The sequence below is a fragment of the Oncorhynchus masou genome, chromosome 32, assembly GCF_036934945.1.
Source record: "Oncorhynchus masou masou isolate Uvic2021 chromosome 32, UVic_Omas_1.1, whole genome shotgun sequence".
NCBI lineage: Eukaryota > Metazoa > Chordata > Actinopteri > Salmoniformes > Salmonidae > Oncorhynchus > Oncorhynchus masou.
In genome coordinates this window covers 46,186,752-46,644,251 of record NC_088243.1, presented here as the reverse complement: position 1 = coordinate 46,644,251, position 457,500 = coordinate 46,186,752, and the positions used below count along the sequence as shown (strand labels likewise).

At 42.6% G+C, this 457,500-nt stretch overlaps 6 protein-coding genes across 10 annotated transcripts; 3 read left to right on the top strand and 3 right to left on the bottom strand.

Annotated features, from left to right (window-relative positions):
* Window positions 1-9,248: 9,248 nt before the first annotated feature.
* Window positions 9,249-22,584, bottom strand: supt7l (SPT7 like, STAGA complex subunit gamma). Of its 5 annotated transcripts, XM_064954266.1 has the most exons (6): window positions 17,795-19,210; window positions 17,652-17,702; window positions 16,887-17,366; window positions 16,268-16,592; window positions 15,085-15,322; window positions 9,249-13,196 (listed from the first exon to the last, which is right to left on the bottom strand). In XM_064954266.1, exons 2-6 carry the CDS (start codon window positions 17,678-17,680, stop codon window positions 12,916-12,918), a joined length of 1,353 nt encoding a protein of 450 aa, XP_064810338.1. In that variant the 5' UTR covers window positions 17,681-17,702; window positions 17,795-19,210; the 3' UTR covers window positions 9,249-12,915. The 5 variants fall into 5 exon arrangements, with proteins under 5 accessions (XP_064810338.1, XP_064810340.1, XP_064810341.1 ...); XM_064954268.1 differs by lacking the exons at window positions 17,652-17,702; window positions 17,795-19,210 and adding an exon at window positions 22,493-22,584; XM_064954269.1 differs by lacking the exons at window positions 17,652-17,702; window positions 17,795-19,210 and adding an exon at window positions 22,532-22,583.
* Window positions 22,585-22,783: 199 nt separating this feature from the next.
* Window positions 22,784-35,307, top strand: slc4a1ap (solute carrier family 4 member 1 adaptor protein). Its single transcript, XM_064954265.1, has 14 exons — window positions 22,784-23,636; window positions 23,858-24,056; window positions 26,343-26,471; window positions 26,565-26,625; window positions 26,878-27,017; window positions 28,436-28,596; window positions 28,920-28,989; window positions 29,290-29,479; window positions 29,713-29,821; window positions 30,054-30,285; window positions 30,739-30,828; window positions 31,098-31,183; window positions 31,557-31,626; window positions 32,669-35,307. The coding sequence occupies exons 1-14, from the start codon at window positions 22,821-22,823 to the stop codon at window positions 32,716-32,718; spliced, it is 2,403 nt and encodes an 800-aa protein (XP_064810337.1). The 5' UTR covers window positions 22,784-22,820; the 3' UTR covers window positions 32,719-35,307.
* A 90-nt stretch (window positions 35,308-35,397) lies between these two features.
* On the bottom strand, window positions 35,398-116,576 carry si:dkey-16j16.4 (uncharacterized). Its single transcript, XM_064954271.1, has 5 exons — window positions 115,898-116,576; window positions 100,173-100,254; window positions 99,481-99,989; window positions 58,281-58,334; window positions 35,398-39,450 (listed from the first exon to the last, which is right to left on the bottom strand). The coding sequence occupies exons 1-5, from the start codon at window positions 115,964-115,966 to the stop codon at window positions 39,325-39,327; spliced, it is 840 nt and encodes a 279-aa protein (XP_064810343.1). The 5' UTR covers window positions 115,967-116,576; the 3' UTR covers window positions 35,398-39,324.
* A 32,001-nt stretch (window positions 116,577-148,577) lies between these two features.
* Window positions 148,578-151,499, top strand: mrpl33 (mitochondrial ribosomal protein L33). Its single transcript, XM_064954263.1, has 4 exons — window positions 148,578-148,688; window positions 149,080-149,098; window positions 149,404-149,510; window positions 150,084-151,499. The coding sequence occupies exons 1-4, from the start codon at window positions 148,667-148,669 to the stop codon at window positions 150,131-150,133; spliced, it is 198 nt and encodes a 65-aa protein (XP_064810335.1). The 5' UTR covers window positions 148,578-148,666; the 3' UTR covers window positions 150,134-151,499.
* Window positions 151,500-151,717: 218 nt separating this feature from the next.
* On the bottom strand, window positions 151,718-219,357 carry rbks (ribokinase). The gene is made up of 9 exons (XM_064954262.1): window positions 219,248-219,357; window positions 213,049-213,110; window positions 193,306-193,438; window positions 192,330-192,393; window positions 191,961-192,023; window positions 183,426-183,590; window positions 172,165-172,256; window positions 165,878-166,072; window positions 151,718-151,997 (listed from the first exon to the last, which is right to left on the bottom strand). The coding sequence occupies exons 2-9, from the start codon at window positions 213,105-213,107 to the stop codon at window positions 151,824-151,826; spliced, it is 945 nt and encodes a 314-aa protein (XP_064810334.1). The 5' UTR covers window positions 213,108-213,110; window positions 219,248-219,357; the 3' UTR covers window positions 151,718-151,823.
* A 211-nt stretch (window positions 219,358-219,568) lies between these two features.
* Window positions 219,569-435,901, top strand: babam2 (BRISC and BRCA1 A complex member 2). The gene is made up of 12 exons (XM_064954260.1): window positions 219,569-219,818; window positions 220,337-220,491; window positions 225,523-225,599; window positions 254,906-255,000; window positions 277,444-277,638; window positions 279,111-279,185; window positions 364,371-364,480; window positions 393,793-393,892; window positions 427,464-427,534; window positions 432,013-432,095; window positions 432,221-432,374; window positions 433,721-435,901. Exons 2-12 carry the CDS (start codon window positions 220,355-220,357, stop codon window positions 433,782-433,784), a joined length of 1,161 nt encoding a protein of 386 aa, XP_064810332.1. The 5' UTR covers window positions 219,569-219,818; window positions 220,337-220,354; the 3' UTR covers window positions 433,785-435,901.
* The last annotated feature ends 21,599 nt before the right edge of the window (window positions 435,902-457,500 follow it).

Sequence of the window (457,500 nt, the reverse complement as noted above, 5' to 3'; positions counted from 1 at the left end):
AATGTTAAATACCCTGTTGTAGTGTAGGACCAGTTAATTCACAAATTTGCTACAGCATGGTCACCTCCAGAATGACACCTTTTATCATGAACTGAGGCCCCACAGACAATCAAGCTGTTTTATTTTTGCGCTCTACACTGGGCTGGTCTAATAAACATTTAACTGGTAGTAACAACTCAATTGACTGTGGTAAAACACATCAGTGACTCAGGTTGTGGAAATTGGGCTTAAGCGGACCACATATCCATGTTATAACAACTGAGCCCGTTTTCCTGCCTCCAAAAATGCCCATCCCACTGCATTCCTGGAGTAAAAATACCTCCCTGCCTGTCACTCCCTTGAGGCCTGGAATCCAATTTAATGGATGTATTCACACACTGGAGAAGACAAAAAAAATGAATAAAACAATGGAGAAGACAAAAAGACAGTGATGTAAGAAAAGAGAACCGTCTCTCATTTTAATGAAGATTAACGTAACTTATCTCCTTCAGGTATAGGTGGGTAGTGTCTGCTTGTGCTCTTAAGGTCAAAGGTTCTGAAGCTCAAACAGATGACAGACAGTTTTTTGGCGATGCTTTTATACTGCATGTTGGTTTGGAGGCAATTATTGCCTTCTAGTTAAGAGTAGTTCTCATGCACTTTACCCTGTCTCATTGTATGATACTTATAGTGAGAATATAGCAGCTAAACTTCATTTGAAAGAAATATTGCCAATCCGCTATGATACAGTTTGAATACATCCATGTGGTAACAAGGGTTTAATTCTTTGACTGAATTCTTTTTTTTTTACGGAACTGCACAGTGTTCTATTGCAAGCAGTTACAATGAAATAATTCTTCACGTGACATGTAGGTTGGTAAAAACAATGCCCATTTTTGCACAACTGTTAACTTTATTTACTGTAACGCATTGAGGATTCTGTTTAGTCAAGTTATCAAAGACACAGGGCCATAATTGTATCAGACCTGACCACCACTTGTTCTTCCCTTTAATGCAGGGGTGCCCAGACTTACATAGGATCTACTTTTCCCACCCTCTTCCTAATGCATTCTACCCCTCCCGCCGCCATTATTAAATAACATTTCTCCTTATTGATTGGATTACTTGCACTGCATGCTGTCATCAAGCTTTGCATAGTCTGGGTTGTGGCTACTGATTGCTAGCCTCAAGCAGGTGTCCAGGTGATCATCTGTTAGAGTGGACCTGTATTTTGACTTGATGACCCATTTGAAGTTTGTAAATGAGTAACTGAGTGCTATTATTAAAGTCCTTGATTGCCACAAAAAATATCCTCCCCTCAAGTTTTTCCTTTCAACGATATGATTGAGCAGTTCCTCTTTGGCAGTCATATTTTCAAATACCATTGTGATGAAAATGTACAACTGAGATGTGTCGATCATGTCTTTCGACTCGTTAAATTGAAGTGAAAAGAACACGCACTCATATCTTTTTTTAAGACGCACCCTCAATTTCTCATCCATCATTTCACAGCGCCGTGTAACTATTTCTGGATAGCCGAACATCCTTAATAGCGGAAACGATTTCTGATGTATTTTTGAAATCATCAAACAATGATTCTGCTACCTCTAAAAATGCCTCTTTTACCATTTCTCCATCCTGGAAAGGTTTACTGTGCTTTGCTAGTATGCGACTCATGGCTGCCTTTGATTTTGAGCTGGGCCTTGTAAAGATCGATTGTTGGGCAGCTAGTTGAGACTCAACTCTTTTACTTTTCTCTTACGTAGTTCACTTTTAGCTGGAAAGTCACTTTCATATTTCTTGTGAACAGTTCTGAAATGTCTCTCGGCATTTCCCTTCTTAGCAAGAGCTACACTTGATTGGCAGATCAGACACACACATTTAGAATTTGTTGTGGTTAAAAAATAATCTTCCTCCCACTCACTGTGAAAGTGGTAGATTTTTAGGTTTCTTGCTGCTTGGTCCAACACTCATATTAACAATGTAACCGCAACTTCTTAGAAAAAACAACTACCACTGGAACAAAAGATTATTCTGTTACAGGTCTCGCAAGAGTGGAAATGTAAACATACTAATTGCAGACGGTTGCAACAGTTTGGAAAACAAATGTAGCAACTATAGTGCCGCAGGTTGTTCCAATTTGATGTCAATCAAGCAGTTTAAAAATATATATATGTTGGCTGTGCAGTAAAATTCGAGAGAATCTAACCTGTAAGCAAAGCATACGGTGCTTCAGAACTGTGGACCTCATTATTTTTAAGCAGACTCGATGGCAATGCTGTGAATTGACAAAATATATATTTTTAGTGCACACATTTTGAAAACTTTTATGCAGCCTACTGGTCGACCACGATCGACATCCTGGGCACCGATGCTTTAATGTGTCTATCGTTTGAATTTGGTCCAGGAAGATGTTGTCTTTGAATTTGGCCTAGGGAGCAATCAAAGAAATCATCACAATAAATAGACATTGACAATGATAAGCACTGCTTGTCCCATTGCCTCTGTTCTGCCCAGGCACCATGGGGTGCATCTCAAATGGATCCCTACTCCCTATAATAGTCCACTACTTTTGACCAGGGCTGCTAGTGGACTATTCCCCTGATCAAAAGTGGTGGGAATAGGGTGCCTTTTGAACCCATGACTGGAAATGAGGCCTTCTCCCCTATAATGATGCTGTCATTTCAGCACCACGGACAGTGACACAGGGTGAGCATTGGAACTGACTGTGCATAAAATCCGTCACCTTCCCTTGGCTGCAGAATCAGTCTGTGATTAGAAGTGACAGAGGCTTTTAGGAGATGTTCAGGGCCCTTTTCAGCTCTCCAAACTCTCAACGTTGCACAAGGTTGGTTCATGTTTATGTTAATAATTGTGGAGTGTCACTGAGGTATTGTTTGAGTTGTCCTAATATGTGAGGCTACTCTTTTTTGAGAAAAAGCCTTTTAACACAGCAGGTAGGCCTATATGCACTTATATCATCAGGTACGCCTATATGTACTTGTAACTGCTAGGCTAAATTAACAAACTAGGAATGCATAGCTCACCGCATGATCCTCAAACCAAAGACTGGCCAAACTCATGTTTCTAAAAGTGATTTCAAAGGCACTGTAGAATGACTGTATAGCCGAATAAGGCATATTTTGTTTTATTATTATTTTAATTCTAAGTAATGTTCTTTTGAAATGTAATTTTATACATCCAAAACGCAATATTTATAAGCATGCTGTTGAAGTGCTGTGTGCTGTTGTTGATATGTTGTTGAAATTCTGAACGATCCTGCCAGCCTGTAGCATGTCACAAATGCTTTGCAGGCTATAGCCTTGAAATTATAATAATATAGCCTAAATCATTCATCTTCCTAGGCTACCTGGCTTGCTCCTGACTGATTTAGAGTTCATATGTTGCTTAACAGCTTGTTGAAATGTGGGACGTCAATTGATAGTCACAGAATCACACATTACTTCCCAAGCAAAGTACATTTTTGGTATCCTCGGCTATAGAAGGTTGTAGTGCAGCCTTTGAATGTCATAAAGACAACCCATTGATATCCCATATGCATCGGAGCCACGTCTTTCCCCAGAATTGTACAGCTTGTTTCTAGCATAAAGTATTGCGGACTAAAGCATTGTTTAAAATCTGTTTATATAATCTGGTGCATTTAATTTTTTTCAAAATCTTAAACTAACAAGGGGTAGCTTTATACTTTTAGCCACACCCTCACACACACCCTCAGTTCGAGCCCTGGTTTTAACTTAACACAACTAGTGTCACGACTTCCACCGAAGTCGTTTCCTCTCCTTGTTCGGGCGGCATTCGGGGTCACCGGTCTTCTAACCATCTGTCATGACTTCCACCGAAGTTGGTACCTCTCCTTGTTCGGGCGGCGTTCGGCGGTCGACGTTTAGTTTCTAGCCTCCACCGATCTACATTTCTTTTTCCATTTGTTTTGTCTGTATTCTACACACCTGGTTCCCATTACGTTTTAATTATTTCCCTATTTAAACCTCTGGAACCATCATGGTTTTGTGCGTGTTTATTATTGTCAGTTGTCTCGTTTATGTGATTTTGGATTTTCGTTCTCCTTGTTGGAAGATTATTTTTGAGTAAAGTTACTATTATTACTCATCTGTGTCCTGTGCCTGACTCCGCCTTACCCACATCACCTAGACTCGGACACCATCGTCGATCCACTTTTCATTTTCCATTTGTTTTGTCTTGTTTTCCTACACACCTGGTTTCCATTTCCCTCATTATTTCTTGTGTATTTAACCCTTTGTTCCCCCATGCCTTTGTGTGGAATTGTTTGTTCTAAGTGCTTATGCATATGTTTACTGATGCGCGTCTGTTTTTTTTGTACCCATATTCTGTTGTATTTTTATGCCGTTGGTTTTTGGATTAAACTGCTCCGGCTACTACCTAGTTCTGCTCTCCTGTGTCTGACTTGCCACCAGTTAAGCAACCCATTACAGAATTCCACACCACCATATGGAGTCAGCAGGAGCAGGTGCCCCTGGTATAGTGGTCAAGGAGCTCATCCAGGACCAAGCAGCGATGATCCACTATCTCGGCGCCGCCATGGACCGCGTTGTTCAAACCATGGACCGCTGGGAGAGACAGGGAGTTCCTCCAGCGCCTCCCCCAGCACAACCAGGGCCTCCACGTGGGATTCGTCTCGCCCTTCCCTGGGAGTACGACGGGACAGCTGCGCACTGCCAGGGTTTCCAATTGCACCAAAGCTCCGCCCCGTGCCTTCTTCTCAAGGAAGCTCAGCCCGGCGGAGCAAAACTATGATGTGGGGGACCGGGAGCTGTTGGCTGTCGTCAAGGCTCTGAAGGCGTGGAGACATTGGCTTGAGGGGGCAAAACACCCTATTCTCATCTTGACTGACCACCGCAATCTGGAGTACATCCGGGCGGTGAGGAGATTGAACCCTCGCCAGGGAAGGTGGGCCATGTTTTTCGCCCATTTTGTTTTCACCCTCTCTTACAGACCAGGTTCCCAGATCGCCAAGGCAGACGCACTGTCCCGGCTATATGACACAGAGGAGCGGCCCATGGCAGGTTTTAATGCAAAAAAATAGGAAAAACGCCAAGGGGGATGAATACGTTTGCAAGGCACTGCATGTGACCAACTGGATCAAATCGGTCTTATGTCGCAAAATTTGAAATATATTTTTTTTTACGTTGGATAAAAGTAGAGACAGCTACGAAATGTTGTATCATACACTGCATTTGAGGAACAATGGGAAAGTAATTTTGGTTGGAAAGTTGATAAACTTGTAAACTCACTTTTGAGAAAATGGCCTTTGGATGTTTTGGTACTACTACTGGAGAGCCCTTCTTTATCTACACCCATTCAGCATCATTCACACCCTCTTAAGCTTTAGCCCCACCCATCTCTTTAAGGGTTGATCTGTGCATTCTGTACTAACAGCAGTCAAGCACCCCTGTAAAGACCTTTTGTCACACCCTGATCTGTTTCACCTGTCCTTGTGAATGCCTCCACCCTCCTCCAGGTGTCGCCCATCTTCCCCATTATCCCCTGTATATTTATACCTGTTTTCTGTCTGTCTTATTTGTTCAAGCCTACCAGCGGTTTGTCTCAGATCCTGTTAATCCCTAGTCTCTCTTTTCTCATCCTCCTGGTTTTAGACCCTTGCCTTTCGTGAACCTGTACCCGCCCGCCTGACCTGACCCTGACTGCCGTCCTGTACCTTGGCCTCTGCTCTGGATTATCAACCCCTGCCTGCCTTGACCTGTCGTTTGCCTGCCCCTATGGTTACAATAAACATTTTACTTCACAGTCTGCACTTGGGTCTTACCTTGATTCCTGATACCATTATTATACACATATTCAAAATAGCTATTGACAACAAATGTGTATTTTGTGGTTGTGACCCAGAGACTCTTGGCCATTTATTTTGGGACTGTTTTTATGTTAGAAAATTTTGAGTGAGTTAGAAGATTTAATGTTTATTTGAAAGACTTTATTTTGATCCAAATTACATGGACAGTGATTTAACGTTCATTGTGAATTTGCTTATTTTTCATGGCAGATTCTTTATCCATAAAATGAAGTGGGTGGAAAACAAACCCCTCTTCACATAATTTCAAAATCATATTTCAATTCTATCAGTAAGTGTAAAAACAAAAAAGCAATACGTATCACAAAACTCTATGACAAATTATACAATGTAATACTAATGTCATGTTTATGTACACTTGTTTGTATAATTCTGTTTTTGTATCTGTTTTGTTCATATTAATTTATTTTTTTAAATTAAAATGTAAAAAAGGAGTCATGGAAGCTAACTTTCTAGCTACTTCCATACACAAATGAGAGAATATCTCACTGAACATTACTCGTTTAGCAGAGCTGATTAGGCTGTTATGTTATCCAAAGCGTTGGTCACTGCAATTGTGTTGTCAGATTGCCCGTTCGTAATTTCAGGGCGTTCAAGCGCACACTGGACGCTCTGACCGAGGAGTAGGGTTGACCCGAGCGTTCTGACCTCACAACAGCGGTCAAGCACCCAAGCTAACTGGCTAACATTGGCTAGTGTGGCAAAGGAGGTCGAGTGATGAATGGCAGATATGTGAGAGCAGAACTAATAAACGGGCTCTGCCCTATCACTAAAATGGCCACCCTGATCAGAACTACAGATCACAAAATGGCCAATGGCAAAAACTACATGACAATGCCACCAGCCATATTGCTCGTTCTGTGCGTGAATTCCTGCAAGACAGGAACGTCAGTGTTCTGCCATGGCCAGCGAAGAGCCCGGAGTGCAATCCCATTGAGCACGTCTGGGATCAGTTGGATCGGAGGGTGAAGGCTAGGGACAGAAATGTCAGGGAACTTGCAGGTGCCTTGGTGGAAGAGTGGGTTAACATCTCACAACAAGAACTGGCAAATGTGGTGCAGTCTATGAGGAGGAGATGCACTGCAGTAGTTAATGCAGCTAGTGGCCACACCAGACACTGACTGTTGCTTTTGATTTTGACCTCCCCCTTTGTTCATGGACACATTATTCCATAACTGTTAGTAATGTCTGTGGAACTTGTTCAGTTAATGTCTGAGTAGTTGAATCTTGTTATGTTCATATAAATATTTACAGATGTTAAGTTTGCTGAAAATAAACACTGAGTTTAGGTGCACACACACACACACTTGGAATTATATTCTTCAGACTACCATCTGCTCTGGAAGACAAGCTAGGTCTGGTTCCCCTCTAAGCAGGAGTGTCTTCTTGTCGCAGGTTCAGGGTGAAACATGGTTGTGTAAAAACAGTCTCTCAGGGATAATTATCTCCCTGAGTACATAACATGTTTTAATTTGGGCAGAGGAGCCACCGTTGATATCACACATGCCAATGGAAACATCTGGAATGGATTACTTTGCCTCCCTCCAATAGAACTGCTGCCAGTTCAGTAGGAATCACTGTTCAATAGCAGCAGAACTAAGAGGAGTATGGAACACCCAGTCTGCGGAGGAGGATTCAACTATCATGATGATTGGCGCGTGGCACAATATTGCCACCTGATGGAGATAAAGTGCACTGAAAGCCATGGGGAGAAAATGTAATTCGGGAAAGAGTTGCTGATTTAATGTCACCTGTATGTTTTCCTGTATAATTAGGGATGGTAAACGGATCATAAATGTGTCTGTCGGCAATTTGAAATTGATGTGGTGAAAATATAAGATACCTTTTCAACCCCTCACTTTTTTGAAAACATTGTGTTGGAATTACTTTTTAAACAGAGATCCTCATTTAGGACAGCACGAGACCAAAACAAACTGTTGGATCACCCTAATGGTCAAGCAAACCATTTTAGGTTAACCCCACTTGAACATTGTACTTACAGTAATACCCTTTTCCTAGCTAGCACCCAGTCCACCTCCAATCACCAAGAAGGATAGGATAGGGTTGATATATTGCAGGCTATGGGTAATTAAACATCTTCCAGCTGATAGCACAATCTCCAGTAAGTATTTATAATTTGTTTTCAGTTAAGAGTACAAACAGGAGAGATTCTTAGACTTTTCTATATCCTACAGAATTCACATGAATGCTATTGAAGATAAAAATGCCTCTCCATGTCAGTGATGCTTTCACTGCAGTGTCTACACAACTGTTCCCAGATCAGTGACGCTTTCACTGCAGTGTCTACACAACTGTTCCCAGATCAGTGATGCTTTCACTGCAGTGTCTACACAACTGTTCCCAGATCAGTGATGCTTTCACTGCAGTGTCTACACCAGTGTTCACAGACCAGTGAGGCTCTAACTTTTGTGAGATACATTTGTTTTCATTCCTCTGAAATAAGATGTTTAAGTTATATTTCAGTGACTCATAATTGGTATGAGTCAGACTCAATTCATCAGCCCAATCAATAAAAAGTTATTGAATCAAAATGTTTTAAAGTATGTTTTCCCCTCATTTATTGCAAACTCATTTATTGCATCATCTCTTTACTTAAAATAAGAAAAGCAATTGCACATCTGAGTTTGAAATATGAGTTTTCTGAAGTTTGAGTCTAATTGTGATCTTTTGCTGAGTTGAAGTGTAAGAAGAATGTTATGCGTGATTATTTACCCCCCAGAGAACCAGTTTCATGGTTTGATTGAACAGGGTCCTAGGTTTATGACAGGGGAGCACCAAATCACATACTGTTTCTATTTCACAGGGGGCATGAAGACAAGGGCTTTAAAGTGACAACAGCAGGGAAAAAATGGTCTTGAACAGGTAATCAAATGCCTTACTCATTTAGCATGCAGATTTATGCGCGCTGTAATTAATTTGCCATTAAGCCTTGATTGATGTCCCTTTGCTTTTTGAAGCCGACATCAGGCTATAATTACTTCCCGTGTTGCACTCGCAACACTGTTCCATTAAGGTAAACAGATGCTAATTTAGCTGTGCAATATCTTTTACAGTTGCAGCACAGGAAAGTGTTGACTGGAGCGTACAACTTCATGGGAATTTGTCCTGCCGTGTGCGGAGTATGACCATGAGTGGAGAAGCGATTGAGGATTGTTCCTTAATGTGAGATCTTGTAGTTGCTGCGGTTTCATGTTCTTGGGTGCATAATATATTCTCTTTGTTGACAGTGTGTGGTGACTGGTAATGGCTGTTGATTGTTACACAAACGGTAATGGATGGTAATAACTGTTACACTAACGGTGTAGGTGACTTGTGGGACAAGACATAGGAAGTAGCATAATCCTCATTCAGCTGGTAAATAGCATCAATCCACACTTACACATTTGACATAAAGAAGGCATTTATTCATTTTAACATTAAATTAACACCATCTCAAAGAAAGCATTTATCCAACTAATGTTTCCTACATGCAAGAATGTAAACTACAATGTCTTCACCATCAGTTCATCACGTGAGGAGTTGGTGGAAAAAAACAAAACTAAGAGCCATTAAATCATTTTGAAAATAGAGACAATAAGTACTACCTGATCCACAGAATGTGTGTAACCACGCCATCTTGTTATTTCCTTTCATGGCCATCCATTTGCATTCTGCAGTCTCTCAATGGTCCTTCTGAAGAACTTTGTATGACCACCCAGTTCAGTAGATAGAATGGCCATCTCTACTACTCAGCCTTTCCGACACACACTCAAATCTAAGCCAACCCAGCACCCATATACCCTCATAGTATCTGAAAGGATTGGATAGAAGTATGCAAAATGGCTGACACTGGGTTACGTTTTGGTCATGTTAGTGTTGTCACAATACCAACATTTTACTAACGATACGATATCAACCCAAGTATCACAATACCGAGTAGTATTGCAACACCACAGGAAAAAAAAAATCAGAGTGGCCTAGCGTCCTGTTCACCCCATCCCCCACTGACGCTTGTTCATGTTTCTAAACGTTATGTGCATATGCTACACACAAAAAACTCACTGATATTCACACTTCTACTTAATACAACACATTGAATTTAACTTCACACTGTTCACTTGTATAATAGAATACTGCATAGAAATGGCTGATTTTACCATACTTCCAAAGGCCTACTTGTGATTTGGTTGGAGGAAGGAATATACATGCATAATGATCTACATGTCATTGTGGCAGTAAGGGGAAAACGCTACATTACATTTTCTTTACTCTTCAGTTAAGAGACCCACACACTGCCTCCCTCTCTCTCATAAACACACACCGCTCTCTCTCCCACACACACATACACACTGCTCCCAACTTTAAAAACGTTAGTCACCAAGCATAATTTAAGGGGCATCAGAAAGAGAGATTTTTTTTTAATATACTGAACAAAAATACAAATGACACATGGAAAGTGTTGGTCCCATGTTTCATGAGCTGAAATAAAAGATTCCAGAAATGTTCCAATTTGGTGTACAAATTTGTTTACATCCCTGTTAGTGAGCATTTCTCCTTTGCCAAGATAATCCATCCACCTGACAGGTGTGGCATAACAAGAAGCTGGTTAAACGGCATGATCATTACACAGATGCAACTTGTGCTGGGGACAATAAAAGGTCACTCCACCCGGCACAGCCAGAAGAGGACTGGCCACCCCTCATAGCCTGGTTCCTCTCTAGGTTTATTCCTAGGTTCTGGCCTTTCTAGGGAGTTGTTCCTAGCCACCGTGCTTCTACACCTGCATTGCTTGCTCTTTGGGGTTTTAGGCAGGGTTTATGTACAGCATTTTGAGGTATCAGCTGATGTAAGAAGGGCTTTATAAATACATTTCTTTTGATTTGAGTCACTCAAATGTGCAGTTTTTTCACACAACACAGTGCCACAGACGTCTTAAGTTTTGAGGGAGTATGGCATTGGCATGCTGACTGCAGGAATGTCCTCCAGAGCTGTTTCCAGAGAATTGAATGAATTTCTCTACCAATGTCGCTTTAGAGAATTTGGCAGTACATCCAATCGGCCTCACAACTGCAGACCACGTGTAACCACGCTAGCCCAGGACCTGCACATCATGCTTCTTCATCTGCGGGATCATCTGAGACCAGCCGCCCGGACAGCTGATGAAACTGGGGAGTATTTTGGTCTATAACAAAGCCCTTTTGTGGGGAAAATTGGCTGGGCATTGCTCCCCAGTGGGTGGAACAGTCTCCCAAGTGGATGGGCCTATGCCCTCCCATGGCTGTGTCCCTGCCCAGGCATTTGAAATCTATAGATTGAGGCCTAATGAATTTCTTTAAAATTGACTGATTTCCTTACATGAACTGTAAAATATTTTTAATTGTTGCATTTATATTTTTGTTCAGTATAGTTTAGGCTTACATTAGGCCTATATAAATCCTACCTTTTTGAAGCACATTTTCCTTTCTTCCTGTGGCAATCAAATTTGGCTAGACCTACTGTCAAGTTACAAGATTGTTAACTAGGTAACATGACTGAACAATGTTTTTTTCTTTTCTTATCAAACCAATAATTAGCGAACCTGGATTCAAATGGCCCGCAACATGGTTTGTGAAATGATTTGAGAAAAAAAATGTGCATGAAATTGCGCAGGAATATATACATTTTTTTTACTTTTTGAGCTAGACTAGCTGTTTTCTTTGCTGTAATACTGCAATCATGTCTTTAACCAAGCTGCTTTTCCTCTCTGGCATTTAAAGAGGCTGCATGACAGCGAACTTACAAAGCCTACTCAAATTGGACTGTGGTCCTGGTTATACCAGGGATGAAATTATATTTTTTATATTCTTAAATTCCATTCCTTTACTAGATTTGTGGGTATATGTTGTGTAATTGTTAAGATATTGCTTGTTAGATATTACTGCACTGTCGGAGCTAGAAGCACAAGCATTTCGCTACGCCCGCAATAACATCTGCTCAACACGTGTATGTGACCAATACAATTTGACAATGTATTAACTTTTCTCGCTCTGCTTCAACATTTAACTGAAGACCCCTCGGGGCCTGCATCCCCGCTTGCCATCACAGCTAAATTATATTATAAAAACTGATGAAATAGATGTGCAGGAAGAGCGGAAGGAGAAAAGCAGGTGAGTAAGGGCTGATAGGGGATGTGGCTGACGAATTACAGCTGCCACACGTGATATGCGCATGAAAGTGAAGTGGACTTTATTGGACTGGCACATACAAGACATACAAGACAAGTTCACTTAAATTTAACAGTATTTATAAACAAAACTGACTTTGTAAACAATTTAGAACAGGCGCCAGTGGGTTCTTTAGATCGGTGGGGGCAAAATATGTGGTAGTACTGGTATTTGTAAATGTTGGTATCATAAGTATCATGACGTTTTGGTACTGTGATATTACCGTGGTACCGGTATACCGTGCAACACTAGGACATATAGACCCCTTTCCAGGATACAACACACTGACGTCACCCACAGATGTGCGCGACTCTTGGCTGCGCTCATTCAACAGACTATATTACATTTTTTATTACTTCTAAACAAAATAACTTTTACAATGCTTGAACAGTCGCTAAGATTACATTTGTTTGTGATCTTTGCAAAATAACTATTTTGCATGGAGCAGTTCTTCGCTAGAATGCTAACGCTCATTGTCATAGTGCCATTTTACTGGTTGAAGGTTAAGTGGGTTTTTTTTAACGTATAATGCAGTTGATTTGCGATGATGACACACATATTATATAAAGCAGGACATTCACACGAGCCTTAAAATCAAATTATAATCCAAAAGTAGTGTGAAATGCATTCATAAGCAACATGTAAATAGTCTTTTTTTTTAACTGGCATTCTAGAATAACTCCCATGTTCTGCCACCAACTAGCGCGCATGGCCCTCGTGCTGAGACCTATCCAATACTTTCAGATCTGTTCGGGAAAATGGACAACGGCATAGGAATTTGTTTGCAACCTTGCAATGTTTCGTATGGCCACTATGTGCCCATGTTACCTTGACACAAAATGGCTACCTCCGCGAGTCTGAGGCTCCTCATATCTTCTTCATGCGCTTCCTGGGCCTCTGGTTGAAGACGGGTGACGTGCTCATGAGTGAGTCGGGGGAGTGCGAGGCGTAGCTGCCGTCCGACGCCGCCCCTCCGGGCGAGGGCGCCATGCCGTCTGCCTCGCTCATGGTGGACATGGGCCCTCCCTCCTCGAACACATCACCTCCCAGTACCCCGTGGCCTGACACCTGGCCCTCCTCGCTGTCCTGGGGCTCCATCTTCACCTGCGACAGGTGCCACAAGGGGGAGCTGATGGCAACTCCACTGCCTGTCAGGGACACAATGGCCAAGATGGACAGAACTCGGTTACAAATATTGAATGTTAAGTAGTTATTTGTAATCAAATCTATCTCATGAAAACAATGCTATGTTATACAGTTAATATTATCATTCCCACTTGGTCCCTGAGGGTATCATACCAGGGTTTGTCCGACTTAAGAAAAGTACCTATATCATGTAGGCCTAAATGAAGCATATATCTATGTCAAATGCTAAATGACACTTTTATACAATCCGTGTTATGATGTCATGCAAGTCAATGTTAGAATCAGTACAATACTTTTAGGGTATTTTTTAACAAAACCAACTCATGTCTTATGTTATGTATGTCCTTACCATATGTATTTGGACAGTGAAGCTAACATGTTAATTTGGGCTCTAAAGAACATTTAGAATTTCAGATCAACTGATCACTATGGCACGATAATACAGAATGTCACCTCTTATCTGACCTGGGGAGAACTGGATTTCAACCACACACACACACACACACACACACACACACACACACACACATTTATTCACCTTTATAATAAAGCATTGCATGTATTACATCGCATTTGCTTAGTGGCATGAAGCAGTAAAGTGGAGGCACTTACAGAAGTTGCACACATGGAGAAATGTTTTTTTGTAACCTAGAGTCCGGTACAATTGTTGACTTTTATAAATACATTTCATGCAATTCTACGTCATTTTACATGACTGGAGACTTTGGCAGAATCTTTTTTAATGTGTACAAATAATCAAAGTGACAGGCTACTTTGACACTGAGAATCTGAGATCAACAAAGCTGAACTTGTCTTGAATCAATGGCCGAGGCGTGTGGAGACATTATCAGCTACAATATGAGGAGGAAATGATAATCCTAAAAATGCTTTCCAGTTTCACTGACTAACACAATGATGCTCAGCTCATTCACTGGTGATGGCCTATGCACTCGTGCCAAAAGTCTTTCTCTCATTTTACTTTGTAAACACATATTTGGAAGTTATTCAAAAATGTTGGTAGCCTACAGCAGACAGATTAGTCTTCTCTTTTCAGCAGGAACCATTTGCTTTCCAAACTGTCTTTTCCCTCAATTGGATTTGAAATATTGCGTGAGGAAGGCCTGTTTAAACTGCATGCTGCATGTTCACTGACAGATTTGCCATGCGTTTCCGACTGTAGGTGATGCCTTGTTATTGGGCTACATCCACAGCTTGGAGAATTAATGAAGAGGCAACTCAAATTAACTTTGATCTCTTATATTTTTTTTATATTGCAAAAAGTGAATTATTTTTCAAGCCACGACAGGTACCGGATCCAGCCAAATAGGTTCCGTAATGAAACAGTCCAAAACGGAGAGGTGCCAGATCCTGTTCCGGCAGGGCCATTTGGACATAACAGCACTTTATGGATCTAGTCCCCCCATTTTGAAGAATTCATAAGTATTTGGACAAATTCACTTGTATTCAAATAGTCTAAAGGTTTTTGTTCCAATATTGCTTGCACCCAATGACTACATCAAATTTGCATCTCTAAAAATTTGTTGGGTGCATATGCAGTTAGTTTTGGCTAAGTTACAGAGGTTACACAACAGATGCTGACCTCTCATAATTACCAATAACAGGGAAGGTTACCATCTTTGTACATTATTCACGATTCATTCATGATTTGTCATAATCGCGGTAGCATCCAAATGAATGTTCAGACAGTTCATTCATTGCGTGCAAGGGATGAGACCAAATACTACACTTTAAACTACATTATGTTAATCCTTTGATCTCAATTCCAAAATGCTAGAGTACAGAGCCAAAGTAAAAAATGTCATTTCACTGTCCAAATACATATGGTGAGGACTGCACATAGTATTAGTATTACGGGGGTATATACGGTACCTGAGGTGTGTGGTGAGTGTTCCCCCTCCAGGCCTCCAGCCAGCCTCTCGTTTGGGGCCCCCAGAACCCCCATGGGGAGGGCCTGATCCCCAGAGGCCTGGTCCGCCTCTGGCTCCTCGCTGACGGGGAAGGCAATGTCATTCATTGGTTCCTCTTTGATCCGCGGGGGCTTGGAGTCCTCCAGGGCCTTCTCAGGGTTCACCAGCCGCTCATACTCCTCCGACAGCTCCTTGCTGACCTGGGAACAGCCCCAGGGGATAGATAGAGGGTTAACAGTGAGCTCCTTGCTGACCTGGGAACAGCCCCAGGGGATAGATAGAGGGTTAACAGTGAGCTCCTTGCTGACCTGGGAACAGCCCCAGGGGATAGATAGAGGGTTAACAGTGAGCTCCTTGCTGACCTGGGAACAGCCCCAGGGGATAGATAGAGGGTTAACCGTGAACTCCTTGCAGTGTCTTACACTGACATTGTTTTTCTAAAAGGAGCAAAAATGTTGGTGCACACAAAGAAATTTAGGAGCACAATGAAAGTATGCTTGTTTTTATAGTAAATGACTAAAGATTCATGAATAAAACGTTTTTGGGAGTGTTCCATGCTCAATCAAGCACAATGTACTTTCAAATATTTCAATCACTTAGGTGAGACAAATGTTCATCTGCCCTTTTGAGGGCCGGAGGTTACAGTGGTAACAGGGCACGGTCTGTCCGACATCTCTTCGCAAGCAGTTGAGCAAGCTTAAACTAACATTGAAAAACGACCTAGCGTGTGAACAAAATAATGTAAATAGCCAAGAAACACGAGGACAACATCGAACTTCAGTAGACGTTCGAGTAATTTGGACTTCTATGCCTGTACGCTTCTAAAAGTGACTCTTTCAGCACTTCACTCACAGTGTGCTGACCTAGGAGCGGCACAGGGGATAGAGAGTTAACAGTGGGATAATCTAACCTACACAGGACTAGAAGGTCAAATGAAATCCACATGGTGCAGGTGCCTGGTCTCACCTAGCCATGTCAATATCAGGGTCATGTTCAGGAGGGAGTAATACTTTCAGTCTGTTGTACACAATGGATGTCTATATGATCCTTTCACAACGTTGTGTCCTACTAAACACAACACACTTTTTTTCCCCCAGTCACCACATCACAAAGTCCATCCCAAATCAACACCAGCAATTCCTCACCTGGAGCATGTGGCTGTGGTAGTCCTTGATGCGCACCTGCCAGAAGCGCTGCAGGGCCAGCACGCTGCCGATGCCCACCTCGTGGAACACCTGCTCTACCACGTCCGGGAAGGGTGTGGCGCCCAGGCGGGCCTCTCGGTCCGCGGCCGTGCGCAGCAGTCGGCTGAGGCGCAGGTAGTGCTCGTGGGCAAGGTCAGTCAGGGTCTCCAGCACGCTCTCCTGGGCCGACTCAAAGCCGGCGTGGGCCAGGACTGTGGCCACTGACTGGTACAGGAGCTGTCGGCACGAGGGCCAGCTCAGCTCCGTGACGGGCTCACCTTTTCCCCTGTATGGGGAGAAAGAGGGGGTGAGAGACAGAGGGAGAGAAAGTTGAAGATTGAAGGAGGGATGAGACAGAACTAGCTCACAGGAGAAAACTTGGAGCGTAACTGATAATTCCTTGCCTTATAGTTTCCAGAGCACTGTTGACCACATTCTTCCACACAAAAAAACATGATCATAATCCGTTTTGCTTATTGTGACTTGAATGTAAAGTTCAATTAATAAACATAGATCACAGTACAAAGTGACACTGTGAATGCCACTGCAACAAGTCAAGACACAGCCATTACTCTCTTACATGTAAAAGTCACTCTCAGGGTCGCTGTGGCAGAGCTGGAAGGGCTGCCAGGGTGCCTTGCTGTCCAGGGGCAGCAGGTCATCGGGGGCGGCCGGCGGTGTGGGTGGCCTTGGGGGCAGAGCCTCCCCTTCCTCCAGCCTGCTACTTCCTCCAGCACCACCACCCTCTGAAGGGACCAGACCTTTCCCCTGGGCTGCAGCCAGGAGGCTGCGGAGGCGTCGGGTGTGCTGGCATAGCTGCACTGTGTGGATGGTGAGACTGCAGGGCTCAGAGGGAATGTCCAGCATGGTGGTGGGCCGGGGCCGCTGGGCCGAGGGCTGATGCAGAGGGGGGTCCTGCATCTCCACCGAGCGGAACTCGCGCTGGAGCAGGTCGAAGGAGCTGCGGCTCGGTGGGGCGCCTGCCGGCCCGGGGATCTCGCCCCAGTAACGCATCATCGTTCCCTCGTGAGCCGCTTCAGGCTCTCGTGTGATGAGGTTTCTGATATGTGACAAAGCAGGGGAGATGGCAATCAGCACACACTAAAAGGAACAAGGACCTAATTGATCTATTTCTCTTATCCAGACCTGTGTTTCTGCCTACTGTTCTGGAGTGTGAATTAATTAAACTTAGTAACACAAAAAGGGAAGGACGGGGATAAGGGAACAAAAATGGCACTACCAACTATCCCTACACCCATTAAAACCACTATTCCACTACTTGGCCATTTCTGATCCTGCACCAAGCCAGCAGCCTGGGAAGATGGGACACTATGGTTCAACACACCTTGAAACTCTTCTGCAGTAAAATCTCATACACCCACGTACTTCTCCGCAGCTGCTAACAGAAAATGTTTTTTCCCCATGTGATACAAGTTACAGTTCTGCAGTACAGTTGATAACAATGGGTAGGAACACTAAGAAACCAACCTTACTGAAGCACGTTATTCCCATCACTCTCTATTGACCTCTGCCAGCAAGCCTCTTAGGGTCCCTCCTCCTGGACCCATCTTCCTCTTCTACTCTCTTCGCTGTCTTAGCTTACGACACCTTCTGTGCTCCTCTGATCCTGGCAACCTCAACCTACATTTATCTCACCGGACACTTCTAAGCGCCAGCACCATTAGTACCCAATTCCTTTGCATCATGCCCCTCCTGCACACTTCTCACATCTAGGAATCTCCTATCCCTTCATCATGACTCTCAGTTCCATTACATTACAGATAAGAGTCATTGGACGAAGGCATCTTCTGTACAGGGGAGTTTTGATAAGAACATTAACACATATGGCTAGCAGTACAGTTTTGGCAGCAGAAGGACCTTATCTTGTGATATGAAAGTAAAGGGCTTTATGTTTCTAGAACCGTATTGCAATTGAGAATCGGTTCAACAGGAGTAGACCTTACTGTGAAATGCTTACCTACAAGCACTTAATTAAAACCTTTTAGGGATAGGGGGCAGCATTTTCCCTTTGGATGAATTGCGTGCCCATAGTGAATTGCCTCCTACTCTGTCCCAGATGCTAATATATGCATATTATTATTACTATTGGATAGAAAACACTCAGGAAGTGGCAGGAAGTGGAAATTCTGGGGCTGGTTGATGTTAAACTCATTATCTATTCACATCCCAGTAAGATATGGATCTGTTCGCACTTCCTACGCCTTCCACTAGATGTCAACAGTCAGTAGAATGAAGTCTCTAGTGTGATGTGGGGCCGGATGGCAGCTATTTGAGTCAGTGGTCTGGCAGAATGCCAGTTCCTGGTGAGGCGCATTTCTCATGATATCTCCATGCGTTCCATTACTCTGTAGACAGAAACTAATGCTACGGTTGGAACGTTATTGGATATATATGATAACAACATCCTGAAGATTGATTCTCTACTTAATTTGACCAGTTTATTCGACCTGGAATATAACTTTTTGATGTTTTCGTCCGAGTTCGCCTGGACCAGCGCCAGCTTTTGGACATGTGATCTAAACGTGCTAGCAAAAGTAGCTAATTGGACACTAGTAATGGACATTATGGAACAAAACAACAATTTATTTCGGAACTAGTATTCCTAGCACTGCATTCTGATGAAAGATCATCAAAGGTAAGGGTATATTTATGATGTAATTTCATATTTCTGTTGACTCCAACATGGCGGAGAAATCTATTTACGTCTGAGCGCCATCTCAGATTATTGCATGGTATGCTTTTTTCGTAACGTTTTCTTAAAATCTGACACAGCAGTTGCATTAAGAACCAGTGTATCTTTTATTATATGTAAAACATGTATCTTTCGTCAAAGTTTATGATGAGTATTTCTGTTATCTGACGTAGCTCTCTGTAATTACTCAGAATATTTTGGAGGCATTTCTGAACATGGCGCCAATGTAAACCGAGATTTGTGGATATAAATATGCAAATTATCGAACAAAACATAAATATATTGTGTAACATGATGTCATTTGAGTGTCATCTGATGAAGATTATCAAAGTTTAGTGATTCATTTTATCTCTAATTCTGCTTTTGTGACCATCTTTGGCTGGGAAAATGGCTGTGTGTTTTTTTGGATTTGGTGGTGATCTAACATAAATATATGTTGTGTTTTCCCTGTAAAAAAAAACATTTTAAAATCAGACACGATGGGTAGATTAACAAGGTGTTTATCTTTCATTTGCTGTTGGACTTGTTAATGTGTGAAAGTTAAATATTTAAAAAAAATATTTTTGAATTTCCCGCGCCGCGTTTGATTTTTGCAGTTTGGATGAAAAAAAAAAAGGAATCGCTGTGGGCTCAACATATAGAAATGAGAAGCAGGCCAAATATTTTTTGCACCATATTGCAGAGGTGGAGAGAAACAACATCAGAGAGAATCTGAAAAACACCAAATTTCTCTCCATCATGTCAGATGGCTCCACAGACAGTTCTGTGAAAGAGGAGGAGTTAGTTTGTCTGATTCTGTCACAAGAGCAAGATCGAGTCAAAGTTTGTCGGCATCAAGTCGGTGGAGAACGCAGACGCGGCACACATAAGCAATGCCATCAGTGCCATCATGGAGGGAGAGTGTGATGAGTGGGGAAGCAAGTTGGTCGCTCTGGGAACAGATGGAGCTGCTGTGATGACCGGAGCCAAGAATGGTGTGGTCAGCCGGCTGAAGGGGGCCAGAGCCTACATCATCGGCATCCACTGTATGGCACACCGCCTTGAACTGACCTTATCTGATGCCATCCGGTCCAACGTGATGTTTCAGAAAGTAGAAGACCTCCACAGTGGGCTCTACACCTTCGACCACACCAGTCCGCTGAACAGGGCAAACCTGGTAAACAGCTTCCAGGCGTTTGGGCGCACACCACTGGTTCCCACCAGAATTGGCGGGACCCGATGGGTTGAACACCTATTGCGTGCACTGGACCACTTCCTGCGAGGTTACCAGGGGCTTGTCCAGCACCTGGAATAGGTAGTGGCTCTAGATTGCTATGCGAAGTACTCCAAAAGTCATCATCAATATGTAATGTCCAGTAAATAACAACAAACACGGTTACAATTGGTAACACGTTTCAATGCTTTATGCACTGATAAAATGTGTCATATCTAATATAGTTTCTTTTGGACAGCAATTCATTGTATTTGTATGTCTTTGTTCTTTATGTATTTCAGATTCAATCTGCTGATGCCCAAAATGTCCAGACTTCATGGAGAGTGCAAAGAGGGTGATTGCGGTAGAGAGTGACGAGTCTGATGACGAGGTTTATAAGTTGATTAAAATGATTAAGCATTTGATAGGCTTACAAAACCTTCAAATGTACTTTTATGTTTGATCCTTAAGTACATTTTATAGCAAATAATTTTGAGTTCAAGACTTCTTCAGTTGTACTCAGGCTGGGAAATTAAATCTCAACCTAGCGCTGTGACATTGAACTGAGTGAATGAAATATGAATGTAACATTACATTATTCAGACATAGCCTACAAAAGGTACATGGAAAAGGTGAACCGTCTATTTCACCATTAAACTGCACTACGGATCGGATCGCATAGAGCAAAATACTTGAAATAGCGCATCTATTTACTACTGTGAAGTGGGTCCAATTAAATGAGAGATGGGACAATACTAGCCTATCCTAACTTGGCCTTTAGGCCATTTCGTGAGTACGAAACCATCAGTCACAAATAGGTGAGGAATTTATTCTGCAATTATCATGCAAATTATATAAATAGATGCCTATTTCTAATTATTTTAGAATGTAAAGATAGTGACGTGTGAAAAAATACAGAAATTAACAGCAAATGATTGCATCTAATTATATTTAGGCCTAACTACAAGATTTTTTGTTACGAATAAGATTGCCATCATATATTCCCCAACGTTACTACTAGGCTACTTTTTGCCTTCTTACAATGTAATACTTCAACCACTAGAACTTGTCCGTATGCATGGTCTAAAGTTTACAGGAGGATAAGCACAGTCAAGTCAAATCCCGTTTTTATAAATGCCAACTTTTGCTTGGAAACTGGCCCACGCATGTTTTGGGGCATTTTTGTGCGCATGTACCGTTTATAAATGCGGCACCTGTCCAATTTGACTCTACCTTTCCATGTGCAGCCTCTATCTCCCTCACCGCAAATGGGTCTCCCAAAAACACATACTTTCACATGAAACGAGGCATTATTAGATAGAATACTATCTTTATTAACAACTTTAGTCCGTTTTGCTAAACTTTCAACGCTACAATGTTCCATTAACTCTACTCAACGCACCATCCGAATCTATCATACTTCCGCCTTTCCCACAGACAAGTCTGAACCAAAGATTTATATAACTAAACCAAGATACACCACATCCGGTTGTTTGCATTTGGGAACAAATAAGTCATAGTGGGCAGAACAAGCAAAGAGGTGAGCCGGAGCCACAAACACGAGCAAGCAGACATCTGCATATTTCCGTTTGGGAAATCTACTCTGAAGTGCGCATGTGCAATATCTCAATTCGACTTTGCACTCCGAAACAACGCGATTTTTTACAACTTTGCCTAAAGTTAGTCTATAAAACGCAGTCCATTCTGTTCATAACATATTTCTAGTTTCGGGAACAGAAAACTCTGAGACCAAATGTTTCATCCATGATAAAAGTTGTCTGCCAAAATCCTTCTCCTTCCACTATCATATTTGACATTGAGTTGAAACGCCAAGCGGATGCTTCACATTTATAAATCTAGTGAAATATGTCTCATTGTTCTGTCTGAACCGTTTCCACTCTCCTTCCAATATCACTAGAGGTTAGGTTTAATTTCTGAGCACGTATTTTAGTACTTGACGCCAGTCTTCCTCAATACTCAACTCCTCTCCAAAAAAATCGACACATTTCTGCTACCTCATCCGCTTCTGTAGAAAACTGTTCAAATGGTTCTTGTATCTTGAATTTGCCGCCATTACCATTTCTGCCCATAGTATAGTAGTGTTAGCTGGCTACAAGATACGATACAAATTACACAAATGAGGTGCATACGTTGTTCTGTGTAGCTTGTTAACTAGCTACGCCCGCTCAATGGATAATCCACGGTTTGCGGCGGCGCTTTATAATTTAGCTAGTTAACACAATTTTATAGATTCGTACAAAATATATATCTAGCTTCTCACCGTATTCGAAGATATGCAACAAGAGTATAGTTTACGTACAGAACAAAACAGCTTTCAGACGTTGCTTCTGGTCCGTGTCATTAAAAGGCACCGTGTAAATAATTTGAATGTTTGGAATAGTTCCTCCTTGTTAATAATTAGGCTGCACACAGTAACGTTAATGTATAAAAACAAATTAATGTCGTTAATATGGTACCGCTTTACGGGTTCTGTATTTTAAGGTAATTCATAATATTTGCATAGCATCCCAGATAACATCTCTGACGGTAACAATTAGCATGGAATTGTGTTACAGCACGGTCCGAGTTGAGAGCCGAACCATATAAACATGGCGGACCCCTCGCGCACAGAAGAGTCTGAAATATTTACTGTTAAAGAAATGGAAGAACGTGTCAGTAATGAGAATGGTGGTGAATGTAACAAGGAAGAAGACGTGACTAACACTCAAACAGAGGACCCTTTCAAAAAACCTGCTCTCTTTGCGGCGCCTTCGCTCGTGAGTAAACGAGGTCTTGTCGCGAGCAGAGCAGCAAGAAAGCCTACACATGAAGAAAATGGCGACAAAGAACTACAACCATCTACTTCTGAAAGTAGTGAGGCATCTGCAGATGAGCAAACCACCCCTTCCACGTCGGATAATGACAACACAACGTCACGGAAAGGTGTAGAGAGCGAAAATTATTCCGAAAAAGACCAGACTAGTGACGTCCAACCCTCACCAAGATTTCCTGTCAAAGGAACACCTATTGGCAAATTTAAACCCCACCCTCCTGTTCCATATGCCGAACCTCCTTGGGCAGGAGTGGCAGATGTCCCATATTCCCTAGAAATCCTCAAGAATGGCACTATAGTTGATACGGTCCCACTCACCCAGCAGAGTTATTTTGTGGTCGGACGTTTACCTGTGTGTGACGTATCCCTGGACCACCCCTCAATCTCCAGGTATCACGCTGTCATTCAATACCGTGGGCTGGCAGGAGAGGAGGAGGCAGTTGGAGAGGCAAGAGGGTTCTATGTCCATGACCTGGGCAGCACACATGGTACCTTCGTCAACAAGAACAAGATACCACCGAATACCTACATCAGAGTACGGGTTGGGCACGTACTCAAATTCGGGGGAAGCACTAGACTTTTCATCATGCAGGTAAAAAAAAATAAGAATTGTTCCTTCATGTCAGAAAACATTACTTAGTGTTCATACCGTTCAAAAATAGGCTAAGTAAAATGTTATACACAGTGCACTTACTACCACAGGTAGGATAGATGTACTAGATTAGACATCCTTAGACTTCAAACCTCTATCACTTATGTAGTCCTTTACCATTGTAGTTCTGAATAGCCCTACTCTACTGTATATCTTTGCAGGGTCCAGAGTTTGACGAAGAGGCGGAGTCAGACCTGACTGTCACAGAGCTGTGGGAGCGAGCCAGGAAGCAGCGGGAGGACCTGGAGAGGAGGATGATGGGAGAAGGCTCGGATGAGGAGGAAAAGGAAGAGGGGAAAGAAAGCGGTGGCATCCAGGGAAAGAGTTTAAACAATGATTCGGGCTGTTCATGGGGAATAGGTAAGCTTTCAGTGCTCAGCACCAGGAGAGACTGTAATGCATGGCTCAGAATTGTTTACTTACATTAATTGCAATTAACCACTGCTACCATATCACAGCTCTGTAGCTTCAAGCCCTCAATATGTTGACTTTAATCTCTCTCTCGCCTTCCTATGTACCAATACATACAGTTGAAATCAGAAGTCTAGATACACTTAGGTTGGAGTCATTAAAACTCGTTTTTCAACCACTCCACAAATTTCTTGTTAACAAACTATAGTTTTGGAAGAGGTAAAATATATAGTGAAAACAATAGTGGTCCTAAAACGGAGCCTTGAGGAACACTGAAATTTACAGTTGATTTGTCAGAGGACAAACCATCCACAGAGAAAAAAACTGATATCTTTCCGACAGATAAGATCTAAACCAGGCCAGAACTTGTCCGTGTAGACCAATTTGGGTTTCCAATCTCTCCAAAAGAATGTGGTGATCGATGGTATCAAAAGCAGCGCTAAGGTCTAGGAGCACGAGGACAGATGCAGATCCTCGGTTTGACGCTATTAAAAGGTAATTTACCACCTTCACAAGTGCAGTCTCAGTGCTATGATGGGGCCTAAAACCAAACTGAAGTGTTTCGTATACATTCTTTGTCTTAGGCAGTGAGTTGCTGTGCAACAGCTTTTGAATTTTTTTTGAGAGGAATGGGAGATTCGTTATAGGCCCATAGTTTTAAAAAAAATATTTTCTGGGTTAAGGCTTGGCTTTTTCAAGAGAGGCTTTATTACTGCCACTTTTAATGAATTTGGTACACTTCCGGTGGATAGAGAGATGTTTATTATGTTCAACATAGGAGGGCCAAGCACAGGAAGCAACTCTTTCAGTGGTTTAGTTGGATTAGTGTCCAGTATGCAGCTTGAAGGTTTAGAGGCCATGATTATTTTCATAATTGTTTTCAAGACAATACAGTCTTAAAAAACGTGACTGTCTCCCTTGATCCTAGGTCCTGGCAGAGTTGTGCAGACTCAGGACAACTGAGTTTTGGAGGAATACGCAGATTAGAATTTGCTTTCTAATAATCATGATCTTTTCCTCAAAGAAGTTCTTGAATTTATCACTGCTGAAGTGAAAGCCATCCTCTCTTGGGGAATGCTAATTTTTAGTTAGCTTTGTGACAGAAATTTTGGATTGTTCTTATCCTCAATTAAGTTGGAAAAATAGGATGATCGAGCAGCAGTGAGGGCTCTTCGATACTGCACGGTACTGTCTTTCCAAGCTAGTCGGAAGACTTTCATATGTGTAGCGCCATTTCCATTCCAATTTTTGGGAAACTTGCTTCAGAGCTCGGGTATTTTCTGTATACCAGGGAGCTAGTTTCTTATGACAAATGTTTTTTTGTTTTTAGGGTTGCGACTGCATCTAGGGTATTGCTCAAGGTTAAATTGAGTTCCTCAGTTAGGTGGTTAACTGAATCTTGTACTCTGACGCCCTTCCAGACTCCCTCCACCTACCCAAGGACATCTAGGAATCTTTGGGTTGTCTGAGAATTTATAGACTTTTGATGATCCTTGGTTGGGGTCTGAGCAGGTTATTTGTTGCGATTGCAAACTTAATAAAATCGTTGTCCAATAGTCCAGGATCATGAGGATAAACATTAAGATCCACAACATTTATTCCACTGGACAAAACTAGTATGACTGTGGCAGTGAGTATGTCCAGAGACATGTTGGACAAAACCCACTGACTCGATGATGGCTCCGAAAGCCTTTTGGAGTGGGTCTGTGGACTTTTCCATGTGAATATTAGTCACCAAAAATTAGAATATTATCTGCCATGACTACAAGGTCTGATAGGAATTCAGGGAACTCAGTGAGGAACGTTGTATATGGCCCAGGAGTCCTGTAAACAGTAGCTATAAAAAGTGATTGAGTAGGATGCATAGATTTCATGACTAGAACCTCAAAAGACTAACTGTTTTTTTTTTTTTTTTTGTAATTTGGGAAGCTTGTGGAAGGCTACCCGGAATGTTTGACCCAAGTTAAACAATTTGAAGGCAATGCTACCAAATACTAATTGAGTGTATGTAAACTTCTGACCCACTAGGAATGTGATGATATAAATAAAATCTGAAATAAATAATTCTCTACTATTATTCTGACATTTCACATTCTTAAAATAAAGTTATGATCCTAACTGGCCTAAGACAGGGAAGTTTTACTAGGATTAAATGTCAGGAATTGTGAAAAGCTGAGTTTAAATGTATTTGGCTAAGGTGTATGTAAACCTCCAACTTCAACTGTACATGTGTAGCTGATGAGGCAGCCCCTGAAGAGGATGAGAACGAGGAGAACCCCTTCTCCACAGAGTTCCAGGAGGACCAAGAGGCTGCTTACCTGAAGGACCCTAAGAAAGCACTGCAGGGCTTCTTTGACAGAGAAGGTCAGACCTTTGGAGAAAGACATTCACTAGTACCATAATCATGTTTCCTTTTTGTGTGTTTGACAGTGTCTCGCTATCTGTCTTTTATTTCAGGGGAAGAGCTTGAGTTTGAGTATGAAGACAAAAGCCACGGTACCTGGCTCTGCAGAGTAAAGTAAGCTTTTTATTTTGTCTGAGGGTATGTAATTGTGTGCAATCATGTTTTATATCATGCAAATTATATTGCTGTCCTTCTCAAATTTGGACCTGTAGGTCTGCAACCCCTCTGATTTTTATTCATCCCCACTAATCAGGGACTGATTTCAGACCTAGCCAATTAGTGACATGTATCTTTCAACGAACTACCAGGTAGAACATTGACATACTGAATAGAATGTAAAACATGTCACCTCCTTTCCACACACAGGCTCCCAGTGGATGACGCTTCGGGGAAGCAGCTGGTCGCTGAGGTGACCCACACAGGGAAGAAGAAAGATGCGGCCATCCAGTCTTCCCTGGAGGCGTGTCGAATCCTGGAGGCCCGGGGCCTGCTCAGGCAGGAGGCAGGTGGGGGTCCTAGCAGAGCTGCTACATCAGCCCACAGCAGAACTGTTACTATTTACTGTAGTCAATGCAGCCTGCTACATCAGCAGTATGAGTGGTTCAGCAGCGCCTAGTCATTTCTTTCCAGTATTCCAAAGTTATATTGAAATGTAACATTATACACAGTGAATACCCTACAAAACAGTGAATAGCTCACATTGAAGGTGATGGCTTGCTGTTCTGGTTTTTATTCAATTTTTTATTTACAATGTATATTTATTATAATAATAATTCCTTTAATTTGTAAAGTGATTTTCAGACACAAAAATAAAACATTTAATAAAAACAATCCAGAACACAAGACGACAATCAAAGCTATATACAAGTGTCGCCAGATCCGGAGAACAGAATTAGTGGAGGACAGAGACTGCAGCCTAATTGTGTCTGGAAATGCGTCCCACAGCCGCAGCGCCACCCAACTGACAGTCTTGTCACCCATAGTCTGCTGCGGGGCTGCTGAAGGGATACGGACCTGGAGAAGCAACGGGTGCGTGTGGTACAGGAGGGTAGAATGAGGTCAGACGGATACTTCAGTCCAGAGATAGCTTGGTAGGTTTGAACCAGGATTTTGTAGTCGACGCGTGAACATATGGGGAGCCAGTAGAGGTTGAACAGCACTGGAGTGATGTACTTGCAAGAGGAGGTGTGGTTGAGGACACGTGCAGCATAGTTCTGGACATATTGTACCCTGTTTAGGCACTTGGAAGATGCGTCAAACAACTTTGTTTATTGCCTATGTAGGCTTAACCCCATGGTCCGCCAGACGTTGAGTCCTTACTCTGTACCATTGAGTATGTTTACATACACACTAATAATTCAATTTGAAACATTATGGCAGAAGACAGAATATGGCATTAGTCATGTAAACACCTTAGTCTGCTTATCTTAATCGGCGTAAGATCATAATCGAAGTAAGCATACGCCGATTAAAACACCTGCTTTTCTGAGCAATCTACATGTAAAAAAAAACGTAATCGGCATCTGCGCATGTTCTAGCACCGAGTAGCGCAAGCCTCGCTCTTGTGCGCGAGTGAAGTGAGTTTAGAAAAAGCAAGTGTGCGTCTTGGAAATAGTTTTCACATACAAACTTTATATGTCCAAACTGAGAGTGAAAAAGTATTAGCAAAAATAACATGGTCACTGTTGATTTTGATGACCGATTTTCTGCATTTATCAAAAGGCCCATCAGTAGCCTGATTTCCGTGTCCATGTAAACAGGATTATTAGGGAAATCGTTCTTGTTGCAAAGCATGTAAATGTTTTAAACAAATCATTGTATTGACCTGACTATCCACAATAATCACTATAGTGTGCATGTAATCGTGCTCATTGTCTGTAACTTCTACTGTTGTCGTAACTTGTTCATAATCCACTCCCTCCAGTTTCCCGCAAGCGCAAGAAGAAGAACTGGGAGGACGAGGATTTCTATGACAGTGACGATGATAACTTTCTGGACCGTACCGGTGCTGTGGAGAAGAAGAGACAGGAGCGCATGAAGAAGGCGGGAAAGATTCAGGAGCGCCCGGACACTTACGAGTCACTGGTAAAGACCCATGTCATTAAATACGCTTTCTCACATTTCAACCTCAGGAATTAAAAAAGGAAATACGAAGTATCTCTCAAAATGAAGTGCTCATCTAAGATATCACATTACATGCTGTATGTATTGCACTATCACCGATGTTGCCAATTCTCTGAAACAGAACTACACTTTACAAATCCCAAAAACAACGTTTTTGTTTCAAATAGCCTCTTCTGTCTATTGAAATGTTTTGTGTGCACAGAATGTGATATGTCAGGGGAGGAAGGGTACTACAGCTTTTATGGTGTGAACTAGAGTGACAGGGTGCTTGTTATCTTGCTAAGGTGGCCAAACTGTTGGTGGTTGAGAAGGCGCTGGCAGAGACCGAGAAGAAGCTCAGTGCTACAGGGAGAGGTAAGTGGTGCACAGAAAAGGTATTTTCAACCACCTTTCGCAATGTGTCTAGGTTAGTGTTTCTGAATCCTGTTTCCTTTGAAAAGTGGAATCAGGTGTGTTGTGCTAGGGCAAAAACCAAAATGTGCACTCCTTTGGTTCCCCAGGACCAGGATTAAGAAACACTTACACCTACGTTGCTGCCAACTATGTGTAGTTTCACCCAAATGAGTGGTGTTGTATCTGTCAGTTTGTCTGTGTATGTGTGAGACCGAGTGCTCTATCGTCAGGTTTCAATTCACTTCTATTTCTCCTTATCAGACGGCTCTCACTCATCCTCCGAGGACCCCCTGGATGCCTTCATGGTCGCCGTGCGCAGCGAGGCGGCGCTGGACGGAGTGGAGCGCCGTAAGCTGCACGTGCACACCGCCGACCTGCGTAAGGAGGCCCAGAGACTGCGCCGGCTGGTGGAGCTCACGCGGCCAGCCCAGATGCCTTCACTGCAGACAGGGTGATATATATGCATATGCATGCAGCTATCCCCTAATATCTGAATCACCTAGTTGAATGTTGCGTCTTGGTGCCTCTTTCTCACAGTGTATCGATTCATCCGTTATTCTCTCAAATGCCTCTCCAGGATGATTGTATATTAGTAGTGCCTATTGCTGTTCCCTCCTAGAAATACTGCATGTTCGCTACACATGGTTGTACAGTATTGCACTCAGACAATTATTTTCCTCACAGGTCTATGAGTGGGTTGTCCGACGTAGACAAGCCTAAGAAGCGGTCCCTACCGCTGTTTGGTGCCATGAAGGGAGGCGCCAAGTTCAAACTGAAGACTGGGACCATAGGGGTATGTTCACTTGGCAACAGAGGAGAATATCCATAATAGCTTTTCATAAGAGGGTTTTTGCAAATGCTGGAAAGGCTTTACAGTTTACACTATCCCTATTTCTGCCATTTCTTTCTGTCTCTAAGTTTGTCTACCTATTTCTTTAGTGCTCTCCCTCTCTCTGCATCTCTTACTCAACTGTTGTCTCTTCACAACCACTCAATCTTTTGTGCTCTCTTTCCCTCTTTCTTAGAAGTTGCCCCCAAAGCGAGCCAATCTGCCCGCAGAACTCTTCAACATGAAAGGAGAGGAAAAGGAGGAAGAAGAGGAGGAGGAGGAGGATGACAACAAAGGGAGTGAAGACTTGACTGAGGCTGACATCCAGGCTGAGGAACCCCAACAGTCCAATGAAAGCACTGATTCCACAGAGGGCTGCAGTACAGGATGCCAGAGGCAGGACCCACCTCTGTCCCAACCCCCCAGAGGTATGATATAAGAGTTAGATGCTGTGTCTTGCTGCCTTTTTCTCACTGTGGCTGCGTTCCGATTCTCTACCCTTCTCCAGAGGTGTGCACTCCTTTACTTTCCCCTCATACATGTAAAAGCGTTTGCTTGGTGCAAGCATGACTGCTGGGAGTTTCCACCATATTCCTTACAGTAGTCCGTTCCTTTAAATCCATGAGGGGGTGTAGGCAGGCACAATTGAAGGGTAGTTAATTGGAATGTAGTCTGTGTCATATCCATATGAAGCTGTTGTTCTCCCAATCGCCTGTAGATGGCAGTGTTACTTTGGACAGAGCTATACATATTATACTACATATCTATGTATCTCCAATGTTTGGCTCTTATATGGCATCATCATGGTGAAATTGTTTTCCGTAACAACGTACCACTACTCAGCTGATCATTGAACAGTGTTTTTGTCTTTTTTTTTATAGGGAAAAAGCTGTCCCAGAGAAGTATAGATGTAGAGGAGCCTGAGGAAACCATGGAAGATGCGCCTCTCGGCCGTTTAAAGCCCTTACCAGGTACAGGAACTCAACGTTTGTGTCTCTTTGCTCTTCTGTTGGTACGCTGTTTTTCTCCATCTGGCTATGTGCACGTGATAATCTGTTTCATTTCCTTGGTCCTCTCGCCTCCTCAAAACCCATTAAATGAGAAGTTCAGAGGTCCCGCCCCTCTGACCTTCTTATCCAATGTGTTTTGAGGAGGCAATGCAATTGAGATTCTCCCATTGTGTGGATGGTCTTTAGTTCCCAACTTTAGTTCTGGTGTTTCTCCTCCCATCTTTCTTTAGACCCTAAAGAAGGGGGCAAGGAGGTGGCAGCTGCCAAGCCCAGTCCGAGGACGTTCTTGAAAAAAAGAACCACCGGCCCCAACAGAGTAAGTACTTCGAGCTCAGTGCGCCCTCACACATTCACTCCCTCACTCTCACATACACTATTGATTGAGAATGAATTAATACTGTTAATCAAGTATGCTGGCGTTCTACACAATCCCCCAAATTTCAATCCAGTGTACTTTTAGACCAACTTGAGTTATACAAAGAAACTGGGCTGATACAATACCAGGTTACTCTGAATTTTCTTGTACCATGCGAAGATTCACCCTCTTAATCTCTATTATATTCCTTCTATTTTCCATTTACTACCTAAATTGTACCATGCGGAAAGAGAGCTACTTTGTAGTGTTGGTGCATTTTTTTCTTCGCTCATTAGAGAAATGCTCTGTCACATTGTCATGCTTTTGTCTCCAGCCTCCAGCCGCCCAATCAGGACAGTACCCTGAGGATGACCCAGACTATTGTGTCTGGGTGCCCCCCACAGGTATAAATAACGTCTTGTTAATATTCTCTTGTTTATTGCTATGAGTTCTGTCATCTTGTGATGTTAATCACCTACCACCTGGCCCCTTGACATAGGGCGGCCATGTCTTGAGGTGAACGCTAGGGTAACACAGAGGTCAAAGACAACTAAATTTGGCTTGGCTTTGACTAATAAGCCAGGCCCTTAACCTCGTCAACTGTTGTTCAACCATTTAACAGTAATGTAATTTCTGTTAATGTTTTTGCTGAAGAACCTTCAAGACATAAGACCTTTTTGTCTGAATAATCTCACAGGATTGTAACCTCGCAGCTAGGTGACATTTGGAGTTACGGCAAGAGTTTCAGGACTGAGGAAATGTACATTACAGAGCAAGATTATTGTCAACCTATTGTTGAACACACTGCACAATGCTCTTTATGAGAAGGACTATTTGTGTTCTCTACCACTCCTAAGTAAGAGGAATAAGGTTGTCCCTGACCTCTGTGATGAAGGGAGCTAGGGTAGAAAGAGAAAAGGGAAGTAAACAGGCTTTATGGCCATTTTGTGAAAAGGGAGAGTTTAGACTGCATTTTCATCCATGGCCAAGGAATGCAGATCAAAGCCACGTTGTTAAGATAAGGTTTTAACGTTTTGCGGGGGTAAGTACACTGCTAAGAGCCATTTGGACTCATTGACAAAACTCAAAACTTTAGCAACTAGCAAGAAACACACAATTTGGTTCTTAGATAAGATTGCGTGCGAGTACCTAAAGAGAAACGTATGTCATTGGCAGACACTGCGACATGTGAGGAAGGTTGGCATGGTTAAGTGGAATAATTTATTTCCCACATAGCTGTTACACACACGTGACTAGGTAGGGTTTTGGTCTTGGAGCAGATAGCCAGTGACTTAATATAGCAACAAAACAGGCCCCCATACTAAATGTGTTTTGCGAGCCGGTCTTAAAGCAGGCACTTTAGACTCTGGTCACTGCACTGTCACTACGTTTTTAATGTTCATGTTCTGAATAATATGCCTAAAACGTTGTCCTCCATGTCTACAGGTCAGTCTGGGGATGGCCGCACCCACCTCAATGAAAAGTATGGCTACTGAACACACTGCTCAAACTTTTTGACCCTTTTTTTCCCCTCGACTCCACCCACCTGCGGACTTAGCAGCAACACACACACACAGGCCTCCATCCACTCGGTATCTATTTGTGTTCTATGACACTCCTGCGTAAGGGATATTGCATGCAACATACACTACCATTCAAAAGTTTAAGGTCACTTAGAAATGCCCTTGTTTTTGAAAGAAAATCACTTTTTTTGTCCATTTAAAATAACATCAAATTGATCAAAAATAGTGTGGACATTGTTAATGTTGTAAATGACTATTGTAGATGGAAATGACTGACTTTTAATGGAATATCTACAGAGGCCCATTATCAGCAACCATCACTCCTGTGTTCCAATGGCACATTGTGTTAGCTAATCCAAGTTTATAATTTTAAAAGGCTAAGTGATCATTAAAAATCCCTTTTGCAATTATGTTATCACAGCTGAAAACTGTTCTGTTTAAAGAAGCAATAAAACTGGCCTTTAGACTAGTTGAGTATCTAGAGCGTCAGCATTTGTGGGTTTGATTACAGGTTCAAAATGAACAGAAACAAAGACTTTCTTCTGAAACTTGTCAGTCTATTCTTGTTCTGAGAAATGTAGGCTATTCCATGTGAGAAATTGCCAAGAAACTGATCTCGTACAGCGCTGTGTACTATTCCCTTCACAGAACAGTGCAAACTGGCTTTAACCAGAATAGAAAGAGTGTGAGGCCCCGGTGCACAACTGAGCAAGAGGACAAGCGCATTAGTGTTTAGTTTGAGAAACAGATGCTTTCGAAGTCCTCAACTGGCAGCTACATTAAATAGTACCCACAAAACACCAGTCTCAACCACAACAGTGAAGAGGCGACTCCGGGATGCTGGCTTTCTCGGCACAGAAGGGATGGTTGCTGATAATGGGCCTATGTATGCCTATGTACAGTTGAAGTCGGAAGTTTACATACACCTTAGCCAAATGCATTTAATCTCAGTTTTTCACAATTCCTGACATTTAATCCTAGTGAAAATTCCCTGTCTTAGGTCAGTTAGGATCACCACTTTATTTTAAGAATGTGAAATGTCAGAATAATAGTTAGGTAACACAATGTGCCATTGGAACACAGTAGTGATGGTTGCTCATAATGGGCCTCTGTACGCCTATGTAGATATTCCATTAAAAATCAGCTTTTTCCAGCTACAATAGTAATTCACAACATGAACCATGTCTATACTGTATTTCTGATCAATTTGATGTTATTTTAATGGACAGAAAGTGCTTTTCTTTCAAAACCAAGGACATTTCTAAGTGACCCCAAACTTTTGAACGGTAGTGTACCTTTACCAAATTTGAATTCACTTCTGAAAAAATGGCAACAATGTGGAGGCTGGAAAGTGTACAGTGTTGCCCTCTGTGAAAATGACTAAATTTGATGGTTGGTAGCTGGTTTGCAGTTGCCTTATGGTAACCATTGCCTTCTTTCTCTAAGATGATCATGTCATTGAGACAACTTGGTGAATGTTTTTGCATTACATATCCTTGGACAGGGTGAAAAAGGACCAGTCCCATTAGTTAAGATATCAGTCCTCACATACTGGTTAGTAGGCTAGCCAGCAGATCCGAGCCACTTGCTTTTACAGCTGCACCAGGGTCGGAAAGCATTCCTGTGTGTATTAAGACACCGCTGAGCCGGTGCAAGATATGACTCGGAAAATGAACCTCAATCCAGGGATGAGAAATGTTGGAATAATGAAACAATTCAGAGTATAATGCATTTCACATCCCTGGATTGAGGTTCGTTTTCTGAGGCATATATTGTACAGACTCAGCTGTGTCTTAATAAAAACAGGAATTATGCCTGACCTTAGTGTAGCTGTAAGGAAGCGGGTTGGATCTGCTGGCTAGTTACCGTAGTAGGCCTGCCTGAAAGCACTTGACTCACCCCATTGTATGTAATAGAGAGAGGCTGCACTTAAACTGAGTCCAATTTGAATTGGCCCTATCCTATGTCAGATGAGTGTACAGCATATAGTGAAGGATTTAGCTATAGTGCCCACATTCACTCATCCGAGGTCTGCTTTGTTACTTTGGCTGCTTTCTCGCAGCTAAGCCCACCTGACGTCCGAACAGTATGGGTTCGCTGCTGGGTTTCACTGTCGATTGCTGGCGTAACCCTCTTTCAAAGGAGAGTGAGAGTGGCGGAGAGTGAGGGAGCGCATATAAGCAGCTTGCAGACCATCTGGGCACTTGTGTGGCATTACTGGATAAAACGCAAGCTGATAATGAGTCAAGTCAAAAGTAGTGTGTGTGTCCTCCCTCTCCAAAGTGTCTTTTTAACCAGATCTTCATTACTAGTGACTCAGCGTTTAGGAGGCTGGTGTGTGTGAAGTAGTCATTTGTGTTTGTGGCAAGCTACCTAGAGCAGGATTACACTGCCTCAAATCCCACACGGCATTTTATTATTGTGTTCATTTTCTCCCTCCACCTCACTACTATTATTCCTTCCAGCTGAGACTCTTAAACCTGGAAGGTTAAAAGTAAAACCCTTCCAGAAGTTGTGTATTTTGTTACTTTTTATTTGTACAATAAAGTTGTCCACAAGGTACGGGGTTGTTCAGATTCCATCTTTCAAGGTTTGCAGTGAAGACTCATTTCCATGTTTTTAGACATTTGTTTGAGTCTTCTCATCTCCAGTTCAACCACAATCTCTACCCCTCAATTTTCACAATCCCCAAAGCCTCCACCCTCCCCATCCATTTCAATGTATACAGGCATGTTTCTCACAGCCAACCGTGTGTGTGTGAGATCCACTGTTTCCATTAACTTGTCCAGTGATTTTGTTGACATTAGAAAGTTTGCATAGAAAATAGATGAGACAATTGCCTGCTATGGTGCGTTTCCAATTAACCATCCTATATTGATTTTAAAAACAGCTGGACTTAATGTCACACCCCAACAACAAAAAATAAACCAGTGTTGAATAAAAGTGAAGTGGTTGAAGTGTTTCGATCACCCATTTAGGCAAATTGCGCAATAATACATTGGCGACAGCCTGTATGCCCTCCCACCAATCATTTTCATGTCTCTGATAGCCTGCAAAAGCCAGCATGGATAGAATGCAATAATTGACTAATATTTGCCATATTCTAATGATCATGTGCCCCACGTGGCCGTGCCACGGTGAGATTTGCACTCCTGTAGATCTGTTATAATTGGATGGTGAAACTTGCATCCAGCCAACCAGAAAAGCAAGATGAAGCAATTCAGGCATTCTTGAAAGTCAGGACAATCCTTGTCCTGCAAAGAAAATATTTTTGTTTAAAAAAATGTATTTTGCTAGCAGTAGACATTTAGAATTGAATGTGGAGTGGAGCTTGAGTTGTGTGATGACATCACGTGGCTTGCAAACTTATTCACCAAACATTGATTAAAGAAAAGAAAAAAATAACGTTCCACTTCATTTGTCACGAAGTTCAACCAAAAAATCCACCCCTGTCAATCGGATAAAAATGTTACCGATGTTTAGAAAATATGTATATCTGCCGTTTCCATTACACGTCGCAAACATTTTTTTTTTGCTTTGTCGAATAAACCTGAGAATGGAAACCTGCCTACTGACACAAACAGTCTGATCTGGCAATGAGCAGCTTGCACCATTTGGTGAGATGTTCTGCTGTGATCCAGTGAGGAGGGATGGGAACCTTGCCGTCTTGGCAGGCTTTGGTGTGACACATACACAAGTCCTGCCTCACTCTACGCCACCACTCAGCCTTTGCACCCGCATAGACACACTATTATTTGCGCATACACTCTGATATTTAGGTATCTGCAGAAGCCCTAGCAGCACATAACTCACATACCAGGTGCACGCACTTCTGCAAATACACATACTTTATGCAAGCATGTACTGTACTCTCACACTTTTCCAAATCCCAGTGCCGCAGGACCTCCAGACAGCTTTGGCCCTGGGCTCTCGCTCCAGAGCCTCCTCTCTAAGCTCCTGGCCCAGCCCACTCCCGACCATGCTGCCTGACCCTGTATATCCTCCTGACCCAATTGGCTCTTGAAGGATGGAGTAATCCCAGATTCAACTCTCAGAGCTCCACCAGTACTGGAGCTAGAGATGCAGTAGACCAGGATCATGGATCAGAAGCTGGGTGGGCCATGGCAATGAGGAAGGCGACACACAGAGTGACAGGGAGAATATGTCCTCACAAAATAAATGACACTCGTTTTTGGATTCACATTGTGCATTGACTGGATTGAAATGGGATTGATGACAACCCTGGTACATAGCAAATCCAAAATGGTAATCGTGTCAATGCACGTAGAATTAGTCTATGTAATGTGATCTAAAATGTATCACTCCTAAGAACCAAGATGCCACAGAGCATTTATTTGTTCATAAATTATGCGAGGGACACAGAAATGTCAGAGCGCTGCACAACATTCACTCTAGCAGAGCTTGGTTATGGTGACATTGTTTTGATCGCAGCATGTCCATCAAGGGATACATTCATATGCATAAATAGGTTGTCTGGTCACTGATTACGTTAGCACATCGACCCTACAGTCAAGACTAGCCTCAGTTTAACGTTCAATACATCAGGAATGTCATTCAGAGGCACAACGATGAGACGTTTGGGATGACCTTTGGTTGTCTCATACATGTGGCGAAGTGCCACCGAAGAAAAGGTACATACAGGTACATACAGAGTTAGAAAGGTGTTGCATAGCGTACTACACAAGCTCATGACACAGCACTGAAATTAAAGCAGTAAATCATGTCATATTCTCATAGATTTCTTATACTCCCTTTCTTGAATGTTCATATACCTTTCTTTTCTGCACCACAGCACAGTGAAATGCATACAGGAAAAGAGGACAAAGTATTTGATGTTATCCTGTTTTCCTCTTAAGGTGATATTCACAAACTCGTCAACAGGTTGAGGGTTACATTGTTACCTCTTGAACTAGTCATACATTTCGTAGTATCTCATGACCTGGGCCCGGTTTCCCAAAAGCATCTTAAAGCTAAGTTCATCGTTAAACCCTTTGTAGGAGCAACGTTAAATATCTGAGCTGTTTCCCAAAACTATCATTAACATTGCACTTGAAAGCCCTCGTAATCTAACGCCTGACTCCGATCACTCGTAGAATAGCTAAGTGCAACTTTCGATGCTTTTTTGCCCTCGAGCATCACTTAATGAACAGAAGATCTCCGCTAAACATAGAATCACATGGTTGACTGATATCTCTGTGACCGCCGATAACTTCAGAACAAAGTTCACGACAAAGACGAATTTGCTAATGTCTTTGCAATTGATACAAACGAGCGACGTATAAAAATATGCTTCAAAGTGAAAACCGAGATGACTGCATTAAAATATAAACAGTAGGCTGTAGGTGTTTTCAATAATATGTTGAAAAACATTTCATGTTCAATCAATTGAGTTCTATTTTGCTACATGTAGGCTACTGTATATAATTTCTCTAAATATATTTAATGATGTGTAGCCTAACATGTGCGCAATGATGTGCCAAATCAGTGATTTAGTGCATTTTTATTGGGTAAGCATTAAAAGCATTAGAATACGCCGCTCAATATTTGCAGCCATAGGTGGAAATATCTCTCAAGGAGCTGATCCGTCGTCAGTATTGTGAAATAATTATAATGTTTTGGAAATATTTGAATGGAGAAAGCTGATCTCCATTTCAACCCTAGTATCGACGCACTTAGCGCTGGTTGATATCACGAAATATAGACTCTTTACTCATATCGTGCAGTGTACATCTTGCAATGTGTCAAGAAACCCTCTGTTCATGAGTTGTCCTAATGAGCTGTTGTCCGTCTAGACCAGGGTTTCTCAAACTCGGCGGGGGGCCCTGGGGTGCACTTTTTTGTTTTTTCCCCTAGCACTACACAGCTGATTTAAATTACCAACTCATCATCAAGCTTTGATTATTTGAATCAGCTGTGTAGTGCTAGGGCAAAAACTAAAATGTGGGGGGCCCAGGACCGGGTTAGGGAAACCCTGGTCAAGACAACAAACCTGTCATGCGTTTATTTGACCTTTGATTGTCATCAACATACATTTCCCTTGTATCGAGCGCATTGGAGTGGTCTTTGAATGCTTTCGAATGCTTGTTTTGTCCTTCAAAAATATTGTTGATAATTCATTTTTAGAACAACCATCCATTGAAAATGTGTCCAAAAGACAGCCGTTAATGTATGAAATACCTGAAGTGTCCTTGGTACGGAGAGCTTGAGTGAAGCGGTGTATTTTCAAAGCAATTTCTATTGGAGCCTTTTTGTTCACACATACCGTCTGCCCCCGTCTCACATCATCATCCAATATCAGGGTTAAGATCTCCCCATTCTTAGTGTCTTAGATGGTTTTGTCAAGTGAACCAGTTGTCCGAGCAAAAGCATGATTTGACAGAGCAGGATTATCTGAGAGTACTATATTGACCTTCAAACATTGGCATTGTCAAGTTGTCCTAACGGTCATACCATACCATACTCATTATTTAGCTCAGTCTCTTCTTCAGAGTATGAAGTCTGGGAGTCTTCTATAGAGTCAATAAGTGAGGAAGGGGTGGTTTTGTTGGTGTTATCCCCTCACACACACGGGGGGTCTTCGGACGGAGTCAAGGGATTGCAAGGAGGGACCCTGCTGAGGGACCGGAAGGCAAATATTGAAGGATCGTAGGCGTACCTGGGCAGAGGGCGAGTCCCAGTCAAGCTCTGTGGACAGAAAGAGAGAGTATGTAAAAAATAGGAACAAGTTTGAGAGAAAGTTAAGGATTTGGCTAATCTGGCTTTTATCCTCCAATGGATCTGGGTGGATGGAAATAGCAGGGCTTACCCTGCTTTTCTGGGCATTAGCTGGTGGTCATTTACCGGTCAGCCACCACAACTGTAGCTAGGTCAGAGTCAGAGGCTAATGTGACACTAGCTGGTGCCCTCTTACAGAGCCAAGATTCACAGTTGGCAGAAGAGAGACCAAAAACTAATTATGGGATGGAGCCCTTTCTGAATGTTATTTAGAAACTGAGTTGTGTGTAAAGCTGTTGGTTTCCAGTGTCAGGGGTTTGTGCGTTAGATTCTATAATTTCATTATCCTCCTCTCTTTTCATCCCTCCCTCAACCTGGACCCGTTTCTCCAACCTCCACCCCACCCGACATCCCTTCAGTTCCATATTTCTCGGCCTTTCCCATCACCTCAATATACATGCTGTTACTGTAATGAGCAGCCTTGTAAAGCAGTGTAAAGTTTCCTTATGCATTGGTAAAACACCTAATGACATCACCACTATATGATATGACTACATGTCTTTAGGGATCCGACAGAGACTACTGCGCAACGGTAGCTTGGCAACAAATCCCAACAGTGCTTGTTAACACACTCCACACCAAGACAGACTCAGTCCGTCAATGTCTGAAAAAAGCTTTCACCGGGAATTACAGTGTGGGAGAGACAGGTTCCAGGTCAAGAGTCGTAGATGCAGTAAAGTTAAATTGTTCTCCACGTGGCTAGCTGCAAGGCAGCCCATTGCGTGCGTGAGTCGTTACACCTTGGGGCGGATCCGCGGTCTGCTGCACATGTTAACGTAGCACGTTAGCATTCTCCAGCATCATATAGAGCAGGGGTGTCAAAGTCAAATGGACGGAGGGCCAAATAAAAAATTTAGCTACAAGCCGAGGGCCGGACTGTTCGAATGTTCATTGAAAAAATTTTAAATGACGCATATAGTCTAGTGAACCTAATTGAACCTACTGAAAACCTAACAAATATATTCCAATATGATCAGATAAATAAAGCAATATTTTCTTATGGCTCTGTCAGTAATCTTTAATTTTCAACAGACACAAAAGACAAATTTCCTTTATATAAAAATCCCCATAACATGAACATTAAATGAAAGAAACCGGTATTCAAGGCACCATCAGTAGCCTATATTTTCTATTTTAGCAAAAGTGGGCTAAATTTACTTCAAAGAATAAAACAATAATAGCAATTTTCTATCATCCACTCAACTGAAATATTTTTAAAATATAATTGGATTGAAATACAATAAAATAAAGTGCAAAATCTATTAATCAAAAACAACACTTTGTTTAAGGAGAAGTAACATGCAGTGAAAACAAATATTAAACTTTAACTTTTAAACTTGAACTGAGTAAAAACTCTAAATATGTGATTGCACAGTAATGTTCACTTGTTTGAGGTTGAGGGTGATACTTGGTGGTGTCCCATCTTTTCCACAAGTTCATCAATGTTCGGGGTAAGGCTCTGAGCTGAGGAAATCCTCAGAATTGAGTGGAGGTGTTCAGCAGTAAGTCGACTTCTGTGTGATGTTTTGTTCAGGTTCATCAAAGAAAAAGTTGTTCACACATGTATGTGCTGCCAAACATAGACAACGTTTGAGCAGCCTGGATGCGCAGCTGGGGCATTGTGTCGGGGAGGAAACGGGCGAACTCCGCAGCACCCACTGCCGCATATTTTGCCCTCAGTGCATCATTGCATTGGAGGTCAATCAACTCCATTTGGAGGTTTGGTGGTGAGCTTTCCACGTCAACAGCAAATGGGTTACCGAGCAGTTCCAACCTGCTTTTTGTGCTTCAAAGTCAGCAAATCGGCGTCGAAAGTCAGCGGCAAGCATACCTATTTTATCAGCCAACTGTGCGCTCGGGAACGCACTGGTAGAGAGCTTCTCTTTCATGGTCTGGCAGCTGGGAAAGTGGCTCAAATTTTCTTTCCGCATCTGCGTCTCCCACAGAGTCAGTTTGGTTTTAAATGCCTTCACTGTACTGTACATATCAGAGATGACATGATCCCGACCCTGCAGCTGCAAGTTCATTGCATTCAGATGACTCGTAATGTCACACAGAAAAGCCATTTCACACAGAAACATTTCGTCTCGGAGTTGTGTTGTGTCTTTCCCTTTGCTGTCCAAGAACAGACAAATCTCCTCACGAAGCTCGAAACATCTTTGAAGCACCTTTCCCTGGCTTAGCCATCGCACCTCTGTGTGATAAGGCAAATCACCATGCTCCGTTTCTAACTCCGTCAGAAATGCCTTGAACTGGCGGTGATTCAAACCTTTGGCTCTGATAAAGTTAACTGTGCGCGTGATGATGCTCATTACATGCTCCATTTTCAAGGCTTTACCGCACAACGCTTCCTGGTGTATGATACAATGATAAGCTGTCAGCTCACCTGTCGCGTTTTCCTCTTGCATCTTTTCCCGTATCTTCGCCACCAGTCCGCTCCTGTGTCCACACATCGCAGGTGCTCCGTCGGTTGTCAAACCCACGAGTTTTTCCCAAGGCAGCTCCATCTCATTTACACCTCTTGACACCTCTTCATACAAATCATGCCCCGTAGTTGTGCCATGCATAGGACGTAAAGCCAAAAACTCCTCTGTCACGCTTAGGCTGGAGTCCACTCCGCGGATGAAAATTGACAACTGGGCAATGTCAGAAATGTCGGTGCTCTCATCCACAGCCAAGGAATATGCAATGAAATCTTTTCCCTTTTTCACAAGCTGCTCTTTTAGATTGATGGACAACTGGTCTACTCTCTCGGCAATGGTGTTTCTGCTCAGACTCACATTTAAAAAGAGTTGCCTTTTTTCTGGGCAAACTTCGTCAAAACTTTAATCATGCAGTTTTTGATGAAATCCCCCTCCGTAAATGGCCGGGCTGATTTAGCGATCTCTTCTGCCAAAATAAAACTGGCCTTGACAGCAGCCTGGCCTTGTGATTTGGCTTTTTTGAACAGAGCCTGTCGAGATTTGAGGCCTCGTTTTAATTCCTCTGCCTTTTGTAGCCTTTGTTCCATGTCCATATTCTTGTTTTTGTCCGCGTGTTTCGTTTCATAATGTCGTCTCAGATTATACTCTTTCAGTACCGCCACACTTTCTCCACACAGAAGACACACAGGTTTTCCAGCTACCTCCGTGAACATATACTCCGACTCCCACCTTGTTTGAAACCCCGGTTCTCAGTGTCCACCTTCCGTTTTGCCATTTTTGATGGGTATCTGAAAGTTAATTTTACTGTGATGCTGACGACTGCTGTGCCAATAAATATTGAAATGAAGCAGCCTACTGCTCGGTGCGTCACCGTTGCATTGTGGGAAATGTAGTATTGGTGCGTGTAAAAGATCTGCGGGCTGCCGGCTTGCTGCGGTCTGCGGGCCGGTTCTAATAATAAATCAAGATCATCCCAGGGGCCGTAAAAAACCTTCTCGCGGGCCGGATGTGGCCCGCGGGCCTTGACTCTGACATATGTGATATAGAGTCATCCAGTGTCTAGGGCCTGATAGACATTATAGCCCAAAATGGTTAAACCATGGTTGAGTTCTGAGGTTACTGCAGACAGTAAAAAAAGAAAGAATAAGTGCAACAGGACCAGTAGTTGAAAACAAATTGATAAACATTTTTGGGGGGGGAAACAGCTGTCTGATGTGTAAATATTCTCTACTTGAGGTGTTCCTGAACTTTTCATTACATTACCCTGGTCCACAAAGGGAGGTGTCTTTTGCTCTAGACCAGTGGTCACCAACCTTTTCTGAGTCAAGATCATTTTCGCTGTCAAAAAACAAGCCGAGATGTACCGCTCTGATTTTATTATTTATTTTTTTACATTACTTAACTGTTTTTATTAGGTTAAATGTACAAAAAAAATGTATGTAAGAATAAGGTTTTGTGCAGTATAAGCCTAACACATTATCACAGCATATTGCCTATATGCCTGGCCTGACAATAGAGCATGAATTTAAATCATTCACTTTTTTATTTTACTGGACTGATGGTAAATGCATCTGAAGGTCATGGTGCTTTCAAGACAACTGGGAACTCTACAAAAAAAACGAGGTCAAACTATGACATTAGTGATCTTCAGGTCGAAAAGTCGGAGCTCTAGAAAGATGTCAGAGTTTGCGACTTGGAATTTCGATTTGGTTGACCGTTCAAATCGATTTTTCCCAGTTGGATCTGGGTTTTTTTTGAGTTCCCAGTTGTCTTGAAAGCACCATGACAAAATAGATCATGGTGCCTCATGCACAAATTCATGTTGTTCCTATGACCAGAGAAAGTTAAATATTCCTCGATATTAAAATAGACAAGACGAGCTGCTAATAATAATTAAAACTATCGATACACTTGGTTACTAATTCATTGCAGCTGCAGCGCAAGTGGTAGTATGGAGAAGTGCATTTTTTGTTTTGTAAAAAAAACTTACACATGAACACACTCATAAAAACAGCAGGTCTTTGCTGTATTCTTCAGGCTCTCTCTGGTCATGGTTTTTAAAAGTTATTCAATCTCATGTAGGCTAGTATCAAACTTTGCTGGAATCTGTAGGCAAGGTGATTTGAGCTATCCAATTTAGCCACCGATGGGAACATTGCCAACACGGTGCGCAAGAGCTTCTGAATCTAAGTTCACCAACTGCCAACAGCGCAACACGAATAAAGAAATGTAAGGAGTGCAAGCTTTTATCGTTGGCTTTTATACATAAATGTTTGGTAATAGACTGGGAATGCCTTGAAGATCGACCAGTCGATCCCCCGGTTGGTGACAACTGCTATACCCACCATAAGGCTTGTGCAGTTACCGAACAGTAAGTTTAAACAGACAAACCTTTATGTTAAAACATTGAACTTACTAAATAGCTTAATAATGTGATTCCTTAGGCCAATTAGATTTATTGACAAAATAAAGATAATAGTATTTGTATCAATTGTCATCCCTTGACGCAGCCTATATTCTGGACACCACTCACAACAGAGGGCCCCAACCCAAAGTGGGAACCGATGGTCTGCTCTACAATACCTCAAGGTAAGTTGTTCTGATCAGCGGCTCTAAAAGCACTGTAATTTATGTCTCCTCTTCACTCACACATGCTGACCTGAGCCTTGATCAAAATCAGACAAATTGCTAGCTAGCACGATAACGTTATATGTAGAAGGCCACAAGGAGGTGTCATAAGTCTCAAGTCTCTTAACCTCAGTCTTACTCCATCTCTCCAAATGCCCTGGTCTCCAACTCACTCTTCCACTCCCACCCTCTCCCCCACCCCCTTCGTGGGCTAAAAATGCCGCTGGAGAGAATGTCTGACGTTTTACATGCTCCTAACCAACTGTGCTATTTTTTTATTTTTTTTGCGTTGTTTGTAACTTATGTTTTTACTTATTTTGTACATAATGTTGCTGTTACTGTCTCTTATGACCGAAAATAACGTCTGGACATCAGAACAGCGATTTACTCACCTCAAACTGGAAGAAGCTTTTTCCTTTAACGAGTCCGATGAGAAGGATATACTGCTTTCCAGGGATCATGCCCAAATCCCAGCCATTTGCTTGAAGAAAAGACGGAGAAAAAGAGTGCGGAGGTCGGGCTGCCTTCTGAGAATTCGTAGTGGAGCGAGTGAACTCTCACTGCCATCCGCTCTATTAGCCAACGTGCAATCATTGGAAAATAAAATTGATGACTGACGATCAAGATTATCCTACAAACGGGACATTAAAAACTGTAATATCTTATGTTTCACCGAGTCGTGGCTGAACGACAACACAGATAATATAGAGCTGGCGGGATTTTCCATGCACCGGCAGAACAGAGAAGCTACGTCTGGTAGGACGAGGGGTGGGGGTGTGTGTCTTATGTCAATAACAGCTGGTGCGCAATGTCTAATATTAAAGAAGTCTCGAGGTATTGCTCATCTGAGGTAGAGTACCTCATGATAAGCTGTAGACCACACTATCTACCAAGAGAGCTCTCATCTATATTATTCGTAGCTGTCTATTTACCACCACAGACCGATGCTGGCACTAAGACCACACTCAACCAACTCTATAAAGGCCATAAGTAAACAAGAAAATGCTCATCCAGAAGCGGCACTCCTAGTGCCCGGGGACTTTAATGCAGGCAAACTTAAATCTGTTTTACCTCATTTCTACCAGCATGTCACATGTGCAACCAGAGGATAAAAAAAACAGGCCACCTTTACTCCACACACAGAGATACAAACACAGCTCCCCCCCACCCTCCATTTGGCTAATCGGACCATAATTCTATCCTCCTGATTCCTGCTTACAAGCTAAACCTAAAGCAGGAAGTACCAGTGACTCGCTCAATACGGAAGTGGTTAGATGACACGGATGCTACGCTACAGGACTGTTTTCCAAACACAGACTGGAATATGTTCTGGGATTCATCCAATGGCATTGAGGAGTATACCACCTCAGTCATTGGCTGCATCAATAAGTGCATCGATGACGTTGTCCCCACAGTGACCGTACGTACATATCCCAACCAGAAGCCATGGATTACAGGCAACACCTGCATCGAGCTAAAGGCTAGAGCTGCCGCTTTCAAGGAGTGGGACACAAATCCAGACTCAGGCAAACCATCAAACACACAAAGCATCAATACAGGATTAAGATTGAATCCTACTACACCAGCTCTGACGCTCGTCAGATGTGAGAGGGCTTGAAAACTATTAGGGACTACAAAGGGAAAACCAGATGCGAGCTGCCCAGTGACGGGAGCCTACCAGATGAGTTAAATGCCTTTTTATGCTCGCTTCGAGGCAAGCAACACTGAAGCATGCACGGGAGCACCAGCTGTTCTAGATGACTGTGTGATAACGCTCTTGGTAGCCAATGTGAGCAAGACCTTTAAACAGGTCAACAGAGGGGCCAGATGGATTACCAGGACGTGTACTCAAAGCATGCGCGGACCAACTGGCAAGTGTCTTCACTGACATTTTCAACCTCTCCATGACCGAGTCTGTAATACTGATACCATAGTCCCCTCGAAGCTCATCACTAAGCTAAGGACCCTGGGACTAAACACCTCTCTTTGCAACTGGATCCTGGACTTCCTGACGGGCCGCCCACAGGTGGTAATGGTAGGCAACAACACATCTGCCACGCTGATCCTCAACACTGGGGCCCCTCAGGGATGTGTACTTAGTCCCCTCCTGTACTCCCTGTTCACCCACGACGGTGTGGTCAAACATGACTCCAACACCATTAAGTTTACTGACGACACAACAGTGGTAGGGCTAATCACCGACAACGATGAGACAGCCTATAGCGAGGAGGTAAGAAACCTGGCAGTGTAGTGCCAGGACAACAACCTCTCCCTTAATGTGAGCAAGACAAAGGAGCTGATTGTGGACTACAGGAAAAGGCGGGCCGAACAGGGCCCCATTCACATTGACGGGACTGTAGTGGAGCGGGTCGAAAGTTTCAAGTTCCTTGGTGTCCACATTACCAACGAACTATCATGGTCCAAACACACCAAGACAGTCGTGAAGAGGGCACGTCAACACCTTTTCCCCCTCAGGAGACCGAAAAGATTTGGCATGGGTCCCCAGATCCTCAAAAAGTTCTACACCTGCAACATCAAGAGCACCCTGACCGTAAGGCGCTACAGAGGGTAGTGTGTACGGCCAAGTACATCACTGGGGCAAAGCTTCCTGCCATCCAGGACCTATATACGAAGAAAGCCCAAAAAAGTGTCAGAGACTACAGTCACCCAAATCATAGTCTAGGACCAAAAGGCTCCTTAACAGCTTCTACCCCCAAGCCATAAGACTGCTGAACAATTAATCAAATGGCCACCGGGCTATTTACATTGACACCCCCCTCCCCACCCCCCAGTTGTTTTGTACACTGCTGCTACTCGCTGTTTATTATCTATGCATAGTCCCTTCACCCCAACCTACATGTTCAAATTACCTCGACTAACCTGTACCCCCGAACATTGACTCAGGACCGGTACCCCCTGTATATAGCCCCGTTGTTATTTTGTGTTACTTTTTTTTTTTACTTCAGTTTATTTGGTAAATATGTTCTTAACTCTTCTTGAACTGCACTGTTGGTAAAGGGCTTGTAAGTCTACACTAAGGTCTACACTTGTTGTATTCAGCGCATGTGACAAGTACATTTTGATTTGATTTGAAACCAGACGCTTTGGCAGCTCCATCCCTGGGAAGGATCTCTCTCCTCCACCTCCCACCTCCTACTCTCTCCCACCCCAGAGAGGAAGTTTCAGGATTAGACAGGAGCAGGGTTTTTTCTTGTTTTCCTACTCCTTACTCCATCCACAAATCATTTCCCTCTACAACTACCATCCCTGCATATATATCTAGTGTCTCTCCTGGACCCTTGCCAGGAAAAAGAGGGGGATAATTAAGTTGAGGGAGAAAAAGGACGAGGGTGAAAGAGCAAGAGAGAAATACAGAGGCAAGGAGAAAGGGGAAAAGGAGACGTGTAGTGGAAGTTGAAGGGGAGAGTAACAAGGAGAGCAAGCTGGGGAGGGAGGAGGGCGAGAGAGTGCTGAAGAGAAAGAATATTGAAATACGGGATAACAAGAGAGAGATCTCCTCACTGTACTAGAGGTGCCTGGAAAATACCCAAGGGGTAGCCTATGCATGCAGCCATTCTGTAGCTGTGTGTGTATACCTATACGTGATTATTATTATTTGTATTCTGCATTAACTGTGTGTGTGTGTGTGTGTGTGTGTGTGTTTGCCAACCACAATGGTGTGTATGTGCGCATAAGTGTGTGTATGCAGTGGGCCACAGCTTATAGTAACCCACACAGACAGTAGCGTCACTTTCCCGCCACACTCTGTGCATCCTTCTGGACTGTCCTGATTTGTGCCAAAATGACCAGGTGCCTTCACCTCCACTCGAGCTGCCCAACCAGCCTCCACCCACCCTTTACACAACCCAGGGACCACACACACTTGTCCTGCTAGTCACACATGTCGCTCTCCCAAAATTTACCTCAATGGTCTGAGATCATAGAGCTAGCGTATATAGTTTGCATCTCCCTGAGCCATTTGAAGAAAATGATGACCCATTGAAGGAAAATAACATTTAAGTGTAGTGCCACTTGCTTTAAAGAAACCCTTGGTTTCTTTGGTTCAGAGATAAACTGAATGGTAAACTCCCAGCGATAAAGTACTGTGCCTTCAGAAAGTATTCACACTTTTTCCACATCGTGTTGTGTTACCACTGATCTACACACAATACACCCCACAATGTCAAAGTGGAATTCTGTTTTGAGAACATTTTACAAATTAATAAAAAATGTAAAGCTGAAATGTCTTGAGTCAATAAGTATTTAACCACTTTGTTTAGGGCAAGCTTAAATACATTCTGGAGTAACAAATGTGCTTAACAAGTCAAGTTACATGGACTCACTCTGTGTGAAATAATATTGGATAACAGGATTTTTGAATGATTACCCCATCTCTGTACCACACACATACGGATATTTGTAAGGTCTCTCAGTCAAGTAGTGAATTTCAAGCACAGATTCAACCACAACGACCAGAGAGGTTTTCCAATGCCTGGCACCCATCTATTGTTAGATGGGTAGAAAGAAAGAAAAAAGCAGACACTGAATATCCCTTTGAGCATGGTGAAGTTATTACACTGAACAAAAATATAAAACGCAACAACTTCAAAGATTTTACTGAGTTACAGTTCATGTAAGGTAATCTGTCAATTGAATAAAATAAATGAGCATCTAATCTATGGATTTCACATCAGTGGGACTACAAATATGCAATTGTTGGTTACAGATACCTTAGAAAAAGGTAGGGGCATAGATCAGAAAACCAGTGAGTATCTAGTGTGACCACCATTTGCCTCATGCAGCCCAACACATCTCCTTCACATTGAGTTGATACGGCTGTTGATTGTGGCCTGTGGAATGTTGTTCCACTCCTCGTCAATGCCTGTGCGAAGTTGCTGTACATTGGCAGGAATTGGAACACGCTGTCGTACATGTCAATACAGAGCATCCCAAACATGCTTAATGGATGACATGCCTGGTGAGTATGCAGGCCATGGAAGAATTTTTAGTTTCCAGGAATTGTGTATAGATCCTTGCAATACGGGGCTGTGCATTATTATGCTGAAACATGAGGTGATGGCGCCGGATGAATGGGCCTCAGGATCTCGTCACGGTATCTCTGTGCATTCAAATTGCTATCGTTAAAATGCAATTGTGTTCTTGTCCGTTACTAGCCCATACCATAACCCCACCGCCACGAGTGGGGCACTCTGTTCACAACGTTGACATCAGCAAACCACTCGCACACATTACGCCATACACACTGTCTGCAATCTGCCTGGTACAGTTGAAACCAGGATTCATCCGTGAAGAGCACATTACTCCAGCGTGCCAGTGGCCATCGAAGGTAAGCATTTTTCCACTGAAATCGGTTACGACACCAAACTGCCGTCAGGTGAAGACCCCGGTGAGGACGACGAGCATGCAGATGACAGTTTGTGCAGAAATGATTTGGTTGTGCAAACCCACAGTTTCATCAGCTGTCTGGGTAGCTGGTCTCCGATGATACCACAGATGAAGGAGCCGGATGTGGAGATAATGGGCTGGCGTGGTTACACGGGGTCTGCGGTTGTGAGGCCGGTTGGACATACTGCCAAGTTCTCGTAAACAACGTTGAAGTCTGCTTATGGTAGAGCAATTAACATGAAATTCTCTCGCAACAGCTCTGGTGGACATTCTTGCAGTCAGCATGCCAATTGCATGCTCCAAAAGTGCACATATTAGAGTGGCCTTTTATTGTCCCCAGCAGGTGGACAATAAATAAGGTGCACCTGTGTAATAATCATGTTGTTTAATCGGCTTCTTGATATGCCACACTTGTCAGGTGGATAGACCCCAGTCACTACAAAGAAAGGCATCCTTCCCAAAAGTTGCCGGAGAGGAAGGAAATGGTGATTTTAAAAAAGTTAGTGTTTAATGGCTGTGATAGGAGAAAACTGAGGATGGATCAACAACATTGTTGTTACTTCACAATACTGACCTAAATGACAGAGTGAAAAGAAGTATGTTGGTAGAGAATAAAAATATTCTAAAACATCCATTCTGTTTGCAATAAGGCACTAAAGTAATACTGCACAAAATGTGGCTAAGAAATTAACATTTTGTCCTGAATACCAAGCAATATGTTTGGGGGAAAACCAACACATCACGTCACTGAGCATCACTCTTCATATTTTCAAGCATGGTCGTGGCTTCATCATGTTATGGTTATGCCCGTCATCGGCAAGGACTAGGGACATTTTTTTTTCAAGATAAAAATAAACAGAATAGAGCTAAGCACAGACAAATCCGAGAGAAAAACCTGGTTCAGTCTGCTTTCCAACCGACACTGGGAGACAAATGAACCTTTCAGCAGCAAAATAACTTAAAACATAAGGCCAAATATACACTGGAGTTGCTTACCAAGACAACAACGAATGTTCCTGGGCGGGCTAGTTACAGTTTTAACTTAAATCGCCTTGAAAATCTATGGCAAGACTTGAAAATGGCTCCTAGCAATGATCAACAACCAACTTGAGAGAGCTTGAAGAGTTCAAAAAAATAATGGGCATATATTGTGCAATCCAAGTGTGTAAAGCTCTTAGAGGCTTACCCAAAAAGACTCTCAGCAGTACTCGCTGCCAAAGGTGAATCTAATGTGTATTGACTCAGGGGGTTGAACATGTGTTTTATTTTTCATTAATTAAATATATATTAGTGTTTTATTTTTCATGAATCTAAACTGTGAGGGAACAATAATTGCTTGCTGTTTCATATAGACTTCCTACTTTCTTGTTAGAAAAGGTATAGTGTCTATAGCAGAGGGTCATGGGAACCAGTGAAGGTGTTAGATGCTTTCCCAGGATGCATTTGGAGGGGCATCAAGGTGTAGGCAGCAAAATAGACTGGGTTGTTCATGGGGGCTGCATGACCCTTCAGCCTTATCTCTACTGTCTTGGTATTGTGGCTCAGCTTGAAAGGACTGTGTGTATGTGTGTGTGTGTGTGTGTGTGTGTGTATAAGTAATTGAGTCATGCAATTGAGTTTCCATTCATTAAAGGCCCAAAAGGAGTGTGACAATGTCTGTAGCTAGGTTTCCATCCACCTGTTGAAATATTTTCAAGCGATTTATCAAATACTTGCATTCAAATTATATACATTTTACCCGCGGAGGTGTGTTTCCATCAAACTGGCTTGTTGTGGATAAAAAGCTGTGCATAATGATGTATTGCACATAAAAAGCACTTTGTCGTATAACTTTTCATTCGCCATTTTTAACTCTTTCGGTGGTGTTGCCACAGAAAGTCTTGTGATAACAACACATTCGCCCACTCTGATCCTGGCACATGTTGTTACAACACAGAGGCGGATGCAAGATGCAAGCAACGATGGTTTAATGAATGTAGTTCACAGCAGCAACATGACAGACAGACTGTACTCAGAAGGAATCCGACCCAGGAACTCGGGCGCATCTTCCGATGATAACGTGCTGAGAAAACCAGGGGAGTGTGTCCGGATGAGTAGGAAGGAGCACAGCAGATAATCCACACAAGAGAAGAGCACGGACACACGACACAACCTCAGAGAATAAACAACGATCTGACAACAAGAAACACTGGTAACAGAACATATAAAGGGAAGATAAGTGGTTCCAGCTGGCGCAGACAATCAGGCCGAGATTGGGAACCACGCCCACACAAACACTGGAGAGAGAGAGAGAGAGAGAGAGAGAGAGGGAGGCAGTGGATTCATGAACCGCAACAATACCCCCCCCCCCCCCCCCTAGGAACGCCTCTTGGCGTTCCCAGGCGAATTTACCTGTCGATTGAAATCATCGATAAGGGAGTGATCCAGAATGTCCCTAGCAGGTACCCAACTTCTCTCCTCCGGGCCGTAACCCTCCCAGTCCACCAGGTACAGGAATCCGCGTCCCCTCCTTCTAGAGTCCAAAATACGATTGACAGAAAAGGTGGTTTCCCCATCAACAAGTCGTGGCGGCGGGGGAACCGGGACCGGCGGGTTAATGCGTGCCTGAAACACAGGTTTTATTTTAGACACATGAAAGGTAGGATGAATTCTCCTATACGCCGGAGGAAGCTTGAGCCGGACCGCCACCGGACTAATGATCCTGGTGACTCTGAACGGGCCGATAAATTTGGGGGCAAGCTTGTTCGAAACGGATCGGAGTGGAATGTTCTTAGTAGAAAGCCACACTCTTTGGCCAACGACGTATACCGGAGGCTTCGACCGGTGGCGATCGGCCTTAGCCTTGGTGCGCGCCCCCACCCAGAGAAGAGTCTCACGGGCTCTGCTCCATGCGCGACGGCACCTCTGGATGAAAGCGTGAGCGGAGGGAACAGTGACCTCGGACTCCGTACTGGGAAAGATAGGTGGCTGGTAACCTAAACTACACTCAAACGGAGAGAGACCCGTGGCTGCCACTGGCAACGAATTGTGAGCGTACTCAACCATAGAGAGTTGTTGACTCCAGGAAGAGGGATTCTTAGAAACCAAACATCGCAACACTCTCTCCAAATCTTGGTTGGCCCTCTCCGTTTGACCGTTGCTCTGGGGATGAAACCCTGAAGACAGGCTGACACTCGCTCCCAGTAACCTACAAAACTCTTGCCAAAACTTGGACACAAATTGGGGCCCCGGTCAGAAACTACGTCCATCGGCAGGCCATGTAAGCGAAAGACGTGATCCACGACAGTTACCGCTGTCTCCTTGGCAGATGGTAATTTAGGCAAGGGAATAAAATGAGCCGCCTTCGAGAACCGGTCCACCACGGTCAAAACAACCGTCTTGCCCTGGGAGGGCGGGAGGCCGGTAACAAAATCTAGCGCGATGTGGGACCAGGGTCTCGAAGGGACCGACAGCGGTTGGAGTAACCCATCTGGGGGTCGATTAGAAGTCTTCCCAGTGGCACAAACCGAGCAAGCCAAGACAAAACTGTGAATGTCACGAGCCATCAGTGGCCACCAAAAGCGTTGCTTAACCAAAAAGCTAGTGCGGCTGACTCCTGGATGACACGCTACGTTGGAGCAGTGCCCCCACCGAATAACATCGGACCGACACCCCTCCGGCACAAACAACCGATTAGGCGGGCAACCGGGCGGAGGCGTGACCCCCTCTAAGGCCGTTTTGACCCTCGATTCAACCTCCCATGTGAGTGTGGAGACCACTAGGGTCCCGGGTAGGATGCACTCGGGAGTGGATGGGCGTTCGGAATGGTCAAAAATGCGAGAAAGGGAATCGGGTTTGACATTCTTGGAACCCGGGCGATACGAGAGAGAGAAGTCAAAACGTCCGAAAAAAGAGTGCCCACCGCGCCTGCCTGGAGTTGAGTCGCTTGGCGGTTCTGATATACTCCAAATTCTTGTGATCGGTCCAAACTATAAAAGGTACCCCCGAACCCTCTAACCAATGGCGCCACTCCTCCAGTGCTAACTTCACTGCCAACAACTCTCTGTTGCCAATGTCGTAGTTGCGTTCCGCAGGTGATAACCGATGGGAAAGGAATGCGCAAGGGTGCATCTTGTCGTCAGAAGAGGAACGTTGGGAAAGTACCGCACCTACCCCCACCTCTGAAGCGTCCACCTCCACCACGAACTGACGCGAGGGATCGGGAGCTATGAGGATAGGAGCCGAAACAAAGCGGCTCTTGAGTTTGGCGAATGCAGCCTCGGCTGTATCGGACCACCTGAACGTCACTCTGGGAGAGGTTAAGGCGGTAAGAGGAGCGACTATCTGGCTAAAGTTGCGAACGAAACGCCGGTAGAAATTGGCGAATCCCAGAAACCTCTGTAGGGCCTTACGGGAATCTGGGCTTGGCCAATCCACCACAGCCTTAACCTTGTCGGGATCCATGCGAATACCTTCAGTCGAGACGATGTAACCTAGGAATGGAACGGATTGTGCATGAAAAATGCATTTCTCCGCCTTGACAAAAAGTCCATTCTCCAACAACCTCTGAAGCACTCGTCTGACGTGTTGAGCGTGTTCCTGGAGAGAAGAAGAAAAAATCAGTATGTCATCCAGGTAAACATATGAACTGATCAATCATATCTCTCAGCACGTCATTGACGAGTGCCTGGAAAACCGCTGGGGAGTTGGATAGCCCAAAAGGCATGACCAAATATTCGAAGTGGCCTCTGGGGGTGTTAAACGCGGTCTTCCATTCGTCCCCCTCCCTTATGCGAACCAAATGATATGCATTACGTAAATCCAACTTAGTGAACACGGATGCTCCCTGTAACCTTTCAAAGGCGGAGGACATCAACGGTAAGGGATAGGTATTCTTCACTGTGATGTTATTCAACCCACGGTAATCAATGCAAGGACGCAGAGATCCGTCCTTCTTCCCCACAAAGAAGAACCCCGCCCCGCTGGAGAAGAGGAAGGACGAATGAATTTAGATGCCAGAGAACCAGAGATGTATCTCTCCATAGCCTCCCTCTCAGGAACAGAAAGTGAATATAACTTGCCTTTAGGCGGAGACTCACCTGGCAATAATTCTATTGCACAGTCATAGGGACGATGCGGAGGAAGAGAAGCAGCACGGGACTTACTGAACACCTCCTTCAGGTCGAGGTATTCAACGGGCACGTTAGACAAATCCACTGCCTCCTCTAGAAACACAGAATCAGACACAGACGAACAAGCAGACACTAAACAGGACTCAAGACACTTGTTACTCCACATGGATATAGAGTTATGACCCCAGTCAACTCTGGGGTTGTGTTGGGTGAGCCAAGGGTGGCCGAGAACTAATGGTGCAAGGGGTGAGTCCATGAGTAGGAATGATAGTGTCTCAGTGTGATTGCCAGAAGTGATGAGTGTGATAGGTTCAGTGGTGTGAGAAATGTTGGGGAGTTCTTGACCATTGAGAGCATTGACGGATATCTTGTGCGTGAGTGAGGTGATAGGGATCTGGAGTTTGTGAGCGAGCTTGAAGTCCATGAAATTACCCTCTGCTCCTGAGTCCAGTAAGGCTTGGGTGTCGTGCGTGTGGGTGGCCCATCTTAGTCTTACCGGGAGGAGAGTAGATGATGAGGTCTTCTCTGTGGTGACACCACCCGATAGTAGCCTCATGTTTACTACCGGGCCTGATCTTTTACCGGGCAGGAGTGGATAAAGTGGCCCGCTCTACCACAGTAGAGACAGAGTCCTTGGGATCTCCGCCTCTCCCTCTCTTCCCGGGAGAGGCGAGCTCTCCCCAGCTGCATGGGTTCGTGAGCGGAAGCTGAACTGGCCGTGTTCCCGACGCTGGCATGCCAGCCCTCCGTGTCGTTATACGGTCTGTTAGGGTATGCTCGGCGGCCAATACGACTCAGACGAGCGTCGACCAGAGCGTCGTCCAGAACATAAATCTCCTTCTGGATCCGGTCCTCCAGCCCATGCAGGAACATGTCCCACTGCGCCTCCTCGTTCCACTGACACTCTGCGGCCAGAGTGCGGAATTGGATGGAGTATTCCGATACTGAATGGTCTCCTTGGCGAAGGTCAGAGAGTAGTCTGGCCGTCTCCCTACCCGCCACGGCCCGATCGAAGACCCTTCTCATCTCCTCGGAGAGTGTCTGGAAAGAGGTGCAGCATGGGTCCTGGTTCGCCCACACCGCCGTTCCCCAGAGAGACACTTTGCCTGATAGCAGTGTGAGTACGAATGCTACCTTAGACTGTTCACGGTTGAAGGTCCGTGGCTGCAACGAGAAATGCATGGAACATCTCGTAAGAAAGGCTCTGCAATAGTCAGGATCACCTGAATAACCCTCTGGTGTCGGTAGCCGTGGCTCTAGCTGGGAATCCGGCTCTGGCGGGGCGGGTTGAACTGCCGGTGTAGGTGGCGCAGCGGAACCCCTCAGATGTTGCAATTGTTGGGTCAGCTGGGATACCTGCGTCGAAAGGGCTTGTACTGCCCGACCTGTGCTGGAGATGTTCTCCTCTTGTTGATCCATTCTCGTGATACTGCGGGAAAGGAATTCGGTCAGACTCGTTGAACTCGCTGCATCCATGGTCTGGTCAGATCGTTCTGTTACAACACAGAGGCGGATGCAAGATGCAAGCAACGATGGTTTAATGAATGTAGTTCACAGCAGCAACATGACAGACAGACTGTACTCAGAAGGAATCCGACCCAGGAACTCGGGCGCATCTTCCGATGATAACGTGCTGAGAAAACCAGGGAGTGTGTCCGGATGAGTAGGAAGGAGCACAGCAGATAATCCACACAAGAGAAGAGCACGGACACACGACACAACCTCAGAGAATAAACAACGATCTGACAACAAGAAACACTGGTAACAGAACATATAAAGGGAAGATAAGTGGTTCCAGCTGGCGCAGACAATCAGGCCGAGATTGGGAACCACGCCCACACAAACACTAGAGAGAGAGAGAGAGAGAGAGAGAGAGAGAGAGAGAGAGAGAGAGAGAGAGAGAGAGAGAGAGAGAGAGAGAGAGAGAGAGAGAGAGAGAGAGAGAGAGAGAGAGAGAGAGAGAGAGAGAGAGAGAGAGAGAGAGAGAGAGAGAGAGAGAGAGAGAGAGAGAGAGAGAGAGAGAGAGAGGCAGTGGATTCATGAACCGTGACACATGTGCTCTATCCTACGGCTCGAAGGTACAGTGCAGTGCATAGGGTATTTTGAGATTAGCCTAGCACTGATCATCATGTCAATATCATACAAATTAAGATATTTGTATGATATTCATTTCCCATGAATATAAATATATTCATGGGAAATGAGCATCAAGCTCACTGATCATCCCTAAAGCCAACACCTCATTTGGCCGGCTTTCGTTCCAGTTCTCTGCTGCCGATGACTGGAATGAATTGCAAAAATCGCTGAAGTTGGAGACTTTTATCTCCCTCACCAACTTCAAACATCTGCTATCTGAGCAGCTAACCGATCGCTGCAGCTGTACATAGTCTATCGGTAAATAGCCCACCCAATTTTACCTACCTCAACCCATACTGTTTATATTTATTTACTTTTCTGCTCTTTTGTACACTAATATCTCTACCTGTACATGAACATCTGATCATTTATCACTCCAGTGTTAATCTGCAAAATTGTAATTATTCGCCTACCTCCTCATGCCTTTTGCACACAATGTATATAGACTCTCTTTTTTTCTACTGTGTTATTGACTTGTTAATTGTTTACTCCATGTGTAACTCTGTGTTGTCTGTTCACACTGCTATGCTTTATCTTGGCCAGGTCGCAGTTGCAAATGAGAACTTGTTCTCAACTAGCCTACCTGGTTAAATAAAGGTGAAATAAAATAAAATAAAAATCATTGTGCACCTTCTCTAAACTGTGAATGCTTTTCCAAGTCCTAGTAGGAGGACCACACAACACAGTGTCACGTGACTGTAGTTTACTGAGACATTACGGGTATTCTATCAACAATTGCGCAAAAAAAGCATTTACACAGCCATTTGTTGCTTGATCCATTTGACTGGCAAATAATTATCCACCCGTCTAACGTATCTTGTATTGTCGACATATAGGAAAGTTTATTGACAATCATGCTGATTTCTATTAGGCCTGCCGTGAGTATTTTTTAACCTAAATATAAATATATATAAATATTACTCACATGAAAATGATTGTATGGAAATATATTTTGTGAGTGGTTTAGTGTGTATTTGGGATTATATGAGTGTTTTTCTGTACAATAAAGTGAAATTGCAGATTAGTGTAAACTTACCCGGATCTTTATGGTCCGTGTTTTCCCACCACAGTTATTTTTCAGGAGCATTTTCTGAGGGGAACCAAGGAGAAAGACTGATTTAGCAAACATACCTCTTGGGACCAACTTCATCCCTCAGCATACTAACATTGACTCATTTCAAAACACCACTGAATAATAATAATGCATTTATTTGTATAAAACATTTCATACAAAGAATGCAGTTTAAACTTCACAACTAGGGGGATGTTTATTCCTCAAAGAGCAGCCAGTGTGTTTCATGAGTGAGAAGTAAATGAATGTTTGTTGATGTCACGGCAACAGACCATTGTGGGTCAATTAAGAATTATAATCAGGAAAGTGACTGGAGTGCAGCTGCTGCTAAACCAAACAAGCAGGTCAATGAAGCTTATGTTACATCCTGTCAAAGACTCCTTCCCAGTCCACCCAAAATAACCATTCTCGTAAGTGACAGAGGCCCTTTACAATCGAGGAATTGTCTGGAGGGAGACAGGAGACTGGTGCTTTTGAAGAGGAACGGGGCTCTTTGGAAGAGGGGAGTAGAATGGAAACGCAAGACTCCTGCTGTTGTGGAATGAGGGAGAGTTGGTTTGGATAACTCCTTAACAACAATGTGAGTACAGTCCGTTTAGTAGTTGAAAGTATGGCGACTATCATTAAATAGCCCTTAAAATGTGCTCTGTGTCACCCCTGAATTCATTTCTGTCATTTGAGGACAACAAAGAATATTCAGATTTTTTTTTTCAAGGTGCATTTCTGACAGACCGATCATTTGTGGCACGCAAACTGTTTGCGATGACAATCGTTTCCTATACTTCTTTCACAAATCAGGCAACATTTTTAAGAACCCAATTCATACAGTCCAACTTTACCACATTCTTGACAGGATAAGCCTTTTTTTACCTCCCATGCACATGCCAGCAAATTCAGGAGTGGGAGCAGACATGGGGCAATGTGGGTAGGCTTCTATTTGATAGATCCATTGAATATACACAATCACAAATAAACCCAATTATTCATTTGTTTACGCAGGTCCTAAGATCCATTTTCAAAAGAATAGAATAGTATGTTTTGAGTTTAATTACGTTACTGGTCTATGCAGCCTATATAATACATGGCTGCACCATGCAAATGAAATCAATAATTCCTTATTTTATTCATTAAACAGACAAGACACACATATTTCATAGTAAGAATATAATAGAATATATAGTGCCTGGCGAAAGTATTCGGCCCCCTTGAACTTTGCGACCTTTTGCCACATTTCAGGCTTCAAACATAAAGATATAAAACTGTATTTTTTTGTGAAGAATCAACAACAAGTGGGACACAATCATGAAGTAGAACGACATTTATTGGATATTTCAAACTTTTTTAACAAATCAAAAACTGAAAAATTGGGCGTGCAAAATTATTTAGCCCCCTTAAGTTAATACTTTGTAGCGCCACCTTTTGCTGCGATTACAGCTGTAAGTCGCTTGGGGTATGTTTCTATCAGTTTTGCACATCGAGAGACTGAAATTTTTTCCCATTCCTCCTTGCAAAACAGCTCGAGCTCAGTGAGGTTGGATGGAGAGCATTTGTGAACAGCAGTTTTCAGTTCTTTCCACAGATTCTCGATTGGATTCAGGTCTGGACTTTGACTTGGCCATTCTAACACATGGATATATTTAGTTTTGAACAATTCCATTGTAGATTTTGCTTTATGTTTTGGATCATTGTCTTGTTGGAAGACAAATTTCCGTCCCAGTCTCAGGTCTTTTGCAGACTCCATCAGGTTTTCTTCCAGAATGGTCCTGTATTTGGCTCCATCCATCTTCCCATCAATTTTAACCATCTTCACTGTCCCTGCTGAAGAAAAGCAGGCCCAAACCATGATGCTGCCACCACCATGTTTGACAGTGGAGATGTTGTGTTCAGGGTGATGAGCTGTGTTGCTTTTACGCCAAACATAACGTTTTGCATTGTTGCCAAAAAGTTCCATTTTGGTTTCATCTGACCAGAGCACCTTCTTCCACATGTTTGGTGTGTCTCCCAGGTGGCTTGTGGCAAACTTTAAACAACACTTTTTATGGATATCTTTAAGAAATGGCTTTCTTCTTGCCACTCTTCCATAAAGGCCAGATTTGTGCAATATACGACTGATTGTTGTCCTATGGACAGAGTCTCCCACCTCAGCTGTAGATCTCTGCAGTTCATCCAGAGTGATCATGGGCCCCTTGGCTGCATCTCTGATCAGTCTTCTCCTTGTATGAGCTGAAAGTTTAGAGGAACGGCCAGGTCTTGGTAGATTTGTAGTGGTCTGATACTCCTTCCATTTCAATATTATCGCTTGCACAGTGCTCCTTGGGATGTTTAAAGCTTGGGAAATCTTTTTGTATCCAAATCCGGCTTTAAACTTCTCCACAACAGTATCTCGGACCTACCTGGTGTGTTCCTTGTTCTTCATGATGCTCTCTGCGCTTTTAACGGACCTCTGAGACTATCACAGTGCAGGTGCGTTTATACGGAGACTTGATTACACACAGGTGGATTGTATTTATCATCATTAGTCATTTAGGTCAACATTGGATCATTCAGAGATCCCCACTGAACTTCTGGAGAGAGTTTGCTGCACTGAAAGTAAAGGGGTTGAATAATTTTGCACGCCCAATTTTTCAGTTTTTGATTTGTTAAAAAAGTTTGAAATATCCAATAAATGTCGTTCCACTTCATGATTGTGTCCCACTTGTTTATGATTCTTCACAAAAAAATACAGTTTTATATCTTTATGTTTGAAGCCTGAAATGTGGCAAAAGGTCGCAAAGTTCAAGGGGGCCGAATACTTTCGCAAGGCACTGTAACTGTCACGCCTTGGTCTTAGTATTTTGTGTTTTAGTTTATTAGTTAGTCAGACCAGGGTGTGACATGGGGTTATTATGTATTGTATTTTCGTATTGGGTTTTGTAGTGTTTGGGATTGTAGTTGATTAGGGGTGTGTGTGTGTTTAATAGGTTGGCTGCCTGAGGCGGTTCTCAATCAGAGTCAGGTGATTCTCGTTGTCGCTGATTGGGAACCGTATTTAGGTAGCCTGGTTTTCGCCTTGTATTTCGTGGGTGATTGTTCCTGTCTCTGTGTAGTTTGCACCAGTCAGTTGCGGTCACTTTTGGATTTTCGTTTTTTCTTGTATCGGAAGAGAAAAGAACGAGCTCCATTCTCCTTGCGGAGATGGTGCTAAATACATCATCACGGTCGATCCCTGGGATTGGGCTGGCTAACACGATTCGTTTTGCTTGGAAGGAAAAGGAGTTGGAGCCGTTAGGACGAGAATCTTTTGGAATAATTATATTGATGGGGATTCTAAAGCTGACGGTGAAGGACGTGTTTTGTTTCCAAGGCAACTCGTTGGAGGGAGCATACGACGTCGCGCTATATACTGAAGAAAAACATGATGATATCCTTAGAAGGGCAAGAGCAGTGGGAGGTGAGAGGCCGATGTGCCACTACGAAATATCAAGTCTGGCGAAGAATAACTTTAGGGTTGTAACTGTTAACATGTACAACCCTTACGTTAAGGATGAAGAGGTGAGGGTTTTTCTGGGGAGATACATGGATAACGTTTCCTCAGCTAGGCACCTCAAAGACTCCCTTGGGTTTTGGAATGGGAGGAGAGGTTTCCAGGCCCTCCTCAGGGAGGACCCAAAGGGACATGGTGGATACCTTCATCCTCCTGCTATGTTCTCCCTTGGGGCTGACAGGGGGACTTTGTTTTATGCACGTCAGCCCCCATTTTGCAGGCGCTGTATGGCCTATGGACACATTTTCGCCTCGTGCAGCATGAGAAAATGCAGATTTTGTGGATCTGAGGATCACGAGGCGAGGGATTGTGACAAGCCTAAGACATGCCATGGGTGTGGCTCGTCAGCACACCTGTGGCGGGAGTGCCCGGCCCGTCAGAGGTCATATGCGTCTGCGGCTGGGGGGGGGAGCAGGAGCGGGGGATGGGGGAAGAAGAGGAGGGGAAGGAAACATGCCTCATGACAAGACTACATGTCCAGAGGGGAAGGCCACAAGGAAGGAAGAGGAGCAAGAAGCGGTGGATGGAAGAGAGAAGGAAACGGAAGGCACGGGAGTAGGAGAACCAGGAAAAGCGGTGGAAGAAGGCAACCGAGTGGAGGAGAATGAGAGAGAAGAAAGTGAGGGAGGAATGGTAGAGAAGAAGACGGTGGAAGAGCAAGTGGACTGGGGGAAAGTGACATGGTGGAAGAGATGAGGGGTATGGTGGAGGAGCTGGCGGGGGGGGTGGTATCTCTCCACTGCCGCCATCACCAAAGAAGAGAATGAAGAGGAGGGTGCGATTGGCCGACAGTGAGGGGGAGGGGATGGCCAAGAGAGTGATGGGGGTGGGAGAAACCTCTGGGTTGCTGCTGGTTTCCCAAGACTCTCAACTTCATTTGGGTGGGGACACACCTAACAAGACTCAGGACTGGGTACAGGAGGAGGTGGGGAGTTTTTTGTTTGGGGACTCAGCCTCCCCAATTTTCTTCCAAACCAGCTGCAACACTGGGGAGGGGAGGATTGTGGGGGTAGACCCAGGGTGCAGGGCACCCCGAAGCCAAACACTATTCCTGCATCCTGGGATGGTGTGATGGAGGAAGAGGGGGGGATGTCGGGATTACAGATGGTGTTCTCACCGGTAGATATGGAGCAGGGGAGCATCGGGTGAGTCTCCTGTTTTTTTTTTTTTTTCTGTCTGGGTTTAGTATTTGAGTATATTACGTGTTTTATTTTTTTTTTTTCATGGAGTCTAATTTTACTTTTGTTAGTTTAAATGTAGGGGGTTTAAGAGATATTGTTAAGAGGAGGGTGGTTTTTAGTTATTTGGAGGGTGTGGGTTTTGATTTTTGTTTTTTACAGGAGGTTCACCTGAGGGATGGAGGGGATGTTAGTAGATTTAAGAGGGAGTGGGACAAGGGAGAGTTGGTTTGGGGTGTAGGGGGGGTGCACTCATCTGGGGTAGGGATTTTGTGTGGGCACAGGGAGGTAAAAGTGGAAGATTCCTTTGTTATAATGCAGGGGAGGGTTATAGGGGTGGATGTCACGATAAGGGAGTGTATATTTAGATTAGTGGTGGTGTATGGGCCACAGGTGGTGGCAGACAGGAAGGAGATGGTGGACTGTCTGACGCCCCTGTGTGTTACAAATAGGAAATTAGTGATAGGGGGGGATTTTAATACAGATTTAGGAAGAGGGGGGGATAACAGTGCAGGCGCCATTGCTAGGCTAATGGCTTGCCATGGTCTGGTAGATGGTGGTATGCACGCTACTCCGAAAATGGACGGTCCTACATGGCGTAACTCCAGGGGGGTTGAGCGGAGGCTCGATTATATTTTTGTACCCAGGTCTTTGGGAAAGTTGTCTGGGCGGCTGTTGCCTGTTTTCTTTTCAGATCACGACGGGGTGCTCCTGCAGGTGGGGTCGTCGGTCTGCCTCTTTGGTAAGGGGTACTGGAAGCTAGATCGGGATGTGCTGGAGGAGCAGGCTTTTGTTGACGGGTTTTATGTTTTCTTTAGGAGGCTTGAGGGTCTCCGGTCCATGTGAGAGGGGGTGTTAGAGTGGTGGGAATTAGTTAAGGTAAGGATTAGGGCTTTTATAATAGGGTATTGCAAGAGGAAAAAAAGGGAGGAGAGGAGGGAGGTGGATCGTATCCAAAGGTTAATTGAACTCGAATACGAGGCAGGCAACCTCGGCGGGTCGTTTGACTGGGAGAGATCCTCAACCCTAAAGGCGCAGCTCAGGGAGTTGCAGGAGCGGAAGGCTCGAGCTTTCCTGGAGCGTGCGCATAGCGGCTTTCTAGAACATAATGAGACTTGTTCTGCTATGTTCTTTAAGTTGGTTAGGGCAAGACAGAGTAGGAAGGTAATGCATGGTGTTAGGGAAGAAAATGGTAGTATAGTTAGAGAACCAGAGGATATGGTCAGGGTGACAACTGATCATTTCCAAGGTTTATTTAAGGAAAGGGAAATAGATGTAGAGCAGGGAAATGTGTTTTTAGAACACTTGTCCAGGCGGTTGCCGGAGGACATTAGAGAAGTGATGGAGGCCCAGATTTCACTAGAAGAGGTTGAGAGCGCTCTTAGGAGGATGGGAAAAGGGAAGGTGCCTGGGATGGATGGGCTGCCGGCTGAGTTTTATCTCAAGTTTTGGGGTATACTTGGACCAGTGGTCCTCAAAGTCTTGAAGGCCATCCTTGAGACGGGGTCCCGGGGGATCAATGGCTGTTGGTGTGCTGTCACTTTTATATAAGAAGGGGGAAGTAACTGACCTTGGCAACTGGCGGCCGTTGACCATGCTGTGTGTAGATTACAAGCTACTTGCAAAGGTTTTAGCAGACCGGTTGCGCACATCCCTTCCCTACGTCGTTCATGAGGATCAGACGTGCGGGGTAGAGGGCCGCTCTATTAGATGGAACCTACAGTTAATCAGGGACTCCATCGCTTGGGTTGAAGATAGAGGACTGCCTTTTATGGTAGCAGCGCTAGATCAGGCGAAAGCCTTCGATCGCGTGAATAGATCCTTTTTATTCAGAGTGTTAGGTCGATTAGGATTTGGGGAGAAGTTTATAGGATGGATTCGTACATTATATGTCGGAGCGGGGTGCCGAGTTAGTGTAAATAGTCACTTGGGTGACGTTTTTGACCTCTCATCTGGGGTCAGGCAGGGGTGCCCACTCTCGGCTCTCCTCTTCGTTCTGTACATGGAGCCTCTGGGGGCTGCCAGTAGGGCAGACACAGGGGTGGAAGGTCTGCTGATCCCCGGAAGTGGTGGACTGCGTGTTAAGTTGACGCAGTACGCCGACGACACTTCCTTGTTGTTGTGCAAGGACTCGTGCCTGACAAGGTCCCTTGCCATCTTTGGGGATTTCACTCGAGCGTCGGGAGCAGTTCTGAACCATGCAAAGTCTTCCGTCAAGTTTTTCGGAAGATGGCGCGGTAGAACGGATGTGCCTGGGGGGTTATCTCTCTGTGAGGGGGCCCTGAGGATTCTCGGGGTCCATTTTGAGACCTCCGGCTCTGCGACGCTAAACTGGAACATGTGTATTGCAGTGGTACAGAGGAAGCTAGCAATGTGGAAAGCTAGGTATTTGTCTTTTATGGGCAAAGTCCTGGTCCTAAAGGTGGATGTGTTGCCGTCGCTTTTGTATTTGGCATACATCTACCCATTGCCGGTTTGTCTGAGAAGGCCTCTAGTGAAGCTTGTGTTTCAGTTTATGTGGAGTGGCAGGTATGAGTGGGTCGCCAGGGCACGTATGATCTGTCCCATCGGGAGGGAGGTAGGGGGTACCACATTTCCCCCTCAAGCTGGACACAATTTTTGTTTCTTTCTTGTTAACGGAGCTTGCTCAGCCAGTGATACACCCGTCCGGTTACTTCCTGCGGGTGTTTTTCTCGTATCAGGCGAGAAGCAAAATGGTGTGGTCTAACACGGGTCCTCGGGCGGAACAGCTGCCGTGGCACTTTGGTCATGCGGCCAAGTGGCTGCGTGCGCACCCTGAGGTTGAAGTTGCCCGAGTAGGTTTAGATCATAGGCACCTGTACGAGGAGGTCAGAAAGGCAGAGAGTCGGGCGCCTGTAGTAGGCATCTCGGAAGCGGTCTGGGAGGGAGTGCAGGTGCGGGGTCTGGACAACAGGCTCAAGGACCTGAATTGGTTGAGCCTTCATAAGTGTTTGCCGGTACGTTCCATCTTGTACCGGTTTAGTTTAGTGCAATCCCCCACCTGTCCAAGATCCTCTTGTGGCAGGGAGGAGACTGTGCGTCATGTCTTTTGGGACTGTGCCTTTGCCGGAGTAGTATGGGCTAGGGCACGGGTGTTGTTAGGTTTGGTAAAGGGGGATTTTGTATTGACGTGGGCCAGGTTAGAGAGGGGTGTAGGGAGAGTGAGAGGGACAGATAGGGACAGGTTTCTGCTCTGGCTTCTCATGAGTCTCTTTAAACGGGGGCTGTGGGAAGCCAGGCAGAACATGGGACAGGGAGAGATTGGGGGGTGGAAGGGATAGTGAGGAGAGTGGAAGGAGATTTGAGGGGGAGGATGAAGAGGGAGGAGAGGAAGTGGGGGCAGCATGCTGCTCGGGAGAGGTGGAAGGGGGGCTTAGGGCTGGGTGTCATTTAGATTTGTAAGAGGATAGATTAGGGACGGGGAGATAGGGATAGGTGTTTTGTAGGGTGACGGGGAGGGAAGATGCTCCCCTGAGGTTTTGTTTGGGGTTTATGTTTAGTTTAATTTAATTAGTTTAATTAAAAATATCATTTTTTGTGTATGTATGTAAATTATGATTTGTAAAGAATGAATGGTACTGAAGATAATAAATTATTTTTTATAAAAACCAGTCAGGCTGTATTAGGTTTCACGTTCTGTTTGTTGTTTTCGTATTTATTAAGTTATTTCATGTATAGTTCGTTTGTTTGTCTTCACTATTAAACATGAGTAACTTACACGCTGCATTTCGGTCCGACTCTCCTTCAACTAAAGAAGAACGCCGTTACAGAATCACCCACCACACTCGGACCGAGCAGCGTGTCAACAGGCAGGTGCAGCCCAAACAGGAGCAGCGTGTTAACAGGCAGCGACAGCTGGAGCAGCAAAGGGAGGAGGAATTATTCGGTGAATGGACATGGGAAGACGTACTGGATGGTAAAGGTTGCTACACTTTGGAGGAGATATTGGCCGGAAGAAATCGCCTCCCATGGCAACAGGTGGAGGCACTAAGGAGAGCAGAGGCAGCCGGAGATAGGAGCCGACGATACGAGGGAACACGGTTGGCAAGGAAGCCCGAAAAGCAGCCCCCAAATTTTTTTTGGGGGGGGCTATCAGGGAGTATGGCTGCGTCAGGTAGGAGACCTGCGCAATCTCCCTGTGCTTACCGGGGGGCTAGAGAGACCGGGCAGGCACCGTGTTATGCAGTGGTGCGCACGGTGTCCCCAGTGCGGGTGCATAGCCCTGTGCGGTATATTTCAGCTCCGTGTATTGGCCGGGCTAGATTGAGCGTCGGGCCAAATGCCATGAAGCCGGCTCTACGCATCCGGTCTCCAGTGCGTCTCCTTGGGACGGTTTACATGGCACCAGCCTTGCGCTCGGTGTCTCCGGTTCGCCTACATAGCCCAGTGCGGGCTATTTCTCCTCACAGCACTGGCAGGGCAACCGAGAGTATTCAACCAGGTAAGGTTGGGCAGGCTCGGTGCTCAAGAGCTCCAGTGCGCCTGCACGGTCCGGTCTATCCAGAACCACCTCCACACCCCAGCCCTCCAGTAGCAGCTCCCCGCACTAGGCTTCCTGTGCGTGTCCTCGGCCAAATACCACCAGTGCCAGCACCACGCATCAGGCCTTCAGTGCGCCTCGCCTGTTCAGAGCAGCCAGCGCTTCCTCCCTCTCCTGCGCTGTCGGAGTCTCCCGTCTGTTCAGCGGTTCTAGAGCCTTCCTCCTCTACAGCGCTGCCGGAGCCTCCTGTCTGTATAGAGCAGCCTAAGCTGCCAGTCTACATTGAGCAGCCAGAGCTGTCAGTTTGCATAGAGCAGCCTGAGCTGCTAGTCTGCATAGAGCAGCTAGTCTGCATGGAGCAGCCAGAGCTGTCAGTCTGCAAAGAGCTGCCAGTCTGCATGGAGTTGCCAGTCTGCAAGGAGCTGCCAGTCTGCAAGGAGCTGCCAGTCTCCATGAAGCCGCCAGAGCCGTCAGTCAGCATGAAGCAGCCAGATCTGCCAGTCAGCCAGACTCTTCCAGATCTGCCAGTCAGCCAGACTCTTCCAGATCCACCAGACAGCCAGACTCTTCCAGATCTGCCAGTCAGCCAGACTCTTCCAGTCAGCCAGACTCTTCCAGATCTGCCAGTCAGCCAGACTCTTCCAGTCAGCCAGACTCTTCCAGATCTGCCAGTCAGCCAGACTCTTCCAGATCTGCCAGTCAGCCAGACTCTTCCAGATCTGCCAGTCAGCCAGGATCCGCCAGTCAGCCAAGATCCGCCAGTCAGCCAGGATCTGCCAGTCGGCCAGGATCTGCCAGTCAGCCAGGATCCGCCAGTAAACCAGGATCTGCCAGATCTGCTAGTCAGCCAGGATCCGCCAGTCAGCCAGGATCCGCCAGTCAGCCAGGATCCGCCAGTCAGCCAGGATCTGCCGGATTCAACTGCCTGGCTGGGCTTCATCTCAGTACTGGGCTGCCTCTCAGTGCTGGGCTGCCTCTCAGTACTGAGCTGCCCCTCAGTCCCGAGCTGCCCCTCAGTCCCGAGCTGCCCCTCAGTCCCGAGCTGCCCCTCAGTCCCGAGCTGCCCATCAGTCCCGAGCTGCCCCTCAGTCCCGAGCTGCCTCAGTCCCGAGCTGCCCCTCAGTCACGAGCTGCTCCTCTGTTATGTAGGGTTCTGGGTGAGGACTATTCGGCCATGGTTGGCGGTTAGGGTGGATTATCCATGGACGCGAAGGGGAGGAACAATGACATTTATGAAGTGGGGTCCACGTCCGGAGCCGGAACCGCCACCATGGACATACGCCCACCCGGACCCTCCCTATGGTTTTGAGGTGCGTTCGGGATGTCCGCACCTTAGGGGGGGGGGGGTTCTGTCACGCCTTGGTCTTAGTATTTTGTGTTTTAGTTTATTAGTTAGTCAGACCAGGGTGTGACATGGGGTTATTATGTATTGTATTTTCTTATTGGGTTTTGTAGTGTTTGGGATTGTAGTTGATTAGGGGTGTGTGTGTGTTTAATAGGTTGGCTGCCTGAGGCGGTTCTCAATCAGAGTCAGGTGATTCTCGTTGTCGCTGATTGGGAACCGTATTTAGGTAGCCTGGTTTTCGCCTTGTATTTCGTGGGTGATTGTTCCTGTCTCTGTGTAGTGTGCACCAGTCAGGCTGTATTAGGTTTCACGTTCTGTTTGTTGTTTTCGTATTTATTAAGTTATTTCATTTATAGTTCGTTTGTTTGTCTTCACTATTAAACATGAGTAACTTACCCGCTGCATTTCGGTCCGACTCTCCTTCAACTAAAGAAGAACGCCGTTACAGTAACAGAATAAAATACAAATAATATTTTTCCTACACAACACACAAAACAGCGATATTTTGAAACAGAGCCCACGCCCATGTTTTTTTATCCACTTCCCAGTCGACACGGTGGGTTCGGGCCTACTCCGTTTGGGTCTCGGGGGACTTGGCATCGACTCGGACTCAGGGGGCTTCATACGGGCCGAGCTCTTCCCGACTTAGGTAGAATCATAATACTCTGGCTTCCGGCTAATGGTACTCGGGCCGAGTCTACTTCAGCATATCTGGCCCCTTCGGCCAATCCTGGCTTAATATAATGGCATTTGCAATTTTTAGGCATACAGTATGCTGGTGGCCACGTTAATTATAGGATGACTTGGGATACATGATCCACGAAAGACAGCACATCTCAGTGTCATAGGCTACAGCCTATTCATCTATGGTAGGCCTATCTGTAAACGCCAATACATCCTGACAAAATATGCCATATGAGTGGCCTAATGTAATTTTCTGGACCTTGTAAACTGTCAAAAATAAACCCATAACTGATCCAAATGGTTGGATGTAATTAGGGCTCTATTGTGTCATGAAACACAAACGGACATTTGAGTGGTTATTAAAATGAGCCTTTCATCACTGCAGTTTACAGCCGAGAAAATAATTGTGTCATAACAATAAATTACAATAATTGTGTCCTAACAATAAATTACTTATTGCACTGTGTTGTAGCCTAGGAGGTATTATTAATTGTATTTTCTAAAAATGTAGGCCTATCAATAGTGGAGCGTGCCCAGCAACCTCAGAGCACAGCCTAGAGGAACACATAGGCCTTTATCCATTTATCCACACATAGGCCTTCCATTTGATAAGGGTAAAGCAGTGGTGGAGTCTACAATTATGCATGTTGAATTATTGCAATAGCCTATTAAACTGTTACAAATTTAGTCTGTAGCCTATTAAAACAGCAAAATAAATAACGAACATGGAATGTCGTGTTTGTGGGTTCGATTCCCGCGACCACGAATGGAAAATGGATGCATGCATACTGTTGCTTTGGATAAAAGCGTCTGCGTAATATCACATTTATTATTTTTGCACACCTCATATTTGTGTGACATTGAAAAATATCCTGCGTGGAACATTTGACAGTAGCAATGGGCTGCCTGAGCTTTCTGAGGAGACAGAAGAAAATAAAACAGCGTATCTAAACCGGGTACCTTATGAATTGCTGAGCAAATAGCAGCATACATGTATCGTCAATTGCCAACATCAATGCTTGCTGAAGTATCCTTAATAGGGAGCTAGCATTTGTATTTGTATTTAGTATGGATCCCTATTAGCTGCTGCTGCTCTTCCTTGGGTCCAGCAAAATTAAGGCAGTTTAAACAATTTTAAAAACATTACAATACATTCACAGACTGTGTACCCTCAGGCACCTAGTCCACCACTACCACATATATACAGTACAAAACTAGGGCCTGTAGGACCTGCCTTGTTGACAGTGGAGTCAAGAAGGTAGAGCAGTGTCTTATCATGGATATACTTCTCCCCATCTTAGCTACTGTTTTATCAATGTTTTGATCATGACCGTTTACAATCCAGGGTTACTCCAAACAGTTTAGTCACCTCAACTTGCTCAATTTCCACATTATTTAGTACAAGATTTAGTTGAGGTTTAGGGTTTAGTATTTGGGACAAATCATTTCCAATGCTTTTAGTTTTAGAAATATTGAGGACTAACTTATTCCTTGCCACCCACTCAGAAACGAACACAATTCTTTGTTAAGTGATACAGTCATTTCAGTCGCTGTAGTAGCTGGCATGTATAGTGTTGAGTCATCCATATACATAGACTATCTGGCTTTCCTCAAAGCCAGTGGCAATTCATTAGTAAAGATTGAAAAATGTTATGGGTCTACACAGCTTCCTTGGGGAATTCCTGATTCTGCCTGAATTATGTTGGAGAGGCTTCCATTAAAGAACACCCTCTGTGTTCTGTTAGACAGGGAACTCTTTATCCACAATATAGAAGAAGGTGTAAAGCCATAACACAAAAGTTTTGCCAACCGCAGACTATGATCGATAATGTCAAAAGCCACACTGAAGTCTAACAAAACAGCCCCCGCAAATGTTATCATCAATTTCTCTCAGCCAATCATTTGTGTAAGTGCTGTGCTTGTTGAAAGTCCTTCTCTATAAGCATGCTGAAAGTTTGTTGTCAATTTGTTTACTGTAAAATAGCATAGTATGGTCAAAGACCATACATTTTTTGTTTACTAAGGGTTTACTAAGGGTTGATAACAGGCTGATTGGCTGTTGATAACAGGCTATTTGAGCCAGTAATGGGGGCTTTACAAGGTAACAGAATGACTTTTGCTTCCCTCCAAGCCTGAGGGCACACCCTTTCTAGTAGGCTTAAATTGAAGATGTGGCAAATAGGAGAGGCTATTATCCTCAGTAATTTTCCATCCAAGTTGTCAGACCCGGTGGCATGTTATTGTTGATAGACAACACATTTTTTTGCATTAACTCTAAAGAAAACAAAAACACACGATCCAGCAGTGGTGGCCTCTGCTGTTCAAGCGGTCTGCTCTGCTGCTTGAGCCGGACTCGGCGCCATGACTTTCCAAATCAAATCAAATTTTATTGGTCATATACACATGGTTAGAAGGTGTTATTGCGAGTGGAGCGAAATACTTGTGCTTATAGTTCCAACAGTGAGGCAATATCGAACATGTAATCTAACAATTCCACAACAACTACCTAATACACACAAACCTAAATAATGGAATGAAATTGAATATATACATATAAATATATGGATGAGCAATGGCAGAGCAGCATAGGCAAGATGCAATAGATGGTATACAATTCAGTATATACATATGAGATGAGTAATGCAAGATATGTAAGCATTATTAAAGTGACTATTAAAGTGACTCGTGGTCCATTTATTAAAGTGGCCAATGATTTCAAGTCTGTATGTAGGCAGCAGCCTCTTCTGTGTTAGTGATGGCCGTTTAACAGTCTGATGACCTTGAGTCTCTCGGTCCCAGCTTTGATGCACCTATACTCACCTTGCCTTCTGGATGGTAGCGGGGTGAACAAGCAGTGGCTCAGATGGTTGTTGTCCTTGACAATCTTCTTGGCCTTCCTGTGACATCGGGAGCTGCAGGTGTCCTGGAGGGCAGGTAGTTTGCCACCCATGATGCGTTGTGCAGACTGCACCACTCTCTGGAGAGCCTTGCGGTTGTGGGCGGTGCAGTTGCCAATAGCAGGTGGTGATACAGCCCGAAAGGATGCTCTCAATTGTGCATCTGTAAAAGTTTGTGAGGGTTGTAGGTGACAAGCCACATTTCTTCAGCCTCCTGAGGTTGAAGAGGCGCTGTTGCGCCTTCTTCAAAACACTGTCTGTGTGGGTGGACCATTTCAGTTTGTCAGTGACGTGTACGCCGAGGAACTTAAAACCTTCCACCTTTTTCACTGCTGTCCCGTCGATGTGGATAGGAGAGTGCTCAATCTGCTGTTACCTGAAGTCCATGATCATCTCCTTTGTTTTGTTGACGTTGAGTGAGAGGTTGTTTTCCTGACACCACACTCCGACTGCCCTCGCCTCCTCCCTGTAGGATGTCTCATCGTTGTTGGTAATCAAGCCTACTACTGTTATGTTATCTGCAAACTTGATGATTGAGTTAGAGGTGTGCATGGCCACACAGTCATGGGTGAACAGGGTGTACAGGAGGGGCCTGAGCACGCACCCTTATGGGGCCCCAGTGTTGAGAGTCAATGAAGTGGATATGTTGTTTCCTTCCTTCACCACCTGGGGGCAGCCCATCAGGAAATCCAGAACCCAACTGCACAGGGCGGGGTTGAGACCCAGGGCCTGAAGCTTAATGATGAGCTTGGAGGGTACTATGGTGTTGAATTCTGAACTATAGTCAAGGAACAGCCCTCTTAGATAGGTATTCTTCTTGTCCAGATGGGATAGGGCAGTGTAAAGTGTGATGGCGATTGCATCGTCTGTAGACCTATTCGGGAGGTAAGCAAATTGAAGTGGGTCTAGGGTGACAGGTACGTTGAAGATGATATGATCCTTGACTAGACTCTCAAAGCACTTAATTTATGACAGATAGTCATTTAGTTCAGTTGCATTTGCCTTCTTGGGTACAGGAACAATGGTAGCCATCTTGAGGCATGTGGGGAAAGCAGACAAGGATAGGAATAGATTGAATATGTCCGTAAACACACCAGTCAGCTGGTCTGTGCATGCTCGGGATGCCGTCTGGGAGCGGCAGCCTTGCGAGGGTTAACGTGTTTAAATGTCTTACTCACATCGGTCATGGAGAAGGACAGCCCACAGTCCTTGGTAGCGGGACGCGTCGGTGGCACTGTATTAACCTCAAAGCAGGCAAAGAAGGTATTCAGTTTGTCTGGAAGCAAGACGTCATGTCCGTGATGAGGCTGGTTTTCCTTTTGTAGTCCGTGATTGTCTGTAGACCCTTCTACATACGTCTCGTGTCTGAGCCGTTGAATTGCAACTCCACTCTGTCTCTATACTGACACTTCGCTTGTTTAATTACCTTGCAGAGGGAACAACTACACTGTTTGTATTCGGCCATATTTCCAGTCACCTTGCCATGATTAAATGCGGTGGATTGTGCTTTCAGTACTGGGCAAATGCCACCATCTATCCACGGTTTCTGGTTAGGGTAGGTTTTAATAGTCACAGTAGGTAAAACATCTCCTATACACTTCCTTGTCAACTCACTCACCGAATCAGCATATACGTCAATATTATTATCTGAGGCTACCTGGAACATGTCCCAGTCCGTGTGACTGGGACAGACCAGTGTTAAATAGTCCTTAGCACGGGTACATCCTGTTTGAGTTTCTGTCTATAGTTAGGGAGAAGCAAAATGGAGTCGATGTCAGATTTGCTGAAAGGAGGGCGGGGGAGGGCCTTGTATGCATCACGGAAGTTAGAGTAGCAGTAATCCAGTGTTTTTCATGTGCGAGTCCTACAGTCCATATGCTGATAGAATTTAGGTAGCCTTGTTCTGATTTTTTTAAATCCCCAGCTACAATAAATGCAGCCCCAGGATATATGGTTTCCAGTTTGCATAAAGTCCAGTGAAGTTCCTTGAGGGCCGTCGTGGTATCGGCTTGAGAGGGATATACACGGCTGAGACAATAACGAGGAGAATTCCCTTGGGAGATAATACTGTTTGCATTTTATTGTGAGGAATTCTAGGTCAGGAGAACAAAAGGTTCCTGTATGTTGTTACAATTACACCATGAGTCGTTAATCATGAAACATACACCCCCACCCTTCTTCTTCCCGGAGAGATCTTTATTCCTGTCGGCACAACGCACAAAGCATCCAGATGGCTGTACCGACTCCGACACCATATCCCGAGAGAGCCATGTTTCAGTGACATCTCTCTCGAAAGCAACAATTTCCCTAATTTTGTCTACCTTGTTATCTAGATACTAGACATTAGAGAGTAATATACTCGGAAGCGGTGGATGGTGTGCGCGCCTCCGAAGTCTGACCAGAAGACCACTCCGTCTACCTATTCTCCGGTGACATTGTTTTGCATCAGCCTCTGGAATCACTTCAAATGCCCTGGGTGGTTTGGACAAAGGACCCGCTTCGGGAAAGTCATATTCCTGGTCGTAGTGCTGGTAAATTGATGTCACTCTGATATCCAATAGTTATATGTAATAACACATACGATTTTCTGGGCTAACAATGTAAAAAACAATGTAAGAAATACGTTTCCTAAGGACTAGAAGCGAGGCAGCCCTCTCTGTCGGCGCCATCTTTGTGTTCCAGATATGGTCATTGTGAGAGTCATTTAGTTGGTTAACTTCTTACGTCTGAAATCCCGTTAACGGGATCGTGACAACAGCCAGTGAAAGTGCATGGTGCCAAATTCAAACAACAGAAATCTCATAATTAAAATTCCTCAAACATACAAGTATTATACACCACTTAAAACTTGTTGTTAATCCCACCACAGTGTCCGATTTCAAAAAGGCTTTACAACGAAAGCATACCATGTGATTATGTTCGGTCAGCACCTAGTCACAGAAAAACACAGCCATTATTCCAGCCAAAGAGAGGGGTCACAAAAAGCAGAAATAGAGATCAAATTAATCACTAACCTTTGATGATCTTCTTCAGATGACACTCATAGGACTTCATGTTACACAATGCATGTATGTTTTGTTTGATAAAGTTCAAATTTATATCCAAAAATCTCTGTTTACATTGGCGCGTTGTTATGTGTTGCCTCCAAAACATCCGGTGAAAGTGCAGAGAGCCACGTCAATTTACAGAAATACTCATAATAAATGTTGATGAAAATATAACTGTTATGCATGGAATTAAAGATATACTTCTCCTTAATGCAACCGCTGTGTCAGATTTCAAAAAAGCTTTACGGAAAAAGCACACCATAGTATAATCTGAGTATGGCGTTCAGACACAAAAACAAGCAATAAAGATACCCGCCATGTTGTGGAGTCAACAAAAGTCAACAGGATCTCAGTGATAAGAAGTTAATTGAAGCCTCTCCAACATAATCTAGGTAGATTCAGGAAGTCCCCAGGGCAGCTGTGTAGGCCCATAACTTTTTTCATTATTTACTAATGAATTGCCACTGGCTTTGAGGAAAGCCAGAGTGTCTATGTATGTCTCAACACTATACATGTCAGCTACTACAGCGACTGAAATGACTGCATCACTTAACCTGTTGAAACTCTAGGGGCGCAATTTCATTTTTGGATGAAAAACGTTCCCGTTTTAAACAAGATATTTTGTCACAAAAAGATGCTCGACTATGCATATAATTGATAGCTTTCGAAAGAAAACACTCTTGACATGTCCAGAACTGCAAAGATATTTTCTGTGCGTGCCCTAGAACGTGAGCTTCAGGCAAAACCAAGATGAGACGGCATCCAGGAAATGAGCAGGATTTTTGAGGCTCTGTTTTCCATTGTCTCCTTATATGGCTGTGAATGCGAGAGGAGTAAGTCTGCCCTTTCTGTCGTTTCCCCAAGGTGTCTGCAGCATTGTGACGTATTTGTAGGCATATCATTGGAAGATTGACCATAAGAGACCACATTTACCAGGTGTCCGCCCGGTGTCCTGCGCCGAAATTGGTGCGCAAAAAGTCAGCTGCAAGTATTTTTCCACAGAATTCAGAGAAGAATACAGGCTTCCACGAACGATATATCAATGAAGAGATATGTGAAAAAACACCTTGAGGATTGATTCCAAACAACGTTTGCCATGTTTCGGTCGATATTATGGAGTTAATTCGGAAAAAGTTTGATGTTGTAGGTGACTGAATTTTCGGTTTGTTTCGGTAGCCAAATGTGATGTACAAAACGGAGCGATTTCTCCTACACACAGACGCTTTCAGGAAAAACTGCGCATTTGGTATGTAACTGAGAGTCTCCTCATTGAAAACATCCGAAGCTCTTCAAAGGTAAATGATTTTATTTATTTGGTCATCTGGTTTTTGTGAAAATGTTGCGTGCTAAATGCTACTCAAAATGCTAAGCTAGCTTAGCATACTCTTACACAAATTAGTCAATTGCTATGGTTCAAAAGCATATTTTGAAAATCTGAGATGACAGTGTTGTTAAGAAAAGGCTAAGCTTGAGAGCAGGCACATTATTTTCATTTTATTTGCGATTTTCAGAAATCGTTAACGTTGCGTTATGCTAATGAGCCTGAGGCTTTAGTCACGATCCCGGATCTGGGATGGGGAGATTCAAGAGGTTAACAAAGAATTGCAGTTTGTTTCTGAGTGGGTGGCAAGGAATAAGTTAGTCTTCAATATTTCTAAAACTAAAAGCATTGAATTTGGGACAACTCATTCACTAAACCCTAAACCTCAACTAAATCTTGTAATAAATAATGTGGAAATTGAGCAAGATGAAGTGACTAAACTGTTTGAAGTTACCATGGATTGTAAAATGTCATGGTCAAAACATTGGTACAACAGTAGCTGACCCGGGGAGAAGTATAGGTAGCTGCTCTACCTTCTTAACATCACTATCAACAAGGCAGGTACTACCGACCCTAGTTTTGTCGCACCTGGACTACTGTTCAGTCGTGTGGTCAGGTGCCACAAAAATTGCAATTGGCTCAGAACAGGGCAGCACAGCTGGCCCTTGGATGTACACCGTGGGCTAATATTAATAATATGCATGTCAATCTCTCCTGGCTCAAAGTGGAGGAGAGATTGACTTCATCACTACTTAAGCATTTATGAGATGTTGAATGCATCGAGCTGTCTGTTTGAACTACTGGCACACAGCTTGGACACCCATGCATACCCCACAAGAGGTCTCTTCACAGTCCCCAAGTTCAGAACAGACTATGGGTGGCGCAGTGCTACATAGAGCCATGACTACATGGAACTCTATTCCACATCAAGTAACTGATGCAAGCAGTAAAATTAGATTTAAAAAACTGATAAAAAACACTTTATGGAAGAGTGGGACCGTGAAGCAACACAAACATAGACACAGACACCTGCACACACACACGATACACACGCACGTACACATGGATATGTGGTAGCGGTGGAGTAGGGGCCTGTGGTAGCCATGCCTTGAATTCTAAATAAATCACAGACAGTGTCACCAGCAAAGCACCATCAGACCGCCTCCTCCATGCTTCACGGTGGGAACCACACGTGATCATCCGTTCATCTACTCTGCGTCTCACAAAGACACGGTGGTTGGAGCCAAAAATCTCATCAGACCAAAGGACAGATTTCCACCTCTCTAATGTCTATTGCTTGTGTTTCTTGGCCCAAGCAAATCTCTTTATTATTATTGGTGTCCTTTAGTAGTGGTTTCTTTGCAGCAATTCGACCATGAAGGCCTGATTCATGAAGTCTCTTCTGAACAGTGTTTGCTACTTGAACTCTGTAAAGAATTCATTTGGGATGCAATTTCTGAGGCTGGTAACTCAAATGAACTTATCCTCTGCAGCAGAGGTAACTCTGGGTCTTCCTTTCCTGTGGCGGTCCTCCTGAGAGCCAGTTTCATCATAGCGCTAGATGGTTTTTGCGACTGCACAAAGTTCTTGAAATTTCCGTATTGCCTGAGCTTTATGTCTTAAAAGTAATGATGGACTGTCATTTCTCTTTGCTTATTTGTGCTGTTCTTGCCATAATATGGATTTTTACAAAATAGCTATCTTCTGTATACCACCCCTACAGTGTCACAAGACATCTGACTGTCTCAAATGCATTAAGAAGGAAAGAAATTCCACAAATTAGCGTTTAATGAGGAACACCTGTTAATTGAAATGCATATCATGAAGCAGGTTGAGAGAATGCCAAGAGTGTGCAAAACTGTCATCAAGGCAAAGGGTGGCTACTTTGAAGAACTTTAACACTTTTTGGTTACTACATGATTCCATATGTGTTATGTCATAGTTTGATGTCTCTACTATTATTCTACAATGTAGAAAAGAAAAACCCTTGAATGAGTAGGTGCATCCAAGCTCTTGACTGGTACTGTATGTATTCAGACCCTTTGCTATGAGACTCAAAATTGAGCTCAGGTGCATCCTGTTTCCATTGATTCCAACCAGTGGATTTCAATCAATGGAATTGAAATCCACTGGTTGTAAATTCAATTGATTGGCTATGATTTGGAAAGGAACACACCTGTCTATAAAAAGGTCTCATAGTTGACATAGTATTTCAGAGCAAACACCAAGCCATGAAGTCAAAGGAATTGCCCGTAGAGCTCGAAGACAGGATTGTGTCGAGGCACAATCTGGGGAAGAGTACCAAAAAATGTCTGCAGCGTTGAAGGTCCCCAAGAACACAGTGGCCTACATAATTCTTAAATGGAAGAAGTCTGCAACAACCAACTCTTCCTAGAGCTGGCTGCCCGGCTAAATTGAGAAATCAGAGGAGAATGGCCTTGGTCAGGGAGGTATCCATGAACCCAATGTTCACTCTGACAGAGCTCTAGAGTTCCTCTGTGGAGATGGGAGAACCTTCCAGAAGGGCAACCATCTCTGCAGCACTCCACCAATCAGGCTTTAATGGTAGAGTGGCCAGACGGAAGCCACTCCTCAGTAAAAGGCACACGACAGCCCGCTTGGAGTTTGCCAAAAGGCACCTAAAGGACTCTCAGACTATGAGAAACAAGATTCTCTGGTCTGAAGAAACCAAGATTAAACTCTTTGGCCTGAATGTCAAGCTTCACGTCTGGAGGATATCTGGCACCATCCCTATGGTGAAGCATGGTGGTGGCAGCATCATGCTGTGGGATGATTTTCAGCGGCAGGAACTGGGAGACTAGAGTCAAGATCGAGGGAAAGATGAACGGAGCAAAGTACAGAGAGATCCTTGATGAAAACCTGCTCCAGAGTACTCAAGACCTCAGACTGGGGTGAAGGTTCACCTTCCAACAGGACAATGACCCAAATAACACAGCCAAGACAATGAGGAGGGGCTTCGGTACAAGTCTCTGAATGTCCTTGAGTGGCCCAGCCAGAGCCCGGACTTGAACCCGACTGAACATCTCTGGAAATACCTGAAAATAGCTGTGCAGCGACACTCCCCATCCAACCTGACAGAGCTTGAAATATTTAAGTTGTTTATTTTAATAAATTTGCACGAAAAAAATGTTTTTGCTTTGTCATTATGGGGTACTGTTTGTAAATTGATGAAGGGGGAAGAACAATTCAATACATTTAAAAATAAGGGTGTAACGTAACAAAATGTGGAAAAAGTCAAGTGGACTGCATACTTTCCGAATGCACTGTATATCTCTTGATCTGTTTGACTCGGTGTTGAAATTGAAAACCTCTGTGATTATTGTGTTGTGTTGATTGTAGATTGTGATTCTTGGGATTTTTTTTGTGTCAAAATCGAAATAATTATTAAGAACTTATTTAGCTAATTGTTTCTGTTATTCAAATGTGTTGTCAGGAGAAACACTTTCACATTCAAGGCAACAGATGGAGAGACAGAGAAGTTGGAGACAGAGATGGAGGCAGAAAGAATAGGACCGAACACAGCATGGGAAGTACAGATAGACCCAGAGCGACATAGATACAGTGGGGCAAAAAAGTATATAGAAAATCGCATTGTAGGATTTTTAATGAATTTATTTAAAAAATTGTAGACCTGCACCAGGCTGGGAAGACTGAATCTGCAATAGGTAAGCAGCTTGGTTTGAAGAAATCAATTGTGGAAGCAATTATTAGGAAGACATACAAGACCACTGATAATCTCCCTCGATCTGGGGCTCCACGCAAGATCTCACCCCATGGGGTCAAAAAAATCCCAGAACCACAAGAAGGGACCTAGTGAATGACCTGCAGAGAGCTGGAACCAAAGTAACAAAGCCTACCATCAGTAATACACTACGCCGCCAGAGATTCAAATCCTGTAGTGCCAGACGTGTCCCCCTGCTTAAGCCAGTACATGTCCAGGCCCATCTTAAGTTTGCTAGAGAGAATTTGGATGATCCAGAAGAAGATTGGGAGAATGTCATATGGTCAGATGAAACCAAAATATAACTTTTTGGTAAAAACTCAACTCGTCGTGTTTGGAGTACAAAGAATGCTGAGTTGCATCCAAAGAACACCATACCTACTGTGAAGCATGGGGGTGGAAACATCATGCTTTGGGGCTGTTTTTCAGCAAAGGGCCCAGGACGACTGATCCGTGTAAAGGAAAGAATGAATGGGGCCATGTATCGTGGGATTTTGAGTGAAAACCTCCTTCCATCAGCAAGGGCATTGAAGATGAAACGTGGCTGGGTCTTTCAGCATGACAATGATCCCAAACACACCGCCCAGGCCACGAAGGAGTGGCTTCGTAAGAAGCATTTCAAGGTCCTGGAGTGGCCTAGCCAGTCTCCAGATCTCAACCCCATAGAAAATCTTTGGAGGGAGTTGAAAGTCCGTGTTGCCCAGCAACAGCCCCAAAACATCACTGCTCTAGAGGAGATCTGCATGGAGGAATGGGCCAAAATACCAGCAACAGTGTGTGAAAACCTTGTGAAGACTTACAGAAAACGTTTGACCTCTGTCATTGCCAACAAAGGGTATATAACAAAGTATTGAGATAAACTTTTGTTATTGACCAGATACTTATTTTCCACCATAATTAGCAAAAGAATTAATTAAAAATCCTACAATGGGATTTTCTGGATTTTTTTTTTCTCATTGTGTCTGTCATATGATGAAAATTACAGGCCTCTCTCATCTTTTTAAGTGGGAGACCTTGCACAATTGGTGGCTGACTAAATACGTTTTTGCCCCACTGTATCTGTTCCGCCAGCTCGGGACGTTTTCCTTTATGACGCAATTTGTAATCAAGGTATAATTAATTCTTTGTATATGTAATTCTGTGTGATTAGTTAGGTATTTAGTAAATAAATAATTAAACCCAATTTTGTATTGCTGATTCAACTTGTTAGCCAGGGTTCGTGAAGATAACCAAGAATTTACAACTTTCAGATGAGACTGAATTAAGGTGACGATTAATATTGACGGCTATTGATGTAAAATATTACTAGGTCTTTAAGAGTTTATTCGGAAGATAATGGCTCTATAAATATTATTTTGTGGTGCCCCGACTCTCTAGTTAATTACATTTACATGATTAGCTCAATCAGATAATATTAATTACGGAGAAATTATTTTATAGAATAGCATGTCATATCACTTAATCTGGCATAGTGAAAGACACAACACTTAATTTAGGCTATATTATTGCATGCTAAATGTTTCTGATCAGGAATAGATGAGAAAACTAATAGTTGACCTATACCACCTCCACGTATTTGCCCAGCCAGAGAGACAATTAACCAAATACAGAGATTCAGTGAAATAAAATCACATTATCAGAGAAGTCACAGGCTTTTGGTCGGGAGTAGGCCTAGGTTACTAAGTGAAGAGCAAAAATAATCCACTTGTTAAACTACATAACATGCTGGCAAAATGTTCTGATCACTGCTATTAAATTAGCCAACTAGACAAGATGACCATGAACAGAACTCACCTCAACTTAGCTAACATTCGGGCTTCTGGTTTAACATGTGAATGGAAAAGAAACTTGTGGACGAGGCTCCTAAGCATTAGTTAATTTTGCAAAATTCTTACTTTGCATTCCACTTTCTTACATATCAGATTTGAATGATGTGTTTGTAAATGACCTTTTTGGTTCAAATGTCACACGATTTGAGGAGCAGAAGACCTGTAACTATTGTTTCAACCGTGATGGCAAACGTGAATGGTTATGGCACCGACTCCAGTCCAACCTTTACGGAGTCTCTTGCGGTCACACTCCCCACAGATCTTCAGAACCTCCGTACACTTATTTGGCCATTCTTAAGACACATTGTACGTGTTGCACTGGTTGACTCCCTGATTCAGGACAGTTACATTTCACTGTTATTGGGTTTTCTGTCTTTGGTTATCTATCGACCTACTTTACCATTTTGTGAATGCCTTTTCAAATGTATTTCACTACTCGTGCTATGGAGCCTCTCCGCGTTAGGATAGGAATGTTTTCGGTGTATATGCACCGAAGCTGCACAAAAGTGTCAACCTGCTGTCTCCATTTGTTGGGCAAGGAGACTCTGGGTTTGGGTGGGAGGGAGAGTGACCTTGTTTAGTCCTATTTAAAAAAAAAAATCTTTAATATTTGTTTCTTTGCTTTTTTCATCAGTTTTCTCCTATCTTTGCAAATGCTGGGTCTGTTTTCACACATTTTTCCTTTCAATATTTTACATGGCTAACAACACTAATAATAGTAATATTAGAATAGATAGGCCTAATCCTATGAAGTTATTTTGAAAAACAATGAATAATCCTGTTAAAGATCACTCAAGGCTACAAAACTCCAGGTTCAGTAAGGTTTTCCATTCAGACTTTAACTCCAAAGCCAGAGGGGTTGCAATTTTGGTTAGTAAAATATGCATTTCTCTACTACTAATGTTATTTCAGACAGTAAATGGGATATTTAAGATAAAATGTTCCCAATTTTTGATGATGTTGCATTTGCCAATGGGTTGCTGGGGAAATGACCTTCACAGAACACCCATCTTTTGATATTTGGCGGTGATCTGAATTGTGTTATTTGCCCAGCTTTAGACCACTACAACCCCAGAACTATGTCACCTTCAGCTATGTCAAAGTCCTTCTCTGATTTTATGGGTCAGAATGGGTGTACAGATCCCTGAATAGTTCAGAATCCCCAGTGTCACGCCCTGGCCTTAGTTATCTTTGTTTTCTTTATTATTTTGGTTAGGCCAGGGTGTGATATGGGTGATTTAAGTGTTTTGTCTTGTCTATGGTTTTTTGTAGATTAATGGGGTTGTGTTCAGTTTAGGTGTCGAGGTAAGTCTATGGTTTTCTAGATTGGTTCTCAGAGGCAGGTGTTTATTGTTGTCTCTGATTGGGAACCATATTTAGGCAGCCATATTCTTTGGGTATTTTGTGGGTGATTGTTTCCTGTGTCTGTGTTTGTGCCACACGGGACTGTTTCGGGTTTTCACCGTTCTTGTTTTGTAGTTGTGTTCATGTTAAGTGTCTCTTATTAAAGAACCATGAACTTCAACCACGCTGCGTTTTGGTCCACCCCTCCGTCCCAGGAAGAAAGCCGTGACAGAATCACCCACCACAACAGGACCAAGCGGCGTGGTGACAGGCAGCGGCAACAGTAGCAGCGCAAGGAGGAATGGAAATGGGATGATGTGTTGGACGGCAAGGGTTGCTACACTTGGGAGGAGATCCTGGCGGGAAAGGATCGCCTCCCATGGGAACAGGTGGAGGCAGCTAGGAGAGCAGAGGCAGCCGGAGAGAGGAGGCGGTGATACGAGGGAACACGGCTGGCAAGGAAGCCTGAGTGTCAGCCCCAAAAATGTCTTGGGAGGTGGCACACAGGAAGTGTGTCGAAGCCAGGTAGGAGACATGCACCAACTTCCTGTGCTTACCGGAGGGCGAGAGAGACCGGGCAGGCACCGTGTTATGCTGTGGAGTGCACGGTGTCCCCAGTGCGGGTGCATAGCCCGGTGCGGTACATACCAGCTCCTCGGATCGGCTGGGCTAGAGTGGGCATCGAGCCAGGTGCCATGAAGCCGGCTCTACGCATCTGGTTTTCAGTGCGTCTCCTTGGGCCGGCGTACATGGCACCAGCCTTGCGCATGTTGTCCCACGTTCGCCTGCACAGCCCAGTGCGGGCTATTCCACCTTGCCACACTGGCAGGGCGACCGGGAGCATTCAACCAGGTAAGGTTGGGCAGGCTCGGTGCTCAAGAGCTCCAGTGCGCCTGCACGGTCCGGTCTATCCAGTACCACCTCCACGCATCAGCCCTCCGGTGGCAGCTCCCCGCACTCGCCCTGAGGTGCGTGTCCTCGGCCCAGTACCACCAGTGCCGGCACCACGCACCAGTCCTACAGTGCGCCTCGCCTGTCCAGAGCCGCTAGAGTCTCCCGCCTGTCCAGAGCGGCTAGTCTCCCGCCTGTCCAGAGCCGCTAGAGTCTCCCGCCTGTACAGAACCGCTAGAGTCTCCCGCCTGTACAGAGCCGCTAGAGTCTCCCGCCTGTCCAGAGCCGCTAGAGTCTCCCGCCTGTCCAGAGCCGCTAGAGTCTCCCGCCTGTCCAGTCTGCAAGGAGCCGCTGGGAGCCGCTCGAGCCGCCAGTCTGCCGGGAGCCGCCAGTCAGCCAGGATCTGCCAGAGTCGTCCTTCAGTCCGGAGCTGCCCCTCAGTTCGGAGCTGCCCCTCAGTCCAGTGGGGCCATTTAGTAGGGTTGCCAATCCTAGGTCGGCGACGAGTGTCGCCGTTCCTAGAATACTACAAAAACGGACTAAGACTATGGCGGAGTGGAGTCCACGTCCCACCCAGACCCTCCCCTATGGGTTTAGGTGTGCGTCCGGGGGTCCGCACCTTTGGGGGGGGGGGGGTACTGTCATGCCCTGACCTTAGTTATCTTTGTTTTCTTTATTATTTTGGTTAGGCCAGGGTGTGATAAGATATGTGTTTTTCTTGTTAAGGGGTTTTTGTAGATTTATGGGGTTGTGTTCAGTTTAGGTGTCTAGGTAAGTCTATGGTTGCCTAGATTGGTTCTCAATCAGAGGCAGGTGTTTATTGTTGTCTCTGATTGGGAACCATATTTAGACAGCCATATTCTTTGGGTATTTTGTGGGTGATTGTTTCCTGTGTCAGTGTTTGTGCCACACGTTTCTTGTTTTGTAGTTGTGTTCATGTTAAGTGTCTCTTATTAAAGAACCATGAACTTCAACCACGCTGCGTTTTGGTCCGCCTCTCCGTCCCAGGAAGAAAGCCGTGACACCCAGGCAAGAGTATTCTTTCTTTTCATATATACATATTGACTATATATACATATTGACTATTTCTTTATTGATCATGAGTTACTTCCAAATGTCACCTCTTCTGAATATTTCCCCATTGTAATTTCTGACCTTTAGCCCTCGACATAGGACTATCAAGACAAACTCGCACTCCTCTGTTGGAGATTCAACTCTCTTCTCCTGTCTGATGCAGACTTCTGTAACGTTATCTCCACTTCTATTGAATCGTTTTCTTTTTCAAATCAGACAAGCTCAACCTCTCATTCTCTCTTATGGAAATCACTTAAGGCCTATCTAAGAGGAACAAAACTTGGAAACCTAAACTATAAGAACTCTCGAAAGCCATCCTTGATTTAGACCAACAGCATGCCTTGGCGTTATCTCCTGCGCTATATAAGCAACGCTGAACTTACAATCTGTATTCTATCTCTTGTCCACTACAGATACAGAACAATTAGTATTGCATTCACATGGTACCTACTATGAACATGGTGACATGGTAAGTCATCTGCTCGCACACCAATTAAAACGCAGCGCTGATTGCCCAAATTAAAGATTCCTCTTATAGCTTGATTTCTGACCCTACGGGGATCAATGACACCTTCAAATCTTTCTATTCGTCCCTGTATATGTATATTACTGGGCAGCCAACTTTCAGAAATTGCCATTCTGGTTACATGCTCCAGATACCCCATGGTGCCACCTAGAGGCACATTCTTGTATTTCTGCTTCTCTTCCTGCTTTACTCTGCTCCTCTCTCCCAGCATTCCCCTCTTGCTATACTGGCAAGCCTGTAGTGCTGTCCACACTTAAGATTTGGTACCAGTTTCGAAGGCATTTTTCTCTCCCAGCATTCTATTGATAAGAACCACTTATTCCCCGCTTCCCTAATATATAATGCTTTCTCTTACTGGACAAGGAAAGGTATTAAGTTATTTAAAGACATTTTCTTCTAGTTTTCCCAACCTGGCCTCTAAATAATCTTTACCTCCATCTCACTTTTTCCGTTATCTTCAAATGAGGCATTGTGTCTCCTCCCAACTTTCTGGCTTCCCTGCTCCACTGCCTTGCCCACCCTGGGATAGCATATTGACTCTATTACCTCTGACAGAAAGCAGTCATTTCTCAGATTTATCTGTGTATTATGTCTTTGGACAAATACTCCACCAACAAAACTAGATCTCCATTGGAACGGGAAATGGGTGTTGAATTTACACAGGAGTGTTGGGATGAGACGATTGATAGGGTACGCTCCACTACATCTTGTGCTCGTCTTGGTCTCATACAATTTAAGGTTTTACATTTAAGGTTTTACATGAGTGCATTTTTCCAAATCCAGATTGTCTGAACTATATCCAAATGTGAATGATGAGTGTGATAAATGTCATGTCTCACCTTGAGACCTTAGTCACATGTTCATTTAATGCTCTAAATCACAAACTTACTGGGAATCTATTTATTTTAAAATATTATCTGAGGTGCTTGAAATTAACCTGCAACCATGTCCCATCATAGCTGGTTTTGGTATTCCAGAAGACTTGTTCTCCTTGGACCCCAAACATGCCGATATTATTGCTTTTACATCCTTATTAGCTCGACATAGAATTATTTTCCAGTGGAAGTCTGCTCAGCCCCCCTCTACTTCTCAATGGCTCAACGATGTAATGTTCTTCCTAAAGCTTGAGGAAATTAAGTATTCTCTTAGGGGTTTCAATTATACATTTCTTAGAAAATGGCAACCATTTATATCATACTTCAATGGCTTGCCGAGGCTCCCCTCTGATGAGACTTAAGGATCCGCCCCTTTTTTTCAATTTTCGCCTGAAATGACACTCAAATCTAACTGCCTGTAGCTCAGGCCCTGAAGCAAGCATATGCATATTCTTGGTACCATTTGAAAGGAAACACTTTGAAGTTTGTAGAAATGTGAAAGGAATGTAGGAGAATATAACATAATAGATCTGGTAAAAGATAATACAAAGAACGTTATTTTGTATTTTTTTGTACAATCATCTTTGAAAATCAAGAGAAATGCCATAATGTATTATTCCTGCCCAGGTGCAATATACATTTTGGCAGCAGTGTATGTGCAAAGTTTCAGACTGTTCCAATGACCCATTGAATTTCTGTTCAAAACTTTGTATCAATACTGGCCAAATATGTCTAATTTCTTTATTAATAACTTTTTATGTTCAAAATTGTGCACTTTCCTCAAACAATAGCACGGTATTATTTCACTGTAATAGCTACTGTAAATTGGACAGTGTAGTTAGATTAACAAGAATTTAAGCTTTCTGTCAATATCAGATATGTCTATGTCCTGGGAAATGTTCTTGTTACTTAAAACCTCATGCTAATCGCATTAGCCTACGTTAGCTCAACAGTCCCGTGGAAGGGACACCGATCCCGAAGAAGTTGGTTTCTCAGTTGGTATTCCCAGTGGTCATTACATAATAGATACAGTCATCAATATAATGTTATCCAGTCCAAGCAAGTTTGTCTGAGGTTTACTGATCATTTATTTATTTCTGTTTTTGTTGCTCCACTTTTTGTATCTTGAATCTGTATTCAGTTATTTGTGACACAATTGTTTTTTTTCCTGTATTCTTGTTTATTTGTTGTGATATCTCTGTAGAATTTTTGTTTTCTAGGACTGAACTGAGGGAGGGTGTGGGATGGGTTGGGTATAGGGGGTGGGTGGTTGGGAGAGAATTGAGGTGGGTGAACTGAGGTAGGGCGGATAGGTAGGGAAGGGACTGGGGGGTTGATGTGTAGTGTGGAGAGAGGGTGGTTTGGATATGGTAAAATCTTTGTACTTACATTGATGTACATTTTGTAAAACTTCAATAAAAAAATGTTTTTTTAAATAATAAAAACTTAACTAACATTTCCCAGCCTAATTGTAACCTAACCAATATCCAAACTGAGATTCAGTGAAAACAAAAATCTGACATTGATTTTATACCGAGGATCCCCCACGCTTTCTCAAAGCAGTGTGACTTTGCGTGATGGGCGAAGTGACAAAGGCAGAACTTTCCCACAACCATAATTAGGTTGGTTGCCAGCAATACCTTTCCGATATAAAAAAAATTCAGCAAAAAGTTGGTGGCATGCTAAAGTTGGCGGAAAAACATTTTCGCATGAATGGGATATGACAGACAATGGCCCGTGCCACATCTGAGCAATTGATTTGGATAAGCATGAGCCAGTGGATAAGAAGTAAAGACCCCAAAAAATGGGATAGACATTTTAAAATAAATCAATACATTGCCCTATCATGATGAAACGGTCACCAACCCCTGTGTATGAGTGTCTGTGCGTGTGACTGTGTATGTATCCCAAATCTGTTGCTATGGGGTAATGATGTTAAGGACATTACAGGATGAATCACAATTGTTTTCCAAAATAAACAAATGTTTAAAAAGTGTTGATAGGGGTCAGAATGTGTCACACCATCAAATTATTGGCTTATACATCACTCTTACAGAACTTCCACGTGGGCAAGGATATTGGAAATGTAATCAAAATTTATTTTGATGACAACTTGATTTTAACTAGGACAGAATAATTTATAACATAACATAGGTACAGAAGATCCCCTTATTGTATGGGACACTTTTAAATGTATCACAACTCAGGATATGACCCAGATGCATACACGGGAGAAGGATAGTACAGTTCTCAGATGATTTATTAGAAACACGGGGCAGGCAAAGGGCAGGTCGAGGGCAGGCAGAGGATCGTGATCAGGTCAGAGTCAGGCAGGTACAGGACGGCAGGCAGGCACGGGGTCAGGCTAGGCAGAATGGCCAGAACCGGGAAAAACTAGGAAACAGAACTAGAAAAACCGGAAGGTGGGAGAGAATGCTGGTAAGACCTGACAAGACGAACTGGCAACAGACAAACAGAGAACACACCGCCCGGTGTGCAAGAAATCTTGCTTGTTTGTCGGTGACCAAATACTTATTTTACACCATAATTTGCAAATAAATTCATTAAAAATCCTACAATGTGATTTGTCTGGATTTCTTTTTCTCATTTTGTCTGTCATAGTTGAAGTGTACCTATGATGAAAATTACAGGCCTCTCATCTTTTTAAGTGGAGAACTTGCTCAATTGGTGGCTGACTAAATTCTTTTTGCCCCACTGTACACTTAGGTTGGAGTCATTAAAACTCGTTTTTCAACCATTCTACACATTTCTTGTAAACAAACTATAGTTTTAGCAAGTCGGTTAGGACATCTACTTTGTGTATGACACAAGTAATTTTACGAACAATTGTTTACAGGCAGATTATTTCACTTTTAATTCACTGTATCACAACTACAGTGGGTCACTAAGTTGACTGTGCCCTTAAACAGCTTGGAAAATTTGAGAAAATGATGTCATGGCTTTAGAAGCTTCTGATAGTCTAACTGACATAATTTGAGTCAATTGGAGATGTAACTGTGGAAGGATTTCAAGGCCTACCATCAAACTCAGTGCCTCAACAGCAGAGGACCTTGTGAAGATGCTGCAGGAAACAGGTACAAAAGTATCTATATCCACAGTACAACGAGTCCTATATCGATATAACCCGAAAGGCCGCTCAGCAAGGAAGAAGCCAATGCTCCAAAACCACCATTAAAAAGACGGACTACGGTTTGCAACTGCACATGGGGACAAAGATCATACTTTTTGGAGAAATGTCCTCTGGTCTGATTAAACAAAAATAGAACTGTTTGGTCATAATGACCATCACTATATTTGGAGGAAAAAGGGGGAGGCTTGCAAGCCGAAGAACACCATCCCAACCGTGAAGCACAGGGGTGGCAGCATCATGTTGTGGGGGTGCTTTGCTGCAGGAGGGATTGGTGCACTTCACAAAATAGAGGGCATCATGAGGAAAGAAAATTATGTGGATATATTGAAGCAACATCTCAAGACATCAGTCAGGAAGTTAAAGCTTGGTCACAAATGGGTCTTCCAAATGGACAATGACCCAAGCATACTTCCAAAATTCACCCAACTTATTGTGGGAAGCTTGTGGAAGGCTACCCGACACATTTGGCCCAAGTTATAAACAGTTCAAAGGCAATGCTACCAAATACTAATTGAATGTATGTAAACTTCTGACCCACAGGGAATGTGATGAAAGAAATAAAAGCTGAAATAAATCATTCATTATACTATTATTCTGACATTTCACATTCTTAAAATAAAGTGGTGATCCTAACTGACCTAAGACAGGGACTTTTTACTAGGATTAAATGTCAGGAATTGTGAATAACTGAGTTTAAATATATTTGGCTAAGGTATATGTAAACTTCCGACTTCAACTCTATTTTAATTTCACTTTCTATCTACGAACTAAATATACTTTCCTGCATCCCGCCTCACCCAATGTGGTCAGATCTGCTATTTTTATTCCTTATAACTGGAACCTCCATCAAGAGCTAGCCAGCTAACCAGCTAGCGGTCTTCACCTTTAGCTCAGACACCAGACAATACCTGCATATCGGACTGCTTCTCTCTACCACATCACGGGATTCCTGCTGCTCTGGATCATTACATCAGATCTTCGTAGCTAGCTAGCTGCAAACAAGTGGCTACTGTTAGCAAACGCCTCTGTCCCGAAACAAGCACCAGCTAGCCTTGAGCTAGGCCCATATACCAGCTAATTCTAGGGCTACAATACCTCCTTAGCCAATTGGCCTGGACCCTTTACTGTCGACACGGAGACCCGCCGATCCATCACGACTGGTCTGCTAACGTAATCGTCCGATGTGGTCTCAATAGGCTTTTCCGTTGTGATGTCGCCGAAGACTCAACTGTTAGCCCCAGCCCGCTAGCTTTCTGAATGCCGTGTCTCCCGCACAACTAGCGTAGTATTGAAGTACCGTAGTACCGAACGGCTCCCTGACTCACCTATTGCTGCTCTATGATCACTCGGCAACACAGCTGATGCCTCCTGGACTGTTTCAATAACACGGTACCTAATTTTGTTTATCTGTCGGCCCCAGCCTCTAACTTAGGTACTGTATGTACCTAACTGACCCGCTCTGCCCATTCATCGCCATTTACCCCTCGTTGTCTTAGCTCTACCGATCAACACCTGTGATTGCTTTATGCCTCTCTCTCATGTCAATATGCCTTGTCTACTGCTGTCTCGGCTAGTTTTTCTTGTTTTATTTCACTGTAGAGCCCTCAGTCCCGCTCAACATGCCTTAGAAGGCTCTTTTGTCCCACCCCACACATGCGGAGACCTTACCTGGCTTAACTGGTGCTTCCAGAGACTAAAAATCTCTCATCGTCACTCAACGCCTAGGTTTACCTCCACTGTTCTCACATCCAACCATACCCTTGTCTGTACATTATGCCCTGAATCTATTCTATCACGCTCAGAAATCTGCTCCTTTTATTCTCTGTTCCCAAAGCACGAGACGACCAGTTCTGATAGCCTTTAGCCGTACCCTTATCCTACTCTTCCTCTGGTGATGTAGAGGTTAACCCAGGCCCTGTAGCCCCCAGTACCACACCTATTCCCCCAGTCGCTCTCATTTGTTGACTTCTGTAAACGTAAAAGCCTTGGCTTCATGCATGTTAACATCAGAAGCCTCCTCCATAAGTTTGTTTCATTCACTGCTTTAGCACACTCTGCCAAACCCGATATCCTAGCCATGTCTGAATCCTGGCTTAGGAAGGCAACTAACAATTCTGAAATTTCCATCCCCAACTACAACATTTTCCACCAAGATAGAACTGCCAAAGGGGGCGGAGTTACAATCTACTGCAGAGATAGCCTGCAGAGTTCTGTCATGCTATTCAGGTCTGTGCCCAAACAGTTCAAGCTTCTACTTTTAAAAATTCACTTTTTCAGAAACAAGTCTCTCACTGTTGCCGCGTGTTATAGACCCTTCTCAGCTCCCAGCTGTGCCCTGGACACCAAATGTGAATTGATTTCCCCCCATTTATCTTCAGAGTTCGTACTGTTAGGTGACCTAAACTGGGATATGCTTAACGCCCCGGCCGTCCTACAATCTAAGCTAGATGCCCTCAATCTCACACAAATAATCAAGGAACCTACCAGTTGCAACCCTAAATCCGTATACACGGGCACCCTCATAGATATCATCCTGAACAACCTGCACTCTAAATACACCCCTGCTGTCTTCAAACAGGATCTCTGCGATCACTGCCTCATTGCCTGCGTTCGTAATGGGTCCGCGGTCAAACGACCACCCCTCATCACTGTCAAATGGTCCCTAAAACCCTTCAGCGAGCAGGCCTTTCTAATCGACCTGGCCCGGGTATCCTGGAAGGATACAGACCTTATCCCGTCAGTAGAGGATGCCTGGTTATTCTTTAAATGTGCTTTCCTCATCATCTTAAATAAGCATGCCACATTCAAAAAAAATAAATGAAGAACAGATATAGCCCTTGGTTCAATCCAGACTCCAGCACAAAAACATCCTGTGTTAGCGTCAAATAGCCTCTGCGATATGCAACTTTTCAGGGCAGTTAGGAACCAATATACACAGTCAGTTAGGACAGCAAAGGCTAGCTTTTTCAAACAGAAATTTGCATCCTGTAGCACAAATTCCAAAAAGTTTTGGGACACTGTAAAGTCCATGGAGAATAAGAGCACTTCCTCCCAGCTGCCCACTGAACTGAGGATAGGAAACACTATCACCACTGATAAATCTATGATAATCGAGAATTTCAATAAGAATTTTTCTATGGCTGGTCATGCTTTCCACCTGGCTACCCCTACCCCGGCAAAAAGCTCTGCACCTCCGCAGCAACTTGCCCAAGCGCCCCCGCTTCTCCTTCACCCAAATCCAGATAGCTGATGTTCTGAAAAAGCTGCAAAATTTGTACCCCTACAAATCAGCTGGGCCCTCTCTTTCTAAAATTATCTGCCGCAATTGTTGCAACCCCTATCCCTAGCCTGTTCAACCTCTCTTTCGTATCGTCTGAGATCCCTAACGATTGGTAAGGTGCCGTGGTCATCCCCCTCTTCAAAGGGGAGACACTCTAGACCCAAACTGTTACAGACCTATATCTATCCTGCTCTGCCTCTCTAAAGTCTTCTAAAGCCAAGTTAACAAACAGATCACCGACCATTTCGAATCCCACCGTACCTTCTCCCCTATGCAATCTGGTTTCCGAGCTGGTCATGGGTGCACCTCAGCCACGCTCACGGTCCTAAACGATATCATACCTGCCATCGATAAAAGACAATACTGTGCAGCTGTCTTCATCGACCTGGCCAAGGCTTTCGACTCTGTCAATCACCTCATTCTCATCAGCAGACTCAACAGCCTTGGTTTCTCAAATGACTGCCTCGCCTGGTTCACCAACTACTTCTCAGATAGAGTTCAGTGTGTCAAATCGAAGGGCCTGTTGTCCGGACCTCTGGCAGTCTCTATGGGGGTGCCACAGGGTTCAATTCTCAGACCGACTCTTTTCTCTGTATATATCAATGATGTCGCTCTTGCTGCTGGTGATTCTCTGATCCACCTCTACGCAGACGACACCATTCTGTATACATCTGGCCCTTCTTTGGACACTGTGTTAACAAACCTCCAGACAAGCTTCAATGCCATACAACACCCCTTCCATGGCCCCCAACTGCTCTTAAATGCTAGTAAAATCTAGAATTGGCTATCTATTTCACAACAAAGCCTCCTTCACTCATGCGGCTAAACATACCCTCGTAAAACTGACTATCCTACCGATTCTTGACTTCGGCGATGTCATTTACAAAATAGCCTCCAACATTCTACTCAGCAAATTGGATGTAGTCTTTGACACCAAAGCCCCATATACTACCCACCACTGCGACTTGTAGGCTCTCGTTGGCTGGCTGGCCCTCGCTTCATATTTGTCACCAAACCCACTGGCTCCAGGTCATCTATAAGTCTTTGCTAGGTAAAGCCCCGCCTTATCTCAACTCACTGGTCACCATAGCAGCACCCACCCGTAGACATGTGCATAGCGGCAGGTAGCCTAGTGGTGAACTAGTAACCGAAAGTTTGCAAGATTGAATCCCTGAGCTGACAAGGTAAAAGAAATCTGTTGTTCTGCCCCTGAACAAGGCAGTTAACCCACTGTTCCTAGGGCATCATTGAAAATAAGAATTTGCTCTTAACTGACTTGTCTAGTTAAATAAAATAAAAAATAAAAATATCTCAGCTCACTGGTCACCATAGCAACACCTACGTGCTCCAGCAGGTATATTTCACAGTTCAAAGCCAACTCCCTCTTTGGCCACCTTTCCTTCCAGTTCTCTGCTGCAAATGACTGGAACAAAAATCACTGAAGCTGGAGACTTCCAGACTTCCAGACTTCCATATCTCCCTCATTAATTTTAAGCTTCAGCTGTCAGAGCAGCCCATCTGTAAATAGCCCACTCAACTACCTCATCCCCATATTCTTAATTATTTTTGCTCTTTTGCACCCCAGTATCTCTACTTGCACATCATCTTCACATCTATTACTCCAGTTATAATGCAAAATTGTAATTATTTCACCACTATGGCCTATTTATTGCCTTACCTCTCTAATCTTACTACATTTGCACCAGAGGTCGACCGATTATGATTTTTCAACGACAATACCAATACCGATTATTGGAGGACAAAAAAAAGCTGATACCGATTAATCAGCCGATTTAAAAATAATAATAATAATAATGTATTTGTAATAATGACAATTACAACAATACCGAATTAACACTTGGGCTCGAACCAGCAACACATCGACAACAGCCACCACCTCAAAGCGTTACCCATGCAGAGCAAGGGAAACAACCACCCCAAGGCTCAGAGCGAGTGAAGTTTGAAACACTATTAGCGTGTGCTAACGAGCCAGCCATTTCACTTCGGTCACACCAGCCTAATCTCGGTAGTTGATAGGTTTGAAGACATAAACAGCGCAATGCTTGACGCACAACGAAGAGCTGCTGGCAAAACGCACAAAAGTGCTGTTTGAATGAATGTTTACTCGCCTGCTTCTGTCTACCACCGCTCAGTCAGATACTTAGATACTTGTATGCTCAGTTAGATTATATGCAACACAGGACACGCTAGACAATATTTAGTAATATCATCAACCATTAATGGTAGGTAGCTTACTGCATTTGCGTAACAGGCAGTCTCCTTGTGGAGTGCAACGAGAGAGAGGCAGGTCGTTATTGCGTTGGACTAGTTAACTGAATGGTTGCAAGATTGCTGAGCTGACAATGTGAAAATCTGTCTTCCTGCCCTTGAACGGTTAACCCACCGTTCCTAGGCCGTCATTGAAAATAGGAATGTGTTCTTAACTGATTTGCCTAGGTAAATAAAGATTAAATAAAGGTGTAAAAAAAATAATCGGTCGACCTCTAATTTGCACACCATGTTTATAGATTTTTCAATTGCGTTATTGACTGTACGTTTGTTTATCCCATGTGTCTGTTGTTTTTTTTGCACTGCTTTGCTTAATCTTGGCCAGGTCGCAGTTGTAAATGAGAACTTGTTCTACCTGGTTAAATAAAGGTGAAATAAATCAATTCAAAAACTCTTTGAACTTGTTTTTCCTTCCAAAGGTGCTACTACTAGTAATTGTTGAGGTGTTTGACTTATTTCTACATTTATATAGCTAGTTGCAGGTGGATGCATTGTCGGATTATTTAATGTAGCAAAAATGGTGCAAACATTTTTTTTTATGTTACGTTCTACCTGCAACTAGCGATGGAAGTTTAGAAGACACCACTGTCTTCCAAATTGAGAACAAAGAAAATGTGCCTATTACGGCTATATAAAGCCTGTTAACAACAGTTATCCAAGCATGATGAGAACTGTTTAATTTAAGTGTGTGTTCCACTGTAAAAAGAGTTGTTCATGTGAAAGAAAACCAAGAGAAAGGTTGAGAGGCAGGAAATAACCTTTTAGACTGTTGTGACATGAAAGAGAAAACGGGTTGAGAACGTTTGATAGGAAGGAGGTAAGAAGTCTAGAAAGTTGTTCAGATGGGTAATTTGGAGACTAACCCTGCATCCCAAATGGCACCCTATTCCCAGGCCTAAAGTGCACGACTTTTGGCCAGGGACACAGACTTGGAGTTGCCCAGCTAAAGGGTTAATGGGAGAGTATTGTCTGGCAGCTCTATTGTATTCCCTCCAATACTTCCCATTCCACTTGTCTGAGCTCACATACACACATAAAAATGCAGACAGACACACACACACACACACACACACACACACACACACACACACACACACACACACACACACACACACACACAAAGATGCGGACACACACACACACACACACAAATATGCACACACCCAAGTCCTTCTCACTGCTGCCCGCTGTCTCTCATCTGTTCCCTTTTTCCAAAAACACCCATGGATATATGGACCTCTCAAATCCTACCCTACACACACTTCCAATATCCTAGCCTGGGCCAATGTGGCTATTGTATTTTAACCATCACTGGACCAGCTTCTCTGTGACTCATTAGTCTGCATTTTCCGTTTATTTCATTCACTCCTTCTGCCTCCACCCCTCCATCTTTGCCTCACTCACTGGCTTTTGTGAGAAACGAGGGCAGACATCTGCCGTCCGTGCCACCCTCTCCATCTCTCCGGACCACCAAGGCTGTGGCAAGCGCCCAGCCTTTGAGTGAGTGTGTGTGTGTGTCGTGTGTATGTGCGCACAAGGGGAATGCTATTGTGCCCCTTAAACTAATCCCAAGCTCAATATAATGAATTATATTCTAACTGGCAGGTGGTACAAGGCTACCCTACAGTATGGCCTAGTTCCACAGTGTACTTCATACAATCTGAGCAATATACACTCCCGTTCAAAAATTTGGTGTCGCTTAGAAATGTCCTTGTTTTTGAAAGAAAAGCATATTTTTTTGTCCATTAAAATAACATCAAATTGATTAGAAATACAGTGTAGATATTGTTAATGTTGTAAATGACTACATTGTGTAAAAACAATATTTTCATATTGAGATGCGTTGCACTGAAAACTGTCTCTTTAAAAACATCAGGTTTGGTTGTGATGACGACATGCAATAGTTCAGTCATTCATTCATTGCTATGATCATTGATCTCCGTTGCTATGAACATTTTCCTATCTTTCTGTTCCCCCAAAGGTTTGGATATACTGGTAAAGTAACCAGGTTGTTAGGTTGCTTGCTAGCCAAAGAGGAAAACACACTGATTCGTTTTAGAACGGCCCATGAAACGGTTCAGGAATGTAAAATGTGGTCCCGGTGATCCGCTTTGGGAAGATACAAATGTTGCACCGGTAATATGGTCAGATCTTTAGACCTGGTTGAGCTACAAGCAAGTCGTTTTCGCTATAGAAATAGTGCATCCATGAAGCTAACGAATCCTTACTCGCTTGTTTCTGTAGGGCACTAGGAAACAACAGCACAGCAAAGCCTTTTCATTATGACAATTATTATCTGGGAGATATTTTCATATTCGCGCAGTGGTCGCACTTCAGAGCTCTGTCCACACCCAAACAAGAGTTGGAATATGGCATTATCTGCCAGCATAAATAAATAATTCCTCCTAACTGTTTAAAACATTTGGTGATGCTTAAAGGGTTTATCCATCCAAATATGATAATTTCCAGTTTGTTCTATAAGGGGCGGCAGGGTAGCCTAGTGGTTAGAGCATTGGACTAGTAACCGCAAGTTCAAACCCCCGAGCTGACAAGGTACAAATCTGTCGTTCTGCCCCTGAACAGGCAGTTAACCCACTGTTCCTAGGCCGTCATTGAAAATAAGAATTTGTTCTTAACTGAAAAAAAAAAAAGATTGGATGTAGGCTACAGGGAGCAGACGGCAATCCAAAATAGCTTTCATTCCTCACATATGGGTAGTCAAAAAGAGCTATAGCTAGCATTGCTCATTTCTAGAGACCTAGGGCCAAATTAGCATTGAAAACTAGCATATAAAGATAATCAAACAGCATAATTGTAAAACTGTCTTAATTTTGCTGGAGCCCGGGAAGAGTAGCTGCTTCCTTGACAGTGCTTTTAAATAAAATACATTATTTGTTTTCTCTGAAAATCCTCATTTTGGAATGTCCCATCTCATGTCCCACATCATTTTAACCTACTTAACCCCAAGATTTTCCCAGTTTTCACAATTTGTAAAGCCCTAGTTATTTTTGTTGCTTTGGGAAAGTAAATACTGAATATTTTTACTTATATAATGTAATTGGTGATTAATTTATATTTGCCCCTTAGGTTTAATGTCAACCCTGTAACGTGAACTGAACATGTTTTAATATCGTAAAACTAATATGGTAAAAATACATTTGAAAGAAACATTGAAGATCTAATACTCAAATCATAGTGTAAAAGTAGGTGAGCTGGTTCTACTCTTTTTGGTCATTTTCTTGAGATTTGTGGTGGAAAACCCTGGCTGTTACCCATAGACAGATAGGCTAGAAATGTTTTAAGATAAAATACTGCTGTCAAGCTTACATTCAATTGCACACAAGCTTCCATTCCCCCTATCACAAGGGGAGTAACATTAATGGCTGATTTAAGATGTCATCATCCCTGTTACGATTAACCGTGTCACTTTTTATTTATTTTCATTTCTGAACATGTCAGAATATAATCATTTGGTGAAATAAATAGTAATTTTGGACAAAATTACACTTCCCAAAAGGCACTCTATTCATAGAATGACCCAGCTATGTGATTTTATGATTGCCAAATACTTGTGAGATGCTACCCAAACCACAACATGGTATGGATGAACAATGCTATGCTAACGGTCACTATTCAAGAACAGTAGACGCAACGTAATGGCACTAACCTGTTGCATTTTCTCCAGGTCCAGACTTGGCCTCCCCAGCTCTCCCCCGTAGCTGTGCCTGTGTTTCCTATAGGGAGCCGCCGACTGGTCGAAGTGGGTCAAGATGATAGGCTTGGCAGCAGGCTGCACCCCCTGGAACTGGAGCTTAATTGGAGGCGGTGGCTTGAGGCTGCGAGGTGGGCTTGAGCTAAAGAGCACCGGGCTGGTGGAAGCGGCCAGGCAAGTCCCAGGCTCCAAGGATGCTGCAACTGGGCCACAGCCACACAGGTCCCACACCTCCTCGTCACTGGAGGCACTGCTGGGGTGGTCACCGTGGCGATGGTGCAGCGTCCACTTCCTGCCGTCTCCAACGCCGTGGCTGATTCGCTCTAGCTCTTCTTCAGACGAGTGACGGTCCAGAGTCGGGTCTAGAAGGAGGCGTAGGTGATGGAGGCGTGCCGGAGATAGGGGACCCTGATTGTGCTGCTGGCTGGTTGCCAGAGGGGTGAGGCTGCAGTTCCGCCGCCTCTCTGAGGGGAGAGACCAAGAGCACATGTGAAAGGTGAAGAGGCAGAGATAGCGACAAGCTTGTGTATTTCTATTCTGTGTAAACTGAAAGTTGCTTTATCTGCTAAATGACCATCTTGTACACATCCATGTAAAAACGAAGAGCATAGAAGACTTGGGTTGGTTTGAGCAGGTGGGCCACATACCTCTGTCAATCTGTGCAAGCTCCTGGTTCTCCCCCTCAGAATCATCGCTCTCCGCTCCCTCCCCACTGCCATGGTAGGAAATCTAGAAGGGAAAGGGTTAAAGGATAACTATTTAATTGGGCAACATATGGCTTGTCCCTCAACTTCCCACATGAGATAGCATAGAGTTAGCCTCAGTACAAGACACTCTTTGGGGCTTTGCTAGGTTAGGTTGACAAGTAGCGTATTTATTATACGAAATACCCAGGTTCATATCAATGCAACTATGAAGCAACTAGGAAGCAGTATCTTTACCAAATCACCATTCCACTTACCTCACATCTCTACAGCTAGTGCAACAGCATCACTAAGCAACAGGGTGGCCCACTGATTCTCAACTAACATCCTTTTATCTAAAGACTCAAATACATATTGTGTTGGAGAAATTCAAAGGGCCGAGATTAGGGCAACTCTGTTTCGCATATAACGTGCACAACATGCTAACACCCAAACTTTGCCAAATGGCTTTATTTCCTGGAAAATTCCTTACTCTCAAATTGGAATTTGGAAGAGGGATGACATTTACAAAAAGCTTAAATGTAGGTCTGGTCAATCTAGCCTCTTCAGTTCAGTGTAAACTCTTGTCAGCTCTTGGCAATTTCCAAGTCCCAGATTGCCCATTTAAGAGCAGTTCCCTTTTGAGGGGTCTACGACAACAACAGTAGACACCCAGCAGACTGCAGCACAAAGAGTTAAGTAACGCGCCACACACACAGTAGTTACCACACTGAGGCAGAGCAGCTGCCATCTGTGCTCACACACACATGCACTCACACAATGCCTCCCCTTCCTACTGAAGCACTTCAAACAGAGCAAAGGAGAAAGAGAGTGCAAGAGAAAGGAACCAGGGCTTCAAGTCCTACTCCAGCAGGCAGCGTACACTTCTACTATAAACAACTGGGGTGCATTCAGAGTTTACTATGACATTGTAGGACACAACGTTGAATGTTGTACACTGCTGAATGTTTGCGACTGGTACACTGTACACTACATAGTACTCTTACTTCCCTATCAGCATCAAAATACAGGCTATACTGTATCTAGCTGTGAAATATCTTTAGCCTAATCCTGATCAAATATTCACACCATCAATCAAACTATTTCCACTACTACCTTAGCAAAGTACAAATGGTGCAAATATGGTTATAATAATTAATATGGCCTTTCATTATCATTTGAAGCAGTATACAGTATATAGCAACATAGTTCTCGATCAATTCTTTACATCGACAGCCACAGTAGAGAGCACACCAACTTCACTGCCATTGCCCTTTCTATCTCCATGACATCACCCACTAGCACCACATTGTCTTGTGTGGGAGGCTGATAGTATTCTTCTCTTCCCATTTAGGATCGGGGGTAGGGTAATCTGATCCTAGGTCAATTTTAAGGGCAAATTCGACCTCAAGCAAAGGGTTAAGGGCTCAAGTCCAGGTTAAAGGTAAAGGGTGTGTCAGTCTTGGAGCAAGTCAGACACTATTGTGGCAAGAGGATGAGCCAACATAACAGTGACGTTGCATGTTGACTTAACTATTTGGCCTCGCTCTGCCCCCAGGGCAGTTCAGGTAAGCTGGTATTAATCACTTATAAGGACAGCAGGTGAAAGAGAGGGCACAAACACAATAGTCCACAAACACCCATGCACACACGCATTTACATTGCACTTAAAAGGTATACAAGCACCACGCATACTGTCAAGCAACAAAATGCTTCAGTGTGTGTACGACTGGGGTAGACTACTTATCTCTTCGCAGTCCAACTTAGTCTCCCTATCTGTGTTACATACTTCCTCCCCACACTGGATAAATGGTGCATTTGTTTTATCTGAGCAACTCAAACCACAACAGGGTTCAAATAACTGGACCATGAAAACGTTTAATTTAAAATGGGGTTTTCATGACTAAGGTGTGACTGTATGGATTTGAATAGATGTTTTTCTCTCAAACCATGAGCCATAATACCTGTGTTGAGCATGTAGTATCAGAAGGTACTCTTGTAAAGGACATCAATGTTATGTGCAGTGCACAGTGAACTGTTGATGCTTGTCTGAGTATGAAAGAGTTTCTTGTTAACTACTTTTATGGTTTGGGATCGTGCAACAGTTGAGTGAACAGTGTGTAACAGTTAAGGGAACGTTGGCCGTATCCGAATACCCATACTTGCATCTTAAATAGTAGGCCGAAAATGTTTTGTTTAATAGTATGCAACATTTCGAAAATGTAGTATACTTAAATTGCCCGGGTGTCACACTAATTTCGGCTTAGACAACACCTGAAATGGGGATGGGCTACTGAAATCAACGAATAGTTGGACACAACGCAATCGCGCATTACGCATTCTCCGTATGCGAAAATAATATGTTTAATAGTATGTGAATTTTCAATAATCGAGTATGGTTTAAATGCCAGGATGTTATACTTATATCGTCTCTTCATCCAGTAGAATTCGATGCACACTTTTCCATAATGCATTGGAAAAGGTGGGTTGCAAGTGATAGGCACTAATTCTCTTTAAGTAGCCAAACTACAAAACTAGGCTACTTAATTGGGAAGATGCTGAATAGCGAAGCTTCTCCGGTGCCGTTCAAATGTAGGGTAAGTTGTTTTTGTTCTCCTTAGAATGATCAAGAGTATTGCATCATAAGCTACATCTTTAAAACATAAGTCTTTAAAAAAAAACAGTTTTACCCTAATTGGATTTCTGTTTTCTGTTTTTTTATTTTATTTTATTTTTTACCCCTTTTTCTCCCCAATTTCGTGGTATCCAATTGTTGTAGTAGCTACTATCTTGTCTCATCGCTACAACTCCCGTACGGGCTCAGGAGAGACGCAGGTTGAAAGTCATGCGTCCTCCGATACACAACCCAACCAGCCGCACTGCTTCTTAACACAGCGCACATCCAACCCGGAAGCAGGTTGAAAGTCATGCGTCCTCCGATACACAACCCAACCAGCCGCACTGCTTCTTAACACAGCGCACATCCAACCCGGAAGCCAGTGTCGGCACCAAATCAAATCAAATCAAATTTTATTTGTCACATACACATGGTTAGCAGATGTTAATGCGAGTGTAGCGAAATGCTTGTGCTTCCAGTTCCGACAATGCAGTAATAACCAAAAAGTAATCTAACTAACAATTCCAAAACTAGTATCTTATACACAGTGTAAGGGGATAAAGAATATGTACATAAAGATATGAATGAGTGATGGTGCAGAGCAGCATTGGCAGCACAGTATATACATATGAGATGAGTATGTAAACAAAGTGGCATAGTTAAAGTGGCTAGTGATACATGTATTACATAAGGATGCAGTAGATGATAGAGTACAGTATATACGTATACATATGAGATGAATAATGTAGGGAATGTAAACATTATATTAGGTAGCATTGTTTAAAGTGGCTAGTGATATATTTTACATCCTTTCCCATCAATTCCCATTATTGAAGTGGCTGGAGTTTAGTCAGTGTGTTGGCAGCAGCCACTCAATGTTAGTGGTTGCTGTTTAACAGTCTGATGGCCTTGAGATAGAAGCTGTTTTTCAGTCTCTCGGTCCCAGCTTTGATGCACCTGTACTGACCTCGCCTTCTGGATGATAGGGGGGTGAACAGGCAGTGGCTCGGGTGGGTGTTGTCCTTGATGATCTTTATGGCCTTCCTGTAACATCGGGTGGTGTAAGTGTCCTGGAGGGCAGGTAGTTTGCCCCCGGTGATACGTTGTGCAGAACTCACTACCCTCTGGAGAGCCTTACGGTTGTGGGCGGAGCAGTTGCCGTACCAGGCGGTGATACAGCCCGCCAGGATGCTCTCGATTGTGCATCTGTAGAAGTTTGAGTGTTTTTGGTGACAAGCCGAATTTCTTCAGCCTCCTGAGGTTGAAGAGGCGCTGCTGCGCCTTCTTCACGATGCTGTCTGTGTGAGTGGACCAATCTACTTTGTCTGTGATGTGTATGCCGAGGAACTTAAAACTTACTAACCTCTCCACTACTGTTCCATCGATGTGGATAGGGGGGTGTTCCCTCTGCTGTTTCCTGAAGTCCACAATCATCTCATTAGTTTTGTTGACGTTGAGTGTGAGGTTATTGTCCTGACACCACACTCCGAGGGCCCTCACCTCCTCCCTGTAGGCCGTCTCGTCGTTGTTGGTAATCAAGCCTACCACTGTTGTGTCGTCCGCAAACTTGATGATTGAGTTGGAGGCGTGCGTTGCCGCGCAGTCGTGGGTGAACAGGGAGTACAGGAGAGGGCTCAGAACGCACCCTTGTGGGGCCCCAGTGTTGAGGATCAGCGGGGTGGAGATGTTGTTGCCTACCCTCACCACCTGGGGGCGGCCCGTCAGGAAGTCCAGTACCCAGTTGCACAGGGCAGTGTCGAGACCCAGGGTCTCGAGCTTGATGACGAGCTTGGAGGGTACTATGGTGTTAAATGCCGAGCTGTAGTCGATGAACAGCATTCTCACATCGGTATTCCTCTTGTCCAGATGGGTTAGGGCAGTGTGCAGTGTGGTTGAGATTGCGTCGTCTGTGGACCTATTTGGGCGGTAAGCAAATTGGAGTGGGTCTAGGGTGTCAGGTAGGGTGGAGGTGATATGGTCCTTGACTAGTCTCTCAAAGCACTTCATGATGACGGAAGTGAGTGCTACGGGGCGGTAGTCGTTTAGCTCAGTTACCTTAGCTTTCTTGGGAACAGGAACAATGGTGGCCCTCATGAAGCATGTGGGAACAGCAGACTGGTATAGGGATTGATTGAATATGTCCGTAAACACACCAGCCAGCTGGTCTGCGCATGCTCTGAGGGCGCGGCTGGGGATGCCGTCTGGGCCTGCAGCCTTGCGAGGATTAACAAGTTTAAATGTTTTACTCACCTCGGCTGCAGTGAAGGAGAGACCGCATGTTTCCGTTGCAGGCCGTGTCAGTGGCACTGTATTGTCCTCAAAGCGGGCAAAAAAGTTATTTAGTCTGCCTGGGAGCAAGACATCTTGGTCCGTGACTGAGCTGGATTTCATCTTGTAGTCCATGATTGACTGTAGACCCTGCCACATACCTCTTGTGTCTGAGCCGTTGAATTGAGATTCTACTTTGTCTCTATACTGACGCTTAGCTTGTTTGATAGCATTACGGAGGGAATAGCTGCACTGTTTGTATTCGGTCATGTTACCAGTCACCTTGCTCTGATTAACAGCAGTGGTTCGCGCTTTCAGTTTCACCCGAATGCTGCCATCAATCCACGGTTTCTGGTTTGGGAATGTTTTAATCGTTGCTATGGGAATGACATCTTCAACGCACGTTCTAATGAACTCGCACACCGAATCAGCGTATTCGTCAATGTTGTTGCCTGACGCAATACGAAACATGTCCCAGTCCACGCGATGGAAGCAGTCTTGGAGTGTGGAATCAGCTTGGTCGGACCAGCGTTGGACAGACCTCAGCGTGGGAGCTTCTTGTTTTAGTTTCTGTCTGTAGGCAGGGATCAGCAAAATGGAGTCGTGGTCAGCTTTTCCGAAAGGGGGGCGTTATATGCATCGCGGAAGTTAGAATAACAGTGATCCAAGGTTTTGCCAGCCCTGGTGGCGCAATCGATATGCTGATACATTTTAGGGAGTCTTGTTTTCAGATTAGCCTTGTTAAAATCCCCAGCCACAATGAATGCAGCCTCAGGATGTATGGATTCCAGTTTGCAAAGAGTCAAATAAAGTTCGTTCAGAGCCATCGATGTGTCTGCTTGGGGGGGAATATATACGGCTGTGATTATAATCGAAGAGAATTCTCTTGGTAGATAATGCGAGACTCAGAATGTGGGTGCGTAATTGGTGGCAGGTTAATCAGGCCTATTGACTGGAACATATGGATTGTTTAAGTTTTGTAGGCAAGGCTACCTATTATTTAATTTATGGATCAAGTCTTAGCAGTCATTCTGATCTCGTTCCCAATGATCAGTGCTTTAGTTTATTATGTTGCTGTCCAGCGGTTCTGAATTTGTGATGCAACCGACTGTCCACGTTTTTCTGTGCAATACCCTTTTGATTTGAACATTTGAAAGGTTTTGGTGTGTGTACTAGGCAATTTGATTTAATTTATAAACAGTACCAGTGTGACATGGATTTCTCCAAACTCTATGTAAGGGGCTTTACAGTGAGAGTATGTCCACCAATTTCCCAGTTCCTCTTTCCTTCCTGTTTCGTACAATTTGTTCCATGTCAGGCTGAAGGCTCACAGGCCCTGACCTCCGAGCTTTCACTCCACACCTGTCTGGTAAGGCCCGCTAAAGCCATGACCCCGGTGTTATCTCCCGTACTTAAAGCAGGTGATTGCAGGTCTAATGAGTGATAAGGGGGTTGTTAAGCACAGCTGCTACGCCCGAGTGGCAAAGAAAGAGGAAAGAGTGGAGATTCCATGGTAAGGCCATATGGATAAAGGGATAGTGGCAGTTTGTGTGTACACGTATGTGTTTGTGCGCCCGTGTCCAAAAGGTAAAAACCAAAAGAGCTAGATCATCTGTCACCAACTTGGCATGATGGTATCTACCTGGCTGTGACATATTTGACATGTCCCGTGTTCATGTGCTGCATGGGAACACGTGTGAGGTGAGACGGATTGGCAGTGCCATCATGAGTGTGTGAAGACGGTTTGTGCCCTTGGGATAATTCCAAAGAGGGATGGTCCATTTAACACACTTAAAAGGATATTTCGTTTTTTTAGCATGTTAGACCTCATTTTCCACTTACTTTTAGGGTTGAAGCATCTTCCAGACAGTTGTTTTAGTCAGAGTTCCATTCATTGGATGTCTTAGTTGTTTGCTCGAGCCATACAGTGTATTGGTCAGACTCGCAAGCAAAAAAGTGTATAACTCGAACTGTGTTTAATTCCTGTATTTCCCTTGTCTTGGAACGCATGTCACGCATAGCTACAACTCCAAATTTCACAGAGCCTGGTTCTCGAGGCTAGTGCAGTGCAAATGCGGCTTTCAAGCCGGACAGCTACGAGCCTGAAGAGGATGCATACTTTGCAGAACCATATTTATAATTTATGAGCCAGAATATACTGACGATGAGTTTTGACAGATAGAAGCAAAGACAGCACGGGGGAAATAGCAACATGTGATCCGGCAGACCAGCAACAGGGCCCAGTTAACTAGGGGTATAAATGTGAAAAATCTGAGAAAATTGCAAGGCAATGCCGACTGAAATTTAGTGCCTGGGCTGTGCCGATGGAACTTGATAATGCCAACACTTGAAGAACTACATTTGTTTGCCGAAGACACTGAGGATGTCGGTCACAGCACAACAGTCTGTGTGACAGATCATTCAGATTCCCCAGCACTTATCAACCCAGGAGTAATTTTTTTCCATGTGAATAAGATCAGCTGAAAAAAAGTTAGCATATCCAGCGGGACCAAATGTGAAGCTGTCCATTGAGTAAGCAAACGTTTGAAATAGAAGTTATCAATAGTGTATACATATCAATTTGAATATGTTATCGGTTTCCTATAATGATATATTCCCATGTTCCATAGTCGATATCATCTTGTTGCGTATCGCATTGTGATGGAATGGGCACTCAAGGCAGACAAAAAGGTAACTGACAAGTAAAATGCCATCCTGCGTCATTGAGGCCATCCATAGAAAGTATCCTTCACCCTTCAGGAGGATACGTTTTATTCAAGGATTCTAAGCACGTGCACCTGCTTCTCTGAACCACTTGGTTCTCAAGAATGTCCAGTATAAAGACTGAACACGTAATGACACAAAAGTTTTATTACACAACCTGTCTATGGCTATGACCAATGTAAATACAAGCTGTTTAACTAGCCATGAGTATGTGAACAACATAAAGTAACTTGTTCTTCAACACAAACGTGTTCCCAAATAAAAGACAACACTGCAAGTATGTGTTGTAGACAATCCAATTTGTAATGAAGGTTATAAAAGTAAACACACATACAACTAATAGAAAAATACACTTGACTAAGTAAATGGACATGTAAACATGTTCTACACGGCTACTTTAGCAGTCCAACAACCTATGTAGCTTCTACTTCAACATCTAGGCTACACATATCCTTATCCTTGTCCCAGCTAGTGACATCTATCCGTATCCTTATTCCTGTCGGAGCCAGTAAACCGCTTGTTTTCCTTATCTGTATTTCCGTACGTGTAGCCACGCACCTTGTTGACAAGTGAGAGATGACACGCCTGCTCCGGAGCAAAACAACGCTGGCAACTTATTTTGGCTGAAGTATCTAGTCTGTTTTTTTCAAAAGAACAATTGCGGATGTTTGGAGAGAAAAAACAATATCTTACAACAGCCCCCCCCGCCAAAAAAAAAACATAATCACCATTAGAATTTTATGTGGAGACGTTTTGAAGCACGTTTTTGGGTGCGTCTGGCCACAACCATTATATGGGTCATGCAAGCAACTAAGCCAGCCAAAAATCTCAGGAATGGAACGTTGGCCAAAACAACTGTCTGGAGGATGCTTCAACACTAAAAGTAGAAAATAAGGTCCATGGTGTTTTTAAGTCTTTTGTGTCCAACAATGAAAATGATGTAAAAAATAAATAAATAGTCACCACACCCTTTCAAAATGTTCACCTTGATGCCTGAAATATATTCACACACAGTAAAGACACAATATCCATGTAAATAAAAAAATGAATTACAAGTAAAACCGTAAAATACCCTATTTGGATAAGTGAACACCCCCCTGAGTAAATACTTAGTGGAACCACCTTTTGCTTGAATTATAGCCAAGAGTCTCTTTGAATATGTCTCTAATAACTTTGCACCCCTAGACTGGGCAATCTTTGCCCATTCTTCCTTGCAGAATTGTTCAAGCTCAGTCAAATTGCATGGTGACCGCTCATGGACTGCACTCTTCCAAGTCATTCCACAGATTCACGATGGGATTTAGGTCAGGGCTCTGGCTAGGCCACTCAAGGACATTCGAAAATAAAAGAGAGCCGCACACTCTAGGAGCTCAGATGCAAAAATGTAATACCAACGTTTCGACAGCCAAGCTGTCTTCATCAGGGTATAATCACAAACACTGCGGGATGACTTGTTTATATAGTGTCAAAAGACACAGGTGTCTGTAATCATAGCCAAGAGTGGCCTAATATCATTGGTTAATAATCAAATATTAAAATGTCATAAATAACAGCATACAAACAACAAATGGATAGCATACGATCATAGATTAATTTGACTACACAAGTTTACAAACAATTACAATGGCAAAGTCACAATAATCACAAGAATGGCTTAAGATCAAAGTCTACGTTGAGACCGAAGTGTGCAAGGGTCTTTAAATTAAAGATCCAGGCAGCCTCTCGTTTTAACAATAAATTATCAAGGTCACTCAAGGACATTCACCTTGTCCTTCAGCCACTGTACGGTTGCTTTTGGCGGTATGCTTTGGGGTCATTGTCATGTTGAAACGTGAACCATTTTCCCATTTTCAACTTCCTGGTAGTGGGCTGCAGGTTATAAATATAACGTATATTTGGAAAGTAAGAAATATATATATATTTTTAAAAGCATTCATGATTTGCTTAAATGTAATATAGTAACTATTACTCTTGAATACAAATATGAAATGGTATTACATTTGGTGAAGAGCACATTATGGCTTGTTTGGGACTCGAAACTCAAAGTTTAAGACTTGAGACTTGAGTTGAGACTTGTCGGTCTTGACTTGGGACTTGACTTGAGTGCCAAGACTTGAGACTAACTTGTAATTTGTAAAACAACAACTTGGTCTGCCAACAGGTGTCTACTAGTTACAGAAAAAACTCACTATCACACCCATGTGTATACTCATGCGGGCTACTATAATTACAGCCACACTCAAATAGACTTGAACTTTCAAACACACACAGTCAAACATGATCATAATTGTAGTCATTCCACTTGAACATGTGAGAAAACAAGATTTGTGAGAGCTGTTTCTATCTGCCCTTGCTCTGCCTCGTTATTTTTGGGAGTGTTTCCCAAATGTTGAGCAAGCAAATGCTCGCCTAATCTTGCTAATGACATCATTTCCCCTCTGTTGTTTACAATGTACAACCCTCCATCTTTCGAATGTTCCCAATTGGCTAAAGAATTGGCTGCTTGTTTGCGGAACCAGAAGATACAGTTGAAGTCGGAAGTTTACATTCACCTTAGCCAAATACATTTAAACTCCGTTTTTCAGAATTCCTGACATTTAATCCTAGTAAAAATTGTCTTAGGTCAGTTAGGATAATCACTTCATTTTAAGAATGTGAAATATCAGAATAATAGTAGAGAGAATGATTTATTTCAGCTTTTATTTCTTTCATCACATTCCCAGTGGGTCAGAAGTTTACATACACTCAATTAGTATTTGGTAGCATTGCCTTTAAATTGTTTAACTTGGGTCAAACCTTTCGGGTAGCCTTCCATAAGCTTCCCACAATAAGTTGGGTGAATTTTGGCCCATTCCTCCTGACAGAGTTGGTGTAACTGAGTCAGGTTTGTAGGCCTCCTTGCTCGCACACGCTTTTTCAGTTCTGCCCACACATTTTCTATTGAGGTCAGTGCTTTGTGATGGCCATTCCAATACCTTGACTTTGTTGTCCTTAAGCCATTTTGCCACAACTTTGGAAGTATGCTTGGGGTCATTGTCCATTTGGAAGACCCATTTGCGACCAAGCTTTAAATTCATGACTGATGTCTTGAGATGTTGCTTCAATATGTCCACCTAATTTTCCTGCCTCATGATGCCATCTATTTTGTGAAGTGCACCAGTCCCTCCTGCAGCAAAGCACCCCCACAACATGATGCTGTCACCCCCGTGCGTCCCAGTTGGGATGGAATTCTTCGGCTTGCAACCCTCCCCCTTTTTCTTACAAACATAACAATGGTCATTATGGCCAAACAGTTCTATTTTTGTTTCATCAGACCAGAGGACATTTCTCCAAAAAGTACGATCTTTGTCCCCATGTGCAGTTGCAAACCGTTCTCTGGCTTTTTTATGGCGGTTTTGGAGCAGTGGCTTTTCCTTGCTGAGCTACATTTCAGGTTATGTTGATATAGGACTCGTTTTACTGTGGATATAGATACTTTTGTACCTGTTTCCTCCAGCATCTTCACACGGTCCTTTGCAGTTGTTCTGGGATTGATTTGCACTTTTTGTACCAAAGTACATTCATCTCTAGGAGACAGAATGCATCTCTAACCTGAGCAGTATGACGGCTGCGCGGTCCCATGGTGTTTATACTTGCGTACTACTGTTTGTACAGATGAACGTGATACCCTCAGGCGTTTGGAAATTGCTCCCAAGGATGAACCAGACTTGTGGAGGTCTACAATTTGTTTTCTGAGGTCTTAGCTGATTTCTTTTGATTTTCCCATGATGTCAAGCAAAGAGGCACTGAGTTTGAAGGTAGGCCTTGAAATACATCCACAGGTACACTTCCAATTGACTCGAATTATGTCAATTAGACTATCAGAAGCTTCTAAAGCCATGACATCATTTTCTGGAATTTTCCAAGCTGTTTAAAGGCACAGTCAACTTACTGTATGTAAACTTCTGACCCACTGGAATGTGAATTAGAAGTGAAATAATCTGTCTGTAAACAATTATTGAAAAATTACTTGTGTCATGCACAAAGTAGAGGTCCTAACCGACTTGCCAAACTATAGTTTGTTAACAATACATTTATGGTTGTTGAAAAACAAGTTTTAATGACTGCAACCTAAGTGTATGTAAACTTCCGACTTCAACTGTAACTATTACCAGCTAATTCCAATCCGATTTCAAACATGTTACCACATCAAAAGGAAGTAGCATGTTTTTTTTAAACTGGTGGAATTAGTGAGATGTATGCTATTCAATGGCGTATGTCCATTTAAAACAAACCAATCACCCCAGAAACTGTGTTGTTGTGCCATGGCCTGATCTTAATCTGGAGTCGATAAGAGGGCAAACAAACACACACACACACTTCAGTGCATTGAATCACTACATAAGGCGGCAACCTAAAATGCACCCCCTCCAGTGTGTGTGTGTGTGTGTGTGTGTGTGTGTGTGTGTGTGTGTGTGTGTGTGTGTGTGTGTGTGTTTCAGTGTGCCTATGTTCCTGATCAACTGTAGCCTACGCAAGCGTGAATAGTATGTCAAGTATGCTTGAAATAAATCCCTGTCACTGAACAGCTTTCTAAGATGGATCGATGGGAATCTTTGGAACACACAGATACACACGCTGACTAGTCCACACGCATATGCGTTACATAGCAGCACATTAACACAGACAAGGAAATACACTGCCCACCTGAACTACAGGCCCCACGCTACATCCTCTCTAACACATGTATGACAGACTGTTGGTGAAACAACATGTCTGCAAGCTCATTTTAGCTTTCCTTGCAATAACGGAGTGAATAGCACACAGACATACTTGTGATTTCTAGAAGAATGTAGATTAGACATGCAAACATAACTACATAAACAGACCCATGCCAGACACACAAACTTCAGCTGCTTCAACTCCCAAATCCTATAAAACTGACACGATCTCTCTCTTTCTCTCGTGAACTAGACCCAAGGGTCTGACTGGCCTTTCCGTTCCAGGCATGCTCACATGGGGATCACGTCCATGTAACTGGCCCTGTAATTGTCTTCATTAGGCTGACCTCCTAGAGTCAGGAGTGGAACGGGGCCCATCCACACCAATGAGGATCATTATCTTTGGGTGTCCTAAGCCCTCGCTCTCAAGAATGACCACTTTAACAGCCTCCACCGTGGTCAGTGACACATATCTTCCCAAGATGTCTGAAAGGGATTGTGCCTTGAAATAATTCCAATAATTAGAAGAGCTAGCAGCCAGGGCTTACTGATACAATGGTATCAGTAACATTTGGGGTGAGCATTCCAACATCTCCACCAGGCCATTAGAAATGTGCAATGGTGGCACAAAATGGCTGCTCAATTTGGAGTTGGTTGCGTCACAATATAGAGCGCCTCTACACCCGACATGAAGAGTTAGCATTGTTGCACAAAATGGGTGCCATGTACATTGAAGTAGGTGCCACTAAAGGTTGAAGCAAAGCAAGTGTAAAGGAGAGCGACTTCAATCATCTATCACCATCATTATATGAAATGTATTAAAATTGGTGATGCCGCCCCCTGCCAACAAACACTCAGTGTTTTTATTGAAGACCATGGTGGCTGCAGCTCTGTATATTGCTGCAGGATCCTTAGTGCTCCGCCTAACATGCTGACCAAACCGCTCGCGCCCGTGTGTCTGCATACGCATGTTGATTTTGTACCCCCACACCAGACACGATCAGGACACGCAGGTTGAAATATCAAAACAAACTCTGAACCAATTATATTAATTTAGGGACAGCATTAAAAGCATTAAACATTTATGGCAATTTAGCTAGCTATATCCTGGGATATAAACATTGGGTAATTATTTTACCTGAAATGCGCAAGGTCACATACAAGCTGTGTGAAAGTATTCTAGGCAGTTTAGGATGGAAACACTGTTGAGCTATGGTCCATACACACAAAAGCCAGATTCCTGTTTTCAGAGGAGAACCAGATGTGTAATAAATTGAAGTAGGATGTGTGTGTGTGTGTTCGTGTGTGTGCGTGCGTGCGTGCGTGCGTGTGTGTGTGTGTGTGTGATGAAGTAAATTGAAATGAGTTTGTGTAATACTAATGTGATGTTATAAAGAACTGAACTGCGTTCAATGTTAAAACATGTAAGAGTTATTTTGAGTGCAACAGTTACGGGTGGTTGCATGGCTGTTTAGTTACAAAAACACTGTACAGCCCACATGCTTGTTGATCATTGAGATAGCGTTGAGATACACACTTGAAACAGCGTATGTGTGTGTGGCTGCAGTAGTCTCTTTCAAAGTAACCAGGTCATTCACCTAAAGCCACAGGCCCAAGCAAAAATGATCTGCATCAGTGGTGACCCGTCATTCAGGGCAGTTTTGCCTCTCTTGCATGTCACTTGGAATTAATGCGTGTCTCACATATCAGTTTGCAAACTAACAATGTAAACAAAAATAGATTTAGTTAATAAAGCCGCATACAAACATGGTCGATATTTTGCTTTATTGAGTAAGGCAGCTCCAAAATGCAGGTGTTTCAGCCTAGTTCAGAGCTTTATGTGGTGGAGGGGCAGCCAGAGGAAAATACAGAGTGTAGGGGTTGGTAATGTTCTCTAGTTGTGCCATGACTGGCTAAGTGCTCAGTCACTCATGGAGGACTGCGTCACTGCAAAATCTACAGGGAGAGCTTGAAAGTTCAAGCCCCCTTGGGTGCTGACATATATTTACAATAGAAGTGCCCATCCAAGAAGGCTCAAGATCATTGGCCACAGATAAAATTACGTCAAATATCGTTATATGTACCGTAGCTTTGATCGGACTGATCATGTCAACATCTTACTTTCAAAATATTAGCTTGCAAGCTAGACAAACAGTCATCGTCATGAATCACGTCAACAATCTACTGGCAAATCCTTTTCAATCCTTGTTATATGAAGAGAAATTATAGATAAAATGTATCGGTGCTCATCGGCCATTGGGATAAAAACATTACACAACAAGTTGGAAATTGCAAATTCAACAACAAGTGGTTTGGACGGAATCAGTGTCTAACTGCAAGTGTTGCAAAGCAATTCCTATTTTGCTTCCCCTGCCTGCTATTCGGTGGAGAGGGCGTGTGGTCCAAGTCTGGTTTTAAGGGTCTCTTTTCAAAGCTTAAAAGGATAAACATTCACATGCAACACCATGGGCCAGAAAAGGTTGAAGTTATTGGCCGACTTCTGCTGCATTCAAAACAACTGGAAACTTGTAACTGGGACATCTCAGACTTCAGTGAGTTCAAGACAACAGGGAACTTTTTTTTAAACAAGTTCCGACTGGGAAAATATGTTTTGAACGGTCATCCAACTCGGAATTCCAAGTCGGGAACTCTGGGCTCTTTCTAGAGATCCGAGCTGAAGATCACTGATGTCATGATTCAACCTTGTTTGAGTCCAAAAATGTATTGTATGCTGCTCCATAAATTCTGTAATATGCCAGGGAGATAGTAATACTTTCTTAGCTACATTATTCATAAGTGTATGTTGTGTAGTAAACTGTTAGTAGCCCATGTGCCTCACGATAATAATTTAGCCCCTTTACCCTACTGTTCTGAAATGGTGGTGCACCTGCAGCCTACAACCTGTTTTAGAGAAATGTCATCATCGAATATATTAATTGTGTGCTTATATGCCCCCTTTATTTATCCTACGGTTCTGACTCGGTGTACAGGGTTAATACTGTAAGAAAAAAACATGTTCTGAATTCTGTTGCTGTACATTTAGTTATTTGTACATCTCAATTGTCAGTAGAAACCCCATTTGTTGAAAAGAAAGCTCTGCTGAAAGAAAGCTCTCCTGTAGAGAGCTTTATGTAGGCCCTAACAGTTTGTGGGCACCATTTGTCACTGTTATAGTGCAATTCATGTATTGTTTAGTGTTGTATTGTGTAATGGCTTAGCTGGCATGCAGTTAAAACTTTTTTGCCCGACAAAGATTCACATGCTCTGCATAATGCAATACTAATTAACATATAACAATGTTAAAATGTGTCTTTATAACATTATGTAGTGGTGGACGATGTCACTGGGGAGGGGGGATTCGACAATACTATGAGGCTTACCTTAAATTGAAAAGGATGAATCTCGTTGAGCGAGTGTCTTCTTAGCTTCTTGGTTAAAGTCTTCAACATCCTGAACTTTTACGGATATGGCTTATCTATCTTCACTTGGCTATTTGTGTTGCTGGTGTGAAGCCATGCAACAACTACTTTGAAATGTACATCAGTTTGCACATTAAAAGGCACAGACTTACTAAAGCAAACAGTAACACACATTCACACACACACACAGTCACTCAATCACTCACACACACACAATGATGACAAACTCAACTTTTGTTGAAGAGAATAACCAGCCCCCAATACCATAATTTGTGCAGGTAAATATCTTGACATTATAGCGGTCGAAATCCGTTATGTGACAGGCTTGATTAAGACCAATTTGAACTAAAACCGACTTCGTTATTGTGCGTTCATTTAGTTTGCTAGCGACGTAGCCAGTCCTGGTAGCTTGTTTCCCAGGTCCCAAATTAATCAACCATAATAGTTTCGACTTTCTCCACCTTGGCTTTGAAAAAAATAATTGTAGGAATAGCGCGCGAGCTATGTCGTCCACTTTCCCTCAACTTGCTTACGTTCAGACGCGCGCGCGCACACACACACACACAGCCGAATGTGTACGTGTACACGTGTACACACACACACAGCCACAGCCGAATCTACATGCTCTCCTACCAGAACATATTCCAGTTCTCTCGTTCATAGATCCGGATTTTTCATTGGCTACTCCACCGAGTGATGTCATTTTTTTCTCAAGAAGGAGAGGGTGGTTGCCTATTTCTTAAAGCAATATCTTGTTTACTTTGACCAATATCAACCGTATATGTCTATACACATATAAGCATTAAGAATGTAATATATTTCTGCCAATTTTCGTCTATTGGAGAATCATAGAGTTACTTAGATCTGGGAACTCATCAGGATGATGCCGTTCAGGGGCATCATTTATAAACCATGCATATGTACAAAATATACCCCATGTTCTTGCTTCAGTTTTCACGCAAAAGTTTGCATTAATACAAATTTAACTTGATGTGAGAATGTGGTCAGCTTCAAACTTTAGACCATGCACGTCTGCTAGTGGTTGAAATATTGTATTGCAAGCTGGCAAGTAAGTATTTTGTGTAAATCGTGGATATGATGACAAGTTTATTCATTAAAAAAAATGAAACTGGAAACACTAACAATAATGCAGCCTTTTGCCATTACTGAGAAGTCTATGTGTTTTATTTATTGACTCTAAAATAATAAGACATTAGAATCGTTTTCCTATTTATTTTATTTTCATAACCTTTGCAGAATAAATTCTTCACATTTCCTGGCTCTGTGATGGGTTCATATTCCGTTTGGAGATTTAAATAAAAATAATAATATATGCAATGCCAGTCAAAAGTATGGACACACTCATTCAAGAGTTTTTATTTATTTTACTATTTTCTACATTGTAGAATAATAGTGAAGACATCAAAACTATGAAATAACAAATATGGAATCATGTAGTAACCAAAAATTTGTTAAACAAATCCAAAAATATTTTACATTTGAGATTCTTCAAATAACCACACTGTGTCTTGATGACAGCTTTGCACACTCTTGCATATTAAAATAAAACAACTGATACATCGCATTTACATATGTTTTCAGACCCTTTACTCAGTACTTTGTTGAAGCACCTTTGGCAGCAATGACAGCCTGAAGTTTTCTTGGGTTTGACTCTACAAGCTTGGTACACTTGTATTTAGGGAGTTTCTCCCATTCCTCTCTGCAGATCTTCACAAGCTATGTCAGGTTGGATGGGGAGCGTCGCTGCACAGCTATTTACCGATCTCTCCAGAGATGTTCGATCGGGTTCAAGTCCGGGCTCTGGCTGGGCCACTCAAGGACATTCAGACTTGTCCCAAAGCCACTCCTGTGTTATTTTGGTTGTCTGCTGAGGGTTTTGTCGTGTTAGAAGGTGAACCTTCTCCCAGTCTGAGGTCCTGAGTGCTCTGGAGCAGGTTTTCATCAAAGATGTCTCTGTACGTTTCTCTGTTCATATTTTCCTCGATTCTGACAAGTCTGCCAGTCCCTGCTACTGAAAACATCCCCACAGCAAGATGCTGCCAACACCATGCTTCACTATAGGGATGGTGCCAGGTTTCCTCCAGATTTGACGCTTGCCATTCAGGCCGAAGACTTCAATCTGTGTTTCATCAGACAAGAGAATCTTGTTTCTCATGGTCTGAGAGTCCTTTGGGTGCCCTTTGGCAACTCCAAGCGGGCTGTCATGTGCCTTTTACTGAGGAGTGGCTTCCGTATGGCCACTCTACCATAAAGGTATGATGGTGGAGTGCTGCAGAGATGGTTGTCCTTCTGGAAGTTTCTCCCATCTCCACAGATGGACTCTAGAGCTCTGTCAGATTGACCATCGGGTTCTTGGTCACCTCTATGACCAACGCCCTTCTGCCCAGATTGCTCAGTTTGGCCGGGCGGCCAGCTCTAGGAAGAGTCTTGGTGGTTCTAAAGTTCTTCCATTTAAGAATGATGGAGGCCACTGTGTTTTTGGGGACTTTTTTAGGTACCCTTCCCAGATCTGTGCCTCGACAAAATCCTGTCACGGAGCTCTACCGACAATTCCTTTGACCTCATGGCTTGGTTTTTGCTCTGACATGCACTGTCAGCAGTGGAACCTTGTATAGACAGGTGTGTGCCTTTCCAAATTTGTATTTTTTAAATTTTTTTATTTCACCTTTATTTAACCAGGTAGGCTAGTTGAGAACAAGTTCTCATTTGCAACTGCGACCTGGCCAAGATAAAGCATAGCAGTGTGAACATACAGCACAGAGTTACACATGGAGTAAACAATAAACAAGTCAATAACACAGTAGAAAAAAAGAGTCTATATACATTGTGTGCAAAAGGCATGAGGAGGTAGGCAAATGATTACAATTTTGCAGATTAACACTGGAGTGATAAATGATCAGATGGTCATGTACAGGTAGAGATATTGATGTGCAAAAGAGCAGAAAAGTAAATAAATAAAAACAGTATGGAGATGAGGTAGGTAAAATTGGGTGGGCTATTTACCGATAAGACTATGTACAGCTGCAGCGATTGGTTAGCTGCTCAGATAGCAGATGTTTGAAGTTGGTGAGGGAAATAAAAGTCTCCAACTTCAAAAATTTTTTGCAATTCGTTCCAGTCACAGGCAGCAGAGAACTGGAACGAAAGGCGGCCAAATGAGGTGTTGGCTTTAGGGATGATCAGTGAGATACACCTGCTGGAGCGCATGCTACGGGTGGGTGTTTCCATCGTGACCAGTGAACTGAGATAAGGCGGAGCTTTACCTAGCATGGACTTGTAGATGACCTGGAACCAGTGGGTCTGGCGACAAATATGTAGCGAGGGCCAGCCGACTAGAGCATACAGGTCGCAGTGGTGGGTGGTTTAAGGTGCTTTAGTGACAAAACGGATGGCACTGTGATAAACTGCATCCAGTTTGCTGAGTAGAGTGTTGGAAGCTATTTTGTAGATGACGTCGCCGATGTCGAGGATCGGTAGGATAGTCAGTTTTACTAGGGTAAGTTTGGCGGCGTGAGTGAAGGAGGCTTTGTTGCGGAATAGAAAGCCGACTCTAGATTTGATTTTTGATTGGAGATGTTTGATATGAGTCTGGAAGGAGAGTTTACAGTCTAGCCAGACACCAAGGTACTTATAGATGTCCACATACAGTGCCTTGCGAAAGTTTTCGGCCCCCTTGTACTTTGCGACCTTTTACCACATTTCAGGCTTCAAACATAAAGATATAAAACGGTATTTTTTTGTGAAGAATCAACAACAAGTGGGACACAATCATGAAGTGGAACGACATTTATTGGATATTTCAAACTTTTTTAACAAATCAAAAACTGAAAAATTGGGTGTGCAAAATTATTCAGCCCCCTTAAGTTAATACTTTGTAGCTTTGCTGCGATTACAGCTGTAAGTCGCTTGGGGTATGTCTCTATCAGTTTTGCACATCGAGAGACTGAAATTTTTTCCAATTCCTCCTTGCAAAACAGCTCGAGCTCAGTGAGGTTGGATGAAGAGCATTTGTGAACAGCAGTTTTCAGTTCTTTCCACAGATTCTCGATTGGATTCAGGTCTGGACTTTGACTTGGCCATTCTAACACCTGGATATGTTTATTTTTGAACCATTCCATTGTAGATTTTGCTTTATGTTTTGGATCATTGTCTTGTTGGAAGACAAATCTCCGTCCCAGTCTCAGGTCTTTTGCAGACTCCATCAGGTTTTCTTCCAGAATGGTCCTGTATTTGGCTCCATCCATCTTCCCATCAATGTTAACCATCTTCCCTGTCCCTGCTGAAGAAAAGCAGGCCCAAACCATGATGCTGCCACCACCATGTTTGACAGTGGAGATGTTGTGTTCAGGGTGATGAGCTGTGTTGCTTTTACGCCAAACATAACGTTTTGCATTGTTGCCAAAAAGTTCAATTTTGGTTTCATCTGACCAGAGCACCTTCTTCCACATGTTTGGTGTGTCTCCCAGGTGGCTTGTGGCAAACTTTAAACAACACTTTTTATGGATATCTTTAAGAAATGGCTTTCTTCTTGCCACTCTTCCATAAAGGCCAGATTTGTGCAATATACGACTGATTGTTGTCCTATGGACAGAGTCTTCCACCTCAGCTGTAGATCTCTGCAGTTCATCCAGAGTGATCATGGGCCTCTTGGCTGCATCTCTGATCAGTCTTCTCCTTGTATGAGCTGAAAGTTTAGAGGGACGGCCAGGTCTTGGTAGATTTGCAATGGTCTGATACTCCTTCCATTTCAATATTATCGCTTGCACAGTGCTCCTTGGGATGTTTAAAGCTTGGGAAATCTTTTTGTATCCAAATCTGGCTTTAAACTTCTTCACAACAGTATCTCGGACCTGCCTGGTGTGTTCCTTGTTCTTCATGATGCTCTCTGCACTTTTAACGGACCTCTGAGACTATCACAGTGCAGGTGCATTTATACGGAGACTTGATTACACACAGGTGGATTGTATTTATCATCATTAGTCATTTAGGTCAACATTGGATCATTCAGAGATCCTCACTGAACTTCTGGAGAGAGTTTGCTGCACTGAAAGTAAAGGGGCTGAATAATTTTGCACGCCCAATTTTTCAGTTTTTGATTTGTTTAAAAAGTTTGAAATATCCAATAAATGTTGTTCCACTTCATGATTGTGTCCCACTTGTTGTTGATTCTTCACAAAAAAATACAGTTTTATATCTTTATGTTTGAAGCCTGGAATGTGGCAAAAGGTCGCAAAGTTCAAGGGGGCCGAATACTTTCGCAAGGCACTGTATTGAAGGTCGGAACCATCCAGGGTGGTGATACTAGACAGGCGTGCAGGTACAGGCAGCGAACGGTTGAAAAGCATACATTTGGTTTTACTGGCGTTTAAGAGCAGTTGGAGGCTACGGAAGGAGTGTTGTATGGCATTGAAGCTTGTTTGGAGGTTAGATAGCACAGTGTCCAAGGACGGGCCGGAAGTATATAGAATGCTGTCATCTGCGTAGAGGTGGATCAGGGAATCGCCTGCAGCAAGAGCAACATCATTGATATATACAGAGAAAAGAGTCGGCCTGAGAATTGAACCCTTGCCCTCCGATTTGACACGCTGCACTCTGTCTGCAAAGTAGTTGGTGAACCAGGCAAGGCAGTCATCAGAAAAACCAAGGCTACTGAGTCTGCCGATAAGAATATGGTGATTGACAGAGTCGAAAGCCTTGGCAAGGTTGATGATATAATGTCCAATCAATTGAATCTACCACAGGTGGACTCCAATCAAGTTGTAGAAATATCTCAAGGATTATCAATGGAAATAGGATGCACTTGAGCTCAATTTCGAGTCTCATAGCAAAGGGTCTGAATACTTAAGTAAATAAAGTATTTGTTTTTTATTTTTAATAAATTTGCAAACATTTCTAAAAACTTGTTTTCACTTTGTCATTATGGGGTATTGTGTGTAGATTGAATCCATTTTAGAATAAGGCTGTAATGTAGAAAATGTGGAGGGGTCAAGGGGTCTGAATACTTTCTGAATGCTCTGTATGTATAGTTTTTTTGTGTGTTCTAGAGCAATGGTGTCTAGATGGAATTTGTATTTTTGGAACACCATTATGTTGGTCTTACTGAGATTTACTGTCAGGGCCCAGGTCTGACAGAATCTGTGCAGAAGATCTAGGTGTTGCTCTAGGCCCTCCTTGGTTGGGGACAGAATACCAGATCATCAGCAAACAGTAGACATTTGATTCTAGTAGGGTGAGGCCGGGTGCCACAGACTGTTCTAGTGCCCTTGGCAATTCGTTGATATATATGCTGAGAGGGTGGGGCTTCAGCTGCATCCATATCTCACCCCACGGCCCTGTGGAAAGAAATGTGTGTGTTTTTTGACAATCCCCCAACAGCACTTTCCATCAATTTGTATTGCAGACCCTCATGCCAAATTGAGGCAAAATCTTTTTTAAATCAAGAAAGCATTAGAAGACTGCCTTTGTTTTGGTTTGTTTGTTTGTCAGTTACAATGTGCAGGGTGAATACGTAGTCTGTCATACTGTGACTTGGCAAAAAGCAAATTTGACATTTGACGTTTTCACTGAGGAAATGTACAAGTCTGCTGTTAATACCCTGGGGCGGCAGGGTAGTCTAGTGGTTAGAGCGTTGGACTAGTAACTGAAAAGGTTGCAAGTTCAAATCCCCAAGATGAGAATCTGTCGTTCTGCCCCTGAACCCACTGTTCCTAGGCAGTGATTGAAAATAAGATTGTTCTTAACTGACTTGCCTAGTAAAATAATAATAATGCAGAGGATTTTCCCAAGGTAGCTGTTGATGCATATCCCATGGTAGTTATTGGGGTCAAATTTGTCTCCAATTTTGTGGATTGGGGGTTATCAGTCCTTGGTTACAAATATTGGGGAAGATGCCATAGCTGAGGATGATGTTTAAGTATACACAATATACTTGTTGGTTTAGTGTGTTCCAATTTTCCCAGAAGTGGTTAGATTCTATGGATTCTCCAATTGCTTTGAACTGATTTCTTGTGTGCTGTTCCATCTTTTTCCGTAGTGTATTTCTGTATTGTTTTAGTGATTCACCATAGGGAATGCATAGACTCAGGTTTTCAGGGTCTATATGTTTTTGGGTGGAAAGGTTTCTCAATTTCTTTCTTCGGCTTTTGCATTCTTCATCAAGCCATTTGTCATTGTTTTTCATTTTCTTAGGTTGTCTGCTTGATATTTTTTGATTTGATAGGTCAAATATACTGTTTAGGATTTATACTGCCAAGTCTACACCTACACTATTACAGTGAAAAGTTTTGTCTCGGAAGTTGTCTAAAAGGGATTGAATTGCTGTTGCCTAATTGTTTTTTTGGTAGGTTTCTACACTACTTTCCTTCCATCTATAGCATTTTAATATTGTGCAGTGCCTCATGATTAAATATAGCTCTGTTCAGGTAAACTGTGATTTTGCTGTGACCTGATAAGGGTGTTAGTGGGCTGACTGTGAATGCTCTAAGATATTGAGTTGAGGTCAGTGATAATCTACAAGTAATCTACAGTATTACTGCCAAGGGATGAGCTGTAGGTGTACCTACCATAGAGTCTCCTCAAAGCCTACCATTGACTATGTACAGACCCAGCGTGCGACAGAGCTGCAGGAGTTGTGACCCATTTTTGTTGGTTGTTTTGTCATAGTTGTGTCTAGGGGGGCATATGGGGGAGGGAATACTGTCACCTCCAGATAGGTGCTTGTCCCCATGTGTAGTGAGAGTGTCAGTTTCTTGTCCGGTTCTGGCATTTAGGTCACCACAGACTGTCCCTGGGCCTGGAAATGGTTGATCTCCCCCTCTAGGATAGAAGTATAGTATAGGGATTTTATTGGAGGGGGGGGGTATATGTAGCACACATGAAGACATTTGTCTCTGTTGAGATAATTTCCTTGTTCATTTCTAGACAGATGTAAAATGTTCCTGTTTTGACTAATTTAAAATAGTGGGTTAGGGCTGCACTATATCAAATTAGTATACCTCCTGAGTCTCCTACCTGTTTCACACCTGGTAGCTTGGTGGATGGGACTACCAGCTCTCTGTAACCTAGAGGGCAACCAGTAGGTCTGTCTCTTCTATACCATGTTTCTTGTAGGATGACAATTTCTGTATTTTCAATTTATTTGATGAAGTCTGGGTTCCTGCTCTTTAGGCCAAAGGCAGATGACCTCAGACCTTGTATATTCTAACGGCACGTTGGGTGCCGGCTCGCATATATCAGAAGAGCCGTATCTATTTATAGAAAATATATATTTTTTAAATTAAGATATGAATAATACAAATATTTAAATGAATAGTATTAACTAATTCAAATAACAAAAAAATAAAATAAATAATATAGGCCTAAATGCTCAAGCGAAATAACATTCGTTCTGACTGTCTGCTCAGACGAACAGCCTGTCATTCAGACACGCAGTGTCAACCAACGAACCAAAGATGCGTGTGGGAGGGCCGAGCCAACTCACTCACAGTCACACACTTAGCAGCCGAGGAGAGAGTGGAAGGACAACTGTGAAAACAACAGCTGGAAAATGAGTCGGAAGCACAGAAGCATTTGGATGCATTTTAATAATGTGGACAATGTTTGAGCACAGTGTAGACTTTGCCAAAACAAAATCTCACATAAAGCCGGTTCTACGCACAACCTACACCGGCATATGCGAACTGTGCACCCAACTGTGAAGCTAGCTGTAGCGGAGCTTCGAGAAACTAGCGGGCCTGCTAGTGATAGTGGTGGAGCCAGCACCTCCACACGTGGAAAGTTATCCACTCAGTTAAGTAGTCCTACTCCGCGACCCACAGCATCTATATCTTCTTCGTCTTCTATGGACCAGTTAAGGCCAGCAGCATACCACCCTGCATACCACTGCTGGCTTGCTTCTGAAGCTAAACAGGGTTGGTCTTGGTCAGTTCCTGGATGGGAGACCAGATGCTGCTGGAAGTGGTGTTGGAGGGCCAGTAGGAGGCACTCTTTCCTCGGGTCTAAAAAAAATATCCCAATGCCCCAGGGCAGTGATTGACACTGCCCTGTGTTGGGTGCCGTCTTTCGATGGGACGTTAAACGGGTGTCCTGACTCTCTGAGGTCATTAAAGATCCCATGGCACTTATCGTAAGAGTAGGGGTGTTAACCCCGGTGTCCTGGCTAAATTCCCAATCTGGCCCTCAAACCATCACGGTCACCTAATAATCCCCAGTTTACAATTGGCTCATTCATCCCCCTCCTCTCCCCTGTAACTATTCCCCAGGTTGTTGCTGCAAATGAGAACGTGTTCTCAGTAAACTTATCTGGTAAAATAACAGATAAATAAATTTAAAAAAAATTAAAAGTCTATGTCTATAGCAAAACAAGTCCATAGTGATATTGCATTGGCTAAAATGATTGCCACTGATTTCCAGCCATTTTCGATTGTGGAGGACAGAGGTTTTAGAAATAGTCTAAATCCAATGTAAAAAATTCCAAGCAGGAAAACCCTTTCAAAATCACTTATTCCACAACTGTACGAGAGCACACAGGCTTCGGGGCGGGAAAGAGTCCAAAAAGCTACTACAGTTTGTCTTACCACTGACTGCTGGACATCAAGGGTAACCACTTCTTACATGTCAGTTACATGTCACTTCATTGAAGATTTTTCTATGTCTAGCTGTCTTCTGGACTGCTTTGAGTTAAGCGACACACACCTCAGAGAACTTGGCAGAGGAACTGTTGAGAGTGGACAGAGAATGGCAAGTAGATGGAAAAGTGGTCTGTTGTGTTAGCGACAATGCAGCTAATATAACCAAAGTCATGACAATGTTCAAATGAACCCATCATCCATGTCTTGCCCACACAATCAACCTGACTATAAGAGATGCTCTGAAGGTGATGAAGCTGTGGAATACACAGTAGGTGCTGAAAAACTCAAGTCTACACAACGCCAGATGGAGATGCCCGAGCTGAGGCCTAAACAAGACTGCACTACAAGGTGGAATTCAACATTTTATATGTTGAAGTGGTTTCTTGAGTCAAAGGATGCCATCATCTCTACCCTGGCCATTGTCAATGCACCTGTTGATGCACTGACCCAAGAGGAATGGGAGGTGGTGGAGGAGGTGTAAAGAGCCCTGGAACCCCTTGAGCAGGTCACTGTGGAGATCAGTGGAGAAAGGTACAGTAAGCAGTTATTACTGCATCATTATTTAATCCAGTATTATACAGTGGGGCAAAAAAGTATTTAGTCAGCCACCAATTGTGCAAGTTCTCCCACTTAAAAAGATGAGAGAGGCCTGTAATTTTCATCATAAGTACACTTCAACTATGACAGACAAAATGAGAAGGAAAAAAATCCAGAAAATCACATTGTAGGATTTTTAATGAATTTATTTGCAAATTATGTTGGAAAATAAGTATTTGGTCAATAACAAAAGTTTATCTCAATACTTTGTTATATACCCTTTGTTGGCAATGACAGAGGTCAAACGTTTTCTGTAAGTTTTCACAAGGTTTTTACACACTGTTGCTGGTATTTTGGCCCATTCCTCCATGCAGATCTCCGCTGGAGCAGTGATGTTTTGGGGCTGTTGCTGTGCAACACGGACTTTCAACTCCCTCCAAAGATTTTCTATGGGGTTGAGATCTCGAGACTGGCTAGGCCACTCCAGGACCTTGAAATGCTTCTCACGAAGCCACTCATTTGTTGCCCGGGCAGTGTGTTTGGGATCATTGTCATGTGAAAGACACAGCCACGTTTCATCTTCAATGCCCTTGCTGTTTTCACTCAAAATCTCACGATACATGACCCCATTCATTCTTTCCTTTACACGGATCAGTTGTCCTGGTCCCTTTGCAGAAAATCAGCCCCAAAGCATGACGTTTCCACCCCCACGCTTCACAGTAGGTATGGTGTTCTTTGGATGCAACTCAGCATTCTTTGTCCTTCAAACACAACGAGTTGAGTTTTAACCAAAATGTTATATTTTGGTTTCATCTGACCATATGACATTCTCCCAATCTTCTTCTGGATCATCCAAATGCTCTCTAGCATACTTCAGATGGGCCTGGACATGTACTGGCTTAAGCAGGGGACACGTCTGGCACTGCAAGTTTTGAGTCCCTGGCGGCGTAGTGTGTTACTGATGGTAGGCTTTGTTACTTTGGTCCCAGCTCTCTGCAGGTCATTCACTAGGTCCCCCCGTGTGGTTCTGGAATTTTTGCTCACCGTTCTTGTGATCATTTTGCCCCCACAGGGTGAAATCTTGCATGGAGCCCCCAGACCGAGGAAGATTATCAGTGGTCTTGTATGTCTTCCATTTCCTAATAATTGCTCCCACAGTTGATTTCTTCAAACCAAGCTGCTTACCCATTGCAGATTCAGTCTTCCCAGCCTGGTGCAGGTCTACAATTTTCTGGTGTCCTTTGACAGCTCTTTGGTCTTGGCCATAGTGGAGTTTGGAGTGTGACTGTTTGAGGTTGTGGACAGGTGTCTTTTATACTGATAACAAGTGCAAACAGATGCCATTAATACAGGTAACGAGTGGAGGACAGAGGAGCCTCTTAAAGAAGAAGTTACGGGTCTGTGAGAGCCAGAAATCTTGCTTGTTTGTAGGTGACCAAATACTTATTTTCCACCCTAATTTGCAAACAAATTCATTAAAAATCCTACAATGTGATTTTATGGATTTTTTTTCTTCTCATTTTGTCTGTCATAGTTGAAGTGTACCTATGATGAAAATTACAGGCCTCTCATCTTTTTAAGTGGGAGAACTTGCACAATTGGTGGCTGACTAAATTCTTTTTTGCCCCACTGTATATGTATATGAGCAGTAGGTGAGAATGTAGTACCAGTAGACAAAACATGAACCTGAACTAATAAGTTACTATTCTCTCTTTTCAGCTATGTAACAGGCTCAAAAATGATACTCCTGTGTAAAGGTCTGCAGCGAATCACAGCCAGCCGCCAGAGAGAAGCAAAGAAAACCACAGGACATGTGACAGAGTTGATGGACACCCTATGTTCATCAATGGACAGAAAGTTCCACAGAATGGAATATAATCACCTGCTATCAGAAACCGCTGCACTTGACCCCAGGTTTAAGAAGTTAGCCTTCAGTGATGCCAGAGTGCTTGAACCTCAGCAGCGGGGAGGGACAGGCCCAGCAGTCAGCTGGCTCAGGCACCAGGGCAACAGGAAGAAGAGGGATCAGATGGAGCAGAAGCACCAGCAGTCGTGCCACAAACGTCTGCTTTTTGGATACTGTTTGACGAGAGAGCAACTGGGGATGCAGCACGAAGGAATCCCTCAGCAGATGCCATAATGGCCATAATTGTCCGGAGCCCTTCCACCAAAGATCTGCAGATCCTCTGAGCTGGTGGAAGAACAAGGCCTCTGTCTACCCACGGCTTACTAAAGTCATAGTGCATAATGGCCACATCCGTTGAAAACGGGACAAGAAACTGAGAAGAAACTGCATCAGCCCCTCGAAAGTGAGGCAGCTTGCATTTCTGAATGCAAATCTCTCATAAAAGCAAAATATGGTCAACATTGCTGTGTGTTGCTGGTTATAACATGGCAATAAAGAAGAGAGAGAAAAGAGGGACCAGTTTAATGTTTTAAGTGGGAAGCTGCAGTTTTGCACATGGTTATTTATTTTTCTTTGATATTGTGCAATATTCTATTATTATGTTGTTCAGATTGTATTTGTTTTGAATTGTTACATTTCTATGGACTTTGTTTATATACTTTAAAGAAGTTATACTTTAAAGGCACATGTGTAATAGCATCCTTCATTTTTACATTTATTTCAAGTTGTGGGATGCTGCAGTTTTGTTATTTATTTTTCTTTGATATGGTGCAATATTCTATTAAGCTGTTCGGATTGTATTCGTTTGAATGGTTAGATTTACATGCACTTTGTTTATGTAAGTTACGGGTGTGTACTGGAGGCGAAGTCAGGTGCAGGAGAGCAGAGTGTAGTTAATTAACAGGCACACTTTTTATTCCGGTGCAAACGAAAGCACACAAGTACATAAACGTGCCCAAAACACGGAACATGAACAAAAGTCTGACAATACCCACATAACATAAAACAATTTCAAATCAAATCTAATTTTATTTGTCACATACACATGATTAGCAGATGTTAATGCGAGTGTAGCGAAATGCTTGTGCTTCTAGTTCCGACAATGCAGTAATAACCAACAAGTAATCTAACTAACAATTCCAAAACTACTGTCTTATACACACAAGTGTTAGGGGATAAAGAATATGTACATAAAGATATATGAATGAGTGATGGTACAGAGCAGCATAGGCAAGATACAGTAGATGGTATCGAGTACAGTATATACATATGAGATGAGTATGTAAACAAAGTGGCATAGTTAAAGTGGCTAGTGATACATGTATTACATAAAGATGCTGTAGATGATATAGACTACAGTATATACGTATACATATGAGATGAATAATGTAGGGTATGTAAACATTATATTAGGTAGCATTGTTTAAAGTGGCTAGTGAGATATTTTACATAATTTCCCATCAATTCCCATTATTAAAGTGGCTGGAGTTGAGTCAGTGTCAGTGAGTTGGCAGCTGCCACTCAATGTTAGTGGTGGCTGTTTAACAGTCTGATGGCCTTGAGATAGAAGCTGTTTTTCAGTCTCTCGGTCCCAGCTTTGATGCACCTGTACTGACCTCGCCTTCTGGATGATAGCGGGGTGAACAGGCAGTGGCTCGGGTGGTTGTTGTCCTTGATGATCTTTATGGCCTTCCTGTAACATTGGTTGGTGTAGGTGTCCTGGAGGGCAGGTAGTTTGCCCCCGGTAATGCGTTGTGCAGACCTCACTACCCTCTGGAGAGCCTTACGGTTGTGGGCGGCAGGGTGGCCTAGTGGTTAGAGTGTTGGACTAGTAACCGAAAGGTTGCAAGTTCAAATCCCTGAGCTGACAAGGTACAAATCTGTCGTTCTGCCCCTGAACAGGCAGTTAACCCACTGTTCCTAGGCCATCATTGAAAATAAGAATTTGTTCTTAACTGACTTGACTAGTAAAATTAAGGTTAAAAAAAAAATTGCTGTACCAGGCGGTGATACAGCCCGCCAGGATGCTCTCGATTGTGCATCTGTAGAAGTTTGTGAGTGCTTTTGGTGACAAGCCGAATTTCTTCAGCGTCCCGAGGTTAAAGAGGCGCTGCTGCGCCTTCTTCACGATGCTGTCTGTGTGGGTGGACCAATTCAGTTTGTCTGTGATGTGTATGCCGAGGAACTTAAAACGTACTACCCTCTCCACTACTGTTCCATCGATGTGGATAGGGGGGTGTTCCCTCTGCTGTTTCCTCAAGTCCACAATCATCTCCTTAGTTTGGTTGACGTTGAGTGTGAGTTTATTTTCCTGACACCACACTCCGAGGGCCCTCACCTCCTCCCTGTAGGCCGTCTCGTCATTGTTGGTAATCAAGCCTAACACTGTTGTGTCGTCCGCAAACTTGATGATTGAGTTGGAGGCGTGCGTGGCCACGCAGTCGTGGGTGAACAGGGAGTACAGGAGAGGGCTCAGAACGCACCCTTGTGAGGCCCCAGTGTTGAGGATCAGCGGGGTGGAGATGTTGTTGCCTACCCTCACCACCTGGGGGCGGCCCGTCAGGAAGTCCAGTACCCAGTTGCACAGGGCGGGGTCGAGACCCAGGGTCTCGAGCTTGATGACGAGCTTGGAGGGTACTATGGTGTTTAATGCCGAGCTGTAGTCGATGAACAGCATTCTCACATAGGTATTCCTCTTGTCCAGATGGGTTAGGGCAGTGTGCAGTGTGGTTGAGGTTGCATCGTCTGTGGACCTATTTGGGCGGTAAGCAAATTGGAGTGGGTCTAGGGTGTCCGGTAGGGTGGAGGTGATATGGTCCTTGACAAGTCTCTCAAAGCACTTCATGATGACGGAAGTGAGTGCTACGGGGCGGTAGTCGTTTAGCTCAGTTACCTTAGCTTTCTTGGGAACAGGAACAATGGTGGCCCTCTTGAAGCATGTGGGAACAGCAGACTGAGATAGGGATTGATTGAATATGTCCGTAAACACACCAGCCAGCTGGTCTGCACATGCTCTGAGGGCGCGGCTGGGGATGCCGTCTGGGCCTGCAGCCTTGCGAGGGTTAACACGTTTAAATGTTTTACTCACCTCGGCTGCAGTGAAGGAGAGTCCGCATGTTTTCGTTGCAGGCCATGTCAGTGGCACTGTATTGTCCTCAAAGAGGGCAAAAAAGTTTTTTAGTCTGCCTGGGAGCAAGACATCCTGGTCCGTGACTGGGCTGGTTTTCTTTTTGTAATCCGTGATTGACTGTAGACCCTGCCACATACCTCTTGTGTCTGAGCCGTTGAATTGAGATTCTACTTTGTCTCTATACTGACGCTTAGCTTGTTTGATTGCCTTGCGGAGGGAATTGCTGCACTGTTTGTATTCGGTCATGTTTCCAGTCACCTTGCCCTGATTAAAAGCAGTGGTTCGCGCTTTCAGTTTCACGCGAATGCTGCCATCAATCCACGGTTTCTGGTTTGGGAATGTTTTAATCGTTGCTATGGGAACGACATCTTCAACGCACGTTCTAATGAACTCGCACACCGAATCAGCGTATTCGTCAATGTTGTTGTCTGACGCAATACGAAACATATCCCAGTCCACGTAATGGAAGCAGTCTTGGAGTGTGGAATCAGATTGGTCGGACCAGCGTTGGACAGACCCCAGCGTGGGAGCTTCTTGTTTTAGTTTCTGTCTGTTGGCAGGGATCAACAAAATGGATTCGTGGTCAGCTTTTCCGAAAGGAGGGTGGGGCAGAGTCTTATATGTGTCTCGGAAGTCAGAATAACAATGATCCAAGGTTTTCCCAGCCCTGGTTGCGCAATCAATATGCTGATACAATTTAGGGAGTCTTGTTTTCAGATTAGCCTTGTTAAAATCCCCAGCTACAATGAATGCAGCCTCAGGATGTATGGATTCCAGTTTGCAAAGAGTCAAATAAAGTTTGTTCAGAGCCATCGATGTGTCTGCTTGGGGGGGAATATATACGGCTGTGATTATAATTGAAGAGAATTCTCTTGGTAGATAATGCGGTCGACATTTGATTGTGAGGAATTCTAAATCAGGTGAACAGAAGGATTTGAGTTCTTGTATGTTTTCGTGATCACACCACATCTCGTTAGCCATAAGGCATACACCCCCGCCCCTCTTCTTACAAGAAAGATGTTTGTTTCTGTCGGCGCGATGCATGGAGAAACCAGCTGGCTGCACCGACTCCAATAGCGTCTCTCCAGTGAGCCTAGTTTCCGTGAAGCAAAGAACGTTACAGTCTCTGATGTCCCTCTGGAATGCTACCCTTGCTCGGATTTCATCAACCTTGTTGTCAAGAGACTGGACATTGGCGAGAAGAATGCTAGGGAGTGGTGCACGATGTGCCCGTCTCCGGAGTCTGACCAGAAGACCGCCTCGTTTCCTACTTTTACGAAGACATGGAGGGGAACAGAGGGCTAAATACATTCAGTGTGATTAGGGAATGAAAACCAGGTGTGTACGGAACAAGACAAAACAAATGGACATATGAAAAATGGAGCGGCAATGGCTAGAAAGCCGGTGACGTCGGTCGCCGAACGCCGCCCAATCAAGGAGAGGGGCCGACTTCGGCGGAAGTCATGACAATATACATTAAAAAGTTCTACTTTAAATGCAAATGTTTAATAGCATCCTTTTTTCTAACAAACCAATGCCTTTTTAAATACATTGTGGTTAAGGTAGAGTATCATTTCATTTAATAATTTAATTAGAATTGTTTTAACATAGTCAATCTATCGCAAACTGTTTGACTTGAAAAAATACAAAACATATTTTTTTCAAGAGCCGTTTGGGTGCCAAAAGTGCGTGAGCTGAGCCGGCTCACTGAAAAGAGCCAGAATGCCCATCCATCACTACTACCCTGCCACAATAACTCCTCCCTGGCATTTTCATTCATTGTCATGCCAACACTGTATTAAAAGTGCCCACTATTATATTCTAACTATATAATTAGAATATACATTCTATTCCCATGATTCCAACAGTTAACCCAAGTATTTTGCTTTAAATCTCAAGTCAAATTGCAAAATTGTGTTAAAGATAAGGCCCAGATTACTTGCCCATATTGTGCAGCCCTTAAGTGGCAGTGTGGAAATGATCTCAAATGCAGAAATTGATGAAAATTATGACTTTTTGGGGGTTGAAGTTGAATTGAACAGTATAAAACAATCAGAATGGAGAAAGCCCCATTGAAATCACGTAGAATGTATGTGTTGCCACCCTAAGGTCATGCACTACTCATAAAGCACATTTAGAACTTTTATTATAAAACAATATAAAATACTGCCAAATACCTTCATACCATCATACTTTAATACAGTGAGATAATATTTTGGCCATATATTGCCCAGCCCTAGTGAGAAGGTGTTAAAGTTCACAGTTAGCCATTGCTATGTTTTTTTATTAACTTTATTTAACCTTTATTTAACTAGGCAAGTCAGTTAAGAACAAATTCTTATTTGACGAGGCCAAACCCTCCCGTAACCCGGACGAGGCTGGGATAATTATGCGCCGCCCTTTGGGACTCCCAATCACAGCCGGTTGTGATACAGCCCAGGATCAAACCCTGGTCTGTAGCAATGCCTCTAGCACTGCAATGCAGTGCCTTAGACCGCTGCTCCACTCAGGAGCCAATGTAAATGAAAGATGAAAAGTACCCACGGCAGGTCTGCCGGAGCCATGGCCCAGTGGGACACGGGTGCCGGTCCACGTAAATGGAAACAGAAAAGTCTGAGTCTTTATGGTAAAACACCAAGATTAATCAGCGTAAGAAATATTCTGTGCCAGTGGATCTATTCATTTACAGATTTATTTTTAAATCTTGCCATGAGAGGGCACTAAATCTCTTGTTTGGGTGAGAATATGTGAGGTCAACAAATGAGGAGCCTCTACAGTGGTGGGCAACTTTTTCTCCTTTCCTAGCACAGCTAATTAATCAGATTGCATTCTAAACTGAATATCATGATAAGGTGATTATTGGAGTCAGGTGTGTTAGCTGTGACTGGGGCAAAACTGTGACACCAATCAGGCCCTCGAGGACTGGAATTGCCCACCCCTGCCCGGTAGCGGTCTATTGAATGGTAATGTAGATATCGAATATGTTGTAGCTACATTATCAGCTTACAAAATCAATGGATAAACCTGACGTGGATGGAAAATAGCTGTAAAATGCCATATCTTGACACAACTATACAATAACAGTAAAATCATGAAACATTATACATGTTAATGTTATGGTGATTTTGTTCACTGTATAGAGTTTGTTTTTGTAAATCATATTACTGAGGAATGTATTAAATGTAGAACGCAGACAATGTCTTAAACTGTTAACTGAAATGCATTCCAGGAAACTACTCCATGAAGCTGGTCATCAAAGCTGTCATCAAGACAAAGGGTGGATATTTGAAGAATCCCAAATATAAAATATGATTTGATTTGTTTAACACTTTTTTAGTTATTACATGATTCCAAATGTGTTATTTCATAGTTTTGATGTCTTTGCTATTATTCTACAATGTGGAAAATAGTAAAAATAAAGAAAAACCCTTGAATGAGTAGGTGTTCTAAAACCTTTGACCGGTAGTGTATTTCAAAATATCTAGTGGTCATCATCATACATTTACAGCATTACTCATACAGTAAAACTAGTATTTTTAGCAGACATCATGCCTTTGCAGTTCATGATCTGGTCAAACAAGTTATCTGTACACAATGTATACACTCTTGTCCAGAGCGACTTATGGTAGTGACTACATACATTTTCATTCGCAATTTCATTGAAATGACTTGGAAACAACGTTGATTCAAACAGTGTGTTCCCAGAGGTACCCTATTGTTGACATAACCTTAAACTGTATGGCTGTATAAGCACAACAAACATCTCTTTTAGAACAAGCAAGTGTTATTCAAAAGGCACGTTGCACAGATCATTGTCAAATCTGAAGAATACGGGGCAAATGGCAGGAACACACGGAATGATGATGTCAACACTTTCCACCTTCGCTCACATCAGTTTTGTTTGACAGTGCTAAAATAGCTGATGACAAAGACTCGGCCTGACCTCGCCTTGGTGTAATTTCTGTCACGTCCACTTCTCTCCACCCTTGCCCACTGACCCACAGGCGGCGGAAAGCGTGGGCCATCTGCTTGGAAAGAGTATGCTTTTAGAAAGCCTGGATGCTATTTTCTCACTCACATTTCAATAACAGGCTTACGCAATGCCGCTCTCACGCTCTCTCTCCACAGAGAAGTATGATTGTTTACACAATAGTGGACTCGGCCAAAGGCAGTGTGGTGGAGACTGTGGACTTACAGGAAGCAAAATAGTCAAATACAGATTTTGAATACGCTCCTCAACATCAGGCTTGAAAAGTATTACATTTCATATCAAGATTAAGTATTTTCCCATGGTGAAATACTGAGCAAATGAGTAGGCTTACAACAATGGAATATATACGTATTTGTAAAGCTGAATGTCCTAGGATATCAAATATCCACTTTACCTTCCATCAGATGCCAAAATAAGTATCTTAACACTTCCAGATATCATATCCACTTTTTAAAGCTTACAAATGCTAGATACCCACTTTGTCAAACAGATACACAATGCCCTCTATACCAGTCTCACAATGCCTATTGATATTGGCCTAAACTAGACCTTGCATTTTTTAGGACACTGTGTGTAATGACAGTGTCTGACATCAGAGGAAGTGAACTCATCTTGGCCTGAGGGTGTGCGTGGCTGATCTACTAACTGTTCCCCCCAAAATAACAGAAATAATATGTATGACTGGGGGTATGTGGGTCAGGTGATGACGATCATCCTTACCTCATGAAATCATAGGGGAAACTAACTTCAAAAATACTAGTACTGCTTTTCCAACAACGGTAAAGTAATTCTAGTAAAGTCCCTTATTATATTCTATTATTAGTCCCTTTAGTAAAGTCCTTATTTTATTCTATTATTATATTTGTGGATAAAGATTGCAACTCTGTGTATGAGAATCAAATACAATTGTGTGTATGTGTAAATGTTTAAATGTAAATGGATTATGAGTAAAATCTATATGTGTCTATATATGTCTATATATTCTGTCTGTATATTATGTTTATTGTGCAATATTTCACCAGGTCAAATTCGTGGTCGTAAATATACTTGGTAAAAAAAGGTGACTCTGATTATAGCCTAGAAACACAAATACATTCTTATGAATCAGAACATTCCAACATATATTACTACATCACCTGTAACTTGATGTATCTGTTTTTGTTCAGGAGGCACCATTTTCCCCATTAGCAGCATTATCCTGTTCTAACCTTCGAAACTGTATTTAAACTTTATTCCATATAAGTGGAATTTGAAAGTTGTGGTGCATGTCATGTCCAGTGGCATTTGGGAATGGAACCTTGAGTCACATCCCAGAATTCTTCACAAATCAAGTATAAGCATGCTTTCACCATCCCTTCCCATGGCCCAGGAACTGATGAGTGATTGGCCAATACTATTTCTTTGTACTGTTTGTATGTGTGTGTGTTTACAGATCAGTATGACCTCCTCTTTGATGGTACGATGGAATACAGGTTAGTGGTCTCCTCTGGGAGTTGCAGCACACAGACACACAGACACATGCATGTACAGTACATGTACACACACACAAACGTGTGTGAATTAAGATGGCACCGTAGTGTATGGCTACCGTCTTGAGAGTGCCGACCCAACTTGGCTATTTTGGGATTATTTTGCAGTTTTTAAAAACTTTTTTTGCACAAAATGTATCCACTATTATTTCTTATAATCAACAAAAAGTTTAAATATCAGATCGGCAGTTACTCACCTCAATTTCAGCTTCAACTTTGACTTTGACTCTTCAGCCCTGGGCTCTAAAGGTACCTCCGATCCAATCTTCGGGCTACCCAAGAGGAAACGCAGGCAAAAAAGAGGCAAGAGATCGGGCGTCCTGTTGAGACTAAGGCGAAGGGAACAACTTCCCTGTATATCAGGACAACAACAACAACAAGATGGCACTTAATGAACTGTACAAGGAAACCATGCACCCGGAAGGCTGCATTTCTTGTTGCCGTTGATTTCAATTATGGGTCACAAAGACACACGATGCCCAACTTCTATCAACACGTCTCCTTCACCACTAGGGGCAATAAAGTCCTAAACCACAGTTACTCAACCCAAAGGAAGCATACAAGGCCCTCCCCTCATCCCCACTTTGGCAAATCAGATCATGTCTCTATACTCCTGCTTCCTGTTTAAAAACAGCTGACAGGCATCTTCGCGGTCATTTTCAACCTCTCGTTGTCCCAGTCTGTAATCTCCACATGTCTCAAACTGACCACCATCATTCCAGTTCCAAAGAACGCAAAGACTACCTGCCACAATGACTACCAACCTGTAGCACTAACATCTCTAATCATGAAGTGCTTTGAAAGAATGGTCATGGCACACATCACCTCCATCATCCAAGACACCCTAGACCCACTCAATTTGCATACCACTCCAACAGATCTACAGATGATGCCATCTCTAACGCACTCCACACCGGGGGGGTGCACATCGATGGGGGCCACAGTGGAGATGGTCAATTGCTTCAAGATCCTTGGTGTCCACATCACTGAGGACTTAACATGGTCCTCTCACACAAGAACAGTCATGAAGAAGGCACGGCAACACCTCTTCTCTCTCAGGAGGCTGAAATTATTTGGAATAGCCCCTCAGATCCTCAGGAACATTTACAGCTGCACCATTGAGAGCATCCTGTCTGGTTGTATCACCGTCTGGTACGGCAACTACACCACCCTTCGACCGGAAGGCCCTACAGAAGGTGATGCTTACGGCACAGCACATCACTGGGAGCGAGCTCCCAGCTTTCGAGGACAATACATGCCAGGCGGTGATTGAGAAAGGCCCCAAAAAATTCCCAAGACTCCAGCCACCTGAGACATGGACTGTTCTCCATGCTCCCATCTGGCTGGTGGTTCCGGTGCATCATGGCTCAGACAACAGACTCCTAAACAGCTTCTATCCCCTGGCCGTAAGACTGTTAAATTGCTTACTACTGCTCTCCGTCTCTAACAGACTATCCCCACTGACTCTAGGCCCATCCACATGTCTCTACCCACTCAGACACAACCTACGCCGCTGCTAAAATTATTATTGATTATGTGTTACTCCATTATGCTGCTGTCCATTGATTATTGATTGTCATTACCATTAGTATTTATCTATTTGTTATGCTACTGGTCACTATTACTCCTGTTTACAGGTATATATTACCATTATTATATTAGCATAAGTATTTATATATTCCTCATGCCAGTCACTTTTTATGTGTAAGCTACTGGCACTGGCCTGTATATACTTGCATTCTCATGTTTCTAACTCACATCGTAGTTCTTGTGTGGTTTTTAGAAACGTTTTATTCTATTTTCTATATTATTAGTATTATCGCATTGTTGGGAAAGAGATCTCAACAAAATGAGGGTAGACGAGGGTAGACAATTTCCTTTCAGAATCAATAGATGGCAGCAAAGTATTGGACCAATCGGCATTAAAGGCCCAGAGCAGTCAAAAAACGTGATTTCTTTGTGTTTTATATATATTTCCACACTGAGGTTGGAATAATACTGTGAACGGTGAACATTATGATAATGTACTTTTAGTTTAAGAGCTGTTTGATTGGAAGGAGGTTTGGCTTTCAATGGTTGTCACGCCCTGGTCTTAGTATTTTGTGTTTTCTTTATCTATTTGGTCAGGCCAGGGTGTGACATGGGTTTTTGTATGTGGTGTGTTTTGTCTTGGGGTTTTTTCATAGGTATTGGGTTTGTAGCTTAGTGGGGTGTTCTAGCTTAGTCTATGGCTGTCTGAAGTGGTTCTCAATCAGAGGCAGGTGTTTATCGTTGTCTCTGATTGGGAACCATATTTAGGCAGCCATATTCTTTGAGTGTTTCGTGGGTGATTGTCCTTATGTCCTTGTTTCTGTCGTGTGTTAGTTTGCACCAGTATAGGCTGTTTCGGTTTTCATGTTACGTTTATTGTTTTCGTATTGATTCGTGTTTTCCTTGTTTTATTAAAATATGAATCACAATAGCCACGCCACATTTTGGTCCAACTCTCTTTCACCTATAGAAAACCGTTACAGAATCACCCAGCAGCAGCAGGAGCAGCGTAATAAGGATTTCTGGACTTGGGAGGAAATCCTCGACGGTAAAGGACCCTGGGTACAGCCTGGAGAATATCGCCGCCCCAAAGAAGAGCTGGAGGCGGTGAAGGCGGAGAGGCGCTGGTATGAGGAGGCAGCACGGTGACGCGGATGGAAGCCCGAGAATCAGCCCCAAAGATTTCTTGGGGGGGCTCACAGGGAGTATGGTGACACTAGGTAGGAGACCTACGCCAACTTCCTGTGCTTACTGGGGGGCTAGAGAGACCGGGCAGGCACCGTGTTATGCTGTGGTGCGCACGGTGTCCCCAGTGCGGGTGCATAGCCCAGTGCGGTACATTCCAGCTCCGCGTATCGGCCGGGCTAGAGTGAGCGTCGAGCCAAATGCCATGAAGCCGGCTCTACGCATCTGGTCCCCAGTGCGTCTCCTTGGGCCGGCTTACATGGCACCAGCCTTGCGCACGGTGTTCCCGGTTCGCCTGCATAGCCCAGTGCGGGCTATTCCACCTCACCGCACTGGCAGAGCGACCGGGAGTATTCAACCAAGTAAGGTTGGGCAGGCTCGGTGCTCAAGAGCTCCAGTGCGCTTGCACGGTCCGGTCTACCCTGTACCACCTCCACGCACCAGCCCTCCGGTTGCAGCTCCCCTCACCAGGCTTCCTGTGTGTGTCCTCGGCCCAGTACCACCAGTGCCAGCACCACGCATCAGGCCTACAGTGCGCCTCGCCTCTCCAGCGCTGCCAGAGCCTTCCTCCTCTCCTGCGCTGCCGGAGTCTCCCGCCTGTTTAGCGCTGCCAGAGCCTTCCTCCTCTACAGTGCTGCCGGAGTCTCTCGCCTGGCCAGAGCTGCCAGTCTGCATGGAGCAGCCAGAGCTGCCAGTCTGCAAGAAGCCGCCAGAGCTGCCAGTCTGCAAGAAGCCGCCAGAGCTGCCAGTCTGCAAGAAGCCGCCAGAACTGCCAGTCTGCATGGAGCAGCCAGTGCCGTCAGTCAGCATGGAGCAAGCAGAGCCGTCAGTCAGCATGGAGCAAGCAGAGCCGCCAGTCAGCATAGAGCAAGCAGAGCCGCCAGTCAGCATGGAGCAGCCAGAGCCGCCAGTCAGCATGGAGCAGCCAGAGCCGCCAGTCAGCATGGAGCAGCCAGAGCCGCCAGTCAGCATGGAGCAGCCAGAGCCGTCAGTCTGCCAGGATCCGCCAGTCAGCCAGACTTTTCCAGATCCGCCAGTCAGCCAGACTCTTCCAGATCCGCCAGTCAGCCAGGATCCGTTAGTCAGCCAGACTCTTCCAGATCCGCCAGTCAGCCAGGATCTTCCAGATCCGCCAGTCAGCCAGGATCCGCCAGTAAGCCAGACTCTTCCAGATCCGCCAGTCAGCCAGACTCTTCCAGATCCGCCAGTCAGCCAGGATCTGCCAGAACCGCCAGCCAGCCAGGATCTGCCAGAGCCAACTACCTGCCTGAGCTTCCTCTCAGTCCCGAGCTGCCCCTCAGTCCCGAGCTGCCCCTCAGTCCCGAGCTGCCCCTCAGTCCCGAGCTGCCCCTCAGTCCAGTGGGGTCCTTAGTGAGGACTACTAGGCCAAGGTCGGCGGCGAGGGTCGCCTATCTAAGGATACGAGGAAGATGGACTAAGACTTTGTTAGAGTGGGGTCCACATCCCGCACCGGGGCCGCCACCGTGGACAGGCACCCACCCGGACCCTCCCCTATGGGTTTTGGTGTGCGGCCGGGAGTCCGCACCTTGGGGGGGGGTTCTGTCACGCCCTGGTCTTAGTATTTGGTGTTTTCTTTATCTATTTGGTCAGGCCAGGGTGTGACATGGGTTTTTGTATGTGGTGTGTTTTGTCTTGGGGTTTTTTCACAGGTATTGGGATTGTAGCTTAGTGGGGTGTTCCAGGTTAGTCTATGGCTGTCTGAAGTGGTTCTCAATCAGAGGCAGGTGTTTATCGTTGTCTCTGATTGAGAACCATATTTAGGCAGCGATATTCTTTGAGTGTTTCGTGGGTGATTGTCCTTATTTCCTTGTTTCTGTCGTGTGTTAGTTTGCACCAGTATAGGCTGTTTCGGTTTTCGTGTTACGTTTGTTGTTTTCGTATTGATTCGTGTTTTCTCTTGTTTCATTAAAATATGAATCACAATAGCCACGCCGCATTTTGGTCCGACTCTCTTTCACCTATAGAAAACCGTTACAATGGTGACATCACCATGCAGTACATTTGTTAATAGACCAATAAGAAGAAGAGTTCCAAACCTCTGCCAATAACAGCTCATTTTCAAAATTCTTGCTTGAGAAATTGCTCTTGTTATGATGCTATTTTTGTTTCTTTTCAATTTTTTCCATGGAAAACTATCACAGTAAGGTACTTAATTCTTATCCAGAAAGGATTTGATATTGAGATAAGAACGGCTGCATTGGACCTTTAAAACAAGTTCACCATGTTGGCATGAAAGTGCAATCATAGGACTGCATAAATGTTTTGAGGTATGAGACAATTAATGAAATGTTATAATTAACATAACTTTGAATACTGTGTTTCTCAGTATTGTTATTGGGCAAACGTCAATGTGTTCAAGCTTTGATTCTAAAAACATAAGTTCTAAAAACATATATATTTTTTTAAATGCCCTCCGCATTTGTGATAGCAATGCAGGTTTTCACTCTTCCTAACAACTTATTATAAGATTTTGAAAGATGTCTCCACATTGTTTCAAGTCCGAGAACAAGTCCAGTAAATGGGTACATGGCATTCATAGGACATAAGGTCCCACTGAAACCATTTTATATTATGAGAAAGAGAAAAACATTCCAAAGGACCTTTTACATCTTTACTTTTCTCTCCACGAGAGAGAGACAGAGAGAGACAGAAGGGAGAAAGACAGATGGGATACACAGTAGAGATATAACAGTTTTAAAAAGCAAGAGGGAAAGAGCAAAGGAAGTAAGGAGAGAGAGAGGATACGATACAGTGTGAAAAGAGTGGTGCAGCCCTCACTGAGCGGAAGGAAGCCTCAGCTCATGCAGACGAACCCCACTGACTGGCTGACTAATGCCTGCCGAGATCAATGGAGGCAGGGGGCTCAGGGTGCTACTTCCTGCATAACATTTCCATTGGCATAATAGCCGGGTTGCTAGGCGACCAGTCGCATGGAAACAGAAGGTGTCACTCGTTACATCAGCGCTGAATTTAGCAAATAGCAAAATAGCTCTCGTACTGTCAGGGGAGGGTCCGAGGTACTAAAGATAGTCGCTGAAGCGAGGTGCAGAGGGATGGAGGGGGAGAGAGGATGGAGGGATGCTGGAGGCTGAGTTTAATATAAAGGTTTGCCCAGTTGCTTTGGAGATCCTGTTAGTCCATTTAGGTTTATGTAAGATGACTGTAAGGCTAGCATGGCCACGAAAAGCCAGCAAGGGCTTGAAAGATTTGGTTATTCAGCAAGAAATATTTTAAAGCCCTACTACTCTTGTTTCCTTTGTTCATTATCTCAGTCCCATCCACCTACTTACAGTGTATCTTCCCCTTTTTCTCTCAACCCTAAATTCCCCCTTAATCATGAATCACCCCCCTCTTTCTTCCTTCTCTCTTTCCCTCTTCCCAGCTGAGTTTGTATCTCTCTCTCTCTCTACTGTACTTCATATCGCTCTCTTCCTTTCTCTCCCTCCCTCTCTTCTGTTCCCCCCCCCCCCCCGCCACCCACCGCCTCCACCCTCCCACCCTCCCCGCTCTCTCTCCCCTTATCCCTCACTGGCTTGTAGGCTGTAGGCAGCAGCGGATTGCGGCGGCCCACTCAGCCCTCTCAGGGAGCAGAAGGCCGTCCACTCCCACTCGGTCTCTGCGTCATGGAACAGAGAGCCCTCAGAGATGACACCGAACAGATGGAGGAAGAAGAACACACCGTCTCTCCATTGATTTAACCACAGATATGTCCTAAATGGCACCCAATTCCCTATTTAGTGCACTACCTTTCACCAGAGCTCTACTGGGCTCCCTACTGGGCCCCCATATAGTGCACTAGTTTTGACCAGAGCCTTTTGTGCCCTGGTCAAAAGTATTGCACTATATGGCTCATTCTTCAGAAGTGGTGCAAATTGGGGGTTGGAAAACAATTCTAATTTGTAGAGTACAGTACAGTAGAGCACAATACAGTAGAGCACAGTACAGTAGAGCACAGTACAGTAGAGCACAGTACAGTAGAGCACAGTATAGTAGAGTACAGTACAGTAGAGTAGAGCACAGTAGAGTACAGTACAGTACAGTAGAGCACAGTATAGTAGAGTACAGTACAGTACAGTACAGTACAGTACATTACAGTAGAGTACAGCACAGTACAGTAGAGCACACTACAGTAGAGTAGAGTAGAGCACAGTAGAGTACAGTACAGTACAGTAGAGTACAGTACAGTAGAGTACAGTACAGTAGAGTACAGTACATTACAGTAGAGTACAGTACAGTACAGTAGAGTAGAGTACAGTAGAGCACAGTACAGTAGAGCACAGTATAGTAGAGTACAGTAGAGCACAGTACAGTAATTATTATACAGTAGAGTAGAGCACAGTACAGTAGAGTACAGAATAGCACAGTACAATAGAGCACTGTACAGTAGAGTAAAGTACAATACAATAGAGCACTGTACAGTAGAGTACAGTAGAGCACATTATCGCGGTCTATGTTTTGGCCAAATAGATGCCAATGTTTGGGTTCTTGGAGCCCCCGGCTGGCTATGCATATTAATTAATACTCTACACTTTTTCCTGAAGTGTGCACTTGTCCACTACCCACATGGTGGTCCTCTGTAAGCTCAGCTGGTAAAGCATTGTGCATGCAACTTTCAAATGGAGATAGCCTCAATGGAGCTACCCATCCTGTCACAGATGCCTTAATGGCACAAATACAAACATACAAAGATGAGACCTCTATGGTGTCAATTGTTTTTGGGTTGGACAATTTTGACTAATTTTGGACTTAGCTATAGCTAACATATTTACATTTACATCATTTAGCAGACACTCTTATCCAGAGCATCTTCCTCATCCGTGCCTTGGAAACAAAGTCCATTGTGGAACATTTTGGGGCGGCAGGTAGCACAGTAGTTAGAGCATTGGGCCAGTAACCGAAAGGTTTCTGGATCGAATCCCGAGCTGACAAGGTAAACATCTTTTGTTCTGCCCCTGAACAAGGCAGTTAACCCACTGTTCCCTGGGTTGTCATTGTAAATAGGCTGTCATTGTAAATAAGAATGTGTTCTGAACTGACTTGCCTAGTTAAATAAAAGTTTTTAAAAATTACAGGAGTGATTAGGGTTAAGTGCCTGGCACATGGACACATTTTTTCTCACCTTGAGGCTTGGATATTCGAACCAGTGACCTTTCAGTTACTGGCCCAACGCTCTTGCCTGCCACCCCATAGCCATACGGCTGGCTATCTTTTATTTGGACAGATGTATTGTACATCCCAGCAAACATATCTTCTAGTCCCAAAACCTTACTTTACATATTTCTTGATATATTACATGTTCAGTTGTGACACTTCTAAAAAATACTTAACTTTACTCGCTGACATTTCTGTAAAATGCTGGCAGACAGACTATTCACCAAGTTGGAGAGGGGTGCAATCCCATCACCTGGTGATATTTGTAGGATTGTGGCTGAAGGCACATTCATTCTACAGTATTTTAATGTTACATTTTGTTATTGCCTTGGATTGAGTTAGAACATATCACGATGTAAATAAATGTCCTAAGTTTGGAGACTTACAGTTTTTTTGGGGGGGGGGGGGGACTGCAATTTTCAACTTTTCAGTAGAATCCCCCATATCTGAAATAGGGTACCATTTGGGATGCATCCATAAATCCACTTATTAGGACCACTATATACATAAGCAAGGCCATACCCCTTACCTCAAAGAGAAAGACAGAGTTTGATTTTAAAAGAAGACCCCACACATCTGTGCGGTGGTTACCTGGAACATCAATTGATGATTGAATGTTTTGAGGGTAACATCTGGACTTGAATCCGATTGGAGATGGAGAAATCGATACATGTTATACATGGAACAGATGCACTTGCTTTAGTTATTCAACAATTTATGCTTTCTTTCAAAATGTCATTCTTCCACTTCCCCCCTTGTGGCAGGACCATGCTTATTTACTAAACAAAATGGAAACGCAACATGCAACAAATTTCAAAGATTTTACTGAGTTTCTGGTCATATGAGGAAATCAGTCAATTGACATCAATTCATTAGGGCCTAATCTATGGATTTCACATTACTGGGAATATATTTATGCATCTGTTGGTCACAGATACCTTCAAAGAAATGGGCCTCACAATGGGCCTCATGGTCTCGTCATGGTATTTCTGTGCATTAAAATTGCCATTGATAAAATGCAATTGTGTTCGTTGTCCGTAGATTATACCTGCCCATACCAGAACCCTACCGCCACCAGGGGGCACTCTGTTCACAACGTTGACATCACAGCAAACCGGGAGGCTGGTTGGACCTACTGCCAAATTCTCTAAAATAATGTTGGAGGTGGCTTACAGTAGAGAAATGAACATTAAATTATCTGGCAACAGCTCTGGTGGACATTCCTGCAATCAGTATGCCAATTGCAAGCTCCCTCAAAACTTTAGACATCTGTGGCATTGTGTTGTGTGACAAAACTGCACATTTTAGAGTGGCCTTTTATTGTCCCCCAGCACAAGGTGCACCTGTGTAATGATCATGCTTTTTAATCAGCTTCTTGATATGCCACACCTGTCAGGTGATTGGATTATCTTGCCAAAGGAGAAATGCTCATTAACAAGGATGTAAACACATTTGTGCACAACATTTGAGAGAAATAAGCTTTCTGTGCGTATGGAAAATTTCTGGGATCTTTTATTTTAGCCCATGAAACATGGGACCAACACTTTAACATGGGACCAACATGTTGCATTTATATATTTGTTCATTGTATATAACCTATAACTAACTGTAAATGTACAGTACATGACCTTGCATGACTATGACTAAAGCCTAATACTGTACATAAATGTTTGGTTCTGCAATAACTGTTATAATAACTAGGTTACATATTCAAATGCTTGTGTGATAAGACTATAAGTACAACAATTGTATTCAGGAACAAACGCTCTGAATCACCCACCATCACCCTGTCCATTCAACTGGATGGGCCAACAACATGGCAAACTGCAATTTGTGATAATTGTCTTGAATGTTCTTTGCTCGTCCACCAGCGCTATTTTCAAATGATTATAAAACCAGTTAGGTATCTTCTCCTGGAAAACAAGACCGAGAGGGCTCCTAAAATAAGCCTCTCAGCTCAAATCCACTGACCTGTTGCGTACAGAGGATTCGATTATAAGACTCATCTCAGGGCTTGCTCAATTGGTGTAACCATGGCGACCGGATGTACAGCTGTGTGTGACATCACGGCCCATTCAATTAATGACCGACTAAGCAGAGAGACACGGCTTTGGTCGTAATGTATATTGTGCGGCAACCTGTTGTTCCTATGCTGTCATCTAACCCCTGCTGCTGTTACAACACCTATTTCTGACCATTGCGCAAAGCACATCATCTAATAGTAGAAATGCCCGTCATTGCTGCACTTTGGAGCGCTCTCTCTAAAATGACCTTTTGAAATGACAGGCTCTTTGTTCAGAAGTGACAAAAGCTTAAACCACCTCACACTCACTATATCATCACATTCTATTGGTTTGCAAGAGGCCTTTCCAATCTCATCTGAGGCCTCTCGGTGACACTAAAAAAGGACAAGTGCATTCAGCATTTGGCTGGTCTGATTAAGGAAGGACTCAATGAGATTCTGTAGGGTCCAGGAGCTCACCTTTTCGTAGCATTCCCTTTTGTATGTACAGTAAGGGAGAGGGGGAAAGTGCTGATGCAAGCTGGGGAGTGACAGCCACACAGTGTGGGGTGTCTGTGACTGTCTGTGTGCGTATGAGTTGTCTCACTTCCTCGGATACGGTTGTTAGGTCAGCCAAGCTGATGTGAAATAGCTGATAAAGAGATAGCTGAGATGGTTTGGGGGCAGACATCTCAGTGTTCTATTTAATTATGTGGTTTGTGGATTGTGTGTGTGTGTGTGTGAGCATGTGAGCATTTATGTGTGTGTGAGTTAATAAATCAAATGAATTCATATATCGACCGACAACCCTGCCTCATGGACTAATAGTAAAGCTTAGGTATGTCTTGTAAAAATCCAAGTATCCTAGTTTAGACCATTCTGGAGCTGATGTAGTTGGCATACAAGTTGTCTCATTTCTACACCCCAATATGTCCCGTATCAACAGATTTCTTTGTATTAGCTAAGTTTGGCACCATTTACCATTTGACTGCAGCAAGCTGACCTGCTTCTTACATTTACATTACATTTAAGTCATTTAGCAGACGCTCTTATCCAGAGCGACTTATTTCTGTCTATAAGTCTGCCATCACTACCAGTCAGTCAGTCACTGGGCCACCATGGCAGTAGTCTGATCTCTCCAGCCAGGGAGGGGAGAGTGATGCTTATTTAGCCTCCTTAGAGGCTGCGGACTGCTGGAGTGTGTTGATTGTTGAGTGGGTGGAGGTGCTGGTGCTACTGCTGGTGGTGATGCTGAGGCTGGTGGTCTGAATTATCCCTCTGGTGACGCAGGTTTCTCCTCCACACACTTCCTGACAGCTGCTCCCTGCCTGCCTGCCCGTCTGCCTGCTTACGACAATAGGTTATATCCAACAATGTTACATCCCTGTTCATTTCCTGAACGGCTAGGGTTAGAGAATGTGTTTTCAGCTTGCCGGTGTGGTATCGTTCTTGCCCTCTTGAACCGGTGTCTATCTGGTTGTTAGGTACAATCTTTTCATTTGTTTTTGTGTTTTGAGGTTTTCCTTGTTGATTTACTTATCTTTCCCCATCTGTTATGGTGTCTGTTGAAATGATGTGCATGCACTACGTTGAAACTGGAAAGTTATTATTTTTTATTTTTACTACTTGACTATCTATATGAGAAAAGTGTACCTAAAACACATGATCAAAATACAACGTTACAAAAGATGTACTCATTCATTGAGTATGTTATGAACATATTGGGCCATTCTTTGATCACTGTAGCCTTGCTCTTGCGCTATTTCGGGTGCTGGCTGGAATGTAATTGGTTGCCAAATAATTAGATGCAATACGATGTGGCTCTTAATCCCATAATAATACAACTAGTAGACCTGGTTTATCTCTTCCATTTAACAATAATATATATATATATATATATATATATATATATATATATATATATATGCTTCTAATATTAGATACTCCAATTATTTAATAGGTGCAGAAAAAACAAATAGCTCAGGGGCATGAAAGGGTTAATGACCCGAATGACAACGGCATTAACCCGGAAGTTGTGCTTTGGTATTTCAATGTGACTTACCCTAAACTAACTAGCTGTTGTAATACTCTATTAAGTATGTTCCTCACTGCTGTAAATCGTGAGTATGATTGAATACTTTGCAGTATATTGTAGTTTTTCACTAAGTTGTATGGCGAAATATAGAATTGGCTGGCTCTATGCATGTCTTTGGTTAGCCGATTTTAGCTAGCTATGATTCACTGGCTAGTAGCATTGAACTCAGCATGTCATTTGTTAACTAACGTTAGCTAGATTAAGTAGTTAGCTCCATTCTGAAACAATGTTTTATAGATGGAGATGTCGTGTTGACTATCGTTAGCTTGCACAATCAGAAGCTAAGCTAGCTAGCCATGGCAAGTGTTCTACTAATTAACTAGTTAGTTAAACCGAAAGCTAGCTAGCTACCTACCTAAGGGAGTTATGATCTTGCCAATCTGATTTCATTATCTGATCTCTTCTATACACACAAGTGGCCAAGGCCAAGTCAAAGTAAGTAAATTATTTCCTTCTCCACCTCATAATTTGTGTATAGACGTCCTACTTTATTACCATATCTTATCCATGTACCATTTATTATACCCTCAGCTAAGCTACTTCCTAGTAAAAGCTTCATACAGTAGAAATTGGAATTTAGGTTTGATGTCTTTCTCTGAACTGTTTGCTGTAATATTATCCTCAATCTGCTCTTTGATAAAAGTGACCCAAGGAATAGCAATGAGCATGTAGTATATATTTTTCATAATTATTGTGGCCTATAACATGTTATCACAAAGTAACCATTGCCTTTGTTACAGGACTGTCCTAGTGCAAATGGTGAGTGCTGCTGGGACAGGTTACTGCTTCAACACCAAGAGGAACCGACTACGCGATAAACTGGTGCTGCGAAAAAATGACCCTTTTGGTAAACTACAAACCCTCTCTGATTAACATTGTTTGGAAGCAAACTATTACACTCGCTCTCAGGGAGTTATCACTGATGCCAAGTGGACACTGGCCTCTCACAAGGGCTGTGTCTGTAAACGTTACTTGCAGCCAAGTCCTTGCTTTCGCCATCTTTGTTTCTCTCAAAGCTCATTGGTCCTCATTCGGACCTCCTCCTCCAATGAGCTGAGAGGAATTAGCCTAAGGAAACATGGACAGGGGACGCAAGTGTTTTTTTTTAACAAAAAAATTCAGACACAGCAAGTGTGGCTTTAACGTAGACGAGCCATATGACATCATCGTCCACAAAGAACCGATATGGGCATTTTGCTGTCCTACTGTCTATAATGAGTGATTTAATATTCAGCTTATATCAGGTAACATTTGTGTTTGAGATAATTCAAATCATACACTGTAGGCCTAGTCATTTGCCCCTGCTTGAAAATGATACCCTCACAATTCTTTTAACTGATTTGCAATGCTTACCTGATAAACATACACTTTGCACTGTTCATTGTGCACCCACTTCAGAACTGTATTTCTGTCTTTGCAGTAAACAAACACGTCCTCTTTCACGAAAAGAAGAAGATCAGGTCGATTTAACCATGAACGGCAAAGAACAAGACTTTTGAATCTCCAACATATAATCAGATGATTTCACTGACATTGTCTAAAATGTGTCGACCGTCATTCGCGAGAAGTTCCTATTGGACTATTCATGGACCACATCAACTCATTGTAAACATTTGGGATGAACCAAGCGGTGTCAACCTCCCATTCACATCAATAACCAGGTTTCCATCCAACATTTTGTGAGTAAAGTACATGTCGGATAGAAATTTCACGACAGGCCTGATGGAACCAGCAAATTTGTCAGTAAACTTTCCAAAGGTCGACGACAGAATACATGTAGTGGGTGAACCACACAACATATCATGACTCCCAAGTTTACTTCGATATGATGGTTATTATATCAATATTTAAATTATGTGAGAAGTGGCAGTGGAAACCCCTTTATGCGCAAATATTGATATAATAACCATCATATCATAGTAAACTTGGGAGTCATATGTTGTGTGGTTCTCCCACTACGACTTGAGAAAGCATGCAATTGGCTACAGATTAAATAAATTGTGAACTTCACAGGGTGGAAAAAGTGCACAGTGATGAGCTTAATGCTCCTTTCCAATACATATTGAGGGTCTTATTCTGTTAACATGATGATCGGCTGCCGTTTGACTAATAATGTCCATTTTATCCATAACAATCAGATCATGTCCTGTAGGTAGCCGACCCACACTGTCTGCGAGCTGTTGGCTAGAGCACACATGCAAAGACCAGAGTGGGCACGTTTGCTATATAACGCAACATTTGTTGTGACAAAACCCTCAGTAGACTTGAAAATGTGATGGAAACACATTTCACTTGTATTTTTTATTTGGTACATGGCAATTTAACTGCAAAATATATTTTCATGTGCACTACGTCATCACGCACAGCCTTTTATCCGCAACAAGTCAATTTGATGGAAACATCTCTGGTGGGAAAATGTGCATATTGTTCGTATGCAGATTTTAGAATAATTGCATGAATATCTTGTCAACTGGATGGAAACCTAGCTATTGAGACAATTATTCCTCAATAAGTAAGAAGTAGCTTGTTTCATGTTTTTGTCCACTTATATGTTATTTCTCGAACGTAGGCACATTGCATTTATAATCTTTGTTCTGCAAGAGTATCATATCTGCCATTAAGAAATAATGGAAACATGAAAGAAGGACAACTGTTCACTTATGTTTCACGCTGAAGGATCATTAGCTTTTACAACATTATGGTAATTCAGTACAGAATACTTTTTTTTGTCTAGACAAACTAGTCTGGGTTTGGTGTTAACTTTTTCACTAGTTTTTCTGACATGTAAATTATTTGTATCCTCATTGTCGGTCAGAATAAAATTGAAATGATTCAAGTTGTATTTTCCCTCTTAAATGTGTTTGACATTTGTTGATTTTGTCAAAGCTTATGAAAAACAGTGAGTGAAATTGTTTCAATGATGAGTTTGGGGAACATTAGTATGAAACAAAATGTATTAAAAGTATTTAAATCTCATTCGACACATTGGAATAAAAAATAAAAAAGTATATGACAATACTGGTATGGCAGATTAATAAAGTACAATGGTCACCATTAAGTTATTTACATAGTCGTTTAATTACTTGATACAGTACTTGGCACAGTGTTTTAGATAGTTCAGGCTCACAGTGTCCATTTAGCGTGCAAGTTGCTGTCTTCTCTAGAAAAGGTCTGTGGGTAGGTCCTTTTTAGAGGGATAAGACGCCTGTGTCCCAATTGTCTGTACACTCACTCCTGCCACCTGATTGGCTCTCCTGGCCATCTCTTCCAGGGACATTGTAGGGAAGTGAGCCATGTAGAAGGCCAGGGCACCAATGAAACTGTCTCCAGCTCCCTGTGTAGAGACAAACAGTCATTACTACTCACATAGCAAAAATGTAGGCTAATAAGAGTTTTTAAAGGACAAAGTACTTTCTGTGAACAACAAAGACCTTCCTGCAAGAACTCATTAATTCCTTCATTTAGAATTGAATGTAAGTGGAAAGGGGATACCTAGTTGTACAACTGAATGCATTCAACTGAAATGTGTCTTCCACATTTAACCCAACCCCTCTGAATCATAGAGGTGCTGGGGGCTGCCATAATCGATATCCACGTCTTCAGCACCTGGGGAACAGTGGGTTAACTGCCTTGCTCAGGGGCAGAACGGCAGATTTTTACCTTGTCAGCTTGGGGATTCAATCCAGCAACCATTCGGTTACTGGCCCAACGCTCTAACCACTAGGCTACCTGTCATAGGAGCGATGGAGACGCACACACTGTCAAAGTGGACAAATCCAAATCTGAGGCGTAAATGCAAAAATAGAGATGAATTTAATGTAAGCAAATAAAGGAATCTATGACTTAATTCCTCATGAAACTTGGAAAAAGTAATCAAGAGGAACTGAGACTAGAGATGTTATTTAACTATCAGACCAACTGTTGGCAACATTAGGGGGTGCTATGACACTTGTCAATTGTAGCTTTTTGAACAAGGCTCCCCACTGTCAGTTGAAATGCCTCCGCCATTAGTCTGAAATGGCCTAATACTCCCCCTTTATGACAAACAAATATATTAACACTTCCACTTAGCCAGTGTGAGATTCCCCGTTTTGTTATAAACAACTGAAGATAAGATGACAAGACCGATGTATTCACTTGCATATTGCATAAATGAAGAATATTTAGCTTACATTTCAAATGGCTATCGTATATAAAAACAAATGTGGGGGTATTATTCATATAATATGCCAGAAAAGCGTAATACATTTGACTTTTTTTCTCACCAACATATTTTGCCGAAGAGATTTGTCTTTTGACAGGGTCAGCTTGGCAGAATTATACCATATACCACAATGTACAAGTCAATATAAAAATGTATAGAAATAAAAACGGTATTTTTTTTCTCCAGAATTAATAAAAGTAAAGCATTATCAACATTTAAATACAAGTCATATTATTTCTGAGCACATGATTTCTTTCAAATGATACCTACCTAAACTTGATCTGTGCAAACTAAATATAATTATCAGAGGCTTGAGTACAAATGCCATAACTAAAATACAAATTCAAAATATGTCAAACATTGAAAGGACATGTATTTAGGACATTTCATGAACTCAATTTCATGGACCTTTTTGTTCCTTTTTTTCACAACATTACCCATTTACAGTATCAAACAAGATACTTTTACAGTAAAAAAAAAACATTTTTGCTAATTTGAGCATATTTTGTTGATGTATATTTTAGCTCTTTGTCTCGTGTATCCTATACAACCTGAGGTTATAGGCACATTTAAAGACAACAACCTCAGAGTAGTAATTGGTGAGGAGGAGGACCAATTCAAAGTCTAGACTCCAAAGGGCAAAATCCTAATTTGCGATCAAATTTTGCACACATCTATTATTGATATCAACACATGGTTCTTATAAGTCCCAAATTCAGTGCGCAGATCCCAAGTTAGGATTAGGTGCGAATAAGTCATTTGGGCATCACCCCTATTCCAGTTTTCTGCCATCCTGGCAGTTTTATAGGCTAACACTCCTCTGGGATTGCCTATCGGTTTATCATGGGTTTAATCTTTCTTTCTCTCTGCTATTGACAGTGATGATGGAATGTGCAATAGGCACCCAGGGGGGTGGGCTTGGGTGTGTAGGAGAGATGAGGGTGTTAGATCACTGATAGGAAAACACATGGAAGAATGTGGCAAAGCGTTCAGATTTAACCACAGATGGCCCCCGCCACTGGTTCTCACAAGCCTGGCCAATTACTCACCGTTCTGCCTCTCAAATAGTTCATTGCACACTTCCCCGAACACCTTCACCCCTCCCCCAAGTAGCCTCCCACCACATCCCCCATTCAGAACTCTCATCAGCCAAGAAACAAGGCTAGAGTCAAAGGTGAGAGATTGGAAAAAGTGAATAAGGGGAGAAAAAGTGGGTAGATTAAATTTTTTACCCATGTACTGAGCATTCCGAAAGTATTCAGACCCCTTGACTTTTTCAACATTGTTACATTACAGCCTTATTCTAAAATGTATTAAATAGTTTTTTTTCTTCATCAATCTACACACAATACCCCATAATGACAAAGCAAAAACAGGTAAAGAAAAAAAAGGAAATCACATTTACAGAAGTATTCAGAACCTTTACTCAGTACTTTGTTGAAGCAACATTGGCAGTGATTACAGCCTCAAGTCTTCTCGGGTATGACGCTACAAGCTTGGCACACCTGTATTTGGGGAGTTTCTCCCATTCTTCTCTTCAGATCCTCTCAAGCTCTGTCAGGTTGGATGGGGAGCTTTGCTGCACAACTATTTTCAGGTCTGTCCAGAGATCGGGTTCAAGTTCGGGCTCTGCATGGGCCACTCAAGGATATCCTGTCCCGAAGCCACTCCTGTGTTGTCTTGGCTGTGTGCTTAGGGTCATTGTCCTGTTGGAAGGTGATCCTTAGCCTGAGTCTGGAGCGCTCTGGAACAGGTTTTTATCAAGGATCTCTATGTACTTTGCTTCGTTCATCTTTCCCTCGATCCTGACAAGTCTCCCAGTCCCTGCAGCTGAATAACATCCCCACAGCATGATGCTGCCACCACCATGCTTCACCGTAAGGATGGTGCCAGGTTTCCTCCAGACGTGATGCTTGGCATTTAACCTTGATTTCATCAGACCAGAGAATCTTCTTTCTCATGGTCTGAGAATCCTTTAGGTGCCTTTTGGCAAACTCCAAGTGAGCTGTCGTGCCTTTTACTGAGGAGTGGCTTCTGTCTGGCCACTCTACCATAAAGGCCTGATTGGTGCAGTGCTGCAGAGATGGTTGTCCTTCTGGAAGGTTCTCCCATCTCCACAGAGGAACTCTTGAGCTCTGTCAGAGCGATAATTTGGGTTCTTGGTCACCTCCCTGACCAAGGCCCATCTCCCCCGATTGCTCAGTTTGGCCATGCGGCCAGCTCTAGGTTTTGGTGGTTCCAAATTTCTTCAATTTTAAGAGTGATGGAGGACACAGTTCTTGGAGACCTTCAATGCTGCAGAAATGTTTTGGTATCCTTCCCCAGATCTGTAGCTCAGCACAATCCTGTCTCAGAGTTCTACGGACAATTCCTTCGGCCTCATGGCTTGGTTTTTGCTCTGACATGCTCTGTCAACTGTGGGACCTTATATATACAGGTGTGTGCCTTTCGATCATCATGTCCAATCAATTGCATTTACCACTGGTGGACTCCAATCGAGTTGTAGAAACATCTCAAGGATGATTAATGGAAACAGGATGCACCCGAGCTCAATATCAAGTCTCATAGCAAAGGGTCTGAATAGTTATGTAAATAAGGTATCTGTTTCTTATTTGTAAGAAATTTGCTAACATTTCTACATCGGTTTTTGCTTTTTCATTATGGGGTATTGTGTGTAGATTGATGAGGATTATATATATTTTTTCATCCATTTTAGAATAAGACTAACGTAATAAAAAGTAGAAAAAGTTAAGGTGTCTGAATACTTTCCGAAAGCACTGTATGTTTGTCTCCTGTCTGGTCGTTGGTTTGGGTTGTGCTTACCATGTGGAAATGTACGGTCCCACTTTGACAAGTTTCCAGTTCACAGTTCTGGTGAGACAATGACTACACCCTGTCCACACCCAAACTCAATGAGGTTGGCATGAAGAGACAAATAACATACCAAAGACATTTGAGAGAAAAGAAGGTATCACATTATCAGCCAAGTTGCCAGAACATTTGCGATCATTTACAAATTTCTATTTCAAGTTGGCATTCTTATTCTTTTTCCACCACAGAATCAGGCCATTTTCATTATAATCAACAGAAATTATGAACATGTAAACTACTGGATACACATACTGAGAACTGATCCTCAATGTTTTTATCATTTCTAAAGAGTGTAACTGGAGTGACACAGGATAACAACTCAAGTCTTCCAGTCTGATCGTCTCTGTCCACCACGTTCCAATGCTCCCCATGCCGAGTCACTGTCCTCTCGTCTTGTGTTGAAAGCAATGCCTGAGACTGACATGTGACAGCGTCGCATCCCCACGTGACGCTCACTGGAGCTGACAACCTCAGCCCCCCTCAGCCTCGCTGCGGCTGCCCTCGACACACTTTGGTGAAGGTTAGATTGGAAAGCCTGTCAGTCAAACGACAGAAGCGGTAGCCGTGGACGAGTACTGATGCTCTCTCACGGTTAGCTCCGTCCGCTACACGGTGACCTTTATCCCTTGGCTGGTTCTCAGCATTGCTAGAGTCGTAAAAGTTTGAAGTAAGGTGCGGCATGAGCAATCTAACATCAGCATAAACAACTGTGGTCTATGAGTGAAGATGCATGTTGTGGCATGTTATTTTTTTGTCAACATTCAAATGCTTTTTTGAAATCAAAACAGATCTGCATATCCAACTTCCTTCGTGGTGCTCTTCATTAGTCTCCTTTCTTTCAAAACGGATCCCTGCCCTAAACTTAGTCTTAAAAAGGGGATACAAAGAATCTGACATTGTGCATCACAATGACTGTATTTCCTGTAATCTAGTCTCCCATACGGGCGTGACGGATGGGGAAACAGTAATCCCCAGCCTGGGACCCTCATCAATAAGGACCCCCTAGAGAGAGTAAAGAACTCCGTGGCCAGTGCTGACTCAAACTGTTACTGGACCCCAAGCTTCCGGGAAAGAATGATGACAGTTGCTCTGCGGAAGTATCGGAAAATAATGACCAGATCAAAAGCACAGTAAATTGAATAGATTAAGTCTTGTCATTTTCTTCTTCATTTCACCAGTGTGATAAATGTACACAGATTCAGAAGAAGAGGATAGCTTGGATTGCATGGCATAGAGGTGGTAACTAACCACTGGCATGTGCAGTCCAATAAGGACTTCATGGGGGCCTCCCTTTGTTGCGCCAGCTTCGCAGTGACTAACTACGCGGTGGTCAGGGTTCGGAAGAGGTGAAGAATACTGGGGTATTCCCCTACCTACCGCTTCCAGGAACAAGCCTGTGTGTGGTCATCTGTCTCCTCTCATAGGAAGGAAGTCAGGATGATATGGATTGTCCAGACCCACTCTGAGCTGTTTTGTCTGGTCTGGCAACTACCCCCACCATCACACCAACCCCACAGTACAGGAAAAGCACAGGCCAAAGGGGTGGCCACTGTGTGTGTGTGCGTGAGAGACAGAAACCGCAGGCTTGTGTGCGCCAGCATCATCCAATCGTCCACACTAACAGCGCAGCCTCTGTGAAAGTAGGAATGCCTGCATTCAATTTAAGAAAGAAGGAAAACTTTAGGGGAAGACGGGAGGGAAGAGTGAATTTTGCTTTGTTACCAGTCCAGCTTTGCAGCTGACCTGACTCCGCCTCTAAAGCCTTGCCACGTACAATGTGTTGCTCGTGGAAGAGGAGGGGGGGAGGGTGTTGTGGTTCAGTGGATGATGAAAGAACTGGGGTAGCAACCAGGAGAAGCTAGAATTGTATGCTACTTTGAACTCAGCACTGACTGGAAAGGATACTGGCAGTATAATAAAACAATATTTATGTGTATTTTTGGGTGGTGACAGTGTTGATCCTGCAAGATCATAGCTTCAGACCCAGCCTCCTTCCTCAGTTCGCCAACCCACGCATAGCATCGAAGCCACCAAATTCACACCAAGCAAACATGCTTCTGGTGAAAAAAATTGAGAGCGCAAGCACTACACCGTGTTCACTCAGCAAAAAACGCCAATGAACAAAATCAAAGAACCAAATACTTTTTTAAGAGGCCTTACCATGCATGTAAAAATGTTTTATCAAATAAATAAAAAGGAAACACCAAAGGTCTGTGAGACTGACTAGCCATTCAGAAAACAATCTTTTCTTTTGCTAGTAAAAATAAATTGTTTACTGGAAGAGGGATTAGGGCATCCAAAAGAGTTAAACACTCCAGAATTTATGGGGCCATCAAAGTGTAGGGGGGAGCACTGCCAAAACCAAGGCCCGATCACAGGCTGGGCTGTGTTGTGTTCTGCTGACTGGTGCAGGGCTGAGAGGTGAGTCACAGAGGGAGGGGAGGGGGTTTGGGGTGAAGGAAGCTAAGTTAGCCCTGAGGGGAACCTATGGTTCATTTTGTATGCACCACCAGGGAATGGGGGAGTTGGTGTGTTTGCGTGTATTACTAGGGACAGTAAAAGTATAAAGGGTCATTTAATTATAGGTACACTGAGGCAGATTGCATTACAAATAGTTTTGGTAACATTAATGAATCGGTAAAGCTACCTTGTGGGATCTGTGCACACGCAGTCAGGACACTAATTGCTTCTGAGCACTCTCACATTGCACTGACTTCAGCAAATTGGTATCTATTGTACTGTTTTGTAAATGGGGAGTGTATAAGGTGGATTACAGTACAGACATACACACTAAGTTACAGTACAGACATACACACTGAGACAGGAATATGACACTTCGGGGCGTGGCAAGGTGTTGAATGGGAGAGAGAAAAAACCCAACAGTCATGAAGCCCTAAACACTTCCCTATTGTTACTCTCCTGCTTCAGTGGGTTCACTTGTTTTAACTTCAGTTAATGGGGGATTTTGATTCCAAACAGGAACAATGAGTTTCAAAATGGAAAAGTTTCTTATTAAACACAAGATAAAAGACATCCAGTTTAAGGAGATATAATCTTGTAGTTTGAATGCATCTGTACTTTTGCAGCTCAATATCAACTGCACGCAAATTGCTGGACTCTCTAATTCACAACAATGTCACTCTGTAGAATTTATCAAATGCATCATCTGTAGTTGTATGCAAACAAAATGAAAATTACAATTTTTCTCTATAGCCTAACAAATGCATCAACTCTAAATCAGTTGTGTCCCAAACTCGAACAGGAAGTGTGAAAGTCTCACCGAGCCAGGCGTGACGGCAAAGCCTTTTCAAGATGAAATCAGGAAGAGAATCCAAAATGTCCCCACATCCCCTATAAAACCCAGTTTAATCTTTAACCTCTACTGGGGTGAGAAACTACCGAGCCATTAGCCTCCACCTCTGGGACGTCGTACAGCGTGTGCTGGTCTGGGGCCGAGAGAATTTAATTTAATCAAGTCATGGTGATTAGTAGTACACAACATATTGTGCGCATACGTAATCTTTTTCAGTGTCCCCCCAGAAGTTGAAGGGGAGTGTCCACATCAAAGTGATGCAAACATCTGCTTTTCTTTTATGGCTATGTCGAGGAATCAGTTGTTAGATCATGGAAAATAATGTGCAGGGTTTGACATTTACTTTTTTAGCCACTTCAGACAAGTAGGTCTGATTGTTTTACTTGTCCAAAAGCTCAAGTCACATATCCAGTCACTTGTCTGTAACATCATTTTTACATCATTGTATGATGCAAGGAACCACTTTTCAAAATAAATCACTTTTTTTTTTACCATAGAGAATAAGACAAATCAAACTGTATTTGTCACATGCGCCGAATACAACAAGTGTAGACTTTACTGTGAAATGCTTACTTACAAGCCCTTAACCAACAGTGCAGTTCAAGAAGAAGAAAATATTTACCAAGTAGACTAAAATAAAAATAATAAAAAAGTAACACAATAAGAATAACAATAACGAGGTTATATGCAGGGGACACCGGTACCGAATCAGTGTGCAGGGGTACAGGTTAGTTGAGGTAATTTGTACATGTAGGTGGGGGTGAAGTGACTATGCATAGATAATAAACAGCAAGTAGCAGCAGTGTACAAAAGGGAGGGGGTGGTGGGGGTCAATGTAAATTGTTCAGCAGTCTTATGGCTTGGGTGTAGAAGCTGTTTAAGGAGCATTTTGGTCCTAGACTTGGCGCTCCAGTACCGCTTGCCGTGCGGTAGTGGAGAAAAAAAAGTCTATAACTTGGGTGACTGGAGTCTCTGACAATTTTATGGGCTTTCCTCTGACACCACCTATTATATAGGTCCTGGAAAGCTTGGCCCCATTGATGTACTGGGCCGTTCGCACTACCCTCTGTAGCGCTTTACATTCAGATGCCGAGCAGTTGCTATACTAGGCGGTGATGCAACCGGTGCAGTTCTCAATGGTGCAGCTATAGAACCCTTTGAGGAACTGGGGACCCATGACAAATCTTTTCAGTCTCCTAAGGGGGAAAAGGTTTTGTCATACCCTCTTCACGACTATCTCGGTATGTTTGGACTATGATAGTTCGTTGGCGATGTGGACACCGAGGAACTTGAAACTCTCGACCAACTCCACTACAGCCCCGTCGATGTTAATGGGGGACTGTTCGGCCCGGCCCGCCTTTTCCTGTAGTCCACGATCAGCTTCTTAGTCTTGCTCACATTGAGGGAGAGGTTGTTGTCCGGTCACCATACTGCCAGGTCTCTGACCTCCTCCCTATAGGCCGTCTCATCATTGTCGGCGATCAGGACTACCACTTTTGTGTCGTCAGCAAACTTAAATGATGGTGTTGGAGTCGTGTTTGGCCACACAGTTGTGGGTGAACAGGGAATACAGGAGGGGACTAAGTACACACCCCTGAGGGGCCTCAGTGTTGAGGATCAGTGTGGCAGACCTGTTGCTGCCTACTCTTACCACCAGGGGGCGACCCATCATGAAGTCCAGGATCCAGTTGCAGAGGGAGGTGTTTAGTCCCAGAGTCCTTAGCTTAGTGATGAGCTTCGTGGGCACTATGGTGTTGAACGCTGAGCTGTAGTCAATGAACAGCATTCTCACATAGATGTTTCTTTTGTCCAGGTGAGAAAGGGCAGTATGGAGTGCGATTGAGATTGCATCATCTGTGGATCTGTTGGGGCGGTATGCGAATTGGAGTGGGTCTAGGGTGTCCGGGAGGATGCTGTTGATGTGATCCATGACTAGCCTTTCAAAGCACTTCATGGCTACCGACATGAATGCCACAGGGCAGTAATCATTTAGACAGGTTACCTTCGCTTCCTTGGGCACGGGGACTATGGTGGTCTGCTCGAAACATGTAGGTATTACAGACCCGGTCAGGGAGAGGTTGAAAATGTCAGTGAAGACACTTGCCAGTTGGTCCACACATGCTTTGAGTACACGTCCTGGTAATCCGTCTGGCCCAGCGGCTTTGTGAATGTTGACCTGTTTAAAGGTTTTGTTCACATCGGCTACCGAGAGCGATATCACACAGTCATCCAGAATAGCTGGTGCTCTCGTGCATGCTTCAGTGTTACTTGCCTCGAAGCAAACATAAAAGGCATTTAGCTCATCTGGTAGGCTCACGTCACTGGGCAGCTTGCGTCTGGGTTTCCCTTTGTAGATCGTAAATGTTTTCAAGCCCTGCCACATCCGACGAGCGTCAAAGCCGTTGTAGTAGGATTCAATCTTAAACAAGCAAAGCGTCAATACAGGATTGTTGGTTAGTCTGAGGGCATAGCAGGATTTCTTATAAGTGCCCGGATTAGTCTCCCACTCCATGAAAATGGCAGCTCTAGCCTTTAGCTCCATGGCTTCAGGTTGGGATATGTACGTACAGTCATGGTGGGGACGACGTCGTCGATGCACTTATTGATGAAGCCGATGACTGAGGTGGTGTACTCCTCAATGCCATTGGATGAATCCCGGAACATGTTCCAGTCTGTGTTATTAGAACAGTCCTGTAGTGTAGCATCCACGTAATTTGACCACTTCCGTATTGAGTGAGTCACTGGTACTTCCTGCTTTAGTTTTTGCTTGTAAGCAAGAATCAGGAGGATGGAATTATGGTCAGATTTGCCAAATGGAGAGCGGGGGAGAGCTTTGTATGCATCTCTGTGTGTGGAGTAAAGGTGGTCTAGGATTTGTTTTTCTCTGGTTGCACATGTGACATGCTGGTAAAAAAATTGGTAAAACTGATTTAAGTTTGCCTGCATTAATGTCCCCGGCCACAAAGAGTGCTGCTTCTGGGTGAGCATTTTCCTCTTGGCTTATGGCCTCATAGAGTTGTTTACACTATGCTTATTGACTTCTTTATTAAATAATTCCCCCCCGGGATTGAAATTATGGTTATCTCTGGGATGATAAAACATGTCGTAAGGTTCTGGGACAGTTCTGGGGTGACAGATCCCAAATTCATACAACCACTGAACATTAATGCAACAGATCAAAATGTATAGCTTAAAATGTTTATAATGTTTTACTTCTTCATATTATAAGCTCAACAATACGCACATGGCTGTAGGGTACGCAGGAATGTTCCAAAATGCAATTTGCGGAAAACACCATTCTCAAAAGTGAACCGCACGCGGTGAGTGGTTTCATTTGACAGGTGAAAATATCTGTTAGAAGTTAAGAAAGAAGGGCGATCTAAAGATGCATCAACTAACATGGGTTACTTAAAGTGTATGTTAATGATTATGCCTTTGGCTGCTGGACAAAAAAAAGTTGATTTGAAAACCAATAGAATATGATACAAATGCTGGTTTCAATGGCATATTAAATGTAAACTTCACCGCTAGACACTATTTGGGATGTTTTTCAGGTCTCCCTACATAATTATGAATGATGAGAGGGTGTTTCAGACATAATTATGAATGATGAAAGGGGGTTTCAGACATAATTATGCACTATAGCTGTATTTATAAATTTTTGCGCTACCAATGACGTCACTGGTTGATTGAGCCGGCTGTCTGATATAAAAATGAATGGAGCCATGTTTTGTAGCAATTGTTGTTGCCACGCCCTGACCTTAGAGATCCTTTAAATTCTCTATTTGGTAGGTCAGGGTGTGACTAGGGTGGGATATCTATGTTTATATTTCTTTGGTGGCCGAGTATGGTTCCCAATCAGAGGCAGCTGTCTATCGTTGTCTCTGATTGGGGATCATAATTAAGCAGCCCTTTTTCCCACCTTGAGTTGTGGGATCTTGTCTTTGTGTGTTGCATGTGTTGCACTCCTAGCTTTACTTTCGTTGAGTTGTTTATTGTTTTTTGGTGGAACATTTAAAATTAAAGAAAATGTACGCCTACCACGCTGCACCTTGGTCTTCATTTAACGACGGATGTTACAGAAGATCCCACCACCAACGGACCAAGCAGCGTGATCAGGAGGACTGGACCTGGGAGGAAATCCTAGAGGGAGCAGGACCATGGACAAGGGCTGGGGAGTATCGCCGTCCGAAGGAGGAGATAGAGGCAGCGAAAGTGGAAGGGCGATGATACGAGGAGTTAGCTCAACGAAGCAAGCACGAGAGGCAGCCCCCCAAAAATATGGGGGGGACACACGGGGAGATTGGCGGAGTCAGGGTTTAGACCTGAGCCAACTCCCCATGCTTACCGTGGGGAGCGAGTGACCGGTCAAGCACCGTGTTATCCGGTTCTGTGCACCATGCCTTCAGTGCGCATCCACATCCCGGTGCGCTCTGTGTAAGATCCTTTGCAGTTGCCGTGCTAGAGTGGGCATTCAGCCAGGACGGATTGTGCCTGCTCAGCGCTCCTGGCCTCCGGTGCGTCTCTTCGGCCCAGGATATCCTGCGCCAGCTCTACGCACGGTATCCCCAGTTTGCCAGCACAACCCAGTACGGCCTGTGCCAGCTCCCCGCACTTGCCGTGCTACAGGGGGGATTTAGCCACAACGCGTTGTGCCAGCTCTACGCTCCAGACCTCCAGCGCGCCTCCACGGCCCAGCATATCCTGCACCGGCTCTACGCACTATGCCTCCAGTGCGCCTTCATAGCCCAGTGAGTCCCGTGCCAGCTCTCCACACTCATCGAGCTAAAATGGGTATCCAGTCAGGACGCGTTGTGGCTGCTCCCCGCACCAGGCTTCCAGTACGTCTCCTCAGTCCGGTGAGACCTGTTCCGGCTACACGTACGAAGCCTCCAGTGATGATCCATGGCCCGGAGCCTGTAGTGATGATCCATGGCACGAAGCCTCCAGTGATGATCCATGGCCCGGAGCCTCCAGTGATGATCCATGGCACAAAGCCTCCAGTGATGATCCATGGCCCGGAGCCTGTAGTGGTAATCGATGGCACGAAGCCTCCAGTGATGATCCATGGCCCGGAGCCTGTATTGATGGTCTATGGCAAGGAGCCTGCAGTGACGTTCCCCAGTCCGGAGCCCCCAGCCCTTTTTCTCACCTTCAGTTGTGGGATCATGTTGTTGCATGTGTTTGCACTCTTAGCTTTACGTTCGTTGAGTTGTTTATTGTTTTTGGTGGAATATTTATAATTAAAAGAAAATGTACGCCTACCACGCTGCACCTTGGTCTTCATTTAACGACGGACATTACAGTTGTATCCTTTGTGTTTTTCCGATTGCACATTCCCGCTAGCAGCGTGAAGATATGGTTGTTCTTGTTCAATAGAGCCATTGAACTTTTCTCAACGATATTCATATCTGCCAGGACATTGCAGGATATCTAGGTTGACTAATTTTACCTGGCTTTGTGAAGATTACAGCCTGACAGGAGCCATACTTCCTTGTTCCTACCCTCGAAGGCAGGCTTTTCAAAATGGTGGAGGTACTAGTTTACAGGATCACAGGAGCTGTTACAGTGTACTCACTGCCTACCCTAGTTGGCTAAATAATTAGCTACAATGGCTGTTCCTGATGATTCCTTTTTCTAAGAAGAGCTGGATGACAAAACAATTTTCATTTTGCATAGGGACATACATCCCTATTTAGTTGAGTAGTTGAGACGGGGAAAAATACAGTGCCTTGCAAAAGTATTCACCCTCCCTGGCATTTTTCCTATTTTGTTGCCTAACAACCTGGAATTAAAATGGATTTTTGGGGGGTTTGTATCATTTGAGTTACACAACATGCCTACCACTTTGAAGATGCTACATATTTTTTATTGTGAAACAAACTGTATTTCTGATTAATTTGATGTTATCTTAATGGACAAAAAAAATGTTTTTCTTTCCAAAACAAGGACATTTCTAAGTGACCCCAAACTTTTGAACAGCAAGGTATATATTACACAGTACCAGTCAAAAGTTTGGAAACACCTACGGTACTCATTCTCAGATTGTTCTCTTTTCTGCTGCACTGATGTTGGCTGATCGGATGCCTTCCTCTTTGAAGTGAAGGGGGGGGGGATACAAACAGCAAAAAATGTAATATGTATTTTCTTAGCCTTTGTTCTCCCCAATTTCGTGGTATCCAATTGTTAGTTACAGTCTTGTCCCATTGCTGCAACTCCCATACGGACTCGGGAGGCGAAGGTCAAGAGCCATGAGTCCTCCGAACTTTTGTGAGAAAACTGCACATTTTAGAGTGGACTTTTATAGCACCTGTGTAATGATCATGCTGTTTAATCAGCTTCTTGATATGCCACATCTGTCAGGTGAATGGATTACTTTGGCAAAGGAGCTTACTAAAAAATTTGTGCACAACATTTTAGAGAAGAGCTTTTTGTGTATATGGAAAATGTCTGGGATCTTTTATTTCAGCTCATGAAACATGGGACCAACACATCACATGTTATATAATAATAATAATATATCCCATTTAGCAGACGCTTTTGTCCAAAGCGACTTACAACTCGGCTGGGGCCACTACATATGGGTGGCCCTACCGGGAATCGAACCCACGACGCTTGGCGTTGCAAGCGCCATGCTCTACCGACTGAGCCACACAGGACCCTATGACCCTATGTTGCGTTTATATTTTTGTTTCGTATAAATAAGTCTCATTAAAGTTTAGCTACATTTTCTGACGACTCCCTCATTTAACTATAGCCAATATGCCTACACTTTGACATGCAGGCTTGAGAAACTGTGATATTAAGACCCTAGGGATATTCTTACCGTGGTATCCACTGTTGTCACCGGCTTGGTGGGGACGTGGTGTGATGGGGACGAGGGCTCCTGTGCCGACAGCACAACGCAGCCCCGGGAGCCCAGGGTGATGATGACCGAGCTGCAGCCTCGCCTCAGCAGCTCCTCACCGGCCCGGCCAGCATCCTCTATACTCGCCACGGCCACCCCCGTCAGCAGCTCTGCCTGTGGAGACCACCAGGGAGGTGTGTTAGAGATTGTGTAGTCTGGGATTTGAGCCAGCAACCTTCAGACTACTGGCCCACCTCAAAGTGAAAATCTATGTATGTTGAGTGTGTGGGTGTGCATCGCCCAGGAGGGTGCAGCACATTGGTGAGGGGTAAGTTGAGTTCTTACAATGGAGGCACTTTGCAAAATCACTTTATAAATCCCTATTAGTTCAGTTTTACATCTATTGGGGGGTAAGCTAATATATGGAATTGTTTAAGATCGTCATACCATGGATCATTTCAATATTTGATTTAAAATGTATAAATATTTATTAATAGTGAACCGCACAACAAAACAAAAACCCAGTGGGGAAATGGCTGCCTAAATATGATCCCCAATCAGAGACAACGCTAAACAGCTGCTTCTGATTGGGAACCATACCAGGCCAACATAGACATAAAACAACCTAGATTACCCACCCGAGTCACACCCCGATCTAACCAAAATAGAGAATAAAAAGGCTCTCTATGGTCAGGGCGTGACAGTACCCCCCCCCCTTAAGGTTCGGACTCCGGCCGCAAAACTTGACTCTATAGGGGAGGGTCCTGGTAGGCATCTAGCGTCGTTGGCCATGCCCAGACTGGGCCTCGGCGCAGAGGAAGGCTCCTGCCATGGAGCGGGACTGGACGCCGTGCCTGGACCGGGCACCGGCGCCGAGGAAGGCTCCGGCCTTGGAGTGGGACTGGACGTCGTGCCTGGACAAGGCGCCGGCGCAGAGGAAAACCTGACTCTATAGGGGAGGGTCCTGGTGGGCATCTAGCGTCGGTGGCCGTGCCCAGACTGGACCTCGGCGCAGAGGAGGGCCCCGACCATGGAGCTGGGTTGAACGCCGCACCCAGACTGGGCACCGGCGCCGAGGAGGCTCCAGCCATGGAGCTGAGTTGCCCGCCATGCCTGGACTGGGCACCGGCGCAGAGGAAGGCTCCGGCCATGGAGCGGGACTGGACGCCGTGCCTGGACCGGGCACCGGCGCCGAGGATGGCTCCGGCCTTGGAGCTGGACTGGACGTCGTGCCTGGAGCGGGCACCGGCGCAGAGGAAGGCTCCGGCCTTGGAGTGGGACTGGACATCCTGCCTGGACCGGGCACCGGTGCAGAGGAAGGCTCTGGTCTTGGAGCGGGGCTGGACGTTGTGCCTGGACTGGACATCGGCACAGAGGAAGGCTCCTGCCATGGAGCGGGACTGGACGCCGTGCCTGGACCGGGCACCGGCGCCGAGGAAGGCTCCGGCCTTGGAGTGGGACTGGACATTGTGCCTGGACCGGGCACCGGCACAGAGGAAGGCTCCGGTCTTGGAGTGGGACTGGACGTCGTGCCTGGACCAGGCACCGGCACAGAGGAAGGCTCCGGTCTTGGAGTGGGGCTGGACGTCGTGCCTGGACCGGGCACCGGCACAGAGGAAGGCTCCGGCCTTGGAGCGGGACTGGACACCATGCCTGGACTGGGCACCGGCACAGAGGAAGGCTCCGGCCATGGAGCTGAGTTACCCGCCGTGCCTGGACTGAGCACCGGTGCAGAGGAAGGCTCTGGCCTTGGAGCGGGACTAGACACCATGCCTGGACTGGACATCGGCGCAGAGGAAGGTTCCTGCCATGGAGCGGGACTGGATGCCGTACCTGGACTGGGCATCGGCACAGAAGAAGGCCATGGAGCAGGACTGGATGCCATCACTGGACTGGGCTTCGGTGCAGAGAAAGGCTCCGGCCTTGGAGCTGGACTGGACGTCGTGCCTGGACTGGGCACCGGCGAAGAGGAAGGCTCCTGCCATGAAGCTGGACTGGACGCCTTGCTCATTCCTTCGATGATAAACACGAATCCGACCATCAACCCCGGTGAGACAAAACTGCGACTCGTCAGTGAAGAGCCCTTTTTGCCAGTTCTGTCTGGTCCAGCGACGGTGGGTTTGTGCCCATATGCGACATTGTTTCCGGTGATATCTGTTGAGGACCTGCCTTACAACACGCCTACAAGCCCTCAGTCCAGCCTCTCTCAGCCTATTGCGGACAGTCTGAGCACTGATGGAGGGATTATGCGTTCCTGGCGTAACTAGGGCAGTTGTTGTTGCCATCCTGAATCTGTACCGCAGGTGTGATGTTCGGATGTACCGATCCTGTGCAGGTGTTGTTACATGTGGTCTGCCACTGCGAGGATGATCAGCTGTCCGTCCTGTCTCCCTGTAGCGCTGTCTTAGGCATCTCACAGTCAGTAGAAAGGCCTCTTTAGTATCCTAAGCTTTCATAACTGCGACCTTAATTGCCTACCGTCTGTAAGCTGTTAGTGTCTTAACAACCGTTAACAGGTGCATGTGATAGGACGCAGCTGATATCTCTAGCTTGAATTGACATAATTTTATGGGGATTTTTCTATGTTACTTTTATGTTACAAGTGCAAAATAGAAATTAGTCTGTGAAGTTGTAATAAAATAAATTAGAACACTGTTCTTATACCAACATGATATCTTTTATTGAAAGGCAAAACATTGCGCGTTGCGTTTCATCTCTGCTATTAATCATAAATGAATATAATTTAAAAGAAAGGAAAAAACATTTAGCCTAGAATAACAAGTCGCCTAAAAAGTAATAAAACACAACTTATATTAGTATAATGACCTGTCCTATACGCTACTTCTATGAAAATGTGAATTAATTAATAAATAACAAAACACTGCTGTTTTCAAATACAATCTAGGCCTCTTTAATTTAGCCTAGGCATGAACATTTTAATTAGGCCTAATAAATAACAAAACATGGCTGACTACGAACCCCAGGGCCGGGATCCAGCTTTTGTCAAATTAACAACAGATTTGACTTTTCGTAACGGATTAGGAGAATTTACGCAGCAGGTTAGAATAATTAACTTACGGGTTAGGAGAAGTTAGTTAAGGTTAGGAAAAGGTTGAGTTAAAAAAAAAGGCTGGATCCCAACTTGCCATGACCGGGCTGCCCCGCCCCACTCCTGCTGCGATTCAGCACCACAGAGGTGGAAAGAGGAAACTCGGGACGGCCACAAAATGAAGAAATTATAAAACTGATGTTGGACAATAAAATTCGATCCGTAAATAAATGAAATTTGTTAAGTCTGGTTCCTTATTTTAAGATGCTCCTGTGAAACGAGGCCCGCACCATGCATTTATGAAAGCACTTGTTTCAAAAGCTCAAATGATATCAAACTTTTTACAGTTATACCGAATGATGTTAATAAATGTTGTTTATTGTAATTTGAATTTTCTTGGGGTTGACTCGTCATGTGTAATATATGTGGCTTGTTGATAAAAACTCTGTTTCCTACTACAGTGGCAAGAACAAGTATGTGAACCCTTTGGAATTACCTGGATTTCTGCATAAATTGGTCATCAAATTTGAACTGATCTTCATCTATCTCACAACAATAGACAAACAGTGTGCTTAAACTAATAACACACAAATTATTGTATTTTTCTTGTCTATATTGGATACATAATTTAAACATTAACAGTGTAGGTTGGAAAACGTATGTGAACCCCTAGGCTAATGACTTCTCCAAAAGCTAATTGGAGTCAGGAGTCAACTAACCTGCAGTCCAATCAATGAGACGAGATTGGAGATTTTGGTTAGAGCTGCCTTGCCCTATAAAAAAAAACGCACAACATTTGAGTTTGCTATTCACAAGAAGCATTACCTGATATGAACCATGCCTCAGACAAAATAGATCACAGAAGATCTAAAATTAAGAATGGTTGACTTGCATAAAGCTGGAAAGGGTTACAAAAGTATCTCTAAAAGCCTTGATATTCATCAGTCCGAATATTGCTGAAATTGAAACAGTTTTGTAAAGAGGAATGGTCCAAAATTCCTTCTGACCATTGTGCAGGTCTGATCCGCAACTACGGAAAGCGTTTGGTTGAGGCGATTGCTGCCAAAGGAGGGTCAACCAGTTATTAAATCCAAGGGCTCAAATACTTTCCCCCCCTGCACTGTGAATGTTTACACGGTGTGTTCAATAAAGACATGAAAACGTATAATTGTTTGTGTGTTATTAGTTTAAGCAGACTGTTTGTCTATTGTTGTGACTTAGATGACCAGATCAAATGTTATGACCAATTTATGCAGAAATCCAGGTATTTCCAAAAGGGTTCACATATTTTTTCTTGCCACTGTATATGCAGTTTGCTGCCTAGTGATTGCAACATTGTAACTCTGATATGAAAACTTGTCAACAATGTTTTGTTTCCAAGTGCTACTGTATAAGCTCAATGGAAATACATCAATTGCACATCATACACATCATTATTCTAGTCTAGTCTATCAATCCATTCCAAATCTTTATACTATACAGGACACAGGGGGGGCAGAAGAATCGCTAGGACTGGGCCTGAAGAACACAGATCAGCCCTGTTACTTTTGTCCTCAAGAAGGCTCGATCTTGGGGCCGTCTTTACTCTGTTTTGGAGACGAATCCCCTTTCGGCGGGAACACTGGAAACAGGGATAATCAACACAATCATCACCAATTTTGCCCAGTACACTTAGCTGAAGTCTCTTATGAGTTGGAGCACATCAACTGGTATTTCCATCAATAAATAAAAAGCATTAATTTGCAATGGATTTGTTTTCTTCTCTTGGACAATTTTCCGGAAACAATTGTATTTATGGGCTTTTTAATTTTGAAAACAAAGCCTGTCAAAAAAGGGGCTCTCTTGTCACAACTTGTCTTGGTAATGGGGTTAATTGAGCATATGGACCGGGTAAGAATAGGGACGCATTTGTGTATAATTTCTTAGAAACAAGGCGTGGCTCAACAAACCCTTTGGCGCGACTTACCTGACTCTCCCCTACCCATCCAGCAACTCTATTACTGGTGTTTCTAGTATTCTATCTCTGCATTGTTTAAAATAATTAAAACGGGCCCGTAAGTAACCATTTCACTGTTAGTCTACACCTGTTGGTTACCAAGCATGTGTCAAATACAATTTGATTTATATAGCAGCTAGTCAGTGTGAGGTCCATAATGGAGTCCCATCACTATAAACACGTCAACATTCTATGTGAGCTGTGGATCAAATAGTGCCTGCACTTTGACATCCTTCAGCCCCCCTCTAGGTTCTGCATGGCACTGGGAGACTACACACACAAAAAGGTACGGGTTTAAGATGAGGAGTGGGTGTCCATCTTGTCTGTCAACCCTCCACACCTGCCCAGACAATGATCTCAGCTAGCTCACTTCTCTGTGGGGGGTCAGGACACCAAACACAAACAGAGGCTTTCAATTCATCCTCTATAAAGCTTCCAAGCCAACAATACCTTGAGAGTTGAAAAATAAACTACCCACAGTATATTATCGTTGCTCATAGTCCCTGGTGCCACCCTGTTCTGGTCAGCTACCAAATAAGAAAAAGAGTTGTCTGTCTTCTTACTCATCGGAGAAGCCCAGAGGATCCGTGTGTTTGGGTGCATTTGCGTGTTCTGGGGGGTGAAACATTTCATTGCCTTGACTGAAATATGAGCAGTGGTGAGAGGGTGAAAGCAACGAGTGTGTGTGTGTGTTATACTCAAACTTACAAGAGAAAAAGACAGACGGTCGGCTCCATCTTCAACTCTCGCTTTCAAGTCCCCACCTGGAAAGCCCCCCTGCCTCCGACCACATCAAAGTCTCTAAGAGACATTTCTGGGCAAACTCACCTCTGTGTTACCCCAGGAGTGAATCTGGCTCACTCTTTTAACATATCTGCCCTGTTGTTGTTTCTAACTATGTTTCCCATCAATCCCAATCCCCATCTGTCATCTCTGACAGTGGAGGTGTGAGGCTAAGGTGGATCCATAACACCCTTTACCGTAAATAGAGGGAGGGAGGGAATAATCTTTTCTATTCAAGCCAGAAGGGGTTACTTACTTCTGAGGCAGCTGCTATGCTATTGATGTACAGGGCCGTAACCCTGAGAATACAATCAAATGGTTGTGAAAGAGGGAAGTAAGGGGGGCTAGGCTTGTTTTTTAACTACAGCGCCTCAGGCACATAGGTGCTGAAATATATTAGGTGTGTGTGTGTTGCTTCATATTGTCTATCTTTCTCACCTCTGATTCGTTACAGCAGAACACATCGGAAGCTCTATAGAATTCAGGATCCAGGTCTGGAATGGCCGGTGCTGGGTTGAAAATGGTCTTCACTGTAAGACATAGGAAACTATCTAAATTGACCACACTTAATTGGTAAAGTACATATCAGGTAAATGCTACCAGAGAGCAATCCACTCCACTACAGAGTGCTGGAACAACTGAACAATTTCATTGACTGAGTGAGATGAAATGGGATGAGAGAAAGCTAGTGTTTATGGAAATGTGTTGGTAGAGAAAAAGCTTACCACACACACGACAAAATCAGAATGACATAATTTGGTCATTGGAAACTGGTTTCCTGGTTGTAAAGACTTCAGATAACAAGATTACAACCTCGTAAAGACTTATTTTGATGACTTTTGGGAAACATCATATTTTGTCTGTTATCTAGTCAGAGAACCAGTATGTTTTCTTTCTGTTTGCTAAAAAGACAACAACAAAAAAACTCCCTTTTACAATCAGTCTACAAGTTAAGCATTTCCAGCAGGGAAATGTCCTAACCTGTGACAATCAGTGTCAATCTGAGTTTAGCATACTAAATAGTAAGTATAAAGCTATATATATATAATTATATACATATATATATATATAAACTGAGTGTACAAAACACCTGCTCTTTCCCATGACATAAACTGACCAGGTGGACAGACACTCTCCTTTAAATGCTCTGATACAGAGCAGAATTCATGGTTCCTTCAATGATGGCAAGTCGTCCAGGTTGTGAGGCAGCAAAGAATCCCCAAACCATCACACTACCGCGAACATGCTTGACCATTGGTATGAGGTTCTTACTGTGGAATGCAGTGTTTGGTTTCTCCCAGAAACAACAGGACACACGTTGTCCAAAAATATAACTCAAGTTTGCCAAAAAAGCACGTAGAAGCACCTGGATGATCATCAAGACCCCTGAAAGAATCTCTATGGACAGATGATTCAAAATGTTACCTTTTTGGACAACATGGGTCCTGTTATGTCTGGGAGAAAAAAAACACTGCATTCCATCTGTGAGATGAAGCTGAAGTGCAGCTGGATCATGCAGCAAGACAATGATACAAAACACACCAGCAAGTCTACATCAGAATGCTGAAAAGCAACACATTTAAAGCGTTGGAATAACCTAAACCTGACTGAGATGTTGTGGTAGGACCTGAAATGAGCTGTAAATGCTCGAAACCCCACAAATGCATATGAGAGACTGATCAGCAATTACAGGAATCATTTGGGTATAGTCATTGCAGCTAGAAGGCGGCACGGCCAGTTATTGCGTGTTGAATTAAATATTTAAATATTTAACTCTTATTTAACTAGGAAAGTCAGTTAAGTCAGTTAAGAACAAATGCTTACTTAAAATGACGGCCTATCCCGGCCAAACCCGGATGACGCTGGGCCAATTGTGTGCCGCCCTATGAGACTCCCAATGACGGCCGGATGTGATACAGCCTGGATTTGAACCAGGGATACCTCTTGCACTGAGATGCAGTGCCTTAGACCACTGCACCACTCGGGAGCCTAAAGGGGGCAATTAATTTTTCACACAGGGGCATTGGGTTTTGCATAACTTTGTTTATTAAATACAGGACAAAAGTATCAATATGTTGTGCCATTTATTCACTCAGGTTCCCTTTATCTAGTATTAGGTTGAAGATCTGATAACATTCAGTGTCTAAAATATGCTAAAATAGAGAAAATCAGAAAGGTGGCAAAAAATGTTCATGGCACTGTATGTGTTGTATCTCTCTTCACACAGTGAATATTTATGAAGCTTAACCCTGCATGTTTTTATCCAACATCATGCTATTCTGTGTATGTACGGATGAGCCCTATGAAAAGTATGTGTGTATGGATGTACATACAGTTGAAGTCGGAAGTTTACATACACCTTGGCTTAGCCAAATACATTTAAACTCAGTTTTTCCAATTCCTGACATTTAATCCTAGTAAAAATTCCTTGTTTTAGGTCAGTTAGGATCACCACGTTATTTTAAGAATGTGACATGTCAGAATAATAATAGAGAGAATGATTTATTTCAGCTTTTATTTCTTTCATCACATACCCAGTGGGTCAGAAGTTTACATGCACTCAATTAGGATTTGGTAGCATTGCCTTTAAACTGTTTAACTTGGGTCAAATGTTTCAGGTAGCCTTCCACAAGCTTCACACAATAAGTTGGGTGAATTTTGGCCCATTTCTCCTGACAGAGCTGGGGTAACTGAGTCAGGTTTGTAGGCCTCCTTGATCGCACATGCTTTTTCAGTTCTACATTTTCTATGGGATTGAGGTCAGGGCTTTGTGATGGCCACTCCAATACCTTGACTTTGTTGTCCTTAATCCATTTTGCCACAACTTTGGAAGTATGCTTGGGGTCATTGTCCATTTGGAAGACCCATTTCGGATTTCAAGCCTCCACTTTTTTCTTACAAACATAACGATGGTCATTATGGCCAAACAGTTCTATTTTTGTTTCATCAGACCAGAGGACATTTCTCCAAAAAGTACGATCTTTGTCCCCATGTGCAGTTGCAAACCGTCTGGCTTTTTTATGGTGGTCTTTGAGCAGTGGCTTCTTCCTTGCTGAGCGGCCTTTCAGGTTATGTCGATATAGGACTTGTTTTACTCTGGATATAGATACTTTTGTACCGGTTTCCTCCAGCATCTTCACAAGGTCCTTTGCTGTTGTTCTGTTGTTCTGACAGCTGCGTGGTCCCATGGTGTTTATACTTTCATACTATTGTTTGTACAGATGAACGTGGTACCTTCAGTCATTTGGAAATTGCTCCCAAGGATGATCCAGACTTGTAGAGGTCTACAATTATTTTTTTTAGGTTCTTGGCTGATTTCATTTGATTTTCCCATGATGTCAAGCAAAGAGGCACAGTGTTTGAATGTAGGCCTTGAAATACATCCACAGGTACACCTCCAATTGACTCAAATTATGTCAATTAGCTGATCAGAAGCTTCTAAAGCCATGACATAATTTTCTGAAATGTTACAAGCTGTTTAAAGGCACAGTCAACTTAGTGTATGTAAACATCTGACCCACTGGAATTGTGATACAGTGAATTACAATCTGTCTGTAAACAATTGTTGGAAAAATTACTTGTGTCATGCACAAAGTAGATGTCTTAACCGACTTACCAAAACTATAGTTTGTTATCAATAAATTTGTGGAGTGGTTGAAAAACGAGTTTCAATGACTCCAACCTAAATTAATGTAAACTTTCGACTTCAACTGTATGTGACGGATTTTACCTCAGATTTTACTTAAGCTAAAGCCATTGTGTATTCCTGCATCTGTGAAATAAAACCCTGTTTTGTGTGTGTGTGTGATTGTGTGGGCGTGTGTAAGTGAGCAGCTGCGTGGGTATGCGCAGAGCTTTAGCCACCTGGCGCTCTGAGGTGGATGCTTGGGCCTCTTTCGAGTAAAAGTGGAAACAGTGCGTCACACACGCGCGTACACACACGCAGACAACACGTCAAACTCAGCTTACACAACCTCTGTTTCGATGATACAGATCACACCTTCCTTCCACTTTCCAAGAGAGAAAAGAGGTTTCTGATATGATACAATTTCAAATAAACCCCTCTCTTTCCTCTCGCTCTCTCAATATCTGCGCCCTCTTCACTTTCACAGCTAGTTTCAATTGACCCTCATCCCTCTCTCAGCTCACTTTTTCTTCATTCTCTCTACCAGTCTTTATCCCCCTCTCTCTTTATTGTATTTCCTCTTTCTAGACTTCATCGCTCTCTGAATCTCTCTCTCAAATACTGTACCCTGGCTACTTGTTCTCTATTCCTCCCACTCTCTCATGTCACTCTTCCTTTGTCTATCTCTCTCTCTTTTTCTGATTCTGTGTATCTAATGCAGTGTAAACTAAAGAGGTGCAGCCAGTTGAGGTGTAAAGACAGCGCTATCACCCTCTTCCTCTTACCCCCACCCGGTCTTAAGGCCCATCTGCCATCTGTGTTGACACCACATGTCCGTGTATATTTACATCGACCACGTGACCAGGAAGGATGGTTCAACCCCAGTCCAGTGATATGCTGGTGAATAACCTACAGTGCAGGAAACTGCACATACAAACATGTGGCCACTGCACTTGCCAGTAAAGCAGGGTTGGAGTCAATTCTATTTTAATTCACACAAATCAAGGTCACTATAGTAACAAATACTGGTATTAATGGACCTAGACAAATCAAATCAGGAAGTAAAATGAAATTCCAATACCAATATTGTGTATGGAAGAGCTAATAGGAAAATTGGCATTGACATTTCACTTCCCGAATTGACCGAATTCAATTAACTTCCTGAATTGAACCCTGAAGTGCAGTCCAGTGCTAACGTCACAGTCTGTCATAACCATAATAATACAATGACTCGACCCAAAGCGATATGCAACTGCCAGACATAGGTGTTAAAATACTCAGACATTAGCTAATAGTCATCAGTCAGCTCACTACCATTTTTCCCTCCAGGTGTTGTGGGGAACAGCTGTAGTAGATGTGCAGTACTGTAGAGCGAGAGTAGGTTAGAGCCACATCTGTTATGGCAGATGTGGTAACATCTGAGTCATGTCTGGAGGTGTTGGGAGTCTAGGGGTGCGTTCCAAATGGCCTATTACCTATGGGTATTGGTCAAAAGTATTGCACTATATAGGGAATAGGATCCCATTTTCGACGCAACGTCGTAATTTCCATCCTCCGATATACTTTCGTGTGTTTATGTACGCATGCATGCATGCATGCGCACACACACACACACACACACACACACACACACACCAGAGTTTTTCTTTTGAGTACTATCCGGACGAGAGACAGAAATGTAGGGAGGGAGAAAGTGATCAAGAAAGAAAAAGAAAGGCAGGGGTTTAGAAGAGGCAGAAGGAGAAAAGTAAAGAGTGGAGGAGGCTGAAAGAGAGAAATAACAAGTAGGAGAGATAGAAAGTAAGAGAGAGAGAGATATATGGAAAAGGTCAGGAGAGGGTGAGGCAGGCAGTCTCACACACACACACACACACACACACACACACACACACACACACACACACACACACACACACACACACACACACACACACACACACACACACACACACACACACACACACACACAGATGGATGAGTCACCGGAGAGCATTTGGAGAGTGTTTAAGAGGCTCTAATTGCATCTGGTGAGAAAATATAAAAGCTACCTCTTGAACAGAGAGCAAAAAGAAAGAGGGACAGAAAATGGAGAAAGTGAGAGAGAAAGAGAGACGGAGCGAGAGAGAGAGAAAGAGGGCTTTGGATGGATGCATTACCACTTACAGGTTCAGATAATTACCCTCTCCTTACTTACGAGGTAGAGTGAAAGGATAGAAAGAAAGAGATGGAGAATAAACAACACATTCATTAGTTGGGAAGAATGATACACAGTCTAAAAAATAAATAAATAATACAGTGTATGAAAAAACATGTAAAGTGTTGGTGCCATGTTTCATAAAAGATCCCAGAAATGTTCCATATGCACAAAAAAATCTTATTTCTCTCAAATTTGCGCACACATATCCCTAGTGATCATTTCTCCTTTGCCAAGATAATCTATCCACCTGACAGATGTGGCATTTCAAAAAGCTGATAAAACAGCATGATCATTACACAGGTGCACCTTGTGCTGGTGACAATAAAAAGCCACTCTGTGTTTTTTTTTATACATTGGATAAAAGTAGAGACTGAAACTGCTAGCAACAATTTAACGTTTACTGACACTGGCCATATTCAACGGGTGTTGAGCGTTTGTAAATTTGTTAGTTATTCTGTGCTCTGGCACACTCAGACAAGAGTGCTCTGAAATCGGAGTAGATAGCCAGAGCGAATTTACCAGCTACGTCTATCAACAGATGTCGCAGTAACATCATGAACATTCTATTGAAATAGTGACTTGCATAGTGGAGTCTTTTGTTTAGACATGTAGCTAGCTAGCTAGCAAAACGATGAACCATAATCCCAACTCATAACGTTACTATCCTGCATAAATATGCAGGTGGCTAACCAACCAGGTTCAATGTTAGTTAGCTAGCTAACATTAGGCTATAATTAGCCGTGTAAATGGCTCTGACATACGAATAATATTACACAGTACACAGATCATACACATAATGTTAGCTAGTGAGCAAGCCAGCTAACGTTAGCCAGCTAGCTAACAGTACACCAACTTGAAATTAAAATTACTTTGACAAAATTAGAAACGTGTAATATCTGAAAATGTTGCTAGCTAGACTCTTACCCGTATACATGGATGAACGCTTCTCCCTCTCTGTCATGGATGCCATGGTTGCCCTTAGCTTGAAGATGTAATCCGGAGACAGGTGTTTTATACCAAAGCCTGCATATTTGCAATCAAACGGCAGAATTTTCTCCATCTCCTTAGCTATCATACTCTAATTCCACTGGGCCTTCCACTGATTTCAAAAAATGGTCCTCCAGAAGTGGAGAGCAACACTTTTGCAGTTCTACTACATCACATCTTTCAAAAAAGCAACATACTGACCAGCTCATGTTATAGACAGAAGCGTGTTACACAGCAGACCGATCCAAACTCATCTCTCGGCATATCCAGCCCATCCATTATCTCAGACAATCGTGGCTAGCGGGAATGTTCCTGTCTTTGTCCGTGGCTAAACCAACTAGGCTCGTAATTTAACAATTTTATTCGTATTTACAGATGCCGTACAAGTTTGTTATTAAGGCACATGAAAGTTCACATGTTCCACAAGGCATTTCTGCCAAAAAACGTGTTTTGATTTTAAAACAAAGTTCACATTCAAATGACTCTCCTGTGAAGTAGTGACACGCGACATACGCCTAGTTTCCTTAAACAAGTCACAAATGTGCAGTTTTGTCACACAACAGAATGCTACAGATAAGGGAGCATGCACTTGACATGCTGACTGCAGGAATGTTCGCCAGAGCTGTTGCCAGAGAATTTAACTTCTCTACCATAATCCAAATCCAGCTTCTTCACCTGCGGGATCGTTTGAGCATTTCTGTCTGTAATAAAGCCCTTTTGTGGGGAAAAACTTATTCTGATTGGCTGGGCCTGCCTCCCTAGTGGGCGGGACCATGCCCTCCCAGGCCCACCCATGGCTGCGCCCCTGCCCAGTCATGTTAAATCCATAGATTAGGGCCTAATTTATTTATTTCAATTGACTGATTTCCTTATTTGAACATTCAATGTTGAAATTGTTGCATGTTATAGTTTTTTTCATATTTACCATATAATATATGATAACAAATATCTTAAAAAACATTATTTCAGTGACTATGTGACGCAACACCAAGAGTACAGCATGAAAAAGCAACAGTACAGTACCTCAACCCTGGAGAGTTATTTCTAAGAATCTGTTTCTCTTTCATCCTTAAGGAAAACCTCCCGAGGAGTCATTTGCGTAAGCCGGGCAGCAGCGAGCTCCGTCACCTGACGATCCAATCGCGTCATTAGCCCCCGGGCCAAACCATTGACACCGCACCCCTTCCGGGGGCTGACATTCATGTAATCTGCTTGTGCTGCTATCACATCAAATTGTCTCTTATCTCTCCACGCAGTGATGCCTATTAGCGCCTTGGCAGAGGGAGTTGATAAACCATGCCAGGGTATATGATATCAGAGGTGGTACGTCAGAGATGGCGCGCGATGCCATCTGGGTTGCCCAGATTGCCCATCTGTGGGCAATGAGGTGGGCGAGAGCCCATTACGACATGCTTTGGAAGTGGATGGTGGTAACTAATGAAAGGGCCCCGACACCAGAGCCGGATGTCCCCGTATGTTTCAACTCCACAGATGTGAGACACCGATACGGTCCAATAATAGACTGGGGTGCGAATGATGATAGAGCTCCGTGGTCTAGTTATTCCCTTTGGAGGTGTGGTGCTTTATTTACCTGGAGCTGCCATTCTTTTGGGTGGGGAAGTTTATTAATGAAGTGGTATACTGTACCTTGACAAACACACATGTCACATGCATGCACACACCCAGCTTGCGAAACACACACTCACAGATAAAGACTGATACAGACTCAGCGAGGTAACGCACCCCTTTTACGTTTTGAGGGCGATAATATATTGCAGGGAAATCAGTGGCAGCTGCATTTACCGAGGACCACCGCTCAGTTTATGAGCACCGACTTGCCAAAACTATAGTTTGTTAACAAGAAATTTGTGGAGTGGTTGGAAAATTAGTTTTAATGACTTCAACCTAAGTGTATGTAAACATCCGACTTCAACTGTATATTGTATGCGCAAAACATTTGGGAAATTATATTATTTCAAACTAATACAATTGCTCAGAGAAAGAGATTTTGTTTAACAATGTAACGGTTCTCTTGAGGTGAAGGAGAAGCGGACCAAAACGCAGCGTGGTGGTTATTCATGTTTAATTTAAAAAGACACTATACATGAATAAACTAACAAAATAAGAAATGTGAAAAAACCTAAACAGCCTATCTGGTGAAAACAAACACAGAGACAGGAACAATCACCCACGAACACACAGTGAAACCCAGGCTACCTAAGTATGATTCTCAATCAGAGACAACTAATGACACCTGCCTCTGATTGAGAACCATACTAGGCCGAAACATAGAAATACCCAAATCATAGAAAAACAAACATAGACTGCCCACCCCAACTCACGCCCTGACCATACCAAATAATGACAAAACAAAGGAAATAAAGGTCAGAACGTGACAAACAAGTAATAAAAAAATAATTTAAAAAAGTAGGGGTCAAAATTATTGACACCCCTGTTTTCAATACCTCACATTCAGAGGATAACGGCACAGAACCTTTTTCTAAAATGTTTTATGAGTTGGAAGGATCTACAGAATCCTTCCAGATCCTTGGTATTCTTCATCTGTGCTTATGGACCACAGGTTTCCAATGGGTTTCAATTCTGGAGACAGATGGCTGTTGCAAAATGTTGATTTTGTGGCCAATTAACCATTTCTTTGTGTATTTTCATGTATGCTTAGGGTTATTATCTTGCTGGAAGATCCATTTGTGGACAGGTTTTTGGCAAAAAATATCCTAGTACTGGGTAACGTGTATGACGCCGTTGACCTTAACAAGGACGCCAGGACCAGTGAAAGCAAAATAGCCACTTTAACATCAAAGATCAACCATCATATTTTACAGTAGGTATGGGGTTCTTTTCTGCTCAGGCATTCTCATTTTGATGCCAAACCAACTACTGGTGTGCATGACCAAAGAGTTATATTTACATGTCAACCAACAAAGAGCTGCCGTTTTAAGGGCTCATAACCAATTGTGCTATTTTGAGTCCGACACGAACTGCTTTGTCGAGACAAGGTCCAAATCCCGTCATCAGCATGACGAAAAGATGGAGAAAAAAGGCGAGGAGGGCGGGGTGTCTTGTAAGAATTTGACGACGAGTAGGTAAACCCCTACTACCCTCGGTACTGGCTGGCTTCTCCGTGCAGGACAGAGTAGCTACGTAAATAACTGTGGTGCGAGATGTCTAATATTAAAGAAGTCTCAAGGTATTGCTCACCTGAGGCAGAATACCTCATGATAAGCTGTAGACCACACTATCTACCAAGAGAGTTCTCATCTATATTATTCGTAGCCGTCTATTTACCACCACAAACCGATGCTGGCACTAAGACCACACACAATGAGATGTATAAGGCCATAAGCAAACAAGAAAATGCTTATCCAGAAACAACACTCCGAGTGGCCGGGGACAGACAACTTGAATAAATTTTACCTAATTTCTACCAGCATGTCACAAGTGCAACCAGAAGGGGAAAAAACTCTCAGCCACCTTTATTCCACACACAAAGACGCATACAAAGATCTCCCTCGCCCTCCATTTGGCAAATCTGTTCTCTTATAAAACATCCCGCTATGCCCTCAGATGAACCATCAAACAGGCAACGATTGAATCCTACCACACCGGCTCTGACGCTCGTCAGATGTGGCAGAGCTTGAAAACTATTACGGACAACAAAGGGAAACCCAGCCGCGAGCTGCTCAGTGATGCGAGCCTACCAGACGAGCTAAATGCATTTTATGCTCGCTTCGAGGCAAGCAACACTGAAGCATGCGTGAGAGCACCAGCTGTACCGGACGATTTTCAACCTCTCTCTGGCCGAGTCTGTAATACCTACATGTTTCAAACAGACCACCAAATTCCATGTGGCCAAGAAAGTGAAGGTAACCTGCCTAAATGATTACCACCCTGTAGCACTCACGTCGGTAGCCATGAAGTCCTTTGAAAGGCTGGTCATGGCTTACATAAACACCATCATGCCAGAAACCCTAGACCCACTCCAATTTCTATTCCACCCCAACAGATCCACTGATGACGCAATCTCCATCTCATTCAAACACTGCCCTTTACCACCATTGTATTTGGCGCATGTGACAAATCAAATTCGATTTGAAACGGCATTAGCACTTGGATTGGAACCGGTACTTTGGTCAGATGACATGAAAATAGAGCTCTTTGGTAATGCCCAGACTAAGGATATAAGGGATCTGGAAGGATTCTGTATGGAGGAATGGTCTAAGATCCCTCCCAATGTGTTCTCCAGCTCATAAAATATTTTTGAAAAAGGCTCAGTGTCGTTATCCTCGTAAGCGGAGGTATTGAAAGGCATGGGGAAAAAGGCTGTCAATTTTTAGCCCTACTTTTGAGTAAAAAAATAAAAAGTTTACTACAAAATCTCTTTCTCTGAACAATTGTATTAGTATAAAATAATATAATTTCATAATTCTTTGAGCATACAATATATATAATGATTTATTTTACACAGTCATTTTTGCTCATTTTTATCAAGGGTGTCAATCATTTCAGACCCCATTGTAATATATAGCTAGGGATGTTATTCTGAACAACAAAGACAATCTGGGAAAATAAGATAATGGTGATATGAGGCCTCAGTGTCAATTTCAATAATGTATGAATGAACAGAGGAATGTGCCAGTAAAGCGGGCTTAGTTCTTGATAAATCAGAATCTAAAAGAAATTCCCTGATGACTCACTGTAGGTTGGAACAGAGATTGTCGAGCGTTGCTTCAGGACAGACAGACAGACAGACAGACAAAGCAGACAGACGCCCAGACGTACCGTTGTTCTCATGGACAGGCCAACAGACAGAAAGATGTAGACAGAGGTAGACAGTATGAAGACAGTACATAGATAGACATCCAGACTGACCGTTGTTCTCATGGGACAGGCGCAGGGCCTGCAGGGAGGTGTCCGGGCTGATCTCCAGCTGGCACACCATTACCTTGGCATGGCTTAAGGCTGGCAGTGCCCGCCGCAGATCCTCGCCACCCAGTAGCAGGTTGGCACCAGCCACGATCACAATGGCATTCTCCCCTGCGGATGTGACACAACGAAAGTGACCAAATGGAAAGATGATGACGGGGCATGAGGGTCACTGGCCCTTGCTTACGACAGCATAGGTAAGTACTGTGTTTTTGTGTGTGTCACTCACACACGCACACACACACACACACACAAACAATACCCATAAAAATAACACAGCTAGTCATTCCAGGTGCATAGTGTTGGAGTACTATAACACAGTCAGAGGAGATTGGAGCATGTCGAAGGGCCAGTCCAAGGCTAACAGGGGTCTGAGATCCTTGAACCACTTTTGCTCAGTGGATTCAGGAACTGAACTGTCATTCAACAATTGTATGTCCTGTCAAATCATCTTTAGAAAGTGAATCCAAAATATAAATGAATTTCCTGGATTGAGTTACAATGACCAAAATGACCATGGAATGTTGTTTTCAATGAGAATCTCAATCAATTGTACCCGTTTATATCACACTGGTTAGTAGGGTTGGGCTTCGTCCTATGGTGATATACACATTCTTTTTTTGTCTTACCGGAGTGACATGGGCTGGATAGAAGCAGTCTACTGCGTTTAGGACTGGATAATAATTGCTTTATTTGCCTCATAAATTAATAGAAAAATAAATAATATTGTTTGCTCTAACTCTCATAAAGCTGTGATTGAAAAAAGCTTATGCTTATGCAGAGATCCTCTCTGTGTGTCAAAATGCAAGCCGAGATCTCACGCTCATAGTTGCTTAAAACAAACTTAAGCCTATGCAACATTAACCAATTAAAAACAGTTCTGTAGCAATGAGGTTTATGCAGTAGGCTATAGGCCCAATATATCATAACTGCATACTGGCTATCCTTGAGTTGCCCTGCCAATGTTGTTCTTCTCAGACCATTTTGAAATTATATATATACATGTGGTATTTGATCACACTGGTAATAGATCATTTTAGTATTACAGGTGAGGCACAGCTGAGTGAGCATTGGGGCTGACCCCGATTAAAAAACATCTTGATTGACCAAAAGTTGTTCTTTCGACCAATCGATTGGTGTATTTTTTCCAATATACAGTGCATTTCAAAAGTATTCAGACCCCTTGGCTTTTTCCACATTTTGTTACGTTACAGCCTTATTCTAAAATTGATTAACTAAAAATATTTCCTCATCAATATACACACAATACCCCATAATGACAAAGTGAAAACAGGTTTTTAGAAATGTTTGCAAATTTATCCAGACCTTTTGCTATGAGACTCAAAATTGAACTCAGGTGCATCCTGTTTCCATTGATCAACCTTGAGATGTTTCGACATGTAACGAATGCACTGAGAGTCGGGAAGCAAGTACAGAGAGTTTTAATAAATAAACAAAACAATAAACATGAAACACAAACAACACACCAACATGAAACAGAGTCAATAACACCTGAGGAAAGAACCAAGGGGAGTGACAGATAAAGGGAAGATAATCAAGGAGGTGATGGAGTCCAGGTGACAGGCGTGCGGGATAAATCAGCAGCCTGATGACATAGAGGCCAGAGTGGGAGTATACGTGACACGACAACTTGATTGGAGTCCACCTTTGGTAAATTCAATTGATTGGACATGAAAAGGCACACACACACCTGTCAATTTAATTCCCGCAGTTGACAGTGCATGTCAGAGCAAAAACCAAGACATGAGGTCGAAGGAATTGCCGGTAGAGCTCTGAGACAGGATTGTGTCGAAGAACAGATCAGGGGAAGGGTACCAAAAAATGTCTGCAGCATTGAAGGTCCCCAAGAACACAGTGGACTCCCACCATCCATCTTAAATTAAAGAAGTTTGGAACCACCAAGACTCTTCCTAGAACTGGCAGCCTGGCCAAACTGAGAAGGGCCTTGGTCAGGGAGGTGAACAGGGACCCGATGGTCACATTGACAGGCCTCCAGAGTTCCTCTGTGGAGATGGGAGAAACTTCCAGAAGGACAACCGTCTCTGCAGCACTCCACCAATCAGGCCTTTATGGTAGAGTGGCCAGACTGTAACTGCTGTTGGAAGGAGAGGACTAAGATGCAGCGTGGTAAGTGTTCATGTTAAATTTATTCGATAAGCTGAACACTGAAAGACAAAGTAAACAAAAGAACAACCGAAACAGTCCTGTCTGGTAGAGACACAGAAACAACTACCCACAACTCAAGTGGGAAAAACAGGCTGCCTAAGTATGGTTCACAATCAGAGACAACGATTGCCAGCTGCCTCTGATTGGGAACCATACCAGGCCAAACACATAGAAATGGAAAACATAGAACACAAAACATAGAATGCCCACCCCAACTCACGCCCTGACCAAACTAAAACAGAGACATATTTGGAGTTTGCCAAAAGGCACCTAAAGACTCCCAGACCATGAGAAACAAGATTCTCTGGTCTGACGGATCCAAGAATGAACTCTTCTCCTGAATGCAAAGCTTCACTTCTGGAGGAAACCTGGAACCAACCCTACAGTGAAACATGTTGGTGGCAGCATCGTGCTGTGGGGATGTTTTTCAGCGGCAGGGACTGGGAGACTAGTCAGGATACAGGGAAAGATGAACGGAGCAAAGTAGAGAGATCCTTGATGAAAACCTGCTCCGGACGCTCAGGACCGGGGCGAAGGTTCACCTTCCAACAGGATAATGACCCTTAGTACACAGCCAAGACAACGCAGGAGTGGCATCAGGACAAGTCTCTGAATGTCCTTGAGTGGCCCAGCCAGAGCCCGGAATTGAACCTGATCGAAGGAGAGATCTGAAGATAGCTGTGCATTGATGCTCCTCATCCAACCTGACAAAGGTTGAGGTGATCTGCAGAGAAGAATGGGACAAACTCCCCGAATACAAGTGTGCCAAGCTTGTAGCGTCATACACAAGAAGACTTGAGGCTGTAATCGCTGCCAAAGGTGCTTCAACAAAGTACTGAGTAAAGGATCTGAATCCTTATGTAATGTGATTTTTATACATATGCAAAAATTTCTAAAAAACAGTTTTCGCTTCGTCATTAAAAATAAGGCTGCAACATTTTAGAATCCATTTTCGAATAAGGCTGTAACGTAACAAAATGTGGAAAATGTCAAGGGGTCTCAATACTTTCTGAAGACACTGTATATACACACCCTATGTGTCTTAATACAATCAACTATACTAAACAAAAATATAAACGCAATATGCAACAATTTCAAATATTTTACTGAGTTAAAGTTCATATGAGGAATTCAGTCATTAAAATAAATAAATTAGGCCCTTATCTATAGATTTCCCATGATTGGGCAGGGGTGCAGCCATGGGTGGGCCTGGGAGGGCATAGGCCCACACACAAGTCAGCCTGGCCCTCCCACTGAGGAGCCAGACCCAGCCAATCAGAATGAGTTTTCCCCACAAAAGGGCTTTATTTCAGAACAAAAATACTCCTCAGCAACCTGGGGTTCTATTCAAATCTAAATAAAAATTATACAAACCTAAAAAGTAACTTCTATTGCCATTGCCAACTATGTAAAAATAGCCAACAAATAAATCCAACAAATAAAAACATTGCAGCCTGCAGGTAGAAACTATCCTGATAAAAAAAGATATCCTATAAATCACATTGGCGACGCATGGCCTGTCTGCCACGAACTTGAAAGAAGCTTGCACTAACAAACGTGCAACGTATAAAATATTCTGGGCTCGGTCAGACACAGCTGTATGCTATTTTGCACAAGGGATAAGCGCTCATCGGGTAGACAAATTTTATGACATTTCCACTAGATCAGAGCATGACATTTTTCCCTTTCACACCATGGTTATCGAAAGGGAGAGCTGGAAAGATTTTTCAAAAACATTGAGGAACTATTGTCATTCTCAATGGATGGAAAAACAGACTTTGTTTGTTTTACTTTGAGGTGACGAAAACAATACTTTGAGAAGCTCCACAGCTCATTCGTGAAGACTCAGTTAAGCCAATCAGAAATACTATCAGGTCCCCAAATGGGCACATTTTCAGTATATACCTACATTTGCGCACAGGCCAGGTAGCATATAGGCCTACTTTTATGCGGAATCGTGTGCATGTCCTTACTCAACATTGACAGTAGTGCTCCAAACAAAAGACAATGGACTAGGAATACCTTGGCGATTGACCAGTTGGTGACCACTTGCTTAGTCTATAGACTTTCACTCTTATTTTAAAAAGCCACAACTTTAGGACAACACCTTGGGTAGGCTAGAATATTTGGGATATAAGCTACTGTTCATCATTTTAACTTGTCTTAAAGCTTTTATGATAGGCCAGTAGGAGGAATGAGGATAGGTTATTGGCCATTTGGTTTTCAACCTCGCTTGGAGGGATTTTCCCGGGCCAGCATGGATATTTTTATTTTTTAATAAGCTTAAACTTAAATAAACTTGTCATTCGACTTTTCTAAAGGCTATTGTTATTGGTTGTTCTCTCTCATTATCAGTCCCCTGGCTAACTTACATTTCAGGCTATTCAAATAACGTTTTGAGATGGAACTCCGTTACATTCATCGTTTAAATCGGGAGAAAGCCATGCATACAACGATGAAGCGTAGCCTTCAGCCATATACATAAACCATATAGAATGCAGAGAGAAGGGAATATAGACAGTGTTTTTAAAAACAGCTAAACATAAGATGAGTGTCCATTATATATATAAAAAAAATCATGAATATGTTTAGTCTATAGCCTAATGCATCTGACAGAGAGAGTCAGCAAGAAACAATACTTTCTGACTGGACATTTTGCGCTGCTTTGGTGGAATTCTCTGCATTGTGTGGCCTACATTCCTCTTTTGTGTTCTGTATCACATATTTATTGAAATAGGTTATCGTAAATAGGAACAGGCAAATGTGCACTGCAAGACTCCGATCTTTACTACGGGGTGTCAGTCAAGTTCAAATAGGCTAAACCCTTGTGATTCTGGATTAGCTAGCCCATCCCCGGTTCTAAGCATACTAACCATTTCTAGCTGAACATCATAGCAGGCCTGGAAGCAGTTACTAATCAAAGGAGGACCATCGTGCCCTCCCAAGTTTGGTTGGTACGTATAACCAGTGAATCCAGATAAGCAGCACATGTGATGGGTCTGCACTAATGTTGTATAAAGCCTACTTCATTTTTCTTTTTCACTGCATCCGGAAGGCATGAATATTTGTATAAAAATAACAAGTTTCAACAACTGAGACATAAACTGAACAAGTTCCACAGACATGTGACTAACAGAAATGGAATAATGTGTCCCTGAACAAAGGGGGGCTCAAAATCAAACGTAACAGTCAGTATCTGGTGTGGCCACCTGCTGCATTAAGTACTGCAGTACTCCTCCTCATGGACTGCACCAGATTTGCCATTTCTTGCTTTGAGATGTTACCCCACTCTTCTACCAAGGCACCTGCAAGTTCCCGGACATTTCTCGGGGGAATGGCCCTAGCCCTCACCCTCCGATCCAACAGGTCTCAGACGTGCGCAATGGGATAGAGATCCGGGCTCTTTGTTGGCCATGGCAGAACACTGACATTCCTGTCTTGCAGGAACACCGCCCCAGACCATAACGGACCCTCCACCTCCAAATCGATCTCCCTCCAGAGTACAGGCCTCGGTGTAACGCTCATTCCTTTGACGATAAACGCAAAACCGACCATCACTGTCTGGTGAGGACCTGCCTTACAACAGGCCTATAAGCCCTCAGTCCAGCCTCTCTCAGCCTATTGTGGACAGTCTGAGCACTGATGGAGGGATTGTGCATTCCTGGTGGAACTCGGGCAGTTGTTGATTTAGTGCTGTCTTAGGCATCTCACAGTGAGGACACAGCAATTTATTGCCCTGGCCACATCTGCAGTCCTCATGCCTCCTTGCAGCATGCCTAAGGCACATTCATACAGATGAGCAGGGACCCTGGGTATCTTTCTTTTGGTGTTTTTCAGAGTCAGTAGAAAGGCCTCTTTAGTGTCCTAAGTTTTCATAACTGTGACCTTAATTGCCTACCGCCTGTAAGCTGTTAGTGTCTTAACAACCGTTCCACAGGTGTATGTTCATTAATTGTTTATGGTTCATTGAATAAGCATGGGAAACAGTGTTTAAACTCTTTACCATGAAGATCTGTGAAGTTATTTGGATTTTTACGGAGTTATCTTTGAAAGACAGTGTCCTGAAAAAGGGCCGCCTTTTTTTTGCTGAGTTTAGAAGATGAAAAACAGTTCAGTACTGGAATTTGTGTTACTTTCGGTACTTCTGTGAAATATGTCTCACGTCTTATACCAATTGAGAGGATCTCGTCTGTATCGTAATTTGTCTGAATCTTTTCAAGGAGGCAATAGTAAGCTAGCCAGGCTACATGCGCTTACAGCTGACATAGGGCGAGCCACTTTTGAGAAGCAAGCGATGAGAAAATTACGACATTTGACTTCTTCAAACAAAAACATAATACCTCCATGCCAGCAACTTGTTGACAAAACTGTCTCCAGAAGCAAACATTGGGAATACTTTGATTACAAAGCAGATGACGAGGGCCAGTCAACAGAAACAACTAAGCAAAAGGTTTTATAAAGCAGTGCAAGGGAGGTTTAGCTCCAAAACTACAAACAATTTTACACATGACATTTGCATTGTAACATTCTTTTAGCAACTTAATTTTACTACCGGGTAACCAAGATTATGTCGCGTAAATTTGTAATTTCCTGTTTTACTTCTGGGGAGGGAGGGGGGTGTTGTTAACGATTGTGATTACCTTTGCTCGAAGGAAGTGAAGTCTCCTCCTTCGCAAAAGGAAACTCTCAGCCATACCCCTCTCTTCTGTAATTTCACACATGTTTATGTAATGTAAAAATGTCATTTTTACGATAGTCAATTTTGAGTTTGTGGAATGTAGTGGAAACCGTTTATCATCCGCACCCAGGCTTGAAAATCATTGCACCAATTTAAGCACTACCTTCGCCCAATCCTGATTAATCGAAATAATCAATGACGAAAACCCCAAACTAGGAACTACTGCTACTCGTAATCACATAATCCTACGTGAGCCTTGACAGATTCTCACTGTTTCATCTGTCCACGAGAGATTACTAGCAACTCAATTCCAATTATTTTTTTAATGACATGAACATATTTAGCATGACATTCATGTGAGCATTATAATATGACTACAACCCAAAAGTAAAGTAATGTGAAATAACGTAGTTATGCCAGCAATATATTTAGACTGCTTCGCGTTTGTCTAGGCTTGCTGGCAGTAGTTAGCCAGCAGCCCTGGATAGAGCATTGCACCCTGGGAGTTGAAATGCAATCTGAGAATCGCAGTATGCTGCGCAAAATCCATTGTACTTCTATGGGGTGTAAGACTATTGCAATATAGAAACTTCAGAAATTAGCTTCAAAGTGTTGTTTTTTTTAAATGTTGTTTTGGAACTAAACTACGATTTTAATACATTAAATGATTTAGCTATAATGAATCATAGGTTTAATGAATGTCATTATGGCCATAGATGGGCAAATTAACCCTGATATGTATCAAATAACATTTGAAAACAGTTTAGATGTAATTGTCAAATTATTTTGTGTGCTCCGAGTCTCAGACATGGGTTTTGCATATGGAATATTGAAGATATTCTTCTGTTATTTAATATGGTGTTTTATTTTGTTTAACAAATTGATGAGAGAATATATTATATTTGTTATTGTAGTTGTTGTACTAGTTTTTTCATTATTCTAACATAATGTTCAAATGCTCAACTGTCGCTATCGAAGTATAAATGCTGGTATCATGACTACACTATAAGAGCCCATGTTATGGCAGAAATGGACTCTGCACAAATGCCCGGCCGCCCCGTCTTCAGTCAGCTGTAAATTCCACACCATGTTTATTTTTTACAATTATGACGGTTACTTTATTTTCATGACGGTCTTCATCCATTACCGTCGGTTATATGGTAATAGTCATCCCTAACGCAAACCCTTCTTCCGAAAACACTAACTTCCTGTGTACCTCCGCAGGATTCGCAAGATTTGTACTATTCACACACACCCGCATGCACGAACACACACTCACACGCTTCGCCCACCCACATATCAGCGATGCATTATATCACCTGATTCTATTTGCAGACACAGATGCAGATAAAGCCCAGGCTAATTTTACACTCTGTGCAGAGGAGGGTTTAGAGGGAAGTGGTAGAGTGTTGTGTACTGATCCTCATCCCATTCAGATGCACTTAGTGTGTAGATGCACATCTGGTGAATCCTTCTCCTCAGTAAATCACATGTATGTATGTGTGTGAGTGAGTAAACAAGTAAGTGCACATTGAGCAAGTGAGTGATTGTATGAGTTGGTTATTTGTTGGGGGGATTTTTACATTTTAACAGGGCAGTCTACGGCCCTCGTTTACCTGCATCGTTGACAATGATGGAGGCAGCACCAGTGGCCGAGTCAACCGTCTGCCCCACAAACTCTACAGAGGGAGAAAAAGAGGAATAAAGAGGAAGCATTTCAACACATACGATGTATTCCTTCATTTCTAATAGTTTGGCACTTTTGGGACTATTCCATTGGTTCAATTACACTGAGCAAACTCAATTTTAAACGAAGCACATCTAAAAGAAAAACAAATATTATTTCGATCAAGGTCTGGGATGATGCATGCCATGAAATAGCATATCTGTTGCATTTCAAGCTAGTTTTGAAATAAGCACAGCAACTTTTCTGTATTTTAAGAATGGCCTGTTGTTTTGAAAGTTGTAATTTTTGGTATTCTTACCTGTGGATACACCATTGTCCTTGAAATTCTGGATGTAGTTTTCTCCAAAGAAGTCTTTGCCAACCTGAAATCAAAATGCTATGATGAAACTTTGAATACACGGATCTAAGCAATACATGAGATAGACACTTTTTGAAGATCAGTGAACTCCAACCAGTATCGGGTTGTATTTTCTCGTACCCCGCTGGCATACTGGCAAAGTGCCGTCACATCACACAAACACATGCACACACACATATGCACACACATAGACACACGTGCGAACACACACAAGGCCATCGCGCCAAGCCTTCAAGATACGACGACCCCACCCGTCCGACGCCTCCTCATGTCCACCTCTCCTCCCTCACCCTCCCCTCCTTCCCTCGATCCCTCAATCTGCTCTGGGATGTCCACATCGTAAAATCGTTTGGGGGGGCGTTGAAGGGGTCCCCACCTCGCCCTCAGGCTCCCCACTTTTATCCCACGCTTTCAAGGAAGAAGTCAAAGAGGCATCTGTGCCCTAACTGCCTATAAAGTGTAGTATGCAGTGGTAGTAGCACTATAGTGGGAGCCTAGGCCCCCTTTGTCTTTGAAGTGCGGCCTTCCTCCTTGGATGTTTCTCAAAAGCCTGGGCATCTATTTTTGGTCTCTGCCCATGCCTGGAGAGCCACTCCTGCATTGTACAGCTTATCGACTGGACCATTTGTTCTTGACAGAGGTGGGGCTTCAGCTACTTTGATGACCCTTTTTTATGCTGTGCCTAGCTGATTGGAGACCTGGGGTTGGATGTATGGGAATACTTGGCGTATGTGGGTGTGTGTTATGCATGAGTAATGGTACGGATCAAGGAAGAATGAGGGCCGGAGCGTTGACAGGGGTGGTTAGAGGAGTTCAGTGTGAAAGAGTGCGTTCTGGAAAAAAAGAGTAGAGTACAGCAGAGGGACAGTGAGAGAGAGAGAGGGCTTGCTTGCCATTTACTGCCACTGTGTCATACCTTGCAGACCATGGCAGTCTTGGCTCCCATTCTAGCGGCCTGAATACACTGGTTTGCCCCTTTGCCTCCGAAACCAATGAAGAACTTGTGACCGTGGATGGTCTCCCCCGCCTTGGGTAGCCTTGGTGCCTGGCTGAGGAAGAAATTGCCCAGGTAAAATATCCCTCACAGACTCATAAAACCCTGTAGTAAAACTCTAAAGTCACTTACAACTATGACAAAGGTGCAATGATATGTCCATTTTTGAGACCGCAACAATTGTACTCTGGTGATATGATCTCTGCTAATTACAGACTCTGGGGATTGCAACATCGAGGAATCACTTACTCACACTCACCTTGATTACTGACGCCACACATTTACACCCACACGCAGACACACCCCCCTTACACCTATGCTGCTGCTAAAATGATTATTGATTTGATGTATTACTACAATTAAGCAGTGTTCATTGATTATTGATGGCCATTAACATTAGTACCTATCCATTTATCATTTATATTAGTACCTATCATTTATCATGTATATCCGCCTATCACGTCTACACTGACACTCTTGCGCGCACACACACACACACAATGAATTTTAAAAAATGGATCATCAATGACAAAGCGAAAACAGGTTTTTAGACATTTATGCAAATAAAATACCTTATTTACATCAGTATTCAGACCCTTTGCTATGAGACTAGAAATTGAGCTCAGGTGCATCCTGTTTCCATTGATCATCCTTGAGATGTTGTAACAACTTGATTGGAGACCACTTGTGGTAAATTGAATCGATTGGACATGACTTGAAAAGGCACACCCATCTGTCTATATAAGGTCCCACAGTTTACAGTGCATGTCAGAGCGAAATCAAAGCCATGAGATAGAAGGAATTGTCCGTAGAGCTCCGAGACAGGACTGTGTCGAGGCACAGATCTGGGGAAGGGTATCAAAAAATGCCTGCAGCATCATTCTTAAATGGAAGAACTTGGAGCTTGCCAAAAGTCACCTAAAAAAAAGTCACTCTCAGACCATGAGAAATAAGATTCTCTGGTCTGATGACAACAATATTGAACTCTTTGACCTGAATGCCAAGCGTCACTTCTGGAGGAAACCTGGCACCTTCCCTACGGTGAAGCATGGGGGTGGCAGCACCATGCTGTGGGGATGTTTTTCAGTGGCAGGGACTGGGAGACTAGTCAGGATCGAGGAAAAAATGAACGGAGCAAAGTAAATATTTATTTTAATAAGGCTGTAACGTAACAAAACGTGGAAAAAGATCTGAATACTTTCAGAATGCACTGTATCTACCTAAACTACTCCAGTATCCATGCACAATGTACATTTGGTACTGACCCTGTATATAGCTTACATTGTACTGTTTTCTTCCCCTCTTATGTCTTGTGTTTTTTTTAGGTAAACTATTTTGATATTGATTACTGCACTGTTCGGAAGGGCTTGCAAGTTAAGTATTTCACTGTACTTGGGCATGTGACAATTAAAACTTTAAACTTGTATCATGTTCCCCTGCATTGTTCTTAGCCCCAGGATAGACTGGCCCTAGGTTAACTTAGCCCTTTGTTCACAAAAGCATTTTAACACTGGGCTAAGCTTCACAATTGTATTACAAAGCACTGGGCTAGCGGACAAGCACAACATGCGATCAACATTCTATCTCTGACATTCTCTCTCTCTGCTGAGCAATAATTTAAGTTAGTTTATTAGCATCCTCATTAGCTACTGCACATGCAGCAGCTACTCTTCCTAGGGTCCACATAAAATGTACAAATGCATGATGAAGTACAGAACAGTAATATACAAGAACAACATATAAAGATATTATATTAAAATGAAAAAATAAATAAAAATAAATAAAGTTATATATAGGAAAGACACCAAGAGACAACAAAAAAACTATTTACACACCAATCATAGTTTAAAACCGTTAATCATAGATTTACTGATCTAGATGTAAAATGAAGTGGTGCAACACATCTCTGAATTATAAACCTAGATTTACAAAACCTAGATTAGCTCTAATCCTAGATGAATTTAAATCATGTTGGTGCAATCCACCCTCAGTGTTTTTTTTAAATGACTGGTTTATAGTTAATTCCCCATTCTGACAGTGACTGTAACTCCTTGCTAAGAGTCTCAGTGAGCTCACTGGCTGTAGTTGCTGATGTGTCAAGTGTCCAATCATCAGCATACATAGTCATTTTAGCTTCTTGTAAAACAAGTGACAAATTATTCATGAAAATGCAACTGCCCTGAGGGATTCCATACTATACATATCTGATGTTAGAGAAGCTTCCATTGAAGAATAATCTCGGAGTTCTATTGGATAAATAACTCTCAAACCATGTGATGGCAGGTGATTTAAAGCCATAACAAGTGAGGTTTTTTTTGTTAAATAATAAATTATGATCAATAACATCTAATTCTGCACTGAAATCTAACAATACAGCTTCAACTATAATCTTATTATCCGTATCTTTTAGCCAATCATCAGTCATCTGAGTCTGTGCAGTACAAGTTGAGTGCCCTGCCTTATATGCATGCTGAAAGTCAGTAGTTAACTTGCGCTTTAAGAAATAGCATTGGATTTGTTAAAACACAATTCTCTTCATCAGTTTACTAAGAACAAGCAGCAAACTGATTGGGCAGCTGATAGAGCCAGCAAAGGGATTTTTTACTATTTGTAGGTTGTGGAATTACTCAAGCTTCCTTCCACGCTTGTGGACACACACACTCCTTTAGGCTTTGGTTAAAGATGGCAAATAGGGGTGGCAATACAGTCTGCTAATATTCTCAATAGTTTCCCATCAAGGTTGTCTATACCTGGTGGCTTATCATTATTTAAGTGATAATGCCCGAGAAGCTGGTGTTTGAAGGATATATTGGCAAGGGTGTTGTTAGGCCGGAGACGAAGTCAAGAACCGGCAAACCGTGCCAATGTATCCTTAAAACACTGGCTTCGAGGGCATTATCACTTTTATACAACGGGTTACCAACATATTCAAATAATGATTGACATATTTTCATTAAAAACTTTATTTTGATGAATTTATTCATACTATTTCATCCTTCCACAATATTTAGTCCCTACACATCTAGGGTTGCTATCCACGCCGGCTGGTTGTTTGTTCTATCGGGTCAGTTGCCAGAAACGCGACCCAGTTGTTCATTCTTTTTGTTCTGTATAAACCCAACCATAGCCATACTGGCTGGCAATGTTCTTATCCCTCGCTTGCTAGCTAGCCAACTATGGCTAACCTACAGTCCCATCAAACAGTGCAGCCAGAATAACAACAATAGCTGCATTTGCTGTTTTCTAGTGACATTTATTTGGATACATAACAATGACCGAATGAGGGGCGATTTCGCCTGGCATAGAAAATGTGCTCTCTTGTCAGGACACTGTTGATCAGAGGAGCTAGCCAACTACACAGCTAACACAATCACTTCAAACTTAAGCTGGAAAGACTGCAAACTAGCTGCATTAAAATGTTTCATGATTTCGACCGGCTGAGAAACGTTCATTACTATGGGACAGCTGGAGATCGAATTTGAATATTGAAACAATGTTGCAAATGTCGGCGGGACAGACAGCAAGGTTTATACAAATCTCTGCTGTTGAAAACTAAATGTTAGTCTAAAATAAATTTAGATAATGTCTCGATGCTTTTATACTGGAGATTAAGTTTATAAATTCCCTGGCTGGGCTGATGAGACAATGGATTGCACAGTCAGATGGAACAGAGTAAATAGGCATTTCAATGTCATAGATTTCGTCTGTGATAACATGTGGAATAGACACCGGCTGGAATGCAGATTTAACCAGCATTCAGGATTAGACCCACTCGTTGTATAATGATGGATAACAATAGTTGTTCCACCTCTCCCACACTAACTTGACCAAATTGAAAACAGCAGTCCTTCTCTTTCATTAATAGATCTTCAATACACAACTATGATGGTTCACTGTTCAATGTTGTCATTTCACTTCTCAGTTTGTCCACTTTACTAGTGAAATAGTCATTGAAATAATTGGCTATAAGAAAGGTTTTGTTATAAATGACCCATCAACTTCAATGAGTAATGGAGATGAATTGGGTTTTCTGCCCATAATATAATTGAAGGTGCTACAAAGTTTTCCCATGTTTTTTTATGTCATTTATCTTGTTTTAGTAATATAATTTGTCTTTTTTGTTTGTTAAGTTTAGTCACACAATTTCTCAATTAACAGTATGCCAACCAATCCGCTGAGTAGCCTGACTTTTTTGCATAATTTCTTTCAACCATACAATTTTTCAATTCATCATCGATCCATACGGCTGGCTCTAACAGTTCTCACAGTTAGTTTCTTAACAAGTACATGTTTGTCAATTATTTGCAAAAATACATTTTCAAATATTCTAAGTGCTGCATCTGGATGGCGCCGGAGGGGACAGCCGCCGTTTTATGGGCTCCTGACCAATTGTGATAGTTTGTGTTTTTCTGTGCTGATTTAAACTTTTTTTATACATAATGTTTCCGACACCGTTTCTTATGACCGAAAAGAGCTACTGGACATCAGAACAGAAATTACTCACCTCGAACTGGATGAGTATTTTTTCTTTAATGAGTCGGAAGCGAAAGATTTACTGCTCCTCCCGGACCAGGCCTAAACCCACATCATTGGTATAAAGAGACAGAGTTACAGAGGTCGAAGAGCCGGATGCCTGGCAATTTTGCGTCGGCGAGTGGATAATCCACCTTTGCCCTCTGTTCAACTGGAGAATGTGGAATTACTGGAGAATAAACTGGATGAGCTCCGCTTGAGGCTATCCTATATCCTTTTGTCAACAACAGCTAGTGCGCGATCCCTAATATTAAGAAAGTCTCAAGGGTTTCCTTGCCTGAGTTAGAGTACCTCATGATAAGCTGTAGATCACACTATTTACCAAGAGTTTATCTACAGTGCCTTCGGAAAGTATTCAGACCCCTTGACTTTTTCCACATTTTGTTACTTTACAGTCTTATTCTTTTTTTCTCCTCATCAATCTACACACAATACCCCATACTTTTCTTAATTAAAAGTAAAAAACTGAAATATTACATTTACATAAGTATTCAGACCCTTTACTCAGTACTTTGTTGAAGCACCTTTGGCAGGATCGAGTCTTCTTGGGAAAGATGCTACAAGGGTGGCACACCTGTATTTGGGGAGTTTCTCCCAGATCCTCTCAAACTCTGTCAGGTTGGATTGAAAGCGTTGTTGCACAGCTATTTTCAAGTCTCTCCAAAGATCTGAGATCGGGTTCAAGTCCGGGCTCTGCCTGGGCCACTCAAGAACATTCAGAGACCTGTCCCGAAGTCATTTCTGCGTTGTCTTGGTTGTGTGCTTTTGGTCGTTGTCCTGTTGGAAGGTGAACCTTAGCCCGTCTAAGTTCCTGAGCACTCTGGAGCAGGTTTTCATCCAAGATCTCGCTGTACTTTGCTCTGTTCATTTTTGCCTCGATCCTGACTAGTCTCCCAGTCCCTGCCACTGAAAAACATCCACACAGCACGATGCTGCCACCACCATGCTTCACTGTAGGGATGGTGCCAGGTTTCCTCCAGAAGTGACGCTTGGTATTCAGGCCAAATAGTTAAATCTTGGTTTCATCAGACCAGAGAAACTTGTATCTCACAGTCTGAGAGTCTTTCGGTGCTTTTGACAAACTCCAACCGGGCTGTTGTGTGCCTTTTACTGAAGAATTGCTTCCGTCTGGCCACTCTATCATAAAGGCCTGATTGGTTGAGTGCTGCAGAGATGGTTGTCCTTCTGGAAGGTTCTCTCATCTTCACAGAGGAACTCTAGAACTCTGTCAGAGTGACTTGGTGGTACCTCGACACATTCCTCGGAGCTTGGTCACCTCCCTGACCAAGGCCCCTCTCCCCCGACTGCTCAGTTTGGCCGGGCGGCCAGCTCTGATTTTTTGTTGTTGTATTGTAGTGTCGGTGTAGTATGTGTGAGTGTGTGGTTAGAGTCCAGTGAGTTTAATCAATTTTAGAATAAGGCTGTAATTAACTAAATGTGGAAAAAGTCAAAGGCTCTGAATACTTTCCGAATGCACTGTATATCAATTAAGTGAATGTGCAGCTTTTGTGATTGGACAGTGAGCATTCTAGGCGTTGTTCACCATGTTTAATACTGGTTATTTTGGCACTGTGTTTATGGGGCTCCTCAAAAAGTCAGTGCTAACTCACCCTGCTCTGGAGCAGGGCCAGCTAGCCATGGGCTACGGTTGGTGCTAGCCCTCTTCAGAATGTGCAAGTGTGAACACTCGCTAGTTGCTCAGTCAGTGCTGGTCATAGACACAAACAGCTGCTTTGACATGACTATGTCAAATCAAATAAATTCTAAATGTATGTCACATGCGCTGAATGCAAAAAATATAAAATAAAAAGTAACACAATAAAATAACAATAATGAGGCTATATACAGGGGGTACCGGTACTGAGTCAATGTGCGTGGGTATAGGTTAGTCGAGATAATAAACAGAGAGTAGCAGCAGTGTAAAAACAAAAAGGGGGGGGGGGGGGTCTTTGTTCAGCAGTCTTATGGCTTGGGGGTAGAAGTTGTTAAGGAGCCTTTTGGACCTAGACTTGGTGCTCCGGTACCAGAACAGTCTATGACTTGGGTAACTGGAGTCTTTGACAATGTTTTGGGCCTTCCTCTGACACCGCCTAGTATATACGCCCTGGATGGCAAGAAGCTTGGCCCTAGTGATGTACTGGGCTGTACGCACTTTACGGTCGGATGCCGAGCATTTGCCATACCAGGTGGCGATGCAACTGGTCAGGATGCTCTCAATGGTGTAGCTATATAACCTTTTGAGGATCTGGGGACCCATGCCAAATCTTCTGTCTCCTAAGGGGGAAAGGCATTGTCATGCCCTCTTCATAACTAATGTTGAGATATTGTTGTCCTGGCACCACACTGCCAGGTCTCTGACCTCCTTTGTCGGTGATCAGGCCTACCACCATTGTGTCGTCAGCAAACTTAATGGTGATGTTGGAGTCGTGCTTTGCCACACAGTTGTGGGTAAGCAGAGAGTACAGGAGGGGACTAAGCATGCACCCCTGAGGGGCCCCCGTGTTGAGGATCAGCGTGGCAGATGTGCTGTTCGCTTACCCTTACTACCTGGGGGCGGACCATCAGAAGACCAAGATTCAGTTGTAGAGGGAGGTGTTTAGTCCCAGGGTCCTTAGTGATGAGCTTTGTAGGCACTATGGTGTTGAACACTGAGCTGTAGTCAATGAATAGCATTCTCACATTGGTGTTCCTTTTGTCCAGGTGGTAAAGGGCAGTGTGGAGTGTGACTGAGATTGTGTCATCTGTGGATCTGTTGGGGCAGTGTGTGAATTGGAGTGGGTCTAAGGTTTCCAGGATGATGGTGTTGAAGTGAGCCCTGTTAGGGCTAATGTCACAAATGCCTGACACTACAGGTTGGGTCATGCTTACCCCGCCCTCTCTCCTCAGGCTAGAGAGCGGTCTGTCTGTCCTCTCCTCCAATCACAGAGAGTTACAAGGCTCTTCCTTCTCCAGGGTCAGAGGGTTTGTTGGTGGCAAGACTAGGATGATAAACTTAGCTATTATTGAGATTTGGGTATGTGTGAAATGTGTTTGTATACAGTATGAATGTGTGTATGTGTGTTAATTAGCAGGTGTGGTGGTTGAGAAACTAGGGAGTTACAGTAAATCCACATAAAAATAGCTCTTTGTTGTTTTTCACAACCTCAGGATTTCCAGTAACCTCAGCGTTCATGCAGGAGATTTGAGGTTGTTTTGGTCGAAACCAAAATAGGGGCGAACATATGGGAGTCCATATGTTAAGTGGTTTTGATGAATCATGTCCTATGTCTTATGTCCTTTCCTTGTTAGGACAATGCCTTTCAGAAAAAAAGTACCCGAGACAACATATGAATCACGATTTGTTAAAACATGTGTATGTACGAATCAATGTTAGCCTATAGAACTTATCCATGTGTACCATGCCTATAATTGCTCTCCTATATGTGTCATCAGCCACACATTAAAATCTGCTATGTAGAAGAAACCATATAGTCTCACATTTTTGTTATTACAGTATGTTTACATAATGCATCTATAGTGCATTAGGAAACAAATCATGAGAATTGTATATTCCCAGATTCCACATATACTCAACAAGGTATCTGTCTCTCTCAAAGAGAGAGAGGAAGCAGGGTGGTGAAAGTGTTTACACTTGTATGAGGGGTATGGTGTGAGAGTGTGTGGGCCAAGCATAGTAACTGCAAGTACACATACATATAATCACACGCAGGTACACACACACACACGCACACGCACACACGCACACGCACACAGATTCCAGTCCCGCCTTTATTGGCATCTGACCACGACCACTGGTTGGCTTGGCTTGGCTGGTTGGCTTTCAACAGGTGATTGCCAGGTTGGGTAAACCACTGCCCCTCCATCACCAAACACTAGTCCATTGTCTGTGTGTTTGCGAGCACGCCAACCAAAAGGTTGGCTACGTGCTAAAGCTCAACTCCAACCCCAGTCTGTTTTCTCCCACGCCACCAAAAGGCCATCACAAGTGTTCGGTGAAGCTTGTTATTTTTTGTGCAACACCGGAAAAAAACATTTGCTTTACATTTAAACCCCTGAGTGGCGGCTAACCTTTGGAACGCGCAGATGGTTCAGACGCAGAAGTAGCCTGAGAACTATTACTGCATCGGATCAGCAACGTTTATGACTTTTAGAAGTAGGTCTAAGAGGGACTGAGGATTGTGCAAACATTGCTAACTTTGGACCATTTACTTAATTCCTTTGCAGCAGACACATAGGTTCACGTAACCTAGTAGTGCTTCAATATAGAATAGATTATCAAAAAGGTATAATGACTTTACAAAGAAAAGTTATTTAAAAACAGGAAGGCTTATATGGTCATGCTGTGTAGGATAAGATAGGACAGGATATATAGGGCGGAAGGTAGACTAGCTGTTAAAGCATTTGGCCAGTAACCTAAAGGTCACTGGTTCGAATACCTGAGTTGACAAGATGAAAAATCTACCAATGTGCCCTTGAGTAAGACACTTAACCCTAATTATCTCCAGAGGCACCATACTACCAGGCTGACCAGGTAAAACAACACATTTCACTGCACCTATCCAGTGTAAGTAATAAAAAAAACAAGAGCTCTTTTCACTTTCACTAGTCAGAGAGAGGTAGAGTGAGAGAAGGAAGAGGTGAGGGGAAGGTCGAGGTGAGGTGTGAGGAGAGAGATGTGAAATACTGAGAAAAAATGTTTCCTTATTAACTACTTAGGTAATTTCCCGTCACCTACAGAAATGGCTCATATTGGCCAATGTCAACAGCCCTCATAGGTTGCATCTGGTAGCAGGTGTAAAAATGTCTATACCGCAAGCTGAAAACACTATAAGGTTGGTTAGGAGGGTTTGTTAAGATGGTATGCTGTTCCGCTGTCTTTTAGAGGCAATGTCTATCCAGAGCCACAAACACAGGTGGCTGCTATACATTGGAGGTGGATGAGTTCCCTTAGAACTAGTGAAATGCACCATCTAGCCCAGCCTATATAAACACAATCCATCACACTGCTCCACATCACACCGGCTCCATATCTCACATCAGGGAGCTGTGGATGAGGACGGCAGCAGGGGGCGCTGTCTGGCTTTGACAGTGTGGGGTTTCTAGTGTGAGAGGCCAAATCAGAGAGGAAAGAGAGAGAGGAGACAAAGTCAGGGGAAAGACAAGTGGAGGTGGGGAGAGGGGGACTGTGTCACAACCACCCAAACATTGGCACATTCAGGCAACTGGATTTCCAACTTCAAAGCCATGCATATCACTTTGATGGGGTGGAAAATGTATTTCAAGTTTTCAAGTACCCTCCACACCCCCCCCCTAACTCCCTCCCTCCCACACTCCCCCCCCTGAAAAAGACCCAAAACACAGTCTCTTCCCGTCAGTAGTACTGTAGGGCCTAATTGATGCAGCTCCTCCTGCCCTTTAAAGAGGTTGCCTAAAATGATCAAAACCGTCAGTGAGCGTGTCCGTGTGTTTTTGATAACTGGGGGTGGGATCACTTTCGCCACAGTTACAGATAAAGGTTGGGGGGAGAATGAGATGAAAATTGTAAGGTTGTGTAGTTACTCACCCGAAAACACAGAAAGGGCAAATGTGACTGGAACGGTGACCTATAACAGAACAGTACATTTGCATGGACATCCACATGGACATATTTTATGTAAGCGATAGACTGTAAATAATCTATTGTTCTGTTTAACACCTGTTAAAGGTAGCCTAAGCCTACTTCAGGGCGACAAATGTTGTCTCACTTATGTGTGCTCATACACTACTCAATTGTACTTGAGATGATGATACAACATGTGTGGGAAGGACATTTTCACTACACTGTTCACACCACATCTACTGAGATGATATAACAGCAACAGTCGGGTATCAATTAAATGGGATCATGGTATCATGATGACCAAGTTGAATCCTTGGTCTCAATGGAGTTAATTAGGTTTTACTGATGAGGTCATATCCACATCACCAGTCAACAGGCAGATCAATGGATCAGTGTCTGTCTTCTAACCTAGCCTAACAGGATTTGTGGTACGGGTGATATTGGAAGCCAAGTATACTAAGCAAAAATATAAAAACGCAACATGCAACAATTTCAAATATTTTACTGAGTTACAGTTCATATAAGGACATCAGTCAGTTTAAATACATTGATTAGGCCCTAATCTATGGATTTCACATGACTGGACAAGGGCACAACCATGGATGGGCCTGGGAGAGCATAGGCCCACCCACAGAAATATGCCTCAGCTCCCCTTCAGACAATCCCGCAGGTGAAGAAGCCAAATGTGGAGGTCCTGGGCTGGCTTGGTTACACGTGGTCTGCAGTTGTGAGGCCGGTTGGACGCAGTGCCAAATTCTCTAAAAAGATGTTGGATGCGGCTTATGGCCGAGAAATTAAAATTAAATTATCTGGCAATAGCTCTGGTGGACATTTCTACAGTCAGCATTTCGATTGCACACTCCCTCTAAACTTGAGGCATCTGTGGCATTGTGTTATGTGACAAAACTGCACATTTTAGAGTGGCCTTTTATTGTCCCCCGCACAAGGTGCACCTGTGTAATGACCATGTTGTTTAATCAGCTTCTTGATAAGCCACACCTGTCAGGTGGATGGATTATCTTGGCAAAGGAGAAATGCTCACTAACAGGAATGTAAACATATTTGTGCTCAAAATTTGAGAGAAATAAGCTTCTTGTGCGTATGGAACATTTCTGGGGTCTTTTATTTCAGCTCATGAAACATTGGACCACCACTTTACATGTTGCGTTTACATATTTTTTCTGCATATTTGTGGTATGAGTGATACAGTGTTGCCAACTGTGGAGAAAAAGCCAATATATTCACTTCCTTCTCAAAGTAGTGATGCTAAGATGTTGCATTTGGTCCCTTGTCATTTTAAAATGCAAGACAATATTTTTGAGACACGAAACCCAATCAAGGATGTGATAGACCCTGGATTCGAACCAACGACTGTAGTTACGCCTCTTGCACTGAGATGCAGTGCCTTAGACTGCTGCTGTGTGTGTTAACTATTTAACTGTACTAGAATGCTTAAAAGGCCGCAGAAATGTAAAACATTGGTTATCGGTATCGTTTTTTTTGGCAAGGAAAATATCATATATGGGTATCGGCCAAAAATATCATATCGGTGCATCACTACCTAAAACCCTCACAAACTTTTACAGATGCACAATTAAGAGTATCCTATCGGGCTGTATCACCGCCTGGTACGGCAACTGCACCGCCCGCAACCGCAGGGCTCTCCAGAGGGTGGTGCGGTCTGCCCCAACGCATCACAGGGGGCCTGCCCTCCAGGACACCTATAGCACCCGATGTCACAGGAAGGCCAAAAAGATCATCAAGGACAACAACCGCCCGAGCTACGGCCTGTTCACCTCGTTATCATCCAGAAGGCAGTACAGGTGCATCATAGCTGGGACTGAGAGACTGAAAAACATCTATTTCAAGGCCATCAGGCTGTCAAATAGCCGTCACTAGCACATTAGAGGCTGCTGCCTATATACATAGACTTGAAATCACTGGCCACTTTAATAAATGGAACACTAGTAACTTGAATAATGTTTACATATTTTGCATTACTCATCTCATATGTATATACTGTATTCTATTCTACTGTATTTTAGTCTATCCCGCTCTGACATTGCTCATCCATATATTTATATATCTTTAATTCCATTCCTTTACTTAGATTTGTGTGTATTGTTGTGAAATTGTTTGATATTACATGTTAGATATTACTGCACTGTTGGAGCTAGAAACACAAGCATTTTGCAATAACATCTGCTAAACACGTGTATGTGACCAATAAAATGTTATTTGAAACCGAGTCCTCCTTGCCTTTCTGATGTGGCCCTTCGGGGTCTTTATACCTCTGGATGAAGTTACTCCATCCGCCTCATGCCTACGTTACGTGACAGTAGCCTAATCTGGTGATTGTGTCTGGGGACAGCGGTATTAATCATAGAAATAGAATGACTAGATTCCTATGGAATTAATAACCCAGGCAGGGGTGGAGGAACAGGGCAGTTCCCTTATATGTGTCTGTATAGGGCTTCATCCATTTCGAGCCATGCTGGAAACACCCTTCCCAATATTACCCCTTGGCTTTGCATAAAAACTTTCCATGACAACTGATGGTAAATATAGACTAAAAAGATGCACATAGCGTGTTAGACCATACCTAAAAGGGTTTAGAGTCACATGGTTGTCATCGGCCCAGAAAATAGGCCATTCCATGTTTCCATCACAATGTGATGTGTATGAGCCAGAACGACTAATAAAGCTTTTTCAAGCAAAACAAAGATGTGTGGCTGTCAGTTGCAGAAGATAACATGAGGATGAACAGTTCTAAAACAGAATTGGCAGTTAAATAATGTATATGCCATGGCTCAGAACCAGGACCCACATTTTAAAATGTAGGGTTACTTGTATAACCCCTGTTCTATGATAATATGTAAGGGGTAATCAACTCGGGGCTATGCGTTCTATTGAATATAATGAACGAGGTGTGAAGTATTCCAGGACGCGCTAGCCTCGTTCATTATCCACGACCCGCTAGCCTCGTTCATTATTTTCAATAGAACCCATAGCCCAGAGTTGATTTGACATATTTACGTTCTTTCGTTCATTATTTTCAATAGAACGCATAGCCCAGAGTTGATTTAACACATTTACGACTAGAAATGTGTTCATTTTGGCGGTAGAAATGTGTTCAACATACACTGAAGTAGCTAGTACAGTAGTTGCCGTGGTAACCAAACAAACAGACTTGGTCGTTTGGCTAACTAAACCATCAGTCCTAGTTTCCCGTTATAAAATCGAATTCAACAAAACCAATACTGCTTCCAATTCGACGTTTGCTTTCAAAAGCAGGTCAAACAAAATATGTATTAATGAACTATAACCATTGAATTCTATCGTGCAAATATACCATGCGTTATATGGAAATAATACATGCTCTAGAATGCCCGTAAAATCAATCAGGAATATTCAACAACTCCATGGTATAAGAGTGAGATCTCACATTATGGGCTTTGTTGGAAACAGACATGTTCGAGTGGCGAATAAGATAAGCCCCTTTTCTCTTCATTAATAAAATTAATAAATCATTAATAAAAAATATAAAAAATATGAAAAAAATAATAAAAAATAAAATTAGACACCACTCGCCCTGCCTCTGGTCATTCTCAAGCAGGCCTCTCTTCCTTGCACTCTTGCGAGCAGGAAAAAGCGGTGTGCTTAAAAAAAAAAAAGCTGTAACCATGCCAGCCCAGAACCTCCACATCCTACTTCTTCACCTGCGGGATCATCTGAGACCAGCCACCCAAACAGCTAGTGGAACTGACACGTTTTTCTGTCTGTAATAAAGCCCTTTTGTGTGGAAAAACTAATTCTGATTGGCTGGGTCTGGCTCGCCAGTGGGTGGGCCTATGCCCTCTCGGGTCATGTGAAATCCATAGATTAGGGCCTAATGAATTTATTTCAATTGACTGATTTCCTTATATGATCTGTAACTCAGTAAAATTGTTTAAATTGTTACATATTTCTATTTTGTTCAGTATACATAACATAATGGAAATCATATATTTGAATGGTAAATCTAATGACAAACTGGGTAAATCAAAATGTATTCTAGGCCTATTCAAAATACAGGTGAATGCATATTCAATGGGAGTGTGTACATGCATTGTGTAACGGCCGTTGTTGGTGGAAGAAGGTGAGGACCAATGCGCAGTGTGGTAAGTGTCCATTTTGATAATTTATTATCACGAGAACACTAAACAAAATAACAAAGGAGAATGAACGAAACGAAACAGTCCTGTCTGGTGTAGACACAAAACAGAAAACAACTCAAGGGTGAAAAACAGGCTACCTAAGTATGGTTCTCAATCAGGGACAACGATTGACAGCTGCCTCTGATTGAGAACCATACCTGGCCAAACACAGAAATACCAAATCATAGAAAAACTAACTTAGAGAACCCACCCAACTCATGCCCTGACCATACTAAAACAAAGACATAACAAAAGAACTAAGGTCAGAACGTGACACATTGAGTTATTGAGCTTGTTTTGTCTGATTTCATCCAACTGTTTACCTTCCATTTGGGATTTATTGAACATTAGAATGGGCAAAACAAGTGACCTAAGCGACTGAGCGTGGTATGATTGTCGGTGCCAGGCGCGCCGGTTCCAATATCTCAGAAACGTCCGCCCTCCTGGGCTTTTCACGCACAACAGTGTCTAGGGTTTACTGAGAATGGTGCGTCAAACACACAACATCCAGTAAGCAGCAATCCTGTGCACGAAAACAGCTCGTTGATGAGAGGTCGAATGAGAATGGCAAGATCCGTGCAAGCTACCAAGCAGGCTACAAACAGGCAAATAACGGCACAGTACAACAGTAGTGTGCAGAACGGCATCTCGGAACGCACAACTCATCGATCCTTGTCACGGATGGGTTATTGCAGCAGACGACCACACCGGGTTCCAATCCTATCAGCTAAAAACAAGAAGAAGCGGCTCCAGTGGGCACGCGATCAACATTGGACAATTGAGAAGTGGAAAAACATTGCCTGGTCCGACGAATCCCGTTTCCTTTTGCGTCATACTGATGGCAGAGTATAAGCAGCATGAGTCTATGGCCCGATCCTGCCTGGTGTCAACGGCACAGGCTGGTGGCGATAATGTAACGGTGTGGGGAATGTTTTCCTGGCACACGTTAAGTCCCCTGATACCAATTGAGCAATGTTTCCATGCCCCAAATAATTCAGGCTGTTCTGGAGGCAAAGTGGGTCCAACCCAGTACTTGATGGGTATACCTAATAAACGGTATAGAAACATTTTATAAATGGTACATTTGCGTGTGATATGATTGCATTTTGGAATCCCGTTCCCCCTGTCGCTCCAAGATTAATAGTTTTGACCACGCTCCACTGCTTTAATTGGTGCAGCTAGAAATCACAAGTATCCATCCTATAATGAAAAGGCACCTGCAAAAGAAAATTCCAAAAATGTGTTTATCTATTTTGTGCTGCTGTTACATTTGTATTGGTGTTTTGTTTCGTGTCCGATGAGCTGAAGGTGTTGTTACATGTCATTTGCGGCGTGCATCATGAGCAAAAGTCATCGTAACCCATCATTTCACTTCCCATAGCTGAGAACCATGGCATGAGAATGGGCTAACTTGGCATTGCTGTAGCGCAGTCAGCCAGCAGCCTACCAAAGGTCGCATCATGTCTTTTACAATGTAAAATCTAGTCCAAATCGTTCAATAGTTAGGCTATTCATATTACTGGAGCATCATCCTCTTTCTATTTCTATGGCGGATTCACGGCCGCAATTTATGGAACATGCCAAACAACAAATATCAAATCAAACTTGATTTGCCACTTGCGCCGAATACAACAAGTGTAGACTTTACCGTGAAATGCTTACTTACAAACCCTTAACCAACAGTGCAGTTCAAGAAAAATAAAATATTTACTAAGTAGGCTAAAAAATAAAAAGTAACACAATAAGAATAACAATATAATACATTTTAGAATAAGGCTGTAACGTAACAAAATGTGTAAAAAGTCAAAGGGTCTGAATACTTTCCGAATGCACCGTAACCTAACAATACCCCTACTTCCGAAGGCTATGTCCGAGAGGCTGGACAAGTATTTTGCCCGTTTCAGTCCTGCTGAAAAGTGAATTCATCTCCCAGTGTCTGGTGGAAAGCAGACTGAACCAGGTTTTCCTCTTGGATTTTGCCTGTGCTTAGCTATATTCCATTTCTTTTTTATCCTGAAAAACTCTCCAGTCCTCAATGATTACAAGCATACCGAAAACATGATACTGCCACCACTATGCTTGAAAATATAGAGAGTCGTACTCAGTAATGTGTTGTAATGGATTTGCCCCAAACATAACACAATGTATTCAGGGCATAAAGGTAATTGCTTTGCCACATTTTTGTTGTTGTATTACTTCAGTTCCTTGTTGCAAACAGGATGCATGTTTTAGAATATTTTTATTCTGTACAGGCTTCCTTCTTTTCACTCTGTCAATTAGGTTAGTATTGTGGAATAACTACAATGTTGTTCATCCATCCTCAGTTTTCTCCTATCACAGGCATTAAACTCTAACTAACTGTCAACATTGGCCTCATGGTGAAATCCCTGAGTGGTTTCCTTCCTTTCCGGAAACTGAGTTAGGAAGGATGCCTGTATCTTTGTAGTGACTGGGTGTATTGATACACCATCCAAAGTGTAATTAATAACTTCACCATGCTCAAAGAGATATTCAGTGTCTGCTTCTATTTTTACCCATCTATCAATAGGTGCCCTTGTAATGTAATGTAATTGATGTAATACATGTATCACTAGCCACTTTAACTATGCCACTTTGTTTACATACTCATCTCATATGTATATACTGTACTCGATACCATCTACTGTATCTTGCCTATGCTGCTCTGTACCATCACTCATTCATATATCTTTATGTACATATTCTTTATCCCCTTACACTTGTGTGTATAAGACAGTAGTTTTGGAATTGTTCGTTAGATTACTTGTTGGTTATTACTGCATTGTCGGAACTAGAAGCACAAGCATTTCGCAACACTCGCATTAACATCTGCTAACCATGTGTATGTGACAAATAACATTTGATTTGAAATTTGATTTGATTTGCAAGGCATTGGAAAATCTCCCTGATCTTCGCGGTTGATTCTGTGTTTGAAATTCCCTGCTCGACTGAGGGACCTTTGTATGTTGTATGTGTTGGGTACAGTGTGGGGTACAGAGATTAGGTAGTTATTCAAAAATAGTTGCTAAGCTCATTTTTACTCCTGAACTTATTTGGGCTTGCCATAAAAAGGGTTTGAATACTTATTGACTCAATTAGTAAAAATTTCAACAACAAAAAAAATATTTGTAAAAATGTCAAAAAACAATAATTCCACTTTGACATTATGCGGTATTGTGTGTAGGTCGGTCAGTGACAAAAAAATCTTTATTTAATCCATTTTAAATTCAGGCTGTAACACAACAACATTTGGAACAAGTCAAGGAGTGTGAATACTTTCTGAAGGCACTGTATATAGTATAAGCTACAAAATAAACTTTCCAGTGACACTGATTCACCCAATGATGAAGACAATTGCTAGTGTACCCATGAGTTTAACGGTCAAAGTGCCAGGGTTAGAAGTTCCAAAATCCTTCCATGGACTATATCTATGGACACAATGCAACAAGATGCTCTATATTTGGCGCACGTGCTGCCCAAATTGCGGCCTTCCCGACTGTAAGTGTTTGTGATAAAACTTAATCCACAGCCATTTATTTTAGAGGCTATTGATCCTCTGGAGCAAAATTATGTCTGTTCAGAGAGCACCCCTACTTCCCGTAGCGATGTCCAAGAGGCTGGACAAGTCAAGACACAGGGCTCTCTCCCCCACCACAGCAAGGCTCATGGCACACCCACGGCCTTTGATGGCGCCTCTGGAGGCTCGTAGGGTGAAGTCTGCAATGACACAGATCTCCAACCATAGGCCCTGGTTGGCTATACCGTTTGCTAGGAGTTGTTGCATCTCCATAAGCAAATCGTCTTGGTATGCCATCAGCTTTGACATAATTTTGAATGCCCGTACTGAACGTGCGGCAGCCACATATACCTTTTGGAAGATGGAGGCAGAAAAGCGCTCCGCATTTCCATGGAGGGAGATGCCGGTCTGTGACATGGCATAAGGATTGAGGTGGCTGGCCAGCAACAACTCAACCCTCGGGGGCCAACTCCATATTCTGAATACCCATATTATTAAAGTACTTGGTCTGTACTTTAGTGGTTAGGGTCTTGTCCCAGTTAAGTTGGGCTTCCGCCACACAAGATGGGACCACCGGGAGGAGTTGTTTACCTGGAGTGGTGCGAGAGGGGAGCCTCCTCTCGTCGAGTAAGTCCATTTCAGCACTTCTACCCCCTACGGGTTCGGGCCAGTCGATATCTAGTCTGGACGCTGCCCGTTTCAGACATCGATAAGCTGGTATTTGTAGTTGGGTATTGAAGCTCTGCTGAGTGTAGAAGAAGGCCTTTCGGCTTCCTCTTCCTCCTCTGGGATGAGGTGAGTCATGTCCTCGCTATCGTCAATGACGAGGTCACCTTCCCCTTCATTGAAACACTTGCAGTGCATGCAGTACTTGGGATTAGCGAGCACTGCTGCTGCGTGCTCTCACCCCAGGAAGACAATACATGAGCCGTATGGGTCTTTGGCTGATAGTGTCATCCAACACAAACGCGGGTGTGCCGGTAGTCAGGCAGGGGCATGAATCCTGCTTGGTTCCCTCCATTCCATAGCAGGGGCAGCAGGTTCCATGGCTCCGAGAAAAAGTTTTCCTTGAGCAAAATACAAGCTAAGTAGCGTCAGCCTAGCTAGTTAGTACAATGCTAGCCGGAGAAAGCGCATGCTTACTTCGTCTGTCTGAGCTAAAAACTAGTTCTTTGTGGGGTTAGCTAGCATTCCAGCTAGCCAAGTTAGCTGTAGTCTCACGGCGTGGGCTACCCAAGTCTCGATAGCTAGCCTGTGACGCTAGCTACCAGCGGAGAATGAGGAGTCAAAAATGTATTATAGCGGAATCAAAACTACTTTCGGTCAGTACTCAACATTATCAACAGGATCTGGGGTCCTACGTTTGGCACCGTGAACCTCGCTGTTCACCAGAGAACAGTTCATTAGGAAGACAGAAAATCTAGTCATGCTTAGGAGAGCTTCAGGAGTTAGAGCGAAGGAAGAGAGGCGAGAATGATCAGAGGCAGCACAAGGGGCGTCTAATGAAGAGGAGAGGGCCTCACCTCATTCGCCAATCGACCTGTCTGTCTCCAACAGACGCTGCGATTTGTAGCCTACTTCCGTTAGAGAATCCACCTGAGCGAATCTCAATCAAGTGAAATATCGAGAAGATATATTTGAAATAGAACGACATATTTTGGCATCTCAAACTACAGATGTATTGTTGATATGTGACCCAATAACTTCTACAAAATGTTCCCATAAGATCTCAAAAGTACTTTGGGGCAAATTCTGATCCAAACCCTCTCTCAGTGATGTGATGCATAGGATAACTAACTCACCTGACCAAGTCAGTCATACAGGAACCCACCACCACCACATCGAAAGCCTCCTCCGTCATGGTCTATTGGAGAGAGACACACAGGAGGCAAAGGATACTTTAGAGATTTGTTTATTGTTAGCTTAAAGTACAAACTAAATTATTACATTTGTCATAGCTTCCCCTTTGACCCAACAACACACTTTTCAGCAAAGGTTACTTAGGCTCGCCATTAAGAGTCTGGTCAGACATTTTTATAATTGGAGCCAACATGAGTATAGGAAAATATTTATTGTAATGATATTTAGGAGTTTAAAAACATTTGACAGAATTAGCTGGTTCTTCACACATTTTTAGATCTATGCCTAGGCTAATCGTAGAGTATACTCACAGCTAGGGGCATTTCAAGCAACAATAACATATCATACTGAAACTGCACTCAAAAGAAACTCAGTCTTTGCCATATTACCATGAACTGACTGGAACAAGGTAAAAATAGAGCATTCACAGCTCTCTCAGAGTTGGACAGGTGCCAATCTAAACCCAGCGATTATTTCAATGCTACACCAGGTGACTGAACACAGCCCAGAAAAATCTTTAATTAATTCAATCCTTGGCATGTATTGGACTTCATGCTTGTCTGTTAATCTTTTCAAATCTCCTCCTAAGCAGTAAAAAGGCTCAGAAAGCCTGGCCGCTGGCTCTAGGAGAGCTAGGCTAAATTCTCCCACATTTCTGAGCATATTGTCTTTCTATCCATGGCTGTTAGATGTGCTACCCCTATTGCAGCAGATACACTTTTAGCAAGCATGTCTGACCATTCAAAACAGGGGGCCCCCTCTCAGATTCTGGTTTACTTGCATAATGAGTTAAGTCAACTTCTCAGTTAGCCTACTACAACCTGGTCTTTCTTGACAAATCAAAGGGAGCAAAAATATTTTTTATTGGATTAAACTGACACAAAAGGTGATATATTCATGGAGATTAGCCTAGGCCTAGTTGTGTCGTAAGGATGGACATGGAAAGTGTATGACTTGAAAAAGTGTCAATAAAATAAACTATACAATTATGCAATGGGGGTAATTTAGGCTTACTTTATATTACAAAAATGTAGACATTTTCAAATACTTTGTATCTATTTTTTTTTTAAAGCTGAGGGTATGATAGAAGCCGGAATGTTAGCCTACACTGAACAAAAATATAAAAGCAATATGGAACAATTTTAAAGATGTTACTGAGTTATAGTTCATAAACTCAGCAAAAAAATAAGTCCTTTTTTTCAGGACCCTGTCTTTCAAAAATAATTCCGTAAAAATCCAAATAACTTCACAGATCATCATTGTAAAGGGTTTAAAACTGTTTCCCATGCTTGTTCAATGAACCATAAACAATTAATGAATATGTGGAGTAGAGGTCAACCGATTATGATTTTTCAAAGCAGATACAGATACCGATTATTGGAGAACCAAAAATGGCCAATACAGATAAATCGGCCGATTTTTATTTCTTTATTTGTAATAATGACAATTACAACAATACTGAATGAACACTTATTTTAACTTAATATAATACATCAATAAACATCAATTTAGCCTCAAATAAATAATGAAACATGTTCAATTTGGTTTAAATAATGCAAAAACAAAGAGTTAGAGAAATAAAAGTGCAATTTGTGCCATGTAAAAAAGCTAACGTTTGAGTTACTTGCTCAAAACATGAGAACATATGAAAGTTGGTGGTTCCTTTGAACATGAGACTTGCAGAGCAAGGGGAATAACTACTCCAAGTCTCAGAGTGAGTGACATTTGAAACGCTATTAGCGCACACAAAGCTAACTAGCTAGCCATTTCACATTGGTTACACCAGCCATTAGGCTGATAGGCTTAAAGTCATAAACAGCGCTGTGCTTGCGAAGATCTGCTGGCAAAATGCACAAAAGTGCTGTTTGAATAAATGCTTACGAGCCTGCTGCTGCCTACCATCGCTCAGTCAGACTGCTCTATCAAATCATAGACTTAATTATAGCATAATAACACACAGAAATACAGTATGAGCCTTTGGTCATTAATATGGTAGAATCCGGAAACTATCATTTCGAAAACAAAACGTTTATTATTTCAGTGAAATACGGAACCGTTCGGGATTTTATCTAACGGGTGGCATCCCTAAGTCTAAATATTCTTGTTACTTTGCACAACCTTCAATGTTATGTCATAATTACGTAAAATTCTGGCAAATTAGTTCGCAATGAGCCAGACTGCCCAGACTTTTGCATATACCCTGACTCTGCGTGCAATGAACGCAAGAGAAATTACACAATTTCACCTGGTTAATATTGCCTGCTAACCTGGATTTCTATTAGCTAAATATGCAGGTTTAAAAATATATACTTCTGTGTGTTGATTTTAAGAAAGGCATCGGTGTTTATGGTTAGGTACAGTCGTCCAACGTTTGTGCTTTTTTCGCAAATGTGCTCATCCCCCAGCGTTGCATCGATTATATGCAACGCAGGACACGCTAGATGAACTAGTAATATCATCAACCATGTGTAGTTATAACTAGTGATTATGATTGATTGATTGTTTTTTATAAGATACGTTTAATGCTAGCTAGCAACTTACCTTGGCTTCTACTGCATTCGCGTAACAGGCAGGCTCCTCGTGGGGTGCAATGAGAGGCAGGCGGTTAGCGCGTTGGACTAGTTAACTGTAAGGTTGCAAGATTGGATCCCCCGAGCTGACAAGGTCGTTCTGCCCCTGAACAAGGCAGTTAACCCACCGTTCCTAGGCCATCATTGAAAATAAGAATGTGTTCTTAACTGACTTGCCTAGTTAAATAAAAGGTATAACATTTATTTATTTTTTACAAAAAAAAAATAATAATAATAAAAATAAAAATAAAAATCGGCAAAATTGGCGCCCAAAAATAACGATTTCTGATTGTTATGAAAACTTGAAATGGGCCATCCCGATTAATTGGTCGACCTCTAATGTGGAGTTTGTCGATAAGACACTAACAGCTTATAGACGGTAGGCAATTAAAGTCATAGTTTGCTGAAAATGAGAAGACGTTTATTTTTTTGCTGAGTTTATAAGGAAATAAGTCAATTAAAATAAAATCATTAGGCCCTTATCTATGGATTTAACATGACTGGGAGTTCACAGACACCTTAAAAAAAGGTATGGGCGTGGATAGGGCAGTGGAGGTCACAAAATTCTATCAGCTGGTAACTGCTGGTCTCAAGGTAATTGACCGTTAATTAACATAAACACATTTAGCATCTACTGGCTTTCACACATAGCCTACAAGCTACTGATGCAGACCTTTTGGTACATCTACATTTTAAAAAGTCTAATAAATCTATGTAATATAGTCTACACATTCATAATAAATCCATTATTTATTTTAGACAAGTCTAAAGAAACATGATATGAAGAAAATGTAGTCTAATTCAGAAGAACAGAATAGCATACTAGTCCTTATGTTAGGTCCTCATCTGGCTATGGGCTACACGAGTTAATTTAGCAGACAAGATCTTCTTAGAATTCCATGGCATTATTTTATATTTTATAGCATAAGAATACAATTGAACAAAGCTGATTAAATTGAAAGGATATTTTCTCCAAACGATTTGAGGCAGTGCGCACATGAAGCTATTCTGTGTTCAGCGTTTAACTAATAAATAGGTACTCCTACAGTATATGCTTAATTTAGAGTTATTAATGTAACTTTAGTTGTTCTACAAACGATGGGCTATATGTTTAGATGTTTAATACGTTGTAAGGCTGCATGGTGCTTTGTAAAAAGTTCCATGAAAGGCATGAGCTCTGCTTTGTTGTTTTAGCGCAGGCCGTTCACACTTCATCAGTCTCTCATTCACAATTTGACAAGCAATTGATAATGTCTTGAATTTCCCGGCGGCATCAGCTTTGTGTTGCCGTAATACCCCCTAAACAAATCCATGCCTTTTGCGGCCAGTGGCTGTTGTGCCCTTGGGCTGCATATAATCATGATAATTCCCTTCTCCCTGAGTGCTACATGCTCCGAGGCACCTCTCACTCACATGGCTATCCTTCACATGATCAGGTCTTTCTCACAGGCTGCAAGTGAAGAAAGACACATCCGGGACGTAACTACGCACGACCTTATCCAATTCCAAGGCGCATATTGAAGATATTGTCCACATTTACTTTTCGTCAGCCAACAAGATGAGTAGGCCTAACGAACAGCAAAAGCACTAGTCTATGTCAATCTACTATCCCCCATAGTACAAAAGTTGACCTATTCTGTGTAAGAAATAAATATTCCAAATGTAGTCTGGGACAGTTGTTTCTCAAACTAGACACTCTAATGTAATTGTCCTCTTGCTCAGTTGTGCACCAGGGCATCCCACCTCTTTCTATTCTGATTCGAGACAGTTTGTGCTGTTCTGTGAAGGAAGTAGTACACAGCGTTGTACGAGATCTTCAGTTTCTTGGCAATTTCTCGCATAGAATAGCCTTAATTTCTCAGAACAATAACAGGCTGACGAATTTTTAGAATAAAGTTATTTGTTTCTGGCCATTTTGAGCCTGTAATTGAACCCACAAATGCTGATGCGCCAGATACTAAACTAGTCTAAAGAAGACCAGTTGTATTGCTTCTTTAATCAGAACAACAGTTTTCAGCTGTGCTAACATAATTGCAAAAGGGTTCTCTAAGAATAAATTAGCCTTTTAAAATGATAAACTTGGATTAGCTAACACAACGTGCCATTGGAACACAGGAGTGATGGTTGCTGATAATGGGCCTATGTAGATATTCAATACATTTTTATTTTTCATTTTTAAATCAGCCGTTTCCAGCTACAATAGTCATTTACAACATTAACAATGTCTACACTGTAATTTCTGATAAATGTGATGTTATTTTAATGGACAAAAAATGTGCTTTTATTTCAAAAACAAGGACATTTCTAAGTAATCCCAAACTTTTGAACAGTATTGTCTATAAAAATAATAATATCACATTTCCAGAAGTATTTAGACCCTTTACACAGTACTTTCTTGAAGCATCTTTGGCAGCGACTTCAGCCTTGAGTCTTCTTGGTTATGACGCCACAAACTTGCACACCTGCTTTTGCGGAGTTATTCCCAATCTTCTCTGCAGATCTTCTCAATCTCTGTCAGGTTGGATGCAGAGTGTCGCTGCAGAGCTATTTTCAGGTCTCTCCAGAGAGATGTTTGATCAGGTTCAAGTCCGTGCTCTGGCTGGGCCACTCAAGGACATTCAGAGACTTGTTCCGAAGCCACTCCTGCATTCTGTGTGATAAGGGTCATTGTCCTGTTGGAAAGTGAACCTTCGCCCCAGTCTGAGGTCCTGAGCACTGGAGCAGGTTTTCATCAGGATCTCTCTGTACTTTGCTACGTTCATCTTTTTCCTTGATCCTGACTAATCTCCCAGTCTCTGCCTTTGAAAAACATCCCCACAGCATGATGCTGCCATCACCATGATTCACCGTAGGGATGGTGCCAGGTTTCCTCCAGAAGTGACACTTGGCATTCTGGCCAAAATATGTTCAATCTTGGTTTCATCAGACCAGAGAATCTTGTTTCTCATGGTCTGAGAGTCTTCAGGTGCCTTTTGGCAAACTCCAAGCGGGCTGTCATGTGCCTTTTACTGAGGAGTTTTTAGTTTTTTACTTTTACTCAAGTAGTATTTTACTGGGTGACTTTTACTTGAGTAATATTCTATTAAAGGTATCTTTACTTTTTTCATGTATGATAATTGAGTACTTTTTCCCACCACTGCCAAAAGCCGGCTAAACTCAACTCTACAATTTAAGATGGAGCTGGGCGAAAACTAGTGTGGGCTGACTGGAGTTCCAACGTCACAAAATGACGTTTTTATAAAAAACGACTGATTTCAGCACACAATTACACTGAACAATGTCATACGTATTTGGAGGGTGCTGAAACCAGTCGTTTTTTAAATAAAAACTAACTTGGAGCTCCAGTAAGCACACACTAGTTGCTTGCCCAACTCCATCGTAAATCGCGGAGTTGAATTTAATCCGCTATGATTCCAACAGTCACAGATAGAACAATTAGACATCTTTGGTACAGTGGCTGACATTAGCTTGCTTGACTAAAGTTTACTTTGCTAGCTAGAAAAAATCACTGCCATAAAGTTACTTGGATTTATGTCAAATAAGGTGGACATGTAAGATGTAAACACATTACCTAATGTCCAATTCAGAGTTCGCTGTCTTGTTATGAAGTGGCCAAAGTGCATTGCTAGCACGGTCAAAATCTGCCACTGAGGTAGTGCCTGGTTACACGTTGAAAAATGACAGCTCTGGAATTTCTACTAGCTAAGCTAGTTCTGACTCGTATAATGCTTTTCAAATGAATTTGTTGACCAAATAAAAAAAGGCAATATCTATTATATGGAGTCATTATTATAACACACAAAAAAGAGTTGTATCAAAAAAAAAATATTTAGCACAGGATGAAATGAGCCTTTTGTAGACCGGCAAAAGCAACACCAGCTATGGACTTTGAGGTCCGAAAAGGACCCCCAAAACATCTACCGGAAGATTTGGATTTACACTGTTTAACAAAACCACGAAGTCAAAATTGGCTGTTGTAAAAATTGATAAAAACAACAACAAAAAAAGATTAGATTTACGCATAAATTTAGCAGTGTGGTTAATCACTTTTGAATATTTATTGTTTTACTTTGGGACTGTGGTAACTAGTGACGACCGATTATTTGCTGTACAAATTTAAACGTTAACGGATTTCCAATAAAGTAAGCTATTTCCCAATTTCGAGCTGACTTTAACAACAATTTATGTAACGTTAGCAAGCTTTCTAGTTAATTATTGGGAAAACCTCCCACTACTGCTTATGGATACTTAGCTGCTAACCTTCGACAACAACACATCAAAATTAAAGTAAACGAACGTTAGTTAATACATTTAGCTATCTCTGCCATTCATTTGACTCGATTTTGCATGAATACATTACATTTACATTTAAGTCATTTGGCAGACGCTCTTATCCAGAGCGACTTACAATACAATTGTAGTAAGTTAGCTAGCTATGTTTTGCTAGTGTTGGAAAGATGTCTGTGTCAAAATGTCAGTGCCTGTGATTGATTAATCTAACAAACTGACCATAGCTTGCAGAATACATGACATACTGTCATGAGAGCATTGTCTCAGTAATATGTATTTTATAGCTGTCAATGCATTGTGAGATTGAATGATGTGTTTACTGCGTTAATGATGGCATGCTCCTTTGGTCTCTGTCTTGGGATGTTTCCAGAGAACTTGAGTGTGGAAGATGAACAGCATGTCCCCTGAGGTTGCACTGAACCGCATCTCTCCTGAGCTGCGCCCCTTGTTGTGCAGTGTGGTGCGGAATGGTCGAGTGGGCCTTGACTCCACCAACTGCCTGCGTGTCACAGACCTCAAGACTGGGTGAGTTCCTCTGCTTAATGACAGTCTGTGACCCTTTAATATTAAACTATGTGGTGCAGTTCAATAGTTTAAAGTGTTTTCTCTTCCTTATATCCTCTCTTTCATGTGCACTAATTTGAGAAAATATGATAGGTGAAAGCAATATGATGGATGTGTGAATTCACTTTTACTTGTCGAGTACTGATGAAGAAGAGTGGGGCTGGTGTCCCCAGTTACTTTTTATGTAGAAGGACTGAGGCGCTCAGGACGTTCTACTCCAAAATGAATGAAAATCTAATTATGCTTACACCATCTAAAATATAATTTCCACCTCCAGAAAGAGCCCAATATCATATTGATAAAATTATTTGGTAAAATTATTTTAACATATTGGACCATATTATCGTGTATGCTGTTAGCAATAAGCATTATCACCTGAAGCCTAACTGATGCAACACAGTGGCTATAAAGAAATAGGCTGAAGCATGGGGTTGCTTATCTTTCAAATCAAATCAAATTTTATTGGTCAAATACACATATTTAGCAGATGTTATTGCGGGTGTAGGAACACAATCGTTTCACTGTCTCCAATCGTGCGGTAGTATCTAACAATTCACAACAATACACACAAATCTAAAAGTAAAATAATGGAATTAAGAAATATATTAAGATGAGAAATGTTGCTGGGGAATTGACTAAAATATAGTAGAATACATATATATATATATATATATATATATATATATAGTGGGGCAAAAAGTATTTAGTCAGCCACCAATTGTGCAAGTTCTCCCACTAAAAAAGATGAGAGAGGCCTTTAATTTTCATCATAGGTACACTTCAACTATGACAGACAAAATGAGGGAATAAAATCCAGAAAATATTAATTTATTTGCAAATTTTGGTGGAAAATAAGTATTTGGTCAATAACAAAAGTTTTTCTCAATACTTTGTTATATACCCTTTGTTGGCAATGACAGAGGTCAGATGTTTTCTGTAAATCTTCACAAGGTTTTCACACACTGTTGCTGGTATTTTGGCCCATTCCTCCATGCAGATCTCCTCGAGAGCGGTGATGTTTTGGGGCTGTTGCTGGGCAACATGGACTTTCAACTCCCTCCAAAGATTTTCTATGGGGTTGAGATCTGGAGACTGGCTAGCCACTCCAGGACCTTGAAATGCTTCTTACGAAGCCACTCCTTTGTTGCCCGGGCGGTGTGTTTGGGATCATTGTCATGCTGAAAGACCTTGCCACGTTTCATCTTCAATGCCTTTGTTGATGGAAGGAGGTTTTCATTCAAAATCTCACGATACATGGCCCCATTCATTCTTTCCTTTACACGGATCAGTCGTCCTGGTCCCTTTGTAGCTAAACAGCCCCAAAGCATGATGTTTCCACCCCCATGCTTCACAGTAGGTATGGTGTTCTTTGGATGCAACTCAGCATTCTTTGTCCTCCAAACATGACGAGTTGAGTTTTTACCAAAAAGTTATATTTTGGTTTCATCTGACCATATGACATTCTCCCAATCTTCTTCTGGATCATCCAAATGCGCTCTAGCAAACTTCAGACGGGCCTGGACATGTACTGGCTTAAGCAGGGGGACACGTCTGGCACTGCAGGATTTGAGTCCCTGGCGGCGTAGTGTGTTACTGATGGTAGGCTTTGTTACTTTGGTCCCAGCTCTCTGCAGGTCATTCACTAGGTCCCCCTGTGTGGTTCTGGGATTTTTGCTCACCGTTCTTGTGATAATTTTGGCCCCATGGGGTGAGATCTTGCGTGGAGCCCCAGATCGAGGGAGATCAGTTGTCTTGTATGTCTTCCATTTCCTAATAACTGCTCCCACAGTTGATTTCTTCAAACCAAGCTGCTTACCTATTGCAGATTCAGTCTTCCCAGCCTGGTACAGGTCTACAATTTTGTTTCTGGTGTCCTTTGACAGCTCTTTGGTGTGATTTTCTGGATTTTTTTCTCATTTTGTCTGTCATAGTTGAAGTGTACATATGATGAAAATTACAGGCCTCTCTCCTCTTTTTTAGTGGGAGAACTTGCACAATTGGTGGCTGACTAAATACTTTTTTTGCCCCACTGTATATGAAATGAATAAAGCAGTATGGAAACATGATTTCAAGTGACTAGTGTTCCATTATTAAATTGATCAGTGATTCCATGTACATAGGGCAGCAGCCTCTAAGGTGCAGGGTTGAGTAACCGGGTGATGGCTATTTAACAGTCTGATGGTCTTGAGATTGAAAACAGCTTCTGTCTCCAGGACCCAGTTTTGAATCACTTGTACTGACCTCGCCTTCTGGATGATAGCGAGGTGAACAGGCCGTGGCTCAGGTGGTTGATGTCCTTGATGATTGTTTTGCTCTTCTTGTGATGTTGGTATCCTAGAGGGCAGGTGGTGTGCCCCCGGTGATGTTTTGGACAGACCGCACCACCTTCTGGCGAACCCTGCTCTTACGGGCGCTGCAGTTTGCCGTACCAGGCGGTGATACAGTTCGGTAGGATGCTCTCAATTGTGCATCTGTAAAAGTTTGAGAGGGTTTTAGCCCTCCTGTGATGTGTACACCTAGGAACTTGAATCTTTGTGGATAGGGGCATACTCCCTCTACTGTCTCCTGAAGTCAACGATCAGCTCCTTCGTTTTGTTGAGGTAGAGGTTATTATAATGGCACCACTCTGCCAGAGCCCTCACCTCCTCCCTGTAGGCCATCTCGTCATTGTTGGTAATCAGGTCTACTACTGTTGTGTCGTCTGCAAACTTGATAATTGTGTTGGAAGCGTGCGTGGCCACGCAGTCATGGGTGAACAGGGAGTACAGGAGGGGGCTGAGCATGCACCCTTGTGGGACCCCTGTGTTGAGGATCAGCGTAGTGGAGGTGTTGTTTCCTACCTTCACCACCTGGGGTTGGCCTGTCAGGAAGTCCAGGACCCAGTTGCACAGGGCGGGGTTAAGACCCATGGCCCTGAGCTTAATGATCAGCTTGGAAGCTACTACGGTGTTGAAGGCTGAGCTATTGTCAATGAACTGCATTTTTACATAGGTATTCCTCTTGTCCAGATAGGATAGGGCAGTGTTGAGTGCAATGGCGATTGTGTGGTCTGGATCTATTGGGGTGGTATGTAAATTGCAGTGGGTCTAGGGTGTCAGGTAGAGGTGGAGGGGAGATGATCCTTAACTAGCCTCTCTAGGCACTTCATGGTGACAGAGGTGAGTGCTACGGGGCAACACTCATTTAGTTCAGTTACCTTTGCTTTCTTGGGTACAGGAACAATGGTATTCATCTTGAAGCAAGTGGGGACAGCAGGCTGTGATAGGGAGAGATTGAATATGTCCGTAAACACTCCAGCCAGCTGCTCTGAGGACGCGGCTAGGGATGCCATCTGGGCCGGCAGCCTTGCGAAGGTTAGCACGTTGACCATGGAGAAGGAGATCCCACAGTCATTGGGAGCGGTCTGCGTCGGTGGCACTGTGTTATCCTCCAAGCGGGGAAGGAATGTGTTTAGTTTGTCCGGGAGCAAGACGTAGGTGTCCTTTATGTGGCTAGTTTTCTGTAGACCCTGCCATATACAGTGCATTCGGAAAGTATTCAGACACCTTTCCCTTTTCCACATTTTGATACTTTACAGCCTAATTGTAAAATGGTTTAAATACATTTCCTTCATCAGTCTACACACTATACCCCATAATGACAAATCGAAAACAAGTTTTTAAAAAGTTTAACAAATGTATTAAAAATAAAACACAGAAATACCTTAATTACATAAGTATCCAGACCCTTTGCTATGAGACTCAAAATTGAGCTCAGGTGCGTCCTGTTTCCATTGATCATCCTTGAGATGTTTCTATAACTTGATTGGAGTCCACTTGTGGTAAATTCAATCGATTGGACATGATTTGGAAAGGCATACACCTGTGTATGTAAGGTCCCACACCAGGGAAGGAATGGCGCCGACTGTGAGGGCTGCCTTGCTCGCTTAAAAAACTTTGCAATTGACATGCACTGTCAGAGCAAAAACCAAGCCATGAGGTCGAAGGAATTGTCCGTAGAGCTCCGATACAGGATTGTGTCGAGGCACAGATCTGGGGAAGGGTACCATAAAATGTCTGCAGCATTGACGGTCCCCGAGAACACAGTGGCCTCCATCATTCTTAAACGGAAAAAGTTTGGAACCACCAAGACTCTTCCTAGAGCTGGCCGCCCGGCCAAACTGAGCAATCGGGGGAGAAGGGCCTAAGTCAGTTAGGTGACCAAGAACCTGATGGTCACTTTGACAGAGCTCCAGAGTTCATCTATGGAGATGGTTGTCGTTCTGTAAGGTTCTCCCATCTCTGCAGTACTCCACCAGTAGCCACTTCTCAGTAAAAGGCATATGACAGCCCGCTTGGACTTTGGCAAAAGGCACCTAAAGACTTTCAGACCATGTGAAACAAGATTCTCTGGTCTGATGAAACCAAGATTGAACTCTTTGACCTGAATTTCCCCTGAAGCCTCACGCCTGGGGGAAACCTGGCATCATCCCTAGTGAAGCATGGTGGTGGCAGCATCATGCTGTGGGGAGGGTTTTCAGCAGCAGGGACTGTTTTGAAACTAGTCTCACAATCTTGAAGCATGGATTCCGATTGGTCAGACCAGCGTTGAATAGTCCATAGCACGGGTACTTACTGTTTGACTTTCTGCCTGTAGGAAGGGAGGAGCAGAATAGAGTTGTGATCTGGTTTGTCGAATGGAGGGTGGGGGAGGGCCTTGTAGTCATAACAGTTGTTGAGAGATTTTGAAGCGCAAGTACTACAGTCAATGTGTTGTCAGAACTTGGGTAGCGTTTTCCTCAAATTTGCTTTGTTGAAATCCCCAGCTACAATAAATGCAGCCTCAGGATATGTGGTTTCCAGTTTGCATAGAGTCCAGTGAAGTTCTTTGATGGCTGTCGGGGTATCAGCTTGAGGGGGAACATACATGGCTGTGACTATAACCCTATTGTGCATCCCTACTCTTAGCTTTCATTTGACACACAATTTTACATCTCTTTCCCCATCTCTTCAGATGCACGTCTCTGACTCCAGGGCCCTGTTGTGATCGATTCAAACTGCACATCCCCTACGCTGGAGAAACCTTGAAATGTAAGCAGTGTCTGTGTGGCTCATTCTCCCCTATTTGTCTCCTTTCACATGTGTTTAGTTAATTTGTGCCATGAACATCTCGTCCAGGTCAGGGCTGGTTGGCTCTGTTGTTAAGGTCATATCTGCGTCCCAAATGGCACTGTTTTCCTTATATAATGCCCTACTTTTGTACAGGGCCCCATAGGGCTCTGGTACAAAGTAGTGCACTCAATTTGTTTTGTTTGTTTTATTTTAAATGTAACCTTTATTTTTTATTTTTTATTTCACCTTTATTTAACCAGGTAGGCTAGTTGAGAACAAGTTCTCATTTACAACTGCGACCTGGCCAAGATAAAGCATAGCAGTGTGAACAGACAACACAGAGTTACACATGAAGTAAACAATTAACAAGTCAATAACACAGTAGAAAAAAAGGGGAGTCTATATACAATGTGTGCAAAAGGCATGAGGAGGTAGGCGAATAATTACAATATTGCAGATTAACACTGGATTGATAAATGGTCATGTACAGGTAGAGATATTGGTGTGCAAAAGAGCAGAAAAGTAAATAAATAAAAACTGTGGGGATGAGGTAGGTGAAAATGGGTGGGCTATTTACCAATAGATTATGTACAGCTGCAGCGATCGGTTAGCTGCTCAGATAGCTGATGTTTGAAGTTGGTGAGGGAGATAAAGGTCTCCAACTTCAGCGATTTTTGCAATTCGTTCCAGTCACAGGCAGCAGAGTACTGGAACGAAAGGCGGCCGAATGAGGTGTTGGCTTTAGGGATGATCAGTGAGATACACCTGCTGGAGCGCGTGCTACGGATGGGTGTTGCCATCGTGACCAGTGAACTGAGATAAGGCGGAGCTTTACCAGGCATGGCCTTGTAGACGACCTGGAGCCAGTGGGTCTTGCGACGATTATGTAGCGAGGGCCAGCCAACTAGAGCATACAAGTCGCAGTGGTGGGTAGTATAAGGTGCTTTTGTGACAAAACGGATGGCACTGTGATAAACTGCATCCAGTTTGCTGAGAAGAGTGTTGGAAGCAATTTTGTAGATGACATCGCCAAAGTTGAGGATCGGTAGGATAGTCAGTTTTACTAGGGTAAGCTTGGCAGCGTTAGTGAAGGAGGCTTTGTTACGGAATAGAAAGCCGACTCTTGATTTGATTTTCGATTGGAGATGTTTGATATGGGTCTGGAAGGAGAGTTTGCAGTCTAGCCAGACACCTAGGTACTTATAGGTGTCCACATATTCAAGGTCGGAACCACCCAGTGTGGTGATGCTAGTCGGGCAAGCGGGTGCAGGCAGCGATCGGTTGAAAAGCATGCATTTGGTTTTACTAGCGTTTAAGAGCAGTTGGAGGCCACGGAAGGAGTGTTGTATGGCATTGAAGCTCGTTTGGAGGTTAGATAGCACAGTGTCCAATGACGGGCCGAAAGTATATAGAATGGTGTCGTCTGCGTAGAGGTGGATCAGGGAATCGCCCGCAGCAAGAGCAACATCATTGATATATACAGAGAAAAGAGTCGGCCCGAGAATTGAACCCTGTGGCACCCCCATAGAGACTGCCAGAGGACCGGACAGCATGCCCTCCGATTTGACACACTGAACTCTGTCTGCAAAGTAATTGGTGAACCAGGCAAGGCAGTCATCCGAAAAACCGAGGCTACTGAGTCTGCCGATAAGAATATGGTGATAGACAGAGTCGAAAGCCTTGGCAAGGTCGATGAAGACGGCTGCACAGTACTGTCTTTTATCGATGGCGGTTATGATGTCGTTTAGTACCTTGAGAGTGGCTGAGGTGCACCCGTGACCGGCTCGGAAACCAGATTGCAGAGAAGGTGCGGTGGGATTCGAGATAGTCAGTGACCTGCTTGTTGACTTGGCTTTCGAAGACCTTAGATAGGCAAGGCAGAATGGATATAGGTCTGTAACAGTTTGGGTTCCAGGGTGTCTCCCCCTTTGAAGAGGGGGATGACTGCGGCAGCTTTCCAATCCTTGGGGATCTCAGACGATATGAAAGAGAGGTTGAACAGGCTGGTAATAGGGGTTGCGACAATGGCGGCGGATAGTTTCAGAAAAAGAGGGTCCAGATTGTCAAGCCCAGCTGATTTATACGGGTCCAGGTTTTGCAGCTCTTTCAGAACATCTGCTATCTGGATTTGGGTAAAGGAGAACCTGGAGAGGCTTGGGCGAGGAGCTGCGGGGTGGCCGGAGCTGTTGGTCGAGGTTGGAGTAGCCAGGCGGAAGGCATGGCCAGCCGTTGAGAAATGCTTGTTGAAGTTTTCAATAATCATGGATTTGTCGGTGGTGACCGTGTTCCCTAGCCTCAGTGCAGTGGGCAGCTGGGAGGAGGTGCTCTTGTTCTCCATGGACTTCACAGTGTCCCATAACTTTTTGGAGTTGGAGCTACAGGATGCAAACTTCTGCCTGAAGAAGCTGGCCTTAGCTTTCCTGACTGACTGCGTGTATTGGTTCCGGACTTCCCTGAACAGTTGCATATCGCGGGGACTATTCGATGCTATTGCAGTCCGCCACAGGATGTTTTTGTGCTGGTCGAGGGCAGTCAGGTCTGGAGTGAACCAAGGGCTATATCTGTTCTTAGTTCTGCATTTTTGAACGGAGCATGCTTATCTAAAATGGTGAGGAAGTTACTCTTAAAGAATGACCAGGCATCCTCAACTGACAGGATGAGGTCAATGTCCTTCCAGGGTACCCGGGCCAGGTCGATTAGAAAGGCCTGCTCACAGAAGTGTTTTAGGGAGCGTTTGACAGTGATGAGGGGTGGTCGTTTGACTGCGGCTCCGTAGCGGATACAGGCAATGAGGCAGTGGTCGCTGAGATCCTGATTAAAGACAGCGGAGGTGTATTTGGAGGGCCAGTTGGTCAGGATGACGTCTATGAGGGTGCCCCTGCTTACAGAGTTAGGGTTGTACCTGGTGGGTTCCTTGATGATTTGTGTGAGATTGAGGGCATCTAGCTTAGATTGTAGGACTGCCGGGGTGTTAAGCATAGCCCAGTTTAGGTCACCTAACAGAACAAACTCTGAAGCTAGTTGGGGGGCAATCAATTTACAAATGGTGTCCAGGGCACAGCTGGGAGCTGAGGGGGGTCGGTAGCAGGCGGCAACAGTGAGCGACTTATTTCTGGATTGAGTAATTTTCAGAATTAGTAGTTCGAACTGTTTGGGTATGGACCTGGAAAGTATGACATTACTTTGCAGGCTATCTCTGCAGTAGATTGCAACTCCTCCCCCTTTGGCAGTTCTATCTTGACTGAAGATGTTATAGTTGGGTATGGAAATCTCAGAATTTTTGGTGGCCTTCCTGAGCCAGGACTCAGACACGGCAAGGACATCAGGGTTAGCAGAGTGTGCTAAAGCGGTGAGTAAAACAAACTTAGGGAGGAGGCTTCTGATGTTGACATGCATGAAACCAAGGCTTTTTCGATCACAGAAGTCAACAAATGAGGGTGCCTGGGGACATGCAGGGCCTGGGTTTACCTCCACATCACCCGCGGAACAGAGAAGGAGTAGTATGAGGGTGCGGCTAAAGGCTATCAAAACTGGTCGCCTAGAGCGTTGGGGACAGAGAATAAGAGGAGCAGGTTTCTGGGCATGGTAGAATATATTCAGGGCATAATGCGCAGACAGGGGTATGGTGGGGTGCGGGTACAGCGGAGGTAAGCCCAGGCACTGGGTGATGATGAGAGAGGTTGTATCTCTGGACATGCTAGTTGTAATGGGTGAGGTCACCGCATGTGTGGGAGGTGGGACAAAGGAGGTATCAGGGGTATGAAGAGTGGAACTAGGCGCTCCATTGTGAACTAAAACAATGATAACTAACCTGAACAACAGTATACAAGGCATATTGACATTTGAGAGAGACATACAGCGAGGCATACAGTAATCACAGGTGTTGAATTGGGAAAGCTAGCTTAAACAGTAGGTGAGACAACAACAGCTAATCAGCTAGCACAACAACAGCAGGTAAAATGGCGTTGACTAGGCAACGGGGCCGACAGATAAAACATAAACAAGCAGAATGAGGTACCGTGATTAATGGGCAGTCCAGCGTGCATCAGCTATGTAGCCAGATGATCAGTGTCCAGGGGGCAGGGAAGCTGGATTAGTGAGTGTTATCCAGGTTAAAAAAAACTAACAATGACTAAATAGCTTGTAGCTAGTTAGCTTCTGGAGGTTCTTGAGTGTGTTCTAAAAATTAACAATAATAGCGATTCCGTATCACATTGGGTGAGGCAGGTTACCGGAAGGTATAAACAAATTAAAAATCGGAAAGAGATAAAGAGTAAATACGGGTCCAGTGAGTGTTTGGGACGAGGCGATTCAGACGGGTTAGCAGGCCTGTGCTAACAAGCTAACAGTTAATAGGCCGGGGCTAAACAACCTTAATTTAGCTATACAAGTCAATAGGGAGTAGGGTGCCATTTAGGATGTGGCCTATGTGTATAGAGACAGCTGATCCTGATTATGTTGATGGGGGCAGAAATGTATTAGTAATCCAGTGTGATAGATGGGACCTAAATCAACTCATGATTTTAGCTTCTAGTTTTGTAGCTGTGCAAGTTAGCATCGGCATGTTGCCATTCTTTTTGAGAAAGTTATACAGTAGTTGGTGTAAACATAAATATAATCGGCTGTCACTTGGTTGGGGACAGATTTACTGATCAGTTGTGCTTCTTTGCAAATGGATAACTTGCGCAGATGCTGAAGAAATATTTAAATCGTTATGGATTTTTAATGGGAGAAACAATCTTATGTTTTTTTTTGCCTTGTCCCCTGCCTATGCTAACATTTGAAAGCCTAAATCTTCCTGAACAGCTTTGCCTTTGGGTCTTATGCTTTCATATGAGGCCAGGTGGAGTTGTCTCTGCATTGCAGATGCAGAGCTTCTGCAAATATACACTATTGTTTTATAATAAAAAAATATTGCAATATTGTTTGTAATGAAATCTTGATCAGTAGACTATTATTTGATGTGGAATGGTTTATCTTCAGTTAATATTCTAGGGAATGTTGTTTTTGCTGGGTTGGAAGGGTTTGTCATTCATTAAAATTAAAATCCATTTTTATTTTCATGAATTTATTCATAATACACTGCTCAAAAAAATAAAGGGAACACTTAAACAACACAATGTAACTCCAAGTCAATCACACTTCTGTGAAATCAAACTGTCCACTTAGGAAGCAACACTGATTGACAATAAATGTCACATGCTGTTGTGCAAATGGCATAGACAACAGGTGGAAATTATAGGCAATTAGCAAGACACCCCCAATAAAGGAGTGCTTCTGCAGGTCATGACCACAGACCACTTCTCAGTTCCTATGTTCCTGATGTTTTGGTCACTTTTGAATGCTGGTGGTGCTTTCACTCTAGTGGTAGCATGAGATGGAGTCTACAACCCACACAAGTGGCTCAGGTAGTGCAGCTCATCCAGGATGGCACATCAATGCGGGCTGTGGCAAGAAGGTTTGCTGTGTCTGCCAGCGTAGTGTCCAGAGCATGAAGGTGCTACCAGGAGACAGGCCAGTACATCAGGAGACGTGGAGGAGGCCGTAGGAGGGCAGTGTATTTCATCCTTCCACAAGATTTAGTCTCGACACAAATCTAGGGTTGCTATCCAAGCCGGCTGGTCGTTCGTTCTATCGGTTTGGTTGCCAGAAACGCGACCCAGTCGTTCAGACCTTTTGTTCTGAATCTATGGATGTGACCCAGTCATTCGTTTTAAATGTTCCATTGCAATACTGGCTGGCAATGTTCTTATCCCTTAGCTAATTTACAGTCACGTCAGAATAACAGCAGAGTAGCTGCATTTGCATTTGTTGAAGCTGTTTTCAAGTGACATTTATTTGGATACATCCATAACAATGAGATAATGAGGCACAATTTTGCCTAACATAAAAAATGTGCTCTCTCGTTAGGACACTGTTGTCGTTAAGAGGAGCTAGCCAACAACAGAGCTAACACAACTACTTCAAGCTGAAGCTGGAAAGACTGCAAACTAGCTGCACTTCGTTTTACCTTTTCAATTTACATTTCTTTGTATATATCCATAACAATTATGCCAGCTGATTCAAGATTTCGACTGGCTGAGAAACACTGCCTGTCTGTCCGTCTCATCGGACAGACAGGCAGGTTCATTACTATGGGACAGCTGGAGATCGAATTTGAGTATTGAAACAATGTTGCAAATGTCAGAGAGACAGACAGCAAGGTTTATACAAATCTCTAAATGTTAGTCTCAAAGAAATTAGATAATGTCTCGATGCTTTTTATAGTGGAGATCAAGTTTATAAATTGCTTGGCTGGGCTGATGAGACAGTGGATTGCGCAGTCAGATGGAACAGAGTAAATGGGCATTTTCACGTCATAGATTTAGCCTGTGGTAACTTGTGGAATATATACCGTCTGGAATGTGGTTTTAACCAATCAGCATTCAAGATAAACCCACCCGTTGTATAACTCATATCAACTCTTTGGCATCTCATATAACCACTGGGTGTAGTCTAGATCAAATCTTGTAGATCAAAATGTGGATGTAGATCAAATTTCAAGTATTGCGATAGGCCTATGTTGGATTCACCCAATGTGTTTTTCGCCTTTCCAAGATGACTGTGCCGAAATATATATATATTTTTTAATTAAAAATGTTTTATACTGTATTTTAAATAAATTGTCAGATATTGTTTCTTCTTTTGTCAATAGCGTTTCAAGTTTAGTAGTTGTGAGTCTTTTGATAAGCTCAGTGCTTATGAAAGCATGGAACATTTGAACACAGGCAGCCACTCTATTTTGCTACTTACCTACAATAAACATGATGTTTATTGTACTGGACATTACTGGAATTGCATTAAACAAACCTCTCACATTTGAGAGACGTCCCACATTTGACGCTTTCCGTATAAGGTTGTCTCCAAAAATGCCTCCAGACACCCACAAGATGTTTTGAAATGATTATATCTTTGGTGGGAATGATCATAATTGGGTTTTCCTGGAATGGCCGTGAGTCATGACACGCTCGCACACACACACACACACACACACACACACACACACACACACATATATTTTCATTAACACAGGAATAGGTTGAAAAACCAGGAAGGAGGTTTTTGTGTTTGGCATTTGTGAATGAAGAGGTTATATAGCCTACAACACAAATAGTCACAAGTGGTAGGCCCCACTGCTCAAAAGCAAAACAGTATGGAAGTAATGACTATTATTCACTACCTTTCTGCAGGTCAATGGGTGCAAAAACATCAGGAGTTATTGAGGCAAATTGTTTGTTTCCTGGTTTTGGTTTCTCAACAACAAATTCTCCCTCAGCTGCGTCATTCCAACAGATGGTTAACCATTTTGCTGAGACTTTGGCACAAGATTTAAGCTGTAAGATCATGACTGAGTAGAATGAAAATACTGTGAATCAGTTAGTATGGGACTGTGCCTCTGAAAGTGATTCCATTTGGCTGGTATATGCTTTTCTGTGCCCTTTAGCGCACTATGGCATACAGCCCTCAAACGCAACTCTGGACCTCAAAGCCAGTTCCGCTGCTTTTTGTCATTGTTGGCCTCTAATCAGGGACTGATTTAGAGCTGGGACACCTGGTGGGTGCAATTAATTATCAGGTAAAACAGAAAACCAGCAGGCACCCCTGGCATACAGTATTTGTCTTTGTATTCAATTAGGACACTGCAGTAAGACTGGGTGTGGGTAGGCTACTTCCCCAAAATCCTGGATCATCAGTGTTCTCCCCCTCATATAACTCTGAAATTAAATGAGTATTCTGTTGGATGAATACAAAAGCGTTTGACGAGTTCAAAATCTGTCATTCTGCATCTGAGCAAGGCAGTTAACCCACTGTTCCCCCGGGCGACGATGACGTGGATATCGATTTTAAGGCAGCCCCACGCACGTCTCTGATTCAGAGGGGTTGGGTTAAATGCGAAAGACACATTTCAGTTGAATGCATTTAGTTGTACAACTAACTAGGTATCCCCCTTTCCAATTCCCTTTCAAATATCCAGTAAATGTCCCAATGTATTTTTCTTTACTAAGCCTACTTCTGATTATTTGTTTATTGTAAGAAGCCTACATTTAAATAGTCATCCACACCTTGTATGTCTTTTTTCATTGTTTCAGTATTTTGTCCAAGGTCAAGTTTATTTGTGTGCAAATTAGTTAATAAATTGATTGAGTAATGTACCCATCATCATTTCCAAAAGTGCCTATAATCACATAAAATATATGGAGAGAACTTTTTAGACCCAGCTCCTGGCAGTTTGGCAGTGCTGTGTTTTATTGCTTGATGTTTTCCTGTTCTTTTGCCTGAGGAAGAGCGTTTGTTTAGTCCAGGATGCAAGGCCTTGGGGTCCTGGCCAGTGTCTGGACCTGCCTGCCGATAGCGTGCAAGATCGTGGTGGCACTCCACACAATGAATGGCACAAACTGTGCCCATTAAAGCATGTTCTTTCCAGAGCATAACCAGCATAGCTGGCAGAATGTGTGATTTGTGGAGGTTAGGATTTTGTGACCACAATAACTTTAACACCTGTGAAAACGGGCAGTGTTACCCTGGTGCACAATGTGCGTGTGTGTATCACTCTGCATATTAGTAACAAACCCTCACCACCCTGCTTCCTGTGTGTGTGTTGCGTCTTGTGCAGCATTGGTGGCTGCTGAGGGGAGGACAGCCCATAATAATGGCTGGAATGGAGTCAATGGAATGGTATCAAACACATCAACGACGTGGTTTCCATGTGGTTGATACCATTCCATGGACTCCATTCCAGCCATTATTATGAGCCGTCCTCCCCTCAGCGACTTCCACTGTTGTACAGGTGGTCCAGTGCAAATTGCTGACCCCCTACTCCAGTCCCCTCTACAGATCCCTCTGAGAATGTTGTGTGTGCCAGTATATTGGACCAATAATTATTTTTTAACTGTTTTCCAGGCGTTATGTGACAGATTTATGGCAAATCCCCTCCTCCCGTTTGACACCTCTACTGTCTGGAAAAAATATTGCCATGTGTGTATGTTTCTCTTCTCCCTCTCTGGCATAAAAATGGGAATAACAGAACAAAAACACCCTGCGCTGAAGGAAATAGAATTGTGTTACATCTGAACATTCTGAACTACCCTTGAGTTAAAGGGGATAGTTTGGTATTTTGGCAATAAGGCTCTTTATCTACTTCCCCAGAGTCAGATGAGTGCGTGGATAGAGTCTCAGTTCAGATTGAAGTTGCTCACTAGCGTCAGTTCAATAACTGGAAATCTATTCGAACAACTAGTATGCTAGCTGTTTCTGTAGACTTCCAGTAATTGCTCTAACGCTAGTTAGCATTGGCTTGCGAAACTACCGTTAAGTTCCTTCATACTGGACGCAGCCACATAAAAGTCGAGTAAGGACTTTTGTTGTGCTCTGTATTATATTATATTATACTCTGCTCAGCTCACTGACTAGCTGATGTTGGGAGAGTTATTGAAAGAACATTGGTGCATTGACATTAGGATATCAGAGCCTGCGTCAGTAGAGCAAAGTAAACTCAGCAAAAAAAGAAACGTCCCTTTTTCATGACCCTGTCTTTCAAAGATAATTTGATCTTCATTGTAAAGGGTTTAATCACTGTTTCCCATGCTTGTTCAATTAACCATAAACAATGAATGAACATGCACCCGTGGAACGGTCGTTAAGACACTAACAGCTTACAGATGGTAGGAAATGAAGGTCACAGTTATGAAACAGCATACTAAAGAGGCCTTTCTACTGACTCTGAAAAAACACCAAATGAAAGATGCCCAGGGACCCTGCTCATCTGCGTGAACATGCCTTAGGCATGCTGCAAGGAGGCATGAGGACTGCAGATGTGGCCATGGCAATAAATTGCAATGTCCGAACTGTGAGACGCCTAAGACATCGCTAGAGGGAGACAGGACGGACAGCTGATCATCCTCGCAGTTGCAGACCACGTGTAAAAACACCTGCACAGGATCGGTACATCCGAACATCACATCTGCGGGACAGGTACAGGATGGCAACAACAACTGCCCGAGTTACACCAGGAACGCACAATCCCTCCATCAGTGCTCCATCAGACTGTCCGTGCTAGGTTGAGAGAGGCTGGACTGAGGGCTTGTAGGCGTGTTGTAAGTCAGGTCCTCAACAGATATCACCGGAAACAACGTCGCTTATGGGCACAAACCCACCGTTGCTGGACCAGACAGGACTGGCAAAAAGTGCTCTTCATTGACGAGTTGTGGTTTTGTCTCACCAGGGGTGATGGTCGGATTTGCATTCATCGTTGAAGGAATGAGCGTTACACCGAGGCCTGTACTCTGGAGGGGGATCGATTTGGAGGTGGAGGGTCCGTCATGGTCTGGGGCGGTGTGTCACAGCATCATCGGGACAGGGACACATAATAACATTTCTGTTAGTCACATGTCTTTGGAACTTGTTCAGTTTGTCTTAATTGTTGAACGTTGTTATGTTCATACCAATATTTACACATGTTAAGTTTGCTGAAAATATACGTAGTTGACAGTGAAAGGACGTTTATTTTTTTGCCGAGTTTATTATTGATGAATGAAATGTTAGGCTCAAGTGTATAAAAGTTTGTATTCTTATTTTAAATGTATGTAGTTCTGTCCTTGAGTTAATACCTAAGTATGTACTGTTATGTGTGTAACTGTGGCTGGGTATGAATGTGGTGTAGGGGAATGAAGGTAGAAATGTAAGACAAGTTGCTGAGGTGGAAACCATTAAGTTGAAACTTTAGAGGGAGGAAACTCCACACCATTCAATGTTGCTGCGTTCACGTATGTAAACTCTGATCCCGCTGGCTGAGGTGAAAGCTTCAGCGGAAGCCAAGGACCCTAGGTAAAACTCCCATCTGATTCTGGTTCATTTTATGTGAGCAGGAGTGTAACACATCCATCTGATTCACATTGACCTCATTTTATGAGCAGGTCCAAAGACTAGCACAATACCTCAGATAACCCTTCATGGTCGGTAGACTGCAAGCCGTTACACTATACCTCAGTTAACCCGTTAAGGGCTAAAGCCAGAAACAAGGCTCAAGATTCAAGGCCTGGTTATTCATGCATGTTCATGAATGTTGCTTTCTACCTAATGAAACAAACCTATAGTGGGTGGTAACTGTGTAACAAAAGGCCTTCAAGTTTAATGTTAACCCAGGATACCCGTTATGTGTCGTAACTGTAAGAGGTCTATACTTTAACCCAGGATACCCGTTACGGGTCGTAACTGTAAAAAGTCTATACTTTAACCCAGAATACCCGTTAAGGGTGGTAACTATAAGAAACAAGGTAGCTTTATTCAAGTCAGGGGAATTTGGCAAGAAGTGTCAGCCTACAGATATCAGATCTTAATTAATATGACCTATTTTGTCAGAGGAGGAAAGCTATCCTGCAGCAGTAGAATTTGAATGTATTTTTAATATTTTGAATCGATGCCAGGGGGCAGCTGGAAGCGGTGTGTGTAGGCTATACAATAATTTAGACTGCAGGTCCACTGGACGTCAGTTCAAGTAGCCTGTCTCGTGAGAGTTCTTATGTGGATTATAATAAAATTACAATATTTGTAAGGAGTATATTTATTTTTTGTTTTATTATGTGTCCAAGGCAAGCAATAGGCTAAATATATAAATGGTTATCTCAGTGTGGTCCAGTGGGTACAGCCACTGACAACGGCATACATATGCTCGAGTAAGAATTCGAATCCGGTCCACTAATGCCCTTTGAATTAGTACTTTTCTAGTTACTCTCTGTGGGCTGTGCTTGTAAGTAATTTCTCAGGAAAGGAACTTACTTTTTACTCTGTTACATTTGACCAAATCGCTTTAGTTACATAGATTATTATACTGAACAAAAATATGGACGCAACATGCAACAATTTCAAAGATTTTACTGAGCTACAGTTCATATATGGAAATCACTCAATTGAAATAAAATCATTAGGCTGTAATCTATGGATTTCACATGACTGGTCAGAGTTGCAGCCATGGGTGGGCATTGGAGGACATAGCAACCCATTGGGCTTATTTTCGTGAGAGTGATCCCTCTCGCTTCGCCTCTTCCTTTCTGCCTTAGTCCTGCTTGCAACCAAAGCCTTTCAAGATATGTTCGCCCTCTGGCTGGCATTGTCATCAGAATAATGTGTCCTTTTTTAACAAACTAAGGGCGATTTAAAAAAATCTATTTTACAAGCATTCTGTACAACAAAAATAAAGTATTTCCACATTTACCACAGCAAATCTACTGTGGCAATTTACCCGACACATCTTATCCAAAGTATCTGGTATGGTAATTTCTTATCGACGAAATTTAAGAAAAGACCCCCGTCCATATTTCAATCAATCAATCAATCAATCAATCAAATGTATTTATAAAGCCCTTCTTACATCAGCTGATGTCACAAAGTGCTGTACAGAAACCCAGCCTAAAACCCCAAACAGCAAGCAATGCAGGTGTAGAAGCACGGTGGCTAGGAAAAACTCACCTAGGAACCTAGGAAGAAACCTAGAGAGGAACCAGGCTATGAGGGGTGGCCTGTCCTCTTCTGGCTGTGCCAGGTGGAGATTATAACAGAACATGGTCAAGATGTTCAAATGTTCATAGATGACCAGCAGGGTCAAATAATAATAATCACAGTGGTTGTAGAGAATGCAACAGTTCAGCACCTCAGGAGTAAATGTCAGTTGGCTTTTCATAGCCAATCATTCAGAGTTTGTCTACTGCTCATGCTTTCTCTAGAGAGTTGAAAACAGCAGGTCTGGGACAGGTAGCACATCCGGTGAACAGGTCAGGGTAACTATTTGAAAATGTCGAACTACATCAAGTCAATCTGGAGATTGCATTATTTGTGACAGAAGGGCTTGGGCCAGAATCCAACCCACGCCAACACGGTAGACCTATATGTGCCCCCTAATGGGAGTAGCCCTACCAGCTAGACCAAGATTGAACTGCATTTCGACAGTTCATTTGTAACCTTAGGATACACTAGACACTTCTATGTCGTACCCTAGTTGAGACCAACCTTCTGTTATTTAAGCTATTTAAAATTACAGTTGTTAATGTGTGTGGCTGAAGTTCAGATACATTTTAATGTTGTAGTAATAGGAGATAGGCCTATAGCAAGAGGGAACATTATTCTAAGATAGCGACTCCTGATCCCAATTACTTGACTGCTGCTGAATGGAGAGGAGAACTGCTAATGTTTTGCCAATAACAAGGCTCATTTGAATTTCCTAAATGCATAAGAAAAAGAGTGATTGAGTTAAGATCCGACATCTGTATTTGCACCACACCTCTCTTATTGTATTTCCATTTTCGTGGGTTGCATTAGTTTTTCTAACTTCTGGGTGAGTTTTTAAAATGTTTTCTCTAAATAAGCTATGTTGTACAATTTTAAAGGACAAATACGCTGCATTTAAACAGTCAGTAATAATCTAATGAATTCAGTACTTGTGAAATTATACCGAGACTAAATATAAGCCTTCCACAATCATAAGACCCGTTAGTAATTTAATTATTTTATCAAAATAGTTTAACCTGATTTTTTGTTGTTGTTGCAATAATCACTATATAAATGCCTTTTTTATGACATATTTAATCAGAACTATGCATAATGTACATTCACTAATAATGACTAACTTATTGTAGCAGGCATTATAGAAAATTAACACAGGTCTCATAAACAATTTATCAAGCACAAGCCCAGGTTCTAGTGAGTTGCCAGCTCTATTTCAAGTTTAGCCAACTTGGATCTATTTGCTAGTTAACAAGGTCGAACAGTTGAATTGTTATGAACACACCCTTCTGTCTGTCTCCAACTGTTTAAACAGCATGCTAACCTGCGTTCGATGTTCCCCAATGCTGGAAGGGGGTTAAAAGAAAAGTTTGGGAACCCCTGATCTAAGCGATTGATAGTTAGTGTTGAGCAGTCTGCCTGATTTACTTTTAACATTTACATTACATTTAAGTCATTTAGCAGACGCTCTTATCCAGAGCGACTTACAAATTGGTGAATTCACCTTCTGACATCCAGTGGAACAGCCACTTTACAATAGTGCATCTAAATCATTTAAGGGGGGGGGTGAGAAGGATTACTTTATCCTATCCTAGGTATTCCTTGAAGAGGTGGGGTTTCAGGTGTCTCCGGAAGGTGGTGATTGACTCCGCTGTCCTGGCGTCGTGAGGGAGTTTGTTCCACCATTGGGGGCCAGAGCAGCGAACAGTTTTGACTGGGCTGAGCGGGAACTGTACTTCCTCAGTGGTAGGGAGGCGAGCAGGCCAGAGGTGGATGAACGCAGTGCCCTTGTTTGGGTGTAGGGCCTGATCAGAGCCTGGAGGTACTGCGGTGCCGTTCCCCTCACAGCTCCGTAGGCATGCACCATGGTCTTGTAGCGGATGCGAGCTTCAACTGGAAGCCAGTGGAGAGAGCGGAGGAGCGGGGTGACGTGAGAGAACTTGGGAAGGTTGAACACCAGACGGGCTGCGGCGTTCTGGATGAGTTGTAGGGGTTTAATGGCACAGGCAGGGAGCCCAGCCAACAGCGAGTTGCAGTAATCCAGACGGGAGATGACAAGTGCCTGGATTAGGACTTGCGCCGCTTCCTGTGTGAGGCAGGGTCGTACTCTGCGGATGTTGTAGAGCATGAACCTACAGGAACGGGCCACCGCCTTGATGTTAGTTGAGAACGACAGGGTGTTGTCCAGGATCACGCCAAGGTTCTTAGCGCTCTGGGAGGAGGACACAATGGAGTTGTCAACCGTGATGGCGAGATCATGGAACGGGCAGTCCTTCCCCGGGAGGAAGAGCAGCTCCGTCTTGCCGAGGTTCAGCTTGAGGTGGTGATCCGTCATCCACACTGATATGTCTGCCAGACATGCAGAGATGCGATTCGCCACCTGGTCATCAGAAGGGGGAAAGGAGAAGATTAATTGTGTGTCGTCTGCATAGCAATGATAGGAAAGACCATGTGAGGTTATGACAGAGCCAAGTGACTTGGTGTATAGCGAGAATAGGAGAGGGCCTAGAACAGAGCCCTGGGGGACACCAGTGGTGAGAGCGCGTGGCGAGGAGACAGATTCTCGCCACGCCACCTGGTAGGAGCGACCTGTCAGGTAGGACGCAATCCAAGCGTGGGCCGCGCCGGAGATGCCCAACTCGGAGAGGGTGGAGAGGAGGATCTGATGGTTCACAGTATCGAAGGCAGCCGATAGGTCTAGAAGGATGAGAGCAGAGGAGAGAGAGTTAGCTTTAGCAGTGCGGAGCGCCTCCGTGATACAGAGAAGAGCAGTCTCAGTTGAATGACTAGTCTTGAAACCTGACTGATTTGGATCAAGAAGGTCATTCTGAGAGAGATAGCGGGAGAGCTGGCCAAGGACGGCACGTTCAAGAGTTTTGGAGAGAAAAGAAAGAAGGGATACAGGTCTGTAGTTGTTGACATCGGAGGGGTCGAGTGTAGGTTTTTTCAGAAGGGGTGCAACTCTCGCTCTCTTGAAGACGGAAGGGACGTAGCCAGCGGTCAGGGATGAGTTGATGAGCGAGGTAAGGGAGAAGGTCTCCGGAAATGGTCTGGAGAAGAGAGGAGGGGATAGGGTCAAGCGGGCAGGTTGTTGGGCGGCCGGCCGTCACAAGAAGCGAGATTTCATCTGGAGAGAGAGGGGAGAAAGAGGTCAGAGCTCAGGGTAGGGCAGTGTGAGCAGAACCAGCGGTGTCGTTTGACTTAGCAAACGAGGATCGGATGTCGTCGACCTTCTTTTCAAAATGGTTGACGAAGTCATCTGCAGAGAGGGAGGAGGGGGGGGGGAGGGGGAGGAGGATTCAGGAGGGAGGAGAAGGTGGCAAAGAGCTTCCCAGGGTTAGAGGCAGATGCTTGGAATTTAGAGTGGTAGAAAGTGGCTTTAGCAGCAGAGACAGAGGAGGAAAATGTAGAGAGGAGGGAGTGAAAGGATGCCAGGTCCGCAGGGAGGCGAGTTTTCCTCCATTTCCGCTCAGCTGCCCGGAGCACTGTTCTGTGAGCTCGCAATGAGTCGTCGAGCCACGGAGCGGAAGGGGAGGACCGAGCCGGCCTGGAGGATAGGGGACATAGAGAGTCAAAGGATGCAGAAAGGGAAGAGAGGAGGGTTGAGGAGGCAGAATCAGGAGATAGGTTGGAGAAGGTATGAGCAGAGGGAAGAGATGATAGGATGGAAGAGGAGAGAGTAGCGGGGGAGAGAGAGCGAAGGTTGGGACGGCGCGATACCATCCGAGTAGGGGCAGTGTGGGAATTGTTGGATGAGAGCGAGAGGGAAAAGGATACAAGGTAGTGGTCGGAGACTTGGAGGGGAGTTGCAATGAGGTTAGTGGAAGAACAGCATCTAGTAAAGATGAGGTCGAGCGTATTGCCTGCCTTGTGAGTAGGGGGGGAAGGTGAGAGGGTGAGGTCAAAAGAGGAGTGGAAAGAAGGAGGCAGAGAGGAATGAGTCAAAGGTAGACGTGGGGAGGTTAAAGTCGCCCAGGACTGTGAGAGGTGAGCCGTCCTCAGGAAAGGAGCTTATCAAGGCATCAAGCTCATTGATGAACTCTCCGAGGGAACCTGGAGGGCGATAAATGATAAGGATGTTAAGCTTGAAAGGGCTGGTAACTGTGACAGCATGGAATTCAAAGGAGGCGATAGACAGATGGGTAAGGGGAGAAAGAGAGAATGACCACTTGGGAGAGATGAGGATCCCGGTGCCACCACCCCGCTGACCAGAAGCTCTCGGGGTGTGTGAGAACACGTGGGCGGACGAAGAGAGAGCAGTAGGAGTAGCAGTGTTATCTGTGGTGATCCATGTTTCCGTCAGTGCCAAGAAGTCGAGGGACTGGAGGGAGGCATAGGCTGAGATGAACTCTGCCTTGTTGGCCGCAGATCGGCAGTTCCAGAGGCTACCGGAGACCTGGAACTCCACGTGGGTCGTGCGCGCTGGGACCACCAGATTAGGGTGGCCGCGGCCACGCGGTGTGCAGTGTTTGTATGGTCTGTGCAGAGAGGAGAGAACAGGGATAGATAGACACATAGTTGACAGGCTACAGAAGAGGCTACGCTAATGCAAAGGAGATTGGAATGACAAGTGGACTACACGTCTCGAATGTTCAGAAAGTTAAGCTTACGTAGCAAGAATCTTATTGACTAAAATGATTGAAATGATACAGTACTGCTGGAGTAGGCTAGCTGGCAGTGGCTGCGTTGTTGACACTACACTAATCAAGTCGTTCCGTCGAGTGTAATAGTTTCTACAGTGCTGCTATTCGGGGGCTAGCTGGCTAGCTAGCAGTGTTGATTACGTTACGTTACGTTAAAAGAACGACAATAGCTGGCTAGCTAACCTAGAAAATCGCTCTAGACTACACAATTGTCTTAGATACAAAATCGGCTATGTAGCTAGCTAGCTACGATCAAACAAATCAAACCGTTGTACTGTAATGAAGTGAAATGAAAAATGTGATACTACCTGTGGAGCGAAGCGGGATGTTGACCGGGTTGTTGAAGTTTAATTCGGTAGACGTTGGCTAGCTGTTGGCTAGCTAGCTAGCAGTATCTCCTACGTTAAGGACGACAAATAGCTGGCTAGCTAACCTCGGTAAATTAAGATAATCACTCTAAGTCTACACACTCTAAACTACACAATTATCTTGGATACGAAGACAGCAAAGACAACTATGTAGCTAGCTAACACTACACTAATCGAGTCGTTCAGTTGAGTGTAATAGTTTCTACAGTGCTAGTAGACGGTAGACGTTAGCTAGCTGCTGGGCAGATAGCAGTGTAGACTACGTTAGGACGACGAAATACGATAATTACGCAATTATCTTTGATACAAAGACGGCTATGTAGCTAGCTAAGAAGAAATTGCTAAGATTAGACAAATCAAACCGTTGTACTATAATGAAATGTAATGGAAATGTAATGAAAAGTTATACTACCTGCGGACCGAAGTGTAGATGCGACCGCTCGCTCCAACCCGGAACCGGAACTTTTAAGAAGTACTGAAATAGTTTTGTTGGAAAGCATAGGCAGCAGCTCTATAGAGATGAGATGATGTCTTGGAAATAAAGGCATAAAACAAAACAAATGTAATATACACAACTGAAATTGTTTATTAAAACCTCTTTGGGCTAGGTGTTCCGCTAGCGGGATAATTCCGACAACATCCAGGGGAAATTGGAGATAGCCAAATTCAAATGACAAAATAGTAAAATTTAACATTCATGAAAATACAAGTGTTTTATATAATTTAAAAGTTTAACTTCTTGGTAATCCAACTACGTTGTCAGATTTCAAAAAGGCTTTACGGCGAAAGCATACCATGCGATTAACTGAGGACAGCACCTCAGGTCAAAATATTTGTCAACCAGCACAGGCTTCACAAAATCACAAATAGCAATTAAATAAATCACTTACCTTTTGAAGATCTTCCTCTGTTTGCAATCCCAAGGGTCCCAGCTACAACATGAATGGTCGTTTTGTTCAATAAAATCCTTCTTTATATCCATAAAACTCAGTTTAGTTGGCGACATTGTTTTCAGTAATCCACTCCTTCAACATGCAAAGGAATCCAAAAAGCTACCGGTAAACTTCGTCCAAACAAATCAAACAATGTTTCTATTCAATCCTCAGGTACCCTAATATGTAAATAAACGATAATATGTCAGACGAAAAGAACGGTGTTCAATAGGAAAGGAAAAAAACGAAGAGCGCACCCTCATTCACACGCCCCAAAAGCCTACTTTTCCTGTTGAGATCCCTTTGGAAAAACTACTATTACTTGTTAGTTTTTCAAGAAACAAGCCTGAAACCCTGTATAAAGACTGTTGACATCTAGTGGAAGCCGTAGGTACTGCAACCTGGGAGGAATTTTTAAATATAGACCCATAGACTTCATTGGAAAGGCCTGTGACCTCCCCAAAAAAAAGGATTCCCTCGGGTTTTCGCATGCCATATCAATTCTGTTACACTCAGACATTGTAACAGTTTTAGAAACTTCAAAGTGTTTTCTATCAAATTCTACCAATTATATGCATATCCTAGCTTCTGGGCCTGAGTAACAGGCAGTTTGCTTTGGACACGTCAGTCAGGCAGAAATTCAGGATCCTGCCCCCTAGCCCTAAGTAATGTAAAGAAATTATGGTTAATATGTGATAAGAAGTAATGGGCAATCACTACCATCATGAGACTTTAATGAATTGTTTTATTCTGTGTCATTACAGCATTCAACCCACATTATGCGTAGTCAAATCAAATATTATTTGTCACATACACATGTTTAACAGATGTTATTGTGGGTTTAGCGAAATGCTTATGTTTTTAGCTCCAAAATATCTAACCATTCACAACAATACACACAACCTAAAAATAAAAGAATGGAATTAACGAATATTTCATGTCTAAAAATATAATCGAAACCATAATCGAAAAGCGTGATATATAAAAAAAAAAGACTAATCCCTTAGCAATAATGATACGAAAACAATAACATAACAGAAACAATGGCACTTGATCCAGACAATACAGTGCATTCAGAAACTATTCACATCCCTTTATCATTTTCCATATTTTGTTACAGCCTGAATTAAACATTTACTAAATAGAGATTTTTTTGTCACTGGCTTACACACAATACCGCATAATGTCAAAGTGGAATTTGTTTTACAAAACATTTACAAATTAATAAAAATGTAAAGCTGAAATGTCAATGAGTCCATACGAATTCAACCTCTTTGTTATGGCAAGCCTAAATAAGTAGAGGAGTAAAATGTTGCTTAACAAGTCACATAACACGTTTTATAGTGTTTTTAACATTACAAGTCACATAAGTTTCAGTTTCATCTCTATACCTCACACATACAATTACAGTGCATTCGGGAAGTATTCAGACCCCTTCCCTTTTTTCCTAATTTTGTATTATTACAGCCTTATTCTAAAACTGATTAAATAAAAAAAAAGATCTACACACAATACCCCATAATGACTAAGCGAAAACAGTTTTTTATAGATTTTCGGTTATTTATTAAAAATATAAAAAATAAATACCTTATTTACATAGGTTTTCAGACCCTTTGCTATGAGACTCAAAATGAAGCTCTGGGGCATCCTGTTACCATTGATCATCATTGATGTTTTTACAATTTGATTGGAGTCCACCTGTGCTAAATTCAATTGATTGGACATGATTTGGAAAGGCACACACCTGTCTATATAAAGGTCCCACAGTTGACAGTGCATGTCAGAGCAAAAACCAAGCCAGGTCGAAGGAATTGTCCGTAGAGCTCCGAGACAGGATTGTGTTGAGGTAAAGATCTGGGGAAGGGGACCTTCAATGCTGCCGAAATGTTTTGGTACCCAAGAGCACAGTGGTGTCCATTATTCCTAAATGGTAAAAGTTTGGAACCACCAAGACTCTTCCTAGAGCTGGCCGCCCGGCCAAACTGAGCAATCTGGGGAGAAAGGCCTTGGTCAGGTAGGTGACCAAGAACCCAATGGTCACTTTGACAGAGCTCCAGAGTTCCTCTGTTTAGATGGGAGATCTCTGCAGCCCTCCACCAATCAGGCCTTTATGGTAGAGAGATCCTTGATGAAAACCTAGACTGGGCAAAGGTTCACCTTCCAACAGGACAACGACCCTAAGCACACAGCCAAGACAACGCAGGAGTGGCTTTGGGATAAGTCTCTGAATGTCCTTGAGTGGCCCAGCCAGAGCCCGGTCTTGAACCCGTTCGAACATCTCTGGAGAGAACTGAAAATATCTTTGCAGCGACGCTCCCCATCTAACCTGACAGAGCTTGAGAAGATCTGCAAAGAAGAAATGGGGAAACTCCCCAAATACAGGTGTGCCAAGCTTATAACGTCATACCCAAGAAGACTGAAGGTTTTAATTGCTGCCAAAAGTGCTTCAACACTAAAGGTTCTAAATACGTATGTGATATTTAAGTTTTTTATTTTTTTTATAAATTAGCAAACAGACTGTTTTTGCTTTGTCATTATGGGGTGTTGTGTATAGATTTTATTAGTGGGGGAAAAAATAGTGTAATCAATTTTAGAAGAAGGCTGTAACTGAACAAAATGTGGAAAAAGTCAAGGGGACTAAAATACTTTCTGAATGCACTGCATCTGTAAGGTCCCTCAGTCAAGCAGTGCATTTCAAACACAGATTCAACTACAAAGACCAGGGAGATTTTCCAATGCCTCGCAACTAAGGGCACCTATTTGTCAATGGGTAAAAATACAATGCAGACATTCAATATCCTTTTGAGCATGGTGAAGTTACTAGTTACACTTTGGATGATGTATCAATACAACCAGTCACTACAAAAATATAGGCGTCCTTCCTAACTCAGTTGCCAGAGAGGAAGGAAACCGCTCAGGGATTTCACCATGAGGCCAATGTTGACTTTTTAAAACAGTTTTAATTTCTGTGATAGAAAACTGAGGATTGGTCAATGACATTGTAGTTACTCCACAATACAAACCTAATTGACAGAGTGAAAAGAAGGAAGCCAGTATGGAATAAAACATATTCCAAAATATGCATCCTGTTTGCAATAAGGCACTAAAGTTAAACTGCAATAAATGTGGCAAAGAAATTAAGTGTTTATGTTTGTGGCAAATCCTACACAACAAGTCACTCTACATATTATCAAGCATGGTGGTGGCTGCATCATTTTATGGCTATGCTTGTCATCGATTAGGACTAGGGAGTTGTTTTTAAAAATAAAAATAATAGAGAATAGAATAGAGCTAAGCACAGGTAAAATCCAAGAAGGTAAACCTGGTTCAGTGTGCTTTCCAACAAACAAGGATACCTTTACCTTTCAGCAGCACAATAACCTAAAACACAAGGCCAAATGTACCCTAGTGTTGCTTTCCAAGACGACTTTCAATGTTCCTGAGTGGCCTAGTTAAGGTTTTGACTTAAATCAACTTGGAAATCTGTGGTGAGACCTGAAAATGACTGTCGAGCAATGTTCAACAACCAACTGGACAGAGCTTGAATAATTTTTTAAAGAGTAATGTGCAAATACTGTACAATCCAGTTAGACTTACCCAGAAAGACTCGCACTTTTAATTGCTTCCAAAACTGATTCTAACATGTATTGATTGACTCAGGGGGTTGAATACTTAATTATTTATTTATTTTTCACTTTGACATTACAGATTATTTGGTGTAGATTGTTTACAAAGATTAACAATTAAATCAATTTTAATCCCACTTTGAAACACAACAAAATGTGGCAAAGTCCAGGGCTGGGAATACTTTCTGAATGCACTCAAGTGCTCTGTTCAATAGTTTGACATATTTTGAGTTCAAAATCATTACGTTTGAACATTTTTATGTACATTTTTTTAGACAGCCATGTATGCATTAATTAATCAATTATACAATCATACAGTTAATGTGACATTGGTAAAAACAACCTAACTACAAAACAACATAATGGTAGTAATCTATTTGAAACTTATATCTCTATTGCTAAACTAGGTAGATCAAGATGTAGCCTTGGTCTATTCACAATACTGGTGAATGCATATTATTTAATAGTAGTTGTGTATGCATTGAGTTATTGAGATTTTTTTTAGCAGATTTCATGGGGCTACAGATGATACACAATCACGTCCATTTAAGATTTATTTTATTGGCAACTGCTAGTTGAAACTATTATTTTTATTGTACTGATCAACAACATTTGCAAAGAAGAAGCAATCTCTAATTTGATAAGTGTGCGCTTTAAGAATGTAATGGCATCATTCATGAGGCAGAATTTGGCTATGGAATCTGACTTATGGCAATGGAATCTGACTTATGGCAATGGAATCTAGTAGACACCAGTCGGGAGACGAAGAAGTTAATTTGTTTTTGGTGGCGAGGGAGACAAAGTAAATTAATACAATTTTTGATGACAATCAAGCTTTGAAATCAGTGTATTTTGCATTATGGTTTGCATAATATTTATTTTATATTTTAATGAACCTTTATTTAACTAGGCAAGTAAGTTCAGAACAAATTCTTATTTACAATGACGGCCAAACCCTATCCCGGACGACGCTGGGCCAATTGTGTGCCTCCCTGTTGAACTCCCAGTCACACCCAGTTGTGATATTATCACAAACAACATACTAGGGTACTGAATTCAGCTACTAAGTTAGCAAGGATATTTAGCCTACAATTAAAGCTGGTAGCTACCGATATCGTCTCGGGTTTTAAAAGTGTTCTTTCTCTTTTGAGCAGTTTCAACATTTCTACATGCCGTGTTGCGTTATTCAAGTGTGTTAACTTCTGTGCAGCTTGAGTGGGGAGCAGCCCAGACAACTCTAGCAATGAATGAGTAAGCGGAGCAGTCACTTTACTCTTTGACAGACAGACTCGATCCTCTCAATCACGTGAGACACATTTGACAGAAGTACCCAATGTAACAAAAATGTTAGTACAGAATGTTTTTTTCTTTTGTATTGAAAAAGTACAGAAGTTTCAGTATACCGTGCAACACTACTCTGAGGAAGTAGATAAAGGGGTTAACTGCCAATATCCTGAATTATCCCTTTATAGCCCTTCCTATAGGGTCATTCCATTTGATTTCAATATATTTTTTTGACCACATCCCTTTTGATTTGAACAAAACATTCCATACATATTTGAGCATGGTAGAAGTGGTCAGAAAGTTACTTTTTGGAGTTGACATATTTTGTATACCCCACCCTAACATGAAACAGTTGTCATCTTCACTGGAAAAGATACACGGAGGCCTCCCGAGTGGTGCAGCTGTTTAAGGCAATGCATCTCAGTGCGTAGTTTGGCGTGTCATGTTTTGAAGGATGCATAACTCCATCTTAGCCTCTCCTGAGCCTGTTGGGGAGTTGCCAGTATGAGACAGGATCGAAATCGGGGATAAAAAGGGGGGTAAAAATACCAACAAAAAAATAACGAATAACGGTTGAGTGACAAAGCTTACAACAGGGTTGTCAAATTACTTTTTTTTCTTATTTTCTCATATGTTGTAGCTTAGACCCCCTTAGACCCTGAGGTGTTTGTGTTGTGCCTGCCATCGGTTGAGACACAGAATGTGGAGTGGGTGTTATTTCAATCATAGAAATAGAATGGATATTTTTTTATTTAACCGTTATTTCACTAGGCAAGTCAGTTAAGAACAAATTCTTATTTACAATGACGGCCTACCAAAAGGCCTCCTGCTGGGATAATATATATATATTAGGACATATGACACATCACAACGAGACAACACTACATACAGAGAGACCTAAAATGACAACAACATAGCAAGGCAGCAACACATGACAACAACATGGTAGCAACACAACATGGTAGCAGCACAAAACATAGTACAAACATTATTGGGCACAGACAACAGAACAAAGGGTAAAAAGGTAGGGACAACAATACATCATGTTTTGGTCTTTGAATGAAGAGATTGAGATAAAACTGTCAAGTTTGAGTGTTTGTTGCAGCTCGTTCCAGTTGCTAGCTGCAGCGAACTGAAAAGACGAGCGACCCAGGGATGTGTGTGCTTTGGGTTCCTTTAACAGAATATGACTGGCAGAATGGGTGTTGTATGTGGAGGATGAGGGCTGCAATAGATATCTCAGATAGGGGGGAGTGAGGCATAAGAGGGTTTTATAAATGAGCATCAACCAGTGGGTCTTGCGACGGGTATACAGAGATGACCAGTTTACAAAGGAGTATAGAGTGCAGCGATGTGTCCTATAAAGAGCATTGGTGGCAAATATGATGGCCGAATGGTAACGAACATCTAGCAGCTCGAGAGAGCAACCTTACCTGCTGATCTATAAATTATGTCTCCGTAATCTAGCATAGGACTGGGCGGTATACTGTTTTTAGCAAAATACCGGTATTGATGCACAGACCAGTTTGAGTTTTTACTTTATCTTCTATACCGGTATTTTAATGTTTGGTTTGTTAAATGTGATATGCAGTGTGTAACGTCCATTTTTATGGTTTACTTCGCTACTTGAGTCATCTTTCTCCACTCTCACTATGCTGTTTTCCACACAGACCTGCCAGGCCCCCTGTCACTCAAGGAGTGCATTTGATGTTCCTCAACCACGAGACTCCTGCGTTCAGTCTGCATGGTCAATGATGATAACGAAGCAGTTGTCACTTTGCTTCTTAATATAAATCTACTATCATTCTATAATTACACTATTAGTTTGTGTTTCTCATATCTGCAAACAGCTAGTTCACTTTTCTTAGCAGGTTGTTCCTAAATCTTGTTAGTCGCTAATCGCTAGCGAGCTAATAAATGTACTGTAGCGATCCTGGGTTTATAAACACTGTTTTAAAAGTGCCCACTATTATATTCTATATAATTAGAATAGACATTCTATTCCCATGATTCCAACAGTTAACCAAAGTGTTTTGCTCTAAATGGCAAGTCTAATTGCAAAATTTGGTTAAAAAATAAGGCCCAGATTATTTGCCCATATTGTGCAGCCCGACGTGGCAGTGTGGATATGATCTCAAATGCAGAAATTGATGAAAATTATGACTTTTTGGGGTTTGAAGTTGAATTGAACAGTATAAAACAATCAGAATGGAGAAAGACCCATTGAAATCACTTAGAATGTATGTGTTGCCACCCTAAATTCATGCACCACTCATAAAGCAAAATTAGAACTTTTATTATAAAACAATATATAAAATACCGTCAAATACCGTCAATTAAAAAAATAAATAAATACTGTGATATAATATTTTGGCCGTATCGCCTAGCCCTAATCTGGCATTGGTAGGGTGGTCATCTGAATCAGGGTTAGTTTGGCAGCTGGGGTGAAAGAGGAGCGATTACGATAGAGGAAACCAAGTCTAGATTTAGCTTTAGGCTGCAGCTTTGATATGTGCTGAGAGAAGGACAGTGTACCGTCTAGCCATACTCCCAAGTACTTGTATAAGGTGACGACCTCAAGCTGTAAACCCTCAGAAGTGGTAATCACACCTGTGGGGAGAGGGGCGGTTTTCTTACCAAACCACATAACATATCCATTCAGACCCCTGCAATTTAGTTGGTACATCATTGAAATGTAAATGTAAATTTTAATAGCCCCGTAACATCAAAGACCCACCATCATATTTTACAGTAGGTATGTGATTCTTTTCTGCTCATGCATTCTCATTTCTACTCAAAACCCACCACTGGTGGTGCATGACCAAAGAGCTCTATTTTCACATCATCCAACAAATGTTAATAACTGATGTTTGCTAAACAGCATTGGCACTTGGAGTGGAACCGGTGCTTTGGTCAAAGGATATGGAGAAAAAAAAGCTCTATGGTCTCGTACGCCATTGGTGGGTTTGGCATCAAAATGAGAATGCATGAACCGGAAACTTGGCCGCATGTAGATCTTCCAGAAAGACAATAATCCACAAAGAAATGGTTAATTGGCAACATAACCAACATTTTACACTTGCCATCTCAGTCTCGGTACAAACCTGTGGTTTGAATTAAAGAGGATAGTCCATAAACACAGATGAAAGATATCAAGCATCTGTCAGGATTCTGTATTGGGGAATCGTCTAAGATCCTTCCCAATGTGTTTTCCAGCTCATAAAACATTGTAGGCTCAGTGCTGTTATCCTCGCAAGGTGAAGTATTGAAAACAGGGGTGTCTAAATTTGCCCCTTACTTTTTTTGTGAAAAAATAAGTTACATACAGTGGTGGGGAAAAAGTATTTAGTCAGCCACCAATTGTGCAAGTACTCCCACTTAAAAAGATGAGAGAGGCCTGCAATTTTCATCAAATGTACACTTCAACTATGACAGACAAAATGAGAAGAAAAAAAAATACAGAAAATCACATTGTAGGATTTTTAATTAATTTATTTGCAAATTATGGTGGAAAATAAGTATTTGGTCACCTACAAACAAGCAAGATTTCTGGCTCTCACAGACCTGTAACTTATTCTTTAAGAGGCTCCTCTGTCCTCCACTCATTACCTGTATTAATGGCACCTGTTTGAACTTGTTATCAGTATAAAAGACACCTGTCCACAACCTCAAACAGTCACACTCCAAACTCCACTATGGCCAAGACCAAAGATCTGTCAAAGGACACCAGAAACAAAATTGTAGACCTGCACCAGGCTGGGAAGACTGAATCTGCAATAGGTAAGCAGCTTGGTTTGAAGAAATCAACTGTGGGAGCAATTATTAGGAAATGGAAGACATACAACACCACTGATAATCTCCCTCGATCTGGGGCTCCACGCAAGATCTCACCTCGTGGGGTCAAAATGTTCACAAGAACGGTGAGCAAAAATCCCAGAACCTCACGGGGGGACCTAGTGAATGACCTGCAGAGAGCTGGGACCAAAGTAACAAAGCCTACCATCAGTAACACACTACACCGCCAGGGACTCAAATCCTGCAGTGCCAGACGTGTCCCCCTGCTTAAGCCAGTACATGTTCAGGCCCGTCTGAAGTTTGCTAGAGAGCATTTGGATGATCCAGAAGAAGATTGGGAGAATGTCATATGGTCAGATGAAACCAAAATAGAACCTTTTGGTAAAAACTCAACTCGTCGTGTTTGGAGGACAAAGAATGCTGAGTTGCATACCATACCTACTGTGAAGCATGGGGGTGGAAGCATCATGCTTTGGGGCTGTTTTTCTGCAAAGGGACCAGGACGACTGATCCGTGTAAAGGAAAGAATGAATGGGGCCATGTATCGTGAGATTTTGAGTGAAAACCTCCTTCCATCAACAAGGGCATTGAAGATGAAACGTGGCTGGGTCTTTCAGCATGACAATGATCCCAAACACACCGCCCGGGCAACGAAGGAGTGGCTTCGTAAGAAGCATTTCAAGGTCCTGGAGTGGCTAGCCAGTCTCCAGATCTCAACCCCATAGAAAATCTTTGGAGGGAGTTGAAAGTCCGTGTTGCCCAGCAACAGCCCCAAAACATCACTGCTCTAGAGGAGATCTGCATGGAGAAATGGGCCAAAATACCAGCAGTGTGTGAAAACTTACAGAAAACGTTTGACCTCTGTCATTGCCAACAAAGGGTATATAACAAAGTATTGAGAAACTTTTGTTATTGACCAAATACTTATTTTCCACCATAATTTGCAAATAAATTCATAAAAAATCCTACAATGTGATTTTCTGGATTTTTTTTCAGATTTTGTCTGTCATAGTTGAAGTGTACCTATGATGAAAATTACAGGCCTCTCTCATCTTTTTAAGTGGGAGAACTTGCACAATTGGTGGCTGACTAAATACTTTTTTGGGTCTATAATGCAAAATATGCAAAAATGAAAAAAATCTGAATTTACAATTTTTTTAAATAATTACTGTTAAAGGTAAAAAAAAATGATATATATATATATAAAAAAAAAGACATTTGTATGATGAAAACATTTTACTTTGACAACCCTGTTTTTAAGCTTTTCAATTATATCAAACTCAACCATTTATCTTTTCCAGTGATAAAGACATGGATGTCTCATGGTAGTTTTCAAAACGGGTCAACTTTAAGCACACCTTTCTCCTAAATGTTTTGTCATTCAGGTCCAAAAAACTACTTTTTGAACACTTCTACCATTGGCAAGTATGTATAGAACGTTTTGTTCCAATCAAAAAGCGTGCAGTCAAAAAGCTATTGAAATCAAATGGAGCAACCCTATATTGACTGAGTTCTAGAGTAGCCTTTTCAATCCCCCTACTCAGTTCATTTCTCTATCACAATTGGTAGACTACTCTGTGAGGGTTTATTGCAAATAGTACAATTCCAAGCATTTAACCAGAACAACGTGATTGTCTGGTTTTATTTTTCAGGACTTGTAAATGTTTGAGTGTTACTGGAAATAGGAACTAGGCGGTTGGGCTGTCAGTGGTATGTGTTTTTGTTGTTCATGCACCATGTTTTTGTAAAAGTGTAGCCACCAGTATTCACCTGTTCTCATTATTTAATAACAGTGCAGGTCCATTTCATCTCAAATTTCATTAGAGTTGAGTGTAAAACAGCTAAGCGCTCATGTTGATGCAAGTGGTCATCAATCTCTTCAGCTAGAATCAGTCATTTTGTTCACCTAAGGTCTTAATTCAGTTGAACCATTGTAGTAAACACATTCTCCCCATCTCTGTAGAATCTACCTCTATTCAGAAAAATATGTTTCTGTGCGCTCGCTGCTTGAGTAGTAAACATTGCTATGGTGGGCTGAATTAAATTCTAGAAATCTTTCTTTACGTGTTGTGTGAAAGGTGTGATCATTCTGGTCTTTCTCAGGGGATATCATCTTCAACGCACGGGATCCAGAACTACCTCCAGATTTCATATTTGGAGAGGATGCAGAATTCCTGCCAGAACCCTCCGAACTCCCAGTGAGTACAATTCCCCACCTCATTCATTTCCCACAATTCCCGACAGCTGAGCCAATTCAACACCCTGGCCAAATGCGAATGACTCACCAAGTTGCTGCTCAGACAGGTTCAATGTGGTGAGCAATAGAAGGCAGATGACTCTGCTGCTCCGGTTTATGATCCAAATGTTTGGACCATTCTGTTGTTTTGACGCACTTTTATCTGGAACTCAAGTACCGTTATTGATATGTGAGGATGAGTAAGCAGCCATATTGACCCCACGACCTCCAATGTTCTGTTGAAAAGGCGTTGGTGCGTTGCGTAATCACTTCTTCTGTATGTGCTGGCCTGCATGTCCTCCTCCCTTCTTTAGAAAACTGTCGATTGTGACAAGAGTGTGGTTCAGACTGCCTAAAAATAGTTTCCTTATACATTAGCTAAATAATTAGCTTAGATTGCACACTAAGATATTTAGACACATACTTATTACAATACTCAAGACATACAGCAATCAAGTGTTTCTTCTTGAAAAATGTGTAGGGGAGGGGGGGGCACCTTCTAAAATATAATTTCCACCTACAGAAATAAGCCTGGTAACACATTGTTAAAATTATTTTGACATATTGGACCAGGTACATTGCCTTCGGAAAGTATTCAGACCACATTGTGTTACATTACAGCCTTATTCTAAAATTGATTAAAACGTTTTTCCCCCTCATCGGTCTACACCCAATACCCCATGATGACAAAGCCAAAACTGAAGTTTTTTTTTGTAATTTTTGCTAATTTAGTAAAAAAAAAAAAAAAAATACATTAACATAAGTATTCAGACCCTTTACTCAGTACTTTGTTGAAGCACCTTTACAGCATCGAGTCTTTTTGGGTATGACGCTACAAGCTTGGCACACTTGTATTTGGGGAGTTTCTCCCATTTTTCTCTGCAGATCCTCTCAAGCTCTGTCAGGTTGGATGGGGAGCGTTGCTACACAGCTTGTTTCAGGTCTCTCCAGAGATGTTCGATCGGGTTCAAGTCCGGGCTCTGGCTGCGCCACTCAAGGACATTCAGAGACTTGTCCTGAAGCCACTCCTGCGTTGTCTTGGCCGTGTGCTTAGGGTCGTTGTCCTGTTAGAATGTGAACCTTCGCCCCAGTCTGAGGTCTTGAGCGCTCTGGAGCAGGTTTCAATCAAGGATCTCTCTGTACTTTGCTCGATCCTGACTAGTCTGCTAGTCCCTGCCGCTGAAAAGCATCCTGATTCGTGGAGTGCTGCAGAGATGGTTGTCCTTCTGGAAGGTTCTCTCATCTCCACAGAGGAACTCTAGAGCTCTGTCAGAGTGATCATCGGCTTGGTCAATTCCCTGACCAAGGCCCATCTCCCCCGATTGCTCAGTTTGGCTGGGCGGCCAGCTCTGGGAATAGTCTTGGTGGTTCCAAACTTCTTCCATTTAAGAATGATGGAGGCCACTGTGTTCTTGGGGGATCTTCAATGCTCTGACGTGCATTGTTAGCTGGGGGAGATTATATAGACAGGTGTCCAATCAATTGAATTTACCACAGTTGTAGAAACATCTCAAGGATGATCAATGGAAACGGGATGCACCTGAGCTCAATTTCGAGTCTCATAGAAAAATATATGAATACTTCTAAAATAAAATATACCTTATTTACATATACATTTGCTAAATGTAATTTTAAAACTAGTTAGCAATCTATTGATGAATTTTATGTCCCATAAAACTTAGCTTGACTTGGGGTATACCACCACCTGGTGTAAAACACCCCTGCCTGTAATTCTCACAGAATCCACTTCATGTCACATTGTTTCCCCAAACACTTTCCCTGGTTCCCACTACTCTTGCGCAACTAAAATGTAATCTGTCTCATCACAATTTAAGTCACTCCCAAAAAAGGATTTTGAGGTAGGGTGACGTTTTTTCTCAAGTTAACCTACAGTTGACATGTAGCCCCACTCTCCCCTATGCCCTTACTGCAAATTACAGTGGTAAGGTCCTTAACCATGCACTGCTTAAAACTCAGTGTTTTAAATGGTGCAGTTTGTGCATTTTTAGGAATTGAGAACTAAATAGAGTAGGAATGGAAAGCTGGGATCTCCTTTTTTTTAACAAAGACTCTTCAACCTGCAGTTTTCCCCACGATTGCAAAAATGTTATATATTTTTTCAATGTTATATATTTTTTTCCATGTTATATATTTTTTGGCCGTGGCATTAATGATTGTTGCTGTGGCACAGCAACCACTGCTAAATGCCTGCAGCAGAAACACTGCAGCAATCTTTGGGAACATTCTATTGCAGGTTGCTAGTCTGGACCAGAAAAAAAATTAAAACAAACAAAACAACAGTGTCCAACATAGGGATGACCTCAGCAAGCCAACCTGTCATTTTGTTGCATATATTGTCTCCCCAACAGGCTTAGCAGGTGTCTGTGAGTTAAGTTCAGGGTAGTTGGAAGACAGGGCATTTCACATGGGCGTCAACTCCCCAACACAGTCTAGGAACAAACATATGACCTCGGAATCCACCAGCACACACACAACTGATTTATGGTAAAGTAATAAGAAGATAGTAAAGGGAAGAGTTGAATGGCAACCAGGAATTCTAGATGGGGTCCAGCACTCACTTGTTTATAGGTCTAATATGTTGTCCCTGTGGAAAACTCCCTGCTGGAAACGGATGCCAGACGAAGCGCTGAGAGGCTTGGCAAGAGGCGGTTGTTATTGTTGCTATTACTACAGGGTCTTAAAGTTGTCCACAGGGCTATTTTTAAAGCCACCTAACAGAGAGACGTTAAATTCCCCAGCCTGTCAGAGTCTCGGAGACAAGGGGGGAGGTATTGCTCACTGTCTCGTAAAACAGCTGTACATATAAGGGGAAGCACCTCTGTCGCGCCAGTGTTTGGCAGCCCCTCTGTCTTTATTCTCTGTCTTTCTTGCCATGTTTTCTTAATCCTTACTTTTTCTCTACCCGGGATGTTTTTTCCCCCTCCTACTTGCTCCCCCTCTTTCTCCATCTTTAGTAAGTCTCACCCTCCTGCTCTCTTACTCCATAAAACCCTGTTTTCTCAATGCTTCAGTTCATTTCCCATTTCCCACCATTGACTAGTAAGCAGACCTCTTCGCCAGTAATCGTTATGAATCAGTTTGTGAACTGGAAACTTTAGGGTGGGAGTTTGGAAAGAGACAAATGAAAACCACTGAACCAGGTGACTGAGTAACTTATTTCCTCATAGGAAGAAGAACTTGCAGCAGCTGCATAAACCACATTTTGACTAACCCTTGGAAAAAGGAGCTAATTTGCCATTTTGCACTATTATCCTATTTGTAGAGTGGAGGGAGGGAGGAGTATGTTGCAACATGGATATTCAGAGACTCATTTTCACCTGACGGCTTCTAGTCTGCTTCAAAGCTATAACGTAGTTTGGTGATGATCCTAATGAGTTCAGGTGGTGCACACCGTTCACATTACTTGGAAGAACATAGCCTCACAGTGGTGAGTGTACACACATAGCGTGGTTTGGCTCACTGTTTAAATGTTGCATTCATCTTTAGATCTCAGATGGAGATTTTGGACAAACAGGTTTCTTGGTGCATGCGCTCAGGACATGAAGCTTAGAGACAGGAGAGTGCGGCAAGTGTAGGCTGCACAGTTAATCTAAGTACACACCCAAACACTTGCTACTGAATTTAACCATTAATCACTCCTCACTCTCTTGACCAAACAACCTATTTATGTAACAAACAGGACACGGAGATTTTCCATTTAATCAACATCCCAACATGTAGCATACCTTTTGCCCACAAACCGTCAATAAAAACATGTACTTAAAGTAGGGCTGGGAGATTATATTGAATTTATGTTTTAACCTGATGTTCCAAATGCCTGTATCGCAAGGTTCACACTATTTTTTTCTTGTTTTTATGAACGTTTGTCTCCTTCGCTCCTTCTGTGCTGTGTACACTGTGCACCTTCCCACTCGAACACAGACACCAAGCCCTTGCCACAAAATACACCTAAAACCTAGTGGTCAAACACAGTTCCAATGGTTTGTTCACCATTCATGTTTCCCATAGGGAAAATTACACTTCAAACAAGGTCTGTGTTTCATGTAGGCTTTCCCTGGCGTGACGTCCCTGAGATGATTATCAAAACAAGGGGACTTTTATAAATATATTCAGTTATATTTACTCTCAGATTCTAAAATACCAATTAGCATCAAAGTAGACATCATGCAAGACTACATATCCATACAAGCTACGGCATGTCATCTCAAGCTGACACCTTTGCTGTCGGCTACTAGCCAAAATGAAAGATATGTTGAATATTTTAATTGATCTATTTCATATTTTAACTGATATTTGTTTGCTTATTTATGCATTTGGTGTTTACAGAATACTATCCTTGTAGCAGTCAGATATTTACAATATACCATGAATACTAGTCATTTTTGCAAAGACGCTATCTAGCTAGCTACCTACCTAGAGGATATTAGCAACATGCCCTTATTTTACCAGATCCTCTTCTCCTTCAGCTGGTGGATGACTGTATTTAATTATTTAACATGTCTGCCAACTATATGAACAAGGTGAAATCCATTTCAATTCATTGTGTTAGAATGCAATGCTGTATTAAAGCAATTCAGAACTAACTTATTGATGTGTTCTGATGCAGATTCAAAGTCAGATTAACTTGCTTTGATTGTGGGACTTAAGTGAATCTTTTGACATTATTGATCATAGTCTGCTGCTGGAAAAAACATATGTGTTATGGCTTTGTACCCCCTGCTATAATGTGGATAAAGAGTTACTTGTCTAACAGAACACAGAGGGTGTTCTATAATGGAAGCCTCTGAAATATTATAATCCTGTTAGAATCAGGAATTCCCCAGGGTAGCTGTTCAGGCCCCTTGTTTTTTTCATTTTTTACTAACGACATGCCACTGACTTTGAGTAAAGCCAGAGTGTCTATGTATGCAGATGACTCAACACTATACACATCAGCTACTACAGTGACTGAAATGACTGCATCACTCAACAAAGAGCAGAGTGGGTGGCAAGAAATAAGAAATAAGCCCGAAATATTTCTAAAACAAAAGGCATTGTATTTGGAACAAAAAACTCACTAAACCCTAAACCTCAACTAAATCTTGTAATAACTCATGTGGATATTGAGCAAGTTGAGATGACTAAACTGCTTGGAGTAACCTTGGTCAAACATACTGATGCAGTAGTAGCTAAGATGGGGAGATGTCTGTCTATTGTAAAGCTATCAACAAGGCAGGTCCTACAGGCCCTAGTTTTGTCGCACCTTGTCGACTGTTCAGTCGTGTGGTCGGGTGCCACAAAAAATGACTTAGGAAAATTGCAATTGGCTCAGATAAGGGCAGCACGGCTGGCCCTTGGTTGTACACAGAGAGCTAATATTAATAATATGCATGTCAATCTCTCCTGGCTGAAAGTGGAGGAGAGATTGACTTCATCACTACTTTTATTTATGAGAGGTATTGACATGTTGAATGCACCGAGCTGTCGGTCTAAACTACTAGCACACAGCTCGGACACCCATGCATACCCGAAAAGACATGCCACAAGAGGTCTCTTCACAGTCCCCAAGTCCAGAACAGACTATGGGAGGCACACAGTACTACATAGAGCTATGACTACATGGAACTCTATTCCACATCAAGTAACCAACGCAAGCAGTACAATTTGATTTAAAAACACAGATAAAAAAACACCTTATGGAACAGGTGGGACTGTGAATCAGCACAAACATTGGCACACACACACACACACACACACACACAATAACATACGCACTATACATACATATGAATTTAGTACTGTAGATATGTGGTAGTGTTGGAGTAGGAGCCTGAGGTTACACAGTGTGTTGTGAAATCTGTGAATGTATTGTAGTGTTTTTTTAAATGTATGCTAAAGCTGCTGCAAAATACAAAAGCAGAAATGCAGAATGTATCCATAATCATAAATGAACTCCAAAAATTACATTGTTTTAAAGAAATCCAAATAGTGAACAGTGCATCCATATGCCTTTTATACATAACATATACACATCTTACTTGAAGTAAAGATACAATTATTTATTCTTCAATGGCACAAACCTGGGACATTATTACTAACTGAGAGCGCACAGATTCTTCTGCTTTTTCATTATAGGAATTAGACCAGCACAGAGAACACAATGTAAACCGCATATTGTGATTTTTGGTGGGTGAGTTACAAATGGGAAAAACAACTGTAATATAAAATACTAGGTCAACTCCAGCAGAATGAGTAACACACTTAAGACTCCAAACAAGGAAGCCATGCCTAAACGCAGCTATATCAATACCCTTCTTGTCAATTTAACAGGTCCGTGTTGCTGCTGTCAATTGTGAACACCACTGCAATCATTCAGAACCCCAGAATAAGCAGGAGGAAGACAACGTTACACAGGTGAAAGAAGTGGCGCAGCGGTCTAAGGCTCTGCTTCTAAGTGCAAGAGGCGTATATCAACCGGCCATGATCGGGAGTTCCATAGGGCGACGCACAATTGGCCCAGCGTTGTCCAGGTTAGGGGAGGCCGGGGTAGGCCGTCATTGTAATTAGGAATTTGTTCTTAACTGACTTTCCTAGTGAAATAAAGGTTAAATTAAATCAAAATAAAGAAAAAATAAAAAGGTAGCAAAAACAGTACACAACAACACTTTTAAGACGGGCCTTGGTAAGCGCCTGAAATTCTCCGACTTCAATGGGAGTAGGGCGGCAAAATACACGGTTGACCAATGTGCAGAGTTCGTCTTGTCAACCAATCAAACAATGTTGACAACAATCGAGCTGACAACTATCGGGACTTCTGGCCTCTACACACGGTAAGCAGATTTTCTCTCAGTTCAATTGTCGTTTACCGCGGCCCATGTGTAAGCACCTTTTATACGTCTTACTGAGTCTAGATCTTATCAAATCGGGAGAAGAACAAGTGAAGAAAGCAGCATAGGGAACATGGGTGAAGGTAGTTTATGTTTATAAAGAGACGGTGCCTTTGGAAAGTATTGAGATCCCTTGACTTTTTCCAACGTTACAGCCTTATTCTAAAATGGATTAAATAAATAAAAATCCTCATCAATCTATCCACAATACCCCTTAATGACAAAGCAAAAACAGGTTTTTAGACATTTTTACTAATTTATTAAAAATAGAAAACAAAAATACCTTATTTACATAAGCATTCAGACCCTTTGCTATGAGACTTGAGCTCAGGGTCATCCTGTTTCCATTGATCATCCTTGAGATGTTTCTACAACTTGATCACAGTCCACCTGTTGTAAATTCAATTGATTGGACATGATTTGGAAAGGCACACAGCTGTTTTAATACGGTCCCACAGTTGACAGTGCAAGTCAGAGCAAAAACCAAGCCATAAGGTCGAAGGAATTAACCGTAGATCTCCCAAGACAGGATTGTGTCGAGGCACATCTGGGGATGGCGACCAAAACATTAAGGCAGCATTGAAGTTCCCCAAGAACACTCAGGGAAATGACCAAAAACCCGATGGTCACTCTGACAGAGCTCCAGAGTTCCTCTGTGGAGATAGGAGAAACTTCCAGAAGGACAACCATCTCTGCAGCACTCCACCAATCATGCCTTTATGGTACAGTGGCCAGACGGAAGCAATTTCTCAGTAAAAGGCACATTACAGCCCGCTTGGAGTTTGCCAAAAGACACCTAAAGTCTCTCAGACCATGAGAAATAAGATCCTCTGGTCTGATGAAACCAAGATTGAACTCTTTAGCCTAAATGCCAAGTGTCACGTCTGGAGGAAACCTGGCACCATCCCTACGGTAAAGCATGGTAGTTGCAGCATCATGCTGTGGGGTGTTTTTCAGCACCAGGGACTGGGAGACTAGTCAGGATCGATGGAAAGATAAACGGGGCAAAGTACAGAGAGAGATCCTTGATGGAAACCTTCTCCAAAGCACACAGCCAAGACATCACAGAAATGGATTCGGGACAATCCAAATCGCAAATAAAATGAAAATAATGCGTCTGCTCTCAAGCTTAGCCTTTTCTTAACAACACTGTCATCTCAGATTTTCAAAATATGCTTTTGAACCATAGAAATTGACTAATTTGTGTAAGAGTATGCAAAGCTAGCATAGCATTTTGAGCAGCATTTAGCACGCAACATTTTCACAAAAACCAGTTAACCTCTTACACTTATGGTGGCGCTATTTCATTTTTGGAAGAAAAACGTTCCCGTTTTAAACAAGATATTTTGTCACAAAAAGATGCTCGACTATGCATATAATTGCTACTGTTCGAAAGAAAACACTCTGACGTGTCCAGAAATACAAATATCTTCTCTGTGCGTGCCCTTTAACGTGAGCTTCAGGCAAAACCAAGATGACTTGGCATCCAGGAAATGACAAGGATTTTTGAGGCTCTGTCTTTCATGATCTCCTTATATGGCTGTGAACGCAAGAGGAATGAGTCTGCCCTTTCTGTCGTTTCCCCAAGGTGTCTGCAGCATTGTGACGTATTTGTAGGCAGATCGTTGGAAGATTGACCATAAGAGACCACATTTACCACGTGTCCGCCCGGTGTCCTGCGCCGAAATTGGTGCGCAAAAGTCACCTGCCAGTATTTTTCCATGGGATTCAGAGAGGAAAGCAAGCTTCGTATATCGTTCGTGATATATCAATGAAGAGATATGTGAAAAAACACCTTGAGGATTGATTCCAAACAACGTTTGCCAACATTTTGTGCTGATAATCGTCCAGTAGCATTGTCACCAGCTTGTTCTATCCAAACGGTGCCATCCCTTCCTCTCTCCTGTCTCACCATTTCATTTGGTGGTGGTGCAGGCACCTGCTCAGTACGCACCGTTCTGTTTTTTTTGCATTGAGTCCTCGGAGGTATAGGTTCAGGCTTCGAATCAGAAGAATAATCATCAGAGATGTCATGATTATTTTATTCCCCGCCATCTGAGTTGTTTTTGTACCTTCTAGCAGCGCTAACGCTGCATGTGCATCCATTAGTCTTGGTCTTCTTGCCGTTTTGGAAATTATGCATGCTCTCACTGTGTACAAGTAAGCCAGAGTATATTGATAGTATATTGAGAGTATATTGATAAGATTATTATTTATTTTACCTAGAATAAGGCTGTAACGTAACAAAATGTGTAAAAAGTCAAGTGGTCTGAATACTTTCCGAATACACTGTACCACATGAAGGAAAGACTAATGGGTTTATTGAAGGAAAGAGAGAGTCGCTGTTTCATCCCTTTACGAGACTGACACATTTGTTTCGGCATAACCTAACGACTCAATCTTTGTTTTTGATTGGTGGTTATGTGCCTGCTGAACAAAGAGTGGTTATTTGCGGTGAGGGAGCGTGCTGAGATAGTGGTTGGAATAGGCTGGAATACATAATGTAATTACGACCATGGGAAACACTCTGAGACGGATAAAGCAATGAGGCAAATGTGATTGATGAGTAGGCCCTAAATTAAGTTGTGCTGGTCTTGAGTCTAGACCAGTGGGTCTTTCCTTTGTGGGCGGGTGGATTGAGACTACGGTCTTGTCACCTTGCTGCCTTTATTTTGGTGAGTGGGTAGGCTTGATTTTTTTTTACATAGTGATTTTGGAAGACTTCAGACCAAATGTGATTCGCTTAGGTTGCATTGAAAGTAGAAATGCTGAATAGTGTTAACAGCACTTCACTTTCAATGTGGTTTCCATCCAGTCTACATAGCTCAACAGTGTTATAAACAGCCCAAATGGATGCCTTGTGGCCCAACTTGGCTTCCTAATTGAGGTTAGTAGCTCGCTACTACCCTTTCAAAATACCATAATTAGCCCCCATCCAAGTCTATAAAGTTCCCTCGTTGAACTTGACAGCCCCCCTGTTCTCATTGTTTCCCCTTAATTTTCCACCAGTCCACTGTGGATCTACTCATCCAACAGAAGAGGTCTATGGGCCACACTCCTGCTAGCTGGTCCCACGCCTCTTAATTGTTGTAGAGGGGCTTGGCTTGAGAGGGGAGGGACGTTGTACAATGGAGAGTGCTGTGGCTGTATGCACACACCCAAGCCCGATGACAGAAATCATTTGCGGAATGACCGCTAGGGAGCTGCTCGAAAGACGCAGGGAAGCGAGGAAACTGACAGGAAGGGAGAGGAAGGGAGAGGAAGGGAGGGAGAGGTCTCATTTGGTCACGTGGCAGACTATGTATTAGTGTACTAGGCTGCATGCTGGTTCAAATTTAGATAACTATTATTTTTTGTCTGTGATTTTGTAGGTTCAGTAGAGATTTTAATTTGAAATGATAGCCAGCATTGTTTTTATCAAAGTTTAAATGGTAACCCACATTTAAACTTTACTGAAAAAAAAATATTTTGTGGCATATGTTTGTAAGTTCTATGCTCTTGTAATCTTTCTGTAAAATGAGCGGCTTGGAACCAGTCCTGGCAGGCTGCTTAAGGTTTTTTTTAATGCTTGGTGTCGGTAGACATTACATTTGGTTAAGTGGATTACAAAAATGTACTTGTGCCACGTCTGCATTATCCATACTCCCTAATCTCCCTCTTCCCTCCACTCGTATGCCCCTCTGTCCCTCTTTGTGTCTATAATTAGTCATTAGTCAGGTTGAGACCTGCCGAGACCTTTACTAAAACAACCCCTTGGGACGGGAGTTCCCCAGTGCTTTTCGACCACTGCGTGTGTGTGCGTGTGTGTGTGTGCGTGTGCTCAGGATTTATTCTGGATCAAAAGGGGCCTTAGGTGGTAGGCGTGGTGGTGGGCGCGGTTGGCACGGCTGCATTTACATTTTTTGGGAGAGGCTCTCATCTTGGCGGTGTAGACATTTTAGATTATTATTTTTTTTTTACTAATTTCCTGCAATTCTACACATTTCTCCATATAGTTGAGAAACATTTTTGCAGTTTTAATGCAAATTTCCTGCAATTTTACACTTTGCCAAGGAGCTGAGATACTTAAAAAAAAAAAGTTTTAAATCTAATTTCCTGCAATTTGATGCATTTTGCCATGGATAATGCTGTGTTGTTTTGCTCAAACATGATAACAAAATCATTACTGCTAATTGCATTGTTTTTGGAGTTTTAAATTCTGACTGTCTAGCTTTTATTTTGGTGATTGTTCATTCTCAAAGATTATATTATAATATTGTTTCTAGATACTTTTGTATATACAATGTATGTGGGCACACCTTCAAATTACTGGATTTGGCTATTTCAGCCATACCCGTTGCTGACAGGTGTATAAAATTGAGCACACAGCCATGCAATCTCCATAGACAAACATTGGCAGTAGAATAGCCTTACTGAAGAGCTCAGTGACTTTCAACATGGCACTGTCATATGATGGCACTTTTCCAACAAGTCAGTTCATCACATTTCTGTCCTGCTAGAGCTGCCCTGGTCAACTGTAAGTGCTGTTATTGTGATGTGGAAACGTCTAGGAGCAACACCGGCTCAGCTGCGGAGTGGTGTTCTACACAAGCTCACATAATGGGACCGCCGAGTGCTGAAGCGCGTAGCTTTCTAAAAATCTCTGTCCTCGGTTGCAACAATCACTACGAGTTCCAAACTGCCTCTAGAAGCAACGTCAGCACAATAACTGTTCGTTGGGAGCTTTATGGTTTCCATGGCCGAGCAGCCGCACACTAGCACACGAGCCTAAGATCACCATGCGCAATGCCAAGCGTCGACTTGAGTGGTGTGAAGCTCGCCGCCATTGGACTCTGGAGCAGTGGAAATGCCCTCTCTGGAGTGATGAATCACGCTTCACCATCTGGCAGTCCGACAGACGAATTTGGGTTTGGCGGATGCCAGGAGAATGCTTCCTGCCCGAATGCATAGTGCCAACTATAATGGTCTGAGACTGTTTTTCATGGATCAGGCCCCTTAGTTCCATTGAAGGGTAATCTTAATGATACAGCATCCAATGACATTCTAGACAATTCTGTGCTTCCAACTTTGTGGCAACAGGTTGTGGAAGGCCCTTTCCTGTTTCAGCATGACAATGCCCCCGTGCACAAAGCGAGGTCCATACAGAAATGGTTTGTCGAGTGTGGAAGAACTTGACTGGCCTGCACGGATCCCTGACCTCAACCCCATCGAACACCGTTGGGATGATTTGGAATGCCGACTGCGAGCCAGGCCTAATCGTCCAACATCAGTGCCCTACCTCACTAATGCTGTTGTGGCTGAATGGAAGCAAGTCCCAGTAGCAATGTTCCAACATCTAGTGGAAAGCCTTCCCAGAAGAGTGGAGGCTGTTATAGCAGCAAAGAGGGGACTAACTCTATTTTAGTGCCAATGATTTTGGAATGAGATATTCAGGTGTCCACATACCTTTGGTCATGTCGTGTGCTTTATATCTGGTTTTAGTTGTTTTAAGTTTACACTGAAAATGTTTTTCCATCCCGAAAATGTATTGATTTTTTTGTAAATATTTGTTTTTATTTATGTTTTTACACTGTTTGGACTTGGGTGGCCTGAAAAAAATGCTTATAGGTGGCCTGCCCAAGTATTTTAATGGCAGAAAAATCCCTGGTCCATGCTTTTGTGCGCGCATGTGTGCGGGCAGCAGTGAAAGTTTATGGGCAGCAGGGTGTGTGTCTGCGACTGTGAGTGTCCCCTCTCTCTTGCCAGCATGTCCCTGTCTGTCCTTTCAGACACCACAGCTGATTGGTATAGAGACAGCAGGCTTCTCTCAGCCTAGCTCGAATCACAGGCCCTGAAGCCTGTAGAAAAAAATGACAGCATAAGTAATTTGAGCCAGGCATGATAGCCTACTCACTCCACCCTGACCGACTCTGCATTGAGAGTTACCCACATACAGGATATACACATTCCTAGCAAGATGTATGTGGGGACTTTTCTTTTTGGTAAACCCCACAATTTGTCGAAGGACAAATCCATGGCTTTCCAGCATCGTTAGAGACGTAAAATCTGTCAGAGGTAGACATATAATAACCCCCCCCCCCAAAAAAACTGTTGAAACTGAGTTTTTCTTCTTTAAGGCTGGTATAAACACTAGTTGTTTTGTCAGCTGACAACAACCAAATGTTTTTTTAGTTTAGGGAGAAATAGAAGAGTGCCTGCTACTCTTCTGTCTGAGTGCTTGCTTGTTTGCATTACCACTTGCAAACTGCTAAGGACTGACAAGTTCTCAGCGATTTTTGCAATTCGTTCCAGTCACAGGCAGCAGAGTACTGGAACGAAAGGCGGCCAAATGAGGTGTTGGCTTTAGGGATGATCAGTGAGATACACCTGCTGGAGCGCGTGCTACGGTGTTGCCATCGTGACCAGTGAACTGAGATAAGGCGGAGCTTTACCTAGCATGGACTTGTAGATGACCTGGAGCCAGTGAGTCTGGCGACGAATATGTAGCGAGGGCCAGCCGACTAGAGCATACAAGTCGCAGTGGTGGGTGGTATAAGGTGCTTTAGTGACAAAACGGATGGCACTGTGATAAACTGCATCCAGTTTGCTGAGTAGAGTGTTGGAAGCAATTTTGTAGATGACATCGCCGAAGTCGAGGATCGGTAGGATAGTCAGTTTTACTAGGGTAAGTTTGGCGGCGTGAGTGAAGGAGGCTTTGTTGCGGAATAGAAAGCCGACTCTTGATTTGATTTTCGATTGGAGATGTTTGATATGAGTCTGGAAGGAGAGTTTACAGTCTAGCCAGACACCTAGGTACTTATACTTTAAAAACAGTACTGGAATTTTGACATGTTCCTGTTATTTATAACAAATACATTTTAATGACAGCTTGATACATCTTATGAGACGTTGCTATGGGTTTGAAGGTTACCTACTGTATGCCGACTAAACGAAGTGAAAAGCAACTAGGAATCTAGCTTCTATTACACCCACTTGTGAGCATTGTGTGTGTGCATGCGTGCGCTTACGTATATAAATTCACCCCGATCATTCTTCCTTTCTAATTGTATGTTGGGATGATTTGATAAATCTCAGCTGTTACATGGCTTAATTTGCAGTCAAACAAGGGCATGATTTCTTATAGCTGTTATAGACCTTCATTAGCATTACTAAATGTTTTGGTGAACCGAAGTTAAGTTAGGATTACGCTAGTTAGGATTAATAGTCCTCTGAGATGTTTGGTCTTGTACAATAAGTCATTGTTCTTAATTTGGCTGAATCCCACTGGTTCTACTGCATTTTCTCAATCTGAACATTCACAATGTTGTGAACATTCGCAATGTTGTGAACATTGCTTCAACCTCCCAACAGTCTTGAATGCTAGGCAAAGGGTGCTCTTCCCTCAGTAGTCTAGCTAGGTACATCTTGTTCCCAGTAAACTTGGTAACAATGGTCCCCAGATGGCCCATAAAAAGAGTTGCAGTGACCGTGGCATAGTGTACAAACCGTTGTTCCCTTCCTTCCTGCTTTGCGGAATAACGAGTCCCAGGCATTTATTGGAGAGTTTATTATTGGCTCACTGACAAAAGTTTATAGAAATGGTTTCATCACGGCCTGCTATTGTTGCGAGCAGGGACGGTTGATGGGAAGGAGTTTTGGCTATTGTTTAACACCCGCTGCTGAATAAGAGGAAGTTGGAGTTCAAAGCATGGAGACCGAGTCAGGACAGGATACCCATGTTGGTCCAGTGGGAGGTATGGATAAAGCGTCTCAGAGTACGGGTGCTGATCTATGGCTGGGCAATATGGCCAAAATATCAATATTTTCCGCCAATTTTTGATGGTGTTTTATATTGTTTTATAATAACATTTCTAAATGTGCTTTATGAGTAGTGCATGACCTTAGGGTGGCAACACATACATACATTCTAAGTGATTTCAATGGGGCTTTCTCCATTCTGATTGCTTTATACAGGTTCAATCAAACTTCAACCAAATGTTGATCTCATTTGAGCTCATTTCCGACACTCCGTGTAGGGCTCCATGATACAGACAAAAATCTAGGCCTTACTTTTAACCAAATTTTACAATTGCGTTTTGACTTGTGATTTTAGATCAAAACACTTGGGTGAGAACTGTTGGAATCATGGAAATAGAATGATTATTCTAATTTGATAGATATAACGTAATAGTGGGCACTTTGAATACATAGTTATTTGACATGACAATGAATGAAACGGCCAGAGAGGTGTTCATAGAATTAGCACACTAATAGGACCTCTATGGAGGAGTTATTGTGACGGTAGGAACCAGTGTTGGTCTGTGTTTCCCTGGGGAGTGGGGCCCTATAATCTTTGGGTACATTAAATGTTTTTCTCTTAATGTAGCTAACATATTCATGTTTCACCTATTTATGTCTGATTTAGAAGGTACTGTTACACAACCAACATTCTGATTTAGGCCTACACCAGCACTGGTTTCCCGGCTGTATTAGTATTAGCTCCTAATATAATTTATTTTAGCCACAACTTGCTAAGAAAAGTCAAACTATCTGTTTGCAGACATTAAGATACACAATCTAATAGTGTCATTATAGAAGTCTTGTGGATTTATATTTAGAAGCAAAGTGGAAAGCAGCATTGTTTTCATCAACATATTGTTTTATCTGCTGCATTGACCATGCAGACTGAAGAGTGTACAGTCAAATCAACTGTTATTTGTCACATGCTTCGTAAACAACAGTTGTAGACGAACAATGAAATGCTTACTTACGGGTCCTTCCCAACACTGCAGAGAGAAAAATATAAAAATAATAACACAAGGAATAAATTAGAGATCCGCGATCCGAACCAAGCCCAGACATTATACATAGGGTTATGGCTGCGCAGTACAGTCAGATCTAAGATCATAACATGGTATTAGAAGTGCTTCAACCTTGTCAAATATAAAACAGGAGATTATTTAACTGAAAATAATAGTTTTGTCATGTGTCTTCATTGAGCAGAGCAGCCCAAGCGGAGCCGTTGCTATAGATACTCAATGACTCAGAGCCACCGTGAGCTGAGCGCATGCAGAGCAAGCTGCACGCAGGGATTGAGTGACAGACCGAGCAGAACAGCTCATGGATTTACTAATGGAGGAAGTTATTTACGATTTTGGGTTTTGTTTGTTTTAGTTTGAACGTGCAGACTGGCACTGAGAATAGCAGGAATGTTTCCCTAGTCAGCTCCATTATTAGTGCAATGCCCCTTAAAGTGTTGCTCTGTGCTACCTAGTGTGGCGGGGTGGTTGTCCACCACCCCTCCCCTTCCTCCTCCTCCCTTCCCCATGGGCTAGGTCCGTCTTCTGTGCACCGCTCTTTGGCCCATCCCGTGCCCCCTGCCCTCGTGCCTTGAACCTTGCACGCCCACCGCTATTTCAGTGGATACAGCTGGAGAACTGCAAGGTAATCCCATTGTGCGTCACTCGGGAGCCATAACCAATATGACCAATATATATTGTCCTGCTAATAACAGGGTTAATAATATATCTGTGGTAATATCCAAGGGGCTTTTATATGAATCTATATTAATCATAATAATAATCACTTTGTTTAAAAAAAAAAACATTTTGGAGATTATTTCATTTTCAAATAATGTAAAATGAGTGAGAAAAGGGCTGTTCTTGAACATGGGGTGAGACATTGTTACTAATTTGTAAATAAAGCCAGTTTGTTATTTAGAATGATTTATTTATGTTTTTAGAGGGAGAGAAACCAAAAACCAACAGTCATCTCATGGGTCTCCCAGTCGAGGCCGGCATGGGTATTGAACCAGCATCTGTAGCAACACAGCTTGCACTGCGATGTAGGGTCTTAGATCGCTGCTCCACTGAAGGTGCTGTACAACGTGACTGGTCGGGAGTAGGGCTACAGTACTACAGTAAAAGCAGAATAATCCTATCATTTCCACACCCTAATTGTAGTCTTTAAGTTTCTCGTAGAATAAAAACCTTAATGTAACATCCAGTTTTTTATAGCACTGAAGTCGTGCACAATTATCAGTTTCTATTTAGGTTTATGTCGCCCATTCATTGTCAATTAGAGACACAGTAGCGCCAAAAGCATAATCAGTGCTCTAACGACCCCTTGCTCTGGTCTGGAGCAATGAAGTGGTGACGCAGGGTACCGTAATAAACCACAAATGACCTTCAAGTCCCACAGCATAATCGCAGAACATTTAGTGGAGCCACCACTGTAGTGCCATGTTGGGCCCAAGCCACATGGTTGTCTTTTAGGAACACTACAGGGCTGAGGATTCCATTGCCAAGTGTCTTAAACACATGACAAGAGCAATTTAATGTGATCTTAGACTTGGCACTTTCCGTGGGCGAAACAGGGCGTGAGCCCACACTTCAATTAGAAGACTAACTGCAGATTAATTTAATACTTGGGAGTTTTTAATGCCTGATACGTTCAAGTCAGCAAGAGATTTATTGGATCAGGTTGCCAGCATATATAAAAATCACATTAAATACACAAACAAATATTTGCCTTGGCCTATATAATTATCTTTAAATTTCAGATGGCAGCACCCTTCTCTCGATACAGCTCAGTGAAATATTGGATCGGCACGACACAGTCGTTATGGCAGAGGAAGACATAATTCTGTCAGCTTGGGTCTCTTCAGTGAGAGGGGGCCTACAGCTTGTTCTTGAGAACATGTGATTTCACACTTTGTACCCATTTTCTCCTGACCTTGTTCTATTAGCTCCCTATTGGTTTGGGAATCTGAAATGATGCCCAATTTGCTGAAAGTTATTGTATTTTCCCCAAGACTGCATCCAATGAAATGTAATGTCTTCTCTAATGGAATTGCATCAACCAGTCCTGTGGATTTGTATACTACCTTGTCAGGTTTGGAGCTAGATTGTGTTTGTCAATGACCTCTGACTGTCTTTATGTAGTCTATACTTCTCCCCTTTTTTATTAAAATTCTGTTGTTTAAAGGCCCAATGCATCCGTATTTATATCAATATCAAATCATTTCTGGGTAACAATTTAGTACCTTACTGTAATAGTTTTCCATTCAAGTGGACATAAATGGCTTTTTAGCAAAACACTTTTTTTCAAGCAGAAATGTTTCTGGCTGAGTGGGGAGGGGAAAGCATAAAACTCACTGTAATTGGCAGAGGGGATTGGAACTCTCTTTGTTATTGGTCTATAACCAATTTACTTTCTGGTGTTGACACCAGGCAAGCCGAAACTCCCACCCATGCAATTATAAGGTCCTGTGTAAATTGTATTTTCAACCAGCAACACTGATCACATGTTTTCACACTTTTACAGTGTTTGTTTCATCAGCTGTTGTACAATACGATACAAAACACAGGAAAGCAGAATTTTGAATGCACTGGGCCTTTAAAAAAAGGAATTTAAGTTCGAATAACTAATCTAATTAATTATCTTGCCATAGTGTTGTCTGTTGGTTTGGAGTTTACGGAAAGGAACACAGGATGAGGTGCAAGCATTGTGAATAATTTGTCTGCATAATTTCCAATCCCCCATATATATTTTTGTAAATAAATGAATATATATCTAACAGGTGGGTCTAATGCTGATTGGTTAAAAGCGCATTCCAGCCGGTGTCTATTTAAGCAAAAAGGCATGAGGTATATGGCAAATTTACCATGGCTAAGGGATGTTCTTATGCGCAACGCAGAGTGCCTGAATACAGCCCTTAGCCGTGGTATATTGGCCATATACCACAAACCCCCGAGGTGCCTTATTGCTATTATAAACTGGTTACCAACATAATTAGAGCAGTACAAATAAATGTTTTGTCATACACGTGGTATGCGGTCTGTTATACCACTGCTGTCAGCCAATCAGTATTCAGGGCTCAAACCACCCAGTTTATAATCCAGTAGTTACCACCTGCTAACTATAATGACATTAAAATGCCTATTTACTCTGTTCCATCTGACTGCGCAATCCACTGTCTCATCAGCCCAGGCAGTGAAGTTATAAACTTGATCTCCACTATAAAAGCATCTAGACATTAACTCACATTTCTTTTAGACTAAGATTTAGTTTGCAACAGCAGATATTTGTATAATCCTTGCTGTCTGTCTCTCTGACATTTGCAACATTGTTTCAATATTCAAATTCGATCTCCAACTGTCCCATAATAATGAACGTGTAGTGGTCGGTGGTCGGGACGAGAGAGAGGCAGGCAGTGTTTCTCAGCCAGTCGAATTCATTAATCAGCTGGCATCATTCGCGTGTGTGTGTATGTATATATATATATATGTGTGTGTGTATATGTATGTATATATATATATATATATACACACACACACATATATATATACATATATATTTATAAATGTATACACACACACATATATATATATATACATATATATTTATACATGTATACACACGTATATATATACATATATATTTATAAATGTATATATATATATATATATGTGTGTGTGTGTATACATTTATAAATATATATATATATATATATATACATTTATGTATATATATATATATATATATATATATATATATATATATATATATGTGTGTGTATACATTTATGTATATTTATGTATATGTATGTATGTGTGTATATATGTAATGCAAGTATTTGATACACTGCCGATTTTGCAGGTTTTCCTACTTACAAAGCATGTAGAGGTCTTTCATTTTATCATAGGTACACTTCAACTATGAGAGACGGAATCTGAAACAAAAATCCAGAAAATCACATTGTATGATTTTTAAGTCATTCATTTGTATTTTATCGCATGACATAAGTACTGTGTGTATATATATTTACACACACACACATATACTACATACATACATATGTATGTATATGTGTGTATGTATTTTGAAAAATGTTAAAACAAAACGGTTTGAAAAGATTATGTTTTAGTTTCCCCCTCCCTCTCCCTTCCTCCTCAGTGAAGTTTCAGTGATATGTGATGTCACAATCCTGACACAGCACTTCCTCTTAGTCCCTCCTCAGTTTCAGCTCATTCCTGCCTCTGGGCCATCTTTCTGCCTCTTTGGACAATGCCCGTCCTTGTTTGCATCTCCCCCATATTTCGGGAAGCCCGACATTGCTGGTAACCACTCGCAGCTCATGATGATGAGGTCACCAGTACTGAATGGCCTGCCTTTGCCCTCTGCTTCCCTGTTCGATTCCAGGAGGAGGGGTGTGGTCCAATAGGAAACAATGGAAGCTTTCTTCTGATGTGATGTAGACAGACAGACTTACAGACAGCCAAGCAGATAAGTTGATAGAGGTCAAAGACTGGCCTTGTGTCATCATTACTCCCCAATGCATCGGGTTGGTATGGGCTACTTTTGGGACCTATGGCCCTCCTTATCCACACACTCATGTTCATAGTCGTTGCTTTATCTATACATTCGCTCTACAACTGGACTGACCTTTGGCCGGTTGACAGAACTGCTATACAACACGCCAAAGAAACGGAGTGATGCATACAAACCGCAGCATGAGCAGAGAATACACATTGGACCAGCTGCCATCAGACCTGGAATTGTGGTTATGTCTTTACCGGTTATGTCATGACTCAGTTGTTTGTTGTTGTCTCGTCACAGTTTGGCCATTTGGCTTGGATCCATCTTTCAGAAGGGCTCAGTGACAGGTTTAGCTTTCACTTCTTCACGGGAGCTTTTAGGGCTGTGTTCTTGGACTTAGTTCACCGGAGTTGAGATCCGTTTGATTTCCATACCAAACAAGAATTTAAACTTCGGTGTAAGTGTGTCCATTGAATTCAAGCCTGGATTGACCGGTTTTGAAATGGAACTGACCTGAAATGATGCAGTGTGCTCTCTAAGACAAACTGATCAAAATCATATGGGTATGGTCATTAGACTATATTGTCTACCAAAGAAAATATCCTTTCATGTCGGCTACACTTGTTCAACACTCCATTTTGTACTGAATGACTTTGATTTGATCCGTGAAGTTCTGCCCTCTTGCCCGCCCTAGTGTTGTGAGTCCTGTCCGTAATGATGACTTGCTTACTGTAGGTCTCGCTCAAATGGGCAAGATCCATCACCATGGATCTTCCCTCTCCTTTCTCCATCTGTATATGTGTTTCAGCTAAGCCTGCAGACAGAGTTGTGGCTCACTAAAGCAAGGAAAAATCATGTTGAAAAAAAAACAAGAGCACTGTCATTTAAAAGTCCAAAAAGTGTGACAAACTCAGTCACTGCCACTGTTTTCACACTCGTATGCCACATTTTGAACTATTGAGTTTCCTCTACTACTCAAAGTAAGTCGACAGTCGACCCCTGCGTAGTGCTACGTTGCATCGAGGCTCAGTCGTCCATTTGTGTTTATTTGGCTGACATGTTTCCCGCAGTTTGTTTTCGCACAGTGTCACTCAAATTAAAATGTTGTATTTTTATTCCTCATACGTCAGTGAACAATTACCCCCCTTCAGAGGGAGCAATAACATCCTGTTTTGTATAATTAGGCCAGTGGAAGATGTTGTGTAACAAGGCTTACCGATTCGTGACAGGTGGTTGCTTGTTTATGCCTCTTTTTTTTTACTGTACATTTGCATACCTGTTGTCAGCTTCAGTCAGTGAGGTCAGGGGAATTTGGCATTGTTCATGCAAATGCCCTGTTTATGGGAGGAGAGTTATCGCAAATGTAAGGGACACGCAAGGGTCGCTCTCTCCACTACTCAAAATAGCGTACACTGCATGGAACTGGAACTCAAAATGCACTCAACGTGTTTAATTTATTGTCCTAACAACACCCGGAGTATATTTTTCCCCCTCTCTGTCGTCTAAATGGAAAATATTCCATTTGTGGCTCACAAAGTCCAGTCTTTGATGCCTAACCAAACCATTGTGTACCAAAAGTTGGAGCGCCAAAAAAATATTGGCCAGGTCCCTGCTATCCTTATCCGCTTCCTTGAAACAATGCTCCTTCCCATCACTAACATTTGTCTTGGTAACTTTCCTCTCCTCCTTTTTGAGCCACTTCTTTCAACCATTTTGGCAAATGAGGTCAGATATATTGCATTGGGGGTGGGAATGATCAAAGGATTCACTGCGAACCAACGCAGCTCTGTGTCGCTTCAGGAAATCCTGTGGCGATGTCATGTTCCTGCGATGCAGGAAGAGGAGCAGGGGTAAATGGGATAGTTTGGGATTATTCCCGTAATGGATGTCAATGGGGCTCTAGTGAACCATTGGGTCTCTTTCCTCGCCATTGTGTTTTCAATTCCTTTCCTCGTTTCAATTGATTTCGCTCCTCTTACATGGCGAGTGTAGATGGCCTCTAGTGTAGATGAAATTAAGTCAGTGCCTCAAAGGATAGTTCTCTGCGGTTAGATACCAGAATAGATAACATAGATCATGAACTGAGACTATATCGTCCCAAAATGAGCATGCTTTGAGTTATATAGGCTTTCAGATATTTTGTTCAAGCTATTTTGTTCACTTTGCGCCAAGGTCTTAACAATAACCCCTCTTAATAACCTCTCACTCTCTCTCTCCAGCACCTGGTACAGTGGGATGCGGGGGACCCGGAGTGCCTGCTTCAGCTGGTGAAGGAGCTTATCCAGCAGTACCACCAATACCAGTGCCAGCGTCTGCGCGAGAGCTCCCGGCTGCTCTTCGAGTACGACAGCCTGCTCGAGGACCCCAACTACAGCCGCAGCATGGAGATCTACGCCGGGCACAAGAACAGCTGGGTACGCTACATGATACAGCCACGTCACAGGGCATGGTTACATCCACCCAGAGTTGTGCCTAGTATGTAGCTCAGCATTCAGCTTCTCTTTGTTTGAAATATTTTTGCGCACTGATTATTTACATTTTTTCACTGGTTTAATTTTGTGGACGGACTGATACGAGGCTATAGTTTCTCTTGATTCTCTCCAACATTTGACCCCCACATCTAAACCTCATCCTATGTAAATTGCAGCACCTAAACCCAGACATAATGTAGACATACACCGGCAGTTCAGCTGGCGACATGGTTAATAAATTCACAGCAGCGAAGTGAATGTCGCTATCACTGAACCGCCTTGTGAAAGGGTGGATTATGCTAGGTGAGGATGTGGCGCCCCAAGCATGTTTCAAAGCAAGGCCGTGTGTGTGTGTGTGTGTGTGTGTGTGTGTGTGTGTGGAGACACACTCCCTAACTAACCTACTACTTTTATGAAATAGAAGGTCTTCTATATGTGTCTTGATGGGAAAGGATGATGTTTAGAAACATTTCAATGTGTACATGTGAAAGTTCTGTCTTTGCAGATGAGGTTTGCCTCTGAAGGATGTATTTAGGGTTGGTGTGGTCTGTGGGGTAACAGACAGTGATATGTTTAAGATGGCTTTATTGTTCTACATCTCTTAATTCCTTTAGTTGTATATTAGTTCATCTGCGTTATTTATACATTTTTACATAATTTTTATTGGAAAAATTGTTAAAGACATTCTCTTACAGTATTTATTTATACCTCTATCTTTGGCCTGGATGTGTTGATGTGTAGTTCATACATGCAGAATGACTGTTTTGCCTCAATTAGCCACAATATCCCTAGTTTTGAAAGCGACTGTTTTAATGGAAGCTGTGCTGCGCCATTTTCTCCTATGTGGGCCAGCCCCTTAGCAATTTGAGTTTGAAGCGAGCCAATGAGCTTTCAGCCCCTCACCATTTGAGTGACAGCTAGAAAGATGCACACACAGCAGAGCGAGAGAGAGTAATGACGTGGTGCACATATCTGCACGTATGTGACGTAGTATGCAATTTTCGGGGACCACTTTTTTGTCTCGTGAGTGCTACTTTCAGAACTACTGGCTAAAAAGTATCTCTTTCAATGGATTGATCATTTTTTCTATTCTGTAGGCTAAATATACAATTAACCTTTTAGACCTAGCTAGTCAGCAAATTAACCACATTGAAAATCCGTAGGATCAATAGCTCCCTAAAATCAGGAAATATCTCTAATTTGTCCAAAAATCGTCCCATTAAGACAGATAGATGAGATCTATTCAAACAGGTTCTGAAATCTCATTTGCAATTCACTCATCTGTAGCCATCCCTAATCATTCCCATGCAGTGCGCCTGTGTTGTTTCAATATGACCTGTGTGTTACCCTGTGTGCCTGTCTGTTTTCCATCTGTACACGGTGTGATGTTCTTTTCCTTGCCTCTCGTGTTCCAGACGGGGGAGTTCTCTGCTCGCTTCCTGCTCAAGCTCCCTGTGGACTTCAGCAACATCCCTGTCTATCTCCTCAAGGTAACCAACCAACCAACACCCCCCCCCACTTCATACATGTGCTCACACACACACGCGCAAAGGAATATGCGTGCGTGCGTGCAAAGGCAAAACATCACTGTATGCCTTTAAGCATGCAGCACAGCAGATATATACAGGGCTAGAACAAACTGTGTGTAGGATTGTGTGTGTGTGCCTTCTCAATCTGTATGTATCTATTCAATCTTTCGGTGTTCAGTGTGTGCGCAGCCCCGTACACATACAGCCACTGGTCGCCAGGGCTGTGAGTTGACTAATCAGCAGCCCGTCACTTCCTATCAGCTTTTAGCTGAGTGGTGTCTGCAGGCTGCGCAGACCAAGCTCTCTCTCTCTCCCTCCCTCTGTTGCTCTCTCTCTCCCTCTCCCTCTCTCTCTCCCTCTCCCTCTCTCTCTCTCCCCCTCTCCGTCTTTTCACTGCGTGTGGTTGTGCAGCTAGGCCTCGGGAGGCCCAAGCTCGCTGGCCTTTTCCAGCTCGCGACGTGTTTGTGAGAAGAAATGATGTTAAACATAAGGAAAACAGCAGCAGTCATCAGCATCACAGGCCTTTCGTCCCTCATGTCTCTCAGCACTGAAACGAGCCAATCTCTCTGGACACAGTTAGTGGACTATCTTATCCCTTTCAAAAACAGCCGACTTTAGCATTCCGGCAACTTTTTTCTGACTTTTCTTTATATCTGAAAGGTATCGCCGGTGACAAAACCTGTACTTTTATTCCTGCCAAACGACGTAGTTATAATTGCGGTAATGTATTTAAAAATCCCACCAACCCCTCAGTAAAAACGTCGCCTTTCATCTTACCGTCTTTGGCACGCATTAAGTCACATTGTTGTCTGACATCACACTTGTCCTTGTCATTATGGAAATGTATAAACACAAAAACGGCAGTCTGCATGTCATTGCAGCAGCCGAATCCAAATGGCATTACCTGTTCATTTTTTTGCACCTGAAAACACATCTGTTTAAAATGTTAGGATAGCTATGTCAATCTAGCAAGCCAGGCAAGTAAAAGCAACGTTTTAGACAACATTTTGGTTTGATGCATGCATGTTATTCAGCTTTATCTAGCTGGCTAGCCAGCTCATAATTACCAGAACATATCAGACAACGTTTTGAGTTTAACTGTCGCCAACCTTTTATTACCCATAAGGAAAATTAACACATTACAAGGTAATTGTTTACAAGTATGGCAAGCTGCTAACTGTGTTGTGAACGTGAAAAATTTAAAGCAGTGCATTGCTATCTGAAGATTTTAGAGCTTGCTGTCCTGTCCTGGTTACCAGGACAGTCGCAACAACAGGGTCAAAGTGTAATGTCTCTTGCTCAGGTGCGGCTAAACAATGGCTATATAAATGGTGAATGCTGACAAGAATGTGGTAAAAATGTGGCTGTTTGAAAGGGGACCATATAAACATTGCCCAATCCTTTTTTCAGGCAACGTACAGCAAATCCTTTGTGAATCAGCTATCTGTCTACAGAAGCAGGATATGGGCCTACACTGAAGTCCATAGACATGGTCCTGTGTGGCTTCGTTGGTAGAGCATTGTACTTGCACGTCAGCGTCGTGGGGTTTGGTTCCCACTGGGGTCACCCATGCTAAAATGTATACATGCATTACATTGTTGTGTCATTGGTATTAGTCTTTTAGGTATGTGCCTTCTTTTTAAAAGCCATTGTCTGTGTCCCCACCTGGTATTGTCCCCATGCCAGATAGGCATGTCAGCAACATGCAAGCCCTGTGGGGAGGAGTTTTGTAGGCACTAACATAACATTTTTGAAAGAAAGTTGATTTATTGACAAAGCTATCAACAAGGTCCCTATTTCTGCCATCATATCATATTCATAGGCAATCACACTTATAGGTTAGCGGTTTTCTGTTCAAACAATTGTTTTAAATCATATAATTTCAAGTGAATGCAGAATATGGTGCTATTGCGCAATGAAGTTCTATCTATGGCAGTCATAGATACAGTAGGCTTTGTGTAATGAAAGCTGTGATTTTCTCAATCAGTCCATTTTTGTGAAGCTGTCTAATATCTGTTGTTGGGGCAGGGGTGTGCTTTTTGTTTTTAGGTACAGCAGCACAATTATTTTATTTTTGGCATAATTTCCTAATGAAAGTTGGTACCCACATGTAGCTTATTGTATGATATAATTTTAGAATATACATACAGTGCCTTAGGAAAGTATTCAGATCCCTTGAATTTTTCCACATTTTGTTACGTTACTGCTGTATTCTAGAATTGATTAAATAAATACAAATTCTCAGCAATCTACACACAATAACCCATAATGACCAAAGCGAAACGTTTTTTTAAACATTTTTGCAAATGTTTTAAAATTCAAAAACAATTGCTATGAGACTCTAAATTGAGCTCTTGTGCATCCTGTTTCCATTGATCATCCTTGAAATGGTTCTACAACTTGGAGTCCACCTGTGGTAAATTCAATTGATTGGACATGATTTGTAAAGGCACACACCTGTCTGTATAAGTTTCCACAGTTGACAGTGCATGTCAGAGCAAAAACCAAGCCATAAGTTTGAATGATATGTATGTAGAGCTCCAAGACAGGATTGTGTTGAGGCACAGATCTGGGGAAGGGTTCCAAAACATTTCTGCAGCATTGAAGGTCCCAAGATCACATTGTCCTCTATTCTTAAATGGAAGAAGTTTGGAACCACCAATACTCTTCTTAGAGCTGGTCGCCCTGCCAAACTGAGCAATTGGGGGAGATGGGCCTTGGTCAGGGAGGTGATTAAGAACCTGAATTATCACTCTGACAGAGCTCTAGAGTTCCTCTGTGGAGATAGGAGACACTTCCAGAAGGACAACCATCTCTGCAGCACTCCACCAATCAGGCCTTTATGGTAAAGTGGCCAGATGGAAGCCACTACTCAGTAAAAAAAAAAAAATATATATTTTACCTTTATTTTACGAGGCAAGTCAGTTAAGAACAAATTCTTATTTTCAATGACGGCCTACAAACAGTGGGTTAACTCCCTGTTCAGGGGCAGAATGACAGATTTGTGCCTTGTCAGCTCGGGGATTCGAACTTGCAACCTTTCGGTTACTAGGCCAACGCTCTAACCACTAGGCTACCCTGCCGCCCCTAGGCACATGACAGCCTACTTGGAGTTTGCCAAAAGGCACCTAGACTCTCAGACCATGAGAAACAAGTTTCTGTGGTCTGATGAAACTAATATTGAACTCTTTGGCCTGAATGCCAAGCGTCGTATCTGGAGGAAACCTGGCACCATCCCTACGGTAAAGCATGGTGGTGGCAGCATCATGTTGTGAGGGTGTTTTTCAGTGGCAGGGACTGGGAGACTAGTCAGGATCGAGTCAAAGATGAACGATGCAAAGTGCAGAGAGATCATCAATGAAAATCTGCTCCAGAGCACTCAGGACCTCAGACTGGAGCAAAGGTTAAGCACCATAAACACACAGCCAAGACAACGCAGGAATGGCTTTGTGGCATGTCTCTGACTGTCCTTGAGTGGCCCAGCCAGAGCCAGAGCCCGAACTTGAACCCGATCGAACATCTCTGGAGAGACATGAAAATAGCTGTGCAGCGACTCTCCCAATCCAACCTGACAGAGCTTGAAAGGCTCGGCAGAGAAGAATGGGAGAAACTCCCCAAATACAGGTGTGCAAAGCTTGTAGCATCATACCCAAGTAAATTTGAGGCTGTAATTGCTGCCAAAGGTGCTTCAAGAAAGTACTGAGTAAAAGGTCTGAATGCTTAAGTAAATGTGATATTTCTGTTTTTATATTTGAATTATTTTGTTAAAATTTCGAAAAACATGTTTTTGCTTTGTCATTATGGGGTATTGTGTGTAGATTGATGAGGGGGAAAAACAAGTTAATACATTTTAGAATAAGGCTGTAACCTAACAAAATGTGGAAAAAGTCAAGTGGTCTGAATACTTTACGAAGGCACTGTAGCCTATAATGCATCATCCAAATGTAACAATTGCCTATGCCTACACAGTAGAAATAGTGACTCAAAAAAATAAAAATAATTCTAAAACAGCAAGTTAGGCCTACCTAATTATATATAAGGCCATCACTGTCAATTGTGAATGATAATTCTTCACATTTTATGGGTGAAACTCAAATGCTGCATCTGCATGCCAACCATTTGATCCGATCAGTTTCATGGTAATGTTCATTTCGATCGTATTCTTCTTTAATGGTGTAAGTAGCCTACTGTTTGATAATATAATTTTCGAGCAGAGGGAGCATATTATCCAAGCATATTAAAGCCTAGTGGTGCACACTGTTGAGTTCTGGCCCCATGAGATAATTTTTTTTTGTAGTTAAAAATATATATATTTAAATATCAGTGCGTTATACTGAGACCAAGGTCTCTTTTTACTGATGAGCCCTGAATTACATAAATTACTGAAAATACACACATAAAAATACAAAATGCAAGCAGAAAGAAAAACACTGTCATAAAAAACAAAGACATTTGTCAGACACCTGAGCGACCCACACACTAAGGAGAAATCTTTATCCGTTGTATAGGCCTACTGCCAGTAACCTATTAACAGACAAGACAGAAAGATCAACACGGTCAGAGACCCACTAAAGCAGCACTGCCCCCTCTAGTCTGAGCTAACCTGACAGAGTTGGTCCAATGAAACCCAAGCCCCCGGATGGGTGAGCATAATATACGGAATGAGAACCTTAATGACCTCCACCCAGGTAGTGGCAGTGCTGGCAATCAAATTATTGTGGCCCTGGTGGCACAAAATAATCAAAGTCTGACTGCACAGAGATACTTGGGAAAATGGTCACAACAGGGGACGTGTGTGTGTGTGTGTGTGTGTGTGTGTGTGTGTGTGTGTGTGTGTGTGTGTTTTGTGTGTGTGTTTTTCAGGGTAGGGGGGTGTGTTTGAGCACCATCAGCTAGGACTTGACATTAGTTAATAAAATCTCCCAATTCTTGCTCAATTTTGCATGCCTTCTCAAACAGCTAGAGCTGTATATGCATTCGCACATCAAGTCTTCTCTTGAGTTGGGCTTGGGGATGGAATAACTGTTGAACATCTGAGCTTGTTTGGGGGAAGGGTGGGGAGTGTGCGTGATTGCACGTGTGTGTGTGTGTGTGTCTCACATCTGTTGCTATAGGGTAATGATGATAGGGACAATACAGGATGAATCACAATAATTGTTTGCCAAAATAATAATTGCTTGCCGAAAAAATGTACATTTTGTCATTTCAATCCTGGTTCTAGGTAACAATCCTGGTTCTAGGTAACAATCCTGGTTATAGGTAAGTGTATTTTTTGTTAATTGTGGAAATTAATTAAGATATGCAAGATTTTTTTATTTTTTGTAATTTTATTTTGTATAACTGTATACAATTCAATGGACAGGAGGGCGTTGGAAATGCTTTTGACAGTTAATCTGCTTCTGTTCTGTGGGTGGCACTGTGTGTTCTTTTAAAAGGATGGGTCCCAATCTCTCAAAAGCCCTAGGATACAGCTGGACAGGGGTGGTCTGCCAGTCACTGGAATGACAATCCAACTTGGGATGGCGGGTGGACTAGTGGAGAACAATTGGAGGTTTATCCAAGTAGCAATTCAAATACCATAGTATAGCTATATGTACACTCAATCATTATGGTGCTTTTTAATGTTAAGGTTACAAACGTATATTATGATTAATACAATTGAAACTTGTATCTCTTTATGGTAAATGGTGAAATAAGTATAATTGTAATGGCTTAGCAGATAATAAGAAAAGATAATCAATATTTACCTGGCTACTAGAGAAGGAATATAATATATTGTTTACAGGAAACTCGTTCAACTATTTTAGATGAAGTTGTGTGGCGAAAGGACTAGAGGGGTTGAAATATACTTCTCCCATGGACAAAGAATCTCAAACTTAAATTACTCAATGGACCGTAAAGAAAATCACACTTCAAACTATCACCCTTAAGGAAATCACAAATATCATGGATATAATGGAACTAATGGATATATGGAGGCTAAAATATCCTGACCTAGATAAAACAGTCTTCTGAGTACATCAAAAAAAGTTTGGTATACCTCAACTGGTATGCCATCCAGCCCTGGAGTTTCCCGGACTTAAAGGCTTTAAATGCATCAAGAAGTTACTGCTCTGTAATTTGGCCTTAACATTATTCTTTCTGTACAGCTGTTCATGTTACATTATTAATAGGAAAAAAGTCCTTACAATTATCTTCGTCGGATACTCAATCAAGCTAGTCATCTTGACTACTTTCTTATGTCGTTCTCGCTGGCACCAAAAGTTTAAAACGTTTATTTGTCACGTGCGCCGAATACAACAGGTACAGTGAAATGCTTACTTACAGGCTCTAACCAATTGTGCAAAAAAAGTATTTGGTGAACAATAGGTAAGTAAAGAAATAAAACAACAGTAAAAAGACAGGCTATATACAGTCGTGAGGCTACATACAGACACCGGTTAGTCAGGCTGATTGAGGTAGCATGTACATGTAGATATGGTTAAAGTGACTGCATATATGATGAACAGAGAGTAGCAGTAGCGTAAAAGAGGGGTTGGTGGGTGGCGGGACACATTGTAGATAGCCCGGTAAGCCAATGTGCGGTTGCACTGGTTGGTCGTCCCAATTGAGGTAGTATGTACATGAATGTATAGTTAAAGTGACTATCCATATATGATAAACAGAGAGTAGCAGCAGTGTAAAAAGAGGCGTTGGGGGGAGGAACACAATGGAAATAGTCCGGGTAGGCATTTGATTTCCTGTTCAGGAGTCTTATGGCTTGGGGGTAAAAACTGTTGAGAAGCCCTTTTTGTCCTAGACTTGGCACGCCGGTCCCGCTTGACATGCGGTAGTAGAGAGAACAGTCTATGACTGGGGTGGCTGGGGCCTTTGACAATTTTTAGGGCCTTCCTCTGACACCACCTGGTCTAGAGGTCCTGGATAGGGGACAGAATGCGGTCGGACCATCAAATAATTAGCATATACATTACTCTTACAGAATTTCCACATGGGCGAGAGTATTGGAAATGTAATCACAGCCAATTGGATAACATCTTGTTTTTCACCAGGACAGGATAATGTACAGTGTCTTGCGAAAGTATTCGGCCCCGTTGAACTTTGCGACCTTTTGCCACATTTCAGGCTTCAAACATAAAACTGTATTTTTTTGTGAAGAATGGTGGGACACAATCATGAAGTGGAACGACATTTATTGGATATTTCAAACTTTTTTAACAAATCAAAAACTGAAAACTTGGGCGTGCAAAATTATTCAGCCCCCTAAAGTTAATACTTTGTAGCGCCACCTTTTGCTGCGATTACAGCTGTAAGTCGCTTGGGGTATGTCTCTATCAGTTTTGCACATCGAGAGACTGAAATTTTTTCCCATTCCTCCTTGCAAAACAGCTCGAGCTCAGTGAGGTTGGATGGAGAGCATTTGTGAACAGCAGTTTTCAGTTCTTTCCACAGATTCTCGATTGGATTCAGGTCTGGACTTTGACTTGGCCATTCTAACACCTGGATATGTTTATTTTTGAACCATTCCATTGTAGATTTTGCTTTATGTTTTGGATCATTGTCTTGTTGGAAGACAAATTTCCGTCCCAGTCTCAGGTCTTTTGCAGACTCCATCAGGTTGTCTTCCAGAATGGTCCTGTATTTGGCTCCATCCATCTTCCCATCAATTTTAACCATCTTCCCTGTCCCTGCTGAAGAAAAGCAGGCCCAAACCATGATGCTGCCACCACCATGTTTGACAGTGGGGATGGTGTGTTCAGTGTGATTAGCTGTGTTGCTTTTACGCCAAACATAACGTTTTGCATTGTTGCCAAAAAGTTCAATTTTGGTTTCATCTGACCAGAGCACCTTCTTCCACATGTTTGGTGTGTCTCCCAGGTGGCTTGTGGCAAACTTTAAACAACACTTTTTTTGGATATCTTTAAGAAATGGCTTTCTTCTTGCCACTCTTCCATAAAGGCCAGATTTGTGCAATATACGACTGATTGTTGTCCTATGGACAGAGTCTCCCACCTCAGCTGTAGATCTCTGCAGTTCATCCAGAGTGATCATGGGCCTCTTGGCTGCATCTCTGATCAGTCTTCTCCTTGTATGAGCTGAAAGTTTAGAGGGACGGCCAGGTCTTGGTAGATTTGCAGTGGTCTGATACTCCTTCCATTTCAACATTATCGCTTGCACAGTGCTCCTTGGGATGTTTAAAGCTTGGAAAATCTTTTTGTATCCAAATCCGGCTTTAAACTTCTTCACAACAGTATCTCGGACCTGCCTGGTGTGTTCCTTGTTCTTCATGATGCTCTCTGCGCTTTAACCGGCCTCTGAGACTATCACAGTGCAGGTGTATTTATACGGAGACTTGATTACACACAGGTGGATTGTATTTATCATCATTAGTCATTTAGGTCAACATTGGATCATTCAGAGATCCTCACTGAACTTCTGGAGAGAGTTTGCTGCACTGAAAGTAAAGGGGCTGAATAATTTTGCACGCCCAATTTTTCAGTTTTTGATTTGTTAAGTTTGAAATATCCAATAAATGTCGTTCCACTTCATGATTGTGTCCCACTTGTTGTTGATTCTTCACAAAAAAATACAGTTTTATATCTTTATGTTTGAAGCCTGAAATGTGGCAAAAGGTCGCAAAGTTCAAGGGGGCCGAATACTTTCGCAAGGCACTGTATATACATTTCCCCTTATTATTTTCCCCTAATTGTAGTAAACTAATGGACAACAACACTTAGGCTGTACTTCCAGCTTATACATACTATATATGTTTTATGGACACAGTATATTTTACAATAGTTACTTTTTGATTGTTTTTAGTCCCATCCTTCAGCTCCACTCAACCCCCAATTTTGAGTAGAGCAGACATTTCCATGTATTATGTTCGCTGCATGTGTGACATAACTCCACCAGTCCTATTTATAATATAATTGACAAAGATTACCTTATTTTCAGTATATTTCAGTTAAACCATAATATTTGTAATATTTATTCCGTTTTTTATGGTGGATTAAACTAAAATTGTTTTAAAAATAGCGATATTTTGGAGATTATTTTATTTTCAAATAACCGAAAGTGAGAGGTTGTAATCTGAATAAAGGGAAAAAGCCATTCTTGAACATGGGGTGAGACATTCTTGCATATCTGCTAGAGAACCAGTTTGGATTTAACAATAATGTTTGTATGACTGATGCCTTTAGTGAGAGGTCTAATGCTTAAATATTTAATAATTTATGCTTTCCGAATTCATAGTAAATATTTAAATAGGTACGTTTAATTTGTTTGGGCTTGCCGTTCCAAATAAAATTGAATATTTTTTGCTAATTTATTTAAAAAACAAGTTGCTAGGTTTAGGCAAGGCCATTCATTTTTTACTATTTTCTACATTGTAGAATAGTGAAGACATCAAAACTATTAAATAACACATATGGGATCATGTAGTAACCAGAAAAGTGTTAAACAAATCAAAATATGTTTTACATTTTAGATTCTTCAAAGTAGCCACCCTTTGCCTTGATGACAGCTTTGCACACTCTTGGCATTCTCAACCAGCTTCATGAGAAATCAGTTTCCAACAGCATGAAGAAGTTCACACAATTGCGGAGTACTGGCTTATTTTCCTTCACTCTGCGGTCCAACTCATCCCAAACCATCTCAATTGGGTTGAGGCCGGTGATTGTGGAGGCCAGGTCATCTGATGTAGCACGCCATCACGTTCCTTCTTGGTCAAATAGCCCCTTACACAGCCTGGAGGTGTGTTTTGGGTCATTGTCATGTTGAAAAACAAATTATAGTCCCACTAAGCCCAAACCAGATGGGATGGCGTATCGCTGCAGAATGTGGTGGTAGCCATGCTGTTTAAGTGTGCCTTCAATTCTAAATAAATCCCTCAGTGTCATCAGCAAAGCACCATCAGACCTCATCCTCCATGTTTCACGGTGGGAACTACACATGTAGATATCATCTGTTCACCTACTCTGCGTCTCACAAAGACATGGCGGTTGGAACCAAATATCTGATAATACCAAAGGACAGATTTCCATCGGTCTAATGTCCATTGCTCATGTTTCTTGGCACAAGCAAGTATCTTCTTATTGGTGACCTTTAGTAGTGGTTTCTTTGCCGCAATTCCACCATTCAGGCCTGATTCATGCGGTCTTCTCTGATCAGTTGATGTTCAAATGTGTCTGTTACTTGAACTCTGTAAAGCGTTTATTTGGGCTGCAATCTGAGGCTGTTAACTAATGAACTTATCCTCTGCAGCAGAGGTAACTGTTATTGGAATTTCATAACTCCTATAATTGTACGTTAATTAAATCATTCAGTCTATTTTATAAGAATTTGTAAGATTCCTATTTGCATAAAATAGACAGAGATCAGTCTTATCAAAATTAGATAATAGTATTTATTCTCGGAGCGCGCTGCCATGAAACCACGAACAACAGTTTATATACAATATATGACGTCATAGATTATAAAATGTCCTTCCCCTATCGACCAGGACAGAACAGTTCAAAAGTTTATTCCCACCCCCTTGCTCGCTCACTCCAGACACACAGTTAAATCAAGATTAAACTTCTGAAGTCTTCATCTATCACTATTCAGCAGACAGCTCTAGATAATGGAAAACCTAGGAAAACACTCACTGCCTTATCTAAACATCCCAGAGCTAAGTTGAGTCAGTTCAACCATAGGTTAAAGATCCTTTCTGCTTACTTAAAACCCAGAATCCAGCTCGAATTATATTTATTTTATTTTATTACCCCGTTTCATGCTCCACAATCCCTTCCTTATGAATTTATATTGTTAATCAGATATAATAAAACAGAGTAGAGTTAATTAGTTATAGTTCTATTTGAAATGAAAATATTGTTTAGTCATTATTCATAAAATTCCTAACAGTAACTCTGGGTCTTTTCCTGTTGGGGTCCTCATGAGAGCCAGTTTCATCATAGCCCTTGATGGCTTTTGCAACTGCACTTGAAGAAACTTTCCGCATTGACTGACCTTCATGTCTTAAAGGGATGATGGACTGTCTTTTCTCTTTGCTTATTTGAGCGGTTCTTGCCATAATATGGACTTGGTCTCTTCTGCATACCACCCCTACCTTGTCACAACACAACTGATTGGCTCAAACGCATTAACTTCTTGCGTCGAGCAATCCCGTATCCGGGAGCGTAATCATAGCCTCAAGCTCATTAGCATAACATTTAACTATTCATGAAAATCGCAAATGAAATGAATGAAATATATTCACTCACAAGCTTAGCCTTTTGTTAACAACACTGTCATCTCAGATTTTCAAAATATGCTTTTCAACCATAGCTACACATGCATTTGTGTAAAGGTATTGATAGCTAGCATAGCATTAAGCCTAGTAACATTTTCACAAAAACAAGAAAAGCATTCAAATAAAATCATTTACCTTTGAAGAACTTTGGATGTATGTTTTCAATGAGGAGATTCTCAGTTAGATAGCAAATGTTCAGTTTTTCCAAAAAGATTATTTGTGTAGGAGAAATCGCTCCGTTTTGTTCATCACATCTGGCAAAGAAAAAAACCCGAAAATTCAGTCATTACAATGCCAAACTTTTTTCCAAATTAACTCCATAATATCGACAGAAACATGGCAGAATCAATCCTCAAGGTGTTTTTCACATATCTATTCGATGATAAATCATTCGTGGCAGTTGTGTTTCTCCTCTGAAGAAAATGGAACAATGCACGCAGCTGGAGATTACGCAATAATTTTGACGGAGGACACCAAGCGGGCACCTGGTAAATGTAGTCTCTTATGGTCAATCTTCCAATGATATGCCTACAAATACGTCACAATGCTGCAGACACCTTGGGGAAACGACAAAGTGTAGGCTCATTCCTGGCGCATTCACAGCCATATAAGGAGACATTGGAACACAGCGCCTTCAAAATCTGGGCCATTTCCTGTTTGAAATTTCATCTTGGTTTCGCTTGTAGCATCAGTTCTGTGGCACTCACAGATAATATCTTTGCATTTTTGGAAACGTCATAGTGTTTTCTTTCCAAAGTTGTCAATTATATGCATAGTCGAGTTGTTTAAAACGGGAACGTTTTTTATCCAAAAATTAAAAGAGCGCCCCCTATATCGAAGAAGTTAAGAAGGAAATAAAGTCCACAAATTAACTAAATATCTGTTAATTGAAATGAATTCCAATTGACTCCCTCATGAAATATGTTGGGAGAATGCCAAAAGTCTGCAAAGCTTTTTTTGGTTACTACATGATTTCATGTGTTATTTCATAGTTTTGATGTCTTCACTATTATTCTACAACGTAGAAAATAGTAAAAAAAAATAAAGAAAAACCCTGTAATGACTTGGTGTGTCCAAACTTTTGACTGGCACTGTATGTTTCTCAGTTGTCTTAAAAATTGCCAGTCCACTACAGAGTCTTCTTTGCTTTGGCCCAGGCCTGATTTCTCATCTGAATGAGCCCAGATTACTTTAAAAAAAACCAAGGGTTAGATCAATCGTTCACTCTGAATTGTTTAAAAGAGGCGTGCTAATCAGGACGGCAGGTAGCCTTGTGGTTAGAATGTTTGGGCCAGTAACCGAAAGGTTGATCGATCGAATCACCGTGCTGTCGTCCTGCCCCTGTACATGGCAGTATACTCACTGTTCCTAGGCTGTCAGTGTAAATAAGAATTTGTAGACGTCGGAAATCGGTGTTTTTGTGCGCTGATTTGCCTATTATTATTTTTTAATTATTGTTGTTATTATTTTTCATACCTTTATTTAACTAGGCAAGTCAGTTAAGAACACATTCTTATTTTCAATGACTGCCTAGGAACAGTGGGTTAACTGCCTTGTTCAGGGGCAGAATGACAGATTTTCACCTTGTCAGCTCGGGGGATCCATTCTTGCAGCCTTACAGTTAACTAGTCCAAAGCAATAACGACCTGCCTCTCTCTCGTTGCACTCCACAATGAGACTGCCTGTTACGTGAATGCAGTAAGCCAAGGTAAGTTGCTAGCTAGCATTAAACTTATCTTATAAAAAAACAATCAATCATAATCACTAGTTAACTACACATGGTTGATGATATCACTAGATATTATCTAGCGTGTCCTGCGTTGCATATAATCTGACTGAGCATACAAGTATCTAAGTATCTGATTGAGCGGTGGTAGGCAGAAGCAGGCGCGTAAACATTCATTCAAACAGCACTTTTGTGCGTTTTGCCAGCAGCTCTTCGTTGTGCGTCAAGCATGGCGCTGTTTATGACTTCAAGTCTATCAACCCCTGAGATGAGGCTGGTGTAACCGAAGTGAAATGTCTAGCTAGTTAGCGCACGCTAATAGCGTTTCAAATGTCACTCGCTCCGAGCCTTCTAGTAGTTGTTCCCCTTGATCTTCATGGGTAACGCTGCTTTGATGGTGGCTGTTGTTGTTATGTTGCTAGTTCGAGCCCAGGGAGGAGCGGGGAGAGGGACGGAAGCTATACTGTTACACTGGCAATACTAAAGTGCCTATAAGAACATCCAATAGTCAAAGGTTAATGAAATACAAATGGTATAGAGGGAAATAGTCCTATATTCATATAAAACTACCACCTAAAACTTCTTACTTGGGAATATTGAAGACTCATGTTAAAAGGAATCACCAGCTTTCATATGTTCTCATGTTCTTAGCAAGGAACTGAAACGTTAGCTTTCTTACATAGCACATATTGTACTTTTACTTTCTTCTCCAACACTTTGTTTTTGCATTATTTCAACCAAATTGAACATGTTCCATTATTTACTTGAGGCTAAATTGATTTTATTTATGTATTATATTAAGTTGAAATAAGTGTTCATTCAGTATTGTTGTAATTGTCATTATTACAAATAAAAAAAAAAAAAATCGTCCGATTAATCGGTATCGGCTTTTTTGGTCCTCCAATAATCGGTATCGGCGTTGAAATATCATAATCGGTCGACCTCTAGTTAGGAATATAGGAAACAGTGGCTAAATCATAGTAAAACATATCATGTAAAAACCCTTGAGGATTTGAAATTAATTATATTAGTACGAATTAAATCAATCAATGAGGAGTTAACAGAGTTTATCACATTTAGCCATATGGGTTTTATGATCAATTGAGTCAGATTAAAATCAATGGATATACTCTTACATTTTTCTGAGGCCTGGGATAGCTAATCCAGATTCAAATCGCCTAAAATGACCAACTCCGAGTGTTTAACACTACCAACTCCGAGTGTTTCACACTCAGATATAGCACCAATAGAATCTGTAATGGCAGCAGGGGGGCAGTAAATCAAAGCACATTTATGGACACATTTACAACCAGGAGCTCAAATTTCTTTGGAACAGAAATATTTATAGATTGTGATGCCATGAAATTAGATTTTACATATATGGCCACTCCTACCCCTTTCTGTAATCTGTCACTTCTAAATGCATTACAGTATAATTATTTCCTTCAATGTTTTTATCAGAGACAGCGCCGTTTAACCGTGTTTACCTGGTTATGTTATAAGTAGCCTAAAGCCAAATGCTATTATATTTGGTTTGTCATGTAGAATACTAATCAATCCTTAAGTGATCTTGCGATACATATTGATTCAACTTTGATCAACACTATTAAATTATCGCCATTCTGAGAAGTGGCTCCTCTGCGCACCAGCTGCACTACACCCCAGGTTAGGGGCCTGTGCTGCTTCTAGTGACATTTGGGTCTCATGGTGTGCCCCTTTCAGATGGTTCGGCATTGCACCTGTACTACCAATACTGTACTTCAATTCCACCTTTGGCAAAGTTTGCATTCCACCACCTTCTCATTTAACTTCTCAAAGTATTGCAATACAGGACTTAGTTGCCATCGCTTGCCTTTCCATTTTTCCAACTGTTAACAGCGATGACGTGCGGAGCACTTTATATCCGTGGAAAATCATTGTAAAGATGCTTATCTCCTACTAACGTTACAGTATTGTTGCGTTTAGGTATTTGTTTCATTTCAATTTTTCCATTTATGTTGACGATCGGGACCTGTTTGTGGTAGTGCACTGTGATTTTCAAAATTTCTTAACGTCAACAATAACAATTTTGTTGAAACATTTGAACTTTTAAACGTTCACACTACTACTTATAAACACATACACACAAACACACACGCTGTACACTCACACACTTTACACAAACACCGTTGTTACATCTGTTCGCCCAGGCCTGTCAGACCTTGTGATTTTCAGGTAGGATATGTGTTTATTAGGAACTCACTGAGGGAAAAAATGCAATACCAGTTGGCATAAGGTGTCAACGTAGCAGCTGAACAAGGATACAGTAAACTGCTGCCTCGGAATGTCTTGAAGAATGATATTCACCATTTGAAAAGCCACCATTTAAAGTGGTATTAAAAAAACTGCTTAGTTGGGAAGTTGAAAATAGTATAGTGAAGACACACTTGTGTCACTTTGGCTGTGTTTACACAGGCAGCCCAATTCTGATATTTTGTCCATTAATTGTTTTTTTGACCAATCACATCAGATTTTTTTCAGATGAGATGAGATCTGATCTGTCAAAAATAAATCTGAATTTGGCTGCTTGTCTAAACGCAGCCTCAAAGGCTCTCTGTGTGCTACATCTAAAAGTGTTTGCATTAGTGCAAAGATAACCGCTCTAGAGAAAAATAAAACATAAGGTGTAGAGAATAAATGGGAAATAAAGGTCCAATAATAAGAAATGCATTTTACAACCTTGCATTTTTTCTTTGATTCCCTTGCGGACCGAACATGTGAAATCCATCCTTATTTACATTTTGTGGGGAGCAGCAGGAAGGATATGGATCCTTTCCATTCTTTACTCTATGATATTACAAGACTCCAAAAACATTCCCTTTCCCAAAGCATGTCTGCAAGACTTGTCCTGTTCAACCCAGCACGCCATAGATAGCCGGGTTTCCCTCCGAACACGACAAGAAAAGAAATCAACCGTCAAATGGTCAGGGGTCACCGCTAAATGATACACTGGCACGAGAGGGTGTGTCATTTGGGCAGGTGGGGCAAGGTAGACGTTTGACCCCGATTTGGGTTACCCTTTCCACCCCCTTTCCACAGAGGGTAAAAAAAAAAAAAACTCAAAACGCATGTCTAGGAAGTAGTCATTTGCGGTGTGGTTGGTCAGACCTACTTTGTACTGGCATGTTGCCGGTGGGGGCAGAGTGGTGTAGGACAATTGTAACCCAGAGCGACGCATCTGTGTGGTCTGAGCTCCACTACAGTGGACATGTTTACCTTCCTGTTTCGGCTGCCCAGCCTCGGGGAGTGCTATTTTTTTATGGGGGCAGCCTGGCATAGTCCAAAAGAAGACAACGAGAGGGAGCGCCGGGGTAGTACAAAGACAGACAATTGTTGGTGGTCTTCCTCTGATCGTTGGGCACCATTTTGAATCGAAGTGACAGGACAGCCCCGGATTGTACCATGATGGCTGTGCTCGTGCCCTCTACAGTATTGACCTCTGCCTGCCAGGTTTGACTCTGCAATTATTCTTTGGGCCTGTACGTACAGAGGCATATGCAGTATAATAGTCCCTGCATACTGTGTGCATCCGTGGCACAGCACATGATTGTCCACACATCCTTAGTGACTGTGTTTTAGTGGTAAATATGGAGCCGAAAGAAATACACACCTGTTTAGGTGAGGTGCTGGCTAGCGGAGAAGAACACTTGAAAAAGAAAAGGAGAGCCGCACACTCTAGGAGCTCAGATGCAATACTTTAATAACATAATATCCAACGTTTTGACAGACAAGCGGTCTTCATCAGGGTATAGTGGTAAATATATCATACATCTTTAATTAGTGCTGTGACCCTTTGTTGTGACATCTATAGGGTCAATGCGGTTAACACAAGGTTGTGCTGCTACCTTCCCAGACTGTCCAACTTTCTATGTCACTCTAGCAGTGTGCACAGCCAGCCTTCCCAGCCATCAGTGTGGAGAGACGGTGTGTTCGTGACCGAGCCCTTTGCTCACGCTTGGCTTGAACCGTGTTCCCCCCCGCAAGCGCTGACTCTTGTTGTGGCGCTATCTGCTATGTGGAAAGGGACACTCTGGTTTGTATCCATCCTCATGGGAAAGCCTCAACCCTCGTCAGTTGGTTTGGGTGACCTACAAGCGTACACAGGGTGAACCAAGCTAATGTACGAAGTCTTAAGTTCCTTAACCCCTCTAATGCATTGTTGAACTGTCTGTCAAAGTACTCACCTATCTCACTCAGGGAGAGCAAAGTAGCGCTGTGTTATGCAGCTCCCCACTCACTGCAGCGCTAGGTTGAACTTTGTGGAATAACGCAAATCTACGAAAATATTCAACTTTATGTCACAGCAAACATACTACATTTGGGAAGCACAATCGATTGTGAGATATGGCATATACCTTTTATGCGATACATATGGGTCGGGTCGTAGGTTCGCAATTTTACCTGAGATCTCTGCCAAGCAAGGAGGAAACAGCAGCCCACGCAACAACACACGCACAAGGGGTCTCCTTATAAACACAACACATCGGACATTTTCAAAATAGCCTACATCAGACATCACCCAACACAGCATACCGTTTTACTATATTGTCAGAAGCATCATCAGACCTCTGTAGTAGCCTATTTAATTTCTCTCTTTCAGTGCTCTGGAAACCAAGCAGAAAATGCTGTGCTCTAAAGATGTGTCTCCTAAATGATGTCGCGGGTGTATTTTGTTAGAATTTTGGAATATTTTTCGCAATAGGCTATAAAGTTTTCACCAGGTACGAGTCCATCCAGGCGTGAGTCCCATGTGCGAAACGACACACAACGAGCTTCAGAAATACTGAAGCACAGTTTCACCCACAATTTAGATTTAAATAAATATCTGCCTTCCTTTCTATCATGTCAACCATCCATCCAAATCAAATAATTCCATGTGTCCACTTTCTTTATAAACATGAACATTCACGTAGCCAATTCTATGATATGGGGTGAACCAATGAACAACACTGCAGCTGTTCATTGCAGTGATCATCATTCATCACATATGCTATATATAATCAATTCACAACTTTCAAGAATAAGAATAATATTCCATTTCATAAAATTTGCCTATATTAATTAGCACATTGTCTTGCTCGCTCGAGGAAGGCAATTTGGCCCTGACTTGCAAACTAAATCCCTTGCATCGTTTGGTAAATGATTGGTACTATACATATCGGTAGACAAATTACAATCAAAAGTTTGGCACAGCTACTCATTCAACAGCTTTTCTTTATTTTTAATAATAGTGATGACATCAAAACTATGAAATAATACATATGGAATCATGTAGTAACCAAAAAAGTGTTAAGCAAATCAAAATATATATTATATTTCAGATTCTTCAAGATAGCCGCCCTTTGACTTGATGACAGCTTTGCACACTCTTGACATTCTCAACTAGCTTCACCTGGAATGCTTTTCCAACAGTCTTGAAGGAGTTCACATATGCTGAGCAATTGTTGCCTGCTTTTCCTTCATTCTGCCGTCCAACTCATCCCAAACCATCTCAATTGGGTTGAGGTCAGGTGATTGGGGAGGCCAGGTCATCTGTGGCAGCACTCCATCACTCACCTTCTTGGTCAAATAGCCCTTACACAGCCTAGAGGTGTGTTGGGTCATTGTCCTGTTGAAAAACAAATGATAGTCCCACTAAGCGCAAACCAGATGTGATGGCATATCGCACAGAATGCTGTTGTAGCCATGCTGCTTAAGTGTGCCTTGAATTCTAAATATATTTCTGATAGTGTCACCAGCAAAGCACTCCCACACCATAACACCTCCTTCTCCATGCTTCACAGTGGGAAACACATGTGGAGATCATCCGTTCACCTACTCTGCGTCTCACAAAGACACGGCGGAAGGAACCAAAAATCTCAAATTTGGACTCATCAGACCAAAGGACAGGTATTTCACCAGTCTAATGTCCATTGCTCGTGTTTCTAGGGCCACACAAGTCATCTTCTTATTGGTGTCCTTTAGTAGTGGTCTCTTTGCAGCATTTCGACCATGAAGGCTTGATTCACACAGTCTCCTCTTAACAGTTGATGTTGAGATATGTCTGCACTCTGGGCTGAAATTTCTGAGGCCGTTAACTGAACTAATGAACTTTTCCTCTGCAACAGAGGTAACTTCCTTTCCTGTGTCGGCCAGTTTCATAATAGCGCTTGATGATTTTTGTGACTGCACTTGAAGAAACTTTCAAATTTTCCGGATTGACTGACCTTCACGTCTTTAAGTAATGATGGACTGTCATTTCTCTTTGCTTATTCGAGCTGTTCTTGCCATTATATGGACTTGGTCTTTTACCAAATAGGGCTATCTTCTGTATACCACCCCTACCATGTCACAACAGAGCTGATTGGCTCAGACGCATTAAGAAGGAAAGAAATTCCACAAATGAACTTTTATCAAGGCACACCTGTTAATTGAAATGAATTCCAGGAGACTACCTTATGAAGCTGTTTGAGACAATTCCAAGAGTGTCTACTTTGAAAATATAAAATATATTTTGATTTAACACTTTTTTTGGTTACTGCATGATTCCATATGTGTTAAAATAGTAAAAATAAAGTTAAAACGTTAAATTAGTAGGTCGGCCAAACTTTTGATTGGTATTGTACATATCGGTAGGCTAATAATACATGTAATAATAGCGTATTTGAGTGATCATAAATTACATTTCGATGATGCAGCCTAGGTACTGATGCATATCTATTATATCTGCAACGGAAATAGTTTTACATGGATAGGTTCGCTATCAGCTGGCTGCTGTAGGAAAGATACAATTGAATAAAAATCGAATTAGCCGTATAGCCCATATGTGTCATCCAATGAAGTGGACGTTATGTTTCACACTCACTAGTTTTTCCCTCTCATTTTATTATATATTTTGTCATAATGATCTGCTCACACCATGCAACAAGGGATGTAGCCTACAGTCAGAGATGGAAGATGGACAATAGTGTAGCAAGGTCTGTTGAGCCAAGATAGCGTAGCAGTCTGTTTTTGTCTTGTCCTGTCCTGTGTATATATCGTTTTCTTAATTTATATTTTGTATATATTTTTTTATATTTTTAATCTTAATGTCCATCTACGGACTGAACATACTCTCCTGCAACCCCCCTCACCCAATGTGGTACGGATCTGCTATTTTTTATGCTTTAGAACCGGAAACCCCATCAGGGCTAGCCTGCTTACTAGCTAGTAGTCAGTTAGCCAATGCTAGCAGTCATCACCGTCAACTCGGACATCAGCCAGCTTCAGCCCGGTCAATTCCTGCCAGTCTGCACAGCTCAATATCAACCAATATCAAAGCATATCGGACTGATTTTTCTCTACCACATCTCCAAATTCCTACCGCAAGCTCTGAACCTTTACACCAGATCATTGCAGCTAGCTAGCTGCTATCCGAATGAATACTCCTGGCTAACGTTTCTGTCCCGAAGCAAGCACCAGTAAGCCTGGAGCTAGCCTCGAGCTAGGCCCATTTCCCGGCAAGCCGAAAAGATCCATCAGCCAAGGCTGCAATACCTGGACCCCTTTGGCCTGGACCCCTTTACTGTCGGCACGGAGCCCCGCCGATCCATCATGACTGGTCTGCCGACGTAACCGTCCGATGGGATTTCTACAGGCGATGTGCCCCGGAGGCCCATCTGCTAGCCTGCTTGCCCCGGCCTGCTAGCTGTCTGAATCGCTGTGTCTCCAGCTCGCCTAGCTACTCACTGGACCCTAAGATCACTCGACTACACATGCTTCTCCCTAATGTCAATATGTCTTTCTATTGCTGTTTTGGTTAGTGATTATTGTCTTATTTCACTGTAGCGCCTCCAGCCCTGCTCAATATGCCTTAGCTAGACCTTTTCTTCCACCCCCCACACATGCGGTTTACCTCCACTGTACTCACATCCTACCATACCCTTGTCTGTACATTATGCCTTGAATCTATTCTTCCGCGCCCAGAAATCTGCTCCCTTTACTCTGTTCCAAACGCACTAGAGTACCAGTTCTTATAGCCTTTAGCCGTACCCTTATCCTACTCCTCTGTTCATCTGGTGATGTAGAGGTTAACCCAGTCCCTGCAGCCCCCAGCATCACTCCCATTCCCCGTGTGTTCTCACTTGTGGCTTCTGTAACCGTAAAAGCCTTGGTTTCATGCCTGTTAACATCAGAAGCTTCCACCCTAAGTTTATTTTATTCACTGCTTTAGCACACTCCTCCAACCCAGATGTCCTAGCCGTGTCTGAATCCTGGCTTAGGAAGGCCACCAAAAATCCAGAAATGTCCATCCCGCACAATACCATTTTCCACCAAGGTAATACTGCCAAAGGGGGCGGAGTTGCAATCTACTGCAGAGAGAGCCTGCAGAGTTCTGGTATACTACCCAAGTCTGTACCAAAACAATTCAAACTTCTACTTTTAAAAATCCACCGTTCCAGAAACATTTCTCCCACCGTTGCCGCTTGTTATAGACTCCCTTCAGCCCCCAGATGTGACCTTGACACTATCTTCAGAGTTCGTACTGTTAGGTGACCTAAACTGGGACATGCTTCACACCCCGGCCATCCTACAATCTAAGCTAGATGTCCTCAATCTCACACAAATATTATCAAGGAACCTACCAGGTACAACCCTAAATCCGTAACCAAGGGCACCCTCTTAGATATCATCCTGACCAACTTGCCCTCTAAATACACCTCTGCTGTCTTCAACCAGGATCTCAGCGATCGTTGCCTCATTGCCTGCATGCGTAATGGGTCTGAGGTCAAACAACCACCCCTCATCACTGTCAAACGCTCCCTGAAACACTTCAGCGAGCAGGCATTTCTAATCGACCTGCCCCAGCTATCCTGGAAGGATATTGACCTCATCCCGTCAGTAGATGATGCCTGGTTGCTCTTCAAAAGTGCTTTCCTCACCATCTTAAATAAGCATGCCCATTCAAAAAAGGTAGAACTAAGAACAGATATAGCCCTTTTTCACCCCAGACTTTGCTGCCCTTGATCAGCACAAAAACATCCTGTGTCGTTCTGCATTAGCATCGAATAGCCCCTGCGATATGCAACTTTTCAGGGAAGCCAGGAACCAATATACTCAGTCAGTCAGTTAGGAAAGCTAAGGCTTGCTTTTCAAACTGAAATTTGCATCATGTAGCTCTAATACCAAAAGGTTTTGGTACACTGTAAAGTCCATGGAGAATAAGAGCACCTCCTCCCAGCTGCCCACTGCACTGAGGCTAGGAAACACTGTCACCACTGATACATCTACGATCATTGATGGGTTCATTAAGCATTTTTCTACGGCTGGCCATGCTTTCCACCTGGCTACCCCTACCCTGGCCAACATCTCAGCTCCCCCTGCAGCAACTTGCCCAAGCCCCTCCCCCCCGCTTCTCCTTCACCCAAATCCAGAGAGCTAATATTCTGAAAGAGCTGCAAAATCTGGATCCCAACAAAACAGCTAGGCTAGACAGTCTGGACCTTCTCTTTCTAAAATTATTCACCAAAATTGTTGCAACCCCTATTACTAGTCTGTTCAACCTATCTTTTGTATCGTCTGAGATCCCCAAAGATTAGAAAGCTGCCGCGCTCATCCCCCTCTTCAAAGGGACACTTTAGTCCCAAACTGTTATAGACCTATATCCATCCTGCACAGCCTTTCTAAAATCTTAGAAAGCCAAGTTAACAAACAGGTCAACGACCATTTCGAATCCCACCGTACCTTCTCCGCTGTGCAATCTGGTTTCCAAGCTGTTCATGGGTGCACCTCAGCCACGCTCAAGGACCTAAACAATATCATAACAGCCATCAATAAAAGACAGTACTATGCAGCCGTCTTCATTGACCTGGCCAAGGCTTTCGACTCTGTCAATTACCATATTCTTATCAGCAGACTCAATAGGCTTGTCTTCTCAATTGACTGCCTCGCCTGGTTCACCAACTACTTTTCAGATAGAGTTCAGTTTGTCAAATCGGAGGGCCTGTTGTCCAAACCTCTGGCAGTCTCTATAGGGGTGCCACAGGGTTAAATTCTCGGGCCGACTCTCTTCTCTGTATACATCAATGATGTCGCTCTTGCAGCTGGTTATTCTCTTATCCACCTCTACGCAGACGACACCATTCTGTATACATCGGGCCCTTCTTTGGACACTGTGCTAACAAACCTCCAAGCGAGCTTCAACGCCATACAAATCAAATCAAATGTATTTATATAGCCCTTCTTACATCGGCTGATATCTCAAAGTGCTGTACAGAAATCCAGCCTAAAACCCCAAAGAGCAAGCAATGCAGGTGTAGAAGCACAGTGGCTAGGAAAAACTCCCTAGAAAGGCCAAAACCTAGGAAGAAACCTAGAGCGGAACCAGGCTATGAGGGGTGGCCAGTCCTCTTCTGGCTGTGCCAGGTGGAGATTATAACAGAACATGGCCAAGATGTTCAAATGTTCATAAATGACCAGCTTGGTCAAATAATAATAATCACAGTAGTTGTCGGGGATGCAGCAAGTCAGCACCTCAGGAGTAAATGTCAGTTGGCTTTTCATAGCCGATCATTAAGATTATCTCTACCGCTCCTGCTGTCTCTAGAGAGTTGAAAACAACATGTCTGAGAAAGGGAACAGGTCAGGGTTCCATCGCCGCAGGTGGAACAGTTGAAACTGGAGCAACAGCATGGCCAGGTGGACTGGGGACAGCAAGGAGTCATCATGCCAGGTAGTCCTGAGGCATTGTCCAAGGGCTCAGGTCCTCCGAGAGAGAGAAAGAAAGGGAGATTAGAGAGAGCATACTTAAATTCACACAGGACACCGGATAAGACAGGAGAAGTACTTCAGATATAACAAACTTACCCTAGCCCCCGACACAAACTACTGCAGCATAAATACTGGAGGCTGAGACAGGAGGGGTCAGGATACACTGTGGCCCCATCCAATGATACCCCCGGACAGGGCCAAACAGGAAGGATATAACCCCACCCACTTTGCCAAACACAGACCCCACACCACTAGAGGGATATCTTCAGCCACCAACTTAGCATCCTCAGACAAGGCCGAGTATAGCCCACAAAGATCTCTGCCACGGCACAACCCAAGGGGGGGCGCCAACCCAGACAGGAAGATCACGTCAGTGACTCAACCCACTCAAGTGACGCACCCCACCTAGGGATGGCATGAAAGAGCACAAGTAAGCCAGTGTCTCAGCCCCTGTAATAGGATTAGAGGCAGAGAATCCCAGTAGAGAGAGGGGAACCTGCCAGGCAGAGACAGCAAGGGCGGTACGTTGTTTCAGAGCCTTTCCGTTCACCTTTACACTCCTTGGCCAGACTGCACTCAATCATATGACCCACTGAAGAGATGAGTCTTCAGTAAAGACTTATAGGTTGAGACCGAGTCTGCGTCTCTCACATGGGTAGGCAGACCATTCCATAAAAATGGAGCTCTATAGGAGAAAGCCCTGCCTCCAGCTGTTTGCTTAGAAATTCTAGGGACAATTAGGAGGCCTGCGTCTTGTGACCGTAGCGTACGTGTAGGTATGTACGGCAGGACCAAATCGGAAAGATGGGTAGGAACAAGCCCATTTAATGCTTTGTAGGTTAGCAGTAAAACCTTGAAATACAACACTCCTTCCGTGGCCTCCAATTGCTTTTAAATGCAAGTAAAAGTAAGTGCATGCTCTTCAACCGATTGCTGCCTGCACCCTCCCGCCCGACTAGCATCACAACTCTGGACAGTTATGACTTACAATATGTGGACAACTACAAATACCTACAGTTGAAGTCAGAAGTTTGCATACACTTAGGTTGGAGGCATTGAAACTAGTTTTTCAACCACTCCACAAATTTCTTGTGAAAGCCTATAGTTTTGGCTAGTCGGTTAGGACATCTAGTTTGTGCATGACACAAGTAATTTTTCCAACAATTGTTTACAGACAGATTATTTCGCTTATGATTCACTGTATCACAATTTCCAGTGGGTAGAAGTTTACATACACTAATTTGACTGTGCCTTTAAACAGCTTGGAAATTTCCAGAAAATGATGTCATGGCTTTAGAAGCTTCTGATATGCTAATAGACATTATTTAAGTCAATTGGAGGTGTACCTGTGGATGTATTTCCAGGCCTACCTTCAAACTCAGTGCCTCTTTGCTTGACGACATGGGAAAATCAAAGAAATCAGCCAGGACCTCAAAAAAATTTTTGTAGACTTGCACAAGTCTGGACTGTCCTTGGGAGCAATTTCCAAATGCCTGAAGGTACCACGTGCATCTGTACAAACAATAGTACGCAAGTATAAACAACATGGGACCACACAGCCGTCATACCACTCTGTCTCCTAGAGATGAACATACTTTGGTGTGAAAAGTGCAAATTAATCCCAGAACAACAGCAATGAACCTTGTGAAGATGCTGGAGGAAACAGGTACAAAAGTATCTATATCCACAGTAAAACGAGTCTTATATCGGCATAACCTGAAAGGCAGCTCAGCAAGGAAGAAGCCACTGCTCCAAAACCGCCATAAAAAAAGCCAGACTATGGTTTGCAAATGCACATGGGACAAAGATCGTACTTTTAGGAAATGTCTGGTCTGATGAAACAAAAATAGAACTGTTTGGCCATAATGACCATCGTTATGTTTGGAGTAAAAGGGGGAGGCTTGCAAGCCGAAGACCACCATCCCAACCGTGAAGCACGGGGGTGGCAGCATCATGTTGTGGGGGTTCTCTGCTACAGGAAGGACTGGTGCACTTCACAAAATAGATGGCATCATGAGGACCAAAAAACATGTGCATATATTGAAGCAAAATCTCAAGCTTGGTTGCAAATGGGTCTTCCAAATGACCCCAAGAATACTTCCAAAGTTGTGGCAAAATGGCTTAAATACTTAAGGCTAGGGACAATACTGCCCCCTTTGGATGAATTGCGTGCCCATAGTAAACTGAAAAAAAATCTGTCCAAAATTGCTAATATATGCATATAATAATTATTATTGGATAGAAAACACTAAAGCTTCTAAAACCGTTTGAATTATGTCTGTAAGTATAGCAGAACTCACAGGGAGGCAATCTCCCAAACTAGCTTTGGAACCCTGAAAGTTGGGGCAACTTTGACGTCATCGCCCCCACCCTTCCCAACCAGCTATGGATCTGGAAACACTTTCTATGTCTTCCACTAGATGTCCTCATTCAGTAGAGCGTTTAATTGTGCAAATCCCGCGAGCTTTGACCCTTTGGGAGGCAAAAGAGTGGGTGTCGCGAGAAAATACATGCACGTTAAGGCGTGAATTGGACACAGACCTTCCTCTGTTCCAGCTTGCCTGAGAAGAATTGCTTTTGTCTGGTTGAATCGCCATTTGTTTTGTACGTTTATAACATCCTAAAGCTTGATTCTGCACTTAGTTTGACCAGTTTAGTCGACATATAATATGTAATTTTGAAGTTTTGATGCGCAACTGTTCGGGACCAGAAGTCATTTTGGATGCATTTCAGCTGAAAGTGGTAGCAGATGCTAATACAAAGACACACGAACTGAAACAAAACTATGTATTGGGTAAATATGACTCCTTCCATTACATTCTGATCGAAGACCATCAAAGGTAAGGGAATATTTATGTTGTAATTTTGTATTTCTGTTGACTCTAACATAGCGGAGAAATATTGCTTACGTCAGAGCGCCGCCTCAGATTATTGCATAGTGAACGATTTCTGTAACGTTAAAAATAAATGTGACACAGCGGTTGCATTAAGAAGCAGTGTATCTTTCTAACTATATGTAGAACATGTATATTTAGTCAAAGTTTATGATGTGTATTTCTGTTATCTGGCGGAGCTATCTAGAATTTCTCCGGACATTTTTGAGGATTTTCTGAACATGGCGTCAATGTAAACAGAGATTTATGGATATAAATTGCATATTATTGAAAAAAACATAAATGTACTGTGTAACATGTCCTATTACTGTCATCTGATGAAGATTTTCAAAAGGTTAGTGAATTATTATATGTTTTCGCCGTAAAACATTTTAGAAATCTGACTCGCTGGGTAGATGAACAAGGTGTTCATCTTTCATTTGAGCTATTGGACTTGTTAATGTGTGGAGGTTAAATATGCATTCTGTGCGCCACCGTTTGAGTTGAGCGGGGGGGGGGGGTGGTACCCCTTGGGGAACACAGCCAATGTATTGGAGTCGCCATCACAAAGCCCTGACCTCAATCCTATAGAAAATGTGTGGGCAGAACTGAAAAAGCGTGTGCGAGCAAGGAGGCCTACAAACCTGACTCAGTTACACCAACTCTGTCAGGAGGTATGGGCCAAAATACACTCAACTTATTGTGGGAAGTTTGTGGAAGGCTACCCGAAACGTTTAACCCACATTTAACAATTTAAAGGCAACACTACCAAATACTAATTGAGTGTATGTAAACTTCCGACCCACTGGGAATGTGATGAAAGAAATTAAAGCTGACATATTTGAGAGAGAGGTGCACACTTTGATAGTCCACCAATAAATCGGACGGGTTTAGGAACTTAAAACACTTTTTTAGAAATGTGCCTTTATTCCCCTATAAGGCTAAGTTCATCGTAAGAACCTTTGTACGATCTCAACCATAATTTCTATAGTTGCACTTGAAAACGCATGTTAATTACCGACTGCTTCAGACCACTCATGGAACAGTTAAGTGTGTCGTTTGATCATTTTTCTGCCACTCTTAAACATAGCTAAACATCACGAGTCTATCTTTTGCTCTGTGACCACCGATAACTTCATAAGAAGTTTACTACAAATAAAAAGTTGCCAATGTCTTTTGTAATTGTTACAAACAAGGTGAAGGTTTGAAATGTGCTTCAAATGAAAACCTCGATGACTGTATGAAGATGATACAGTACAGGCTACATACGCCTTTATATTTCACTCATGTTAAAATAAATGTCACATTCATTCCATCGAGGTCTATTTTTTTTATTGTATGCTGTCAAATGTTTTGCTTCACTATCTTTCATGATGTGTAACAATGTGCACAATGATGTGCCTTATTATAGAGTAAGCATTAGAATAAGCTGCCTCAATATTTACATCCATATAGGTGATAACTCCCCATTGGCGGGATTCCCATGAAACCTAGCGGTCAAACAGGGAAATGGTTCCAATCATTTTTCCAACATTAATCTTTCCCATCATGGATTTTTAGAAACATTTTAAAATTAGGGCTGTGTATAGTGTAGGCTTACCCTGGCGTGACGTTTTGGTAACCATGTAAATCTCTCTCGGACAAGGTGACTTTTATCAATATATTCGGCTCTATTTACTCGGACTTAAAAAATGCTAATTAGCATCAAAGTAGACATCATGCAAGACTACAAATCTCTGCAAACTCCTGCACTTAATCTCTAGCTGATACCTTTGCTAACCGGTATTATGTCAATTTAAAACTTGCACAAGACAGTTCAAATAATTGTCCATTTGAAGAAATGTAGCCAATTTATTCATTACTATATTTAGCTAACATTAGATGGTTAATCGAGCGATTTATTTTTATTTTTTACTTTGCCTTGATTTGGCAGCCTCGTGCAGGTCATCATGGCATTTGTAGTTCTTTATGATAGCTCCATTAGCATCTAATTAGCATGTCATTAGCAGCTAATTAGCGTTTCATTTTTTAGGGGCTAATATATTGATAAAAGTCACCTAGTCTTAGAGAGATTTACACACACCAGGGTAAGCTTACAAAATACACACACCTTATTTTAAGTGTTTCTAAAATCCCCTTTGGGAAAAATGATTGGTGGAAATACGATTGGAACCATTTCCCTCTTTGACCTCTTGGTTTTATGGGTATTATGACTCATACTATGGCACACTATATCTCCAGGAGCTGATCTGTTGTCTGTATTGTGGAATAATTAAAGTAAGATGTGAATGGAGAACTCTGACCCAAGAGTAGCGCTTTCTAACCTATCAGTATCGATACAACAACACACTTAATGTTCCCCCTACGTGGTGTTTTGGGAAACGTATGGAAGTTCTTCAGCCATTGTTGATGATGCATTGTTAAAACACTCGTTAGCTTAAGTTCCATCGCTCTCGGGAAACTGGGCCCTGTGCTATAATATCTAGTGGGGCTGTTACAGCGTATAGCTGGCAGGCCCTTGCATCCCCAGCGCACGGTAGCTCACTTCCCCAAGGTCATCCTTCTCTCTTGCTGGGGCCACGGTCAGCCCGGGGCCTCCCCTCTTCCCCCCAATCACGTCTTTACCCAAGCCAGTATGCCTCAACAAGAATGCTTACATCTAATTATTTTTACTCTATTTATTTTCTGCTTTGTTTTTTTCTCTCCTGGTTTATTCATTTTTTTAAACCCCTGAAATTTCACAGGCAGCAGCTTGACAGAGTAGGAGCAGGGTGAAGCGGAGCCTTGGGCTCCGGCCTTGTCTTTTCCAGCTTCATTTATTCAGCGCCGTCACTGACTCGGTTATTTATTACGCACTTTATTTCCCTGGCCTTTTTTCTCTTTTTTTGCTCCTTGTGTTATCAAAGGCTGTGTATGAACAAGATGTGCATTTAAATGACCGAAAATGTCCACCAAAAAAGCAGCGTTGGTATCTGAGAAAAAAACGGACAAATCTCCCAAAAGATGCTGGGGTGGGGGGTGATGTAACAATGGAGAGATTACATGAGCTCTTATAAGCGAAAAAGAAAACATCTCTTATGCAACAATTAATTTTCAGGCTGTCCATGCAAATTAAAATCTTGATTATATATAGAATTAAACCATATCAAAAGGGGGAGGTGGGGGCAATCTTTTTATATTTCATGTGTTTTTTATCAAATGTAAAACGCTGCAAATTGGCTATTGCAAAATACTGGAGAGAGAGCCCTGAATTTTTCCTCAGGTCCTTAGGGCAGTGTTTAACAATGGCTCTCTGACTTCAACTCCAGTAGCAGGAGGAGGACAGTGGGAGCGGAGCGATGCAAGGGGCTCGCTCTAGGCAGAGGTCGGGGAAGGACAGAGGACCAAGCGGGCAGGCGAGGGAGGCATGGGTGGGGATTGGGGACGCTCAGTGCCAGGCAAGCAGTTGAACGTCTATGCCACATGTGTCAAACACAAGACCTGCGGGAGAAATCAGGCCTGTGACACATTTTTATCCGTCCCGTGCAATGATTTGGGTTGTCAATTCATTTTGGCCCGCTTCCATAGAGCCCCCGAAGCGCTGCACTGCAATTCACAGCAAGCACTGCCAATGTGCTGCACGCCAGACGGCAGTACATTGCTATACACACACCCCTCCCAGACACACACATTCACGAGCTAGCCAGTGCTCTGTATCACATCATCACTAATGGCACTGACCGAATATTCAACCGGACCGAAAGTTTAAAGGTATTGTAGGCTAAATGTTCATGCCAAGTTTCGCTTCCAACAGGTCATTGCTGTAGCCTTCATAAAATGTTGTCTTGGTTGTCAAAAAGTTGTAAGATAAAGGATTCACATACAGGTATAAATTACTACTTATGGATAATAAGACACACAAGTGAGTATAAATAAGTCAATAGTTGAGTCATATGCTTAATGAAATTATAGCCGGATGTGCTCGCATTGGTGAATTCAACATCAATTGTGCTGCTTTTGTGTGTACCGTTTACCATGCGCTGCTGAGGGAAAGTGTAAAGACACTTGCTACTGAAAAGAATAACCAGAAAACAAAGGAGAAACATGGAGGCCTATTACAGCAACATTTTAGAAGTAGCCTAGGCTGGCTACACTATAATTTTTAGTGCACCATTCAGCAATGCTGCATTCAACCGCACCGGTGATCCATGCAGTGCAAAACAATGAAAAACATGTTTAAATGTTAAAACAACCTAGCTACGTTTTTGTTATTTGGTGTTATGAAATACATTTTGATTAGGGCTGCAGCATATTATGCACATCTGAAAACATAGCCGCAAAGGGTGGACAAATGTTTTTGATCTCTTTTTGATCTTCTTTGTTTAAATATGTTAAAACCGCTATATACACCGTCATAAGTGGACATTCTGATGGGCCATAACCAAACAATGTCCGGTTTGGGTCACAGTTGTATTTCCATTTTTATTTATTTTTTAAGGAAACATAATAGGCTATTTCTGGCCCACAGATTTGTTGTGGCCCTTGCACTGATTGAGATTGACACCCCTAGTCTATGCAGAAGACTCAAGAAACCCCCCTGAGCTCCCTACGCACATAGAATCAGACTTAAATCAGAAGAGAAGCTGCTTTACAGTCTCTTGATGTCAACGCTGGCAAAACAAAGCTAATCTGAAAACAAGGCTCCCTAAATTTTTTCAACGTATCGAATGCGCAACCCGGGCTGGTAGCATTCTGGATCATTGCTACACTAACCTCCGTGATGCATACAAAGCCCTGGCCACAACTCCATTTTGTTGCTCCCAGTCTATAGACAGAAACTAAAAAAGGTAACGCCCGTACTCAGCGTCTGTTCAACGCTGGTCTGACCAGTCTGATTCCACGCTTCAAGATTGCTTCGATCACGTGGAGTGGGATATGTTCCGGATAGTTTCAGACAACAACATTGATGTTTACGCTGATTCGGTGAGTGAGTTTATTAGCAAGTGCATCGGTGATGTTGTACCCATGGCGACTATTAAAACCTTCCCCGACCAGAAACCGTGGATTGATGGCACCATTTGCGCAAAACTGAAAGTGCAAACCACCACTGCTTTTAATAATCATGGCAAGATGACCGGAAACATGACCGAATACAAACAGTGTAGCTATTTCCTCCACAAGGCAATCAAACAAGCTAAGCGTCAGTATAGAGACAAAGTAGAGTCGCAATTCAACGGCTCAGACACGAGACATATGTGGCAGGGTCTACAGTCAATCACGGATTACAAAAAGAAATCCAGACTCGTCGCGGACACCGACGTCTTGCTCCCAGACAAACTTAACAACTTCTTTGCTCGCTTTGAGGACAATACAGTGCCACTGACACGGCCCGCTACCAAAACCTGTGGGCTCTCCTTCACTGCAGCCAACGTGAGTAAAACATTTAAACGTGTTAACCCTCTCAAGGCTACCAGCCCAGACGGCATCCCTAGCCGCGTCCTCAGTACATGCGCAGACCAGCTGGCTGGTGTGTTTACAGACATATTCAATCAATCCTTACCCCAGTCTGCTGTACCCACATGCTTCAAGAGGGCCACCATTGTTCCTGTTCCCAAGAAAGCTAAGGTAACTGAGCTTAACGACTATCACTTCCATCATCATGAAGTGCTTTGAGAGACTAGTCAAGGATCATATCACCTCCACTCTACCTGACACCCTAGACCCACTCCAATTTGCTTACCGCCCCAATAGGTCCACAGACGACGCAATCTCAATCACACTGCACACTGCCGTAACCCATCCAGACAAGAGGAATACCTATGTAAGAATGTTGTTCATCGATTACAGCTCAGCATTTAACACCATAGTACCCTCCAAACTCGTCATTAAGCTCGAGACCCTAGGTCTCGACCCCGCCCTGTGCAACTGTGACCTGGACTTTCTGACGGGCTGCCCCCAGGTGGTGAGGGTAGGAAACAACATCTCCACCCTGCTTATCCTCAACACTGGGGCCCCACAAGGGTGCATTCTCAGCCCTCTCCTGTACTCCCTGTTCACCCATGACTTTGTGGCCATGCACGCCTTCAACTCAATCATCAAGTTTGCAGACGACACCACAGTGGTAGGCTTGATGGCCAACAACGACGAGACAGCCTACAGGGAGGAGGTGAGGGCCCTCGGAGTGTGGTGTCAGGAAAATAACCTCACACTCAATGTTAACAAAACAAAGGAGATGATCGTGGACTTCAGGAAACAGTAGAGGGAGCAGCCCCCTATCCACATCGACAGGACAGTAGTGGAGAAGGTGGAAAGTTTTAAGTTCCTCGGCACACACATCACGGACAAACAAAAATTGTCCACCCACCCAGACAGCGTGGTGATTAAGGCGCAGGAGACTGAGGAAATTTGGCTTGTCACCTAATACACTCACAAACTTTTACAGATGCACAGTCGAGAGCATCCTGCCGGGCTGTATCACCGCCTGGTAAAGCAACTGCTCCGCCCTCAACCGTAAGGCTCTCCAGAGGGTAGTGAGGTCTGCACAACGCATCACCGGGGGCAAACTACATGCCCTCCAGGACACCTACACCACCCAATGTTACAGGAAGGCCAAAAAGATCATCAAGGACAACAACCACCCGAGCCACTGCCTGTTCACCCCACTATCATCCAGAAGGCGAGGTCAGTACAGTTGCATCAAATCGGAGACCGAGAGACTGAAAAACAGCTTATATCTCAAGGCCATCAGACTGTGAATCAGCCATCACTAACATTGAGTGGCTGCTGCCAACATACTGACTCAAATTTCTAGCCACATGAATAATAAAAAATTTATGTAATAAATGTATAACTAGTCACTTTAAACAATGTCACTTTATATAATGTTTACATACCCTACATTACTAATCTCATATGTATATACTGTACTCTGTACCATCTACTGCATCTTGCCTGTGCCGCACAGCCATCGCTCATCCATATATTTATATGTACATATTATTTTTCCATCCCTTTACATTTGTGTGTATAAGGTAGTTGTTGTGAAATTGTTAGATTGCTTGTTAGATATTATTGCATGGTCGGAACTAGAAGCACAAGCATTTTGCTACACTCGCATTGACATCTGCTAACCATGTGTATGTATGTACCAATAAGATTTGATTTGATTTGACATTGGTGTATATTGTACACATGTACCTGTATAAACCTGTATGCAATGTTTAAGAATATGTATTCACATGTAAAGTATTTACCCAAGTGCACACATTTCTGTTGATTTAACTGCTACTCTAACAAAACAACTAAGATTCCTCTTTATTAGTGAAAGATGTTAGTGAAAATTGTCCAAGACCCCAGCCACCCCAGTCATAGACTGTTTTCTCTACTACCGCAAGGCAAGCTGTACCGGAGTGCCAAGTCTAGGACAAAAAGGCTTCTCTTCTTCTTTTTACCCCCAAGCCATAAGACTCCTGAACTGGTAATCAAATGGCTACCCGGACTATTTGCATTGTGTGCCCCCCCCAACCCCTCTTTTTACGCTGCTGCTACTCTGTGTTTATCATATATGTATAATCACTTTAACTATACATTCGTGTACATACTACCTCAATTGGGCCGACCAACCAGTGCTCCCGCACATTGGCTTACCTGGCTATCTGCATTGTGTCCCACCACCCACCAACCCCTCTTTTACGCTACTGCTACTCTCTGTTCATCATATATGCATAGTCACTTCAACCATATCTACATGTACATACTACCTCAATCAGCCTGACTAACCATTGTCTGTATGTAGCTTCGCTACTTTTATAGCCTTGCTACTGTATATAGCCTGTCATTTTACTGTTGTTTTATTTCTTTACTTACATGTTGTACACCTAATACCTTTTTTGCACTATTGGTTAGAGTCTGTATGGAAGCATTTTACTGTTGTATTCGGCGCACGTGACAAATAAACATTGATTTGATTAACCCCTTACACTCGTGGAAATTGGCCTATATGTATAGGGCCCAATTAAAATGTTTCTAACAGAATATCTGTACAAAGCATATGCATGACCGTGGTAGCATTTGAAAGAAAAAACTGGAGATTATGGGGAAATTATCTGATCAAAAGTGAGGACACAACAGTTCACCTGACACAAGACTGAATCCAAACATTACACTATTGATTTCATGTGAATTTGTCAATAACAACATCTGAAAATACTCTGAATACATTCAAGTAACATAATAAGAATATTCATTGACGTTTTGGACTAAGTCTAAGATAAGAGAAAATGATTACAAGGGTTTGAATGAGAGGTCTGGTGTCTCCAAGTGGCCACACACCTCTCCAAACTGCACAGTTTCTATGTAATTTCACTTTTATGACTTGAAGAAAGAGTCACTTTTGAAGATAGCACACTTGTAATTTTTTATTTGGAACACAGTCCTGCGGGACCCACCGTCACACAGTTACTGTTGTTGTTTACGCAATCGAAAAATGTTCCATTATAAATCGCAATCTGGGTTACTTGGGCATCATTTGAAAGCTTATTCTATTGCCAACATAACTAGCTAAAATATGATCTTACAGTGTAAGGTTTTCAAAAGCCACTTCAGACAAACGTACAGTAATCTTCGTGCATAAAATGGAGTCGAGTGTATTTGAGTGCGTGTTCCACTGCAAATCTTCTTCACAATAGGACAAACAGGCTCATTCTGTGCAGGACAACCCAGGGTATAACGCATGTCATCCTTGTATCTGTGGATCAAACATGGCGATCATAAACGCTGATACTGTAAATTATTTTCAAATATGGAAATGTGAAGTGCACGTTTAAACTAATGGTTGTGCGGTTTGCTTGTATTATCAAAGCAGTGTATATTATAATCCTCAACATCTCATCTTTCAGAACACATCAACTTCTCTCGATTTACAGCATTTCCCTCACTCGGGACAACAACAAATGTGTAAAAGTAGCCCAATTAGTAGGAGGGCTGGGGCATCTTCTTGTTGCCTGCGGGGATCAAGTTTATAACGGCTGTCCATCAAAACCGATACAGCGGTGAAGGGGAGAACCTGAGCGCTTTTCAATGACAAAATGTGCCAAAATGTGCCATTTTCAGACCATATACAGGATGACAGGTGCAGTGAGTGGGAAGGGTTGCGATGCAGTAGGGCAAACAGTGATTTATTAACTGTAGTTTTAAATGTTTCTTTTTCTTATCAGAATAATTAGTCATATTTGCATTCATTTATTATATTTTGCAAATATTCAACAGATTCCATACAGAACAGATGCCTTACATTTCTTTAAATACTTAACCCATCCATCTGTGTATTTACATGGTTATTGCTCAAGGGCATACAACAACACAGTGCAGTAAATGTCATTGGAACATTCACCCTTTTGTCAAAAGTTCATCCATTTTAAAGGCAACCTTTCACTTTTCTAAATGTATGTGTCATTTCTCAGTACCGCCTTCGAAGCACAGTTGTGCTAACCTTGCACCCATTGGAAATTCTCCAATCAATTGAGCTAACACAATAGATATTATTAGGGGAAGATGCATTTGCCAGTCACAGCAAGGGGTTGTTTTCCGATAAATGCAGGGGGTGCATTTGTGGTTGTTGGTTACCGATATCGTTTGATATTATCAATGTATGTATAACCTCCTCTCAATCTCCTACGTGGTGGATACAGTGACTTCAGAAAGTATTCACACTCCTTGACTTTTGTTGTTACATAATGGAATTAAAATGGATTTAAAAAATGATATCTACACAAAATACTCTATTGTCGGTGAAATAAAAATGATGAAAAATAAAACAATAATATACACTTAGAGTACAAACCATTCAAATGTAGAACACCTTCCTAATATTGAGTTTCACTCCCTTTTGCCCTCAGAACAGCTCAATTCGTCAGGGCATGTACTCTACAAGGTGTAAAGTTGACTGGATGTCCTTTGGGTAGTGGACCATTCTTGATACACATTGGAAACTGTTGAGCGTGAAAAACCCAGCAGCGTTGCAGTTCTTGACGCACTCAAACCAGTGCGCCTGGCACCTATTACTATACTCCGTTCAAAGGCGCCTAAATCCTTTTCAGTCTATGTCATGGAAAGAGCAGGCGTTCCTAATGTTTTGTTCACTCAAGGTATCTTGATCAGATAAGTAACCCCCTGAGTTGAGTACCTTTGGCAGTGATTACAGCTGTGAGTCTTTATGGGTAAGTCTTTAAGAGCTTTCCACACCTGGATTGTGCAACATTTGCCCATTTTCATAATTCTTCAAGTTCAGTCAAATTGGTTCTTGATCATTGCTATAGATTTTCAAGCTAATTTTAATCCAAAACTAATTTGGCCAGGCAACTCCATTGTAGATTTGTCCTTGTGTTTTAGGATATTGTCCTGCTGAAAGGTGAATTCCTCTCCCAGTGTCTGGTGGAAAGCAAATTGAAAAACTCCCAAGTCCAATTACAAGCATACCCATAACATGATGCAGCCACCACTATGCTTGAAAATATGGAGAGTGGTACTCAGTAATGTGTTGTATTCAGGGATTACACAAAGTGCTTGAGGTGCTTAAAGTACTTGAATTTGGCACTCTGAAATTCAAGTGCTGGACTCCTTGAAAATGGCATTTTCTGAAGTTGGTACTTGAAAAGTACTTGAATTAAAATGAGAGGAGAACAGAAAAGGATCAAATGTGTTAATATAGAAAATATTAGAAAAATGTATTTGTCTTGCGAATTAATTTCCAGGCAGACTGAGTTTTATTTCTTTGTGTATTTCGTGCTCTGGTTGCCAGGCGAGCTCCCTCATTCCACCCACACTGCCACTCAGCCAGGCAGAAACAGAACTGACTGGCGGTGCCAAACATCACATCGATAGCTAAATGTTTATGAATGGGTTTTGCCAGAGGCAACCACCAATGTAGTGGAGGGTAAACACCGTTTACACTCCTTTTTATTTGTGAAATAGCGTTTACTCACCTTTTTATTTAGTTTAATTAACTTTTACCCACTTTTTATTGCGTTCCCAGTGTTAGTCAGAAGGCTTCTTGATCTGAGTTCTAATCTCACGAACGAGTGGAATCATGAATCAAATCAAAGTTTATTTGTCACGTGAGCCGAATACAACAGGTGTAGACCTTACAGTGAAATGCTTACTTACAGGCAATATTGCAACAAGGGTATTTGGTGAACAATAGGTAAGTAGAGAAATAAAACAACAGTAAAACGACAGGCTATATACAGTAGTGAGGCTATAAAATAGCGAGGCTACATACAGACACCGGTTAGTCAGGCTGATTGAGGTAGTATGTACATGTACAGTGCCTTGCGAAAGTATTCGGCCCCCTTGAACTTTGCGACCTTTTGCCACATTTCAGGCTTCAAACATAAAGATATAAAACTGTATTTTTTGTGAAGAATCAACAACAAGTGGGACACAATCATGAAGTGGAACGACATTTATTGGATATTTCAAACTTTTTTAACAAATCAAAAACTGAAAAATTGGGTGTGCAAAATTATTCAGCCCCCTTAAGTTAATACTTTGTAGCGCCACCTTTTGCTGCGATTACAGCTGTAAGTCGCTTGGGGTATGTCTATCAGTTTTGCACATCGAGAGACTGAAATTTTTTCCCATTCCTCCTTGCAAAACAGCTCGAGCTCAGTGAGGTTGGATGGAGAGCATTTGTGAACAGCAGTTTTCAGTTCTTTCCACAGATTCTCGATTGGATTCAGGTCTGGACTTTGACTTGGCCATTCTAACACCTGGATATGTTTATTTTTGAACCATTCCATTGTAGATTTTGCTTTATGTTTTGGATCATTGTCTTGTTGGAAGACAAATCTCCGTCCCAGTCTCAGGTCTTTTGCAGGCTCCATCAGGTTTTCTTCCAGAATGGTCCTGTATATGGCTCCATCCATCTTCCCATCAATTTTAACCATCTTCCCTGTCCCTGCTGAAGAAAAGCAGGCCCAAACCATGATGCTGCCACCACCATGTTTGACAGTGGGGATGGTGTGTTCAGGGTGATGAGCTGTGTTGCTTTTACGCCAAACATAACGTTTTGCATTGTTGCCAAAAAGTTCAATTTTGGTTTCATCTGACCAGAGCACCTTCTTCCACATGTTTGGTGTGTCTCCCAGGTGGCTTGTGGCAAACTTTAAACAACACTTTTTATGGATATCTTTAAGAAATGGCTTTCTTCTTGCCACTCTTCCATAAAGGCCAGATTTGTGCAATATACGACTGATTGTTGTCCTATGGACAGAGTCTCCCACCTCAGCTGTAGATCTCTGCAGTTCATCCAGAGTGATTATGGGCCTCTTGGCATCATATCTGATCAGTCTTCTCCTTGTATGAGCTGAATGTTTAGAGGGACGGCCAGGTCTTGGTAGATTTGCAGTGGTCTGATACTCCTTCCATTTCAATATTATCGCTTGCACAGTGCTCCTTGGGATGTTTAAAGCTTGGGAAATCTTTTTGTATCCAAATCCGGCTTTAAACTTCTTCACAACAATATCTCGGACCTGCCTGGTGTGTTCCTTGTTCTTCATGATGCTCTCTGCGCTTTTAATGGACCTCTGAGACTATCACAGTGCAGGTGCATTTATACGGAGACTTGATTACACACAGGTGGATTGTATTTATCATCATTAGTCATTTAGGGCAACATTGGATCATTCAGAGATCCTCACTGAACTTCTGGAGAGAGTTTGCTGCACTGAAAGTAAAGGGGCTGAATAATTTTGCACGCCCAATTTTTCAGTTTTTGATTTGTTAAAAAAGTTTGAAATATCCAATAAATGTCGTTCCACTTCATGATTGTGTCCCGCTTGTTGTTGATTCTTCACAAAAAAATACAGTTTTATATCTTTATGTTTGAAGCCTGAATGTGGCAAAAGGTCGCAAAGTTCAAGGGGGCCGAATACTTTCGCAAGGCACTGTAGATATGGTTAAAGTGACTATGCATATATGATGAACAGAGAGTAGCAGTAGCGTAAAAGAGGGGTTGGGGGGCACACAATGCAAAAAGTCCGGGTAGCCATTTGATTACCTGTTCAGGAGTCGTATGGCTTGGGGATAAAAACTGTTGAGAAGCATTTTTGTCCTAGACTTGGCACTCCGGTACAGCTTGCCATGCGGTAGTAGAGAGAACAGTCTATGACTGGGGTGGCTGGCGGCTGACAATTTTTATGGCCTTCCTCTGACACAGCCTGGTGTAGAGGTCCTGGATGGCAGGCAGCTTACCCCCAGTGATGTACTGGGCCATACGTACCTCCATCTGTAGTGCCTTGCGGTCAGAGGCCGAGCAATTGCCGTACCAGGCAGTGATGCAACAGTCAGGATGCTCTCGATGTTGCAGCTGTAGAACCTTTTGAGGATCTCAGGACCCATGCCAAATATTTTTAGTTTCCTGAGGGGGAATAAGCTTTGTCGTGCCCTCTTCATGACTGTCTTGGTGTGTTTGGACCATTCTAGTTTGTTGTTGATGTGGACACCAAGGAACTTGAAGCTCTCAACCTGCTCCACTACAGACCCATCGATGTTAATGGAGGTGTGCTCGGTCCTTTTTTTTCCTGTCGTCCACAATCATCTCCTTTGTCTTGATTATGTTGAGGTATTCTGGCACCACCCGGCCAGGTCTCTGACCTCCTCCCTATATGCTGTCTCGTCGTTGTCAGTGATCAGGCCTACCACTGTTGTGTCGTCTGCAAACTTAATGATGGTGTTGGTGTCGTGCCTGGTCATACAGTCGTGGGTGAACAGGGAGTACAGGAGGGGACTGAGCACGCACCCCTGGGGAGCTCCAATGATTCATGTATGCTCGTTATGTTCACCTGCTTCCCCAGATTTGCCTTGTTAGCAGCCTATTCATTTACCACTCTGTGCAATGGGAAACTCGCCCACGACATAGGCCGAGAGGTGAAACAAACTACCTCAGCCCAGACCTACAGTGGCAAGTGGCAGAGAGACACCGCTGACAGTGTGAATTTTTTAAACATCCCTCGACTCCTGGCGTTTTTTTATTAATTTATTTTTTATTTAACCTTCATTTAGCAAGACAATTCAGTTAAAAAACAGTTCTTATTTATGGGCTAACTGTCTTGTTCAGGGGCAGAATGACACATTTTTACCTTGTCAGCTCTGGGATTCGATCCAGCAACCTTTCGGTTACCTCCCCAACGCTCTAACCTCCCTGACTTTCGGAGAATGAGTATAGCCAGGTTATAATCTAGCAAATACTTCTTCTGATATGTCTTGATTTCTTGTACTTTTTTTATTTTTTTCTTGTATTGCTTGATATTGCTGCACTGTTGGAGCTAGAAACATAAGCATTTCGCTGAACCTGTGATAACATCTGCAAAACTGTGTACACTGCCGAACAAACGTTGATTTGATTTTGATTTGAGGGCTTGAAATGGGTAGAAGATATATTGATAGCATATTTATTTACATACTTTCTCTTTCAATATCCAACAGACTTTCAATTGCAACTCTCGCCTCTTTTACTCTCGCCTCTCTCTCGCTGCATTTTCTTGTTGCTAATGGAATTCACCTGTTATTTAGGCCAGAGGTGCGTTCAACAAGGAAAATCGTTTCTGGAACGTTAGCTGATATATTTCATCTTGTGTTAGCCGTGAACATTCGCTAATGTTAGCTAACAGTCTGAGAAGGTAGTGTGTGGCACATGTTAGTTTCTGTTTCAGGGTGAAACTGCCACTTCAAATAATCATGTGGCCATGTAGGCTTCCTATGTGGTAGGATTAGTAAAGTAATTTGCAGTTTGATAATTGCAGCTAAGATTTACTTTTTGGTCCACCAGTCACTGTTACCAGACACTCAGATTTCTTACCAGCCCAAATGTAATTTTTTCTAGAATTACACACACACACAAAAAAAAAGATGTACAGTTGAAGTTGGAAGTTTACATACACCTTGGCCAAATACATTTAAACTCTGTTTTTCACAATTCCTGACAATTAATGCCAGTAAAAATGACCTGTCTTAGGTCAGTTCGGATTACCACTTAATTTTAAGAATGTGAAATGTTCAGCTTCTATTTCTTTCATCACATTCCCAGTGGGTCAGAAGTTTACATACACTCAATTAGTATTTGGTAGCATTGCCTTTAAATTGTTTAACTTGGGTTAAACAATTCGGGTAGCCTTCCACAAGCTTCCCACAATAAGTTGGGTGAATTTTGGCCCATTCCTCCTGACCGAGCTAGTGTAACTGTGTCAGGTTTGTAGGCCTCCTTGCTCGCACATGCTTTTTTAAATTCTGCCCAAAATTTTTCTATAGGATTGAGGTTAGGGCTTTGTGATGGCCATTCCAATACCTTGACTTTGTTGTCCTTAAGTCGTTTTGCCACAACTTTGGAAGTATTCTTGGGTTCATTGTCCATTTGGAAGACCCATGTGGGACGAAGCTTTAACTTCCTGACTGATGTCTTGAGATTTTGCTTCAATGAACCCACATAATTTTCTTACCTCATGATGCCATCTATTTTGTGAAGTGCACCAGTCCCTCCTGCATCAAAGCACCCCCACAACATGATGCTGCCACCCCGTGCTTCACGGTTGCGATGTTGTTCTTTGGCTTGCAAGCCTCCCCCTTTTCCTCCAAACATAACAATGGCCATTATGGCCAAACAGTCATATTTTTATTTCATCAGACCAGAGGACATTTCTCCTAAAAGTACAATCTTTGTCCCCAGGTGCAGTTGCAAACCATAGTCTGGCTTTTTATGGCGGTTTTGGAGCAGTGGGCTCTTCCTTGCTGAGCGGCCTTTCAGGTTATGTCGATATAGGACTCATTTTACTGTGGATATAGATACTTTTGTACCGGTTTCCTCCAGCATCTTCACAAGGTCCTTTGCTGTTGTTCTGGGATTGATTTGCACTTTTCACACCAAAGTACATTCATCTCTAGGAGACAGAACGTGTCTCCTTCCTGAGCGGTATGACGGCTGTGTGGTCCCATGGTGTTTATACTTTCGTTCTATTGTTTGTACAGATGAACGTGGTACCTTCAGGCGTTTAGAAATTGCTCCCAAGGATGAACCAGACTTGTGGAGGTCTACAATGTTTTTCTCTGAGGTCTTGGCTGATTTCTTTTGATTTTCCCAATATGTCACGCAAAGAGGCACTGAGTTTGAAGGTAAGGCCTTGAAATACATCCACAGGTACACCTCCAATTAACTGAAATGATGTCTAATAGCATATCAGAACCTTCTAAAGCCGTGACATCAATTTCTGGAATTCTCCAAGCTGTTTAAAGGCACAGTCAACTTTATTGTATGTAAACTTCTGACCCACTGGAATTGTGATACAGTGAATTATTAGTGAAATAATGGTCCGTTTGAATGACTCCAACCTAAGTGTATGTAAACTTCTGACTTCAACTGTACATGCTTTGTAATGTTTCTGAAACAATAAATGTATTACTAGGAAGAAGTAATGTGGTATATTATTTAATGAAAATATCACAGGGAGGTCACCGTGTGACACGAGACATGTTTGTGCCTGTGAAATTGAGTCTGAGTAGTAGTTGCGTTGTCTTCTCTTCCCGAACAGTTCAAACTCAACTTAGCTTGTTAACAAAACAATGTAAATAGCCAAGAAACATAATGACAATGTCTCACTTCAGTAGACTTTTGTTTTAAGTAAATTAAAGAACCTTTTATAATATGTTACTTAGCTCTTCACGTGCACACAGCCCCCAGCCAGGCAATGTTGCAGCGCGAGGTGGGATAGGCTACAGTAGGATTCATAGTTCTTTGACTTTGTGCTACTAATTTAGCAGCTATGAAACAATATGGCAGAAAATACTTTGAAAACAGCTACTGCAGCATTTATTTAGCTATAAATGTGATCATACTTGACTTTTTCTATTCACAAATGCAAGTGAAATGCTCGCACTGTGGAGCCCTGATCACCTGCCAACGTGACTGGTGAAATGGACCTCTTACCTACCAATGGCAAAAATCTACCCGCTGAAATTGTTACTTAACCCATTACAGTCTAAGCTGGGGTGCGGGGTTCTACTAAGCTATATGGAGTTATTTAAGGTCATCGCAAGGATCATTTGGTATTTGATTTTGAATTTTTAGACCCTTATGAAGTTTAAAAAGTAAATCTAAAATTGTTATTTTAATGAACATTTTTATTTGGCCTTATTGTTTGTTATTAAGTGTGAATTGTTAGATACTACTGCACTGTTGGAGCTAGGAACACAAACATTTCTCTACACCTGCAATAACATCTGCTAAATATGTGTATGTGACCAATAACATTTGATTTGATTTTCGATTAGCCCATAGAACATCATTGAATAACAGATTCACTACATGGAACAACAGATTATCCCCCCCCCCCAAAAAAAAAAAATTAAAGTAAGTTTGTTCTGAAGTGTCTTTCCTATATCTGAGAGACATAAGAAAGATCAGGGAACATGGTTATTTGTTACATGTTGTTAACCCCTTATTTTTGGGACTAAACAGTTTCCATTCATTTTTTTCAACTTGTACTGGAGAACCTTCAGACGAGCGTTGTGAGGCATGTGGGCGTGCTAGAGCAAACCAACGTGTTTGTGAGATTCTCACCTTTCCACAGAGGGGTTATAAACTCAGCAAAATAAGAAACGTCCTCTCACTGTTAACCTTTTATTTTCAGCAAACTTAACGTGTGTAAATATTTGTATGAACGTAACAAGATTCAACAACTGAGACATAAACTGAACAAGTTCCACAGACATGTGACTAACAGAAATGGAATAATGTGTCCCTGAACAAACGGGGGGGGGTCAAAATCAAAAGTAACATTCAGTATCTGGTGTGGCCACTAGCTGCATTAAGTACTGCAGTGCATCTCCTCCTCATGGACTGCGCCAGATTTGCCAGTTTTTGCTGTGAGATGTTACCCCACTCTTCCACCAAGGCATCTGCAAGTTCCCGGATATTTCTGGGGGAAATCCGATCCAACAGGTTCCAGACGGGCTCTTCACTGGCCATGGCAGAACACTGATATTCCTGATTTGCAGGAAATCACACACAGAACGAGCAGTATGGCTGGTGGCATTGTCATGCTGGAGGGTCATGTCAGTATGAGCCTGCAGGAAGGGTACCACATGAGGGAGGAGGATGTCTTCCCTGTAACATAAAGCGTTGAGATTGCCTGCAATGACAACAAGCTCAGTCTGATGATGCTGTGACACACCGCCCTAGACTATGACGGACCCTCCACCTCCAAATCGATCCTGCTCCAGAGTGCAGGCCTCGGTGAAACGCTCATTCCTTCGACGATAAACGCGAATCCGACCATCACCCGTGGTGAGACAAAACCACAACACGTCGGTGAGGAGTTCTTTTTCCTGTCATTCCTGTCTGGTCCAGCAACGGTGGGTTTGTGCCCATAGGCGACGTTGTTGCCGGTGATGTCTGGTTAGGACCTGCCTTACAACAGGCTTACAAGCCAGCCTCTCTCAGCCTATTGCAGACAGTCTGAGCACTGATGGAGGGATTGTGCATTCCTGGTGTAACTCGGGCAGTTGTTGCCATCTTGTACCTGTCCCTCAGGTGTGATGTTTGGATGTACCGATCCTGTGTAGGTGTTGTTACACTTGGTCTGCCACTGTTGGGACGATCAGCTGTCCATCCTGTCTCCCTGTAGCGCTGTCTTAGGCGTCTCACAGTACGGACATTGCAATTTATTGCCCTGGCCACATCTGCAGTCCTCATGCCTCCTTGCAGCATGTCTAAGGCATGTTCTCGTAGATGAGCAGGGACCCGGGGTATCTTTCTTTTTGTGTTTTTCAGTCACTAGAAAGGCCTCTTTAGTGTCCTAAGTTTTCATAACTGTGACCTTAATTGCCTACTGTCTGTAAGCTGTTAATGCCTTAACGACCGTTCAACAGGTGCATGTTCATGAATTGTTTATGGTTCATTGAACAAGCGTGGGAAACAGTGTTTAAACCCTTTACAATGAAGATCTGTGAAGTTTTTTGGATTTTTACGAATTATCTTTGAAAGACAGGGTCCTGAAAAAGGGGTGTTTCTTTTGTTGCTGGGTTTATTAGTGTGCAGATGATGAATCATCTCAGTGCAACAGCATGGGGACACGGACAAACGTTATAGTGTCTTTGTCTGTTTGCCCACATTCACACTGACTGGTGTCCTATAGCCCAAACTGCTTGGACGCTACAGACAGAAGTTGGCAGATCGGCTGTACTAACTTCAGACGAGTCCCAAGATGCTTGTGGGAGCCTAGAGCAAAACGGACGATTTTGTGATTAGCCCGATTCTCGGGATGTCTCATGGTCTGACAAACACCACTCTAGCTCTGTCACCTTTCACCACACATGCAGAAATGCGACATCGGTGAATTTAGACGCATCCCATGTAAAAAAAACAACAGATGTCTCTAGCTTAAACTGAGATTTTTATGGGGATTTATTTTGTAATGCTAATTAGATTTCCGCCGGGGCGCAGACATCGACTCTTGGGGTTTTTAGTAACATGTTTGCCACCAACGGAATCCTTGTTGATCGCACATGTTGAAGTCCATAGAATAGTAATTGACACTTTTTACGATCCCATAGCCTGGTGATTGTAATATCTACATTTTAATTTATTTTCAATATAGGAAAGTAACTGAGGATGAGAAATGCTGTATGTTCTCAGCCAAGTTGTGTGGGAAGGAGAAAGAAACATGGAAGCGTCCAAAACCTGAACTCAAAGTTAAGTCTGTAAATACCCCTCTCTCTCACTGCACACCAAGACCCAGGACAAGCCCAACCGTAAAATCCTACATCGGTGAGTCTTATCAATGTCTGCACCTGACGACTCCCCTGAAAACCCCTTCCACCTCGACACCTCTTTTTTTGTGCAAAGCCCAGATTAAAGGAGAGGGAGAGTGACACAAAGCCACTTATGTGGCGGCCTACTCTGATGAATCATCCTCTCGGCGCAACAGCATGGGGACACGGACAAACGCTATAGTGTCATTGTCTGTTTGCCCACATTCACACTGACTGGTGTCCTTAGTTTGGAAACAATAAATGTTTTGCGTTTTCGGGTGGTGTTTGTTCAGGATCTTCCATCAGTCGTCAATGAGAGGGATAGTTCTCAGTTTATACAGTCCTTCACCGCAGTTACAGTACTTAGTTCTTCGCCTGTTGCCACATTGATACGTTGCCCCATCTTCGTTCTCCCTGCCCTTTCCTTCGTTGTTGCGGTTTGTGTGCTGCGGTTCCTCTTAGTGCAGCAGTTGGGTTTTTGGAGAAGTCGTGGGCTCAAGATGAGTCACATGATGAGTGTGTGTATGGCGCAATCCTCGGTCCTCCTCGAAAACAACAATGATTCCTCACTCTCAATGGTCATTGGCACACACACACACACACACACACACACACACACACACACACACACACACACACACACACACACACACACAGACAGGCATTATCTACCCCAACGGACTACTGGATCTGACAAGGGTGTCGAGAAGGAGATTGTGGCCGTGACATCATCCACCGTGAATTCAACACCCTTCATTAGGGCTCTATTAAGGGTATAATTAGCTAACCCGCAAAGCTGGCCATTACAGCTGCTATTTCTCTCGCTTTGTCTTTCTCTCTCCCACTCTCCACTCTTTCTTTTTCTCCCCCTCTCTCTCCCCCTTCTGCCTTTATACACTGAGGCTCTAAGGGTGTCTGTGGTCTCATTCTTTTGACTTTACCACATAGTCTTGCATCAGATTTTCGGAAACATTGCTTTGTGTTTGGAACTACAGCCAGGACTGACACCAGACGGCATTCTTTGACTTTAGCTTGTGTGTGTGTGTGTGTGTGTGTGTGTGTGTGTGTGTGTGTGTGTGTGTGTGTGTGTGTGTGTGTGTGTGTGTGTGTGTGTGTGTGTGTGTGTGTGTGTGTGTGTGTGTGTGTGTGTGTGTGTGTCTTTATATTGGATCTGAGGGGGAATTCTGAGTACTGGTTCCGACTAAAGGAGAAGGCACTGGTGTGTTATCATTGCAAAGGTGCTTACACTACTTATACTGACTTGTCCCATTGCCTGTATTCCCACGCTTTTATTTGCCCTGGTGCTGTACCCTTTCGGAGAGTAAGCCCTGTGCGTGACTGCGGCGCATTTGATGCCAGAACGAGTGGTTCTAATTTGCAGCCTCAACGTGCCCTTCGACGGTAAATACTGAGTAAGAGCTCAGGAATCTTAAAGGTCCAATGCAGCAGTTTTTATCTCATTATCAAATTATTACTGGGTAACAATTAAGTACCTTTTGTGATTGTTTTAATAAAATTGGTCTTAAAGAAACAAAAATAGTTTCTTAGCAAAGAGCAATTTCTGCCTAGGAGGGGTCTCAGTGGGGAGGGGAAAACAAAAAATGTGCTGTTGTTGGCAGAGTTTTGGAACTACCTTTCTTTCTTTTTAATCTATATCAGGTGGTCTTTTCAGCTCTTACACTAAAAGGGCATTATCATAATTTTCACAATTCCACAGTATTATTCCAACCTCGTAGCGTGGAAAAACATATAAAACACAGAAAAATCACATTTTTCCACTGGGCCTTTTAGAGCTATGAAATAATTGCAGGTTACTCCTGTAATGCTCAGTGTGTTGTTCTCCAATCTCTGTTTTTCTGTCTCTCCATGGTCCTCTGAAACAGACTTTTCTATTTACATACTGCTCAGCTGAACGAAGACAGAAGTGCCAAGCAAAGGCATCAACTGTCCATCTAAAAGCTGGCTTGGACAGATGTATCAGTAACATTGAGGAAAAACCTGGTTCTGATTTTGTTCCCCCTCTGGAGAACAAAAAAACGTTCAAACAACCAAGTAGGGTGAATTTAAGGACTGCGTACAGGGGCAGAGATTTGGGTTTATGTATTGGTCGCATGAATGTTCAGAGACAATTGTAATACAAACCTCTGGAGATAGTGAACCTCTGTCTATGTTTTGCAGCTCCTCCCACATGGCTCCTTTCCAGTTGATTCCTCACTGAAATAAATTGATGAGGTATACTCTTACTTTTCAAGTATGAGTAGTTAGGCAGTTTCTGTAAGTGTTAAATCCTTGAGGGAAACTGAATGATCAAGAGCAGTCGCGCAACAGTCTATTTTCTCTCTTATCTATCAGGAACAGTCAGAGTGCATTTTGTCCTTTTATAAATCCTTATAACACAAGTATTGCTTCACTAACTTCTCTTTCATGGCGTCTGTCATCCATCTATTGTCTATCATAATTTCAATAGCTGCTTTTTGAGGTGTCACGTAAATTCAGCTGCAATATGCAAGGCGATGTCCATCACGTAACCATAGTTCTGTTCAGACACATGACATTCACTTTAGTGTCATGTGAAACCTGGAAGATAGCTATAGCTGTCATGGTGCTTTGGTCTAAGCGAAGACATCTCTGTAGACTACAGTGTCATGGCATTTAGTTTGAGAGCAAGTAGCCCCAAAAGAAGTGCAATTCTGCCATCACTAATGCAGCAAACGACAAAAACCTTGAAAAGGCCATTCAATGCTGCCACGCAGATAAACAATTATCTCGCTGTTTAAGAGGGTTAAATTATAGGTTGGACTGCATTTCAAGCTGGAAATAAATGTCAGGATAACAGCCCTCGCAAACAGAAGTCTAAGAAAAAATGGGCAGTGGGGAGGGTGTCGGGGATTGAGTACATTGTGACTGATTTTTAAAACGGGTTTGAACACATTTACCAAGTTGTCATGGAAAGGCGCACATCTTCAATTGGTAACATAAACTCTACATTGCAACATCTCATCAGGGAGCCGTAAAATGCTAAGCCTCAAATGAGCTCTTTTGAACAGTAACGAGCTTATTCCTAATAGCAAAACAATGAAAAAGAAACATTGAAGTAAGTGAACCCACACCAGAAAGGTGAGAATTTCTCCTTAGCTTGCAGTCACCTCTGAATTAAAGCATAGAGTATGTGTCTTTGACTTTGACTTATTACTCATGTTCAGAGGGACTGTCCAATAGTGATATCAAAATATGGATTATATTTGCAGTCTGAAATTGATTTGACACAGATTACTATGAAAATGCTCGTGGAAGACAGGAAACATGTTGAGGCCCCCCTTTGCTGACACAGCCTTCTGAAGTTCCTGTCTCTGACTATCGCACGACAGTGGATACAGTTGCAAAATTATGTATAGGATGCAGTGTGTGGGTGTTCTGTGACGCCTTCACAATGCTAGCTTACGTCACTGTTCCAACATGGTTTTCAGGGTGAACAGAATGGACTTTAAACAGTAAGAGCAAAGCATTCAAAAATGTGTTTTTTTCTTAATTCACCGCAGCGCATGTATCAGTCAATCCACAAAGTATCGACCAATTCAATATCTCAGTATCTGTCAATCGAAAGAGTATCTAGAATTATAATTTATGCCAGATCACACGACACAGTCAATTCAACCCAATCAAAGACTATTATAGCCTAAGGTAACAGGAGTTCTAGAAGACTCAGACTGGGGTCAGTATAGTTTGTGTCTTATTTATACTGGCTATTCGTAGTGGGAGGTCTGTTGGATTTTATAATCCCCATGTACAGTACCAGTCAAAAGTTTGGACACACCTACTCATTCAAGGGTTTTTCTTTATTCTTACTATTTTCTACAATGTAGAATAATAGTAAAGACATCAAAACTATGAAATAAAACACATGGAATAATGTAGTAACCAAACAATTGTTAAACAAATTTGAGATTCTTCAAAGTATCCACTCTTTGCCTTGATGACACTCTTGACATTCTCTCAACCAGCTTCATGAGGTAGTCGCCTGCAATGCCTTTGAATTAACCGGTTGTGCCTTGTTAAAAGGTATTTTGTGGAATTGATTTCCTTTTTAATGTGTTTGAGCCAATCAGTTGTGTTGTGACAAGGTTGGGTTGATATACAGAAGAAATCCCTATTTGGTATAAAAAATTTAAAAAGTCGATATTATGGCAAGAACAGCTCAAATAAGCAAAGAGAAATGGCAGTCCATTACTTTAAGACATGAAGGTTCATCAATCTGGAAATTTCAAGAACTTTGACATTTTCTTTAAGTGCAGTCACAAAAACCATCAAGCGCTATGATGAAACAGGCTCTCATGAGGACCGCCACAGGAAAGGAAGACCCAGAGTTACCTCTGCTGCAGAGGATAAGTTCTTTAGAATTACCAGCCTCAGGAATCTGCAATTAACTGTACTTCAATTTGCAGCCCGAATAAATGCTTCACAGAGTTCAAGTAACAGACAACATCAATTGTTCAGAGGAAACTGCGTGAATCAGGCCTTCATGGTCGAATTGCTGCAAAGAGACCACTACTAAAGGACACAGATAATAAGAAGACTTGATTGGGCCAAGAAACACGAACAACGGTCTGGATGAGTCCAAATTTGAGATTGTTGGTCCCAAACACAGTGTCTTTGTGAGATGCAGAGTGGGTGAATGGATATGTGGTTTCTGCATGTGTGGTTCCCACCATGAAGCATGGAGGAGGAGATGCGGGGGTGCTTTGCTGGTGACACTGTCAGGGATTTATTTAGAATTCAAGGCACACTTAACCAGCATGGCTACCACAGCATTCTGCTGCGATACCCCATCCCTTCTGGTTTGCGCTTAGTGGGACTGTCATTTGTTTCTTTTTCAACATGACAATGACCCAAAACACACCTCCAGCCTGCGTAAGGGCTAGATGACCTGGCCTCCACAATCACCCGACCTCAACCCAATTGAAATGGTTTGGGATGAGTTGGACCGCAGAGTGAAGGAAAAGCAGCCAACAAGTGCTCAGCGTATGTGGGAACTCCTGTAAGACTATTGGAAAAGCATTCCAGGTGACTAACTCATGAAGCTGGTTGAGAGAATGCCCAGAGTGTGCAAAGCTGTCATCAAGGCAAAGGGTGGCTACTTTGAAGAATATAAAATATATTTAGATTTGTTTAACACTTGTTTGTTTACTACATGATTCCATATGAGTTATTTCATAGTTGTGATGTCCACACTATCATTCTACAATGAAGAAAATAGTAAAAATAAAGAAAAACCCTTGAGTAGGTGTGTCCAAACCTTTGACTGGCACTGTACTGTATGTAAGATTAGTGTAATGATGATAGCCAGGTGGTTAAACCTCTTGAGACTGCTACACATGTTTGAATCTGCTGAGAGAAAAGGGGAGGGAATTAATGAGGGGAGAATCTGCAACACATCACATAGTTGCACCTGTTCTTTTTAACAGTAACCTGTTCATGGCTGGACTCATTGGGGTGTGTGTTTACTCATACACTCACAAACACATGTTTTTACCAACATAACACACATCAAGGTGGCAACAGGAGCCCTAGCGTGTATGCACACCATAATCATGTGTAATGGCCGCATCTGGCAAATTGTTGGTGCGTGCCACTGACGATTTCGGTGCTTTTGGGTTGCTTGTTTCAAAGCACCTGTTTAGCCAAAGCACTTGTTGTTATGTCTGTGTGGGCTGATCGTGTGTTTTTAGTGTAGCACTCTTGTTGTTATGTCTGTGTGGGCTGATCGTGTGTTTTTAGCGTAGCACTCTTGTTGTTATGTCTGTGTGGGCTGATCGTGTGTTTTTAGCGTAGCACTCTTGTTGTTATGTCTGTGTGGGCTGATCTTGTGTTTTTAGCGTAGAACTCTTGTTATGTCTGTGTGGGCTGATCCTGTGTTTTTAGCGTAGAACTCTTGTTATGTCTGTGTGGGCTGATCCTGTGTTTTTAGCGTAGCACTCCAGCCGCCCAAAGTTGAAAATACGTACACTTTTTTGCAGTACGCTAGCCAGCATTGCTCCTCTTGTTTTTACTGGGACGTGATGGGCCACCACTTTTACCATCTCTGCTGCATCAAACCATGACCCGGATGTTGCCCCGTTCCCACTTCACTTGAACTTCAATGATTCACCCAAAAGCGATTCCCTGTCTTAACTGACATTTATGATGTAGAAGAGGGATGCATGACCTTCAAAACTGCCACTATCAAAAGCAATTACTGCAAATGGTGTCTCTTCCCCCCCTCCCCAACAGGCCCATACTGCCTCACCTCCTCTTCTCTATCTCTTCCTCTTAGCAAAGCGCTCAGCGATTTGAGCAGGGAAGGGTTTGTGTGTACAGACTCGCGCGCACGTTTAATTTGAGCAACGTGTTAACTAATTAGATTAGTTAAGGTTAATTTATCTTTGAGATGCATACGTCCGAGTGAGCAAGAGACACAACTCAACATGTACGGCACTGACACAAATGACTAACGATTGGCTGAAAGAAATAAGATGATGATTGTGGGAGCTGTTTTGTTAGACTTTAGGGCAGCTTTTGACATTATCGATCTCAATCTGCTGCTTAACCACAAAAAATGTGTTATGGCTTTACATCCTGCCATATCATGGATTGAAAGCTACCTAACAGAACAGGGGGTTTTCTTTAATGGAAGTATCTCTAACGCCAACCAGGTAGAGTGTGGTGTACCTCAAGGCAGCTGTTTGTTCCTGCTGTTTTATATTTATACTAATGACTTACCACTAGCCTTGAGTAAAGCCTGTGTGTCAATGTAAGCTGACGACTCAACACTGTACACGTCAGCTACCACAGCAAGTGAAATCACTGCAACCCTTAACAAAGAGCTGCAGTCAGTTTTAGAATGGGTGGCTGGCAATAAGCAAGTCCTCCAAAAAAATAACTAAATGCTTTGTATTTTGGACAAATCCCTCGCTAAACCCGAAACCTCATCTATATGTAATGAATAATGTGGCAATTGAGCAAGTTGAGGAGACTAAACTGCTTGGTATAACCCTAGATTGTAAACTGACATGGTCAGAACATATTGATGAAACAAGGTGAGATGAGGTGTGGTCTGTCCTTTAGTGTTAGCGAGTAGTGATCCACATGTAGTTCCACTAGTAATTTAACTAGATTTTGTAGTATCTTGGTTGTAGTTTAACTACATTCAAATCTAGGTAGTGTTTTAAGTAGTTTATTACTTTTTTGCCTACTACTGAAACTACACACTAGGGATTAACACCGGGTTACCAGGACCACTCTACACATTAAAAAAACAAAAACATTATACAATTTTCCCCAAATTTTGCACTAATGCAATTCCACAAAATACACAACATACGCAGGAGCATATTGTCAACATTTTTTATAGCACATTACCAATACAGGTTGTTGCATGGAAGCCTTTAACCTAGCATATTTACATCACACAAGGTCGCTATAAATTCAAAGCACACATGTAATTGACACTGCCGGACTACACACAAGACCTGAATGCAGTTTAGAGTTCTCATTAGAACTGAAAATTCGATCCCGGTCCGACCCAAGCTGGAACCCGATCCCAAGCCTGGTCCGACGACATAGAAAAGAAATGAGCCCCAACCCGAAAAAGCCAGATTTCTAGAAAATAGTAAGCTATATTGATTTTAACTGGTGTTGAGAACAACGGGGCGGGCAGCAGTGTAGTGAGGAAACAGCCAAAACCTCACCTTAGTTATGATCAACTGAATGATGAAAATATTGGAATAAAGTAGGCTAACGCAATTGAAGGCAATCAAATTCTTGCAAAAACTGAAACTCCCAAAGTCATATATAACCGGTATACTAATTTAGATCAACAGTCGTGTGTGGTCACCTAGATTATCATTTCAGCGTTGTTTTGATTGGGACAGCGCCATGCTTTTAGACAGGTGTGGAAGACTCGTAAAGATAGATCAATCTATGTCCGATTTTTGTTTTGACTTCATCTCAATTTGAAGGCTGGGCAAATGTTAGCCAAGTTGAGGTGAGTGCTAATGATCATCTTTATTCTAGTTTGCTCATATATTAGCTGATCAGAACATTTTGCTACCATGTTATGCAAGTTGATTTTGCTCTTCACTAGCATAGCCTGTCCTGCTTCCGATTTAAAGCCTTGTCTGGCAATCAATGTGATTTTGTTTCACTGAATGTCTGTCTGTATATGTGGTTAATTGATCTCTGGCTGGTCAAGTGGAAGTGGTAGCTCATTTATTTGTCATCTGTCACTGATCAAAAACATTTGACCTGCAATAATGTAGCCTAAATCAAGTGTATTAGTTATCTGTTGACTCACATAGTAGCCTTATATTGCCTTTATATAGAGGTTATTTGCCTATCGTCCCAATCCTACTGAAACCCAAAATTCTGACTCCTGTCTCGCATGAAAATACCTAACTTTATTCTCTAATGCATAGGTTGCATGACGTCTCGCCTATTCATGTCAAAATACCACTATAAAAAAATTTAAACCAGAGTTGTTCCCCGTTAAGATAACTTGATATTTAAACTGTTATTTGTGAGCTGATCTGCTGTCTTTAGGAGACATTCTGTCATTTTTGGAGGTTATCTAGTAAGTTTGACAACTTGAGTAATTTAAACTTTGTTTGACTGCCATAGCCTAGGCCTACTGCTGAAATGTGCTGAATTAATTGCGGCGCATGATAACGCTCAGAATTTATGACGGCCTGCTTAGCATTTCACAACAATGTCATTAGCGAGCAAAGTTACTCATGACTATACTTAACAAAAATATAAACATGCAACAATTTCACAGTTCAAATAAGGAAATCAGTCAATTGAAATAAATTAATTAGGCTCTAATCTATGGATTTCACATGACTGGGAATACAGATATGCATCTGTTGGTCACATATCTTTTCTAAAAGATAGGGGCGTAGATCAGAAAACCAGTCCGTATCTGGTGTGCCTCATGTAGCGCCACACATCTCCTTCGCGTAGAGTTGCTCTGGAACTGGAACACGCTGTCGTGCAGGTCGATCCATAGCATCCCAAATATGCTCGGCCGGCAATGAGATGCAGTGACAATCTTATTTTAAGAGAACCCTGGCGTAGTGACCATAACTTGGTTTTAAACGCTTTAAATGGGCTATCGTGATTTTTGCGGTATTTCCCGGGACTCTTAGGATAAATGTGAATTATACCCGCTATTGAAGCTTGGTAGATTTTCGGGAGATATTAATCCCTACTGCACACTACTCTTTTGGCTAAAATAAAACAAAATATGGGTAAATCAGGAAATAGTTTCCTTTCTTTTTTGGCATCAGACTTATCTAATTCTCATTGGATATTTTATTTTTATTTTTATGTAATAGGCTAAATTACACATTCTGTTAATATATGACCCCAAAGTGATTTGTTCTTGCAATTTGTCATCTGACATTTCAGATTTACATATGATAATATTTCACAAAGTAGTTTTTCAAAGTAACTTTAGTTAAGTAAACTATATATTTTTCACTGTAACTTTAGTGTAGCTTAACTTCTTCCTGTGTTAAGTAATTGGTAGCTTGGTAGACTATATTTTCAGAGTAACTTCCCCAACACTGCTGTCCTTGATAAAACACTGCTCTGCTTTCTTGACATTGACATCGCAATCAATCAAACTATTTTCTAGGGATTTAACGATTCACCGATACACCTCGGTCCCCAGTTGAAATGTCAGATAAAAAGTCGGGGGACAACATAAATTGCACCCTCTAATCTGATAGGGATAGATGCTCAGTCTGCCCTATGGCTCAGCACACACACACGCACGCACGCGCGGCCGCTCAGAGGAGTCAGCTAAGACAGATCCAGCTGAGCCCCATCAGTATCAAATATTAATTTAGAATGGAAAATGTAATGTGTTCATGCTACAATTGTTAGTGTATCGAATTAAATCGAATTGGTTCAAACTTAAAGTATAATTTCTGTATTGGAGCCTGTGTATCTAGATGCCTATCAAAATGTGCCTTTAAGGAGAGATGCACATCCTTACTGGTTTTATCACACCTGGACCAAGTTATACACAGAGTATATTCAATCACCGTATTCTTATTGGCAGACTCAATCACCAACTACTTCGCAGATAGAGTTCAGTGTGTATAATCGGGGGCCTGTTGTCCGGACCTCTGGCAGTCTCTATGGGGGTACCACCAGGGTTCAATTCTCGGGCCGACTTTTTTCTGTATATATCAACAATGTCGCTCTTGCTGCGGGTGATTCCCTGATCCACCTCCTACGCAGACGACACCATTCTGTATTCATCTGGCCCTTCTTTGGACACTGTGTTAACTAACCTCCAAACGAGCTTCAATGCCATACAACACTCTGTGTCCTCAAACTTCTCTTAAACGCTAGCAAAACCAAATGCATGCTTTTCAACCTTTCGCTGCCCTACTAGCATCACTACTAGACGGTTCTGACCTAGAATACGTGGACAACTACAAATACCTAGGTGTCTGGCTAGACTGTAAACTCTCCTTCCAGACTCATAATTAACATCTCTAATCCAAAATCAAATCTAGAATAGGCTTTCTATTTCGCAACAAAGCCTCCTTCACTCACGCTGCCAAACTTACCCTCGTAAAACTGACTATCTTACCGATCCTCGACTTCTGCGATGTCAACTACAAAATAGCTTCCAATACTCTGCTCAGCAAACTGCATGCAGTCTATCACAGTGCCATCCGTTTTGTTACCAAAGCGCCTTATACCACCCACCACTGCGACCTGTATGCTCTAGTCGGCTGGCCCTCGCTTCATACTCGTCGCCAGACCCACTGGCTCCAGGTCATCTACAAGTCTATGCTAGGTAAAGCTCCGCCTTATCTCAGCTCACTGGTCACGATAACAACACCCACCCGTAGCACGCGCTCCAGCAGGTATATCTCACCGGTCATCCCCAAAGCCAACACCTCCTTTGGCCGCCTTTCCTTCCAGTTCTCTGCTGCGAGTGACTGGAACGAATTGCAAAAATCGCTGAAGCTGGAGACCTACATTTTCCTCACTAACTTTAAACATCAGCTATCTGAGCAGCTAACCGATCACTACAGCTGTACATAGCCCATCTGTAAATAGCCCACCCAATCTACCTACCTTATCCCCATATTGTTTTTATTTAATTTGCTGCTCTTTTGCACACCAATATCACTACTTACACACCATCATCTGCTCATCATCATCTGCTAATCTATCACTCCAGTGTTAATCTCCTAAATTGTAATTACCTTGCTACTATGACCTATGTATTGCCATACGTCCTCATGCCATTTGCACACACTGTATATAGACTTTTTTTTCTTTTGTGTTATTGACTGTATGCTTGTTTATTCCATGTAACTCTGTGTTGTTGTTTGTGTCGCACTGCTTTGCTTTATCTTGGCCAGGTCGCAGTTGTAAACTTGTTCTCAACTAGGCTACCTGGTTAAATGAAGGTAAAATAACATATACAAAACATTAAGAACGTCTGTCCTTTCCATAACAGACTGGCCAGGTGAATCAACTTGATGCAACTGTGGGAAGCATTGAAGTCAACAAGGGCCAGCATCCCTGTCAATCTCTCCTGGCTCAAATTTGAGGAGAGATTGACTGAATCACTACTTGTCTTTATGAGAGCAATTGATGCGTTGAAAGCACCAAATTGTCTGTTCAAATAGCTAACACACAGCTCAGACACCTATACATAGCCCACAATACATGCCACTAGGGCTCTCTTCACACTACCGAACAGAGCCTGGGAAATGCACAGTACTACACAGAGCAACCTGGACTCATAGTCAAGTAAATCCTGGACACTCCAATGTCTGAGTATGTAGGGGTTGTTGGCACTGTGGGAAAACATATAACAAATTGTTACATCAATAGAACACGGTACATTGCAATGTCATATTATTGTATACATCCCAGTGTCCTGTGCATATGCCAAGTAAAAGTTGATAACATAATATGGATGAAATATGTGGCGTTGTGCTGTAACCAGTGTAACATGCTAATGGAACATCCTATGACTTGATGGCCCATTGTCCACCAATCGGAACATGTGAGAGTTGAGCGGTTGAAAATCCCGCTTATCGCACATGCTTGCGCACCACTCCGGCACTCCACGTCCTTTCCAAATGCTCCGTTAAAAATCGCTCCGAGCTCACAGGGGGGAAAAAACTGCAGCTCCAAATTCATTCCATTCATTAAAATCACAAATTAACCAACACCCATGTATTTTTGTGACTACCTGGATCCACCATTTGGTTTGGAAGTATTGAAACCAAACCACCTGGATTTAAATGAAAAGTATTTGAATAAACATGAAAAGGTTCATGTAAGATGCGAACATCATTTAAATAGGCTACATGTCATATTAAACAGCATATACAGTAAACACTCTAAATAGGTCAGGCGCCAGACAGGGATCCTAAGAAGGAACAAAAATGTATTATTTAGGCTATATTATTTCAAGGCTATAGACTACAAAGAAGTACATTAAAGCATTTGTGAGTGCGACACAATAGGCTGGTAGGGACTTAAATAGCTCAGCATTTAAACAACATTTTGTTGTAGTAAATCATTATAGCCTATACATTTTGCATCTAGGTGGACTTATTTGGAATTAAATACAAATTAAACAAAAAATGGCTTATTAGTGCCTTTGAATTAATTTTGTCAGTCTGTGGCTTCAGGCTCAATCGATGGTGCCTGGAGAGCAGGCCAGCAGCGGATAATACCTTCCACACACTTGCAGAGTCACTGGGGATACTAAACACACCTTTGGCCACTCTTGCCAGGCTGGGCAGAGATCCAGTTTTGTTTTAACAGTTTTGTATATGTAGGCCTAAAATTGTTAAGGCAAAATAACTCAATCAAAACAGAAAGCTCCTTGAACATGAAAATATGCCAGGCCTATTGGGACAAAATCAATTATGGCCTATTGTATAGATAATAGAACAAAAATGAACTAAATGTTTAAGAGATCAGATTTCTTGTTTATAAATACTTAACTACGTGTGTCATTGTTGCAATCTACCCACATCATTCCTTTCTTTTATCATGTGCACGTAGTAAGTACACCATCATGCTTTTCAGATGTGTCTTTTCAGATTCTATAATGATAATTTAGTTGTGAACACTACATCATCGCATTCCCTCTCTTGCTCTTGGTCCTCTTCTTTGTAAATCACTTTAATTTAACTCCATGACAGTAGCTGAAGCAGGAAGCAGTAGATAGCAGCACACAAATACATGCTGTTTCGGGCATGCCCTGAGCTCGTGACGTGAGTGCTACTAGCCTGAGCTCGTGACGTGAGTGCTACTAGCCTGAGCTCGTGAAGTGAGTGCTACTAGCCTGAGCTCGTGAAGTGAGTGCTACTAGCCTGAGCTCGTGAAGTGAGTGCTACTAGCCTGAGCTCGTGAAGTGAGTGCTACTGGAGCGAAATTGGAGTGGGCGAGAAGGCCGACGCTCCATCCTTTGGGAATCTCGCTCCACGCTCCAGTCAAATTGGGCAATCTCCCCTCCTCGCTTCGCTCATATACTCTACCACCAATATGTTATGCAGATGAGCCATTGTTTACTCGACTGACCACACTGGGTATTCATTCTGGTGGGTAGGAAACATTAGGTAGGAATCAATGCTCTATATAGGCACGCAATGTGCTGAACATGAAAACATAGCTATCTATTTTGGTCGATTACCAACACAATAATTATTGAATCACAAAGCATAGCAGAAAATTCATACAGCATTTCTTCTCTCTTTCAGTGTTGGGGTTTGCACAACCACAACTTGTACAACCTCAGGTTCCCTCAATCAGTTTGTCTCCACCAGAATCTCTCTGGGAAATACATGTTTGTCTGATGTTACAGTACTGAATTCTATAGCTAATGCTGTTGACCACCTAGCTAGCATTATCATCTAGAAAGGAAACACGATCATGTCAACAATCTCCATATCTAGCTTTAGCTTGCTAATATTAGTTAGATTAAATAAAAGCATTGGGCATCTTGTAGGGTTTATGAAGTGTAGCTACATGATGCTATCGTTCAATTCCTTTGAGTACAAAACAGTCTGAATACAGAAGATATTAGCTAGCTAGCTAGCTTGCTTGAACATTAAATATACTTAGGTTAGCAGCTAACATAGCTAGCAGGCTAAAAAAGCAACCCAACACTTACCTAATGTTACCAGTCCATGAGAACGGTGGCCATTTCATTCGTCTACCTTTTCAAAATGAATTCAAATGTTTATCTGGTTTATGGATTGTTCAGTAATTTTCTCACTTCTTTTTCTCTTTTGGGTCGAGTTCATTCAGATCCAAGAATAGGGAATGATTCTTGTTGGCTTCATCTGCTCTGTTTGTTTCTGGCAGCTACAGTGGCAAGACAAAATATGTGAACCCTTTGGAAATACCTGGATTTCTGCATAAACTGGTCATAACATTTGATCTGATCTTCATCTAGGTCACAACAATAAACAAACACAGTCTGCTTAAACTAATAACACACAAACAACTATACGTTTTCGAGTCTTTACTGAACACACAGTGTAAACATTCACAGTGCAGTGTGGAAAAAGCATGTGAACCCTTGGATTTAATAACTGGTTGACCCTCCTTTGGCAGCAATAACCTCAACCAAACGATTTCTGTAGTTGCGGATTAGACTTGCACAACGGTCAGGAGGAATTTTGGACCATTCTTCTTTACAAAACTGTTTCAGTTCAGCAATATTTGTTGGATGTGTGGTGTGAACTGCTCGCGAGGTCATGACACAGTATCTCAATCGGGTTGAGGTCAGGACTCTGACTGGGCCACTCCAGAATGCGTATTTTCTTCTGTTGAAGACATTCTGTTGTTGATTTACTGATGTGTTTTGGGTCGTTGTCCTGTTGCATCACCCAACTTCTGTTGCGCTTCAATTGGCGGACAGATAGCCTAACAATCTCCTGCAAAATGTCTTGATAAACTTGAGAATTATTTATTTATTCGATGATAGCAAGCTGTCCAGGCCCTGAGGCAGCAAAACGGCCCCAAATCATGATGTTATCTCTACCATACTTTAGAGTTGGGATGAGGTTTTGATGTTGGTGTGCTGTGCCTTTTTTTCTCCACACATAGTGTTGTGTGTTCCTTCTAAACAACTCAGCTGTAGTTTAATCTGTCTACAGAATATTTTGCCAGTAGCGCTGTGGAACATCCAGAAACACTTTTGCAAACTTCAGCAATGTTTTTTTTTTTTTGGCCTCAAATACTTTTTCCAACATACACTGTGAATGTTTAAATGATGTATTCAATACAGACAATTAAAATACAATAATTTGTGTGATATTTGTTTAAGCACACTATGTTTCCAGGTAATTCCAAAGGGTTCACATACTTTTCTTGCCACTGTATAACATTAGGTTGCAAGTGACATTCACTTCCTCTCCAGCCCTGGGGCAGCAGGGTCATTCCAGTAGGCAGGATTAACGCAAAGACACACCTATCCTAGAAGGCCAGCCTACGGTGGCTCAGGGCTGAACCCGCTTGTTTTCGTTCAACGTGAAAACGCTACACAAGAAGTTGGGCGTCATAGGGTCTCCCATGACCTGCGGATTTCAGAATGAAGTAACCTTCTGTCTTTTGTACCCATACCAAGTGTAACATATCATAATAATTTCAGTGTCTCGGGATTTGAAGAGAAAGTGTGAAAGGGTGAGAGGGGTAAGATGCCTGCAAAAGTAAAGAGAGAGTGAATGTCTCTGCAAAAAGCACCCAAACCAAAAAGTTCAGGAATTGGTTTAATTGGCAGTTGAATGATTATCTCCACAAGTTACTTTGTCATCTGCCCCTACCTACATAAGGTTGATGAAACCTTTAGACATAATGAGGTCATTTATTGAGCATGCTAAGTAGTATGCTAATATTAGCATTGGAACGTAGACAATGAGTAACATTACAAAGAGCAACTACTGTGAATGCAGACTCTTCCATTTGATATCCCTTGACGTGATTCCTATAGAATTCATTGTAGTCACGGCTAGACATTGATAAGAGTTTTGACTGGGACAATGAAAACATTTGTCTTCCAGCCAGACCAACTGAATGCAGTCTGGTCTAACCTACAAGAGGGAGGCACCTTAAGCAAATAAGGAAAGTTGATTGTGCAGGTGTTTTGAGGTCGAGCAGTGTAATAAAAGGGTGTATCCAGGTGTCTACCCCACGTTACTTTCCTACAGTCGCCAACTGCACCACCTTTGCAGTTGCATGGAAAATAATTTTGCTTATAGCAGCTATTGTAAGAAAACAAAGTCCTCATTCCAGAGAGCACTATAAAATACCTGTGTTTGTAATGTAGGGAGGAAATTTGTGAACCTTGTACCAGCTTTACAGTCTCCTGCTTTGGCACGACATACATCATCTATTTCGTTATACCCCATAAATCAAGTTAAAACAACTTGAAAGCGAATGAACTATGGAAGCAAATGCCAGAGTGAGGTCACAACCGGTTCTGAGGGTTTGAAGTTTAAGCACACACTGGTACAAGCCGATCCCGACAGGACCAAAGAAACAAGCACATCCATTAAACTACCCATTCCGGTACATGTTAAGACATGTTTGTCCAGAGAAGGCTAATCGTGAAGCTCTGTCCTAACACCAAATATAGCCAACAGAAGCAGGTCTAAAGAAGCCTGCCTGAAACCCCATCAATTATGTTCTGTAAATATCAATTTGTGGCACCTTCTTTTGTAACTATGTACTGTCCACACCCTTCAGTTGGCACTCTTATGAGGCAAGCAAATACTGGGTCTAAAAGGTAGTGTAAAGCCTGGAACTCAAGAAAAGCTTTGGGCCAGGACAATGCCCTCATTGTTTTTCCATGAACACGGCTGGCATGCAAAGGGCATAAGGTGTGAAAGAGGAGGACTTTCTGGCTGTGCTGTTTCTTTGTGTGTGCCTTTAAAGAGGATGAGGAGTTTGATGTTTTAAAGAAAATTACCGAATGACTTCACCTACAACATGGATCCACGGTAGTGCCACAGCCTGACCTGTGTAGCAACAGCGACCCCGCTGTGACAGTGACGGACGTGTTGTCAGAAAGGCGCCCTGGAACAGTGGCACCAGGTGCCTTCTCCTATCCCTTCCTTGTTGTGACACGAGTAGTGGCACCAGAGCACCGGCAAGGTAGCACCACCACTGTGAGAGGCCTGACCTTTCTCTTCTCTCTCCCTTCCCCCTCTCTCTCCTTAGACCTGCTCTCTCTCTCTCTCCCTCTCATTTCTCGTTGTCTGCTCCCCCTCCTACATCTGATTCAGAGGGGTTAAATGTGGAAGACACATTTTGGTTGAATGCATTCAGTTGTGCAACTGACTAGGTATCTCCTTTCACCTTCCCCTTTCAGTCTCTTCTTTTTTTGTGTGACTTGCTCTCCATTGTACTTGCTCTTATTTGATTTCTCCTACTCTCTTTCACTGCCTTCTCGTTCTCCATCTCTCCCCCACTCGCAGAGCCATGTTGGTCTCTCTTTGCATACATCCACAGGCATATCAACTGCATATCAACATCTTTTGCAGTGTGTGCACAAATAGGGAACATTTCCCACTTGAAATTGTTAAAATCTCCTTATTGTACGGAGAAGGGAAGTGCATATGTACACAAGTGCATATTTGTTGTAAAGATATGTACGATTCGGTTTACATGAGTTCCAATGACCTATCTTTATCAAGTGTGATATTACTCAGATTGTTTTGGAGCATTGCGTCATCAGGACATCAGCGCTGTGACACACATTCTGCCATTTAATCTCAGCTAATCGTGTCACTGAAGTAGGTGTCGGCCATCTGATGAGTAATATCACTGCATGCCTATGTTGCTGATGAACTGGCACTGAATTTGTTTGCACATGATTAACGATCTGCTTCAGCCAGTCTCCAGAAACCCTAGACCCACTCAAATTCGCATACTGCCCCAACAGATTCACAGATGACGCAATCTCAATCGCACTCCACACTTCCCTTTCCCTCCTGGACAAAAGGAACAACAATGTGAGTATGATGTTCATTGACTACAGCTCAGTGTTCAACAACATAGTGCCCACAAAGCTCATCACTAAGCTAAGGACCCTGGGACTAAACACCTCCCTCTGCAACTGGATCCTGGTCTTCCTGACGGACGCCCCCAGGTGGTAAGGGTAGGCAACCACACATCTGCCACGCTGATCCTCAACACGGGGGCCCCTCAGGGGTGCATGCTTAATCCACTCCTGTACTCCCTATTCACCCACGACTGCATGGCCAAGCACGACTCCAACACCATTAAGTTTGCTGACGACACAACAGTGGTCGGCCTGATCACTGACAACAATGAGACAGCCTATAGGGAGGAGGTCAGAGAACTGGCAGTGTGGTGCCAGGACAACAACCTCTCCCTCAACATGAGCAAGACAAAGGAGCTGATCGTGGACTACAGGAAAAGGAGGGCCGAACAGGCCTCCATTAACATTGATGGGGCTGTAGTGAGGCGGGTGGAGAGTTTCAAGTTTCTTGGTGTCCACATCACCAACAAACTATCATGGTTCACACACACCAAAACAGTTGTGAAGAGGGAACGACAACACATTTACCCCCCTCAGGAGACCGAAAAGATTTGGCATAGATCCCCAGATCCTCAAAAGGTTTTACAGCTGCACCATCAAGCGCATCCTGACTGGTTGCATCACCACCTGGTATGGCATCTCCTTGGCATCCGACCGTAAGTCGCTACAGAGTGTAGTGCATGTGGCCCAGTACATCGCTGGGGCCAAGCTTCCTGCCATCCAGGACCTATGTACTAGGCGGTGTCAGAGGAAAGCTCAAAAAAATTGTCAAAGACTCCAGCCAACCTAGTCATAGACTGTTCTCTCTGCTACCTCATGGTAAGTGGTACCGGAGGGCCTAGGTCCAAAAGGCTCCTTAACAGCTTCTACCCCCAAGCCATAAGACTGCTGAACAATTAATCAACCATGCACCCGGACTATTTACATTGACCCCCCCCCCCCCCTCCCGGAACGCTGCTGCTACTCTGTTATTATCTTTACATCATCACTCTAATATCTCCCTACATGTACAAATTACCTCGACTAACCTATAACCCTGCACATTGACTCGGTAGTGGTACCCCCTGTATATAGCCTCGTTATTGTTATTTTATTGTGTTACTTTTTATATTTAGTTTATTTAGCAAATATTTCTATTCTATTTCTTGAACTGCATTGTTGGTTAAGGTCTTGTAGGTAAGCATTTCACTGTTGTACACCTGTTGTATTCTGAGCATGTTATAAAATTGCACAACTTTATTCCTCAAATTCACATTTTATTGTAAAAGATAAATGCGAACATCATCATCCAAGCATCACATGGAACACATCCACAACCAAACTCATTCCATAAACCAGTCTAAACAAAAGGTTGCTCTAACAAAACAAAAAAAGGCTAGGGACTTAACAGCTCGACTTGTTTACAATGTACAACATCTCTGTTGAGCACAAGAGAGAAATGTAACATTGTTTAGAAAATAGATGTGTGTCAGCTAAGCTAACAGCAGATACATTATTTATGGCGGCAGCCATGTTTGTTTGTTTGACATGCTAAAACCCCCTAATCCCGGAATGCCAAACAGATTGCTGCGCCCATTTCTCGATATATATATTAGTTTGACCACTTTTCAGCATATTACACATTTTCGATGTACTTGTTACAGTGTATACAGGAACCGGGGCACTTGACAAGTCGTTTACCGTTTTTGACAAATCACAAAGCAAATAAAATGTAATCACCTCACAGATTATCACCCCAAATATGAGCCTACTGTCTAGCCTAACTGTAGCGCGAAAGCTGAACAGGTTTGCTAGATTTGGGTAAAACCATTTTAGGTGGGTTTGTGGTGGTGTTCATATAATCTGTGGGGGATTTCAATTCCAAGGGGGGTAAAAATGAGGGACGCTATCATGGGGATGTATGATGCAGGAAATATTACTATGATGGGGGATTTATCAATAAATGGAGAGCAAACACAGGATAAGTTTCCTGGAAAGGGGTTCTGAGCTGGAAACCCTGAGTAACGGCAGTTACAATCTAAGTCAGTCGAGTGAACCTCATTTTGTTATAACATCTTTGATCTGACAGCCAGAATGCATTGTATGATGTCAGCAAACATGCCACCCATACAGTAGTTGGCATTTAGCTTAGCATTAGCTCATCATAATCAGTACAACCTTTCAAAAAGTATTTTACAAATCTATGCAAGAATCGTAATGCATGATTTGTCACCAGTACTTTTTTCTTCTTCTACTTTTTCTCCCCAATTGGTAGTTTGTCTTGTTTCATCGCTGCAACTCACCTCCGAATCCCGAATCCCTTCCAAGCCGCACTGTTTTTTGACACACTGCCTGCTTAACCCGAAAGCCAACTGGCGTCCAAAGTCAGCGTGCATGCGTCCGGCCCACCGCAGGAGTCGTTATAGCACAATGGGACAAGTACAGCCAAACCTTCCCCTAAGCGGGACGACGCTGGGGCAGTTGTGCGCCGCCTCATGGGTTTACAGGTCGTGGCCGGCACAGCCCGGGATCGAACCAGGGTTTGTAGTGACTCCTCTAGCACTGTGACGCAGTGCCTTAGACCACTGTGCCACTCCGGAGGCCACCAGTACTTGAAAATGTGAATAAAACAGTAAATACTTTATGCTCCATAGATACATAAAAATATTTTTTTTACCTTTATTTAACGAGGCAAGTCAGTGAACCTTTCTAGCTTGACAACATTGCGCTGAAAAGACAGTGCGCGAAATTCAAACATATTTTTTAGAAATATGTAACTTTCACACATTAACAAGTCCAATACAGCAAATGAAAGATAAACCTATTGTTAATCTACCCATCATGTCCGATTTAAAAAATGCTTTACAGCTAAATCACAACATATGATTATGTTAGGTCAGAGCCAAGTCGAAAAAACACACAGCCATTTTTCCAGCCAAAGATAGGAATCACAAAAAGCAGAAATATAGATACAATTAAACACTAACCTTTGATGATCTTCATCAGATGACACTCATAGGACATCATGTTACACAATACATGTATGCTTTGTTCGGTAATGTGCATGTTTATATCCATAAATCTCAGTTTACATTGGCGCCTTAAGTGCAGTAATGTTTTGATTCCAAAACATCAGATTTATCAGAAATACTCATAATAAACATTGATAAAAGATAGACTTCTCCTTAATGCAACCGCTGTGTCAGATTTCAAAAAAACTTTGCGAAAAAGCATAATCTGAGAACGGGGCTCATAGCCCAAAACAGCCAGAGGAATATCCGCCATTTTGGAATCAATAAAGTAAGAAACAACACCATAAATTTTCACCTACCTTTGATGATCTTCAGGAATCTCCAGGAATCCCAGTTCGACAATAAATGACTGATTTGTTCCATAAAGTTCCATCATTTATGTCCAAATAGCCACTTGTTGTTAGCGTGTTCAGCCCAGTAATCCATCTTCATGAGGCGCGAGCATTTCGCCCAGACAAAAACTCGAAAGGTTCCGTTACAGTCCTTTAGAAACACGTCAAACGATGTATAGAATCAATCGTTAGGATGTTTTTCACATGAAACATCAATAATGTTCCAACTGGAAAATTCCTTTGTCAAAATCATTGGAACGAGAGGTGTTATACTCACAGACATCATTCAAACAGTTTTAGAAACTTCAGAGTGTTTTCTATCCAATACTGCTAATAATATGCATATATTAGCACCTGGGACAGAGTAGGAGGCAGTTCACTCTGAGCACGCTATTCATCCAAAAGTGAAAATGCAGCCCCCTATCCCAAAAAGGTTAAGAACAAATTATTATTTTCAATGACGGCTGAGGAACAGTGGGTTAACTACCTGTTCAGGGGCAGAACGACAGATTTGTACCTTGTCAGCTCAGGGATTTGAACTTGCAACCTTTCGGTTAGTAGTCCAACACTCTAGGCTACACTGCCGCCCCACATACATACATGCATACATGCATGCATGCAATGCAATGCAATGCAATGCAATGCAATGCAATGCAATGCAATGCAGGCGCCAGCTGGAAATTGTGCTAGGTGGAAAAAGTTTGCAAGTTCTGTTCTGACTGGAGATGCGGAAATGTCTGCATACATGTCTCCATACTTGATCTTGGGAGACACTGGGAAAGTGCTTGGGCTCTCTCGTCGAAGAGAGAAGTTTGTCCAGCTCCGTAAAGCCTCAAAGATAAATTGTCCACAAGAGTGAAATAGTGTACTTCTATGTGAATTTATGAGGCGGAACACGCCTTAATTCAAACTGTTGTTAGAATGACTTTTTTAAACATAGCCTTTAGATAATTTTCAGGCAGTGTGCCTTGATTTGAGGGTAGCGCGGGTTAACTGTCCTGTTGTGTAATGATCAGATTTTGGAACAGTGAGTGCAATCTGACATCACGCACATAAAAATACTCACACTGGGGTGACCGTTAGAGATATTTGGAACTCACATGTGAAAAGTTTAATTAAAAAATCAGCTGAAAAGTCTCGAGTCAATAAGTATAAAACCCTTTTGTTATGGCAAGACTAAATAAGTTCAGGAGTAAAAATGTGCTTGACAAGTTAAATAATAAGTTGCATCGTCTCACTCTGTGTGCAATAATAGTGTTTAACATGGTTTTTCAATGACTACCTCATCTCTGTACCACAAACATACAATTATTTGTAAGGTCCCTCAGTCGAGCAGTGAATTTCAAACACAGATTCAACCACAGGAAGGTTTTCTAATAACTCGCAAAGAAGGGCACCTATTGGTAGATGAGTTTAAAAAAAGAGTCCATTGAATATCCCTTTGAGCATTGTGAAGGTATTAATTACACTTTGGATTGTGTATCAATACACCCAGTCACTACAAAGATGCAGGCGCCCTTCCTAACTCAGTTGCCGAGAGCAAGGAAACCGCTCAGGGATTTCACCATGAGGCCAGGCCAATGGTGAGTTTAATGGCTCTGGTAGGAGAAAACTGAGGCTGGATCAACAACATTTTAGTTACTCCACAATAAATGCAAAGAAGGAAGCCTGTACAGAATAAAAAATATTCCAAACCATGCATCCTGTTTGCCGTAAAACTGCATAAAATGTTGCAAGAAATTCACTTCATGTCCTGAATACAAAACGTTATGTTTAGCACAAATCCAACATCACTGAGTACCACTCTTCATATTTTCAAGCATGGTGATGGCTGCATCATGTTATGGGTATGCTTGTCATCGGCAAGGATTAGGGAGTTTTTTTTATTTTATAAAATAAACGGAATAGAGCTAAGCATTGGCAAAATCCAAGAGGAAAACCTGGTTCAGTCTACTTTCCAACAGACACTGGGAGACAAATTCACCTTTCAGCTGTCACGCCCTGGTCTATATTTATTATGTTTATTCTTCATTTATTGGGTCAGGCCAGAGTGTGACATCGGTTTATTTGTGGTGTGTTTCGTCTTGGGGTTGTGTGGGGTGTATAGCATAGTCTATGGCTGCCTGAGGCGGTTCTCAATCAGAGTCAGGTGATTATCGTTGTCTCTGATTGGGAACCATATTTAGGTAGCCATATTCTTTGTGTGTTTCGTGGGTGATTGTCCTTAGTGTTCTTGTTCCTGTCTCTATGCTAGTTTACACATTGATTTGTGTTTTACGTTTTCATTAAACATGGATCGCAATCTACACGCTGCATTTTGGTCTGACTCTCCTTCACCGCATGAAAACCGTTACATCAGCAGGACAATAACCTAAAACACAAGGCCAAATATACACAAGACGACGACATGGAATGTTTTTGAGTGGCCTAGTTATAATTTTGATAACTAAATCGGCTTAAATCTATGCCAAGACTTCAAAATGTATGTCTATCAATAACCAACTTGACAGAGCTTGAATATTTTTTTAAAGAATAATGTGCCATTGTGATGTATGTCGTGCCATTTGAACGTAAACGTTTTATTTTTTTGTGTGTTTTTTGGCAGAAATGCCTTCTGGAACATGTGAAATTCATGTACCTTAATAACAAACTTGTATGCCATCTGTAAATATTAATACAATTGTTAAATTACGAGCTTAGTTGGTTTAGCCATGGAAAAAGTGAGCAACCTTCCTGCCATCCATGATTGGCTGAGATAATGAGTGGGCTGGACATGCCGGGAGATGAGTTCGGATTGGTCTGCCATGTAGCGCGGTTCTGTCTATAATACGAGCTGGTCAGTATGTTTTGGTAATCCTTTCTAACATGGTTTTTTTGAAAGATATCACGTAGTAGAACTGCATAACACCGGTTGAATATGGCCGGTGTCAGTAAACGTTGGCAAAAAAAAACGTAATTAAATTGTTGCCAGCAGCACAGTTACAGTCAGTAAGGCTCTGGATAGTCTAACTAGCTCAGCTAGAGCGAGCTGTTATCTCATTTGTGTCTGGAAGTAGCAAGCCAATGTTAGCCAGTTAGCTTTGGTGCTTGAATGCTGCTGTTAAGTCAGAACGCTCAGATCAACCCTACTTTTCGCCCAGAGCATCCAGTGTGTGCTCCGAGAGTGAAACGCTCTGAATTTACGAACGGCCAATCTGACAAAGCTCTGAGTTTACGAAAGCCCAGATGGGTGGGGCTAAAGCTTAAAAGGGTGTGAACGATGCTGAATGGGTGTAACGAAAGAAGAGCTCTCCAGTAGGTACCAAAACGTACCATTTCTCGGTTGAGTTGACAGACTTTGTAGACCGTTTTCATCTTGGTTGTCATTCTCCTTTGCTGCCTATGTGCTCAATGCATTTGTTGCCGCAGGTTGTGTTTGAATAACATCCTAGCCATTTGACTGGTAGCCATGTTCATACAGTCTTTTGAACTATCCAAACCTTTAGGTTCATACCACTTCCCTAGACACTTGCTCTCTTCCTCTCCTTTAATGAAAGGAAGGGAATGCTTCAGTGAAGGAAGAAAACCTTTGCTTCAGTGAAGGGCAGAAGCTCACGTTTTCTCCTTCGGTGAAAGGAAAAGACTGATGGAAGAGTTCTTCCTTCAGTGGAGGACAGAAGCTTGTTGAAAGGAAGAGAAGGGCAGAATATCACCCACTACCGAAGGAGGGTGGAGGTGGAGGGCACTCGGCAAAGAAGCAGCGGCTCCTGTTCACTGACCCCCATATGACCCCCTTTCTTAAAGGTCACAGGCACCCCCTGCTTCCCTCAGAGAAACAGATCGTTGCCTACCGCGGTGATCGCTAACCCTAACACCCTCGCCTTTTATCCCCTGCCACCCACACACACACTTGCCTCCCCCAACCCCCGGCCGAACGTTCGGGGTTTCCAAAGTTGGAATTTCAGGCGAGATCCTTCAGGTCCCCCTGCACCCCCACCCACTGTCACTACATGCCTCCATGGGATTATTTCCATCTGGCCTAGTTTATGCCGCATCTCTTGATGAACTGGATTCAATCTACATGTTTGGCTTGCAAACGTCTTTCTTGGCCTTTTTCTCTCTTTCTCCTATTCCTCTCTTTTTCTGACTTTCTCTTTCCCATAGCTCATTTTCACTGCTCTTCTCCCTCTCAGAGCTGACAATATCCCATCCTTAAAGGTATACTTCGGGACTTTAGTAATGAGGCCCTTTGTCTGCAGTACTTCCCCGTAGTCAGATGAACTTCTGGATACCATTTTTATGTCTCTGTGTCCAGTATGAAGAAAGTTGCATGTAGTTTCATGAGCCAATGCTAATTAACATTAGCACAATGCCTGGTAATCTATGGGTATCTGCTAGCGTGCTCTCTGGTGATTTTCCCCTCCCCCCCGTGTCTGGCTTCGTTTAAACATCTCTGGCATTGCACATCGTTTTAAACCCTTTGCGATGTGAATAATCTGTCTATCTCATTCTGGTCATTGTCTCATCACAGCAAATGTTCAGAGCCACAAATCAGAGCAACGAGGCTATCAGATCATTGCAGTAGCCTCCTGGTAGGTTCCCAAAGCTAGTTAAGTCAACCAGACATGTTGCTTATGCTCAAACAGATAGGCCCAGAAGAGTAAGAGAGCAAAGCATTGGGGGTTGAGTCTTGCCGTGACTTAAATTGATAATTGGCATTATACTGTGTGAACTCTAAGATAATCTACAGGTCAGATTAAAAATGGCTATTGCTGGCTTGTTTGATTGTCATTGCATTACTCTTGCTTGAGTGAGGGGGTTACTAGGATGGATATTGGGATGAGGGGCTTCTTCTGTTCGACTGCACTGTAAGTGGAGCCATCTTCACGGTCTTCTGTCTGTGGCCCAGGAGCATTGGGATGGTCAAAATGACCATGAAATCTTGATGCTTGTTGAACAGCAAAAAAACTATTATATATACAGTGGGGCAAAAAAGTATTTAGTCAGCCACCAATTGTGCAAGTTCTCCCACTTAAAAAGTGGCCTGTAATTTTCATCATAGGTACACTTCAACTGTTCAAAAGATGTGTATGTTAGATATCGTTGCATTAGTTTATTGGTAATTCAGTTATTGAGCTACGTGTCTATGCATGCATTTCTAGGTGTTAATGTGCGTACGCATGTGTGGTGTTCTTAGAATTAGAACAAACCATATCGCTGTCAGTGGTCACACAGTAGTCTTCACGCTTGGTTTGCGATTCAACAAGCATCAAGATTTCATGGTCATTTTGACCATCCCAATGCTCCCGGGCTACAGACAGAAGACCGTGAAGATGGCTCCACTTACAGTGCAGTCGAACAGAAGAAGCTCCTCATCCCAATATCCACCCTAGTAACCCCCTCGCTCAAGCAATAGTAATGCAATGACAATCAAACAAGCCAGCAATAGCAATTTTTAATCTGACCAGCGTGTGAATTCGCCCTCTCCTCAGAGGTTAGCCTCTCGAGCTAGCGGCTTCTGGTGAGCCAGTGCTAATTTCTGCTATTTAGACCTGATATTACATATCGATATGGCCCTTAAATATACACGGAGAGCTAACATTAATAATATGCATGTCATTTGCTCATGGCTCAAAGTGGAGGAGAGATTGACTTCATCACTAATTGTTTTTGTAAGAAGTGGTGACATGCTGAAGGCACCGAGGTGTCCGTTTCAACTACTAGCACACAGCTTGGGCACGCATGCATACCCCACAAGACATGCCACCAAAGGTATCTTCACAATCACCAAGTCCAGGACAGACCATGGGAGGTGCACAGTACTACATAGATCCATGGCTACATGAAACTCTATTCCACATCAGGTAACTGATGCACACAATAGAATCAGATTTTTTAAAAACTGATAAAAATACACCTTATGGAACAGTGGACACTGAAAAGACACTCACAGACAGACACAGGCTTAAACATACACATACAGTGGGGCAAAAAAAGTATTTAGTCAGCCACCAATTGTGCAAGTTCTCCCACTTAAAAAGATGAGAGAGGCCTGTAATTTTCATCATAGGTACACTTCAACTATGACAGACAAAATGAGATTTTTTTTTCTCCAGAAAATCACATTGTAGGATTTTTAATGCATTTATTTGCAAATTATGGTGGAAAATTAGTATTTGGTCAATAACAAAAGTTTATCTCAATACTTTGTTATATACCCTTTGTTGGCAAAGACAGAGGTCAAATGTTTTCTGTAAGTCTTCACAAGGTTTTCACACACTGTTGCTGGTATTTTGGCCCATTCCTCCATGCAGATCTCCTCTAGAGCAGTGATGTTTTGGGGCTGTTGCTGGGCAACATGGACTTTCAACTCCCTCCAAAGATTTTCTATGGGGTTGAGATCTGTAGATTGGCTAGGCCACTCCAGGACCTTGAAATGCTTCTTACGAAGCCACTCCTTCGTTGCCCGGGCAGTGTGTTTGGGATCTTTGTCATGCTGAAAGACCCAGCCACGTTTCATCTTCAATACCCTTGCTGATGGAAGGAGGTTTTCACTCAAAATCGCACGATACATGGCCCCATTCATTCTTTCCTTTACACGGATCAGTCGTCCTGGTCCCTTTGCAGAAAAACAGCCCCAAAGCATGATGTTTCCACCCCCATGCTTCACAGTAGGTATGGTGTTCTTTGGATGCAACTCAGCATTCTTTGTCCTCCAAACGCGAAGAGTTGAGTTTTTACCAAAAAGTTATATTTTGGTTTCATCTGACCATATGACATTCTCCCAATCTTCTTCTGGATCATCCAAATGCTCTCTCGCAAACTTCAGACGGGCCTGGACATGTACTGGCTTAAGCAGGGGGACACATCTGGCACTGCAGGATTTGAGTCCCTGGCAGCGTAGTGTGTTACTGATGGTAGGCTTTGTTACTTTGGTCCCAGCTCTCTGCAGGTCATTTACTAGGTCCCCCCGTGTGGTTCTGGGATTTTTGCTCACCGTTCTTGTGATCATTTTGACCCCACGGGGTGAGATCTTGCGTGGAGCTCCAGATCGAGGGAGATTATCAGTGGTCTTGTATGTCTTCCATTTCCTAATAATTGCTCCCACAGTTGATTTCTTCAAACCAAGCTGCTTACCTATAGCAGATTCAGTCTTCCCAGCCTGGTGCACGTCTGCAATTTTGTTTCTGGTGTCCTTTGACAGCTCTTTGGTCTTGGCCATAGTGGAGTTTGGAGTGTGACTGTTTGAGGTTGTGGACAGGTATCTTTTATACTGATAACAAGTTCAAACAGGTGCCATTAATACAGGTAACGAGTGGAGGACAGAGGAGCCTCTTAAAGAAGAGGTTACAGGTCTGTGAGAGCCAGAAATCTTCCTTGTTTGTAGGTGACCAAATACTTATTTTCCACCATAATTTGCAAATAAATTCATAAAAAATCCTACAATGTGATTTTCTGAATTTTATTTTCTCATTTTGTCTGTCATAGTTGAAGTGTACCTATGATGAAAATTACAGGCCTCTCTCATCTTTTTAAGTGGGAGAACTTGCACAATTGGTGGCTGACTAAATGCTTTTTTGCCCCACTGTAATCAGAGACACACTCTACACACACGTTTACATGGATTCTTGTATTGTAGATATGTGCTGGTAGAGTAGTGGCCTGAGAGAACACACTTAATGTGTTGTAAAAAGTGTTATGAAATGTCATGTAATATTTCAAATTGTATATAACTGCCTTAAGGTTGCTGGACCCAAGGAAGAATGTTGACTGCATTGGCAGCAGGTAATGGGGATCCTCAATAAATACAAAATAAAAACACTGGCTTTCTGCTTAGCAGCTTGAAAGAAAACACAAGGATGGTATATTGTTTTGCTCCAGGCTGGAACCATATCTCTTCAGTGGGAAGGTGCTAGTTTTATGGGTTCCTAAGCGATGTTGTCCAGAGGAAACTTTGGGTCTGTCTGGTATGGTACACTGAGCCTGTTAGCTGGACGTCAAAGGCAAGCGACCAGAGGGGTAGTTTTATTTATTTTTTACATGTTAGTGCATCGTTAGCTTTTTACTTGTTTTGATTAGAAAATGCTTCAAAATTCACTGAGTTAACATTAGCTGATGGAGATTATCTCATAAAATAAAACATATAAGATCTCCTTAGCCTTCATTTACCACAGACCTTATTTTTGACGTTTATCCCCAAAAAACTTTTTTTTTTAAAACATGAATTTCCCCATCGGCTTTGGCCATCAAGCCATGGCGGACTTTGCCTCTATTTGTGCCTCCAAAAAGGCTCCATTACTGTTGCTCTCTATGACGTTGAATCATTGTGTAAAATGAATCCCTTCTAATATTGAATAAATGAGTAAACTGTCTACTGTATCTGTTGCCTCAGTCATTCTCTCCTCTGCCTTATCCTATCATCATCCCCATCTTCTCTAGATTCTTCCTCAATGTTTACTTTTTCCCCATCATTGAAACGTGTCTCTTAAGTTCATATCTTAGTATGTTTGCTAAACTCATCCCTGTGCTTCCATAGAATCTGACATTGACTGGACTCCAAATCTGATATTTCTTTGCCTTTTCTTATCCCATATAGTCTCAAACATGGTGTCCTAGTCTAACCTTGGCTTAAATCATCCACTTAGCTTGCCCATCCACTTATACTTGCAGTGTCCCCACATTCTCTCTATTTTCTCCCCTTCACTGAACGTGGGAACATCACATTCCCCACCTGAAGGTGCATTGACTCCTCCTTTGGTGAATGACTAGGGGTGACTATCATCTACCCAGCTGTTTGTTGTGCTGAGAACAATTTAACCTGTGGTAATGACTCACCAACACGTGTGATGTTTGGGGTGGTGAAACTATGTGTATATTGTTGGGCCCAATTAGTTGACTGGACGATTATTTGGTTGTCCGGCTGTTGGTCGACCGAGATTGTTTTAGTCGAGCAATAACATATATATACCACCGTTCATAAGTTTGGGGTCACTTAGAAATGTCCTTGTTATTGAAAGAAAAGCGATTTTTTTCTCCATTTAAAGTAACATCAAATTTATCAGAAATACATTGTAGACATTCGTAAAACTGTCCTTCTTTAGACTATTTGAGTATCTGGAGCATTAGCATTTCTCAGCATTTGTGGGTTCGATTACAGATCAAAATGGCCAGAAACAAAGAACTTTCTCAGAACCAGAATAGACTGACAAGTTTCAGAAGAAAGGAAGGCTACTCCATGCGAGAAATTGCCAAGAAACTGAAGATCTTATAAATTGCTGTGTACTATTCCCTTCACAGAACAGATCAAACTGTCCCTAACCAGAAAAGAAGCGTGGAAGGCCCCGATGCGCAACTGAGCAAGAGGACAAGTACATTAAGAGTGTCTAGTTTGAGAAACAGACGCCTCACAAGTCCTCAACTGGCAGCTTCATTAAATAGTACCCACAAAACAACAGTCTCAACGTCAACAGTGAAGAGGCGACCCTGGGATGCTGGCCTTCTCGGCAGAGTTCCTCTGTCCAGTGTCTGGTGTTTTTTTTCCCATCTTTAGCTTTTTTTTATTGGCCAGTCTGAGATATATATATATCTTTGCATTTCTGCCTAGAAGGCCAGCATGCCGGAGTCGCCTCTTCACTGTTGACGTTGAGATATATACTTATTTTCCACCATAATCTGCAAATTAATTCATTAAAAATCCTATAATGTGATTGTTTTTATTTCTCATTTTGTCTGTCATAGTTGAAGTGTACTTATGATGAAAATTACAGGCCTCTCTCATCTTTTTAAGTGGGAGAACTTGCACAATTGGTGGCTGACTAAATATTTTTTGCCCCACTGTGTGTGTGTGTGTGTGTGTGTGTGTGTGTGTGTGTGTGTGTGTGTGTGTGTGTGTGTGTGTGTGTGTGTGTGTGTGTGTGTGTGTGTGTGTGTGTATGTATATATATATATATATATATATATATATATATATATATATATATATATATATATATATATATTACCAGTCAAAAGTTTGGGCACACCTTCTCATTCCAAGGTTTTTCTTTATTTGTACACTTTTCTACATTGTAGAATAAAAGTAAAGACATCAAAACTATGAAATAACACATATGGAATCTTGTAGTAACCAAAGAATTGTTAAACAAATCAAAATGTTACATTTGACATTCTTCAAAGTAGCCACCATTTGCCTTGACGACAGCTTTGCACACTCTTGGCATTCGCTCAACCAGCTTCATGAGGTAGTCACCTGGAATGCATTTCATGCGTGCCTTGTTAAAAGTTAATTTTCCATTTTTCTTTTACATTACAGTCTTATTCTAAACTAAATGTAATCGTTTTTTATCTCGTCAATCTACCCACAATACCCCATAATGACAAAGCGAAAACAGGTTTTTAGATTTTTTTGCAAATGTATTAAAAATACTCAACAGAAATACCTTATTTACATTAGTATTCAGACCCTTTGCTATGAGACTCGAAATTGCGCTTGGGTGCATCCTGTTTCCATTGATCATCCTTGAGATGTTTCTACATCTTGATTGTGGTAAATTCAATTGATTGGACATGATTTGGAAAGGCACACACATATCTGTGTAAGGTCCCACAGTTGACAGTGCATGTCAGAGCGAAAACCAAGCCATGAGGTCGAAGCAATTATCCGAAACAGGATTGTGTCGAGGCACAGATCTGGGGAAGGGTACCAAAAAATGTCTGCAGCATTGAAGGTCCCGAAGAACACAGTGGCCTCCATTATTCTTAAATGGAAGAAGTTTGGAACCACCAAGACCCTTCCTAGAGCTGGCCGCCCGGCCAAACACAGCAATCGGGGAGAAGGGCCTTGGTCATGGAGGTGACCAAGAACCCGATTCAGAGCTCCAGAGTTCCTCTGTGGAGATGGGAGAACCTTCCAGAAGGACAACCATCTCTTCAGCACTCCACCAATCAGGCCTTAATGGTAGAGTGGCCAGACAGAAGCCACTCCTCAGTAAAAGGCACATGACAGCACGCTTGGAGTTTGCCAAAAGTTACCTAAAGACTCTCAGACCATGAGAAACAAGATTCTCTGTTCCGATGAAACCAAGATTGAACTCTTTGGCGTGAATGCCAAGCGTTACGTCTGGAGAAAACCTGGCACCATCCCTACGGTGAAGCATTGTGGTGGCAGCATCATGCTGTTGGGATGTTTTTCAGCAGCAGAAACTGGGAGACGACTCAGGATTGAGGGAAAGATGAAAAGAGAAAAGTAGAGATCCTTGATGAAAACCTGCTTCAGAGCTGTCAGGACCTCAGACAGCGGTGAAGGTTCACCTTCCAACAGGACAACGGTCTTAAGCACACAGCCAAGACAACACAGGATTGGCTTTGGGACAAGACTCTGAATGTCCTTGAGTGGCCCAGCCATATCCCAGACTTGAACCAATTCGAACATCTCTGGAGAGACCTAAAAAATAGCTGTGCAACGAAGCTCCCCATCTAACCTGACAGCTTGAGAGGCTCTGCAAAGGAGAATGGGAGAAACTCCCCAAATACTGGTGTGCCAAGCTTGTCGCGTTATACCCAAGAAGAATCAATGCTGTAAATGCTGCCAAAGGCACGTCAAGTACTGAGTAAAGGGTCTGAATACTTATGTGAATGTTTTTTGCAAAAAAAATTTAACTGTTTTTGCATTGTCATTATGGAGTATTGTGTGTAGATTGAGGAAAAAATAGCAATTTCATCCATTTTAGAATAAGGCTGTAACGTAACAAAATGTGGAAAAAGTCCAGGGGTCTGAATTCATTCCAAATTCGCTGTATAAGGAAAAAATACACTTAACATTTTTGACTAATCGATTGGTCAAAAGAACAGTCGGGGACAGCCCTAGTGTATTGTGTTTTGAACCACTCCAGCGCTGGGAAAGATTTAAATGTTCACGATTTGACTAGAGAGATGCCTAACAACACATATCATGGCTGGTGAGTCATTGTTGCCAAGGTCACACTTAGCAATGACACCCTCCGCCCATTAACGGCCTTGCGTATTGCCTTAGGCGCCCCCCTCGGCTCTCTACTCTGACGATTGCATTTAGTCTAGTTTTGTATGTCCTTGGTAATTGCGTCAGATATGCCAGCAACACTAACACAGACATCTTTCCTGTTGACCTTTGCAGAAAGGTCCTGATTTTCCTGGCGACTTTTGTTCACAGAACTACTAATAACAGCGGGAACAGTGGATGTGCATTATGTATTCACTTACACACTACACAAAACCAACACCCATGAAAAAAACGATTCATATTTTCTCGTCATTGTTGACCATGTCTTTATATTCATAGTGGACTTTGGAACAGCTTGGCATGAAACTGCCACAGTGTGGGTTCCCTTTGCTGCCACACTCAGCTCTGATGGGGCCTTACTTTGACACACGTTTTCACTCTCTCACTCTCTCACTCACTCACTCACAACACACACACATGTCCATGGCAACAGGCTTGAGGTGTGTTTAGGTCATGGTGTCCCTGGTATACTCTTAGCCCTGGGGTGGGTCCAGCCAGAGCGTGTTTGTGTGTGCTCTGTAATCGCTTCCCTATTATATACATGACAGGGTGAAGCCATTACACACCGCACGCAATATGACGGCATGGTGCCGGCTGGTTAATGGTTGACCTTACCCGTCTCCACCTTTTACATGCATTCCAGCATTGTCTACTGGCAGGGTCAGAGAGAGAATGTGAGTAGGATCGTCTGTGTGTGTGTTTCTGTATCGGTGTGTGTGTGTGTGCACGGGCACATGCATTTGTGGCCCTAAGGTCCTTTGCTCAATTTGTGCATATGTATGCAGGTTTGAGAAGGCTTGGGGACGTCTTACCATAGAGAGCATACAGCACTGGCCTCACAAACCCCCCCCCCCCCCCCCCTTCTGTCACACAGTAACACTTAATTAGGGACAATCTCACATCCTCAACTCCCCTCCTAAGTCTGTCAGAACAGAACATTTAATGCGATGAGACGTGCATTGGCAACAGCCACCTTGACCCAATGATATACCCTTTTCCGCCTCTGGGCGTTGTGGCACAAAGCTTACATCAGGCCTATGAACCACAACACAGAACATGTCTCCATTCTGCATAGCTTGTTTGGACATCTTTTCAATCAGTTGAATGCTAGGTCTCTTGAATATGCATAGAATTATAACCTTGCCTTTCTGATAAATTAAATTGGAAAGAAGATTGTTTTAAAGAAGACATGTTAATTTAGTGTTTCTGTGCTATGCTGTACAAGATGAAGCTATGGTGGTGCACTTGTATCTTCCGTCTTATTCACCCATTCTTGGAAAAACCCAGTGAAAAGCATGCAGAAAAATTTACTTATGAAACGATCTTCCAATATCCCCTCGTGTGCTTCCTCTGAATGAGAAAATGTCATTTTGACATCAATGCAATGAAAGAAAATGGAATGAAAATTGCTTTATAAGACACTGCTTTGCTATCTAATGGCACATTGACGTTATCAGCTCTCAGCAAAATGGACAACCCCATTGATAGTAGGCAATTTGTAAAGTGGACCCAGAAGTCTCATGCAACAGCGTAATTAGTTGTGGTTTCCTCATGAATGGATGATTTTGATTCTCGGGATCAGAATTGGGCAATTTTGCTTGGTTAGTGTCCCTCATGCAAAGGAACCATTTAGTTCTAAGCCCCAATTGAAATGTCAGAGCTCCTCAAAATCTCCCAGACACCCACCTACATGTTTTGCTGTGTTTCTTTTCAGCTCATTACCATTCTCAATGTGGACCTCAAGATTTTTTACTTTCCTCCAAGAATGTTGACTGGCAGGTTGCGTTGTGGCGGTGAAACACTGTGTCCAGACAGATGGACAGAAAATCTCAAAGCAAGCCCAGCAGCTGCCCTCATCCTTACGCAATAACCCCTGTGTCACTCAAGCTGCCCCATGACGGTGCCCATGACATTTGGAGATGGGAAAATAAGACGGACAATAGTCTTTACCTCCGTACTGCCCTTGTCGAGAGCATTGTCTGTTTAGTGTGTGTGTGCGTGTTGTGACTTTGGCCGGACATGGTCTGGCGTAAGGACAGCTGTCACATCTCCAACCTGTCACATGTCACAGAGAGGAGATGCTACAGGGCATCAACAGACAGAGGGAAGGAGCAAGAGGAAGAAAAGAGAGGGAGAGAGAGAAAGACGGATGAGAGGAGGGAGCAAGGCTAACAGTGGAGTAGTGGCCACGTGAAGGCTTGACTTCGAGCAGCCCCCCCCCCCCCCACACACACACACACACATACACACATTCATACACCCTTCACCCTCTCTCTCAACCCCAGTCTTTGGGGCTGACTCACATACTCCCGGGTGTGCAGTAAGTAACTGTCCCCGTCCACCCACCTCCTTAAGGACTCCCTCCCTGACTCGCAGTCCTTCAACTGGGGTCATTTTATAGACTCATTACTCCCCATGGAGAGGTTCTTCATTAGGCACTGCCTATGGCCTGTGGAGAGAAGAAAGGTTTTTAAAATTGTTAGTTTTTCTGCTCTGTACTTAAGCAGGCAGCACTTGGCCCGGAGTGTATTGCTGTAGAAAGCATAAAATCTGTGTAAAAACGCATAGAGGCATTTTGTTTTTTGGGGAGCACTTTGGGACTCTTGTTTTTGTTTGTGGGGATTCACATTGCAGTCGACATTAAAAGCTCCCATTCTCCAAGATATTTTCTTACATAAATGTGTATTTTTCTACAAATGTATTGTTGATTAAAAAATATATATATATGTTTATAACAAATATAGCGCTTACCTTCTAGTTATAAAAAGTATAGCTTCAAATGTGTAGGTGGTTCAGTTCTGTTCTCAGTGTTAACACCACTGCTATCACTCCCTCAGTCATACAAATCATTTTCCTGTTCTTGATTCATTTGCATTACCCGATCTTAAGTTCTTAGTTCGGTAAGTCAAAGCCCAGAGATAGTTTGGGAGGCTAAGGCCAAATGTAGTATTCTACCTCGGAGGTCGCACCCAGTCTTTGACATCTGCACTACCGTTTGTGAGTCTGTAAACTTTCCCACCAATCATCTTCAGGTGGATGTAGTTGGGCCATTTGTAAGGTCATGTAGGCTGAAATTCTGAGTTTACCCCGCTGTCACTCAGCAACTCATGATTGGAGATGTCCCTGGAACACCTCATTAGAGTGTGTTCTGAAGTTCTGTATGTATATTACAAGTCAGGATTTTGGCCCCATACGTAAGAGGACATTTATGCAACCAAAACTGCAGGGAGGCATGGATGCACAGAGGGATTGTACCCATGCAGACACGTGTGTATCAGCATATTGCAGCAGACTAATAGTGGTTGATAGCTGTAAAAAGAAAACAGAAGAGTTCGGGGTCCTCCCTCGTTTTGTTGTTTCCGTTTCCGTGATGTCGTATGTCTTTTGACAGCTGCTTGTCGTTTTTTGGGACGAGACGAAGTGAATCATCTCCAAACACGGTCCTTTGACTGTTCGTCTGAGACGAAAGCCTCTCAAGGACCGCGACGCAATGCTACGCATGCTGAAGAACCTGATGTTCTTTCCCACCCCAACTCTCACCTTCTGTACATTCCTTCTCTCTCCGCAAGCGTTGCTTTCAAATAAGTATCTGTTTGGTCACCTCTCTGACGACAGACGAGGCCTGAATTTGACAGTGAAAACTGGGGGAAATGACTATGCCTTACCTTCCCCCCTCATCTTATTCTTCTTCCTCCCTAACCTTTCGAGAGGGAGCGTAGTTGCTTACTGGCGCATACATCCACTATATTGATGCAAGCTGATTCAATCAGGCAACTCCTTTGAATGTCAGACACTATTTTCTTTTACTCCCCCTTTCTTTCTCCCTCTATGTTATTGGCTGTGACAAGAGGGACAGGATGAGACATGAGGCAGCCATCGTCATTGTTGTGGCTGTTGGTATATACTCACACAAACACACCAATATCATTTGGGAAGAAGTGTTATATGTTGTGTGTTGTGCAGCACTCTTCTGCACCGGGCTAGATGGAAGAGAACTTTCTCCTTGCCTGCAGAGGCCCTTGACATTTCTATTCATATTGTTTCTGAAATACAAAGTCCGGTACGGCAAAGTCCCAAAACTGAGCCACCGAGACTAATTCAGATGGGTCATTTTGAGCCCCCCTCTTGAACCAGTGGTATGGAAAACCCAACGTCCATGGGCGGTGTGGTGGCCATCCTCATTCAGGACCAGAGAGGGAGTCATTGATGGGAAGGAGTCATGTACCCAACTCCCTCAAGCCTCATTTGTAACGCTTTTAATTCAAACTCAACCGCAATAGCAATTAGGTTGCACAAAATACAATTAACTGCTTTGACTCTGAGAGAAACTGCCCAATGAGGGAGTGCAAACAGCCGCCTTTGGCTCATTCAACCGTTTCACATCTATCGAAGAAAAGGCATCTTCTCTTTGACAGACCTCATTGTGCCTGCTTTGGTTACGTGGTTGGCCGCGTTGAAACGCCTGGCTAAGGAAACTGGTAGCGCCGCGCCTCAACACATACCGTATGGTGGTGAGGGAGATTCCCTTGCCGGGAAGGGCAGAGATTAGCACAAATGAATGAGTTCAAACCGACTGTAAGACATTTGATTAACTCCCCAGCCCTCGTTCGCTTAGCGCAAACTGTGAGTGCCGCTTAATGTCGGATCCTGCTAATGATGATCCATAATGGTAGGGGGGCTAGCTCTAGGAAAAATGATATAGAAAGGGAACGGGGGGAGGAAATCAAAACCTTGAAGAGATGGATCGGCATGATCGGCTCATCTAGAGCGGCTTCGGGTGGCTTCTCTCTCTCTCTCTTACTCTCACATGATTTGATTGGTACTTCCCGTTATCAGCGCCACTACTCGGCTGCAGCTGTCGAAGTCAGCGCGGCGTGAAACTAATCAGATGTATCATCTGGTCTCTTATCTCTTTGTTTCTTCTTCTTCTCGTTCTCTCTATCTTTCTCTCTTACCCTCTCTTTCTTGCCCTCTCTCTCTCTTTGTGTGTCCATCTCAAACACATACACTCAGATGTACTTAAATCAGGCTTGGACTGGGAAATGACCCTAAGCAGGCTAAACTGGACTTGTTCGGGTTGAGTTTGACTCAACACTGAAGTACAGCTCACCTGTGTTTTTTTAAATCCAAATGAGGATTAAAAAAAACATGAGGAAGATTTTCATTGATTTGATTAATTCACTAATACCGGTCATGGAGAAGTATTATTTGTATTATTTTAGACTTATTTGTGAGTACTAACTCCCCCTCTCCCTCAGGACACAACGTTGGACCCCGGGGAAGACGTGGCTCTTCTCTCCGTCAGCTTTGAAGACGCAGAGGCCACCCAAGTGTTCCCTAAACTCTACCTGTCCCCCAGCATTGAACAGTAAGTGTATGAATCAGTTAATATGGTCATTGGTGCTGTATGGTTTAGACTTTCAGAATAGTGAATAAATGCATGCTGTGGAACTACTGGTCTTCTACGCCTTCAGAAAAGGGTTTAGGGATTTATAAAATAATGATTATGATAATAATGATAATAATAGTATTATTTTCAATGATATTCTGATTTAATCTATTCAGTTTTTGTTGGAGAGGGTTAACACTGAAGACATATTATCCCATCAGGATTTTTCTTTGCTGGTCTCTGGGGAGATAAGTCAGCCATTGGCTAGGCCGTCAGATGTTAGATAAAGACATCTGCCATTCAACTGTATTAGGGAGTGACAGTGGAATCAACCAATTACAATTTGACTTAATGGGTGGGACCGTTTTTACAAAAACTCTAGCTAGCTAGTTGTCGGCTAGTTTGTAGCAGGTGTTACCAAAGAGGATGTTGTTGCTAATTTGTTAGCGTCTCCCTTTTCAATAATAACTTTCAACCAGAAGTTAAGTTTCAATTAGCATCATCTGGTGAGTGGAACTGTGTTTTTCATTGCAGCGCGCTTGCTCTTTGAAAACCATGTTGTGTGAAACATGTTGCATTTAAAGTGGAACTTACAAAATTTGAGCAATATTAAATCTTATTAAAATCATTTCACATACACCTCCAAAAAAAAAAGAAGACAAGCGACCAGATATGGTCATTTTCACATTTTCATAAATTCTTAGGGAATTATGTATACTTAGGGATTTGTGAATATTCTATAGCAATATATAGTGGGAAAGCATCTGTGCGTTTGGACAATTAATAGACACTGCCGTAAATAAAACCTAATACAAATATCTGTCTTATCCAGGATTGGAGTCTACACAGACCGGTGCACTATAGCCAATCAGAGATACAGTAAGCTTTATGAAAACAAGCCATTTGCCACAGAGGCCTGCCATCATTCACTTTGAGCTGGACTGTGTGTTTACAGGCAGTAGTAACAGTGTGACTTTAGAGCATTAGAACGCATTCGCCAAAAGCCACAAAATACACCTGAATGGTTTTCTGCAAATATGTGAATACTACAGGAGTCCTTTTACATTTGGGAACTTCACATTCCTATTGATCAAACAACCATGAACAGGTAGGCTCTCTCTTCCTCAGTTATGCACATCAACAAGATCATCAACTAATACTTGCCAGAGCAAGATGAGCTAAAATCTAACAAAGGAACATTAGATAAACCCTCAAACTTTTCAGCAAGTTGGCCGTCAAAATTGCACTGTTAAACGATGAGGAATAGTTGCCTCCTCGTCCTTCTGCGGTTGGCCTGCCAATGCATGCTTGTCCCAACCAAGCACCCAGGCTAACTGCTAAAGTTGGCTAGCTTGCTAGCTAGCTACTTCCAGACACAAATGAGAGAAGTCTGACAATGTTACTCGCCGTAGCAAGGCTGGTTAGGCTGTTTACATGTTATCTAGAGCAGGCCTGGGCAATTCCAGTCCTCAAGGGCCTGATTGGTGTCACACTTTTTCCCCATCTCTAGCAAACACAGCTGATTTTAAACTAATTGCATTCTAAACTGAAGATCATGATTAGTTGATTATTGGAGTCAGGTGTGTTAGCTGGGGCAAACGTGTGACACCAATCAGGCCCCTGAGGACTGGAGTTGCCCAGGCCTGATCTAGAGTGTTCTTTACCAGCTATTACTTCTTAGTCTACATTTACTGTCACCGGTCGTATTAAGCGGGTGTCGCGCGTTCATAAATTCATTCATCAATTGTTCTGCACACTCAGACAAGAGTGCTCTGAATTCTGAGTCGATAGCCAGAATGAATTTGCGAATGCAAGAGAGATGCTAACAGGATAACAGTCATTCAAGTTCTTGCCAGCTTACCAAATGACACCTGCATCTCTAGATATGTATAGCCACCGAAAAATGATATGAGGGGAAAAAGTCAGTCACTCACCCACTCCTCCAATTGCATGACATGACATCCTCCTAGCAGCTAGCTAGTTAGCTATCTAGCTAACATTAGGCTCTGTTTTTAGCTTGCTACATAAATATATATGCTAGCCTATTAGCCACATTATGACTTACTTGTGATCATTGCCCTTGCTAGTTTGATTATATTGACGTTCCCAGACTTAGATACATTTTGTCCGTTTTTGTCCAGAATATTGAGTAATTGAAATTGAAACCGTGCATCCCAAATGGAGGGAGCAAACAATGTACCAGGTCAGCTGTGATTTATAACCTGATAGCAACCAATTTACAACCTGATAGGACTACCAAGAAATGTATTGGTGAATTATATGAATCATGCTTTGAACTGCATCCATCTATTCTGCCAACAATGCTTTAGTGTACGTCATGGAACGTTGAGTCAAATAGAACCTATTTTTAAAACATCTTATAAAGTTGGTTTTGTGGCATGAACTGGGAATTGGATATTTTTGACTGATATGATTGTCAGTTTGTTTCATATCACCAAAGTAGTTCAAATGCTGTCAGTTCCACTTTTAAATGTAGGTCACAGGTTACTTTGTGTGCTAAATGTGAAATATTTTTTTGCAAAGGGAAGTAGTAGATGTACATTTAGATTGGGAAATGCTAAATGGTTGTGTTTTTGCATTCTTATGATTGAGACCTACTGGCTTATTATGTCTGGGTTTATGGACAGCTTATCCTTTAACAGCATGCTGTGTGTGACTGCTGTCTTTCCATTGGCCCTATGCAGTGTTGTTGTGGTGCCTGGAGAAGTTGATATATTCAAATTTTGCCAAAATGTTTCCCAAATGGCTTGCCCAGGGAAGAAAAGGCAACCTGGGTGTAAAATTATGTTTTCGTATCTTTCTGTGGGAGTTTTCCTATAGATTTTTCAGATTTTCACTTTCAAAATAACACTTTTTTTTTAAATCAATAAATTTTATCGTGGTGTAGACATGGATCCACCCAGGCCGATCAATGTCTACACCCCTGATACAAATGGGGCATGAGGACAATTGCACATAACAAATAGTCTACTAACCAAAACTAAGGACAAAAATGTTTTTAATACCTGGTTTGCATACCCATTGTTACCTAAGTTAGCATTTACTGGTAGATGTCACCAGTTGAAACGTCTTTCCAACCCTACCGGCTACCGATGTCATTCATCTGTGAGCTGCTCCATGCCAGAACCAGTTGAGAGCTGTACGCTCTTGCTGCCTGCAGATGATATTCCGCACAAACTAGGCTGTGTGCAGCGAGCATGTTTCATGTGCTTTGTGATTGTGTAGGCTACTCTGTGCATGATTTCTCTATTGTACTACATAATTGTTTGTGTACCTCCACTACTCTACTTTGATGCGCATCAGTAAGGATAAGGAAGGGAGTATACACAATTCCCACTGAAATAAAAGGGGTTCATCGGTTTATTCCTGTGTAGCCTCCACTACACCACTGGCCCGTTTGTGTTTTACAGAAAGTGCACTCTCCTACATGAGTGCGCTGGAATTACGGTTGCTGTCATTTCAGAATCGTGAACCTATCACACACTGAAGACCTATAGGTTCACCACTGTACTAACCTGTCACATACTGAAGACCTATAGGTTCACCACTGTACTTACCTGTCACACGCTGAAGGCCTATAGGTTCACCACTCTACTAACCTGTCACACACTGAAGGCCTATAGGTTCACCACTGTACTAACCTGTCACACACTGAAGGCCTATAGGTTCACCACTGTACTAACATGTCACACACTGAAGGCCTATAGGTTCGCCACTGTACTGACCTGTCACACACTGAAGACCTATAGGTTCACCACTGTACTAACCTGTCACATACTGAAGACTTATAGGTTCACCACTGTACTAACCTGTCACACACTGAAGACCTATAGGTTCACCACTGTACTAACCTGTCACACACTGAAGAACTCTAGGTTCACCACTGTACTGACCTGTCACACACTGAAGAACTCTAGGTTCACCACTGTACTTACCTGTCACACACTGAAGACCTATAGGTTCACCACTGTACTAACCTGTCACACACTGAAGGCCTATAGGTTCACCACTGTACTAACCTGTCACACACTGAAGACCTATAGGTTCACCACTCTACTAACCTGTCACACACTGAAGGCCTATAGGTTCACCACTGTGCTAACCTGTCACACACTGAAGGCCTATAGGTTCACCACTGTACTAACCTGTCACACACTGAAGGCCTATAGGTTCACCACTGTACTAACCTGTCACACATTGAAGGCCTATAGGTTCACCACTGTACTAACCTGTCACACACTGAAGGCCTATAGGTTTACCACTGTACTAACCTGTCACACACTGAAGACCTATAGGTTCACCACTGTACTAACCTGTCACACATTGAAGGCCTATAGGTTCACCACTGTACTAACCTGTCACACACTGAAGGCCTATAGGTTCACCACTGTACTAACCTGTCACACACTGAAGGCCTATAGGTTCACCGCTGTACTAACCTGTCACACACTGAAGGCCTATAGGTTCACCACTGTACTAACCTGTCACACACTGAAGAACTCTAGGTTCACCACTGTACTAACCTGTCACACACTGAAGGCCTATAGGTTCACCACTGTACTAACCTGTCACACACTGAAGGCCTATAGGTTCACCACTGTACTAACCTGTCACACACTGAAGGCCTATAGGTTCACCACTGTACTAACCTGTCACACACTGAAGAACTCTAGGTTCACCACTGTACTAACCTGTCACACACTGAAGACCTATAGGTTCACCACTGTACTAACCTGTCACACACTGAAGGCCTATAGGTTCACCACTGTACTAACCTGTCACACACTGAAGGCCTATAGGTTCACCACTGTACTAACCTGTCACACACTGAAGGCCTATAGGTTCACCACTGTACTAACCTGTCACACACTGAAGACCTATAGGTTCACGACTGTACTAACCTGTCACACACTGAAGGCCTATAGGTTCACCACTGTACTAACCTGTCACACACTGAAGACCTATAGGTTCACCACTGTACTAACCTTTCACACTGAAGACCTATAGGTTCACCACTGTACTAACCTGTCACACAATGTAGGCCTATAGGTTCACCACTGTACTAACCTGTCACACACTGAAGACCTATAGGTTCACCACTGTACTAACCTGTCACACTGAAGACCTATAGGTTCACCACTGTACTAACCTGTCACACACTGAAGATCGATAGGTTCACCACTCTACTAACCTGTCACACACTGAAGACCTATAGGTTCACCACTCTACTAACCTGTCACATACTGAAGGCCTATAGGTTCACCACTGTACTAACCTGTCACACACTGAAGGCCTATAGGTTCACCACTGTACTAACCTGTCACACACTGAAGGCCTATAGGTTCACCACTGTACTAACCTGTCACACACTGAAGGCGTATATGTTCACCACTGTACTAACCTGTCACACACTGAAGACCTATAGGTTCACCACTGTACTAACCTGTCACACACTGAAGACCTATAGGTTCACCACTGTACTAACCTGTCACACTGAAGACCTATAGTTTCACCACTGTACTAACCTGTCACACACTGAAGATCGATAGGTTCACCACTGTACTAACCTGTCACACACTGAAGACCGATAGGTTCACCACTCTACTACCCTGTCACACACTGAAGGCCTATAGGTTCACCACTGTACTAACCTGTCACACACTGAAGACCTGTAGGTTCACCACTGTACTAACCTGTCACACTGAAGACCTATAGGTTCAACACTGTACTAACCTGTCACACACTGAAGATCGATAGGTTCACCACTGTACTAACCTGTCACACACTGAAGGCCTATAGGTTCACCACTGTACTAACCTGTCACATACTGAAGACCTATAGGTTCACCACTGTACTAACCTGTCACACACTGAAGACCTGTAGGTTCACCACTGTACTAACCTGTCACACACTGAAGGCCTATAGGTTCATCACTGTACTAACCTGTCACACACTGAAGAACTCTAGGTTCACCACTGTACTAACCTGTCACACACTGAAGGCCTATAGGTTCACCACTGTACTAACCTGTCACACACTGAAGGCCTATAGGTTCACCACTGTACTGACCTGTCACACACTGAAGACCTATAGGTTCACCACTGTACTAACCTGTCACATACTGAAGACTTATAGGTTCACCACTGTACTAACCTGTCACACACTGAAGACCTATAGGTTCACCACTGTACTAACCTGTCACACACTGAAGAACTCTAGGTTCACCACTGTACTTACCTGTCACACACTGAAGACCTATAGGTTCACCACTGTACTAACCTGTCACACACTGAAGGCCTATAGGTTCACCACTGTACTAACCTGTCACACACTGAAGACCTATAGGTTCACCACTCTACTAACCTGTCACATACTGAAGGCCTATAGGTTCACCACTGTACTAACCTGTCACACACTGAAGACCTATAGGTTCACCACTGTACTAACCTGTCACACACTGAAGGCCTATAGGTTCACCACTGTACTAACCTGTCACACACTGAAGGCCTATAGGTTCACCACTGTACTAACCTGTCACACACTGAAGACCTATAGGTTCACCACTGTACTAACCTGTCACACACTGAAGGCCTATAGGTTCACCACTGTACTAACCTGTCACACACTGAAGGCCTATAGTTTCACCACTGTACTAACCTGTCACACACTGAATGCCTATAGGTTCACCACTGTACTAACCTGTCACACACTGAAGGCCTATAGGTTCACCACTGTACTAACCTGTCACACACTGAAGGCCTATAGGTTCACCACTGTACTAACCTGTCACACACTGAAGGCCTATAGGTTCACCACTGTACTAACCTGTCACATACTGAAGGCCTATAGGTTCACCACTGTACTAACCAGTCACACACTGAAGGCCTATAGGTTCACCACTGTACTAACCTGTCACACACTGAAGGCTTATATGTTCACCACTGTACTAACCTGCCACACACTGAAGGCCTATAGGTTCACCACTGTACTAACCTGTCACATACTGAAGACCTATAGGTTCACCACTGTACTAACCTGTCACATACTGAAGACCTATAGGTTCACCACTGTACTAACCTGTCACACACCGAAGAACTCTAGGTTCACCACTGTACTAACCTGTCACACACCGAAGGCCTATAGGTTCACCACTGTACTAATCTGTCACACACTGAAGACCTATAGGTTCACCACTGTACTAACCTGTCACATACTGAAGACCTATAGGTTCACCACTGTACTAACCTGTCACACACTGAAGGCCTATAGGTTCACCACTGTACTAACCTGTCACACACTGAAGAACTCTAGGTTCACCACTGTACTAACCTGTCACACACCGAAGAACTCTAGGTTCACCACTGTATTAACCTGTCACATACTGAAGACCTATAGGTTCACCACTGTACTAACATGTCACACACTGAAGACCTGTAGGTTCACCACTGTACTAACCTGTCACACACTGAAGACCTATAGGTTCACCACTGTACTAACCTGTCACACACTGAAGGCCTATAGGTTCACCACTGTACTAACCTGTCACACACTGAAGACCTATAGGTTCATGACTGTACTAACCTGTCACACACTGAAGACCGATAGGTTCATGACTGTACTAACCTGTCACACACTGAAGACCGATAGGTTCACCACTGTCACACACTGAAGACCTATAGTTGCACCACTGTACTAACATGTCACACACTGAAGACCTATAGGTTCACCACTGTCACACACTGAAGACCTGTAGGTTCACCACTGTACTAACCTGTCACACACTGAAGACCTATAGGTTCACCACTGTACTAATCTGTCACACACTGAAGACCTATAGGTTCACCACTGTACTAACCTGTCACACACTGAAGGCCTATAGGTTCACCACTGTACTAACCTGTCACACACTGAAGACCTATAGGTTCATGACTGGACTAACCTGTCACACACTGAAGACCGATAGGTTCACCACTGTCACATACTGAAGGCCTATAGGTTCACCACTGTACTAACCAGTCACACACTGAAGGCCTATAGGTTCACCACTGTACTAATCTGTCACACACTGAAGACCTATAGGTTCACCACTGTACTAACCTGTCACATACTGAAGACCTATAGGTTCACCACTGTACTAACCTGTCACACACTGAAGGCCTATAGGTTCACCACTGTACTAACCTGTCACACACTGAAGAACTCTAGGTTCACCACTGTACTAACCTGTCACACACCGAAGAACTCTAGGTTCACCACTGTACTAACCTGTCACATACTGAAGACCTATAGGTTCACCACTGTACTAACATGTCACACACTGAAGACCTGTAGGTTCACCACTGTACTAACCTGTCACACACTGAAGACCTATAGGTTCACCACTGTACTAATCTGTCACACACTGAAGACCTATAGGTTCACCACTGTACTAACCTGTCACACACTGAAGGCCTATAGGTTCACCACTGTACTAACCTGTCACACACTGAAGACCTATAGGTTCATGACTGTACTAACCTGTCACACACTGAAGACCGATAGGTTCACCACTGTCACATACTGAAGAACTCTAGGTTCACCACTGTACTAACCTGTCACACACCGAAGAACTCTAGGTTCACCACTGTACTAACCTGTGACACACTGAAGACCTATAGGTTCACCACTGTACTAACCTGTCACACACTGAAGGCCTATAGGTTCACCACTGTACTAACCTGTCACACACTGAAGACCTATAGGTTCACCACTGTACTAACCTGTCACACTGAAGACCTATAGGTTCACCACTGTACTAACCTGTCACACACTGAAGATCGATAGGTTCACCACTGTACTAACCTGTCACACACTGAAGGCCTATAGGTTCACCACTGTACTAACCTGTCACATACTGAAGACCTATAGGTTCACCACTGTACTAACCTGTCACACACTGAAGACCTATAGGTTCACCACTGTACTAACCTGTCACACACTGAAGGCCTATAGGTTCACCACTGTACTAACCTGTCACACACTGAAGACCTATAGGTTCACCACTGTACTAACCTGTCACACTGAAGACCTATAGGTTCAAAACTGTACTAACCTGTCACACACTGAAGATCGATAGGTTCACCACTGTACTAACCTGTCACACACTGAAGGCCTATAGGTTCACCACTGTACTAACCTGTCACATACTGAAGACCTATAGGTTCACCACTGTACTAACCTGTCACACACTGAAGACCTGTAGGTTCACCACTGTACTAACCTGTCACACACTGAAGGCCTATAGGTTCACCACTGTACTAACCTGTCACACACTGAAGAACTCTAGGTTCACCACTGTACTAACCTGTCACACACCGAAGAACTCTAGGTTCACCACTGTACTAACCTGTCACACACTGAAGGCCTATAGGTTCACCACTGTACTAATCTGTCACACACTGAAGACCTATAGGTTCACCACTGTACTAACCTGTCACATACTGAAGACCTATAGGTTCACCACTGTACTAACCTGTCACACACTGAAGGCCTATAGGTTCACCACTGTACTAACCTGTCACACACTGAAGAACTCTAGGTTCACCACTGTACTAACCTGTCACACACCGAAGAACTATAGGTTCACCACTGTACTAACCTGTCACATACTGAAGACCTATAGGTTCACCACTGTACTAACATGTCACACACTGAAGACCTGTAGGTTCACCACTGTACTAACCTGTCACACACTGAAGACCTATAGGTTCATGACTGTACTAACCTGTCACACACTCAAGACCGATAGGTTCACCATTGTCACACACTGAAGACCTATAGTTGCACCACTGTAATAACCTGTCACACACTGAAGAACTCTAGGTTCACCACTGTACTAACCTGTCACACACCAAAGAACTCTAGGTTCACCACTGTACTAACCTGTCACACACTGAAGGCCTATAGGTTCACCACTGTACTAATCTGTCACACACTGAAGACCTATAGGTTCACCACTGTACTAACCTGTCACATACTGAAGACCTATAGGTTCACCACTGTACTAACCTGTCACACACTGAAGGCATATAGGTTCACCACTGTCCTAACCTGTCACACACTGAAGAACTCTAGGTTCACCACTGTACTAACCTGTCACACACCGAAGAACTCTAGGTTCACCACTGTACTAACCTGTCACATACTGAAGACCTATAGGTTCACCACTGTACTAACATGTCACACACTGAAGACCTGTAGGTTCACCACTGTACTAACCTGTCACACACTGAAGACCTATAGGTTCACCACTGTACTAATCTGTCACACACTGAAGACCTATAGGTTCACCACTGTACTAACCTGTCACACACTGAAGGCCTATAGGTTCACCACTGTACTAACCTGTCACACACTGAAGACCTATAGGTTCATGACTGTACTAACCTGTCACACACTGAAGACCGATAGGTTCACCACTGTCACATACTGAAGGCCTATAGGTTCACCACTGTACTAACCAGTCACACACTGAAGGCCTATAGGTTCACCACTGTACTAACCTGTCACACACTGAAGGCTTATATGTTCACCACTGTACTAACCTGTCACACACTGAAGGTCTATAGGTTCACCACTGTACTAACCTGTCACACACTGAAGAACTCTAGGTTCACCACTGTACTAACCTGTCACACACCGAAGAACTCTAGGTTCACCACTGTACTAACCTGTCACACACTGAAGGCCTATAGGTTCACCACTGTACTAACCTGTCACATACTGAAGACCTATAGGTTCACCACTGTACTAACCTGTCACACACTGAAGACCTGTAGGTTCACCACTGTACTAACCTGTCACACACTGAAGGCCTATAGGTTCACCACTGTACTAACCTGTCACACACTGAAGAACTATAGGTTCACCACTGTACTAACCTGTCACACACCGAAGAACTCTAGGTTCACCACTGTACTAACCTGTCACACACTGAAGGCCTATAGGTTCACCACTGTACTAATCTGTCACACACTGAAGACCTATAGGTTCACCACTGTACTAACCTGTCACACACTGAAGACCGATAGGTTCACCACTGTCACACACTGAAGACCTATAGTTGCACCACTGTACTAACATGTCACACACTGAAGACCTATAGGTTCACCACTGTCACACACTGAAGACCTGTAGGTTCACCACTGTACTAACCTGTCACACACTGAAGACCTATAGGTTCACCACTGTACTAATCTGTCACACACTGAAGACCTATAGGTTCACCACTGTACTAACCTGTCACACACTGAAGGCCTATAGGTTCACCACTGTACTAACCTGTCACACACTGAAGACCTATAGGTTCATGACTGGACTAACCTGTCACACACTGAAGACCGATAGGTTCACCACTGTCACATACTGAAGGCCTATAGGTTCACCACTGTACTAACCAGTCACACACTGAAGGCCTATAGGTTCACCACTGTACTAATCTGTCACACACTGAAGACCTATAGGTTCACCACTGTACTAACCTGTCACATACTGAAGACCTATAGGTTCACCACTGTACTAACCTGTCACACACTGAAGGCCTATAGGTTCACCACTGTACTAACCTGTCACACACTGAAGAACTCTAGGTTCACCACTGTACTAACCTGTCACACACCGAAGAACTCTAGGTTCACCACTGTACTAACCTGTCACATACTGAAGACCTATAGGTTCACCACTGTACTAACATGTCACACACTGAAGACCTGTAGGTTCACCACTGTACTAACCTGTCACACACTGAAGACCTATAGGTTCACCACTGTACTAATCTGTCACACACTGAAGACCTATAGGTTCACCACTGTACTAACCTGTCACACACTGAAGGCCTATAGGTTCACCACTGTACTAACCTGTCACACACTGAAGACCTATAGGTTCATGACTGTACTAACCTGTCACACACTGAAGACCGATAGGTTCACCACTGTCACATACTGAAGAACTCTAGGTTCACCACTGTACTAACCTGTCACACACCGAAGAACTCTAGGTTCACCACTGTACTAACCTGTGACACACTGAAGACCTATAGGTTCACCACTGTACTAACCTGTCACACACTGAAGGCCTATAGGTTCACCACTGTACTAACCTGTCACACACTGAAGACCTATAGGTTCACCACTGTACTAACCTGTCACACTGAAGACCTATAGGTTCACCACTGTACTAACCTGTCACACACTGAAGATCGATAGGTTCACCACTGTACTAACCTGTCACACACTGAAGGCCTATAGGTTCACCACTGTACTAACCTGTCACATACTGAAGACCTATAGGTTCACCACTGTACTAACCTGTCACACACTGAAGACCTATAGGTTCACCACTGTACTAACCTGTCACACACTGAAGGCCTATAGGTTCACCACTGTACTAACCTGTCACACACTGAAGACCTATAGGTTCACCACTGTACTAACCTGTCACACTGAAGACCTATAGGTTCAAAACTGTACTAACCTGTCACACACTGAAGATCGATAGGTTCACCACTGTACTAACCTGTCACACACTGAAGGCCTATAGGTTCACCACTGTACTAACCTGTCACATACTGAAGACCTATAGGTTCACCACTGTACTAACCTGTCACACACTGAAGACCTGTAGGTTCACCACTGTACTAACCTGTCACACACTGAAGGCCTATAGGTTCACCACTGTACTAACCTGTCACACACTGAAGAACTCTAGGTTCACCACTGTACTAACCTGTCACACACCGAAGAACTCTAGGTTCACCACTGTACTAACCTGTCACACACTGAAGGCCTATAGGTTCACCACTGTACTAATCTGTCACACACTGAAGACCTATAGGTTCACCACTGTACTAACCTGTCACATACTGAAGACCTATAGGTTCACCACTGTACTAACCTGTCACACACTGAAGGCCTATAGGTTCACCACTGTACTAACCTGTCACACACTGAAGAACTCTAGGTTCACCACTGTACTAACCTGTCACACACCGAAGAACTATAGGTTCACCACTGTACTAACCTGTCACATACTGAAGACCTATAGGTTCACCACTGTACTAACATGTCACACACTGAAGACCTGTAGGTTCACCACTGTACTAACCTGTCACACACTGAAGACCTATAGGTTCATGACTGTACTAACCTGTCACACACTCAAGACCGATAGGTTCACCATTGTCACACACTGAAGACCTATAGTTGCACCACTGTAATAACCTGTCACACACTGAAGAACTCTAGGTTCACCACTGTACTAACCTGTCACACACCAAAGAACTCTAGGTTCACCACTGTACTAACCTGTCACACACTGAAGGCCTATAGGTTCACCACTGTACTAATCTGTCACACACTGAAGACCTATAGGTTCACCACTGTACTAACCTGTCACATACTGAAGACCTATAGGTTCACCACTGTACTAACCTGTCACACACTGAAGGCATATAGGTTCACCACTGTCCTAACCTGTCACACACTGAAGAACTCTAGGTTCACCACTGTACTAACCTGTCACACACCGAAGAACTCTAGGTTCACCACTGTACTAACCTGTCACATACTGAAGACCTATAGGTTCACCACTGTACTAACATGTCACACACTGAAGACCTGTAGGTTCACCACTGTACTAACCTGTCACACACTGAAGACCTATAGGTTCACCACTGTACTAATCTGTCACACACTGAAGACCTATAGGTTCACCACTGTACTAACCTGTCACACACTGAAGGCCTATAGGTTCACCACTGTACTAACCTGTCACACACTGAAGACCTATAGGTTCATGACTGTACTAACCTGTCACACACTGAAGACCGATAGGTTCACCACTGTCACATACTGAAGGCCTATAGGTTCACCACTGTACTAACCAGTCACACACTGAAGGCCTATAGGTTCACCACTGTACTAACCTGTCACACACTGAAGGCTTATATGTTCACCACTGTACTAACCTGTCACACACTGAAGGTCTATAGGTTCACCACTGTACTAACCTGTCACACACTGAAGAACTCTAGGTTCACCACTGTACTAACCTGTCACACACCGAAGAACTCTAGGTTCACCACTGTACTAACCTGTCACACACTGAAGGCCTATAGGTTCACCACTGTACTAACCTGTCACATACTGAAGACCTATAGGTTCACCACTGTACTAACCTGTCACACACTGAAGACCTGTAGGTTCACCACTGTACTAACCTGTCACACACTGAAGGCCTATAGGTTCACCACTGTACTAACCTGTCACACACTGAAGAACTATAGGTTCACCACTGTACTAACCTGTCACACACCGAAGAACTCTAGGTTCACCACTGTACTAACCTGTCACACACTGAAGGCCTATAGGTTCACCACTGTACTAATCTGTCACACACTGAAGACCTATAGGTTCACCACTGTACTAACCTGTCACATACTGAAGACCTATAGGTTCACCACTGTACTAACCTGTCACACACTGAAGGCCTATAGGTTCACCACTGTACCACTGTCACACACTGAAGAACTCTAGGTTCACCACTGTACTAACCTGTCACACACCGAAGAACTATAGGTTCACCACTGTACTAACCTGTCACATACTGAAGACCTATAGGTTCACCACTGTACTAACATGTCACACACTGAAGACCTGTAGGTTCACCACTGTACTAACCTGTCACACACTGAAGACCTATAGGTTCATGACTGTACTAACCTGTCACACACTCAAGACCGATAGGTTCACCATTGTCACACACTGAAGACCTATAGTTGCACCACTGTAATAACCTGTCACACACTGAAGAACTCTAGGTTCACCACTGTACTAACCTGTCACACACCAAAGAACTCTAGGTTCACCACTGTACTAACCTGTCACACACTGAAGACCTATAGGTTCACCACTGTACTAACCTGTCACACACTGAAGGCCTATAGGTTCACCACTGTACTAACCTGTCACACACTGAAGACCTATAGGTTCACCACTGTACCAACCTGTCACACTGAAGACCTATAGGTTCAAAACTGTACTAACCTGTCACACACTGAAGATCGATAGGTTCACCACTGTACTAACCTGTCACACACTGAAGGCCTATAGGTTCACCACTGTACTAACCTGTCACATACTGAAGACCTATAGGTTCACCACTGTACTAACCTGTCACACACTGAAGAACTCTAGGTTCACCACTGTACTAACCTGTCACACACCGAAGAACTCTAGGTTCACCACTGTACTAACCTGTCACATACTGAAGACCTATAGGTTCACCACTGTACTAACATGTCACACACTGAAGACCTGTAGGTTCACCACTGTACTAACCTGTCACACACTGAAGACCTATAGGTTCACCACTGTACTAATCTGTCACACACTGAAGACCTATAGGTTCACCACTGTACTAACCTGTCACACACTGAAGGCCTATAGGTTCACCACTGTACTAACCTGTCACACACTGAAGACCTATAGGTTCATGACTGTACTAACCTGTCACACACTGAAGACCGATAGGTTCACCACTGTCACATACTGAAGGCCTATAGGTTCACCACTGTACTAACCAGTCACACACTGAAGGCCTATAGGTTCACCACTGTACTAACCTGTCACACACTGAAGGCTTATATGTTCACCACTGTACTAACCTGTCACACACTGAAGACCTATAGGTTCACCACTGTACTAACCTGTCACACTGAAGACCTATAGGTTCAAAACTGTACTAACCTGTCACACACTGAAGATCGATAGGTTCACCACTGTACTAACCTGTCACACACTGAAGGCCTATAGGTTCACCACTGTACTAACCTGTCACATACTGAAGACCTATAGGTTCACCACTGTACTAACCTGTCACACACTGAAGACCTGTAGGTTCACCACTGTACTAACCTGTCACACACTGAAGGCCTATAGGTTCACCACTGTACTAACCTGTCACACACTGAAGAACTCTAGGTTCACCACTGTACTAACCTGTCACACTGAAGACCTATAGGTTCACCACTGTACTAACCTGTCACATGCTGAAGACCTATAGGTTCATGACTGTACTAACCTGTCACACACTGAAGACCGATAGGTTCACCCCTGTCACACACTGAAGACCTATAGGTACACCACTGTACTAACCTGTCACATACTGAAGACCTATAGGTTCACCACTGTCACACACTGAAGGTCTATAGGTGCCCCACTGCGCAAACATGTCTATAATAGATATAAAAGCTATTAAGATACCCTATTAATGATTCAAGAATATTTGGCCTGGCAAAGTGGTTTTATGCGCTGACCGGTCTCGAGTACTACAACACTGCAAGACGCTACTAAACAGAGTACCATTTTCAAAATAACATTTGATAAATTATACGCATGCAATAATCATGGCAAGTACCACTACCATCTAGCCACATTACACAAACAATACATGTATGCTTCTCCAGGAATTGCGAACAAACTGATCCTGTCTAAAGTAAATTCAAGCCTCTGCTTGTCCCATAAGCAGAATATTTCAGGGTTATCGCCAAACATTTTATTAAAAAGAACATGTCTCAGACCGTCATACAGAGGGCAATAAAACACTAAATTAATTTTGTTTCCGACTTCCCTAAGATCACACAGTAGGCAAATTATACCATCTCTATAGCCAAAGGGAGGGTGCCGGATCTGAGTTGTGCACAAACCGACCTTTGGATTTTTGTAAGTTTCAGGCGGATATACGGTTCAGGGGTTTAGTTCTCTTTGAAGAGGATCAGAAAAGGCTTGTCCTTGATTTGGCTAACACCACATGGTAATTTGTTCCTGAATATAAGTATATATATATATATAAATATATATTTTTAAAAAAGAAAGAGAGAGAGTTTCACAAGAAAGGTCTTTGTTTCCTGGCCATTTTGAGCCTGTAATCAAACCCACAAATGCTGATGCACCAGATACTCAGCTGGTCTAAAGAAGGCCAGTTTTATTGCTTCTTTTATCAGGACAACAGATTTCTGCTGTGTTAACATAATTGCAAAAGGTTTTCTCATGATCAATTAGCATTTTAAAATTATAAACTTGGATTAGCTAACACAACGTGCCATTTGAACACAGGAGTGATGGTTGCTGATAATGAGCCTCTGTACGGAGTGGAGTTATTCCATTATTCCATTAAAGATCAGCAGTTCCCAGCTACAATAGTCATTTTCAACATTAACAATGTCTTCACTGTATTTCTGATCAATTTGATGTTTTTTTAATGGACTTTTCTTTCATAAACAAGGACATTTCTAAGTGACCCCAAACTTTTGAATGGTAGTGTATATTGAAGAATTAAACAAATAGTAATATGCAAATATTGTACAATCCAGGTGTGCAAAGCTCTTCGAGACTTACCCAGAAAGACACACAGTTGGAATCACTGCCAAAGGTGATTCTAACATGTATTGACTCGGGGGTAATTAATAAGGGATATTCAAAGTCTGCTTCTTCTTTTTTTACCCATCTACCAATAGGTGGCCTTCTTTGAGGCAAATTTAAACCATCTTAAATTCAGGCTGTAACACACCAAAATGTGGAAAAAGTCAAGGGATGTGAATAATTTCTGTATATATAAAACATTGTAAAATAGCATTTTTGACTGCCCTGGGCCTTTAAGAGCAAGCCAATGTGACAGTGGCAAGCAACAACTCCTTATAAGTAGGACAAAACCTTGTAGAGAACCAGGCTCTAGAGGAGCCCTTTCTCCTGGCTGGAGAAAGATGTTCCGATTTGCATTTCTGACCATTACTGCCAGACAGTTGGCCCCAAATCTCCTCAAAAACTTGACTAGATGAGACAGACTTGTAGGATGCAGATGGAGAACATGTAAGGCGTAAGAAGATGATAAACAAAAATGCATTGTGAAAACCGCAGCGCATGATGTCATCAATGTATAATTCGACATGCCAGTGTCTGGACTCGTGTTCCTTTAAAAAGAAAGAAGAAGAACAAAAGAGATAGATGACACATAGTCAGTGTCTGGGGCTGAGAGTGACTGTGCGTCTGTGGGCATGAGTGTGTGTGAGTGCTCATTCGCGTGTGTGTGTGTGTGTGTGTGTGTGTGTGTGTGTGTGTGTGTGTGTGTGTGTGTGTGTGTACTTGCTTAATTCACATATATGTTTGTACATCTAAGTGTTCGTAAGTGTGTGCATATGTGTACCCTACATACGTTTGTGTGTGTGTGCATGTGTGTGTCAGGGCAGAGTGTCAGGTATGTAAACATCCCCTCTCTTGACCCCATGCCCCCCTCTAGCCGGCCTGGTCTGGCCATTCGTGCTTGGAATAATCTCTGGAGATGTTTATTTAAGAGCGCACTCCCTGTCATACCAGGTTAAGGGGCCTCTGCCCCCTCTATCTCTGTCTCTTTTCATCCCTCCTCTCCCTCGACTTTCCTCACTCTCTCGGTCTACAACCCAGCACTCTTTGTCTCCCTTTTTTTTTTTTTACTTCTCCTCACACTGTTTCTCCTGTCCTCCATTTTCTCTCTTTCCCTTTCTTCTCTCATTATCTCTGGCTGTCTCTTTCTCTCACTGTCTCCCTGTTGGTCATCTATTCTCTCTAGCTCTTTCTCCTTTCCTCCATCTTTCGTTCCCCTTCTCTGTCTCCAGCTCTGTCTCGCGCTGGCGCTCTGTCTTGTGCTCGCGCTCTGTCTCGCAAACAATGTGTGATTGTGTGTGAGTTAGGCTACTTGGAGGGGATTATTGGGTAGTTAGGTTCATCGGGCTGACCCCCAGTCTTAACTTGACGTTATTGAAGGATGATGAGGTTTTGGCAATGTGAAGATAAGAATTCCAGGGGATGGTACCTCTGTATCTGATAGTCAATTCTCTATGTGAGGTGCGGCAGTGGGGAGGGGTGAAGGTTATCGCAGTGTCTTGTTTTATGTAGTTGGATTTCAGAATTACTCTGGAAGAATCCATTGAAGGGTTTAGGTAAACTGTCTGGGAGCTATGAGTATTTGTAGATGAAAGTGTATAATTGGCATATATTAATGTCGTAAATAGACAAGATATTGCGTTTCTTAAACAAATGTGCGGACGGAGCCAGGTAATTAGAGAAGGTTAGTCTTGCACATTTATTTTGTATGATGAGTAATTTGTGTAGGTAGGAGGCATATATACTGGGCCAGACAATATTACAGTAAATGAGAGTTGAGCAAATTAAGCTCTATTATAGACTTAGGAAGCAAGCCTGATGAACGAACCATTGATCTTTCTGATGATACCAACAGATTTCATCACTTTGCTACAGACAAATTTCATATGAGGATAAATTTTCATCAATTAAAACTCAGAGCAATCTAATGGATGTGACTTGTTCCATTTCATTCCCACCAATTGAGACTTCTTATTCTGACTAGTGAATACAAATACACTTAAAGATGTTTTGTTTATAAGTTAGTCCCCTGCACTCTCCACACGACATTGAAGTACTCTCTGACAGTGCTATAGACCACCGGGGTCGGGGTCATTCGTCAACTAAATTTCCATTCCCATCAATTCAGGAAGTGAATTGCGATTGCAGTAACAGATTTGAAAATGTGCCATATTTATTTTCAATGAGGTTGAGAATGCTTGCATCCACCCTACTAACAACCAAGAGGAGATGCATGCCAGCTCAGCTATGTGTGTCTGTGTTTGTGCGTTCGCAGGCTTGACCTTGCCCATGTGCTACACCAGGCTGCAGTGGCGTTCGGCGCCCTCCTCGGCCAGTTGAGTGAGGAGAATGGACAGAAAGAGGCTAAAGGCATGAAAGAGGAGAGCGGGAAAGGGGGAGCGTGTGGCGCTGGGGAGGAGAGATGTAGGAGAGAGGGCTGCACAGCAGACCCTACTATAATATGAACATATCTGTCCCTTTGAGCAGAAAGGTTGAGCCCGAACAACGTAGCATAGATTCCGAAGATTTTAATTCCGTATTTACCTCAATAACTTTAGTCTCAAGCTATTTCATGTTTGTATGTTTATGCATGCTTGCTTGAGTGTAGTATTTTCATGTTGACTTTGGGCCTTATGACTTTGCGTGTGTGCGTGCGTGCGAGCTTCAAAAGTATTGGGACAGCGAGACATTTTTTGTTGCTTTGGCTCTACTCCAGCATTGTCGGCTTTAATTTGAGGTATACTCATCCATATTGGGTAAACCGTTTTAGACCAATAGTGTTAGAACAAATTCACATATGTGTATTAAAACAGTGAAAAGTTTAGTATTTGTACCCATATTCTTAACGCGCAAGGATTACATAAACACTTCTACATTAATGTGGATTACGAATAATGATGAGTGAGAAAGTTAAACCCACAAATATCATACCCCCCAAAAATGCTAACTTCCCCTGTTATTTTAATGGTGAGAGGTTAGCATGTCTGTTATTCAGGACTATCCATGATCATGATAGCATCCACATTAATGTAGAAGTGTTCAGAAACATATTATATTCTTATTTACAATAAAAGTGACTCCAAAATGACACAATACATTATGCTTGTGTTCTCCCTCCACTTTGGCCCTGGCTTTCCGTCCCCCTTCCCTTGAAACTGACCCGGCAAAGAAAACGTTTTCTCTTTCCTTTTACTCTCTCCTCATTCTCACTCTCTCTCTCTCTCTCCCCCTCCTTCTCCCCTCATCCTCCTCTCCGCTCCTGATCTCTCTCTCATCTCCCAGTCAGTCTTGCTGGCGGAGCCTCAAAGAGAGAAGGAAAGAGAGTGGGACTTGAGAGAGACGTTTGATATCTCATTTCCCTCTCTCCTTTTCTCTTTCCTTGGAGGACTGCGGTAGCTCCAGGATCTAGGGCATTCTGGGAGAAAGTGAATCTTTTTTAATCCCCTCAGAGCTATGACGTTGTACCTTTCTCTCTCTTTTCAAACAGACCAGCCGTTCCAGAGAGAGATACTATACTTCATAGCTACTCCACTGACACCCATGTATGTACTTGCCTATACATGGGCTGCAGCTATTGTGCGTTCGTTTGTACGCTAGTTCGCTCGGACTTAAATACTTTCATGCCTGGTCCTCACCACTCTTCCTCGCGCATTGATTCGGTTAAGAGAGGATCTTCACCTACGCTTTTGTGTTTATGCAGTTGACTTCGTTCCTCTCATTGGGATATTGAAGTGCGGCATACAAAAAACCTTCACATGTACTGTTGTTATTCAGAAGTACATTCAATAGCCACTTGAATAAGGACAGGCTGTGCTATCTTTTGAAATGACTTGAACCTCAAGTTCAATTTCATGCTACCGATTGTCTTTAAATCAGTTAACGTTAAATGGACATGGTTATGTCAGCCAAGGCATCTACCAATGTCAGCCATATACAAGGCATCTACCAATGTCAGCCATATACAAGGCATCTACCAATGCCAGCCATATACAAGGCATCTACCAATGTCAGCCATATACAAGGCATCTACCAATGTCAGCCATATACAAGGTTTAGATTGACAGCCCATGTCTCTTCCATCCTTCTCTTTACTCATTTTCCTGCCTCCCTGTTATCTCTCCTTTTTTCTCCATTCTCTCACTTTTCTTCTCCACCGTTGGCTGGTCTGGACCTGACTGTACCCAGTCAGTCTATGAGATGAGTCGTTAGCCTCTCGCTCTACCCAGAAAACCTGCAGTGTTACATAAAATAATCGAGTGGGCACTGTCTCTGCCCCCAAACCAAAGCCTATTTGGGAGCCAAAGAAAATCAACAGAGAGAGACAGTTTTAGGCTGCGGCAGAGCAATGTTTGGGTCTGTGTGTGTGCTTATGTGAATGCAATTGCCTTTGCTTGTAATACATGCATTACACATCTCTAGTGTGCTTGTATGCTTTTCCATATGTGTACTTGTGAGCCATGGTAAGCAGCCAAGTTATTTGCGTTGTTCCTCTCTATAATATTTCTCCTGTAGCTGCCTATAACCCCATATATCTAGAGGGAGCAGCATAGCATAGCCGCGGGCACCCACCAGAACACTCCTCTCACACACACACACACACACACACACACACACACACACACACACACACACACACACACACACACACACACACACACACACACACACACACCTATCCTTGCAACATAATTGTGATTGTTCCTCAATGCACCGATGACTGAGCGAGTCCACAGACCTTACCCACTCCCTCATGAATATCAAAAGCACCCAAGGAATTCCAGGTGCTGCACTGTGTGGGGGGGGGGGGGGGATTCTTTTTCTACACGACACCATGCTGCCAGACTTCAGCCTCACCCCTGTCATGGTTGTTGTGTCCATGGTTGACCCATCATCATCCCTCCCTGAGTTACCTGCTTTGGGTTCTGACTGAGTGACGGAGGAAGGGTCGTGGGACTACGTTACCCACAATTCCTAGTTTTCCAGGTGGTATTATCATGAATTAAGTATTTTCTACTAGGCCACAATTTTAGCTTATGCCCTTGAGGTTCTTTGGTTTGTGGAAGCTGTCTTTGTCACAATTCAAGTTTCTCTAGAAACCTTTCTGTCGTAATCAAAGTTTCTCTAGAAACTCTTTTTGGTATGTCAGGACATGAACTAGAACAGCTGTGTTCCAGATGCATATTGCCACGGATAAAATGGAGTGTCATTAGGCTAAAACAGGAAATGCACTGTACACACTATTGTAAAGTGGCTGTTCCACTGGATGTCAGAAGGTGAATTCACCAATTTGTAAGTCGCTCTGGATAAGAGCGTCTGCTAAATGACTTAAATGTTAAATGATTTAGGTCTATGGGAACTTTGGGAACCCTCTGTGCCAATGAAGTGGGTTGGGTGTGATCTGAATGTTACATTTTCCCAAATATTCCAAATTCACTTTTGACCTTCTCTTTCAGCTCAATGAGACACTTTACTTCCCCCCCATTAGCCAAATTGTACCACTGAAGCCCTTTACACCAGGGGCATATCAGCAAATTACAAGATTCCACATAGATAAAGTGGGATTGAAACAACTGAACAGGTAATGAGAGTGTTTTACCAGGCTAGGGGTTCACGACAGTGCCAAACTGTTGCCTGAAGACAATGACCGAAGAGGTGCTGGCTGGTCCAAAAAAATAGGGATACACTCATGCTACTTAGGACTAGTGACATATTCTACTTTGGGGGGGTTTGAGGATCTTTTGGTGACACCTCTTTCGGGGGTAGGGCCTCGGCTTTCACAGAGAACTATGATGCTCGTCGAAACGGATGCTTTCAGTGACATTGAGACCATGTCATTTATTTGCAAAACGCTGTCAGTGAGCACTTGACCCCGAAGAAGGCACAGTGATGCCGAAACGTTGGTGTTTTTTTACCCAATAGATTACTGGGAGGTTGTGCATATGGAGTGTGCGACTCTTTGTTTTTATAGCTTACAGTGTATCCACCGTTAGTCAGCACCTCTACACTAAATCATTTTCTCTGGTTGTGCGCCAGCTCATGCTTTTTAGTGAGCACTTGTATACCATGTCATGTATGCACAGAAAGATTAACGCTCATCTGGTGACTACGGCTCACTGAATTGAAATGAATTACGACGACGTTTGGCCAAAGTCCTTAGCCATTTTTGGTCCCATGATACCCTTCTCCAAGGACCCCTGAGGTGTCCCTGCTTCTGCCTGTGCTGGTGACTCCACTCGTAGCACTCCACCGACAATGGATAGGAGTCATTGTGTGAACAACCCCCCCCCCCCCCTCAAGCAACGTAGCCTTCCGTATGACATATTTACTGAATACAGGACATACACAAACATATACACACTCATGCAGTGACAAGACCACCCATGACGTAATCAACGCAGGAGATTACCTTTGGTGACTCAGGTGGAGTGAAGCATTTGTCAGCATTTGTGCCTTTGTCAGTTTGAATCTTACAAGGTGATTCCCTGGCCCTTACACACGCATTCACTCAGACAATCAACAGTCTTAAAGCAATAAAGCAATTTCCTTCACTTTTGTGTATAGTACCATCACCATACATGATTGAACCTTGAATGAACCCTGGCTATGGACCTACACTTGTCAAACAAGCTCCTGCTAATCTGCAACTTTTTTCATACCAATATTTAAAACTATATTATGTGTCCATTTTAATCCTTTCCACTCTACTATGCAGTGGTGTAAAGTACTTAAGTAAAAATACTTTAAAGTACTACTTAAGTAGTTTTTTGGGTTATCTGTATCTTACTATTTATATTTTTGACTACTTTTACTTCACTACATTCCTTAAGAAAACATTGTACTTTTTACTCCATACATTTTCCTTGACACCCAAAAGTACTTGTTACATTTTGAATGCTTAGCAGGACAAGAAAATAGTCTCATTCACGCACTTATCAACCGAACATCCCTGGCCATCCCTACTGCCTCTGATCTGGCGGACTCACTAAACACAAATGCTTTGTTTGTAAATGTCTGAGATTTGGAGTGTGCCCCTGGCTTTCCGTAAATTTAAATAACATGACAATGGTGGTTTGCTTAATCTGGTTTGCTTAATATAAGGAATTTGAAAATGATTTATACTTTTACTTTTGATACTTAAGTATATTTTGAACCAAATTCTTAGACTTTTACTCAAGTAGGATTTTACTAGGTGACTTTTACTTGAGTCATATTCTATTAAGGTATCTTTTACTTTTACTCAAGGATGACAGTTGGGTACTTTTTCAGACACTGTTACTATGCAAACGCTACAATGAATCGTTACGTTTTATAATCAAAACTGCACAGCAATCACAAGACTGCTAATACTACTACTATTACTTTAAGCAACTTAAAATTAAGTGAAGTAGAGCACGCATTTTGGGTCCAATGCATATGAAACATCTTCTCAAATACCTTGACAAATACACAATAAATATCTTCTTTCCATTTCCACAGTTCATCTGGCAGCATCAGACGCTAGTGATTAATCAGCCTTCATTCAATTGACAATTTGAGGCGTGCGTCATTACAATGACAATTGAAAGTGTCTTTGTTCACAAACGCAATCAACACGCGTGAGTGACGAGTTCGCTAATTAACTGGTGAGTCGACCATTCTGTGCGTCTATGTCTGCATTTACATCTGAATGAAATGAGGTTATTCTTAGATGGATCTGTGGGCGGATAGACTTTTACAGTCGGAGGATTTGTCTTCGTTGTCGTGAGCTGCTTTGCGTTGGTCATTGTAGCATTTAGACAACAACAAAAAAGCACAGAGAGCAATGCTAATATGTGCATCGGGCTCTCATCATGGCAGTATGACCTATTTGGAATGCATCGTTCACAATTCAGAGGGCTTGGTCACCATAGAAATATAATTACTATCAATGGCATAGCTCATCAGACCACAGCATTTTGATTTAATTATATTTCTATGTTGGTGACAATATGGCATCATTGATCTATGTTTGAAGTAGCACAATATATATCAACCCTGAACAAGGTAAAGAACAACTGACATTATTAGTAGTTTGTCAAGCAATACACTGATACTAGAGTCATGACTGAGGATGTTGTATCTAAATTGTGAGGAACACTGGATAGTGACTAAACCACAACATGTAGCGTTGTAAAACTGCATTAAATGAAAGTGGTCGCAGCCCACATTGTGTAACAAACATTCAGACATGATTCATCTACTGATGAGAAGTCACAGCTTAGATTATCTGCCTCCCACAATGTGCTCTGGCAACTCCCCCTCATACCTGGATAATATGGCCCGGTTACAGCCTCTGTCTGACCCATACTATATCATCATCGTTTCCCACCACACCTTGTGGCATTGTGCCGTCAGGGGTGTGTTCAGTAAGGGGAAATGTTGCAGATAGAAATGCAGCCCAGAAATGTAGCTAAGTGGTTAGAGCGTTGGGCCAGTAACCGAAAAGTTGCTGGACCGAATCCCCGAGCTGACAAGGTAAAAATATGTTGTTCTGCCCCTGAACAAGGCAGTTAACCCACTCTTCGGTAAGTCGTCATTGTAAATAAGAATTTGTTCTTAACTTACTTACCTAGTTAAATAAAGGTAAAAAATATATATATAGATCATTACACTATATATACAAAAGTACGTGGATACCCCTTCAAATTGGAGGATTCGGCTATTTCAGCCACACTCGTTTCTGACAGGTGTATAAAATTAAGCACACCGCCATGCAATCTCCATAGACAAACATGGGCAGTAGAATGGCCAGCTGACTTTCAACGTGGCACGTCATAGGATGCCGCCTTCCCAATAAGTCAGTTTCTGCCTGTCAAGTTTCTGCTCTGCTAGAGCTGCCCCAGTCAACTGTAAGTGCTGTTATTGTGAAGTGAAAATGACTAGGAGCAACAACGGCTCCGTCGCGAAGTGATAGGCCACAAAAGCTCACAGAACGGGACCGCCGAGTGCTGAAGCGCATAGCATATAAAAATCGTCTGTCCTCAGTTGCAACACTCAGCACAAGAACTGTTCGTCTGGAGCTTCATGAAATGGGTTTCCATGGCCAAGCAGCCGCAAACAAGCCTAAGATTACCATGCGCAATGCCAAGCATTGGCTTGAGTGGTGTAAAGCTCGCCGCCTTTGGACTCTGGAGTAGTGGAAACACGTTCTCTGGAGTGATGAATCACACTTCAATATCTGGCAGTCCGACAGACTAATCTGGGTTTGGCGGATGCCAGGAGAATGCTACCTGCCCTGAATGCATAGTGCCAACTATAATGTTTCGTGGAGGAGGAATAATGGTCTAGGGCTGTTTTTCATGGTTCTGGCTAGGCCCCTTAGTTCCAGTGGAGGGAAATCTTAACGCTACAGCATCCAGTGACATTGTAGACGATTCTGTGGTTCTAACTTTGTGCCAACAGTTTGTGGAAGGCCCTTTCCTGTTTCAGTATGACATTGCCCCCGTGCTCCAAGTGAGGTCTATACAGAAATAGTTTGTTGAGATCGGTGCGGAAGAACTTGACTGGCCTTACCCAGACCTATGTCCTCAACCCCATCAAACACCTTTGGGATGAATTGGGACGCCAACTACGAGCAAGGCCTAATCGCTCAATATCAGTGCCCAACTTCACTAATGCTGTTGTGGTTGAATGGAAGCAAGTCCCCGCTGCAATGTTCCAACATCTAGTGGAAAGCCTTCCCAGAGGAGTGGAGGCTGTTATATCAACAAAAAGGGGACCAACTCCATATTAATGCCCATGTAGTTTATATGGAGACCTGAATAGAGTCCTTGGTTCAAACAGTGTTTGTGTTCTTTCTATTTTTTTAATTATGTTGCCCTTGATTGAGCTTGCCTGGAGCAATGGAATAACCCCAAAAGTGCAAACCCTGCCCATCAGGCACTCCAGGCATGCTCAATCAAAATGCTGAAAGGATTTGAACTATGTAAATACTATGTGAACCCAGGTCCGTTAGCCATATAGCTTGTTGTCTAAGGTTAAAAACACTGCACCAATACTGTAGAACACCAGATACGGCCTTAGACTGGCATTCAATCTAAATCAGACTATGAAAAAACATGGTTTATGAAGGCTATTGGGCCGTCGTGATCCCTCTTGCACGTCAAACAGTAGCATCTAGACCCCAGCGCTTCGTGGCACCATGTATGACCTCTTGACATATCCTATGCGTAATGCATGTTCAGGCGTAATGCATGTCAAATGAGCATTCAGTTAGTTACACGGATACTCAAGTCAAGTAAACACTGATAATAAACATTCATCCATGACCCTCCCACACTACTGTATCAGCCAGGGACCTCCAACGAGCCCTCCGGTTCATCCCTCTATTTTGCCCAAGGAGCAAGGGAGGAGTAAAAACGAGGGGATGATGACCGCCAGTTGGTTAGTCATCCCAGGGCCCGAGCGATGGTCTTTTTTCCTGATTAAGCAAGCATACGCTAATCACGCCTGGAGCAACGCTGCAGGGACCAGAGCGGAAAACGTCAGAGGAAGAAACAAACAAATAAACGGAGGACAAGGGAAAGAAGCCAGCAGGATAAGTGACGACTCTCGTCCATGGCGTTACGGCAAAGCGAACAAACGTGCTGAGCGTAGGTCTTTTGTGTGCGGACCCCCAAGTCAAGGACACAGCGGTCCTCACAATGACCTAGCTTCATAGTTTTACCTATGACCCCCTCCAGCTCTAGAGAGTGTAGCTTCATGGTTTTAGCTATGACCCCCTCCAGCTCTAGAGAGTGTAGCTTCATGGTTTTAGCTATGACCCCCTCCAGCTCTAGAGAGTGTAGCTTCATGGTTTTAGCTATGACCCCCCCCAAATGGGAACATTACGTTTCTTCTTTCTGACCTTATGGCTGGTCTCTCTGTGAGGTTGTGTGTGTATATGTTTGTTCAAATTAGGTTTTGGATGGGTTTGTATACTGTGAGAAAGATGCATGTGGAGAGATACTGATGAAAAGAGAGAGAGTTGTTTGCTTTCTTTTAGAGGGGGTTGTCGTGTCGTTTTGGGGTGACGGAGTCCGTGCTAGTGTGTCTGCACTAGATGCAAACACGCACACACACACATCATATTTGGTGTGGATCGTAGGGACACGTGGTCTGTTTAGAGGCTTACGTCTGACCTCATTCCTATTTCTTGCATTAACAGGGTGTGTGCAGTTCATATTGCCCTTCTCTCTCCTCTCCAGTCTCCACCTGTTCTTCTACTTCTGTTCTGTTCTGTTAGAGGGAGGGAGGGATGTGCCTGGAGCTGGAACCACCACCCCTGTCAGTCATGCCTGAGAACACTTGTGTTTGTAGAGCAGGGTGGGGCTGAACCTGAATTAAGGGATAAACTAGTGTATATCAAGGACATGCCAGGGTGTGTGTGTTATGGTTCTGTACATAGAGGCAGAAAATGCTTGTGTGAGCAAAGTCTGAATCTTGTCATGAGATTAAATGCTTCTGATAAACCATGCAGTGATGTCAGCGGAAAATGCATGTAATGTTTGACAGAAGGGTTGCGTGCACAGTCCCTTATTGCTGCCTCTACCTCCCTCTCTTTCTCTAACTCTCGCTCTCTGCCAATTCAAATTGCAGAGAGTAAGGCTTTGAAGTAAACAAGAACCAACTCTAGAATGTTCCCATTTTTTTTATACCACAGGTAGTCTAAAAGTGATTTATTATGAGAATCATAGGATGACCTGCATGCATCTGCAATTTACTCCGGGTCTCCTTATAGAATGAGCCTTAGTAGGGATATGAATTTAATTGCTGTGTGCCTTAGTTGAACTCTTTCTTTCTTTTTCTGTCCATCAGCGCACTTGGAGGTTCCTCTGCACTACACATCCCAGCATTCCCTAGTGGAGGCTGCCTCATTGACTATGTACCTCAAGTGTGCCAGCTCCTCACCAACAAGGTATGGCAGAACCTGATAATGAGAGAGCACAACAGGGTGAAAAGAGTGCGAGAGAAAGGGATAGAAAGAGGTTACTCCATCATATAGAGTGTATGTAAGCACAATGAAAAACATCCAACTGCTTTTCTCCACAAAACAGGGGTATTACTGAATAGAAAAGAGATGACACGCATATCCGTAGACTTAGCAGGTGCTGGACGTCAAAATAGTGTACTCTGCACACTGCATTATGCTCCCATGTGAATTTATTAGACAGCGTTTCACCTACCAGGGTCCGTACACACACCGTCTGAGTAGGAGTGCTGATCTAGGATCTGTCCATACAATATTATTTATTATGATCTAAAGGCACAGCTGATCTTAGATCAGCACTCTTACTCTGAGACTCTTTGTGGATGCGGCCCTGGTTTTCATCAAATCTCCCATTGGACTGGATTTTGTTCAGATGTGAGTGGTAAATGAGGATCACTTCCGGCCACATTGCATCCAACCCTCCAGGGCCGTGTACACACACGTACGCCGGAAGCAGAGGCAGCGGGCACAGCAAATACCTGTGGCATGAACTCTCCGGTTAGACTCCAAGGCTGGATTCCCTTTTGTCATGCCAGGGAGGGCAGATTTGGAGTGGGATGTCATCTGTGTGTATATAAGTTCAGTGATCCACAGTTCCCCCACGCGCACACACATACCCTGCTGTGACTAAACAAACACAATCACAGTATGGCCTTGCTGCTTTGGAGAGAGTCGTGACTACTCCCCACTTGGTCCTATGTAAACAAAGACAAATAGACTTGAAAAGGGGTGTCTGAGTCACTATGTGTAGTGTGTATCCCAGCAGGAGGCGCTCAGCAGGAGGCGCTCATTCCGTTACACTAATGTGTGTGTATAAGGTAGTTGTTGTGAAATTGTTAGATTACTTAGATATTGTTAGATATTACTGCACGGTCGGAACGAGAAGCACAAGCATTTCGCTACACTCACATTAACATCTGCTAACCATGTGTATGTGACCAATAAAATTTGATTTGATCGTGTGTGTGTGTAAGAGACTCACCCACCGAGACAAGTCACCCCATGCATCAGGAAATGCAGCCATTCATTCACAAACCCTTTGTGAATATTATGTTTGTATTTATGAATAACCATAGGTAAGGAAATCACCAGCAACACAAAAATAGTGTAATGCATGGTGAAGATTGGAATTGGATGAGAACACGCTGATGCTATGTATATGGTAAAGGACAACTGTATATTATGGCATGATATTTGGCACTCAGGTTGAGAACTCCATTCCCTAAATCAGGGATGGGCAAGTTTGATAGGGGTGGGGGCCACAAAATATCTGAACTCGTCATGAGGGGCCGCCGTGGCTCGCAGGTTTGCTTTTTTCCATTTCCGACTAAAATGACATACCCAAATCTAACTACCTTTAGTTCAGGACCTGAGGAAAGGATATGCATATTCTTGATACCATTTGAAAGATAACATTTTGAAGTTTGTGGAAATGTGAAATTAATGAAGGAGAATACAACACATGAGATCTGGTAAAAGATTATGTTCATCATCTTTGAAATGCAAGAGGCAGGCCACAATCTATTATTGCAGTTTAGGCGCAATTTAGATTTTGTCCACGGTGTATGTGAAAGGTTTTAGATTGATCCAATGAGCCATTGCATTTCTGTTCAAAATATTGTATAAATTCTGCCCACATGTTGGTTGGTTTATTGATACATTTTCAAGTTCATAACTGTGCACTCTCCTCAAACAATAGCATGGTATTATTTCACTAATAGATCCTGTAAATTGGGCAGTGCAGTAAGATTAACAAGAATTTAAGCTTTCTGCCCATATCAGATATATCTATGTCCTGGGAACTTTTCTTGTTACTTTCAACCTCATGCTAATCACATTAGCGCACGTTAGCTCAACCGTCCCACAGGGAGACATCAATCCCGTAGAGGTTAACCACATCTATACCTACACGTATAGCCTTTTGGGGGCCCTGGGTGAAATTATGTTTTGGGCCCCCCCCCCCTTGACAGCCGAGATTTAAATATAATAATAATAATAATTTCCTGCAATTCTACACATTTTGGCAAGGGGCATAGAGAAAATGTGGCAATTTTAAAGCAAGTTTATTTGCTGCAATTTTAAACATTTTGCCAAGGGGCTGAGAGAAGATTTTGCAATTGTATAACTAATTGTATAACTAATTTCCTGCATTGGGTGGAGAGAAATGTTTGCAGTTGAGTATGATATCTCGGTGACTAACGAATTCAATGGGGGCCCCCTGGTCGGTAATTTGATCATGATTGCTACAAATTTAGATAGCTGGCTAGATTAATTTAGCAATCTTAAACATTTTACCTGACATGGGCTAATTCAGTGACTGATATAACAATAGAAAAACTGTTGATACACAACTAAATTTCTAAATAGCACCTTGTCTATTCTTAACTATTAAGTTGTGATCCTGACAAAAAGAAAAAATGATTTATTTTGGTTGTGAGCCAGCAGTTGCTCATCCCTTCCCTAAATGGTCAGCAGATGGAGTCGCGAGTAGACAATATAGCGTAGGGATTCTCTCAGAAGACATTTAAGAAATTCCACTAAATTGTCAACATTGACACTCGAATGACAGAGAAGGATACATTTATGGCCTTCAACTTCCGTTGGAATATTTCGAAAAAGGTGTTGATTTAAACCCCAAAATATTTTCTCAATATTTTCTTTTTCTGTTTCTCTGCTTTTTTTGTAAACTTATTAAATGGGGGCTAACGGGAGAAACGGAAAAAGATAGACAGAATTATGATTGCAGATCATACAAAGTGAGAATGCAGCATGTGCTTATTGGAGATCTATCTGTCTTGACTACTTGGCACCATGACCATCCAGTAGCAAGTAGTGGCACAAATTATTAGCTCGCTAACTTTAGCTACATAATGATTCATCCTGACAACCTTGACGCACAATATATTTTGTTAAATTCTCAGCAATATTCACAATTTAATTTAAGCCAGAATGCATTACAATTGTATGTTAGCTTACCTTGTAGCTGTTTGCTAGCAGGATCCAGAGTTAAACGTCCTGCCTGAGCGACCAACTGGTATAGTCATAATGTTACCTTTACAACTGGTAATGGCCAAATAGGAGGAATTTCTCTGCTGTCGTGAGTGGGCACAGAGTCAGGGACTGCTAGCAGGGATTGAGGAGGGTGCATGCGTCCTCGCCAACCGCAGCTTTGGCCTGCACACAACAGAGGGATAATGTTACTTACCACCCTCTACCACATGCTGAACTAAAATTGGAAGAAGCAGCCCAGACCAGTGGGTCCCGGAGAACAGTTGTCTTACAGGTTAGTTAGTTATTTCATTACTGTTTTCACCACCTCCTTTGCTGCATATAAATTAGCTAACATCAGTCTCGCTAACTAACTTTAGCAACTAGCAGACAGTAGCCAGCTAAATGGCCAAAGTTGGTTAGCTAGCTGGCCTGGTTCTAGCTAGCTAGATAATGTTAGTTGACTTGCGTCACCAGCTCACTGCTAATAGCTAGCTACATTCGGAAAGAACTAATGAAACAATTTAGCTAGCTACTAAACTGTTCCATACTGATATAGGGCCTACTCAAATACCAGCCTGAAAAGACCATATAGAGTAGAGGCATATTCATTCAACATCTTGTGTGGAGGTTGTAGCCTAGCGGGAAGGAATGTCACTTTATATATTCACCGATACAATCCTACCCATTAATTTGAGAAAATCCCTCAAAGGGACTCTCTATTATGACCATCAATGGCAATGATGGTATTGGGAGAGACAGTACCTGTTACCAGATGCTTGACAGGAATGTATTAGTATTTATGGTGCATGACAGGTATTTGTTTTGCTCTTTGTAGACAATTCCGCCAGGAGGAGTGGGCCCTGCGAGGTGAGCGACTGGGACCAGACAATCCAGTGGTGCTGCTGGCATGTGTTGTCAGCTCCACCAGGAGAAAATTCCCCTCCTCTGATGGGCACTATATGGGGTTACTGGAGGTTGAGGATTCGCAAGATATAATACATTAAATGTTTAATTAAACAAAGTATAAAAAACGTCTTACTGCACGTTCTTGTCATTATGCTATGCATAACTTTAGAGCAGGGTTAATAAATCAGATGCCACAAACGTAAAATGCTTGCTTTATTCAGATACATGGTTGTCTCCAACTTTGTTCTGTGAACTGCAAGTAGCCACTATTAGTCAAGGGCAATATTCATCTTACCAGGTACCATGGATCTCTCAAAATCCATTCTCTCCTTCATCCTCATCTCTGTAACCTAATCTAAATGTATTTATTTTATAAAAGAAAGGTTTATTTTCTTTGTCAATAGTATAGAGCAGGGGTATTCAACTCTTACCCAAGAGGTCCAAAGCCTTCTAATTTTCTGTTCTACCTGATAATTAATTGCACCTAGGGCTGTTGCAGTGACCATATTACCACCACACTGGCGGTCACGAGTCAGAAAGGCAGTAAAATTCCATGTGAGCGTTTAGTCACTGTAAATAGGCTTCTACAAGCTCTGATGCTGCTGATGGTCATTAGTAGCCTACCAAACTTGCTAACTGCCTGGTACTCAACACTCTATAATCACTCTGAAATCAATGCAAATGTAATCGAAAATCGAATCAAACACTTCATGAGAGGAACATTTCTATAGGCTATGCAATTGTGTGAGAAAACAGAGTGATGGCCTCTATTAAAAAGAGGAGGATCCCATCAGCTTTCTATAGGCTAGGCCTACTATATTTATTTCTCAACTTTGCTAATATTAAGCAAATATTAAGCACTTTCCTTATCTTTACAACAGGAGTATAGCTAGTTTACATCAAATCAAATGTTATTTGTCACATACACATGGTTAGCAGATGTTAATGTGAGTGTAGTGAAATGCTTGTGCTTCTAGTTCCGACAATGCAGTAATAACCAACGAGTAATCTAATCTAACAATTCCACAACAACTACCTTATACACACAAGTGTAAAGGGATACACCTTAGCCAAATACATTTAAACTCAGTTTTCCACAATTCCTGACATTTAATCCTATTAAATATTCCCTGTCTGAGGTCAGTTAGGATCACCACTTTATTTCAAGAATGTGAAGTGTCAGAATAATAGTAGAGATAATTATTTATTTCAGCTTTTATTTCTTTCATCACATTCCCAGTGGGTAAGAAGTTTACATTCACTCAATTAGTATTGGGTAGCATTGCCTTTAAATTGTTTAACTTGGGTCAAACGTTTCGGGTAGCCTTCCACAAGCTCCCATAAAATAAATTGGGTGAATTTTGGCCCATTCCTCCTGACAGAGCTGATGTAACTGAGTTAGGTTTGTAGGCCTCCTTGCTCGCACATGCCTTTTCAGTTCTGCCCATAAATATTCTATAAGATTGAGGTCAGGGCTTTGTGATGACCACTCCAATACCTTGACTATGTTGTCCTTAAACCATTTTGCCACAAAAAGTATGCTTGGGGTCATTGTCCATTTGGAAGACCTGTTTGTGACCAAGCTTTAACTTCCCGATAGATGTCTTGAGATGTTGCTTCAATATATCCAAATAATTTTCCTGCCTCATGAAGCCATCTATTTTGTGAAGTGCACCAGTCCCTCCTGCAGCAAAGCACCACCACAACATGATGCTGCCACCCCCGTGCTTCACGGTTGGGATTGTGTTCTTCGGCTTGCCAAGCCTCTCCCTTTTTCCTCCAAACATAACAATGGTTATTATGGCCAAGCAGTTCTATTTTTGTTTCATCAGACCAGAGGACATTCTCCAAAAAGTACGATCTTTGTCCCCAGGTGCAGTTTCAAACCGTAGTCTGGCTTTTTTATGGCGGTTTTGGAGCAGTGGCTTCTTCCTTGCCTGGTGGATATAGGACTTGTTTTACTCTAGATATAGATACTTTTGTACCTGTTTCCTCTTGCATCTCCTTCCTGAGCGTGGTCCTATTGTGTTTATACTTGCGTGCTATTGTTTGTACAGATGAACATGGTACCTTCAGGCGTTTGGAAATTTCTCCCAAGGATGAACCAGATTTTTGGAGGTCTACAATTTTTTTTTAGAGGTCTTTGCTTATTTCTTTTGATTTTCCCATGATGTCAAGCAAAGAGGCACTGAGTTTGGAGATAGGCCTTGAAATACATCCACGGGTACACCTCCAAATGACTCAAATGATGTTAATTATTCTATCAGAAGCTAATAAAGCCATGACATCATTTTCTGGAATGTTCCAAGCTGTTTAAAGGCACAGTCAACTTGGTGTTTGTAAACTTTTGATCCACTGGAATTGTGATATATTTAATTATAAGGCAAATAATCTGTTGGTAAACAATTGTTGGAAAAATTACTTTTTCATGCACAAAGTAGATGTCCTAACCAACTTGCCAAAACTCTAGTTTGTTAACAAGAAATTTGTGGAGTGGTTGAAAAACTAGTTTTAATTACTCCAACCTAAGTGTATGCAAATGTACAACTTCAACTGTACCTGACTGGCATAAAAATGAACCACAGGACAAGCGTCCTCCATTTGCTATTTAAGTGCAGTGATTGTGTTTCTCCCCTGCCCCTGTTTCGAGACAGGTGCATGATAATGGTCCATTTGAAATCGAAACGAATTTCACCGTATATTATTTAGTATATGTAAAGACAAGATTAAATCAAGAATAGTCTGATGGGTGACTATAAATTATCACTTGTGAATGATGCCCAGCTTAAGCCAAGAAATGATGCCTTTTTTGTGACTTTTTCGAATCATAGTTGCACACCTCATGTAGCCTAGCCCATGGGTCTATATGTTTTGATATGATTTGTATCACAACTAAAGTGACCAAATAACTTATTAAAATGAAGCACATTAATTCTCTTTACAACTAGTGTGGAGCCTAACTGGCATACTGGTATGCAGTGCGTGAGTTTGAAGTTTGGGGAAGATCATTTTCACCATAAAAATGCACCTTTATAATAAAAGCGTTACATGCATAAATACATTTGTGGTCACTTTTGATGGGAAAACACAATCATTTGGAAAAAATATCCTTTATTTTATTCAGCTTTGTTCAATTGTATTCTTCATACTATAAAATTATTTTCAATAATTATTTTCAAATCTTGTCTGCTAAATGAACTAGTGTAGCCCACAGCCATATGGCATAGCCAGATCAGGACCTAACATAAGGACAACTCAGATGTTCTTCTGAAATAGACTACATTTTCTTCATATCATGTTTCTTTAGACCTGTCTAAAATAAATAGATTTATTGTTCAGGTGTAGGCTATATTACGAGGATTTAGACTTTTTAACATGTAGATGTTCCAAAGGTCTGCATCAGTGACTTGTAGGCTATGTGTGGAAGCCAGAAGATGCGACATGTGTTTATGTTAGTTAACGATCAATTACCGTGAGACCGACATTTATTTGCTAGACAATCACCGGCTAATTGCACCCACCTGGTGTCCCATGTCCACATCAGTCCCTGAATAGAGGGCAACAATAAAAAATGCACTGGAACTGGCTTTGAGGTCCAGAGTTCTGTTTGAGGGGTATAGAGCAGTGGTTCTCAATCCAAAAGGTCAAATAGGGGCTGCTTATATTTGTCCAGTTTCACACGCGTACACGTATCTAACCTGTACAAGTGTGTGGTGTGAAATAAAGTAAATATATACCTATGGAATTGCAATAGGAACAAGGGCTCCTCTATCTTATCTGAGCTATCTCTAGAAAGGACCCATACCAGTGCATCTCCGTCAGTATCAGCTCCCATCATAATATGGTACTGTTGGGGGTACTCGGGTACTGGAGATTGCAAAAACTGGTGTAGAGTTCTGAAACGGAGGCATAACATGCAGGATATCCCAAGATCAACAGAATCATAAGACCCACAGCAGAACTTCCCAACCTTTCTCCTCTGGTACCACCAGAGGTTTCACATGTTTGTAGTAGCCTTGAATTGGCACACCTGATTCAATTAATCAAAGTCTTGGTGATAGTTGACTAATTGAATCAAGGTGTCCCAGTTTAGGGTTAATGCAAATAAACTCCAAATAACTTCACAGATCTTCATTGTGAAGGGTTTAAACACTGTTTCCCATGCTTGTTCAATGAACCATAAACAATTCATGAACATGCACCTGTGGAACGGTCGTTAAGACACTAACAGCTTACAGACGGTAGGCAATTAAGGTCACAGTTATGAAAGCTTAGGACACTAAAGAGGCCTTTCTACTGACTCTGAAAAACACCAAAAGAAAGATGCCCAGGGTCCCTGCTCATCTGCGTGAACGTGCCTTAGGGATGCTGCAAGGAGGCATGAGGACTGCAGATGTGGCCAGGGCAATAAATTGCAATGTCCGTACTGTGAGACGCCTAAGACAGCACAAAAGGGAGACAGGACGGACAGATGATCATCCTCGCAGGGGCAGACCACATGTAACAACACCTGCACAGGATCAGTACATCTGAGCCTCACACCTACGGGACAGGTACAGGATGGCAACAACAACTGCCCGAGTTACACCAGGAACGCACAACATCAGTGCTCAGACTGTCCGCAATAGGCTGGACTGAGGGCTTCTTGGTCTGTTGTAAGGCCGGTCCTCACCAGACATCACGGGCAACAACGTCGCCTATGTGCACAAACCCACCGTCGCTGGACCAGACAGGACTGGAAAAAAGTGCTCTTCACTGACGAGTCACAGGTTTGTCTCACCAGGGTTATGGTCGGATTCGCATTTATCATCGAAGGAATGTGCGTTACACCGAGGCCTGTACTCTGGAGCGGGATCGATCTGGAGGATCCGTCATGGTCTAGAGCGGTGTGTCACAGCATCATCAGCATCACCGTACCCTACCTGCAAGCTCATCCTGACATGACCCTCCAGCATGACACTGCCACCTGTGCGTGATTTCCTGGAAGACAGGAATGTCAGTGTGCACTGCAGTAGTTAATGCAGCTAGTGGACACTCCAGACACTGACTGTTACTTTTGATTTTGACCTCCCCTTTGTTCAGGGACATATTATTCAATTTCTTTTAGACACATTTTATTTTTATTTTTTACCTTTATTTAACTAGGCAAGTCAGTTAAGAATGAATTCTTATTTTCAATGAAGGCCTAGGAACAGTGGGTTAACTGCCAGTTCAGGGGCAGAACGACAGATTTATACCTTTTCAGCTCGTGGGTTTGAACTTGCAACCTTCCGGTTACTAGTCCAACGCTCTAACCACTAGGCTACCCTGCTGCATGTCTGTGGAACTTGTTCAGTTTATGTCTCAGTTGTTGAATCTTATGTTCATACAAATATTTACACATGTTAAGTTTGCTGAAAATAAACGCAGTTGACAGTGAGAGGACGTTTCTTTTTTACTGAGTTTATGTGGAACATCTGATGGTCCCCGAGGATAGGGTTGAGAAACCCTGAACTTACAGCTGTGTTTCCCAACCCCAGTCCTCAATTTCCCCTAACAGTACCCATTTTAAATGTTAGCCATGCACACATGACTCAACTTGTCTACTAATCATACATTTCTCAATGAATTTAATCAGAAGTGTTTTTCCAGGACTACAACAAGCCTACAGTCCGTCACCATGAACTATATTGAACTATACTGCCACAGAATTATGCAAAGTAACAAGAACATGTAGGGTGTGAGGGTGTGCTCAAAAACAAGTAGATACCTGCAACCAGGTGTGGAAAGCAAAGACGGTTGGCAAGAACAGTTCAGTGCGGGAACAGAAGCCCAGTTTACAGCAGTGGTGGTATGTGCCATTTAAGATGAGGGAGGAAGATTAAAAAAAAATATATAAGCATGGCCTTATTTCTATTACAGTATATTGGATGACTGTCATTCATATTCCATTCACCCAGCTAAATGTAACATCGATTGGTTTAGGCTACTACATGACACTCAAATGTTACCTATACCCATCATGAGGTTACTACAACCTAGCCTATGAATGAACGTTTACAACGTATGTGCACAGGTCGAAATACATTTTAGTAATCAAGGTGACAGACTTTGACACATTCAATACCGCCTTGTACACTCTTGCCTGCATCTAGCTGATCTAGGATGTAATCATTAGTCCAACCGTTGGAAACAAGAGTTTCTATTAGACAAATTGAGGCATGTTTATCCCCGTTTTGTAACGTTTTTAAGAAAAGTTTTTCAACAGAATCAGCAGAATGAATACACCCCTGATCACACACAAACACAGTTCACTTTCATTGCAGCCACATAGACTATATATACAAAAGTGTGGACACCCCTTCAAATTAGTGGATTCAGGAGGGACTGGTGCACTTCACAAAATATATGGCATCAGGAGGCAGGAAAATTATATAGATATATTGAATCAACATCTCAAGACATCAATCAGGAAGTTAAAGCTTGGTCGTGAATGGGTCTTCCATATGGACAATGACCCCAAGCATACTTCCAAAGTTGTGGGAAAATGGTTTAAGGACAACAAAGTCAAGGTATTGGAGTGGCCATCACAAAACCCTGACCTCAATCCCATAGAAAATGTGTGGGCAGAACTGAAAAAGTGTGTGCGAGAACAAAGAGGCCTACAAAACTGACTCAGTTCCACCAGCTCTGTTAGGAGGAATGGGACAAAATTCACCCAACTTATTGTGGGAAGCTTGTGGAAGGCTACCCGAAGCGTTTGACCCAAGTTAAACAATTTAAAGGCAATGCTACCAAATACTAATTGAGTGTATGTAAACTTCTGACCCACTGGGAATGTGATGAAATAAATAAAAGCTGAAATAAATCACTCTCTCTACTATTATTCTGACATCACACATACTTAAAAAAAAGTGGTGATCCTAACTGACCTAAGACAGGGAATTTTTACTCGGGTTAAATGTCAGGAATTGTGAAAAACTGACTTTAAATGTATTTGGCTAAGGTGTATGTAAACTTCCGACTTAAACTGTAGCTGTCTATCTCTCTTGCTTCTTTTTCATTTTTGAAGATTAGATTTTTCTCAACTTTTCAACTATTTTCTCTCTTTGAGTCAACTACTCACCACATTTTATGCACTGCAGTGCTAGCTAGCTGTAGCTTATGCTTTCAGTGCTCTATTCATTCTCTGATCCTTTGATTGGGTGGACAACATGTCAGTTCATGCTGCAAGAGCTCTGATAGGTTGGAGGACGTCCTGGAAGTTTTTATTTGCATTTTTTTACATATACAGTACCAGTCAAAAGTTGGCCACACCTACACATTCCAGGTTTTTTCTTTATTTTCACTATTTTCTACATTGTAGAATAATAGCGAAGACATCACAACTATGACGTAACACATATGGAATAATTTAGTAACCAATAAAGTGTTAAACAAATATATTTTATATTTGAGATTCTTCTAAGTAGCCAACCTTTGCATTGATTACAGCTTTGCACACTCTTGGTATTCTTTCAACCAGCTTCATGAGGAATGCTTTCCCAATAGTGTTGGAGTTCCCACATATGCTGAGCACTTGTTGGCTGCTTTTCCTTCACTCTGCGGTCCAACTCATCCCAAACCATCTCAAATGGGTTTAGGTCGGGTGATTGTGGAGGCCAGGTCATCTGATGCAGTCCTCCATCACTCTCCTTGGTCAAATAAACCTTACACAGCCTGGAGGTGTGTTTTGGGTCATTGTCCTGTTGAAAAACAAATGTTAGTCCCACTAAGCGCAAACCAGTTGGGATGGCATATCGCTGAAGAATGCTGTGGTATCCATGCTGGTTAAGTGTGCCTTGAGTTCTAAACAAATCACTGACAGTGTCACCAGCAAAGAACCATCACACCTCCTCACATCCGCGAACAAGGGCCGCACTATATAACAGCTTTTAAGTCATAATATACCCAAACTCTACAATTAGGCCTTATCATATCAAACGAAAAAAAACAACCTTGGTATTTCTAATGTACAATCTTCAAATTAAATAAAGATAAAAGGTCAGCCTTACCCATCTTCGCCTTCTCCTAAATCAAAACCGTATTTTAATTCCACGGTTCCATACTGCATGAATAAAAAAAGTCCAAAAATGTTCATACTGTGTAATGCGGTGCAAATGTGTATCGGAGACTACTTCAGCAGGAGGTAGCGATCACTCACAGCCTGGTAGTAATTTTCGAGTCCTTGAACATTTGGTTGTTTACATATAATTTATTGACCACTAGACAAACATTCTGCTACTCAGGTCGGATCCTTTTGAAAGTGGGGTACAGGTCACGTCTTCTCTCCACTATTTCATGGACACCCGGACTTTTTCCTCCGTTGACTGATAGTTTTAGTTTTCATCATCCTTTATTCCCATGATAACAATATATTATTCTTCATACTCCTGCAGTTTAGATCAATTAATTTGGCTATCATTGTTTTATTATCCTACCGTAGTGTCTTTTAGGGATGTATATCTTCCATTTTATTCCTGTTTTTAAGGCCTCAACCTCCCCCCGTAGCCCAGGCAATAGATCATTTTTTTAAACTGTTCTCTCATGCTTGTAAGCAATGCTCTATCTTCTAGAGACATAGTTATAAAAACTTCCCCCTCCAATGTTAAATTTGGAATTTTAGACTGCGGATTCCCTTCTGTTTCGCTCGCAGAGCTCGAGGAAAGGTCTTGCCTTGTTCGCTTCGATGTATCTGATTCTTTTGATATCAAAAATAGTCAATAAATAGTTCAAGGTTCTCTATATTTTCCAGAATGTTTGTTTTTGCAGTTATCAGCTGATCTTCAATTTTTATGATTATGGGACAAGCAATTCATGGGACAAGCTGTGCCTACCACGCTGCCACGTCACCTCCGGAAGCTGTCATAATTACTGTTTAAGTCTATGAAAGGGGGTGAGTACCACGAACCTCCTAAATTTTGTATTAAAGTCAATTCACCCAGATGAGGACAGAAACTAGCTGTCTTCAGGCTACACCATGGTGCTACCCTACAGAGTGCTGTTGAGGCTACTGCAGACCTTCATTTCAAAACAGTGTTTTAATCAATTATTTGGTGACATGATTATATTTAGCATAGTCTTATCTAAAAATTATGAATTTTTATGAAATTCACTGAGGAGGATGGTCCTCCCCTTCCTACTCTAAGGAGCCTCCACTGGTGTACAGGGACTCCAGCAGAGCCCTCATACAGCTGTGAGTCCTATTAGGAATAGGCACCTGAGACAAAAACAAGCACACAGATAAGTTTTCCTTTCCTATTGACTATAGAATTTAAGATGATCCTGTGTGTTTATCCACCAAAACATGTTAAATTGAGTTGTTCTGCCTCTTTTCGCTGTCAAACCTTCATATTCCCTAATGAAAATGTGCATACCAACAGAGGCACCAGCTACCCTCCTGTAGGTTTTCACTCCATGTAACTAACCTGATCCATCTTATCAACCAGCTAATTATTAGAATCAGATGCACTAGATCAGTGGTTCCCAACTCCGGTCCTCGACTATCAGATGTACTTGTTGGCGGCTACAATAAAAATGTGTGTTGTTCGAGGTACTTGAAGACCGGAGTTGGGAACCATTGCACTAGATTAGGGTTGGACCTACAGGACTGTAGCTCTCCAGGAACCATGGGAGGGTGTAGAGCATTACATTACATTTAAGTCATTTAGCAGACGCTCTTATCCAGAGCGACTTACAAATTGGTGAATTCACCTTCTGACATCAGTGGAACAGCCACTTTACAATAGTGAGCAGACGTGTCAAACTCATTCCACGGAAAGCCGAGTGTCTACAAGTTTTCACTTCTCCCTTGTACTTGATTGATGAATTAAGGTCACTAATTAGTAAGGACTCCCCTCACCTGGTTGTCTAGGTCTTAATTGAAAGAAAAAAATAACTGCAGACACTAGGCCGTCCATGGAATGAGTTTGACACCCCTGGTGTAGAGGAGCTGAATGGAACAGGCATGTCTTCACCCTGCCTGGAAAGGGGGAGAGAGAAGGGCCACAGGCACTTCATGTTTTTGATTTAACCAACTAGGTGTGTTGAATTTAGGTAATCACTGAACTGATCGGTGAGCTCAGTTGGTCTGGTGTGGTGCCTAGTTGGGACAAAATCCTGACTATACTACATACCTGGGTTGAGGAGTTAGCGAGGTCAACTCTGAGTTCATTCAGGATAAATGGAGTTAGCCCTGAGTTAGCCTGGATAGTTCTGTAGGATTTGTTGTCATAAAGATTTACTTTTCAAAAAGGTGAGCCAGCTACGGGTTATTCTGAGTTGAAAGTGTCTGAGCCATAAATTGAGTACCATTGAAATCAGATACCATCCCTCTCTCAAAGATTGTTATCATCCCAGTCATTTGAGGAAGACAATCAAATGTTTTTTTTGTGTAAAAAAAGTATATAAAATAATCACATTGCACATTTAGTAATGACAGCATTTGCTTTCCAAACTGTGTGTTTTTCCTGAGATTGCATTTTGAAGTTTGCGGAAGGCCAACTGACAGTCGCAACCAACCATAAATATATAATCCATAGATGGCAGTTTCCATTCAAGTCAAGACTGGCAGCCATTGCTAGTTTATCCATGATTTTAACAGTCAAATTGCCAGGGTTAGAGGTTCCAAAACCTTCTATGGAATATATTTCCATGGCCATAACTCAACAAGCTGTTCCAGATGGAAGAACGGGAGTGGGGGTAAAGGTGCTTGTGTATTCATAAGCACACCAAAGACAGCATTAACGAGTTCTGAAATAAAAACGTCACTTCTAAAAGCCTATTTCACACCATAGCCTGCTGAATTTGCAAGATTTACTTTTATTTTATATAGATTTTGTTAGAAATGTATGGCTCTCGAGTGGCACAGCGGTCTAAGGCACTGCATCTCAGTTCAAGAGGCATCACTACAGTTCCTGGTTCGAATCCAAGCTGTATCATATACGGCCGTGATTGGGAGTACCATAGGGCGGCACACAATTGGCCCAGCGTTGGCCGGGGTAGGCCGTCGTTGTAAATAAGAATTTGTTCAATGTAAAAAATAAAGAAAAAATTTATAATAATAAAAATTATCATTTTTATTGGCTCTGACTCGCCCATGAATTGTCTCAATTAAGAGTTATGTGTACGACTAGCCATGTGCGACATTCACGCGCAGTTGCAAGCCTGCTAGAGTTAGCAACAGGTGGGTGAGCAATATCCACCATTGTAGTAAGGATAAAGCCTGACTTGGAATGTGAAGTACACAGACATGATGATAGATGGAGTATAAACCAGCCTTTAGTCTTAATCTTTATTTAGCACATTGCCTCACATGTGAATCCTTAAAGAGATGGGTGGGGCTAAGGCTTAAGAGGGTGTGAACGATGCTGAATGGGTGTAGACAAAGAAGAGCTCTCCAGTAGGCGTACCAAAACAGTCAAGGGCCATTTTCTCAACAAGTCCCCATATTTCATATTCTAGATTGGACTATTTTTTTGATGACCTATACTTACATGCATGTTGTACAGTCATGTGCTATTGGTTCTATAGTCATTTATGACCATGCCCCACCTACATAGATATTGAAATTGGCAAAACAATCCCCAAAACGAGATATTGGAGACTTAATATGTCTCTGCTTAACAATGAAAGATTCTGCTTTGTGTTAAAAAATTACTGGCTTGACAATCAACTCTCTCCTGTCTCAGCCCGAACTGTCTGGGATGCTGCTGAAGCAACCATAAGGGCTTATATAATTTCCCAAACGTCTCTGATCAAGACGCTTAGAAAACAGGGAACATTTTGAGGCTGAAGTAAAGCATTTAGAACTTTTTCATAAACAACAACCAACCCAGGCAAACAGGAAGTCACTAGCTTGTGCTGAGGCCAAACTCAATTCAGATCATACAAAGCATGTAAAAAAACTGTTTATTACCAAGCAAAAATATTATGAATTTGGTAACTGGCCGAGCCGTCTACTTGCTCTACCATCTTAAAAAGATTAAGTCTGTAAGGAACGCAGATGGCTCCACTTCTTATGATCCATTGCCTATCAATAGTACCTTTTGCGACTTCTATATCATACTTCACAAAGATCGAACTACGAAATGACAAAATATCTGAATAAGATCATCTTGACCACTATATCAGATGAGCATAGAAATAAACTAAATGCTCCCATGGGAATCAATGCCTTCTGGTAAGGTACCCGGCCTAGATGGCTTCTCGGCAGGGTTCTACAAGAAGTTCTGGCCTTAGATGGGGCATATTTTCATGCCTGCTCTAATTGATATGTTCGAAAGAGACATACCAGAGTCCTGGAAAACTGCATCCATTAGCCTGATACTAAAAAAGGACAAAAACCCATTAAACTGCTTTTCATTTAGACCTATCAGTTTGCTAGGAGTTGATGCTAAAATAGTCGCTAAGAGACTTGCTCGCAAGTTGGAGGGCCTACTTCCAGACCTCAATAAACCTTATCAGATTGGCTTTGTGAAATCCAGATCTGGAAAGTACAATGTGAGACATGCTTTGAATATCCTAAACCATCTTGGCAAAAGTAAAGACCCTGCACTCAATGTCTCTCTCGATGCCGAAAAGGCCTTTTAATAGAGTTGGATGGAAATTCTTGTTTGCTGTATTAGAAAAAGTTCATCTGGGTGACCATTTGATTAATTCAGTAAAATTACTTTATTCTGACCCATCAGCAACAGTTAACACAAATGGTAAACTATCAGAAAGAATTCCTATCGGTAGGGGCTGACGTAAAAGCTGTCCTTTATCTCCTGCTCTGTTCTCGTTAGTCATAGAACCACTGGCTGAGGCAATAAGGTATAGTAATAACATCAGTGGGTGACGAAGAGCAAAGAATTTCAGAATTTCGTTATTTGCTGATGATGTGCTTTTATACATGTCCAAACCAGAGACCTCTGTCACTGCAGTAAATCAAATTGTATTGGTCACATACACGTGTTTAGCTCAGCATTCAACACCATAATACCCTCCAAGCTTATCATTAAGCTCGGGGCCCTGGGTCTGAACCCCGCCCTGTGCAGCAGGGTCCTGGACTTCCTGACGGGCCGCCCCCAGGTGGTTAAGGTAGGAAACAACACCTCCACTTCGCTGATCCTCAATGTCTTACTCAAGTCGGCCACAGAGAAGGAGAGCCCACAGATCCTGCCACATATGTCTCGTGTCTGAGCCGTTGAAGTGCAACTCCACTTCCTCTCTATACTGATGTTTTGCCTGTTTGATTGCCTTACAGAGGGAATAACTACCCTGTTTGTATTCTGACATATTCCCAGTTGCCTTGCCATGGTTAAATGGTGGTTTGCACTTTGTTTTGCGTGACTGCTGCCATCTATCCATGGTTTATGGTTAGGGTATGGTTTATGGTTTTAAGTCACAGTGGGTACAACATTTCCTATACTCTTCCTGATAAACTCAGTCACAGTTTATTTGTCAATGTTATTCTCAGAGGCTACCCGGAACATATCCCAGTCCACGTGATCAAAACAGTCTTGAAGTGTGGAATCCGATTGGTCCGACCAGCGTTCAATAGTTGTTAGCACAGGTACTTCCTGTTTTGAGGTTCTGCCTATAGGAAGGGAGGAGCAAAATAGAGTCATTATCAAATTTGCCTAAGGGAGGATGAGGGAGGGCCTTGTAGGCATCCCGGAAGGTTGGATGTAGCAGTGGTCGAGTGTTTTAGCTGCACGAGTACTACAGTCAATATTTGATAGAACTTCGGTCGCTTTTTCCTCAAATTTGCTTTGTTAGAATCACCAGCTACAATAAAGGCGGCCTCAGGATATGTGGTTTCCAGTTTGCATAAAGTCCAGTGAAGTTCCTTGAGGGCCGTCGTTGTATCGGCTTGAAGGGGAACATACACGACTGTGACTATAACCGAAGAGAATTATCTTGAGAGGTAATACGGTCTGCATTTGATTGTGAGGTATTCTAGGTGATCAAAATTACTTGTTTCTATGTTATCACAATCACACCATGAGTAGTTAGTCATGAAACTTACACCCCCGCCCTTCTTCTTCCCGGAGAGATATTTATTCCTGTCTGCGCGATGAACTGAGAACCCAACTGGCTGTACAGACTCAGACAGTATATCCTGAGAGAGCCATGTTTCCGTGACACCGAGTATGTGACAATCCCTGATGTCTCTCTGGAAAGACATCCTTGTCCTGAGCTTGTCAACTTAATTATCCAGAGACTGAACATTAGCAAGTAATATACTCAGATGCGGTGGATGGTGTGCACTCCTCCTTAGTCAAACTAGAAGTCCACTCCGGATACTTCTCAGCACCTGGAATCAGTTCAGTTGCCCTACGGGGTACAAACAAAGGTGAGTTACCGCCACTCTGATATCCAAAAGTTTTTCCCAGGTGTGTTATTTTAAAAAGAATCTGGGCTAATAATGTAAGAAATAACACACAAAAAAATACTGTGAAGTTGCTCAAGAGCAAGAAGCACAGCTGCCCTATCTGTCGGCACCATTTTTCTGGACATCATATCTGAATATGATAACCTGTCAGGTTCAAATCAAATGTTATTTGTCACATACCCATGGTTACAAAATGTATGTGGATAAATCCATGGCTTTACCTTTGAATATCCCTTCGGCAATCAACTTAGAAACGATATCTCCATTCCAATTGACTGAAAAATACTTTAAATACGTGGGCATACAGTGTGGAGAAGTATTTGATAAACTGCCGATTTTGCAGGTTTTCCTACATACAAAGCATGTAGAGGTCTGTAATTTGTATCATAGGTACACTTCAACTGTGAGAGACGGAATCCAAAACAAAAATCCAGAAAATCACATTGTAATATTTTTAAGTAATTAATTTGCATTATATTGCATGACATAAGTATTTGATCACCTACCAACCAGTAAGAATTCCAGCTCTCACAGACCTGTTAGTGTTTCTTTCAGAAGCCCTCCTGTTCTCCACACATTACCTGTATTAACTGCACCTGTTTGAACTCGTTACCTGTATAAAAGACACTTGTCCACACACTCAATCAAACAGACTCCAAACTCTCCACAATGGCCAAGACCAGAAAGGGTGTAAGGACATCAGGGATAAAATTGTAGACCTGCACAAGGCTGGGGTGGGCTCCAGGACAATAGGCAATCAGCTTGGTGAGAAGGCAACAACTGTTGGCGCAATTATTAGAAAATGGAAGAAGTTCAAGATGACGGTCAATCACCCTCGGTCTGGGGCTCCATGCAAGATCTCACCTCGTGGGGCATCAATGATTATGAGGAAGGTGAGGGATCAGCCCAGAACTACACGGCAGGACCTGGTCAATGACCTGAAGAGAGCTGGGACCACAGTCTCAAAGAAAACCATTAGAAAACCATTAACCACTATGCCGTCATGGATTAAAATCCTGCAGCGCACGAATGGTCCCCCTGCTCAAGCCAGTGCATGTCCAGGCCCGTCTGAAGTTTGCCAATGACCATCTGGATGATCCAGATGAGGAATGGGAGAAGGTCATGTGGTCTGATGAGATAAAAGTAGAGCTTTTTGGTCTAAACTCCACTCGCCGTGTTTGGAGGAAGAAGAAGGATGAGTACAACCCCAAGAACACCATCCCAACCGTGAAGCATGGAGGTGGAAACATCATTCTTTGGGGATGCTTTTCTGCAAAGGGGACAGGACGACTGCACCGTATTGAGGGGAGGATGGATGGGGCCATGTATCGCGAGATCTTGGCCAACAACCTCCTTCCCTCAGTAAGAGCATTGAAGATAGGTCGTGGCTGGGTCTTCCAGTATGACAACGACCCGAAACACACAGCCAGGGCAACTAAGGAGTGGCTCCGTAAGAAGCATCTCAAGGTCCTGGAGTGGCCTCGCCAGTCTCCAGATCTGAACCCAATAGAAAGTCTTTGGAGGGAGCTGAAAGTCCGTATTGCCCAGCGACAGCCCCGAAACCTGAATGATCTGGAGAAAGTCTGTATGGAGGAGTGGGCCAAAATCCCTGCTGCAGTGTGTGCAAACCTGGTCAAGAACTACAGGAAATGTATGATCTCTGTAATTGCAAACAAAGGTTTCTGTACCAAATATTAAGTTCTGCTTTTCTGATGTATCAAATACTTATGTCATGCAATAAAATGCTAATTAATTACTTAAAAATCATACAATGTGATTTTCTGGATTTTTGTTTTAGATTCCATCTCTCACAGAGTACCTATGATACAAATTACAGACCTATACATGCTTTGTAAGTAGGAAAGACTGCCGATTTTGTAGGTTATCAAATACTTGTTCTCCCCACTGTATATATTACTCCAAATCTTAAAGACCTGTTCACTTCAAATTATATGACTTTGCTCACAAAGATTTAAACGGGACCTGGTGTCAGGATTAATGTGGTCAAGATGAATATCCTTCCACGCCTAAATTATCTATTACAAAATATTCCCTGCAATCTATCAGAGTCCTCTATTCAGAAAATGATGCCAATTTCTCAAAATATATCTGGAACAATAAGAAACCTAGAACCACATTTACCAAACTAATTAGGCCTAAGGATTTAGGAAGCGTCTCTGCCAAATATGCAACTATATTACTGGTCTGCTCAGATCAAGCACATGATTGGTTGGTGCCTAGACAGACGTGACTCACTTTGGGTTGGGATGGAATTAATAGCATGTCATCAAACCTTTTATTAAAAGCTGTGAAAAGATCTAGGCCCTTTCTGACAAGTGTACAGTCCATAATACACTCTTAGCTTGGTGTAAATCGCTCTGGATAAGAGCGTCTGCCAAATGACTTAAATATAAATGTATGTGGAAAGATGCGAGGAGATACTTGCAGATTCCAGACCATTTATCACTCTGGTCACCGATTGCCCTTAATCCTGACTCCCCCCCTCAAATGAGGAGTATTGGACTTCTGGGCTGGAAGACAAAGGGTATTGCTGACCTTATGCCTTTATTTACTCAGAACACTCTTAAATGATTCCAACAGATACAAATTTATTTTGACTTAAAAAAATAAAAAATAAAATGTTTTAAGTACCTACAACCTAGACACTTCATAGAGGGTCCTAAGAAAGTTGATAAACTACGTTTTCAAATTACTGAAGTTGAAAAACTATTTACGAATCCTACTGTTCAGAGAGGTTTAATCTCTGATTTATTATATTTTGTTGAATAGAAGTGCCGCCTCCTATGATGCATTGAGACATGTTTGGGAGAGTGACATTGAACATGCATTAGGTGAGGAAGACTGGACTTCTATCTGCAAAAAGGTCAACCCCAAATGCACCTCCATAAGCGTACAAGAACTCAATTTCAAATGTTTTCATAGAACCTACTTTACACTTGTCCACCTTCACAGAATGTTTTTCAATGCATCACATTTATGTTTCAAATGTGTAGAAGATACTGGCACCTTCATGCATGTTTTTTGGTACTATAGCAGAATTCATTTACACATCTGGAAGATCTTGGGTAGACAATTTGCTCTTTCACCAAATTTATATTTATTCTAATTTGATTGTTAAGTTGTTTTGAACCTGAGTCTGAACGTCTGTTCAATACCCTTGTTTATTGTATATTGTTATTGTGGCCCACACCTCAAGTACCATCTGCGAGGATGTGTCTTTCTCAGGCTTCTGCTATTCTGCCTCTAGAGAAATGTACCTTTGTGGTCCTAAAGTTGAAGTCGGATGTTTACATACACCTTAGCCAACTACATTTAAACTCAGTTTTTCACAATTCCTGACATTGAGTCCTAGTAAAAATTCCCTGACTTAGGTCAGTTAGGATCGCCACTTTATTTTAAGAATGTGAAATGTCAGAAAAATAATAGAGATAATTATTTATTTCAGCTTTTATTTCTTTCATCACATTCCCAGTGGGTCAGAAGTTTACATACACTCAATTAGTATTTGGTAGCATTGCCTTTAAATTGTTTAACTTGGGTCAAACGTTTCGAGTAGCCTTCCACAAGCTTCCCGAAATAAGTTGGGTGAATTTTGTCCCATTCTTCCTGACAGAGCTGGTGTAACTGAGTCACGTTTGTAGGTCTCCTTGCTCACACACACTTTTTCAGTTCTGCCCAAAAATATTCTATAGGATTGAGGTCAGGGCTTTGTGATGGCCACTCCTATACCTTGACTTTTGTGTCCTTAAGCCATTTTGCCACAACTTTGGAAGTATGCTTGGGGTCATTGTCCATTTGGAAGACCCATTTGCGATGCCATCTATTTTGTGAAGTACACCAGTCCCTCCTGCAGCAAAGCACCCCCACAACATGATGCTGCCACCCCTGTGCTTCACAGTTAGGATGGTGTTCTTCGGCTTGCAAGCCTCCCCCTTTTTCCTCCAAACATAACGATGGTCATTATGCCAAACAGTTCTATTTTTTTTCATCAGACCAGAGGACATTTCTCCAAAAAGTATGGTCTTTGTCCCCCATGTGCAGTTGCAAACCGTAGTCTGGCCTTTTTATGGCGGTTTTGGAGCAGTGGCTTCTTCCTTGCTGAGCGGCCTTTCCGGTTATGTTGATTTAGGACTCGTTTTACTGTGGATATAGATACCTTTGTACCTGTTTCCTCCAGAATCTTCACAAGGTCCTTTGCTGTTGTTCTGGGATTGATTTGCACTTTTCACACCAAAGTACGTTCATCTCGAGGAGACAGAACGCGTCTCATGACGGCTGCGTGGTTCCATGGTGATTATACTTGCGTACTATTGTTTGTACAGATGAATATGGTACTTTTAGGCATTTGGAAATTGCTCCCAAGGATGAACCAGACTTGTGGAGGTCTACAATGTTTTTTTCTGAGGTCTTGGCTGATTTCTTTTGATTTTCCCATGATTTCAAGCAAAGAGGCATTGAGTTTGGAGGTAGGCCTTGAAATACATCCACAGGTACACCTCCAATTGACTCAAATGATGTCAATTATCAGAAGCTTCTAAAGCATGGCTTAACCTCTTACACTTATGGTGGCGCTATTTCATTTTTGGAAGAAAAACGTTCCCGTTTTAAACAAGATATTTTGTCACAAAAAGATGCTCGACTATGCATATTATTGCTACTGTTCGAAAGAAAACACTCTGACGTGTCCAGAAATACAAATATCTTCTCTGTGCGTGCCCTTTAACGTGAGCTTCAGGCAAAACCAAGATGACTTGGCATCCAGGAAATGACAAGGATTTTTGAGGCTCTGTCTTTCATGATCTCCTTATATGGCTGTGAACGCAAGAGGAATGAGTCTGCCCTTTCTGTCGTTTCCCCAAGGTGTCTGCAGCATTGTGACGTATTTGTAGGCAGATCGTTGGAAGATTGACCATAAGAGACCACATTTACCATGTGTCCGCCCGGTGTCCTGCGCCGAAATTGGTGCGCAAAAGTCACCTGCCAGTATTTTTCCATGGGGCACAGAGAGAAAGCAAGCTTCCACGAACTGCATGTCAATGAAGAGATATGTGAAAAAACACCTTGAGGATTGATTCCAAACAACGTTTGCCATGTTTCGGTCGATATTATGTAGTTAATCCGGAAAAAGTTTCACGTTGTAGGTGACTGCATTTTCGGTTCGTTTCGGTAGCCAGGCGCAATGTAGAAAACGGAACGATTTCTCCTACACACAGACGCTTTCAGGAAACACTGCGCATCTGGTATGTGGCTGGGAGTCTCCTCATTGAAAACATCAGAAGCTCTTCAAAGGTAAATGATTTTATTTATTTGGTATTTATCTGGCTTTTGTGAAAATGTTGCGTGCTACATGCTACACAAAATGCTATGCTAGCTTTGCATACTCTTACACAAATTAGTCAATTTCTATGGTTCAAAAGCATATTTTGAAAATCTGAGATGACAGTGTTGTTAAGAAAAGGCTAAGCTTGAGAGCAAATGCATTATTTTAATTTTATTTGCGATTTTCAGAAATCGTTAACGTTGCGTTATGCTAATGAGCCTGAGGCTTAGTCACAATCCCGGATCCGGGATGGGGAGTTTCAAGAGGTTAATATTCTGGAATTTTCCATGCTGTATAAAGGCACAGTCAACTTAGTGTATGTAAGCTTCTGACACATTGGAATTGTGATACAGTGAATTATAAGTGAAATAATTGTCTGTAAACAATTGTTGGAAAAATTACTTGTGTCATGCGGAAGTAGATGTCCTAACCGAATTGCCAAAACTATAGTTTGTTAACAAGAAATTTATGGAATGGTTGAAAAACTAGTTTTAATGACTCCAACCTAAGTCAAATCAAATGTATTTATATAGCCCTTCGTATATAAGCTGATATCTCAAAGTGCTGTACAGAAACCCAGCCTAAAACCCCAAACAGCAAGCAATGCAGGTGTAGAAGCACGGTATGTAAACTTCCGACTTCAACTGTACGTGGAAAACCTCCCATAAATGCCCCATAATTGTTATGTTTTTATTTATTTTTATTTCATAACTGCCCTTTTTTATAATGTTTTTCTGTGTCCTTATTCATTTTATTGTACCTGGTATGTGTGCTGCACTTTGTTTGTTTGTCTATATAAACTCTTTTAAAAACAAATTGAATATAAAGATAATTACCCCCCCTCAAAAAAAAAATGTTTTACCTTTTACCTGTACCTTTTACCTGTTTACCTGCATTACCTCTTGTCAATCTGCACTAGATGTACTACATACAGTGGGGGAAAAAAGTATTTAGTCAGCCACAAATTGTTTAAGTTCTCCCACTTAAAAAGATGAGAGGCCTGTAATTTTCATCATAGGTACACTTCAACTATGACAGACAAAATGAGAGAGAAAAAATCCAGAAAATCACATTGTAGGATTTTTAATTAATTTATTTGCAGATTATGGTGGAAAATAAGTATTTGGTCAATAACAAAAGTTTATCTCAATACTTTGTTTATATACCCTTTGTTGGCAATGACAGAGGTCAAACGTTTTCTGTAAGTCTTCACAAGGTTTTCACACACTGTTGCTGGTATTTTGGCCCATTCCTCCATGCAGATCTCCTCTAGAGCCGGGATGTATTGGGGCTGTTGCTGGGCAACACTGACTTTCAACTCCCTCCAAAGATTTTCTATGGGGTTGAGATCACACAGTCGTCCAGAACAGCTGATGCACTCATTCATGCTTCGTTGTTGCTTGCCTCGAAGCGACCATAGATGTTATTTAGCTCGTGTGGTAGGCTCATGTCACTGGGGAGCTCGTGGCTGTGCTTCCCTTTGTAGTCCGGAAGTTTGCAAGCCCTACCACATCCGATGAGCGTTGGAGCCGGTGTAGTACGATTCAATCTTAGCCCTGTATTGACGCTTTGCCTGTTTGATGGTTTGTCATAGGGCATAGCAGGATTTATTATTAGCTCCCTGGTTAGAGTTCCACTCCTTGAAAGCGGCAGCTCTACCCTTGCAAGCGGCAGCGAATGTTGCCTGTAATCCATGGCTTCTGGTTGGGGTATGTACGTACGATCACTGTGGGGACAACGTCATCACGTCATCAATGCACTTGTACGTGCCTCTGTGTGTGGAGTAAAGGTGGTCTACAGTTTTTCTTCCTCTGGTTGCACATTTTACATGCTGATTTAACATGCTGGCAGAAATTAGATAAAATGGATTTGTTTCCCTGCATTAAAGTCTCCGGCCACTAGGGGTGTCGCCCCTGAGTATTTTCTTGACGGTCAATAGTCGACCGTGCCTGGAGCGTCCCTGTGTGTGTGTGTGTGTGTGTTAATCGTAGATCATGTCCATAGAACAATGGTTATATCAAAGGTCACGAATGAGTTAACACTGCCCCAAAATAATATGTTGATCTGCTCCTACCTGTATATGTTTTTGTTCAACTTTAGTGAAATATTCACTAAAATATTATCTGCATCATGCTGTATCTGCCTTTCCCATTAATGAACACCCGCACATAACCAACACAAGCACACAATACACACTCAAATAACACAAGTATGGAAGCAGTGTGCAATGAGTCTAGGTTTCACATTATTTTGAACCTGTATTGTTTTTTTAACAGGCAATCAGTGGCACACCACCATCACAGCCTGTGAGGCACAACTTTTTGCGTAAATTACATTATTCCAACCAGTTGCCATTCTCTCTCCCCCTACCCCCTACCATCAGAAATATAACTCACAGTTACAGTGCCTTCGGAAAGTATTCAGAACCCTTCCCTTTTCCCACATTTTTACGTTACAGCCTTATTCTAAAATGGAAAAGATATATATTAATCCTCATCAGTCTACACACAATACCCCATAATGACAAAGCAAAAACACAGGTTTTTGGACATTTTTGCAAAGCTATTAAAAATATAAAAATATTTACGTATTCAGTGTTCAGACCCTTTGCTATGAGACTCAAAATTGAGCTCTGGTGCATCCTGTTTCCATTGATCATCCCTGAGATGTTTCTACAACTTGATTGGACATGATTTGGAAAGGCACACACCTGTCTATATAAGGTCCCACTGCTGACAGTGCATGTCAGAGCAAAAACCAAGCCATGAGGTCGAAGGAATTGTCTGTAGAGTTCTGAGACGGGATTGTGTTGAGGCACAGATCTGGAGAAGGGTAGCAAAGCATTTCTGCAGCATTGAAGTTCCCCAAGAATACAGTGTCTCCATCATTCTTAAATGGAAGAAATTTGGCCGTCCGGCCAAACTGAGCAATTGGGGGAGAACGGCTTTGGTCAGAGAGGTGACCAAGAACTCGATGGTCACTCTGACAGAGTTCCTCTGTGGAGATGGGAGAACCTTCCAAAATGACAACCATCTCTGCAGCACTCCACCAACCAGGCCTTTATGGTAGAGTGGCCAAATGGAAGCCACTCATCAGTAAAAGGCACATGACAGCCCGCTTGGAGTTTGCCAGAAGGCACCTAAAGGATTCTGACCATGAGAAACAAGATTTGCTGGTCTGATGAAACTAAGATTGTGCTCTTTGGCCTGAATGCCAAGCGTCTGGAGGGGATGTTTTTCAGCGGCATGGACTGGGAGACTATTCAGGATGGAGGGAAAGATGAACGGAGCAAAGTACAAGATGATAACCTACTCCAGAGCGCTTAGAACATCAGACTAGGGCGAAGGTTTACCTTCCAACAAGACAACAACCCTAAGTACACAGCCAAGACAACGCAAGATTGGCTTCGGGACAAGTCTCTGAATGTCCTTGGGTGGCCCAGCCAGAGCCCGAACCTGATCAAACATCTCTGGAAAGACCAGAAAATAGTTGTGTAGTGACGCTCCCATCCAAGCTGACAGAGCTTGAGAGGATCTGCAGAGAAGAATTACAGGTATGCCAAGCTTGTAGTGTCATACCCAAGATCACCCGAGGCTGTAATCCCTGCCAAAGATGTTTCATGAAAGTACTGAATAAAGGGTCTGAATGTTTTATTTTTTTTGCTTTGTCATTATGGGGTATTGTGTGTAGATTGATGAGGGGAAAAAACTGTTTAAACTATTTTACAATAAGGCTGTAATGTAATGTGGAAAAAGTTAAGGGGTTTGTATTCTTTCCGTATGCACCTTATTGGCACACTTGATGAAGATGAGCAAAGACTGTATAAAATAAATTACAAATACTGAGCTATATTGTATGCTAAATATGTTTTTAATTTAATTTTATACTAATACAATTACTCAGAGAAAGAGATTTTGTTTTACAAGAAATAAAATAAATTCTCAACAAGATAAGTTATTAAGTTAAGTTAAAGTTATTGGCCCCACTAAAGATTTTAATAAATAAAATAAATACATTTTATCTGCATTAACATTCTACTTAGGTAAATCTCAGCTTCAGGAACTGTATTGTGGCCTTCCATGGCTTCTTGTTTCACTGGGTATAAACATGCAAAATCCATTTGCAATCCATCACCATGGGAAAGACAAAGAACTCTCAAATGAAAAGAGACAAATGGTTGTTGACCTTCATAAATCAGGCAATGGGTACAAAAAATTGCTTCCATAATATGCCACTTACCACTATTAGGGCAAACATTTAAAAGTTTAAAACCACTGGAACAGTGATAAACTTGCCTGGTAGAGGACGCAAGGTAGTAGTTTATATAGGACGGCTTATGTCAATCAATCAAATATTGTGATTGATGAGGAGGCGGGACTTCCGCCTAAGATTTTAATATCTCACCCAGGATGTAAATATCACATCCACGTGCTGTATGTAATTATAAACTGTGTGGTTCGAGCCCTAAATACTGATTGGCCGACAGCCGTGGTATATCAGACCGTATTCCACGGGAATGACAAAACATTTATTTTTACTTCTCTAATTATATTGGTAACTAGTTTATATTAGCAATAGGGCACCTCAGGGATTGTGATATATGGCCAATATACCACGGCTAAGGGCTGTTCTTACCCAGGACGCAACGCGATAACCAGTCTATAATAGCAATAAGGCACCTAAATATTCCCTCCATTGTTCTGAGTGGCCAGTGCTTTCACATCAGGATGTGAATGACACCCTTGTTATTTATTTTTACTGTGTGTTTTATGCAAACACACCCCACTGATCTGATGACAGTATTGTGAATGTGAAGAAGGGTCCTAGTGTCTGTGCAGACATGTTGTGAAAGGTGTTGGTGGGGTGACAGAGACTGTGTTGATCAAGGGGCTATTGTATTGGGGCCTATGGTGACGTGGGGATTGATGTGATGGTTTAGTTAGAATGGAGGTTCCATGTTTGAGCATGACAACTATACCCCATTGTCCAATTTCCTTAATAACCAGTGAGAATGTTTGGAGTTGTGATGGGCTCGTCAGGAGAGGGGTTTGTGTGTATTAGTGTGGCAGGGGCTGGTGATGTGGGTCTGGACAGTTCAACTCTAAAATGGTTTAGTTGCTTCAAATAGTTGTTTTATTAATAACACGAGCTGTGAATTTAAAATATGCAGGGTTAATTTAATTCTGTTTGGAAAAGGTACATTTCCAAGATTCACAGTTGGAGACAAGTTTCCTGAGTTTTTGGAGTGGTAATGGCTTGTTTGCATGCCTAAAAAACTGGTTGGGGGTAGTCTTGGGCCTTCCAGTGCATTCAAATCTGGCCCAGTGGAGAATCAATAAGCAGTTGTCTGGACTTCACTGAGCCTTGGAAGTTATACTTTATTTTTTATTTTTTTAAATCGCTTTAGTGGAACATTTTCACAACTCTAAGCACATAAATCAAATCAGATCATCGAAGTGGCTCATGTTTCAAATCTCTAAGCACATTTTCGAATGACTGAGTACAAAAAAAAATCACTTGTTCACCGCACCAAATCAGTCTTTCAATTTGGATACATATTCACTCTGCTCAAAACCAGGCTACAGTTACAAGTCCAGACAAACCACCCCCCAATTACAAAAGGTATAGAGAGGGGCTGTCTTGTCTTGGGGGGACAGCGAATCAACAATGTTTATGCAGATTTTACCCTCCTGTATTTCGTGAATCCAAATGTGAACTTCACATTTCCATATCATAAAACTCATGTACAGTGTCACAATGTTTGAGGTACTTAGTCAATTGAAATGTGGTTAAAGTTTTGATACATGAGCCATTTTGATGATCTGATTAGATTTGTGTGCTAAGTGTTGTGAAAATGTTCCACATAATTGTAAAAAAAATAATTGAAAGTCCAAACAACTGCTTGTTGATACCCCACTGGGCCTGGTGTGAATGCTCAACGAAGCTTAAACCTACCTCCAACCAGTTTGATTACAATGTTGGATTTCAACCCGGACCCCCAAAACACACATCCCACTCAAAACAGTTTCCACATGCAAAACCGCCCTTCTCTCCACCCCACAAACTTGATCAAAGTCACAATAGACCTTTGGGTCACCAAATAGCCTAATACATTATCCCTGATCAAGAGCAAAACACATCTTTGTCCCACATTTGACCAAGGACTCTACTTGATAAAAAGTATTTTGTCTTACATATAGCCCAATACACTACCCCCAGGATCACAACAAGCCTCTCACACCAGGTCCACATACACAGTGATGCAGACACACTGCATGTGGAAATAAATGTAATCCTTAAGAGTCGATTGATGCGCCTGTCAATCTAAGTAACATCATTTTTTTAAATCCCCTTCAAAATCTGTCAGTGGCACCTAGAGAAATCTTTTTTTTGTTGTTGCATGGGCTACAGTGGTGTTTGTCAGACCATGAGACGTCCTGAAAATCAGTCTTCTCACGAAAACGTCTGTTGCGCCCGAACGGTTTTGCCTTCACACCAAAATGACCACTCTGGAAAGATGAGACACTCACAAACACGAGGTTGTTCTCTGTTTCGCTCTTTGATCCCCCACAAGCCTCAAGGGACTCGTCTAAAGTCAGTACCACCGATGTGTAGCGTCCGAACCGTTTGGCCTACTAATATAACTCTATGGAAAGATGAGATTCTCACGAACACAATGGTGTTCTCCGTTCTGATCTACGAAACCCCATAAATGGCTCAGGATTCGTATGAACGTAACCCGGTACCAGTTTAAAAAATGAATGGAAGTATGAAGGTAGTTTTATGCCAATAATAATGGAGGTTAAATATGTGTCCAAGAAACAAAAATATTTCCTGAGCTTTCATATATTGCCTAGATATAGGACAGACACTTCAAAACCTTATTCCTTAGGATTTATTTTTTGACTGTCTGTTTTACATTTATGAATGTGTTATTCAATACATTTCTATGGGCTATAAGTAGTAAAGGCCAAATTCAATATTTTATCAAATAGTTTTTACATGTTGTTTTTGTTGATACATACAGGGGTCCTAAAATTCTAAATCAAATAGCTAAGTGATCCATATGTTAGCTTAGTAGAACCCCACCTCCCACCCCCTCTCCAAAGGCTTAGACTTTTAGAGGTTAAGTATCATCACAAGAAATGGTATGTTTTTTTTTAGTTTTAGGCTTAAAAACAAGCCATAATCACTCCAATAACTCAGGAAGGTGTCTTCAACTGTGAGTCTTGGACATGCAACATGGTTTGAACTGTAAGTACCTACAAAGTCACTCAGAACAGTGGGTGTGATATTTACATCCTAGTGTGAAGCCCCAGCTACTCAGAACAGTGGGTGTGATACTCACATCCTGGTGTGAAATCACATGGGTGTGATATTCAAATCCTAGGCGTAAGTCTCGCCCCCCTCATAAATCACACAATTTTTTTGATAGTTTGACAGAAGCCATCCTATATAAACTACTCAAGTGTATCTTGTCCCCACGTACAGTGAGGAAGATGGTTTGGGAAGGCAAAGAAAATTCCAAGGGGCCACAGTTGGAGAATTACAGAACTTGGTCGAATCTAGAGGTCTCCAAATCTACAATTAGACGCTAACCTCTATGCCAATTGGCTCGTTGGAAGGGTTGACAGAAAAAAAGCTTTTATTGTGAGCAGCCAACAAATGTAAATGCCTGGAGTTTGCTAAACGGTATTGGCACTTGGATTGGAATCGGGTGCTATGATTATATGAGACAAAAATAGAGGCCTTTGGCCACGTATACCACGGTGAGTTAGGCGTTGAAAGGAGGATGCAAATGCAGAAAATAACTCCATACCTACTGTAAAATATGGTGGCTGTTTTGCTTACACTGGTCCTGGGGCCCTTCTTAAGGTTAACGGCATCATGAACTCTACTAAGTACCATTAAATGTTTGCTGAAAATGTGATCGCCTCTGCCATGAGGCTGAACTCTTCCAGCAAGACAATGACCCCAAGCACACATCAAAATCCACAAAGAAATTGTCAATTGACCACAGAATCAACATTTTGCATGGCCATCTCTGGATTAAAACCCCATTGAAAACCTGGTTTGAATGAAAGAGGGCAGTCCATAAGCGCACCGAAGGATATCAAGGATCTGGTAAGATTCTATACGGAGGAATGGTTTGAAGATCCTCCCAATGTGTTCTCCAATCTCATAAACCATTTTATAAAAAGGCTGTTAACTTTGCAAGGTGAGGGTGCACATACACAAGTATTGAAAACGGGGGCCAATATTTTTTATGATTATACAGATAAGACAGAACAGAACACACATGGATCCCCTACCAAATCAACCCCCCACCCCAAAACCAGACTTAAAGCAGGCATGATATAAACTCAGCAAATAAAGAAACGTCCTCTCACTGTCAACTGCGTTTTTTTAAGCAAACTTAACATGTGTAAATATTTGTATGAACACAAGATTCAACAACTGAGACAAACTGAACAAGTTCCACAGACATGACTAACAGAAATGGAATAATGTGTCCCTGAACAAAGGGGAGGTCAAAATCAAAAGTAACAGTCTCCTCCTCATGAACTGCACCTGATTTGACAGTTCTTGCTGTGAGATGTTACCCCACTCTTCCACCAAGGCACCTGCAAGTTCCTGACATTTCTGGTGGGAATGGCCCTAGCCCTCACCCTCCGATCCAACAGGTCCCAGACGTGTTCAATGGGATTGAGATCCAGGCTCTTCGCTGGCCATGGCAGAACACTGACATTCCTGTATTGCAGGAAATCACGCACAGAACAAGCAGTATGGCTGGTGGCATTGTCATGCTGGAGGGTCATGTCAGGATGAGCCTGCAGGAAGGGTACCACATGAGAGAGGAGGATGTCTTCCCTGTAACGCACATCGTTGAGATTGCCTGCAATGACAACAAGCTCAGTCCGATGATGCTGTGACACACCACACTAGACCATGACGGACCCTCAACCTCCAAATCAATCCCGCTCCAGAGTACAGGCCTCGGTGTGATGCTCATTCCTTTGATGATAATCGCGAATCCGATCATCACCCCTGGTGAGACTAAACTGCGTATCGTCAGTGAAGAGCACTTTTTTCCAGTCCTGTCTGGTCCAGCGACGGTGGGTTTGTGCCCATAGGCGACATTGTTGCCGGTGATGTCTGGTGAGGACCTGCCTTACATCAGGCCTACAAGTCCTCAGTCCAGCCTCGCTTAGCCTATTGCGGACAGTCTGAGCACTGATGAAGGGATTGTGCGTTCCTGGTATAACTCGGGCAGTTGTTGTTGCCATCCTGTACCTGTCCCGCAGGTGTGATGTTCGGATGTACCCATCCTGTGCAGATGGGGTCTGCCACTGCGAGAACGATCAACTGTCCGTCCTGTAGCGCCGTCTTACAGTACAGACATTGCAATGTATTGCCCTGGCCACATCTGCAATCCTCATACCTCTTTGCAGCATGTCTAAGGCACGTTCACGCAGATGAGCAGGGACCCTGGGCATCTTTCTTTTGGTGTTTTTCAGAGTCCGTAGAAAGGCTTATTTTAGTGTCTTAAGTTTTCATCACTGTGACCTTAATTACCTACCGTCTGTAACCTGTTAGTGTCTTAATGACCGTTCTACAGGTGCATGTTAATTAATTGTTTATGGTTCATTGAACAAGCATGGGAAACAGTGTTTAAACCCTTTACAATGAAGATCTTTGAAAAAATGAAAAATAAAAAGCATGTTATTTTCTGTTTATTAGGTTGACTTAACTTTTCAAGATGCCAACCCCAAAAGTTACGTTTTAGTATTGTACAGTTCTGTTTCAGCTGGTATTTGACTGGTAATCAAGTAGGTATTAATTTATCTCCCTCCCTCCCTCCTCAGGTGCAGTATGTCATTCAAGGCTACCACAAGAGGAGAGAGTACATTGCTGCCTTTCTCAGTCACTTTGGAAAGTGAGTCTGCGGTATATGTGTGCACCCATGTATGTGAGAAAAAAACAGAAATATCACATACAGTGGGGAGAACAAGTATTTGAGACACTGCCGATTTTGCAGGTTTTCCTACTTACAAAGCATGTAGAGGTCTGTAATTTTTATCATAGTTACATTTCAACTTGTATGATTTTTAAGTAATTAATTAGCATTTTATTGCATGACATAAGTATTTGATACATCAGAAAAGCAGAATTTAATATTTGGTACAGAAACCTTTTTTTGCAATTACAGAGATCATACGTTTCCTGTAGTTCTTGACCAGGTTTGCACACACTGCAGCAGGGATTTTGGCCCACTCCTCCATACAGAACTTCTCCAGATCCTTCAGGTTTCGTGGCTGTCGCTGGGCAATACGGACTTTCAGCTCCCTCCAATGATTTTCTATTGGGTTCAGGTCTGGAGACTGGCTAGGCCACTCCAGGACCTTGAGAAGCTTCTTATGGAGCCACTCCTTAGTTGTACTGGCTGTGTGTTTCGGGTCGTTGTCATACTGGAAGACCAAGCTACGACCCATCTTCAATGCTCTTACTGAGGGACGGAGGTTGTTGGCCAAGATCTCGCGATACATGGCCCCATCCATCCTCCCCTCAATACGGTGCAGTCGCCCTGTCCCCTTTGCAGAAAAGCATCCCCAAAGAATTATGTTTCCACCTCCATGCTTCACGGTTGGGATGGTGTTCTTGGGGTTGTACTCATCCTTCTTCTTCCTCCAAACACGTCGAGTGGAGTTTAGACCAAAAAGCTCTATTTTTATCTCATTAGACCACATGACCTTCTCCCATTCCTCATCTGGATCATCCAGATGGTCATTGGCAAACTTCAGACGGGCCTGGACATGCGCTGGCTTGAGCAGGGGGACCATTCGTGCGCTGCAGGATTTTAATCCATGACGGCGGAGTATGTTACTAATGGTTTTCTTTGAGACTGTGGTCCCAGCTCTCTTCAGGTCATTGACCAGGTCCTGCCGTGTAGTTCTGGGCTGATCCCTCACCTTCCTCATGATCATTGATGCCCCACGAGGTGAGATCTTGCATGGAGCCCCAGACCGAGGGTGATTGACAGGTGCAGTTAATACAGGTAATGAGTGGAGAACATGAGGGCTTCTTAAAGAAAAACTAACAGGTCTGTGAGAGCCGGAATACTTACTGGTTGGAAGGTGATCAAATACTTATGTCATGCAATAAAATGCAAATTAATTACTTAAAAATCATACAATGTGATTTTCTGGATTTTTGTTTTAGATTCTGTCTCTCACAGTTGAAGTGTACCTATGATACAAATTACAGACCTCTATATGCTTTGTAAGTAGGAAAACCTGCAAAATCTGCAGTGTGTCATACTTGTTCTCCTCACTGTATGTCCTGTCTGGTCCAGCGACGGTGGGTTTGTGCCCATAGGCGACGTGGTTGCCGGTGATGTCTGGTGAGGACCTGCCTTACAACAGGCCTACAGTTCCTCAGTCCAGCCTCTCTCAGCCTATTGTGGACAGTCTGAGCACTGATGTTGTGCGTTACTAGTGTAACCTGTCCCGCAGGTGTGATGTTCAGATGTACCGATCCTGTGCAGGTGTTGTTAAACGTGGTCTGCCACTGCGAGGACGATCAGCTGTCTGTCCTGTCTCCCTTTTGTGCTGTCTTAGGCGTCTCACAGTACGGACATTGCAATGTATTGCACTGGCCACATCTGCAGTCCTCATGCCTTCTTGCAGCATGCTTAAGGCATATTCACGCAGATGAGCAGAGACACTGGGCATCTTAATTTTGGTGTTTTTCAGAGTCAGTAGAAAGGCCTCTTTTAGTGTCCTAAGTTTTCATAACTGTGACCTTATTTGCCTACCGTCTGTAAGGTGTTAGTGTCTTAACGACCGTTTAACAGGTGCATGTTCATTTAATTGTTTATGGTTCATTGAACAAGCATGGGAAACCGTGTTTAAACTCTTTACGATAAAGATCTGTGAAGTTATTTGGATTTTTATCTTTGAAAGATTTTTATAATTAATTTTTTTAAGGAATTTGAAATTATTTATACTGTTAATTTTGATACTTAAATATATTTAAAACCAAATACTTTTAGACTTACTCAAGTAGTATTTTACTGGGTGACTTTTACTTGAGGCAGTTTATATTAAGGTATCTTTGACTTTAACTCAAATATGACAATTGTGTACCTTTTCCACCACTGACGATTCAGCTGCCCTGCACGCCGAGTAAGCCAACTGTTGCCACACATTTCATGTGTCTGAAGGTACAAATCCTACCTTCTCGGCTGGCCCAGAGAACAAATCAAGTGCGCTGTAGGCCTACCGCTGGCAAAACGGATGGCTCAGATGACCGTGTCAAGTAGCAGACAAAAGAAAGTTACTGTGAGATTTCAAAATGTTTAAAACCATGACAAGAGAGAGACTGCCAGCAAATGCAGCAAAGGGATGCTGTTTTTATGAGTGAGTTCATGCTGAAGTTCTTACTGCGCACTGTCAACACTTTGTATTCAACACTTTTATAAGCCACAAAACGCGCATTCTTCTTATTTCCACTCAGCGCTACAACAAGCACTGCAGCCGTAATGAATGAGAAGGAAAGTGTATCTATAGGCTTGCGTTGTTGTTATTTTTAACTTCTTGGGTCTATTTTAATATCAAGGAATAATTCAGAAATAATAATACGGTGCGACTCGAGTTTCCCCATCAGCTGGAAGACGAGTGTCCCTTTTTGGTCAGTGTCAGTGGAGGAAAGGGAGAGCAGAGGGATGTTGAGGCAGACCCTCAGACTTCTGCTCTCTCCCTCTGCTGACACTGATCATTAGATGCAGGCACCATCAGCCCAGTAAAATAAAAAGCAAATTATTGAAATGTATGCTCACTCAGCTGTCCTTCACAAGTAATACAACAACGCATCTATTACCGGTGTGATCATATAACCACAGCCATTATGCTGTGATAATGTTTTGGGCCTATAGCTTACTGCACAAACCTCATTGTTACAGTACTGCTTTTAATTGGTTAGGCTTACGTTTTTTAAATCATATTTAAAAAAGATCTGAGCAGTAGATATCGGTTTGCATTTGATCTTGACTCAGAAAACGTTGGTGACCACTGTTCTAGAGTTTTCCCTGTTAACACTATCAACATTTCCCTTTACTGTGGCAATTGTGGTTAAATCAACGCAATATTAGCCACTTTCAATGTAACATACTGAAACAAAATTAACTGTACAAGAGATTTTGTTGTAGTCAGAACACATCGGAGTATGATTCTATTGCATTGACATGCACAACTCAGCCCGTACTCTATTGCCGTATATGGATCTGTGGCATTTATGGATCGGTGCTATTTACTTTGAACTGGACTGTGTTTACAGCATGAATCGGTCGTGAGTAGATGCGGATGCACTTGTTTTCAGATCAAAGTGAGAGCTGCATGTAGCCACGTGTGCACATTTTGTTAATATCCTTTGCTAGTTAGTGAGTTATTAGCCCAGTTATAGATCATTTGTAGTCAGCGATAGGGGAGTGATTGCTTCCTACAAGGGCACAAAACATAAACATTTCGAGACATCTTTTAAAAGCGCGTCTGGTAAATAGCTTTTTTTTGTCTTAAAGGGGCAGCATTGTATTTTGAGACAGGCTTGAATAAGCTAAGTAGCGATAGGCAGAGGGTAGCATAATTTGTCTGATTCTCTGTAATAATGGTATGGGAATAATAATGTGAATTTTTTTCTTGCATCAAACAAAACAACAACATTCTTCAGTCACTTCCTTGTCTGAAGGTGGATAAACAGGTTGATGTCAAGCTCTGCGTGTCTCAGGGAATGTAGGCCTAAATTTAACACCACACATTGGCTGCTACTGTAGACTGAATGATAGAACAGCTATTTCCATGTTAAAATGTTATAAAATACATTTGCTTCGTTGATTCTGATGGTTGTCCACTTTGGAAGACCTACATTATGATAAAATAGCCACAGTAGCATACATTGCCATTGTTAAAGCTGTAACTTTAAGCAGGTACAGCCTCTGTTCACAGTAATCGCGTGCTGGAAGTTGCACAGAATTTTGACAACGTTCAAGTTTGTACTCAGCAGACCTCAAATTTGCTCAGTACCGAAAATATTTACAGGGAATGTTGCTCCCACCAATTTAATGGGTAAACCTAACCAACGTTTCAGCAACGCAGAGCCTTCTTCAGTGTTGGAAAGCCCCTGCATTTGTAGAGGGCTCTGCTTTGCTGAGAAGTTGTTTAGGTTAATAATATATATATATATATAATAAAATTAAAAAGCTTTACCCATTAAGTTAGGAGAATGTATAGGCAGTGCTACTTTCTTCTTAGCAAGCACATTTGTGGCATTGTATTTGATTAGTATGGGGCATGTGGACACATTACAGTGTCTATATAAGAAAGCTGTGCATGCGTGTGTGTGCGTGCATGCTTGTTGCAGGGGGGTGGTGGAGTACGATGCAGAGGGATTCACCAAGCTCACTCTTCTCCTCATGTGGAAAGACTTCTGTTTCCTTGTCCATGGTGAGTTCCACACAAACACACACACACACTTCTTTCCTATATTGATCCCCACATCACCTCTTTCTCACTATCTCTCTCTCTTTCTCTCCCCTATGTCTCTCCCCTTCTCCCCTCTCCTCCTCCAGTGGACCTCCCTCTGTACTTCCCGCGGGACCAGCCCACTCTGACTTTCCAGTCTGTGTACCACTTCACCAACAGTGGGCAGCTGTACTCGCAGGTGCAGAAGTCCTACCCTTACAGCCCCCGCTGGGACGGCAACGAGATGGCCAAGCGAGCCAAGTAAGACAGTCAGTCTTGCATCCCCCCCACTAATGGTTAGGATTGAGGGAGGGGAAGCTGATCCTAGATCTGTATCTAGGGGATGCTTTGTTAACCCCGTAGCATACTGGACAACAATGACCAGTATGACCCACTATACCATACAATAATGACTTACACTGAGTGCACTTTTACATTAGGAACGACTTCCTAATATTGAGTTGCACCCACTTTTGCCCTCAGGACAGCCTCAATTCGTCAGGGCGTCTACAAGGTGCCAAAAGCGTTCCACAGGGATGCTGGCCCATGTTGACTCGCATTCCACAGTTGTGTCAAGTTGCCTGGATGTCCTTTGGGTGGTGAACCATTCTTGATACCCAAGGGAAACTGTTGAGTGTAAAAAACCCAGCAATGTTGCAGTTGTTGACACACTCAAACCGTTGTGCCTGGCACCTACTACCATACCCCGTTCAAAGGAACTTTTGTCATGCCCATGTCCATTTGAATTGCAAAGATACACAATCTATGTCTCAATTGTCTCAAGGCTTAAAAATCCTTATTTAACCTGTCTCCTCCCCTTCAGCTACACTGATTGAAGTGGATTTAACAATTGACACCAATAAGGGATCATAGCTTTTACCTAGATTCACCTGGTCAGTCTGTTTCCTAAAGTCTCGTACACTTTAGTGTATAATTATCTATAATACAGGATGATAATGATAAAAATCTAATTAATTTGTTAAGGCCTTTGTAAACGACTAGTTAGCAAGAAACTTGCAAAGCTGTTGAACCTGCTGCCATCTTTGGACCAGCACTCCCTCGCCAAATACATTTTATCTCAATCTAACTAATCTGGGATAATAATGAGAAAGAAAAAAACCTGTCGCACTAACAATCACAATAACAGTACGACCACCTAATCGCTTTAATCGAAAAGGCATATCACTACGCACACCGTGGTGAAGATTTGTATGCAAAATAGATATGATCTATAAATGTATGGCTCTCCCTACTTTATCCAACTCTACCTTTTTTATTTTTTTTAACATGAACCAGTTAACCCTGTTTGTGGTTTAATTGCTGATCTCCAGCTGACCATGCTTACTTTGCACAGAACAGGAGTGCTTAACTATAAAAGCAGAGGTTTTGTCCCAAAGTTGATGGTTACATGGAATAGATACGTCATTGTCTTTGTTTATATCGCCGGTCTCCAAGGAAAGTCAGTATTCTATTGCTGAAAGAGCAAACCGGTGCTTTGCTTTTATGGTCAGATAAGTACTGGTGCACTTCCAGTAAATCTGTATCTGTCTAAATGACTTTTATTGCTCTCTTTCTCGCTCTCTCTATCTGTCTATCTTTCTCCACAGAGCATACTTCAAGAGCTTCATCCCTCAGTTTCAGGAAGGGGCCTTTTCCACTGGGAAACTCTAGGACTGACGTACAGCAGTGTGTTCGTGTGTGAGCATGTGCGTGTGTGTTTGTGTGTGAATGGACTGCATGATAGTGATAATGTGCTTACTGTACGGGTACTCGCTAACGCCACGTTGAGCATTTCATGCGTTTTCCTACACTGTCTCTTTTTCCATTTTATTAAGTTTTTTTCTCCTTTCTTAAAATTAGAGGGAATGAAAGTACTGAAAAGCTGTTACTAAAATGGTTTGGAGTAGTAGGTCAGAACCACTTGTTACATCAACAGACAGATGTGGGGCTTGCCCAGCCAAAGTGTTACAACTTCAAAGCAGACACTTCTGATCTTCAGAGTGTTTGTCAGAGAACTGGAAAAGGGCCCTTGAAGGGGAATAACGGAACCCCTCTGACTCATTGTTGGACTGTCTGTCAAAGTGTTCACCTTTCTCAGTCAGAGACAGTGAGGTAGAGCTAGAGCAAGAGCTACGTCACCAGGTTATGCAGCTGCTCACTCACTGCAGCGCTAGATAGAACTTTGATGAATAACATGAAAATAATCAACTTTAGTTAACAGTGATCATACAAGATTCGTGAAGGTTACTGCTCAAGCAGCAACACACGCACAAGGGGACTCCTCATAAACACCAAACACTGGCAATTTTCAAAATAGCCTGCATCAGACTTTAGCACATAACCCAACAAAACACACCTTTATTGTCAGAAGCGTCATCAGACCTAGGTGGTAGCCTATATAATGTCTCATGTTCAATGCTCTGTAAACCAAGCAGAAAATGCTGTGCTCTAAAGATGGCATAGCCACGCAAATACATTAGAAGATAATAGTTGATCTGATCAGAAACACTGTTCTCACAACCTTTATCTCCTAAATGATGTTGCTGGTGTATTTTGTAATATATTGCGCAGTAGGCTATAAGGTTTTTTAACCAGGCTCGAATCCTTCCAGGGTGAAAACATACAAGAATACTTTTTCATTTTATAAAATGAGCCTACAGAATTACGTTCTCTTGCTCGCTCAAGGCAAATCACTTGCATCATTTAGTAAATCATTGTTAATAGTCTACCGATTCAGAAAATGTAAATGTGGGCTAATAATAAATGTAATAATAGCATATTTGATCTACCCCAATGAAAAGTTTGAAAGTGAGCATACATCACATTTCGAAAGATGCATGCATCAGTGCCTAGGCTATCTATTATATCTGCAACGGAAATTATTTTACATGGATAGGTTTACTTTCAGCTAGCTGCTGTAGTGAAGTTACAATTTAATAAAACATTTCTTCCATAAATGAGCCGTATAGCCCATATGTGTCATCCAATGAAGTGGACGTTATGTTGCACACTCACGAGTCTTTCCCTCTCATTTTAGTATATATATTTGTATATATATTTTGCCGTAATGATCTGATCACACATGCAACAATTGATGTTGCCTACAGTCAGAGATGGAAGATGGGCAATGTTAATTGGCAGGTGGAATCATGTCCAATGGGGTTGCATGGTTAAAAGTGGGAGGCGGGATCAGGTTGGCTCCTTTCATCCTTGCTTGGCAGAGATCTCAGAAAAGGTCAAAGGATGAATCTGCTACCCAAATTGATCACAGAAAATGTTTAAGACATTTCTCACAATTGATTGGGCTTCCCGAATTTAGTATATTCTCTCTGTAGATTTGTGTTATTCCACAAAGTTCTATCTAGCGCTGCAGTGAGTGGGGAGCTGCATAACATAGTTGTAGCGCTATCTTGCTCTCCCTGAGTGAGAGAGGTGAGCACTCTGACAGACAATTTAACAATGGGTTAGAGGGGTTTATTCCCCTTTAACTGTTTGACTGGGGCTCAATGTGGGAAAGATCAAGATCAGCGGTTCATCTTCATTCATATCAAACAGTGGGGTGGGGCCAAACCTTGATCTTACCATTACCTGATTACGTTCTACACTTGTCTTAATCCTTGCCTTGAGAAGTCCTCCTTAGTACTATGTACTTTGGAGAATACTGTAAAAACCTGTGATCGTATTTTGACTTACTACATGACAGTTTTTACTGAATTATGTTTTTCTGTTATGTTTTTGTTTCACCAACATCTCAATCAGTCATTTTCCCAATAAACCCTCAAATCATATACTGTCCAGAAATACATTATTTCAAAGTTGATGTGATTGTAAGCCAATGAGATGCACTGTGAATTCTGGCCTGTGCTAAATGTACTGTGCCTTCAGAAAGTATTTTTATTTTTTATTTTTATTTTACCTTTATTTTACTAGACAAGTCAGTTAAGAACAAATTCTTATTTTCAATGACGGCCTAGGAACAGTGGGTTAACTGCATGTTCAGGGGCAGAACGACAGATTTGTACCTTGTCAGCTCGGGGATTCAAACTTGCAACCTTTCGGTTAGTAGTCCAACGCTCTAACCACTAGGCTACCCTGCCGCCCCACACATCACATTTTGTTGTGTTACAAAGTGGAATTAAAATGGATTTAATTGTAATTATATGTCAGTGATCTACAAAAAAATACTCATGTCAAAGTGGAAGATTCTTTCTGGGTAATCTCAGAGTTTTGCACACCTGGATTGTAAAAAAAAACATCCCATTAGTATTTTTAATGTTCTTCAAGCTCTGTCAAGTTGTTGATCATTGCTAAACAGCCAGCGATTTAAGTCAAAATTTTAGCTAGGCCATTGAGGGACATTCATTGGCATCTTGGTAAGCAACTCCAGTGTGCATTTGGCCTTGTGTTTTAGGTTATTGTCCTGCTGAAAGGTACAATTGTCTCCCAGTATCTGTTGGAAAGCAGACTGAAACAGATTTTCCTCTAGGATTTTGCCTGTGCTTAGTTCTATTCCTTTTTATCCTAAAAAAAAACTCCCTAATCCTTTGCGATGACAGGCACACCGATAACATGATGCAGCCACCACCATTCTTGAAATTTTAAGGCGTGGTACTCAGGGATCTGTTGGATTTGCCCCAAACATACCACTTTGTATTCAGGACAAAAAGTTAATTTCTTTGCCACATTCTTTGCAGCATTACCTTAGTGCCTTATTGCAAACAAGATGCATGCTCTGTCATTTAGGTTAGTTTTGTGGATCCATCCTCAGTTATTGGTCACGATTAACTTTTTCTCTCCATATCATAACGCATTTATTACACATCTTTAAGCATTTCATGAACGTGTTATAACAGGTTTAAAGACGAGAGGAGAGAAAAAGAGACAAAGGGGTTGTTTCAGAAATACCAGAAGCTGATCTGTTATGATCCGCATTAGGTTAATTAAATATATCCATAGCATATGTATAGCACATTTATGTCATGCAAAAGCTCATATTTGTGTATCTTAATAGATGTATTATTGCAATGACACCGTAGTGTCATTATGGCTGTTGTCATTATGGCCACACCAGTATTACTGAATATGCCAAAAGGCCAAACCACATTTTGAAAATCATGCTGATATATAAGTTAGCCTGTACCAGCCCCATTTCCCCCACCTGATCCTTCTTCTCACTAAGGTCAATGGTGCATGATGATTCCCACAGGGTTGAATACTCAGGGTCAATTTTACGGATCAAATCGTGTAGTTGAGGGTCATAATGTCATGCCTTGGTCATTGTATTTTGTGTTTTCGTTATATATTTGGTTAGACCAGGGTGTGACATGGGTTATTGTATTGTATTTTCATATTGGGGTTTTGTAGTAGTTGGGATTGTAGCTGATTAGGGGTGTGTGTGTTTATAGGTTTGGCTGCCTGAGGCGGTTCTCAATCAGAGTCAGGTGATTCTCGTTGTCTCTGATTGGGAACCGTATTTAGGTAGCCTGGTTTCGCTTTGCATTTCGTGGGTGATTGTTCCTGTCTCTGTGTAGTGTGCACCAGTCAGGCTGTAATTGATTTCGCGTTCTGTTTGTTGTTTTGTATTTATTAGTTGTTCATGTATAGTTCGTTCGTTTGTCTTCACTATTAAACATGAGTAACTTACACGCTGCATTTCGGTCCGACTCTCTTTCAACTAAAGAAGAACGCCGTTACACATAACTCATTAACAGCCCTCCACATCACAGTTAAGTTGGTCGTACTGGTCTATAATGCACACATGTAGTCAAAGTAAAGTCAAATAAATTATCTCATTCATGAAACATTTATAACATTTATAGCTAAGCACTTCATGGTAATTACAGTTGAAGTCGGAAGTTTACATACACTTAGGTTGGAGTCATTAAAACTAGTTTTTCAACCTCTCCACAAATTTCTTGTTAACAAACTTTAGTTTTGGAAAGTCGGTTAGGACATTTACTTTGTGTCATTTTTTTCAACAATTGTTTAGAGACAGATTATTTCACTTATAATTCACTGTATCACAATTCCAGTGGGTCAGAAGTTTACATACACTAAGTTGACTGTGCCTTTAAACATATTGGAAAATTCATGAAAATGACGTCATGGCTAGAAGCTTCTGATATGATAATTGACATAATTTGAGCCAATTGGAGGTGTACCTGTGGATGTATTTCAAGGCCCACCTTCAAACTCTGTGCCTCCTTGCTTGACATCATGGGAAAATCAAAAGAAATCAGCCAAGACATCAGAAAACAAATTGTAGACCTCCACAAGTCTGGTTCATCCTTGGGAGAAATTTCCAAACACCTGAAGGTACCACGTTCATCTGTACAAACAATAGTACGCAAGTATAAACACTATGGGACCACGCAGCTGTCATACCGCTCAGGAAGGAGACGCGTTCTGTCTCCTAGAGATGAACGTACTTTGGTGTGAAAAGTGCAAATCAATCCCAGAACAACAGCAAAGGACCTTGTGAAGATGCTGGAGGAAACAGGTACAAAAGTATTTATATCCACAGTAAAACGAGTCCTATATCGACATAACCTGAAAGGCCACTCAACAAGGAAGAAGCCACTGCTCCAAAACCAACATAACAAAAGACAGACTACGGTTTGCAACTGCACATGGGGACAAAGATCGTACTTGTTGGAGAAATGTCCTCTGGTCTGATGAAACAAATATAGAACTGTTTGGCCATAATGATCATCGTTATGTTTGGAGGAAAAAGGGGAATGCTTGCAAGCTGTGAAGCACGGGGGTGGCAGCATCATGTTGTGGGGGTGCTTTGCTTCAGGAGAGACTGGTGCACTTCACAAAATAGTTGGCATTATGAGGGAGGAAACTTATGTGGATATATTGAAGCAACATCTCAAGACATCAGTCGGGAAGTTAAAGATTTGTCGCAAATGGGTCTTCCAAATGGACAATGACCACAAGCATACTTCCAAAGTTGTGGCAAAATGGCTTAAGGACAACAAAGTCAAGGTATTGGAGTGGCCATCACAAAGCCCTGAACTCAATCCCATAGAAGATTTGTGAAAAAGCGTGTGCGAGCAACGAGGCCAACAAACCTGACCCAGTTACACCAGCTCTGTCATGGAGGAATGGGCCAAAATTCACCCAACATATTGTGGGAAGCTTGTGGAAGGCTACCCGAAACGTTTGACTCAAGTAAAACAATTTAAAGGCAATGCCACCAAATACTAATTGAGTGTATTTGTCACGTTCGTTGGAACATACTCGGACCACTTGCAGCGTGATCTGGGTTCCATATCTTTTTTTATTTAAAGTAAGTGAACCACACAACAAAACAAAGAATGAACGAGACAAACAACGAACCGTGACTACAGGGGTGCAACATGCACTAACTCAAAACAATATCCCACAAAACACAGGTGGAAAAAAGGCTACCTAAATATGATCCCCAATTAGAGACAACAATAACCAGCTGCCTCTAATTGGGAACCATATCAAGCACACCAACCTGGAAATATGAAAACTGGAATAGCCCCCCAGTCACACTCTGACCTTAACACCATAGAGAACCAAGGGCTCTCTATGGTCAGGGCGTGACCTACTGGGAATGTGATGAAAGAAATGAAAGCTGAAAGAAATAATTCTCTCTACTAGGATTAAATGTCAGGAATTGTGAAAAACTGAGTTAATGTATTTGGCATGTAAATTTCCAACTTCAACTGTAACTGTGCAGTTTACCACTGATCTACATCAGCAATATTAAAGGTCTTTGCAGTCAATGTACTGTCATTTCTATTTTTATATTCATAAAGCATTTATAAATATGCCTCACTTATTAAAAAACAGACCAGTGACACAACACAATGTTAAAGAAAATATTAACATATTATTTTCCAGATATAACGTAAGCACATAAAACCATTGCTGAGGACATTTTTCAGTTGGACTTTTCTAGAATAGGTTTAACAAAGATTCATATTCATTGCATTCAAATAAAATTCCCAATTTCAGATTCATAGCTAGAAATAGCTACAGAATTTTAGTGAGTAAAACTTATTAACACAATAGTAAAGCTAGCTTTTACACCTAGCAGCTAGCTAAGCCCATGGCAATGTCAACACTTTTTCCAACTCGCTCGATAAACATTACGAAATCGTCATGAAGCTCATAAAACATTTAGTTAACAATTGTAGCTATCTCAGTAGCTTAAGACTTGCGTTGTACTTTTGCACATTACGAACCTTTAACAACAGAACAAATTAAGAGACAAACATCACAATGTTCTTTCTATTTTGGCTGCACAGCCACATGAAGGAGGAGCAAGTGAGAGGTCATCGAAATGTCACTTCCTGGTGACCTCACGTTTAAATACCTCTCTAACGCCCAGAAAGCTCTGACTCAAACTCCCATTCACCATCTCTGCAAACATTGGTCACCAAATATGGAGTTTCGCTGAGCAACTATCTATATTTACTCCTGGTATGGCTGGTATGTACTTCCAAAAAAGGTCTAAATAAAAATGTACAAACAACCAAAAGAATGTGTCTTCCGCAATGTATTGAGCTATTGAGTGTTGTAGACTTCCGACCTGTGTGAGGCTATAATCAGTGATTTTCATTGGCAATGCCAAATATATATTTTTTAGGTTGCTTTTTATTTAGACCTTGTTTGGAGGTACAGTACATACAGTGGGGCAAAAAAGTATTTAGTCAGCCACCAATTGTGCAAGTTCTCCCACTTAAAAAGATGGGAGAGGCCTGTAATTGTCACCATAGGGACACTTCAACTATGACAGACAAAATGAGAAAGAAAAATCCAGAAAATCACATTGTAGGATTTTTAATTAATTTATTTGCAAATTATGGTGGAAAATAAGTATTTGGTCACCTACAAACAAGCAAGATTTCTGGCTCTCACAGACCTGTAACTTCTACTTTAAGAGACTCCTCTGTCCTCCACTCGTTACCTGTATTAATGGCACCTGTTTGAACTTGTTATCAGTATAACAACCTCAAACAGTCATACTCCGAACTCCACGATGGCCAAGACCAAAGAGCTGTCAAAGGACACCAGAAACAAAATTGTAGACCTGCACCTGGCTGGAATGACTGAATCTGCAATAGTTAAGCAGCTTGCTGTGGGAGCAATTATTAGGAAATGGAAGACATACAAGACCACTGTAATCTTCCTCGATCTGGGGCTCCACGCAAGATCTCACCCCGTAGGGTTAAAATGATCACAAGAACGGTGAGCAAAAATCCCAGAACCACACGGGGGGGCCTAGTGAATGACCTGCAGATAGCTGGGACCAAAGTAACAAAGCCTACCATCAGTAACACACTACGCCGCCAGGGACTCAAATCCTGCAGTGCCAGACGTGTCCCCCTGCTTAAGCCAGTACATGTCCAGGCCCGTCTGAAGTTTGCTAGAGAGCATTTGGATGATCCAGAAGAAGATTGGGAGAATGGCATATGATCAGATGAAACCAAAATAGAACTTTTGGGTAAAAACTCAACTCGTTGTGTTTGGAGGACAAAGAATGCTGAGTTGCATCCAAAGAACACCATACCTACTGTGAAGTATGGGAGTGGAAACATCGTGCTTTGGGGCTGTTTTTCTGCAAAGGGACCAGGACGACTGATCCGTGTAAAGGAAAGAATGAATGGGGCCATGTATCGTGAGATTTTGAGTGAAAACCTCCTTCTATCAGCAAGGGCATTGAAGATGAAACGCGGCTGGGTTTTTCAGCATGACAATGATCCCAAACACACCACCCGGGCAACGAAGGAGTGGCTTCGTAAGAAGCATTTCAAGGTCCTGGAGTTGCCTGGCCAGTCTCCAGATCTCAACCCCATAGAAAATCTTTGGAGGGAGTTGAAAGTCCGTGTTGCCCAGCAACAGCCCCAAAACATCACTGCTCTAGAGGATATCTGCATGGAGGAATGGGCCAAAATACCAGCAACAGTGTGTGAAAACCTTGTGAAGACTTACAGAAAACATTTGACCTCTGTCATTGCCAACAAAGGGTATATAACAAAGTATTGAGATAAACTTTTGTTATTGACCAAATACTTATTTTCCACCATCATTTGCAAATAAATGCATTAAAAATCCTACAATGTGATTTTCTGGATTTTCTTTTTCATTTTGTCTGTCATAGTTGAAGTGTACCTATGATGAAATTTACAGGCCTCATCTTTTTAAGTGGGAGAACTTGCACAATTGGTGGCTGATTAAATGCTTTTTTGCCCCACTGTATCAGTGTTAACAGGAGTAAATAAAGATTGTTGCTCAGCGAAACTCCATATTTGGTGATCAACAAGCTTATTTTGATGCTTGCAGAGTTTTTAATGGGAGTTTGAATCTGAGCTTTTCATGCATTAGAGAGGTCTCTATACTGGTTAGTTGCTAGCTGTACATCTGAAATGGAACATTTAATTTGAATGCTTTGAATATGGATCTTTGGTAAATCTATTTTTAAAAAGAAAAACTGAAAAATATCAGTAGTTGGATTGATTCTTTGGCGATGTGCTCAGCAATTGGTTTCTGTGCTAGCTAGCTAACGTTACATCTAGAAAATGTAAATAAAATGTTCATCTTTCCAATAATATTCTGTGTTGGGTCTGTATTATTTTATGTAAGTGAGGCATGTTTATAAATTATTTATAATTGCTTTATGAATGGGAAAATAGAAATGACAGTACATTGACTGCAGAAAATTCATACATATATTTTGAATTTTGGTGTTATAGATCAGTGGCAAACTGCACAGTGCTTAGCTATAAATACTTTATGACTGGGAAAATAGATTTAACTTTACTTTGTATAGAATTCCTACATAGACCCTTCATCTGTGCCTTATAGACGAGTTTGACCAACTTTAATGGGTTATGATATGACCCTCAACTAGAGGTCGACCGATTAATCGGCATGGCTGATTAATTAGGGCCGATTTCAAGTTTTCATAACATCCTGGTAATCGGCCTTTTTGGATGACGACTATGGCCGATTACATTGCAATCCACGAGGAAGCTGCGTGGCAGGCTGACCACCTGATACGCGACTGCAACATCAAAAGGACTTTGTGGCTGCAAGGAGCCAAGGTAAGTTGCTAGCTAGAATTAAACTTATTTTACAAAAAAACATGGTGTATGATATTGCTAAGTTAACTAGCTTGTCCTGCGCTGCATATAATCAGTGCGGTGCCTGTTAATTTATCATCGAATCACAGCCTACTTCAACTTCGCCAAACTGGTACCTAACCATAAACATCAATGCCTTTCTTAAAATCAATACAGAGAAGTATATATTTTTAAACCAGCATATTTAGTTAAAATAAATTCATGTTAGCACGTAATATTAACCAGGGAAATTGTGTCACTTCTCTTGCGTTCAGTACAAACAGAGTCAGGGTATATGCAACACTTTGGGCCACCTGGTTCGTTGCGAACTGTGTGAAGATCGTAATTAATTTGCCAGAATTTGACGGTTTTGCAATGTAACAGCAATGTTTAGACTTACGTATTTCACTGGAAGAATAAACGCTTTGTTTTCTAAATTATAGTTTCTGGATTTGACCATATTAATGACCAAAGGCTCGTTTCTCTGTGTTTATAATATCATAATTAAGTCTATGATTTGATAGAGCAGTGTGACTGCGCGGTGGTAGGCAGCAGCAGGCTTGTAAGCATTAATTCAAACAGCACTCTACTGCACTTAGCAATGCTTGAACCACAGCGCTGTTTATTACTTCAAGCCTATCAACTCCCGAGATTAGGCTGGCAATACTAAAGTGCCTTTAAGAACATCCAATAGTCAAAGGTATATGAAATACAACTGATATAGAGAGAAATAGTGGACACGTCAACCTAAAACTTCTTAACTGGGAATATTGAAGACTCATGTTAAAAGGAAACACCAGCTTTCATATGTTCTCATGTTCTGAGCATGGAACTTTAGCTTTTTTACATGGCACATATTTCACTTTTATTTTCTTCTCCAACACTGTTTTTGCATTACTCAGTACTTTGTTGAAGCACCTTTGGCAGCGATTACAGCATCAAGTCTTCTTGGGTATGACGCTATACGCTTGTCACACCTGTATTTGGGGAGTTTTTCCCATTCTTCTCTGCAGATCCTCTCAAGCTCTGTCAGGTTGGATGGGGAGCGTTGCTGCCCAATTATTTTCAGGTCTCTCCAGAGATGTTTGATCGGGTTCAGGTCCGGGCTCCGGCTGGGCCACTCAAGGACATTCAGAGACTTGTCCCGAAGCCCCTCTTGCGTTGTCTTGGCTGTGTGCTTAGAGTGGTTGTCCTGTTGGAAGGTGAACCTTCAACCCCAGTCTGAGGTCCTGAGCGCTCTGGAGCAGGTTTTCATCAAGGATCTCTCTATACTTTGCTCCGTTTCATTTGGCCTCGATCCTGACTAGTCTCCCAGTCCCTGCCGCTGAAAAACATCCCCACAGCATGATGCTGCCACCACCATGCTTCACCGTAGGGATGGTGCCAGGTTTTCTCCCGACTTGATACTTGGCATTCAGGCCAAAGAGTTTTGGTTTCATCAGACCAGTGAATCTTGTTTCTGAGAGTCTTTCGGTGCATGTTGGCGAACTCCAAGCGGGATGTCATGTGCCTTTTACTGAGGAGTGGCTTCCGTCTGGCCGCTCTACCATAAAGGCCTGATTGGTAGGGTGCTGCAAAATGGTTGTCCTTCTGAAAGGTTCTCCCATCTCCACAGAGGAACTCTAGAGCTCTTTCAGAGTGACCATCAGGTTCTTGGTCACCTCCCTGACCAAGGCCCTTCACCCCCGATTGCTCAGTTTGGCCGGGCAGCCTGCACTAGGAAGTCTTAGTGGTTCCAAACGTCTTCCATGTAAGAATAATGGAAGCCACTTTGTTCTTTTGGACCTTCAATGATGCTTTTTGGTACCCTTCCCAGATCTGTGCCTCGTCACAATCCTGTCTCGGAGCTCTACGGACAATTTCTTCGTCCTCATGGCTTGGTTTTTGCTCTGACATGCACTGTCAACTGTGGGACCTTATATAGACAGGTGTGTGCCTTTCCACATCACGTCCAGTCAATTGAATTTACCACTGGTGGACTTCAATCAAGTTGTAGAAACATCTCAAGGATGATCAATGGAAACAGGATGCACCTGAGCTCAATTTCGAGTTTCATAGCAAAGGGTCTGAATACTTATGTAAATAAGGTATTTCTGTTTAGTGTTAATACATTTGCAAACAAATCTAAAAACCTGTTTTCGCTTTGTCATTATGGGGTATTGTGTGTAGATTGCTGAGGAAAATGTTTTTTAAATTTATTTTAGAATACGGCTGTAACGTAACTGAGTGTGACAGTAACAAAATGCGGAAAAAGTCTAGGAGCCTGAATACTTTACATGATTTGATCCGTAAAATTTACCCTGAGGATTCAACCTCCTTTGGATCTTCATGCACCACTGACCTCAGTGAGAAGAAGAAAAGAAGGTAAGTCACGGCTATTGATGGGTTAGCTGACAACCTCACGAAAACAATATGCGCTCTTCCATGGGGCAGAAGTCTGCCTGTTTTGTGGTGTTTCTGAGTGACCCCATCTTTTTTTCCCCATCGTTGCGCACGCCTTGGTTTTGTTGCAAAACAATCAATCCGTCTATACCGACAGGTAGGGGAAATGGGGCTGGTATAGGCTAACTTATATATCAGCATAATTTTCAAAACATTGTTTGGCCTTTTTAACATATTCACTAACACTGGTATGGCCATAATGACAACAGCCATACTGACACTACGCTGTCATTGTAAGGATGCATCCATTAAGGTTCCTTAAATATTAGTTTTTCCATAGCATGACATGAATGCTCTACAGATGCTATTAGTATATTTCAAAATCAAATCAAATGTATTGGTAACATACACATGCTTAGCAGATGTTATTGCGTGTGTAGCGAAATGCTTGTGCTTCTAGCTTTGACAGTGCAGTGATATCTAACAAGTAATGCCTAACAGTTTCACAACATATACCCAAAATACACATAAATCTAAGTAAGGAATGGATTAAGAATATGTCTGAGCGGCATTGGACTAAGATACAGTGGCATAGTATAAAGTACAGTATATACATATGAGATGGATGATGCAATATTTACAAACAATTAAAGTGACTAAGATACCATAGAATAGTATAGAGTACATCTTACACATATGAGATGAGTAATGCCAGAAACAGAGACATTATTAAAGTGGCTAGTGTTTCATTTCCTTAAAGTTGCCAGTGATTCCTAATCTATTCCTAATCTGAGTTAGGAAGGATGCCTGTATCTTCATTAACCTTTAATAATGTGGTTGGGACCTGTTATAACACGTTCATGAAATTCGTATAGATGTGTAATAAATGCATTATGGCTATCTAGTCAAAGTAAATTGTTACTTTATCTCCTATCACAGCCATTAAACTTTGTAACTGTTTTAAAATCTTCATTGGCCTCATGGTGTAATCCCTGAGTGCTTTCCTTCCTCTGGCAATTGAGTTAGGAAGGACGCTTGTATCTTTGTAGTGACTGGGTGTATTGATACACCATCCAAAGTGTAATTAATAACTTCACCATGCTCACAGGGATATTCAATGTCTGTTTTTTTTAATCTACCAATAGGTGCCGTTCTTTGTGAGGCGTTGGTCTTTGTAGTTGAATCTGTGCTTGACATTCACTGTTCGACTGAGGGACCTTACAAATACAGTCGGAAGTTTACACACACTTTAGCCAAATACATTTAAACTCAGTTTTTCACAATTCCTGACATTTAATCCGAGTAAAAATTCCCTGTTTTAGGTCAGTTAGGATCATCACTTTATTTTAAGAATGTGAAATGTCAGAATAATAGTAGAGAGAATGATTTATTTCTTTCATCGCATTCCCAGTGGGTCAGAAGTTTACATACACTCAATTAGTATTTGGTAGCATTGCCTTTAAATTGTTTAACTTGGGTCAAACATTTTGGGTAGCGTTCCACAAGCTTCCCACAGTAGGATGGGTGAATTTTGGCCCATTCCTACTGACAGAGCTGGTGTAACTGAGTCAGGTTTGTAAGGCCTCCTTGCTCGCACACGCTTTTTCAGTTCCGCCCACAAATGTTCCACAGGATTGAGGTCAGGGCTTTGTGATAGCCACTCCAATACCTTGACTTTGTTGTCCTTAAGCCATTTTGCCACAACTTTGGAAGTATGCTTGGGGTCATTGTCCATTTGGAAGACCCATTTGCATCCAAGTGTCACGACTTCCGCCGAAGTTGGTCCCTCTCCTTGTTCGGGCGGCGTTCGGCTGTTGACGTCACCGGTTTTCTACTTACCACCGATCCATGTTTCATTTTCGATCTGTTTTGTCTTCATTATACACACCTGGTTTCCACTCCATAATCATTGTTCCCTATTTAACCCTCTGGTTTCCCCCTTGGTTTTGTGCGTGTTTGTTATTGTCAAATTGTCTCGTTTTGTGACCTAGATTATTTTGTCTCCTTTATGGAATATTGTTTTTGAGTAAAGTAACGGTTATTACTCATCTCTGTGTCCTGCGCCTGACTTCGCCTTACCCGCATCACCTAGACATTTGACACCAAGCTTTAACTTCCTGGCTGATGTCTTGAGCTGTTGCTTCAATATATCCACATAATTTTCCTACCTCATGATGCCATCTATTTTGTGAAATGCACCAGTCCCTCCTGCAGCAAAGCACCCCCACAACATGAGGCCGCCACCCCCGTGATCCATAGTTGGGATGGTTTTCTTCGGCTTGCAAGCATCCCCCTTTTTCCTCCAAACATAATGATGGTCATTATGGCCAAACAGTTGCAAACCGTAGTCTGGCTTTTTTATGGCGGTTTTGGAGCTGTGGCTTCTTCCTTGCTGAGCGGCCTTCCAGGTTATTTCGATACAGGACTCGTTTTACTGTGGATATAGATACTTTTGTACCTGTTTCCTCTGGCATCTTCACAAGGTCCTTTGCTGTTGTTCTGGGATTGATTTGCACTTTTTGCACCAAAGTACGTTTATCTCTAGGAGACAGAACGCGTCTCCTTCCTGAGCGGTATGACGGCTGCGTGGTCCCATGGTGTTTATACTTGCATACTATTGTTTGTACAGATGAACGTGGTACCTTCGGGCGTTGGAAAATTTCTCCCAAGGATGAACCAGACTTGTGGAGGTCTACAATTTGTTTTCTGAGGTCTTTTCTGATTTATTTTGATTTTCCAATGATGTCAAGCAAAGAAGCACAGTGTTTGAAGGTAGGCCTTGAAATACATCCACAGGTACACCTCCAATTGACTCATATGCTGTCAATTAGAATCAGAAGCTTCTAAAGCCATGACATCATTTTCTGGAATTTTCCAAACTGTTTAAAGGCACAGTCAACTTAGTGTATATAAACTTCTGACCCACTGGAATTGTGATACAGTGAATTATAAGTGAAGTAATCTGTCTGTAAACAATTATTGGAAAAATTACTTGTGTCATGCACAAAGTAGATGTCTTAACCGATTTGCCAAAACTATAGTTTGTTAACAAGAAATTTGTGGAGTGGTTGAAAAATGTGTTTTAATGACTCCAACTGTAATTGTTGTATGTGTAGGGTACAGACATGGGGTGGTCATTCAAAAATCATGTTAAACACAAATTGCATACAGAGTCAATGCAACTTAGTATGTGAGTTGTTAAGCAAATTTTTACTCCTGAACTTATTTAGTCTTGCGATAACAATGGGGTTGAATACTTATTGACATTTCAGCTTTCATTTAGAATTAATTTGTAAAAATGTCTAAAGCATCACTCCACTTTGATGTTATGTGGTATTGTGTGTAGTTCAGTGACTCAAAATGTGTAAAAAGTCAAAGGGCATGACTACTTTCTGAAGGCACTATAGCTGTGTTTGAAAGAGCGGAAGAGAGAGACGGGAAGGTGTGTGAGGGAGCAAGACTAACAGGAGTGTAGAGAGGGAGGGATGGTCTGTGTACTGGAGGAAGGGAGAGAGGGATGGTGTGTGAGAGAGGGAGTGTGTGTGTGCATGCTTGTTCTCATTATTAAACATGAGGGGGTCATAGTTAGGGGTTTTTCCTGGCCCGGGGGCCAGCCCTTTGCTATATTTATTGTTGGTAATGCAACTGTCAAGTCTAATTGGGAACTATAGGGTGAATGTATCTGGGGCATTTAATAGCATCAAGTCTCTTAATAAAAAATAATTAAAAGCAAGCTTATTTTTGTCTCTTTTTGCTGTGCTCCACGTTTCCCACGGTAACCTTTGCCGACCTGCTTTCAAATGGTTTCTCTCGTCAGCCCGGGGACAAACTGCTCCCTTTTTTGAAGGGAGGGAGTGCAGAGGAAGGAGGGAAGAATTATGGGGTAACAGCATCTTTAACAAAGGCTTCTCGAGGACAGTAGAGGCTTTTTATTTTTATCGTGAACTAGGCGCATCACATTGAAAATGCATTTTGTTTTCCTTTAATCGATGTTGGCAGCTTAGCATGTCCTCTGGATCCTTACTTAGTCAATGTTCTTAGCAGAAGTCTATAGCTTCACGTACGAATAAACAATCAGCTTTAAATCAATAAAAAAATATATTATTATTTTATATATAAATAAAGATTGGAGTGAGCTGTGAGGAATCTACAGACGCTAACATTGTCAACGATTCTTAACGAATTCTGTTAAGTTTGGTGCAATACTTAAGGTCTTGAAGGTAATATACTTTGACGTAAAACTTCTAAGTTACTCGTAAACAACTCTTTCAACTTACTTAAACTATATCACAGGTGTCATTTCACATGAAGGCTCCACTTCCAAAGTACTGCAGTCCACATGATGGAACTTGCCTCTCTTTTGCAGGCTTTAAACCTCTTAATAGGGATACGGTCTTTGTAATGTAATCTTAATCTTATGAAGGTGCTGCTCAAGATACCTTTTGAAGCGGTTTTTCTCACCCCAACTCACGGTACAGAGGTCTCCTGCCTGCCAACTCTGTTGCTAATACTCCAAATCCTCTAATCCAGCCTTATTTAAGAGATCGCAATGGCAGTCGGCCGGAATCATTAAAGGTAGGAATAATTAGCCGGGGGGGATCTCTAGAGAGAGTTGATTAAAATGATGCTCGGGATCTCTTTACCACTCAAAGCCAATTTAACCTTTGCTGAACCATGAAATGGTTTTGCTAATGATTGTCGGCCATTTTGGTTTTGGATAAGTGGTTTGGTTTACAGTTAAATGAGCCACGACCTCTTCGCCTATGTCTAATGAAGATGTTTATTACATTCTTTGATTACTTAATCATATAATTTGTTGAAAAAGAGGCTCAGTCAAGGTTGGCCTTTTTACTCCCTGTAGGTTGTTAATTCTGAAGGCTCCCAACAACAGCTGAAGCCTCACTTTTCTCACGCTCTTTCTCCTTTCTCAAGCTCCTGGCATGCTTTGCTCAGCAAGTGTTTCCTACTCAACCCAAGGGATCTGGCTAACTAGCTACATCAACATTAGACTGACATTCTGCTCTTGCGAAACCCCTGTTAGCGGGTAGCTTCAAGGCAGTCATGGATATGCCAGTCTCAGCTAATGACAGGTGTGTGAAACAGGATCACTTAAGCTCAGTAGCACGTTCCCTGAGTGATAACCTGGGGCTAGCTTTTAGAATCACTTAGGGTCAACCTAAGAAGTAACTCAATGAACTTCCGAGAGCGGAGGTCGAGAAAGTCAAAAACTACCCACCTTTTACTCACTTGAGTTCGGCTGGGGAGCTAATAGAGAAATGTACAGACAAATAAGCAAAGGGAGAAGGGAATGATTGAGAATCCTTCCTGCCATCCCAAATCAGCCCTTATCTCTGGAGATGTTAAACAGACAGGACGGCAGTGAACACCGGGAGGTAATCGGAGGGAAATGGGGAATATCCGAAAGGCCTGAATATGTCACAGGGAGGCAAGGGATGGCTGCCTTCGCCCACTGTTTACTCCCCACCCTTTTTGCGTCCAAGACACCTAAGCTGTCAGCCATGACTTTTTTTCCACCCCCCAAAGTCGGGTTTCAGCGGTAGGCAGTGTTTGGTATGCAGCGGGGTTGTTGATGCGAGCCAAGCTGAAAATGATGGAGCTGAAAGGCTTAGCTAATTTGAGAAAGAGAGAGTAGTGAGTAGAGTGGGGGATTTGGTGCCTTTTGTTGCAGCTTGTTTGATCAGGGTGAGTTTTGGGGAAAAAATAGCCCAGAGATGTCGTGGAAATGAGAGAATTACTGGTTTGGGCCACTCTTGTTTTCATCCCGAAGTTGCAGGGATATTCTAATGCACTCACTGTCAAAGCAGCAGATTTCTCCCTCTTGCATAGATAATAACGGGATCTCGTTAAACCCTGATTGTTAATTGCTAATTACTCTCGTCCTAGCCGAAACATGAGAAGCCAGGAGAGCGTGGCTAAGCCGATCAAAAGACTCCTCGCTCAAGAGCTTGTAGGTTTTCCAGTTTTTTGTCTTCCTCTTACATTGTTTGGGCGTTTTGGATGGGTTGGATGGCTTTTGATGAAATGAAGGCAGATATTTGTGTCAGTTTTTTTATACCCCATCTTCTTCTTAAACATGTCATGGATTTACCAAAGCACATCCCTCAGGTGGTTTGTCTCTGGAATGCAGCCTTTGGTTCTCTACTATTTAGCAGGGAATTTGTCTGGGGCCGACACACTAAATCAGCATATAAGATGAGTCTCAATTCGCCTGATATAGGTCCTACTTGGCAATCCTAGACAGACACTGGTTTTCTTGGTAGAGAGAAGGGTTTGAGTGGTGTTCAGAGGTAATGTAAGGAAAAGTGACTAACTTATTTTATGGCTTGAAGTTGACCTTATTTCCATGAGTTTCTCAGATGAATAACCTTTATCTATTTCTTCCCCTTTACAATTCTGTTGCCTGCCAGTCTCACTTCCTTTACCCCGCTCTTTCTCTCCTCCCTTTCTCCCTTCCCTCTCTTTTCCACTGGCAATTCTACCTGACGAGCTGTCACTCTGTATTGCAATGCTGCCGGTTCAGGCTGTCACACTGACTGAGGGACACATCCCGATCGGCTTTGTACACTGATAGACCTGTCAGGTGGAGTGACAGACGGGACTTGGACAGGCACGCAAACAGGTACATGTAATGTGAAAAGACCCTCCAAAATAAATAGTTGTAAATATGCGTGTTGGTAACTTTCAATAGTGTGTGTGGACAAGTGTCCTTGCAACTTGGAAAACTTTACCTGACGCTAAATGGATGTGATATAACCTACTGTAGGCATGTGATATGTAAATTGCAGATGCACACAAATTCAAAACTGCATTTTTGGCCACGTATGTTTTTGAGATTTTCAAATTCATGTTTGAATGTCCATGTGAAATTAATTTTAAAAAATCCGTCATTGAATTCTTGTTATTTACAGTAACAGCCTTACAGTAACAGGCTTAATACTTAGTATTATGTTATATGTAGATGCTAACTGTTTTAGCTGTAAAGAATAGCACTGTTCCATAGATAGCACTATTTTGGCTATAAAGATCATATGGAAATTAGGATGTTGTACTGGTACACCCTCACTCACATACATACATACATACATACATACATACATACATACATACATACATACATACATACATACATACATACTCACATACATACATACTCACATACATACATAAAACTCACATACGTACGTACGTACGTACATACATACATACATACATACATACATACATACATACATACATACATACATACATACATACATACATACATACATACATACAACTCAAAGTTAAGGAAATAAATAGGCCATGATGGCGAAGTAATTACAATATAGCAATTAAACACTGGAATGGTAGATCGGCAGAAGATGAATGTGCAGGTAGAGATACTGAGGTGCAAAGGAGCAAAATAAATAAATCAATACCAGTATGGGGATGAGGTAGGTAGATGGGCTGAGTACAGGTGCAGTGATCTGTAAACTGCTCTGACAGCTGGTGCTTAAAGCTAGTGAGGGAGATGAGTCTACAGCTTCAGAGATTTTTGCAATTCGTTCCAGTCATGGGCAGCAGAGAACTGGAAGGAAAGACGACCAAAGGAGGAATTGGCTTTGGGGGTGACCAGTGAGATATATCTGCTGAGTGGGTGCTGCTATGGTGACCAGTGAGCTGAGATAAGGCGGGGCTTTACCTAGCAGAGACTTGTAGATAACCTGTAGCCAGTGGGTTTGGCGACGAGGATGAAGCGAGGGCCAACCAACGAGAGCGTACAGGTCGCAATGGTGGGTAGTGTATTGGGCTTTGGTGACAAAACGGATGGCACTGTGATAGACTGCATCCAGTTTGTGGAATAGAGTGTTGGAGGCTATTTTATAGATCACATCACCGAAGTCGAGGATCGGTAGGATGGTCAGTTTTACGAGGGTATGTTTGGCAGCATGAGTGAAGGATGCTTTGTTGCGATATAGGAAGCCGATTGGAGATGCTTAATGTGAGTCTGGAAGGAGAGTTTACAGTCTAACCAGACACCCAGGTATTTGTAGTTGTCCACGTATTTTAACTCAGAGCCGTCCAGAGTAGTGATGCTGGACGGGCGAGCAGGTGCGGGCAGCGATCGATTGAAAAGCATGCATTTAGTTTTACTTGCGTTTAAGAGTAGTTGGAGGCCACGGAAGGGGAGTTGTATGGCATTGAAGCTCGTCTGGAGGTTAGTTAACACAGTGTCCAAGGAGGGGCCAGAAGTATACAGAATGGTGTCGTCTGCGTAGAGGTGGATCAGACAATCACCAGCAGCAAGAGCAACATCATTGATGTATACAGAAAAGAGAGTCGGCCCGAGAATTGAACCCTGTGGCAAACCCATAGAGACTGTCAGAGGTCCAGGCAACAGCCCCTCCGATTTGACACACTGAACTCTATCAGAGAAGTAGTTGGTAAACCAGGCGAGGCAATCATTTGAGAAACCGAGGCTGTCGAGTCTGCCAATAAGAATGTTGTGATTGGCAGAGTCGAAAGCCTTGGCCAGGTCGATGAATACAGCTGCACAGTAATGTTTCTTATCGATGGCGGTTATTATGTCGTTTAGACCCTTGAGCGTAGCTGAGGTGCATCCATGACCAGCTCTGAAACCAGATTGCATAGCGGAGAAGGTATGGTGGGATTCGAAATGGTCAGTAATCTGTTTTTTACCTTGGCTTTCGAAGACCTTAGAAAGACAGGGTAGGATAGATATAGGTATGTAGCAGTTTGGGTCTAGTGTGTCACCCCCTTTGAAGAGGGGGATGACCCCGGCAGCTTTCCAATCTTTGGGAATCTCAGACGATACGAAAGAGAGGTTGAACAGGCTAGTAATAGGGGTTGCAACAATTTCGGCAGATAATTTTAGAAAGAGAGGGTCCAGATTGTCTAGCCTGGCTGATTTGTAGGGGTCCAGATTTTGCAGCTCTTTCAGAACACCGGCTATCTGAATTTGGGTAAAGGAGAAATGGTGGGGGCTTTGGCGGGTTGCAGGCAGTGGTAGCCATGTGGAAAGCATGGCCAGCCGATGAGAAATGCTTATTGAAATTCTCAAATATAGTGGATTTTTTACCTTTATTTAACTAGGCATGTCAGTTAAGAACAAATTCTTATTTTCAATGACGGCCTAGGAACAGTGGGTTAACTGCCTGTTCAGGGGCAGAACGACTGATTTGTACCTTGTCAGCTCGGGGATTTGACCTTGCAACCTTCCGGTTACTAGTCCAACGCTCTAACCACTAGGCTACCCTGCCGCCCCGATTTATTGGTGATGACAATGTTTCCTAGCCTCAGAGCAGTGGACAGCTGGGAGGAGGTGCTCTTATTCTCCATGGACTTTACAGTGTTCCAGAACTTTCTTGAGTTAGTACTACAGGATGCAAATTTCTGTTTGAAAAAGCTTGCCTTAGCTTTTCTAACTGCCTGTGTATATTTGTTCCTAACTTCCCTGAAAAGTTGCATATCACGGGGGCTATTCGATGCAAATTCAGAACTCCACTGGATGTTTTTGTGCTGGTCAAGGGCAGACAGGTCTGGCATGAACCAAAGACTATATCTATTCCTAGTTCTAAATTTTTTGAGAGCGGCATGCTTATTTAAGATGGTGAGAAAGGCACTTCTAAAGAATAGCCAGGCATCATCTACTGACGGGATGAGGTCAATGTCATTCCAGGATACCCCGGCCAGGTCGATTAGAAAGGCCTGCTCGCAGAAGTGTTTCAGGGAGCGTTTGACAGTGATGAGGGGTGGCAATGAGGATGCAGGCAATGAGGCAGTGATCGCTGAGATCTTGATTGAAAACAGCAGAGGTGTATTTGGAGGGCGAATTAGTTAGGATGACATCTATGAGGGTGCCGTGTTTACTGATTTGGGGTTGTACCTGGTAGGTTCATTGATAATTTGTGTGAGATTGAGAGCATCAAGCTTAGTTTGTAGGATAGCCGGGGTGTTAAGCATGTCCCAGTTTAGGTCACCTAGTAGCACGAGCTCAGAAGATAGATGGGGGGCAATCAGTTCACATATAGTATCGAGGGCACAGCTGGGGGCAGAGGGAGGTCTATAGCAAGGCGACAACAGTGAGAGAGTTGTTTCTGGAAAGGTACATTTTTAGAAGTAGAAGCTCAAATTGTTTGGGTACAGACTTAGCCTGCAGAGTTCTGTATTACTTTCTATCTTTGCAGTAGATTGCAACACCGCCCCCTTTGGCAGTTCTATCTCGGCGGAAAACTTTATAGTTTTCAGGGTTTTTGGTGGTTTTCCTAAGCCAGGATTCAGACATGGCTAAGACATCTGGGTTGGCAGAGTGTACTAAAGCAGTGAGTAAAACAAACTTAGGGAGTAGACTTCTAATGTCAACATGCATGAAACCAAGGCTTTTACATTTACAGAAGTCAACAAATGAGAGCACCTGGGGGGTGGGAGTGGAGCTAGGCACTGCAGGACCTGGATTAACCTCCACATCACCAGAGGAACAGAGGAGAAGTAGGATAAGGGTATGGCTAAAGACTATACGAACTGGCCGTCTAGCACGTTCAGAACAGAGAGTAAAAGGAGCAGGTTTCTGGGCATGATAGCATAGATTCAAGGCATAGTGTACAGACAAAGGTAAGGTAGGATGTAAGTACATTGGAGGTAAACCTAGGCATTGAGTAATGAAGAGAGAGATATAGTCTCTAGAGATGTTTAAACCAGGTGCTGTCATCGTATATGTAGGAGGTGGAACAACATGGTTGGTTAAGGCATATTGAGCAGGACTAGAGGCTCTACAGTGAAATAAGACAGTAATCACTCACCAGTACAGTAATGGACAAGGCATATTGATATTAGAGAGAGGCATGCGTAGCCAAGTGAACATATGGGTCCAGTGAGTGGTTGGGCTGGCTGGGGACACGGCGATTCAGACAGTTAGCAGGCTAACAAGCTAACAGTTAGTAGGCAGGAGCTAAACAAGCAAGCAGCTAGTAGACCAGGGTAAGCTAGCAGTTAGCAGGCCGGGTTAGCAAGAAAGCAGTTAGCAGGCCGGGTTAGCAAGAAAGCAGTTAGCAAGGGCTAGCAGTTAGCAGACCGGGCAGGCAAGCAAGCAGTTAGCAGACCGGGTCAGCAAGCAAGCAGATAGCCGGGGCTAGAAAGTTAGCCTTTGGGGGGGACCAGTCGTGGAATTAGTAGGGTTCCAAGTAGCTCCAGGTAGCTCGCAGGCCAATATTGTAGCCCAGGAGTATGCTTTGGTGGTAGCACAGGAGCCCTGGCCAGGCTAGCTTCAAGCTAAATTGGTGCTTTCTCTGGGGTGGAAACGCTAGCTAGGAGTAGTCATTGCGGTTAGCTCGTTGTGAAGATCCAGATGAAAATGTTCAGTTTGCGGTAGGAATCCGGGGATAAAAATAACAGGTCCGTTATATGCTCTGGTTCGAGTCACGTTGTTCGAACTGGCGAGAGCTTTCCGAACTGAAGGTTAGCTGATGGCCACTGGCAATGGTTTGCTAACTGATATCTGGTAGTTAGCTGGCTAGCTTCAGTTGAGGGATTCCAAATCTGAAGTAAATATAAATACTTTAGGGAAAAAGCAGATCCACGCCACATTGGGTGAGGCGGGTTCCAGGAGAGTATTTCGATGAGGTTTAGCAAAATATTTTAAAGGATATGTGACGAAAAATATGTATAACGATATATACAAGGGACACGACAGGACAAGGACGTCTGACTGCTACGCCATCTAGGATCATAAGTCATACATACAAACACACATACATACATACATACATACATACATACATACATACATACATACATACATACATACATACATGCATACATACATACTCGCATACATACATACTCGCATACATACATACATATATACATACATACATGAACATTCA

Excerpts from the sequence above, each read along its gene's own strand:
- supt7l (XM_064954266.1), bottom strand. The coding sequence starts at position 17,680 with ATGAGATTTTACTGCAGAAGAGTTTCAAG. Across the intron at positions 17,367-17,651 it reads TACTGCAGAAGAGTTTCAAG|AAACCTCATCACACGAGAGC; the intron begins GTGTGTTGAACC and ends GTCACATATCAG. Across the intron at positions 15,323-16,267 it reads ACCACAGCCACATGCTCCAG|GTCAGCAAGGAGCTGTCGGA; the intron begins GTGAGGAATTGC and ends GGCTGTTCCCAG.
- mrpl33 (XM_064954263.1), top strand. The coding sequence starts at position 148,667 with ATGTTCCTCACTGCTGTAAATC. Across the intron at positions 149,511-150,083 it reads GCGAAAAAATGACCCTTTTG|TAAACAAACACGTCCTCTTT; the intron begins GTAAACTACAAA and ends CTGTCTTTGCAG.
- rbks (XM_064954262.1), bottom strand. The coding sequence starts at position 213,107 with ATGACGGAGGAGGCTTTCGATGTGGTGGTGGTGGGTTCCTGTATGACT. Across the intron at positions 193,439-213,048 it reads TGTATGACTGACTTGGTCAG|CCAGGCACCAAGGCTACCCA; the intron begins GTGAGTTAGTTA and ends TTTCTTCCTCAG. Across the intron at positions 192,394-193,305 it reads AGACTGCCATGGTCTGCAAG|GTTGGCAAAGACTTCTTTGG; the intron begins GTATGACACAGT and ends TTTTGATTTCAG.
- babam2 (XM_064954260.1), top strand. The coding sequence starts at position 220,355 with ATGAACAGCATGTCCCCTGAGGTTGCACTGAACCGCATCTCTCCTGAG. Across the intron at positions 277,639-279,110 it reads CCGGGCACAAGAACAGCTGG|ACGGGGGAGTTCTCTGCTCG; the intron begins GTACGCTACATG and ends CTCGTGTTCCAG. Across the intron at positions 279,186-364,370 it reads TCCCTGTCTATCTCCTCAAG|GACACAACGTTGGACCCCGG; the intron begins GTAACCAACCAA and ends CCTCTCCCTCAG.
- slc4a1ap (XM_064954265.1), top strand. The coding sequence starts at position 22,821 with ATGGCGGACCCCTCGCGCACAGAAGAGTCTGAAATATTTACTGTTAAA. Across the intron at positions 29,822-30,053 it reads TGAAGACTGGGACCATAGGG|AAGTTGCCCCCAAAGCGAGC; the intron begins GTATGTTCACTT and ends CCTCTTTCTTAG. Across the intron at positions 31,627-32,668 it reads TGTCTGGGTGCCCCCCACAG|GTCAGTCTGGGGATGGCCGC; the intron begins GTATAAATAACG and ends CCATGTCTACAG.
- si:dkey-16j16.4 (XM_064954271.1), bottom strand. The coding sequence starts at position 115,966 with ATGTTGAAGACTTTAACCAAGAAGCTAAGAAGACACTCGCTCAACGAG. Across the intron at positions 99,990-100,172 it reads GCTTGCACAGATTGACAGAG|AGAGGCGGCGGAACTGCAGC; the intron begins GTATGTGGCCCA and ends CTCTCCCCTCAG. Across the intron at positions 58,335-99,480 it reads ACCTGGAGAAAATGCAACAG|AAAATGCTCCTGAAAAATAA; the intron begins GTTAGTGCCATT and ends GGTTCCCCTCAG.